The 568,423-nt window shown below is 39.0% G+C and overlaps 27 protein-coding genes, 2 long non-coding RNA genes and 1 other non-coding gene across 56 annotated transcripts; 15 read left to right on the top strand and 15 right to left on the bottom strand.

Annotated features, from left to right (window-relative positions):
* Positions 1-11,274: 11,274 nt before the first annotated feature.
* Positions 11,275-16,483, bottom strand: LOC145553871 (uncharacterized). The gene is made up of 3 exons (XR_014089913.1): positions 15,168-16,483; positions 12,815-12,905; positions 11,275-12,539 (listed from the first exon to the last, which is right to left on the bottom strand). It is a non-coding gene; the product is annotated as an uncharacterized LOC145553871 (long non-coding RNA).
* A 98,473-nt stretch (positions 16,484-114,956) lies between these two features.
* Positions 114,957-134,764, top strand: LOC103472669 (adhesion G protein-coupled receptor B1). Its single transcript, XM_008422456.3, has 32 exons — positions 114,957-115,512; positions 118,104-118,980; positions 119,727-119,876; positions 119,969-120,067; positions 120,161-120,322; positions 120,449-120,613; positions 121,687-121,851; positions 121,932-122,096; positions 122,196-122,297; positions 122,388-122,494; positions 122,588-122,782; positions 122,904-122,972; positions 123,911-124,019; positions 124,162-124,305; positions 124,398-124,467; positions 124,577-124,679; positions 125,081-125,124; positions 126,469-126,595; positions 129,433-129,536; positions 129,645-129,747; positions 129,857-130,007; positions 130,126-130,195; positions 130,286-130,352; positions 130,448-130,533; positions 130,644-130,815; positions 130,951-131,046; positions 131,158-131,197; positions 131,292-131,908; positions 132,015-132,050; positions 132,156-132,260; positions 132,478-132,528; positions 132,741-134,764. The coding sequence occupies exons 2-32, from the start codon at positions 118,278-118,280 to the stop codon at positions 132,936-132,938; spliced, it is 4,575 nt and encodes a 1,524-aa protein (XP_008420678.2). The 5' UTR covers positions 114,957-115,512; positions 118,104-118,277; the 3' UTR covers positions 132,939-134,764.
* A 9,370-nt stretch (positions 134,765-144,134) lies between these two features.
* atp5if1 (ATP synthase inhibitory factor subunit 1) lies at positions 144,135-147,915 on the top strand. The gene is made up of 3 exons (XM_008422460.2): positions 144,135-144,322; positions 147,431-147,543; positions 147,619-147,915. Exons 1-3 carry the CDS (start codon positions 144,251-144,253, stop codon positions 147,758-147,760), a joined length of 327 nt encoding a protein of 108 aa, XP_008420682.1. The 5' UTR covers positions 144,135-144,250; the 3' UTR covers positions 147,761-147,915.
* Positions 147,916-149,498: 1,583 nt separating this feature from the next.
* Positions 149,499-158,135, top strand: LOC103472671 (heterogeneous nuclear ribonucleoprotein R). 2 transcript variants are annotated; one of them, XM_017307609.2, is made up of 15 exons: positions 149,499-149,682; positions 150,367-150,527; positions 150,623-150,741; positions 150,833-150,940; positions 151,049-151,162; positions 151,396-151,572; positions 151,803-151,938; positions 152,065-152,270; positions 152,346-152,495; positions 152,578-152,699; positions 153,205-153,743; positions 155,541-155,601; positions 157,261-157,321; positions 157,513-157,629; positions 157,781-158,135. In XM_017307609.2, the coding sequence occupies exons 2-12, from the start codon at positions 150,371-150,373 to the stop codon at positions 155,573-155,575; spliced, it is 1,863 nt and encodes a 620-aa protein (XP_017163098.1). In that variant the 5' UTR covers positions 149,499-149,682; positions 150,367-150,370; the 3' UTR covers positions 155,576-155,601; positions 157,261-157,321; positions 157,513-157,629; positions 157,781-158,135. The 2 variants fall into 2 exon arrangements, with proteins under 2 accessions (XP_017163098.1, XP_008420683.1); XM_008422461.3 differs by lacking the exons at positions 155,541-155,601; positions 157,261-157,321; positions 157,513-157,629; positions 157,781-158,135 and having other exon boundaries at positions 149,500-149,682; positions 153,205-154,618.
* A 780-nt stretch (positions 158,136-158,915) lies between these two features.
* dnajc8 (DnaJ (Hsp40) homolog, subfamily C, member 8) lies at positions 158,916-161,449 on the top strand. Its single transcript, XM_008422463.2, has 9 exons — positions 158,916-159,071; positions 159,491-159,592; positions 159,695-159,751; positions 159,920-159,986; positions 160,174-160,268; positions 160,358-160,429; positions 160,523-160,614; positions 160,729-160,804; positions 160,887-161,449. The coding sequence occupies exons 1-9, from the start codon at positions 159,000-159,002 to the stop codon at positions 161,004-161,006; spliced, it is 753 nt and encodes a 250-aa protein (XP_008420685.1). The 5' UTR covers positions 158,916-158,999; the 3' UTR covers positions 161,007-161,449.
* A 5-nt stretch (positions 161,450-161,454) lies between these two features.
* On the bottom strand, positions 161,455-164,498 carry LOC145553895 (uncharacterized). Its single transcript, XM_081612995.1, has 4 exons — positions 162,743-164,498; positions 162,322-162,616; positions 162,009-162,096; positions 161,455-161,926 (listed from the first exon to the last, which is right to left on the bottom strand). The coding sequence occupies exons 2-4, from the start codon at positions 162,546-162,548 to the stop codon at positions 161,777-161,779; spliced, it is 465 nt and encodes a 154-aa protein (XP_081469121.1). The 5' UTR covers positions 162,549-162,616; positions 162,743-164,498; the 3' UTR covers positions 161,455-161,776.
* Positions 164,499-164,646: 148 nt separating this feature from the next.
* clk2a (CDC-like kinase 2a) lies at positions 164,647-189,840 on the bottom strand. Of its 7 annotated transcripts, none has more exons than XM_081612994.1 (13): positions 177,637-177,703; positions 173,697-173,884; positions 172,496-172,808; positions 171,337-171,427; positions 170,502-170,568; positions 169,703-169,819; positions 168,698-168,864; positions 167,763-167,857; positions 167,478-167,607; positions 167,068-167,150; positions 166,754-166,833; positions 166,109-166,199; positions 164,647-165,987 (listed from the first exon to the last, which is right to left on the bottom strand). In XM_081612994.1, the coding sequence occupies exons 2-13, from the start codon at positions 173,882-173,884 to the stop codon at positions 165,799-165,801; spliced, it is 1,611 nt and encodes a 536-aa protein (XP_081469120.1). In that variant the 5' UTR covers positions 177,637-177,703; the 3' UTR covers positions 164,647-165,798. The 7 variants fall into 7 exon arrangements, with proteins under 7 accessions (XP_081469120.1, XP_008420691.1, XP_008420693.1 ...); XM_008422469.3 differs by lacking the exon at positions 177,637-177,703 and adding an exon at positions 175,728-175,909; XM_008422471.3 differs by lacking the exon at positions 177,637-177,703 and adding an exon at positions 175,728-175,907 and having other exon boundaries at positions 172,496-172,775.
* Positions 189,490-196,131, bottom strand: LOC103472673 (histone-lysine N-methyltransferase SETDB1-B-like). Of its 4 annotated transcripts, none has more exons than XM_008422465.3 (8): positions 195,706-196,131; positions 194,117-194,218; positions 193,651-193,995; positions 193,369-193,503; positions 191,169-191,370; positions 190,971-191,044; positions 190,423-190,613; positions 189,490-189,863 (listed from the first exon to the last, which is right to left on the bottom strand). In XM_008422465.3, the coding sequence occupies exons 1-8, from the start codon at positions 195,710-195,712 to the stop codon at positions 189,750-189,752; spliced, it is 1,170 nt and encodes a 389-aa protein (XP_008420687.1). In that variant the 5' UTR covers positions 195,713-196,131; the 3' UTR covers positions 189,490-189,749. The 4 variants fall into 4 exon arrangements, with proteins under 4 accessions (XP_008420687.1, XP_008420689.1, XP_017162987.1 ...); XM_008422467.3 differs by having other exon boundaries at positions 195,941-196,131; XM_017307498.2 differs by having other exon boundaries at positions 194,117-194,221; positions 195,706-196,130.
* Positions 196,132-200,828: 4,697 nt separating this feature from the next.
* cers2a (ceramide synthase 2a) lies at positions 200,829-216,943 on the bottom strand. 2 transcript variants are annotated; one of them, XR_534913.3, is made up of 12 exons: positions 216,456-216,942; positions 209,622-209,795; positions 209,417-209,534; positions 208,567-208,685; positions 207,437-207,494; positions 207,054-207,104; positions 206,867-206,959; positions 206,093-206,221; positions 204,593-204,699; positions 203,676-203,829; positions 202,232-202,416; positions 200,829-202,144 (listed from the first exon to the last, which is right to left on the bottom strand). XR_534913.3 is itself a non-coding variant. In XM_008422472.3 (11 exons), the coding sequence occupies exons 2-11, from the start codon at positions 209,792-209,794 to the stop codon at positions 202,285-202,287; spliced, it is 1,134 nt and encodes a 377-aa protein (XP_008420694.1). In that variant the 5' UTR covers position 209,795; positions 216,456-216,943; the 3' UTR covers positions 200,829-202,284. The 2 variants fall into 2 exon arrangements, 1 of the variants encoding a protein (XP_008420694.1); XM_008422472.3 differs by having other exon boundaries at positions 200,829-202,416; positions 216,456-216,943.
* Positions 216,944-218,754: 1,811 nt separating this feature from the next.
* Positions 218,755-261,940, bottom strand: celf3a (cugbp, Elav-like family member 3a). 6 transcript variants are annotated; one of them, XR_014089949.1, is made up of 15 exons: positions 261,470-261,735; positions 259,342-259,494; positions 256,814-256,896; positions 237,350-237,398; positions 232,815-232,943; positions 231,166-231,245; positions 229,221-229,364; positions 226,916-227,060; positions 225,267-225,416; positions 224,998-225,057; positions 224,756-224,860; positions 223,142-223,285; positions 222,918-223,050; positions 222,443-222,541; positions 218,755-219,668 (listed from the first exon to the last, which is right to left on the bottom strand). XR_014089949.1 is itself a non-coding variant. In XM_081613036.1 (14 exons), exons 2-13 carry the CDS (start codon positions 259,484-259,486, stop codon positions 222,923-222,925), a joined length of 1,362 nt encoding a protein of 453 aa, XP_081469162.1. In that variant the 5' UTR covers positions 259,487-259,494; positions 261,824-261,940; the 3' UTR covers positions 218,755-219,668; positions 222,918-222,922. The 6 variants fall into 6 exon arrangements, 5 of the variants coding, with proteins under 5 accessions (XP_081469162.1, XP_081469161.1, XP_081469163.1 ...); XM_081613036.1 differs by lacking the exons at positions 222,443-222,541; positions 261,470-261,735 and adding an exon at positions 261,824-261,940; XM_081613035.1 differs by lacking the exon at positions 222,443-222,541 and having other exon boundaries at positions 261,470-261,733.
* Positions 261,941-262,108: 168 nt separating this feature from the next.
* On the bottom strand, positions 262,109-283,855 carry rprd2a (regulation of nuclear pre-mRNA domain containing 2a). 2 transcript variants are annotated; one of them, XR_534914.2, is made up of 12 exons: positions 283,348-283,855; positions 277,166-277,295; positions 276,312-276,463; positions 275,710-275,762; positions 275,495-275,621; positions 275,222-275,397; positions 274,727-275,069; positions 273,682-274,047; positions 272,674-272,844; positions 270,773-272,573; positions 266,325-266,540; positions 262,109-263,564 (listed from the first exon to the last, which is right to left on the bottom strand). XR_534914.2 is itself a non-coding variant. In XM_008422473.2 (10 exons), exons 1-10 carry the CDS (start codon positions 283,508-283,510, stop codon positions 270,985-270,987), a joined length of 3,270 nt encoding a protein of 1,089 aa, XP_008420695.2. In that variant the 5' UTR covers positions 283,511-283,855; the 3' UTR covers positions 270,063-270,984. The 2 variants fall into 2 exon arrangements, 1 of the variants encoding a protein (XP_008420695.2); XM_008422473.2 differs by lacking the exons at positions 262,109-263,564; positions 266,325-266,540 and having other exon boundaries at positions 270,063-272,573.
* A 494-nt stretch (positions 283,856-284,349) lies between these two features.
* On the bottom strand, positions 284,350-292,457 carry ciarta (circadian associated repressor of transcription a). Its single transcript, XM_008422476.3, has 6 exons — positions 292,137-292,457; positions 288,894-289,160; positions 288,737-288,812; positions 288,584-288,662; positions 288,338-288,491; positions 284,350-286,968 (listed from the first exon to the last, which is right to left on the bottom strand). Exons 1-6 carry the CDS (start codon positions 292,440-292,442, stop codon positions 286,591-286,593), a joined length of 1,260 nt encoding a protein of 419 aa, XP_008420698.2. The 5' UTR covers positions 292,443-292,457; the 3' UTR covers positions 284,350-286,590.
* A 4,175-nt stretch (positions 292,458-296,632) lies between these two features.
* On the bottom strand, positions 296,633-298,401 carry mrps21 (mitochondrial ribosomal protein S21). The gene is made up of 2 exons (XM_008422478.3): positions 298,244-298,401; positions 296,633-297,139 (listed from the first exon to the last, which is right to left on the bottom strand). The coding sequence occupies exons 1-2, from the start codon at positions 298,324-298,326 to the stop codon at positions 296,959-296,961; spliced, it is 264 nt and encodes an 87-aa protein (XP_008420700.2). The 5' UTR covers positions 298,327-298,401; the 3' UTR covers positions 296,633-296,958.
* A 5,991-nt stretch (positions 298,402-304,392) lies between these two features.
* Positions 304,393-310,990, top strand: crabp2b (cellular retinoic acid binding protein 2, b). The gene is made up of 4 exons (XM_008422479.3): positions 304,393-304,626; positions 307,852-308,030; positions 309,077-309,193; positions 310,655-310,990. Exons 1-4 carry the CDS (start codon positions 304,545-304,547, stop codon positions 310,703-310,705), a joined length of 429 nt encoding a protein of 142 aa, XP_008420701.1. The 5' UTR covers positions 304,393-304,544; the 3' UTR covers positions 310,706-310,990.
* Positions 310,991-315,126: 4,136 nt separating this feature from the next.
* Positions 315,127-322,695, top strand: scamp3 (secretory carrier membrane protein 3). The gene is made up of 9 exons (XM_008422480.3): positions 315,127-315,553; positions 315,745-315,825; positions 316,930-317,040; positions 317,704-317,824; positions 317,976-318,104; positions 319,131-319,290; positions 319,388-319,489; positions 321,049-321,166; positions 322,008-322,695. Exons 1-9 carry the CDS (start codon positions 315,500-315,502, stop codon positions 322,143-322,145), a joined length of 1,014 nt encoding a protein of 337 aa, XP_008420702.1. The 5' UTR covers positions 315,127-315,499; the 3' UTR covers positions 322,146-322,695.
* A 2,601-nt stretch (positions 322,696-325,296) lies between these two features.
* On the top strand, positions 325,297-332,118 carry rnf115b (ring finger protein 115b). Its single transcript, XM_008422481.3, has 10 exons — positions 325,297-325,442; positions 325,551-325,675; positions 327,548-327,606; positions 328,301-328,361; positions 328,447-328,637; positions 330,224-330,292; positions 330,401-330,479; positions 330,613-330,706; positions 331,687-331,802; positions 331,932-332,118. The coding sequence occupies exons 2-10, from the start codon at positions 325,598-325,600 to the stop codon at positions 332,055-332,057; spliced, it is 873 nt and encodes a 290-aa protein (XP_008420703.1). The 5' UTR covers positions 325,297-325,442; positions 325,551-325,597; the 3' UTR covers positions 332,058-332,118.
* A 2,128-nt stretch (positions 332,119-334,246) lies between these two features.
* On the top strand, positions 334,247-371,024 carry ash1l (ash1 (absent, small, or homeotic)-like (Drosophila)). Of its 2 annotated transcripts, none has more exons than XM_081612430.1 (27): positions 334,247-334,406; positions 335,341-335,467; positions 341,020-341,800; positions 343,780-348,136; positions 352,926-353,592; positions 353,686-353,856; positions 353,990-354,084; positions 354,357-354,430; positions 354,532-354,577; positions 354,952-355,060; positions 355,176-355,382; positions 355,482-355,622; positions 358,106-358,214; positions 358,631-358,780; positions 359,039-359,106; positions 359,462-359,628; positions 359,762-359,914; positions 360,837-360,891; positions 361,173-361,305; positions 362,314-362,583; positions 362,706-362,792; positions 362,894-362,984; positions 363,783-363,921; positions 364,008-364,180; positions 364,343-364,509; positions 365,699-366,149; positions 368,547-371,024. In XM_081612430.1, exons 3-27 carry the CDS (start codon positions 341,201-341,203, stop codon positions 368,636-368,638), a joined length of 8,772 nt encoding a protein of 2,923 aa, XP_081468556.1. In that variant the 5' UTR covers positions 334,247-334,406; positions 335,341-335,467; positions 341,020-341,200; the 3' UTR covers positions 368,639-371,024. The 2 variants fall into 2 exon arrangements, with proteins under 2 accessions (XP_081468556.1, XP_081468555.1); XM_081612429.1 differs by having other exon boundaries at positions 365,699-366,176.
* Positions 371,025-371,793: 769 nt separating this feature from the next.
* Positions 371,794-378,551, top strand: lrrc71 (leucine rich repeat containing 71). Of its 4 annotated transcripts, XM_008422482.3 has the most exons (17): positions 371,797-371,996; positions 372,672-372,722; positions 372,789-372,917; positions 373,222-373,329; positions 374,456-374,531; positions 374,618-374,689; positions 374,845-374,913; positions 375,025-375,184; positions 375,269-375,352; positions 375,494-375,565; positions 376,560-376,661; positions 376,755-376,806; positions 376,888-376,955; positions 377,044-377,070; positions 377,159-377,267; positions 377,530-377,624; positions 378,391-378,551. In XM_008422482.3, exons 1-17 carry the CDS (start codon positions 371,930-371,932, stop codon positions 378,508-378,510), a joined length of 1,461 nt encoding a protein of 486 aa, XP_008420704.2. In that variant the 5' UTR covers positions 371,797-371,929; the 3' UTR covers positions 378,511-378,551. The 4 variants fall into 4 exon arrangements, with proteins under 4 accessions (XP_081468561.1, XP_081468560.1, XP_008420704.2 ...); XM_081612434.1 differs by having other exon boundaries at positions 371,795-371,996; positions 376,755-376,955; XM_081612437.1 differs by lacking the exons at positions 371,797-371,996; positions 372,672-372,722 and having other exon boundaries at positions 372,794-372,917; positions 373,259-373,329; positions 376,755-376,955.
* Positions 378,552-379,314: 763 nt separating this feature from the next.
* Positions 379,315-381,343, top strand: rps27.1 (ribosomal protein S27, isoform 1). The gene is made up of 4 exons (XM_008422484.3): positions 379,315-379,446; positions 380,042-380,150; positions 380,245-380,355; positions 381,090-381,343. Exons 1-4 carry the CDS (start codon positions 379,441-379,443, stop codon positions 381,116-381,118), a joined length of 255 nt encoding a protein of 84 aa, XP_008420706.1. The 5' UTR covers positions 379,315-379,440; the 3' UTR covers positions 381,119-381,343.
* LOC145553931 (small nucleolar RNA SNORA35) lies at positions 380,799-380,928 on the top strand. The gene has a single exon (XR_014090002.1). It is a non-coding gene; the product is annotated as a small nucleolar RNA SNORA35 (small nucleolar RNA).
* Positions 381,344-382,384: 1,041 nt separating the features above from the next.
* LOC103472690 (small conductance calcium-activated potassium channel protein 1-like) lies at positions 382,385-405,415 on the bottom strand. 3 transcript variants are annotated; one of them, XM_017307557.2, is made up of 10 exons: positions 405,326-405,415; positions 395,052-395,927; positions 394,193-394,288; positions 392,184-392,471; positions 391,450-391,571; positions 390,092-390,233; positions 389,905-390,015; positions 388,423-388,550; positions 387,286-387,355; positions 382,385-385,747 (listed from the first exon to the last, which is right to left on the bottom strand). In XM_017307557.2, exons 1-10 carry the CDS (start codon positions 405,413-405,415, stop codon positions 385,523-385,525), a joined length of 2,148 nt encoding a protein of 715 aa, XP_017163046.1. In that variant the 3' UTR covers positions 382,385-385,522. The 3 variants fall into 3 exon arrangements, with proteins under 3 accessions (XP_017163046.1, XP_081468557.1, XP_081468558.1); XM_081612431.1 differs by having other exon boundaries at positions 394,199-394,288; XM_081612432.1 differs by lacking the exon at positions 405,326-405,415 and adding an exon at positions 396,601-396,692.
* A 100-nt stretch (positions 405,416-405,515) lies between these two features.
* Positions 405,516-435,735, top strand: chrna11 (cholinergic receptor, nicotinic, alpha 11). Its single transcript, XM_017307556.2, has 10 exons — positions 405,516-405,599; positions 409,526-409,665; positions 410,786-410,830; positions 412,491-412,600; positions 412,690-412,769; positions 419,493-419,660; positions 419,750-419,944; positions 426,540-426,626; positions 428,678-428,787; positions 432,394-435,735. The coding sequence occupies exons 1-10, from the start codon at positions 405,548-405,550 to the stop codon at positions 433,114-433,116; spliced, it is 1,710 nt and encodes a 569-aa protein (XP_017163045.1). The 5' UTR covers positions 405,516-405,547; the 3' UTR covers positions 433,117-435,735.
* snx27a (sorting nexin 27a) lies at positions 419,971-467,566 on the bottom strand. Of its 2 annotated transcripts, none has more exons than XM_081612433.1 (13): positions 467,096-467,566; positions 462,440-462,665; positions 461,711-461,903; positions 461,369-461,433; positions 460,674-460,778; positions 460,484-460,562; positions 459,686-459,849; positions 458,112-458,201; positions 457,062-457,211; positions 456,733-456,861; positions 456,077-456,136; positions 455,849-455,897; positions 419,971-420,008 (listed from the first exon to the last, which is right to left on the bottom strand). In XM_081612433.1, exons 1-13 carry the CDS (start codon positions 467,398-467,400, stop codon positions 419,986-419,988), a joined length of 1,638 nt encoding a protein of 545 aa, XP_081468559.1. In that variant the 5' UTR covers positions 467,401-467,566; the 3' UTR covers positions 419,971-419,985. The 2 variants fall into 2 exon arrangements, with proteins under 2 accessions (XP_081468559.1, XP_008420710.1); XM_008422488.3 differs by lacking the exon at positions 419,971-420,008 and adding an exon at positions 447,756-454,814.
* Positions 467,567-468,714: 1,148 nt separating this feature from the next.
* LOC103472692 (ictacalcin-like) lies at positions 468,715-471,141 on the bottom strand. Its single transcript, XM_008422489.3, has 3 exons — positions 471,027-471,141; positions 469,887-470,032; positions 468,715-468,968 (listed from the first exon to the last, which is right to left on the bottom strand). The coding sequence occupies exons 2-3, from the start codon at positions 470,022-470,024 to the stop codon at positions 468,825-468,827; spliced, it is 282 nt and encodes a 93-aa protein (XP_008420711.1). The 5' UTR covers positions 470,025-470,032; positions 471,027-471,141; the 3' UTR covers positions 468,715-468,824.
* Positions 471,142-475,373: 4,232 nt separating this feature from the next.
* On the bottom strand, positions 475,374-477,300 carry s100a10a (S100 calcium binding protein A10a). Its single transcript, XM_008422490.2, has 3 exons — positions 477,154-477,300; positions 475,704-475,866; positions 475,374-475,614 (listed from the first exon to the last, which is right to left on the bottom strand). The coding sequence occupies exons 2-3, from the start codon at positions 475,842-475,844 to the stop codon at positions 475,453-475,455; spliced, it is 303 nt and encodes a 100-aa protein (XP_008420712.1). The 5' UTR covers positions 475,845-475,866; positions 477,154-477,300; the 3' UTR covers positions 475,374-475,452.
* A 5,943-nt stretch (positions 477,301-483,243) lies between these two features.
* On the top strand, positions 483,244-501,606 carry trim46b (tripartite motif containing 46b). 2 transcript variants are annotated; one of them, XM_081612344.1, is made up of 12 exons: positions 483,244-483,681; positions 487,248-487,524; positions 487,602-487,791; positions 488,874-489,072; positions 489,870-490,016; positions 490,169-490,264; positions 490,645-490,898; positions 492,559-492,680; positions 492,789-493,127; positions 496,276-496,505; positions 497,144-497,211; positions 499,338-501,606. In XM_081612344.1, the coding sequence occupies exons 1-12, from the start codon at positions 483,589-483,591 to the stop codon at positions 499,777-499,779; spliced, it is 2,457 nt and encodes an 818-aa protein (XP_081468470.1). In that variant the 5' UTR covers positions 483,244-483,588; the 3' UTR covers positions 499,780-501,606. The 2 variants fall into 2 exon arrangements, with proteins under 2 accessions (XP_081468470.1, XP_081468471.1); XM_081612345.1 differs by having other exon boundaries at positions 483,245-483,681; positions 487,263-487,524.
* Positions 501,607-504,354: 2,748 nt separating this feature from the next.
* On the bottom strand, positions 504,355-521,678 carry LOC103472697 (uncharacterized). The gene is made up of 2 exons (XR_014089675.1): positions 521,575-521,678; positions 504,355-508,228 (listed from the first exon to the last, which is right to left on the bottom strand). It is a non-coding gene; the product is annotated as an uncharacterized LOC103472697 (long non-coding RNA).
* dpm3 (dolichyl-phosphate mannosyltransferase subunit 3, regulatory) lies at positions 521,282-523,061 on the top strand. Its single transcript, XM_008422496.2, has 2 exons — positions 521,282-521,398; positions 521,602-523,061. Exon 2 carries the CDS (start codon positions 521,627-521,629, stop codon positions 521,903-521,905), a length of 279 nt encoding a protein of 92 aa, XP_008420718.1. The 5' UTR covers positions 521,282-521,398; positions 521,602-521,626; the 3' UTR covers positions 521,906-523,061.
* Positions 523,062-531,026: 7,965 nt separating this feature from the next.
* efna1a (ephrin-A1a) lies at positions 531,027-551,648 on the bottom strand. 2 transcript variants are annotated; one of them, XM_008422497.3, is made up of 5 exons: positions 551,026-551,648; positions 535,673-535,968; positions 534,510-534,575; positions 534,340-534,432; positions 531,027-533,360 (listed from the first exon to the last, which is right to left on the bottom strand). In XM_008422497.3, the coding sequence occupies exons 1-5, from the start codon at positions 551,121-551,123 to the stop codon at positions 533,248-533,250; spliced, it is 666 nt and encodes a 221-aa protein (XP_008420719.1). In that variant the 5' UTR covers positions 551,124-551,648; the 3' UTR covers positions 531,027-533,247. The 2 variants fall into 2 exon arrangements, with proteins under 2 accessions (XP_008420719.1, XP_008420720.1); XM_008422498.3 differs by having other exon boundaries at positions 531,027-533,357.
* Positions 551,649-557,099: 5,451 nt separating this feature from the next.
* LOC145553885 (uncharacterized) lies at positions 557,100-565,572 on the top strand. The gene is made up of 5 exons (XM_081612979.1): positions 557,100-557,423; positions 561,830-562,887; positions 563,112-563,258; positions 563,503-563,604; positions 564,374-565,572. Exons 2-5 carry the CDS (start codon positions 561,835-561,837, stop codon positions 564,677-564,679), a joined length of 1,608 nt encoding a protein of 535 aa, XP_081469105.1. The 5' UTR covers positions 557,100-557,423; positions 561,830-561,834; the 3' UTR covers positions 564,680-565,572.
* The last annotated feature ends 2,851 nt before the right edge of the window (positions 565,573-568,423 follow it).

Below are 568,423 nucleotides of genomic sequence, written 5' to 3'. Positions count from 1 at the left end.
AGATTATGAAATCTTGAAAGATATGCAAAACAAGCAGTTAAAAACTAAGAAAATAAAATAAATAAATTATACAACAAAATAAAGTTTAATAGTTATGTATCGGAATTACTTTTAAGCATAGCAACAAGAAAAACCTGATGACAATCTGACAGCTGGAGTAAGTTGTGCTGGTAATATTTAGGAAAGTTACTAAGAAACATTCATAATAACTGGATAAAAACTTCTTTTGTGGTATTATTGCATTAAATTTTCAAGAGATAACAACACTAAAAGAACCAGTAACAAGTTTTGAATTTATTTTTCTCACCATTAACAAAAATCAAAACTCTTTATTTTATAATTTTCCACAAATATCAACATCTCATAGAAGAAAACACAGGGATATTAAAAAAAAAAAAAGCAACTTAAAGTCTAAACAAATTTGTACTTCTTGAAAAATAACAACTAACTTTTTATAGTCAGTATTTATTGAACTTTTTAAGGGCTGCACTGATTTAGGTGACATAGCTCGTCAAGCAGGTTAACAGCGTGTGTGAGTACAAGTTCAGCAAGATGCTTCTAACATTTTATTTTATTTTTTTGTCACATGCCGAAGTGTACTTGGGCAAGAGACATTCGCCCAAGGTTGCTAATTGATCCTACGTGTAAAACTGGAAGTTTTGAAACAACAATAAAAAGAAACAATGCACCATTTTCAGTTTTTCCAGAATACTATTCAACGTTGCATCATTATTTCTTCTGCAACATTTGCCCTTTTTGTCAATCCAAACAGAAAGTGAGTGACAAGCCACGTTTGATGCAACAATGCAGTGGGTTTTCCTCCTCTACTGAACTAAACAGATTCAGACAATCCTGCACCCCCTTTTGTTTACGGCGAGTGCCCACATCAGTGACTCACCGGTGTGAAAAGGTCCGTGGCTGGAGGAGGTTTTAATTAAGCGGCAACACAGAAGGCTGCAAAGCATTTTGCTTTGGAGGTCAAAGTACAAGCTATCTGTCTAATTATTTTTTAAAGGTCTGAACTATGAGTCATCTTTCTCCCGTTTCTGATCTGTGTAATGGATGTGTTTCGATTGTCTGCTCCGAACGCATTACTAAGACTTGATCACCTCTAAATGTGTGTTGACTTTTCTGAAGTGCTGCCTTCATGTTGACATCTCCTACCTCATCAATAGCACATTATCTTTTTGTGTGTAGAACCTCTGCAAAGATAACCTAACAAAAGGTTGTAACGTGTTTTAGAGATTGGTTAGTATTGACACATTTGTACGGCTACTGCTTTCATTTTCACCTCTCTCTGTCTAATTGGAACTCTCAGAGATCAGACAGAACCATTGTTGTTGTTTTTTTTTTTATTAAAACAGTTAAAATTTTATGCTCTGCAGTTTTTTGTTAGACATTTTAAAACTTACAACAAATTGACTTTCTGCCTGGAATCTAAGTTTCGGCTTCTCTGTATAGAAAATAATCAGCAACAGAGATAGTAAGAGGTCTCCTGTACAGAAGCTCTCCTCGCATATACAGTCGTATGAAATAAATGACGGTCCGTTAAATGTCCGACTGTTTTAAAAGAAATACGCACATATTGAGGCCTAATTATTCATTTATCTGTGGAAAAATTATAAATTGAATTGCTTACCTCTGAATAAATCTCTTATTTTTGAGGTAATCTTTCTCTCTGCTTCTTCACTGTCATTGGTCAGCTTAGTCCAACTCCTTCTGTTTCACTTGAGCACATATGTATGCAGAATCAGCAACCCTGGGCTGACTTAAGAAGTTATAGCCAGTTTAGTTTCAGTCAGTTAGCCAAATTGGATTTTTCAAAGAAAACCTGCACCAATGCTTTACTTTTGGAAGCATTGCACTTTACCACCTGTGGCCACAAACTGAAATAGTAAATAAAATAAGAATATTGTTGAAAGGTTTGTTTATTGCTTTGACTTAATTCACTAAGCCAGACACATAATGCAGATGACTAAAACACAAACTGATGATTTCAAACCTTTTTTTTGTGTTAGTTGTGGTAATTTTTTGCTTACAGTTAAGCTAAACATGACTTTAAGGATTAAAATATTACATCAGACATAAGAAAATAACATTTAACGTACTTTAAGGTCACAATTTTCAAAAGGTACTTTAATCTGACAATAGAGCTTCATTGCAATAGATAGTAGTTTATTATTAAACATGACTGTGCCATTTGGACATATTCTTCTATTCTTCTATCTATAAATACCCTCATTTGTTATTAGTTCAGCTACTCTGATTATTGGGACAATCAAGCTCATAATGCAGCAAATTGACGTTTGTTCATGTTGATGTTTTTAAATATTTTCCTGCGATTCAAAATAAGACTAAAGTGAAAGGTTTCCAAGGTGATATGTTACTCACTAATACAATTCTGAAAGGTAGTTGTTAAAAACAAAATTGAATCTGCCTGCCTCTGCTCTCTCAGTCTTTCACTTTTCATCGCCTTAGTAATTCCATCAGTGTTCTCAGTTTGGCCAAGGAATGTTATAAAACATTAAAACAGTGAGGCCCTCTTGCGCAGGAGCTTTGAATCCGATGACGTCAGTGCGGGTCTTCTGCTGCAACTTTTCACTTATCAGTGGGCAGCAGGTGCGCTATATGACAGGAATCCATGCAGACGATGAGTGATGCGCTCTGGGTAACTCAGATGTACGTCACTTTTCAGGTGCGGCTGATGTCAAGGCCTGTCTCTGGCATAAATGAAATAAAGACTGCGGTAGATTTTGCAGTAGAAACTCAGCTAAATTTGCTTATTTTATATTTTTCATTTTTTTATTGCAAACTCAGAGCAAAAATAACCCAGAATTTCCTTTTATCTGCTCACGCACTCGTGATTATGTGTGGGACTGAACTTTAGCTCAGAAGCTCCAAATTAAATTGAAGAATAATTAAAATGTATGTCTCCAATTGTCTTTTTTCAAATGCTGTTTGTCTGTTTTCTTTTTGTTTGCCCCTTTGTAATCTCATCAATCACAATAAGCCAAAGAAAACAGACAAAGGTCAATGCTGTCATTGTGGATTGAATAGACGGCGCAGAGCCCTGCGGCCCCCTCACTGTTACAGCGATGCGCGTTGTAAATGACTCAGGGGCGTGGAAAACGTCTCCGGCTGCCAAGGAGGGACTTCCTGCCTCTCTAAGCTCTGGTTACCAACTCAGATTCAAACTGATGAGTGGTGCTTTTTTTTTAAATGCTTATTGGGTTTTTTTATCTTACAGCCTAAAATTTTTACAGAGATTTTCTTATTATGTATTTCTTGGTACTTCATTACAAAATATTAAACCTGAGAGTCATAGCTGTTGATGTAGACACATAGATTAAAAAAAAAAAAAGTAAAGATAGGTAAACAGTGCTAAATACATGTACATAAGTAGATATTTAGTAGACTACAGTGTTTTTCAACCCTGGTCCTTAAGGCAAACTGCCCTGCAAGTTTTAGGCATCCCCCTGCTTCAGCACACATGATTTCAATTGATGGCTGATTAACAGGGTTTTGATGAATTGCAATCATCTGAATGGGGTGTGTTGAAGCAGGAGGGGACATCTAAAACAGTGGTCCCCAACCCCTGGACCGTGGACCTGTACCGGTCCGCAGTAATAAAAAGGTTGGGGACCACTGATCTAAAACATGCAGGTCAGTGTGCCTTGAGGACCAGGGTTGGGAAACACTGGGTTAAAATGGGCAGTCCGATGAGGCTCTTTTGTCAGATTAAAAGTACTTTTGGTTAAGCACGTATTACAGTGTTTCTCTGTCACTTTGGTGCATTTCTCGGAACAGAATTGAAATTCTCAAACCACCTGTTCAACCTTCAAATCAATGTGTCACTTGTGCACATCAAAAAAGCAGTTTCCACAGCGACTGAGAAAGACTGTGAGCATATTTTTTATTAACCATTTCTGTTTGCTGAAACCATGTGTTTTTTTTATTGGTCTAGTGTATTTAATATTACTGTAAATGTTAGGATCTTAAGTTGTTTTCTAGTTTGATTTGATTTCATTATTATTTTGTGTTAGTTTCTTATTTTGATTAGTTCAGTCTTGTTACTATTTATCTTTAGTACAGACCTTTCTTGGCTATACTAGTTTATTACGTTTGTTTCTTGTGTTGAGTTGTTTATAGTTACTTCAGTTTAGTTTTGTTTCGTTCGCTTTAGTGTTTGAATCATTTCCTAGTCCGCATACTCTCCCTAAACCCCTGTTCCACTTTCTCTCTCTCTCGCCTCAGTCTGCCTTCTACTCTATGCCTTCACACCTGCAATCAGTTAGCTGCAAGCAGGAAGTTTCAGCATTCAACCTCCCAGTACTTAAGCAACTCTTTCTCAGTCACTCCTTGCTGGTTTCTCTGAATTCTCCTCGTGTCTCCTGGCTGGTTTTTATTATGGAATATTTTTGTTTTACTCTGGCTCCCCATGTTTTTTGTAAGTTTGTTTTTCTCATAATTTTTTCCATTAAATTCTCAAAATCATCTGCCGCTTCTGCCTCACAATCATACACAAAATACACACAGCATGACAGTAAATATATTTAGTTTAGCCGTTAATGGAAATTTATCAAAACAAACACAAAAAGGCTTGAAAACATCAGTCTGTGTGGTGTAATTTTAATAATGTGCTTTACTGATTAAGCTACTGAAATACATAAACTTTTCATAAATCTTCAAATGTATTGAATATGACTCCATAGGGATAAAGACGTCCATACCTCTTTATCCCTATGGAGCATGCAATATATCTATATTTATATAGATAGAGATATCTATATAGATATAGATATAGATATTTCTATAGATATAGATATTTACATATATTAGTGGACAAGTCAGGTTTATTTGTATAGTTCATTTCAGCAACAAGGCAGTTTGAAGTGCTTAACATAATAAAAACATAATACAGTAACCACTTAGAAAATAAGCAATAAACATCTATATAACATTTTGTCGCATGCCACATAGACATACATATAAAAAGAGACTTAATACATGGATATAGATACATCAAGCTAGTGACAGACAAATAGATAGACTGCATCAACTGAATACAATTTCACATGACTCATGCTCTGACACCTTTCCCCAAACCTGTTGCTCACACTGGGTGGCAGTGTGTGATCAGGATTATACTTTGAAATCGCTTTTGATGAACACTGACTATACTCTGCGTCTAGTTATCCAAACACATCTAGTAATTGTCAAGGAACATACATGCAAAAAATTATTTTACATGCGTTGCATTCCAATTGTGCACTTAAGGAAAATTACAATTTGGATTTAGCATTAAATGCATGCAAGTTTTCTAATAAATGTATGTATATGTTTACATGTGGAACATTGAATCTGCAAATATAAATATATTTGCAACAGCAATGTTGCAAATGCATTATTAATTGGTGTGCATTTAGTTAAAAACACACATTTGCTCAGAATGAGCAGAATTAAGAATCTGTGCAATTTACTTTGCCTCCAACACAAACACACAATTTAATCTCAAAAAACAATATTTGATTGAAGATCATCTCTGATAATCTCTCAGCTATTTTGATTGATGTTTGCAGATTTTTGGTTGTCACTTTCCTGAATTTTTAATGAAACAGCCTAATTACCTGATTGCAGTCACAAGAAAAAAGTCATTTTGTCTCAACAGCTAAATGCAACAAACTTTCCTTTCAGAGCTGCAAGCCACTCTCAGGCACTCACATACAGACAGTCTGAAAGACAGCAGTCCCCATGGCAACGCTTCCTGTCGACAGGAGCTCCATAAAGAGATTTCCTGCAAGATATACTGGAGGTAAAGTTCGAGAGAGAAAAGGGCGGAGGAGGGGGTCTCACAATATAAACTGTGCAACATCTATGCAGAAAAATAAAATCTCAAATTGGTAGTTTGTGTCTTTTGATCTGACTTGGTTGTATAAGTGTTTGTGACTCAGTTCCTAACTCGGGCCTTTTCAATATCCAGCATTAGCCTCAAGTTTTCTCCATGCACCGCTATAACCCAAAAGACAGGATGGAATAAGGTTGAGCAAGAGTGACTCAGGTCTTCCCCTGAATATAAGTGCTCTCTGCCGGCAGGAGAAAGATGTACAAATTAGGCAAGGTCAATTGCATGCAATTTGCAAAAAAAAAAATCCCCTCACTAGCTCTGAAAATTGATTTGATGCCTGCAAAGGATGGAAGTGCAAATTGCCTATAAGTTTAATTTGCAGTAGTGGTGTCAGTCGACTAAATCATTGTAGATTGCGGCTGGTCATTAGGATACACATGTGCAGCACAACCCAATGCTGCATCTTTACAATGGCCCTAATTTGGATTCATGTTCCAAATGGGGATCTTGGTGACGCCGTACCCTGTGTTGGATTTATTTCCAAAGTGCTCCTAATAGCTGTACACAAACCGCAAATAGATTACTCGGTGACACAAGGCCTGGCCCCGTTCAAGCCAGAACATCTTGGCAGAAGCATTGTGTTAAAATGGTTCCCCATGTGGTAAATTATTGGCTTCACCTACTAAATATACCCCTGTAATCCACTCCCATGCAGTTAGGATAATAACTGGTAGTGTGCTACCAGAAGCTCTTTGTTAATACGAGTCTTTAAAGGACACGGTGATCTAAATGGATCCTGCTATGGCTGGAAATAGAACTTTGGGAAATTGGCGACATTAGAAAGAACAGCTTGCATCACAGGATGTTTTAACATTATAAAAGCATACAGTTAACATTCTAAATGTGGATAGTTGAAGGGAACCAATTAATCCAAGCTATTTTTTTCCATGAAGCAAATAGAGGTCAGAATGACAGAGGGCCGCTCAAAAAGATTGCAGAGAAAGAATGGTTCAGTATTCTTCTGTATTTTCCAACTGTTTTACCAATATATATATAGTGTACAAAGTGTTTTCTCTCTTAAAGTTTAGTGGACTATTAATTTTTACTGCATATAATTCAAGAATTCTCACATTCTTTTAATTTTCTTTCTTTTGTTTGGTAACTTTGACATCAACATGTCTGCGCTTGGAGAGCCATTTGACAATTGAAACGTTAGACTGTGATGTTTATTTAACACAAATAGCATCCCAGCCAATCACGTGGCAGCAACTCAACACATTAGACATCTAGACACGACGAAGGTGACTTGTAGAAATTCAAACTGAAGTTTTCAGTGACTTTGAAAGCTGTGTGGTTGTTGGTAGTACTCATAAACGGCTGATCAACTGGGATTTTAAGGGCTAAATATGTTTCAGGTTTACAGAGAAAGGTCCAAAACAGATAAAATATCAAGGGAGTAGCAGTTGTATATTTTAGATGCCAGAGGAAAATTATAGAAAGGCATTGCAGCTTAAATAACCACTTGTTGCAATCAAAGTATGCAGAATTTTTTTTTTTTTATCTGAACACAAAACATGTCAAACCTTGAAACTGATGGGCTATGGTGACTAAAGACCACACCAGGTGCCATTCCTGCCATGCAGCTACTGGGAACTTAGCCTATAATTTACACAAATTCCCTGAAAATAGACAAAACCAGATTAGAAATAAAAAAAAAAGTTGCCTGGTTCGGTGAATTTCTTTTTCAGTTTCAGAATTCAGATGGGATTTGGCATAAACATACAACAAAAGTGTGAATCCGTCTTGCCACAAAGCAAAGACTCACCACTACCATCCACTCTCCAGTCGCTTCATGCCAGTACGGGGAAAAATACTTGACGAATGTTGCCGACACAAATCTATTTCATTAACAATTAAGGCTGATATAGAGGCAAAATTAGGTACAAGGGAAGTAAGCCATACCTCACAAAGTACATTGTGAATGTATGGGTAGCAAACAGTCTTTATTGATATTCCATAGGACAAAGCAGGTTTTGGCCTCCAGGTATTATCCAAACAATGGATTTATGGACACTAAAATCCTTCCTTTCTGGGCAGAAAGAAATCTTCTGCATGGCTCTTTAAAAGCACCAAATCCCCTCCGTCATGAATTTTTCAATAGCTGTGTTTCAGGTAGTTTCTTATCTATTATTCATTCATTCATTCATTCACAGGTTTTCACAGTATCACAGCCAGATTTATGTTTCCTCCCTCACCTGAGCAGTTGTAAAGAAAAAAAAAAAACAACTGATGCAGCATCAAAGCCTCCAACCTCAGTGTCTTGTCTTCACATTTCAGCAAAGCTTTGAGTGACTGGTTTTCTCCGTAGGATTCACTAAAACAGCATATATTAGTTTATTTCCTCATGACATTGCAGACTTCGGGGCTGACATCATTACAGACGTCAACACCTGACCTGTTCCTGGAGTGCAAGTCTGTTTTTTATTTTTTATTTTCTCTGCAAATGTGGAGTAAAAGAACTGAAGCGTGGTTGAGACTGAAATTGGCTTGGGTGAATTTTCGATGCTTATCAACACAATTACTGAAAAGAGTGTTTGTAGAAAAACCCCACCTCTGCACGGGGGGGCTTCAACCTTCACAGTGAAGAAGGAGTAGAAGTTGAACACCATTCTGCATTAATAATATGTTATCAAAGCTCAAAGCCAGACTGGGGTTACTGTGATTTTTTAGGATGCAGTTCAGGAAATTTCTGCATCTTTTTTCTCGCAACGGATAAAATTATATAACAAGAATCTCAGTACAGACGACTTGACTAAAAATTATATTCAATTGTATTCAGTTTGGACACTTTGGACTTTCTGAGTTGTTCTAAAATAACTACTATTTGAACTGCAATAACAGTGACTGGAAGCAGTTTCTGTCACCTTAAATAGTCGATTCCAATGCAATGCAATATGTTTATTTGTCCAGTGTTTTGAAATGGGACTAGCTCCTTGTTGGATAGATATAAATGGCAGGGGAGAGTTTCATGGGTACTTTGGAAGTGGCTTTTCCTGATTACTTCATCTTTATGCATGCATTTCACAACGCAAATCCTTGAGGAGCGATTTGTCTGAAATAGCAGCTTTTGCAGCATAATCTTAGCAAATCAAGGCTTGTAATCATGACAACATGTAGGGGTTGTGCAAAATGGCTTTTCCTCACTACCTCTCATCAGTTTCTAAAAGAGAATACCGAGCAGCAGTTTCTCAACAGTGTGTGGTGCTGTGGGAAGTGGGCAGATGGTGACAAAATGTAGATTCATTTGGGAAAAGACAGTCTATTAAGTTAGATGAGTTGCACTATGTAGCTAGACATCTTAATTAAATTCTGAAATCTTCTATCGTAAACGTCGCAATCTTATTATCACTTTTCAACTCAAGTCAGACGTTTTCCTTGAAAATGTGCTCACACCTTTCTCGGTGACTCACAAGCCAGATGACCAAAATTTGCAAGGCTGTGGAGTCAATTTTTAAATGTCTATGGAACTGATCTTAGCATTTATGGAATAACCAGATATCCGAATATACTGTGTAAAAAGACCCTCGTCTAATCATCATTGAGGGTCACCAGAATTATTTCCATTTGCTAAATGGCAAAAAAAGAGAGAAAATAAGTTTAGATGCTTCACTTCCTTTCCATTCAGAAGTTTACATGTACTACGATTATTATGCCTTCAAATAGTTTGCTGCATATAAATTTACATGAGCAAAATTCATTAAAAAGTTAGTAAATGCGCATCGCTTGTGTGTCAGTTCACATAATCACCTCCCACAGATTTTTTTTAATAAGTAACATGCTGGTAAATATGTTTAGTGTCATCCCACTGAAGCAAAAATAAGGCTTGGATTGAGCAGCAGATGCGTTGGTGGTGTGAGGCATGACAACTAGTAAACCCCCCTCTCTTTTCTTCGAGCTCCTCCTTCTCACAAACTAAGAAACAAAACATGAATGGAGGCACCGACTCTGACATGTCGGTGCTGTCAGTGGGCTTGACTACTCATTCAGAAAAAAATGAAAGCTTTGGTGTGTTTACGAAGCGCGTTGCCTCTATCATTTTACCGTCAATCACTGCTTGGATAAAGGGTGGAAGGCCTCTGCCAAAAGAGAGGGAAGCAAAAAAAAAAATCTGCACTTAAGTAAAAGTGTTGTGCAATGTGTTGAGTTTAACAACCTGAAGTGTGAGGACGTGTTTCCATAGTTACGGAGTTATAAGGATGTCAAACACGTGTAGAGTTCAACTCAGCTAGTGTTGTGCGATAAGGGTCATTCAGATTGAGCTGAATCTCTCTGCAGAGTCACAAATGGTGCCGTTATGCTCAATTAGCAAAATAATCCATTGAAAAACTTCGGGCTGCTGTCTGAGGTATTGTTCCTAATGGACTTGCATTTTATTTAAGTCCACCCCACTCTATCCCTTAAACTTAGCTGACTATATGCCACATAACTGAAAAACTGCGGTTCGATACTTGGATTGCTGCCTGCTTGCAGACGTATAGTGTAAATCAATGCCAACATCTTTGTTTAATTCTTTCCAAAGAGCGACAAAAGCAATTTGGGGATCAATTTACCCTCTAACTACTTTTAGGGAGACATTCAAGATGGAAACAGGCGGTCAAACTAAAGTGGCATTTCAATATTTCATTAATAGGCCGAAATTATCTGCTTTATAATGCACTTTTAACATTCATAATGATTTATGGGATGATTCGATCATCAGGGAGCCGAGCAGTGCACTCAGTCTTGCACATACAAATGGGAACCTTCTTTTTTAAATCAGTTTAAGTCAAGATTGCTGCAGGCGAAAACGGGATTTTTGACTTTAGCCGCTCCACAATTCTCTGTTGCAGACCGAAGCTCTGACAAATGACCGCACTCTGACGTAAATGCTCCTGTGTTTGGGAGGTCAAAGGAAAACAGATGCATTATTTAAAGCTCATAAAATAAAACTTTAATGGGGAGAAAAGGCTTTTGAAAAGGTGCAACCCAGCCATGTGGGGTACAAAAGCAGAAGATCAAAGGCTTGCATGCTATCAGATAAGTACAGCGTCAAAAACAAAAAAACACACACACACACACCCACACACACGCGCGCACACGCACACACTCACACACACACACACACACGCGCACACACACACACAAATATGTTTCATCTTTTTGTTATGTTGTATCAATTTGGTGTGATTTTGAAAAGTTGCATAAAGAAAGCAATTGTAGAAAAAAAAAAAAGCTAGACAAAGTATCACTTTGCTTTCGTCAGCTGAGACCAAAATCGATGCTTTGTGTTGAAGAAAGCCAACCCTGCAACACTGAACACACCCTCTCCACGGGGTTACACGGCGGTGGCCGTATCATGATGTGTGGAGGTTTTTCTCCTGCAGGGACAAAAACACTGGTTGCAGGTGACAGGAGGATGGATGGAGCTATCTTAGGTGAAAACCCAACAGAAGCTGCAAAAGACAGCTGTAGCATTATGTACAGATAAGTGCATAATTTGCACATCGCATTTTCAAATTTGAATTTGTGAAACAATATGAAAACCATGTATCAGTTTTCACCTTGACATTAAAAATAAACAAATCCTTTACAATTTAGAATCTGAGAGAAATTTTTAATGTGTTTTACACTTTTTCAAGGCACTGTCCCAATCACTGTATCTTTATATTTAATTCCGTCATATGAGTTTCCTTTCGGGTAATTATTTGTAATTCAGTATTTTGCACAGGCACTCACAAGGCAGCCGCTAATACGTATTTGCACTTTCTCTTGCAAACATCACCTGATAAATGTACTGAAAGCAATGAGGAGTTTCACCGTTTTGCCCGAGGACTCTTAGACAAGTAGTCTGGCTGGGGATCAATCAATCAGCTTGCTAATTGGAGAATGACCCCTTCAGTGCTGGTCCCCAGCCTCTCCCTTAACCTTCTCTAATAACCGAATTCTCTGGAAGAAACACGAAGCTGGTAATCAGCTCAGTAGAACAACTCAGGTTTCCTCATGTGTAAAAACAAGTAGAAGTAGCATAGAGATGACCATACAAAACAATTCATTTAAAGTTGCAAATTTAAAAGAAAGAAAGTGAATTTTTTTTACACTAATATGAAAAATGTAATAATTGCATATGTGTTAGACAAGATCTGTTTATTAAATTATGCTGCTGGATAAAGTTTCTTGGAAACGTATTGATCAACAAACATCAATGTGATGCGTAATTGTGAAGTGAAGCAACATTGATCAAAAGTTTTCTACTCTAAAATGTATAGAAAAAAAAATGCTGTACATTTGTACTTGGAAACATGGGGGACAAAAAATAACTTTAAAATATTTTGATAAATGAAACAAAAAATTCTTCAAAACAGTTTTTTCTTTTTTTTCTTCTTCTTCTTTGTCTTTCAAGGCTCATGTAGCCATCAGCCGATTTATACTGAAGATAAAATTGTTAAATCTGTTAGATTTGGTCTAGATTTGTGTTTCAGATATTTGGGTGATAATTTGCTCAGATTATGTGAACATTTATTTGTCCAAGCTGCTGCTGATGCTGGTGGTGCCATGACGTCAGTCCTCACTTGATGTCACAGGCCGTCTAACGACCGTGTGTGTCACATTATGGTCTTCTTCTTATGGAGTTTTCCCAGCATGATAGCGCTACATGCTGGAAAAAAAAAAGAAAAAAACCCCCCAATAAAACAACTGTGCAATATTAGAGGATTTTATCCAACCGCAAAAACGTTGCCACTTATTTGATCTGAACATGACAGATTTGAAGCTGACAGCTGACACTTCTGCATTGACACACGCAGAAAAGGGTTTTGGAAGTTTGAAAACACTGTGCACCCACTACTTTAAACCCTTTCCCCTCCTCACAGGTGCTTAAAGCATGCTCTTGTGTTGTCATTGTTACAACAATGCGTGAATCATCACACTAACCTTTTCTTACTGCTGGTCTATCAGCGGCTTTCTGCTCTTGTCCTGCAGTAAGCATTCATGGTCTTCTCTGTTATTTCCTCGTCCTAATTCTCTGTGCAGAGCAATCATGTCAGTTCATTTGCAAATACTGAATGTTTTTATTGTGCTGCATACATTTTGACATGTGCTACCCATTGTTGCATGCAGTTATTCTTATTAACTGTTCACATCATGCAGAAATAATGATAAAAAAGTAATCAAGGTAACATTTTAACAAATGTAGGAGCCTTGAGAAACACCTCCCTGCTCTTTATCATGAGCGTAACCTCTGATGATCATCTGGCACTTGACCCCGACATGCACCTCTAATCCTTGCCTTGCTAATGTCAGTTTGTGTAGCCCTCTGCAGCTCCAGACTTCCTCTCAAGGCTGAGCGGAGCGTTTCAGCCACCTGACAACATCCACTAGAGCCTGTCAGTATCAGAGTGATGTATTCACTGCCATTCTCCTGTCTACCCTCAAGGGCAGCCAACTTCCTGTTGCTGGGTTACACTAATTGCTGTATTAGTATTCTGCATTGAGCTGCCGCCGGAAGCTGAGGCTCCACCAGACACTGATGGCCACTGCAAGCCGTTGTAATTACAACAGAGAAACTCTCTGCAATCGTTGTTTGAGTTTGTCAAACGCATGCTGCTTCCGGTTTAACTGGCTTTAGTTTTTTTTTTTTTTTCCTCATTGCAGTCTTCCTAATTTGAGGACTAAATCGTTCTTATTTTTGCACATTGTGTTTAAGCATGCATCTTATCAGATTTTTGCATCTTTTTATGCATTAATATCTCTTGATCGTTTCCTGCATATAATTATTAGTGCAGTCACGTACGAATTATGGTTAATGCAACTGCAAATTTCCATTGCGTCAGCCTCAGTAGCTGTTATGTTAACTCATGGAGGCACATGTATTCCTGCACGGGGGAACTTTTTCTCCTTTGAAGAGGAATATGATGAATGCCTGATGACATTACGGTGGGGAAACTTCTGTGTGCTGCTCTGAGGCCGAGTCAGAGGGAAAAGAGAGTCAGGCAGAGAGAGAATGATACGGATCAACACGAGTAGAATCAAAGTAGAACGGACAATTGAAGTTATTAAGACTAATCCGCTTTGGTTGAAACTTGATTATGTTTTCATTCACCATGTTTTTCTTTAAATTTCCAGCCAGCTCCTTTTTTAGATTTTCGTGCAGAGCATAAGTAATTTGTTTTTAGCTATATTGTTTTCAAATTTTTTAAAAATGTACTCAAAAATACAACTTCCAAACATAAGAATGTGGTCAGTGCAAAGAGAGAGGCTGCCTGCCTGGTGAGCTGCTCTGCTAACAACAACTTTGGCTTATGCAGAGTTGGTTATTATTGCTGTGGTTCAGAGAGTGGCTGTGATGATGGCTGGACAAGTCAATCAAAATAGATTTAGCAGCACTTTGTGCATTTAGTCACTTGCTGCCAGAATTAATTTACAACTGTAAAAAAAAATATATACATATATGTATTTTAAATTTCAGGTGCAGGATGTACATCCAAAAAATCTGAAAAACACATGGATTTGTATTCAGTCCTATTTTTACTGTAATTTAGTGCAACAATCAAGAGTCAGTGCACAGCTTCAGGTATTGCAGCTACAAACTACTGATGAGGCCCAAAATCTGGGTTAGTGATAGACTCAGAGCTGAACCTTGAAAGATACATAAAGAGAATTACAAAGTCGGCTTTTTATCACCTGAAGAGCATTTGAAGGATTAAAGGACTAATATCCCAGCAAAGTCTTAGTAAACTCATCCTTGTGTTTTATGTTTAGTCGTATTGATTACTGCAACAGTGTCTTCACAGGTCTGCCAAAAAAAAAATCAATCAGACAGATGCTGTTAATTCAGAGTGCTGCTACTGCTGCTGCTGCTTGTGTTCTCATTAAAACTAGAGAGAATAGAGCACATTAGTTTTAAAGTCCTAACACTGACTCCCTCAGTATATAGATTTTCTAAATCACTGAATGGCTTGGCCCCAAAATACATTAAGGACTTGTAGTATCAACCTTCCAGATCACTCTGGTCTTGTCTACTCTGCATCAAACATGGAAGCAGCATTCAGTTTTTATTTTCCTCCAATCTGGAACAAACATCCGAATTTGATTGATAACGGAACACTAATTAATATATTCCTTGTACATTTGATTATTAATATTCTTAATGATTTTGATGATGGCATTGGACAAAATTGTTTCATATTTGGATACTATATTACGTCCGTCTTTATCACGTAAAGACAGACGTCTTTACGTGATAAAGCGGCTTTGCTGCTGAAATGTTCTGTTTGTATTTACTTGCCTTAAAAACTGGAACTCTTTCAACAAGACAAACTGAAGAGGCTGCAAAGTGGGTCCTCGAGGGCCGGCATACTGCATGTTTTAGTTTCCTCCCTGGTGGTAGTAACGACCTTTTCAACATGTCAATGTTCTCCTTAGGCCTTCTAATCAGCCATCATTGGATCCAGGTGCGTTAAACCAGGGAGCGAACTACAACATGCAGGATGCCGGCCCTCGAGGACCGACTTTGGGCGCCACTGGACAAGGGGAAGCTGCACAGGCGAGCAACAATTAGACAAACAAACACAGGAAGATAATGAGACAGATAATGGAAAACATTAGGGTGCGGCATAGGTGGGACTCCAAAGATGTGAAGCTGCCTTTTAGTGCACAACTTAAAACAAAAAGAACACAAAAAAGGTTCACAAGTATCAAGTAAAACTCGTAGCCAGCGGCAGAGCTGGACATGACAAAGAGCAGGATAAGTAAGCATTGCATGCGTAAACATTTCTGTTTTACTTTGCGTGCCATATAATTAAACGCAACACATTAGTTAAGAAATCACAAAGGACACATTTAAAATGATTGCTAAGGCATTTGTGTTGGTGTGAGTCCCTCAAGGATGGGCTTGCACAACTGGCAGTGGGGCACGGAGTTTCACCTGGTCCACTATTTATTCATGTATTTATTTATATGTTTAGAACTGGTATAATTATTAACATAATTGTTACATTTATCCTGTTTCTGCACCTGTACTCTTCACGCACTTACAAAGAAGAGTCTTTAACAACAGCATTAATTAGAGTAAAGTGACTCACGAGCAACTAAAATGTAATTTCATCTCAGGATAAACACAGCTGCTCTGCAAAGCCATCAGAGTTTTGCCCGAGTGCATTAGTGAACAAACTGCACCGTGCAGACCGAGGTCGCTGCTGAGACGAGAGAAAAGTCAAAGGACTTGAATACTTTTGCAATCAATACGGTTCACAATGCAATCTGAATGTTGTCTCCGCACGTTTTAGGACCTGCGTGTTTATTTCCTGTGCATGCTTAGCATCGCAAGCTTGTTTGCATGACATTCTGCTTGTGTGCATTGGTATTCTGGAGCAGATTTTTTTATTTGAATCCCCTGCTGCCTTCACAGTTCACGCTCCCCATGTTAGATTCATTCGATTATTCTCATAAATCCTCTCCATGGCAACATGACTTTGAAAAGCCGAGGGTTTCTCCGTATATCAGTGGCAACACAATTTATTTATTTTTTTTCAGGAAGTTCCAGAAGCCTCCCTCCCTGCTTGATTAAGAGTGATTACTTTCAGTTTGATTAGCGTTTCTCCCAATTTGGCTATCATTTCCGGCAGTCTTGTGTGTCCAGAGGAGTGCGCCTGTGATTTTCTACACCGTGGGTTCGAGTGGATGGATGGGTGCTCATCAGAAGCATTAGTGTGCAGAAGTGTGTGGAATCAATCAGACATCTGAGTGGTTAGCTCTCCCTCAATGACGCAGAGTCTCCTGCCGTCTGTGTTTGCCCCTGACCTGGCCAAAGACTGACGGAAGATTTGAGCCAATCTGAAAATGAGTTGTTAACGAGACATGAATTAATCGTGATGTTGCTTTTTGCTTAATTTAATTGTTTAATCTTTAAACTATTAAGTATTTCCAGCCAGCCGTTCTGCAAGAGAAAATCCAAAACGATAACCCTTTAAAGGTTCTGCATGCAGGTCTGTGCTTCCGTCCTCCTGCACAGATAAAAAGTCAGATCTTTGCTCTGCTGCGCTCGTCTAATCCAGCATGGCATGGATTTCTGTTCCTGCTGTTGATCTGGCTTTCTGGCTCTGTAATCATAGTTATTTTTTTTTTATTCTCTCTCTTTTTTTTTTTTTTTTTTAAAGGGAATGTGCGTCATCAGATCTGTGTGAGGTCAGTCTCGCTGCAGAAACATGGTTGACTCAATCGGGTGGAGTCAGAAGGTTCTTCTGACTAAGTCAAATACTTGCTAAAATCATACCGTGAACAAAGATGAGCGAGAATACCACACAAACAAATGACTAAGCAACAAACAAACAAAACCACAAAGACATTAAAATGAACGATATGGATGCGGATGTTTTCGGGTCGGAGCTTTAAAAGTTCTGTTCAGTGTCGTATGACGTTTCATTGTCATTCCAGAACATGAGGTAGATGAATAAGCATGTCACTTCTGTCACCAATCAAACAGCACTGATTATCCCTTTATCTGTGGTGCACATTGAAAACCTTGGTGCAGATCAAACTGGAATGCGATCAACAGCGTAAAATCAATAACTGAGATTTCCATTGTCCAAACCTTTTCCTCAGTTGTGATGGAAGCGAACATAAAGCATCGACCGGAGCGTCACTGGTGATGGTGTGGCTTCCCAAATCTGAGGAAATTCAATTAAAACTCCTCTACCTCTCCACACCCTGGGACTTGAAATGCAACAAAATAGACCTTTGAAGCACCGAGTGACTAAGTGACATAACAAGAATGCAACAGCGGTAGCTCATGTTCTTCATATGTGTTTGTGTGGAAGAACAAACTCCAGCTCAACGTCACACAAGCAAAGCAGATGGTACTGTTCTGTTAGGAAACTCCCCCCTTATTGCCCGTTGTTATCATAGATGGTAATGATGTAGAAGTGGTGAGAACATGCGAAATACCTGGGTAAACATCTGGACAGTAGGTCAAACTGGCACGAAAGCTGCATGGTGGGGAGCAGTGCTATCCATCCTCACTGCCATAGCCGTTTCCCTGCTTCAGCATACCTAATTTCAAGAGACGGCTGATTAACAGGCTTTTTCTGAACTGCAATCATCTGAATCAGGCGCGTTAAAGCAGGGAAACATCTAAAACATGCAGGGTAGTGTGCCTCGGGGACAAGGGTTGGGGAACACTGGTGTAGAGTGCTGCTTTCAAACCTGACGCTCCTTGCAAGGCTTTCGCAAGATAAAACGATACATTAGGTTTGTGCCCCAACACAGCAACATCCGACACACACAGACTTAGACCATCCATGCTACTGATGAATGCTGCGTCCTTAAATCAGAAACAGGATGTTCCCGTATTTTTTGGTACAGCAAGATGCAATTTCCTTAGAAACTATTTCAGTTAATATTACATTCTGTGATTATAACTTCATGTCAAAACAACCTAAAAAAAAAAAGCCACCAAAGAGGATTTTTCAAATTTTCTTCTTATAGTTTTTGGTGGGGAAACACCAGGTCTTTAAAATAAATTAATAGGTTCATGTCACAATATGACCTGTCTTTGCCCCAGTTATATGATTATTGAAGCATTATACTGTGAATATGCTGAACACTGCTCTATGAAATTCACTCCTTATACTCTGTGCAGATGTGTTTCTAGATTCCTCTGTGTGCTTAAGAGAAGTCGCCTTTCTTGCCAACATTTGCAGATTCAGCTGACTCCTCACTCCTCAAACCAAAGAATTCAGACAGTTTTTTATTTATTTTATTTTTTTGTCTCTCATCAGTACAAACGCATCGTAGCCCACAGTCTGTGAATGAGAGTCAATAAAAGGTTCTTAATGAGACCGGAGCTCCGGTCCACATGTCTAAATCAAGTCCTCAGTCTATAGAGTGTGTGTCAGAGTCAAGTCAAGTCTTGAGGCTTGAAAACGTGATTTGTAGTCAAATCTAAAGAGTTTGCTTTTGTAACTCGAGTCTGAATTGTTTAGTTGTATCTGCTCCGCTTCCTAAAACCTACAAATGTCTACTTTATCCATCTCATTACATACTGATTCATTCTTTTTCCTGTTCTGTAGTAAACCAAACATAATGCACAACTTCAGAATGACCCAATAATTTTAGCGTGTGACTTGCCTATCAATTTATTCATACAAATTGAAAGAAAACAGTGCTTTCCTCTGCCACAATGTCAACTCCTCGCTAAGATGATCGATCCCACAGACAAAATAAAATTGTAGTCAATGACCTAAACCCCCGTGGTGGAATTCAATGGCGTTTTCTGGAGATTTCCTCCATGTCAGCACTGGGTGTGCTGTGTGAAGAATGGAAGGAAGATGAGCCTTGCCGTGTTTATCGTGTCCTCTTTTGTGTGAAGCTTCTTTTTTTGTGGCATGTTGGGTAATTTGTCCCTGGCAGATCCATTCAATGTAAACTCGTTTCAACGGTTGGAGCTTGAAATGGTGCCTTCAAAGCTGTAAATATGACCCAGTTTGCAAATCTCAAAAGGTGACTAACTTTGTAATAGTGGAAAATAAATGTTGGAGCTTTTAACACAAATGGTTCTTTATTTCTTACTCATAGACATACGAATGTGCCCAGTTATAGAATTAGTTTCATACGATCAGGTACTTCAGTCTTTATCTAATCGGTCTTCTGGTTATGGACTACCTATATTAAAAAGGTTTAACTGTCTCCCATCATTAAAATGCCTTGAGAATGACTATTTTGTTCTTATTGGTCAATAGTGGTTTGTTGCAGTTTTGTGATGCAGTTTTGTGCAATTTCATGGTGTGAGGTTGTCTTTAAAATAATCACTTCCTCACACTTGCAAGCTATGACTCGGCAAATCAGCTGATCCTCAATCCACCCAAGTCTTATTTATCTGCTCATGAATTACTGTCGGTGAGGAAATTATGTTTTTTTTTTTGTTTTTTTTTAATGTAAAACATCTTGTCAAACAGGTTCTATTTAGGACATTTCTTGATCCAGGCCTGGTTCATGGCTGGTAAAGTCACACCAGTGTAAGTGCTGCTTTTCATTTTTCGCTTGCAAACTTGTTTCCAATCATTTCTCTGCTTACATTCTTTTGTAAATCTAAACTTAACAAAGCAAGTCACTGAAAAATGGTGAAAGGAGCACAGTCGTATTATATGAATAAAAATATTTGCTGTAATGAGGCTTTTCTGTCATATTAAAATGAAAGGTTGGTATTTTCACATAGTAAAGGGATATTAAAGATGCTTCATATTTCTGTATTGAAAGTATTTTATTTGATCTAACATTATAATCTTAAATCATAATTAACTGTTGAGTTAATGAAACAATAATAAAAAAATCTATAATATTTATATTTGGGAGATGTTTTGGAGATAGACATTTATTTATAATGAGCTAGTAATTACTAATAAAATGTTAAAAGTTAAACGCTGCCGATGCAAAGATACATTCATGCAAACGACGCATCACAAGGTTGTCTTTATGCAATAGGGATGTTCCTCTGTGCACTAACGCATGCACATCTGTCATTTTTAACCGTGCACACCAATTATCATAATCGCTCTAAAAGGTTGAATTGTGTTTAAAATGATGCATGTTTAGATAGTTCCAGAAAATCAGCAGGGACAGTTTTATTTATGCCTGGGCCCATATCTGTATGCATTCCCTGCTGCAAATCCCCCTTTTTTCACATTTGATAATTAATTACACCTGTGACTTTTTTCCGCTGTTTTTGCCTTTCATTCCCTGCGTCTCTTTTCACCATCTGATTTCAATGACGTCTGTTTCAGCTCAAGCCTTTGAAGTGCTGTCGTTCATATTGTCATTGTGTTCAATAACCACAATCAGCCCACTCGTTTTGCTTTTTCTCAGTGCAGTGTGTGTGTGTGTGTGTGTGCGTGTGTGTGTGTGTGTGTGTGTGTGTGTGTGTGTGTGACTGCACACTAGTGTGCATGTAATTTGTGTTTGAATAGCAATGAAAGGATCTGGGAGAAATTGTTGAGGCCAGCTTTTTTTTTTTTTTTTTTACTCCTTTGACGTCAATGACATTTTAAGGGAGGCATCAACTACAGAAAATTAACACCTACAGCAATCACTTGCTTGGAAGCACCGGCTCACCAGAGCAATTAGAATGAAGTGTTGAGTGCTCTCTAGAAAAAAAATAAATAAAAAATCTTCATTCGGTTTTAGCTGTCAGAAGGGTTTTCCGGACATCAACTCCTTCAGTGACTTTTCCTTTGTTTGAAGGATTTCCTGTGTGCAAGTCACAAAGGTTCCCTTCCTCCTCTTCAAGGTAACCTGTTTGAAATCGCATAAAGTCCTGGAACATAACCAGGTTTCCACAGCCATACACCCACACTGGTCAATCAGTCCAAAGCAGGAGAGCACCTGTGAGGATCCTTGTGATTAAACATCGGGACTCCAATGGCAACCCAACATATCTCTCGGAGAAGCGAGTGTTCACAACATGAGTCATCTCTGCATCTAAACACTAAATGATGATGGTGAAATATTATAAGTTTTCACCTAAGCTTTTTTTTTTCCAGAAACAATGAGTGCATTTGTAACTAATTTCATGCTGCTTTTCATCTATCATCCTGCTGTGGATGCTGCGGTTGCACTCTAAAGATTATTCTGCAAAGAAGAATTCTTCATAAAATCTAGATAATTACAGACAGTTATGAGCTTTCTACTCTCCTGAAGAAACAATGAGAAGCATCGGTAACACTTTATTTAAAAGGGTGTGCATAAGACTGACATGACACTGTCATGAACATGAAGGGGTTTCCATGAATGTTTGAGTGTTGTCATGAAGTGTCATTCGGAATATAATGACACCTTTAAAATGCAAAGTTGTACTAAAAGTTGCAATAAAAATCCATTAAAATTGCAGGTTTTGCTTTATTTGGTAAATAATGACACTTTTAATGCAAAGTTCCAATAAACTTGCATTGCAGGTGCACCAGAAGTGTCAACTTTGCATTAAAAGTGTCATTATTTACCGAATGACACTTCATGACAACAGTCATAAACATTCACAAAGACTCCTTCATGTTCACAACAGGTGTTATGTCTTGTTTATGACAGTATTATGTGCGTCTTATGCACACCTCTTTAAATAAACAGTTACTGATGATTCTCATTGTTTCTTCAGTCTCATGAAGAGGAGAAAGCTCATAGCTGTCTTGATTTTATGAAGAACTCTTCTTTGTAGAATAATCTCCAGAGCAGTATTTATATTTATATTTATATTTATATTTCTGCATCACCTTTACTTCTTCTCCATTATATAAATATGTTTGACCTAACCTTTTTTTCTCTTGACATTAGTGGATTGCTAGTATTTTAGTCTTTAATGTTACTATTCTCCTGCTGGCCTGCATTAAAAAATTTGGCAAAAAAAATGTGTACATTTAACATATTGGAATCTTAAATATGTGATATGTAGAACATAACGACTTTGTCAATCTGTCAATTTTGGGAGAAGATGCTCCTAATAGCCTTTACGGCTAGAGACACCGCCTTTGGCAGTGGCTGTAAAGTAATGAAGGCATCAAAGTAGAGAATTCTAGTAATGCTTTGGAGGAAGTGCAGTAATTTGAAAAAAAAAAAAACTTCACTAAAAGCAAACCTTCAATCAAACATATCTAACCTGAGGTTTTACTTTAAATCAGTGGTTCTTAACCTGGTCTCAGGGGTTCGGCGGAGCCTCTGCAGGGGAGGTATCTGCTGCAGAGGATCACGTTACATTGCTTGGCCAATCAGAGCTGCGGAGGAGCACTGATTGAAGGAGCTCCACTCTCAGCATGGATTTGAACTTGTGTCTTTAATTACTTCAGCAAAACTCACAGTTTTTACCAAATTCTGTAGCTTTCGGTGTACTTCTATATCTGCTCCTTAATCGCATCTTTTCGGGGTTGCTACTGCCTCTAGTGGCGTGGGGGTGGTAATACAACTAATATAATTACATTCCTAAATCAGAATACCGCAAAGTCTTTATCATTTATTATTAATTTTTCATTCTCTTAAGAATGTAGAGCTAATTAAATGATCTAAACAAGACCTTAAAGTTTCTCTTGATGGCCAACCTGTTGAAACTGTGGCAAATTTTAAATACCTTGGGTCGTTCCTGGACAGTCAGCTCAACTTTGCTGAAAACACTGACTATATTTTGAAGAACTGTTCTCAGAGACTCTACCTTTTAAGAAGACTTGGTGATCTTGGGGTGACCCAACTAGACTCTAGTTGGGTCACCCCTATGTCTTGAATTTGGGGGGGAAAAAAAATCATGTTTTATTTATCACTAAAGAAGGGTTCAGTGAATGCGCATATGAAACTGGTGGGTTCGGTGCCTCAAAAAAGGTTAAGAACCACTGCTTTAAACGAAGGACTCCAAATGATGCGCACTGGGGGCAATTTTTTTCCAAATTAAATAGAATTTCTTTTACTAAAACATTCAGAAAGCTCAGACACCTCAGAGTCTTTCCTCACAATAAATCATCATACAAATGTCATCTTTCAGCTTTTCCGCCTGGAAACAATTTCAATATGTCAGCCCTGAACCTTATTCAAAAAATGAACTGTCTGGAGGCTCATTGATTTCTCTGGGTAACAACACTAACACCGCGCAGGTAGTTTATTACGCAGCAATCATCATGACATCTCAATCTGTCAAATAATAAACATCGGGCGCTCATGAAGCTCAAACACAGATGTTCAAGGAACTCTCGGGGGGTGAAAAAGTAAGGTGAGAGGATTTTCGAAGAGGAAGCAGGCATTAGAGGTTGCACAGTCTCTGCTTGTTTAGCACAGCATCCGCAGCTTCCTGTTGGTCAACCGTAAGAGGAGATGAAAGCAGATCAAAGATGTTTGTTGGGGGGAATTCTCAGAAAATGCTCGGGGACGCCTAATCCCTCCACCAAAAGCCTCAGGAAGAAACCTGACTGTTGAACAGACTGCGGACAAAGACGGGCTTCCGCTGTGCACATTGTTTTTGTTGATGATACTTGTTGAGAATTTCCTCCTTTTGATGCAGATAAAAACCTAACGCTAACCCTTTAATGTGAGAAAACTTAATTGAAACTTGAACTTAAATATCAGATAAAACTACATCAATCACAAAAGCTTAGGAGAACACAGTGGTGCTGTTAGAATCGACAGCTACGTTTGATTTATGAAAGCACAGAGTCAACAGGCTACAGCAAGAACTGACAGCAACGTTGGATTATTTTCTTCCCACGTCACCCTTTACTAGAAAAGGTTGTGCCAAAGGCTGAGTGGGTAGGATGTGATCACATCAGCACAAGCTAAGTAATTTCTCAAAATGTTACAAGGTGGAAGTTTAAAGTGCATGCAGGAACATTTCTTAGCTTCCCATTATTTACCCACTAGAACTGTTGGGCACAATAACAATTTTTGTTAAGGTGTAAAAATGTCAAAATTAAGTCATTCTCAGAAACATTCAGAACAAAGATGGCGATACCTTTTAAAGGAGGTGGTGTCATTTCAAAGAGTAAGTAAAAAAAAAAAGAAAAATCACACTGCATGATAAGCAGAAACCGGATCAGTACCAAACGGGAACTAGAATAAAAACAAGATGATCTGAGACATAGCTGGAAGAATAAGGGGTTGCCTATCAGGTGGATGACGAAATATCAAAAATACATTTTCATTCAATATAAAAAAAATAAAGGTGCTGAAATGTAATTCCAAAAACTTGTTTAAAGTATTTATAATTAACTTTTTCCTTTATGAGCTCCTCAGTTTTGTTTTGTTTTAAAATAAATAGCTTAAAAAGAAACTCTTAAAAAGCTGCTTCAACAATCCAGTTTCAGACACTGTGAAATAAACTTTGGCTCAATCTGACCTACCATTCCTGCTTATTATCTGAAAACAATAAAAAAAAGTGAGCCAATGCAACAGAAATTTACTATACTTCTTCCTTATGTCTTTGTTAGCTCTGTATCATTGGCAGAGCCATTATTTTTCAGTTATTGTCAACCTGATTGTGTTGTACTCCCGCTTGTGAAGTTATTTATTTATTTTTTTGTAGATAATGAAGATAATGTGCTTCACATCTGATCAATTGCTCTTAAATGTTGGCAAGGGCTTTTTCTTCTTTGTGGATGTCATCATCCACTGCTCTTTATCTCTGTGGACATTTATTCTGTGATCATCTGTATCCTCAGTTTTTCACAGAGTGAACCAAAATGCGGTTCAAACCGTATCAGCCTCCAAAATGATCTGCGTTGATCGGACACAAAGCTCACAGCCCTAAATCCTTATGTAGCTCTCAAAATTAGGAAAAACAAATTCAAATATATGAATTGAAATAGATAAAATAGATAAGAGACAACAGTTTTGTAAACTTTAATATATATACTCTTTTAGTATCTGAGTAAACAGAAAATATCCTGTATGAGTAATTCAGTGGCCTATCAGCACAGCTGGCAGCCTGGAGGGAGTATCTGAAGAAAAGGAGACTCTAGTTAGAGGAGCTTGGCTTATTAAGCTTCTTGAAGATTGAATGTGAACTGGTTCTCAAAACGCAGTGGCTCCCAGGCTTTCCAGCTCCTGACACACCAAATAAAAATGTAAGAGGGTCATGATCAGCGATGCAAATCTCAACAACACAGCCATGATGCGGAAGGCACCTACGGATGTTCACACAGTTTTCTGCTGCAGATCTCCATGAAGCAGCACAAGCTGTACACCTCCAGGTAAAAATGCAAAGCGTTGCGTAGAGCAGTCTGCCGCTGCATTCTTTAGCAGCGGAGACGTCTTTGATGAATCATGTCTGGCATCAGTCGAGGTTTGGCGGTTCCCAGAGGAATGGCACTGACCTGATGTGTTAAGTTTAAAGTTTTATTCAGAGAGAATTATTGGTTGGGATCAAGTGAAAGAAGCCCTTGATGCTTTGGACAATTTCATGCGCCGCCTTTCGCTGGAAGAATTTGAAAATGGCTCGACTCAAACATGACTGCGCGTAAGTGCACGAGTCAATGAAGCGGTTAGCAGACGACTAACCTGCTCAGATTCCTAACCTAAACCAAACTGAACACACGTGGATTGAATTAGTGTGTAGATCGTAGGCCATGACTTCTTGTCCAGTATCAGTATCCGACATCAAAAATGGGCTTCCAGAGTAATAGTCAAAAGTTCCCACGAACGCTGTCCTACATATTGCAGAAACCCTTCTCAGCTGCTGTAGCTGCAAAGGATAAGCTGGCATAAGATAAAAAATGGGATGTAATTCAATTTATGTGCGTTAAAGCGGGTCACTGGGCTCCTTTGCCATGTCCAGGGGGGCACTGGTTGCAGTTTACTGGCTGATCACAGATTACAATCTTTAAAAAGTCTGGCCTGCCAATACCAATTTTGGCCAATATCAATTTTCATTGTCTGAAATGTTGCTAAAAATAGCAAGAAAGTTGCTAAGTTGGCATCAGTGAGGTGACTGTTAACTGCAATATGCAGATCTGACCTTGTGGGCTGGTCTGTCAGTCAAACCTCTGTCACAGCAGCGCAAAAGAGGACAGTGGTTTGACCTTTGCTGAGGTGGATAAGATTGGGTGACAAGATTGGCTTCAATCTCCCTAAATTAATGAAATCGGCGCCAAAATATAGATGCACCTCTACTAAAGAGTGTTAATTTTGCTGTAAATGCAAGTCAAAATACGTAAGCATCAACGCAAAAAAGGCTTTATGAAGCATTGAATTATGTAGAAGCATGTGTCTGAGATTATGCTGCGTTGTGTTCTAAGGCCTATTTTTAAGACATTAAAATGCAAAACATGAAGAAATTACAATTGAACCAAATTATCACACTATTATTGCTTCTGGTATAGATAAATGACTTACTCTGCAAAACCTGTAAGCAGATTATGATTCCCAAAAGCTGCAAAAGAATGCTAATACTCTTCCTAAAACGTGGATATCCCCAGAATACAAATGACCGACTTGTTCTGAAGACATTTCATGAATAATTTAGTCGTCGTCCCTCGTGAGCTTGGCCCAGTTAAATTCTCATTCCAGAGACTGAAGGTGAGTGTTGCAATAGCCCGAGGCTAGTCATTATCACAACAATAAGTGCACTGCTAAACAGAGATACTGTGTTTATTTTACAGAAGCTCCACTGATTCAATCAGTGTGTGCCTTCTGAACCTGGCCATTGACGTCAGCGCCCTTATTGGATTTCTATTTGGGTTTTAGTGGACTGATATCTGTCACTGCCAGCTGCCGCCTTTCCGCTGTGCTATTACTTCCTGTGAAATTGAGAAAAAGTACAAGAGAGCCTTGGAAAACATCTGAGAAACAAGCACATCAATGTAATTTGCGCGAATAGAGTTCAGTCTTAGACTTCATTTAAGCAACAGGTTAAGTTATAGAGACGAAAACTCATTATTGAGGATGGCTTTGCTGCATCTTGAGAATTTAATTTATTTCTATTCATTTATTTTTGTTGGTTTTTTTGCCACATAACTGTGATAAATTTTTTTATTGTTTCTCAACAGACATATAAATTCCCTCTTATCGCCTTGTTAATATGCTAATGCATATCCTCCATTCTGCATGCGTTAGAACTTTAATTATACATTGCTAGATCTCATTCTGAATATGGATTAGATGGTGTTGGGGAAGGCCTGTGCGTCACTACCTTGCTCAGTCTGTTCAGGGTTAAATTGAGGACATGTGAGGGTGCATCTAGTTGCTATATATATATATTTGTGATGGATGAAGCCACCCACTGCATTTTTCTGCAATAACTGCCAATTTAGACGTAACAGACACACATCCATAAATGAGAAAAAGACCAAATTTGACTGTTTATTTAAAACAGAGTATGTTTTCTGCTCAATCTATGGCACAAACGTATCTGTGAGAAATCTTTTAAGTCGCTGGAGTGTTACAAGCCGGAAGAAAACGCTAACTCAATGACGCACTGTAATTGCTGTAGTGGGCCCCATTGCGCAAGCTGTCAAGTTCTGAACTAAATCAGGGCCTTGAGCCCAGGAGACCCACTGTTTCTGAATCATCAAAGGAAATTTAATTTATTTTTTGATCTTAGGGCTATAAGCAGCAGAATTAGATGTTAAATACCAGATGCATGAAAGATGTGAAGACTATAATTATAATGTTGTGTAGAAAAGTCAAATAAAGACAGATGCTTAAAATGTTTTGTTTCAAAAAGATTCCACCGATGCATTGCTGGGATGCATTTTATTTTGCTGGTGCAAAAAAAAAAAAATCCCAGAGTTCAGATCTAAATCCAACAGAGAATCTGTATAATTAAATTAACTTGAGCTATTTTGCCAATTTTTTATGAGCAAAGTTGCTAGATTATTACATCAAAACTGTATTTAGAGGCGGTTCCTCAAAACTCAGGACAACTGAACAGAAATACATGCTACATGTTTTAGGTTTTTACATGTAAGATTAAAAAAAACTATAAATTCTCATTCACTCTCGTTCAAAATGTTGCTCCACAATAAATGCAAGTCAAACTTGTCACATTTTCTATCTAAAAAAATATAATAATAAATTGAAAACAATGTATTACTCTCTATCTCTGATCAAGTCAAACTTTGTGTTGGTCTATTGCATAAAAACCACAGTAAATTACACAAAGATTCGTGGTTGTGATTTGTAGCTTAATGCTTTCGCAAAGTGCCGTGTTTTAGAGGAAAGAGCATCTCAGTTTTTGTTTCAACCAGATAGTTTAAAAGTGTTTCTGTAGACGTGGTCAAAACAAAATTAAATTTTGGAGTCCATTTCAAGGAGAGATGTAAGATTGCTGTCATTTAGTCTGCTGTGCTGCTTTGAAATTGTTATGAGGAAAAAAAAAAGTGCGAACTTGGATTCAGTCTTCCATCATCACTTCCATCCTCACTCACCGCAAAGCCATGTTAGATGGCACTTAGAAGGATGAAAGTCGCAAAGGAGATGAAAGAAAATATATAAGAAATGAAAAAGGCATTTATGCACTTCTTCCATAGTTTAAGTAAAGGCTAAAAGCACCATAAACTGTAACAGGAACAAAAACTAAATGCACACTTTAATTACGTATCTTCTGTATGTGCAGCGAACCAAACTCTGAAGTTTAGGGATTTTTCTCAGTGAACATCATGCTGAACATGCAGCTTTCTTTCTGGAACAAAACTACAACTCCTACTTTAAGTTATGTTAGTGCTGAGGCAGATGAACCTGTATTCCATCTATGCTGGGACAAACTGGGAAAAACAGGATGTGGCTGTAATAAATGCACTTGTGCAGATATAATGGCGTGCTACTTGAACTCTAAAGAATCCTAAATTGGGTTTCTATATGCAGTTAACTCAGCTGGGCACTCCTTTATTGCTCATATTTGTGAAGGTATCCTCCAACTCAATGGCTCTACTGCGTATAAAAAGCTCCATTTACATTCTCTAATACATATAGCAAAATTAAAACAAAAATGCAAACTCCTGAGTAGGCATTTGCTTTGTTGCATTCTAGCAGTTTGAGATAATAATAATAATAATAATAATAATAATAATAATAATAATAATAATAATAATAATAATAATAATAATGAATATTCAGGACAAAGCAAATTTTCAAAGCATAAAGAAAAATGTAAAGAGAGAGATAAGCGAATCAATTATATGTTATAAGGAACGGTGGAAATGCAGGTATGTGGTTTGTGTCTTCTTTCACTCAATGTTGTGAGATCATTTTAGTGAGTGAAAATACATTTTCTATCTCAGCACTTTGTTCTTCAGTCATTTCACTAAATCTTTGTATTGTGCCACATAAAATATTTAGTTTCATTCCAGCCAGCAGACTTTTCTCAGATCCAGGCAAATCATTTATTGTCTGGAAGTTTAAACGATTTTTGTGCTTGATGTACATTTCCACCTTTCAAACTCTAGCAGCTCTATCTAATGCTTTAGGAGACATTTCTGGGAAAGCATGCACAATTTTCTCATGATTTAGACTGGAAAGAACTCAAATGGTGAGCAAAACTGTGGTGTAAATGGAGTGTTTTATTAAAATGTAGAGAACAGGCCAGATTAGCTAATCAGAGAGAAAACAGACTAATCAACACACTGGAAGCTAAACTAAGATTCAGATTATCTACAAACCAAATGGAAACTAAGAGAAATGAATCTAAATGCAAAAACAATGGAACACAAGAATAAACGAAGACACTAAGGAATCGATCAATGTGTGCTGGTAAAACCCTCCCAGTAAAATCAAGACTATCCTAACATTAAAAAACGATGAAAGGACTAATACAAATAAAAACATAAACACCTGTGGATTGTGACATATGTGCTCTAAACTACAATTAAAAGTTGATGCCAAGAGTAAAATCACAACTATCTGATGCTCTTAAAGTTGGGACAGGATGGAAAAATAAAATAAATTACTGCAATTTTACCCTCTTATGTTGTCGCTAAACTGCATAAAGCACCTAAAGACGTTTGCTGGTGATCAGTTTTTGAAAGTTTGACTACCTTCTAAATATACATGGCTGCTAAGCTGGCAACAGTGAACACAGTCTGAATCCGACGTGGCAGATGACATCCTTTTGGAGATATTTTTAGCTGAAAATGAAAACACATTCATCGTCACTCGTCTAAATGACACCAACATACAATTTACACAACACTGTATTTACACAGCAATGTTGTCAAACACAGTTTGGGTACCAATCAACCTTACAATGCCTGATAATCACAACAATAAGCAGTGGACATTGGCGTTAACATTAGCGTGCTGTGAAGGCGCAGACAGCAGTACATTATGTCTTATTTTTACCCGGGTAATGTATAACCTATGTGCAATATTTTTACTTCATCACATTAGAGTGCCATAGAGTGGATGTTATATTGGCATGGATAAAACATCATTATGAAACATCTGATTTTGTTGGACTATATGATCAACGGTAGTGTAAAAACAACTCTGGTTGCAGTTAAAAACACAATTTTTGATAATATCTAAATGCAAACCTCGACACCAGACAAGATAATGTAACAACTCCTATATTTGTTGATGTTAAAATGTAGATATTTGTGTAAGCAATTCAACTACAGGGAGTCGCATAAAACGTATCAAAATATCACATTTCTGAATTCCCCCTGGAATCTTGAATTGTGTCATTTGCTATGACTTTAATATTATCCACCATTACTTCAACAAGTCGACCAATCTCTCCAATCACCGACCTTTGATTTACGTAAATGCAATATAAAGCACTCAGCTGTGTTGATTAATATGAGACTGACATTCAGCACGTCCTCAAACACCAGTGGACTCCATAATAAAGTTCCTGTCGCTTAACAAAGGTTAACTGAAATCAAAGCACTAAGCCTGTCCAAGATCCTCTTCTACATATGGGAAGCAAGACAATCCAGGTTAATAAAATTCCTGTTGTGTAACCAGTGGTGTGAAGAGAGCAAGTTCAGCCTGTCTGCCTAATGTTTGAAGCACTTTATATGCCATTGGGGTCAGATGAAGGCATGCCTTATTAAAACAGATGGCGAGCCCACATTAATAAAAGGCTTTTAGGTGTGAAATGATGGCATTAACGACTCCAGTGCTTTTAAAAGTGCTTTTAAAATGTTGGATGACAGAAAAAGGCTTTTCCTGGATAATACATTAAACGGGATCTCCCCTATAGATGCACTTTAATCAAGCGGAATAATTATCTGCATAATTAGTCTTAAAGTGTGCAGAGCGGAGGTCATATGGATAAAACACATATCCAATGCAAAGTTCAAACAGAAAAAATTATGCAGTGGTGGAACAAAAAGGAGTTCGGTTCTAAAATGCATAAATCAAAGATGTAATCACAGAGTCAATTTTTCAGGATTGCATGAACTCAAAAAGGAAAATTTGAGTTTTACGGCTGAATAATCAAGAAAACTGTTTTATTTGTTGCATAGATTCCCCAAACCTAAGAGGCTTATTTCTTTTTCTCCAATTACATGACACATTCTGAGTCGTAGGTGAGCAGTGCATGTAAAAGTTTGATAACACGCATTTTGTTTCCCGTGGTTTCTCAGTAGTGAGCATTTTCTCAGTCAGCAAAAAACTGGATGAAAAACATAAAGAGTAATTACAGTGACATGTAGGTCTGACATGTGCGTCATTTTGAAGTGGAACCTATGTGCTCTGCACCTTACAGAAACTTTACAGTTTATAAACTCAACATACCCTGGGTGATGAAAATGACTCACGGCAACACGCAGATGGTGCAACTCAGGGAAATATTGCCGTCAGCGTACAGTGAGTGGGGAGCAGAAGTAATGTGATAACTTGAGATAAGCATCCTTCAAAGAACAAGAATGATATCTGTCAAGGTTTTGACACGCATCATTATATGTGACGGTATTACGTCATGGATTAATACCTTATCAAATCGGTTTTACAGACAACTACTTGGAAGTATTTGTAAATTTTGGTCAATTTTGTTTTTATTCTTAAGTTTTAGATTTCCTTTGTGGCACAAAAAAGCTATTAGCTATCGGTCTTGCTGTCCACATCATATAACTTGTCATATTGTCATGTTTGGTACACCAATACCAGAATTAAATTGATAGATTTTGATTTTGATAAATTTATGTACTTTACATAAAAGTCACTTATTCTGCAGTTCATCTAAATTATAATTAATTATCTTATACATTGAAGAAACAAGGAGCAAATTTTAAGTTTTTGACATTAGAATTTCGACAAAAAAGTTACTTAAGTATAACTTAAAAAGTTAAATGACTCAAAAAGTTAAAAAACTAATTCTTCATATAATTTCTGCAAGTGTTGCATGCATTCTTAAAGAAGGTTGACACAGAGCAGCAATAAAACACCTAATTTAATACAAACACAGAAATAAAGTAGGCCACAAATATAAAGTGTATATAAATACTAATTACTTAAAGATGGGGTATGTAACTTTTATAAAAAAAAAATGTCTTTTCACATATTTGTTAAAACTGAAACCATGTTGTGTCAGAAGAACACGAGACAGGTAATATGTGAGAAGATCGAGCTGCTCCGCCTCCTCCCAGTGCGACCATTGCTGTCTGAAGAAATGCACCGTTCCCAGTCAAAAACAACCAATCAGAGCCGGGAGGCGGGTCTTAGCGCTGACAATCACACTTGATTATCTGTCTCATATTATACTCTCACAACATACTGACAGTTTCAACAAAAACATATATTTTTTTACATACCAAGCTTTAAACTTTTTATGTTTAGAAAAAAACGGAATCAGTTACATACTTGTCCTCATTTTTAGATTAAAGCATGCTGCTGGTTTAACGATTAAAATCAGGTTAAAAATGGGGCAAGCAATCCAGGTCATATTTGAGAAAACAATTTCAATGTATCATCAGGACATATTGTTTTTTTTTTCTAAATATTTTTCTAATCAAGTTTAATACGCATGCTGTCAAAGGATTTGACTAATTTGTTGTTGTTGATTTTTTTTTTTATCGCAGCTTTTATTCTTGGTGATTAAAAGCAATTATCCTCTTTGACAGCACTTTTGGAAGCCCAAGTCAATAACGACAAACCACAGAGGAGGATGATGATTCATAGGTTCGCTCGGTCCCCTCCTTCAACAGCGCATAGCTCCTCTGCTGGCGGCCTTTTGGTGAGAAAGAGTCAGAGACGACGTCACAACCTGGAAATCTGCGCCCTGCGGCAGAGTAGTGAGTTCATACCGGCGTAGGCTGGAAAATGCGCTTGTGCCTGTGTGTGGATGTCTTTTTGCGCGCCCGTCTGTGTTTGTGGGCAGGCGTTAATGCACCATTGACCAAATGCCGTATTAATTGTTTGTGCTGTTTGGGTGATGGAAGTGGAGTTCAGTGCAGGGAATGCTGTGTCTGTGCCTCACAGCCTGCAGTCCCAGAGTCCTCTGTGTGTCTATGTGGGTGTGTGCTCCAAAATGACTATTTACGCTCAGTTACATTTTTTTTTTTTTGTATTTTTCAGGACTATATGAAGACATGTGCATCATCATGTACGTAAGCACAACACATTGCCATGCCAAGTTGTTTTAGTGTCGAATTACTGCTCCCACATAGTCTAAATAGAGGAATATGCATAATTACCTCTGTAACACGTTTGAATCTTGTTTGTTTTTGTTTCTTTATGTGTGAATGAAAACCTACATCAAAATTTAGTTTTGGAGCCGACGTGTGCATAAGCTGGGATCTCATTTCGTAACTGGTGCTGACGAGGAAATAGCAGCAGCATGACTGATTGCAAGTTTTACGTGAAAATAATTTTGCTGTTGTTTCTTACTTTCATTTTGCACAAACCTCTGAGTCGACATATAATCTGCCGGGAGTCCACCATTTCAACGCTTTACACCTTTCACCAATTTACTGGAACAAAAGCCAGTGATGCGATTGTTAAGGGACGTGAGGAACTTCCTCTATTTGTTAAGCGTGCCAGTAATATTCCCAGAAACTAGCAGCAGCTGTGATGCGCTTGGCAGGAGCCATGATTGGATTTCTTATAATCAACCGTAAATCGTGTAGGTGGTCCCACGCCTGAGACCAGCCAAAAAGAAATGCTGTATTCTTTATTGCCACGTTTTTGTGTAAAGAAATGAAGACGCTGCTGATGTCACAAAAAGCTAGAAAAAAAAACAAAAAACGTAGACTCTGTGACGTTACTCAACCATTTTGTTGCCTTCAAGGTTTGCATTTTACTTAATTTAGTGAATAAACATGCTTTTGGAGCATCTAAAAGGAAAAACATTATGTTTTCAATGAACTGACTAAATATTCCTCTTAATATTTATGCTTCAGAAAAAGCAGGTTCAGACAAAACACTGGCATGAACTAAATATTAGTTTCAAGTCATAGAGTGTCATATTTCAAGCCACTGCAATGTCCTTGAAATATATATCAAATTCACTGGAAAGTGGAATCAGTTCCAACAAGGTTTGGAAAATAAATTGCAATGAACGCAACACACCACAGAAAATATTGATAAATATCTAGCTGTACTTTTTATTTAAGTCCACTTTTTTCTTGTGGAAAAAGAAGAAGAAACTTTGCAGATTTTGTTCAAATATAAAACTTTTGACTTTACAGCTGCATGGAAGCTGAAAATCAGAGAAAAAAAACCACACAGAGATTTGAGGTAAAAAGAAGTTCTAGGAAAACGTGTGTGACATCCATAAAGTTGTTTTTATTGTGTTTTATTGCAAATTGGAAGCGGCACTCTTGAAACTATGTGGAAACAATAAAAGCAAATGTTAAAAGCCCCTGTGAGTGCAATTGCACCACACAAGATTTGCCCTGAACTGAGACATTGCTTCAAAAGAAAAGGTTACAGCAGTTCTCAATGAGAAACAGAGGGAACATTAATGGCAGTTCATCCGCAAAGCGACTGAGGTTATGGAGGAATCTGTGTGGGAGTGCTAAGGTCATCGATGTGTCACTTCCTCTACTAGATTAATTCAGAATGAATAAGAGTGGAGTGATAATAAAGAAGTGAAAAAAAATCCTCATTTCACTCTCAAGATACATCATTAGAAGATTAAATTAAGAAGGGAAGGAAGTTTGACGCAATTTCTGCTGTTGAGAAATATTTATGATGTTAATACCATGTAATTCACACATTATTTAGAGATACTACAATGATGTACAATGATACTACAATGAAAGAACAATAAAAATAACAATGAAAAGCTGTGTGTTTGAACTAATTAACATGGAAAGTGATTGCAAGCTTTCCATTGAAAAGTAAACAACCGTACTTAGGCTTTGGACCACAGCTGGTGAAAAACGTTTTTCCCATTAGAGAAAATAAGATATTGATCCTTGGACTAAAAATAAACCGATAAGGCTAAAAATACAGCACCCAAAACAGAAAGACAGCATTACACCAAGTTTTCTTAAAAGATTCATGACACAGACATGTTAAGGCAGTGATGCATCAAAATGTGCTTATTTGATAGCAGATATCTTAAGTGAAATTACTTTTACAGAGGACATCCAGCAGATTCTCTGTTTATTCATTAATATTTTATGCACATAGCACAATGCCTGGGTTTATGCTGCAAAAACTGTGATTTATCCACCTAAGCTTTGTAAATATGCTGCACATGTAATAAAGCTAACTTCATAACCAATTATAAACTTTTAATTTAACACACTTTTTTCCACATTTGTGATCTATGGAAGTAACTCTTACACAAAAAGTCTTGAAAACGTCTGCAATACCGTGTTAAAATATGCAACGGATCTTTTAGTCTGCATTTATATATAATCTACTCTGTCATAGTTGTCGAAGAATGTCAATTATTCTTTTAAACACTAAAACGGGAGTAGTTTGAAAATGCTTTTAATTAGATTTTAGTTAGACTAAAAAATAAAGGGCATATTTCTTAGGATGAATGGAGTATATTGTAATGCTTTACTGTCTCTGATCCCATTTGAATGACGGCCCCGACAGTAAACATAAATTTAAAGGTAAAACTACTTAAAACTACATTTAAGGAAATGAAAGTTTCATCTCTGCTAAGAAGCTGATTGCAGGCTTATAGTCTGAGGTAGTTATAGTAAGTAACTAGTTAATATCAGCTTGTTGCACATATGTTACTGGAGAAGGAGAAAGGTAGACATTTTAAAAAGGACCAAATGTAGCTGGTTATCTATCAAAATAACTAGATTTCATTGTAACCGTAACAACCGGTGCTTGGAATAAAAACTGTGTCCTACTACACATTTTTCTATAAGATCTTTGCATAAATATCCCAGATTTCATGGTCTTTGTCATTTAGCAGCTTGCAGTGTTTAGTCATTTTAGCCCAGTCCCTGCTGCTGCTCTGCAGCTTCTTTAGTTATTTTTGTCATTTTCATCCTTCTCTCTCGTAACACAAGTTGCTTTTTCTTTGTTAAACTAATCAGGAACCTAGTTTAACAAAATACATTTTATGTTGCATTAAAGAATACTTTAATAACAGGAAAGAGGATGGTTTTTCTTAAAATGTTGCTACTGGTCTGAATTGTACATTTAGAACAAACATATGTCATGTTGTCTTTAAGAAATGATTAAAAACCCTCAATATTTCTGCTTGGAAAATCTGAGACTATGAAATAGGGAAACCAGTTGTCAGTAGAAGTAACCCTCAGCGCTCAACCCAGTTAAGAAATAAAATAATAAAAATGTAAACTGGAATCTGAGTAACCTTGACAAACCACAGCTCCTGCTTTGTAGCACAAGCCCCTGGTGTTATAAAGAAAGAAAAGAGGTCTGGGAACAAAATGAGGTGAACATATAAAGCCAAATGCAATGAAAAACTCGAGGCTAATCTACATAAAGAGTGGGTGCTGACAGAATATGACATCAGAAACCAAAAGAGATCATAAAATCCACAGATCATGTAAAGCAAGTAAAATTAATTTCACATTTCTATTGACAATCACTTAGTTTGTAGCTGCAGGGTTTCATAAAACCACTTTCTTGTAATCCTCCTTTTTGTATTCCTCCCCATGTTCTCTTTTCTGCTTTTTTAGGTTTGTCAATATGTCACAACGCAGATGCCGTTTTAATCTCCTGAAGCAATCCATCAAAATGTCAACACAGCTCATACGTTTTATCAAAAACAATCTAAACGCAACCTGCGTGCTCTGAGACGTTGTTATTGTGTTGACAAAACCAGGAAAAGCGCTTTGAGGAACATCTAAACTTAATGCGAAAAGAGTCCAAGAAAAGCTCTGCGTAAACTTCATGAATCACTGAACTCCTCCTCCTGTTGTTTGCCTGAACTATATTTAAAATCTTCCAGTCAAAAAATAATTTCCTCTTCCCGGTGGCAAAAGCAGTAAAGTGAGCATTTCAACCTCCACAGTCTGGAAATAGCCCCTCTGTGAATCACGGTTCATCCGAGAAGACGTTCTGAAGTGACTGACGGAGTGACAGCAGTAAACACAAAGATGACAAATTTTGTGATGTAGGCAGTGATGGAAGATTAATGAATAAAATATCTCAACTTTGTCAAGTCGATTATGCTTTGTGTCTAAACATAAGCTAACAAATAACAACAAAGATGTTTTAGCGACGAGGTGGACGACCCATTTTTTTAGACATGCTTAAAATATCAGGCAAAATTCAAATATTATAGTTAACAATAAATAATCCTTTCAGATTTCAGCCAACTCTCATCAGTCTAACTAGGCTGAATTGAGAATATCTTCTATTACCGAGAATATCTTCTATTTTTACAGCTGAATTGAGAGTTTCATCAGAGTTTGAAGTGCTCATGCACCTTTAGTTGGTTTGAAAAATCCTGTAGTCTGTCATCCAGCTGCAGGCGCTGTTGTTAGATGTGCAATCCCCACGGTTTTAGTTGTGACACATAACTAAAACGACTGTCTGTCAGTGTAAATACTTTGGCTTTTCGAAATCTTTGAGCATATCCGTGTGCTGTGGTGGCTCAGTAAAAGGCCAGACCTAACTCTAAGTTGAAGAAAAATCTCTCAAACGGCAAAAATTTCACGAACACGATCCCTCCGATCTAAACGAGTTCTCTAAATGTGCTTTGATTATGTAGACGTACTCCAAAGCAGCTGTTAATTGGAGTACAGTGAAATCTGTGGTTGCATCACAACAAACTGCTGAAAGGTTGAAAGGTTATGAATACTTTTTGCGAGCACTGTGTCGCCACGTAGAAACAGACCTGGAAATCTGCTTGCTGTCTCACGGCAATGTCACCATAATATCAGAGTAAAAGGTCTGTGAAATGAGCGGAGTGCTGTTACCATGGCGTCCAGGATTATTGAAGCACATTCCTGACCACTGACCCAAAACCCATTTTGCTGTGTAATGTGGAGTAACAAAAACATCCTTTCTACACTAAGCCACATCACCCCGTGATAAAAGAAAAAGCAAACAAAACACAGGGATGTTTTCTCAGACATAAACAAAACATGACTGACTAGCCTCCGAAATCTATCTGACAGCCAAACAAATTCAAATTATGAGAGTATTTTTCCAATCCGTTGTACGACGGCAATGTTTTCTAGCAACACAACTTTTTGTATATAATTGATTTTTCTCCAATTAAGCCCATTTCTGAGGTTCATTAACTTTTATGGCTGTCGTCTCAGCCCACAGTCCCCAGAGAGACTGACGGCGACGGAAGAAGACGTCAAAGACGCTGAAGCTAAAAGCAGTGACTCCGATGAGAAATGACACTCGTCGCATTTGTAAAAGTCTCATCAGTATGACAGTTTTTGCAAGAGAAAAATAAAACGGTGAAATACACCCCGCTGGTTCACGACAAGGATGCTTTTTTAAAATTTTGTTATGGGATGGGAGGATTTTGGGGGAAGATTGTAAAAACAAAAACTATTTATTTGACATGAAACACAAGCAAAACTATGGATCCCATCTAGTAATAAGATTGTTTTAAGTTAAAGCCAAAAATTATTTAACAAAGCTCACTGAATAATGTTTTGTAGTTAATAGAAGACATAATATTTATTGAACTTTCAATAGATATATTTCTCCTTTGGTTGTCACGATGGTTCAGCAGCAATATCTACACTGAAAATTGAACACGCACTTAACTTGTGAGCAAAACCTTTGTTGACTCAAAGGAAATGACATTTCAGTCACAAATTACAATACAGCTGCTTTTAAAAGCATTTGAATGATCCTAAACATTTCATGTTGTGTTGTTAACCGTCGCATATTCTTTTAAATGTGCTTAAATGACGTGACATTAACAGGCATTAAAAGTAGATTAGAGCATTTTGGTTTCGACATTTTATGGGAGCTAAAAAGTCAGCAGATGAAATCTATGGCTCGTATTCACATGCTCTTATATACTTTGCAAATATAGAGCAAAATAGTGTGGCGTTGTTTAAATGCAAACTACATCATGTGTGAGAATCCACATCAACTCCTTACAAAGCAAATCAGAGCGGATGCATAAGAAACTGCACCAACTGACTAAGCTAAAACTTTTACTTGAATCAGAGGAAGAATTATCAGGGCTCCCTTAATGAATAGAGTAGAGAGAGTTTCATACGAACTGTTGTACCTCTTAACTTTAATTACTGGTTTGGCCACTCAGAGAAAGCAGAGCACAGGCTCTTTGGTGCAGCATAAGAGCCCCTTTCGTTCCCAAGTTAAACGTTTCATAACATCTCCACTGCTGAAGAGTAAAACTCTCAGCCTGCCTGTCTGCTTGATGTTAACATAGATATGAATGTTGCATTCACACGACACACAAAGACGTACCTGCTCTCTACATTGTCCCGCCGTCTCATCCTGATGTTATCTACTTAATTGAGCTGCTGCTGCTGCTCATCATCGTAGAGCAGAGGGAGAGCAGTGTGAGGAAAGGCTGAAGGACTGTTTTCATTCTGCATCAACAAACACAGTCAGCATTATTTGAAATCATCTGTCATTTCGAGGCGCAGGTCCGTGCTTCGTGAAAGCAGTCAGACTAAACGCTCCGCAGCCCACTATCTGAGTTCACCTTTGGCCTGATGTGCATTACTTCTTTTTATGAAGAGCAGTGGATGGAGGACAAAGTGCAGTTCACTGGACCTTAAGCTAGTTTCATAATACATCACATAAAATGGTCATACCTCATAATGTAGCGATACCTCTTAGTACATTAGAACATCGTTAAAAAGTTATTTGAGTCATTTCAGAAGTGAAATTCATAGATTTATATATATGTCAAGATTTTATTTCTGTTGACAAATGGGTTTCATTTTGTGGCATAAACACAGGAAACACTTTTACATTAATTAATTAAAAATGCACAAATTGGAATTCTGAAAATAAATGTGTTTAATGGAAACATGGCAATTTCAAAAAGCTTTTGCACCAGGATGAAGTGTTTATTCAGTCGTATCACAACAGATGTATTTCGACAAACTGCAATGGAAACGCTTTTTTTGAATCACATGACCAACAGCCGGATGCAAGTGGTGAAAATGACGAAGACGATGGCAGGAAGTAGGAGGAGGATAATGGGATCTTTTTATGCTCCTTTTGGACATCAATGCACAGTTCATAAAAAGTTGTGGGTCATTCAAATTATGTTGAATTATGTAGCTGTTTACATCCGTCGCTGCCATGTCCTGCAATAACTTATAGCATGAGCAAGATCATTCACATGTGATTTTAATTTAATTTTTGCTTAAATAGAAACCTCACGATTGCAAAATTGTATTTTTTTTCCACATCAGCACAATATAGAAAAAGATTTGTGCTCATTTGTTATAGAAATTCAGCTTGGGAAGGTTGTGTAGACTAGAGACTGTCACGAGGAAGCTACAAAAGCTAATTGCTAAAGAAACTGATTTATCCAACTATATTAATGGAAAGCTTGAAAGGAGGAAAAAGATGGTGGAAAAAGATCGATAAGCAACAGTAAAAACGGTTCCCTTGAGATTCAGTGTGAAATCAGCTGTCGAAGGCATCTCACCTGCCTGCCTCCTGATCCACTGAGCTTCATCAAGTTCGAATGCGGATTTAATTTTCCAGCAGGACTTGGTACCCGTCCACGCAGCGACTAGAGCCAATCCTGGTTTGATGGTATTTGATTGGCCAGCAAAGTTGCCTGACATGCTCAGAGCTTCCTTTAAACTAACCTTAACAACTCAGCAGAGCCACAATCTGCTGATTATTTGGTGTTTTTTTTATGTGTGCAGAAGTGAAAGATTGTAAACTGCGAACCATGTAACAGTGTTGTGTATGTTTGCTGGGTTTTATGGGGGTTTTTTAGTTTGTTTTTGATAATACTGTGTTACTATTGTCTTGTTTGGGGATAATTTCATTTTCTGCGTTGCTGCATTTCGGTTCGTTCACTGATGGGAATCAGTTAATTTGCTTTCTCCTCTCCCCTAACACCAGGCCCTTTGTTCCCCTAATTACAACCTTTTGTTACTCATCAGCTTCCTCAGTGGTTACACACTACTTTGCAGTCCTTCTTTGTCCAATTCTTGATTTTCTTTATTATTATTATTATTATTATTATTATTATTATTATTATTATTATTATTATTATTATTATTATTATTTTTGTCCTCACATGTACCTGGTTTTGACTCTTGCCAGCTCTTGTTTGGATGCCTTTGCGATCTCTGCCAATAATTTAGATCTTAGCAGTGCCTTAAAGTCAGTTTCCTTCTGAGCGTATCTACTTTTCTTTGTAGCTGCTTTGCCTGTTCGAGTCCCGCCTTTAAGTCCTCCTTCCACCAAAGGATCACGACGCAGGGATCAAGTTAAAAGAAGTCACTCTGGCTTTCATGTGACAAACACTTTTAAGCTAAACTTTAAAAAAAAAAAAACATCTTTAAAAAGTGACTGACACCAACCAAGTTCTTTCTTTCACTGAGTTTGCAGGAATTTATTTCCTGTTGGATACAAACCCCACTGCATGAAGCCAAAGAGGATTTGGTCATCTTTCTGTTATGTTTTAGTTTTATAACTGAATCAACTAAATTCAATATGATGTTATAAACTGCTTCAGTAAAGACATTTGAACATCTGTTCCAGACCAGGATGACAATAGAACAAGCACTTTTTCATCAATGTTACAGAATTATTTACTTAAAACAAGCTTCTGTATCTTGCTGAAAAGCTTATTTGAAGTTAGTTTGTTTTATTTGAGATGTAATGACATATTTGGATATTTGCGCTAAAATCTAGACTAAAATTACTTGGTATGATTTTGCAGTGGACCATATTCCACAGTTCCTCCACAGTTATTGGTTTTGATCTCAGGAACAACATATTTATAGAATCTAACAACTTTTTCTGGTAGATTAAGGTTCTGCTTGCTTGTTTGAAATCAAGATGTTGCTTCTTTACTGTTGTGTGACAGACAGACAGACAGACAGACAGACAGACAGACAGACAGACAGACAGACAGACAGACAGGCAGGCAGGCAGGCAGGCAGACAGACAGACAGACAGACAGACAGACAGACAGACAGACGCCCCACATGTTGCTTGTTTATTCTCACTAATTGGTTAACTAATTAATATCTGTGTTTAAGGCAGGAGTACTTTTCAGGCAAATGACACTGAACTAATTATGAATTTGTCATAATTACTCATTAAAATCTAACATAAATATGCAATAGCAATACAACCTGGTCCTCATGGGGTACGCTGATGCTAATTGCTTGTAAAGCTAACTTATTAACCATCTAGCCAGCACACATTTTCCTGTCTCAATACAGATGTTGATGCGTTTTCAGAACAACAAGTAAAGGGTGTCCTCTTACACCCTTTACTTAGTAGACTTCAAATATTTTTTTTCTCTGCACTACTCATTTCTCCTTGTGGAGTTTCTTTCTCTTTCTCTTTTCCAAGCTATCCACCCACTGTTGTAACCTTTCTTTTTCACTCTCCATAATTTACATATACGCATAAAAAAAATAAAAGCCAACATAAATAAGAGCGAGGTGGAGGAATGTGAGATCTCGTGTCCTGCTTCAACACGTGCCTTCAAGAACCATGTCGGGCTCTGTAACCGGTGAGTCCGAGAAGCTGCTTTGTGGATTCCAGCGCTCATATCATAGCAAACATTTTCAGGGGGTGGAGATGAGGAAAGGTGCACTGAACCTGGAGCTGCACAGACATGAGCAGCAAGCTGGACATTTTTTTATTTTTTGTCATCTTTGCAGAGGTCTGGGTGACGCAGGCAGAGAGTGAGACAGGAAGAGAAAAATGGTTAAGAAAACATTCTTTAGGCAGGGCAAGGCTGCTCTCTCAGCAACGCTGCACATCTAGAAACTTCCTCAGCAGGGAGAAAGTGAACAAATGTAAACTTCATTTAAGAGATTCCTGTTTGCCCCCTGCATGACCTGTGGATGGCCACGGCACAAGGACGTACTAACCAGACTGTGGCAAACCTTTTGGCTTTCAGCATCAAATGAATCAAAAAAGAATAAATAAATCACAAAAAGTTTGCACTACTTACTACTTCAATAACTAACCTGCATGATTATTACTTCTAGCCTTTTATTGAAGCTCTTAAAGTTTAATTGAAATGTTGCATTATTTTCACCCATGCTTCACATGATCATTCAGTGTCACTCAGATGTCATTTTGCATTTAGGAAAAACCTGCAAATGCACTTGCTGTTTAATTAGCCTTGCTCCTTTTAAAGAGTCTGCTCAACATGAAACAGCATTAAATATTTCCTGCCTGAAACAAGTTTGCAGCATATAACTAAATCAAATGTCTGTGTGCCTCTCTGTGCACATGTCTCTGCAATAAAAGCCAGGAAAAAATTGAAAGGAGGGGGACTGCACCATGAGAGGAATACAAAACAGGAGGGCAACCGGAAGTGCTGCTGATCCTGCTTCAGACTGAAAGGGGGCAGAAGAGAGCTGGAGATGCTTAACTCTGAGCCAGGACTGAGCTCACTGCCAGAGGAAGGAGCAGGCTGCAGGGTTACTGCAGGACAATCTGTCTGTCTGGTCACAAAGTTGTAATTCAGGTGGTAAATTCCAGTAGTTTCCTCAGGTTTTATTTCACAGAGATGACTATCATCATATAATTGAGCAAACAGATTGTGCTTGTGGCATTACCACTTAAATGCAATTACTTCCTTTGAGTAAAACTTTTTTTCCCCTTATCCTCCAGCAAATGTGCATTGCATTTACATTAATGAAGAGGCACATATTGGTTCCCCTCCCCCAAACACCAGATGTTTCTGTGCAACTCCTGCTTCCTCTGACGCAAAGCTTTCCCTCCACGTTGATATTTACCTTAAGCAAGTCTGAACTGAATTCATCACATCAAGGCTTTCTCACTAATCAGATCAGATCGAATCAACAACTACATTAAAGCTGCCATAGTCCAGGTTGTTTTATACACTGAGCTACAGAGAGAGAGAGAGAGAGAGAGAGAGTGGCTTCATAGAGAATTTATGCAACACTGCAGGGCAATTCACCTCTTCAAGCATGTATTAATTAAAAACACTAATCAATGTGAGATCCTTACTTGCTTTCCTTTAGGACTTTCTACTGCCTTGGTAGAAATTAATTTTTGCATAACTGTTTGATTTGTTTCTGCTTTGTTTGGATAATATAAGTGAAAGTCCACTTCATTACTTTTAACGTTCATCTGTACCCAGTTGAGTAATAGATTTCAGCTTCAGTTTTGTGACACTGTCTTTGACCAAAGCAACAAAGAATACGTGAAATATGTGAAAAAGGGAATATTTTGTCTCCTTTATTGGTTTTTAATTGACCTTGTCACTAAGAGTGAAGGACATCTGCCCATTGATTTCTTCTTCATTTCTTTTTTGAGATGGGTGGGAATATTAGGACCTTAATTTCCCCCATTTTTCAAAATATCTCTTCAGCTGTGATCGATCAACCAATTAGATTTTTTGTTTTGTTTTGGTCAAACACTTGACCAGTTAGGATGTACAGCTCTGGAAAAATGAAGAGCCCACTTCACTGAACCCCATTGAAAACCTCCTGGTTGTTCCACCAAACATTGATTTCTGAGTTAAAACATTAGTGTTACTGTTTCTAAACGAATATGAACTTGTTTTCTTTGCATTATTTGAGGTCTGAAAGCGCTGCATCTTTCTCGTTATTTTGACCATTTCTCCTTTTCTGCAAATAAATACTAAATTTTTGCTTGGAATTTCAGAGACATGTTGTCAGTAGTTCATAGAATAAAAGAACAATGTTCATTTACTCATATGAAGCTTTGCTGTTGCCGCTCTATAACCATGGACTATATTGCATTGGACGCAAAGACACACAACAACACTATATATCATACTTTGTCCATGACTTTCAGCTGAGTTGCTGACTACAGATGTTTATGGCTTACTGCAATTATTGGAAAGTAGCGCACTGATTAGTCTCACACTTCAATAACAAAAAGAAAGCCAGGTTTACCAGATTATTTCTGAGGAGTTACTAATCCCGAATACCTAATATTTAGGTCACGATTCAAATTTGATCAATATATTGGTCAAATAAATGTCTAAACACCTTTAATCTTTAAAGGAATTTTGATTTTGAAAGCTGGATTTGCACTTGTATCAAGGTCAAGCCATCCAAAACCTCCAGATGCTCCTCATGAGTAAGTTCTTTTGTTAGTTCATGAGCAATTGAAATGACTTCAGTGTAAAAATTTGAAACAGCCATCTCCACATTCGCTGCATACAAACAAATAACTTGCTGGGGGAAGGAAACAATGAGGGGGAGTGAGCAGATAATGATGGAGCGCGTGCGGCTGCCCCTGCTCTTTGTGGGGGAGTGTGACAGTTCTTGCTGGTTGGGCTACAGCTTGAAGTTGTTTTTAGCCCAGGACCCTGGTGCTGAAGGCCTGCCCGTCCCACAACCTACTACCGGGTTTGAGGTAGGAGCGCAGCGTGTGTCAGCGCTTACTCACACTACGATTTGAAGAGATGGCTCAAATAAAAAGCTCGACTTCTGTTTGTCTCTGTCTCCCACTGATAAGCTGTGATGTCACCGTGGGCTGCAGTCAGTAGTGTGTTTGTAGAAAGTGTCACTGTGTGAGTGAGTTACGTTTTCTGTTGTTAGTGATAGACGGTAAGATCACAGAGGGAGGCAGTGAGGTAACAGCTTCAGATGAGGTGGTATTAAAGGCAAGATGATGGAGAACCACCTTGTTCATCAAAGTGTGTCACAAATTGAACTCTTGTTTTTTTTTCTTTAATAAATAACTCATTAAAACAGTTTAAACTATTAAAGACATTGGGTGCGTTCACACGGCAGCCTGAAGTGAAAAAAAAATCCTTTTTTTTAGACGTAATGCGACCTGTATCCGATCTTTTCATGGCAGTGTGAACAGCACAGGTCGGATTCTTTTTAGAATGTGACCCATATCCGATACGTATCCGATTCAAATGCGACCTAACGTTCAGGTCGCATTCATCCGAACTGAACGTCTCTGATTCTCAACAAATCTCACTATTGTGCGTCTTGATACGAGCAAGCAGGAAGAGAAACAACAACCATGACGGACTATATGAGGATTAAATTGTTAATATGCTGCTCCGGTTGGACAACAACTTCAAATATGTAAGCTAAGCTACACCGTTAGCCTCCATGTTTACTTCCGCAAACACTGAGCTCTTCTTCTTTTTATGGCAATTGGCAGAACACTGAGAACACTGACGCTATTGCGCCCTCTAGTGCGCATGCGGGACACTTTCAGGTCGTTTGCCCGTTCACACTGCAGAACGCATACAGATCGCATTTACTGGCAGTGTGAACGGCCCGGACAAAAAAATCGGTATTGGGTCACTTCAGGCTGCAGTTTGAACGCACCCATTGATGCCGACTCTGAGGAAGCCCAAAGAACAGCAATTGTCTGCTTATGAGAATCAATTTTATACCTAACAAAGACAAAACATTAAAGCCCTGTACAAAGATAAAACATGTTGAAAACACAAAACAGAGTCAGAACCAACAGCAAAAACAGATATTATAAACATTCAAATCTACAAAATGGTGACCAGTTCCCTTTTGAGTTTTCCAAACCTAAAATCTGAACTATTACTCAATCATTCAATTTAAATTAACAAAAAAAAAAAAGAATGTGTTGAAATTCCTCAAAAGTTCACAGAGGAATCCGAACAAGGCTATGAAAATGAGGTTTTTTAGTTCAATTTCCTGACGTTTCACAACTGGTAAACAGAATATCAGTTCAATTAAGAGCAGAACAAACAACGTGGACATAATTAGTCATGTAAGATTCATTCATTTCCCTTCAACACAGTGGTTTGCAAACATTTTCTAACAAAAGCCACTTTAGGAAACCCTAAATTTTGAAACAGCAGAACTGTTGCTATGTTTCTAATTTTTAAAGGAAAACAAAGCTTTTTAGCATTCCTGTTTAGTTGAAAGGTGGGGTTTTAAGATGTTGATAGTTTCCTGCAATTGTATTTAAGTGGAGCCCCAAATAGCCTTGGCCAATCACAGTTGACATGGCTCTTACTGTGACCCCGCAATGAAAGTTTAAAACAACTAATTACATTTTCTTCACTATGTTACTTTTTCTCTTTTTCTTGGAGTCTTCCCTGGCACTGCATGAGAAATCTGCACTTGTTTCCAGTTCATAGTCGCCCACTCAAGTTTCAATTGGAGTTCTCAAATTGCTTTCTATTTCAAGCAGTTTCCTGTTGGAAGTAAAAGCAACATTTTTGTTGGACCGTTCTTGTTTTTGGTTTTCTCTGTGGTTGTTGTCCAACTCACAAAATTTAAGTTTCACTTAAGATTTGACTTTTCTTCTTCAAGGAGAATTTTGTCGTTATATATACATGTTTTCAAACATGTATATATAACTACCTTTTACATAATCATGTATGAACCTCAGGGTTGGGTACAGCTTTGTGTCTCCATGTTGACCCTGATTATCAGCTTTTTTTTTTTCCTAGTGAAAATCTGACAGCCTCTTCATCCTGTGACCCTGAACAGAATGAAGAGGATACAGCAAATAAATGAATGTGTTAGGACAAGGTGTTCATCAGGAGTCAAAATGTGCCAGAAGAGCAGCTTAATATGAGGGACAGATGGTTTCCGAGTCCTCCAAGACATCCGCTTACTAAGAGTTACACCATCCGTGCCATATGCAATGCAGTCTGGATGATGGGCAGCAGATCTGCACTAAAATTACCATGATGTAGAGCTGCAAAAGCACATTGAGAAGAAGAAGAAGGTGGATATCACACAGCAGCAAACTATTTGAAGAAGGTGGATATATCACAGCAGCAAACTATTTGAAGAAGGTGGATATCACACAGCAGCAAACTATTTGCAGAAGTAAAAATGGACGCCACAGTCTATGGATCCGTTAACATATATCTTCGTCTGGATTCAATTAGTACTTTTGAAAATTAAATATTTAGGATTTAACATTAATTGCATTGAAGTAAATCTGCACAATACAATTAAAAACTGATTTGAGTTGACTGATAAAATAATATTTAAGAACAGAGCTGTTTTCTTGAGATGGGCCAGATTTGGCCCACGGGCCATGAGTTTGACACGGTGACAATGTAAAAAAATTTTTTAGACTTTGTCATCTCATTTTTGTTTTTACCTCTTTTTAATGCATTAAACAACATCAAGCTTTAACTGCATCTAAATAGCTTTCTTTTGGAGAAATAAAAAAGACCAGACATCCATTTCTGAGAATTTCTTTTTGAAAGGACTGGATATTTAATGGTTTCTTATAATTCCTCTATGTCTATATGTCACAATGTGTACTTTTTTTTTTTTTTTACTCTAATGCATGCTGAATAACAAACGCCATATAAGCAAAACAAACAAAACAGATTAATGAAAGAAATGTTTGCTTTCAAATATTGCATAAAACATACATAAATACATCATTTGAGCTGAAAACATGCTATTTAATACCTATTTGCTGCACTGATAAATTGTTGTAAATACTGCTTCTTGTTTTTCTAGACCTCTGTTCAAATAACCAGTCAGGCAAAAATAGCTTTTAAATTACGGACACCACTTTGTATTTCAATTTTCATGGCACAATCAATTATGCTACATTTATCTTGGTGGAGCTTGTTTGATGTGAACTGAAAACAAATGTCAGCCGGGTGAAGGTTTCAGTAAAGAGGCTCAATCAGTTTGTTTTTTTAAGCCAAATTTGTGTCGACATATACAGACTATTTTCTTCAAGAATAGGGCTCTGTGAAGATACATAATTGGACCTCAAAGCATGTTTTTTTGTTTTTTTTTTGCAAAAGCAAGCTATTTTTTGCGCTATTCAACCCAAAGTAAAAACTGATGACTGTTCTCCTCTCATCAGGGTCCATCCAAGAATAGTGTCCTAATGATAGATGGTTTATTTTCAGGGTTCAAACTTATAAACATTTTCCCAATCTACCAGAGAGGCATCTGAATTTTGATTAAAATAAAATCCTTAATCAACATTTCAAAGAGATAGTTCTATTTCTTGTAAATTGCTGTTTGTAGTAAACGGGAAGCAGCTGCTGGCATCCATCCACGAGCCCTCCCTTTGCCGGCGGGAAATTGGCTCCGCAGAAACACGGGAATTGTAAAATTAAAAAGGCACAACCTTTATCTGAATGTAGCCTCGAACAACTGCTTCCTCGTCTTCCTCCTCCTCTGAGAGTCTGAGATCCGGAGAGGCCGATGTGGGCTTGGGATGATTCTGCTTTCCTCTCCCTTTGCAGCCTGCTTGATATTTTTTTGCTTCAAACATCAGCAGAGGTTCTGACATTGTTAAAAGTTGAAAAATGCCATTTAATGCAATGATTTTTGAGAGGAAAGTTTTTCCTAACTGTTGTTTCATGTTTAAAATGGATCTGAAAGGAACTGTTGTGGCCATGCTGGAACCACAAGCTTTCATGTATTTAAGATGAAATAAAAGAAACAGAGTTCCTTTGTACCTCCCGCTGTCTTGAGTTGATACTTTTTAGAAACCGTTTTTGTAGATATTTCAACACGGCTCGTCTGGAGGATTGTGGTTACAACAGTGGTCAAATGGAACCAAGATTTTTTATTTATTTAGCCTTTTCTAAATCAATTCAAGAGTTGCCTTTCTCCCATTTCCATTTAGGCCTGATTTACAGATTACATTGAATAAATTTGCCATGTCAGTAGTTTTTTTCCACCTAATCTGTGGATCTCTGCAGTTTCCCCACAGATACCACTTCTCCACATTTTCCCAGACTGTGCTTTTGTGATCCTTGGTCTTCATCAATGTTCTCTTACAAACATTTGAGGCCTTCACAAAACAAATACCTTTGTTTCATGCATAGTGGTCACTACAGTGGACATCTATCTGAAACCCATTTTCTTGCGCTACTTGTGAATTTTTATGTTATAAATGCACACAGACCACTGAAGTGGACACTAATGCGTCATAAAATTACTATCAACTACTGGCCATCAGCTGCAAATGCAAGAAATTATTTTGTTAAATCCAATATGGCCGACAGACAAAAAAGCAACCCACCCCGTCCCTCGTTCTACTGCATAAGTCATGCATGAAAAGGTTAACTGTCTTGTCTAATTGTGTGACTTCTGAGGACAATTGGTTGCACCAGATTTTACTCACATGCTTCAGAGTAAATGCACACTACCTTTTGGAGATTTCTTATTTGGAACAAAAAAGAAAAGGAATGTAACTGTGTGTAAAAAAAAAAGAAAAAGAAAGAAAGAAAGAAAGAAAGAAAGAAAGAAAGAAAGAAAGAAAGAAAGAAAGAAAGAAAGAAAGAAAGAAAGAAAGAAAGAAAGAAAGAAAGAAAGAAAGAAAGAAAAAAAGAAAGAAGGTTTGAATATTTTGTGAAGTAACGTGGAGTGTACTGTTTATTGCTGGAGTAGCAGCTGTTTTGCATAAATGAGATGCTCCTGTGAGAACATTGGTACTATAAGGTTATGGGAATTTAGCTGCTCCTGTTTCAGAGGTTTGGGACCCAATTATATGAGAACAACTGCTTGTTTCTTCTTCCTCCTCTGAGTGCTGGAGAGACATATGCAGACTTGTGGCAGCTTTTATTCTCCTCTTCACTCTTGTATTGTATTTTGCATTTCCAATCTTTTTTGATGCTACTTCAAAGATGCTCAGGGCTTCTGAAACTGTAGTGTTCCATACTAAAATCGTCAGACTCAGAGCATGCATTTTATTGGCACTATCTTAAAATGCTCTTATTTTCAAAGATGTTTGAGAAATGTTTTACAGGCCTGTCTCTGTATTGAAAGTGCATTCTCCATCTCTATAAACCCAAAAGCCAATGTGGTTTTTCTTTCTTTGCAGTCCCATTGATCAAGAGGTAGATCACGTGACATTGCTGACCAGGAGGTTGGATGTAAAGGGCAAACAGTCCAATAACACAGAGGCATTAGGGAGCTCTGGAGAACTCCAACATGATTTTGTACCCAAACACACGTTGTACTGCCGGCTTCACATTGTCTAACGTCGGTGAATGGACCAGCAAGATATAAAATGCTGGATAGCTGGGCTGGAAAGGTCAATATTTCCTCACAGTTGGGTTTCAGATTTGCCATCAAGTATCGAACAGCAACATTTTCCTGGCTTTTAGAAGACAAAACGTGAAGAATGCATCTTGTTCCACGTTCAGTGTACTTTGATTTTGATTTTAATGGCAACTTTAGATTTTACTAACTCGGATTGTCTGAAGCCACTTCAGTTCCTCTTGGTCTTTTGTTGAGCTCCTTGAGACCTGCCAAAGATGGTTTTTGAGATTTAATGGGCGCTTTGTGATCTTTCAAAGGGGAGGTAAGGATAGACTTAGTGACATTTGTTGAAATAAAAGCTGCATCAATGCCAAGACCTTATACAAGGTCACAAGAAGACATGCAATGTTGTTTACTTCCTTTTGAAGAAGTGTTGGTGCAGAGGATTAGTGCACATGCATGTGGCAAAATTATTTAATGTGAATGTTTATTAAGACATGAGACATGAAACACACATTTTTAGAACTTCTTCAATTTTCTATATGCAAAAATAAAGTTTGTTATCCCATATTGGATTTAACAAAAATAATTTCTTGCATTTGTAGCTGATGGCCAGTAGTTCATAGTGTATTTTATGATACATTAGTGTCCACTTCGGTGGTCTGTGTGCATTCATAACATAAAAATCCACAAGAAGCACAAGCTGTCCACTGTAGTGACCACTATGCATGAAAGGGTTAAGGTCAAAACTCAAAGATGATATCTATTCGCAAGGTCTCCAGGGTAACTCACCTTCTCTGCATTACCAGTTTTTGCTAAGTCTTTGCTCGTCATACTCTTATTACCCTGTTCAATTCATGTTTAAGTCTGCCTTCTGCAGCTCCTTCATTCAATAAGATTTCTCCAATATTAATTTTCTGCTGAATCATTTTTCTAAGTTTGAGTCCTGGCTTCCTCTTTCATCACTTATCAGAAGCAGCAAGCAAAAAGCAAAATGTTTGTTGATCAGATGATGATATCCATTGAACAAGTGACGATTTATTCTTGCACAGTAAAGAACTTGACATTTACCAGAGAAGTGCATATTTAAAAGTTATGGTCTTTCTAGTAAGCACAAAAAGCTGCAGCTTCGACGCAAATTAATTTATGCACAGACATTCTTCGGCTAGAACTTTCCTTCAATTACTCTTGCTTTTCGGTCTCTTTTGTTTCCTGCAAGAGCTGATTAAGCTCTCGGAAGTAGAAAACCCATTGCTAATGCCAGTCCTTGAGAATCCACCACCTGCCTTCAGAGTGATTCTCTGTCCCCATGGAAACTCAATCAGCTGAGGAAGAGAGTGACAGAAAGGGGGCTGAGCCTGCCAGCAGACAGGGTGAGAGAGACAGGAGGAAGGAAAGGTGTGATGAAGGTGCTTCTGGAGCACCACCATAATCATTACTTCACATGCTTTTACTTCATTTGTCACTCATTCAAGCGGTAGGTGCAACGAGTGGGGAAGAAAAATGTTACACAAGGCAAATGCATTGTGTTTTTGTTGATGAGGGTAAAGTAGCACACCGGTCTCTAATGAAATAGTTCCTACATTTTGATTAAGTGATCATTAAAACCTTGCAAAGCCTTTTAAATAAGCTCTCTTCTCAAATCATTAGATTAAGGCAAATAAATATTAGTCACCAATAACAACATTTATGAACACATTCATTTCACTTTTTATCTTTCTTTTATCTCTCACCAAACTTTTCAGAAAATATCTTTAACATCTAAACGCTGCGATTATTCATACTGACTGCCAGCTATAGTGTGTCTGTGGAGCGTTTAAATCTCAAAGGGAGACTAAACCAGAGTAATTACTCTGTGACAAGACAAAAAAAAATAGATTAATAAATAAGGGGTACTGAAACCTAGAATTGATACTTTCTACGTTTTGGGTTCCTCTGTGAAAGTATTTCCAAGTCGATGCAATTATGAAAAACTGGAAAAAGAAAAACGTTCTACAATTCAAAACAGATGTATTTCCAGACATTATTCCTAATTCAGTTCTCAAAAAGTTACATCCATCATTTTATCCATTCATACATTCATCCTTCCATCCAAAGACTCTCTATGCTGCAGGTTTCATATGAAAAGTCTAAGAAATATGCACACTAATTCTATTATGATTTTTTTTTATATTTATGCCCTATAAATAAATTTAAAAAAAGATCATTTGATTTGTAAAAGTATTGAATGTTGATATGAGAAGTATCCTAACTGTAATTTAAACTTCCAGAGATTTCCATCAACAACTTCTTACTGTAGAACTACATTTTTATTCAAGTAAAGATCAGAAAAAGATCATCTCCACACTCAGACGCTCTAAGCCACAGATTAATTCATCTAGTGTTAGGGGGGAAAAAAAAAAAAAAATTATAATCATCTTATTAGCTTTGAGTTGGTTGAGACGCTCAACAGAACATCTCTCTCCCTTGTCCAACTCTTCTTCGTTGATATGACGCTCATGCATAATGCATACGCTCCAGAGAACGACCCGTCTTCCAGCGTTTTCCCCTCTCATCCTTGATTATCGATTTCCTTTCATCCCCTGACACCAGATTCTCATCGGCTCTTACAACGCAGATATTTCTCCGCATCTTCCCCCCCTGTCTGATCTGCAGCGGCCCTCCATTTCTCCTATCAATTCTTTTCAATCAGTTCAGCACAAGCTCAACATATTGTCTGCTCCAGCCTCGCCCACCACTTCCGCTCGCTCTCACAAACCCTCCCTCCCTCTGTCCTTGCATCTCTCCCTCGTTTTATCTTGTGGTTGCCGTCTCACAGCCAGGTTCACGTAAGCACAAAAGCAAGGTTTTTGTGTGTCTACCCACGGAGGAAAGCTGTTATTTCTCGTAATGGCCTGTCTCTCACCTTCTCTTTTTGTGTGGTTTTCCTGGACTGTGTCTGTTTCTTTGATATTTACTCAGATGTCATCTGACCTCATGCGATCCCTGTGAAAACTACTATCCTGTGGTCAGAGTGGCTTATAAACTGTATGCAGGTCATCAGCACTATTTAGACAAAACGGGGTGTGTTTAATACTGAACATCTTTGTCAGCTAATAAAGCAGAATTTATTGCAAGTCTTAGGCTTGACTGAGGTCCATTTACAAGAATGATCTCTGAAATTCTCGCCACAAATTTCTGTCACAACATAACCAAAAATTATACTTTTGTATGTATTTTATACATAGTTCTTTGGCTTTGAACTCATAACATCCTCCCTTAACTCCCTGATTTACTCAAATGCATGCAACATTGACACAGATGTATTTAAACATTTATATCCAAGTTTCCTGACTGAACTGGTGCAGCCCAACTCTGTGTATGATATATTGGTGAAATTTTACTTCATTAAGCAAGCTTAAATCTAGGAATTGAATATAAATCTCCTCTTTCTTCTTAATTAGGGCACCGCACCCCTACACGCATTTTCTTTGTCTGTTTTTGTACACATTTTTGTGTACAAATACAAATGAATGGTTGCTTTCTCATTAGTTGATTTATGTATTCAACTCAACAGAGAAGAGAGAAGCTGATGGTTTACGCTTTTTCCTCATGGATTCGCAGAAGACGCTTCTGATGCTTCAATTTTGCTGAGATGAGAAATAAAAAGCAAGTGGTGGTTGCAGAAATGTCCGACTCTTTGAAGTTACTGTGGTTTCTGGGCAGTTGCTGTTGTGATGGTTTGTTTTTGCCCAAAAACATGTTTAATAATCCCCCAAGCTAAACTCACTACTTATTGATTCCTGTTTATGTCTAATTCGTTAATGTGTGCCGTCTTACTGTGAACTGTTTTGGACTTTAAAAGCGCCTTTTAAGGCATTCTTTGAACTAAATTTGGAGGAAAACATAATAATTGCAAGGCATCACATCCAGATTGATGAGATAAATTTTCAAAACAAGACACCGATGTGAAGATTAGAAAATATTTGAGATTCTAATTATTTATTCAAGCCAAAAAGAAGGTTTTCTGAATGAATAAAAAAAAAAAGAAATGGTCCAAAAAACACATTCTGTTACTCTAGGAAATTATCCATTTAAGAGACAAAAAAAAGGAGGGAAAAAAGGACAAGAACCATAATGGACTCGACGTTGCGTATCCTGGATGTTTTCAATTTGATGCAGAACCTGCAGCAAGGCAGAGCCGACCCTCCCCTCTGTTCTTCTGTTCTGAACTATTTTGAGAGATGGCATAGTTTGGCATCCTAATGGATCTCAACGAGGTGCATATATTTAAACTGATGTATTTCCAAAGCCCCTGTTTCAGGGCACATGATGGGGGGGTGTAGAGTGAGGAGTACAAGAAAAACATGCTTGATCTAAGAGGAGTAATGGACGTGCTTGTTGGCCCGTTTTAGCAACTGTGCGGCCCGAACAGGATGAGATGTAGGAGAGAAAGATGAATGAATGAATGATGATCTCCTTCCTGGATCTATTTATAGTTTCAGGGTTGTGCACAGTGTGTGAGTAAAGCACAGTTGTGCGGGTTGGTTGGTTGAGTAACTACTTTTTAAAAGCATCCAAAGATGAGTCAAGTCTGAGCACCACTTCTCGATTGTTGGGTGTTCTGTGCACGTCTCCATCCGACACACGGCACACTTTCTCTACCGGAGCAAAACTCACGTTCTGCTTCTCTGAGCATTCGCAAGCAGAAAACTGAGAAGCGCTGACGTCAGCAAGATTTACACCTCTAGTCTGGTCAGTCACACTTCGAATTATTTCAATGATTAAATAGTGTTACTGTCTCCCCCCCACAAACACACCTCTATCACATTTTTGGAAACGTTTTTTCTTTGCAAATGTTCGTATGTAATTGACCAGAATAATCCATGCAAATGTGCAAAAAGTGTGAATAGGCTGACATTATGGTGAGTCATAACAGAATTATGTAGCAGAAACACTGAGAAAGACCCATGCTGGTTTTCACTCACACAGGCGTGTGTGTTTGTGGGATTTTGTATTTGCTGCAGCAGGAGGTTGGGAGACATCGGTCTGTCTTTCTTTCCAACCAGGAAAGTCCTCAACGTTTGCAGAAGGATTCGTTTCCCTTTTGCAAAAGGTGACACTAACATTTATCAGTTCATCCATTCTAATAGCTCTTCTTTACAAATGTTAAAATGCATTAAAGCAAACTTTTCATTTAATTTACTTGATGGTTGTAGTGTGATGATTTGTGGTTCGAATGACTTGCTTTAATATATAAAATCAATTTTCTGTGAAAATAAGAACATCAGTCCATCAGTTTGTAATATTTAGATTATATTTAACAAGAGGAAATTGATCCAAAGCGCATCTACGATATGACTATAAAGCATGATAAACATAGCAAAACAAACATTTTGGAGTGTCTTAGTCAAAGTCTGAACTGAAATCCAAAAGTGAGGATTGGATCACCTCCAGAGTGACTGAATTAAAAAAGACAGTGAGCTAAAATCTCTCCACAGAGATGTAAGAGACTTTTGCCAGCGTGAAAACACTAATTCAGTAGAGTTACTAGGCAATTTAGCTTTGAATTTTAACTTTAATCTGTGATTTTATTTAAAAAAGGGACACTTTGCAACTCAAACATATATGCATGTCGTTTAAAAAACACATTTATGAAAATTTATTTGAGCTAAAACACGAGTTTGACTGAAAAAGCAAATACCGTCTCATAACACCATGAGAAATAAAATGTTTGTAAAACCAGTTTGTAATTTTGTAGCAAACTACTCAGGTTTTGAGGTTTTCAAATCTGCTTTGTCAATAGTAGTAAAAATATGCAAGAATAAATTATTAGTAACTTTTCAGATCAAAACTTAACTAATTTGTGCTGAAGAAATGTTTTTTTCAATCATTGTGTTGCTGACATACTTTATAAAACACACACATAGCTATAATTAAATTGATTTGTAAAACCTTTAAAGTATAAGTAAATATAAAGATTGACAAATAAGTTGCAGGTTAAAGATAATTTCTAAAACACTACTCTGCATAAGCGTCACAATAAAAACCTGAATGGACATTTCTCTCCCTTCTGAATCGATAATAAACTGTTAAGATGTAAAATTTGGATATGCTGATATTTTAAGTACCAGCACCATCAGATCAGACAGATATAGAAGACTGTAAAAAGATCCTAAAATTGACTTGATATAGCTTCACTGGCACAAGAAAATGAATGCTCATTTAGACGTTAAACCTTAAATTACCCTGTGCAGAGAACACAAAAGGCTCCAACACATTTTACTCCCACAACTATGTCATTATGAGACTATTTTTTACACCCTGGACTATAATTACTTCTAGTCTAATTGTAGGCGGCTTCGATAAAAAAAATAAAATAAAATTGTCAAATGTGATAACAAATTGATTCTCGGATGCGCCACCGCACTTGGAACGCTCTGCGCCGCCGCCCATTCATGCTAAGCTGAGTCCTGCAGTTCAGAGGAACTGCTATCGTGATTTAGATAATTAAAAAATGTGTGGTTTGTGAATGAAACTGTAAAGTTTATCAGGCAGGTACGACTGGCAGAGACACAAATGAAAAGATTCTGGTGTCAACAGCATTAAAAATTGTTGGGGATACACTTAATGACGTCAGGATTGTTTTTGTTTCTTTAAATTTACTAAAAATATGTGTTTTGTTTTTTTTCTTCTTTTCTCATCCTCTTTCCATTGATTGGGGTTCTGATCCCCGTTTGGGCCAAGTGACCTTCAGGAGATATAAATTATAACCCCCTATTACGTTGCAATTTTCTGCGAGGGCATGTTAATCATTACAGTCTCATATCCACTTTTCCTTACAGTGGACTGTGAGTAGATTATTAATAATGAGTTTAGGTCATGATTTCATTAAAGTGGCTCACAATACATGAATTTCTGCATCTGATGGCAAACCGCTCTTTATTGTAGCCAAACAAGAAAAAAGTCAGACACAAAACCACTACAGATTTAAAAAGTATCAAATGACCAGTATTCTAAGCGCTTTAAAAAAACATATATGTATTTACTTTTATGAGACAAGATTGAATATTGCTACAATTATTCTGAAAAGAAGATGAAAAATGTACAAAAAAAAACTAATCAAATGTGCAAAAAAGGCATCAACATAGGGAAGTTGGGGAAGGAAGGATTTCCTTTACGGGTTGCATTCAGCTCAGCTGCTTCTGTCTGAGAAATATTTTAAATCGTCTTGTTTTCCTTTATTTCAGTCCCTCGTAGAGTTTCTTTAGTCTTAGCATTTATTCCTGTTCCCCTGTGCTCTCCGCTTTCTCTGCAGTGCCACCTTTTCTTTTCTTTTCTCACTCCAACTACTCACACCTGCAACCAGTTAGCTTATTAGTCCAGGTTTATTGTTCTCACTCTCAACCTTCCAGTATTTAAGGCTCTCAGTTTCAGTCACAAGTCGCTGGTTTGTCTCGTCACTTCCCCTTGTTACTCTTGTTGCCTCTCCTCCATCTCCCTGTATCGCTGGCTTTTGAGCTTTGCTGGATTTTGTTGTTAGCTGGACTTTTTTTGTTTTGTAAGTTTGATTCTGTATTTATTTCCCTATTAAACACACATCACAACATCTTCGTCTCTCGCCTGCTGCGATTGGGTCCACGCTTCAATTCGCCATGATGGTCACTAGAAGCACCTCACTAAAACGATACCAACTAAAAGGGGTGATGTCCCAACTTTTACCCAGCGAGACTAAAAATATGTTCAGGTATTTTTACTTGACAAGCAACAAGAGTTAATAAAGAATCAAGTTTTTTCAGTAGTTGAATAGGATGTGTGCTAATTATATATTGATGTAGTTGAAGGCTAGCACGTGAGGCAGGTGTGATTAACAACCAGGAACAGGTGTGAAGAGAAGAAGACAAACCGTCTTAAGCAGCAGTCTAACAAGCTACACCAGCGGTTCTTAACCTGGGTGAGGTTACTGGGTGAGTCGGTCTAAGGGGTTCGGCGGAGCCTCTGCCGCGGAGGTAAAGACACACTTGTGCCCGCTTTGCCATCACTTGCTGCAGAGGATCACGTTACATTGCTTAGCCAATCAGAGCTGCGGAGGAGCCCTGATTGAAGGAGCTCCACTCAGCATGGATTTGAACTTGTGTCTTTATTTACTTCAGCAAAGCTCACAGTTTTTATCAAATTCTGTAGCTTTCGGTGTACTTCTATATCTGCTCCTTAATCGCATCTTTTCGGGGTTGCTACTGCCTCTAGTGGCGTGGGGGTGGTAACGCAACTAATGTAATTACATTACTAAATCAGAATACTGCAAAGTCTGTATTATTTCTTATTAATTTTCCATTCTCTTAAGAATGTAGAGCTAATTAAATGATCTAAACAAGACCTTAAAGTGGTTCCAGTTTCTCTCGGTGGCCAACCTGTTGAAACTGTGGCAAATTTTAAATACCTTGGGTCGTTCCTGGACAGTCAGCTCAACTTTACTGAAGACACTGACTATATTTTGAAGAACTGTTCTCAGAGATTCTACTTTTTAAGAAGACTTGGTGATCTTGGGATGACCCAACTAGACTCTAGTTGGGCCTATGTCTTGAATTTGGGGGGGGAATCATTTTATTTATCACTACAGAAGGGTTCAGTGAGTGCGCATATGAAACTGGTGGGTTCGGTACCTCAAAAAAGGTTAAGAACCACTGAACTACACTGTTTAAAGTTAGTTAAAACTAGACGAAGTGCAACACGTAATGTGAGTGACTAAAGCAGAAGCTCAAACTAAAAGAAAATAGATTGGTCCAGACTTGAATCTTATCTTAGTGACAACACCGCCTATTAAAGCATTAAAATGCAACATTTCCCAAGATCCCACTGGCTGCGAACAAATTTGCATGTAAACGAGGTCTGATGAGTTGTCTACTACTGTCACAGCGATGAGCCGCTGATGTGATGTTGGTTGGACGCAGTTTCTCCGAGTCTGGAACTTGCTTGCTTCTTCAAAATGTCAAAGACCCTTTTGTTTCTGTCAGACACCTACATATAAAAGCAGATGACTGTGTGACTAAGTCCTGCTTTGAAAGCATGAAGCTGTTGCTAAGGATGACTAACGAGCTCGTAAAGAAGCTGATGTTTGACCTTAGCGATCCGACGTAAACCTCAGGCTTTCCTCTGCGGATCAGATGTAGACGGTGTTGCTTCTTTACGTGCAAAGGACTTTTTGGAAAGATTTGAAATCTTTGTTTTTGATTAAGTGCTTCTTGTCTCCGATAACAGAATGTTCTTTGTGCTAAGTCACATCTGCCCTGTTCAGAAATACTGGTGTAAATCAGCAGTGAGAGATTTTTCACATATGATCAATTTGAACTTTCAAGCCTGGAAGCTGTAAAAAAAAAAAAAGAAAAAAAAAAAAAGTTAGTCACCGGGAGCAGATTGAGTGAGGAGAGAGGGGGGAAATGTGTGTTTGGTCATGTGTGGATCAATGTTCACACTTCCTCGTTCTCACACGTCCCATCATAGTCTCACACAGACTCAAACTCTTTCACGCGCTGCACATTAAACGCATCAGCGTTCAGAAATAAAACCTGCTCCAAACATGATTAACATCCTCCAGCTTGGGCCGTTATGCTCCATCGACTGGAGCAATTTGCTCATTTCTGTTGAAAAAGGATGTTACACTCGTTAATGTCAAGTCCTTTTACTGTGCCAGCAGATTGACTTTTTATGAATGACAACCAAAAATATGAAGATGTTGGAAAGTTCAGGGTCATAAAAAAAAAGAAAATTTCTTAGAAATGCACATTGCGAGTGACGTTTTCATTTTCAAAAAGCCACCCAAGCCGACCTGACTCTGTAAAATACGTCATCCTCCTGCGTAGGTACACTTGTGTATTTGTTTTATAGATGCAAAATACAGGTTTGCATTTCATAAATAAAATTTGTCATTAATAAAAACCACAACTTAAAATTTTTAGTAGGTGCTTTGGTAAAATGGTGTCAAGGGTCTGGGTAAAGTTTCCAGAAGGGAGCGGAGAGGATGGTTTGTGAAACCCAGAGCGGGGCTTAGAAGAAAAAGGGAATTGGTATAAAAATAAGTAACCTGGAAACATTAAATAGAGAGGCAACATATTTTTAGATTTATTGAAAGATAAGCACCATTTATTTTGCGGGAACCACTGATTGTAAACACAATGTTTGTTCGAGAGAAAACTCCTCTGGAGGAAAATTAACTTGAAATTTAAACCTAGGGGGGATTTGCTTCTCCTTGTAAAACCTTTGAAACTGCCAGCAGCATTTTAGCTCCAGGTGGGATGTTAAAATCAGGTCTCCCAGGCTTTTTAAGTCATGATTAAAAGTCAGAGGCAGGTTGGAATGAAACACTGTTAAAGAACCTTTTTCTCCCCCCACTAATCGTTTAGGAAAGTAAGCCAGGCAATTATTGGGAGTTCATTATTTAAAACCACAAAATCAGAAAGCGTGGAAACACTTCGGAAGAGGGACATTTTGAAAAGAATAACAACTTCCTATGAATTTTAATATTCTAGAAACACTATCTTCTTCTATGCATGTTTCATTTATTCTATTTTTTCCTGAAACGTTAACCTTGGAAAATGTCTGCTGGTATAAACATGAACTGCAAAAAGCATCCAGCTCTACATACAAAACGATGGATGTTCATTAAACTGGATTACACTTCATGATTTTAGAGATTCACCACCTGAACCTTCATGAAGACAGTACATGCTGTGAATATGCATTGAAAAAGGCAAACACATGTTTTATGAATGAATGATCTGTTGGTTTGTAGTTTGATTTGTTTCCTTGGTTTTAGTGAGATCTGCATAATAAATTGTCAGACATTCATGTAATTAATTATTTTCACCAGTTCATGACCTGTTAAATCATACCTGCTTACATCAACCTGTCCAAGGGACCACAAGTGGAAATAAGCATTTTTTTTCTTTGCGATAAACATATCATACGTCACTCCTTTGAAAAGGTTAATGAAATGTTGTACATTGTCTAAATAAATAAACAGTATAAACATTGGTGTGAAAACCTGTTTGACCCCCTTACATGTTGTCAGATGAAAAACTCAAAGTAAATACAAGATGCATAACTATTTGCTAGTATCAAGAGTTTTAAGATTCCAACTGTAAGAGGTGGATTTGCTAGTGTGTTTTCAATTATTTTCCTCCTGTACAATGTAAAGAAACTTAGGCTTGATGTCATGAACTGACAGCTGGAAGTTCACCTTTAAAATCCGAAAGGTCCTGTTTTTAAATTTCTTTGTATCGTTTCATGTTTTAACCGACTTCCTGTTAGGTTCTGTTAGGGTGATGACTTCATTCTGGAGATTTGGCAGCATGTATGCCGCTCAGTAATCACGGCAGAGAGATGCTGCAAGCTGAGGCTTCTTTTCACGCACTGCATCTTAAAAAAAGTAGTTGTGGCTATAAATAGAATAAGAGGTAAAACTTCATTTGAAGGGATGTGCATAAGACTGACACGACACTGTTATAAACATGACAGCACCTGTCATGAGCATGAAGGAATCTGTATGAATGTTTACGACTGATGTCATAACGTGTCATTCGTTAAATAATGACACATTTAATGCTAAGTTGCATTAAAAGTCCATTAAAAGTGTCAACTCTGCATTAAGTGTCATTATGCACATCATGACAGCAGTCATAATTGATAAGGACTCCATGTTCATGTCATGTTTGTGACGTTGTCATGTCAGTCTTTTGCACAGACCCATCAAATAAAGTGTTAACGAATAAGAATGTAGAATAAGAGTTTATTCAGAAAAGTGAAACTCATCAAAAATATGAAGGATGTTGAAGGATCGCTAAACATTAACGTGTGATTGTGTTTTTTGACGCTCTGAGTTGATGCTCTAACAGTCAGAAAAAGATGACAAGAAATTACAAAAAGATTTATGCGTGTGGTAGCTTTTGTCAAATAAACCATAAAACTATACAAGAACCTGCAAACCTACAAAAACAGATGCATTCAAAAGAGAAGCTGCAAGATATTAATATTATGGGAATGCCTTGTTGTACCTCTATTTACATAATTCATCAAATAGATGCTCATTCTCAGAGGAATCTGCACCACAAAGGAGAATTATCGTTGCAAACTGCTTGTGTAAATGCATGTCAAATACATGAAAGAAGTTTGGAGGCAAAAGTTTGCAGTACTTTCAGGACGCAACGTGCTCTAATAGTTTACAAACCACCTTCCCAACTGCAGCTCCACACAATGGCTTCACAGACCCAGATGGCTGGAGAAAATATAATCTCTTCCTCGGCTTCCAAAGTGTGCTGATAAACATGCCTAAGACACATGTCTGGTTTTCCTGCCAATTCTCTATTGACATGACTGGTCTTAAACTCACCAGAACAATCAATCCTCCACAGCCGTCCAACACTCTTCACTGGGGGGGTTTCCACTCCGTTACACAACTCAATCTTTTCTGTTGTTTTTGAAAGTTTCTGCTCACTCAGGATAAGTCTCTGAAACAATTTTTTTGAGATTAAATTACTGCCTTACCTTGCACTTTTTTCACTGGAAAGGTTTGACTCCGAGTTAGGCAACAAAACAATATATCAATACTAAAGAGTATACCACAACTGCAAAGCAATAAAGACGTGGAAGGAGAGGCTCATGTTAACTAGAACAGAGGGTTAAAGTTCAGGTGGGACAGGATATCTGTGTTGTGCTCTTCCACAAATCCTGCTTTTATACAAAACTGAAAAGAAGAAAGCTGCTGTTTAAAGAAACTATACGCCATTAAAGGTTCGCACAAGTCATGTAGGGGACACAGCAAACATGAGAAAGAAGATCCTCTGGTCACACAAGCCCATCAGTCAACTTTTGGGTTGCATGCAAAACGTGGCAGAAACGTAACGGTGCACATCCACACTGTAAAATATGGTTCACGTTTTTCTGCAACGTGGACAGAGTAAATGGGAGCATGAGCTATTTCAGAAGAATAAGCTAAAATGTCATTCTCTCGAACCTGATCAAGACAGACTCGAAACTGCAATTGTAGCCAAAGACGACTGTATAACATATTGACTTAAGGGGACTGAATACAAATGCATGAAACGCAGAATACCACACAGAATACCCATTAAAATGAATGTTGGTTTTTTTGATTCAAACGCAACAAGATGTGGTGAAAATTCAAAGCGCATGGCTGCTTTTGAAAGGCGTTTGAAAATGAATGTGACCAGTGTTAATATTACATCATGTCAGCTAAAATCAATTGCTTTCTTGGTTAATTTCAAAGCAATAAACAAGATTAAAAAAAATCTAGTCCTGTCATACTCAACTGATTCATGCATATGCATACATATTTATGAGAGTACAATCCCATTAAATTTGGTGGAATTGCTCTTGTGGGGTGTAAGAATCATAAAGAGACCACTTTGCTTTAATACATGCAACCTTCATCTGGAGTGAGACCGAAACAGCCAAAGGTATCCAGACGGAAAATGATACTTGGCAAACTTGTCAGACATTATGTTAATAGGAGTAAATTATAAAACAAACTGCTGGAGGAAAAATTCTGTCTCAGTTTGGTTGCAGCTACTGAGCAAAAGTAGATCCATTTTTAACCGTCCTGTTATGTTTGTTTCCGAGGTACAGCAATCATGTTCCTGGGACAATTTGACCCGTGGAATGTCATGCAATACTGTCAGAAACCAAAGATATCCTCCAAAACATTTTTGTATCTGATTATTAACTCCAATACTAACAATTTCAATCAATATTTGTGCAATGGTGTTTTTTTTATTTCTCACAAATAAAGGATCAATGACGACAACTTAATCTTGAAATTGATTTTTTTTGTAGATTTTTTTTATATTACATTTTAAATTTTCTTTCAAGGGGTGATCTTTATAATTGAACTTGAGATACGTATTATGTTCTGGGTCAAACTGACCCGCTGATTAAAATCAAGAAAAACGAGTCATGCAGAGAGTATTTATGTTTCCCCCCCACTTCTGCTGAGTGTCCACTCAGCGTGGGTGGAGTTTGCCCACGGGAACAGAAAATCCAAAGATTTTTTTAAACTTTAAAATGGGTCAATTTGACCTGAGGGTTAACAAGTCTATTTTAGGGCTATTTTTGCAGTTTCTATAGCTGGTCCCAATATTGTGAATTTCTCTTTTAGCAGGACACAATGGGGTTTAGTCTCAAACATAAAAAGGAATAAATAAAGAGAATCTAAAACTGCATCACAAAAAGCAATATGCCTTTTCATCTGTCTGCCTCTGTCTTCAAATATCAGGAATGCAAAACATTTAATTGAGCTAAAAACGTCTTTCATATTTTGTAGCAGTTGTTTGCATTAGTAAGTGAACAACAGGAGCAAACAGGACCAATGGCCCTGAAGGAACGGATGTAAAATCAAAGGAAAAATTGTCCGGCTTAAAATACGCATAAACGTAAGAACTCAGTAGTTTTGCCTAACTAAATTCCCAGGTGAACATAAATAATTTCTAAATGTATGCCTACCATGAACTGTTTCTGAAACTGAAGAGCAAATGTGTTTGTCTTTTCAATGTGTTGATAATACATTTAAAAGCTTTATTTATATTTGAAGGATGAAGATGACAAATATTTTTATTTCTCCCGTTTCTGTTGCGGTGTCATTGTCCTTGTTTGCACTTACACAGGAGACAATGTTTCATTATAGTCACCAAGTTGAAGCTTAAAAAAAAAAAAAAAACATATCCAGGATAATGGATTCACAAAACTACAACCGTCTTATCAGAATTTGAAACTACATGTAAAAGATGCAAGCAACAAAAGCACTATTGTTAAGTCTGCTGCAAAATATAGGTCTTGTCTAACAATTTAAAGCCATTCATTGTTGTTCTCTTTTCACCAGAATAAAGGACAACTCAACTAAAGTGCTTTCGCTGTCTGAACATAGCTGTTAAAAAATCAATATGAAGCAACAGACCTGAGGATTTATTTTGTGATTCTCTAAGAAAAAGGAAAAACAATCATCTTCTAGTTGTTCTAACAATCTTTAAATGACAGCAACTATTATGTCAAGATTAGTTGGAGGAAAAAACAAAACTCTTTGAGTTAGCTTCATGAGGAAAATAGGCAACAAGAAAGGCAACCATGTAGAGTTGAGTATTTTGACCATATGAACTATTTCTACTTTTTTTTTCATACTTTATCGTCCACCAGGTTTAATGTGCTTTATTAGAATTTAACATATATTAACATGTCTTTTTTTTACAAAAATATGTCAGAAATGTGTCATAATTTTGTATTGAGTGTAATTTGCTACGCATTATACCGCTAAATAAAGATACATTGTATACAATTATCTATAGAAGTTACTTAATTAGTAAATGGTGAACTTCTGTGTAATTTAATTTCTGTTCTCTGAAGGCTGCAGACATTTTTTAAAGAGTATCAGTGAAGAAACAGCAACAGGAAGATTAAGGAACACAACTAACGGGTCAAAGATGCAATCGCCTAAAATCTGAGCGAACACAGTGAAATGGCATGAACAAGGATAGCACTGAATGGAGAAAAACATGTTTAGAGAATGAATCCACAGGACAAATATTAGTTGTGCACTCCATAAATCTGTCACTTATGCAAAAGGGGCAAGAAAAAAATCAATTGCTGGAAGAAAACCATCAGTCACAAGCTATAGAAGGGAATAAAGCAAACATGGGAATAGATGTGCTCTGATTTGGATATATTAAAAAATAAAGAACTTTTAGGGCTTCATGCAAACACTGTGTATGGGGGAGAAAATACTTTCCATATGATCATGGACGGGATTTTGTCTGAGTCGTAGAGAAGATTGACCCTGTTAGTCCCCACAAAAACCACAGACTGACAGCCAGACGTAGAATCGAAAGGTTTTCACCAAAGCATGCTCAAGTTTTATAATATCCCCACTGAAGTTCAGGTTTAGATCATAAAGGGAGTCTGCAAAGTAAAGAGAATAGTAACGTTGATGCCATTGTGCATAATTAACTAGACTAATAAAACTGCCAAATGTTTCAGAAAAGATTTCAGGAAAAATCCCAAAGTGAAACTTAAGTTACTTCTCTAATCCACTAACCCTGCTCCATCTTTAAGCTCTAACAAAACATGAGGAAATAAGTTATTTGATTCTTAAGAGAGGAAAAAATTAGTAGAAAAACATGAGATCAGAGAGCATGGCATAAACTCAACCAAACACCAAACCCACCCAAACTCATGAGAAGAAAAAGGCAAATAAGTATCAAAAAGACCAAACCAAATTCAACCAACCTTACTTAAAACATTAATTTATATATATGCTATATGTGAACCTCTTTTAATTAATATGAAGATTCAAAGCTGTTGAGAATATTATCTTTCAGTACGACCTCTCAGTGCCAGAGGATATTACTAAAAACATAGTGAGGGAGGATATTAGATTGATAAAGAAGCAATTAAGGTTTGTGACTCAATTGTGTTTTCAACAAACTCAAAACACTAACAGATAATTTAGTGAATTTACAGAGTTAAGTTAACTGTGAGTCACAAAAAAAAACTGTCTTCACCTGCTGCATCGAGGAATAAAAAGAGACCAAACTTTACTTTAAATGCTGTTTAGTTAAAGACTCCGTCTTCATTTCCGCTGGGCCGCCTTGCTAAATGAATACCGTCACTATTATGACGCACAGCAGGGACGTTGGCAGATTAACGGTTCCCAGGGTGTTAAAATTAACCCAACATATTCCCACTCATCAAACCCATTAAACTGCGTAAGTGCTCATTTTTAAAGGGAGATGATGCAAAAATGTGGGCTACTATATCCTCTGCTGTTCAAAGAAAAAGCCAAGATTTTTTTTTTTTGGCCGGTAGATGCAACAGACAGTACATAGTGAATAGAACGGTTCATCTGAGGGTGGCAGACGACGCTCCGAATTGGTCCCAGAATACACTGGCAGACATTCGCATGTCTTACCAGTCTCTCTTATTCCTGCAGCCGTAATTTAATTCCAACGAAGGTTTCATGGATACATGTTGTTGTCCATCTTAATTATTAAAATGTGCAATTTCAAGCCAAAGAAATAATATCCAGCGTTCAAAAAGTTGATCTAAAAAAGTAAACAGGTAAATCCATTGCTGTGACAATCACTCTTCAGCAGTATGGATTCATAATTTACAGTGAACTTCTGTTTTGCAAAACCTCCAGTTCAGCTCCCCAATGGCAAACAGCATGGCACACGTTCTTTCTTCAATTGTTTTCAAATAATAGCCGTTCATGAAGCTCTTGCAGGTCATTCAGAGCAGCATAAAAGGCACATGAAGGCCACAAATGACCAACGGGCTTCATTAACTCTCCTTTCTCTTTGTTCGTGTAGTTTTGTTTGTCATTTTGCTTTCAGTTATGTAACGACTGAACAGAACAAAGCAACTACAGAGTATTTTGGAATATTAATGTATAAATCAGTCTAAAGTAATAAGATACTGAAAACGCCTCACTTTGTTCGTCAAAACTAATGGCTTTAGTGAGGAGTTTATATACGATTAATCTGTTTTATTTAAGATTCAAACTACAAAGAATTAATGCAGAAGTTCAAACTTATTTTGGATAATCTTTTGCATAGAAATGGTTCAAAACAGATAAGAATAAATTAATCAAATACTTTTAATAATGTTAGTGATGCTATAATGTCGACTTCAAATGCAGCTGGACGTTTATCTTTGCCGACGTAAAAATACTGCTTTTTTTAAAACACTCATTTGCAATTCAGAACGATGAAAAAGTCGGAGATCGATCTAAGATGAGGACATGTGGATTTAAATGAGTTGAGAAAGCATTTCTAGTCAACTTCATCAAGTCATTTGAAAGTATCCCAAGCTTAAACTTTCACATGGTTATTGATAAGGAAAAACTTTAAAGAAAATGCTCAAATATAAAGTTTTGAGGTGAAACGTGCAGTGTAACCTCCTTGATGAGAAACGTTTTCCCCGTGCATTTTTTCTTTTCATGATTCTATCTGCATTTGCTTCTTGGTGCAGAATTTTCTACTACTGTTCAGAAATATATTGGGGGGAAAAACTAGCAAGAGTTTTTATAACAACAAAAAGACAAACAGCTTAGTCTTTGTTCAACGAACAATCTACAGATTGAAAATAGTGAAAAATAGACTCTGGCTTTGTATGAAGACAACAAAAACATCTCTGAAGCTCATTTTAGCTGTTGTGACAGAGAAACGGCACATTGTGGATTTACAACAGCTCACGTGTATAAATGTTTTGGAGTTTTTTTTTATCCATCTTGTTGTCTCATTGGAGGCAGAACCCTGCTGTCACTTTAAGTCACTACAAAAACCCAGACACAAATACTGGCTCTTGAGTAGTAAATATAACAGAGCACATGGTGCTGGTGGTAATGTGTACTACGCTGTTTGGTGCATATTCGCATGCTAATGAGGAGCTAAAACCTTCTTTGCCATCCATTCAAAGCCTTCATGTTTTGATCTCTTCACCACTGATCCTTTTCTTTCTTTTCAGTGGTTGATGTCGCATCCTCCGCTCAGTTTGTGCTTCCCCACAGCGTCTGAGTCATCACATGGCAGGTTGTGTGAGAGGACCAGAGAGTATGCATATGAGGGTGAGCACATTCTTATGTTTTATCTACTGTACATGTGTCAAACTCAATGCCAAATGCGGCCCAGACTCCAAATTACATCAATAAGTCCTTCCGGATTGTCAACAAATCTGCAAAACTCAAACAAATTTCACACAATCTACAAATTCCCATATTTTGTTTTCAGATCTGCAATTTTTTTCTTAAAGACATTGGGTTTAAGTGGCTGCTGCCTCAGCCTTCCTTGATGTCAAGTTATTTAAAAAAAAAAAAATAATGTTTAACATCATACATCAGCACAAATATCATAAAAATTCCTTACAAATATTTTTAAATTAGGACCACAAATCATGATCAAAATCTACCATTTTGATTGCAAAATACACAAAATAATCACGAAATCCTGGTTGGACTGATCAGTGTGAAAAGATGTTCAATATTATTTAATATTAAGAAACACTTACTGAATACTGAAACAGCTGTTTATTGGTACTTTCACTATTTAATGGGTTTTATCAATACATTCTGGCTCAACCGGCCCTTTAAGAACATTCTGAGTTTTGATTTGGCTCAAAATGAAAATGTGTTTGAGACCCCTGATCTACTGTATCTAAATGTAAAATGTTGACCTATTAATGCAAAATCAAGTCACAATCATTTCAATCAAATAAATAAATATCAGTACTTTATAATACAGTCAGAAAATATTCATAAAGTTCCTTTTTTTTTAAGGTGCACATTTAACATGAAATAATCTTTTCTCCTGCACAGTCGTTCCCTCTGAACAAGCACAAGGCTGCAGACATCTCAGGAGACCAGAAACATTTTCTAACACAGATGTCTGAAAAGCCAGACTGAAGATATCAGTCTTTTGCCTGCATGAGGATTGAAAAGAGGAGAATGGGGAGGCAGATAACAATGGTGTCTAGAAAACTCTTTAATTTGGGTGGAAAGTGAAAAAAGGCAAAGTTATTGACTGTGTCAACTTCAGTACCTGAATTCGAAACAGAGAATTAAGATTCGCTCTGGTTTTTCTGTCACTAAAACTATCGATTTGATGGTTTCGTTCATGTCTGCATATCAATTGAAAGTCGCATAGTTCAAATATAGTTTGTGTTGCATTTACAAAAGCTTTGAAACCAGATGTAGGTCAAGTTTCCTCTGCAGCACCCAGGTGTTGCAAGCAACAAGCATTTTGTTCCCATAAACTTAAATGAAGTCGGTTTGTTTTCCTTTTAATCAAGTAAATTTGGGAATTGTGGAGATAAATGATCATAAAGATAAAATCTTGTAATTTAATTGTTTATGTTCAAGACATTTTGTGTCACGGCCTATCACTTTTTGGTTTTCATATGTGAACGGAAGATGAATCCTGCCAAACCTGGCAATAAATAATTAACTGAACAGACTAAAGAGAAAACAGGAGATAATAAATATAGCACAGAAGTCTGAAAAGCCAGACTGACGATATCAGTGGTTTGCCTGATAATAAATAAATAAATAAATAAATAAATAAATAAATAAATAAATAAATAAATAAATAAATAAATACATTTGAAAATTTAAATCGTGGAAATCTAAAAATTAATCTAAAATGAATAGGACATGATAAAAATATATATAAATTTAAGCTGGGAAAGTTCTCAATTTTTATTTTTTGGATCAAGTATTTGGCACATTAATTAATTTATTTTATTTTATTCATTATAATTTCCTCCATACAACATGACAAACATGCATAATAAAAAACTCAAAAAAGAACATGGTGTGGTTTCTCTGTAATCTCTCAGACTGATTCAAGTACTTTAATAATATTTGTAAGTTCTATTGGGGAAATTGTACGGTTGTTTCTTATGTCCTGATAGCTCTGTGATCCTCATGAAATACTTATAATAAATTAATTTCACATTTGAACTCATCATTTTTCCAAGAATCCAAGATTGATTTCTTCTTGACCTAAAGTCATTAAAATCAGAAGAAGGTAATTGGTGAATGATATCAGACAGAGAGCAGTAATGAAAAATACCAGCAAGAAATTTAAACAGTATACTACAGGACTGGTGGGGAAAATATCACATTAGAGATGAGAAAACGGGGGGGGGAAAATGTGATGGCAAGCCAAAGTGTTAGTCACTGCGTGGCCTCTCTATCATAATTGTAATTAGGCGAGAATTTTGCATTATGAATATAAATTGCAGTAGAATAAATTAAGTAGGGCCATCCATCCCACACTCTGCAAATGCTGATGAGATGTGCACAATGGTGACAAAAAGACAAAGTAGTGGTCTAGGGTTTTAGTGTAGTCGGAGCATTGAGCGTGTGCAGAATGTGGGAGTTGGACACTAAAGAGCTTGGTCTTTCTGATTCATGAGCAGCCAAAATCATTCAAACTCATATGCAATCCAACAAAACCACCTCTGCAGACTCGATGTGTCGTATGACAACCAAAAGCTGATTAAACCCAAATTTTGCATTTATGCGCCTGTCACAATCACAGTCCATTAACACCGTGTATTCATCTGGCCTGTCCTTCACCTGATTAAATAACTCATGGTTCTATGCAAATGATCAATTAACAATTCCTCCTTTGAAACTGTCTTGAATTAAGATTGAGACTCTTACTTTATATACTTGGTGTCTAATCACAAAGTTTAATTTGTTTCTAAATATATTTGCAGAATTAAGCTCAACTGTTTTTAAATAAATAATCCAAGTTATTGATGTTGTATTAGAATGTGAAAGGTGGCAAAAGGCAGCAGAAACACATCACCTGATAATATGACGCAGTCTAATGCTAAACAACTTGCATAAAAATCACAAGAAGCTATTTAAAAGACCTCTAAATAGCTTCTCAAATAATTAAAATGCTGTTTTAACTATTTAAAACTGCATTTTTAAATAATTAAGATAAAAAGCATTTACAGTATTTTTATGCGATAAAGTGAATAGAATTTAAACCACTATCGTGCCTTTAACTTTTAATCTTTGGCACCACAAATTCGCTACATTCTCGTTAACGTATCTGATAATTAGAATAACAATTAATCAGACTTCTGCTGCAGAATTATCCAACACATAATTCTGCAGAGTGAGAATGTGTTGAATTATCTGTTTATGCCAAAGTTGTTGGCTGCATATTAAGCCAGAGAGTCACCTTTGTTGGTTATGCATTTTAGCAGAGGTAGCAGGAGTATTCAAAATCCTTACAGCTTTAAGTGTTTTCTTGTCTTTGTTTACACAAATCCTTAGCTGTGTCTACATTTTTAGCACAAATTTGTCTCAGTTCTTCTGAGTCTGAGCCCAGGATCGTCAACAGGAAGGATGAGGATTACTCTCTCCAAGTCCAGGAGTCCATCGTCATCTTCAGGCAGATGAGCTCATATAACATTGAGAAGGGAAAACAGCAATCATGGAAGTTTAAACACACAAAATATGGACAATCCAAATGACTATTTTGTTGTAAAAGCACCGTATGAGTAAACCTTTCAAAGGTGTCTATCAAACACTTCCACCAACTGCAAAATGTTTGTAAAATCCGTCAGGTTGTCGTTCTACACTGCATGCAAAGTTTCAGCTACGCACTGCGAAGTTGATTAGGCAGCATTCAAGCTGTAAAGAGAAATAATTTAATGTATAACTGGTTATCAATGCTGCAACTCTGCATTGATAAGAAACGTTACATTGGTTGAAGCTGAAACCTTTATGAACACGTTGCAGGGTTTAGGCACCTGTTGTCTGTCATATTGATTACTTCTTAGATATTTGTAAAAATATAGTATTATGATGGATTGTGTTTTTTCTCAATTGCTTTTTGCTTTTTAAAAATGGGATTCTACATTTTAAAGACATTTCTAAAACCATTTTAAGATCCTTATTGAAAGTTTCAATCTGAGACCGACATAGGACATGCTCTAAGTTACAACTAAAACTTTAATTTGTAGCTTTAATTCCACTTGTTTCTTTTTTCTTTTTCAGTGTATGTTTTAAGTAAAATTAGTGGATTGGAAAACAAAGCCATGAGTTTTCCTTTGTCCAAACTGCACCAGACCTTGTATCTCCTGATAATATCTTATTCTCTTGAGTGGCAGTTATTAAACTTATTTGCGAGACTGTCTTCCTTCTAGCTACTGCAGACCTGTTTACGCGACCTCTGTGGTTTAGAGGTCACATAAACAGCACTTCAGTGTATCGGATGAATCTCTGCAGAGTCTCAGTTTCTGTTTGTGTCATTTTTCTTTAGGTGATTAACCCTAAAATCGACGTAAAAATGTTAAAGGTCAGAAAAAGAAATTTTTTCATGAAGACATTTTCAGTGAGCTGTGATCATTATCTTAATATTTTTTCATCTAGTGGGGAAAAGTGATGATTACGGATATCATTTTTTTGGTATAGCATAAGTAAACGTCCATGTAAATGTCTGTATTTTGTTTTTTTTTGGGGGGGTGGTGGGGTTAGCAGAGAGTGGTGTCTAACTTTCTAAAACCCATTTCTGTAAAATGGAGTTTACAGAAACCTGTAAAACCTGTAAAATGAAACTGACTTTTCTCATTCTTAATCATCTTAATCATCTTAATCATCTCAATTCTGATTACACCAATTAAGAATTTCAATGCTAACAGTTGCATAATTGTGTGGTTAGAACAACTGGTCAAAAATTTTAATTCATTATGGAGGGTTTTTTATTGGCCCACAACAGGCTGAATTTATACATAAGGCATTTAAATCAACATGTACATTCTGCTAAGTCTTTTAATAACTAGACTGTTTTTCATTTACTGGACATAAATTTCTCAGCAAAAGTCGATGAGTCCTCATCTACACAAGTTCCTTTAACCTATAGTGTTCTACAAGGCTTGATACTTGGTCCATTATTGACATAACAAAGAAAAATGTTTTTTTTTAATTTACCAATTTAAAAGCAATGATTGTACAGAAATAGATTTAAAATATTCACCCTTTTCAGCATCCATTAAATGCTTAAAATCTTGGGATGACATTTAATTTTAAACCCACTCGCCTTTGACTAACATGTAAAATCAATGTCATGCTCTTGCTTCTTACATTTAAAAAACATTACCAATCTAAGACATGTCGCACCATCTTCTGAGCTGGAAAAAATCTTTTGGATTAATTCATGTCCTGCTCACTAACATAGGCAAAGTTTCGCTCAATAGTTTTACAAGTCAAGCAGGACGCCGCAGTGAAGTTATTAACACTTTCAGATAAGTGTGATGACATAACTCGTGTTTTAATATTCATTTCACTTCCCTCCTTCTGAGTTCAGAATTCACTTTAAAGTAATGGTCCTGCTTCATTTATACACATAAAGCAATGAATGGTCATACATCCATTTAAATGTTTCATCGGGGTTTTTTTTGGTTTCTCATTCTCTCCATTTGCAAAATCAACATTTGTTATTTATTTCTGCACAAGATCTACAACTACATACATTTTAGACAACCATCCACCTCAGACTCACTGAATCCTCCATGCTGATGTTTAAACTCACCCGCATCTGTTATTTTGCTATTTAAGGCTTTTTACATGAATGTTTTTATATCCTTTATTTCTTATGATTGTTTTGTTGCATGTTTTACATCACTTCTTTTTAAATGTGATTGTGAAGAATGCTTTATACGCAAATATTACATAACTTCATTCAACCTTGCAACAGCTCCGTTGGATGAAGTGGGTGAAAAAATTCGGAAGAACTATCTTCAAATGCTTCACGCAAGTTAAAAATAAAGAAATGGTTGAAATGTAGAAAGAGTTTGGTATCGGAACAGGGTAATAACACCAAATACTTAAAAACTGATTTTAGAATAGCTAAGCCAAAGTAAATAAACGTCATTGCAATTGAAAATCACTGGAACATGTTTATGAATGGAAGCCGACAGTTTGAATGAACTTTACCTGTTTTGATAAGAAGAGTGTCAAAATGATGCTAGACCTTTTCATCCATTCATTTTCTTTACACCCTTGTCCCTTGGTGGGGTTGGGAGGTGCTGGTGCCTATCTCCAGCTAACATTCCGGGTGAGAGGCAGGGTCACCCTGGACAGGTCGCCAGTCTGTCACAGGGCAACACAGACACACAGGACAAACAACCATGCACACACACACTCACACCTAGGAGCAATTTGGAGAGGCCAATTAACCTGACAGTCATGTTTTTGGACTGTGGGAGGAAACCGGAGTACCCGGAGAAGGCCCACGCATGGACAGGGAGAACATGCAAACTCCATGCAGAAAGACCAGGAAAGCCGGGAATCGAACCCAGAACCTTCTTGCTGCAAGGCAACAACTCTACCAACTGCGCCACTGTGCAGCCCACTGGACCTTTTCAAGACTAGATAATCCACAACAAATTCTGCAAGACAAATTATTTTTTCTTTTATAAATCATTGACATTTTGTTGTACCCAACAAATGAAACAAACTTAAATGCGTCTTTAATCCCCAAAATATATTCATCATCTAATCCTATAGTAAATTGTGGTAAATGTCTGACAACAACTGTAAATGCTATATAAAACTGTATGAATTATCTTTCTATTCTCCCAGCAACATTGTAGTGAATTAATTTACACGTTACAGAAAATCCCCTGGACACTAGTTCTGAATAAATTAAATGTTTTGCTATTGCAAATTTTCTCTTCTAACCAGGCCTTCCCTCCCATCCTCCAATACATCTTTTTCTACCATTTACACCAAGACATCCTTATGTTCTGCTTCATCCCTGAGCTCTTGTCTTCGTCTCTGTTTCACGGTCTGAACCGGCTTTGCAGCGATTAACATTTTAAATAGTAAACAAGTTGTGATGTGAAAAACCACAAGAATCTGCGCTCAGACCAACGAGTACATATGTGTCTGACAGAGAGCAGAGAAACACACAGAGGTCTGCTGAGTCACGGACGAGGTGTGGAAATGAAGAGAAACATGACGAGATGCAAATTAGAGAATGGCATTTTAAATCATCCACAGGCGAGAATGAGGGGAACCTGAACCTGTTAATCTGAGGGTGGAAGGGTGTTGGTTCCACAAGTCACTGTGAAGGGTGAGTAGGCTGAATATGTGCCACAGTACGAGTCACTGGTGTGAAGGTCTTGTGGGAGTTTACAGATGTTAGCAGAAAAGACACACGCCGCCTCCCGCTGCTTTTGACATTTTCCAGGAACAGGATCGTACATTACCATCGACATCTCCAATGGAGATTTCTCGGGACCGAACGCCAAAATTCCTGGAATAATACCGTATTAAAAATGATGTGCAAGAAACCAAAGAGGATGGAAGATGCACGCTCCATTTCCACCAAGGTGCTGCAGAGAACTGGCAATTATCGAACACAAAGTAGTGAGAAAGCAGGTGGAAAGACCGGCAGCCTCTTATCTGTGAGGCAATATTAAAAAGAAATGTTTATTAAAGTTCTGCTGCCTTTTAACACCGTCTGCCCTTGAATCCAATAAAATGTAATGACTATTGAATTCAGATAAAGAGATTAAGAAAAAAAAAGTGACTCATTTTAATGAGGATGAAGCCATAAATTAAGCTTTTTTGCGAACCAGAGTTATTTGCTATTGCTCTTAACCACAAGTTTCAACCTGATGGGTCACACTAATCTCCCATATATCAATATGTGGTCGTTCAAAGCCACAAAACTCAGCCTCTGTTGTTTCCGGTTTCTAATAGCGAGAACATAATATGACTCAAGCTGAAGGGCAAGCTTTTCTCTGAAATGCAGGGAGCGAGTATTGCTATGAGGCTCAGGGACTTGGCTGACGCCATTCATACGAAGGTGCATGGCGTTGTCATGGTGATTAAGGGATTTCCTGTGCTCCACTAAGAGCCTGGCCAACTGATGACCGCCGCGTTACCACAGGTGATCCCCAAAAAGTCACTTTCCTACAGGAAATAACACTTAGAACGCGTGGAAAATTCATGGTTTGTTGCAAATGACGTGACTCTTATAACACGAATTTGTCAGGGTGCAGGAGCTCTCACCCTCCCTTTGTTGTCTGCATTCATGCTACTCTACTTTTTGTGCTTTAAAAGAAACAAAATGCACATTATAAACTACTCTGCTTCCCGTGTTGCTCATACGATATCATCTTTTATTCTCACAGTTGCAAAGATCGGCACAAAATTAGCAGCAATTGTGAAACTAAAAAAGCCTGACAAGAGAGCTTAAGAAGCGCAATGTTATTTTAAGAAACGGTTTCAGGTGTTCGGGGCAGCAAATGTTTTTAGAGAAACGCTCACAGGAAGTTTTGTTCGAGTTGTTTTGTCTCAACTTCTCTTGAGAGCGAGTTGTGGAAAATAACTAGGATCAAAATTGTTCACCAATTTTTGCACTAAAAAAGATTTATTTGACTTCAGTGCCACTTTGTTCTCATCTACAATATTTTAAATATAAATACTGTATAATCAGAGTTTTTCTTGCAGATATGTGTACATAATGAGTTATTACAAAACAGGAAGGTGAGGCTAAATTAGTGCAAATGTGCATGGAATTGATGTTGGGACTTTTTTCAGTCACTTATTGTTCATTTATCTGTGCTGGTGGCCTCAGCTTGCATTTCTTAGTTAACAGAAGTGTCACCAATTATGGCTGAAGCAATCTCCTACCAGGTTTGGCATATTATATGGGTTCAATATTGATATTCTACATAGGTGTGGGCATTTATTGTGTTCACATCATTTTGATTTCTTATGATAAGGAAACATTCCAATTGAGCATGTTTAAAAAGTCTAAATTCTTTATGATTTTGAAGATTGAGAAATACAAAAATATGATAAAATTCTGTCACTGTGCAGCGTAGTGATAAAAACCACACTTCTTTATGTAACTGATTGTACCTGCAAAAGTAGGTACGTTTTTCAAGACCAGCATGGTGTTTGTAGGTTGTGATCGCTGTGACATCCAGTTGCAGTCATATAGATGCCTAAAACAATTGCAAATAACAAATGAATAGGTTTTTATTATCACTTTTGTTGTTTTTACAATATTACCATATGAGGTTTGAACCTTTCTGTCATCTCAGAAAAGTTAAAGGTTCTGTCATCTCAAACCAGTATACCCAGTATAACTTCTGAAATCACCACCGCATCTTAGCTGCCCATTGCCAGACATACAACTCTGGAAAAAATTAAGAGGCCACTTAAAATGATCAGTTTCTCTGATAAAAAGAGAAACTCATTTACATACTAACATGTAAATGAACATGTTACTGAAAACATGTTAATTTACATGTTTTCAGTAAAATGAACATTGTTCTTTCATTCTATGAACTAGTGTCTCTGAAATTCCAAGCAAAATGTTAGTATTTACTTGCAGAAAAGGAGAAATGGTCAAAATAACAAAAAAAGATGCAGAGCTTCCAGACCTCAAGTAGCGCAAAGAAAACAACAAGTTTTAACTGAGGAAGAGTTCCGAAATCAATATTTGGTGGAATAACCAGGAGTTGTTCAATGGGGTTCAGTGCAGTGGACTCCAATTTTTTTCCACAGTTGTATCTTATCTTTTTCTGGATCACTCTCCCAAGACGAAGTGAGAAGCGAGAAACAATCAGCTTATTGGTGTATTAATAAAGTGGAGCCTATTTCAGGTAATCAGCAGGTTTTTGTTTGACAAAAAAAGTTGCTTAAAAAAATGTCTCAACCATTTTCATCCAGCTTTCTCTCTAATTGTGCATCCCCACTGATTGCCTCATGAGCCCTCTTGTGTCTGATTTACATGCGACTGATTGCACTTCCCTCACCACTCCTCCATGTCAGTCTACCTGGTCTTCACAGATGTGGATGCAGTGAAGTCCTCCCTTTGTTGTGTTTTTACCCTTCATGCTCAAGCTTCAGTATTTATGCTCAAGTTCTTTACTTTCTCATCATTCTGTCAGGAACGATCACCTGTACATTGCAGCTGTTGCTACTGTTCTTTAGTGGTTGCTACATGCAAGCTGAAAACAATTGTCGCCGCATGCCTTCTGTGTTTTATGAATCATTTGTTATTGGGAGTCATTGACAAATTATTTCATTACTTTCTTGCTTCTATAAAGATTTTAGCCTCTTGATTAGACTTGCTGCTGCGTTATTATGTCATTACAGATCGTTTATGGCTGTTTACCACAACCCTATTTTACCTTTTCTTCTGTTGTTGGTCTGAAAGCTGTAAGATGAAACTGTTTTCTTTAGATGGACGCTTTAAGGGAGAAGCTGTCAAGATTCCTCCGTCTGCGCCTGCAGGCCTAGTCAGAACTCAAATGCTTACATTTTAAGACAAAACATACATCTGGAACATTTATGTTTCTTTATTGCAAATCATAAAACTAACAAATTTGATCCCATACTTGCAGCATAGAAAAAAAAATTTAAGATTTTAAATATTTTTTGACAGGTTTAATTTTGTTATAATCTTCATTTTTCAATTGTTCCGTTAAGATAGTTGCAATCTGATGCTTTGAGTTCGGCTTGTTCACAAATACGTCTCAGCAAATAACAACCAATTATCCATGATTGCTTTCAAGCTCGGCCAATTAAACTTGGCCTCCTAAAGACAGATGGAGTTTAAAAAGAGTTAATAGGATGTTAATGTGATGTTAAACAGTCGTCTGTGAAATGCCTGCATGCTTCCCGTAAATCCCTGATGGAGATAAAGAATATAAAATAGAGGAGTCTATTATCTTAAGAGTGTGAAAGATGGAGAATATTCAGTATTCTGGTTGATTTCTAATTTTATTAAGTTATAAAACAGACATTTCTCTCAGAATTGCAAAGAACGTCATTTTTTAAAGATTTATTCTTTTATTCTGGGAAAGAGTTTCTTATCATCATTATTCCAGACGGATGACAAAACCTTTATTCTGGTTCTCTGTCTCCGAGGCCTAAATCTTCCCAGCAGACACAAATCCATTCATTGATTAATAGGCGTTGTGAATCCTAAAAATGGAAATATTGAATTGAATATTCAGATCCATCTGTTGGATCATGTTACATATGGTAACCAGGCCTTGTAATTACCATTTCTAATCATACATCCTTTTTTTAACCCCTCTGCTGTTTTCATTTTGTAACTTGCTCCTAAATTTCACTGGGGGGGGGGACCCTCTTCTGACATGATATATAACCTTTATCAACTAAAAAGACGTTTACACCCTGAGTCCAGCAAAATAAAACTTGTTTACAGCTGCAAATGTTGCATAATATTTTGTGAAAAATCGACTTAAAGATGCTTTAGCAAAAAATCAGTAGGAAAGCTGTCGTCATTTTTAAAGAACTACCATTTTATTTGTATTTTGAAAACAAAGAAAAGCCTAAAACATTCACAAAAAGAGGATGAATGCATTTTCTACAATGTGATATTGATTGCAGGAAGTAATTTAAGCAAAATAAAACACTCTGTTTTCAATGTAATGAGATACTTGTGTGGTTCTGTTGTGGAAACTTAATGCGCAACTTATTCCATACAAAAAAATGTCTAAAACTGGCTTATACTTTTAAGCATATGTTGCTATTAAGAGGCATTGTGGAAAATCCAAAGAGCCACTTGTGGCTATGGAGAAGCAGGTTCTTGGCTCCTTGGCATAACCAGATAAAGAGACAATAGGAGGTGATGTTGTGGAGGGCATTAAAAGAGATGTTTACTTTGTGGCTGTCAGGGCGTAGGTGTCAGTGTGTCATCAGAAAAAGCTGTATTAGAACAAAAACTCCTGTGACAGCAGACATTTGTCTGTGAACCCCAACACCGACAGCAAACTCAAGAGCTACTAATGACTTGGCAGGAGCGAAATGTGCCGTCTGCCTGGTGTGCTCATTAAAAAGCCTGTCTCGGCTTTGTTTTTTACGGTTTTTCAGACCTTTGTTGTTTCCCCTTGAGAAGTAAGCCTTGTTGCAGCATTTTTGACTGACAGCATAAATTCCTTTACAGAAAATTGGCTTTTCAGTCACAAACCACTTTATGAAATGATTGTTTGTGTTTGTTCTTTAGCTTTCTGAGTGTTGCTTATTTTATTTCAGCATTTGGGAGTTTGTTCAAGATTTCCAAAGCATGAAAACTGAATGCTGTATCTCCATATCTTTGCTCGTTAGGTCAAAAAACTACGACTTCAGGTTTGTTTCTGTCCAGCTGGGGAAAGTTATGGCACATCCAAGCATTGATTTGTTCTAATCTGCTCAGCACTTGAATGAAAATAAGACTATTCCTCCCATTTTAGATCATTTACAGCTTCAAAATTATTTTAATTTCTTAAGTATGAGACAACAGAAAGAAGGTTGTTTTTTATTGTTGTTGTTGTTTTCTTTAAAAAAATAATAAAAAATTGTGTACTTGCATCATAGTTTTAGGTAATTGTTGGATCCTCACTGAGGACACCGATACTGGTTTTTGGAACTAGTTTAAATTAAGAAAATGAAGACAAAATGTTCATACTGGTTACCGAGAGGCTTCAACGTCCCAGCGGTGATATTTTGAAGTTGTAAATATCCAATAAAGGAGGCCTTAAACCTCACTATCTGTCAGTAGGAATGGGCCAGATTTCCAGCAAACTATTATGAGAAGCTTATTGGAGGACTGCACAAAATATTTTATGCAAGTTACTGTTTAAAACTTATATAAACAGTGGTTTTCGAAATATTTCCTTAGTTTTAAAAATTAAGTAAATTCATGTAAACGTTTGAATTTTAAGACAATCCCTACAAAGACATAGTTGACTATGTTATGTTAAATTTGAACTTTCCAAAGCTGTGCTTTTGCTGTTTCTCGTATTTTTTTGTCCTGTTTGCACATTTGATGTGTATTATTAGGTTTTTGTTTTTAATGCTGCAGCCTACTTCACCAAACATCAGATCTCTTCACCAAAATGCGTAAGCCTCAATTTTATTTGCCGAGTGTTTTTCGAACGTCCCACGTTAACGACAATATGAGTCTTTTTTTTTTTCTATTTTTACCGAAGTTAACTTTGCTGTTCTAAGAAGCTCTCCCGCTGGCTCACTTCGTCATCAAGTTTTATTTTTGCATTATTTTTGAACCGGTTGGCTTGGCAACTGAACATGAATAACATCCAGGCAGATATTTTTAATGGACTTACCCCAATGGTATTATCATGTTGCCTAGCAAGCTTTTATAAAAGAGCAGGGAAATCATATTTCGCACACGAGATGAGATCTCTCAAGAGTCTCCAGTCTCCAATTGATAAATCTTTTGTGTCAACCCGTGTGTCTGTTAATGGAAAACTCTTCGTAATGGTACTTTTCAGGGGACCCATTTTTAAGCCCAATAAACATTTACGCAAAGACCAAATTTACGCAGTTTATTTAGTTATATTGGTACAAAATGGTCAGACAGTGGCTCATAAACTGTCCTCCCAGCAGGGAAGGCTGAGTCAAAAGCTCCAAGGCTTATTGTGACGTGAAGATGCTTTTTTTATTGCATGAGGCCAGCCGGTTTAGTTTCGCGGTGGCTGCAGGCTGCACATAGGGATCTGAGATTAAATATAATGTAAAGCAAACGGTTTGAGGTCCCGTCGCAAATTATTAAAAGTAATTATATCAAACGTGTGGCACAAATACAAAAAAATTACATCTGTTGTGAATTTGTAAGTTCTCTGTGAAAACTTTAGGATTTATATTTTCTTAAAGTTTTATTTATTGGTGTTCAAAAAGAGAAACTCAAAATACTGGCGATAAACTTAGACATCATGTTTGATAAATATCTGAATTCCTTAAACTATATATTAAAAAAAAAGCATAAAATAATGTATTTTATCTTCTGAAAGAAGGTTTAACCTTTTCTCTCTTAGTCCAATTCAGAGATTCTAATAAATAATCTTAACAAAATGCCACAATTATAACCATCTAAAAGGAACATGTACGCAGTTAACAAACTCATCTGCAAGAACATTGAGGGTAATTTTCATTTTGTCATTACAGGTTATTAGAAGGCAGTAATGGCTGAAGACAAAACTAGAGCTCTTTGTGACAGATTATTTTATTATTACTCCTTTGGCACACTCTTACTACTAAAGACCATAAGAGAGCTGATGTTTTTAAAATGACCTTTTTACAATAAATTAATCTTAAACTTCAGAAAAACAAACCCAAATTTGATTTTATTTCATTTTCTGTTTATCAAATTTTAGCTTAGTGTTATTTTTGGTGTTCAGAGGTCATCATAACTTGTTTTTTGTTTTTCTTTTTTTTGTGTGTGTATTTTTGAATTTCATTCTTTCATACTGCTTAAATCTGCCAATCCTTTAATAGTCGTCTCATGGTCAACTTTTTGACGTCGCACCACGGCTAATGAGGTTTAAAAATCAATAACATAGCAGGACACAGGAATATTCTGACGCTTCACACTGAGAACTAACGGTCATATCAGCAAAGAAGGTTATTAGGAATGGATGAATCATCAGGAAGCTCCCAGTCTGTTGCTGTTCACAGCGTTCCAGTTTCTGTGGGAGCTCACTGTGACGTCTCTAAAGGAGGTAACGTCACCAGGCGATTCCATGGCGAAGCAGACAGCCGTCTGACTCTCCCACTGTCTTTACTAGTGGTGTCGTGTTACTGCTTCTTCTCCCCACACAGCGCTAGATAAGATCAGAACCACTACGTGGTCTGCATGTTGGCAGCAATTTAATCGCCTGCATCTGTTTTGCTGTTTTTAGTTTTAATTACCAAAACATTTATTATTAGAATAGAGTTCAGACAGTTCATGACCCTGACAAAGAAACCCTCTATTAGGTTGATGCCTGATCTTGCAGCCTGCGCCATCTGACCTCAACACTTGCCCTGCTTCTTCCTCTACACCCACCCTCCGCTTCAGACCCGGAGAGGCTCTTGGCCGCCCTCGCACCGCACAGTGGGCATCGCATGAAGGAGGCCCACGTCGAATATAAAAGGCACACGTCTATGACGAATCGCAGAACATACCTAAAGACTCATGTGAAATGTATGAACGGAGGAGGATGAGTGGAGAGAAAGATGCATCATCCTGGATCTGATAAGAATTTTTCCGGATCTCTCTTTGAATGGCCGGGTCTCCTACACACATTCTGTTTCTGAAAACGGAACGGCTCTCGTGCGCCCGTGTAAGTGGGGAGGGATTCCTGAGAGATTATTCTGGGTTTCGGATAAATCATCGAGTGTTTCATGTGAAGTTATAAAACACACATTCGGATGTATTTTATGTAATCGATTTGTTGACCTTTGTGCCACGACCGTTACAGATGCAATGAACAAAGATTCAGAAAGAAAGCAGTTTTTATTTCACTTAAACTTTGAATATCTCATCGGTGAAGGATGTAAGGATAGAAAACATTTTTCACTTGCACGGCTTGATGCGAGGGCCTGTCCCAGGGGCCGGTACACAAAATGGGATAAAAACATTCAGATATTCTGCACATTTTAAGATTTTAATTTTAACTTAAAGCTTCAGCTGAAACTTTAGAAGGTTTTTATTGATGATTTTGGTAAAGATTCAGCTGTTCTACGGTGATTTGTCAGTACACTGTTGTAAATGAGGTTTTCGGTCTTTGAAGGTTAGATAAATTAACTAATTATTGTCACTTTTGTGTTTTTAGAGCACATTTCTATTTTTATTTACTTAACTAAACTCTTGAGTAAATGCAAATGCTTATTTGGCTCTTGGAGCCAGATGTTTGACATTTGAGAAACCTTTTTTAGCAAATGTTTAGATGGATATTTTGACTGTGATGCACTGAGCAGGTAGTCATTTTTGACTAATGCACTCGTCGCATGTGGATCAGGTGCTACTTTTCCAGGCACCGATTAATTCAAACTCAAAGCTTTCGTTAAATGAGTGACACTTAAGTGTTGCGGTTATGACACATTTTGAAGTTAAGTACACGAGGAAACTTTTACTGTCGAAACCGCTCCTGGTGTTCTGAACAGGCTACATGAGAGTGCAAAGGTGTTTTTTTTCTTCTTTTTATCTGACAGGGCTTTTATTATACAGAGTGAAGTGATGAAAGTGTCCTCCAGATACTTGTTCAGACCTTTTTAGTTCCATTCTTCAGTAAGTCATGGACGAGGAGAGACGCAGCACAATTCAATCGTTAAAATGTGCATGTTCTTTTGTGCAGTTTTAATATCGATAGGCATAAAACAAACTTACAGAAAAAATGTAAATATTTCTATTTAGTAAAGGAAATTAGATTTTTCTCAGTTAAACTAGAGAACTACAACATTTTACATCATTACTTCAATCAAAAGTTTGTGGCAAAGAACTTTTAATTAGTACTCCACATAATTTTACAATGCAGTGTTAGGGGAAGGCGTGATACATTTAGGCATCCAGACACGGTGGAAGCAACGCGTTGAAATTCAAACCAGAATGTGGAACGGAAGGAGATTTAAGTGACTTAAAGTGACACAGTTTTTTGATCCCTGATAGACTGTTTTCAGTTTCACCAACAAGCATCTCTGGGATTTACAGAAAATAATCCAGAAAAGGTCAGAGGAGAAATACAGACGTGCAACAACAGCTCACCACTTGTAAAGTATTCAGAATACTATCTCTGAACATCAAAGCTCGTAGTCTGTCTCTTTTACAAATTATGTGATTTTTACATATTTGTTAAAAGTGCCACCATGTTGTGAGAGTAACATAAGACAGATAACACTGCGTTACAAAAAAATATCATTTTTGGAAGTTGTTTTCTATGTTTTTTCAAATGAATTACTGCTATTTTGCACCGCTGAACCCAAAAATAACATCCACTTTTCTCAATCAGGTCAGGTTTTTCTTCAAATTTTACTGAGAGAAATCTGATCTGCTGACTAAATTGATGACATTTTTGTGACATTATCAGTTCATTTCTGTTAACATTTCTCATCCGAAAGAGGTTTGAGGAGAAAAACATTGTTTTTCTAACAGAGTGTATTAATTAAATGTTACAAACTTGGATTTCTGTGAATAACAAACACTGACAAAGGTAAATTGAACATTATGTCTTCATCTCTCCTCCATCTCATCACTCATTGATCCCAGATTCTCAGGAAACCGATCCAGATGTGATGAATTTTGATGCTCATGTTGCTCCATAGTTCAGAAAGTTGACCTGATTGAGCAAAACCAATGTGTGATTTTTAGATTCAGCAAATCAAAATTACCCTAAAGCAGTTGAAAAACCCCAGATAACCTTTTGGCTGTTGACCAGTGTAATCTTTGAAAAAAGTCCAACTCCTCCACCTCCAAATCAAACCTGAGTTGAGAAACTATAATACAAAAATAAAAGGAAATTTTGAGGGAATCTGAAACTAAAGTATCAATCAAACATTGATACCAACTTGCTATTGATATTATCAATGTTTTGGATGGATAAATGCAATAACATATGTTGTTTTTTCCAATACCTTGTTGAATCTATCCAGTCTGATACATGAGCATTTCTGTGATTATTTGTCAACATCACTTTGAACCCAGAAAGTTTTCAGCATGTAAATTGATTTAATTGATTGACAGGTCAGATCCCAATCAGATATGTGCAATTTATCAATTAAAACCCAAATAACTAACTTATTGGAGTCAAATATATGGATAGAATCAAACTGTGGGAGGGGAAAAAAGTAACACCTTCAAAGTTAAATTTGATATTTCATCTTGTGAGTCACATCGATTAAATTATACGAGCAGATGATTGCACAGATTTATTACCCTTAAACCAGAAAAGAAGTCAAAGTGAGTCAAGGTGGCAGCAGATGTGAATGAGTCACACTCCTCAGCGCATTATCATATCTGCTGCGCCTGCATTTGGCGCGCTCATTAGCTCATGTTAGAACAGACTTGTTTGGTCGCTTGGACAGATCACGCCACAGCACAATGACAGGGCCGCACGTCACACATTAAGGCTGGACAGGTGGTTTGGTCGCGCGTTGATCTGGAAAAATACAAATAAAAATGAAAAAGTCCAGACAGATGGGTGGCACCAACACCTGAACCGTCCTGAATTTTTAAGTTGCTTACTGGGGAAGACCGTCCACTGTGCATCTTTAAAAAGAAATGTCAGTGGAGTATGTTCTTCAGAAAAAATAAAGAATGTTTTATTTCCATTAAAGAATACGCAACCATTTTGAGAGATCTAGAGGGAAAGAGGATTGTGATTCCCGCTCAAAAACAAACAAGTCCATTACCCAAAAGGAGCATCTGGGCTTCACAATAAGAAAGAAGTCACGAGTCGAGGACAGAGTAGGTACCTGGGTGTCATGTCATTACAGGTTCTGATATTAGCACCCACGACATGTTATGCAAGCACACAAAAGCCTGAAATCATTACAGGCAATCTGGCCGCAATTAGCATTAGCAGTCGCCTTGCACAAGACCTAAATCCACAGATTCATGCTTCTTATTCGGCTGAGAAACAACAATAATTATTACAATTATTAGTACATAAATGATTTGATGCAGTAGGGGTCTTTTTGTGCTGAAACTTACCTTAAAAGGATACAATTTAGGACACGGTTTTGCAAGTTGCTTCATATTCAGTTTGTGTAAAAAAGTGCTTGAAAGTGCTACTTGAGAGAATCATAATTTATTTCCAGCAGCTTGTAAATGTTTACAGTAATCTGAATCTAAAACACAACAATCCACTGCCAATAAAATTAACTTTTTGAAATGCTTGAATTAGGAGGAAAACCAGTAAATCAGAGACTAAAGATTGAGAAAGAACAGCAGACAGAGGGAATAAGAGTAGCAAGCCATGCAAGAAGCCGGCAGGATTAGGAGGATTATATTCTGTAAGATGAGTCCAACTGGTTCTTCTCGCAGTGAAAACAACAGAATCAAAGCTAAGTCAATCCAGTGTTGCCCTTTTAATGTCTGCTGCAGCATTTGTTTGAGTTTACTCAGCGCTCAGCGTGCAGCTGGTTTGAGGAGCAAAAGTGGGTGAATCGTGTAAACACCAATGAGTTTGGAGATGTGCTCAGGTGTGGGTGTGAAGGTGGGCAGCTTAGCGTGCAGTGCCTACCTTATCACGACGAGTGCCAAAAATATTGCTGTTCAGCAATCCCGAACAGGCCGTAACGCTGAATGTTTTCTTACAGTGAAAGGTACAACAATACAATCGGATTGTAAGTATTTTAATTCTGTAAACTAGTTTTTGTAGACTAGAAATGCAGCAACAATACGAAATTATTTATGAATGTTCGCACAGACATTTGTGACGTCATTCTGTTTTATTTTCAGAAAAACTAAAATAAGGTCAAATATAATTTGAATCTGGTATTTTATTAAATCTTTCATCCAAAGCAGCAAGTTCTGCAAATGACAAAATGTGAAATAGTAAGTGGTATCAGCTGGCTATTTACTCTTCATTATGTACACAAAAAACACTTTCAGTGAAGTAAAAGCACAGAAACAATTTTATTTAGACTTTTTTTTTTATTGTAATGTTCGTTGTCTCATTGAGATCCAATATCTGATTTACAAGATAAAGCTGTTTTGATAACACAAACAAAACACAGCAACAAAACAAGTAACAAATAAATTTGAATAAGTTAAATAAACCAATAAAATGAGCTAAAAACAAGAGCAAGTTTCAATCAAGGACTTATTGAAGATTTTCTAAAACATCCTGGTTTAAATTTTGTTTCAAAATTATCATTAATATGTTTGTTAATATTACTTCCAGTCTGCTTTGTCAAGTCAGAGGACTCCAAAGTGCCTTACACTACAATCAGCCATTCATCTACTCATTTATACGCACATTCATAATGGCGGTAAGCTACATCTCAGCCACAATCTGAGGCAGACATAAGTAAGAAGACAAAGAACATATTTTTAAAATTAAAAGATTGCAATAAACCTTAATCTGCGAGGAGTATAAATAATTTGTGAGTTGTGTAAAAAGATGCACTCCTTTATTTTGCATGTATGTTTTCAAATGTTTGTGAAATCTCGTCCTACGTCTTTGGCGGCTGCAACAGGAAATAGTTTTCAATCCTCTTTCATCTGATTATCATGTTGTGCCACGAAAGAAGGGAACAAATTCAGCTGTTTATGTCTGAAATCGAGGTCAGATTGTTTACACTGAGCCGAGTTACCTGGAATCGTCAAACCTCTTTAATGTTCTGCCGTCATTTCAAAAAAATAATAATAAAATGTTGCAGTCAGAGGCAAAAACAAAAAAACATTTCTGATGGTTCAGGGCAGAAGGAAGGAACTGAATTATTCTGTGCTTGTTTCTCAAACATGGTGATTTTCCTTGAAAGTGCTACTTGAGATAAATTGTTTTAGTTTCCAGAGAATATTCAAAATCGACCTCATTGACAAGACCGTCAAGTCGTCAACATTGCATCTGTGTGTTAAAAACACATAAGGGGACAGCATGATCCCCAGCGTTGGTACAAACACTTCACTAAGCAACACTTCACACCTTAATGCTTCACACTGTGAATGATGCAAACGATTGTTAAGACTTTAAGGTTAAGTAAAATGCCCACGTCACTTCTTTCTTTGAAGCCCTCTTTGCAGACATCTGAAGTGACTATTGCATTTATTTCAACGGAGCTTTCATCATTCTTCCATGACAGACGCATTAAGTCACATTGCAAATTAATTCGTAACACATCCCTCATTCAGACTTCAAGGAAAAAAATGGAAAAAAAAAAAAAGAAGAATGTTAATAATAGTTTTAATAGAGGACACGTTTGCCATAGCACAGTCATCCTAGTTTACATTTTTAAACCAAGAGTGAACTTGTAGCTGTGTGCTCTGGAGGATAAGGTCACCTGGAGTGCTTCACAGATTGACTACTGGAAACTTTAATTGTCCCAACCAAATCAGCAGCCCCCGACCTCGCTCACATGGCACAGCTCAAACACCGGCTTGTTTGTGAAATTAAATCAATCAGTGAGCTATTATTATAGTTTCTCGTCCAATTTGAATTTCAGTTTGTCCCTGAGCGACTCCAGCCACGGGTCTCTGTCGTTTGCAGTCAGCCAGCGGTGCTGCGTTCAATGAAACTAACTAAATGTTCCCTTTTAATAAGGAAGCTACATGTGAGGACGTACATTTTTTAAGACGTGCTTCTGAGGAGGAAGACATTATTAAATGATTTTGTGGTTGCAGCAAGTCAGTAGCGTCACTAATGACATAAAAATAAAACAAAAAAAAAAATCTACACGTCTGTCTTCAGTGTGTTTTTATACAGAAATAAAGTGATAATGATGCATTCCTCTAACACAATGAGCAAAATAATCCGTAGAAATCCACCAAAAGATTCTCTTGCTGTTGTGTTGACCCTTGTTCAGCTCTATTCAGAGTCCAGCCACTTAAGCTGTCTAACCTCCCATCGATAAAATGCAGCAAATAAATTGTCTTGCAACCCTTTTAGCCAGGCATCTCATTTTATTCAAATGGAAATAATGCTCATTCTCATTTACGTAATAGCTAGCTTGGGATACTTTTGACTCATTTCAAGCTTGAAAAAAAATCGGATGCTCTCTTGTAGGATCTTGCAAGATGTTTAACAAGATCTTAGAATATTTAGGCAAAATAATTATCCATTCAGAGAGCTATTATAAGCCATCCAAGTCACTTACTCTTTTTGTGTTTTTCCTCTCTTAATAACGGAGATGTGCAGCCTAATTCAAGCTCGGCAGGCGTTATCAGAAAGGATGTCATTGTTGGCAACAAACTTCTACTGCTGCAAATGCGCTCTCTGTTGATCTAAAGCAGTGGTTCTTAACCTGGGTTCGATCGAACCCCAGGGGTTCGGAGGAGCCTCTGCCGCGGAGGTAAAGACCCACTTGTGTAAAGTCGTGATGACGCCCCGCTTTGCCATCACTTGCTGCAGAGGATCACGTAACATTGCTTAGCCAATCAGAGCTGCGGAGGAGCACTGATTGAAGGAGCTCCACTCTTTTTACCAAATTCTATAGTCTAAATCTGCTCCTTAGTCGCATCTTTTCGGGGTTGCTACTGCCTCTAGTGGCGTGGGGGTGGTAACACAACTAATATAATTTCATTACAAAATCAGAATACCTCAAAGTATACTGCTCAAAAAAATAAGGGAGAGAGAGAGAGAGAGAGAGAGAGAGAGAGAGAGAGAGAGAGAGAGAAAGAAAGAAAGAAAGAAAGAAAGAAAGAAAGAAAGAAAGAAAGAAAGAAAGAAAGAAAGAAAGAAAGAGAAAGAAAGAAATCGCTCTAACCAGAAAATGGGTAAATGTAGCTTTTTGGCCAATGTGCAAAATGCTGGGAAAATGTTAGACATTTGTTTCCACTGTGGTCCTTGATGTTGAATAATGGAAAGTGTTGTCGATGTGCAAATGAATGCAGCTAAACATACGGAAATCTCAGAAGAAATCCTGCGAGAAGGTACAGAAAACTTATAAAAAATATATAAAATAAAATAAAGTATATAAATAACAAAGCTGCAGAAAACTTAAAACAGAGCTTGAACCCTTAAACTGTACACTAGAGCTACAATGGAAGGGTTTAGATCCATTTATATTCATGTGTCAGAATGGCCCAGTTAAAGTCCAGAGCTGGATACAATTGAGAATCTGTTGGAAGACTTGATACGCTTTCATTTGTTCTTCTGCATCGATAGATTTCTTCCACCTCAAAGGGAAAGCTGAAGGAAGCTGCTCGAAAAGCATTTAAAAAAGCAGCTGACAGATTTCTGACGTCACAAAGTTGAAGGCTTGACGGAGCTTTTTCAAAACATTCATCTCATTCACATTAATGTATTTTAGGTTGACTTATGTTGGGTAAAGTTTCGGCTTTTAATTGTGAATTATTAATGTCAAATCCCAACAGCTTTTGCATGTAGAAAAAAACATAAAAAGAGGGCTTTGCTAGTTCACACATTCTGAAGAGAACTGAGGACATCAACTCTTACCAGTCTGAACCACAAACACTAATAAATGAGCAGCTTTTCCTTCCACTGATTCGTCTTTCTCACTGAGTTACTTTCTTCTTTTTATTATTCATAATGTCATCTGGTGAAAGAGAGCCAGAGTCACATTTAATAGCTCAATATAATTATTACTACTGTTCAGATGAGCTAAGAAGGAGATTAATTTCACTATCCAGCTGTGTCTCAGCAAGAACAAAGCTAAATGTGTGAAACGTGCGTCAGAAACTCCATCACATCTCATCAAGGACTGACCCCGTGATTAACAAAGGTAAAGTTAAGTGCTCTTCTCGGCAACTCTTAACAGAAACTGCAAATGTTTAAAAATCTTGAGGAACTTTGTCACGGACTAACCTTTATCACCTGCAAGATTTTTTTTTTTTATGCATGTGTGGAAAGAACTCGTAAAATCTCTTTTACAAGAAATTTAGATGAGTCGTTTCCTCAAAAAGCAAAGCATGTATATTTCTGAAAATGACCAGAGTCAACACAGATATGTCAGGTTTTTGAGGGGGGAAAACTCGGAGCAGCAAATTAAATTTAAACACTTTTATTACCTTCAATTTAATAAAATACTCATGCTGTTTTTCTCATATTTTGTTTGACTTGAAAAAGTACTTGTAAGCTGGTTTCTTCCTGTAATCCTGCACTGTTGTAGTTTGAGTCATAATTTCTCCAGTTCTCCAGTGCAGGAGGAAGAAGTATTTTCTCCAACGTCAGTCAGTAAACTAGTTTAATGTCTTAACTCAGAGGGAGCAAGAGAAAAGCAAAGGGTCGTTTTTATACTGTTACTCATCTGGCTCAACAACTAAATAAATCTGATGCTTCCAGTCAGGGAAAGCTGAACTCTCTGTAAAGAAGAAAAATATATAAATCCTGCTTTTTCTTAATACATCAGGAAGAGAATGCAGACCTAAGCACTGTCTTATGTCACAGTCCACGTATGTTCATCTGTGCAAGCTAAGAAAGTTGTTTCACATGAATGAAGTATGGTTTGAATTAGATAACTTAGTGCACAAATACGGGGACTGGCAAACATATTCACAACTTCTCTGCATTTTGGAACATTACAGCCCAAAATCTTCACGTGTTTTATTGGGATTTTGTAAAACAGACCAACACTAAGTTGTGGTTAATTGAAAAATGACACATGATTTGGTTTGACAGTTCCCAGGACAACACACACCTGACCAAACAATGTCATGTGGAAAGTTTAGAACAGGACAGTTACTGCTTCATCAAATAAAGACAGTTTCAATATTTGTGCTCTTCCAAATCTTTGGCAAGGTCCACAAACACATGATGAGCGAGTTTGGTATGGAACAACCTGACTGCCCTGCACACAATCCTGAGGTAAACTTTATAAAACACCTTTGGGGTGAATTAGAGTGGAGACTGCGCACTAAGCATTTCTGAAAGAACGATTAAACATTTCCCAACACACATTACATAACATTATAGGAAAAGTCAAAGATGTCATAAGCTGCCAAAGGTGGGCTGACCTCATAGATTAAGTTTGGCCGGTTGCTGAAGTTCACGGTAAATACGCAAGTGCTTTCAGCAGCATAGTGCAAATAATTTCAGCTGTATCATAAATGGACTCAGCACAATGCTTTTACTTATTTTTATTTTTATTTTTGATGTACTGGTCTCCTGATAAACATGATTAACTGTAGTGCATCAGTGCTGAAAACTGCTGACTCTGTCTGCTCTCTACATTGTGCTGTGAGTCTTTTGAACACATCTGTCTGCGTGTGATTTACTTTCCCTGCTCTTCTGCAAATAAAATCATCTTCGTTGTTTCAGCCTGTGGCTCCAGTGTGCATTGAGAGTTCAGTGACTTTCCTTCCGTCTTTGTCAGTCCATCTGTTCGTTCTTCCTGTTTTGGATTTGTTTTGCATTCATAGACGCTTGTCAGCTGCTTAGACTCCCTGCAGTGTTTCTATTTTTTTCAGCAACAATAATTAAAGACTTTCAGTCCGTCCGCCAGCCTCCAGGGTCTTCTTGTGTCTTCATCTTCTGCCACTTTGGACCTCCGTGATATTAACTCATCGGTTTTGCAAATACGCCCATTTCAGTTGTTTTTTTTTAACATGAATGATGAATAATTTATTACCTACTGATGGATAATAAATAAATAAATAATAGAGTGCGCTGCTAAAGCCTAAAAGTAAACAGGTTTAACTTAAAAGCATTAGGAAAAAGACTTTGACAACTAAACATGAGGTCAAAGGTCAGCAAAAGACTCCACAGCACCGCTGCAGTAACTGTGACACACATATCCTTTTATTTTTAATAAGTGATAACGGTGTTGAAAACTTTTAAAAGAACTTTATTGATGTAATACCATATTTTATAATTTGCCAAACTCATAACAATGACTGCTTATAAGTTGGTGATTATAATTAAATTATTATTTTTAGTTAATATGTGCAAAATAGAAGTAGATACTGTTAACAGAAACAGAAAAACAAACTAATTGACTCAATCCGGCTCATTTCAGCGGCCTTAATGTATCGGCGTGTCAGCGTCCTGCCTGTTTGTTCCTCTTCTTTCCTCTTGTTTTTGTTTGTGCAGTATGTAAATGGAATATCCTTCTGTCACAGCCTAAAATAACAACATGCCCATGCTGGGAGATGTTGTTCAGAAGAACCAGTGACGAAGACGTCTGCCCCGAGAGGCTCTACAGTGATGAAACCAACAGCAGGGAGTTGATGACGATTTATTTGACGCCTCTTCCCACGCGGCCCGAGGCTCAGGCCTAACTGTTGCTGTCCATCCATGCCACACTATCACTTCCATCATGACACGTTAGATGGGTCCATTCACGTTTTTAATGACTGCTGCGTTGGCCGTTTGCCCAGAACAGAATGGCGACAGCTGATAGGTCTCCTGTGGAAGGAGGACAGAGCTCAACTTAGTCTTCCTTCTTGCCAAAAAGTGCCATTAGGGCTGAATCACCAGTCGGTTCTGGCAAACTACAGCAGGGCTTCCCACCCACATGGTCACTATGAGTGGTTATGCACTCATATGAGCGGAGAGGATCTCACCGGGTGCCTCCTACTGTTCTTTCTATGCTTTGTTGTGATTTTTATTAGCTTAAGTCACGTATCGGAAACAGAAGATGTGGAAACATGCAGACTTGCAGCTCGTGGATCATGAAGGGGTTTTGTCGACTTGATATTGTTTCCACTTCTGGATGCAAGCAGAAGTGCCAGTGAAGGCCACAGACACTTTTATTAAGAGACATTTGAAGGAATTAATTAAATAAAGGGGCAAAACTCCTACTTATTTTCAGCATCAATGTTATGCTTAAAATTTAGGTCAATGGACGCAAAGAAATTTAAGACTTATTCAATGGAAAAATAAGTATTTCTGTAAAATATTAAGAAATATCTGCAGGCAGCAAAAGCATGAGAGAAAGTAGGATAATACAGCAGATAACAGGAAGGTTTAATGGAGAACAGACAAGTTGGTTTGTCTTGTAATTTGAGCTTCTGTGTGTTGTGACAAATCTCAGGATCTACATTCTGCTATAAATATCCCTAATACAGCCAATAGTGTGCTAAGTAGCATTGGATCCAGTTATTGCTGCATTTTCTTTTAAATTTTTTGCATTTCACATCTAACTTAGTCACTCTCGACAGAAATATCTACAAATGGGTGAATCCACAAATACTGGACCACAGACAGGTGGGGGTCCACTGTTGGCTGAAAGTGATAATCAGCAAAATCTTTACAAAAGTTGGAGGTGAAAAATTGGCAGCAAAATTCTGACCGGTACTTTTTGAGTTAACAACCATATAAAAACAAGCAGATGCTACACATAGAATACGGTAAAGTTTAGATGTAGTAGGGTATCTATCCCTGACGCCTCTTGAAGTAAAGACTCCCCAAGTTTTTTTTATCTTTAAGTATAAAGAAAGAACAGGTTATTTAGATAAGTTAACATTTTTACCAATGCCTCAAAATCGATCAAAACTCTCACCTGTAGATTAAAAGTGATTCTGGGACAATCCCAGAACAGCTAAAGTTACGTCTGATTTTGGACAAAAATTTGTAAATCTGGTCAACTAAATGACTTCCGACTTTCAGGGACATTATTGTGTCATTTCATTCATTATTAACAATCAGTTTAAATGAACTCTACCAATTCTACTGAGAAAAATAGTAAAATATGAAATGAAATTCATGTCAGAGGTTTGTTAATGGTAGCAGAAACAAGTGGTTGAGGTCCAACTTGCAAAGTGACATTTTGAACAAAATGTTAGTTCAGGCATTCATATACATTTGGGCCTGTATGTATAAGTTTGTTTGCGTGCAAATCAATGCAAATTCATTAATTTAAACCTGAGCATAAAGACGGCTAATATAAATCATTCCCCCTAGGAAGAAAGAAAAAGACTTCAAATCAATCTTTGAAAGGCCACATTTAATTTTAGATTTATACGTATAACAAGTGTATTTAGACATGTAACCAGAAGCATAAATCATTTTTCCGCTCATTTATTCATGTGCTACTTGCTCCGACTCAGTAAAGGGGGTTGTGTCGTGTTAAATGTGTCTTACTTTAAAAACTTGCGTCATGGCAAAGTGTCAAAAAAGGAAGGTCTTTGTAACACAAACCCATGGTTTAGGGATTAAAAGCAAAACAATCTTACCATATTAGGTCAAATATATGTAGAAGTAAATATAAACTCATTATCTTCTGAAAACCTGAGGCGTTGTTTCAGCTGTGAGTTGAAGGAGCTTTCTGATGTGGAATCAATCAAGTAAAAAAAACCACATTTAAAGTAGGTTTAGCTGAATGCAGGCAAATAAACTGCTTCTACTCAGAAGAATGAAAAACAATTAGATGTTGCAGAGTTTACAGCTCTTGATTGAGTTTTTCCAATCTATCGGGAAAGTCTTCTATGTATAATTGTGATATATTTTATTTTACAGTGAATCTGCTGTGGCGCATGACTCTTCATCTCATGTTGCAGCCCCTTCCATTGAAATGACCCCATTGTGCAAGATCGTTTATAAAGTCAGTTTTATTATCGGGAGTAAATTGCAGTTGTTTTCAATAATAAAATCACTTGTTAAGATTAAAATAAATTTTTAATTTAGCAGGTTTTTTGTGATACTTTTTTCCTGACCCCAATCAGCTGATTACAATTACAATGTGTGAACAATCACGTTAAATGTCAAGTTTACAGAATTGAGGTCAGTCCAAAACGTGAAGTCGAACACGCTTTAAATGTAGAAACCGATGGATTGAATCAGGTTTGTAAGATGTTTTAGTTTGTTTTGTCTTTCTGTTGTTATATTTTAACTGTTTAATCTTACATATAGGGTGCATTTTAGTAAATTAGAAAATCATTGAAAAGTTAATTTATTTAATTAATTTAATGAAAAAGTGAGCATACAGAGTTTTTACGTAGATACAGCTTTCACGTAACTATTTTTTATTAATTTGATCATGCCTGAATATTGATTAGAGAGAATAAAAACCCAAAATTCAAGAATAGGAATATTAGATTAGACCAATAAAAGGTTGTTGTTGTTTTTTTAAATACAGCTGTACTGTGTTGTTGATGTGACCTGTTTCCTGGGAAATTACTTCTTCAGTATAATGAGGAAGACTGCTGGCTTGACAATTGCCCAATAGTCACTCACACCCTAAAACACAAAAGATTAATGCTTATTAATCCGGCTGTTTAAAGGAAGCATGCATCAAATAAACAGAAAGGTGAGTGAAAGGTGTGGTAAAAAAAAAAAAAAAAAAATGAACAAGCAACAGGGATATTTGCAGCCTTGAGAGTATCGTGAAGTAACACTTATTTGACATTGAATCCTCTGTAGCGTGATCTGGAGGCTTATGAACAAGCAGACATACGCTTAAACTGTCACATTACTTCTATTATCCCACAGCTGTCCCCCAAAGTCCTCTTTTCAAATAAACTGTATTGCATTCAGATGAAAAGTGTATTGTAATGGAGTCTTTTGAAAATTATGTTTTAATCTATAGAGGTGAACCTTTATATTTGCCAGTGTTTAATACAATAGGAAGAAGAAGAGTTACTAAATTAATTGTAAATGGTTTTTCTTCATCCCATTCAGTCTGCATCAAGTTCTAAAGAGCGCTTTTTGGTGGCTTTCTTTCACTCTGTCATTCAGCAAAGTGCTCCTCCTATTAGGAGTTAAGCGTTTTGGACCCATTGACACAGGAAGCAGGTGGACAAATCACACCTGCAACCTTAAAATCCTTGCAAAACTCACTGAATCACCTGAATGTGCTGAACTGACTAAGATTTGCTGAATTCAGCCATTTTGGCCATTTTTGATTAATCGTTATCTCTCCTACAAAGCTTGTAATGCTTTATGCAAACAGGAAGAATTTCCAAAGCAACCTCAATAGGTTTCTCTTTCTGTGAGATTAAATCTTATTTTACAATTTTGTTGCGAAATAAAACTGGGAAAAATGGCTTGGGTTGATTCAGACACAGTTTTAACTTCCCACTGTTAAAACTTGATGGGTGGACCATCGAGCGTCTATTAATTATGAAAATGAGGCAAGTTACTTTGAGGTAATGTGGTTAAAAAGGACAATTTTATGGGTGTAAGGTTTGTTGGAGAGAAGCCCGCACAATTTCACAGAAGGATGAAATTAAAATAGGAGGCTTAGTTCACTGTGTGCAAATTAATTTTGTTCTTTTTTCCCTCTGTGGTTAATCTGGGAGGGAAGGCAAAGCTTCAGTCTGTACCAGCATGTTAAAGCACATACAGGATTTTGAGACATTTTAACTAACTCAACCTTCAGTGTGCACTGTAAAAGAGTCTGGATTCAAATCGGATAAAATAACTTTATTCATGTTTTTTTATTGTTGATGATGTTTTTTTATCCAACACAGATTAGCTCAGTCTTGATGCAGGGCAATGATCATGGAAGCTTCCAGAAACCAGTATCACTTCATCTAATGTTGCTCACAGTTTTAGGTGTGTGTGCAGACGTGTGTGTGTGTGTGTGTGCGTGCGTGCGTGCGTGCGTGCGTGCGTGCGTGCGTGCGTGCGTGCGTGCGTGCGTGCGTGTGTGTGTGTGTGTGTCCATTTCTGCTGATCACAGGAGTTTGCAGCTGTCTCCTCCACTTCTGGTTGTCACAGCAGCAGCTTTCCTGTGAGTATGACAGAAACATCTAGAAGAGGATGACTTGCACAAAATCGAGCAAACCTGCTGAGACACCATACAGATGGAAGGCAAGAAGCTTCATTGTGAGATAATATCCTTCGCAGTGGACACAAGAAATACAAATGCACTACATATATGCAGTAATTGCCTCAGGCTTGAGAAATATGTTCGATTTGAAGAGGAAAGACTGCTGTGAGAGTGCATGTTACGTAAAATAATAGGAAGTCATGCTGTGCATGCAGTTATGTGTACTCCTGTTTGACTAAGAGACATTCTGATTGTTAACAACTTGGGGGGGAAAAAAGTTATTTCTCAAAAGGTTAAAGGATATATATCATCGCTTTTACAATATTCTTTAATGAATTGAGTTCACAGACTAGGCATTTTCATTTTTGTGACAGAAAATGTACAGAAAAGAGCATAAGAAATTGTGAAAAAAGGTCTGGTACAAGAAGCCAACAGATGTGGAAAATTAATCACTTCACATATAAACCAAACTCTCAAATATCAATACGTAAAATGATAACACCTCAGAAAAGTTAGTGGTGAAAACAAAGTCTCCAACTTCAATTTATGCTTTTTTTGTTGTTGATTTTTTTACTTTTGAGAGCAAAGTATTACTCCTAGAAAATTTTTTCACACCACTCAAACTATGTAAGTTTCTCCACAACATGTTTGTTCTAGAGGTAAACTATGAACAAGAAGTTATTTAACCTTTTGCTGCATGGATGAAAGGGAAGTTAAGACAAATATGCAACCTGTTAATTTTGCTCAGACACTGAGAAGAAAAGAAGATTATTATCATCATTGGTGAACTTACAGTATATTTCAGACATATAAAGAGAGTTGTTTTGCTTTAATCAAACACAGCAATGTGTAATTGTTATATATATTTTTGTGTTTGGGAAACATTATGCTCACAAACACTCTGTGGCAATCTCTGCAGAGTGTTTGCCACAGATGTGTTGCATCTTCAGCTCTCACTTTTGGATTCTTTTCTGTAAAGTCTACATCTCAGTTGTTTTATCATCCTGGGCAAAGTTTCTTTAAGATAATGCTCAAGAACAAATAAGTATTTTTTTGAATGTAGCTTGAGTTAAATGATGGCAAGCACTGTGGTTACATATCCAATTGTGATCATCAGAATTAGGCTCAGAAAATGGGAACAGAATAAAGTTATAGTTAAAAAATGTTTTGATTAAATATTTGCACAGGAATAGACTGAGAGTTTCTTCTTTTATTTGGGGTAGAAAATTCAGTTTTGAAGAATTAGCCAACATGAATGTTTTCATTGCCAGCATCAATATTACATGCACTTTGAACCGAAGGCTGGCTTAGTCTAATCAAAGGGTCTTACTATCTGCTTTCATCCTTACACACATGTTCTATGAAAACAGAAGATCTGCTGGCAAAAGAACAGATAAGAAGTCTTGAGAAAGTAAATCTGAGATAATATAGAAAATCGTATGAGTGGTCATGCTCTTATATCTCTACAAAGAGTATAAATAAAGCACCGAAAATGTAATGACCTTAGTGCTAATATTCCACTATGAGTCAAGTCAAAAAAAAACTTTGTTTATGAGCAGGCATTTGCTTAGATAATGCTTTCATAAAGGAGGCTTAGCTATCTTTTTGTTTTTTTATGTTAAAACTGCTAAATTTTTAGGTAGCCATCAATCTGCTTGGATAAATATTTAGAGTGAAAGTAGTATTAGAAGTTAAAAGATGCCAATTAATAATGAAATGTGCTTTAAGAGAAGTATGCAGAGAAAGACTGTGTACTCTTTCCATGACTGTGCAGCAGAGTGGATTATTTTATATGCATAAACCCAGGTTCTGCTTCAATCACGGTACAGAAAATTTGAAGTTCTCTGAATAGATAAAGCATTGAAGAGCATTCTGAGATGTGGTGCAATAGCTGTTCTGGTCATGAAGAAACCTCTGTATTTTAATCAAAGGGCCTTGATCTGAGAATAACGCAGAAGAAAAGAGAAAGTAGGCTCATCATGTTGTTTCTGCAGTGCCTGTTCCTCTCCACCAGACAAGAGCAAAAAAAAAAAAAATGGATTTCCGGGAAACCCAAATATGGTCGGCTGATGATGAGGTGTGCACCAGATGAGTCATCCTACCAGACTCCCACACTCCCCCCAGCCTTACATGTGTGCAAGAAATGGAGAGCGAGAGATACGGGAGACGGCAAGAGAATAAGGAAATAAACGCTCTGCAAAAATTGTGTAAAGCAAATATTTAAACCAAGTAATGCTGTTCACATTATTACTTCCCCACTTTTCCACAGACAGACTAAAAACGCCAGCAGAAGTGTCAACATTGCATTAGTCTCTGCTTTCTGTGATAAAAGCTTTTTACCCTGCATAAAAAGCCCCTCGCTCTGTTGCACCTGCAAATGTTGGCTTTATGCAGAAGCCTTGCTCAGTGTGCCTGTTTGTATGCGTTGTGTGATGCAATAAAACAAAGAGTGGAAAAGGGTCTGACTATCTGCGTACATGCATATTGCAGGTTTGTAGCTAATGCACATTTCAGGGTTATTGTTTTTACAAAAGCAAGCCAGCAGACTGATTCTCCCTCTGCATTAAAGTATATTGCAAGAAGAACATTCTGGAGCAAAACTGTGATATATGATGATGCATGTAGAGGGAGGAACTAAGCTTTTCTCAATAGATATTACCTGTTAGATTTTAACACGGTCATATCATTTGATCTTAGATTTGTAGAATCCCAAGATCAGCCATGTTTTCATAAAGCATGGCTGATGCTTTTGTTAATCTGACTGCATGCTTCCTAAGCAGCAGATTCAGTTCAGCTCCTCAGCTGTAGAGTTAAACTGTTGCACCTGCAAGTTTTCCATTAGCAAAACAGTAATACTGTTATGGCCACATGCGTTGAGCTAGCATGTGCATGAATAATTTTCTTCTTTTTTTTTCTTTTTTGACAATAAGTGGATAAAGCAACCAAAAGGTGGATAACAATATGCTCTTGTACCTTAAGGTTTATGCAAACTGATGTTTTCCAGGCTGGTGACGACACAACAACGTCAAAAATTAAGAAGACGTGTCAGAAACTGTGCAACATCTATGCAAAAGAAATAGAAATTTGGTTCCTCTGAAAATCTCTGAAAATCTAATTTAACAGAAATTTGAGAACATGATATGCAACAAACTATTTCTGATCTTTGATTCCTCTTTTAAATGATAGCAAAATACTTAAATTGCTCTGTCTATTACCCACAGATGAATCAATATTGACATTATGCTGCAAGGATGAGGATTGCCACAGAATATAGAATTTAAATGTTTCCCACACACCTTGGAGCAACATAGAGTAGCTAAGTGTACTATTATTTGAAATGAGTAACATTTGGAAACAGGCGGAGTGACAGAATGCCTCTCTTACAATAATGTCAGCAGTCATAGAAAAAAAAATTGTCATTCAGAGTAAATACATTTAAGGTTTTCTTTGTGGTGTCTCTGCTGCCTGCAGCTCTCTAATGCAAACCACCAACCATAAAAGATAAATAATGGTTTTGTTTGATAGCCTTTTTGTCAAATATAACATATAAATAAACATATGAAGTTTTACTCAGCTACATCACTTTCACTGGCACCCAAAAATAGACAAAATACAATAAACAGTCGGTTGTTTAGGTTTGTTTTGGGTTTTGTTATTATTTGTGTTCCATAAGTTCTTTCCATTAGTTCTGAATTGTTTCTGTTGTTGCTTCAGTTCCTTCTTAGTGATTCTAGTTATGTTTATTTCTTGTGTTTAGTCCTTTTCTTAGACACTCTAGTTTTTATTAAGTTCTTATATCTAGTTTTTTTGTTTTTAGATTAATTTCCAGATATGCTCTCACTCGCCCCTTGTGTTAAGTCCCCTTCCTCTCTCTCTCTCCTCAGTTTGCCGTCTGCTCCTCCACACACTTGTAAGCCATTTGCTCATCAATCCAGGTGTTTTGTTCAGCGTTCACCTTCCCAGTACTAAAGCACCTCATTGTCAGCTCCTTCTTGCTGGTTCCTCCAGTCTAATCCTATCTAACCTGCCTAATTTTGTCACCTCCTTGTTGTTCCTGGCTCCCTGTGTTCTCCATGTTTTTGGTTGTAAGTTTTTGTTTCGTCATTTCTCATTAAATGTTCACCTGCTATCTTGACCTCTCTGCATTTGGGTCCAACTCTACACACATTATGACCAACATTTTGTATTGCACTATTAACCATAAATCTTAGTGCTTTTGTCAGATGAGGCAAAGTTTGAGTTTATCTGCAAGATCGGCTGCAGGTGGGTTTAACATGAAACAAAGTTATAAGAAAACTACAGAGTTTGTACAAAGAGGGATTCTCAAAGATCTCCAATCAAAATGGAGAAATACAGTTTAAAATCTGTCCATCCATTTTCTACCTACCTCCAGTTATTATTAGGAAAGAAGCAGAAAACACCCTGAACATGTTGGTAGTCCATCACCGGGCAACACAGACACACAAGGCAAATCATGCATGCATGCATGCACTCCTAATTACAATTTAGAGGAGCCAATTAGTCAAAGAGGAGAACAGAATACCTTTAGAGAACCCATTGCTGCACGGAAAGAACATGTAAATTTCCCACATATGTAAAGTGATTCCAACCTACGACCTCCTTGAATAGAGGCGACAGTATTGATCACTGCTCCACAGTGCAGCCCAATCCAAACCTAATTTCTTGCAATTATAATAGCTGTTATCAAGTATCCACAAAACCCAAAAGAAAGCTTTCACACAATCAAAAAATTGTCCCAGCATCTCTTGGCGAGTTTAATCGCGCAACGATCTGACTCTTGTTGGGAACAGAACGAACTTAATCCCCTTTTTAAGCCTGAACAGCTCAACACTCTGCTGTTTGTGTACAAAAAGACAGAATGTTATACTGTTGTCATACTGGGACGTATGTCTGTCACAGAACTGCTTCCCAAAAAGAAAAAAAAAAGAAAATACTACCAACACATGCATTATATTTTCATACATTTGCAACACCTATTTAGCTATAATTGTTGTGACTTTTATGTACCTGCACCCTGAGAATGATGAGAGGCTGTGATATCACTTCTTTTCTCGTCGTGTCTACATGCAGGAACAGCCAAGACATCCTGGAGACAGGGTGCTAGCTGGAGTGTCTGCTGGCTGGGGAATCTAATAACATTCGTGCTTCACATTTACACCTTGACTTTTTATATCTGTTCCTTTATATTTAGCCTGTTCCAACCTCAAAATAGGAGCCACGGTTATTTCCGCGAATATGTCACTGATTTATTTTCTGAAATGTAATACAAAAAGTCAAATCCATGCGGATTTAGATATCGTCTTTTGGAGTGACTTCTTTCTCATTTGATGTTTCTTTTGTTTGATTATTAATTAATAAAGAAAGATATAGGGGGGTTAAGATTATTCATTGATTTGAAATAAATATGGGAATTGTACTAGCACTATCAAAGTCTGCAGTGATTTTGTCTCATGGTTTGTGAGTTCCTTGCATGCCGATTTGTCTTGTTTAAAAACAATATTTAATTGTATCCCTCAATTTATTTTACCACTAGATTTAGTTTTAAGCCTTATGAAGTTTCCTATGATTTTTAAACCAAATATTTATCCAAAGAAAAGCCTTCATTTTGCATATTTTTCTTAATATTCTTACTGACAAGAGGACCCAAAAGCATAATCTTTTACCCTCTTATGTCTGCTTTCAGATGTAGAAGTAGAATAAATACACTCCAGAAGAAAGCTCTATCTGATTAACACACATTCTTAGTAATCAACTCGGCTACGTAATTGATCAGAAAGGGAGACAATTTGTTAAAGACCCAAGAAACTCTAAGGATTCAATGTAATTTGCTTTGTTAACTTTGCATTTTAAAAGAGAATTTCCTGTAATCACCACTTTACAGTATCTGGATTTAATTACATATGAGGTTTAAATTATAATCTACATTCTCAAATGTGGGAAGGGAAAAGGCAGCACAAGGATGTTGAACAAAATGATGTTTTAAAAGCAAAACAGTGACATTGCAATTCGTTTCAGTTCATTTTGTCTCAAACCACATGAAACATTGCATCTACAGGTTGGTTATCAGGTAAACAAATCGATTTTGTCACAAATCAAATTCTGTCCAAATTCAGTTAAAATCAACAAGATTATTTTCTTGTTCAACTTATATACTATTCAATTTAGGTTTAACATTTTGTTCCTTGAAACTGATTGTAATGAATAAATGAACATGCAGCTCATTCCCGTGACAAGTTTCATTTCTCTGTCAGGCTCTTTTATTCAAACATGAATTATTTCAGTTTCCCAGTCCATACACGTTGTCCTCGCGACAACAGGGAAAATTAGCACACTGTTTTCTTAGTTTGCCACAAATTGTGTAATTTGTCAGTAATTTGACTTGGAGTTAGTCACAGCCTCAAGGCCAGCTCTGTTTCCTGCAGGTTCCTGCTGCTCTCTCTTTCTCTCGCTCTCTCATTGTTTGGGATTTACTACCGCACTCACCGACAGGTAACACCATTTATGTCTTTCCTGTGGCTGAATCATTTTCCTTCACAAGACCCTGTTCTGGAGAGGCCTTCCTCTGGCACTCGGAGCTGTAAAACTACCGTGACTCATTCTGCTACATGCCCACAGATATCCCTCTATCTGTATGCCTCTCTCTTTTTCTCTCTTGTGTTTATTAAATTCACACCACCTGTCCCATCAACACCTAATGAATCTAGGTCCTTTCATAGGCATGGCGGTGACTAAGATCAGTTTGGTTTGCGCCGTTTGCGCGCTGTGTTTGCTGTTGTTGTTGTTTTCGCTGAAAGTGACAAACAGCAGGGGAGCCTCAACTGGATTAAACAGGATGTTATGTCCTTGGCAAATTACTAGTCTATCTTACGTGGATCAGCATGAAAAAGAGCCGTGCCCTTCTGCAAACGGCACACACACATGAACCACGCTCCTCTGTGCAGCGAGAGAAGAGAAAAAGGGATTTGTTGTTGCTCTGCAGGATGTTTAATAAAAAAAAAATCTATTTCCTGTGGCAAAACTTCTTTCCTTTTTCTTCTCAGTGTCCAGATTGATCAGAAACACCCTGGATGTTCGGCAAATGCAGCAATAAACGGAAATTGAAGAGGGCAACAGGGTTTATGACCTGCTGATGAGTACAGTGAGATACTGATTACTGACTGTGCATCGTGTGGAAAAAGTAGATTTTGTATCTTCAAAATATATATAAAACACTTAATTTATGTCGTGACTGTCTTTCAAAACAAAAGCTACTCACTTCTTTCACCCAGGTTTCCTAAAGGTTTTTTTTTTTTTCACATTTCTTTTTGTTTTTACTATATTTGTCTGTAGCTCAATAGTTTCATTTTCTTTTCTAAAGTTGAGAGATATGCAACAATGCATAAAAAGAAGCCGAGTCTCATGATCTGTTGTAGATTATTTTCGCTGAGGTCTGTGGTTTGGTTGTTATGTTTTGACTTATTTAGCTTTCTCTGTCTCACAGTCTTTCTTGAATTTTAGTTACTGTTGTTGATTTTGCTCGATTGAGCTGTTCTACATCAGTTTAATTTGTATTTATTTATTTAATAAAGTTTTTTAAAAACAAGAAGACAAGAAATCAGTAGGACAGAGAAAACATGTGCATGCATAACCAAAAGCAAAATATTTTACCACTACTTTTCTGTTTGAAAAGGAGTAGGAATCCTACCCTTTATCTTAATTTAAAGAAAAATATTACTTACCAAATTACGTAATCAGACTTAATTTTTCCATGCAAGCAAATCACACCCATAAGTCACCGTTGCTGACCTTAAACCTGATGTAGCAGTAGTAAGATTAGCCTTGGGTTGCTGCTTCAAATGAGGCCAAATTTCAGAGCTTCCAATTATTTCATAATCCAGAAACATTTTTTTTAAATGGAGGGATATTTGGTTTCAGAGGGAAGAGAAATCAATTTTATTGACTTACTTAGCAAAACTCACATTTCTTTTCATCATAGAATAATCCTTAAGAAAAGCAAGAGCACTCACTCTGCCTTTCTCAGCGTTGATATTAAGTCACCAAAGTTTACAAAGATCATTTTTATAAATGTGCATTTTTAACATTAAATTTTAAACGTACAACATTTTCCTGACCTGAATCCTCCTTCACAATGTGATCACACATTCATTTGACAATCAGTTGCTTGTTTACTTAATATGTTTCCCACAGTGACTCGATGGCAGATGGTGAAGGTACCCGAGTCAAAATAACAAATTACGAAACATTATGCAACTGAACTCAGCCTGAAAACAAAAACAAGAGACCTGCAGTGCTTCCATCAATATCTCTCTGTCAGTCCAGCGGTAACAATGGTGTGCAGTAATGGGAGAGTGTGAAAATTACCTGTCAGTCTGTCTGTTTGTATTATGTGGATTAAGTTTAGGTAAAATAGATAGAATTGTTTTTGAAATGACTCAATTTACCGACAGCAGGAAGTCTTCCTATTTTATAGGTGTAAACAAGAAAAATAGCTCGGAGAGCAAACAACAAACGAGGGCGAAGAGGAAAGAAAAAAGAAAGTGTGTCAGGTCATAGGGAAGCTCTTGTCTTTAATAGGTCTCCTCTTTCTCTCCTTTCCAGTATTTTCCCCACTTTAGTGCATGACAAATTTACTATTTGTAACCAGGTGGCTCCCCTATTCTTTCTTGTTCAGCCAATTTGTCTATGTCAAAGCCTACAGCCTGTCCCGATGCTCTTCTCTGTTCTCCATTTTTAGAAGGGTTCTCATTCTGGAGTGGAGGGACAGGGCAGCCTGTACTCCCATCAAAGCTCAACCTATTACTGTGTCTTCAACCACACAATGATTACGATGGCAGCTGGTCAGCACACAAAACACGGAGGCAGGAAGCAAAAGCAGGAAGTCCTTTTATTGTAAAAGACCCTTTTCCTCACTTATCATAGGTTTTTATTCATTATTATTCTTAGTGAAACCCCTGAACGTCACTTCTGGGGTTTCAAACGCGCAGTTTCAAAAATTAAAATTGCTAAATCATTCTCAGAAGAATTTTCCGCATCAAGAGCCATGATCAAATATATTCTGATTCTATTTTAAATTCATGTCATGTAAAGAACTTGGAAGACTTAAGCCTTACCCACACTTGCAGACACCCACCATGGTTTCTGTTTTTGACTTTTCTTTCATGCTAACTTAGCCAACAGAGAACACAAGAAACGCTTTAACACATGTGAAATCTCACTCTGTTTACATATAAACCTAAACATTTCCACACTTTGAAACATTAAAAGCGCCATGACTGTATGTAATAGATCGATAGTGTGTAAGGAGAACAATATGTGCGTTGTGAATTAGTTTCAAATGTGAAAATTACTGAATGAGCACACTGGCACACAATCCCCTGTGGTACACAGTGGTGGCAGCATCATGCTGCAGGATGCTTATATCTTCAGATGGATTAGGAAAGTTGGTCAGAGTTGAGGGAAAACAGAACAGTCATAAAAGTCATTCAAGAGACAATTTTGTGCATCTTTTACAGGTGTGTGTGCTTCATCGCACCCAAATCATCCCTATTTTAAAAAATCCATTCTGTTCAGTCATCTCATTCAAGTGTGGTACCCTTTGTTAGAACGGCCCAGTCAAATTCTAGGGCTAAATCTAATTGAGAATTTGGAACATGAGCTGCAAATTGATGCTCACAGATGCTTTCTATCCAATCTACAAAAGCTGACCAATTCTGCAAAGAAGAATGTGCGAAATTATCAGTTTCTACCAGTGCAAAGTTTTCTGAGATCCCTCTAAGAAACATCATCGTTTTGGTGAATTCAGGAGCTACTTGTTGCCTGCAAAGCTGCACTATAGTTTGCTCCTCTTCTATCTGAAAACGCCACAACAAGTCCTATTTTGTTCAACACCTTTCCTCCTGCATGTCTTTCGCTTTCAGGCATATTAGAAAAAGGATGAAACTGCTGCACTTTATCTGCACTGTGCAGTTAGGAAGACTCAGACCCTTTTCAATTGAGTGACATATTGCTTCTTTTGTGAGAAATGATTTACAGGCACGGGACTTTGTAATTGGCTTTGGAGAAGGTCTGCATTTTTTCCTTTTTCTTTTCTTGCCTTGTCCCTGTGCATGTCCTACTTCTGCTTCTGATTGCAGAAAAATGAAAATACTCACAGTAGCAGAAGATTGCATCTAAGATCAGGGCAACGTTTATTTTTTTTTAAAATGTCTCTTCTTCTGTCATTTTTGTTTGCTTTTGTCAGTCATGCTGAAACGAAGCACAATGTGAACAGAATTTTAAGACCTTTTAATTCTTCCAGTTCAGTATTTAGTCACCTGCAGAAATTAATTCTAGGGATCATTTTTCTACAGACTGAATGCAGATGTAAAACATTGTATGACTGTGGAACTGAACACAAAGTCTTGAGCTCCTGCACAAACTGCAGCAAAACTAACAAGATCAACATGCACACATCAGAGTGAGAGTTGTTCGGATCGAAATCAAGCAAAAAAAATCAGCAGCCCTTCATTTAAGCAAATTACAGCCCCTGTTCACTAAAAGCCAACACAAAAACGGTGCATTACAGTGAAGAGAAATTCACCCTCATTTCCCAATAACAAGGGGAGCACATAATATTTCTTTCTCAAGGAGTTTTCTGCCTTTTTAATCAAGAAATATTTTTCTCTTCCAACATGGCTTTTGATTGAGTGTTGCACCAGCACAGCCTGAGGCAGCCTCATCTAAGAACAGCTCCATCTAGAGTTCAGATAACGACATAACTACGATCTGAAGTGCGAGAGAGGAAGAAGCACGCTGAGCTCAAAGTTACATCACTTTAACCTTCGCAGGGTTTGATTTAACAGAGCAAGCATAAGGGAACAAATGCTAAAGGCTTTTAATCCCCCGTAATAACAGGTTGTCATGAGTTATACATGTTGCAGCTTTCAGAACATCAAAAGCAGGAGTACAGAGAAAGCACACCCACTTTATGCAGAAAACTCCATCCTGTGAGTGGGACGTATACGTGGGGATTTTCTGGCCTCTGAGAGCGGTTCACACAACCTAAAACACTACCTCTATTTCAAGAGGGCTGTCCTGGAAAAAAAAAAGTGTGGAGGCACGAGGTCCTGCAGGTCCAGTGGTAATTCCTCAAACTTTAGTTTTTTTTTTCGTTCATCTCTCACATTGTCTAATATGGGCATTTGTTTATGTAACTGTGCCCACAGCGGCCCACGCCTCCCTTGCAAACGAGCACAGACACAAACTGCGTAGCCTCACAGAGCCCTCGTCCAGATCTGCAACAATTCGGCCTTGCTCTGACCAACATCAGAGTGCTCGTGTATTAATTACTCCCACATTAGCTGCACGCATAGGCACAGGTCGGTAAGGTTGCATTTGTGGCTGATTAGCAGTTCTGGGTCAGCAGCTGGAGGTTGAACAAACTTATGTAAGGTCGGTCCAGCAGTAAACAGTAAACAAGCACTCCCTCGGTGTGCTTTGGTGGTTACCCTGCGACTGTGCAGTGTTTTTCCAAAAGGCCTACCACTGTTTGCTCTCCATTACTTCAGGTTAACAATCCATCATTACAGATCATTATTTCTCCTGGTTCCTGTGTGGCTACAAAAACCTACTGAAAATGTGGTCATATAGGACAAATATCTCTCCTCGAATGCCCAGATGCTCTTAGAAACCTTTTGATTCTTCTAAAAAATATCAAAAAGAGAAACATGCAGCAATTTGAAGGGTTATTTGCAATATTCCTGTATGCTGAACCATTTAACATTGTTTCAGACAGAACATTTCGGAAATTTTTATTTAAAGCTGTTGTCAAAAGGCTTTTTCTTGATCCGAAACCTACTTCGCAATAATTAAACCCTTAAAAATGTAAACTCAACATTTCAACAAGTTTCCATGACCTTTGAGTGGCTGACAGCATGTTTTTTAACCACTCATTAATATCCATTTAATAATGTACAATGTTTATTTCTAATAAAATATGACATTTTTGGGGGGGTTATTTTGAAAAGTACATGTGCTTTTTATTTTGAAAATCGAAATTAATCCCTTGTTGATCACTTTAGTTAGTAATGAAGAAGCTATTTTTGCAGTAACTTTTGAAATACTGGGGCAATTTGATTAGCAACAACTTCCGTTTCAATAATAATAATAATAATAATACGTGTAGAAATTATCAGTGAGCAGAAGTGTGTAGGATCATGGGCCCTATGAGGAGGACATTGTTTCTTATGGTGACACATTTTCACTTTTACGCATGTGCGGAAAAATACAAATGCTGTTGTCTTTTACTCATGTATCCGACGTCATAAGCCCCCTTGCTGACTTCAGTCCGAGTGACTGAAAAACACATTTTTCTACTTTTTCATTACTTTCCTGCAGGTTTCTCCCACAACAGCCTGAGAGAGGTTATTACGTTTAACTCACAACGGAGCTGTTTGTCTTTCCTGGCGATGAAAGAACACAATACGGGTGAAAAAAGGAAATAACTTTTAAGGAAAAGTGACGCAAAATAACTTTTTCTCGTGTAAATGTAAAGATGCGAGGGGAGAACAGGCACTGACACGTGAAAAGAAGGTTTAAAACGCTAAAAAACCAATGCACCTTTTTAGCAGATGTTAATTACTCGATTTAAATGTTTTAATAATGGAGGTCCAATTTTCTAAATAAGCAGTGATACCACCAAGGGGGGAGAACCAAACTCTCTTATTTGTATAATATTGTTAATTTATTGGCATTGAAGATAGCGGAGTGCGTACTTAGCGCAACAATATTTGGTTATTTAGTCAGATCAGGTGTTCAGAACTGATCATGCGAGTCTAATTGACAAGTTCCCGTATCAAATATAACCCTCTTTGTACCAAATTGTGGAATAGGAAATTACAAATTCTTATGTGTAGTTTTGTGAAGTTTGTGATTATTAGGAGTGACTCCTCACTCCCACATCGCTTGAGTAAACCGAGAAACAGTGTTGACAAAAGAACACGGCTGATGATCATTGCTTTATGAACGTCCATGTTCTACCCTGACTCATGCATGCTGCTTGGCTTGGATTGTCTTTTTTTTTTTCATTCTAATTAGATTTTTTTTTTTCACACGTGGATCTTGAGCTAGAGGAATTGAGCCAGCATTACACAAACAGTCAGACACCCACGTCAGGTTATCCCTTTCACACTTCGAGAACTACCCAGGTCCGCCCACAAAACCCCGGAGAGGGAGAGAAACCAACCAGAAAGGCATGGAGGGAGGAGCGCCTGTTCCTGTGTGCACAAGCCTCGTTGTGTATGTGAGTGTGGGTTTCAGGGAGAAACGAGTGAGTGAAGGACAGACAGGTTTGCATCATAGCACTCCCTGCCGGGTATCGAGACCCAAAAGTGCCAATATTACAATAAATAAATTATTTATCGTGTATGTTATAGGTTGAATAAGATATGATTACAGAAATGTGCCTGGAACTTATTAAATACAGAACAAATATAATTTAGTTAAACAAATGAATCATTTAAACTTGTATTCACCAAAATATCTAATATTTTTGGTGTTCATTTTCTTTTTTCTGTGCATTTTCAAACAAGTTAAAATGTCACTATAGTTTATCAGATGCAGACTAACTTTTGCTTGATTGATTGATCTGCACAGCAGTTTTAAGTGCAGACCAATCGCCTTGTCTGTATGACTTTGATTAGGTAAGTTTAACATTAAATAAATGTGCGGCAAGTATTATATTTGTATACATTTAAATAATTATCAGTCTGCATCTATTTAATAATTTCCTATTTTATTTAAATTGTCGCATGCATAAATATTCATTGCACACATTTTTATTTAATTATTTTAATACTTTTATTTATTTATTATTTAACTGTAAAACTTTTGACTCTCCACACTGCATGCTCTGCAGCATCTCTAACACACGTAATGTCATTTTCTACTCTCCAAAGAGGGAGTCGTACTTTTAACACCCCGGGTGGTCGCGCACACAAAGTCACAAATGCAATGTTTTTGGAAGCCGGATAAATAAACACATCGCGCGTCTCTGTGCAAACGTTTGCGACGACATTGAGAATCGTCGCATTGCCATTCATCTGAGGAAAACAATTGATTTCCCTTCATTGCGTCCCCCTGCTGCACACCTATTCCGTTGATCCTCTTTCCGGTACCTTTGGCTGTGCGTTCATATCTGCGTAGTTTGCTCTTCATTATCGTTTGTCTCCCTGCAAAGATCCCTCCCCTCCTCGCTCGGTTCTGCTCCCTCCCTCCTCCGTGCGCTGACACACCGCCGCTCTCACACTTCCGCGCGCACGCCGGCGCACGCGCTCGCACACACAGCCGCGGCTCCTCCGCACACTCGCCACACACTCTCCTCCCGCCCTCCCTTCCCCTCTCCGATGATGCTGTCTCATTCACTTCGCTACTCCATCCACGCACTGACTCCCAACTTCAAGCCATGGGAGGGGCGGGGTGGGATATATAGCTCCGAGTGGAGGCCACGAGCTACACTGAGACTGGACCCACTTGCAGTGCAAAGACCACAAGCAAGAAGACTCCGAAGCCGGGAGTAGAAGTACCAACATTTTTTTTCTTCATTCTGGAGCTTAGAGAGAAACAAAGACAAACGAGAACGGACTTTCTGCTGGAGCTCCGACAACAACCAATTTGTCCCTTCGCTATACGCCGCTTCCTTCTTCTTGGATAGGCTATAGCAGCTAAACGAAGTTGGTAGTAAACTCTTTGGAGTTTGGTTAGAGTCGCATTCAATTTTTTCTTTGCTTGTGAGAGTGGACTGCACTGAAACTTGGGATCGATCCCCGCTCTGGGGTTCGAGTGTTTGGACCTGGCGCATCCTTTCGGCGGTCTCCACAGAGCTGCGAAAGTTTTTGGCCAGGAGCGCAGATCTCAAGACTTCGAGGTCTAGTCAGACTTTTTTTTTTCTTTCTTCTTTTTCGAGAGACGAAACTCAGCAGCTGCTACCAGATCCGAGCCGCGAGACGACTGGACCGGTCCGGTTAGAGAGCCGCTGACAAAGACTTCAAAGAAGAATTTTCGAGGTAAGGAGAAAGTGGAAAGTATTTGATGAATCGTCTGAAAGTGTTTTTGTCTTCACGGTGAAGTTCTGAAGTGAGGATGAGTGATGCGAGTGCGAACGCTTCCTCTGCTTTTAAAAGTTGTTGTGTCGCTGTCCGCGGTGCTGAAACTCTGAAACTTTGTCTGAACTGCCTCGCATTGAGATCCGCTCCACTGACTTTGAATGTTTCGGCTCCTACATGCATCAACCTGACAACAGCTTCTTACTTTAATGCAGTTTTAAATTGTTTTGAACTTGCACTCACACAATGTTACGATTAAAGTAGTATTGTGCTTGCCATTGTGTAGACAGATGAGGCAGGAGAAAGTTGTACTGAGGCAACAGGCTGCTTCGTTGAACTTTCTGGTTTCCTTTCATTTTTGAATTATTACAAAATATTTGAGCGTTGTTGCAGAAGACTGACACTGATTAGCTACAATGCAACAATATTGATACTATGTCTTTAAGTTTAAAGGTGGATCTTTCTCAGTCACCTGGATTGGATTTGCATGACTTATTCACTTCATTTCATAGCTATGCAACAAATGAGCTTTGATGCAAAAATCTCATTAAACCTACATACTCAGGTATTTTCTGCAGTATGCAACACATTGTTTTTGCCTTTTGCGGAAAACGTTTGGTTTCCTGCAGAGCCTTAAAGTTTACGTTCATGCACATTTGCAGATTTTTTTGCAACGGCTGCAGCAACAACAAAAAAAAGAAGAAACACGAGCTTTTCTTCAAAGTAAAAATACATTACTAAGTGCAAAAACAGCTTCTGTTCAGAGCAAGACGAATGCTTGATCCAGACATCCTCAGTCTTTCTGCTGCACTGACCTGATGTTTTATCAAGTGAACAGTCAGTAAAGAAAGCATGACACCTTGTACAACATTCAGGCAGGATTTTACTAACAGAACAACCCATGCTGACTTTGAGGGTGCATTGATGGTACATGGTTTGACTCATAAAACTCAGTCTGTAAGATTTCACCTGTCACTTCAAGTCATGACACATCCAAGCACTTTCTGTATTCTTTTACAACGATTTGCTTGTTTAACTTCATCCCTTCATCTGTAGCTTCTAGAAAGTGTGCACCACGTCAGCAAGGACAGAAAGCATGTCACAGATGGCAAATGTGGAGATTTTCACACCGTTCTGCAGAAAATAAGCTCTGTCTCCATAACAACAAACTGCCCGCTCTTTAGTCAGCCTGCTATGCACGAAATGTGTCGTTGACGACAGCAAATGGACAAGCGAGGAGGACGCGGTAGAAAGGTGTGGGGAGGGCGGGAGCAGTCGGGGAGGGGAGGGAGAGTTCTCCCGCCACAGCTGGACTTTTCTTTTCAAAGTCTTTCTCATCAGATGCCCATTCATGGAGCTTCCGGTTGCCAAGAGGGCTGGGAGGGGGCAGAGGAGAGAAAGACAGCCGCTGACACAAGGCAGAGGTCTCTACTGCATTGCTCATAGAAATGAGACGAGCTGAGAGGAGGGGTGGGGCGAGAGTGAGGCAGAGAGGCAGGAGAGATGAGATGGCTGTAATTATGAGTACTTAACTTGAGAAGTGCAGGTGCTTCTCACAGTCACTGCATATGCATTCGGCGTGCTGCCGCCTCTTTTGTCTTTATGATGAACCCACATTTAAATACAGGTTTCTGCAGCAGACTCTGAAATAGCAATTAATTTGTCTCTAATAATCCATTTCCTGTTTCATAAACTGCACAAACTGCCATAAACTGTGAAGCGAGTGGTATAACAAAGACTAAGATGGAAAACATGATGAAGCAGAAAACTAGCTCTGTCTGAAAGTAAAACTTGTTGCTGAGCAACAGCTTTACTCTCTCCTGAGCGCCAGCGACCGTCTCCTTTATCCTGCTTTGCTTGAGTAATTCTGGGATTTAGACGGCGACTCTGCAGACCCATATGACTAGAAGAAGCGTGTTTGCAAGATAACAAAAAAAAAAAAAACCCGATGTATTACTCATATGCATAACAACCTTCTGCAGAGTGGTAGAAAATGCATGCATAAAACATACATTCTTTGAATGCATTCAACATAACGTGCAAAAGTCATAGTAATTAAGATCATTTTGCTTCATCCTCCCCTATGCAATGCTGGAAATATTCCCCATGTAATTTCTGAAATGCCAGTGCAGGGAATGTAAATACCCCTCACCATGGCTGCAGATTATTTTTTTATTCATTTTTTTCCCGCCTGTTTACTGCTTAATAAGAGGAGTGAATTGCACAAATAAGTTGCCAGTGGCGAAGCTTGCATGGACGTCAGACTGACGCACACAGTTAGGTGTGTGGGAGGAAAGAGCAAGAGCTCGGAGATACCACCTCGCTGTGAAGGACTGTAATTGCTCCGCCACAGCAATTATTTCCCGGAGAACAGGCATTTTAGATCATTCAGCGTAGCCTGAAACACTGTGATACAGATCAGACAGCAATCTCTACTGCATAAATATTAGCTTAACAATGGCTCCAATTAAAATGCATTGTATTCTGCAGTTCGTACCAATAACATGAAAGCAGTCTAATACACTTTTTTATTTTGTTTTTTTTTTCAACAGATCCCTCTCTGAGATAACAAATAGTTTGATGCATTAAAGCAAAGCTATTCTTCAGAAGGGTTTGCGAAGATAATCAAGAGATCTGAATCAAGTGCAGTAACTTGCAAGAAAGAAATCGAAGAAACAACAAAGTCAAACCCAGATTTCACCCAACACCAAACCTAAGCCGACCCAATGGCGTGGTCAGCTCTCAACGGCCCCTGCGTGGCCCTAATCCTGCTCTTCATCGGTTTGACCTCCTGCACTCCCTCTGGACCAGCCTCTGCGACCTGTGCCACCTTGGAGCAGAGTCGCTTCTTTGGCGTGTTCTCCTCTACGACCACCCTGCCTTCCGCTCCTTGCTCCTGGACCCTGCAGAACCCCGATCCACGCCGCTACAACGTCTACATGAAAATCACCAAGCCCACTGACTCCTGCGTGCCCCGCCAGATCAAGACCTTCCAGTTCGACTCCTTCATCGAGACTTCTCGCACCTACCTGGGTATGGAGAGCTTCGACGAGGTTGTCAGGCTTTGCGATGCTTCCACTGCCGTCACCTACCTGGAGTCAAGCAAGCAATTCCTGCAGATCCGCAAGGTGGCCCCAAGGAACGCGCTGGAGGTTGTTGGGCAAGAGCAAGGTGTCAGCGAGTTCAAGGCCGAGTTTCTGGTTGTGGGGAAGAGGAACCCAAGCATGCCCGCCTGCCAGATGTTGTGCCAGTGGTTGGAGAAGTGCCTGAACAGCAGCACCCATGATTATCCCTGTGGCATCATGAACACCCCCTGCCAGTGCTGGGAGGCCCCCAAGAGGAAGCCAGGAAGCTGCTACCGGGGCGGCGTCTACGTGGAAAAATGCACTCCTGTTCCCAAAGACAACGGACGTGATGCTGAGATTATCAGTAAGCATGATTCGGGTTATATACTTTGAAAAGTGCAAAAGAAAACAACACAGAAAACACAAGTCTCATGATCAAAACAGTTAAATTAGCTTAGTAAAGGAGTCAAGTTCTCCAAAACTAAGCCGCTCTGCAGGTTGCAATCTCCCACTGCTTCAGCGGTGTGTCTAAACAGCTGCTGGGAGCAATGATCCATGCCTGCAGAGCCAGAGTTCTTGCTCTACAACCCCACAAAATAATGAGAAGCAAATCAAGGCTGTTAGGGATATTTGATGTTGCATCTTTAGAGCTAAGTAGCATCACCTGCTGCACCTCACACATTGCTCAGCTTTGCACCAAGACATGCACAGAGAGCCTGTTTGTGTGTCAGGCTGGAAAGGAACACAAAGACCTCACAGTCGGCTGCCAGCAGAAATCGAAGAACTGCACTAGCTGTATCCATAGCAACAGGCACTCACACACACACACACACACCATTCTGACAGAGGTTTGCACCAAGTGGATAAAAGCAAACATTTTCAAATAAAAATGTCTATCCACTAGATAGCACCATTCTGCTCACAAAGAAACATCCTTGCTCATTTTATACACGTGAAGAAAATATTACTCAATTCCTGTTCGAAAACCCGAAGTTAGAAAACTGAATCATGCTTTACACAAAGGCAGTAATAATGTTTCAAACTGCTGTAATTTTTTTCTCAACTCTTCTCAACAAGTATCCTCTCGTTTTTTTTTATGTCCTCCTGCAGAGAGCTGGGCAGGCTGGGGCCGCTGGTCCGTATGCAGCCAAGAGTGTGGCGGCGGAGTCCAGGTGCGCAGCCGAACCTGCCAGCCCGAGGATGGAGTGTGTGAGGGAACAGTGGAGGAAGGCCGTGCCTGCAACCCTCAGCTTTGCATTGGTAAGCTATAATTTTGTCATTAAATCAAAAAACACTGCTGCAGGTGGCTGGGCTTTCAATCCATAATTATGCAATTCATTTAACTCTCACAGGCAAAGAGAGGAACAGAAGCCAAGGTCTGCGTGCCATCATCGGTCTGAAAAGAGACAGCGCTGATGAGTCAAACCCAGGAGCTGTAGCAACTCAAACAGGTGAGATAACAACAAGGTCCTGCAACAAACAGATGACTAAAGTGAAGCAATGCAATCCCCTAACCTTTAGAGTGTTTAATGTTCTCATAACAGATGCAAAGACAGATGAGTGGGCCTCTTGGAGCCCATGTTCAGTCTCCTGTGGGGAGGGCTGGCAGAGCCGTTCCCGCCTCTGTGCCACTTCTTCCTTCACCACCCAGTGCACCGGACCCCTGCGCGAGAACCGACAATGCAACAACTCAGTTGTCTGCCCTGGTGAGTCTTTGAGTCTTATATGAGCACAGCAGAGACACTGAATTATGCCTGCAGAAGTCTGAAACTTTTCAAGTTTTCAAAGATGAAGTAAATCATAAATTAAGTATATTCATCATATGTTTACAGTGGATGGTGCTTGGGATGAGTGGACCCCCTGGAGCCTGTGCTCCTCCACATGCGGCCGCGGTTACCGTGACCGTACCCGCACCTGCAAGCAGCCAGAGAATGGAGGACAGCCTTGCCGCGGCCCCACAAGACAAACCAAGTTCTGCAACATCGCTGTCTGCCCAGGTGAGCTGCATATCTGGCTGTATTACTTTAAAAAAAAAATCTAAATATTCTCTCCAGAGTCCAGATTGTTCTGTTAAAAGTTCTCAATAACAAGTTCAGGATGTGATGCTTAACCCTTCATCTGACTGATTCATATATGAGAGCCTAATTAAGTTACCTAATTGTGTCTGCATCATCACAAGGGCAAAGGCAGGTTGCAATTTCATCTGACTCACCAGAATAAAAGCGTCTGTGGATGTTAGTCAGTGGCCTCCCAACAGCTGCCTGTGACTCACTCTGTGCTCATTCATGGTCACTTGACCAAGTTTAAGTCGCTCTCCTATTGAGCCACCTACTCATGTGCAGAAAAGTTTTACCTCTAAAGTTACTGCAGCGCCAAGTTGATTTAATCCCCGTGTCTAATTGTCGTCATTTACGCGTGGTTTTTATGTAGGTGTGTCTTTTTAAAATTGGTATGGATTTGTTGCAGTTGCACCTCAACACCACCAGGTGTCTCTGTTTAACAAAATAAAAAAAGAAACCGGGAAAATGGGGGGAAAGTCATTACTTCAAGATGATTGTGTATTTTAGTTGAAACTCAAAGGAAATTAAGTTTGTGATTACCAGCAGATTTGGCTGTAATAGAAACGTTATGTCAACATCCACTTTGGCTTAGTAATAAGTGCAATTAAATTGTTTTTACATGTATCTTAATATGTCCTGAGCTTGTAGCAAGGTTCCAATATAAATGACCAATTTATTTATCATTAAATGAATATTATTTTTTCTTATTAATCTGTCACTCAGTTTAATTAAAAACTCAAAACTGTAATTGCATCCATAAATTGTCTGAAATGATGATCCAGTTTAAACTTCCAAATTGCTAATTAGAGTTTGAACTTGATAGTTGAAGGGCGCATAACAGAGATCCATCCAACTTTCTGTTCTGCCTAAGCTCAGCTTAACTGGGTCATGATGGGAGATGTTAATAGCATCAGTGAGTTTGTCAAGATGTCTGGTGTGGCCCGTGGGTCTGTTTTGTCCTTGCCATCCTCATAACTCTTCTTTATGCACGCTCCTCTGCTTCCCTCTAGTGGACGGATCCTGGAATGAGTGGTCCGCCTGGAGTTCCTGCTCTGCCTCTTGCTCCAACGGCACCATGCAGAGAACCAGGGAGTGCAACGGGCCATCTTATGGCGGCTCAGAGTGCCACGGAGGCTGGAAAGAGACAGCAAACTGCTTCCTGAAGGATTGCCCCGGTGAGTTATAAAGTACATCCCAGATCCAAGTTTTGCTTTTCATTTAACAGGGTCAGAATTAATGGTGTTTTTGTCTATAGTTAATGGAACCTGGCATCCATGGAGCTCATGGGGAAGCTGCAGCAAGACCTGTGGTGGAGGCATCCAGCAGAGACAGAGAGTCTGTGAGGGGCCTTTCTTTGGAGGAGAGTCTTGCCCCGGTGACACCAGAGAGCAAAAGCGCTGCAATGAGAAGAGATGCCCTGGTTAGTGTCTGCAGCACAACAGATTCATGCCATCTTTTCACAAATCCAAAAGCAAACAGGAAACTTATCGTGCAACAACTGGTTGTGTGTTTTTTTTAGAGCCCCATGAGATCTGTCCTGAGCACAACACCGGAGACATTGTTTGGAAGAAAACCCCCGCTGGAGATGTCGCTGCTGTTTCCTGCCCCGCTGATGCTTCAGGTACTTTGACAGCCTGGAAGCTAACTTTGCACTTTAGAGTTTCAAATATCTGTTTAAAACTAAACTAAGAGCTCTCCATCTCATCAACAGGTCTTATTCTCCGTCGCTGTACCCTTGATGAAAGAGGTTTTGCTTCTTGGGAGAACCCCATTTACACCCAGTGTGTTTCTAAGAACTACGAGAACATTCAGATGCTGGTATGCCCCCTTAAAATTATCAAAAAACTGCTGCTGATTGGATTTAATGTGAAGTAAAGCATTAGAAATAACCTTTTAACTCTGTCTCTGTAGTCAAGGGACTACACCACCAAAGCGCAGATCGGGCAAAGCGTTGATGGCGTTGCCGAGGTGATTTCCCGCGTGAGATTTTCCTCTGATGAGAAAGCCAAGTACAGCGGTGACCTTTTGGCCATAATGGAGATCTTGAAGAACACCACAGAGTTGTACAAGGCAACCAGGCTGAGGCTGAGCAACGCCGACGTCGAGGTAAGCTCCAACTGAGATCCATACATTTTGGAGTTCTACATTTTTAAGGAACAAATTGCATCTAAACAAGATGGGCTTGGTGTCTTCTCACACCTCTACCTTTGTATTTGATGATTTGCAGAACTACGTCCAGACCATCAGCAACCTACTGAAGGAGGAACATCATGACAAATGGGAAGAGGCACAACTGGTATGTGATAACGAGGTGTGACTGTCAGAGTGCACAAAGGGAATAAGTCTATTATATTGAAGTTGCCTAAATAGGATGAGCAGCGTGGAGAGTAAATCTCAGAAAAAACTTATAAGAGACTGTACAAGTATCAACAAAATCAGGACATAGAATACATGTGCAGTGGAAATATTTATTCATCTAAACCTTTTAATTTAAGCAGAAGTTTCAAAGCAAAAGCGTTAGATGAGATGTGCAGGCATTTACTCATCCAGTTAGTTAAACTCAGATTAGCCCAAACAGAACTTTGTCACGTTTGGCCAACTGTCGACAAACCACCTCCGCGCTCCAATGACGCTTGTAATGTTCCTGCAAGTTTCCCAAGAAAGACCAGCCTCCGAAAAAAAATAAAAAAATTGTAATAAACACACACTGTCATGCACAAACTGATCTGAGAGCAGGAGGGCGAGTTACCGAGGCCACTGCCTCTCTGAATCAGGGAAAATCACTACTCCCACTCTGCAATCTGTGCGTCTCTGTGCCATCCCACATACTGATGGCCACTGCTGTATAGAAACACAGACAGAACATCGCATGCAGAAGCACACGGCTCGCGCCCACATCGCTGCTTCTCTGCGTCAGAGACACGCAAGTCAGGTGGCCCTCCCTTTTCACTGAGAGAAAAAGAGAAAGGACCGTAATAAAATAGAGAGTATGAATCAACAGCCTGGCCTTTTATGGTTGTACGGAAGTTCTGGGGTTGCATAGCAGCAAGAGTTGTGCGTTTTCCCTGCTTTTTTCTGTCAGCCTCTGTGCACTCTGAAATAATAAGTACTGGCTGGAACCTGCGCATCCATAATAATCATTAAACTGGCTGTGCTTGACTGAGCAAATAAACCAGATTTATACGCTGCCATATTTTAATGTTCTTCTTTTTGTCTCCATCTTCTCTCACTTAGATGGGTGCCAATATCAAGGGGTTCCTCCGCCTTGTCGAGGAGTTTGTGAACATGATCGGAGTGCAAATGAGCGGCTTTCAGGACATTTACGAAGTCACTGAGAATCTAGGTGAGCCCAGTTAATTTGTCTTCTTTTCGTTGTTCAATCAACGCCCGAATGCATTAATTATTCGACTCCATCAGCTGCTAGAACCTACAAGTGCGTTCTGCTAACAAAGTCCCCTTTGTATGTTGTCATTTGTGCCTTTCAGTGCTGAGCATCCACAAGCGCCCAACGACCACCAGCTCCAACTTCACCTTCCCTGTGAAGGGCTGGAGAGGGAGGCCGGACTGGGTCAGTACCTCAGAGGAGAAGATCTCAGTTTCCCGTGACGCTCTGTCCCTTAGATCCGCCGGTAAGATCATACAAATGTAACATTTTGTCAAACAACAAACCAGCGGTGGGTTTGCCTGGGAGACTGAGCGAGATTGTTTTCGTTTTTTCCAGATGCCAATGATGCTTTTGTGACCGGCATTGTCTTGTACAGAAACCTTTCTTCAGTTATGTCCTTCCAGAGGTAACATTGCTCTGTTTAATCATTACCACTCCATCTTCCTGCAGTACAATTCACAGTCTGACACATCTAAGATCGAGCTTTGACAGTGAGGTGTGCTCTTCCTCCACAGTAACACCACCCTGTTCAACTCCAAGGTGGTGACCGTGATTGTCAGCCCCGCCCCGACTTTCCTGTCGACCCCCGTTGAGGTCGAGTTCCCCCACCTGCGCAACGTGAGTCCCTAATGATCAACCTAATGGAAAAATATCAGCCTCCCTGTGGGTGTTTGTGCAGCACAATGCAGAGAGACTGACATTTCCCTGACATTTGCTGCGACACTTTGACTTTTGCGTCGGCTTGCGGCCGCTGAAGCCCAGAGAAAATCTCATAAGCGACCAAACGGCCCCTCGATGATGAGAAATCATGCGCAATAATTGGAGTCTGCAGCTGATAAGTGGCTGCTTTTGGTTTCATTAATGCATCACAAAGCAAGGGGGTGAAAAAATGTGGGCATGTGGCTACCAGCAAGCTGTTGCATCTCACACGTTTTGTAGTAAGGTGTCCCAGCCTACATGCTTTCCTTTTCTACAGAGATTCCTCACACTAACCGTCTCCATCTGCCTCTTCTTTGCAGGACACCATCAATGAAACATGCCTCTCATGGGACGAGAGCGAAACGTAAGTGTTAACTGATGCTTTTTTTTCTTTTTTTTCCTTGAATGTGCATCTGACCATCGCTTTCATCGATTTTTTTTCTTGTGAAAGGGATGGCCTTTCCGGTTAAAATGGTTCTGCCTGTCTGGTTCACATCTGTCACCATTTACACAAACTTGTAAGAGGAAAGGCAATGGTCATTCCATCTTTTTCATGTCAGTCCTTTATGACAAGGCAGACAAAGAAAAACCAGTACATGTGCAAGCTGACCCCTCAGTCTCAGACTTAATCACCTGTCTGACACACTTACAGACAGCCAGACAGAGTCCAGAAATCAAAGCCCCAGTCACCCACAGAGGGTGGCTTCAAACTCATTTCAGTCTTCACAGTTACCGACACTTTAAATCATCCAATTTCAACCACCTATTTACAGGGGTGGACTTCTTGAGCTTTGAAAGATATATGCAAGAACAATAAGAGATAAAAAAATAAAAAAAAATGCACCACAACCAGTCCTTGTCACACAGCAGCCAGAGCTGAGGTAAGCAAGATTAGGGAAGAAAATGTAATTACCTCGTAAACTTTCAGAGGGGGGCCCATACGCCTTCAGTCAAATTAGATTCAGTTTAAACAGCAAATGTGATTAATGCACCAATAGAGACAGGATGAAGCACTGGCTAACAGCAGAGTTTGGGGGATGGGGGACTCTTCATCTGAAGAGCTCCATTCCCAGAACCACTGAACTGCATCCTTCTAATATATGCAAAACTCTGCAACTTTCCATGGGAATTATACAGATATGCACTATGCAGCTTTACTCAGATGCTGCTCTAGGATAATAACCTGAACCTGCTGGGCTGGCTGTATGATGCCAATCAGCGGATGCAACAAAACAAATGCATGTGTTGCATATTATGAGCTCTCAGATGAGGGGAAAAAGTCCATAATTTATAATCCACGCTCTCCTTGAGGGGACACCTTGTTCCTTGCTTACCATGAGCCTGATTTAAATGTAATGAGGAAAGAGCGTGATAAGGATTATGCTAATTGTGGCATTTGTTAAGATCCGTCACTATTAAAATTCCAGTTAATCACATGCACATGGATCTTTAGATGCACTTTTGCATCCCAAGCTGATTAAAAACACGTATTATTTTTAGCTTCGAAATTAATTTTTGGAATCACATTAACGGATTACAAAAAAAAAAAAATCAAATTAATTTCTTCTTATCATTTATTTTTTGTAGATTCACCCCCATCTTCTCATCACGTATGTTTGTTTTGAAAAGCCACAAGGAAAACGCTCAGATCAGAGATTTGTCAGATCTCTCCTCTCTCCTAACTCCCCCTCTCCTCTCTCCTGTGCAGCTCCTCTCTTCTTGGCTCTTGGTCTGCTCGGAGCTGCAGAGCGGTGCCCGTTCATTCACACAGAACCAAATGCGTGTGTGACAGCCTCTCCACCTTCGCCATTTTAGCGCGCGTCAACTCCGACTCGGTAAGTCTCCCGTCTGTTCCCTGTAAGAGCCTGTTTTTCTTTCTTTTTTTTCTTTTTTCTTCTTCTTTCTTTCTCTTTGCCTTGACACGATATGCATGCTAAACGTCTTCTGCAGTGTGAATGCGGAGCAGCGGGTGAGCTGGTAGGGACTTGTTGTTTTCCAGTGAGGGGCTTTGCAGCAGCGCTCCTTTGTCTCCGCGCAGGTGCCGCGGATCCGAGGACCTGCTTGGTTTTTTTTTTCCTAATGAAAAAAAAAAAAAAGCAAAAACAAAACACAATCGAACAACATGTTGCCGTTATATTTTCTACTAAAAAGGTTAATGTTTGCAGAAGAATGATAACGTTATGCGTACAGTAACAAGGGCACGCAGAAGCGAGAAGTCACTTTAATATTGCCAAAAGAAAAAGAAAATGGGCAGTTGCTAATAATTGCTGTAATTTTGGCCATATTGCATGACTCTATGCCATGCACAAAAACGATATAGACTGTGCAGCCTCTACCCGCTGTCATCTTGAGGCATGAAAACCGCCAAGCAGAGGAAAAATACTGAGCTGAAATCTTCTCAACAAATATCGTTACCCCGATTTCCTCATTAATTTGCAGATCAACACATAACATTGCACCGCAGTCTATTAACTGGTAAAGCCTTCGTGTTTTTTTTTTGTGCTCCAACTTGTGTGCATCCCAGATTTGACTTGACTTGCTGTTGCCAGTCTGAACAACACCTCCCTCCTCCTCTCATCACAGTAGAAAAGAAAAAGAAAAAAAAAGGCAGCTGAGGCAATCATTCCCTCTGCCAATATCTCTGAATTCTCAATTACATGCACCCCACCCTCCTCCTTCTCCTGCTTCGACTTCTCCTTCTTCTTCTTTGAACGCAGCAGCTAAGATTTAAAATGCCAGAGAGGCAGACCAATGAGAAACAGACATCTGGTCATGCACTGATGGCAATGCACTCCTTTCTTTTTCTTCTTCTTCTTATCCCCCCTCCACCATTGCCTGCCTTTTCATCTATCCTTTGATGTGTACTGTGGACATTTCCAATAACAGTGTCTTCCATGAAGAGCACCATTGAGATTTGAGTGGCAGAAACAGGAAAGAGGGGGCGAGCATTGGAGGGGGGGATGGGGGGGGCAACCAGATGTTGCAGAGTGTTAGTTAGCTCTCATTTGATGTACTTGAAACATAATGGTCCCATAAAAGCATCCCAATATTCTTATAAGAGTAGGTACCCGTGACTACTCCTGATATATAATTTTAAAGCATGGGGAGGGTGGGAGGGCTCACTTAACACACTATTCAAAATGGGAGCACACGATCCGGTCAAGGACGTGCTTCATATCTAGGTCCAACTAGCTGTCTGGAGCTCACTTAGCCAAGGGAGCAAGATTCGACCCAGATACATAAAGAAAGGAAACGGTATCAACTGTATTACACCCCAGATTCCCTGCAAGCCCAGGCGGTGCGACAACTTGCCCCTCTGCTAACTGCCATCTGGTTGGGGATGCTGCTCATGTAGAGTTTGAAACAAATTTACCACACTAAATTAAGTCTCATTCTGCCACAGGCAAAATTCCCCATCTGTGCTTTGATATTCGGGAATCATCTTCACGTCGTGCTCATGAGCCGAGATGCTCCAACCAGACTTTTCGTGGCCAGTATTTGTGATTTTTCTTGAAGGTTTAACCTGCCAGTTATGATTTTCTTCCTAAGGGCCATAACACAAAAAATAGAAACGCATTTTTGCTGCGTCTCCAATGATGGAATTGAAGTTTTCAGCAAAAATAAATAAATTATCACTGCTTATCCATTAACCATAACAAAAACAACCATAAATGGTTCTTAGATTTGATGCATTTAATAGATATAAATAATTTTGACTCCAGAATCAATGAAAAAAATACATTATTCAATTCTGATCTTCTGCCAACTGACTGCTGTATTTCTACTTGTAATGCTTAAACAAGCTAAAAAAACTGCTAGTTTATTCCCCATCTTCTCTTTTCTAGGATATTTCATTATTCTCTTTTTAAGGACACATCACCGGTTTTCCATCTTTTCGCCCTGTTATAGTGCTATAATTACACCAAGGATGGAGCCTTAATATTTCTCATCCTGCTCACACGTTGAGGTGATGACAACTGTATCAGAGGTGTGAGAGTAGCTCAAAGCCTCATTAAAAGCCCGGAGAGTAAGTGTGAGCCACACGAGCACGGAGAACCAGCAATTAGTCGCCAAGAGGGTTTTGTGAAGCTGAGATTTGTGCGCCCAGGAGTGACCCGCTGGCACGCGCAGCGAGGCAGTAAAACAACCCCTGCCTCTGTCTAATCCAAACTAAGCTCGGCGCCAGGAGCCATGTCGAAGCACCGAGCGGTCAGCGCCGCTGGCGGCAGGAGCGGGCGCTAAGTTGCTGTCAGAGATCACAGGGAGGTGCTGGTGGCGGATTAATACACAGGTGATAATGGTCCACCTGTTCCCCAGCAGCTCCCCCCCTGAGGGGTAGAAGAGAAGCAGGTTGACATCAAAATATGTCCATTGAGGACATGCCAAACAGCATCTTCTCATCCCCTCTAAAGCTGACCGTTTGTTAGTTCGGCCTTCCATCTTTCTGACACGTTCACCTTGGGGTCACCTTGCCTGAGCCGTGGCCTGATTGTGCCATTCAGCTGTTTGCCTTCAGGGAGCTGTCTGCTCTTCTAGATAGCGCTCTTCCAGAGGCTTCCTATTCACTCTGGTGTTTGTGTGTGAGTGTAGCTGGTGTGCCTGGTGCGTGACTGCCTATGCGTGTTTGTAATCATCGCTAAGAGGCATTTTCCTGTTTTTCTTCCCTCTACAGAACATGGACAGAGCAAACCTCCCGTCCGTTACCCTCATCGTCGGCTGTGGGGTCTCTTCCCTCACCTTGCTGCTCCTCATCATCATCTACGTCTCGGTTTGGAAGTAAGCACGCCTTCGAGCAAATCGACCTCTGATGTTACATGATACGCAGTGATTTATCATCCAACCCCTAAACATTTCTCATATATATATTTTTTTTTTCATTTGCAGGTACATTCGCTCAGAGCGCTCTGTTATCCTCATCAACTTCTGCCTCTCCATTATCTGCTCCAACGCCCTCATTCTCGTCGGACAAACTCAGGCTCGCAACAAGGTAAGCCGCAATCCAAATCTAAGCCACAGAATCTAGATTATCTCTTGGAAACAGGTTTCTAACCGTTTCTTCTCTCTCTCTCTCTCTGCTTCATCCCGGTCCCCTGCAGGTGATGTGCACTCTTGTTGCTGCCCTGCTCCACTTCTTTTTCCTCTCCTCCTTCTGCTGGGTCCTGACAGAAGCTTGGCAGTCCTACATGGCTGTCACTGGTCGTCTGCGCAACCGCATCATCCGCAAGCGCTTCCTGTGCTTAGGCTGGGGTACGAGGACAAGTCTCTTATCGCGTCTCATTTCTTTTCAGCTTTGCGTAACTTTTTCTGTTGCAGCCTTTATCCTAATGGCAGTAATTGTAATGCTTTTTCTTTTTTTCCATTGCAGGACTTCCTGCTCTGGTAGTTGCCGTGTCCGTGGGTTTCACTAAAGCTAAGGGATATGGCACCGTCAGCTAGTAAGTTCCTATTCTCGCTTCGTAGTTTTCTTCTTCTGTTCATCATTTGATTAAACAATAATTAACATCGTCAATCCTTCTGTCTCATAGCTGCTGGTTGTCTCTTGAGGGTGGACTTCTCTACTCTTTTGTTGGCCCCGCCGCTGCTGTTGTTTTGGTTCGTGTCAAAGACTTCAATTTCCAAGTTTTAATGTGTTTCCTATTGTTGAACAGTTTCATTAACACATTTTGCTTTTTATTTTATTCAAACAGGTGAATATGGTCATTGGTATTCTAGTCTTTAACAAGCTCGTTTCCAAGGATGGCATCACCGACGTGAAACTGAAGGAGAGAGCTGGGTAGGTCTTTTCGGTCTTCACCATTCATGCCGTATTTACACTCAGCAGTCTAGAAATGAGACTCAACGACTAATCTGATGGGTTTTTTTTTCTTTTTCTTCATCCTTCAGGGCCTCACTGTGGAGCTCTTGCGTGGTTCTCCCCCTCCTCGCTCTCACCTGGATGTCTGCCGTCCTGGCCATCACCGACCGTCGCTCCGCCCTTTTCCAGATCCTCTTTGCCGTTTTCGACTCTTTGGAGGGTTTCGTCATCGTCATGGTCCACTGCATCCTGCGTAGAGAGGTAAGAAGGCAATAAAACCAAATGAATTGAAGGGAATAAAGATAAAAATGAAAGTTAATTTTATTGTTTTTTTTATCATGTTAAATGAGCTGGAATATTGTTAACAATTTCCTGAATTGTCTGTGTTTCCATTAGGTTCAGGAGGCTGTGAAGTGCAGAGTAGTTGACCGCAAAGACGATGGGAATGGAGACTCTGGCAGCTCTCATCACAATGGCCATCCTCAGCACATGGTGAATATCTTGGCCGATTGCCTTTTTAATGTCTTGAGTGCTTTTTGAATTTATTCCTAAATGAAAATATGCATGCATTAAGCACTAATAGGATTTTTGTTCTTTTATCAGCAGTCTGATAACGAAAAGGATGGGGACTCAAACAGACAAGGTAAGCCCAGCGCCCAAAACGTCTCGGCTTGAAACGTATCAGTTCAAGGAATTGTTCTAGGTTTTTTTAACTCTTTCATTGTTTTTCCTTAAAGGAATGAAGAGCTCTTCTGAAGAAAAGATGCCTCCCCCTCAGATGCCACTTCCCATGGGCTCCAACTTCCACACCCTGCCGTCCAAGGGCAGCCACATGCAGGCCGTTCCCGAGTACTCCAGCCACACGCTCACCCTGAAGAGAGAGAAAAGCCGCTTGGCCGGTGGAGTCGACCCGTCCTGCGGGAACCCCGTCTACGTCTGCGAGGGGGAGCTCTTCAAGCAGCTGGATGCGGACCTTGCTCTGGCTCAGGCCGAGGGCAGCATGTCCGACGGCAGCGGCTACGTCCTGATGCCCAACACTACGTCCACCCTGAGGTCCAAGCCCAAAGACGACGCCACAAAGTACAACATCAGCGTGGACCAGCTGCCGCAGGCCAGGCTCATGCACCTCGGTGGACCTTTTGCCGAGCCCCAGGCCGCCTTCGGGATGGGCTCGATCCCACCCGACCAGGTCAGCGTGTCCTACTCGGAGAGGGACTCGCCCATCCAGAACATCCACAACATGTCCAGCGAGTCGCACATCACCCACAGCAGCCTGGAGAACACCTTTGAGTCCATGAACTCGATGATGTCGAAGAGCGAGACCATTTCCACTCTGTCCATGAGCTCCCTGGAGGTAGGAAGAGGAAAAACCTGGTGCATTTCTGCATTTTCTAAAACATTACCAACATGTTTCAAAGTCTAAACTCCATCTTTTTTTTCTCTCCATTACTGATTTACAGCGACAGAAATCCCGTTATGCAGAGCTGGACTTTGAGGTAAATAGACCTTTAACTTGCTAATTAATCATTTCCTCCTCACAATTCACAACTCACATTTCTGGAGGTGCTAATTTTTTGCATATTGCTTTCTCTCTTCTTTAGAAAATCATGCACACCAAGAAGCGCCACCAGAACATGTTCCAGGACCTGAACAGGAAGCTGCATCACACCGAGAAAGACAGAGAGTCTCCTCCGTCTGACAGCAAGGTGAGACCTCATCAGATTACTGTCTCCATCTGCTTCCACTGTCATTTGCAGGAAATAACGAACAAATACTCAAAAAAAGAGGCAATAATCCCAGAAAAAAAGAAGATATTAAGAAAAAAAAAGACCTTATAAATAAAGAGCAACATAGTGTTTTGAACTAATGTTGTTGGTACCTAGAGGTCATTTGAATAAGGATGTATTTTCTTCCTTCTTTCAGTCTGTGAGATGGAGTGTGTCTTCCGGAGGAAGTGACAAAACAAACCACAGCGTGAGTGTTTATATACAACCTCACATTCCCTAAATGTCTTCCCCGTAGATGAGACACACCTTCAGATAGTTCAATGCCTCAAAGCGGGAGTTATTTCTCCCATTCCCATCATCAGAAGCTCATTTCACCTTTTGTAAAGTAACATAACGGATTTGCTCCAGCTTCATGAAGCGACACCAGTCCTAAACGCTCCTCTCTTTCTGCTCCGACAGGACAAACAGCAGCCTCCCATGGAGAGGTCGTGGGAAGGAGTCCGGGGAATTCCTCAGTCGCCCCCCGCGTGGGTACGCAAAGACATGGAGCCTCTCGCCGCCTCACCTCTGGAGCTTCACTCTGTGGAGTGGGAGAAGACGAGCACCACCATCCCACTGGTGGGGCAGGACATTATTGACCTGCAAACAGAGGTCTGAGGGGGATTAGGGGGGCCAAGCGAAGCCGCCTTGTTTCACCTCAGTCTCCTTTTTTGGTTTTGGGAATGGCATCCTTTCGCGGATGAAGATAGCGCAACCAAAAAAGGGAGGAAATGGGTCCCAGAATCATTGTCTTCAAACCCTCAGCCAGAGTGGGAAGGGCAGGAAGAGTGGTGGATGAGAGTGGGGGTTGATGGCGATGGGGATGTTTAATGTAGCTTCTCAGTGCGGACTCTCATCAGAGCTCCTAAAGCTCGAAGAAGGGGTTGGCGGAGCGATCAGTGGCGTCCACCGGCTGGACTGTCTGTGGCTCCATAGACGCTTCCCTCCCTCCCCCAACAGGGAGTTTTCCTGGACCCCCGCAGCCTGGGGTTTTCAGAAGATGTGCTTGACATGTCTGTGCTTCTCTTTTTTTTGCCTTCAAATCGACTTTGGAGAAAAAAACTAAGTAACATTGAAAATTTTAAAAGCGGCGCATGTCCTCCCTGCTTCTCGGGAGACGCAGCCGGGACTCTCTTCCAAAACAAGACGAAGGCAAAAGAAAAAAAGAAAAAAGGGATCGCAAAACTCCAATACTGTGCACTTTGATAGGTGGGCGCACACTTTTTCTTTTTTGTTTGTTTTTGTGCAGTGGGCTTTTTCTCCTCATATTGAGTTTGTTAGCACACAAATCCAACAATTTGGAGCAGAAAATGAGACTCTTTGCTGAGACTGAAACATTTCTGTCAAACTGGTTGTGCTAATCACTGTGTTTGTCATTACTATTATTGATTATTTCCAGTGCGATGTCTATATTTTTGATTTATCTCCCCTTTTAATCATTACTATTGTTTTCTGTTCCTACAATACAAAAAAAAATAACTGGATTTAGTGCATCCATAATGTGTTGTGAGCCCATATGGACTGCATCGGGAAAAACATTCTGAGTGGTGATGGAGGCGCTGGTTGGTTGAATTTCCTGGTTTCTACAGTATTCCGCTTCGATACCAAAACACCAGCACGGGAATGAACACGGGAATGAACACGGACTCTCACGCGGAAAGAGCAGTGCTTCTCTTGGGAATTGCTGGATGACTAACTGGCACAAAGACGCAGGCTCTTCCATGTCGTACATGCGGATTTTAAAAAGCCTTCTCATCATCGCCCTTTTTTGTTTCTCAGCCTTGCAGGACTCTTGGACTGAGCAGAGACTTCAACACATTTTGTGTTTTCAGCCATCAGTGTGTAACAGTGCAATATGATGGGCGCTTGATGCTCAAGCAATGACTGATATTATTGATCTAGGCAGAGTTTTTTCCTACCGATATTTCGAAACTTTTATACCATCTTCCATATATATTTACAGAGCACATAGATGCTTTATGAGAATATTGTATTAGGAATTTATTCACTAGAGATTTGTTTGCACAAGACTCCGTATTTGGAGTTCTCTGTGAAAGTTGATCTTACTTCTATATTTAAAAATAAAAAAGGTAATATAGAGTGAATGAGCCTCTGATTATCTCCTAACTGTTCTTCAGGATATTTGTTATTGCTCTCAGCTGTAAAGCAGTGGGTAATAGAACCTCATGTCTTCTGTAACAGTGTGTTACTATAACTCGACTGTATGTTCTACCAGCCAATTCCTAATGTCTTTTTTTTATTTGATTTGTTTGGGGGTTTTTTTTCAATTTTCTTGTCCTGCCTAAAACCCAATTTCAGTTACCTGTGTTGAGTATTTTCTTGTCAAGATTTCAGTTTTAAACTGTGTCGATGTACAGTTTTCACAGCACAAAAATGAATGTGAATTATTTCTAATAAAACACATCTATATCAAATAATATAAACCTTTTTCTCTTTTATTATATTTTCATCTTTAAACCATTTTAAGAGAAAAAAATGCCTGTGTTTTAGAGTCAAGTTGACTCTAATAATTTAGAATGGCTAATTCATTTAACTTAAATCAAAAAGCTAAACCTGCATCCCAATGAAAATAAAAATCAAAGTACTCAAAACAGGATGGTAAATAACGCTGCAACTCAGCATTTTTAATGTAGAAATCTTGTGTTGTGGCCAAGAAAAATCCTTCAGATGAATGCTTATCTCACTGACTCCTACAAGGAGGGTAAGACACAAAATGTTATTGCTAAAGAATTTGAACATGTTAGCAGAGTGCGCCGTCCAAGAAATATAAAAAAAAAGCTCAGTAAATATAAAAAAAAGCTCAGTAAAGGGAAAAAGTGCCAAAGAATTGCATAGGCAACAGAGATAGCCTTAAACAAGAGAGGATTGTGAAGCACATAAAAACATGTGCATTATTTGGTCTCGCATGACTGAAGCCCATTTCTTAGAGTTATCCCTGACCCTATCTCCCCATTCAATAGTAATTTAAATTAAATATTCTTGTTGAGAAATGGGACATTCCTTCACCAAAGACAGTAGTAACAACCAAAGGAAAAGGCATGTTGCTTTCCAGAGACTAATTAACTCAACATGCAAGCGCATCTACAAGAGAAGAAAGCCAGATTACCTAGAGATAACCCATGCAATGTGATATCCACATAGACAAAAAACACAAGAACTAATCTCGAAAAGCACAACTTCATGCTCAAGTAACACGAAGAAAAAAAATGCCCCTGTAAGACGTTGAACTCCAGCAGCATTAAAGCTCGAGGCGAACATGACGCTCCCTAAATATAGCCGTTATTTTCAGGTGCATAAAACAGCAATCATTTAAGATGATGAAAGTGTAATTCTCTTCTGTTCTATTTCCATCCTTCGAAAGGCGGCACATCATTACCGAGAGAGAAACAACTTGTGATGTTGAGTAATGAGGAAAAAAGAAAAAAGAATTAACAGGGGCCAGAATCGTTTCTAAAATTAGGAGTTGGCTCAAACTTAGATTTGCCTGCTTCATCTTCAATATTGTCTGAACCCGCTCTCGTTGCTCTCTTTAATCACTTCTTGTGCTTTTTGTGGTTTTTTTATTCAGCCACAATGTTGCTGCGAGGCATAAGCAGAAAGGAGATTTACATGATGACTTTTAGCAGCTCTGCTCATTTTTATGAGGTCAGTCAGAGAGCAGATCAGTCTGATTACAAATGGTGCTTCACCTCGTACGCTTTATTTTCACAGCTACCACATCATCACATGACACACACCATTTTCCTCTGACTTCGTTTGCATAACTTTGGAGACTGTTTGAACATTTTGTGCTAATTTATTTCCCCACCACAAGTTGTCAATGCGAAACTCTGCACAGGCTGCTAATGATGATGACAATCAGCGACCTAGTGATGGAGAGAATTCTACAGCTTTTCTGCTTTGTCACCTCTCGTTTTTATTTCTTTGGTGTCATGAGGTGCAGACTGTCACAGTCAGCCAGCAGAGTGGCTGAAAATACAAAGAGGTATTAAAAAGCAGAGGGGGGGGGAAATGGATGGTGGTCGCATTTGAATTTATGTCTGCAGCCCTGAAGTGTTCTCGTCCTCATAAATCAGAAGAACATGCATGTGGCAAACCATAGTAAAGAGTCATTTCTGAAACTAGGAAGCAAAGAAGCTAAAGTCAGTAGATCACAAGATAATTTAGTCAATCTAAAACTCAAGAAAAAGACTATAAACCAAACTTTAAATACCAAAAGTCCTGAGAATTCAAATTATAAGTTTGGGATTTTCCAGATCTGCAATAAATGTGGAAATTACTGTCAGTAAATATAGAAGAAATTTGCACATTTCAAGCTATTTTGCTTATTTCAGTCCCAGCCTTAATTCAATTGCAGTCAGAGTAATTATAAGCAAATTCATACAGCCTCTGTATGCGTGTTTGTTTACATCAAAATCTGAATCCCAAAGCTGATGACATCCCCAAGCCTCATTACTGAAACAGATGCACGCAATTCCCAATTCAACACCCAAACAACATGAATTCCAGTTTTAATTAGCACCTTGGTGGAAAGCAACAAGACTGAAGCCGCTTCTTAATCGGGTATTTTAGCAATGCAACATTAGATCCTGAAAAACATCAGGCTGGGGGGGAAAACAATATTAATCGCTATGATTAGAACAACAAAACCAATGCACGCAAAAAAAAGAAAAGAAAAGAAAGTGCATCTTATCTGCAAACCAGACATTGTAGAAAAAAGTAAGCAGAAAGCCAAGGATGTCTTACTATGTTGTTAGCATGATGTAAAGAGGTGACTTTAAGTTTAATGTAGTAGAAAGGCATAATAATTATAAAAGTAACATTTCGGCTGAACATGCAAATGGATTAGCCTGTCAGTTAGCATCGCTGCAACCTGGCAACCTGCTGTGCCACATGCATGTATATGCAGGGGAAAGTACCACCTGCTCCTCATTCACTTCATATCCACCCAGTGACATACCCTGTCCTACAAGTAAAAATGTTGAACTATTTGTCAGGGATTTTGTTTGTTTTTTGGATGAATATTTTCTCTTCTTTTGGATGTTTGATGATTTATTTTTTACTTTTGGGCGGGTTTTTTTTTAAGATGCATAACCAATAGCAACAAGGTGGTTTACAACTGGGAGCAAATGGTTAATGTCACAGCAACTCAAACAACACTTTAACTGTAGCTACAAATCCCTAATAAGTTGAAAAGACGTGATGTGAATCCAGAGTGAGAGTAAAGAGGAAGTTCAAACCACATCTTCTGTCTATCAGAATGGGAAGAGTGAGATTGCAAACAAGTTGGATGCTGTGAAACCTCTGGAGATTTGAATTTTTTACTTTCATTGCTTTCGTGAAAATAATCAAAATGTCTCAAAATCAACGATGACATTCAGCTGTTTCAGTTTTTTATATTTTGCTGCATTCTGACTGCTGTGTGAAGGTCAAGCAAACTTACTGTGGGTGAAGATTTCACCTGACCAAACACACTGTTTCAATAAGAGTAACATCAGTTTTCTAATGCGCATTTGTGAAACTGTCTTAAAAGATGCATTCATCACTCAATAAAAAAAATAATAAAATGTTAGCTCCTTACTAAAAATTTCTGGCAATATCTAAGCTGCTGGTTCATTTTTCTTTCTTTTTTTCAAAACTGTGCATAATCGGAGAACGAGGCAGCATGAACTTGAGAATTATCATCTCCGGCTCAGCAAGTTTTAGATGAAGCTCAACTGTCAAAGTGTAACAAATAAAAAATAAAAAAACAAGACTTTATAATGCCTAAGCTTCTGTTGGTCCATTTCTGATGCAGGAACTTTTTGTCGTTGAGGCAATCACATAATCTTGTGAGAGAATACTTGCAGAGGAAAATAAGAGGTCTCTTGCTGACCTTACAAAGTAATGCATACACACCGGCATATTCTCTTTTGCCCACACATCTTTTGATTTCCTTGCACTTTCCCTAGTGATTAGAAGAACTAAAGCGCCGGTGTGCATTTAGAAATGGACCTCCTTCTTATGTGGGTCTTTCTCTGAAAGGCAAGAAGTCAGCTGTGGTGGATTACAGCTGTGCTTGTGCGTCACACCGAAATGCCGACATGCTCTTGAGAGCTGGAATCCTGGGGTGCGTTACTTTGTTTCCATGGTACGCTAACCCCGTGGGCTGACTGCACTTATGGAATCAAATGACTATCTTCAGTATTAAAAGGAAGGCAATTTAAAGTGATATTTTGCACCATAGAAATCACCTGAACAGCCCATAGTTAGGCCATGAAAGTTGGAAATAAAGCAAAATCATTCTGGAAGAAAAACGAATATATAATTTACATGATGTTTGATACTTGCACCCACAAGGGTTTTGTTTTCAGAGGAAGTGATCTGAGTTATTCCTTTATTTAGATATATGCATGCATACGTTTTCTGGGCCTTTTGTCGGCTTACCATCTGATTACAGAAGCTCCGATTTGTTTGACCCTTAAATGACTGCTTTAACACAGAGAATAATACTCTCCATCAGAGGGTGAGATTATAGCTTTCCTCAGCTGCCTGGGTATATTTCTCACGTCACTATTAACATTTGCACAAGAGCTGGTGCATTTCTCTAAACAATTAGTGCAACTTGCAAAACTAAGCTGCCAAAGCAGGTCATTTAATCAAAATAGTTCAATCCTCCAAAGCAAGTTTTCATATGAAAGTTTCTGTCATCTAAATGAAGAGTCCTGAGACGAGACCTTATTTATGAGCAGCATAGTCAAATTCTTTTGTCATGATTTTTTTATTATAACAATTCTCTATGGAAGTGTTTTAATGCAAAAAAAGTGAGATCCTGTCGAAAGTAACTGAAGATGCTCAACACAGCAATACACACTATTTACAATCTACTGTTACAATAAGTGAAGTAACAGAATCATTTTGAGGATGTTGCTGCTTACTTTTACTGCATTTGCTCTTTGCAATTTTAATATGTTCACAGCATTCTGCAAAAGCAAAGTACAAAGTTATTCACAACAAACATAAGAAACACAGTTTACATAAAGCTGAGAATAACTGTAAAGGGTTAGATTCACCTCAGAGAAAATGTTCAATTTAGGAGGCATTTTCAGGAAAGAATAATAAGAAACACAGAATATTATTTTCGTATTCCCAGTATGAATAATTCCTTTAAAAAATGCATTTGTAAAAGCAGTTAGAAGTTGAATGAATGTAACTTTTTAAAATGATTACGACAACCTGCAGAACAATCTATTTTGATTAGAATCCGATTAAAAAAGTAAAAAGCCTTTACATTTCCTTTTTTTTTGTTGCAAAATTCTCCTTTTTACAGTTTTCTCAGTTGCTTTGTCCGTCTCTCAGAGGTTTAATAAAGCCACTTGTTCAATCTTCAAATCATTGTGTCACGTGCATATCAAAAAGTTTTTTCGCTTTTTGTGAAAATGTTGCATCGGATTTGGCACGTCCACGCAAGTGATGATGTGAAATCCTCTGCTGTTTCCTACGTTTCCAATTGCTTATGTCATGTTGGTCAAAATGTTGATGCCAGGAGGAACAGAACGACTGGACTGTAATTCCTACAGCGCTACAAGGAAGTTGTCTTATGTTCCCATTTTGTGCTGCAGTGCCGTCTTTCCCTTTCTGTATCTGTATGTAAAACTTGTCATCAAAACTTTAGCCGTAGTTTACATGAGAACATCCCTCCAGATGACGACATGACTAATCAATTTGACTGTCTTTTCCCTACACAAAGAAAGAAGGACTTGTCATTCTGTGGCGCTGACATGTTCATTGACGCAGATTTGTACTTTTGAGGGATGAACTAAGGATTCTGAGAAAGAGACTGGCTTCTGCAGGTGGTCCGTGGCGTTTTGCGGATTGAACGAACTGTTTTGAGAAATGTTTTGTAACTGTCATGGAGGATTCGAGAAAATGCACCGAAGCGAAGGAGAAAACTTGTAATGTTCTCAGACAGCCAGCAGGTTCAGCACGCAACATCTGAGCTGCAACTCCATCGAAAGGACCTTGTATGCAGAGAACACAAAGGACCTGGACCCCCCCTCCTCTCCTCCTTTATCGGTCCTGGTAGTTGCCATAGCAACAGAGGCAGCAAACAGGCAGCTCATGAGAGCTATTAACACCAATGTATTTCATCTCCAGCAGACCCTGAGAAAGACAAAGGCGAACGCACATGAAGCAAAGCAAGTTGAGAACTGAGCAGGGTTTGTTCTCCAGATTTAAATGCTTACTGAATTATTCAGCTCAGTGCAATTACGTTTGCTGGATTAAATCCCTCGAATGTACGTCTCGCATCATCAGAGGAAACATGCAGCTGTGGCTACTGATAGTTTTAGGAAACAGGCTGGCTAAATAATATTCCATTTAAAACGTGGAAAATGTTTAATTGAGTCGATCCTAATGCTTTAAATGGCCACATTTTCATGTGTGAAGAGCGTGATTTTGATGGATTATTACAATTATGCATTTTAAGGAACAATGCATTCCAAGATCTCCACACCAGCACAATCTAATTATCTCTTTCTGTGTTAAAATCCTGAACAGAGCAAAATGCATCGACCTGCTTTTATCCTGCAGGTAGGACTGCTGAGATGTTCTTTGAAATTATTGATGCTCTGGCAAAGGAAAGCAGAGCTTTATCCACGACAAACATGTGAATTTATAAAGCCTGCAGCAACAAAAAGCTCTGCTGATGGAATCATGCAAATGAAATTAAAAATGCTAGAAACAAGCTTTTTAAATGATTTAAATGATCATCCTCGCAGGCAGGAATTATGAAACAGGACCTTTGCATTGTGCCCCTCTATTTCATCTGTATGACCTTACTCTGTCTTTGCTCAGGTTAGCGCTGCTGGCAGCATACAATTTCCTCTAGCAACTCTTGAGCCACTGAGGCGCGCAGCTCAGACAGCATGTAGGTAACTGGCTGCTGTGCATCCGGTGGACCGGAAGGCCATATATGGTCATGGATAGAAAAGAAGAGCAAAGAAACATGGAAAAAGGCTGCAGGAAAAAAAAAACTTTATTTAGTAGATATACAACAGAGATTCTAACACATTTAAAACTATTGCACCCACATACAATATGCAATTTACCTAATGCAATATGCATTAGGTAAATTATGCAAAAATTTACTGTCATTTTTGTGTTGCATCCCGTGTAAAATGTGTGGAAATTGAAATATTTCTTTCATTTTCATGCATTTATCAAATGCATCTGGCATTTTGTTCCATATGTAGACATCACATCTTCATGTTTGGTCTCTCACTCTGCACATAATGTTCTGCAAACGTGAAGAAAAAAAAAATCTATCTGCTTTTGTAACAAAAATGAGAACCGTCTCTGTGATAAGTGGCAGAGAAGGACAATATTGTTTAATTTGATTTCTGCAATAAGAACTCGATGTTTTCATCATGACTGCACAAGTTAAAACGGCAAACCTGGACGTGCATGATGTGTGACAATGCAAAACTACATATTGGCTGCAGGGTTTATAAAGCATGACTAAACATATAGACATACAGCCAGTGTTTTAGTTTACTTTCTGCACGTTTCACAGTTGACGCTCTTTGCTTGCACAAGTGCACACTGCCACCAATTGTTGCAGAGCTGCTACTGCCTCATTTGGGCTGCTTCCTGTCACATCTGAGAAAAAAGATGTCACTCAATAATCAGAAATAAACGTCGGAAAAGAAGCTGGCAGCACAAGCATTTCTTCCGCTGCTCGCTCCTTTTCTAAGACCCGAGCAGGCCTCCAACCTTTCTGTCTTTTGTGTTCCTCTTTTCTTTATTTACAGACCAAGGATGCTGCACAAAACAAAATGGTGGGGCAGCAAAGCGCTTCCACATCATCAGGGTCATCTCTGGGCTCAATGGATCGACACAATGCAGCACGTCATCGGCACAAAACCCCACGCCAGCACTGGCTCGTCGACCTTCACCCCCCGTGGATTCAGACCATGAAACGGGCTCGTCGGTGATGGTGAGCTCATGCGGCTCTGTGCCGGGCCGAGCTCTGTCGGGCTTTGGGGTGCTCTTCATCAATGGAACTCCAACATGACTCATCTGTACTGAACACCCACCTCCTATCCTCGCAGTGCGAAGCCAGCCTTTGTGGTGCTGAGAGTGTCTCATCCAGCACTTGAGAGACGAGCACCCTCCGTATATAATTTGTATTGCTTCAAACGTCAGTGAAATGACATCAGACAGAGGTACAAATCTGTGAAAAGAAACAGAAGGTTGTTTTTCCACTTATCTGCGTTAGATTTGAAGTAATTCGTACCGTGTGAATAGGAAAGGCTTAATCACCTTCACAGTGGTCCGGAAGCTGAGCTATTGCTTGGACAAAAGAAAGAAGTGGCAAGAACTTCTTTGTTTTGCCTTAGATGTAAATATTATTTTCAAATTAAATCTCTGTGCAAACTAAGAAGGAATGTACAATTATGAAAACATCCAGAAATTGTGTCCATCAGGAAAGAATAGTGCCTTGCTAAAGTATTCATACTTCTAGGTTGTGTGTTTTTTTTTTTTACATGTTCCCACTTTTTTAATGTCTTCTGCTGTATGCATGACAGCAATTTTCTTTAAGGCCTTACATGTTTAATCCATTGTATTTAGACCTTGACTTTGACTAAGCCATTCTAAGACTTTGGAAATTATCTAAACTATTCCATTGTAGTTCTGGTTGTATCTTTACTGCTGTCTTTCTCAAAGGTTCTATCAGGTTTTCCTCCAGTATTCAGTATCGTCCATCTTCCCTGCTCCTTTACAGAGGAAGGTAGACTTTAGCTATCTAAAAAATTGACAGTCAGTGGCTAGTTTTACATTTTGCCACATTAAATCCATACATTTGGTTAAATGATGTTTGGACTTTAGGAGACAGCCCACTGCAAAATGGTACATGTTTTTGAAGCAGAAGGAAAGGCATGAATGATTTTTTTAAAGGTTTTGCAACAACAAAAAAATCTTTACAGTGCAGCGCATTTGCACTGTAGAATTAAAGTAGGGTTCTTTAATAAAACAATATCACGAGTTTTCTCTCTGAGCGTTGTTCAATCAAAAAGAATGTGCCACAACTAGAAACAACTTTAAAAGCTGCAAAACAGGTTGTTCAGCCAATGGCAGGGCAACACAGAGACACACAGAACAAACAACCATGCATACACACACTTAGATGTTAGAATAATTTACAGAGACCAATTAGCCTAACAGTTCTGTTTTTTGGACTGTGTGAGGAAGACGCAGTGCGCATGCATGGGGACAGCATGCAAACTCCTTGCAGGTCGGGATTTGACCCCATGACCTTCTTGTTTAACAAAACAACAGGTAACTACCAACTATACCACCATGCAGTCCGCAATAAACCCAATGAAATACAATTACATTTATGAAAAGTTCAAGGGGCATAATTATTTTTTTCTGCGGTATTTATTTTCTTGATGGTCCATGTTGTTATGGTCACATTTTCCTGCAAGGCGCTATGTTATCATGCTGTTCATTATATGCAATATAATGAAAGTTGGATGTGAAGCGAAAAATAACTTGAGTTTGGAAAAAACCTGATTGTTTTTGGCCAAATTCGTTAACATCATACATCCATCAACAAAGCAGCGTTGTTTATTTTTATTCTTTTCATTAAAGCACAAGTAAGCACATTTAAATGTGTGCAACTGCTCTCCAATACACAAATCTTTGCAACATTTTCAACATGAATTCCTCCACTGTAGTTCTCCCCCTCGCTATGCGGTGGCAGCGCTGAGCACACGCTCCTCTCTCAGCTGGAGTTTCTCCACGCCCAGTTTGGAGACGTTTACTTCAAATTTCCGCTTTTCTCACCCGAAGTTGTTGTTGTTGGGTTAGAAGGTGGCCCAGGTTTCGCGTCTTTCGAGGCGGAATTTAGTTGTGTCCGACAGGTAATGGCGCGACTGTTTCTGAGGGGAAGCCTGCAGAGGTGCATCGCCACCCAGATCAGGATGTCATCTGACCAGGTAAATGGTTGGGGGACTTGTTCCATGAGGTTAGCATTAGCTCTCCTAGTTTATCTGTCACTCGCACACAACAAAGTCAGTTTCCTGCTTTGACACTTACTTTACACTGTACTTCTTATATTAGTTACGTTATGGGTGTTTAAAGTAGCTTCTTTTTTTTTTCTTCTTCTTCTTCTTTTTAACATGGATTTCACTTTTTAGCCAGTGCGTTAAAACAAATTACTTTTGCATAAAAACATAAAATGAAATTGCTTATTATTCTTTAAGATTAACGTTCTTGTATCCATTACTCCAGTCCTGTTTGCCCAGCAATCGATCGTTGCACCTTTCGTAGAGAAAGTACAATCAAGTTTTCTCACACTGTGTTTAAACACCCACTTTGGTCAACAATCGACACAAGTCTGTTTGCGTATTACAACTAAATATAGTAAAACTAACAAAAGTAAAGGCTGCGTGCACGGCTTTGGTTTGGCCTCCCCATCTCTGACAGACATTTCAGCACCCCCTCCCCCTGCCCCCCGCAAATGTACACAGTCTGATTTAATACTGGGCAGTATTGCATGTTCAAATCTTCTGCAGTCAGGTGTATTTAAAATGATGCATTTGAAGGAAAAATAAATGATCAAAGGGAAAATGGATTTCCTGTGTTGCATCATGCTGGACTGCGGATTTAGACACAAGAGTGGTGAGTTTTCATGTCGAGGCGTTACCGTAACTACCCGAATACAGACGCGCTTTATATGTGATGACTTTTGCTTTGATCCAGTAAATATGGTTATTGATCCGAGTATGTGGGAAGGGAAATAAAATGCACGCTGTTGCGTTTACTCAGACATGAATCTTAAGATTGGGGGAGAGAGGGAAGTGCTTAAGAATCAAGTTGGACTTTGACCAAATAAGTCACACTTTGAACACGTGTGCAGCAAACATAGGAGGTAATCCACCAAGACAGAAAAGCCATGACTGGAGCACATCTGACTGTGCAGAACGGTTCTGTATGCATGCACACTGCATATAAAATAGCAGCGCTCCTCCTGTCTGCAGACGTGACAAGCTAAAGGTTGTGAAAAGTCCACCTGTCTCCTTGACCTTCATGATTTCGGCCCTCAGGAGAGGCCAGCATATGTTGCACTCAGTCTGAAAGACCTTTAATGCTTTGTCCGCTGTTGTCAATTCAAATAGTGCACGGAAATGCAAAATGACCACAAAAAAAAAAAAAAAAGATTGATCTGGTTAGTTTAACAAGAAATATTAATTGGTGTCTGGGATTATAGATTTAACAATAAGATCTACTAAAACAATTTATAGATGCAGACTTTATTCTTGTTCATGCTACATTTTGTTTGCCTAAGTATTTGGATTCTTTTTACTTAAGTTTTACACCAAATTACAATAAATGTTATTTCAAGGCACTGCACAGAAACAAATGGGTTCAATTAATCAGAATCCAAATGAATCAATCCTGTCCGTCCCTACATAATCAGTAATCATTAAACTATAAATTTGATTTATTAAATCTCATATGCACAAGGTATGGGAAGGTGGTATTTGTAAACGCTCTCACCAATTCAAGCCAACTGAGGACTTGAAGCAGTTGAGCAAAAACTGGGTCAGTGAGTTACGCTTTTGTGTTCACAGTTCACAAGAAGCAGCTGCAGGTGGGAGCTATTCTTCACCATAATCTGTTTTTTTTTTTTTTCAGGTTTCTTTTGGTTAATAATAGAGAAAGAAGGTCAGCTTTTCTTTTTAAACCAGAGAGGAGAATTTCTTTTTTTTTCATCAATGTTTTGATGTAAAGTTGGATAAGAGTCACAAAATACCTAAAGCAGGGGTGCCCAAAGTTGGTCCTCGAGGGCCGGCAGCCTGCATGTTTTAGTTTTCTCCCTGGTGGTAGTAACAACCTCCTCAGCAAGTCAATGTGCTCTTTAGGCTTTCAAATGAGCCATCATTTTGATCCAGCTGCATTAAACCAGGGAGAGAACTAAAACATGCAGGATGCTGGCCCTCGAGGACCGACTTTGGGCACCCCTGACCTAAAGACAGTTTAAAAATCCACTAGAAAAATACAGAACTAAGTCTTAATCTAACTTTTAAAGGGGCAGTATTGCATAAAAATCCTCCTTTTTGAGATTTACATTGCGTTATAATGTTGTTCCCTAATCAAAAACATATGTAGAGTGTTGCTTTGATTATTTAATGCAGTGTTTCTCAACCCTGGTCCTCACCGCCCCCCCTGTCCTGCTTGTTTTAGGTATTTCCTTTCTGCCACACACCTGAATTGTATCGCTGGGTGATTAACAGGCTTCTGCAGTACTTGATGGTCATGCAATCATTTGAATCAGCTGTTCTGGAATAGAGGCGCATCTAAAACATGCAGAGCAGGGGGGCGGTGAGGACCAGCGTTGAGAAACACTGGTTTAATGTATATTTTAGAAATCCTTTTAATCTCCTGTGGCACCACCATTCAGCTGTGCAAAACGCCTGGGTGGATGTAGCTCCGCTTTCGAGACAGAGCTCCTCCTTCAAGCTGCAGTTTCCAAGCTCCCCTTCTCCATAATTTCCCCATTCAGCTCCTTCAGAAGAGCGATTAGCAAACACCTGGAAGAATTGGGCATCTGCTGAGCTCATTGTACAAACTTCTTCTCAGTGCAACGCTGATAAAAACATTGTTAAAGGATTAACAGAAAACCAATGTTGCGCTGACTTCCTGAAGGCGAAGTTTCAGAAAAAGCAGGAGTTTTTGAAGAGACAGAAACCAAATTTCAGGGCGTTTAGCTACAAAGTCAAATTTCTTAAGTCATATTTCATGTATACAGTGTTTTTATAACAAATGAAGGTAACATAGCTGCTTATAAAATGGCACTATGCCCCTAGAAAATACATAATAATGTCCCTTTAATAGAGAATACTTGAGTTTTAAAAAAGTTATCCGTAACACAGTGTCAAAGTTTAAAAACTGCACTACATATAAGATTTGTTCTTTGAAAGGTAATATCAACTACTCATCTGAGAGGGACATTTTTTTTTGTAATAGAATGAAGCCCCTATGCATTGCGAGACTCAAATCATTAACAAATGATTCAACTGAATGCTTTTTGTGTCCATCAGCTTGGTGAGCTGGGCAAAGGAGCAGGAAAAGGCGGCGGAGGAGGAGGATCTGTGAGGACGGCAGGAGGCGGGTTCGGAAAGCGGGAAGCGGCAGAAGAGGAGCGGTACTTCAGGTGAGCCACTGGTTATCCTTGCGGTAACTGTGCCAGGTGAGCCTTTTGACCCCTCTGAATTTTGTTTACTTGCAGGCAGAGGGAGAGGGAGCAGATGGAGGCTCTGAGGAAGCACCACGGAGAGGAGATTGAACATCATAAAAAGGAGATTGAGCGCCTACAAAGAGAGATCGACCGCCATAAGGGCAAAATCAGAAAACTGTCGCACGACGACTGAGGCAGCGAATCCTACTCTTGATTTATTACCCGAGTCCAACCACTCGTTGAATTTCATTTGTTTCCTCTGCTGGTCAAGGCAGATCTTGTGATCCTGAGTTGTTATACTGACCTCATTCTAAGGGCTGAAACAATAAAGTGATTCATCTTCCTGAATTGTCCAGTTGTCAGCTTATTTAGTGTTCTTAGTATTGGGGGGGGGGGGAAACTCCAGCTTGTCTGGTGTGTATAGAACAGAGCTGAGCTGCATCCATTGTCTATTCCCACTTATCAAAGCTCTGGTGCACATTTCCATCAGTCATTGGTGAGAGGCTGGGTACCCTGTGGCCAGCCTATCAGAGATGCAGGATGAACTACAGAGCACACATACAATCACCACTAAGAGCCATTTAGAGAGACCAATTAACCTAACATGCATGTTTTTCAACTCGAGCAGCTGGTGAACCCCCACTTCATTACAGAGAACATGGTCGTCGTCTTCTTCTTCTTGGTTTTTATTGGCGGTTGGCAACAAACTTTCAGTAGCATTACCGCCACTTACTGATATGGAGTGTGGTTCGTGATGATCTATATACTTCATACCTAATCCCTATAATATTTCTGACTAAACATACACTCACACACACACCTACTTGTATAACTTTACTTTTATATAGCTAATATACCTCTCTTCATTATTCTTTTCACATTCACAACCATCTTACTCTATTCAGATTCTATGAAATATCTTTGTTTTTTTTAAGAAACTGAATGATTATTTGAATATGTCTACTCCCCAAATCCCTCCTCCAAAAATCTGATAAATTAAACCTTTCTTTAATACGTTCACACTCTGTCAACATGCATCTTCTCTCATCTTTATATTTATAACACTCTAAAATAACACGCTCTATTGTTTCAAATTTCTCACAATAATCACACTTTCCAGTTTTATGCTTTTGTATTTTAAAAAGTGAATAATTAAGCCCTGTATGTCCAAACCTTAACCATATTATTCTGTCCTCCTTCCTGTTTCTTCTTTCCTTTCTTTTCCTTTCTGCAAACTGGAATTTTATAAAACCATATTCCTGTTAAACCTTCGTCCCTCCTTCTCTGTCATATTTTCATCAACTCCTCATTGATTTTACTTTTCCCTTCAGATTTACTTGTCCTAACAGTAAAACTAATAGGATTATGTATTGCCTTCTTTGCCGTTTTATCAGCCCGAGAACATGGTCTTATAATGAAACCCAGCTTTTAGCTTTTCCACAACTTTATCTGTCCTGTCTGCTGTATTCCTTCGTCTTTCTGAAGTTGTTTGTTTGCTATGGTTCAGTTTAGTTGTTCATAAAGCAACTGTATTTGTACTGAGATTAAATTACAGATTTTACTAATTAGGTGATTTGCTGTGTTTTTTGTTTTGTTTGTTTTTTAAGGGATACAAGAGTAAAGGAGGCTGAATACATAAATCCATGTTTTAGATTTTTGTAGAAAATCACAATACAAATTTTTCATTTTGATAAAATTTGCTCATATTTGTCTTAGTTTAAATGTTTAATGTATAAAAAAAGTGCAAGAAAGTTTTAATGTTTACATTAAAACTTCCCAATGTTTGTAGAAGAGTGCTTTCCTTTTGACGGTTGCTGTTGCATTTAAAGGTGTTCTGTTCAATTCTTCGCCACATGAGGGCGCCTACAGTCGCTTTCGATAAAAAATCGAACCCGCCATACACTCATTGCCCTTCATCAGGTCTCGTTCAATGTCTCGCGATGGTTGGTTAGCGGCTGCGTTGTTCGGGCGAGCCGACGACGAGACCGTTGGTGTCTGGAAAATTGTCTCGTGGGTTCAACACAAACACTCGTCCTTCTGCTGATTTAGTCCGTAAGGGATTAGAAAAATTTTACGTCCTGAAGCGCGTTGTGGTTGACTGCCTGAATTTTGCCCGTAAGTTTTGCTAACTACCTGTTTTTGCGCCCTTTGTGTGTTTGGCTTGTGGACGGTGTCTCTCGGCACGGTGAGGCCTGTTAGCTTCCATACCTAGCTAGGAGGCTAGCAACTGGTCCTGCTCTTGGAGGAAGGATGGAAACATACTTGAACGATGCTAATGTGCTGAAATATGCTAAATAAATTATTCGATCGTTTGTATGTATAATCTAGGTTATCTAGTATTATCGCATAAGATGGACCTTGCATAAGAAACGTGTTCATTTAGCTTAGTAGCTGGCTTGCATGTGAAGGGGGCGGGACTGTAGGTGCCGATGGTTTCTGTGAGAGCCCGGGCTATTTTAACTCGAAACGGAAGCCATACCACGTTGCTTGCAGTTATTAAAACTATTAGAAGAGTTTTCTTTACAGGTTGCTCCAACTTGCTTATTCCACACTTTTTATTATAATTAAGAAATTCCAGATTAAAATATGGATTTTTGATAATTGGGTTCTTAAGACCATAAACTGAATTTATATTATAAAAATAAATTATCTCTATTTTAAAGAAAATCATAACTTTGCTGAACCAGAATTTAAGATTATTTTTTTCTACTGCTGGCTTATTTTTATTTGTATGCATTTCTGATTCTACATTGTTTAGACCAGAATAAGATTTAATCGTTTGTCTTTTTTTTCTTGCAGAAGAATGGCTGCTGCTGAGGTGAATGGCAGCTCTGCTCCAACAAAGGAGGAAGAGGAACCCATGGATGTGACGACAACACATACAGAAAATTATCAAACTCTCCTTGATGCTGGGCTTCCTCAGAAAGTGGCTGAAAGTCTAGATAACATCTTCCAGACAGGTGGACATTTAAAACTGAACTAAAGAAGAATACAAACCGTCAAGTGTGTTTCATTTCATTGTAGCTAACATGTCTTTTTTTTTTCTTTTCTGCAGGGTTGGTGGCATATGCTGACTTGGATGAAAGGGCTATTGATGCTCTGCGAGAGTTCAATGAAGAAGGAGCTCTTACTGTCCTGCAGCAATTTAAAGAAAGTGACTTATCCCATGTTCAGGTGCCTGCTTAGTTTCAGAGTATTGCTTTAGTAGCGTTTTTTTTACTTATTGCTATCTGTACTAATTTGTGGGGATTTTTTTTCTTGGTAGAATAAAAGTGCTTTCCTTTGTGGAGTCATGAAGACATACAGGCAGCGAGAAAAACAAGGAAGCAAGGTACAGGAGTCGACTAAAGGTCCAGATGAATCAAAAATAAAGGTATTTAGTAACTTAAGTAGGATTTATAGTGCAGAACTCCAAGAGTAAATGTTGACGTCGCATTCCCCTGCAAACACAGTTTTATTATTCTTTTGTATGTACCTTTAGGCTCTGTTGGAGCGGACAGGCTACACTCTGGATGTGACGACAGGGCAGAGGAAGTATGGCGGTCCTCCTCCTGAGAGCGTGTTCACCGGCACGCAGCCAGGGATCGGAACTGAGGTCAGTAGTTGGTCTAAAGAAATAATATCTGTATTGTAGCCATTACTGAAAGAAAAATTCTAATCAATTCAAACTTGAATTATCTATAATTAAGAATACTTCTCTCTTCTGTCAGACGGATAAAGAGAAACTACAAAATCTGAAACCAACACTGTTAACCTCTGCCTTATAAAATGACCTCATCATGCATTTCAACATTAAAGCTGTAAATGTGTATTTTTGTTCTCATTCAGGTGTTTGTTGGAAAGATCCCCAGGGATTTATATGAAGATGAGCTTGTGCCACTGTTTGAGTCTGCTGGTCCCATCTGGGACCTGAGGTTAATGATGGACCCCCTATCTGGTCAGAACAGGGGTTACGCTTTCATCACTTACTGTAACAAAGATGATGCGCAAAAGGCAGTGAAGCTTGTAAGTAGTTGTTGTGCGATCAAACTGAGTGATTTTTGTCGTTCAGCTGTCACTAAACTGATGCCATTTTTTTTCCTACTAGGACGAGTAATGACCATTTATATTTCATTTCTTTTTGTTTTGGCCTATAAACGTTTTGAAAAACTGCTTTGACTCAAAATCTCCTCTACTAGATAAGATTCTACGAGATAAAATCTGATAAGATTTTGCAAATGTGTTTTTGTTTCCAGTGTGATAACCACGAAATCCGCCCTGGGAAGTACTTGGGTGTGTGTATATCTGTTGCAAACAATCGCCTGTTTGTTGGATCGATTCCAAAGAACAAGACAAGAGACAGTATATTAGAAGACTTTGGCAAAGTCACAGGTTTGTTCAGTTGCAAAGAAACAATTGTCTTTTAAAAAGCTCATAAGTTTGTGGTTTGTAATTATGTGTTACAAACCACAAACTTATCGTGTTTGTAACAAAAACTGCTTTTGAATTATGTTACAGAGGGGCTACAAGATGTGATCTTGTATCACCAGCCAGATGACAAGAAGAAGAACCGGGGCTTTTGTTTCCTCGAGTACGAAGATCACAAGTCTGCAGCTCAGGCGCGCCGCCGCCTAATGAGTGGAAAGGTCAAAGTTTGGGGGAACCCGGTCACAGTGGAGTGGGCCGACCCTGTTGCTGAGCCTGACCCAGAAGTCATGGCAAAAGTGAGCGGTTCACATTTAAAATCCATTCCCAGTCATGTGTTTTCCAGGAACTTACCGTATTTACTGTAATCGCAGGTGAAAGTGCTCTTTGTGAGAAAACTGGCTACATCTGTGACAGAGGAGCTTCTGGAGAAAACCTTCTCTCAGTTCGGGAAACTAGAACGAGTGAAAAAGCTGAAGGATTACGCTTTTGTCCATTTTGAAGATAGGGATGCTGCTGTAAAGGTTGGAAATTCTTTTCATGTTTGAAGATTTTTTGTGTATTTGATTCTGTTTAAATTAGTAATTAGTTGTTAATGATGTTCAGGCTATGGAGGAAATGAATGGTAAAGAGCTTGGAGGGGAAGAAATCGAGATCGTCCTGGCGAAGCCGCCAGATAAGAAGAGAAAAGAGCGCCAAGCAGCCCGTCAGACCACCAGGGGTGGCGGGTGAGTCAGTGACATGATTGATAGGGCTTCAGCTAATGATTACTTCAGTAATCAATTATTCTGATGATTAATGGAATGGAATAGAAAAACTGGCAAATTCTGCAGATTTAGCATTGAAGCACTTATTTTATACAATACTAGAAATGCATTAAAATAAATCAAGTCCTTTTTTAAAAAAACAAAAAAACATTTTATTGCCTAAAATGCAATAGCATTGCTTCCATGTATGCCAACCGGGTGAAACCAAAACTGCCACTTGAGTTCTGAGTAAAACATATTTACAGACAAAGCAGTTTTTTGTTGTTTTTATCTTTAATGCCCAACATAAAACTTTCTTATCATTTTGACTTAATTTCTGCTCTGAGAGTATTTTTCTTGTAGCAAATGGTCTTTTTTTGAGTCTATCCTCCAGTTAGCAATTAAACTGAACCAGTTGATGATTAATTGTTTCAGCCCTAATGATTGGTCAGTTGTGTGACAGGTCTAATAGTTATGTCCCCCTCAGGTATGATGACTACTACTACTACCCCCCTCCTCGCATGCCACCACCGGGCCGAGGAAGGGGGCGTGGTGGCCGAGGGGGCTATGCTTATCCCCCTGATTACTATGGCTATGAGGACTACTATGATGACTACTATGGCTATGACTATCATGACTACCGTGGTGGCTATGAAGACCCTTACTACGGCTATGAAGACATGTACAGCATGAGGAGCCGTGGTACTCGCCCCACCAGGGGTGGGCCTCCGCCTCCAAGAGCCCGTGGCGCTCCTCCAACACGAGGCCGGGGCGGCTTTGCCCAGAGAGGGCCACCCCTTGGTGGCCCGCGCGGCGCTCGAGGAGGACGGGGCGCGCCCTTCCAGCCTCAGAGGGGCCGTGGTCCTCGCGGTGCCAGAGGCAATCGCGGGGGCAACGTCGGCGGAAAGAGGAAGGCCGACGTATTTAACCAGCCTGACTCCAAGCGCCGTCAGACCAACAACCAACAGAACTGGGGGTCCCAGCCCATCGCCCAGCAGCCCCTGCAGCAAGGGGCCGACTATTCCGGTAACTATGGTTACAGTAATGACACCATGGAGTTTTCACAGGATTCTTATGGGCAACAGTGGAAGTAGTTGCACCTAAAGGTATTTGGCAACAACAAAAAAAAGAGGAAAACTACAAAAGAAAAAAAAAAGGAGATTGGCCACAATTTTTTGATTGACTTTTTATTCTTCTTATTCTTCACCCCTCATGAAAAAAAAAAATCTGTATATACATATATCTCAGAAAAATGGACAGACTGCAGAATTGGCTCAAGACGATTGGCTGGAAATCCTTTTGGCTGAAGAAATGAACGTAACCGTTGTGGTCATTTCTTACTCCTGCGGTTACATTGGGACACATCTTTAAAAATAAGTACAATTTTATTGGAAATTTTTGTTCCTGGTCTTTTTAAAGCCAACAAAGAACACTGACAAAAAAGCGGACGTTCATTCTCAAAAATTTGGTTGGACATTAAATACAACACATGGCCTTGCAGGAAGTTTCTTGTCCATGCTCTCATTTCCCTTCCCCCTCTTGTACTCCTTTTAATTTGTGGTTTATTATAGTAGTTTAGGATCATGCTTGTAAATAAATGCATATGGTTAGAGCTTCGTATTCATTTCTTTTGCAGTGGTGGAGAAAAGAATCCACCAAAGGAAAAAAAAGAATAAAAGTTTTGTAATGTCCAAAGTGTACGCCTAGCATTTCTAGAGATAGATAAATTGTGTTTTCTTTCTTTTTTTAAACTGATAACATAACTTCCATGTTTTCTTTCAACTTGCCCCGTAGGAATTGGTTTGGCTTACCTTAAGAGCCATAGCAGTTTGTTCTCTGATGTTATTTGTATTTATAACTTTTACGTTTGTTCCGTTTCAATAAAACCCAGATGAGCATCAGTCCATTGTCAGAACCTCAAACTCAGTGTTGTGATTTGATCTATAACTTCGATTCTTTGATTCCAAAGAAGAATTTTCTCCCCCTCCTCCCCCCCAAGTCAAAATTTTTTCCCCCTCTAGGGAGAACCGCAAATAAACGTGAATTGCAAGAGTCCAACAGAAAAGGAGACCTTGTCTGGATTAAACAGGGTTTTAACTTCTATCCTTCAAATGTTTGTTCAGTAACACTGCTGCATTTCCTGCACACACCGTTGTTGATGGTGAAATTAACAATTCACACAAACATTCCCCAAAATTGTTCCCATTTCTCAAACTGTTCTCTTAAACCTATTGTCATCTACCTTCTCCAAATGTTTTCTTCTGCCATTCGAGACACAGGAAGAAGCAGTATTTATCCCTCTGAAGAATATGTGCTGCTTATCAGGTGTTTACATGACCTAATCACATTTTGCAGCTGCAATTCCTAACTGACTTGATGGAAAAAAAAAAAAAAAAGACTTTTCCAACAGGTTTGTATTTTCTTTAAACTCCCTAGTCGTACACATTTGTTTCAAATATGAAGTTGGTTGCAGATGAACTCATACTATGTGCACCGTAAAATAAATGAAAAGCTGAGAACAAGTTTGAGTAATGGTGAGCACTTTAAACTCAAAGTGTGACGCACACTGACTTGGAATAGATCTTCGACGTTGATTTGACTTGATCTTGTTGCTTTCAGAGAATCTATTCTCTCCTGTTAAAGATGCCACGGATCTGGCCATCTTGAGGTTCATCATCGTTTAAACATAATCTCGCTCGCAGAATGCTCCACCTGAGAGAATGTGTTAACCACGACGAATAACAATTCTCTAGCCTTTACCTGTTGGTGTCATTGTTTTGTATTTTGTTTCATGTGTCTGTCCTCTTATTCCAACCTGCCTAGGTGGAGAAGCAAAGCGAGCGGCACCACTAGAGTGAGGAACTCACCTGAACGGTACTTGAGGGTGAGCCAGCCTTGTACAGAGTACTGCCTCCTCTCCTGTAGTTGACTATAATCACTTCAAAAGCTTGAACATAAATTTAGTTCTTTATTTTTGATTTTTTTTTGTTTATATAATCAGTTATTGATATTACTGTGCAAAAAAGTTAAACACCAATTCATAATTTGTTCCAGTGCAGCTCAGACTTTCTTGCCATCTTTTAAAAGTCGTTTTGATCAACAGTTCTCCTGTCCTACCGAAGGATGCCTTGAGTTGAGAATATGCTGCTGTTTTTTTTTTTTTGTTTGTTTTTTCTCCCTTCATTCACTTTTAGGATTACATGAACATAGACTAGTAGAGAACAAAACGATTGTCAGGATCAACAGTGTCTGAAAGTCATTAAAAAATGGGGGGGAAATCCTGCAAACATCTCAAACCTGACAGATGCTGTGTTTGGGTTGATTACCCAAGTCAAATTTTTGTCTGTCTGAAAACCTTAGGATAAGTACAGTTAGAGATACTTAAAGGTTCTTCTGGACAGTTGCAACAGAATGCATTAAGTTCCTTTTTAAAATGGGTTCTTTTCCAAGTTGGAGTAGGAAAAAAAAAAAACATTCATCCGTTGAGTTTAGGAACCTTTTTTTTTTTTTTTTGTGATTCATCAATCATTGGTCATTAATAAAAAATCAGTGAATTTTCCTTTGATCATGTCTGATATCCAAAACCACAAATGAGTCGTCATAACACAAAGAAAACAAGATATTGGTATCTTGATAAGTGTCTGTTTTTGTCTAAATGATTGGTAGAATCAAGATTGAACATGAAAAGCAAAGCAGCGAAAGCTTTATAAGACCACCAGAAAGTCCGAAGAACCATCTAAGACCAATTTAAAAGCCTACAAGAAAGTCTGGCTTCTTTGAAACAATTCTGTTTTTAAAGATTATGTACTAAAATCTTTTGCACGGTAGAGTACCTTTTTATCAAGGTTCAAAGAGGATGAGTCCAAGTTTTCCATGCTTAGGCTATTAATAGAACGTATCACCAGTATGTATTCCTTTGAATCTGCTAATGTTTTTACATTAAAACAAAAACAAGTTTGAGGACAATTTTAGGAATTAAATTGCCCTTGGTTCAAACTCTAATAAAAACCAACATCGCATAATGTCTTGGGTTTGGTAAACAATGCCACTGAAATCATGCATACATGTGTTGCATATCTTGGCTCACTGCACCAAAATCACTGCAGCTGTCTGCAAAGGCATTCTGCAAGTAGGAGGAGCTGGATATGTACCCTTCTTGGCCACTAGGGGCAGCATCATGAATGCAACGTGACTAGTGATCCCTTTCTTTGTCCGAGGCAGCTCTTAGTAGATTGAGTTAATTATCAAGTCTGTTCGAAGCAGAGAGCCTTATTATCAGTTTTTTGTGGTCATCACTGGAGAAACGGATTTAAATATTTCCGAGATTGACTGATTGCAGAACAATGGCTGCACATGAAAATAGGTGTCTTTAGCTTTCACCACCACCAGATGGCAGTATGGGGGCTGCATTAATTCACTGGTAAAAGTGGGGTGCGGGATGTGTGGGGGAATGCAACAAAAGAAGGCTAGTTGTTAATGCTGCGGTGTCCTTAAAGCACATTTTCATATCAGAACTGTGTTTTATGTTGCCTCTTGTCACCAGGCAGTAAAGGAGCTGCCCACATCCATGTGAATGAGTTCACAGAATTGGAAAGAAGTGATTGGTAAGGCTTCGTTATTAACTAATTCTCAGAAAAATGAAACGTGCCATTTAAACTGATTTTAGATGTTTGTTATAAAGGGTTTTCCTTGGAGAAATAGAATCCAAAAGGGACAACTCCTCTTTCTGCACATGATCTGGTATTGATGGTCATGCTGATTCATCAGCATCTTTCTGTCTGTGGCCATGTCTTAGTTCCAGGTCAGAGAAGCGATTTCCAGCTGGTGCAAGCCAGATCCGTTGCAGGTTTTCACCCACCTCAAGATGGATCTGACAGAGCTCCAGAGTTTTGGGTAACCAGATTTCCTTAAGGTAAGGGAGAAGGGTGAACAATCTAAAAGCACTTATTCAGAGCAAGATTTACCTTTTTATCCATGTGTACATAGAATGAAAATAAAATGTAAGCTTTAGTTTTGGAGAATGAGTCAAAATAATAACTTGAGTTTTCTTCTCTATATTTAAGGGCGAAAGGAGGACAAGCAGACCCCTCAACATAAAGAAATCTATGCTCCTTATCCAGCTTCAAAAATTATGATTGAAAGGAAAATCCATGCTTTTAATTGTACTTTATCTAAAATGTGTATTTTTTTACCTTTTTAACCTAGATCATTTTTTTAAAACAATTTTTTAAAATTTATTTTAGAACGAAAGGGGAAACGACTCCCTTCACAATAACTATTCCCAACTTCAACCTAAATTTTAATGCATGAAATAGTCTTAAGTAATCAGTTGCACCTTTTTTTTATAAAACCTTAACATGGTGAGTCTGATAAATGTTGCCTTGTAGAGAATGAAATAAAAATGAATTGTGCATCAAATTCTGTATTACCGTGTTTCAATATTTTATGTTTATAAATTAATCTTTTTTAAGACATGACTGTGACCTGATACTGGTCTTTATATATATATATATATATATATATATATATATATATATTTTTTTTTTGGCCAGTTTGGATTGTATTGGAAAGATCAAGTGTGGATGTTTTGGCTTGTATAAAGCGATTAACTGGGCCCTTTAAAAAGTTGTGAAATTCACCTTTGGTTGTGAAAACATTACAACTGAGCATCCTCTTCAGTCAGAGGTTACTTCCTGCAAGACTGACTGCTACAGGAGAGCGTTCCTTCCCACATCTCTTTGGACAAACCTTGATAAGTAACATTTAATGTCTTTTTGGGTTTCATAATTTTATTTTTTTTGGTCTATTTTGAGTTGGCACTATGTAAAAATAAACATAATGAGCATTATCAATGAGTAGCTACAGATTTGTAAATTAGGAAAAAAGGCTAAATAGACTGGTCGTCAGTACACACCCACCCATCCATCCATCCATTTTCTTGCACCCTTGTCCCTCAGTGGGGTCGGGAGGGTTGCTGGTGTCAGAACACACCGTGAAGTGTTATGGCAACTAAAACGTCTTATGAAACCAACTGCGACCTTTGGCGTTTATAAACCTAAATATTTTTTACACCAATGGAATACTTTGTTTTGGCGACGGATATATTCAACAGAATAGTTTGTCAGAAGTTCAGAAAGGACCCGTATTGAATCACAAGAAAACCCTGAACTACGAACTGCGCTGTCCCGGTCTCATCTGACGTCATCGGACATTCGACGCCTTGCCCCTGGAAGGTTTTGCGAGTCACATGACCCAATACGTCACATGTAAACCTGAGCGAAAATGGCGGCCGCTGGAGGAGAATCTTCCTCTCAGAGTGTGTCGGATGAATTATTTCAAAACTTTTATACCGAGGTATGAAATACTCAAACATTTTCAATGTTTTTGAGAAGCTTGCTGCCTTATTTGATTTCTACAAAAGTCTGTGTCGATAACGCGATTGTTCAGGTCATATTAGGCCTAGTAGGTGTGAGCATCAGCTAACGACTCATGCTAACATTTACTGATGGGTTGTTTTATCTGCAAACTACTACACATTTGTATTATTTCGTACTTGCTTACAAATACATTTTTTTTTATTACAGACTCAAAGTCCAAATTACGTAAAAAGAAAACGAATGCAATAAAATAATATAGTAGAGCCGTCATTTAAGTGTTTCACTTTAGTTCTGTTACAAGACTTTTCTCCATAACAAACATAAACACGAACATGGTGATTTTGTTTTGTTTAAATAAATCCTGATGGTTTGTGTTGTGGACATGTTTTTCGACAGGTGAAGCAGATTGAAAAGAGGGACTCTGTGTTAACGTCTAAGCAGCAGATTGACAGGTTGCTAAGACCTGGATCATCGTACTTCAACCTCAACCCCTTTGAGGTAACAGATGTTTTCATGTTTTTACCGATTTTTTTTTTTAAGCATACGACTTATATTGTTTGTTTACACCGTAAACGTGACTAGCTATTGGTTTAATTTCAGGTATTGCAGATTGATCCAGAAGCAACAGACGAAGAGCTGAAGAAAAGATTTAGGGCGGTAAGAAAAGATTTGGGTTTTTTTATTTGTACATTTTAAATGGACTTAACTTGTTATAGCACTTTTCCAGTCATACTGACCGCTCAAAGTACTTGACACCAGATGGATGATCAGGTACAGACTGCGGATGAATGTTTTAACCTCCATCTCCCTCTTTTTATTGCATAGTTATCTATTTTGGTCCATCCAGACAAAAATCAGGATGACCCCGAGAGAGCACAGAAAGCTTTTGAAGGTATAAATACTCTTGTCCAGATATCGCTTGTTAAAGATTGTAGCATTATTCAGCTTTATCCTGCTGTTTGCTTTAAACGGGTTAAAGCAAACTCAGCTGTCTCATTAGCATGCGTCTGTAAAAAAACCAACCTGTTTTGGTCGGTGATGCAGCTTGACACACACAGCTATATCTTATTGTTTCCCAGTTGTGGACAAATCATACAAACTCTTACTGGAGCCTGAACAGAAGAAGCGAGCAGTTGATGTGATCCAAGCAGGAAAAGAATATGTGGAGCATATGGTGAGTGGCATCTGTCAGCTTACCTGCAGACACATTTCACCAGCTCCCTTTTTGCATCTCGTCTGTAAGTTATTGTCTGTCATTAACAGGTAAAGCAGAAAAAGAAGCAACTAAAGAAAGACGGGAAACCGCAGGATGTGGAGGAGGACGACCCTGACATGGTAAGTCAGTCAACCTCTAAGGGGATATTATCTGGCTGACCAGTTATGAATATAACAGATATTTTGTTACGCTTTTTTTTTTGTTTCTTCCAGTTCAGACAAGCCGTGTACAAACAAACCATGAAGCTGTTTGCTGAGCTTGAAATAAAAAGGAAGGAAAGGGAAGCGAAGGATATGCATGAAAGGTAGAGAGCCATGTAATTAGAACCTGGATGTTGTCGTGTGTAGGACTGCATAAAGGTACATGTTAAATGTTCCTCTTGTGAGTTTTTTATTCTTAATAAATCCTGTTTAACCAGGAAAAGGGCAAGAGAAGAAGAAATCGAGGCAGCAGAGAAGGCAAAGCGGGAAAGAGAATGGCAGAAGAACTTTGAGGTGAGCTTTGCTGTGTTTATCCATACTGGGATCATCGAGTTGATTTTCGTATTTTCAATCATTTCATTTTGAAATTCTGCAGGAATCACGAGACGGACGCGTGGACAGCTGGAGGACCTTCCAAACCAAAGGAAAAAGAAAAGAGAAAAAGAACAGGTCTTTCCTCAAACCCCCAAAAGTTAAGATGGAGCAGAGGGAATGATGCTGGAAAACTGTCAAACTAAAGTCATTTTCTGTGAATCCCCACCTTTTTGTCTGCAGTCAGCACAGCCGCAATCTGATGCATCACATGACAGGCTCCTTATCCCGACAAATGTAGTTTTGTACTTCATTTTCTATTGTACATACTTGTGATTAGAGTTAGAGACGATGCATCTTCCATTAATGTAACAAACAAAAATGTCTTGTTTTTCGAACCCTAATAAAGCTCGATCTTCAGTCTACAAAGTTGGGAAATGTTTGTTTTGGTACTGCAAAGTTTGGACATTGCACATCTGAAACGATATGGTGAAAGTGTGTCAACTAATTTAGGATATCAGCATTTCCAGTGCTAAATGGACTATTGGAGAAAAACAAAAGCACAGTAAAGTATTTTAAAGTGTAGAGCGTAAATGTATTTGTCTAAATAAAGATGCCAAACACTCATGGTGTAGTCTTTACAGTTTATATTTAATTAGAAATACAAACATTTCTGATCTGGTTCAGATTTTAAGCTACAAACCTAAAAATCTTGGTTCATATATATATGTATATATATATATAAAAAGCTACAATTATAAACTTATCATATGATTGGCAAATGCATGAATACAGTCCAAAGACTTTTCAAGTGTACAAACATGTCAAACGACATAAGCTGTTTTCCTTCCCTCCATTACAAAACAAAATCAGTCACTTTAAACAGATTTCTGCAGCAGGTCTCCTTGGTAAGGAATCTTCCCAGAGCTGCTGACTGTCCTTAGCTGATGCACGTCACATAACTTTGCACTGCTCTCCGCCTGCAGCGGAGACTGCAGGAGACCCGGCGGCGCCTCCTGTCAGCCCGTCCAGACTGAGGCCCTGGAAGGCTCCGAAGAACGAGTCGTCCTTTGTGGCTGCCGCTTTCCTGGCTGCAGGGGTGTGCTGTTGGTAGAAAACAATCACAATCAGGATTACAACCTATTAAACAAAAAGAAAAAAAAAAGAAAGAAATGTAATTATTTACCCTTGGAAGGCAGTGGTGGCTCCTGAAGTGATTTTTCCGTACAGTTCTCTCGGCGTTCTTCTTGGCCATCATGGCCTGCTGACGTTTCCTTTGGCAAACAACACAGAGCCACATTAGGCGCGGCACATGGGCAAGCGGCTTATTCAGGTACCGTACAGCCTTATCCTCATTAAGCTCAGTCTGCCTGGCAAAGAGTCTTAGCCAGATAACAAGACAGTAACGTATGGCTGTATAAAAATAGAAGATTCTAATAATAAACATTTCCCTGTCTTCAACGTAGACCAAACTTTTTTTTTTTTTTTTTTTGCCGTACCTCTCTTTCTTCAGTTCCTCCTGGTAAACCCTGAGCCAGGAATCTGGGACCTTCTGGCTGCTGCAGGGAAGGCTTCTCCTCCGGCTGACGCTCTTCCTGCGCGTGAAGCTGAACCTGCGGACGGACTGGCTCCCCTTGCTTCTTCCTCTCTTCTTGGCGTTTTTTGTGCCGGACACGCAGCTGGTGAACTGCTTCAGCGGCGCTCCCAGCGACATGAAGGAATCCATTTTCCAGAGTCGTCGGCGTGTAGATTTAGCTCCAGACGGTCTCTGCCCGGCTTCAAAGTGAGGTCTACCTGCGGGGGGAGATGAAAATGTTTAGTAACGAATCGATAAAACACACCCCGACACAATCTGTTCTAGCTTAACTGTTTTTATTTAGTTAACATCAGATTACTTCAATAAAACTAAAATCTACCGACCTGTGATGTATCCTGAGCAGTTCAGCTCTCTGTTAAATCTGTAAAAGCAGCATGTCCAGTTGATGAGCCGTTCCCCCGTTGTTCTGCTCGTTCCTCCTCTCTGTCTGGACTTAGTGACGGTTCATCTGATGACTCTGCTGGTCTTGAAGGTTTGACAGGATTATCTGAAGACGCATAAGACGTTCATCTCATTAACAGGAGTCACAAACAAATCTGCGCCGGAAAAAGACCTGTGTGTTCACAGCTGCCAAGTAAAAAGAATAAAACAATTTTATGTCTAAATGCCATTTTAAAACATTACTTCAGGAACTGTAATGTATTTAATCAATTTAGTTTAGCAAACATATATATAAAACTGACAAAACTGTGTCATTACAAGCCAGACAGGTAAAACTTTAAGACACTGAAGGACAGAAGGTGACGCTTTGATGACGCAGGAGGGATCGTCTTTTTACTCCAAAGACGTTTTCATTGACTCGAGGCATTAAGCGCCCACATCGTTACGCCGAGTGACATTTCATTCACAGGTTCATTGACTGAAGGAAATCTGTTGAACTCAAGTCTGGAAAGAAATGACGTTGTCCTCACCTCCACAAATCCTCGGCAAAAGCCGTATAGTTCTGCTGGAGAGACAAGTCTGGCGTTATTAAAGCTTCAAAAACCCGAGCTGCAAAAGTGAAGTGAAAAGTGGAACCTGCTCACATTTTGTCTCGCTATAAGTTTCCTGGGGGTTTACGGGACACAAACACAGAGGAGAGCAAAAATTGCGATATTTCTTACCAATAAAAAACCTGAAAGGTCTGGCATGTGTTTTTATTCAGACCCTCTTAAGCCGAGATCAATAAAAAATAAACAGTTTGCACAAGAATAACAGTGGAAGAAGCTGCTCCGGTCAGATGAAACCAAAATATTTTTTCACATACATACGACCAGCATAAATGCCCAATACTGTGGAAGAAAAAGCTACAAATGAAACGTGGTAGTGGCAGTGTCAGGCTGTGGGGATACATCTTGGAAGATGGATGGAGCAAAATAAACATAAAGACAGAGAAAACAAAACGATGACACTAAATTATATTGTGAAATGATTTCGATCAAAAGATATACATCTGTTAGAGTAAAATCCAGGAATAATGGGCAGACTACCAAAGTTGGTAGAATTGTAATCCTAAAGACTGGATCTACAAATTATTGACTCTGGGGGAACTGCATAAAAAGGCATGCCACACGTTTCAGTTTTATTTGTAAATTAAAACCATGGATCATTTTCCTTCTACTTCACAATGCTCTAGTTCATTTTGGTGTCTTACATACATTAAACTTTACATAAAGAGGCTCCAAAAGGTGTGAACACTATTACAAAGCAATGTACTTTTAATGCAAAGCTAAGCTTAAAGTAAAAAAAAAAAAAAAAAGTCCAATGTAAACAAAAGCCGGAAGGCGCCATCTTTAAATATTAAGCGAGTTATAAATAAAGAGAATGTGAGAGGTTAATAGAGCAACAGGAAGATTACCAACAGATGGACCAGGTGCGCCGCCTCCTCGACTTCTGCTGCCGCTGCAGATCATCCACATTTCTTAATCCCTGGCTCATGACACGGCTGCTGAGTTTATTTTAGGAGAGGAATAAAACACAAGTTACTTCCAGAAGGACTCAACAAGACACCACTGAAATATCTACAGGTTCAGACTTAAAAAAAAAATCCTTAATATGAGCTTTGGATCAATTTTGAATTTGAAATGACTAATTACTTGTCAATAATCAATAATCCGTGATTACAGATTATTGACTTTTTTTTCCCCCTTTACGTTTAAAAAGCCGTCAATAAGCAGATGGACTCTGACACAGCATTTAAAGACTGAACATTCAAACCGCCAGAGGCTCAAACTGCTCAGAGCATTGGTAACCTTTGGCAAAGAAGACTTTAATTCTACACAATAATACATATGTACAGCATTATATACGCTTTCATTTCATACAAAAAAAAACAAGTCACATTCAGGAGGATAATGTGGACTACGACCTATAATAGGAACTGGGAAAATAAATACCACCGATCGGAGCTGTGTGCTTAACCCTAATGTAGAGACTTCTCACGTGAAGTGTGGAAAAGGCAGTTTTGTTTTTTATGAGAACGACCCCCAAGAATAACGCTCAACTTAACTGTAGAGCTGAACATAAACGCATCACCCATCCTCATTCACATCAATATGCTCGATCACGCACACACACACACACACGCATACACACAAAAATAAACACTCACACTTAGAAAAACAATGCATAACAAAACAAACGGGTAAATAAGTCAGGCTACAGAGAGGCCGATGTGAGGAGTGTCCAACGACCCGCCAACTGGGTCAGCTTTCGTAGAGGGGTCAATCTAATTTTTTCTTCTTTTTTTTTTTAGACATGAAATATTAAAAGAATGCAAAGCAACGGCTCATCGACAATGTTAACAAAAACATGGGACGCATGTTTATGCTCCAGATTCCAAAGAAAGCGAATATTTTGTGTATATTTGCTCTTTTTAGAGAATTAGAAAGTTTGTGGCTGAGATACTGATTATACAGCTAGCTATCTATCTCCTTTTTACCCTTTTCCCAGACTTCGGCACTGGGGGAGATTTCTGCTTCCGAACCGATTCGTGTTTTAGAGACGGAGAGTGTCGATGGCGTCATTTTCTTCGGACAGCGGGAAGAGAGGTGTTCCCCAGTCGACAGGAAGACAGAAGCTGCATAGAGGGCTGTTTGGGTACACATCTTTCACCTTCAATTTTATTCAGCCTTGTTTCTTGGGCTGTCGATCACTAGAAAAGATTCGACTCTTCTCCAGCCTTGTACTGCTTATTTTGGTCTCTCTGCTGCAAAAAAAAATAAATAAAATAAAACATGCCACTTGTGCCGACGGGAAAGAACAGGGGAAGGTCGTGCTGGAGGAGCAGGAAGTCAAGGTGTCCATGCTGTTATCGCCCATCCCAGAATCTCCAGTCCAAGGTTAACTGAACAGTTCAGCTGCTGATCTCCACTGTCAGTCGGTCCGTGAAGAGCAAAGGTCACCGGCTGATGTCGCGGTTGCCCTCCCAGTTCTTGCTGCCGGCCGCCTCGCCGGTGCCACTGTTCTCGAAGAAAGGGTGCTTGAGGGAGTCCGACAGCGTCAGCCTCTTGGACGGCTCGTACTCCAGCATGCTTTCAATCAGGTCAAACAACTGGTGGTGCTCCTCTGCTTCGGACAGCAGGTACCGCTGGTGAGGAAGCAGAGAAACAGACGGGGGAGCAATGAAAGCGGGCAGACACGACGCCAAACGTCCCCCGTTACTTCGACGCTGCGCACTGGGGTTTTTTTTTGCAAATGCTCCCACCTACCCGCAGCGGCTTGCAGTTTTCTCTGACATATTTTCCCGCCGACGAGCTCTCGTCCCAATCTAGTCGTCCGCGATAGAAATACTTCTGCTTCCTGAGGGATGAATGTGTGTGAGCAGCTTTAGGAATGTAGACAACACGCTACATGCAACAGGAACATTACAGGGGCAGCGTTGTGTATTTTCACTTGCTTTAAAAATGCTGCACACAGCAAATATAACACTTGACATTGTAATTTAGCACCTTGAAATTGGGCCTCTGTCTCTATAAAAACTCCTGCTCTTTCTGAAGCTCTGCTTTCAGGAAGTTATCACTTTACTCCTCTATTTAATCCTTCAACGTTTTTACCAGCTCGTATGACGAGCTCAGCTGATGCACAGTTCCGCCAGGTGTTTGCTAATTGCTGCTGGCTAGTCTGAAGGAGCCGAGTGCTGCTCTGTGAGGCAGGAGCTCAGAAGCTTGGACACCGCAGCGATGTGCACAGCTGAATGGTTGCCATGGAGATTAAAGGATTTCTCAAATATGCGCGACAGAATCAAGGCAACAGTCAGGGTATGTTTTTGATGACATGATGAAAAGCTCAATAAATGTTGATTTCACATAACACCGCCCCTTTAACGTCTCAAAAACACGTCGCATTTTTCTCACCTGGTCTTACGAATCATCCTTGAGGGCACTGGACCCAGGATTCTTTCCATCATGGCCAAATGCTCTCTGTTGTCATGAGTCTGGAGGACGGACGACAAACAAATGATGACATTTCAGGAAAATATTTTAATAGTTATGCTCTCGCAGAAATTATGCTTAAAAAAAAACAAAAAACAAAGAGTGCATTCCTTTAAGGGTGACTGGAATTTAGTTCACACAATCCACAAGATTGTTTGCTTCTACAAACTGAAAGAACGCCTGAAAGTCATGGACATTGAAATGAATCAAGTTTGCTGGAATGATCAAATGTTTACCTGGAACAAGGTGAAGCCCAAGTAGTACTCAAACAGGATGCAGCCGATACTCCAGACATCACAGGGGTGACTCCAGCCTAGTTCTAAAGTAAACAATAGAATGTATTTAAATTAAAGACAGGTGTCATATAATGAGTAATTATTGTAAATACATAAATAACTCAACATTTTATAATCATCATGTTGCCTCATTATTTAAGGTTTTCACTTCACTTTCAACAGAGAAACTATGATTGAGGTCGTAGAAGGGATTCCAAGTGATTCCTATGTTATTAAGAAAAAATCTTTGTTTTCATTTCAAACATGGAAACAACTCGGTCGCACCATGTCTGTGCATTTCCAAAAGCATTCCCACTGAGTATGTGTCTCGTGTAAACACATAAACACAGTCGCCTATTACATCAGCTCACCTAATATCACCTCGGGGGCACGGTAATGCCTCGTCGACACGATGGTGCTGTGGTGCTCGTGGTCAAAAGTGGCACTGCCAAAGTCCACGACTCGCACTGCTGTGCTTTTGACGGTTCGCTCTTCTCGTTTCTGCGAAACACGACAATTAATAAATGAGTAGACGCCCACCAAGCTTAAGATGGACATGAGCCCCACAAAAAAAAAACAATTACTCATATTTAAAATAACATTTTCTTTAAATTTATGTGATGCCATGCAGGCTCTTGTTCACCGTGTGCTCTTACCTTCTCGACGTTATACGTCATCGTGAAGTCAGAGTTGACAAACAGGATGTTTTCTGGCTTCAGATCTGTGTGTGTCAGTTTATTATCATGAAGAACTACAGAAAAAAGAGAAAGAAAAGGACGGCTTTTTTAGTATCTCAAATCTAAAAAGCATTATAAAGTTATCATTTTGTATAACAAACCCTCTTCTTCTTACGAGAGAAATGTATTCATATAGTTTATATTAAATCATTTACTTTTTTTTTTAAACACCAAATGTTAAAAAACACTCAGATAAAAATACACAGAGTAAATCATAAACATTTACATGCATAAAAAAAAACTCTAAAATATAAACTGTTGTCCTTTAATCAGTTAATAAATGAGGTCCATTTAGATAATGCATTTAGAAAAATTGTTCCACCAATTATCACCAATATTTATCCACTTACATACAGACAGAAACATTAATAATTTTTTCACTGACGTTTATGGAATAAAAAAATTTATAATAATTTAAGCAAGCAGATTGCATTCATAATCCTTTCATAATCCTTTTTTAAACAAAGTTCCTACACATTTTTCACTTAAAAAAAAAAACATTTTTTTTCTCCATTTTTAGATTTTCCAGATCTTTGAGCTTATAAATAATGTGCTTAGTTATTATGGCTGTGTTCTCTAAATCATGAACCACGTCACAGAGGAAGGCTTCTGGTTTTAAAAATACACACATCCGGTCTAAAGCTCAAATCTTTTAAAAGCAAATGTTTTGACATCTTAAAACATGGAAAAATAGAAAAGTATAATTTAGGGAGATACATCATGGCATCTAAAAAAAGAAACAGCTCCAAGTCTGTAAAAAAAAAAAAATGGTAGAAAGGATTTTTCCCATATTTTCCAGAACTGTGTGTGAATCCTGGTCAAAGATTCTCATGACAAAAAAAAAAGTGACTTACATTTCACAGCAAGACAGAGCTGGTAGGCCATGTGTCTGACTTGACCAATTGAGTAGGGTAGATAGTTGTTTTCCTTTAGGAAGTCGAAAGTGCTCAGAGCTAGCAGCTCAAAGGAGATACACATATGACCGTGGTAGTCAAACCAGTCGTACATCTGTACACACAAGCTGCAAAGCAAAGAGAACAAAACCAAAGATGCATCAGTTATTCCCCCAACACACAACTGCAAAAATAAAGCAGTTTTAAAAACGTTGAGAATTACACATCATCAAAATAGTTCCCATTAAAGATGGATGACTTCTGTCAAGTTTGTTAAATCTACCGGTAATCAAATGATAATTTCTTCATCATTGTGCTTGCCATTTTGTTAGAATTTACCGTATTTTCCGCACTATAAGGCGCACCGGATTATAAGGCATACCTTCAATGAATGGCCCATTTTAAAACTTTTTTCATATATAAAGCGCATAGAATAGACGCTTCAGTTTGGGTTGCCAATTTGTTCCATACTCTATTATTACACATCCACATTTGTAAAGAAGTGGTCCCCTAGTACTTTATATAGTAATCTGCCCCAGTCGTTGTTTCACTCACAGTGTTGGTGTTGCGATATTGTGCCCAACTGCTTTCTGGGTAACGCAGACCAACCGACACGCTGCCGCCGCAGTCTCTGTCTCTCTTCCCCTGCCCCTCCCTCCCTGGGCTTTAAATGTATTATCAAACTTTATTAACAAACCAGCGTTCTGACAACTATCCCAGCATGCACCGCGCACCTCTTCTTCTACGGGGAAAATGAAGTCGGCGGCTTCTTACCATAGTTGCTAGCTAGACCTGCTGTGGCTCAATATTGGTCCATATATAAGGCGCACTGGATTATAAGGCGCACTGTCGGCTTTTGAGGAAATTGAAGGTTTTTAGGTGCGCCTTATAGTGCGGAAAATATGGTAAATGCATTTGTGTAAAAAAAAAAAAAGAGAAAAAAATCATATTTACTTGAACACTTACAATCTGTTATCAGGATCCTTTTCATTTATCTTCTCTAAAACGTTAATCTCAAGTCGAGCTGCTTCCTTGTACTTCTCAACATTCTTGATGATTTTCAGAGCAATATGAGCTCCTCCCCTGTAAGAAAAATTATCAAAATGTGTCTTATTCAACCAGCTCCCAAATCTTCTCTGCGAGATTCTTGTCAAAATCTCTAGTTCATTTTGTTGGTACTTTAGTGCTTTATTGTAAAGTAGAAGGAAAAAGATATGCATATTTTTTTTAGACCAATAATCTTAAAAAAAAAAAAAAAAAAACTCCAACAGAATGCAAAGTAACTGTGAACACCGATTTTCAAGCCTTTATTAACAAGGCTTGATTATCAATTAGACTTTGACTAGGTCATTCTAGCACGTAACCACTCCATTTTAACTCTGTATGTTTATGAGTTACAACGTTTAATTTCCCTTTGAGATCAATAAAGTGTTTTTGAATTTAAATTGTCCCATTTCAGGTTTTCTTCCAGCACTGCTTCATCCATCTCCCCAACCACTCTGACCAGTTTCCCTGGTCAGGTTAGAGCAGCTATGTGCTTGTCCAGTACACTTATGTTGTAACACTAATGTCAAAAAAGACAATCCAGGGCTGTGAAAACTTTTTAGGGGGCACTTTCAAGACTTTTAAGTGAAAGACATGATGTAGAAACATTTTTATGTCTACGCTCTTTCCCAAATTGCCTTACAAAACTAAAACTGAATAAATAACACAGTAACAGAGGCTAAAAGCTGTTTTATTTCCTAATTACAGGGGAAAAACCCACCTGCGATGGTCAATGCAGCGCATCACCCTCCCAAAGGTGCCTTCCCCCAAAGTGCTGACAACCTCGTCTGCAACACAATGAAGACAGAAAAGGAAAAGACATGGGGAAGTGGAAAAAGAAAGAGCGACAGTATTAGACATGTGGACACAGGGAGGGAAACGTCACGTTAAAGTGCAGACAGGCGAATCTGTGCTAGCGCCCATCCCCTTCCTACAACAGCTGCCTGTTGAATCTGATTAAAATGTGCAGCATCTGTTTAATACAACAGGAGCTTTAGTGACCAATTTGCAGCTACTGAAGGTCAAAGGACATCTTTTTTTTAGATTGTGTTGGCTTCTGTTTAGGAAAAAAAAAAAGGCTAACATTTAAAATAAGATCAAAATACTCTTCTGAAAGTACTTCTAAACAAAATTACTTCTACAAAACGTTTTGACTGCGTCATTTCTAAATACAGATGTCCCGTTTAAGTTCTCCACTATAACAAAATAAATAAATTATACCGTTGCAGCGAGGAAAAACTTAGGTTACAGATCTAGACTCCGTAACTTATTATAAGCTAAATCAGAACAGACACAAAACAGCTACAAATTGGGTTCAATGTTTAGGGAAAATCAAATAACCTGTGAAACACAAAAAGATGCTCCACAGCTTAAAATCCTTCTATAAATCCCCCTAAAAAAACATTCATCGACAATTTGCAGTCCACCCTGCTGCTTCAGCTGGAGCGGAGAGCATTCTAGCAAGGCATCATCATCAGGCACTTCCATGTCATGTAAATGCTCTATGATAATACTCATATGCAGAAGGGTTACGATAGAGTAGTGGCAGTGAGTACATCTCTCTTGCAGGACGTCCCCACTCCGACAGATCAGGTGCCCTTCCTCGTCGTCCCTCACACTCAGTGCTCGTGTCCGACTGCCGCTCCGCTGTTTTCACACCCGAACCGCCATCAGCAGGTCAGAGCACGGCCGAAGGGGGCATTTCAGAGGCAGCCGTGGCATCAGGCGGCACAGGTGGATGAGGAGGGAGGAAGAGGGTGGTGGTGGTGGTGGTGGTGGTGGTAGTTGTTGTGGTTGTAGGTGGGTTTCGTGGTCATGGGGCGATTCACGTTTGACACCACGTGTAGGAGTAATATAAAAACGATAGGGATATAGTGCAAGGGAACAAGTCAAAGATCACATGTTGTCCTCTGCTCCTCTTCCCACCCTCTAAGTTTAAACCAGAGTTGCTTACAAAACAAGGAAGCAACCTGCATATCCATTCATCAACTCAAAAACACCAAGATAAGACAGTGATAAAAACCTGATGCATAACATCTGGGGCAGATTTCAGATTAAACAGCATGGAAACATTTTTAAAAACAATCCCAACATTTCACTAGAGCAGATTCTATCCCCCCCCCAACTCAAACTACAATCTCATCATCAGGTCTGATTTATCCACAAAAGAAAAGAGAGAGAAAAAAAAAGAGTAATATCAATAAATCCAACTATTAAAATCTAAATTTCTCATTGTCCTTGGCAGAACATTTTCATTTTTTTTACAGGATTTGTTTAATTAAATTCTAATAATTGCCAAAAACTGTTATTCTAATATTCCCAAAAGCAACTAGAATAAAAAAAAACATAGTTTTAACATTTTATACACATTTTAAATATTTAGCATGAATAAAATAATAAGGACAGAGTAGTCAGAGAATAGAATCTGAGTTCAAAAGTGTGTATGGATATGAAAGAGAAATTGAACTATTCCTCACAGAAATTTAACCAAAAATGAAAATGCTCTTCCAAAAAAAAGAAGAGAAAAGAAAAGAAATAAACAGAGTAACCTGTATTAGCAAAAACCAAGTAAATAAAACAAATCATAAAGAATGTAATACTTACCAAGTCCATGTGCTGTCAAGAAAAATGGTTAGAGAAAGACAGACAGAGACAGAGCAGAAAGAAACTAGAGCTGGAGGGAAAGGTTGAGGAGCTAAAGCGAGTCGTACTCACCGAGGACGAGGGGCTATAGGACCTGGTTCTACGCCGCCTTCGTTTGTGCTTACGCCTGCTGCCCTTCCGCCGGTACGAGTCGTCCCGCTCACGCTCTCTCTCGCGGCCATGTCGGTAGTCGTACATGTTCGGGGAGAAATCTCGAGGATAATAGCTTTCGGCTGCTCCGTGCGGCTCCCTGTCCCTGTCCCGCTCACGGCTCTGGTCCAATCGTCTGTATCCCTCATAGTATCTTCTGTCGAACGGCCGGTGTTCTGTTGAGCGATTGTCATAGCTGCGGCTGCACAGAGACACACAGACAAAATGCTGTGTTCTAAAAACAGAAGGAAAAAAAAAAAAAAAACAGAAGCTCATGCTATTAAACACAAGATTCACCAATCACAAATTAAGCAACACACTGACTTCCAGATTACAATTCTGTTCGACTTCAAAATCTCTTCAGGAACTAACATTAGATTATTTTACTTTCTCCATAAACAAAGTCTTTACACATGCTACATTGTTAAAAGATTCATGTAAGTGTTTTTTAACTTTAAAAAAAGCCTGTCATAATGAATTATTTAGTTTTGAACCCGAGGAGGTAACCCCGTCTACAGAGAGCAGTCTGTGTTACACAGCTCTGCAGTTAAGTAGGATTTCACAAAAATCTCAGAACATTATTAAAAGCTGACATTTCAGAAGTGCAGAAGTAAACCTATACTTCCCTCTGTATATTCCCTGTAAAGTAAACAGAACCTTAAAATTTCTAAAATATTCCCATAAATCTGGACTCTTCAAAGGACAAAACAAAATAACTTTGCTGCAAAATTATTTCCCTCAAAGTTGCTGTAAAATGATTTTAATTTGCCATAAAGTTATTTACAGAAAAGTTAAATAACTTTGCTGTAAATAAAGTTACAGTTTAAGGAACAATAAATATGCCGGCTTTAAAATAGCTTCCCCTCCAGCCGCTTTTTACACATCGTGCACTTCCTCTAACATTTTTAAAATCACCCACTGATACTGAAAGTAGTTTAGTTCTGCTCCCACAAGGAGTCTTGTTATCACCCCGACACGCTGCTGATCAAAATTAAGATTGCGTTTCTAATTTCCGACCACATTCAGGGTCGGTCGAAGATGAAACCGAGCGATTCTGGTCACCGTCTCACTCCTCCTTTACAGCAGAACACGCTGAACACGTTTTCCACAATGCAGCTCGTACCTCCTTGAGCGTAGATAGCTTCCTTCTTGTCGGTGCCCTCGTCCCCTTCTGTCACGATCTCTGTCACTGCTGGTGGAGTTAGTGGGTGTCCTTCTGTGTCGATATCTTCGTCCTCTGTCTCTGTATCTGTCTGGATAGCTGGTTCGACTATCTCTGTCTGAAGATGTGTATCGTCTATTGTGAGGCATCTAGGGAGTTGATAGAAAGAAAAAAGTATTTTAAGGTAAAAAAAAAACAACACACTGACAATATGCAGCCAAGATTACACTGAGATACATTATTTAATGTCAGCATCTGAGATCTAATATTAGATCGTTGAGGGATGCTGGACATTTCGCCACTTTGTTACTTCCTACATTTACAGTTTTGGTGTATTCAAACTCGCAATTTAATTAAAAAGAACACGTGTCGCTAGGTGCTCCTTTGAGAGCTGTGGATGTAAGAGTAAATGTGTACATGGGGTACTTTACTTTTAATTTCAGGTTCGTAATTTGTCAAATTTCATAAGAGTCAAGTGGCTCAAACTAGGCAGATATCTGGAAACGGTCATAATTACTAAAACTGGAGTTTCCCCATTTAGGGACAACATAGGCTTTTTCTATTCTCAAGCAGAAAATCTTCAGAAAACAGATTTATAATTACATATATAATTGATTAATAATTATTGTTACACCAAGAAAACAAACTAATATCCCATAGTTTCAGTACATTGGTTACAAGATGGCTATGGGTGGGAAACAACTGACCCACAATACCTATTGACAAAACCAATCCAGCCAAAACAACAAAGTCTTCACAAATATGCAAAACAGAAGAAGATAAGTCACTGGGTATCACTCAGTCCTGGCCTCTCATCGCTCATGTATGGTAACAATGTCATTGCAATACCACAGTTGCAAATGACTGCTTGTATCCAATATTTGGTACAATATTTCAGATGCCGTGAAGAGAAATATCTGCTTGCCAATGACTTTTGGCTGCTTGGAAGGACTTGCACACAAAGCTAATAAAGAGTGGAGAGAACATTATAAGTGCTTCACCACTGTCACCACCAATATTTAATAATAATAACATCAAAATGTCATGTTTTCCTAATATTGTGCACCACTAATTGATTGCTGGATAAAAATCCTTTAATACTGTTGGTGACGTTTTCCAAGATGGCTTGAGGCCCCCCCATTGGAGAACTTTCTAGATGCGGCCCTGAGAGGTTGCAGATTATATTATCAAATTAAATTAAACCGGATGTAAAACTGTCATTACACACTTTGTTCATAGGACTCTACTGCCAACAAGACGTCAATCGAAACCAAAGTATTACTCAAAAATGAATACAAAAACATTCCTCATGTTGAAACTTTAGTGTGTAGAATAATAGCCTAAATATTATTTTTGTCTTGGACATAATCACATCTCACAGCAAACCCACGCACCCGTCTGCAGTGCAACCTCTACCAAGTGGAAGCAGAGAGCCTTGGAGCAAAAATAGCATCTGCTGGAGAGGCATGTTGGAGCTAGACTCGCAAATATGTGGACACATGCAAAAATGCATGTATATATAACGCCGCTGCATGTTTTAAATAATTTTTTTTTTTTTACTTCATAGCTTTATACAAGTGTAAAGAGAAAACATATCCCCAATGTGTCGATTTGATATTTTAACACATATTTATGTGGACATATTTAATTAAATAGGATTCATTTTCGAATCCCTGGCTCATAAAATAACAAGAGCTTACAACCTATGTGTTTGACGTACCACACTCCAACCACGACATTTCGCTTCAATTTTATAAAAATTCAATTTGGTGCTAATAATATACGCAAGAACCATAATATAAAACATAAACACAAAACATAAGCTGGCTTATAGAGCGAAGCAGCAGCAGCCTAGGTGCTATACTAGCCACTAGCTAATGTAAATAATTTCACCGCCATCTTAGCTCCACAGCAACTAATGCTAGCGGGTGTGCTAGCGGCGGTTTAACTGGTGTGAAACTGGTTAGAAGAAGATTAAAAATAGGTATTAACCGTTTTCGCAGCGAGGCCTGTGCGTTTGTCCCATAAAAAATCCGTGGTGGCGTTTGGGTTTCTTCACTATCTTGTTGCTGGCCCGATGTTAAGCGCTACTTTGCTATCGCGTAGCCAACGTTCAGTCCAGCAAAGCAAGTTCTGGTTCAAACTGGAAAGGCTGTAACGCCTCCCTGCGCTCAGAGACAGTACTGTTCAAATATAAGCTACAAATAAGGTTTGAAAAAAAACATATCTAGTTTTAGGTCGGAGAGAATGAACAAAAATAATACTTGTTTGCAAAATGCCACAATAATGTATTCAAAATCAGAAGTTTGCATACAGTTCCACAATGTTTGGTTGCATTGTCTTTTTCCTTACACACACTTCTAACAATGGTTTGCTGAAATTCTGCCCCATTCCTCCTCAGAGAACTGGAGTAACTTGAAGACCCTTTTGCATCCAAGCTTCAGTTTTCTGGCTTATGTCTTGAAATATTGCCTCATCATGTTATTTCCTCGTGGAAATTCATTTTATGAAGTGCACCAGTTCCTCTTGCTTCAAAACAGCCAAACACCATGATGCTGCCACTCCCATACTTCACTGTTTGTATGTTTTTTTCTCAAAATATAACTGTAATTATGGCAAGGTGGTTCGCCTTTGATCTCATAGGATCAAAGAACTATCCTCCACTTGACTATGGAGTCTCCCTCAAATAATTTGGCAAATTCTAGTCAAGTCTTATGGGTTTTCTTTATCAGCAGCTTTCTCATTGCCACTCTCCCATAAAGCTTTAAATGGTGAACAACTCAGGCAATAGATGTTGTAGAGTATTGCAACTCCTTCTACTGTAGTCGTAGGTCTCCTTCTTGCACAGTGTATAACGGCGTTATGTTCCTTACAATGTTTAATGATGAATTTAACTGAACTACAGGGTATATTTGGTGCTTTAGAAATTGTTTTGTATCCATCCCTTAGCTTACACTCATCAATAACATTTTCTCTGATTTATTTGGAGTGTTCTTTAGTCTTCATGTTGCAATGGTAGCCAGGAATACTCTTTAACCATTGAATGAACTTTCCACACATAGGAGTTTTTATGCAAGTCACTTGGGACTCATTCACTGCACTGATCTCCATTCCACTTACTGCGAGACTGTTAGCAGCAACTTTCTGGACCTCTATTGATTTAGGTCAGTCACTTTAAGGGGGGGGTGAATATTTATGAAATCACTCATTCTATGTCAAATATTTTTATTATAATCATTTCGTAGAAATGTTCACTTTGACAATAAAGAAATCATTTCTTGTGAAAAATGGCAGATTTGGATTGATTTGTTAAAGCAATCACAGATAAAACATCCAAGGGGTTGAACATTTTTTACAGACCCTGTACCACACAAAAAACAAGATGGTTTTTATTTAACAATACAGACCACACAAGAAGGTTTAAAAAAAAAAAAAAAAGCATTTGCAATTGAATAGAAATAACTGTCTTTTAGAAAAATAACGAGTTCTCTGCTATTTAAATGAGGTAGAACATTCAGAAGATCGATGATACTATTCCAATCTACAGACGCAGTTGTGTCACTTCGACAATGTGGTTTCAAAAATGTATTAGCTTAATGTGAATTTAGCTTCCTTAACGGCCCAAACTCTCAGATGACTCAAGAAAAGCTGCAAGTGGAACAGCCAAAGTCACATAATGCCAGAGGAATTTTGGAAAACCACTGCAGCGTTTCCACCAGGAGCTGGGAGCGCCAGCAGAAAGTACGCTGTTCCCCTTTTCAGACATGGTTTTTCTCAACCTAATGTGTTGATTTTAATGATCCTACAGAGCAAAACAAAACGAGTAACAGAATTCGGCTTATCGTAATACATCATTGCGATCAATTCCTAAGTTTGAATGATCTAAAATAAATAATTTTACCAGTGACTAACGAGGTTTCTTCGCCGATTCCGCAGCCTACTTCTTGAACATGCTGTGCCTCATAATGACCATATGTTCCAGACGCAGCGAGCCTCGGTAGAGCCACTCCTTGTGTTTATCACTCTGAAGATGGAAATGAACAGAAACATCTTGCGCTCAAAAGGAAAAACATGATCAAAAGTACTTAATAAACGTCAACTAACCTCAAAAATGACCTCAACCAAGCTGCAGTCAACAGCCGTGATCTCACACTTCTGCATGACACCTTCATAGTCAGCCTTTATAACCTGTCCAACTTTGTACTGGGTCTGCGGTGGGTAAGGCCAGTCTTTCAGATAGTCCTTCATGAAGGTCCTGTGAATTTCATCAGGAATGTCGTCTAAAGGGTTGTCCACTGTCAAAAAAGATACACAGTTTTTGTGATGGTAAGACGACAGATGCTGTGTACAAAAAAGTGAATAATTTGAGTTATACTTCAAGATTGGCACACAATTTCTATATTCAGTTGGATTTGGAAATGGTATCATAACAATATTTCATATTGCACTACAAAAACAGAACTTTATCAAGTACTTTGGTCTAGTTTCTAGTACAAATAACTTTTCAGAAAGAAATAGGAGCTTGTTTTAAGTCAGTAATTCCTTAATATTGATGAAAAAGTACTAGCTACAAGTGAAATAATGTACCAGTAGAACAACACATTATTCCCATATTATAAGTTTTAACTTCCAATATTATAGGATGTTTATTTCGGAAAATAAAATGCAGCCACATATTAATTTTTTTTCTGGACTCATATATAATATGGATTATAATATGGAAAGCAGTAGCTTTCTTTTTTTATTTTAAAGTTCATTGATATAAGGGGCTTTTGTACATTGTTCAGGTATAATTGGATCAACATTTTAAATCAATTCAAAGTAGAAGTGTGAATCTTTCACCGACTAGTGAGTCGATTTGATCCAGAAACTATTTCTAATTCAGAAACCAATTTTTCTATTCAAACCGTCTTGAGATTCAGTTTAATTTAGTTCACCAAGAGGAGGAAAATATTGTAAAACAAATAAAACATTTATTTAAAACAATTCTATGAGGTTCCAAGCTCAGTTCACATTTAAACAAAAAATAGGTTTGTGCATGAAATTATTACTACCAGTATTAGCTTAGTTGCTTGTCTTTTTCTTAAATAAAAAAAAAATATATATATATATCAAAGAATAATTCAAAATAACACACGGTGGGCGAGACGATGTGAGGGATACTCACAAATACGAGCCGCAAACATGCACAACTGAATCACATTTTAAAATAGATTTGTTTTGAATTGATTCAAAATACTCAGGAGTGGGAATTACAACGCTGATTCTTTTTCTGCACCTGCAACTTCTAAAATTTTATTTAGTATCTTTTGCCAATAAGTTATTAATTTTCTTAACACAAACTTACATGGTCTGTACACCAGATGAAGCACAGGCAACCCAACGTACACGGGAGTGTGGTCATCAATATACACCAGGAACCTAGAAAAGACCAAACATTTTCATCAAATGGGTGAAGGAAATTATGTTCACTTTAAAGTAGAAGAAATTAGCTTTATATAAAGGTTTAAGTTCAGCGAAAGATTCAAACCTCATGCGATTTTTTCGGCTAGGGAGCTCGGCCATTATGCCGGGCTTGTATGCCACTTTCTCGTTTGAAATCTTGACCACCACACGACAGCCTATAGAAAGCTCGTCCAACTTTGGCATGTTGTCAAAGGCGAGGTGGTGACCGGACACAAGGATTTTACCCTTCTCCTCAAAATTGACCTTGTATTTCACCTTTCCACCTTCTGAAATGAGAAGAAACAGCAATACACTTAAGAGACTCAAATTAAAGCTGCTTTGGACAAACCTGTTTGGGAAAAAGGAGACAATTTCTTCTACTGTCCAAAATATGTCAGAAGGAATCTTAAATTTAAACATAAAGTTTCTCACCACAGAGAAAATTATATTTTCAAGTCAGCAAACTCGGCTCCAACTCATCAAATCCTTTGTAAACAAGTGTTTTTTAGCCGGTTTTTATAGGGAGGCTGGACATGCATAAAAGCCATAAAGTCTTGCCTTTTGTTACTATTTCTGCAACTTTTCCTCGTTGCCAGCACAAATGTTGCTTCTTCGCCAGGACGTTCATGTTCACTTCGATTTCTCGTTTGGGCACGCTTGGAGGAGCAACGGTCTTTTTAAAGGACTGCTGGCTGGCAGAGAAGTCTGCAGTCAATGCAAAAGAAAAAATAATAAAAAAAAAAGGCACAAAATGTTACTAGCAAATCTAAGATATGAGAAGATTATGACAATGTACGAGAATGGTTACGTCTTCTACAACAACAATGTGTCGGAAGAAACCGACACATTGTTGTCTAAAACAGTTTAGAAATATAACATGTACAATTTTCTTCCTTAGTGTTATGCAATAATGCTGAGCATGCAAAATAAACTATTTTAATCAGTAATAAATTTAATATAAAACATAATAAAATTATATGAGTGTTTGATCAGCTCCTGGCTTACTTTTTGTCTCTGCAGGTGGTGTGAGTGTTTTGACCACACTGACTGTTTTGGACGACTCTTTTGCTGACACCGGCGTTTTGGATGGCTGTGTTGTTGATGGCGGCGTTTTGGATGGCTGTGTTGTTGATGGCGGCGGTTTGGACGGCTGTGTTGTTGGCGGCGGCGGTTTGGATGGCTGTGTTGACGACGTTTTGGCGGATTCAGACGTAGTGTTTCCTGTGCTGGGCTGAGCTCTCGTCTCTGTGGTTTTCCCTTGCGTTTTTGTTGCAACTGCTGCAGTGGTTCGGGATGTCTTTATCGTCTTTCTGGTGAGGGACCTCGTTAGTTTTGTAGAGAGGGACCGAAGTGCTACAGCATCTTCTTTGCCGCTTAAATCGTCACTATCTGAAGTTGATGGTAAGCTCGACGATCCCGACACATCACTCTCCTTGTATTTGGGTTTTTTGACGGTAGTCGTTGATCTCTTGCTCCTCCTGGTCTCTGGTGAAGATATTCTGCTTCTTTTGGAAGCCAGATTGAGCTTTGCATGTTTTTGTCCATTTTTATTAATTTTTCTCTTCTTTTTGGATCCAGTACTAAAATCTGAGAGTGAACAGTCTGACTCACTCGCCTCTTTCTCTGGTTCCCACTGAGCATCTGACTCCGGAGAGCTTAAATTATTCTCGTTATCGCTGTCAGAGTCAGACGAAAGAGATGGGATAGCGGCAGAAATCTCAGAATCTGTAAGTTTACTCAAAACCACCACAGGTTCTTTTTCTAAAGCGACACAGAGGCTTTTTTGAACAACAACTTCCTCCTGACATTCTTCAAGTTCTGACACTGGTGACTGTGAAGTTGAGTCCCTGGAAGCTGAAGGTCTGTGAATACGATCCTCCGAAGAAACAAACACAAATGGTAAAGTACGCCCTAAAAAGTAAAAGGAAAAAAAAAGAAGGAGCAAATCAGTGGGATTCAAATCCCAGTTTCAATCTCAATTGTTTCAATCTATGAGGCGATTGATTTCTCTTACTGCAGCTCGTGGGTTCTTCTCCGTCCTCACCGTCTGAATCCAAGTCTGTGTACTCCCATCCCAACTGAGAGTACAGTTCCTTCACAGTGTTCTCAAATGTCACAACAGACCTAAAATATAACAGAAAATAAAATGAACAAAACAAAGAGTGCAGGAAATTACACCCTGAATATAGTTTTTAAGAAGTGAAGAGTCTCCAGTTGGTTCAGATGATGTTTTCTAATGAATATTGAGTATGCATAAAATGTCTAAACACCCTTAAAAGTTGATCACATTGGTAACATAAAATATCCATCATATTAAATGAAATTATATCTTCTATATTCACATTTTTTCCTGTATACAGACTCCAAATTGCCACAAACCAGATCACAGTAAGCATGTAGAAGATAATCCTCCACTCAGGAGAAATCAAACTTAAAGAGCAAAACAGCTACAGTTTTATGTTCACTACTATAGATTCTTGTTTTTTAATCTCCAAATAGCTCCCCTCTGCTTTCATCAATCAAAATTCAACTAGCAAAAAAAACCACTAAACATCAGTATGTTAACCCCAATGAGTTCAGTAAAATTTATAGTACATGATTAATGTGCCCGTTTTTAAAAATTGTTGATTTATAATGTGTACATAGTACATTTAGTCAGTCTGAATATGGTTGTATGTTTTGTTTGTCTTCTCATGACATTGTTTTATGTGATGTTTTCCTAACAGGTTCTCGTTGGAAACGAGAATTTGATCTAAAACAACTTGCAAGGTAAGATAATGGTGAAGTAAAATTGTTAAAAAATTAAATTAGGCTGCATCAGAGACACACCAGAAAGGTCCAACTATGATATAAATCTAACAATAAGTAAAAAAAATAACAAAGTTGCTAATGCTCTAAAACAAGGGAGAAGAGGATGAGAGAAGCACTCGTCACTGCAGAATCAGCTTTGTCACCAAGTTTGTGTCCCCAGAAAATAAAATTTTATTTGTTTCACAAGATACAACAAATTAGCCAAGATCCAAAAACGTGTTCTAATTTATTCACAATGAAAAATGTCATCAACGTCTCTGTGAGAACCTGTCTTTTAAGAGTGCAAGAATATGGCAGCAATACGAGTAAGACATAAATTGACAATACTTACTGACAGAGCTTTAAAAATCTGGTTGCCTGTGTTTGCCTTCTTTCTAGTAGAGACTGCAGCAGCCGGTATTTCATAAGAGTGCCAGCAGTGGGCAGCCTGGGTTTGTGAACCTCATCTCTGATCCAGCTTTGGAGCTCTTCTTTGCTTATCTCTCTTTCTTTTCTCTCCATCCGCACTGCAACAACTCAAGGATCACAAGAACAGAACAGAAGTGAGATAAACATGTGCTCCACACAGCTTCCCGTTTCCCTTCCTGTCCATCTTATGGGCTTCAACACAACGTTGTGCATAACTGTTAAACTGAATTGTTCATTATTCTCATTATTTAACAAATGAAAGTTGTAAAAGTACGGTATTTTCTTGCATTCATCCTGATTTACGTGGAATCAAGTCTATCCAAATGCCATCTGAAGTCACTTCATTAGTAAATAGAATTCACTGGCATGTTATTTAGTCTCAGAATAAATACAGCCGTAAACCTACACTTCCCTGAAAGCACCGACCGCACAGCGAAACACGATAGTGGCAGAATCATTCTGTGTGGATATTGTCACAGAGGAAAAAGTCGGTAGGAAGGGAGACAAAGCTAAACACAGGATAATCCAGGGAGAAAACACGGAAGAGGTTGTAAAGTATTTGAGATTGGGTTACAAGGTATAAAATTAATATTGAGTTCCAGTTTGTCATAAATGTGTTTTGCAAAGATGAATGTGGAAAGTCTTTAGTTTCCAGATGGAAATGGAAATAAGATCTTTTTACAACTTTAAGGTGGGTCTCACCTCGTTTTTAGTGGTGTAATTTATCAGAGCAGCAGCTCATCAGCAGCTGAAAGGAACGGTTAGATAAACTCATTGGAAAGGCCCATAACCTACTTTACGCATTGTTCTCGCGTCGTATACGTGAAACGCTCACATGTATGACCCTGAGCGCTTTCCGTAGGCCAGCTCCAACTCAAGAGTGCCCCAGTGCAAGTAGTAGGAGACAAATGCAAGACACGTTTGTTATCTTTTTAAACTGTTTACCTTTGTGTGCATATGCACTTAGCTTTATGATGTGACCCCTGCATTGATGTGACCAATGAATGATATTTATATTCGATTCTAATTAACTTCTAATAAAATGTCATTTGGGCTAAAAGCCCCAAACCTCTCCAACAAATCAAAGCGAGTCGACTGCTGTTGTATCGTAAACGAGGGATGCTGTCGACGAAACAAAGAAAACATTGCTTCATCAGATGCTGTAAATAACCGTCTGACCATCTGTATCTCTATCGAAACCTTCCATTGAGAAAAATATTTTTTTTACGTGAGCGTACAGCTTCTAACATTTCTTGAACCAAATTTTACATCTGGCCTGAAACTATTTAAATCGCTACCCATACACACATATGTATACAGTTACGTCATGTTAATAAGTTTCATCAACGTGGACATCTTACCAGTAAAAATATTTTTCAACTAGTCAACTGCAACTTTCTCTCTTGCTCTTTCTTCTTCTCTCGCTTCTTCTTCTTTAGGGAGTAGGGAGTAAAACTAGCGCTTTTGCATGGCAAATGATGAGGTGGCGCCACCACCTGGTTGGGAATGTTCTTTTGTATAATGGCGGATCGTAAGCAACTTTAAGGTGCATACCGCCACCTACTGTATATAAGTGGAATTTCAACGGTAACGTAATAATAATGAAAGCCTCAAAACTATATTTGAGTTATTTTGCGAGGAGTACAATATTAATGTTCTTTTGGTAATTTTGGTCAGTACAAACACTACAACCACTCACACTTTCATTAGTTTTGTTTTCTTCTAATTTCTCATTTTAGTCTAAACTTAGCAAAACCATCAATGTTTTCGTCACATTTAGTTGCATCTCCTGTATTTTTATTAATTCATTTCTAGTCTTATTGGCATTTGTTGCAGCCTTATTTTTTTTAATTTATTTTAGATAAGACTTTTAAGCATAGTGCATTATTTTTAAAAGGAGTTGGGGGTCAGGATCATTGCCAAAGTTTATCCTGCTGTATTCATCCCAGAATGTCATGATGCATGTTTGGGACCTCCCATATCAGTGGTGGAGAAAGTACTCAAAAAATTTACTTAAGTAAAAGTACAAATACACAGACAAAAATGTACTTAAGTAAAAGTCAAAGTACCACATTAACATTTTACTTAAGTAAAAAAGTACTGGCTTTTAGAAATACTTAAGTATTAAAAGTAAAAGTACTTGCTGAATGCATTACCTAATCACTAATATCATTAAGTGTACCGATCATATGATCATATGCCACAGATAAAACATGTTTTTATTGTGTTTATTCTGTAACATAGTTTAGATTTAGATATATGATTCTATGCATCATAATTTCAGGGATGGAAACATCCTGTCTCCTGTCTTACATAACATGAACTTCACTTTTTTTGCCACACATTTATCTTGAAAGAAATCCAACTGGCAGAGGAGGACATGGAACCAAGGAGCCACGTAGCAGAGTTGTAGTCTGGACCACTGAACAGTGGTCCAAATCAAAACCAGCACTCCGTGCTATATGACAATAAAATTTAGTGCACCTATCAAAATTGCTTCTCAAATTGATCTGAAAGATTCACTTTCCCACCTAGATATTAAATACTTAGAGCTGAAATAAATTTAATCAGTATCAATTCAAACTCTTCTTCATTCTGTTTTGCTTTCATCTCTGTGCCACAATACACAGAGGTTTCCTGCCATCCCTAAAGAAATAACGCCCTGTGCGGTTGCCCATATTGCCAATGTCAGAAATAATTGTCTGCACCATTAAACATGGCAATTAACAGCGCTCAACTATGAACACTGTCCAAGGCCCAATAAGCAAGAAGTAACCAAGCAGGAGGAGCACCGTGACTGTTCTCATCCTCCCTCCTGCTGCAACGTCTGCCACCATGACGGGTGACGAAAACAAAGAGCAATGAGCATGCTCTGTGTTCCTACGTTCTTGTTTTATTTATTCACCAATTAAATATAAAGATATTTTAATGAAATAAAATAGCTACTGCAGTGTACGCAGAGCATTACAAGAACAAAGAACGGCTCTCAGTGAGGCTTCAGTCCTATAGGACTTAGTCAAGATCCGTCCAGAAGAATCAGATCGTCCATGAATGTCATATTACAATATTGCACTTTGGTCACAGCGTTGTCCCATATCTGCGACATGACAGTCATCGCAGATGCAACATGTGTCTCAGTTAATACAGCTAGCTTTGCTAGCATCACGTCCACGGAGCTTACCTGTCCAAGTGACGTTAAAAATTGGACAAAGTCCCACCGTCTGTGAAAGCGAAGCGCTGCTGATTTTACATGTCGCCATATCTTATGATTTATGCAGCGCTTCAGTACTATTATATTACTCCCGCTCAGAGAAAACCAATGCGCATGTCTTGGAGCTCAGCGTGCGAGTAAAGGTGGAGCCGATGGGTGACAACAGACACTAAGTCACGTTATTGCTTGAATTTTACGGCGCCACCTTAAGACCCTGAACTTCACATTTTAACGGGAAAAAAAACACAACGCGACTTGGATGTAACGAGTAACGCGACAGTTTGTAGAAATGTAGTAAAGTAGAAAGTACAGATACTGTAAAATGTAGTGGAGTAAAAGTAGAAAGTATCCATTATTAAATCTACTTAAGTACAGATACACGAAAATTGTACTTAAGTACAGTAACAAAGTACAAGTAACGAAGTACTTGTACCAACAAAACACTAAAGTACTTGTACTTCGTTACTTCCCACCACTGCCCCATATACAGGTAAGTTCTGGGTTGCTCCGTAACTTTTTAACCAATTTTATTTCATCTGTGGCTCTTTGTTTGAGTCGGATGCTACACCTGGACGTGATCGGGTGTCCAATTTTAAAAAAGTACAAGAACCTGAGAGTGGAGCCAGAACTATGACAGAAGTTTGTTGATGTTTACAAATACTCTGGGGTGTAAGGTGAAATTTGATGCCCCGTCAGATTTATTTTTGAACATTGAAGTAGATTGGTTTGATCAAGAATGGTTTGATCTGAAAATAAAGAAATTCAAATCTGAAAACATCTTTATTCCCAATTTTCACCCAGCTGAGATTAAAGTCACCAGAATAGTTTTCATCAAAAAGTAAAACATGAGGCAAGTTGTGTAAGAAACTAGTTTTATTGCCAGCCTTTGAAAATTAGGATGAGTAAACAAAAATGACCAAGAACCAAAATTACAAAATATTTTAAAAGAAGAGTCACAAATGGACCAAAAAAATAATAATTATGACAACATAAACAATTAACATTCATAGTTCATTTGGGACAATTAGAGGGAAGATTGAGTAGATAACAAAAATGAAGGATGCAGGCTTTTCAGTTAAATCAGATAAAATAAGTGTCAATCAATATCTAAAAAGTGACTGTCAAATCATATTGTTACTATGCAATAAATATACTTTCAAAATAAACGCAATCACATTTGAATAAAAACACTTAGAATATTAATATTTGAGTTGCTTGCTCTTCTGTAATCTTTCACAAGGAGCTATATATAGTCTAATACAAACACTGCCTGACCAAAAAAAGTTTTGTCAACTGGATTTAACTAAGCAAATACCTTGCTGGATAATTACTGCATCTTTCTGCTGACAACACATCATTTAAGAGCGCTGATTTAATGAGTAGCTTGTTTCTTGAACTATCATAGTGAAAGATGTATCCTCTGGCTGTGGAAAACATGTCAGTCTGTTTAAGAAGGGTCAAATAGTTTGAATCAAGTGGAAAAAACAGCTAAAGAGATTACAGAAACTGCTAAAACTGGGCCAAGAACTTATTGGAAGGAGAGTGAGGAAGCATCATCTTTGAGAAGAAATGTCACCAATGACTGTGATGGGGGATATCACTTAAACATCACTGATATCAAATCAAAGAAGAAAAAAAACTGTGTAACTATGGGCCATGGTTCATAGTGAAAGTAAGCATATTTTCCCATGCAAAAATTGGGACTGAACAGCTGTACCACCATAAGAAAATCACTAATCAGTCAGAAAAACTGGAGAGAAAGGCTTCAATTTGCAATAGAGCAAAAAAGACTGGACTCTGGAAGGAGGTCATATAATCTGATGAGTTCAGATTTACCCTCTTCTAGAGCGACGGGCACATCAGGGCAAGAAGAGAGGCAGGCGAAGTGATACGGCCGTCGTGCCCAGTGTGTCCTGTACAAGCCGTGAGGCAATGCTATGATCTGGAGTTGCTACTGGGGGGGGTCAGGACAAAGTTGAGCAAAATTTTGAGGTCAGCAGATTACCAGAATATACTGAATGACCAGATTATTCCACCAATGTTTTGTCTCTTCCCTGATGACACGGGGAATATTACAAGATGACAAGGCCAATATTCATCAAGCTGAAATTGTGAAAGACTGGTTCAGGGAGTCCCACCAAATGGTTGGACCCTCTCCATCATCAGTACAAGATATTGGCAAAAAATGAACGCAACACTGGATGGAAATAAATCTTGTGACACCGCAGAGGCTTATCGAAACAATGCAACAGCAAAAAAAATCAAAGCTAAAGGCAGACCAACAAAACACTAAAGTGTGCGACCTTTTTATCGGTGGTTACCTTTTTTTGGCCAGGTTCTTTCTCTTAAATGGTAAAGAAAATAAATGCCTTTACAACAAAACCTGAAGGAAATCGAACATGTACAAAATAATCCAATGGGGGATATCAGAAGCATGTCTCAAATCTTTTTTGGGGTTTTTCTCACCATTCATGTAGCAATAGCAACTAGTGAAAATCTACAGAACTACAAACTTCATTTGGCCTTCAGAGTAGCTCAAGAGCAGTAGAAAACTTCATAAAACGGGTTTCAACTGCCAACAACCGGATGCAAGCCTTACGTTACCAAGTTGGGTGTCGCGGTGTAAAGCGTGACTGAACTCTAGACCGACAGAAACGTGTTCTGAGTGAAGAACAATGACTCTTTATGTGCCAATCCAATGTATTGACTGCAGTGTATCTAGTGCAAAGTTTGGTGCAGAGACGATTGTGTGGTTTTCTAATAAAGCTGCAGGACATAAACACGTTTTGGACAAATTCATAATCCCAACTTTCTGGGAACGGTTTAGAGGTGGCCTCATCTCATCTTTGGGACCTTTGGGATAAATTAGAACATAGAAGTTGGACCTTCTTGCCCAACATCAGTGTTTGACCTCACAAATGGTTAAACATTCCCATAAACACGCTCCTAATCTTTGTGGAAAGACTTCCCGGAAGAGTTATTATCGGTGCCAACATCCTAAACGGAACGGATTAAGGACCGGATGTCACTCAAGTTCATAAAGGTTTAAAATCATATGAGCAAAACATTTGACAACATAGTGTAGCACTGCAATTCTGTTTGTGACCACACAAGATATACCTAAAATGATTCGTAATAGATTTAAGGATATATCTTTAATATTTCAAAAACATATTTGAGATGCTAGAATAAGGAAAGCTTAATATATTGAATTGAGACCTCTTGATTAATAGTTGGATAATAAAATGATTGGTTAACATGAAAGAATTCCCCAGCTTTTGGAGAAACTAAGACTCAAACATCACAAGGAAAAAAGGTCAGAGTGCAATGACATCAACAGGGTAGATAAACGGAGAGCAAAGTCAGTCTGAATTGATGCATATTGTTACACCACAGGGGAAAAAAAATAAAAAATTTCACGAGCTGTTGAAGAGAAGATTGAGTGAAACTGGTTTCTACATCGAGTATCGAATCAAAAATTCACTTGTTTTGCTGCTATGCAAGCCAGCTGGCAGATTTGCGTCACTGCAGTGGGCAATGCCTGGTTTCCAGTAAGAAGGTACAACAATGTTTAAAAATTAAAAACAAACAACAAAAGAACAGTTAGCAAAGATTTTTCAACTGTATCAAGCAGAGCAATGCAGAGCCTCCACACATTGCTGCACACTGCCATTCAGCTTTCTGAAGGGCCATAAGGCTTTTCCTTCGCTCACAGGAAAAATTCAGCTGTTTTTGGAAATATTTACGTTGCATTTTTTAAATTCACGCTGCCATGAATAGTGTCCAGACGAGATCTCCAGATGACCATGTCATCAAAAATTGTTTTCAAAGTTCCAGGTACCTGGTTTCAGCTCCGAAAACATACTCTGGAATCTATGGGACTGTTTTGCATTTCAGTTTAATTAATGTAAGTACATTTGTACAATTAGGGAGCAGGGAAAATTAAAATAATTCATCGTCATGAAGAACACGGGGAAGGGTTTGCCTGGGGGGTCTCATTTCAGTCTTTTAACATAAATTTCTGTTAGGCTGAACTGTTACAAAAACAAAAATAAACAAAAAAAAAAAATGACGCATCCCTCTTAGGAATTTGCATTTATCATTTCTACATCTATTTTACATATACCTGCATCTATGGATTAATCAGAGTCAGAGTCGTCCTTGGACTCTAGCTTGTTCCTCTCCTCCCACAGTCTGGCAATGTGCTCCAGTCGCACAGAGCCTCTGAAGATCCACTCCCTTCGCTGATTTTCCTGAAAGATAAAAAAATATATATACATGTTAGGAACACAAAATTAAAGTGCATTGATCTAAGATACCAATATAGTTATGCGCTTGCTCGTGTTATTATAAATAAAATTTTAAAAAACTAGTGCAGAGGTGAGGATGTATAAAAAGTAAATATTAAAATTTTAATTTCAGTTTGAATATATTTTACTTTGAGCTGATTTGAGTTTCTAAGAAGGTTTAATAATCCTTCACTTCACTTCCTGTCAATTTTTCTAAGCCATTTTGCAAGATTGGAAAGACAGGCGAACATGCCATAAAAAAAATAAAAATCAGATCCTCATTGGTTAGGAACCAAAAACAAGAATACAGATACTTCTCAACACTTGTTCCATATGTACATTCAAAGCAAAAGAAAAAAAAAGTTTAAATGTAAGGTATGGGACGTAAAATTAAAAGTCTTTCTCCTTACAAATTACAAGGCTGAAAAACAAATCCTTCACAGATGAACGTCTTGCATGCGAAACTGTTTAAAGACAGGTAAAAAAAAAAAAAAAAACAATAAGCAAAAGAAGAAACACTGACCTGAAAAACAACCTGCATTAAGCTGCAGTCGATCACAACAACCTCACACATCTGCATGACTCCATTAAGCTCCACGTTAAAGCTCTGTCCAGCTCTGTACTTGTTTAAGTGAGGGTACGGCCAGTCCTTCAGGTACTGTCTCATAAAGCATTTGTGCGCTCCGTCGGGAACGTCGTCCAAAACATCTTCCACTGTTGGGAAGAGAGCAAAAGATTAAAGTGTGCATGAACAGATCCATCTGAAGAAGATAAGGAAGCGAACTTGTACTACAATCAAAGAAACGGGTTCAATCTGTTCTTGGCATGCAAAGAGGAAACTAATGTGATTATTGCATCTAATACAGTGTTAATATTGTGCACAGCAATGTTACAATATGCAATATATTCTTCATGAATTAAAAAACAAAACAAAAACAAATCTGATGATACAAGTAATGCAAGCACCTTACACTAAAATATAAAGTAAGTATAATCAGAGAATGTTTTGCATAACGTGACGAAGCTTTTGTTTTCTCCAGAGAACCAGAGCATTTGTTGCTGTGAACTTACAAGGTCTGCACACCATGTGAAACAAAGGAAGCCCGACATAAACTGGTGTGTGGTCATCCATGAACATCAGAAACCTAAAAATCCAAACAAACGAGTCAAACAAACAAAAACCACCGTCACATTTTTAAAGGTGAAGCCATGTACCGTTTGTATTTTTCCTCTTATTAAAAAAAAAAAAACAAAACAAAACACACACACCTGAACTGATTTTTCCTGCTGGGCAGCTCAGCCAGTATTCCGGGTCGGAACCGGTACTTATTATTTTGACAGCGGACCACCACTCGGGCCCCGATGTAGAGCTGCTCCACCTTGGGCCTGCTGTCAAAAGCAATGTGGTGTCCGGATACGAGGCACGTCCCCTTATCTTCAAAGCTGACCTTGTACTTCAACCGCCCATCGTCTGTTAGGAGAGGAAAGTAATAAACTGATCAATTCATCAACTCGCTTAAAAAAATAAAATAAAAAAAACTTTCTGCTCGACTGCATCTCAAAAATGTCTGAAAGCTTGCTTTTATTTTTTCTCCTTACATTCTGTTGTCTGATAAAGTTGTAAAGATTTGGAGGTTGTTTTTTTTTTTGACTGAAAGCTTTTTGGATTTAAAGAAAGTGTTATTTTAGATAAATGAATAATAATGCAGGAAAACCCAGACTATTCAATAAATTAGAATATTATTGAAAAGCCCATTTGTTTTAAAAACACATTAATTAGATTAATTGCACACAGATGGATGATTGAAAGCCTTCGTTTCTGTTAGTTATGGTGATTTTTTTTCCACCAATGGCTAATAAAAACATGACATTTAAAATTAGAATATTACATCAGACAACTAAAAAAGTGATTTTAAATGAAAGTAATACTTGCTACTTTCAATATGTACTTTTAATCTGACGGCTGAGACTCGTCGGGACGAATACTCTAATATACTCTAATTTACTGAATGTGACTGTAGTTGGTTTCGCTTTAGATCAAAAGACAATTACAAACAAAGGCACGACCCGAATATAAGGGAACACCCTCTGATGCGACACGTAAGCTGAAAGCATCAGGTTTATACATTGTAATCAGGAACAATCATCCTGATAAGGCAATAGAAGTCACTACCAAGCTCATCAGGGTCACATGAAACCCTGGCCAAATGCTACAGTCCCTGTAAGGGTCGTTGTCACCAAAGATCCTTAAAAAACCCAAAACAATGCTGAACACACACAAACCGTTTCGGTCACATGTTTCGATGTGAAGCTGCCTGGGAAGACGGGTCAAGATGTTGTCATGTTTCACACATGTGGCTCAAACCATCTGTCCTCCATGTCTAAAACGACCACATTATTATTTTTATTTGAGTGCTGACCGGTTGAGTTGGGCCATATTCATGTGTTTCTCAAACTCATAATGAGTGACCATCTTCTTCTGACTCCTTTTCACATCTCCCGACCCGGTTGGTGTCCAAAATTACTTTTTCAAAATGACTAAGTTGAAAAAGACATGGAACCACAACAGTTTTATATTTTTAAAATCAACTTTTTGAGGGTTTTTTAAATTATTATTATTTTATCTGCTCGATAAAAAAAAAACTCTTTCCTGTTCAAATATTGTTTATCTGCTTTACACACACAACAAGTCACTGAGCAAGACCATTTTAAAACATAAGAAATCAGCGTCCATTAAAAGAAAAATGTCTTTTATTTTATTTTTACAGATAAGCGTGGCTGAACATTACAGCTTTTGGGAGTTTTTTTTTTTTTTATAACTTGTGTTTTTTACTGAAGTTTGCAGATAAATGTAAAACAGATGGTACTCTATGAGGAAATAAAAATTGTTTAATTAAAACCCTAACTGCTTTAATAAGTTATAATTATATTTCAAAGAAACATATTACTTGTGATTTTGGTGTCAAGTAGATGTTAAATTAAGTAGAGGTTGGCTATACTACACACAATGGATACAAACTTGTTTATTTTGTAGGCAAATTAGTGAAATTAGAGATAATTAGGAATAACTCCACAGCACTCAAAAATAAGTGGATGCACCATATTGTAAATTTTTTTCAGTAAGATTAGGCTACTGTGATGTAACTTCTTTACACGTTTACCCTCAGATAAATGGTAAATGGACTGAACTTATTTAGCGCTTTATCCAATCATTTTTGACCACTCAAAGCGCTTTACACTAGAGTCACATTCACCCATTCACACTCACACATTTATACACCGATATGCAGCTCGGTAGGCAATTTGGGGCTAGGTGCCCAGGGGCACATCGACATGAGGCAGGAGGAAGCTGGAATCGAACCTACAACCTCACGATCGCAAGACGACTACTCTACACACAGAGCCACAGTTGCCCCACAGTTGCTCAGAGTATCGATCGGGATTTTTATTTTTATTTTTTGCATCTTACCTTTTGTAATTATTTCAACTATTTTACCACGCTGCCACCTCATAGGTCTTCTACGAGCAATAACCATCATGTCAACATTAATTTCTTCTTCGGGTAAGTCGGGGCGGATCTTGTCACGTGAGCAAAGGGAGATACCTGCTGACACACAGAGGTCGTTTTTTTTTTTAACCACAGCGGGGAAAATACAACGTACCCCAATGTTGAAGTCCTCCAGCATTTTTGCAGTATTTACTTTAACTTGGGAGAGACGCAACGTCCTCGCAGTTTTATCGTCGATCTTACCGTTGCAGTTGTGACTGGTTGTAGGCATCCTTATCAGGTCACAATTGGAGGAGTTTGAATATTTGAGTTTGCTGTTTATGACCCAGAAATCCGAATCGCTGGAGTCCTCCTCCGACTCCCACTGCGTGTCCGAATCCGAGCTGCTGAAGGACTCGTCTTCGCTGTAGAACTGCGGAGGCGTCGGGGGTCTCAGCGCGCCGATTTTATATTCGGGCAGCTTAGTCAAAACCACAACTGCGTCTTTTATGAGAGTGAGGGAGTCGCAGCCATTTTCAAACTTTGTTGCCTTGCTGGGAGTCTCGTGTGTGGAGGGAACAGAGTCCCACGGAGAATCAGGCTTATTTTCTACCAAGAAAGCAAGTCCAGGTTAAAAGCTTCAACCAGCATAAATCACAAAAACATTCTCAGCTCAGTCATTTTCAACCCAACTCATACTTGCATACTAAAGTGCGTTGACGGCGATTACCTCTTTCTTTATCAGGATTCGTTTTCCTCTTGTTTTGTTTCCTCCTCCTCCTCGACCTTGAAAGCTTCTTTGTTTTCGTCTTGGGCTTATCCACCTCCATTGCTACTGCAAACATAGCAAATAAAACAAGGGAAGGGATGTAATAATAATAGGCAAAAAAATTAAAAACAAATGTGTTTTTAACTTATTCTCAAGCTTTCTTTTAGCCACTTTTTTTTCTCCTGAACTCACAAGATATCTCTGAGATGGACCTTAAGAGGCATAAGCAGTGTTGGTCAAAAAATGTCTAACAGTTCAATGATTCGGTTTTGAATAAACTGAGATTTTAGACATATCATTCTGGACATGTGCATAATAAATGCAGGAAGTTTAGGTTTTATTTTGGTTGTAGTCATTAGTCTGCTACTGCCAGAGCCTGGATGATACTCCTGTGAAGAAGATCCAACAAAACTTAAATCCTCTCTTTCTGTTATTTCCAAAAAAAAGATCATTAGGAACCAGTAGAAATGCTAAAAACTTTACCATACTCGGTGCTTGTTTTTAAATGTTTACTGTTGACTCGGTGACTAAAAACAATCACTCCTCCACTACCGTGCTTGTCTGTGCTTTACAGAAAAATCTCTCTCCTGTGGACGTCGCTTCAGATGGTTCAGAGTAAATAAGCAACTTTACAAACCTAAATTGTCCTTCTGTGGTTTCTGAGATAATCTCTCCCCTGTGAATCTTTCCAAAACAAAAAAAATGTTTAAAATTATTCGATGGTGCAACTAGAGCAGTTTGGCCTTGCGTGGTTTTCTTGGGTTGTTCGTTCCAATAAAGACTGCCTCAAACGTTTTTCCATTTGTCAATATCCTTTTTTATAAATTATAGAATAATAAACTTTAATCTGGTTTGACAACTTTATAACCATAATGTGAAGCAACTCACAGCTGAAGTCTTCTCTCCTAAAAAATAAAATCTGGATGTTCCAGATCAGAAAATTGACACATTTTACAGATTTGTGTAAAATGAATCATTTTCCACACCCCTGTAAAATTGTCAACGAATAAAAATGCATCTGATTAGTTGTATCTGGTCGCTACTTTTACACTAAAATCCAATAAAAGCAGCACATGGATTCTCAGTTTTGGCTTCATCTGTGTATAAATCCTAACAATGTAATCTGTTCTGTGCATTTTTACACTAAATGGCGCATTTAAATGGTAAAAACAGACCTTTATTGTGTTCTGTCCCTTAGAAGTAAGTTATAGAGGATGTGTTTGGTTTCCACAATTGCTACGTCTGTCCAGTATTTTGTCAACCAACGTTCCTGTTTAGTAAACCCGTACACATCACTCGGGTGATACCATTAAAAATTCAAAATAATAAAGTTTGGAGTCGGTTGATTTGAACAAAAAATAATCGGTAAGTTGGGCAGTGCTTCACATTCACATGAAGAGGATTTAGTGAAATGTTCACCGTGAGCTCAGGAGTTGCTTCATTGTTAGCTTTAGCTTACTTGCAAAGCAAAGCGGCGCGTTTCTATTTACAACTTAAACTATTACAAAGTGACTAAACGTGCAATAGGTAAGACGTTACACCACACTTACCTTTCATGTGTTCAAGCAATCCACCTCGAAAGACAAAGGTCTTTAAAACACACACACACACGAGCAGATACGGTTGTTTTTTTTGTTTTTTTGTCGTTGAAGGTACTTTCAACCGTTGATGCTAGCAATGAAGCTAACGCAATCGACAGTAACCCTTAAAAATCAAAGGGTTGAGGAAAAGCCATCGACTGTGCAGATTTTACACAAGAATTTAACAAAGCCCCACTTTGGATACCTCCGTTGTTGTTGGTCTTCTTCCTTGTTTCGGTCGGTTATGGGTGTGATAAAGAACAAAACTGTGCGACACCGCCATCAGCTGGTATAAAAGCAGATTTAGTGTTTACTTTCAATCAATAGCATACATTTGTTTAGTTTCAAAAGGATACAGTAATGTAATAAAACAAGCTATTTGAACACGACTGGCTGACAAAAGCAGAACTCTTTTCCTAACTGTCTTTCTGTACGGAGCTCCATTAGTGCCACATATAAAGAATCTTACAGAGATAAAGAAATCTCTGACTTGTTTCTGGAAAATAAACTCGGTTTAGATTTTTTTAGTTTAGACACAATCTCATTGAAAGAAAATTTATCATCTATGATCACACCGTAAAAGAGTTGATCATCTCAATCAACATTTTTATTGTAGCAGTAACCAAGGGTAAGGATTTACTTCCAGAAAACAACATGAGCTTGTTGTTTTTTGTTTTTGAATAAAACCTGTCTGAGCTGAGTCAAATGTAGCTGAATTAGATTGAAAACAAACTGAAAAGATTTGCAAGCTTGCACAAGAGAATTTGAATAACAAATTGATGGTATCATCTGCATTAAAAAGGATGTGAAAACATGAAATAAAACTCAGCCAGATCCTAAGTGAATGTTCGTTTTTTTTTCTATGCTATAAGAAAAAAAAGCCATATGATCCTTAAAACTTTGGTTTTCAAGAGTTAACAGCATGCAGACATAAGAACAAAATATAAACTTTAGGGAAAATATAAAATATACATCCGACTAAAAACAATACACAAGACATCAATTTATTGCAGCAACCTCTACTATATATAGTAGATTTTGAAACAAGGTTGTAGAGACATCATCTATCAGCTAAGTCAAATATTTCAACTTTAAGGAGCATTCCAGATGAATTATGTGACTAAAAACCTTAAAATTCCTTCTTTTAAATATTGAAACTGTGCACTGTCAGATTTCAGGGATTGTGCACAGTGAAGATTAATTATTAAAGCCAATTTTTTTAACATTCTTTGGACAAAATTTGAGTTTAAAACGCAATTTTAAATGTTCTTAATGCTCCGTTTGCTGATCAGAGCCAAATGATCTAGAAGCTGGAAAAAGTTACATTTAAAAGTTACAAAATTAGCAACTTGAGATAAAACTACAGCTGAGAAAATGTACTGTGCTACAGAATTTGCCATTTTAATTTGATATTTGAAACCGTAAGAAACTAGAGAACAATAGTCAACTTGCCTTAGCAAGATATATGGCATGACCACATTCAGTTTGCACTGGTTTCCCGTTAGAGGGCTGGCTATATTAGACAAAACGTAATTTTTTTGTCTAATAAAAAAAATTACTTGTGGAATCTGTAATCAAGTCTAAATAGCAAAAGTAATTAGTGTAATGCCTTATTAGTGTGTAATTTAATCCTGACTCTCTTGCAATTAATGGCTTTATAAATGTATAAACATGATGACTTTCTTTAACCTTCTCAGAAAACACCACATGGAAACTAACTATTCGGCGCATTCACTCCCACAACCCTCAGAAACTTCGACGCAACCGATATTATAAACCCATTCATGAATCATTGATAAAAACTTGGGACTATAAACTCCCAAATACAACAGGATATCCGAGTCAAGTTGCGACTCTCCGTCCTTCAGTTGGTGCTCTGTGAATTATTATTACTCTCGCAAAACTACAAATATATATATATTTCAGCTTGGTGGAGTTTGAAAACACAGTTCATGCTGCAAAATCACACACAAAATCTCCCGTCAGAGTGGAAACGTGACTTCCTCCTGACTGCCTCAGTTGATCTGCTCCTCCTGGTAGGTGGAGGTGGAGATCGAGCCGTAGGGATCCACCACCGTCTGGGCGCAGCGCACCACCGTCACCAGGAGGAAGAAACAGAGCAGGAAGAGGAAGAAGAGGGCAAACCCGAGGTCCACATCCACCTCGAAGGGTGGCGCCTGGTACGCAGGCTGGTCCATGTGGGCGACGCCGAGTCTCGTCAGAGGAGCTCGCCTCTCTCACCTCAAGTCTGGGGTTATGTGCAGCTGAGATGATTGAAAAGACTTTAAAAGAAAAAAAACAACAACAACAGAGGAATAAAATTCTTCTTAATAAAAGCACAAAATGTCTTTTTCTGCCATCCTAAATTGCTACCCTGAAGTATTTTTTTTTCCTTCCAGTTTCTAATTTAGCCCCTGATCTAATCTACGTGATCAATGAGCTCGTCTAAAACAGATCAGATTACTGTGTGAATGTGTCATCACTGCAACTGCATCTATCTGCTGATATAAATCCATGAAATTCAAGCAGAGAGACGAGAGAAGATCATCTTCACAGCCGAGTTCAGAGCCGTCATGTTAGAAAATAGGCTACCACCTCATCACTGTTTCACTGAGAGAAAAGTTAAAAAATAAATAAATAAATAAATAAACACCAGGCAAACTACATTTACGTCAATTAAAATCTTCAGTTTTTCGTTTTTATTTATGCGGAAGCTTACACTTAATACATGAAAAAAAAGTAAATAAATCACCTTTTCTGATTACTGCTGTCCGCATCCAGCCTGAATTAAAAGTTTTGGCAGGTTTGTAGTGTCACACAGGTGGATGCAGTTTACTTATTTAGTGACTCATGAAGGCATTTGGCTGGGAAATCAAATACAAACCATTTTTTGCAAAAAAAGAAAGAAAAAAGTTTGAATACAAGACTCATTTAAGTATCATTTCCAAGACATGGCATAATGGATAAATGAGGCCCTTTCAAGATTTTTGTCCATTTTTGTCTCTTTAAAGGGAGTATGTGTTTATATTTCAAATCTTTATGTTAGACAATGTTGGTTTTTTTTTTACTTTCCTAATTCAAATATACAGCTTTAATCATGTGAAAATAATTTGACATGACATCCAACATTGTAGTTGTTCTGATAAAACTAAAGCTAGCGTCGTTTATAAAAAATATACATTAATTTGGCCCTATAATAGGTTTCCTGACGCAGCTATGCTTTGTTATCAACTGTTGGGTAAAACTAATCATTTTATTTGAGTGTTTTATCTAAATGTGTTCAGTTACCAAACTGTCTCTGACCAGTTATTCTTTAAGGTTCTTTCTTTTTCTATCATGTAATTTCCCACTCATCCATCTGTTCTGTTATTTCAGCACTGTTCCACTGAAGGTCATCATAATAAAAGCCAGTTCCCAAGCAGAGTTGAGCAGATCTTTGATCCCGAGCGGGTTAGAGGTTGCGGATCTCTCCCTTTGCGAAGGAAGGCATAAAAACCTCATTGGTCTGGTGTCTGGTTCTTTACAACCCCCCCAACATTAACCATCTTTAAAAGTTTTGAAAAGCCATTCGAGTTCGACTTAAACAGAAACAAAACCTGTAAATAACAAAAACGCCATTTTTTCTTTTAGTTCCAGCATCAACTCTGCAAAAAGTTTCAAAGCCGGTAACTCACCATCCTGGAAGCATCGTCATCTGGGTTTTGTTGGCCGAAGAGCCAAAAGCCCAAACCTCCCAAAAGCTGTCATAGTTAGAAGCTTATAGCATCAAAACTCTGCGTTGCTGCAAGGTTTCCTTATTAACGAGGCGACACTAGACAGTAATCTGCTACCGAAGCCTTTACCGTCCCTCCTCTTGCAATATCATTACAGGGAAAATGAGCAGCCCACAAATTAGCTCCTGCACTCAGGAGATACATGGATTCAAGATACACAAGCGTGCACTCACACCTCGCGACCTCCCCCCGGGTGTAAAGCCTTTATTAATACTTAAGCAGGAATTGAATAACGGTCTACACGGTTCACAAGTGGATCAAACACCCCCCTGCTTTTGTTCTCCTGTCGGGAGACCTTTGGTTGGACTTCACAGCGTCCTGGCTCACGCAACCGGGAGGTTTCGTTTCACAAATGTAAGAAGAAGAAGAAGAAAAAAAAAAAGACAGGAAGAGGAAATTGGGAGAAAAAAAAAAGAGGCAAAGTCAGGAGAAAGCAGGAAAACTGGACACAGAAAATCCAGAGAAACTGGAGCCGCGTTTTCAATTAAATTGCAGAGCCAGATGCTGCAGCCGGGTGGAAATTGACCCCGCTGCTTTAAAATGGAGATTGTTGCATTGAGGCGGCCTGGTGGCAGGAACAGTGTGGAGGATAAAGTGGAGCACAGGATGGTAAAGTGATCCCGCTCCATATGCAATTAGATGAGGAGGACTTCGAGCCTGCAGCCAAAATACAGTAGAGGAGGATGGGAGGAAAAAAACTAGACAGTTTTCTTTAAAAAAAAAAAAAAAAAAAAAGCTAAAACTTTCCACCAGTAATCCACTGAGAATCATAAAAAATGCAATCATGGCCAAATCTTCAATATTTTAAGCAGTATTCTTTTTACTCTAATAAATAATGTGCTTTTTTTTATTACCCCAGATTCCTCAGATTTATGCAAAGAGTCCACAATGCAGTGTTAACCAAATTCTGACTGATCCTTTTTACCTTATTAGTATTTAGGTCAGGATTTATTTAAAAAAGATAATCAATCTGCTTTTTGAAAATTTCATATTTTAAAACTATAAAACGAAGCACAAAAATCTTACTTTGTGGCAATATGACCCTGTTTTTTTGTTGTTTTTTGGGGGGTTTTTTGCACCTCAACTACTTTTAACATTATCAGAGCAGGTATATTAAAATGATTGTTTTTTTTTAACCTGAAATAACTAAACAAAAAAAAACTTGATCACATTTTGTATTTACCCAACTAGTCATATTATTTGTCTACAAAATGCAAAGAAAACACAAAGCAATCTTCAATGAAAAAAATTTTTCAGTTCAGAAATAAAGTCCATAAAAACATTTCAACATCATCTTCAGAAATAAATGCAGCAAAAACAAACGTTTTCCACACGAATTTATGTCATCCATGTTAGAAATGTACAACTCTGGGAGGATAAGAACACTTCAGCAGAAGCAAAGTTGTCAACGGAGAGCTGCGTGTGATTGGTCAAGAAGAAGATTTAGTTTTTCTAACAATTTAACAGTTGAAATGATGAAGGCACTTGCAAATAACGTCTTAGAAAGTGTAAACAACAATTTGGCGTTACGTTTTGTTTACTCACTACCATCTTTCTTTGCTCATAGCTAAACCAAAAAATTCTATCAAAACAAATGAATATTCACGTGAATAAATATTTTTAAAAAAACCTAAAAAAAAAAAAAAACGATTGAAATTATTTTTTGAACCTCCAAACAAATAATGATTTGAAATCTGAATCAAACACTGCAACTAAAATGATTCACCAGTTTTTTTCAGTCAATACTGATCGCCTAAGAACCGTAAAGTGCATCTCAAGATGACCGTGACATAAATAATAATAATAATAATGATGATAAAAAAAATAAAAACAAGTATACTAAATGGATATGCTTTGGATTACTCCGGCCAGAAAAGAATCAACATTTACTGATCGACTTAATCAAACACTTTGCTCCCAAATTGTAACGTTTTGGCCGCACTAAGAGAATTAAACGATGAAAGAAAAATGAGAAAACTTAAAAGATTTTTAAACAAAACAAACATTTAAAACAAACCATCTCTCAGAAAAGTGAGTATTTAAAGACACATTTCTCCAAAGGCACATTTCAGTTCATATGGCAAGCTAGGCACCTTCACTCGCACTATTACAATTATTATTATTTAGCAATTGTTTCGTCTTAAACCTCGCTGGAGGCGCAATGTTTAGCCGAAAAGAGCCAGAGCGAAAGAAATGCAGCAGAAACCTTTATTTTATGTTTTTTTTGTAATTGAATAAAAATTTGGACTAAAGGCAATTTATGGTCCATAGGAGGAAAAAAAAAAAAGAAAAAAAAAAAAAGAAATCACCGCCACATTTACAGTAGTGCTCATCACATCATCTCTGGCGTCAGTGCGTTTATTTAGAGCAAAAATAACTCAAGTTTTTAGGTCGACACTCGAAAGAGCGTTAATGAGCTGTGTGGGACGGGAGAAACCATCTGAAGCGCCGAGTTTCCAGGAAATATTCCCATCAAGAAAACAAAGCTGCGAGCAGGCGGACTGGCAAAGAGGAAAAACATAGAAGTGGAAATTTGTTCTGCTGCTTGGAGGCAAACGGGATCGTAACGGCTCCTTTTCTATCTTAGTGTAATCCACAGAGAGGCCGAGCCATCCCCTCGGAGCTGACTGCGTTTCCTAAAACGTAGAATACAAACGAGAGTAAATCTGAGCGTGATGCCTGCTGCATGTTCTTCAGCTTCCAGATGAGGGCGCCATTGTCACCTTTCTTTTTTGTTGTTGTCTTTAAATCACCCAGTCTCTCCCTTTCTGCCCAGTCAGTCTCTTTTCCTGTGGTTTTTGAGGGCAGAGCGACCGTTCTGCACGTGGCCGTTCTTCGGCTTGCCGCAGTCGTCTTCGTCGTCCGACTCTGTCTCCTCCTTATCGCTGCGCTCGTCCTCCACGATGTCCTGTCGCAAAAACAAACACAAAGCGGAACGGAGAACGTGTTGAATGTCGGTCGGCTGATGCGACTTTGTTGCAATGCCTTCATCAACTCACCACATCTTGTCCCCTTATTTGAAGAGTTTGACTAATTTATTCAGTTTTCAAGGCCATCATTTTACAGCTAAAAATCTGAAAAGTGTGGCGTGTTTTTGTCCAATTTGACAACAACATGCAGACTGCTGCAAAGTGAACCTAAACCCCGGATCTTTAGTAGCCTGCCACACAGGTTTTTTTTTCTTCTGTAACCATTTTCACCAATTCCAGCAGGATCTGCCAACTTCCCGCAGCATGATGCTGCCACCACCGAATTTTATCATGAGGACGGAGTTTTAAGAGTGATATGGAGGCAGGCCTGTCACAACAGCCAATTTTTATTGCGTTAAACTATGATATTAACTAACACCATATTAACATATTAATGCAAGTTCACCCCCTTAAAGATCAACAATCTTTAATTTCAAAAGAACATTTAAACTGCAACACATTTTAAATATAACAAGTAAACAAACAAATAAAACTGAAACCATAAATAAAATACATTATGAAATCTCTCCCTTTAAAACATATTAATCATTAAGTCCAGACAAGGAAAACAGTCAAAACTTATGAATGTTTTAAAATATATGAATAATGTAAAACTAATTTGTCCTTTTTAATATCATTAAACGGCTGCGTCTCTTTAAAAATGAGGCAAAGCAACACAAACGGGCTTGCAAATAAAAATTACTGCGCTCATTTTAATTTGTCGTGCGACTAACTGGTGTATTGTTCACTGTGACAGGCTTACATTCAGGATTAGTTTTCTGGCTCTCATAGTGTTTTGTATAATTTAGGTTTTTAGTTCCTTGCATGGCTTGTAACAAACTGCAAAGAGTTCTTCTTAGAGCTTCATTTCAGCAACAGCTCTCCATCTATTCCATTTCGATTAAGGCCAAAGTTCTGGATTTTCAAACAGCAGCAACAGATTCTTCCACCTGAGCCGAGGATCTCTGCGGATCCTCCAAAGTTGCCGTGCTCTTCCCTTTCTCTCTCACAAGATGCTTCATCTGTCGTCGTTTCTTTCCTAGAGTCTCTAACAAACCTCTGACATATTCACAGAACAGCTGGAGTTTCATTTTGGAGTGTCAGAGTGAAAGTTGCTACATTTTGATTTTTACGTGCAAAGAAACATGCACATTATTACAATCCCAATAAGACACTGATTTCTGTTGCTTTTTCTTACATTTCCTGGCAGGAATTTGATGACCATGCGCAGGATGAGTCCCGTCCAGAAGACGTGCAGAATCAGCAGCACCACCAGCAGCCCGTTGAAGAAGTAGAAGCCGAAGAAGGTGGAGTAGAGGGACAGCGGGTACACGCCTGTTGCATATATGATCCTGGAGAAAGAGCGAACAAAGGGGTCCATTCAGAACCGGCGTCAGTTATCCTCTGGAGCCCGTTGAGAGCGGGCCGGGAGCTCAGACAAAGAAACATTGTTTGAGGAGCAGGAAAAAACAAAACAAAAAAAACACTAAAAAGTTGTGAAAATGTCAACAAATTTATATTTCAAGTAGGGATTTGCTGCTTTAGTGTGAAGAACGTAATCGCTGGCCGATACAACATTGATAATAAGTATAAAATGGCGACTCAGTGATTCCTCCCACACTGAGCGTCTCTGTTGAACAGCTGCTTTTGTGGCAGAGTAGGAAGTGACATCCAAAGAATGAGAAAACTCACACCGACTTGTTTATGGGAGACTGAATGCTGAAGAGATAGTACAGTGAAGGAGCATTATCACTAAATCAAAAACACTAAAAAGATCGAAACGCCAATCTGTCATTCTCCTAAATGTTTCCAAACTTCCTAATGACAGGAAAATGTTCATTTTAAAAATGTAAGCATGAAAAACCAAAATAACTCAAGGAATTTGGTTAGTTGTTTCCATTTTTAAAACTAAACAACTTGGCTCACAGTGCAGAAAACAAATGAGTTTAACCTGGAACAAATATGGCGATGGTACCAAATGTGTAAATAAAAGATGCAAAAAAGAGCAAAAATATAGAAATTCAGCTCCGCAGCCAACGCTCACACATTCCTATTGAACATTACATCGAATAAACCTGCGTGTGATGCATCATGCGCGATGTTTTTCCGTTTTACCAGAAGGGGAAGATGATGAGGCGGGTGATGATGAAAACTGCAGCGAACACGGTGAAGATGAAGTTGCAGGTTTTTTTCCAGCCTGCGTAGTTAAACATTTTGGCCGACTAGAAAGAAAGCAGAAGGAAGGAAGGATATTTTTTTATTTTATTTTATTTTTACCTCTACAGGGCAGAAACTCTAGAAATATCGAAGAAATATTCATTTCTGCTGATGTAAAACTGTTCAATTATTCTATCCAAGAGAAGATATTTGGGAGCGGAAATGGGCAGAATGAATTGTTCTTCTGTCAAACAGTTAATAAATCATTCTCACACTTGTAATCTACACTCAGTGATAAATTATACAGCATGGATTGATCCATCAGTGACAGGCTGCTGCATCCCAAACACACAAAGCAACATTGCTGCAGGTTGTTCCTACCAGGAGATGCTGGACTATTTAACGCAGCTCTAAAAATAATCAAAGAAAATGTTAGAATTACCTTCATAGTTGCTTTTAAAAAGCATTTTATTGCACAAATATATCTCTCTACACATAAAAGCTTATTAATACTGTCTGTTTGTACCATTTAAATCTATTAACAATTGTAACGTTCTCACTTCATGTAACTGTACAGCTTCTATTTTTATCGTTATTACTGTAGTTTGCACACCTGTTTGTTTCCACTCGCCTGATACTTTGTGGCTGAAATTTACCCAATAACAGGACAAAAAAGTAATGATCTATTATTCTATTCCCAAAAAGCACACAACCAGATTAAATTTCAGTTATACAAATCCAGTTTGTACGCTGCAAAAACACAAAATAATGCTGAGTAGTTTTTGTCTAGTTTCTAGTGCAAAGATCTTAGTACAAATGAAATAAAACAAATAAGTTTTCAGCTAGATATAAGAACTTGTTAATATTGATTTTTTTAAAAAAAATAATAGTTCTACTTATAACATCATATTCTTCCAATGTTATAAGTGAAATAATCTGCCAGTCGAACTAGTGCTTTTTTTTTTTTTTTTTTTTTTTTAGTGCACTAAGGTTTTTGCATTAGAAAATAGAGTAAAAATACTTTGTTAGATTTTGTGTTTTCGGTAAATCCTCCACAAGTGAGATCAACTTTGAGGTTTTCTGCAAAAAATTATTTAGGCGTGTCTGGTGCGAAACAAAGGCTGAATGTGTGGGAAAGCACAGGTACGGTGGAGGAGGTGTGATGCTGTGGGCGTTTTTTAAAACACAGATCCCTCTCAGTGTGGCATGGCTTAATTCACCTTGAAAAATCAGGAAATTTTAATGAGAAATCTGATAACTTCTTTTAGTGAAGTAAAACTGGGTTGTCGGCCCAAAACATAATTAAAACCAACTTAAAAATGGTTCACCACACACAAAATCCACCATCTAACCCCTTTTATGTTGTTTTTGGTTTAACCCTTTGGATTTTATAACGCATACATTTGTAAAACAGCATAAAAAACAACAACCATGTTTGGCCTTTTGGTCGTGTCATACCTCCATAAGATAGTCAGAGGCGTCGTGCACCAACATGATCAAAGTCCCGGCTCGGATGTAGTTGACCAGCCAGGAGAAGCTGATGAGGAGGATGGTAGCCACATGGTGAACGATTTGCTCTTTGAAATCCTTAACAGGAAGAAATAGGTGATGTTAAAAAGCCAAATGCACCCAAGGATTGGTGACTTATTGATCGAGCTGTAAACATTCCTCACTAAAGCAATGCTCCAGGATCCAGTTTTCTTTTTATTTATGTATGATTTACTCTCTGCATAAAGCAGAGCGCACAGCTAGAGAAGCTACGCTACATTTAAAAACAGTCACGTTAAGATAAGACGTTTAGCTGGAAACGACAAAAACAAACTCTCAGATTAAAAAGGAGACTTCAACACGGTGGCATTCTGCTGAACTTTAGCCTGCTTCCTAGCTAAAACCCTGCTTTGGTTTGAGAGATCATCAGCCTCCACTGGCTTGAGGTTTGCAGCTTCAGCGCTTTCTGAACAACATGTAAACCTCCTGCACACATTAACCTGACATGCCACACATGAGCAGCTCAGGAGATCGTCTTTACCGGGGGCTCGAAAAGCCGACGAGCTGCAGTCGATGCGACGCGTCAGGATTTCACGAGCAAATCAATACCTCAAACCTCAAAACGCGGCACAAACACAAGAGATCATTTTCAGGCACTTGGGAAATTATCACTCTCGACGGACGGTTTCCGAGGGCGAAGGTGCGCAACGTCAAACTATTTAGACACAATGCGGCTTCACTTGCCTTCCGCTTGACATCCGATGCCAAGCTGAAAACCAGGGAGACGTAGAAGCCGAGCTCGATCATGTAGTACCAGTACTGGGAGGTCAACAGCGGCTGGAAAGCGAGGAAACGTTCAAATCTCGTTCAGTAAAAACACAGGAAAACACTCAAAAACTTCAGGAGAAACATTTGAATAAACAATAATTACCATTTTGGGGAAGTTTTCCCAAACCAGTTTCACATCGTGGAACCACGGTTTCTACGAAGAAGCAGGACAAGAATGATTTAAGAAGCACGACAAGAAGGACTTTTTTTAAATGTTCACAAATCTACAACTGTTAGACCCGTCACAAAAGAACAATAACTCAATTAATCGCATGAAAAACTAAAAGAAACTCAATAATTTGTCGTTTTTCAAAAACAACCGAAATAATAAAAAATGAACACTGAAGATTCTGTGAAATAAAATAAATAGCCCACTGTAAAAAAAAAAAAACAAAAAAAAAAAAAACGAGAAAAACAATCATTAATGAAAGATTAGTAACTTAGATGTTGATGATTTTTCAGTGAGTTGGGCGGCGCACTACTTACATCAACAAGGACTGCCAGGCCAGCAAAGAAAGCAAGAAGGTAAAATGTAAACCTCCAACTGTAAAAGAATAAAGCAATTATCTCAGAAAACAGGAATAGTGTTTACTAGTGTATTGCTTTATGTAGCAAAACATAAAAAACTTGACTAAACGGTGTTCAAACAAGAGTAGAAAGCCGTTATTACGAGGAGGAATTATTATTTAGCCACTTATCGTATCATTTATCACTTATTGTGAAAAATTCTGTGTCACGATAAGAATTTTTGATTTATCGTTCTCGTGATAAATTTCAGTTAATGTTAAAAAAGTAACTAAAAATCTCATTTTTATTGTTTTCTCTACTATTTTTGTTCCCGGAGAGCATCAATAAATATGAATAAATTTGAAAATGTGACTAAACAAGGTCTTTATTTGTAGCGTTAGCAATAGAAATCACATGTGGCTTCCTGAAAAAGCTTATATGAAATAAGAATACTCTTCAAAAGCAGCATATTTGTGGTGAAGTGAAGTAATAAATAGTTTTTTTTTGTTGTTGTTTATCATTATCCCAATACCGCTACAAAATATCGTGATAAAATTCACAATCCATTATCTACTGGGACGGACAAACGGCAGCTGGGACACTGCTGGGTGGCGTTGGTTTTGTCGCTCACCAGATGTCAGTTTTTTTCCTTCTTCCGCAACAGGTTTTGTGAAACGCTTCCTCCCACTTTGTGGGCGCGGCTTGCAGCTAGAAAAGGAGCCACTCGTGATGAAGTGATCATCTGTGCCACGTGGAAACAGTCGAATACGACGCAATTAAAAGCTTTAATGTGCGACAGGAATGTCTCTCACGGCGGCTTTTACAACGACAGCCTCAATAAATCACTGTTACTGTTTTACAACGCCGGCTGCTGGTGGGAGCTCAAGGCCGGCGCTGCTCTGCGGTTTCTGTGAGAGACGACTTCCCCATGAAGTGCTGCTGCAGGGTTTGCATGCTTTCACGTTGACACGCTCGCAAGAAATGTTTCATTTGCGAGAGAACATCATGACCTCCAGAAGAATGAAACTATGTGAGCAGTGGGACTCAAAGGAAATGTGGTTCTGATCAGAGGGAAATGGAGGGATTTAGCAGCGTGGACATAAACCAACCTCGCTTCCTGAAACTTCTTGAGCTTGTTGGGTCGGTCTTGATTTCTCCGTCGCCTGAACCAGCTCTGCACCTGTTGCACCGAGCATCCCGTCTGTTTACTTAAACTCTCTACGGAGCTCTGGAAGGAGACAAGACAGCAGGGAGGAAACTGAACCCAGTGCTGCATTCGGGTTGGAGCGCACCGAACGCCCCACATCAGAATCTACAAGCAAAACTTTTATCTGTTCTTGGCAGTTTTTCATGTCAAATCTGTATTTTTGTCCAGGCTCTGATTTTGAAAGTCTGCGTCCATTTTTGTGGACGTACTGAATGGACGGACGGACGGACAAATGAATGGTTGGCTGGATGACTGGAGACAAACATTTGGTGGGAGTAGAAAAACAAACGGACAAACAGCAAGACATGGATGGACAGATAGATGACAAGTGGACAGAAGGACAAACAGATGACAAGTGGACAGAAGGACAGATGGACAAACAGATGACAAGTGGACAGAGGGACAGACAGATGACAAGTGGACAGAGGGACAGACAGATGACAAGTGGACAGATGGACAACCAGATGACAACTGGACAGAGGGACAAACATGACAAGTGGACAGAAGGACAAACAGATAGGTGGACAGTTAGAGGGATGGACAGACAAATGTAAGGATGGGTGGATGGCTGAACAAATGTTGGATGGACAGACAAACAAATTGACAGATGGGTGAAAAGACGGATGTCCACAGACTGACAGATGGGTGGATGATTATTGTGGAAAAACCTTTGGATGTAAAAATGAACCAAATAAACATTCAGCCAGTGGAACAGGGAATAAATTCAGCGCTGATGTCTGCAGTGGGAGTACCTGTGTGGGATGTTTAGATTTGCTACAGAAGTGAGACTCCAGGACGGGATTAGGCGACGCACAGACACGGTGCTTGTCTCTCACTCCCAGCAGAGACGCTAAAGGAAGTGCTATTGTCCTACGGCGCAGAGAAGCAGACTGAGCGTCACATCAAACAGTCCTCAGAAGCAAACAAAAAAAAGCCACAGAGATTAAAATGACTCACTGCTCAAATATCTGTCTGATGACAAGGAAGCAGAGTGAGACGGGGAGAACCGCCCACAGGTCCCGAGTTTTAGGGAAGACTTTCCCATCGTGATCCTTCAGGTCGTCCCAGCCGTAGCCTTCTGGGAACCAGATCCAGTCGGCCCATATCATCTCATTTAACCGAGATAACATCCTAAAAGCAAAACACAAAGGAGAGCTGAGAAAACAAAAGTAAGGCAGATGCTAAAATGGAGGATTTGGTCACTTCGACAGGAACCGACTGCGGTGCGAGTCGGCTTCTTGATATCTGACCACTTCCTCCTGAAGCTGATCAGGACCAATGATAGATCATTTCTCTAATGTAATAAGCAACGCCATCAAACAAAAAGGGATGAAAGGTTTGATTCGTAGATGCAGGGATTCAATAACAAATCAGCAGCAACAGAATGAGGAAAAGGTTTTAGTTTTACAGAAAGTATGATCAACCGTTTCAGAGCGCTCATTAGATTCTTAATATTGTGGTTGCCTGAATCTAAAGAAGGAAATTACACAACTAGCAGAGGATGTAGTTATAGTCTGTTGAGCAACATATCCAAGAAATGTCTCCAGTTTTATTTCTACTCTTTCATATGTAAAAAAAAAAAAAAAAGTTTTTCAAATGCTAACATGATTCCAGTACAGTAAACTGCTTAAAGTTGCATGATAAATAGAAACTGTTTTGTATAAGACAGAATAACTGAATGTAAAATATTTCCAAAAGGACTTCCTGCGTGTTTAATCAATTGTGCAAACTTTGCGCACAAGGCTCTGTCCACACAGAGACGATTCTAGGTGTCCGTCAACGTTTTTGGTCGTTTCAATCCACACGGATTCAGTGTCTCTGTGACCAGAAATGAACAATGTTGAAACCAGGTTTCAGAGTGGAGCGATTTCAAAACGCGGTTTCCATGCGAGCTGCATCTTTTTTTTTTTTTAAACAATGATATCGTCCATCTCTCTCTATCCCGAAAGCGTCTCTCTCAAATAAACACGGCGCTGTTGTGTTTTTTTGTGTCGTTCAGTGGCAGCATTACAGCGCCGCCGATTGGCGCATTTTCTGCGGTGTTGCATCCTGTCGAGTGGAGAAACTTTTCGTTTTTCTCCTTAATCGTTTACAAAAGTAAAAAATGTCTCCATGTGTGAAGGGCCTACGAGTCCGGAAAGATTTGAAAATAGGCCTGTTGTAATAAGCAATAAATCAATTAATCCCATTATGTTACTTGAAAATGGTCTCAAAACAAAGATATTCTGGTGGAATTTATTGTCCAAAAAATGTGTTATCCTGACTGGTCTAGTTGAAACCTAAAATTCTTTCCTGATCCGACTGAAACCGGTTTCAAGTCTCAGCGTACCTTTTGTCCCTCATCTACTTCATAAAGTAATCTGATTATTTAATTGCCACCATCAGTGGGTGGACAGGTACTTATTTCCCTTCGAATTTCTAATGTTTCAAGCACATTAGAAATGTGCTTAAAACCCTGAATTTTAATAGGTTTTATGTGACATACCATTTTATAGATTTACAGACAAGAAAATTGATTCAAATATTTGATATTTTTCCATGTAAAACATTTCAAATTTTTTCACCGTTTTTTGTTGGTCCATCACAGAACAACTCCAATCAGTTAAGCCATTCAAATCCATTTAGACTTATTCTTATTTCAGAATAAGTCATCTTAAACATCTTCTTAGTCATTAGCAAAGTACAACAAACGTTTCGCGCTTTGTACTGAACAAACAAAGAGACTCAAAGCATTTCTGGGGTGTGAATTAATCACAAAAACCCCCACAACAATCGCGCCTGTTATGTGGTAAACCCCTGAATCAAAACCGGTCACATGCTCTCAGGCCAGATCAGAGTGAAAAAAGAGCAATAAGCAGATTGGAGGGCGGGCTTTCATTTTTGCATCGTGTCAAACCGTCGCTTGAATTTGAGCCGTCCCGTACGATCCGCTTTCTTTATGGCTGTGAGTCACCGGCCTTCTGATGGGAGCGCACAAACAGCCAAAGGGTCGCTCGTTAAACCGGGAGGATATCGGCGGAGTTGCTGGCAGCACCTCAGCGACTTGCTCGGTCATCAAGGAGAAGCTTTCCAACGCCACATCAGCAGGTTTTTAGTGTGAGGGTGATTATGCAACAACCTTTGTCCCAACGTCGGAGTCTCTTAAAGTTAAACTCTGCGGTTATTCCACCCGCTTCCTGCATAATAAAACGAGGAACTGGAATGAGCTGCCCTGTTCTCAAAGAGCTCATCAATTTGCAACCTGCTGGTCAGAACGAGTCTTTCACCTGCTTCAAAAAGAACAATGAATGGCCTCTTGGCTGATTGTGCTAAATTAGGTCATTGGTTTCGGGTTTGCAGTCGGCCCTCGAGAGTTTATTCTGGGATTTGAATGAACCTGCAGAGACACTTTCTGTCCAATGGGAGAACTGCAAACATTCCTCGAGGCCAATTGGCTGTCAAGACGTGTTTCCAGGTTCTCAAGCGCAAAATGAGCTTACTTCAACATGCAGAAAAAGGCAATTGTGAAATGAGGAAAGCAAAAAATATAAACATGCTATAAAGATTATGCACGTTGAAAATCACCCTCCGTTTTTAACCACAGAAATGGCGACGGCTAAAGTGTGCACCGATTGCAGTTTTCAGGACGATTACCGATCATTACATCAGTCATCTTGCAGATTGAACCGTTTTTGCATTTCTCCATGGAGATTCCTTCCCACCAGACACAACCTTCACTTTAATGGGAGCAATGACATCTGAAACTTTGGACTGAAAAACATCTACCAACTTATCCGCATCATTACTGCTCAAGGCCGAAGAAGAAAGAGTCAATTTGATTAAATGTTTCTGCTGTGTCTTCTGTGAAAAGAGCGTTTTGTGACAGTAGCCGTTTGTCCAAGTGGGTCAACGGATAAAGAACTTTCAAAGATAACAGCGAAGTGATCTGTTACAGTTACAGAGACATTGGAAATATTCACACCCTTACTGATAACCAGGTCCAGTGTGTGTCCATGAGTGTGTGTTGCTTGTTTGACATGTTGGTTAAACCAAAAGTCTGTAATATATTAAACAGCTTTTTTTTTTTTTTTGCCCCTCGATCTTGGGGGTTGTCAACATGAATGTTGAAATCACAGACAATTATTAAACAATCATAATCAATGCATATGAGAGATAGAAGCTCATTCAAGTCCGTAAAGAAATTTTCCACATATGTTGGAGTTTTGTATGAAGTTAGTGTCAAAGTTAGTTTGTAACCTTTTACCTCAATTCCCAGATACTCAAAAGACATAAAATTACCCAAAGAGATTCATGGTATTCTTAAATATTGAAGCCACGCCTCCTCCTCTTTTGTGTTTTCTATTTTCACTTTAAAAAAATTATACGCTGATTCAATTAGTACGATTGCTTCATTATTGTCATTCAGCCATGTTTCTGTCAGAAATAAAACATCAATATTATACTCAGTGATGAAAACATTAGTTAATATAGTTTTGGTATTTAAAAGAGCCAGTTTAAGTGACTTGGGGGCCAAAAGTTCTTCAGTCTGAGGTTCCTTTAGACAGGGGATCAGTCTGAGGTTTGAATTAAGACCGCTGCTTTTTGCATTTCTGTGTTTTGTAACTTTTCTTGCAGTGATCCAGACAGGTAATGTCCTGTCTTGCAATGCCGGGGGGCCAGAGACATTCTGGAGGAAGACAGGTGTAACGATAATATCTGGACCCCGATCTCAGACCTCAGAAACACCGAGTGCTGGATTCTCTGGGAAGTCAGAGGCAGGTGGCTTAGATGAAGTGAGGTCTGCTATGTTAGCGCTAAGGAGAGACGTGCCGAGGCGAACCCGTTGATCCATTCCATCCGTGAATTTGAGAAACTCTGGTCCAGAAGACATTTCTTCAAAGGTATCTTGTGAATGCAGCGAATGAGTGGAGGGAGGAGGGGAACCAGTCGTTCTGTCCCCAGTCGATGTTTTATCAGTTTGTATTGGAATAGTTTGTTCTTGATACGCGGAGGGTTCCATCCTAGTCAGACGTCCTTGAACCCGTTCCTCTGAAGCGATGGACACATTGTTGTTCTTGTTGATAAAATGAATAATGTTTGCAGTGAGCAGCTTTATCCCATGTTTGGTAAGATTGCGTCCTCCTCTTCCAAAGAGGTGAAAGCGCTGCCAGTAGATCCAGAGGTTATCGATGAAGGTCACCGAGCTGGCAGAGCAGGTTTTAATCAGCCATTTGTTTATCATGAGCAGCCTGGAGTGTTTTTCGTCTCCCCATTGGGGCGATGGAATTGGACCACTGGGAAATAACTTCATTTTTAATGTTCCCCATAGTGTTCAGAAGATTATTAAAGTCCTTTTTCAGAATCTCAGATTTTTGCTTTTCCAGATCGTTGGCTCCAACATGCACAACTAAAGTCTCAATATTTGGCTGATTGGTGGTTAGAGAGAGCATTTGGTGAGTTAAATCAGATACAGTGTCGCCAGGAAACGAAATCTCTCTCATTTTCTTGGCATTGCAAATGTAGCCGATTCCATTTACAGGCTCATCTCCAACAATAAGCACTCTTGGCATACCTTTCGTCTTCCTTTGGAGCTTTGGGGGATTTGAACCAAATTACAAAATTATTCTGCCATTTAGCAAAGAAAATTTAAAAAATTGGGTAATCCTAATTCACCTAAAACGAGAAAATTTTATTCTGATTTCACGTTCAACAGTGTAAGAATAGTGTAGCTACATTCGGCTGAATTGGTTTCTTTTTACAGAGAAGTTAACTCCTGCAAAATAAACTGCAATGAAAACGTGTTCCCACCTCTAGAACCTCTCCACATTTCATCACATTACACCAAATACTTATATATATAGTCATGGGATCTTATGTGATAATAGTGCCTTTTTATTTTTTTTAGGTGAAAGCAAAATACACGCTTTCAAAATGTCTCACAGAAATGTATTTAAAACTCTTCACAACGAGACAAATCTGGATTTACAGAGCCTGAACTAACACAACATCTCTGAATTAACTAGATGAGTTCTCAGAGCAGATGGGTGCACCAGACCTTACAGTGTTGTGAAAGTGTTCGTCTACTTCCTGATTTCCTCTTTTTTTTTCTTCTTTTTTGCATGTTTGTCAGACTTCAGTGTTTCAGAGCATCAAAACCAGTTTAAATATTAACCAAAAGCAACACAAGTAAACACAAAATGCAGTTTTGAAATTATGCTGTTAATTATTAATGGAGAAAAAAATATTAAAAACTGACATAACAAAGTGGCAGCAATGCCAAAATTTAATAGGTTTACATCCGTCTCTGTTACAATTAAATATTTGCTATATATATATATATATATATATATATATATATATATATATATTCAAATATTTTAGATTAAAAAAAAAAGAATTACATACATTTTTGTAACTACAAAGAACTGATAAGATGCAATATTTGGCAGGATATTATACCTCAATTGGCATGCAGGCAATAATTTATTTGGTCTTAGACGGTTGTGATTCTTGACATATTGACATATGGAAGACCAGGATATGAAAATATTATAATAGTCTGAGAAAGACTTAAGAAATGGCTTTTCTTTTTAAACACGTGTGTTTTCATACATTGTATTTTATATAAAAATCCCAACCCAACACTAGTGGAGTTGCATTAATATTTGGGGATTTTTATAGCTATAACCAATATTCAAGTATTTGAAAATTATGAAGTTATAGTTTATTTCCTTGGGGACTACATTTTAAACCTACTATGCATCAGTTCACACTTCAAGATATAAAGGACTATGTATTAATGTACTGTAACCTGCATTAGTAAAAATTATTTTTTTGTATTGCATTGGGCACCAAAACCGGGTCCAGCCCAGGGGCCAACAGCCGTGTAAATCCGGCCCTGAAAATACTAACAAAAGTAGTTGATCAATCAATGTTTACATTTTTAAAACTTTAAAAATGTCAAATTAAGGTTTCACCCAAAAACACAAACTGGACAGAGGTTGTTTACATGGGCACAGTCAAAGTTTAAATTTATTTATTTTTAAATCTAACTTGATCCTGCTCATTGGAAGTTAAAAAAAACTTTTCCCAAAGCGCTTTAATAAAATAAAATAGACATAAACTGTCTTAAAAGTATCTGTCAATTTTTTATTTTTTATTTTTGCTAGTGTTGCTAACGTGAACCAGGGAAGGGAGCGGCAACAGGCGGGGCGCATCCGGGATATATAGCGGAACAGACTACCTGACTCTCGGATGGAGCTTTCAAAAAGTTACCCAACACATAAAATAAGCCGCAAACTCGACACAAAAGAGGCTCTGTGCACATCCTCCTGATCAACGAGTGCACAAAAACACAGAACTAGGCGTTGCAACACTTCTAGCTAATGTTTTAGAAGTTGTACAACATGCAGCAGGAATCGGGCTGAAAGTTAGCACCCGACTCCCAACTTCATTACAGAGTGATTTCACGTGTTTTAACGAATCTAGATGAACTTTAATCAACCGTCTTCAACGTTCTCGCAGTCTTTCCCCTCCGTTTTCGACAACACAACCCCGCTAAAACAAGGCCTGCTAGCTAAACTTTGATGTGCAAACGTTTTCCAGCGGTTAACTTCCAGAAGATGGTGGAGGGTGTCAGCGAAGTTTAAAACTTCCTATAAACCCTCCAGGACCCACACTCTCGCGTTTCACTCTAAAATTAGCACTCTAAATTAAGTGTACTGTGATTTAAAGCTTTAAACTGCCGAGTAGAGCACATTTTGTCGAACAGATGCTCCAGCATGTAACGGTGCTGCCTACCCCCGCACTTACCTCTCGTCTCTTCGCCGTGTGCAGACAGGTAATGCGGGCTGAAAATGTGCTCATCGGGCGGGGGTGGAATGACGGCTTCTGCTTCTTCTGCTCCTCCTCGTCCTGTGTGTCGTAGCCGGGAGGATTTCATGAATATTTCGCCATTAAAGTAGCTCTAAGTTACACATCGTCCAGCAACTGAATCCGTTTATAGTTTCCTCCTTGTGTCAAAAAAAAAAAAATGTCGCACTTTCTTTCTCAAAATCTTCTCCCGTGTCGATATAAATGCGGGGGAAATAAATTTAGAGTTGTTTTCCTTTTGTTTTGTTTGTCCCCAACCTGGTTCTTGATGACTGCGGCTTGCTGTCACGGATCAGACACAGAGTTCAAGTGACATAGTGGATTTTATGGTTCGTTGTACAAGATGATGGAAGAGAGGCAGGTAGGCTATTTAAAGTGACGTCCGGGTATGAGGGGTAATCCGTGCCTCCTGAAGAGTCCCTCCCTATTTGTTACGCCAAATTCAGCAAAAAATCCCATATTGTGCCTTTAGAGGGCGCTGTTGCTTCTGTCCTACCCTTCAGTTATTATTATTACACAAATAATATGCTAATTTCTTCTTCCTGTTGCCTGCTGCCACTCTTGCGGAAATACAAAATATCAAACTCGTTAACTTGTTTACTGTAAATGTAGTGTTCTTCAGATGATGTTACGTTCAATTAGTTAAAATAATATCACACACTTAATACCACTCTGAATTTCAAAATCCAGATATTTTGGGGATTTTTGTTTGCTGCTCCTGTAAGGGTAAAATCATTACCCATAGCAACACTGGTATGGTGTAATTCCAAGCAATGCTAACGATAGTAGCCATGTTAGACACAGAGAGTAGCTTCGGAGTGATAAAACATTTGTTGTTGGCATGTTGGTGTGGTGGACCCCAAATGAAAATCTGCTTGGAACCCCAAAAGGGCTTGGACCGGCCCTGCATGAAGGAAGCAACAGTTTCGTTTAGTTGCTTTCATTGACTTGTGTCTGTGTTGGGGAACATTTTTCTAAAAAATGGTGTTTGTGTTTGAATTAGTTTTACTCCAAATGTACTGGACTGAGTGTAGGAAAAATATTAGAGCAGAAATGTTATATTTTGTAAAAAAAATAAAAATTAAAAAAAATTCACAAGTTATAAATTTCTGATGTGTGTGGATTTGTTTTGGATCATTTGGGGCAAAACTACAAGTTCAAGAGTTTTTTTAAAGTGTGATTCAAAGAATACTGTGTGTACTTGTACTTAAAAATTCCTTAATATTGATTTTGTTTTTAAAGTACCAGTTCCACTAGCAGATTATTTGATTTATAACAAGGCTATTTTTCTACATCACAGGTGAAATAATCTGCCAGTGGAACTAGTACTTTATCAATACTATAGAATTATTTACTTCAAACAAGCTCCTATATCTTGCTGAAAAGCTACTTATAAGTTTGTTTTGTCTTATTTCAAGTGTTCAAGATATTTGCTCTAGAAACTAGACAAAAATACTTGGTAAGAGTTTGTGTTTTTGCATTGCAAAAGGTATTTATTTTTAAGTCATACATCTATTTATCTAGAAATGAAAGAAAATTTTGAATAAATATGGCTCTGTTTATTCTCGAGCAAGAACCTATATTAGGTCAAAACTAAAACATTAAGATTGCCTCATAAAAACCTCCAATTAGCCAGTATAATATCTTGAGTTGGGTTTTGTGGCTATAAATGCAGCATATTATTTTCATACATTAAATATAGGTCACTAAAGTCAGCAAGTTATAGTGGAAAATTATGAATCTGCAGCCTTTTTTCTGCTGCCATCCCTCATTGCTTCAGCAGCTTTGTGTGGCACGGATAACCCGCCATACCCGGGCATGTCAAAGAAGGCCGAGGCATGTTTAGACTCATGAGACCAAACCCAGAAGGTTTGTGGCAGACAGGCTTAATGCATACCGAAGCTGCGGTTACACACACACACCTCACCCTTTTCCGTCTTCTTCGTGCCTGACCTGAATATTTCAATTCGAAATTACAGAAAAGTGTTTTTTTCTTAAATGGCAAGATATGAGGACGTATTTACGCAAATACTTCTAAATGCAATAAAATAGGTTTCCGTTTTAATTTCGGGATATGAACAAAGTTCCCCTATTTTGATTTCATGTAGATTTCCGCAATACCTCTCCAGTCCCTCAGGGGGCGCCAAAACTCTCCAAGGAATCACGCTTATGCGTTTATCCATACTCTCAAATTATTTTTCTTTGGGATATAAGATAAACATAAAAGTTCCACAACATATTTTTTTTTCTAAATTGTACTTTATTTTCTTTTAAAGACATATGTTTTAAAACAGCAATTGTAGAGAATAAATAAAGAAAAATGTTTTTTTGTTACTTCCATAGGTACATTTATGCAATTAAAAACTCTATAATAATTGTGTTCATTGTTGTAAAGACCACAGGAATCTTCTCTTTTTCACCCCCCCCCCCCTTCATAAATAAAAAAGAAAGAAACTTTCACATCACCCCCGCAATTGAATGGATTACCAAATAAATTAAACGTAAAAAATCAAGATAGAAAAATTCCCAGCCCTTCCTTCCTTTTTGTTTTTATTTTTAAACGTAGTGGCAGCAGAGAGTGTTACTTTGAGAAGTTTTTAAGTCCTCCATTTTTAAACCAAGGTATATACAGCGAGAGGAAATCCATGTCGCTTCCACTTTTAACCACTCCATGTTTTTACTTTACTTATAATTAATAAAACTAACTCTACATAACAATATTACCAATGGCAATCATACAGAATAGTATTTTCTTCTGCCGCCGACTGTGTAGACTGGCCTTTTCTTGGCGCCATAGACCACAAATCACACTATACATTAGAACCCTGTTCAGTAGAATAACATCATTGATATGCTTTTTTTTTTTTTCTTAACATGTATATCTTGTTGCCGACGATAGAGTATGTACATAATATAAATGGATCCAGCTGTGGAATGATAGGAACTCTGGAGCACTTCGGATACTGTGTGGATGCGGAGTCTGTCGATGAGTTTGTTGCTGGCTTTACAGCGGTTAATGTTGTTTCTGTAAGCGCATACACGGGATACTGCTTGTTGTGAAGTGTTGCTCCTGTGCTATACGGTTGGTCAAAACAACCAAACAAGGCTGGGACGTCCCCCAAGTGGTTTTCTTGATTGAATTCTTACGTTGTCCTGAAAATTAAGAAGAAGAAGAAAGGAAAAAAAAAAGGAAGATTTTATTAAACCAAATCACAAAAAAATCAATCATTGTAGTTTTTTTTGTTGTTTTTTTTTTAGATTAGGAATCTTGCAATACACACGGGACAGTCATTCTGCTGCAAATGTGCTCACAATCTTAATCATCTCATCTCCTAAGCAAGGCAGCTTATTTCAACACATGCAGGGTAGGAATTCTGGTAGGAATCGGCTCTTCACAGTTTAGAAAATTGCCCAATATAGATTATTATAGCTCAAATTATGCTCTACTGTCATCATCAGTTTACATTCAACATCTCTAACAGTCCGTGATAGAGGATGTCTCAAAAACAAGATTAGTTTTCACTCCAATCATGGGACTAATTCAGGATTAAAGCAGCAAGAGTAGATAAAGCAGAACAAATATTTAAACCTTTTAAGAAACACTGAAACTTTCACTTTTATATGCATACAAGATAAAAAATATTACACATGAAACATAGGAAGTATGCCAACAAAATTATTCATACAGGATAATTGTAATCTGAACAAATAGTTCTTCCTGAAGCCAGATGTAGAAAATGTAACATATCATGTCAGGAGTCTGGACCACTTATTAAAATTAAGTTTGTTGTTGCCGAGTCTCTGAGGAGTTGTGATGAGCCTCATTTATCCTGCTAAATGTTCTTGTTCCGTATCAATTCAGAATTTAAATATTGTAAATTTAGAGCAAAATCAGAATCTTAAAAAACAAAAAGGCTTCAGAAAATCGAACTGACAGATGATTAAAAGAAAAGGTTTGGCAAATTAAAGACTATGGATTAAATGTAAATAATTGTGACAGCATTTCCTCTTTGAAATTAAAGAAAACGTTTAGATAACAGAAAAATTTATGAAATCAAATGTCTTTTCAATTCTGCATTTCCGTATTTATTCAGACGTGCTACGAGTTTCTACAGATTTTTTTATATGTAATAATTCCAAAGTTTTCCAGACACAACTTTACAGAGTTAAGCTTACAATATAAAATAATGTTAAAAATTTACTAAAAATGAAATGATGAATGAATGCAGGGTACAAGAAAGGAAGAAAAGGACGGATAAACACAAAGAAAGAAGGGAGAAGTAAAAGAACATGAGAAAGGAATGACAGAAGAAAGTGAAAACAAAAAAGAAAAGATGCTGAAGAAAAGGACGAGCAAAAAAGGGAGGAAGAAACTGAAAGAAGCACACAAGGAAGAATATAACGAAGGTAAGAAGGAAGGAAGGACTGAACACTGCAAAAACAAAAACCTTACTAAGTTGGTCTAGTTTCAGTGTAAATATCTTAATACGCTTAAAACAAGATAAAACAAACTCAGACGTTACCTTTCAGAAAGATAAAAGGGCTCGTTTTACATTAATGCTGATAAAGAAGTACTAGTTCCACTGGAAGATCATTTCACTTATAACATGTGACAAACTTTTTGTTATAAGTGAAATACTCTGCAAGTCGATACAAGTACTTTGTCGTCAATATTAAGGGATTATTTACTCAAAACAAGCTACTATGTCTTGCTGAAAAGTTGCTTCTTCGTTTTGTTTCATTTCAAGCGTATTAAGATAACTGCACAAAAAACTAGACCAAAACTACTTGGTAAGATTTCTTTTTGTTTTTTGCAGCGAAGAGAGAATAAAACGAAGTGAGGATGGAGGGATGAAGAAAGGAACAACACAAAAAAAAGCAGAAAGGAAGGCAATAAGAAATGTAAAAGGGAGAGGAAGTCTACAAAGATGGAAAGACATAAGCAAGGACACAAGATAAAGCAAAATATAAATGTTTTTTTTCACACTTTGCCAAACACTGAAAACGCAGAAATTGATTTCCATACTCTTTATGGCTGCTACGTTTCAGAACGCCTAAAATAGTGGTATCAGTGTCACCATACGATCAGAGGCTCACACCGACCCGATGCCTATTTTTAGCGCGTATGACTTATGATTTCTTATTCATTTGGAGTCCCAGAATTCCTACAGAGGAATGCAGCCCCTCAGCCAGCAGCACAGAAACCAAACAGCTTCACCTGAAACCTCCTAAAACCAGGTCGACACCTCACAGCACATCCACACAACTCATATGAACTGGTTTTTCCACATCTATCAAATGTAAAAACAAAAAACAACATAACCACGTTTAGGTTTGATTTCACACACAGACACTACGCTGTGAACCACCTTACAGGGTCACATTTAGGACATTTTAAGTCGTACGGAAACCCAACGAAGCTCAGGCACAAAAAAACAGTCACTTGGAAATAAGTTACACCAAGACCAAAATCCAGCACAACTACCACACTAAAACAGAAAGGAGATGTAAGAATGATAATCATGACAGACGAAAATAAAACTATTAAAAAACCAAAAAATAAATAAATAAATGTTTGGAGAGAAAATCTAAAAGCTTTATATTTGATGCCTAATGTTTTTTATTTAGCTAACAAAAAAAAAAAATGTCATGATAATCAGTTACTTACAGATGTTTAGGTAAAGTCACATTTATCAATCAGTATTTTTGCAAGGATATAAAAGAAAGAAAATCAGGACAAAAATAATTTTAAAAGGAAACTCACAACGCACCAAACACAGTTCACGGTCGCCACTGTAACCCGCCATGCGGTTCAGCATGGCGAATCAAGGCAACGGCCCAAAAATAACAAGAATTCAACAAAACTGCTAATGGCAACCATCACAGGCAATATCGCCACAGCAACCAACACAGGCCATTAAACTTACGACGCTCTGAGAAGGAAGGGGGCGGGGTTTAGCGACGAACGTCTCCACGATATACGTTTGGCGGTACAGTCTTGAGAGTGTTTTTTTCTTTTTACTACCCTTTTTTTTTTGGTTTGTTTTTGCAGGAAAAAATTGCACGTCGCACAGCACAAAAACAATAAATAACAAAAATAAAAGAAAAAATTAATGATGGACAGCTGTTAACATTCAACCCTGTGACAGAACAGCGGTTAGACAGAACATTTAAAACAGAATGTAAATCTCACTTTCTGCATCTTTCACACGTCAAAGGCATCTTCTAGATGTTTCCAAGGTGATGCCCACATCATTAAAGTTAATCTACTCCGTTGTCATTGACTTCCTTCAGTATTTGAAGTGTGGGCTCCAAATTACAGCCACTTTGTATCCCTAATTCTCCCCACTCGCATTTCCAGCTGTCACTCAACCACTTCCACATTGATTTGCGGTCGCTCACCTCCTTCAGTAAGGCCTGTTGGCGTCCTTGGGCCTCTTCAGCTGCACCTTCAGCCTCTTCATGCCGATCTGGAAGCCGTTCATGGCCTGGATGGCAGTCTGCGCGCTGGACGGGTTGTCAAAGCTCACAAAACCTGAGGTGGAACGCAGACGCTTAAAATGTCAGGAAAGGTTCGCATTATTTATTAAAATCCCTTATCTCCAGCCCTGTTCTTTGTGACTTACCAAAGCATTTACTCTGGTTGGTGGCTCGGTCGACAAAGACCTTTGCAGAAATGACATTTCCGAAGGGCAGGAACATCTGAAGGATCTCCGAGTCGGTGAACTCTTGCGGCAGGTGGTAGATGAAGATGTTACACCCCTCTGGACCTGAAGGCAAAGAAAAGAGGGTTGACGTATAAATAGCCATTTGATTTTTTCATGTATTAAATCTCTTTTTGAGGTATATCTGGTATTGCCTGGCAAAAAAAGTGTTTTTACCCCTTATGCTCATTTACGATTTCTCAGATATTTATTTATCCATCTGGGAATTTGCATGTGTTGACTATTAACATAAACAAAGTAACTTTAGCCTTAAATAAATGTGCATATTTTCAGCTAGTTTCTTATTGACTTATTTATATATAGACGTTTTCTAGGGGGCCGATGTTTTCGACTAAAGCCAAAGATTTGTTCATATATTACAACAAACTGTTTTAATGCTAAAAAAGTTTGAAATAAATGCTTTTCATTTGACTTCTTCACATTCAATTAGCTCAGAGTTCAGCAAACTTTATAACCAAGAGACATTTTTGTTGTTGGTCCAGCTAAAACAAATTCATCTGTTTAGAGTCACAGAAGCTGCATGAAACAAATTAGCTTATTTAGCAAAGCCTATTTAAAAAAAAAAGATTTTAAAATGAAAGAAAACACTTTTATTTACTTTCTTTAGGTTTTAAAACAAAGAAAACTGTTGAGCATTTTTATACTAAAGGAATAAACACGATTTTTCAATTTTAATAAAAAATTTTATTTATTTATGTTTTATTTGTCTTTTATTTGTTTTGCATTGCTGCATGTTGTATTTTAATACTAGTGAATGTTTGGGACATTTGTAGTTGTATCACTGGGACAATGCATCTCTACCTTAACATATATTGTACATTGTCCCATTTTAAATTATTTAATTCATTTAAAATTATTTTTAAAAAGTTAATTTTTCACAACCAAAAGACAAAAAGTGACTAAAAAAATAAACTACAATATTCCTTACGCTATCAGTGTTACTCTTTGTTAAAATGTTTTGCACATTTTACATAAAAGTAGCTTGCATTTTTGTTTGTTACCTTTACATTTTAAAACTAATTCTTTGCATTTTTGATGAGTTGTGGATGATCTAAAGAGCCACAGGGTGCAGATCTCTGAAAAAGAATCATTTTTTGGTTTCAGTTCATTATACTGCACAGACCAAGACTCAGTGATCACACTGCTGTGTACTCTAGAAGTGTTATTACTTATATAGAGAGAGAGTAATTCAGTTTAAATCACTTAGGCGTTTCTGGTGCACTTGTCAAAAAAGTTCAGTCTGTATTTTCATGCACTGAAAGGTCAAAGATTTTGTTAAAACAAAGATGAGCACAATCATCACATCTACTCCAGTATTCAAGCAGAATCAGCCAAAGTTTACCCTCATATCATGAGCTGTGAAAAAACAACAACCCGCAAAACAAACCCCCTTTATCTAAACATGGTTTACAAACCAACGTAAAACACGATAAATGGCTGTCAACCCAAGCTTAAAAAAAAAGAAGCACACGGCACGCTGCAGAGTTTGTTTAAGATAGTTCTGTTTGAGTTTACCTTCTCTTTGCTGGAGCTGTTGAGGCTGCTGTGGCTGCTGAGCCACCAGGGTGGGCTGGTGGGGGAACGGCTGCCCCACCAGGCTGTAGGCAGCAGGGTAAGTGGCTGATGGAGACAAACGACAGACAGAACAAATTTAAACAACGTCATTCTTCAACAAAGCACCCTCAGCAGTTCCATCTCTGTACATAACTGGTGTCTTGTGACTCGGTCGTTAGCATTAATTAGCCTGCAGGGCTAACCTGTGTAGTGCTGCATGCCTGTGTAAGCTTGCTGCAAGGGATCCAGGACCGGACTCTGAGCTGTAACATACAGTCAACAAATGCTCAGTGCACAACAAAATGATTCAGAAATGCTATTCAGGGCACATCAACATGCTCCAAATCACATTTAGGGCCTTAGATTTATTCAGTTAAATCTTAATTAAGCCCTAACGTGCTGCTTCTACATGCGTTAATAAGTAGCAGCATGAAACTTTGTAAACTAATTTACCAATCCACTATCTCCATACCTTGGTAGGCATGAACCCCGTTAGTGTAGAGGGCTTCTGTGGCTGACTGGCCATTGGGTGGCGCTGCCACAGAGGGGTAGCTGTTCACCGCGATGGGCGGAGGCAGAGCAGGAACGGGCGTGGCCGCGATGGAGGGAGGAGTGCTGGTACCTGAAGAAAAGTTTAAAGAAAATAACTTTCATTTAAAAGGTGATTTGTTATGCTTCCTTGAACAAGTCTATAAGCTACACAAAACATGTTCATTACTTTTTTTTTTTTTTTTGCACAAAATAATTTTTAGATTATGAGATTTTGTTATGGTCAGTTTTCCTTTCTGATTGAGTGTTTTAGGGCCTCTTGTCACTTTAAATCTAAACAAGCTGCTGCTGGCCACGCCGCCCAAACTCAAAGTTTATGCTTACACATGAAAATTGCTGCAAACAGACGTGCAATTAAACAACCGTACGTCTTTGAAAAGCAGAAGTGGAGCCTCCCGCACAACCAACAAGAATGCAGATAGTGGTTTCTGAATAAAAAGTCAACATTTTCCAGCAGTCATTGAAAACCAGCTGACCAAACTTGCTGGAGTTCTGCTTGGGATGCTAGGTGACAGGCAGTGCTCCCCTGGTGTTGCCAGGTAACGGGGTCGCTAGGCAGTGGTGCAACTGCACATTATTCAGGTGGATGCGAAAACATAAATCGCCCTCCTCCCCCCGAAGGAAGGAACGTCAGGGTGAAGGAACGTAGAAAACTCGAAAAATATGTGCAGGGTAAAGCTCGGTAAATTTACCTCGTTATGTGCGCGCAGTGATGGAGCGTAAGGCGCGCTGATGGGAAAACATCATCGGTGCACCGCCCCCTCCAGACGGAGTTTTGGCGCCCCCTGTGGTGCTGCGCCCCTATGCGTTGCATGCGCTGCATACCCACTTTTTGCACCACTGTCGCTAGGATTTGTGACGTTATATTCAGAAGGTTTTGAAACAAATAATTTTAATCCAGCAAACTGCCAAAACCTCTGCTTTTAGAGAGGAGCTCAGACTTTCTGATGATCACTTAATCAATATAGTTGATCGCCTGCCCCTGCTGCTTTACTCTCTTTAATCTGTAGAGAAGTGGTTCTTAACCTGGGTTCGATCAAACCCCAGGGGTTCGGCGGAGCCTCTGCCGCAGAGGTAAAGACACACTTGTGTAAAGTCGTGATGACGCCCCGCTTTGCCATCACTTGCTGAGGAGGATCACGTAACATTGCTTAGCCAATCAGAGCTGCGGAGGAGCCCTGATTGAAGGAGCTCCACTCTTTTTTACCAAATTCTATAGTCTACATCTGTTCCTTAGTCGCATCTTTTCACGGTTGCTACTGCCTCTAGTGGCGTGGGGGTGGTAACACAGCCAATATAATGGGGGGGAGAGGAGGAATAAGAAGGGTTCGGTGAATGCGCATATGAAACTGGGGGGGTTCGGTACCTCAAAAAAGGTTAAGAACCACTGAACTAATCAAAGACAACAATACAAATATAATGCAGAAATCAAACACACACACACACACACACACACACACACACACACGTGCTGTCCTCTTGGGTCCAACTCTCCTTGTGCGTCTGTCCTCATATTTCAAGCAGAAATCTAATTAAGTCCAGCCAGGGCCAGACATCTCTGGCCCTCATTACCTGAGGACGGGGTGATGGATGCAATCGGCGTGGCGATGATGCTGCTGGGGTTGAGCGCGGCGAGCTGCTGCATCTGAACAGCCGCCACCGTGGCAACAGGAGAGAGGTAGGCCGACTGAGCCACCAAGGCCTGCTGCTGCATCAGCTGGAGGGGCAACAGAGACACCGGTTTGGGATGAAGACAGAACAAACAAACCAGGCAGGAAAGAACATGTTTGCAATCTAATCAATCTTATGTCTATGTTTTCAAGAGTCCCACCTTCAAAGTACAACTTGTTAAAATATTCCCAACCAACTCCTAGCACGGTGATGAAGGCTTTGAAATCAGGAGTCGGCATGTCTGAAGGTGACATCTAAACACCCAGCACTCTCTGTAGTAACCCGTTCCAGTTTTTCACTTCGTTTTCTGATCCTTGTAATCAGTCAGTAAGGCCACTGGGGGTGAGAAGACGGGTCTCTACACCTGGCTGAATGGTCTCCAGACAGTAAGTGTGTAAATTACACACGATGTACTTAAAACAAACCCAGCTTTGATAAAAGTTTGACTTTCAGTAGAGATTTTTGACAGAGTATGAGAATTGTTTTATCTGGATTAATGCGGTTTACATATCATTTTCATACTACCGTTTTCTGAAATCACATCCTCTAATCATTTGATTTTTCTAGGTTGTTTGACTGGATTTGTCTGAAACCAAACAGGGTCACATCATCTCCTCACACCACAAACCAAACAGCCGTAAATGAAGCATAGCTAAAACTATTTGCAATCAATTAGTGGACACAGCATTGCACAAATTTAAAGAGCGATTTGCAGTTTTTCACCAAGTAAAAACCGTCTAGTTAGTCGAGATCATGTCAATCAAATGGAGCATATCTCATTTAATGAGCTGTGCCTTCCAGAGAGTTTGCTTTATCTCTTTCTGGAACAGATAAGGCCAGTTTCCACTTCAGGAATCTTTCCCACCAACCAGAGCAGTTTCCTTCGGCTGTCTGGGGAGTTGAACGGAGTACATTCTTCAGCTGATCCCTTGGAGGAATTTTAAATTTCTTTTAGAGTATGATCACTTTGGAGAATCTTGAAATCATTGATGGAGTTCCTCGTGTTGTAACACTGATTACAGCTCTGGCACAAATGACATTAAAAGGGAAGGTTTGCATTGTTTAAAATATTCCAAACTTGTTAGCCCTTTGATTAATCTTTGATCGTCATTTTCAGTATGCTTTTTTTCTCACACGCACACACACACACACACGCACACACACACAAGATGGTTAAAGTCACAGTCAACAAAAATCATATTATACCGACTACAGATTCAGATTTCCACAAAGTTTGCCTTTTTTAACTAATGTTTTTAGACTGTGACCACTTTGAAACTTGACTAAAAGTTATTTTAAATTATTTACTGGTTCATGTTTCTGCAAAATTGTTTTACCTTTTTATACATATGTTTTATATAGTGGTAGGACTCTATTAAAATTTTTAATCAGGTTAATCGAAATTAATTGCATTTTAATATAGAACCATATTATCAACAAAATGAGCAACATTTTTAATTCACAAATTGTTTTCGCTGCAAAATTATTGACTAAATAGACAGATAAGATCAACAACAAAGATATTTAAAGTTTTTAATCAGGTTATTCAACCATCAGATGGGTGCAAAATGCTATTATACCTCAGTTTTCAAGCGTTTTAGGAAGCCCAGATCAGTCATGTAACTTTTTTAAAAAAATCCTTTGTGTTATTTTTTATTTATATTACCGACTCAGGCAGAATTGAGAAGGAACAACCTTCTCAGTCAGCAACATAACTTACTGAACCAGAACCGCAGATGAAGCACAAACAACAAACAAGCGGGGGGAAAATTGATACTTCAGAATAATCAAGTTATGTCAGAATAAATGGAAGCGCAGCTATACTGTGTTCAGTAGATTGTCCACTTATATGTTTTTCTTTTGTTTTAAATAAAACAAACATTAGTGAGGGCAGAGCTTTATATTTCTGATCCACTTACAAACTCCTGTTTACCATGCAAATGCCCCTAACAAGCAATTAGCATGCACTCAGAGGGCTAAAGTTACACAGGATGTTTCCCATTAGTCCGTCTGTTGAGTTATAAGCACGTTCTCAAATCAAGAAGCTGCCTCTGCTTATTCTCCATACAATCAAACATGGCTTCGTCATCCGGCAGGAAAAGACAGAAGACGGAGAAAGAAGGAAAGAGAACCGGAACTAAAACTTAGACTGCATTAGGGATGATTTTGCGTGCAGTGTGTGTGTGTGTGTGTGTGTGTTGCTCACGGCCTGTGTGTAGGCGTTGTAAGCACCGAGGTGCAGGGTCATGGGACTGATGACCCCCAGCTGAGAGGCCACCTGCTGCATCCGCCTCAGTCCCCGCTCCTTCTCCGAATCGGCAAACTTGACCACCAGGCTGGACGAGGCGCCCTGAGAAAGAGTCAAAAAACAAAAAACCACATAGATCTCTCACAGCTAAAAACTCACCCAGTGATAATAAAACAGAGACTTTTAACATCATGTGATCATCTGAATATTGTTAAAGGTGACAGAAATTGCAGGTTGGTTTTGTGAAACGAATGCACATCTGCAGAGTCAGTGAATATTACGGGCGTGTAATTATCAAGCTGCTATGAATCTTCATTTTCCTTCTAAATACGAGCAATAAATACAGAATGCAGATGAAGACGTAGGCAACAGAGCAATGAGAGATCAATAAGTAAAATGTATGTCTTATCGTACGCTGATGACACTCTCCTCTCTAAATCAGTTGCATTGACAAAAAAAAAAAAATCTATGGCAATAAATTTCTCACTCATAATGTCAGCAGTTCATACCTATCCACAGATTTTAATTTACATAAATCTTCTTTGGTTTTTCTTTTCAGATTTTTATTGATTTTAAATATATATTTAGCTGAAATTTACAGACTTTTATTGCCTGAATAAAATTTTAAACACGGGAAAAACAGAAAATCGTATAAAGTATTTTCAGCCTAGTTTATTGTGCAAATATCTTAGCATACATGATACAAGACAAAACTAACTTTTCAGCAAGAAATATGGGCTTATTTTAAGTCAATACTTCCTTAATATTGACAAAAAAAGGTACTAGCAGTAAGTGAAATAATCTGCTAGTTTAACAAGATATGATCCCAGATTGTAAATTAAAATGTCTTCTTCAAATAGCTGGTACATTTTCATCAATATTAAGAAATTATTTACTTAAAATAAGCTCATATTTCTTGCTTAAAAGTTAGTTTTGTCTTATCTCAAGCATACTAAGATATTTGCACCAGAAACTAAACCAAAATACTTGGTAAGATTTGATACTTTTGAAGTGAACAAACTGCCTGCATGTGTTGTGTGTGCACAAAAATACGGATAAAAATAAATAAATGGTTTAGATTATCAAAGCTCTAGTAGTTTATATTTTAAAACTATTTTTAAAATATGTTATTGTCATGATGTCAGGGTATTTTTACTCATAGTAATACCCAGAAAATCACACCGGACCTTGACATAGAACCAGATGGAGAGTAAGCAAATTAAGGCAGATTCAGAAAATACTGACATGGAAAGTATAATTAATGTCACTAATTAACAAGTTAAAGCAGCATTTGATATTACAGTGTTAGTAATGTGACTTTCAAGAGCTATAATTGCTAAAAAAAAATACATATAGATACATAATCACTGAATTATATTCAATCACTTAACATGAATTAGGGTGAGTGGCAGGTGTTGCCTGGATCGCTTTTATTACACGAGCAGAAAAGTAACATTAATGTTTTGCTGCTTTTTAAGTTTTTGAAATACGAGAGAAATGGTTTTTATAAAATCCTCTGGTGGGGGTTTGCTGCAGTGAAATGATTTCTCGTTCATTTCTGCTCATCATTTGCATGTGACAGACTAAAGTTCCTTATTGTATCAAATTCTTCTGTTTTGTTTGTGCTTTAGATTTTCCTGAGCTTTTTTCAGTCAACAATCTGACATTGCAACCTTTCGGCGCAAGCTTAGTGGTGCATTTCCCCGTTGTCATCCTTTGCATAAACAATTTCCATCGAATACAACTAAATTATCAACAGAGCACATGATGGATAAAACGTGCTTCATTTCTTTCTGTTTGTGACGAGTGGGAGAGTAATTATAAGTGGTGAGTCACCATGTAGCATATCTAAAAAGGAGTGGGTCGCTCTGATAGAAACCGAGTGTATTTGCTGGGAACTTACAGGTAAGGTGCGACTCCCGTGCAGAGCGTTGATGGCGGCCTGGGCTTCTGCGTTGCTCTGGAACTTTACAAACGCACACCCTGCACGAAACGACACACCGGTGAACACGAACTCACACACACGTATCCACACACGCGCATAAGGATTGCAAAACTGCTTCCCTTTAAAAATACATTAGGAGCCGTCTTACATCCAGCGCTCCATCAGTAACCGTGGCGTCGTTAAACACGGTCCGCAGAACATTCATTGCTTCATCAATCATAACCCCGTAAACCACCTAACGCATCATTAGCCATGACCCATAAAACCTATAGGCTCATTAGTCATGCCTCATGCAACAAACGGAGAAAAATCTAGCATCTGTGTCGGAGCTGTCGCCGGACTTTGATTTACACGGCAAATATCATTAGCATTGTTGTTAGTGACAATAGTAATTTATACCAAGAGGAGGTAATGTGCCTCAGGGGTTACAAACAGTTGAACAAAGTCAATACCACTTCCACATTCCTGGCCCAGAGGCCGGTCTGAATAACCTGAAGTTAAACACACATTTTGTTAGAAAGTTGCTGGAAATTTTGTTGCTTACATCCTAAATTTACGAACATCAATCCTTCATTTTGACTCTCATGCAGTTAAACTCTGCATGAAAATTCAACTGATTTGAGCAGAAACACAACTACTCTGCAGATTCAACGGTCCCCCTGGTAAAGATATAAAAGAAGTTAATAACTAGTCATGTGAACTCGGTGAACTTTTTCCTCCTGAACTGCAAAAACACAAAATCTTACCAAGTAATTTTGTCTGGTTTCGTGAAACCAGACAAAACTAATTTACGAGCAACATTTCAGCAAGATGTAGCAGCTTGTTTCAAGTCGATGATTCTTGAATGCTGCTTAAAATACTACTTCTATTGTCAGACAACTTTCACTAACAACATGAGGAAAAACGTCTTGTTTTCTACGTTTTTTAAGATAACCACGGATCCTCTTACATGCCATCGAAAATTTTTAATTATTGCTGTGGTTGCTGGAATTTTATTATCTGAATATTGTCAATATGATGTGACACAAAGGTCAGCTTCACGTAATTAAAGAACCAGAACTTTAACCCCAATAAAAAAAAATAGAAGTTATTGATTCCTATTATAAGGGTTCACAATTTGATCAACCTGAAAAAGATCAGTATAAATTAAAAAGTTTTATTTACCTTTATTTATTAGAAGTGCCAGTAATTTTGTCTAAAACAAATATTTTTGTAGCACTGTGTAACTCTAAGGCGTCATGAGTTTGACAAAATATTGATCACAATATTTTTTTGGTATTTATCACAATAACAGAAATAGCACAGTATATAAATATCTGGTTTTACAACAACAATTCCTAATTTTACGTATATCTGTATAAATAAAAACAACCGTTTTATTCATTTTTTTCCCCTTAAATGTTCATTTGTCAGACTGAACGAACTGAGGAAGTATTGCTGAGACAAACCAAACCTGCAGAAATCTTATCAGACGTGTAAAACTTTTCTTTAAAAGTTCATGAAGAGACAGAGAGAGCAGCTCAACTTATTATATTTAAAGCAAAGCATATTAGATTGAAGCGTCTTCATTTCTACGTGTCCCGTTTGGTTTTCAGTGTTGCTGTTACCTTTGCTGGTCCCATCAGGCCCGCGCAGCACCGTGCACTCCTCTATGCTGCCGAACGGCTCGAACATTTTCCTCACATCCGCGTCCGTCTGCTGTTTTCCCAGCATGCCCACAAACAGCTTCCTGTCTTCTGAGGGGAAGGAGGTCGCCAAGATTGGAGGGAACGAAGCAGGACGGCGCATGTGGGATTAAGAAGAGAGGAGAAGATGTTTTATGAGATTATTACAAGATACATAAATGAAAAAAAAAAAAACAGAACCGATGATGCAATGCCTCGGATCGCCACCAGAGTGCAGTAACGAGAGCAGCTCGGCAAACAAACAGCATCTGGCCATGACTCAAATGTTTGTCACCCACTGAGAAGCGGCTCCGTCTGTCTCTGAAGGATCAAACCAGAAATGTATCTGAATGTTGGGAGTGCGTCCGCAACAAATCACCACGTTTTTTTTTTGTTGTTGTTGTTTTTTTTACATTCCTCCACATTATTCTCCTGCACACTGAGACATTAGGAGAGCTCCAGATACAATCAGTCACACGGAGCTGATGTCAGTGTCTGTCGCTCATTTACATACAGCTTTAAATGTCAGCGAGGCTGCAGATGAAAATGTGGTTTGATTAGAAACACCTGCCTGCGTGGAGCTTTGGGTGGGAAGAGTTTAAATGCCAGATAATGAGGCTTACCAGATTTTTTATTTATTTATTTATTTCAAACCTCAGTCAGATAATCAATGTAAGAAGACAAATACGTGGTGAAACTCATGTTTTCTATTAAGCGCTGGTTTTAAATTTGGCAGTTTTGGGGTTTCCCACTGCTTCATTGTTGCCAATTGTCTTAATTAGAAAATAATATCAAGTGTTACGTTAAATAAAGCAAATGTGTCTCCATTAAGCTAAAATGCATGATAATTAAAACAGCCTGCTGATACTAATCTACTAAAACAGTGTGCTCCCTCGTCTAAAAAGATTAAGATGATGTGCTAAATGTAAACACAAGAATGAAAGCAATGATCTTAAAATGATCTATTGCAGTAAATAATTATATTGCTCTGGTTAGATTGCATGAGTTCATCATATTGATGTGAACTGCCTTTATTTGGCAATTTATACATACAAAAATAACACCAGTGTACAAGTTTCAACTATTGTCAACGATCAAAGCGAAGATAGTTTAATGTCAGCTTAGAGTGAGAGGCTAAATGCCTACTGGTAAAGAAACCTAAAGCTCAACTTGACTTTATTGAACAAACAAAGTTGTATACAAACAAAATAAGCTTATCAGAAAAGCAAAACAAAAGATCACAAATTACAGTTTTATGGTCAGTTGAGACAAATGAACAGAAGTATATTTGGAGGATACAAGGTTAGACTTTCCAAACGTAAAAACACAGTAAACTGTCAAGCCCGGTGGCGGCAGCATCATGCTGTGGTCCTGTTTTTTTTTCTTTTTCTGCCAGTGCAACTGGTGCATTGCACAAAGTGGATGGGATTATAAGACACTGACTGGAGTGGTGCTAACCACAAACCTAAAACTACGAATCTGTGAAAAGGAAACCAACCAACTAAAAACATTTCTGTTAATAGAAATGATCAAATATCCAGCCAGAATTATGAATCCCTAGGACATTTGTTATTCTGGTTGTCTAATTGTTCATTATTCTTGCTTCATTAGTTGAAGGTTTCTGGTATTTTTCAATGGTTATTTGCATACAGTATGGATAATTTTGATCCTGTATGGATCTTATGTAAAATCCAAAGGAATTTTAAACGTTTGGAGCCAAATCTGGTTTTAAAAGTTCATTAAAGTTGCAGGCTGTAACATCAGTCTGCCTCAAACAAAAACTGTTCAAATGAAGCATTTAAAACCCAAAATTATTTTGACATTTATAATATTTCAAGCCAGACTGCCGCACAAAAATCATCTAACCTTTGAAATCATAAATGTTTTTCTTTAGATTAAAAAAAAGGAAGGGTCTCTGAATATTTTACAGCATACATTGTTATGGATTAAAGCGTTGAATCAAAGATGCATTGAAACAGGCAGAACCACATTATTTCTTAAAAAGTGAAGAAGGTTTAAGTTATAAAAAAGGATGCAAGTTCAGAAAAGCTGCTGTGCCGTGACTTCTGCTGAGCACTGAGGACAACAAGCGTCTCGCACGTTTTCAGCAAAGAGGTCAAAAGCCAGCATCTGCGATGTTATGGGCTGCTTTACAAAACTTGGCACCTTCAACTTGCACATCTGTGAAGGCCTCATTAACCCGCTGAGATCAGAGAGAACATGTGTGCGTACATGTCACTCTGAGACCTGGAGCGACTGCTGCACGCCTTTCTGAGGAGCAACCGTCACAACACGACCATGTTGCTCCTTCACTGAACAATATCGACGAAAAGACTTAAAAAAAAAGGTTTAAGATGTTAAATAGATGGCTACAATTAGCAGGAATTAATTAGCATCACTCATATTGGGAGGGAAATTCAACATGTCTGCATTTAAAGCACATCGATGTCATCTCCAACAGAACAAGCATAATGCGCAAACACAGCAACGCTTTCAGATGTAAGACCTGCAACTCAACCTGTGAGCTGACATTCATGCTAAATTGTTGCCTCTTCTTAATACAAAAATGTGCTGATTGTACAAACTGAACACCTTAAATCTAGACCAGCAACTGTCTAGAGTTGCTTTTAAACCGTAATAAACGAAACACTAACCAACACTTTGATGTGTAACGACAACATTTAGCAAAATGTAAAGTTTCAATTGTTGATTTTTGTGTTTTTATGATGTAAAGCACTTTGAACTGCCTTGCTGCTGAAACACAAATGACTGAGTTGATTGATTGATGTAAATACATGTATTTCTTACACGTTTTCCTGGACTTATCTTGTCCATTGCAAAGCTGTGAGGCTCGATATTTTTATAACATACGTACCGAAGCAACACTTTACAAATGCACTGAAAACTATTTCTGCTCAACAAAGCTATTAAGTTGTATTTGACATGCTAACGTTACAAATAAAAACATTGGGATTTGATACAGTTTTCTTAGATTGGCAACGTTTTGCTAACTGGTCTTTAATTTGATGCTCCACTGCAGAATTTGATAAAACTTTGTTTGCTGTGACTAAAATTAACTGAACTGGTTTGATCATATATGTCTCTTCTGGTAATATGATTTAAAGTTAAAAATGAGATCCAGATAAATAAGAATTGTGAAGTTAAAAAAAAAAAAAATCCCGATTTATTTAGGTGTAAAACAAAGATCAAAAATGAAAAATAATGTGGCTGCATTATTTCTTCTAACTGGGGATGCAGAGTTAAGAGTTAATCACAATTTTATAACTCAAGAATCTTATATTTCAAGAGGCTTGCAGTAACTTAAAGGAGCTGTGGGAATTTCACAACATGAGTTGCATGTGACGACAATAAAAACAACATTCTAAGAAACAAAACTGGCTAAATATCAAACATTTATAGCCTCGTTAAAGCATGTACAGAGGTGAACTTCTTGGCCTTAATTCTAAAAGGTTTTGTGCAAAAGCACCACGGTTCATCCACCCAAAAAACTCAAATGACCAAAATCTACAGACAAGCACAGCGGTGGCAGCGTCATGCTTTGAAATTGATTTTCTTCAGATGGAAATGAGACCTTAGTGAAGGTGAAAGAAATTATAAAAATCAGCTTTATCTTTCAGCTAAAATGCAACACGTCAAATTTAACTCAATCTGATGCCAATAAGGACTGGAGGAAATGTGTAGCAGCCTGTTTCAGCCAGCTGACTGGCAGTGCACAGCAACATGTGAGAGAGGTGCAGCACCGGGATTGCTCGTTAAAAGGAAACCGAAAGAGTGAAATCTGTTAAAATAACTAGATTTAACAGATTTGTCCTCTGTTGCTTCTTAATTCAGTAAAAAAAAAAAAAATCATATTTGTAAATAAATGAAATCCTATTTAAAGGGTAACAGCAACAATTGTTGCTTTGCTGTTTTAAATCAAAGCAGTGAGATCAGATCATATGTTTCTGATTAAAATGTCTGTGTAAATGCCTCGATGCCGTGATATTTTAACAGAAAGTAAACAAAATATGAACATTTTACGTATGCAGCTCTGGAAAAAATGAAAAGTCCACTGCAGTGAACCCCATTGAAAACCTCCTGGTTATTCCACCTAATATTGATATCAATACTAATGTTAAAACATTAGAATCGTTGCTTCTAAATGAATATGAGCTTGTTTTTTTTTATTATTTGATCATTTTACATTTTCTGCTAATAAATACTAAAAGTTTGCTTGGAATTTCAGAGACATTCTGTCAGTAGTTCATAGAATAAAAGAACAATGTTCACTTTACTAAAACATAAACCTATAAAGAGTAAAATCAGAGAAACTGATCAGTTTGCATTGGTCTTTTAATTTGTATATCTGATTTTTGCTGTACAATAATATATTTTGTTCATGTTTAACCTGCTAACTGACTTGCTAGTGTTTGTATTTTTAGGCGATGGGTTTCTGAGTGGGGACAGGTAACCCTTACCCCCTCTGCTCTCGCTGTCCGCCGGCTTCACCTGGATCGGGCGATTCATCTGCAAAGAGAAGCAGAACAGAGACAGTTAAATGGAGAAAAACATTTGGAAACAAATGCCAGTAACTGTTTCACTCAAAAACATAAATGACTTTTCTGTCATTTTCACAAAATACAATCCTTAAGTTATTCGTCATGCAAAAATAATTACTATTGACGTACATAAAGGTGCATGTTTTGTACACTTCCCCTGTATATTTTCTCTTCCCACTTCCCCTTGCAGACCACAGCTGACACAGATATGTGTCATATTACATTTGCAGTGTCATACAGCTCCCTCTTTCTCTCCCCGCCTCTCTCTCTCTCTCTCTCTCTCTCTCTCTCTCTCTCTCTCTCAGAATCTGCTCTAATCCTGCCGTGGACCCCACACAAAAAGAAAAAAAAAAAACCACACACACAGGAAAAGCACACACCCACGCGGGATTGGGGAAGTGATAAGATTAAGAACACTCGCCAGCTAATCTGGATTAAAGGAGCACACAGCAGCAGAACACAGAGAGTTTCTGAGCCCGACGGAGAGGCAGAGATGGATGGAAAGATAGCCGTAAAAACAAATAAGAGGAAACGAGGAGACCACCCAACACTGACATGAATTAGCTAACCTTTTCATAATTCATTAAGAGCCGAGCTGCTGAAATGCCATTTCTCCTTCACCTCTCTATTGTCCCATTTAACTAAAGCTCTGTGTGAAATTGTGCACACGTCAGTCCCTTTACAAGCTTGCCCTTCAAATGTATGGAGCATGAAAACGGTGAAAAGAGGTACTGAATGAAATTAAGACAAAGAATGAACAAGAAAGGGCAGAAAGGGGAGAAGGGCGGGATTGGGAGGGATTGAAGGGAACAGAAAGGAGCATATGGAGCAAAGGAGGGCGGTGGGGGAGGTGCAAGCGAAGAAGGAGGGACAAGTCGAGGTGAGAGCAACAGAGTGACACTCTGTTAACCGTGGCTTAATGAAGGTCTTAATTATGGGGCTGGTGACATTTCAGCCAGTCACTGATCCCATGCCACCGATTGATCTGCTGTGATCGGTCACCGGGAGATGATATCGATCTGTTCAGCGGTCGCGATCCCGCCGGCAGGACCCGCATGAACAAACATCTCCGAGCTCCTGCCCGGCTGACCCCAGCCGACCGAAACACCAGCAGAGGTCTCCTGCGTCTCTGTCACCAAGAACGTCCAATTGATCACACCAATTAATGGGATGATGGAGGGGGGTGAGAGGCGTCCTCAAATCAGTCAGACGAATGGAGGTTCGCTCCTGTACTCACTGATTTCTAGTTAAAATTATTAGCAAAGTGCTGTTTGGTGTATCACTTGGTAGAATGAGAGGGTTCTCCACTGTTTGCCACTGGAAAAAAGTCGCTCGTTATTCAGCCTGCACACCTACAACACACATTTACTGCATTTGCTTCTACATTTGTTCGTTTAAAAATTGGATTCATTGTTTTAAACATATATTCTTTTGGCTTACATGGTTTTTAGATGGAGAGAAGCTCTAGAAAAGCAGTCGAATTTCTGTGTTTTTATGTATTGATTATTTATTTATTCATTTATACTCAGTCATATTGAATCACTTACATGACTCTTAGGTGTATATATATATATATATATATATATATATATATATATATATATATATATATATATATATATATATATATATATTTATAAATTTATTTATAAATTTTACATCTTATATATTTAATATTTAACATCTTGGATGGAGTAGCTTGTCAGCAATTTCCCCTTGTGGATCAATAAAGCACATTCTATTCTATTAGCATTTCTCTTATAGTTTGTTAGAACAACAAGTGCAGATTCAGTCTAAGCTGTGAATTTTTTTGCTCTTGTCCTAAAACGTAATTTTGTAATTTCCTGTTCAATGCTAACACAGTGCTTTTGTTAGCTTGGACTAAACAAAATCTGTCAGACTATAAAAAAAAATAGATTATCTTTTTTTCCCATCTCTGTTAGATAAACAGATATTGTTATCTGTAGATTTAGAGTACAATAGAGAATCTGATTTTAGTTGTGTTATTCTTATTTCCATCCTAAACAGCTACTTTTCATTTTAAATGAGCAGCTAGCTGTGCTGCAATGCTAACACACTAGCATGTTTGTAATCAGAGGCTGTAGAAAAATAAAAAAAAAAGTTCTCTTCTGTATTCATCTTTATTAAACACAAAGTTTTCTCATTTTATGATCTTTAGAAACAACAAGTGGAGATTCTACGTCTGCTGTGTTATTCTCATTACAGAAACTTTTTGTTATAGCAGCTAGCTAACACACTAGCATGTTTGTAAACTGGAATAATTAGATTAGATTAGACAATCAACTTATTTGATCTATTTTATTAAAAATATTTTTTATGGAGGTTGAAAACTTATATAAATATTTACCTTCTGTCTGTATTCTTAGGAAACTATAAATAGAGACTCAGTCTTTGCTCTATTTTTTTCCTTTGCTCTAATTGCTACTTTTTTGTCATCCTGTAGCAGCTAGCTATGCAGCAGTACCAGTACATGACCTGAAACAGTCAAATTGTTAATTTAAAAATATGTATAGTTATTTTTAAACCCATTCAGTATTTATCTTTAACTATAATCCCTTTTTAGGATAACTGTGAATTCATTTTCAATTTTGCTAGTTTTATTGCTGTCAAAAACTGTGCACTGGTCACACAATTCAGGGGTAATCTTGTATCTGTTTAACATATCTTTAATTATCATTTATTATATTTGAGACAAATAGTTTCAGCTGTGTTGTTTTTATTTCTGTAGAAACAAGCCGTGCTCCAACACTGACGCTAACTCTGCTGTTGCTTGCGTTAGCATCTGTGTTTCTGTTTCCAATAATGAATGTATTTACTGAATTCATTTGCTAAATCCTTCAGCCACCGCAAGGGGGGACTGCACCCATGATTGCTCCCTAATTTTAATAACCCAATGTTTGAACGACACTGTCTTAATCTGGAACAAAGATTCCAACAAACACGACTTCACATTGAGGCAGATTTTCTAACCTTATGACTTTAGTTTATATGACAACTTTGATTGATGCAATGGAAAATAAAACATCCCTCTTCCAATATTTTACCGCAGGCTGCCAAACAGCGAAGGCAGCGGTGGCGCTGATAAGGAGAGGAGCAGCAGATGGCTCAGGAGATTGGAATTAGAATATACAAGAGGGAAAACAGGGAGAAGTGGAGGCCATAAAGGCTGCACCACTTCAGATCAGCACAGCAAATAGGGTTACCCTGAGCAACATGGGGAAGAGATGCATGGAAAGGAACAAAAAAAAAAAAAAACAAATGAGAAGGACAAAAGGTGCCTCCAGGTCAAGAGATGGTGGGATTAGATGTTTAAGGAGGAAGAAGAGGGAGGGGGGAAAAAAAATGAAAGACATACATTAAAAGAAAAATGAAGAGATGACGGAGGGAGCGCTGAAGCCTGTTGAATGTTGGCGCTGCCTTGAGAGCAGATGCAGGAGCAGGGAGGAAAAAATATCTCTCTCTAAGCCTGAACCGCTAACACACACTTTACAGTAATTTGCTCTCTCCCTCCTCCTCCTGTTGCTCCCATCCCCTCCCCTCGGCTTGTTTACAAAAACAGTCCCATACTGAGCACACAGGCAACACAGAAGCAAAAATAATAATAGAAAAAAACCTGATCAAAAACTCCATTATACAAGTGCGTTTTCGCTACTTGATTTTTTTTTTTTTTTCTTCACACCGTCTCCAAACATTACATACCATCATCATCCAACCGAGCAAACAGTTTCTGCTCAAACACACGCAGCTCGCCTCGCATGATGTATCTGGGGGATTTGACGTGGATTACGACATATTAAATTCATGGATTATCCAATCAAATCATAGCGATGATTACCAGCATGACCACCACACCCATGCAATCCACTGTGACAAACACAAAGGTGCGGCAATCTCTCTGTTTTTCTCACATAAATGGGTTTTAGACAGAGGCGGAGTCGAGCAACAATGACATTTTTCTCACCCTGCTGATCATTACCTCTTGTTTTTTTTTTTTGTTTGTTTTTTTTTGCTTCTACAACACATTTCTGACGTCTGTTTCCTCTCCAGTTCCAACCCATTTTGTTTGTCTACCCTGAAAAGCGGCTGCTCTGAATGGTAAATAAATCAGCAGAGCGCATCACCCCTGCTCTTTCAAGAACATTTCAGCGGGGAGGCTGAGCTGGGTGGGGCGTGTAGAGAGAGAGAGAGAGAGAGAGAGAGAGAGAGAGAGAGAGAGAGAGAGAGAGAGAGAGAGAGAGAAAGAAGGGAAGGGGGGTTTACAAAGACAATTTTCCTGTCTTCACCTCCCCTCCCTTCCCCTCCCCTCTCCATCACACAGCGCTGGTCATTGCATCGTGCCGGTCGCATAGCAACCTGGCATCCCTCGTCCCAGCCGTCTCCAGGCAACGAGACCTGCGACCGTAATCAACCTGCCACCTCCCCTGACTCCCCCCCCCCCACACACACCCCCACCCTCCACTGCTGCTGCTTTGCTTTTGCTCCCTCGCTTCTTCTCCTCCATCCGCCTCCTCGTTGCGAATGTGCGTCTTAACGCTTAGACACACATGTGAATTCCCTCCGTGCAGGTGGAAATTGGGTGTATATTCACAAGCAAAAAAAAAAAAAAAAAAAAAGAAGAGTTAAAAACAAAGAGATTATAAGCGGGAGAGAGCGGTGATGATGTATCCACACGTGGACGAACACGCAGATGCACGCACACATGGACAGACGGAAAGAAAGCAGAGACGAACCCTCTCTGCTGCCAGCCAGTCGCTAAATCAATCAAACGCAAAGAGATGGACAGCACAACGCCGCTACAGTTCGATGATATTTAATCAATGAGCGAGTATTCAGAGTAAAAGCTGCTTCCTCCGGTGTTGTCTCCAATCTTACAGGGTTCAATAGCTTGTCCAGCCTTACAAAGGAGCTGACGCGCGGCCGTTTCACCAGACAGCCAACAAGAAATCCCTCAAAGTGAACATCAAAGCGTAAATGTAAAACAATTGTTGCGTCGCTTCGGATTGTTAAATATTCATGTCAAGTGTTGTCTGACTCGACGCGGCGAAGCAGACTAGGAGGAGAACTCATTTAAAGGTATTTTTATCTGTCTGGGTTGTTTTTGTCTATTTACATTTAATACCATTTTATATTTGTGTACATTTTCATAGAGTTGAGAAAATTATAAATCCTGGAAGTATGAAGGAAATAAATCCCCAAAACCCTTTTTTGTTAGTTTTCAGAGCAGATAAACAAAAATAATAATAATAATAATAATAATAATAATAATAATAATAATAATAATAATAATAATAAAAAATTTTTTGAAAGGCCAACTAAAACAGGAAGCCGCAACCATCTTGGAGAAAAAATAAAAACAACATACATTTTTGTAAGGAATATATCGTAGCCACTTATTGGCCATACAGAAAAAGGGAAGTGACCACTTTTAATATGAAAATAAACTGGTTTAACTCATCACCTGACTCACAGTTAATTAAAACAGTTAATTTGTGGGCAAATATTTCCCCTGCAAAAACGTGAAATAACTGAAATACTAGATCTATAAGAAGGAACAACCTAAATTTAAGGAGCAGGAAGTAAACAGCCAGAAAACTAACCTGAATTGTTCTTGAGCATAAAGTTTATTGCGCAAGAGGCATTTTCTTTTACCAACAGTATTTCAGCGTCTGAACCAAACGAAGGAGAGAACTGCAGATGATGTCTGAGTTTTCTTCCCTTCCCTCTACTGCGTGTGTAGTATTAGCTTGAACCTCTTAGGGCCAAACAACATGTTGCGGGAAACAAACTGCATGATGGACTTACGGAGCCTCAGGAGTAAAACATGGTTCGATTATGTGGAGAAAAGTGAGACTTGCTCAACAACGGCACGGCGCCCCAAAATAAAGTATTCTGGTGGACACTGTTAGGAAGGGGCATAACAATATTGAGCAAAAATGGCAACTTCTTTTTATCATAGGAAGTCATTATATCCTGGGAATTACAGATAGACTGACCTCACCAAAAAGCGCTTTTGTATTCCTATGTAGGGTGCCAGTTTAATAATTCTCCAAATAATTCTGCTGAATTCACTGGATAAACTACTCTAGAAATCTTCAATTATGAACTCAGATTTGAGCTGGTAACTTTGCTGTCACTGCTTTTGTCTAGTATAGCCGCTATGTTTTGCATTGATGCAAGTTCCATAGCTTAAATGTTTTATAGCTTTCGGCTTTTTGCTTTGTTTTTATTTCTTTCACGATTTTTTATTTCTTTATTTTTTTACATAGTTCTCAATTGCGAACATGAAATCAAATATAACAGTTTTGAACGAAAGCGATTTTATTGATTAATAAAATGTTTGGTTTTTGAAGATTTAATTTTTGGAAAATCTGATTTTTTTTTCACCAATGGACCAATGGGTTTCTATAGCATAGAGTGATGTTATCGTGCCCAGAGCCGCCATCTTGATTGACAAGCGATTTTTACAGCTTCTCTTTATTTGGGCTTTGAATTCAGGTCAACTCTACGGCAAAATATAATGGCCAGGCTAAGTTTGTTTTATGACAATAAAGTCAAAATAGTACAAGAATACAGTCATAATATTATCCTCTTGACTACCAGGAAAAAAAATATTGACCAATCACCTTTTTTTTTAAATCCCACAGACTTTGTAAGGTAATAAAAAGTTTTATGCACTTACTTTGTCTCTTCCCATAAAATGTGTTATTACTGATGAATGCCATTTTCATTAATTAGAAAAAGGCAGGTACAAAAGTCCCACCCCTTCACATGTGGTATCATCGAAAAGCCCTAAATGTCCTCTCTAGATACCAAAAGGAATTAATTCAGTAGAATGCAGGGGGTGGGAGACATTCAAGTTTAGAAATGTCCTCTACAGAGGACAAAAATGAACTACTGGTAGTCAGGAGGATATTACCAGAATAAAGTTGTAATATTTGGAGAATGAAGAAGTAATTTTTAGACACACACACACACACACACACACACACACACACACACACACACACACACACACACACACACACACACACACACACACACACACACAAATCTAATTATTCAAGCATTTTTTAAATTTAATCAACTTATTTTCTCATAACTATAAGACGTCCGTTTGGCAAAATTGCATCTATATTCTGCTAATATTATGACAATATTTTCATAATTAACAAAAATTATTGTAGTTTTACCCTAATACTTATTTGTACTCACAGAAGGGTTGATTTAAATAAAAGCCATTCCTTGAAATTTTCAGATTTAAGTGTTTTTTTAGAAACCTTTTGAACCTAATCATGAAACATTAATCAATAATCTGACGTGCAGAAGGTAATGTTGCTGGCTGTGTGTTTGTATTTTTATGATGAAATGCCTTCTTGCTGAAAGGTGCTATACAAACAAAATTGTATTGATTGATAGAAAAAAAAGAAAGAAAATCGATTAAATAAAAAAAAAATCACATCTGATATGAAAAGAATCTGAGATTTTATTTTAAAGCCATGTCTCTCAACACTAATATCTTTCCATGTTTATCGCCTGATGAGACTTTTGAGACAACGGCTCGCACGTCGAGACGCTCTCCAGCCCCCTAAAAACACCACGCATCTCTCAGTGACAGATGTCTGTATTTAGGCTGATAAACACACCGCCTCAGCAGCACCCCACCTCCACTTTCATTATTTCAAACTTTTCATTCATTTCTTCCTCTCCTCCCCTTTCTGCCTCATTATTGCACCCCCACACCCATTTTCTCCCTAATTCACACCCTTTATCACCTCCGTAAATCTAATCTGCATTCATCATTACAGTTGGCCCAGAGTGACGTACAAAGGACAATCCCCCCTCTTTCTCTCTTTTTTTTTCTTGCTGTTGTTGCTGTCAGCCTGCACCGCCTGTCCTACGTCGCGCCCGTCTGAACGCATGCATATGTAAATGAATCGATGCATGAATGCACACTTAACTTCGCGCAGATTCATCAAGTGAAGACACTCGCTCCAAGGCGCTCTAATTGCCGTCATCATAATCATCCGTATCTCACTGAGGTTAGGATATAAGCTACACGCGAAGGCGCTACTATTTTCTCCTATTATTGTCAAGACAAGTGAAGTGACACGTTGCAGGTCAAACAGTCACGTCATAAAGGCATGTTTTAGCACTCAGCAAAACATCAGTTTTCGCTTGCAGCACATAAAATGACTATTTTATCTCCTTGCATCATAAATGGCAGGCTGAAATGGAGCAATGCTAACAGGTACATGGGGGAAGATAAGTTAGTGTCACCCTGCAACTGATGTTCATCTACAGTAGACTGTTTGCAGAGACATTAGGGGAACAAATTATGGTGCTCAGCATTACAACTTCCTATCTCATATCCTGCGTAAAAAGCTCGGGCTATATTTAGTTTATGCATTTTTTTTTTCTTCTTGTCTGACTATCGATAAAACCCCTCTGTCTGCACCGCCTGAGTCCCAACGTCTGAGTAAATGTCAGGATTAGTCAGATGTTCCACTCAGAGAGAGCTGTTCCCTCTCATATGGGCGGCTTAAATGCAGAAGCACAGGCTTCATCTTCACACAGACTGTGAATTAAGAAACCTAAGAGGACATAATAATTATAATATTATTATTAATAATAATAATAATAATAATAATAATAATAATAATAATAATAAAATAATAAAATAAACTTTGGTTCATCCAGCCATCTTGTTGGGTGCTCTCCACGGAAACACTGCTGCACGAAAGCAAACACACAGCTATACACAAAAGCACACACCCTTCATTAAACTGTGTTAGCGTGAACACCTGCCCTCCCTTCCCCCGCTGAGCAAGCAAACACACACAGACAGAGCTCATTCCCCCCACCCCCTATTTGTCACTATCAAATTCAGATGGCAGTTTGAAAACAAAGACTTAGGCGCAGATATATATATTTTCCAAAGCTAACAACAAGAAACGTCTTTGCAGCCCAGTGAGACAAACAGTTTGCCTGACTGCTTTACGGTGCTGAATTGGGAAATAATAGTCTTCCAGTCAACTTAACTGAGTTCAAGTTTCCAGACCAAAAAAACTAGTGGGATCTGATAATCGTTGCGCTAAATAATCATGCTAACTGCTATTAGCAACAAACGCTAGCCGAGCATGTGTTTTTTTATCTACTGGATTCATCCAACTGTACGCTGTAAGTAAAGCTAATTGATAGCCAGTGTCAGCATTGGCACTTTGCCACTTTTATTTTGGATAAACAAATGTTTTGTAGTAAGACTAAATAAGTTTTAAACAAGTTCAGTCCATATATAATTTAGGCAATTCGCCAAGTGATTGTGTCAGATTTAAAGGCGACATATTAAGCTTTCTTGAAGAGGTTAGCATAGGCCTACAGACTATACAAAACCTGTTTGTTACATCTTTTTTAGAAAATCACTCTTAGATAGTGAGATTTTAGTCTGCTCAGTTCTACCTATTCCCATCTGCTGTCAGAATGAGCTGTTTCGTATTTACACTCGCATGTGAAAATGGCTGCAAACAGATGCGCAATTATACAATGGTTCATCTTTGAAAAGCAGACATGGAGCCTTCTGCACAACCAACAAGAATGCAGCAGGTAGCTGGATGGTAAATCACAACAAAGCACTTGTCTTTTCCTGCATCCATTCAGCATACAGTGGTAAAACCAGCTGACCAGACGAGCTGGAGCTCAAATTGGGTTGCTAGGTAACCGGCTGGGCTTCGCTGTGGTTGCTGGGTGAGTTGCAGAGCCTCCTGACTTGTGACGTTTTTGAAACAGCTCCTTTTAACATTAATTTATTGCTAATAACCATCCGGTTGGATTTTTTTTTTTAAGCGCTTGGACTGTTTTTAGAAGAAGTACAGATCAAAGTGGAAGTACAAAAACGTGCAAATGTGAATTTGCATAATACATCCCCTATAAGGAGTTCAGATGACGCATGACTCATGAGGTACAATGAAGGAATAAAATTCCTGCTCCAGGACTGAACTGGAGAAAAAGCAGAGCAGGTTTGGTTGTATGCCAGCAATTGTTCGTCAGATCAGTGGAGTCAAGAGAGGTTTTTACAGTAAGCCAGTACAGAAATATGTTATTTGCAGACAAAATTTCATACATGATACTATTTCTTTTCAAGCAATTAAGTGGTACAATAACTCTTTTTAATAAAATATTTTTACTTGACTTCACAGAATGAAGTAACTCACTATAAGAGAAGGTTGTACAGTACTATTCACACAGCTTATTCAATGAAGTAAAAGTTTCTTACTGCAAGTGTCACCACGTTTTAGGCCTTAGGAAGCCAAAATAAGCTGCAGTATGGGTTCCGTTTAAACTTGAAGCTTTGCTCTCTTCATGCTAATCTAACTCTGTTTGCAAAATGGGAACAATTGCACACTTTTGCCCCCACTGGTATAATCCTTTTTTATCCATGGACCTTAATTCTTATTCTTGACCCTGTGCTGATCAGTAATAAACCATTCCAACCCTTTCGAGTTAAAAACAGACAAACTGGTTTTGCAGGAACACAAGTGAAAACACAGGCTACGAAGTGGAGGTTCAAAATACATTAAAATAAATTAAAAAGTAAATATTTTCTTATTTAGCATATTTTCAATGCCCCAACAACCACTGTAGATTTTATATAAATTATGCTTGGAATGGCTGTCAATAATACAAAAGAAACCCACCAAAGAAACCACATATTTCTCAATCTAAAAGTACTTCAATTAACTATTAGTCAAAGGACAGGAAGGACAGTAAGGGTACAAAACAGAAGCTAAGGGGAAAACCGCAACAAGCTAAAAACAATTATCAGTTGTACTAAGGTTGTGCTAAACACAAAGTAATATGCATATCTTCTAGTCATCAACGCCCAAGAAAAAAACAAAAACAGAACCTGCAGACCAAAAAAGTGCCAGAAGAAGCTGCTAAGCTTGTTATACATTCACTTTTTGTAACATTTAGAATGATCAAAATCAAAACAGCAGCATCTTTCCAGTATATTTTTCCCCCCTAAACAGAAACTAATGAATCTTTAGATAAACTGATCAAGAGAATAAACAATGATAATTTGATTTATGCTGTAGGCCTATTTGTAGAGTAACACAGTTTTAACTCCTGACAATTATTCTACACATGAATCCCTCTAACTGATGTACATCAGTTCTTAATATTTGTCATTTCCTTCCATTTTATTGTATTTTTTTTTAAACAAAAGTAATGGGCAGAAAATCCTCCATGGTAGATATTGAAGTTAGTTTCTGCAAACACAATTATGTTGTTTCACCCAGGCCCAGGTTGTTTTAAATACTTTTTCCCATTTAATGAATAAAATTGGTGTTTGAAAATGCCTTTTTGCATTTACAAAGGCAACATTTGTCTAATATTAAAATTTGTTTGATAATCTGCAACATTTACTTGTGACAACAAAGTAAAAACAGAAGAAAATCTTTATGCTAAGCTAAGTTAGCCTGTGTTTCACTGCAGGTTCACAATTTCGAAACAAACCCAGTGAATAAGCTTTTGTCCTAAAATCACACTTTTTCTTTGTTACGACAAAAATTTGATCTATTTCTCATGAAAACCCTGAAATATGTTCTGTTTATAATCCCATATAAAGCTATTAAAATTTGGCTTTACTTTGTAAAATGTTCTTACAAAAGGTTAATGGATTGTAAAAATCGCTCCGATTTTTATAATCGGAGCGATCAGGTCTACTATCCGGCGGTGAGCCACTCTGTTTGGTAAAACACCTTGACTTCATATGGCACACTGACGACGTTACTGTCGCCACACAAATGGGCAAAGACAGGAACGAAGCAGAAACAAGAGGCGGGGAGAGAAGCCCGGGTCGGACAGAATGAGTACAGCTAAATCTCCAAATCTCCACACGCCAAGATAAATTTGGTTTATTGCCTGTGCCTGTTTTCTTTTCTTTTTTTTTTTTTTTTTTTAACAGCACCACCACTCTCATTTCCTTACCCTGCCTTCAGCTGCTTTTCCTCTTCTCACTTAGAGCCATACTCTCTCACCTGAAATTAAACACAAGGCCAGGTGCCACTCTGATACATCCATCTGCCGCCTGGCGTCTATCTCTTCCTTTCTTTTTCCACGTCTTTCTTCTGTTCCATTGTTAGAGGAGACAAAGAGTGACTCTTTCTACCCAGAAAGAGAGAGGAAAAAGGCAGCACTGAAAGTTAATGACATCTTTCAGCTTTCTCTCCTTTCAGGTGTGCTTTCATTTAGGATTTCCTTCTCTCACTCCTATAATTGCTATCATGTTATTCCTTTTGTATCACCCCGGCCATGAGATGCCAAAGTTAATTATTCTCTGGCAGCGCAGGTGCAATTACATGACAATTACACCACAGCTGGTGGCAGGGGTGGAAGCAGATCTTGTCCTTGTGGGCGTGTTTTGAGCTAATAAGATGGTTTTCTGTCTTTTTTTTTTTCTCTCCTCCCCATCTTTTGCGAGTCAGAGCGCGAAAGGGGGGCAGGGACAGATTGGCAGAACACAGGAGGGTTTAGCTTGTTCCACATGGCTTAGAGGTAAGAGGTTGTGAGGAGGAGAGCTGCTGGAGTACGAGCGGACTGGGGGGGGGAAGAGGGCTTTATCACGGGCACTGGGCCCTGCTGATCCTGTATGAGAGGTCAGGAAGGGTCACCCTACTGTCACGCTAACAATGGGATTTCTTTTATCGCCGTCCTTAATAGCGTCCGCTCTTTAAAACTGTCTCTGCGTCCCCCGGCTGCTTTATGCCTGCAATTACAACACACGTCCAGTCCTGAAACCTGACTGGAAATTAAAAATAAATAAATTCGCCAATAACGCTTTTAGGTTCAAATATCGTCCCTTGTCCTTCTGCGGAAAAGACACAAAAATATAAATCCTTTAAAGCAGGGGTGTCCAAAGCGTTGCCCTCTTGATGATTTTATTAGGCCACCAATCACAATTCTGCAAATCTAGCCGAATGAAAATGTTCAAATGTTAGAGGAAGGGCTTGACAATAAATCAATAACAATATATATCGCGATAGACACGTGATCAAAATCAACAGATAATACGTCTGATAGAATATTATATATATGGAATATTCATTAAACTCCAATCCAGAACCGCACAGCATTGTGGGAGATGTAGGCAGAGAAAAGGCTTTTGCTGCTCAACCTAAGCTAAGCAAAGCTTCAACTAACTCACTCACTCACTCTGGTTACCTAGCAACTAACTTGGTTTTTGGTTACCTAGCAACAACTTGTTGAGTCACTGGCGCAGCAGCAGTTTAAAAATAAAATCAACAGCATGGAGTGAAAACTGTGACTAAAAGAGGAAAGGTCACGCCATAAGTATGGTAGTATTTCAGTTAAAATAATTATAGGTATCGACGGAAATGAAATGCTTATGTCATGATACGTTTTTCAGCCATATTGCTGAGGCCTAGTTAGTGGCTCAGCAAAAATCATTTCTCATTTATTGACCAAGTTTCTGCGTTGATCTTATTTTTGTTGTAAACAGAATCACAAACATCCAACATCTTTTACTAAAAGAGACTCCGCTAGATTAACGCAGAGAGAGCAACTTCCTGTTCTTGTTGCTCAACTTGGACTAAAAACCAACAATCAATCCAAAAAACTGTGCATGCTTGTCTTGTAATAATTTGTGTTTTGCATCTACAATCATTTATGGTTGGGCTTTTCCCAAAAATCTGACAATTTTGTTCATTCCAGCATATTATGAGTTGATAAAATAAAAAATAAAAAAAGTGCTTTCAGCTTCATAATTTTGGCCCTCGTGGCAAACCATTTGCTTTAGAGATTATGTAAAAGCAAAATTAAAGACGTTCGTTTATAAAACAATATATAATCAGTAAGTAAAGCAAAGATCAAGTCCAAACACAATGAGATTGTAGCTATATTTCTAGGAAAATGGATAATCCTCCTTTTTTCATAACCTGTATTAGGGAATCTGTAATCAGTGTGGAATAATCCAGTCCAGATTTGACTGGTCTTTACTGCAGCAGTCTTTGATATACACAAAAAAGGCTCTCGGCCCAGGGCGACACAGCCAAGGGGGAGGCAGTGGTAGCACTTGAGAAAGGAAAAAAACATATTATCCTCCTGTGATCAAGATGGGTTGCTTATTTTAAGGTTTTGTGAATTATTTTGGATATGCAGCGTTAAATTAAAGGGCCTCTTTCCTCATATAATCAGGACTGAATTTTGAAAAGAACACCCTTAAATGCACAGATTGTTTTTTTTAAGCCTAACATTGTGTGAAAAACTTAATCTATATACTAGACAATATACCTGGACTGAACTATGTTGATTAAAGATTCTTTAAAAAACTTGGTTTTATTCATCTATTTCTTTTTGTTTTCAAACGTCTGAACAAAAAATTTGATCAAAAACTAGGCTGCAGGAGAGCAACATTTATCCAAGAGGCACCACTTAGTTTGTAATCTTCATCAAATACTATGCTGTCAAGTATTAAAAATGTTTCCTTTTTTAAGTTTTTACAAATTTTAATAACGGTTAGGTGTCTTTTTCCATCAACCTAAATAAACAGAGTTGTGGGTCTGATTGCTTTGTAGTGTCAGGGGAGGAATTGCTAAACAACAGGAGGTAAAAATGACATTCCCTCTGATGCATCATGGTTTATTTAAGGCAAAAGATTAAAAAGGCAAAAACAATTATAGAGAGACAGAGGAGACAAAACAAATGAAGAAGGAGAAATAGGAAAACAACAACAACAGCTACAAATAAAACAAAATAACAAAGGAAACGTTCCGATAATTAAAAACAAATAGAGAAGAGATACACACATGTGCAGATTGATTAGATACAAAATTAAGAGATCACTTAAAATGATCAGTTTCTCTGGTTTTACTTGTTATAGGTATATGTTTGAGTAAAATGAACATTGTTCTTTTACTATGAACCACTGACAACATGTTTATGGAATTCTGAGCAAAAATGTAATATTTATTTGCAAAAAAATGAGAAATGGTCAAAATAACGAAAAAGATTTTTGATATTTTTATTTTTTCCTACCCCACAGGGAATGCTGCCCTGGATGGCGAACCACATCACCCATTACAACAACCGACACTAGTGATCATACATCACTAGTAAAGGGTATTTAATGTGCTTTTTCAACTATTTTGAACTCTATTTTCTTAAATTAAAGAAGAAACGTACACCTCTTTCCGACTGCATCATGCATCACAGCGCTTTATAAAATTTAAAATAACTAGGCATGATCTAGTGCATCCGTATGTGTTAGACTGGGGTTTGATTTTTGCCCTTCAGAACTTTCTGCTGCATGTATTCCCCTCCTTTCGTTCTGCCTATTTTCTAAGTACTGTGTGTAAAAGCCTGTACATTTTCTAAAGTCAAGGTGTGTTTGTCAGGTAACCGAGGAAAACAAGTTCTACATCTTTTGCTTTGCATGCATCTGTCTCCACCTAACCAGTTTTTTTTTTTTTTTTTATCATCAGTCACTTACAAATGGGGACTTTTAGCAGGATATAATCAATGCTGTTTCCCTCTTTTCTGATGGCCTTTGCACTGATGTGAAAGGTTGTGAGGGCAATAAAACCAGCGTGCTTTGATAGAGTTGGCTTACGGATATTACCAGTCTGTGATTACAGACACTTAGGTAATTTTATCTGGCTATAAAACAAAAAACGATATTGGTCATGGAGCGAGGAAGTTTTGCTGTAAACATGGCCGTACTGCTGTTTTAACGACGCTCCCTGAAGTAACCCCATAAAACAGCAGGTGCGTATACCGAGAAAACAATAGTGCTACTCAGCAAGAACGGCGGCAGAATTAAAGTGGTGCAGAAAATACACTCCTTAAACACAATCGTTACCATAGATACGAAAATTGACTCTCTCAGTGTGTTGCGTGGACACATCAGTGAGTCGGCCATGTTGGAAGGGGAAACAACGGTCAAGGCAGCTTTTTAATTCAACAGGGGAGCTCCGGTTTTAACAGGATTAGACGAAGTTTATGGTTTTACACCGCAGAGGCACCGATCAAGCCTTTAATGGTCGACACCAGTATCAGATTTTCTTTGGAAGGACTTTAAAAGAAACAAAACTGATTTGTTTAAACTTGGCGCTGATTCAAACAATCAAATGTCACAAAGATGAGCTACAAAAGCTGAAAATGTGCCACGGATTCACAAAAAACATCACCAACCTTTCCTCTGGACTTTTACAAAAATCGAAACAAAGAGCAGGAATGAACATCATGTTTCCTGACTCCTCAACAGGCAAAAAAAGTGGAACTTTTCAACCTTACATTTAATAAACAATAGATAAACGTTACCTGCTGATTTTGATCTAATTTGTTATTTGAAAAGCAAATTTTTAATGAAGGGATTTATTGACTATAGAAACATTAGTGCTCAACAACAAATCAAAGCAATTTAAAAAATGTACTTGTGTTATTTAAATCATTCAAAAATATTCCAATACAAGATGGAGCCATGTAATTTACCACATCATAGAGCATTAATTTGTTTTTTTTCACATTTAATTACATATTTATTTTTACAGATGGGGGCTACACAGTGGCGCAGTTGGTAGAGCTGTTGCCTTGCAACAAGAAGGTTCTGGGTTCAATTCCCAGCCTGGGGTCTTTCTGCATGGAGTTTGCATGTTCTCCCTGTGCATGCGTGGGTTTTCTCCGGGTACTCCGGTTTCCTCCCACAGTCCAAAAACATGACTGTCAGGTTAATTGGCCACTCCAAATACTCCCTAGGTGTGAGTGTGTGTGTGCATGGTTGTTTGTCCTGTGTGTCTCTGTGTTGCCCTGCGACAGACTGGCGACCTGTCCAGGGTGACCCCGCCTCTCGCCCGGAACGTCAGTTGGAGATGGGCACCGGCACCTCCTGCCCCCACTTAGGGACAAGGGTGTAAGAAAATGGATGGATGGATTTTTACAGATTTCCTTATACTCTTTCAAATCCAGAAATTTACATATAGTTCTCTAGTATTTGCTAGCATTCCCTTTGGACTATATGATTTGCGTCAGACTACTTGGGTTTCCATAGATGCTTGTTTGAATTTTGTCCCATTCTTTATGACTGAGATCAGGGATTTGTGATGGTCACAAAAAAGACATTTTTTGTCCTTGAGTCACTTTGTAGCTAACTTGGTGATTTGGTTAGTTTCACTGTCCATTTGAAAGACCCATTCGTTCCCCAAGCTTTAGCTTCCTGGCTGAGATCTTGACATTTTGCTTCAATATTTCCACAAAGAGTTCTTCCCTCATGATGCTATCTGTTTCCATCAGAAAAGCACCCACACAACATGATGCTGCCACCGTCGTACTTCACAGTTACAATGTTTTTCTCAGGCTCAATGGTGTTTGGCCATAATGGTCATTAATGTTCGATTGCAGTTTCATCAAACAACAGCACATGTCTCAAAACGTTAAGGTCTTTTCCCCTGTGTGCATTAGCAAGCTGTAATCTGCCTTGTTATGCTGCTTCTGGAGTAATAGCTACTTCCTCTCTGAGTGGTTTTTCAATCCATGCTGTTGCAGGACTTGTTTCCTTCTGGATAATGACACTCGCTGACCAGTTTGGACACCAAAACACATTCATCTCTGACACAGACACAGAACCTCTCTTCTTCATGAGCAGTATGAAAGATGGCATACTTAAGCAGTGTGTTTAAGGGACTGCCTTAAATACATCCACATGTGTGCCTCCAATTAAGTCAACTGTTGTTAATTGATATTTCAGAAGCTTACAAAGCCATGATTTTATCATCTGGGAGTTCCCAACCTGTTGAGAGATATAATAACAACATAATTTCCTCTTATTATTAGTTTGGTAGACTCGGTTTGACTATTGGACCAAAATTGCAACATGTGTCACATTTTCAGCTGGTGTGGTTCACTTTCACGCTGCACTGTCAAAAGAGCCCAAGTAATTGAAAAAACAGTTCCCACTCTCGCCTGTGGTGGCGCTGCACCAAGAACTACTAAAGTAAACGACACGAAAACCTCTGAAGAAGAGCTTCCCTTTTCACAAAATGTAAACAAAACCGGAGTAACGTCAGATTTTAGGGGATGTCGGACTTATGTATCTTTTATTTTTGGTATAATAATAATAATAATAATAATAATAATAATAATAATAATAATAATAATAATAATAATAATAATAATAACTAAAAACTCAAGCCATTTCTCCCGCTGTTGCCAGATTAGCAACAAATATCCAGTTTTGGATATTTATCCTGCTTTTGGAACATGCATTTAAACCGCACTACAGTTCCCTTTCGCCAAACCGAGACCCAGATTTGTAGACGGACAAGAGTTCGTTTTTTGGTCCCCATTAGAGTAAAACTACTTTTTCACAACTCCCCAAACAAACCAGACTTTCTAAAAACAAACAAACTAGAGTTTGAGTAAATCCGGCTAAACCTTAGCAAACAGAAATAATTTTTGTATTCCTAATTGACCTAAGACAATAAATTCTTAGTCTGATTTCATGTCAATGACCTAAGTGTATGCCCCTAATTAATATCTACCATCATATGGGAAATAATGGCAGCATTTATTTTACAACAACTTGTTTAAGATATTTTTATATTTTTATTTTGACATGAATTATGTGATACTAAAAGTAATCTCTAGCTGCAACCCTAAATTACACATCCTCTTCTCTCTTCCCTCAAAAGCTACAGTCTTCTCTTCAGCTGACATTCCAGAGTGGAAAAAAAAAAAAGACATGAATGATGTAGATTTGAACAAAAATAACCAAAAGGAAACAGGGGTGATGCCTTGTTAGTAAAAGAGGAAGCACAGCACAGCAGCAAACTCTGGGAGCGCACACTCTGTCTTAGTAATTCCTTGCCTTGTCGCTTTGTCTCTCATATAGGCGGTTATTATAGAGACGCGGCTGTCATGTCATATTTAGCTCTGGAAATGTCATTTGGCAGCACACCTGCTGCCTGGCTATGCTAATAAAGCTAGGTTTAACTTTGATTAGAATCCAGAGAGAAGAAGTGGGGGCAGAAGAGAAGAGGAACGTCAACGAGATTAAGAGCTGGAAGAGTCACTCCAGCGGTGAGCCTCATGCAGACATCTCTCTCGACCCGTGACATGTCAGTGCGATGACTCATGCCTTAGCTGGATGGATATGTCTGGATGCATCACATATGAAACATAAGAGGGAGAGCAGCCCCTGACCTTTCCTGGAACATATCGGCTAAAGGGTGAAGTCAAGCCCACATGTCAAACTTGGTTTAAATTCCTTGTGTCCGCACGCGTCTGTGTTTGTGTGTTCCGATAGCCCGACCCGACAGTTACCCCGACTGAAAAAGACAATGACACACTTACCCCTGGTAGGGTCTTCTGCTCGTGCAATGCATTCTGGGCTTTGAGGGCTGATTCTCGTGCACAGTACGTGAGGAAGGCACATCCTGGAGAGAGAGAGAGGCAGGAGGTGGAGAATCACATGTATGCTGTGATTGAATTCAAATCAGTTCAGTCTGAGTACAAAGCTGAAACAAAAATCGTCTCAAGGCACTTCACTTCAAGGCGAGCGATCACGATATTTTGTGGTGCGATTGTGATAACGATAAAAGTGACGAAAATAACTGTACGGCGGTGAGGGCATGTCACAGCATGCGCAGCTCCACAAATACAAATGCGGCTCTTGGAAAAACATTTCCATTTGTAATATGTTTCTTTAGGACACTATCAAATAAATAAGTTTCATTTATATCATTAAGCTGCGCCTGGCAACTGCATTTAATCATATTTTCAAATTGATTGATATCTATTGATGAGAAAAGAAAACGGTAGAAGAAGCCACAAAGTTAAAGATACAAATAGCAATGTCCAAGAAAGAGACATAACACTGTAGAACTGACCCGGAAGAACTTTCTGGAGAAAAGAAAACGATAACTCTCTGTGGCTTTGTCCTGGAAAGCTAAACGCAAAAGTGATGTGGCTGGTCTCCTTTCTATGGGGAAGACACTTAAAGTTAAAAAGAGCAGCAGCTCCTTCGGTTGCTTTATCCAGGAAGGAAAACTTTTGATCAGGGGTACTTTCTATGAGAAAGAAAAAGAAGACTTAATCGTGCCAATAGCTCTGCCAGTGGATTCATCCAGGAAAGAACGACACACAGCCAAAAACACAAAATCTTACCAAGTATTTTTTGGTCCCATTTCTAAATATCCTAGTGTACTTGAAACAAAATTAACTTTCAAATCCTTTTTGAGCAAGATGTGTGGGTTTGTTTTAAGTAAGTAATTTCTTAATATCGATACTGGCAGATTATTTCACATGTAAGACATTCTTCCCATTGTTGTAGGTTTTTAAGTTACTTTTGTCTTATTTTAGGTGCACAATGATATTTGCAGTAGAAACTAGACTAAAAATAACAGTGCCATTTTGTGTTTTTGCAGTGCGCCCAAGCAGAGAAGCGCTGATCCATGAATACTTTCTATTGACAAAAATAAAAACAACTTTAAAGACTTAATGGAAGCCGCAGCTTCTTCAATGTCTTTGCCCATAAAAGACACAGCTAAAGACTAAACTAAAGGGTACTTTTAGTTTAAACTGTAATAGGATAGTGACAGCAACAGCTCGTTCAAATGCTCCGTCCAACAAAGAAACATCAAACACAAGGAGTACTTTCCATGGGGAAATAAAACAAAGAAAGTTCATATAATGAAAGATTTAGCATTTTTTTTCATGCCCAGTATGTTGTTCTGTAAATGAATGTTGACTGAAAACATAAAGACAAACCGCTCTTAGTTTTTAAAGCCGTGTGAGACGCCTGATCATAAAGTCTGGAGACACAAGTGTGAGCTTTTAATATCACTCCGCTCCAGCACAATGTATGCAGTCCCACATAATAGAGAAAGGCTTTCATTAACCTTTAAAGCTCCCTCACATCATGAATATGTAAATATATGCAGAATAGGTGTTATAGGTGTTGGAAGGCTGATACCACCTGGCCCATACGTCTCCCAAACGACTGATGCTTTTTGTGTTGTTGGGGTTTTGTTGTTTTTTTTTCTTTTTTAATTGAAGAGCCTTTTTGTTTTCCCTCCATCTGATTTGCATTAGAAATGACAGTAAGGATCATTGTTCATCTTAGATCGCTTCCCTGGCCTCTGTCCATCTGTCAAATGAGATTTGTTGATTTTTCTTGCAAAATATGAACAGCCAGCTCGCCATGTGATTGTCTGAGTGTTCAACTTTTGCCAAAGATTTTGAATTAATTCGGCTGGTCCAAGATGTTTTTGGTGAGCAGCTGTTAATAAGGAGAAATCTTTGTGTTTAGAAGTAAAATGAAACATCTTAAGCTGAAAGTGAACTCTGTGATTAAACCCTAAAAAAAAAACTCCTAACCTAACAGTCCCTTTATTGGCTTTAACATTTTTATTCAGCCGTGTCATTTTCAGCATTAAATCTGGACATGACAAACGGTCGAAGCCTTTATGTGCCTTTGATGCTGGACTTAGTGTTATGCTTCTTGTTCTCAGTCACAAAGCCAAATTAATATTCCTTTTGATGAGCATCGTCATAAAAAGCACTCCTGCACTTTTTCAAACATGGTCTTGCCTTCATTTATTGATCACTTCTGCACAATACCTTTTCTCTGACCTCAAAGAGATGAGTCATCTTTAAAGAAACATGTATTTCGCCCCCCTCCAGAATAAGACTTCCCAACAGAGTCTGCAATCAATTTAAGGGTCAACGCCAGAGATCCTTGTTAGATCGATGGCACACTGTGTCTTTGGTGAGACGGTCGTTTAACGTAAATCATATTTCGCGGAATCCATTTGCAAATGAAAATTATGGCTGCAGACAATTTTTGCGACCTTACACTTTGTTCTGACGGAGGTGTTTACCTTTGTGCATCCCCGTGTACTTGTCCTTTATCACCGTTAACTCGTAGATCTTCCCAAACTGTTCGAAGATGGGCTTCAGGTCCTTCTCTTCCAAGTTGCGGGGTATCTGCCCGATGAAGAGCTTGATTGCGTCAGGCTCCTTCATTGAGAAGTCTAAAGAGGCACAAAACACACACACACACACACACACATATTTATAACAGAAACATAGAGTGGAGGCGTTCAGGAGCCTGGAGGCTTAAATTCACACTGCACAGGAGGTGCAAACAGGAGGCCGGGGATGGAGGTGCAGATGGGAGCGTTCAGTTGAAATGGCTGGCTGAAACGATGGTTTGTACTTTCTCTGTGAAATGTACATCGTGATCCTAATAATGTGGATTCTGGCAAGCACAAAATTCGCCAACAAAGTTGCATCGTGTTAAAACAAATGTAAAAATCCGTTGCTTCAGCTTCCTAATGAAAAAGGAAGGCTTTGATGCATCGTATTTTGGATGCTCTGCGTTCACATAATAATATATTTAGGCCTGTTGACTGACTCCTGGTTAGCTTTTGCTAAAGCTAACAGAAAAGTCCACACGTCATGATGAGCAACAACAAGTAGAGCTGGAAGATGCAAGTTAATCGTGACATTCCGATATTCAAAATAGCACAAAATGTTGGAAGACAGTGATGAGCAAATAGCGCACACATGAAACACAACAACCTTACGATGCCAAATGTATCACATTTGATATTTGAGGCCTAGTCTACCTCCTTCACAAAGTTATTATGTTTTGGTAAATATAATAAAATGGTTGCAAAAGCCTTTTGTAATAGTTAAAAAACAAAATTTAAAGATTTTAAAGACTTAACCCTTTTGTTATTTCTGATACAATTATTTATCTGCTAAAGTACTTTCCTCAAAAATCTGCTGCATCAAGTAAATGTGCTCTTTAATTAGTAAACGCAAGTATTAGTCAGTGTTGCATTACAAAATATACGTTTTTGATTCTCTAACGATTAAACGAGTGCAAAAGCCTGATGTACTGAATACGATACAAACATATTTAGAAAACAAGGTGACCAAAAACGGTTCCTGTTGAATAACGAAATACATTCAATACTTTTTTAATCTGAATTTTCTGATAATTATGGCTTTAAAATGACACCAGTGGTATCAATTTAGATGCGATAGACAGAAAAAAAAAGTTAGCGCTTTCTTGAAAATCTGCATACAAAACACATTTTTGGTTCTACAAATTAAATAACTGGAAGGTCTACTTCATCAGGTATCTGACACACAAAAAAAAGACAAAATCCTATTTTGTGTAATTTTTGTTGTCTTGAAAAGGCACCCAATAAACTGTTCTCATTTCATCAAAATTTAAAACAGTATATAAACGTATGAAACCACAGAAATAAAAAAAAGAACAAACATATACCATTGTGCATAAAATAGAAGTAAAGGAAAGCAAAAAATATATATAGACAAATATATTAAACTGCATGTAAACAACAGCAAAACTGCCCAGTATTGAACATCAGTACCACAGCTGCATGTTTTTCCTAGCATTGTGTGCCCCTAAAACAGTCTAGGATGATTACATCAGAGGGATTTTAAAACCTACAACAAAAGCTAATTTTATACACATAGTCATAAAGTTTGCTTCTGGGAGAACTGCAAGCTATTTCTCAATTTAAAAATAAAACTTCTAAAGCGCAAAAAGGCACAGTTCGACAATATGCTTTGAATACAAACGCACAAAAAAAATCAGTAAAAAAAAAAAAAATATATATATATATATATATGCTTTTCCCTTTTTGTGGATTTTTTTTGTATAATGGATAGCACACCCGCTCTTTTCCCTGCATTATAACCATATTTTTATACGATTTTTTTTTCCCCATTACTGTAGCCTAAACCAAATCCTTTCTGTGGATTTGTGGCAGATTTGAGCTCAACATGACAGCGTGTCAGTCAGCACAGCTGGAGAGCTCTTTGTCAAGACATCGGTGACAACAACAATGACCTGGACGCGATTTCACGCATTTGAGCATAAAAACACTCATATAAAAAAAAAATCCCCCCGCCCCCCTCCCCACACACACACACACACACACACAAAACAAAGAGTTGAGAGAATAATACCTGTGGTGCTGGTCGTGGTATTAAAAAAAAAAATCGGAGTGATCTGATTTGATGCGTCTTCCTTCCTTCCTGTTGTTTGGTTATTATTATTTCTCAGTTCATCTGTCCGTCTCTGAATCCTGTAACAAGTTAGGCCCGCACGCCCCCTAAAACAACACAACTAACATCCAGCCGAGGTCCATTTATTCGGCATGAGCGAATTTTGCGAGATCTTGGGGGGTTTTTTTCCGCTACTGTTTTCCACACAGATGCCCTGGATTTCTCTTTTCTTGAATAGAGAGGGGGTGGGGAGAGGGGAGGGGGGGGGGGTGTGGAAAAAAAAATAAAATAAAAAAAATAAAACAAATCTCTTACTGGCGTGGCTAAAGAGAGGGTCTTGTGACAGATGAGTCTTTAGACTTCCCTAATTCAGCGGACCGTAGGGAATTGGCAGTCTGGCTGGCTGGCTGGCTGGCTGTCCTCTCCTCTTCCCTGTGTGTCTGTACTCCTTTGACGTCGTAAGCCGGTGTCTCCCTCCCTGTCCATCTCAGCTCCATCCCTCCCCCTGGCTGCTTGAGCCGTGATGTCTGCCGCCAGGGGCCGTCGCTAAATTACCGGAACCAGTGGAAGGGGGAAAAAAAGTATGTGCTGCAAAAACAGGGGACGCTCCTGCTTATGCAATGTGTTTTTGAGCTTAAATGTTTCCACTAATTTCCACCTTTTTTTTTTTTTCAAAAGTGGAAATTAGCGATGACTACTGAGGTCGTTTAAAAAAAAAAATTAAATTACAAAACGTTACCAGGGATTTAAGTATGGCGGATGTTCAGGGAGGAGCTTTAAATATTAAACATGAGTTTCAGTTGAGGTGGATTTTAATGCGCTCCATTTAGTCCGTTGATACGCTTGTATTTATAGAGGGAAACACAATTTTGTACAATTGCATTGGTTAAAATTGAAGGACCAAAGAGAGAGAGACAGGGAAAATTTGCTTTCTTTTTTTTTTTTCATTTGGCTTCATTTTTCTAAATTCCATAAAATCTGGCCAGCTTGTGTGGTCAGTTTTGTTTTCCTTACATGTTTAAAAAGCCTTTAAAACCAAACAGAGGAATCTGTGTCCCTTCTGCATTTTTTTTGTGTGTGTCATTGACAAACCTTTTGATTTCTCCATTCTTTTCTATAGTAAAATCACATTTTATTTCACTATTTTATTTCAATCCCCCGATTTTCACTGGTGTGAAGAAACAACTGAAAAAATCTTTCAAATGCTTGCACAAGTAACAAAAAAAAATGCACGTGTAGGGTCAGATCCTTCAAATCAAACTACAAATCTCATCGTTTTTTCTCAACAAAGGCTTTAATCGTTGAAAGTTAACATTTAAAACGATTATGCATGGTGAGAAATTAAGATAAGAGTGGCATTCATGAAAATAAACATAAAAGAACAAGATGATGCAAAACATACCACTTCTACGGCAAAAGACACATGTTTTAGGAAGATGTGTGTCCAGGTGACCCAGTTGAAAATTACATCGAAGTAGAATGAGTTCCTGGAAATAGTTGACACCATTTACAAGCTCTATAAAACATTTTTAAAAATCTATTTGCATACATGCATACATGCGATGGGAGAGAAATATAAAAAAAACAGATAGTCAGCAATAAGACTGATAGTATCTGATGTGGTGGGAAGAATAAATAAAGTAAAATCCTTTAAAACAAATCATTCTGATGACATTTTGTCCATCCCAATCTTTGCCCAGGTGGAGATAAAGAAAATGAAGGGGCACTACTAGACGGTTACGCTGAGATTTCCCTAATTCACACATAAAATTGTAAACCTGAGAAAGAAATAACATCTTTCAGTTACAGAACACAACCTGGTGCATGGAGACATTGTGTTCAGAAAGGTAGCGTTTCTCCTTTTTTTTTTTTTTTTTTCTTCCTTCCTGAAGGTTTTCCGTTTTTCCCGTAGCCTGTAAAACGCAGTCGGTCCCTGACATCAAGCGCTTTCAAATCCGCCTTTTGTTCTCGCGGTGGAGCTGGCCGTGGTTCTGAAATGAATCCTCTCAACTCGTGTCACATCACCGGGGATGAAGGGAACGTTCTCTGAGAGGGGCTGAAGGATGAAGAGTGGGGGGGGGGGGGGGGGGGGGACAACAGCAGCAACAAACGTTGTTTAAATGTTATTTGACGACACGCACAGAGACTCTCGGGGCTACACGCCCTCCCTGAGATTTGGGCAGCATGTAAACAATGAGCCCACATGACAGCGGGCTGCACACACCCCGGCACACATGCGCACAACGCAGAGACTTCAAAGGAGTCACGATCTGGACGTGCGGGGCTCAAACCGCAAAAAAAAACAACAAAAAAAAAAAACACGACGGTGGTTATATTAAACTGAACCCATGCGAACAAATCTCCCTCTATTTTCATCAATTCCTTTATTTCCCCGCGCTACAGTTCCTCTTTAGCTCGTCTCAGAGGTTAAGAACCGCCATCTGTCGTCAGTCACCAAATCCGGTCTAAGCCTGTGCTGCAGTTGTTGCCGAGACCCGATTCTTACACAGTTGATCGGGTATTAATTGTTCATGCAAGTGCTTCGGAAACGTGATCTGTGTCATATACGCGCAGCGGCTGGAGGTTTGAAACCAACACTGACATCTGGTGACGAGCTTTATAACCCACACGATGACGGCGGAAGAGCTTCCATTATTAATATCCAGCGTAAGAACAGTAAACAGATGTTGCGTGAGTGGATTTTGCTGTTTTATTCGCTTTTAAAAGCAGATGCACGGAGTCGGAGCTTATAAATATAGTGCGGGATACCTCAAACGCCCCAGCAGCAATAAAGGATTTACTGAAAGTAGTGCACGGATTAAATTAGGCTTTTGTGGCTGCTTTTAAACTGCATATTACCGCAAACAACTGGTCATAACTCACATATGACGATATTTATCCCTTGATTTGCACGTCAAGATATATATTATATATATATATTATTAAAAATAGAGAAATTCGGGTATAAAAACATACCTAGATTGCATCATAACTCTTCATGTGCAATGACAATGAACTTTTTCACATGACTAAACAACCTGCTTTGATGGGTTTCAATGGGATTTGATGTGCCAGAGATCCTAAAGTGTCACTTTTGGATGCATTCCTGCTCCAACAAACCTGAAACAAAATGCCCCAATGACCTTACTGGAATGTTAGCAAGTTTTGCACAAACCTGGTTTTCAGCCGTTCCTTAGATTCAGGTGTGTTGGAGAAGGCATGCACCCAAAAGATGCAGGACAGCGGCGTTCAAGGTTCTGAGCTGCAGACCCTTGTCGTCGTTGTGAAAAGGCCTTTTGATTGATTCCCTCAATAATGCTTATTTTAAATTAAAATAAATTACACAAAGGTAAGAGTCTGTTCACTAATTCAGTGGGGGGGGGGGGGAACCCACAAAAAATCTTATAGTAGTTTTTACTGTCTTACATGGGTCTTAAATCTATAACTGTTTTCTAAAAATCAATCAATTTATCACCTAATTGTGATTGAAGACATCTTAAAAAAAAAAAAAAGTTTTAGTCAGTAAAAAAATACGCACCTGCAAAGGAAAATGGAGGAAACTTAGAAAAAGCTACTTTCCTTTAGTGACAAATTCGAAACATTTTGCAGCAGGGAAATATTTTTTTTAAATTTTTCTCACGATGATTTGGGGAAATTTGCTCACAAACAAAAGAACAGCCTTGAATTTTTATGGAAGTTTGATTTTAATACGAACATACAGGATACATTAAATCAAAAAGTAAAAAAAAAAGAAAGAAAGAAAGAAATATTTGCATGTTACCGACTGAACAAAGCATTCAATCTCCAACACCAGCCTTCTTTGTTAAGCACAATGTTAAGATGTTTCTTCCAGTTGATCAGCAGGTTTGGACACATCTCAGTTGGTATTTTGGACATTTTTTTTCTGTTCTTAAACTCTTTAAACTCTTCGTGTTTACCAGATACCACTTGGCAACGCAAAGCCAAGCTGCTCCAGGATCCTAATGTGATTCTTTTTAAGTTTTCTTCCCCCCCCACCCCCTCATTAGTGGTTTTAGGTTTCCTCTGGCTGGTAGATAGAGAAATCTTCTGACTGAAAGTTCTCCACCAATATTTAACAATAAATATTATTTGATAATAGCGCGACCTGACTAATGTGATTGCTGTACAAACAATTTTAAAAAATAAACTCCAATTTGAAAGGATGGATTTGTGGTGAACTTCCAGATCTAAATCCCATAAGTAATAAGTAATAAATACATTAACTGCATGATGAATTAGCAATAATTTTCATTGTTTGTGTAGTTTGTTTAATCATTAAGGAGATGCTACCCTTTAATAATATAGAAAAGCTGTCATTTGACAAACGCTGCAAACATTTGACACACGGTGCAGAATAGTTTATTTTATAAAAGTCCTAACTGGCAGTTTTGCCCGTTTAAGGGCAATTTTGTTTACAGAGCCTATATAATGTAGTTTTTATTTATTGTTTTACTCATTTACTTTAGATATTGAAAATGTCTTCCAGTTCCAACGTCAAACGAAATGAACGTTTGTTGATCTTTTAGAGGGTGCACTTGCAATATTATGCCTTTTTCATTACATTCGTTGAAAATGGTTTCAGAACGACAAAATGATTGTTTACTGCAGCGACTTCTGAGACAAAATATCGTCGAGCAAAATTTGCTCTCATGGGCCGGCCTTGGAAACGCCAACCAAACTCGACACAAGCCTAAAACGACACTCAGGAAAACCTGGAAACACCCAACTCCAAATCAGATTCTTTTGCCCAGCCTGTCTTTGATTGTTTAGATTTTTCCCCACTTTTGACACTCACTGTGGTTTCTGAAGGGTTGGAAACTCGGAGCTTGCTCAGCTTGCCGCGGCGCTCAGCATTCGTTACAGACCGTGAAGAGCCATCATCACCGGGAGCAGAGCAGGATTCAAAGAAGTCCTCACTTCCATCAGCTAACATGTGGCACAGCAGAGGGTTTTTTTTTTCCCTTCTTCTTCTTTTCCATCACATCAGACACATCAAAGTGGCTCTGGATCCCTGAGGATGAGAACAGGAGGGGAGGGAGGAGAGAGTAGTGTTAAAATTCAAGGAAAGCAGGTCTATTACAAAAAAAAAAACATTATTTCTCACTTTGTCGTGCAAAACCTGTGCTATACATAAGCATCCTCCTGGTGAAAACACGTCAATTAATTGCTTCATTTCTTTCAGAGTCTGTAAAGGATCCCAGAAAGGATCTGCTGACACCTGAAAATGTGCCTCCTCATCTACTGTTCCCAATTAGTTTTACGATTTCGTTTCTCACACATAACTCTCAAAAACCCCCGATGTTTCCCATTTACTTTTATTAGCATGTACCTTTTTTTGTTTTTTAACTATCTCATCTGCTTCCGTTTTTGTTTTTTGTTGTCATTATGTAGTTAAAGTAGTTCTGACTGCAGCTGATCTGTAAAACCCCAGCCTAATACAAGATCATTTTAATTAGAAGAAATGTAAAGAAATGCAAAAGAGCATCCTAAGGGGTATAACGTAATGATTGCATCATTACTGGTTTGACTTTAAAATAAATGACCTGTTAAAACAGTTAGCGTTGATTTAGATGCTGAGTAAATCCATTTTATAACCTGTTCCTGTTTCTGAATAATTGGCTCTACTGAAAAGGTAATTTTGGTCATTTTCTGGGCTAATTTAACACATATGTCCAGAAACCTCAACTTTTATGCAACTAATTACAGCCAAACGAGAATAGCACGACAATTTGCTCGCTTCCTGTTGAGTAGAAAGTGATTTTTGTGACCAAATTAAGAGATCAATACACACACACACACACACACACACACACACACACACACACACACACACACACACCCACTGAAGTGTGCATTTGCTCAACTGCAAATCTAAAAATGTCGACTTAGGAGAAAATGCTCTATTTTTCCTCAAGTAAAGCAGCCAAACAGTAAAAGAAAAAAAAATTAAACCTATTATTTTCCAAGTTGTTCATATCAATATTTTTAAGAGCTTTTTATATTTAAATTTTCTTAAGTCTTTTTAAAGTTGTCCTTACAGTTTGACTAATTATCTGTCCGTTCCCAATAACTTGAGTGGACGATACATGGTTCAGGTATTACAAAGCAAAAGTTTAAATGTAAATATGTAACAATTAGAATTAGATTAATAATCTACCGTAACTTTATTTTAGGAATCACCTTATTAGTGTTGCAATGTTGTTCTGTCTGCCAAACTGTTGTCTTTGGGGTTTTTTCTCGTAGATGGAACTACAGAAAATTAATAATTTAATGACAAACTTCTGGTAAAGTATCAAAAAATACTTTTCTACTTTGTTTGTTCAAAGTAGAAAAATACTGATCCATCTCAGTTTAAGAGTCTCGTTATTCTTTAAAGATTTACACAGTAATGACCAAACTTTAGCAATGTTCTACCTTAAGGTTTTAGAGGGCCTAAACTCTTTTGATCTCAATTTTTTAAATGTAATTGCAGTGTATAAAATGTTTGAAAAGAACAGTTTAAGTTTTTATAAGCTGTGGTATTTAAATTTCTTAAATGCACTATTATTTTCCAATCTCACGTTAAATTTAATCTAATTCCCAAACAAAAAGCTGCAGCAACATTTCAGGTAGTTTGTTGCGTGGATAAACATTTCCAAAAACTATCAACCTATTTTAGTTTGCATACTTAAATTAAACTTGGGTAACAAAACAAAAACTAGCTGCAGCCCAGCAGGCCACATGCTACTAAATAAGGCCCAGAACATTTGAAAATTCTCTAAAAAAAAAAACAAAAAAAAAAAAAGAGTCTGGAGCTGGACTAAAAATGTGTAAAAAAAATTTAAATAAAAAGTAGCTAAAGTTCAAGGCATCTGCACAATTTTTTATGTACAGTTAAGAAAAAGATTATTACCTCCCCTTTGAAATTTGAATTTAGAAAAAAAAAAATTAAGAGGAAGAAAAAACATTTCTAAATGAACTAGTTTTTAAAAAAGAAGCAGAAACACGGTGGTGGAAGTATTATGCTATTGGGTCACAAAACGGAGGGGGAAAAAAAGATCAGACCTTTTTATTGAGGCATAGCAAAAACTACTGCTCAACTCGGTGCCGTTGTTCACAAAGCAGGACAGGGTCATAAAAATAAACCGCAATGGTCTTAAATTTCAAACAAATCATCATTAAGCTAAACATTTCAAAGAGTTTGGAAAGAAAACTAGTGAGAGATCTCTCTAAAGTCCCCAGAACAACTGCTAAGATAATAATGAATGATTAAGTCAGGAAATAGTGTCAAAGATCATTCTGCACAGGAACAGACTCTGCAGGAGGAAAAACTCTGCAGAGGTTAAAGGCAGCTTGAAGGAGCATTGTGTGCTGGAAGCATTTCTTTAGATGAGACCAAACAGATGCTGCTCATGTTTTTAGAATGGAAAGGAGTCAAGTCTGAAGATTTAAATGGGACCTACGCTTCCTTGAACAGGTTAGGGTAAGTCTACGGACTTTACAAATCATTTTCATTAAATAGTTTTTGTGCAAAATAATTTGGATAAGATTTTTGCCTGTTTTGAGCTCCTTTCAGAATGAGCTGTCCCAAAGCTCTTCCAACTGTTTACTATGTGAAAATGGCTGCGAACAGATGCTCAATTGTCTTCGAAAAGCAGTAGACCAACAAAAATGCAGCAGTGGTTTCTGAATAGTAAGTCAACAACAAAGCACTTGTCTTTTCCAGTAGCCATTGTACAGCGCATACAGCCGTAAAACTATTTAAAATTATCAATGAAATGTTTTTGAACAGAATTTGAAAACCAGCTGAACAAAGATCCTGGAGCTCAGCCTGGGTTGCTAGGTGACGTGCTGGGCTAGGCTGGAGTTGCTAGGTAACGGCGCAGTGCCCGTAGAATGTGGCGCAACATTCTGGACGTTTATGAAACGGCTGATATTTCAAACACCAAAAACATTAACTTATTGCCAAAAATCTAAGTTTTTTTTAAAAACCTTATTGGTTTTCTAAAGAGCTTAGGCCGTTTCAGAAGCAGTAGAAACCCAAACGGAAGTATAAAACCGCGCCAAATGTAAACATTGTTCCCGATAGCAAACAATCGCTTTGTCTTCCTACATCACAACCACCGGAAACATGTCACCTCAAAAACTACGCCTGCTGGGCAAATGTAGATGCTATAAGCAATGACACGAAGGAGAAATTAAGATAAAAAAATAAAAAAATTCCGTGCCAGAAGGTTATAAACTCTGAAGGACCTGGGGAGATTTGGTGCAAAGGAAGAACGGGCCGGGTTTCGACATTGGACGTGTCAGAAACAAACGACTGCAGGTCATAGAAGTTAATAGATTTAACTCGTTTCCGTGTTACCATTTTATTTCTACGCGTAAAAAAAACCGCAGTCAAAAGCTTTATGAGGGGGAGGTAATAATTTAAACAACTGTACCCTCCGTCACATTAGAATAGTCCCTGGTGTATTATTTAAAAAAAAAAAAAAAAACTAAGTCCAAATTTAAAACAAACAAAGCGTAAAAGTTAAGAGAAAGGAAACAACACACATTTCAAACTCAGATTTTTATTAGTCAGTACAATGAAAATAAAAACTGATAATATCTTCACCTCCTGCAGATATTTACTCCTCGGGGATGTTGGCGATGAACGATGAAGGAACAAAAAAAAAAAAACACCTGACACCTCCCACTTTTCTCGATTTGCGGCGTTCTCCTTTTGAGAAACTTAACTGAGACGTAAAACTGATCACTGAAGACATCTTGGCGCACTGGCTGAAGGAGCGAGCATGGCTTCACAAATAGGACATTTCCAAGTTTGAACAATGAAAAGAAATAACGATTAACCAAATATGTTGTCGGGAAAAGCAACGTAATATATTTTCTTTAAGCACACCAAAATTAATTAAAGTGGGATTTAAATTAATATTTGACAAAAAATAACTACCGCCATATTGCGGATTTGGGAGGCAAGTAGTTAAAACCGCTCGACGGGAACTAAATTAGAGGGGGGAAAAAACATGAGCAACTACATTTTCTGCTAGCTGGTAGCAAAATGAATGGTCAATAGGCCTGGAGGAACAGAAATATGAGGGACGGTTCGTGAGGAGTAAACCTACAGCTGACTGCATGTGAACTGATTCAATCTAACCTTTATTAAACTAACAATCCTTTACAAGTTGAACATTTAATGCGGTGACTCATACTGGAACAAAAACAACACAAGAACCGAATTATATATGTATATATTTATATATCCACCTCTGATTTTCTTTAATCTTCCTTCTTCACAGCTCAGCAGCCTTCTCGGAGCGTCCCGGGATCTTGTCCGTTTTTCCTTCTTCGCCGCCATTTTTTCCCTTCTCGGTTTCTTAGCTTCTGAACTGTCCGTTGATGCCCACTGGGATCTGCACAGCTTTAACAGAGTTTGGACTTCAACTCTCTTGACTAGCTTCTGATTCAAGTCGGAGCCGTCAGTACCGCGGGGGAGGGAAGGGTCTTTTTGGAGGGAACATCGGACCCCCTCCTCTCGGGCCGGGCCGCTTGCCTCTGAATCTCGGGTCTGGGCCGTTGAAACGGGGGAAAGGCGCGCGAGGCGGGCCTCTGGGGGGCGGATGCCGGGCTAGGTGTGGGGGCCGAGGCGGAGGGGGCCGCTGGAGAGGGTGGCGCATTTCGTGGCGAGGAGGAGGCGGCCGCCTCGGCGCGAACTGACGGGGAGGAGGGGGGTTGTGCTGCTCATGGGCAAAGTAAGGGTCCCTTGGAGGGGAGAGCGGGGGAGAGAGGTGCCCTCGGCCTCGTGGGTACGGGTGCGGAGGACGAGGACGAGGAGGACTCCCAGGTCTGAAATACCCATCATCAGGAGGATAGTAGGGATCGTCATGGAGGAAATGCTCATCATCGTGGTAATGCATTTCCTCCTGGTGAGGTTGCTGCGGGCAATGCGGGTCATGGAACAGATCATCAGGGTGATGCAGCGACGTATGCTGATGGTCGTGAACCACCATGTTGCTGAAGCTGTCACCTCTGCTCCCGATGTTGGGTGCAGGCTCCTGCTGTGGGGGGTTCATCAGACCACCCACCGGGGGCGTCAGCAGGGGTTTGAAAGTAGGTGGCGGTGGTGGGGGCGGTACTTTTGGGACTGGAGGAAGAGTAGCTCTAAAGAAAGCGGGGGCGACGGGCGGAAGCTGCTCCGGAGTTTGCTCTTGTTGGTAGGGGTACAGTCCTGTTGTGTTGTCTCTAAGTCCCGGCGCTAACATGTTGTAGCCGCCGGGCTGCCGAGAGCTCCCCTCAGGGTGGGGCTCACCAAACCAACTCTGTTCGTTTGCCCTCTGAAAGCCCTCAATTGTCTGTGAGCTCCCAATGCCACCTGCAGCTCCAGGCCCTCCTGGATGCATGGCAACATGTTGGTAATGTGCAGCTGGCGCAGGAATCCCGCTCTCCACCATCTCCTGATTGCCAAAGGGGAAGGACTGGAAGATCTGCCCGTTTTGAGCCAAGCCTGGCAGCGGGTGAGCTACATGTCGGGGGTTGTTGAGGTTCTTATTCTCAAATGCTACAGGAAGAGCATTAGCTGCTTCGTCAACAGATGACGGATTCTTCCCAGGAGGGAACGGGACCGCCACCGGCTTGTCCATGATCTCATCTTGAGTGGGAGTGCCTCCTCCCTCGTCCCTCACTGGCGTTCCCTCCTGGTTGTCTGTGCCAGTTACCGGGCTAAAACTCTCCCCTCGCACAGCCGGCTTTGTTGGAAAACGCTGGTCGAACGCACTGAACGCGGGATTCCCCTGCAGGAAGTTGTGTATTTTCGACTCTAAGCTCGTAGAGGAAATAGACAGTTCAGGATCTGTACTCAAATCCATGTCTCTGTGCAGAGCCTGGACCAGGGCAGAGGCTTTGGGGGCCGGTTGAGAGTTCTGCTGTGCAGAATGCACAGGTGGTGGAAAGGAGAGAGACGCGCTCTGAGGAGGTGCTGCTGATGCAGATGAGGACGGGTGAGAGGAAGCAATCTTGCCTGGAGGGAACGGGTCTGGGGCCATATTTGGAGACAGTAGAGGAGTGACACCTGGATGAAGAGAGAGACAGAGAGAGAGAACATAAATCAGTATTTACCGCATGTTACTGCTTTCAACATGAAATCTAAAATAAAGCAGATGATCACCAACCCTTCAAACTGCTTTGGCTCTGAACTTTGGACAGGGCACTCAGAAGGTCTGCAGGACTCACATCCACCTTGGAGAGGATGTTCACCAGGGAACTGGCATCCTGAGGGACTAACGGAGCGGTGGGTTTGGGTAACAATGGTGGAGCTACAGGACGATTCTCCACTGCAGCTGCTGCAAGACAGAACAGGCAGGACAGTCAGTCATCACTTGAATCCACATTAAGTCACTCATTAATTAGATATAATGCCTCGCTAAAGAATCACGTTAGAAAGGCAGACTTTAACCTACTCTATTGGGATTTTATGTTATAGAGCAACACAAAGTAGTAGTAATAAAAATTATGCTTTCATGGCTGAAGCAATTAATAAGATTCATCAATTGTTGAAATAATCGTGAACTAATTTTGTAATCGATTAATTTTTTACTGGAATATACATCCCCAAAAGAAAAAGACGAAGTCATTGCAGGAATAAAGCCAAAACTGTACCAAGAAATTCCACATTTTGCTTTTAAAATTAAAAACCCTTTTGTCTGTAAATATGTTCTACTCGGAACATATTTAACAAATATACGTTGTTATGACAATGTATATTTATATTTGTCTGTAAATACAGATGTGTGTGTATTTTTGCATTTATTTGTCGTTTTACCTCAGTTTTTCATTTTAATTACTCTTTAATGAAGAAAAACATAATACTTTTGCAATAAGTAGGAATGCGGACATTGTGGAAAAAACGCAAAAAAAGGAAAAATATAAGAGCATATGATTGGCAACCTTAATGGCAAGAAAATTATGACTAAAGAAATAATGTCATTTTGTTGTAAAAATTCAATACAATTGCTATATAAAGCATGGAAAGAGTGCTAAAACCTGCATTTTATATATATATATACATTTAAAAAACAACAAGTTTTTCTTGGTAATTTTTAGCTAAAGCTAAGTTAGCTGAAACATCACAAAAATAATGTTCAAAAAAATAAAAAAAGGAAAAAAAGACCAGTACTCACTTGTAGTCTTTATGACTGGGCCCAAGCTGTTGAGGATGGAGCCAATTTTACCCAAATCAACACTTTCCAAGGCAGCTGCAGAAACAGCTGCAAGAGGAGCTGCAGAAGCAGCTGCAGGAGCAGACGCAGGAACAGTTGAAAGGATGTTTGAGGGAGCATTTGCAGGTGAAGGGATGGGCAGAGGAACGGCTGAGGAAACGGTTGTTGGGATGGTCGCAGGTAGAGCTGCAGGAACTTCTGCAGGAACAGCTGCAGAAGAAGCTGCAGGAGTTTTTAGCTGCGGCTCGGTTGCTGCTGACGGCTCACTCTTTGCAGGGACTGGAGTAGACACCGCTGGTTGGGTGAGGGATTGTTTTTGCTCCTCAACTGAAATGAAAGAGGTGATAGAAAATATCCAGTAATGAGGCATTTTACACACGTAGCAAGGTCTTTACTATTCTTTTTTTTTTTTTTTAAACAATGTAGCTGAGATATTTGTTTTTATATTGTACACAAAGTCCACACGAACCTGTTGAAATACACCAGTGGGCATTTTTATAAACATGCCAAACCCATAGGGGGCAGTATAGCACAAAGCTAAAACTTATGGCAGCCCTTGAAAACAAACACAACTTCCTGTTATGAATGAAATATGGAACCTGGAAGTAAAAACATAAATGAAAAATAAGAAAGCAAAAAAAACGAAATCAGAACCTCTCTAATAATCGTCATTTTTTTTCCTTCCACTGTATGGTCAAACAGTAACAGTGGTCACACGTGTGAGGTCAGCGTTACATTATTTATTGCAGATGTTAATGAGCGGACATCTAAATCTCAGGTTTCCAATGTAAACACATAAACGCAAATAAGGAGGATTGTCACATCTTCAGTTTGGTCGGAGTTTTTATGAATAATCTTTTTCAGTGACATTAAACGTAGTTCATGAGTGCATGTAAAATTTATTCGGTTTCCAAGACATTTGGCCACGTGTGGAGAAAACCTGAATGCGTCATTGTACGTTAGCTTCCATAAATTAAATCACACAGGTAACTAAAAACCGTTTTACCTATGATCCCGCCACTGTCCATTTCGTCCTCAGAGAGCTCCATGTCCTCCACTTCCCGGTTGTCGTCCTCCCCAATGGGCTCCCCTTGTCTCGGGGACGCTCCGAGAGAAGACAGAGGACTCGGGGCCGGAGGCTCGGCGTCGTCCTCCATAACCGAACCGTCCAGGTCTGGATCAGGGTTGGCCAAGTCCAGGCCATGGAACGGAGACTCGGATCCGGTCGGAGACGGAGCGTCTGCGGTAGGCGAAGGTATGGGCGACTCGTCCAGGTCCGGCAAGGTGGACTTCAAGGCGTCCAGCTTACGTTTGAGGTGGGAAACCCGGTTTGCGAAGGTTTGGTAGGCCTGAAGAAAACAGAGTTATCATTTATGAACAAACTTACAGAAATTACTCAGTTTGGGAGTGGCTTACAAATATGACAATAAATCTTCATTCCTTTGACATTTTAATATAAGCATAAAACAGGCACCAGACATCTAAGACATTAAATACTTACATTAGCAACAATCTTGACCTCTTTGTACTGCATCTCGTAGAAGATGTCCGCATTCCCAAGAGCTTCAAGAAGCGCAGGGCCGGTTTTGCTTTGTTTCTCAAAAAACTTGACAAACTCGTGCAGCTGAGCGCTTCCCTCCTCAAAGTCTCTGGAGAACTTCTTTCCTCCTGCTTTATCTGCAAGAACGGATCACAAAAGAGTGATTGTGAGGAAAACGTGACTGAATTTCGAGGTAAAAACCGTTTTAGATTGTGCAGCACTGAATTTAGGCACCTTTGAGTTTCCTGAGAGCGTCGGAGCTGAAGATGTCCACCCTCATGGCAGCCAGCTGTTTTTCTCTGATGTCAACTTCCTCCAGAGATCTCCTGTACTTGGTCAGCTGGTCGATAAAGGCTTGAGGCTGAAGCAGGAGGAGTTGTATTCTCAGATCGATATTTAGGTTAAATGGACACAGAAAGGTCTACTGTGCTTATGGAGGTCTCACTCACCACAAACTCAGCAACAACCTTGGATCGTAGATCAGCTTTAGACTCAACTGGAGCTTTAAAAACATGGAAATTAACAAACTGGACTTAATAATCCACATATGTAGCAGCTCACATCAATCACAGTGAAATTTAACACAGATACGGAAAAAAGATGAAAGTATAAGCCCATTAGGGCTTTATTGGGCCTGTCACGATAAATTTTGCTGGATGATAAATTGTCCCAGTAATTATTGCGATAAATAATAATATTGTTTATCACAATATGATTTTTTTTAAAGTAATATGCTGATAGTAGCAAAACTGTCCTCTCAAACAGCAATAAACTTTCATTTTTGAACACTTAATACTGAAAGTGGAGGATATTTTAAGTATCCAAAACTGAATTTATCAAGCAATTAATTGATAAATTGCTTATTGCAGCAGACTAAGGCAATATGGAATTAGAATTTCACCGCAATATTATGTGGTATTTTAGCGCAATAACGATAAAAATTAAAATACAATTTGTATTTATTTGTATTTAATTTCCACAAACAGCAATTTGTATCTCTATAGGTAAATGTAACTGCGCTCTCATGGAACAAATAGTGGAGAAAACTCACTTTTTTGCTCCACAGGCGTCTCGGGAGGCGACTCTTCTTTGACCAGGATATTCCTGAGATCAGTGACCAGCGTCCCCGAATAGACGTCCCTCTCCTCCCAGATGGTCAGGATCCTCTCCACGGATTTCATCGTCTTGGGGTCGCCCTCGAGTCTGGGGAGAAAACAGAGAGGCGAGACCAAAACAACGGTGAGGGATGTCATAGCTGTAACGAGTACAGACCATTTTTACTCACACCCTGCATATCTATATGAATAAATCACACCAGGTTCAAAATGGTTGGTTAAAACCAAGATGGACATTTTAGGACCTGGCATGTGTCCTTCAGTCCGGTTAACTCGATTCGATTGGGGAACAAAGTTGCGATATTTGTTACATTTTCAGTATACATCTCATATCTTCTGATTTTTATTTTGCCATGAGTTTTGTGGTGGGAAATTGCATTATCTGATGTGTTTGTCATAGTACCTCACAATGACATTTTCCAACACAATCTCCTCTTCTGATCGCAAGAAAGCGTGTTGGTATTTTGTATTTATGATGCAAAATATTACAGACAAAAAGCTTTTTCATGTTTCGACTCATTTAAAAAGTGTTCGGTTGAGAATGTCTGCCATGGAAACCGCATTAACGAAAGGCATCTTTCATGAAATTGTCCCCAATCTGGTGTATTTTTCTTAACCTCAATGAGGTTTGTGAGCGTCTACCATCAGTTTCAGCCTTGCTGTGCAGGAGGAAACATCATCCACATTTTTATTTCTAGAACAAAAATCACAATCAACCAGGGGAAGAGAGTTTTTTTTCTGCAGAACCCCCGACGACATCCGGTCTTCTTTGTTGCCAAAAGCGACTCACTTGACCAGCTGGAAGGCGTCTGGCAGCACCTCGGCAAACGCAGTGCGGTAATTGATGGCGTTCTTCCTTTTGCAATTCTGAATGACGTCGTTGGCGAGGTACAGCAGGTTCAGCCTGTGGGAGGCGTTGGCTGCAGAGAATTAAGAATTATAACATTAGTGTGACCAAAAGAAACTCGTCCTTTTGAAAACATTGAACTGCTTTCAGAATCCGCCAACGGTAACTACCGAATCAGAATCATGAAATCTCATGTAGTCCATATTACATGATATGTAATTTGATCTGGACTGTCAACAGATCAAAGATGAAAACAAACGTGATTCAATGAATAAGAAAAAAAAGAATAAAGAAATGTGAATGTGGAGGTTTGATGTAGGGATATGAGCAATAAAAGTGATAAAAAATAACTACTTATTACTTTTTTATGAGGCAACTGGTGTGGCTGTGATAGCATGATGCAGCCACAATAACCCACAAACACAAATACTGCTCCTGAAAAACATTCCCATTTGTAATATGCATCTTTTTGACACCAGTCACATAGAAACACTAACATCATTTAATCATATTTTCACATTTTTAGCCATTTACTAACATTCTCATTGAAAACAGTTGAATAGTGAAACTAGAAAATCCCAACAATATGGAGACTTTGGTTGCTTTTAAACATCAATAATTAGACTTTATTGTGATAAAAATAAATCAAAATTCTCATCATGATAAGAATTAATCATGAAAAATTAGAAGCAAACAATAAATGCCCACTAACCAGTAGGTGGCTGCTGTTGGTAGTTTCCCTACACAAAGAAAATGTGAAATTATTTGGCAAAAATTTTGTAACAAATCAGTTTTTTTAGTCCCAATTTACTAGCTACATTTATTATTTCTCAAAAAAACAACAACCTGAAAACATTGTTTCATTATCAATTAATAAACATTGAATCAGTGGTTTTATTGTGGGTTTGATTTAAATAATTTTAAACAGAGAATTCATTTTTCCAATGTTTTCAGAATGTTAAACTACAAAGTTATACAAACCCAAACTCAACAATTTACAGAAAAGAAAAATGTCCACAAACAGCATAAAAGCCAAAAGGTTTAAGATAGACATGATATTTTACAAAGAGAGTTTAAAATCCATAATTTGTTTACCAGTTTTGTGCACAGAAAGAAATCAGAAATCAGAAGGAAAGAAATGACTAGAAATTCAGGAATAAGAAGTTTTTAAAAAGCAAAAGTTTTAATTCATTCAAATATTCTGTCACAGTTTCCAAAGCTTTGTCTTTTTTTTTTCTGAGGCCTAAAGTCTTGTAGCTACACTTTTGTGTTTTGATGCAAAAAAGCAGAAAATCCAGCATTTAAATGCCTCAAATGATCAAAACAGTTGCAAGTAGAAACATTTACGAGGAGAACTATCAGCAATGTTTTATTATAACCTTGCTAGTAGAAATAGTGACTGCGCTCACAGAACAGCATCTATAAACTACAAGCTCAGGATGTAACAAAAGTGATCAAACACCAGATAATTCAACCGTAAAATCTTCACTTCACTTTTAGACACTATGAAAAATCAGCTCTGGTTTCACCAAAAAAAACATTTAATGAAATGGATATCTGCACTTGTAACTCTGACATATAAACTGCACAAAACACAAATACATTTGAGGATAAACGGACAAAAAATAATAATAAATAAGAGCAATAATTTGGTGTGCACAATTAAACAATTAGTTTAAGCACCTTTTATTGAAGTCCAAGAGTCTATTTTTTTATTGTTTTGATTAACCATTAGGGACAAAAGGATAACTGGGTTGAATAATTGCAATCATAAAAAGTTCTTAGGTAAAATGAAATTACCACTGATGTAAAAACTCCACAGCGCCTTAGTCTTAGTAAAACAGGAACCTTTAAAGCACCAAATGTTACAAGTAGCTATAAATAAAAAAAATAAAAATAGATTAACAATGTAAAATGTGTCAACTGTGGATTTTTTTTAAATTAATTGAAAACAGTAATCAAGCCTTTTAACAATAATTAAAAATAATAATCAAGATCTTTATCTACTTGACTCAGACGTTTCAAAACAAATTTCATCTGAGTATAAATTATTTTTTTAAATGCCTCAAAAATGAGAAGCTTATAGCTATGAGACAAAACAAAATAAAGTTAGAGAAAATTCTGATGAAGGGTTTAATTTCAGATTTTTATCCTAAGTTTCAATTTCTGCAGTTTAAATTAGCTGAGCCATAAATCAATTAAATCTTCTCTTTTTCAAGATTTAATGTTCGGAAAATCTGGATTTTTTTTTTTTTCCACCAACACCAACAATGGATTTCCATAATTCAAACTGATGTCAGCACACCCAACAACCACCATGTCGTTTGACAGGAATATTTAACAACTTCTGTTTATTTTGACTCTGAATTCAACTTTTTTTAAAAGATATTTTCTGTCATTTGTAATTTTTTTTAAAGGAAAGAAATGAGGCGGAAAAAAGCCGTTAAAATTGGAAATCGAATTTGGTGTAAAACGTTAAGACAAATCGGACATTTTATTTTTAAGCCATATCTTTTAAATGGTTAATGTGCATGTATGAAACAGTGGCAGATATAAATATAATGGTGATGCTATGATGTGGGGACTTAAAAGTAACATTTTATCAATATACAGAAGCTAAAAAGTAAATAATTCCTTAGTATTGGTGAAACAGTACTTGTTCTATTGGCAGATTAATTAACATATGGGAAAAATGTCTTGTTATAAGTGAAATAATCTGCCAATGGAACAAGAACGTTTTCACCAATATTAAGGAATTACTGACTTAAAACAAGCCTTTATATCTTGCTAAAAAAGCTACTTTTACGTTAGTTGTGTCTCATTTCAAGTTTACTAAGATATTTGTACTAAAAGCTGCTAGACCAAACTACTTGGTAAGATTTTGTGTTTTCACAGTTGTATCAAAAATGATAAAAATAAATAAATAAATAAATAAATAATCTATGTAAAAAATAAATTATTGGGATCAGAAAAATCAGGCCCTGCTTCTAAATGTTGACCTGTTTTATTGCATTTTTTTTATTTATTTACATTTGGTGAAAGCCTCCTTGTCATCACCCTAATCTTTAGCTCAGACTCTGGCTGGAGAGCTACAAAAAAAAAAAAATCACTTCCAGTGAGAGGAAGCATGTTGGTAACTTTAGATCAACATGAAATGACCGATTCAAAAATAATGTTGTGTTATCGCAGCTTTTTTATGCTTTTCTCTGCTTTCAAATGAGCCACACCAGATAAATGCTGAATCAGAGGTAGAAAAAGCCAGGAAATTATTTATAGTTTTTCCACGCCATAAAAACCCGAGATTTTAAAAGTGTTTTGCAAAAGTTTTGTATTCACGGTAGGCATTAACCAGACCAGATGAAACGACTCCCTCTCACACCTGAAAAGGCTTTTTCATTTAAATGATGTTGTAATTATCGTATCTACACTTCTTTTTCTAGAGATAGACAAGAATATTTGGGTGGAACCAGATAATTGGGATTTCCAGAAGATGAAAAGTGTTTCTCTTTTCAAACAGGAGTTTATAATTTGTGGATAAATTGTACAACACAGAAAGAAAGTATGAAAACAAGTCAAAAACAGCAATATAATGTATTTTAAAGACATAAAACAGATTTTTTTTTTCATTAAATATCAATAACAGAAGCCTAACAGAAGTATGATAAATCAATGACTAATTTAGTGTAATCTGTAATTGCTCTGCATTCTGCTATACCTCAACTTCACAAACTTCATCAAAAAGCAATTTTTTTGAAACTTACTCATCTTTCAAAAGCATTTATCATCTTACAGTTTCGCTTACTAAACTAACCTCACGAAGTCAGTAGCTTTATGGAATCATAATTGACCATTTTCACTTTAAAACAATCAGGAGCTGGTGGCTTTCATACAACCTGGTGAGAATATCGTCACATTAAAAAGTACACGTTAATGGGAATTTACTATTTTCCAGTCAATTTAGGGGTTCACTCAAACATCCCTACTTTTTAAACTGAGAGGATACGTTTTGTGTTTTTAGTAAGTGATGGTTATTATTGAGCAATATTTCCCCGCTGTTGGTTTTATCATCAAAATGTTCTCTCCACTCTTTGAAAGCGTTTACAACTTTTACTGAAATCTGTTATCACATCTGGACATAAAGAGAGGAAAAAGTCCAACCAACTCTAATAAAAAAAAAAATAAAAAATTACAGTTTATCAAGTCCTGAAAACGGTCAGAGCCAAAAATTGTTCAATTCTGATCTTTGGTCAGTCAACCAGTGCCTTACTAAAACAAAGACAATAATTAACTACACCTTGACTCCTCAACTAAAGACAAATATGTGCTTTCCAGAAACAACCGAGTGACTAAATGACACCAATATCCTTTGATAATCATACACTGGGAAGAAATTAATGATTTGGAAAACCTGCACTTTAAACAGTTTCGTTTTAAAATGCAAGTCGTGCACCGACTCCTGATTCAAATCATAATTATACAAAACCCAAATGAATCGTTCTTGTCAAAGCTATTTTCATAAGCTCCAACAAAACCAACCTGATTTTAAAATGTTTATGCTGTAAAAGCAACCAGTCTCAACATACTACCACTAAAAAAGTCTTCTTAAAAAAAAAAAAAAAAAAAAAAAAAAGAGCCAATCAGCTGTCACATTACCTCACCTGTGGTCTACAATGGTTCACCTCAGAACTCATCAATCAGAAAACCATTCAACAACTGCGTATTAAAAAAAAATCTTAACAACAAACTCAATAAGGCCCATCTTCCAAAATTATCCTTAACATTTCAGCACATCATAAAGAAGCAAAAATGCATCTTTAAAATTTCTGCTTGGACATTGGAACAATCTGTGTTGTTGTAGCAAGTTGCAGGTAATATTAATTGTCCAAAACATACAATTGTTTTGTGTATACCCTCATACATAGAGCTACTCCAGAAGACATCCTGAGATTATAAAATTATTAGACCAAATTTAAAACATTTGCAAAGTCTTGCATGAAAAACACTATGCACTGAAAGGAAAATTAAAATTTAATTTTTATGGATTGTGCAACTTGGTTCTCACCACTAACACACAGACTGACTGAACACTTTTTTTTTTTTTTACTTGATTTATTTTCAAAAATTCTCACGTTATACTGGTTCTGGAGGTTTGGATTAGATCATCCCAGAGATTATCTAAACAGCCAGGTAATGCTGGGCAAAAGTGGAACAACCTCACAGGACAGAACAGATGTATAAATAAGAGAATGAGGGTCTAAACTTTCCTTCTTTCTAGTAATGTGACAGAAGCTGGACACTGTCCCGACTCCCGATGAGGTGAGGGGTGGATAGACGGAAAAAATAGTTTAGTGGATGGACAAACAGGTAAGATGGTCAACAATTAGACAAATCCTTTCTGTACACATCTTACAGTTTGGTCTCAAAGACAACATTTTAAAATACACTTATTTATAAATCACTGACAGGTTATGCACCAAAACACATTAAAGACCTGCTGTCGTCATGTCACGCTTCCAGAGACTCAAGTCTTCTGGTTCTGCTCTGCATCCCCAAGATCAGAACCAAACATGGAGAAGCAGCATTCAGCTTCTATGCTCCACGAATCTGGAACAAGCTTCCGGAAAACTGCAAAACTACTGAAACACTTAGTTTCTCTAAATCGAGGCAAAAACACTCATATTTGGTTGATAATGTTGCCTTAATAATAGATGGAACATCATTTATTTTAGTCTCTATTTCAACTTTCCCCCGTTGTATCACTGCAGTGTAATGTTTTTTGCTTGTTTGTCGGATGTTTTGTTTACATCTTGTAAAGCAATTTAAATTGCCTCGTTATTGAAAATCAACTCGCCTTGTGCATTTTATCTTTTCAAAGTGATTCAGACCAGAAAAACACATAATAAAGTTCGAGACTGTAGAAACCTGGTGTAAGTAACTTGGACTTTAAACAAGAACCGACGAATGCTAGTAACTCTTTAAAAGCGGTAAAATAGCCCTTTTCCTGAAGTAAACCTTAAAGCAGATGCAAACCTTATTCTAATCTTTACACATTGCAATCGTTTCATTAATAAAAACCAGTTCCGATCAGGTAAAGTGGGCTTCAGGCAGGTGGTAAAGCTACTCACATTTCCTCAAACACTTCATCCACTGGCGCACAATGAGGCTGTGGTACTTCTTGTTGTCTATGCACCATGTTGACAGTCCCTGGATGGAGTCCATCGTGTTGGTCAGCCCTCTGAACCTCTTGTCCAGTGAGGCTTCAAAAGATCCTCCTGTTCCCGCTGCCATGTCCACAGAAGCCAATCTCTATCACTCCAACATTAACTTAGCTTGGCTAGCACTTAGCTTAGCATGCTAGCTCAACCTTACACAAACAGCATCGCGTTCAAAAGCCGCTCGGCAGCCTCCCGCTGTAATTTCACACAAAATTAAAATTCGGCTTAGTTCGTTTTAATCCTCTTTTCCTGTTTAAAAGTTATCCAAAGTGAGATTCTTTCCCAGAGATAATTTGTCAAATCATTTAACACTTATGGTTAAAACTTAGCGCCTTGTGACATCCTGGTACGCGGACGAACACTTCCGAAACACGCTGTACCTGTAGCGCCCCCTGGTGTATAGGAATGTAATATTAAATATGGAGCCCCACCTCCTGCGTTTTATTTATAACGCAGGACTTTTTTTTCTTTTTCTGCACCAAAATAGTACCATGTAAAATGTTTAAATCATGCCTAATGTCTTTACTTTTTTGCAATTGTGCAAAATATATACATTTCAAAGTAGTTTTATACGCTTCACGTATAGATATGAGTTTCGAAAACGGACATCGCAACCAATGTTTATCTTCTGCTTCACGGGAAGAAGTGGGGTCTGAAGTGGGAAATACCTAAGGAGTTTCAGCAGTAACTGCAACAATGTATTGAGCGATGAAGAGAGCAGGAAACAAACGAACAGCCCACTCTTTTTATTTTTATTCATAGAAAAGGTTTAAGCCCATATACCACATTACTTCAACTTCAAATTATTTTGTGTTGGTCAAACCCCACTAACGTTTGTTACTGTAATGTGGAGAACTTCAGAGTGTTTAAATAATCTTGAAGGCGTTTCATTAAAAACTCCAAACCAGCAAATGGAGTTAATAAATCATTTCAGTCTTTTAATATCTAAAAAAAAATTTCAAGCACTCACCTGAAAGGACAATATGATTTACAAGAAACAAAGAAATGGCCTCAACAAAAAAAACAACTGGACCTTTTTAAAAAGTACAACTGCAAAGAGAGAACTTTTGTCTTATTTCACAAATATAGTCACATATTACAGTTTGACAACAAAAACACAAAGTTTTATTGTACACATGTTGTTCTCTGCCTTGTGCTTACTGTTTCTACATGAAGTAACACTGAATTATTCAAAATAATGAAGCCTGAAAAACACCTGCACAAAAAGCACATCTGGTTTGCAGTGGCATGTTTTCTTTAAATCATTTATAAAAAATTATGCACTTGATTTTTCTTTGTTGTATAATTTCCACTGTTATTCGTGTTTATACGTAAGGCTCTGACAATGACAAACCATCAGAGACGTCAATCAACATGAATAAAACTTCACCAAAATGTTTGTAAGAGTAAAAACGATGAGTTCAGAAATGGTTCAGTTCCTTTCATCTTTACGTTTCTTATTGCACTTAGTGTTGCCAATTTTATGAAATAATAGTGATAAATCTCATAAATGAGGCACAGAAGTTGGTTTTTACTTCCGCATCATGCTTGCTTTTAGTATATATTATGCTACTATTCTTCAAATGTTTCCCTGCAGTGACACGCGTTTATAATTCAAGTACCTCTGAGGTGTAACACAAACCAGCCGATGGAATTAAAAATATCAAGTAATGCTTTTATAAATAATTTCACAACTTTGTTGATGTTCACAGACATGTAACATTTCCTCATTTTCATCCAAAGTGCAGATACACAAACTCAGATGCACACAGGCATAAATATTTTAAGTTGTTTGCTACAAATTTCCACTGCAACATATTTCCAATAAAAGCAAAAGGTGGCAACTCACAAGATAAATAGCACAATATGCAGAATCATATTCAGCTGAGTATTTCTTTTCTTTTTTTTGCGCAAGTGTTTTTGCAGAAAAATCCTTTTAATTTTCATATTAAGTGGAGAAGCAAAACTAAAATAAATAAAATATTTGTGACATCGTTATAAGCCACTTACAATTTGAAAATGTAAAAATGTCTTTGTTTGGCACATCTTGGCAGAAGTTGCATGTCTTTCCTACATCATTTAGTTTCATCTAAAACGCTGGACAGTGTGAGATAATGTAAGTCAGCAAGATGACAAAAATCTACCAGAAAGTAACTTAATTGTAGCTGGAAGCAGAAAATGGGCAAAGGAAGATCCTTTTCAATTTTGGAGCGTCTCCAAGTCACTTATAGAAAACTATATGTAAAATAGTCATAAATATCAGCTTTTGAAGGCGATGTGACTGAAGAGAGCTTGACTTCTTGTAAATGTAAAATTAATACAGTAAAATTTTCTTAGAAATCCAAGGAAGCTGCAAAATTTTTTTTTTTTTACTTTTACAATTTGCCAGAAATCAGCAATGAGGCCACTACTACTGCAGGACAGAGTAAAAAATATTAACGGTATGTGGCAGTTCCCAGTGTGGGGCAGACACCAGGGGATCAGCGTGTTGAACTGCCTGTCGGCAGAGTCGCACGTTTTCCCTCCTGCACAGGTGCAGACGCCTCTGAGAGCACCGTTATAAATAAAATACTTTTATTTATTTATTTTTTAAATTCTTTGTCATTACTTTTTGGGCTGCCTTAAAATGTGTAAAAGTACAAAACAGTAAAAATCTGCTTTATTGCACAAGAAATATCAAATATTCCTAAGCTATTTTAACTCAGTTCTCCACAAAGCATCACCTTCCTACAAACAGCAGCTTCTAAAATAATAATAACAATAAAATCATTATTGGTATTATTTTCAGAATGCTGTGCTGCTACTTTTCAAGCTGTCGTATATTATGAAAAAAATATAAAAACAGTAAAAACGGCTTTAACACACAAGAAATATATAATAAAAAAAATCCAAGCTCCTTCAACTTAGTTTCATAGAAAAACATTACCTTCCTGCAAACAACAACAACTCCTAATAAAAATAATATAACACGGCCACTTTAGGAAAAGAAACCCAGAGAGTCGGGGGTTAATAAGTATCTTCCTCCACCTCCTCTGATTTAATGTGCCTTGCAGGCATGGCAGACTGGCTTCAAGCCAAACCTTATACTTATGTAATCCGGTCCGCCCTCCAGCTGAGGTACCTCCATGTGATAGCAAGGTCAGCCTCAGCCAGTTAAGGTGAGTCAGTCGTAGGAACGCTGTTGCTCGAAGACACCGAGCAGTCCTGCGTAGCTGGGCTGCGGCGCGAGGAGGGCAGAAAGACCTCAGTGCGCGTCGGGTTCTCGCTTTCTCTCCTGCCACATATATAAGCCCTGCTTAAAGGGCCAGTCCTGTCTGTAAACCTTTGCCCTGCTGAGCAGTTATCCACTTCTGTGTCAGCAGTTTTCTCCTCTGACGTGATCTGATTTTCTGGAGCTAGAGGAAGACATGTCGAAGCGGTGTCAAGTGAAGCGGCAGCGTGGCACCTCTCGTGTTCTCCGTGTTGACGGTGGCTTTGCTTCGCCGGGAGACTGTCGGCAACATCGGGGTCTGACCAGCTCAGCTTTCTCTTCTGCAGAGGAAAAAATAGAACCAAATGTTGCTACTGTAAAAAAAAAAAAGTCTTGGAGGAAATAACAAGCTTGAATTACAAAAACACCACATCACGGATAACAGATGTATGAACGGGATATAGCTAAACATAATTTATTTCCCTTTAAAGGTGATCTCTGTTTAATAAACTGTCCTTAATATAAAGTGGCAAAAAAGTATCCATACTCCGTATACCTTTTGTATTTTGTTTTCTGTAATAGACCAACACAAAGTTGTGAATAACACACATGGTTTTCAAAATACAGAATACATGATTTTAGGCACACATCTGTATTTAGTCACCCACAGAATGATGCTGCCACCACCATGCAGCGATGGTGTCTTTATCGCATTTGAACCTTCCTCTCCAGTCTCAGTTTTTTGCAGGTTTTATTCCAAAATGACTCTTTATTTAGCTCCACCCATCTTCCCAATAACACCAAGAGGCTTTCCTGGCTGTGCAGAAGGAACCCATCTTTGCAGCATGATACTGCCACCACCATGTTTCAGTATGAGGATGTCGTGTTCAGAGTGATGGATTGTGTCAATTCTCCACTACACAAACGTCTATTTTTTGCAACCTCACCAGGCTTCTCCACAGCCTTATCATTGATCTGATTGTCGTTGGTCTTCATAATTCCCTAAAGTTATTTTAAGAGAACATCTGGATTTATACTCAGATGAAATTACACACATGAAAGACATGAACTGAAATTTTTTTCGTTACCAGAGGAAGCTGGGATGAACACAAACTTGCCGACATTTTTCCAATTTCATTGGTTTTGCATCTACTGCACATTTATTCATTACTTTGTGTTGGTCAGTCACAGGCTTGACAGGATGAGACATTTTTTAAATAATGATAATATTGTCATTTTTGAGACAATTTTTAACAAATGTAATGATAAAGGCTTTACACCCACTTAGAGGTGAATAAACTTTAATCCCAACATTCAAACCTCTAAGACATTTTAAATATCCAGAATAAATAAACAAAAGAATAAATAAAATGGATTATGAAGTCTTTGTATATAAAATTGCCCTTCAGACCATAATAATAATAAAGCTCAGACAGACAAAACCGCTTGTAAGGACTTTAGTAAAATAAAATAAAAAAATTCAAAATGGCAGCTTTTCAATTATTTTAAAGAGCAGAATTAAGCAAACTACACAAACAAGAATGCAAATGGTAATTATTGCACTCATTTTAATTTCTCATGCGATTAATTGATTTATTGCTTATTGTGAGCATGTCGACATTGGAAAAAGTTTAATAATGTTTGACATCAATAAACCTTTTCCATTGTTTCTAAAGGCACCAGCCTGTATTAATGTCATTTGATTCTCACCTTGACCGGTATGTGGAGCTGATTTTTCCTCCGATGTAAAGCAAGTGAGGCAGAGCTGGTCTGCTTGGATTTGTCCTCGGATTTGAACGCCCCCTGAGGAAACCACATTTTGAGCAGCATCTCTATCTGCAGCAGATTCTGGAGGTATTTCTCACTGCAACACAAATCAATGTTGAAACTATTAGTATCAGCAATAATGACACATTTGCTTGAGTTGTTTAATTTAGAAGCACTTTTTTTTTTTACCCCATTTCAGGTTTCTGCAGGATCCCAAGAATTCGCTGTAATCTGTCTATGGCAACACTCTGCTGGAAGCTGGTTAAGCCTAGGAACATACATCAGAATGTCAGACAAGTTGGTTTATTACACAGCAATATTTGGTGTAATTAATCCACAAACCTTTGTCAAACCGTCCAGTCTGTAATCCTTGTAGAAGCTCCAGCAAAGGGCGGATAAACCTGTGCAAATCAGCACACTGAAAATACAGACAGACACATTTTGTTATGAAAATGAAACACTAGAAGGAGAAAGCTTGTTTTAGTGAAACTGTGCTCACTTTCTTAGCGAAGGTCAAGTCTCCTGGAGTTGATGACCTCAGTGCAGCCGTTTCAGGAGACAAATGTTTGGCTTCATCAGGGTATAGTTCACATTGATCGCCATTAAACTTTGAGTGCAGGGAGCTTTTTAATACGCCGTCCCCTTCTCCCTCAGAGAAGATGTCTGCCTCGTCCTCAGTCTGCTCGCTTTCGCTGGGGGGGAAGCTTGAGGTGGAGGGAAGCGAGTCATAAGACGGCCATTTGGAAGATTTACCCAATGAATTCATCTGCGGAGACATACAGAGTTAGTGCAAGACTGTTATTGTTGTATAAATGATCTGCACTGAAACTTATTTCACTCCTAAAAACTGCAGGAAAAACGCAAAGTATTTCAAATACTGACACGAACATATTTTTTAATACACGTCACTTTCTGCTTTCAGTGAAAAAGTGTCCATAGAAAAGAAAGAAAAAGCAAGTCGCCATAAAAGTGTCCGAGTCTGTTGTGGCATGCACTCCAGTTCACTCCTTAAAAGTCGCGATAAACAATCATAACTGAAAATGTCACCAGTCAAAGAGGAAAGGACGTCATATTTTGGGGAAACATGAAAACGTATATCACGGTTTACACCAGCCTGGCGGGCCACCAGGCTTTACTTGCATTCCCTCCAGGCTACGCATTGTTTATTTATTTCTTTTAGGTTTTTTTTTCTATGTTTCCCCTTTTTGAGACTTTATAGTTGGTGTTTAGGTATTGTTAGTAATGCTTAGTAAAATTTTCTGTCACCTTTAAACATTTTTTAACTCAAAAACACAACAAGTCACTGGAAGACTGCCCTAACGCCCCTAACATTGGGCTTAGCAGGTTTTCAGGAGGAAACAATTTACATAATTTAAAAACTATAGAATATTGATGAACATTGAACTCCAAATGTACCATTACTTCAATATCACTAAAAGAAAACAACTGCTGTAAATGCTAGCTATTATTTAAGCACAATGAATTCAGGATCTCTGTACTTGTAATTTAAGCCTTGACACTTGCTACTGAGTGCAGCATAAGAAGTTTTAAAAGATGAAGAGGCAATAAGGTGGTAAAGTCATAAAGAAACTACCACTAAGTTGGACAGAAGAAATACTTTCAATAAATCCTTGTTAAGATGTAAATAAGGATTTTGGTCACAACTAGCTGGATAAACAACTCATAATCTTCAGTTGACCATATATACAAAGCAGAAAGACATTTACACTGTTTATTTGTTTATATTTCAGAGTTAATCACATAATGGTTGTTTTTCTAATTTCAAACTATATTCTTCAATAAATGGCACAAATTTCCACACTGCCATGTGCATATTAAAACCAATATCAGTATACCTATTGTACAGACCTATGACTAATGTCTGACTCATGTTTGAGCAACCATAACGTAATGAAGATAAGATAAGTGATCAATTTTGACAGTTTATTACACCGGGACACAGCAAAAAAAAACAAAAAAAACACCTGTACCACAGGTGAATAAACTCATAAAGTGCCAGAATCGTCAGCGTAAAGACACATAAAAGATACTTTCTGTTCTACTATAAAGACATTTAAACTTTCACTGTGTTATTCTTATGAGGGAGGATGGGGAAAAAAGAGACTGCATTATGTCAATTTTAATTTTATTAGGAGTATTGTTTTGACAAATTATTAAACCTATTATTCTCATCAGAAAAAGAACATTTGTTATTTTACAAATTTCTATAGAATATGAATTATTTAAACAATTTGAAATTAAGACAAAATTGCCTGAAAGAACCTCTCTTTAACCTTGCCATTGGTCTATATCTGTAATTGTTTGTTGCCATTTGCTTTGCATAATTTGCTAAAAACTAAACTATTACAACAGTTACCTAAAAAACATAATTTTTTAATTTAGAACAGAAAACTACCACTTTTTTATTCTGCCAAAGACTCCAACATCATACAGTTCATTTCTTTTGTTTTTATTTTGAGTTCAGCAAAACATCGATATAGGTAATCAAGATATAATTTGGTGCCTAACGGGGAACTATCTTGTAATTAATTTTCTGTTGGGAGCATGTAGCACATTTTTCTCCATTCATGGTCCGACTTTGTCAAAGGTTGAGAAAAAAAAGTTTGCATAATTTTGTATGCACTATGGCTAAAGACAATTGAATAGGCTAAAGTTGGAAGCACAAAGTAATTTGCCAAACGGATATTAGTACCGTCTGGTAATGCGAGCAAATATTGGAATTGGCCCATTTTCCCATAATCACCTCTGATCGGTGATCAGCAGGTCAGACACTGAAAATAATGGTCTTCTGAATCAGAACTAAAAAGTTTGAAAATTCACATAAATGTTTATACATATGCAGAACAGAAGGAAATATTGTAAAAACCTACCTAAACAGTAGGTTCAACAAGCATTTGTTAAAAGTCAAAATTGGGGACTGATTGTATAGGGACGGACAACACCTACCCCTTGGTTTCTGTGATTACCAAAATAAATTTGCAATTCACAAAAAAATACACCAAAGGTATTTCACACATATACAATACACCTATGAACAATTTCACACACAAAAACACAAACTAGAACGTGTCAACATTGACTGACCAATGTTGTATATGTGCACATGGAGGAACTGTCATTAGGAAAATCATGTATAAAAATATGGGACTGACTTTGTATTGTAAAATATAACAAAAATGGAAAGACCCTAACCAGCCAGCCAGTGGACGGACAATGAAACAAGTTTACATAATGGAATAAAATCTGCAGCTGAAAAATGATTTCTTCATTGGAGATGGAGGATAACCCCTCAGAACTGTATTTTTATTTGGTAGGTGCCGTGTCAGAAATTGTTTCTTTTCTAGTTATTATACATTATTTTTGCGGTACTAAGTATTAAATAGGGGGGAAAGCTGTTATACAAGAGTCACAAGGGGGTGGCTAAAAAGTTCACAACAAGCCTGGAAATAAATCATTTGAGACACGCACACTCTTATACAACACTCCTCTGCTCGTATAAAACCTATGTCCTCATCTGCTATTGAGTTTTCCCACATTTTCAATCCAGTCAAGTTAATAGAGAACAGTTTAATCCATTTTTTATTCCTTTAATGAACCACCAATGTTTAAATATATGACTGTTTTAAGCATGCATTTCCTATAGTGCTTCTCCACCTCCAAATATATATCTGTGTGCGTCAAATATTCAGACGTACAAAGACGTAGAGCGAATAGTTCTTACCTTTCTGCTAGAAGAATCCAGAAACTGACTTTGCAAACTATACTTTGAGAAACTGTTCCCCACAAGCGAAGGGGACTTGAGCACAGAGCTAGCGGTGAATACGCTCAGCTGTGAATCCTGTCTTGTTCTCCGGTTCAGCTTCGGCTCCTCCCTTGTTCCTCCAGTCGTCTGTGTCTCGCTTTTCCTCCCCTCACTCCATGGATATCTCCGAACAAACAGTGCCAGAACGGAGAAGCTCAACGGCCGCCGCACGTGCGCCAAAAGGGTACGGCGCTGCGATTGGACGAGAAGCGAGAGCGCTCTCATTGGATGGAAGCCTCAACCAATCGGCGCTATCCTTAGTTTCGGGTTGGTCTGTACACGCGGTGGTACCGCCTCACCACCGGCTGCCGCACGTGTGAGTGTTGTGGCTCGTTGAAGAGGGGAGCTGCACGCGGCTGCTGCTGGCAACTGTTAAAATTTTTAGCTTTTCATAACAGGGTCACATTTGGCCTCTTCCAATGGATATAACGCAACGAATGAATAAGAGAAACAGCAGGTCACGTTTAGAGTGTATTTATTCAGAGACACTCCATTAAGTCAGTGTTTTCACCTTTTTTTTATCAGCCAGTCACATTATCCAGTAAGTCTCCAATTGTGGTAAATATGTAGACTGAAGACAGCAACGTGACTTAAATAGCACTGTGAAAGAAAAAGGCTATACATCTATGATTTAACTTTTTTTTCTCGTTTACAGGTCAATAGACACTAAATGGTATAAATTGTCATCCTTGGATTGAAGCTTTAACTTTGATCATTCATTAATCCCAAGTATTTATTCATAAATGTGAGCTTCACTAAAATATTTTGAAAATGTAATGAAAGTTTCTCGTGTGAACAGTTTATTAGGAATTCTTTCTGTTTCTATTTACAGTTGTTGCATTGTTCTTATGTTTTTGAACATGCTCATTTATAGTTTTAAAACCTTAAAAGCAAAGAAATACACTATTAATGAGTTGTTTTGCTTCTAGTTGGTAGCACAAAATAACAGTTATGCTTAGTTTGGCTCTAAACTGCAGATCTGGGATTCACGTCACAACCAAGTTAACTTGGTGTACTGGTTCGTTTTGGACCTGGAACATTTTTGGTCCTTTGCTGTTTCAGTCCTTTCGTAGCTATTTTGGGAGAGGGGGGTCAAAGTCAAAGTTAAAGTCTGGACCTGAATCCATGTGAGATGCTCTGGCCTGACCTGCAAATAAATTGTTCATGCCCAAAAACTCTTCAGCGTAACTGAATTAAAACAATTCTGCAAAAATAGACGGAGTCAAAATTCCTCCACACTGGTATAAAAGGCTCATTATCAGTTGTGGCAGGCATTTAATGGGAGTTGCTGCTTCCACCTGTTGCATAACCAGTTATTACCTTCAGAGAAACAACTACCTCCACACATTTACGCTTGTTTTCTTTGGGTGGCTTTTGTAAAAATATATTTTGTGTTTGTTCGAGTTTATCTTCATCTTATATTGAACAATATTGGATGATCTGAAGCACTAAAGTGAAGTGAAATCTGTATGGGGAAAGAGGACGTTTTCACAGCACTGTATGAAATAAACAATGCAAATTTAAACATTTTATTTCTATAAAGTTGTCATTATTAAACTTCACAAGATTGGTATACATATTTGCAGACCATTTGAAGTTTCCATAGAGAGGGCTCTAAATTAAGTCCAGCAGAATTACATAATAGCACATAGACTGGAGGAGTGAATCACTTCTTCAGTGCACACGAGATACTCAAAAGAAAGGATGTGAAAACTATGGAGAATAAAAATAAATAAATTATTCTAATCACAATGATAATTATTAAACGGCAAGGTCAATATGACAGAATAAAAGGAAAAGGCGCTGCTGCTAAAATTCTGGGTGTGAAGGAGAAAGTTCAAACATGGTTAACTTTTTTAAACAGTCGCAATCAATCGTACACATCACCTGACAGATCAGAGAACCAGAGTTTCCTGTTAGACCGTACAGTGGAGGCGTCAGGTGCAGATCAGCAGTGTACCTTTTTATGGCTTTTTGTTGCAACAGGCTTGACAAGCGTTTGGATATTTGCATAGGAACACTTTGTTCAGGATTTTTTTTTTTTCTTTTTTGATTGCGACACAGCAGATATTGTAGCCATGCAAACACACACAGTCACAGCAACCTGCTGATAAAGAACCCAGGGAAGCAGTACAGTACGGCCATTACTAAAGGCTCCGTCTGCAGACAGAGCCTCAGTGTACTGAGGGAATAAACCTCCTGATTTGTTGGAATCTGTCTGAATTTCTGAGCATTTATCACAGAAACGATCTTACACTGTACACGCTGTCTAAATCTACAGATAAGTGATGATAGCCCAAGTTTTCACCTTTACCTCAGTTGGCATTCGTCCCTGCACATGCTTGTGTGTAGGTTGTAACAGAGCGAGCAGAAACATTTACGTATTTCTCAATAATAATGCTGTCAGTACATAAGCAACTCAATAATATAACTGAAATAACTTTAATTTGTTAATGTATTTAATTTTAAAATAAATGTTAACCATCAGAGAGATCAGACATGATCTTAGTTTCTGTGAGTCATCGTTTCATTGAACTTTGTCACACGTGTTTGTAGAGAATACAAAATTGAAAGTTACATTTCTGTCTGAACAGGAGCAGAACCTGTGAACTGATTGTCTTTGTCAGGTGTCTGAAAGAAAGAAAAAAAAACTGTCAAGTTACTTGCTTTGTCACAGTAATAAGGACTCAAATCCACTACAGTTCCCATTTCATGTCTTCATTTTCCAATTTTCTACTCTGTGATTTGCCATTTGTTTGTCAAAAAAATATCTGCCTCTGAAAAAGAACAGTTTAAACTCCTCATCTCCAATAAATGCAGTAAGTATGGAAAACAAAATGTGCAATGGTAGTTCATTAGGCTGCACTTGACAAAGAACATAATCGAAAAAACTCAGAAGAAGAAAGAAAACAAAGACATTTTCTCCTTGAACTTCATTCATCTCTGGTAATTACACATTGTAAAACCTCGCAATTGTCTTGTAACTTAAGCATTCTGCAAGAATTTTTAGTGTTTTTCTTTTAATCTACATAGACTTTTAACATGTTTTTGTTAAAGACAAAAAATAATTGTAATAATTGTGAGCTGAAAGGAAGATTTCTCAAAACATGTGTGGGTTATGTCTGTTATGTCAGAGAGCACCTGTGAGAACACAATTTCTAGTCTTGCCACAGAATCCTAACTGGATTTAGGCGTGGACTTTGACTGGACCATCCTAAAACAGGGATATGTTTTGATCCAAGTCATTATATTATGATTAGGATCACTATGCTGCTGGAGACACAACATTTAATATTAGACTATTACATCAGACCAATACGAAAATGAGGGCTTAATATAAAAATATATTTACTACTTGTTATGAGGTTCTTATTTTCAAAAAGTACTTTCAATCTGACAAACAGGCCTCGTAGGAACACATTGTAATTTATGGACTATGACTATAATTTATTTAAAGACTCCAGTTCCAACAAGTACACTGTATTCTGACAATCCATCTTGCTAGCAAGTAACTGCCAACATGCTGTAGGAGTTATATTTCATAAAAGTCAATTAGCATCCAGCTCAAATAATGTGGAGCATTTCATTCAAGCTTCCTTGTCGAACAAGGAACAAGCAACGGCAAAATCTCTGTTCAAAGTCAGTTTCATGTCAGTTATAAAAATGTATTCCACTTGAATTGTTTCTCACTGTCACGAGAACACAAGAGGCATTAGCCTTTTATATCTATATAGCATTTTCAAAATGATTGGCCTCTTGGTAAAGATGTATAAAAAGACTTAAACTATTTGATCTCGGTTGTAGCAGTGGCAGTCCAGCTTTAATTTGAGCACATTTATTGTTCCAGATGTGGAGCCAACAGGGATACTGAGCCAACAGCTCCACATCTGGGCGACAGAGGCGATGTTCCACAGTAACTTGCCCTGTGACATGTAATCGCAGCTGTGAGATCAGACAAAAACTCAAGTTGTTCCACTGTAACATCGCTGACATTCAGAAGATATTAAATCGTAAAATGTTTTCTCAAATCTGATTAAAAGTTAGCATTTTTTATGTAAAGGGAAGACTGTTGCAAGCAAAATGCTTCAGCAAATGTAAGTTTCAGGCAGTTTGTAGTCATTTATTCATTTTTATGATTACATTCCCTAGATTAACTTGAGTTCACAGACTACAGCTGCTATGCAGGACTTGGCATACAAATTCAAAATGCATAAAATTGTAGCCTATATATTTAAGGGAAAACTATTTCTGGCTGATCCTTTTATTTTTTTTAAACTTAAGCAAAACTTTAAGTGACTGGTCTGGAAGCCTGAATGTAATCAACAAGACTCTTTTTTTTTGTTTGCTTTTAGCAGCAACTAAAAATTATAAACCTAAACTTCTCATAATTGACATTAATTCTTCGAAAACAAGTGTCAAGAGATCTCAGATAGTTATTTTATTAACACAACTTTAGATGACAGATGAACAAAATGAATGGAGACGAGAAAGTATCACATCTAGGTGGTCTTCCTGTGGCTGCAGGGGAAACAATAACCACAACATGGTAACACCAGAGATTACTGAGTGTGGATAAATGCTCATGTTTCACAGCTTGGATGAATCAAGAAAGTTGCAGAAAACCATCAGCCTTTTTTTTTTCTCCAAATGAATGAACATCTAAAAATGTTCTTCGATTTGCTTTCAACCATTCCCATCAGATGTAACACATAGCTAGTGTCGTCCTTCTTCAACACTTTCCCTAGCAACCGAGCCAGGGATCGTCTCTGTTTGTCCTGGAGACAAAAGCAATCTTTCGTGCCATTTCCGTGTGGTAAATGCGCCTGCAGTTCTCAAAGTTTTTGCGCTGTCGCTCTCGGCAGGGCTTCTCGAAGTAGCGTTTGCGCTTCACTGCGTCGATGATCCCATCCTGGGTTAGGATTCTGGGGAATGTCGAGAAAAAAAACCAAAAAGGGTGAACAGCTAAGTGAGGAAACACCAAATTCAAAGCAAGGAGCTCTGGAAAGGGATACTGTCAGATTCCAGTTTCTGCATTTCACAACAATCCCAGGTTGCAAAATTGTCCTTCATGAAACAAATCTCTTTAAAATAAATCTAACTTAAACATTTTAATTTATACTATACTTACTCAGACATTTTGGAACCAAGAATGGTGGTTAAGAATCTGTTATGTGTGTGGGCCTGTTTTCCCTTTCAAATAAGCTTTTATTACATGCAGAATAGATTACTGGTCTTCATGAAAATCCTGGCAAAACTACCGCAAAATGTAAATGTCTTAGCATTTATAAATTATTTTTAAGGTTCTACTGACATTTGAGATCAATCAGAATAATCAGATCAGATTTTATTGTAAAATCCATCCAAACCCGTCTTCCCTTGAAATAATGCCTACAGGCAAAGTTAAAACAAAAGTCCACAGTGTTGTATAATATTCTTATTGTGGCTTTCACCTTTGTAATAGCCTTTCTAAACACCTGAGAGATCCCAATGATGAAGGAATAACTCAAATTTAAATAATTGTATATAATATACTTTACTATTTTTATTGCAGTTAAATTTGATGCGCGTCGTTTGAATGACGTAAAAGTTTAGTTTAACTCTTATTTACTTCATAATTTTCATTCTTTTAAATCAAATGTCTCGGCAGCATAATTAACAACTGTCCAACGACATAATTAGCTCATTAGATTTGTGCGTGTGTGTTCTTATTGGCTTCTCTGGTTTGAAGAACTTCCTGCTGCCCTCTTCGTTCATAAACAGTGCTCCATAAATAGTTCGTCCCTATAAACTAAAGTATTTTTGGAAACTAAGTTGTGTCACGTTTCAAAACCCTTGTCAAATACATTTAAAGGTATTTATTGATCCTGCGTAACAAAACGGAAAGAAATCTCTAAATGTGTCGCCTCTCCTGCGCAGTCGCACTCTGTGACATTGAACTCCTAGCTCGCGCTAACCTGGCTAGCATTAGCGTTATGCTCTCATCAGCTAAACTGATACCGAAATATGCATGAATTTGTGAATTTAACCTGTTCAAGGTCTTGTACGCGGTATCTACATCGCCATCTTGGACCATCACCGTCCGAGCTATGAAGCGTAGGTGCCGCGCCATGATGAGGCAGGAGCTTCCCTTATTTGTTTCCGGAGTGCAACGACTAACTGGGAAAGGTTCCGGATTCAAAAGTGTGGGGTAAACAGCGTAGACATAATATAAGGATAAACGCCTCATGGACCGCTCTCGCCTATTGTCGCTAACAAGATTTAGGGCGGCCATCTAGGAGCGGTAGACCGCTCCACTCAGCCTAATGTGTTTAGCAGGCAAAATGACGTATCAGCGCATTTAATCGATCAAAACACGCTTTTTTGTTACTGGAAACCATATTCAAACATCTATCAAAGCTATATTTATAAACAATTGTATTTTCTTAGAATGTTTTTAATACATAGTTCAGCATATTTAAATATGCTTATTGTATAGGAATGAAATATTCTGATATTGATGTATGATGAGCATATTACAAAGCACACAGCTGTTCATAATGTATTTAATAAATTATTTAGAAATATCAATACATATTTATATAACTATACAAACACAAATAAATAATGATTAATGCTGAATAATATATTGGATATGTGTTTTATATATATATTGTATTGTATTGTTTAAAAAAAAAAAAATTATATATATATATATATATATATATATATATATATATATATATATAGCGTAGCGTATATATATATATTAGAAGTGTGCCGATTGATCGGTCACCGATCATAAATCGGCCCGATTTTCGTGAAAAAGTGCATGATCGGTGATCGGCGATCATTGGCTCTTGTTGCCGATACCGATCACCTGCATCTCATTTCGCAGCCTGCCTGTGCAGCTGGTCTCCTCTTTCCTTCACACTGCGCAAACGCGCAGCAACAAATCCTAAGCGATGTGGAACTATAACGCACTGAGTGAATGGGGACGTTTGTGTGTTGCGACAAATTGAAGTACGTCAAAATGCATCACACAACGAAGCTAATACAACATAAAACAATGCCATACTTGACGGAGTTTGGCTACATCGAGGCTCACTGCAGTAAAAAAGACATACGGAGGATCAGATAGCAGGTAAAGCAGCGCACAGCTAAAAACACTCACCCGGGTTAGCATGACGGTCAGAAAGCTAAACAAATAACCCGCAAAATTATTTAAGTCTTCGAGCTGCAATGTAAGATGCTAGTTCTGCTCTCGCTGTTGAACCGTTGCTACGCTACAGGTAGTAATATTTCACAGATGGAGCGCCGCATCTGCTCCACCTGGTAGTGACTCTCACACCTAACCTCTGTTTAAAGCTGCAGCATCTAATTTAAAAAAATACATTTTACATACGTATTAAAACTTTCGCTGTCCTAACATGAGACAGATGATCTCTAAAAAAATAATCGATCTCCTCCCTGTTCTGCATAATTACTCCGCTCAGTCAGAAACAGCCACTCAGAACTAGCAGTAATCAACTAGCCGCCATGCTATCAGGAAGTTTTCATTCAGTAACTCAGGATTGTTTATTGTAATGGAACCTGTATTTGCCTTTGAATGCCAAGTTTTATACTTGAATTTTTTTGGCAATGTTGAGAGGTTTAATTTTGGCCCTTTGCATTATTTAGCTTCTTCAGAGCCTTCATATGTTATCAGTCTGTTAAAGATAGTATTACCGATAGCAGTACAATTTGCAGAATGCCTGTTTTGTTTAGTTTTCTTCTTGGAAAAAGTTATTAAAAACAAGTTTTTGTCTAAATTAAGGTGAATTCATGGTTCCTTTTTCCACATAATATAACCGGTAGTGTTTGTGATAAAAACAAAAAATAATAATAATTATGTGATCGGGATCGGTATCGGTGATCGGCCCTCATGGGTGATCGGTATTGGCAGGAAAAAACCTGATCGGCACATCTCTAATATATACATATATATATATGTGTTTTTCAGCCGACGAGTTCTAGCTTCAGAGATTCATCAGCTGAGATTGAGTCCAAAATCCCATGTGAGATTCATCCGTGCTGCAGTGAATCTGTCTCTCTTTATAGATATCTCCCTCTTCTTCCTCACATCGTGTCTTTATGAAACTTTCAAAACAAAAACGGAAGATTTGGGATGTGTCTTACTAGTGAAAGAATTACATTTAAATAATAGTCTTTACCACCTGTGTAAACTTTGTTGGTGAATGTTATAACACATAATATAAATTTTATAATATATGTTACATTGTTTCATTTCTAATATAGGCTCTTGTGTCAGATAATCTAAGTCAATGTTAGAGAATAATTATTTTTTTTAGATTTACAGAATCTCAGTTAGCCTTCATAGCGGGGCTGAACCCCGTATTACACCAAGCACTGTAGCTAATATTAGTTGGTATCTCGCTGGTGGAGATAAATACAGTAAAGTAATATTCTAATCACAAAATATACACAATAATATGTCCATCTTACTTGTGAAATGTTGTCTGTGAAGCCCTCACATCAATAATCCATAGATCCGAACAACAATATCCCTCAGTGCTGAGGCATCTCCTGCTGTTTTGATTGAGCAAAGTAGGAGGGAGTACCGCTCCAAAATGGCCGCCGTATTTCCTGCGCCGGAGCAGCCAATGCGGGTTCTACTCTTATATTATGTCTATCTTAAACAATCGCTAGGTGGCGCGTCACTGAAATAACCTCCCTATTTGAGTGATATTAATATGAAAACTCACAATTATAGTATTATGTGGCTAGTTACTTCTGTTTTACACAATATTCTTGCAACTACCCAATATATATATAAAAAAAAGATTTATAAAGTTTGTACTTTAGAATCTATTCAGACCATTTTTTCCAGTCTAAAATATCAACATAGATGTTAAGAAAACATAGTAACTTGTATGTAAGTATTAAAGATTATTGTGAGTTCATACAAGGTACAATGACTGACAGAGTATTGAATGATGTTGTTACCATAGTAACAAGCAGAAGGATTAGATTAAGTTATTTTTTCCAGTGGAATATGTTTATCCATATTTTCAGACAGACTGCCAGTAAATTGTATTTAATTTCACCCATACAAGTGATGCATACATTGATGACAGAGTCTGTTTGTGATTCTTTTTCTCTCACTCTCTCTGCCAGGACTGTTTCATCAGGTCTGGATCAGATGGGAAGCCTGTGGAAACATGAGGCACACCATTCACCTCACAAAAGGACTCATGATATTATCTATTCAGGTTGGGTAAGCTTCTCTCCAAGTGGCAGCAACATGGAGATACAGTATAATCCTGTTCGAGTTGCAGCAAGATTGAAACTATTCTCAAATGCTGAGTTTCTTTTAAAAAAAATCAATAAAACGCAATAAAAACACTCACCAAATTGGACAAACATGGAATCACTACCTGAACTGGGACTCAGATAAAAGGACAACAGTGGTGGCTTTGAGTTTAGAAGAGGATGGGAATAATGGGCTTGATGATACACTAACCCTGGACACTGGAGCATTGCCATGACAACAAATCTGGCCAAATCTGTGCTTCCCTCATAGTGATCTTTTATTTCAAACAAGAAGATCAAACAAGAAGGGAGAAAATGAAGTAGATATTTATATTACTTTGTTGGAACACCTTTTGATTTAATTTCAAAATTCAATCTTTTTTCGCCATAGCGGAAAAATATTTAATATTTTTCTCAAACTTTTGAAATCTTTCTCAAAATCTGTTGAGAACTTCTTTTGTTCAGTTAACGCCAGAGATTTTCTAGGTTTTGTCCTACAAGCTGGTAACTTAATTTTTTTTTCTCATCAAGTTATTCTTTTGATGGTGTTTGGACAAACTGTGACACTGAAAAATGACATATCTCATGTTTGGCTTTGTAGGAGACACCCGAAGGATTTTACACTGGTATTTTAGAACCGTTTCATAACTTCATTGGTCAATAAAATCCAGCTAAACTCATCTTAAGTGATCACATTTAAAAAAACAAAATACACATGTCCAAATGTTTCTAGTGTGGTGTGCGACTATGTGGACAGGACTTAGAGGAGAAAAAGTTGGCTCTGTATCCCTTTAAATGATGTAAGGAGGGACAGTTAAGATGTCGACAAACAACAGCAGCTGCTCTTGTTTCTGGTAAGTAACTCTTGTTTTTATTGAGTGTGTGTACAACTGTTGGCTGCAAAGTATTTGCCTCCTGGGGAACATTAAAATCCCTTTGAAATGCGAAGCCTTTGTAGAACCTAAAGCACATGTTAAAAACCTCTGATGCACATTACTGTGCAATTGTCGAAAGCTACCACTCATTTTTTCTAATTCGCCTTTTTAGTAATTTAATGATTGTTTCTGATTATCTTGATTCCTGCAACTATGAAAATAAATTTCCTTTCCTCTCAAACATCAGTGAGAGTGATAGTTTATTATATTCAATAAATTAGATTAAACTTTTTAGGTAATTATAACAAACTTCAACCTAACTATCTGCTTTGCATCATTTGTTTTGCATAATTTTTGTGCAAAACTATAAGTGTAAGATTTTTTTTAATAACTTAAAAAGTAAAATTTGTGTACTTGTTCTTAATAATTTCAAGAGATGTAACTGTTGTTTTGTATTTGAGAAAGAATGAAAAAAAATTTAATAGGATTTTTCTTTTTAATTTCAACTTCACAGTTGCAAGGCTGCACCAAAATATCTCCATAAATATTTCTCTAATATTTTAGATTTACATTCCACAGAATGTGAATACTGATCCACGAATAGTTGTAGTTCTGCAACAGTCATGTTTCAAAATGCTTGCTATAATTGTAAAAAAACAAACAAAAAAAAACAACAACCAGAAATTCATTTGGTACTTGGAACTCTATTTGAGACTGAAGATGCTTGGAAAGAATAGATAGATTTGCCAGATGTCCAATGTGTGCAATTTTTCTAAGAGTTATCCTGCATCAAACAAGCTTTAGCAACAAACATTGGGCCATTTTTCAAGTCATACATAGAAACTCCCATCATTGGTTAATTTCTAGCCCATTTTCATAAGGCAACCATATGGAAAAGTTGGATGATTTATGATCTTTAAAGCTCCAATTGATATTTCACGGTCAAAAACGGGCTCCTGCTCCCAGCTTTGGGAACCAGTAAACCACATAAGGGGCCGTTTGCGGCCCTTTGGCTGAATTTGCGCAGTCCCCAAACTGCAATTCAAGAATAACAACTAACTGTCCCGTCCAGTTTGAGTACTTGATGAAAATAGAGACTTTTTTATTTGTAAAAAGGGTAAAATTATTACTGACATGTTTTTTTTAAAGGTAAAACGCTAAAAACAACACAAAGTATTTGTCTTTTTTTAATCAAGTTTTTATTACAAGTAGAATCATGTTTATCCAGAGACTTTTACAGAAAAGCCGACTTTAACTTTAACAGCCAAATCAGTTTTTATCTGACTTATTCAAATTGGCAAAATATTGGCTAAATTAGGTCACATTTTTAAAGAAAGTGACTCCAATCTCTTTTTATACTTAGAATAAATTTGTTCAGTCGAGCCAAAAACAAAGTGAAAAAGATGGCTTTCTTTTAATACAAAACCCTTTTTTAATTTTTGGATCTACAATGAATAATATAAAAACGACAACTTTATTTGCTTTAATTTATTTTACTTCTTCCTATTATTTTCTTGGCCAGCGTGTACATTTGGCCCAACAATTTTGGCCCATGTGATAAAAAGTTTGATCTATCTATCGGATCTATCTCCTGCTGCAGTGACGCCACCTGCTGGACATCTTATCTATTGCTCTTCCAACTTTCCCACCTCCCAGCCTGCAGAACAAAACCTTCACACTGGATCTGATTTCACATTCCAAGCTCTTCAACATTGAACTGTTAATTTTTCCCCCGTTTCTCCTTTCACGAGTAATGTCTAAATGTGGAGTTCTCATTTGTCCCTTGCGTGAACACGGCTAGTAACGTTGCACCATTCATCCAATAAAAGAAACAAAAACAATTAACACATTTCTTAGCTGTTAATCAGCATCAAAGGTCTTACTGGAAGTGCATTTTTCCAGCTCGTATCCAAATCTTTCACCACGCTGCAAGAGGTGGAGGGTGTAGTTGGGCTCTGGAGGGTTTTGGGGGGGGGGGGGGAGTCCCACCCCACTCCCTCCCCACCACCGGTCTCTGCATTGGCTGGGTCAGCATCAGATTCGGCTGAGCCGAGGGGCCAATGAATGGAGGCGCAGATGCAAGCGGAGGAGACGGCTTTTTAGGAACGGACGCACACAGAGCGGAGCGCTCACAATCAGACTGCGGCTCTAATCTGCACCCGAAATGGAGAACAAAGTGACAGATTTCTCTGGAAAATGGAAAATGAAGTCATCGCAAAACTTCGAGGAGCTTTTGAAAGCTCTGGGTGAGTTACTAGTTATTAAATGTTGTTATTGTGACGCATTGCTCTGTGATTTGGATAAACTTTCAAAAACCTGCATGCTCACAACTACGGAACTATCAGGTTGCAAGCTTTGTTCACGATTTTAATGCTGCTGATTATTAATTCATTGTTTTCTAGTTCAACCCTGCATGTGCAAATTTTTAAACCACCCCCTATTTTCTCTATACTTTGTATCTGTCTTCCCAATTATATATATATATATATATATATATATATATATATATATATATATATATATATATATATATATATGGAAAACTCCTGATTTTTTTAAGGCACTGCTTTAAAATCTGCACAAGAAAATTGATGCCTCTCACTGCAAACAAAATTTTGCGAACCTTTCATGAATTTTAATTGTAGAAAATCCACGCTGCTTTGAAGTAAACAAAAATCAAGTGTTAAGCTTTGAACGTCTCGCCAGAATCCAGGTATATGTCCTCACTGCAGGGGACAAAGGTCAAACGAGGGCCACATCATGGCAACCGTTAAAAATCTGAGGTCAAATTTCCTGTGGACAAAAGTTAGATTAGACTCATCTAAAGCAGCGTCCTCCTCATGTGGTTGTAATTACAGCCAATGTAAACTGAACTAAGCCTTAACATGGGCCCCAGCAGCCAGCCAACGCTGAGCCTGACTTTCCTTCTCCGTCTCCCTAAGGCCCCGGGCAATCCTGAGCTTTTTATGTGTGTGCATATGTGTGTGTGTGTGAGAGTAGGTTACCTCCTCTAAGTACCAAAACATGAGCAAATATGGTCTAAACTGAATCAGATATCTGCGTTGTCTTGATCCCTCTGAAGTGAGGCCAACCGACATGAATGACGGCAGAAGATTAGGTGTATTCTTCATCATTAGACATCTAAAAAACAAACTGAACAATTTGAGAATGTTCTGTTTTGATACATTTTATTCAACATGAGTAAATACAAAAAGTATTTTTTATTTATTGGAGGGGGAGAAAAAAAACTATTCAGATTAGCCAGGTTCTAAGTAAAAAGTGAATTTCCTCCACTTGCTAAATCTTGACAGAGGAAAGAGGAAAAACTTTAGCTGCTCAATCTCTCACAGCTAGTTAAGCAAGGATGGTGGAATCAACTAACTCACTCACTCTTTGGTTACCTAGCAACTGGTGGTTACCTAGCAACGACATGTTGAGTAACTTGACCAGCAGCAGTTAAAGGTTTTACCACAGTGCCTCATAACTGCTTAAAAATAAAATAAACAATGTCGTGGAGTGAAAACTTAGAAAAAACAGAAAAGACCACGTCACTAGTTTACCAGTACTTAAGGTATTTAAAGCAAAAAAAAAAACAAAAAACTAATCGATAACTATTGCTATCAACATATATGAAATGCTTATTGTGAAAAGTTTTTTTAGCCACATCGGCCCAGTCCTACTTTTTTATAATAGTCTCTTATTGTAAAATATCTTAAGGTCATATGAACTTTGAGACCTTTTTTCACATTTTTTGCCTCAGTGTTTCCTCATCGTGGTCGGCGTAGATGTTTCTACGTCGCTTCATTGGATTGACGCTATACAGATTCCTGCTGGTAGTGCCCGCCAATTTAAAACAGGCTAGTAAAATCCAGGAAACATCCCTAACATTCTGGCTAAAACAACGAGTCCAAACCCATCTGAGGCTTTAAAGGCTTGTGTTAGTCATCCGTGGATGCTCTTACAACAGCTTTAGTTCGCCGATGCATATCTCACTCTGGTTTCTAGGCTTCCATCCGGGGTACAGTAGGTTGTGTATTTGCACAAGAATTAAACCAGAATGTTTGCAACCTTATGCCAAGAACGTGATTTTTCTACAGAGAACCGAACACAAACACTTTCTGATGACGACATTTGGTAAACATCATCACCGCAGCCTCGTGTTTTCAAGGATATGCAAAGTGTAACGGTGCTGTTCTTTATTGTTTTTGCATCCACATTCCCAGGTTTTCCTAATTTTGTTTCGTATGGGATTCTTTGTCGCACCTTTGTGGTGCTGGAACATTTTGTTTGCATTAAACCGGGGAGGAAAACATCATTTTGTTTTTCATAGAAAGAACCTCTGTTACCTTCACCAAAGTGAGAAAGAAATTGGGAGAAATCAACCCTCTTTTATCTTTGCGCAGTATTGTTTTATTGCTGTTTCTGTCATTTGTTGCACACTGAAATACACCCGATGTTGTGCCTTGTTCCTATTTAGCGCAAATTATGGAGACTAAAAAGCCTTTTCGAAGCATGATGATTGATTTTAAGAGGTTCATTCTTGGTTTTGTTTCATTCCGAGTAATAAATCACAAATGATTGTTTCCCTTTGCTGCTAGCAGTTAAAAAAAAAAAACATTCAGAAATTATGCAAGATTACAAGTCGTTATGGGAACAACCAAACCCAAAACACTGAGAGGCAAACATTGTGAAATTTATTTTGTTGCTGCTTTATCAAAGCGTCTATTGACTCCCAAAATATCAGATAACATGGTTTCAATGAGCCCAGGGCAAGGAAGAAAATTCCATCCATTCTTTTGCTCAGTGCCTTATTACCACAGGACGCTTTTATATGTGCTAAACTTTCATAAAACACAACTGAAGGCAGAGACTGATTCATTCTGATGGATTATTTACCACAACAACATTGAAAACCACTGGCATGCACAGCTGTGATTATACATTATGGACCACAGCTGCCAGCTTGACTTTTAGCTCTATGTGTAACCCTCCTCTATGTTCGTCTCAGGTCCAATAGGTCGACTTCGCGACAGAGACATTCAGGTTCAACGTATTTATTTTAAGAAAAGATCAAATCAAGTTGGTGGTTAACATCAGTCCAGCAGCTTCTGCCCCACAGTAACAAACGGCAACAGAAAAGGGGGAGGAGCCGTCCGTTACCGGTTACTACGGTAACCACCAACCGTCAAGAGCAGCGTAACAGAAATTTCAATTCACTTCATTTTATTTTGGTAAATTATCAACATTAAACACAGGAAATGAAAGCAATAGCTATAAACAAACCCATAATTTACCAAAAAAGGAATAGGCTGAAGCCCCGTTCATGTACTTAGCAGCCTACGTCTGAAGAAGCAACTTCTTGATTAAATGAAATCAATTCAAAGAATAAATAAACACATTTTGACAAACTTCACATTAATAATATTTCGTATATTAAAATAAAACCCTGTCACTTATGTGTGAATCCGTAGGTGTTAATGTGTTCCTGAGGAAGATTGCAGTGGCGGCGGCGTCCAGCCCGGCAGTGGAAATCACCCAGGAAGGAGAAACCCTCTCCATTAAAACATCCACCAGCGTCCGCACCACCAATGTGTCTTTCACCGTGGGTCAGTCCTTCAACGAGGCCACGGTGGATGGACGGCCCTGCACGGTACACATCTCTTTGCTCCTCACAAAGCATTCCTCTATAAAGTTATTATTACGTGCATACCAGAATCCGCTCAAGGACAGAGCAACTGGAGGCAGCTCTGCCTAAAAGGTAGTAACATGTGGAAATAATTTTGGGTGAAACTCAAGAGTCAGTCTGAGGGATTTTACGCAGAGATCTGTTCTTGATTTCTTTGAGCTGAATGAGTGATGATCATGTTTCCTGACAGCTTGTAAAGTTTTTCTCACAGAGAGCGACTAGCAGTCTCAACCATGCCTGATCAAAATTAAGTGTCAAAAGAGGCTTTGGGTCAGTTTGTCCCTCTGATATCTCACATATGAACATGTTTTATTGTCCTGTTTTCTATTTAGTTCTGTCATGCAGACCATGTTGAACTAAAACTATCACATTCTCTGCAAAAATACAAAATTTCATCAAGTATTTTTGATCCAAAATTACTCATATGTCTGGCAGATTTAGCTTTGAAATTATGTCCATTTAACCCAGAAGCTTATTTGTGAATGGGAGTAGCAGAGGCATCTTTCAAATTATAATAGAACAATGTCACTTAGGGGAAAAAAATGTTTTCTATTTACATTTTATAAAAAAATCTGACATATTAGAAATTATTTATACCCTCCTCAATAATAAGTTGAAAATCTTTGTTGCTGTTATAGCAATAAAATTCAGTTCAGTTCAAAAGTTCTTTATTAATCCCAGAAAGAAATTAAATGTCGTTATAGCTGCAGTTTTATTCAAGGAGTTGTAGCAGTCTGTGTTCCAGTGGTTCTGAAAAAACCTCAGACTTAAGACACTCTGTATTAAAACTATTCCATGAAGAGGATGCTCAGTGTTAGGATAATTATACAAACCCTGCCTATAATTATTATCCTTAGAAGTAAATTACTTTAAACCTTAATCTACCAGAGGAATGACTAATTTTGCTTACATTCTGTGAGCAGATTAAAGAAAATTATAGGCTATGAAATTACACACGCTGCATTTCAAAGGTCTGGTTTAAGTTTTTCTTCTCTTTTGAATCCTTGTAGAGTTTTCCAAAGTGGGAGACAGACCGAAAGATTAGCTGTGAACAGACTTTACCAAAAGGTGATGGACTGAAGACCGCATGGACCAGAGAACTGACCAATGACGGAGAGCTCATACTGGTAATTATTTTGTCTACACCACAATTACTACACAACTTTACAAAGGTAAATAGGAAAACTAGATGCCTGACTACACTTACAACTGTAAGATAGTATGAATTACTCTATGGCCAGTTATGCAATTGTTTTTAGAGAGCTAAGTTTCTAGTTTTCTACATTTATTTGTTCTGGAAGCATACACTTGAAACCAGATATTCTAGTCGCAGATTGGGGTCTTTCTGCATGGAGTTTGTATAATCTTGTAATGATTGTATGGGTTCTTTCCATATGCATGTACCTTAATTTTTGGAGACATGTCCTGTGGTCTCATTAAGCTAAAATGTAAGTGTTTAGTGTGGCAGCATCATGTTGTGAGTCTGTTTTTCTGCAGGAGGAAGTACTGCACTTCACAAAACAGATGGGTTAATAAAAAAAAAGAACATTATATGAAAATACTTAAGCAAAAAAGGCTGAGTGGTCTGAGGGCAAAAAAAGCCAATGTTTTAGAGTGTCACCACAACACCTTGACCTTTGTCCCACTTTAGGGACTGAGAAGGTGGAGGCAAACAAGATGGCCGACAAACATGACTCTCTTAAAACAGTTTTATCAGGAGGGATGAACCAAAACACCAGCAAACCACAGTGAGAAATTGTTGAAAGATTCCCCAAAATGTTTTGTACAAGTCATTGAGGTTAAAAGGAAATTGTACTACAAAGAATTTTAAAAAATAATGAAAAACTACATCATAATTTAGGTATTTAGCAAATAGAAATAATTGTAACAATCATAACTGACCTAAAACAGAAAAGTTTTGCCTGATTTAATTCCAGACAAAAAGAAAGAAATGTTACATGTCTTTTTGTAAACAATGTACATCTGATTTCAACTATATGTTTCTAAGATGACCAAGTTCCTAGTTTGAGGTGTTTTAAGGATCCTGGACGTATTTCCTAACTATTTTTATAGTGCTCTAGTTTTCTAAGACTGTAATGCCCAACTCAAATGAAACACCTGTGTCACAATCTTGTAATAATTTACCAGAAAATGAACATCTCTAAAGCACAGAGCGATTTGAACTCAGTCGATTAGGACTTTCAGACATTCCGGTTTGAGCTGGATTCACCGCACAAGGTGTAAAAACGTCCTTCAAACATCTGTCCAGTAATAATAAGACGCTATATTATTACTGCTTATCTTTATTCTGCAAGCTAAAAGTAGATTTGACATTAACTTGTGAAATCTGATCATTTATTTAACCAACGTTAACTGGATCAAATGTATAATATGTCAAAAGAAAAACATCAAACAGTTACTGCTAGGGTGTGGCGTTAAAGAAAACTCTATATGAAATTATATAGTTCCTACTACAACGTAGGCCATACACTCAGATTTTCTTTGTATTTTAAACAATAAATTAAACAACTATACAGAGAAAGTCTCAGAAGTGAAACCCTTTGCTCTTTCTGTCTGTTTTCTTTCAGACGATGACTGCCGGGGACGTTGTCTGCACCAGAGTTTATGAAAGGGAATGAGGACATTTTTACTGAGTACTGTCATATAATACTTCTGTTTGTCTTTTCATGCATGGTTTTCATTTACTCGGCTTGGTTTCTTCATCCTCATCATCCTCCCAGCCACTCAGTCCTGGTCAAGTCTTTCCCCAACCAATGAACTGGACAGAAAGGCAAGAAACTGCCTTTAACGTGAATATTTTCTCTTATGGTATGATTTAATCAAGATATACATTCCATTTTGTTTCTTTATCCCTGTGACTTTATTCCTTTGAATTTTAATAAACTATTTTATATGATTTTTAATGGGTACTGATTATTTTTTGAGCTTTTGCTGCTGTCGTTGCACCTTCGTCACTTGTTTCCTTATAACTTGTCGTTGCTACCCTTTCTTTTTTTTTTTTTTTTAATCTCCAGAGGCGTTTTTCTTCTCATTTCCATACCGTGTCCTCTGTGCGCCCTCTGTCATCAAAGCTGACTACAATATGCACTTGATTAGTACCAAAAAACTCCCGAGGATGGTTCATATTTTCTAAACTTTGCAACAAGACACTTGGCACAGGCAAGGGGGAAACAGGGAGTGGAGAGGAAAATGAGTAAGAGAAGGAGAGAGGGTGGCCATGAGAAAATTAAATCACTGCATCTGGAGTGGTTATACTTGCTCTGTAACAAGAAAGTGTTCAGTGAACTCTTTTTCGCTCTTCTCTCTGATTTTTCACACAGGTATGAGGAGTTATTAGGCCTCCCCATACGCATACCTCAGAGTTAGACTCCTTTTGGACAACATAGACGCAAATATTTGCATAATTAGAGTTTAAATTTTAGATCTAACAACTTTAACAGTCCTGGATTTCCAGACAAACTCTTGACCTTTTATGAAAAATGAGCTTCGGGGGGGTCTACCCGGCACTTCCTGATTGGAGGACGGCGACGGTTCACAGGCAGCGATGGTTTTTCCAGGTTTTTAAACAGCATGTAGACCAACTCCCCAGTGATCTGTTTCCCCGAGTACATACACACACTAAGTGCTGAGAAAGCAGCCAGATCTCACGGCCTCCTTCAAGCTGAATATTCTCAGACACATCAGTGGTTAGATGTGTTTTCTTGACTGTCTCCGACGCCGCTCTGACTGAACATTCGATCCAGGTAAAATACATCTGTGTTATTGTGTGATCTCTTCCAAGAGTCTGAGATTATTAATGAGGTGGAAAGGGAGAAAAAACTCTGCATGTGCTGGACTTTGTTTGCAATCGCAGCAACGCGTGAGCCCCTTTGGTTTGATACAATAAAATCCAAGATGATGTGACCTGTGGCTACGGAAATACAAGTGGCTCTTTAGATCTTCCTTAATGACTCTTAATAACTTTGGCTAAAAATTAAAAGATACTAATTAATATTTTTAAGTGCAGATATAATAGCAAACTTTTTAAACAACTTTTCAAATTTTTTTTGCACAGAATTTACTCAAAGAAGGACACTAAAAATACCAGTGATATTTTTTAAGTTTTCAGTGTCATTACTGTCATTTAATGAATTTTGGATAAACTATGAGTAAAGGACAGATGGATAGACGACATATTGTTATTTTGCAGTGTCGGCTTTCTTTTCAAAAATCCTGCTGTTCCATTAAAACTGAAAAGAAAACTCTTCTGCCAACTCCAACTCCAGTATCACTGTTGCTGCTGATGTACATAGAAAACCTTTTGTGAAAGTTGCAGCGTTTTAGTCTTGAAACTGAATAAAACACCTAACCCAGGAGTTTTCTTTCAACTAGAACTTTCTCAGATCGTCATTTCGAGATTTAAGCTCTTAGGTCTGACACAAAAACCGTCATCATTCTCTTCTTTTGTGAGATAACGTTTGTTTATTAATACGCGTTAACCTAAATGTTTGTAGACAGTTGTAGGAAATCAGAGTACTCAGAGGAAATCAAGATGTGCACGGGAAAATCATAGCCACTCCACAAACTCTGAACCTTTCTTTGTACAGAGTAAAAGTGGTAACAGCCACATTGAGAAAGAATGAAATTGCTGTAATTTTCAGGAATAATTTGTATGTTTCTAGCTCAACTTTGTTTTCTTTTTTAAAGTAACAACTATTATGAAGTCAAAAGTGTCTCAGAGGTTGTAGACCAAAAATACACTAATAAGTTCAGCGTTATTAGAGAAAGTATAAACAGCATAATTGTGCAATGCTTTCACAAGCTTCACCATCTTCAACATGTGTCACAGCCACAAGCTTTGTTTGCAGTGGCGTCACTGAACCCCATATTATTGTGTAAGTGCTCGTCAAAACCGCAGTACTTGGTGTACAGTGCTGCACTCTGATGTTGGTTTCCTGGTGTTTGCTCAAGAACTGAACCAGCCACATGTGTTCATCCCCACGCCCTCCCCAAAAAAAACTCCAAACACAAAATTCTACTGAAATGACCTCTTTGACAAACGATTGTGTGCCTCAGTGGAGCAGTTTGGAGCTGTTCCTCCTTAGGCGGGTCATTTTCCACACACAACTGTTATGCCAGTTCATTCCTCAGGCAGTGATGTCATGGAGAACTACTTTGCTCAGTTGGATGAGGTGGAATGCTGCGGTTTCAGGACAACGGGTCCGCTCCGATTCAATGATTGATTGAGAACCAGATGGGCGGATCGGGAGATGTTTAGTGACAAGAGCCTGGTAACCGAGAAACACGAAGTCAAACAAAACTTCTAATTGATCAACGGAGCAATTATGTTCAAGCTGTGGGATGAAATGTGAAAAGTGCGGGTGTATTTGTATTTATTTATTTTTTGTAACTGCGACTCTTATCAGTTTGGATCATCCATAGACTGAAATATCTCATATTAAGTCTGGTCGGATGTAGTACATCTAGAAACATTTGTTTTTAAGTTCTGGTCTCAGATTTGGGCCATTCTAAAACATAAAAACTCTTCATTCTCAATCATTTCATTGTAGTTAGGGTTATATGTTGAGTGAGGTTGGGTAGGGGTGAGTTGAGTACTATAGTTAGAGTAGCACTACTTTAATATATTTTTACACAAGTAAAATTAAAAGTCAAGGAAATTACTCAAGTAAGAGTAAAAAAAAGTATTTGGTGAAAAAGTATTTGGTGAGTACTCAGTTACTCAGTTTCAATCAGATACAGAGTAACTGATTGAAAGATCAGTCATTTAATATTTAAAAATTACATCATCTGACGGACAAAAACATAAAGTTATGAGGAAATGTTGATATTTTAAGAGTATGTGAAGAGATGGTATGTGAAGAGATGTCCCATGAGAGGAGAGATAAATTATACAAGCAGGTTTGGGGATTTGGAGTTTGAACATTTGTAACAAAATCTCATGACCGTCCTCATCCATGTGACCCCATGTGGAGAAGATTAAAAGAGAGTAGGGCTGATTGTCCGAGGGCAGCAGGGCATGAAATGTGGATAAATGTGCATAAACTGGTGAACATGAAAAAAAAAAAATCCTGTCTGCAGCTGCTCAACCTGAGATCATGGAGATAAAGAATGAGCAGCTATACTGCTTTTCAAAGCAGTATAGCTGCTTATTTGGGGTGTTTTCTTTCCCCCAAATAATATTTATTCATAAACTGTAAGAAGTTATAAAAAAGTGCTTAGCAGTTTTAAATAAAGAGGCAGAGTTCAATTAAACTGAGTGTTTAAATCTCACTTGTGCCATCTGCAATAAGCAATGAACAAGAGGGACATCTACTGGTTAAAGTGATAATTACCTTTTTTGCTATTAATCTAGTTTGACATTTAGAAAAATGAAATAGCTGAGTCGTAATTTGGAGAAAGTGATATATAATTTTAATTACAGTGGCTGAAATGGGTCTCCAGCATGGGTGGTCCTAGAAAGGGGCGCACGGGGGCTGATGTCCCTGTAGTAGAGCTGGTCGTGCTGCTGCTATTGCCCTTGTATTGAGGAGATAATACGAAATCAGTTTCTTATGGCGATATGTGCTGGCAGAGAAACTGCAAATAATTGGTCGCTTAGATTGCTTTAATCTTTTACCTTCACAATTTTACTTTAACAAAGCATTACAAATTAAAGGGTGGCACTTTTAGCGTTAGCAGTTAAGCTACTGCTCAGTTATGGTTCTGCAACCTGAGGCTAAGGAGCAACAAGTGACTCTTCGACACAATTAATTAATATTAACTTCATATATAAATCGATTAAATATTGTCCTACATTTTTGTTTCATTTTATTTCCCCATGAAAAAAAAACATTGGCTTCTCAAATAAATTTGGTTTAGAACAACCAAAAATATTGACTAATATTTACTATAAATAACTACAACATATTTCCCTCTAAATTAAAAATGCTAACTTTATTATTATTATTATTATTATTATTATTATTATTATTATTATTATTATTATTATTTAGAACATGTCTGTTTTCTCGCCCCCCACCTTACCCACGTGACTCCGTGCCGCAGCAGAAGTCACATGACCACTTCTTCTTGTTTTCCTGTAGCAGAAAATATCTGATTTCCTCCGCTCCTCCTTGACTTCACAAGACTATTATCGAGACGTTAGCGGCTAATGCTGACACAGAAACGTCTTTCCAGCCACTAGTCGTTAGTCTAATTACAAAAGATGAGCAACGAGCCACCAATGTAGCTATATATAGCTGACCGGATAACCCGACAGCAGCAAGCAACATCTGCCTTTTTTCTTTCTTTTTTTTTTTTTTCTTTCTTTTTTTGACAAGAAACAGAAAGTAAATCCTCGAAAAATTAGCATTAGCTTAGCTTCTTCTTTCCCCTAACGTTTACATCAGCTTTAGGAGGCAGTGGCCGCTGTCATGTCGAAATATACCAGCTTCCCCGAACCGACGGAGGACCAGAATCCTTTCCAGGTGGGTGACAGGAAGCTTGTGGGGGTCCTGATGGATGACAGATCTCTGCTGCTGCTCATGTGACATGCTGGGGCCCATCTGTCCTCCTTGGTGACTTGCCTATTCGCATTGTAGCTTTTGTAAACCGATGTGGCAGAGGGAATTCAACCAGTGGTATAGCTGTTATAATGTAGTTTGTTTTTGTCTGCTAGGACCCTGCTGTGACTCAGCATAGCAGCAACACCGAGTATGCAACACTGGACCTTTACAACCCGTTTGATAAACCAGCTGGGGTGAGTGTATTACATGGATTGTGTGAAAAAAAATATTGCATTTTTAGACCCCCCCCACCCCCTTTTGTCATTGAAGTTAAAAGTTAGCATCATCCGTCTCTTCCTCTATCCATCTGTCACTCAATTAATCTGTCGATTCTTCCTTATTTCTTTAGCTTTTGCTTTTCTCTGGTTTCATTTCCTTTAATCCAGACCAGAGTAGAAATATTTTATAGTGAACTTTTATGTCTACATGTACTTAAAAAAAATTATAAAAAATATGGATAGGATGCTATGCTAATCAACTTGCACAGTTCTGTACAAGAGCTAATGCTAATGCTGCGAGAGTATTTGAAGTTTTACATTCTATAGTTGCATGTCAATAAATTTGAATATTACTGAAAAGTTTATTTATTCAGTAACTCATTAAGTGAAACGCTTTATATATGTGTTAGTATATCAAAATGGTTTATTTATTTGAGTTTAATATGATGATTTTCAGCATAATTAGAAGATTAGAATATTACACCAGAACAATTAAAGCCTCATCGGAACATATTTTCAAAGTTATTGAGATGTACCTGTATATTTTACGTTACAGCTTGTGCTTTATAGACACAAAGTTGGTCAGTATCCATCCTTTAGACAAAAGTTCACAGATTGTAATTAAAATGTTCTTTGTAAGAACATCAAGTCCGGTTTATAACTTTTCGCAGAACTCCGCTATTGATTTTAAAAAAAGGTTAGACCATTTTCATCATCTTAAAATTTAATTGTCAGGTAAACTTTGCTCCTTTTAAGCACACCATAATGAAATGGGAGCTGAGTCAGGAATTTTGCACAGAAATGTGCTTATAAATATCATTATGTAGATCTGTAAAACTCAGACGTCGAACCATTGATTGTTTTAGTGCCGACAAGCATCAAAGTGAAACACTGTTCAAATTAAATATCTGTAACATCCATCTAGCTGTGTTCAAAATGTCTAATTGGTTTTCTTAACATTACTGTATTCTGCTGCTATGAAGAATTTCCAAATAAGTAGTTTAAAGTAACTTAAATGTCTTTTTTATTGACATTAATGGACGTGTGTTCCTTCTTTCTTTCTAAACAAATGTATTGCAGCCTCCACCGCCATATGAAGCCTCGTCTCCGTCTGCACCTCCGCCTGCGCAGACGCCGCCCAGCAGAACGACACCCACTGAGCCTCGCAACTATGGCTCTTATAACGCACAGGTACTCATGTTGTGAGGTCAATACTATGTTCTTATTTCTGTGGGAGCTAGGTGCCCATATAGATGTGACACAGAGGACATACTGACAGTGACTTGCAAGAATATTTACATCCATTGAACTGTTTCAACATATTTTATTTTAATTTTGTTTGACAGACCAACAGAAAGTAGTTATTAATTGTTAAATAGATTGTGGAAGCAATGTGCCATGGCCGCTGGAAAAGACAAGTGTTTTGTTGTTGACTTAACATCCAGAAATCACTTGCTTCATTCTTGTTGGTTGTCCAGGAGGCTCTACTGCTGCTTTTCAAAGATGCACATTGGTGGGTCTCTTTGCAGCTGCTTTCACCTGTGAATGTAGATGTTGATAATCTGCTAGCCAGTAGCAGATTATTTGGATTTAAAGTGACAGGAGGCCCTTCTTTTGAAAAGAGCTCAAAATAGGAAAACTGAGCAGACTAAAATCTCATTATCTAAGAATGATTTTGTGCAAAAAAAAATGTTACAAACATGTTTTGTATGTCCCATAGACCTATCCTAACCTGTTCAGCATTTGGATCTGCAGCTAACACATTTACATGTCCCCTGTCATTATTTAAGTAGTAAAAGCAGACTTTTAATGTGGAAATTGACTTTCCGTTTGCCTGCTGTCTCTGTGTGTAAGCCTGCAGTGAACGCCACCACAGCGGAGCTCCTGAAGAAGCAGGAGGAGCTCGAGAGGAAAGCCCAGGAGCTGGAGAGGCGGGAACGGGAGCTGCAGTCACACGGCCTCGGCCCTGGAGCCTGTAAGACGCAACCAATTTTTATGATTTTGTTTGTAAGGTGGAATAATGGTGCCCTCTGATAGATTTCTACTACACTGGGTTTATCAGATAAATATGTAAAAGGCTTTGCGCTTTTTTTTTTGGCTTTACCTGCTTCTGTTCTCTTCTGCAGCTCGTCAGAATAATTGGCCCCCTCTGCCTTCGTTCTGTCCTGTGGGGCCCTGCTTCTACCAAGACATCAATGTGGAAATCAGCCAGCGCTTCCAGCGAACTGTCACCATCATGTACTACTTCTGGATGTGTGAGTTTATCTCTGAAATATATACTCTTGAAATGTAATAAACTTTGGTTTTCTTGTGGGTTTAACTTCACGATCTGGGCCTGACAAAAAGCACGACTCACAAGTGGAGGGAAGTTGAGAACAAACCCATGAGGAAGAAGTTCATATCGCATGCGGTTCTGCTCAGATGTTTATATAAACTCACAATAGACACAAGTGCTATAATGTTTATTTTCTTTAATTCTCCAGTTTTCTATGATTTAACTTATAGACTCAAATATATGTGTACAACTAGAGCTTTAACTAACAATTATTTTAGTAATTTATTATTTTGTCAACTATTCTGGCAATCAATCAAACAAAAAGTGGACACATTCTGCAGATTTTTTTATTTAACGATTTAAACCGTTTTTTAAAACAATGCAAATAAATAATTCAATTCGTCTTAAAATAAGAAAATCAACATTTTATTCCCTGAAATGCAACAACAGATGATTCCTTTAGTGTACGCTTGATCATTTGCATCTGTATTTAATTTGATTTAATTGTGCTTTGGGGTCAATTAGGTTCTTTGGAATTTGAATTAAATTCAATCTGCATCTAAGAATATATCAATACCATCTAGTGCTAATCTGTTGATTATTTTTTGAACTAATACATTAATAAATTTGATAACAAAAGGTACTTAAAAGACTTTTTTTTTTCCAATGCCCAGAAATCACATCACTATTCAAAAACTACATTTTGAATGCAAGTAAATTACACACAAAAATGCTGCTTTGACACAAATTTTGTTGAAAGGTTCAAATGTAATTTGAGAAAAAAAAACAAAAAACTTTAGAAAAATTTAAATTCACCCCAAAAATACAAGATCTCACTAGTATGTGTTGCTATTTACAGACGAAGGACTCAGGAGAGTTTAAATCTAATTTGAAACGATGTTTGTTTTTATTGAACCAAATCCTGACACGCTGGTTTGTTTCTGTGTGCAAACGGGACGGTTTTAGAGTCTTTGTTAATATTTTTTCCGTCTTTTCCAACATGCAGTCTCCGCGTTCACGCTCGTCTTCAACCTGATCTCGTCCCTGGCCATGTTCTGTGCGGACACGACCAACGGTTCCGGCTTCGGCCTCTCCATTCTCTGGGCCCTCCTCTTCACGCCCTGCTCCTTCGTCTGCTGGTACCGACCCGTGTATAAAGCCTTCAGGTAAATCGCAGCTGCTCATCAGCTTTCATGTTCAGATGAAAATATTGTTTTGACTGTTGTTAATTGCTGCATGTTTTTATTTATTATTCTCTTGCAGGAGTGACAGCTCCTTCAACTTCTTTATCTTTTTCTTCATCTTCTTTGCCCAAGTCTGCGTCTTTGTCATCATGACTATTGGGATCCCCGGATCAGGATTCAGGTATAAATGTATTTTTCTCCTTAATCAGAGAAATATATCTCTAGGAAGGGGAACGATGCTGCAGTTGTATTGTAGATTCCAATAATTTAATCTCTCCTCACAGTAACAACCTTTTCTTTTCTTGTCATGACATGATAATTTCTTAATGGAGAAAGGTTGGTTTCTTAGTTTGTAGAGCAACAATGGTTTAAAAAGTTTTAAATAAAAAAAAAAAATCAAAGAAACCGAAAGTTTTTTTCAATAAAATGCTGCAAGGTTGGCAGAACAGGAATGCTTTGAGTTTGCTTTTAAAGTGAGACGCTGTAGTTACTGATCAGAGGCATCCAGAGAGCAGAACCATAATGACTTAAAGAACCGAGAGCCGATCTGGAGTTGATTTTGTGTGTAACAGGACCTTTACTTGAAGACCTGAAGGGCCTGTCTGGGATACATTTAGGAAGGGGTCGGGTCACTGAAAGCTTTAAAAACGATACCAAGCTTATTAAATCTCTTCGCTGTAAGCTGGTGGAGAGACTTTTAGATTGTGCTCAAACTTTTAGGTTCCAGTCAAAAGCCTAGCTGCATCCATTTAAATTTGTTTAAATGGATGTTTTTAGTTTTCAGAAAAGAGTGCAATACAGGAATTCTAATTTAGTGGAAATAAAGGCGTAAATATGTACAGATTTTTTTAATCAGGTTGTGTCAGGAATGATGTGACTTTTCTTGTGTTATTTTTCTAAGATAATGAAATTCGGTCTGTTTGAAAATGAAGATCATAATTCAGAGTCGGTTTATGGGAAGCTTATGGGAAGCTCGCAGGGTATAACCAAAGCCAGCAGCAGATTCAACAAAAAATACTGGCACATTCTGCAGATTTCCCACTTAAGCATTTTGAACAATATTAGAAATACACTAAAGGATGCAAATAATTACATAACTTTTTTGAATAACAAAAAAAAGCAGCCTAAAATGCAGTAGCATAGCATGCTTTAGTGTACAAATGATCATTTGTAGCAAAGGATGCATCTGCAGCTAAAAAATACTGCCTACTAATCTGTTTATATATTTTGTTATTTATAATTGGACAGCAAAATATGCTTAAATGGACATTTCTTGTTACATAATTTGAACTAGGTGAAGCTAAAATGCCATTTTAAGAGTTCTGGGTAGAACAGACGTATATATATATTGTATATTTTTGGCTTAATTACCACTCTGCCTTTGTTGTTATTTCATCAAATTGTCTTATTTTGCGTCTGTATACTCCAGTTAACTATTAATCAATTACTAAATTAGTTGACAATTACTTCAATAATTAATTCCATTAATCGTTTCACCCCTAGTTCAATCGCAGTTTTGTGCTAATTTAACTTTAGAAAACTCCTTGGATGGACCACTCATAAACTACATGTTTCATGCTAAATTGGCTATAACAGATTAATCTCTTCCTTGGATTTAATTTAATTCACTGCAGTTGTATCCTAAGAGAGACAAGCACATCAAAACGTCTTGGTATCGTGATTTTCTCGTTCTTATCGTCACTCTTAGTTTCTCTCACTGTAACCTATTTTTCTACCCAGCGGCTGGATTGTGAGCCTGGCTCTTCTGAATAAAAGCACTGGCGTTGGCGTGCTCATGATTTTCAATGCCACCCTCTTCACTGCCCAGACCGCCATGGGGGTTTTCCTGCTAAAGAAGGTCAGTAGCTTTCTATTTGTAGGGCGAATCCAAAGTTAGAAGCACACGTTAAGGCTGCATTTTGACAGAATGCTCCTCAGGTTGTGTGTTGTTTTTTTTTTATAGATTCATTAGCTCCATTTCCACAGAGATTTGATCAAATTTATTGTTGTAAACTTAAACCTGGCTACTTAGCAATCTTTTACTGCCAACCCACAAATGGTGTTTATGGCTTACTTTGAATAGGATTAAGTTGTAACTTTTACTTTGTGTTTCTATTTTAGTTTTGAATAAGGGAATTTTTGATTCTGTTATTAAAAGTTACAACTAATAATGAAAAGCTTTGATTGGCCGTTTTTTATCACACTAAACTTAAAGTGTGAATTTTAAAGCAGATCTTTAACAGCCTTGCTCTTGAAAAGAATAACTACTTCCTATTCGTTTTCACTATTTAGTTTGAAGGTGTGGTGTGCTTGTTGTTGTTTTGTGATTTCTAATCGGAAAAAAAAACAGGAAGGAAATCCACAAATCTTGGCAAAAAATGTATACCTCAAGTAAATTTGAGCCTTGACGTTGTCTTGGATTGATGTTTTGAGTATTTTTCCACAAGTGCTGCAATTTTGGTCGATTCCCCCAGACGTAACTGCTGTAACTGAGTCAGGTTTGTAAGCGACCATGATGGCTCACATCATTGTTTTGTGTCCAAAGTGTGGCCCATACATCCAGCAGATAGCAAGCTGCCTCTTAGAAAAGCCACATATCAGGTTCCGGGTGTCGTTTTCACTCTCATTGTGCCGATAATGTGACAATGAATTGCTGCACATATCAGGTGTCAGTGTACTCTTCTTCTTCTCCGCCTCAGATCCACAGCATGTACCGGCAAACCGATGCCAGCTTCCAGAAGGCTCAGGCTGAGTTCGCCACCGGAGTCATGTCCAATCAGGCCGTACGCCAAGCAGCTGCCTCTGCTGCCCAGGGGGCCTTCACCGCACCTCGATAGGAGAAACGGGATGAAGCACCGCTTCTTGAGCGGTGGAGAGTCGCTTCTGCGAAAGCGGGGGTCTGCTGAAATACCTCCGAGAAAGTTCAAATTTGAGTAGTCGTGCATGAGTTTTCGGGTTTTGAAAGTGTACAGGACGAGCTGCGCACATTGCCAAACTGAGTAAACCAAAAACGCAAAGGTTGAAATTGTGTAAAATATAAAAACAGTGCTGTCAAATTATCGGAGGAGGAAGCAAACAATGCTGCCTGTGTACCCAGCTTGTTGAAATACATACATTTATGTTGAAATGTTGCCACTTTTCCCTTCATATCTTCATATCTACAACTCATCTGCTCATCCTAAAATAGTGTTTTTGTTTTGCTTAAGTGTTGAATAACAAAATATTTAGTTGTTACAGATATGAGTACTACTTAGCTCTGCTGCCAAATCTTCTCACACTGTAAAGAGGAAATGTTTTGTTTCTGGTATATGTGATTGTTCTGTTGAAGCCTAATGTGATTAAGATTATAACTGTTTTGGTTTTAATTAAAAAATAAATAATGCCATGCTTTCACAGTCTGCAGCTGCTTTCACTTCTTTAGTTGAATTACAAAAATAATTACTTTTAAATAAAAACAATGATTTGATCAGGATGGCTCTTTGCCCAGGGTGCCTCTGTCAGGGGGTGGCATTGAGTTGGCCAGTATTCAGTGGTTTATTTGCATTTCTTTGGAGTCATTTATAGCTTCTTCTGTAGATTTTTAAAAATTATTTCCTTTGAACTTCCTTATACTGAGAAATTCACAGACTGCAGCCATTTGTCATGTATGTTGCAGGCAGTGACGTGTGGTGAGGTTCATAGCTGGTGAGGCAATGACTTAATTACAATCGGATTTACAAATCTAGACCCCCTGCATGCTATTGTTTACATAAGGACATTTCGCGCATGCGAACAATGCTGGAGGGCAAAAAGACTGTTCTTTAACATGTGATGCTTAATAATTCTGTTATCTCAATCAAACTTGACATGTAGATATTAATTTTGTGCTGTGCTTAACAGCAAAGGGAGAAACCGTTAAAGTACAACTCAAAACCACTTCTTTCTCGCTCTCCGTATCAGCACAGCTGCTGTACGGCTAGCTTGCCATGTCTATGTAGCTCGCTGTACTGTCTCTTACTCTGCAGTTGTGGAGTCACCAATGTCTGGGTTCATGAGCGCCCCCAGCGATGAGGCAGAAGAACTGCCTGCCTCACCTCGAATCTGTTCTCTGCCGCTTAAGATCGCTCCTCAGCACACGAAACACGTTACACACACAGTTGGTGACAATAAAAACACAGTACATTAAATACATAAGCTAAATTATGGAAAAGCAGTTCATACATTAAATATTTTTAACCATTTTATTGGCGACTTACAGACAGGAGGAGCATGCTCTCATAGAATGGCAGCCAGTGCAGTTAGCGAGAGGTTGAGCAATCCCAGGTGAGGCTCAGCTCACTGCTGCCTCACCGGCTTCGCTTCCAAGCATTTGAATGGGAAAATGCGAAAATCCAGCAATTTTGAAGAAAAAATAATCAGATTTGGTTAAATAAAAAATAGGTACTTTATAGTACAAACCACGGTGAAAATATCTTTATAAATGATTTTAATATATTTTATTTTTCCATGATGACAGGTGAGGCTCTGCCTCTGCCTCACCTGCCTCCCCTGACCACACGCCACTGGTTGTAGGTCAGGCTGAGGGTATTTTAAGATGTGATAAAACGTCAAAGCCTTATCGCTCTTCTCTGAAGCTGTGTAAAAATGTTGCCCGTTTTATTCTTTTTGAAGTTTAGGCAATTAAAAATCAAACATTTTTGATGACCATTATTACATTTTTTCTGTTAAGGAAGTTATCAAGTACCTATGTTATGTTTCTGTTTTTGGCATCAAGAGGATGTAGTGTAGAAAACAGAATATTTAGACAATTTTAACATGAATTGAATTATTTAAATCTGATTACAGCGTCTTCAGCAGTTTATATCTGTGTGAGGAACATGTAAAAAAGAAAAGATTCTTACTTTAAAAGGCAAGTTTACAGATTTTTTTTTTTGTCACATTAAATGTTTCAGATCTAATTTCCATGTCACAGAATACAATTGTAAATGCAAAAATCAGACTATTATTTTGGCAGAATTGTATAATGGTGGTCTGAGGATACTTTATGTTATTTGGAGAAGTTGCTGTAATTGATCAAACCATTAATCCTAGTTTCTACCAGAAAAATCTGAGGGAAATGTCCAACCATCCCGTAGCAACAGCAGCAGCAAGTCTACCTCTGAACTAATTAATAAAAGAAAACTAAATAAAGAGTGGCCAAGTAAAAGTCTGGACTTAATTGCTGTGGCGTGAAATTGAAAAGGTCATTAATGCTTAAAAACCCTCAGAAAAAAATTGCATGTGGGCAATATATCCTTGATTCTGTAATTAGGGTGCGTTCACACTGCAGCCTGAAGTGACCGAATTCCGATTTTTTTTTTTTTTTGACGTAATGCGACCTGTATCCGATCTTTTCATGGCAGTGTGAACAACACAGGTCAGATTCTTTTTCGAATGCGATCCATATCCGATACGTATCCGATTCAAATGAGACCTCAGGTCGCATTCATCCGAAACTGAACGTCACTGATTCTCAACAAATCTCACTATTCTGTGTCCTGATACGCGCAAGCGGGAAGAAAACCAACAACCATGACGGACTATATGAGGATTAAGTTGTTAATATGCTGCGGCTGGACAACAACTTCAAATGTGCAAGTTAAGCTCCGCCGTTAGTCTCCATGTTTACTTCCGCAAACACGGAGCAGTTCTTTTCATAGCGGTTGGCAGAACACTGACAACGCCGATGCTATTGCGCCCTCTAGTGCGCATGCGGGACACTTTCAGGTCGTTTGCCCGTTCACACTGCAGAACGCATACAGGTCGCATTTACTGGCAGTGTGAACGGCCCGGCAAAAAAAAATCGGAATTGCCAAAAAATCGGAATTGGGTTACTTCAGGCTGCAGTGTGAACGCACCCTAAAAACACGATATTAAAATGTGTCAACTCAATGTTTGTATTTAAAATACATTGTTGATTGTTCAATCAATACTTGAGTTTGAAAAAAAACAAAAACAAAATGTTCAAATAAATCATTCTGAATCATTTAAAGCCCTGAATTACAATGACATTAACACTCATGAGGGGCCCAGAGGAAGAGGCTCGCCTAGGGCGGCATTCATCCAAGAAGCGCTCCTGGAAACACTGAAAACAGTGGAAAGGACCTGCAAACCTGGTGTCACTTTTTTTTTTTTTTAAACTTCTTTAAATTTTCTTTGTTCTTTTATATTTCTTTGTTGCTTTCCTAACCGTGCTGATACTTTTTGCTATTTTATTTTTTGAGTGAGGGGGCTGAGAGAGCAACGTCAAAGACAGTTCCTCACTGTAAACATGGCGGAGGCAGCGGACACACCACAACACCGGTTTTACTGCCACTTCTGCAGGAAAGAGACGGAGCCCCAACTGCCGGTGGGTCTTTTTATATTTACATATACATGTATATAGCGTTACTATTGTCATTAATGTCTTAATTTAAGATTTACAGATTTACTGTCTGCTTCCTTTTTAAACAAAATGCACTTTTAATCCCTTATAATTCGCCTCAGAATTATAATAAAGTGAAATCTCTTAAATAATCAGCCTTTAATAGATACTTGGAGGTAGGTCTTGTGCGCGTAGTAGCATGAAACTCTTAAATTAGATGGTGCGAGTAAAATCTGGTAATTCACTTTGCCATATTTAGAAGCGCTTCTGCTCTGTCCAGTTGTCTGCTGTCAACTGCGTGCCAAACACGAAGGGAGTGCTGTGGGTGTGCACACTGCTAGCACACACACACACACACACACACACACACACACACACACACACACACACACACACACACACACACACACACACACACACACACACACACACACACACACACACACACACACCACCGAAAATTCATACAAACCACACAACACCGGAACTCTGTGGTCCCAATCTGATTTTTCTGAAGGTTTAGATAAAAACTGTTAATTTGGAATTTTTCTAGAAGAAGCGAACATAGAAAAACTAAATATGGCAAGCCGTTGTATCATTTATGTTTAACGGGCTTATGGGATTCTCCCCAAGGCAGCATACTACAGAGGTAATACAGTAGGTTTTTTTTTTCCATGATAGCGCCTGCTACTATTTCAGGTCACACAGTCATTGTCTTTATTTAGTATATATATATAAAAATGAAAATTGTAGGTCTTTTTAGCCTATATGTGTAGTCCAAATTTAACCTGAGCAAAGATATTGAAAGTCAAGCGTATTTAGTCTATTTACCAAGCTTTTGATATCCGTACGTATCTATATTTTCCTACCATATTTTATGTATTTCAACAGAAGGCAATGTCAGCTGCTTTGCAGATTTTCAGACAAGTTTTCTTTAACTGGATTTTTTTGTGTACTGAACATTTCCTTGATGAAATCTGTGGTCTTTTCAGAGATTAAAATCTCTGGAAAAACTGCGACAAAATTATTTATGCAGTAAAACCAAAGAGCTGATGCAGGATAGGGTTGGGCTACTTTATTTTTAGCATTTATGTGCCTTTGGAAATTATTTGTCAAATTAAAAAAGAGAAAACATAAGGAATGAAAAGTTCTTACATAACTTTTTTCTGTCTTTCATTTGATGTCCTAAAGCATTTGGGTTGCCTTGTGTATCCAGTACTAATATGACCAAAAAAATCTATTTCAGACACTAGAAATGATTTAAAAAAAGAATTTGCAGTGTTATTATATAAATCTGCAAATATAAACGTTTCACATGAAAGAAAATACAATTAAAACTAATAAATGATGTAACTGAGACATGAAGTGTTGACTGTGGATTAAAGCATCCAGCTGAACTTCAATTCATGTGTTTAGTCTGATTTAAATTTTTAGGGACATTTTCTGCTTTTTTATTTTGCCTTTTGGGATGCTATTTTAAAATTTCTATGCCATTAATTTAATTTATTTATATCATAGATTGGGCTGTCACATTTGGCCAAATATAAGTTGTCTGAAGATATTTAGAGGTCATAAAAAGCCTAATAATTTGACATTTAACAGCAGTTTAATTCAGTATTGTCTCGGAGCAGAACTTGTGGTAAATGTAGAATAACAAGCATCTGCTTTGTTTATAACGTCGCTAATAATCCGGAGCGTAAATCAGATCAAACCCCTGCAGCCAGATCCAGCATTTTTCTTGGAAGAAACCATTGCAGGAATAAACCTCAGCAGATACAGCAGATGATTAAAAACCCAGAGGCATTGGCTGTGAAACGAGATGAGGAGATTTCTGAAGATGAACTTGTTTCCTTTCAGGATTTGGTCTGCCCCACATGCGAGTCCGACTTCATCGAGGAGGTAACAGAAGACTCCAGGTAAAAACTGAATGCTCAATATTACATTTTTCTCTCAGTTTTGACGACGTAGTTGGGAGTTTGCCTTATGAAAGTATGCATTACTGAAGATATTTGATATTAAATCATGTGAAAACCTCTGACTTATGCTGAGGAAAACCTTCAGTCTTCTAAGATTCTCAAAAGAACCTGGGAATATAGAGTCTTTACTTAAGTAATTTGGATCATACAAATTACATTCATACATTTAAACCCAATTTTTCCTGGGCTGAAATGTTTTATAAATGTTTTATAATTTTATTTAGAATGAATAATTTTTTATTTCTTTTTAACAGACATTTTCATTAAAAAGACAATCATCATACTGAATTCTATTTTACCTATTTTACTCCACTTTTGAGCAGTCAACGACATTCAGCACCTACTTTTGCTTCCAGATTACATATCCAAACTTTCTCTTCCTTTATTTTAGTACGTCGTTCAAAAAGACACTCACATGATGCTTTTTTAATGGATAGTTTAATTTATCCTGAAACAGAGAAGGAACTTTTAGCTCGCCAGTCGGTGCACCCTGGGGCCTTCAAGTAGGAGGAAAATTAGGTGCTGAATTTGGTCAGAATCCCCCAAATTCCTTCCACTGGAGGAAGTAAATCCTCCAGCAATCTTTTAAGAGAAAGATGCTCTCCTAATTTTTGTCTTTTTTGTGTGTGTGAAGTTTCCTGCGGGACAGAGCGTCATCAGTAACAAATGCAGAGTCAAACTTGCAGTTGCCAGACGTACGTGGAAGTAATTGCGTCGTAACAATGACTCCTTTGTGCCTCAGCCTTTGTGTGACAATTTTCTCTGGTCTCCCTTTGCAAGATATGGCAGCTGGTGTTCATGGAGCGCTCCGCCCTGCTGTCCCACCCGCCCTCCTCCGAGTCCCGCCCAGAGGACAACCAGCAGGTATCTCCGGCGTCCCCGGTCGTTACAGAGCTGCAGGAACAGGACTCGCCTTTTAACGTTGAGCAGGACGAGTCTTCCAGGCCTGAGCAAATCCCCACTGTATACGGGTATGTTTGTAGACACTTCAGTGATACAGGGAACTGTGTTTGGCTTTCTGGGTCAATATTTGTCCAGGTTTTCTGAAGTTTTTAAAAGTTTTTTAGACATATTCCTGTTGCTATTGGTCTAACTAAAGGCAATATTTAGGTAGTTTCTTTAGTTAAGCCTCTTAACTCATGAAAAGGTAAAAAAACACACAAAAAAAACATGTTACATGCATGCACAACATAAAACCTGGTAAAAAAAACCCCAAAAAACTAAACATTATAAAGGACATATTTTCGTTCCTTGTGACCAGCATAAAAAAACGTATTCCCAATTCTCATGCCCTTCTCCAGTCTTTGAGAATCACTGCCCTCCATCATTTTCATGCATCCCTGCTTTATATGTCTGAGGCAGCTCAGTGAATATCTGTAATGTTTAACCTTTCATGCGAATTTTATTCCGTCTAGTGTATTTTTGCAGAAGCAAGTGGCTTCCTAAAACAGCTACTAGCTGAAAGTGTTAATGCTTGTACTCATTTCTTAAAACAAGACTTTTTCACGTACTATTCATATGGGTTTAATACCGTGTTTCTCAATTCCGGTCCTCACCGCCCCCCTGCCCTGCATGTTTTAGATGTTTCCCTTCTGCCACACACCTAAATTCAATATTTTGGTGATTAACAGGCCTCTGCAGTACTTGATGGTCATGTAATCATTTGAATCAGCTGTTCTGGAATAGAGGCACACCTAAAACATGCAGAGCAGGGGGGCCTGAGGACTGGAATTGAGAAGCACTGGTTTAATAGGACACGTATTTGTATTGAACGTCCACAAAACAGATGTTAATATTTGGCTCTTATCTGGAGAAAGATATTGTGTTGAAAAGTTTTTATTTCCTGGTGTTAAAAGCCTCATTAGAAGTTGTGGTGATGACGATGCGCGCCAATGCACTCCACACCAAAACATTACAGGAATCTGGTCGCAATTCACACGTTTTCCGCTGCTGGTGGCATCTAACATGCACCAATAAATATATCAATAAATAAATGCTCCTTAGTTTTTCACCAGTATTTTTTTTTTACTATTTGAGAAGTTGATTAGTTCTGTATTGTTTTTTCTTTTACATTGATTAAACCAAAACAATCAGTTTCTTTTCCGTTTCTACTTTCACAACGGAGGGTTGCAAGGTTTTGTTTTTGTGGCCTGCAGGGGGCACTGTTTCCTCCAAACTGGATGAACATTTTCAAAGGTTAATACTTTCAATTTATATAGAGTTTTCTTCCGTCTCCCCACTGAGAAAGACGGTTTTTATTTCTGTTTCTGCTTTTGTGACGGTCATCTTCCATTTTAGGCCATACTTTTGACTTTAAACATTCAACTTCTTACTGTGTGAATGACTTGTATGAAGGATTTTTGAAAGGAACGGACAGAAAATAAGTGAAAGCTCGTTTTAGAAAACCTCTAGAACTTGCAATGTTTATTGTAAAACCACAAGAATTTCTTATATTATTTAAAAAAATATTCATCATGTTGGTTTGAAGCAGCTTAAAATCAAGTGAAAGTTTTCTAAGTCAGACGTTTCTCTGCTTGGTTTTGCTCTCACTCAAAAGGATCATGCAGCAGGTCTTTTCTGAACTGTTAGCCACCAGCGGAAGCTCCACTTCTACTCCAACCGAACTGTGAGCATGCTTTTCTTTCTCATTACTGGTTTTGATTCACGTCAGTTGCTTTTGATTTCACTCTGACTTCGTGTGAGACACTTCCACTCTTTTGCTTTGCCCCCTTAGATCAAGCATGATGCAGTTGTACTCAAACCCGGGAGATTATGCGTGGGGACAGGGAGGCCTCGACGCGGTCGTCACAGAGGTCAGCAACAGCAAAGTTACTGATCACTGGAGTACCACAGCATGCAAATCTAGACACGCCCAGCTCCTTATGTGAAGCACCAGAGTAGTTTAGATATTATTTTGTATCATATGATGTACTTCCTCTCATCCAGTTATTAGAGCGGCTGGAGAGCACGGGTCCACCGCCGGCTGAACAGGAGATGATCTCATTGCTGCCCAGTGTTTGCGTCTCTCAAGAACAGTTAGGTGGGAATTTTAGCACGGCCTGCTGATGTATGTTTGGCCTTATGGCTTTTTAAACAAAGCTTTGTTTCATGATAGAAGTAATTTCCTTCTGTATTTCCCCTTTTCTGTCATTCATCACACTTTTCTAGTCTATGCTGTCCTGTGGGGTGACCTATTGCTTCCTTGAACAGATTAGGATATATTTATGGGCTGTACAAAACATGTTTGGTTCCATCCTTTGCACAAAATCCTTCGTAGATGATGAGATTTCAGTTTGTTCAGTTCTGTCTATTCTGAGCTCCTTTCAGAATGAATTGTTTTAGGGCTTCTTGTCACTTTATATTCAAATAAGCTGCTGTTGACCACGCCGCTAACTCAACCTTTACACTCGCATGTGAAAATGGCTGCAAACAGATCCGCAGTGATGCAGCCGTACGTTTTGAAAAGCAGAAGTGCAGCCTCATACACAACCTGCAATAACTCACCAAGTGGTTTTCTGAATGCTAATTCAACAACAAAACACTTGTCTTATCCAGTAGCCATTGTACAACACATACAGGGGTAAAACCAGCTCACCAAATGTGCTGGAGTTCCCCTGGGGTTGCTACGTAACGGTGCAGTGTGACTCAACAATCGGGAAGTTTTTGAAATCCAGAAACTAAAAAACATTAACTTAGGGGTGCTGTGGTGGCGCAGGAGTTAAGCACAAACCATACATGGAGGCTTTAGTCCTTGATGCGACCGTTGCAGGTTCGATTCCTGGTCTGGAGACCCTTGCCCTATGTCTTCCCCCTTCTCTCATTACCTACTTTCATGTCCATTCAATATCAAATAAAGGCCACTAGAGCCAATAAAACCTTTTTTATTGGCTCTAGTAAAATGAAAAACTCAAATGGAAGTACAAAAACATGCAAAATGTAAATTTTGCATAGGAGGTTCTCTTTAAAGGGCTCAGAGTAACAAACATGCCTGTACTAATATTTTTCTTTGTTTTTTTTCAGACTGCCGACTAGAATGTCCAGTTTGTAGGGAGGAGTATTCGCTCGCCGAATCTGTCAGGAAGCTTCCCTGCCTCCACTACTTCCACAGCGACTGCATAGTGCCCTGGTTGGAGCTGGTGAGGATAAAAACTGGCACGCTTGCAAACTATCAACATGAAACACTAATCTGGATGCAGAAATTTTCCACTTGTGCTTCATCACAAATTCATGTGCAGTGATCAAAAGGTTTTCTCTCCTCTTTCCAGCATGACACCTGCCCAGTGTGCCGCAAAAGTCTCGACGGCGTCGACAACAACCTCCCGCCCACATCGCAGCAGCCCCAAGACGAGCTCTCTGACAGGCAAGAGCAACAAGAGAGGGAGGCGATTTGAGCAACGGGACTCTTCGTGTTGGATCAGCCGCTTTTAAATAAAACACATTACATGCACCGCAGTTCTGACTGCAGCTTAAGCCTTCACGTCATTCACGCGTCTCCGTGAAGGACCTTCATGTTTTCTACTCTAAGGAAAATGCTATTTTATGCCACGGCTCCCAAGAAGCACCCAGCAGTTTGCTTGACAACATCCTGAGCAGGTGTGCTCTCCTCACTGCGCTGCTCGCCGAGGCAGTTTTCTGAATGACTGACTTTGATGTGACGAACTAATAACCACTGCGCTGCTAGTGGCTGTCAAAATGATGGGCTCTTACAGACTTATGAGGAAACACTTTTACAATATTGTCTTGGTGAGACAGTTTCAGGATTTTGTTGACCTTTAACCAAGTTAAAGCAGCTATTAAAGCTTAACCCTGTGACCTCCACTCTTTGTACATACTTGTGTTTTATAATGTGATAAACACAAGCAGGTGTTGCAGTCTATTTCAGTGGTCAGTGAGGTTAACATGGCTGAACATATAGCTGAATCCTTCTGTATTTTGGGCCTGATTTGGTACAAAAATAATTATAATTTCATATTGGCCAATAGAAACTGTTTAACATTTTATGACAAGTGCATGATGAATGAAATAATATAAAGAACCCTGTTTTCAGTATACAAAAGATAAGCAAATCATCCAAACATACACATATTTTCAGAATTTAATTAAATACAAAAAGTTGTAATATTATATAGATGCTTACATACAGAGTGATTTTTTTGCAAGAATTTATTTCCAGTAATAAATGCATAAAATTTTCTTTTTTTTGTAGGAGCACCAGATTTTAGCTGTTGTAGGATTTCTCTTTTATTTTGAGTAAAAAGACTATTAATTTTGTTACTATTTACCCAGAATGCCTTGCACTATAGTCCACTTCCTGCTTTTAGAGCGATTTCTGACTCGCTTGCATCCACATATGCATTCAAACCGCAATAGAGTTACTTTAGTCGAACCGAGACCTGGGTTCAATTAAAGCAAACTAAAAAGGGCTGTTGTAAAAGCACCCTTAAATGCAAGCAATTTTCTTGTTTCCAAAAATAGCTCGATTTTTTTCTCAAAAATTTGATTTGCTTTTCTTTTTACGTTTCTAATAACGATAACATACAATCAATAGCAAAAATAATTAGAAAATCAAGCTGTTTTTTTGCATTCTAACACCTCATATTTTCATATTATATTCTATTAGTCCATATTTCAACTTGTGCAACCAAAAGTATTTGCTTTATCCTGCCCATATGTGGTAGAATTAACCTTGTTTGACACCAATGCATTAAAAAAATGCAACAAAACTTTTTTAAAACACTACTACTCACTCTGATAATCTGTTTTTTATGAATGGTAAAATGCCAGGGGGTTGTCCGATGGTGTTTTATGTTGAGGTTGGAACAAATAGCACTTGCTACAGTCAGTATAAATTCATAATAGAATTAGATATCTACATAGGTGTATAAGAAAGTGAATTTTTTGTTTCCATTCGCAGTTAATACAAGTTTTAATATAGCAGAATTATGTTTTCTCTGAATTCTTAGTTTAATCTCAAAATATCAGAATTCTGACCTTTTTATAATTCTCCAGAATTATTTTTTTAAGGTTAGATTTTGAAGATTAAAGACAAAATCTGAGAAGAGAATCAAAATAGTCAGAATACTTTTTTTCATAGGCTCTCTTGCATATTTTCCCACCTTTTAGTTGAGAAGTTTTGAATTCCTAATGAGGCACTATCACAGTTTATTTTTCTGAATTTCAGCTCAAAAACTCCAGCTTCTGGGGACAAATAAAATAAGCCCCGTCATTTTTTTTTTAATTAGACCAATATGTTCGTTTTTACAGTGTGCAATCCGTTTATTTAAAGGCTTTTGTGCTGCGTTCACGTCCTATGTCTGTGCTGTTAACGTACTGTAACGTTACGTTGACCCTCTGTGGTGGCTAACCTAGGCGGTTCCGAGAGTCTGACAGTTGACTGCTGCATACCAGCGAACACACCCTGAACTAACCCACAAAACAACTCTTCACGGTAACCTAGAATAGCTGCAAAAAAAACGGTACAAATATATATATATTTTCAGTGACCAAGGACCGCAGGAACCGCTCACAACAGACATTTCCACTCCTCTCCTCCTCCCTCCCTCCCTCCCGTGTGGGACTCAGAATGCCCGTGTTGTACACACACAGTAGCGATACGGAGCTGAGCAGACATGGAGGCCCGATTAACGAGAGAGGCCCGCGCTGACACATCCAGGCCCAGCTAACGGAGACTCGTTGTGGATCTCAGAGCTCCTCTGGAGATATTACCGTCACCAGTCGCTGTAAGGGGAAACGGTTTTACCCGCTACGGAGGGAGAAATTACAGGGAGACCCATTTCGGGTTTCTGTTGATTCAACGCAGCCGCCATTTTGTTGACAGTTTTTTTTTAATAACCTTACACGGCTCTGCATCTGCTGTTTTTTTTCCCCACCACTGGAATATAACGTACATTTTTTAAAATTGCTATTCGGAGTCGAAGTGATTATAAGTGCGTATTTGAAACCGAATTTTGACATTTTTCCCCCTTGGTTGTAGCCCCAGTGTAGCTACTGCATCGTTAGCCGCCGTAGCTGAGATGTAGTAACACGAGTGACTACGAGAATGTGACGGAGATGCAAGATTATGGACATCACTTATCCCCGAGTTGTGACATTTACTTTCGGTCACCGCAAATTGTCTTAAAGCTGTAGGCGTTTGCTGCTCGTTTCTAGCATAACTAGAGCGTTGGTTGCTGTTGTTGCTGGGTGAAATTAGCTTAAATCGCTATTAAACTGGCTTCTGATTGATAGCTAGTTAGCAACTGCCAGTGCCATTGATACATAAGGACTGACTATTATTGGACGAGCGTTAGCTGGCAGTTTACTCCATAATAAACGAACACATTTGTTAATGTAGGAGTTATATTAATCGCAAATTGACCAATTCATTCCCGTGTATTTTTTATGTTCTGCCAGCTATAATCGGAAGTATTTAAAAACGTTTTTGAGAGGATGCTTTTACATGTTGGCACTCAAAATCCACCTTCGTAACTTTATGTTTTGAACCGCTCCTGGCACAAAATCGCTGACTTTTGTGAATCCACGGGGATTTCTTTGTGCCTTTTTATTTAATTTTTTAAAATCTTTCATAGCTGCAGGCGCTTTGCATAGATTTGTACATGTAAGCAGCAATTTCAAATCCAGATCTGATTGTGTTTTTGGTTCTACTATTTCCAGCAGTTGGAAGCTAAATCGTCATAATAATAATAATAATAATAAAATGTGGCCACCACGTTGATGCGTACATGAGGACAGGACACAGAGCCAAATGATGTGAACGCCGTTTCTGGACAAATTTTCAAAGGTGAGTGTTTTCAAAGATGCTCTTTGTAAGATGCGATCAGTGGAAAATAATGCTGCCTGCTCTTGTTTTGTCTGTGTAACCGAGGCACAATTTGCGTCATGTTAATTTCTGAGCACGATTAAATCTATTCTAAGTCATTTCTCATCTTAATTCAATCAACATCTCATTTGTCTGGACATGGATTTCCTCAGAAATATTAGTATGACTGAACGGCCAGTAGCTGCTGAAGAGCGAATCCCAGGAGGGTCTGTGTTGACTGTACAGGAAACTAAATGCCGATTATGTTATTTGCTGTTTGTTTTTACATGATATACTTAATAAATCAGAATACACATAAAATATGCCCCTCGTTTCACCCAGCAAAGCATTTCTGCAGAGCATGACTGCATGCTTCAGATCTGACTGACACCTGTCATCTCCGATGTGTTTTATTTATACCCTACTACAATGCAGCTTCGGGTTGAAAACATCACAGCTGCTTCTTTGCTCTTAAGGGTCACACTCAGTTCTGGTTATATAGCCCCTGCTCCATTGTTAGGCGATGCACAGCGAAGGTAGTACTAAAGGAATTTGGCTGGTTCCTCCCTCTGAGCGGGGCTCAGTCTGTGCAAATACCGATGGAGTAAAAAGCCCTGGTGGAAATGACAGGGCAGACGCCAGCCCCTCATGTGAATGATGTGGTGGAGGGTGGAGGTTGGTGAGTGGGTGGGTTGGATACTATTGCTCTGGCCACAGGGAAATCAGCAGTTATGAACAACGTGTGCAAAAGCGAGGAGAGAGTGAAAGGCGGGGAGGGTGAGAGGAAAGAAATGGGAGGGGGCGCGGGAAGTTGTTTACTACGTTCCTCCATGCTCTTGTCGTCTTATTCGGTTGCTGGTCTGATATTTATTATGAATCCCCTGTTATTCAGATTGTTTGTTCTCACTTTATGTACCGTTCTTTGCACTTTTAAGTCTCGGCTGTGAAAGACAAAGCAAACAGTTGACAAGCTGACTGATATCCCAAAAGCAGCGGTGTTGTCGCTGCACAGATCTCTAGAGTAACCGATAATGAAATGACTGTTATAGTCTTGCGCAAAAGCTGAAGTACCTTCATGCTCAACTTGAAAATGACAGACTTTAGGGGCTGGGGATTACTGATCTGAGATTAGACCAATGATCATTCTGGTGGCATTACTAACAGCAAAAGTACCAATAACTGACTTGTCTTAGTCGTTAAAAGGTGAGAGAAGTGATCTGACTCGCTTGAATTTGGGCACCTGATTTTTGAGTTAGGCGCTAAAGTTGCCTTTTTACATATAGTGCCCTTAAGTATTCTTACTCTTTGAACTTTTCCACTTTTTTTTTTCCTGTTACAACCACAACTGTAGTGTACTTTATGGGATAGACTATGGTTTTTATTTACATGTTTATTTTTTTAAACCAGCATAAATCTGGAAGGTGTGGTGTTAATTTCTGTCCAGCCTGCTTTATTCTAAAGCCCCTGAGGAAATCCTGGAAAATCTAATGTTTTGAAATGGCCTTATTAGTTAATAAAATACATTTATGTGCAATTTAATCTCAGTATAAATCCAGATGTTGTGTGAAAGCCTTACTAGTCAATAGTTGACAAGCAGCATCATAAAGATATAGGAACACACCAGAAATCTGTGATAAGTTATAAAACTATCCCATTTCACGCTTCTCATTTTCTGTGACAGAGACTTAGTTTTGTAAACCTACCAAGACACAGCCGTCCACCTAAACTGACCTGGAGAGCCTTTTTATCCAGAGAAGCAGATAAGAGGCTCATGGTGACTCTGGAGGAGCTGTGAAACTCCACAGCTCAGGCTGTAGAGTTTGTCAACAGGAAGAAAGTTTGTCATGCAAAGCTGGAATTTAAGGCAGAGAGGCAAGAAGAAAGTAATTACTGAAAAATGTTAATGAGGCCTAATTTATATATCCCGTCCACTCTATTGTCTAATACTCCCATTCGAAGGGTGACACCAAACCCAAAGCACAGAATGAAAACAGAGTGTCAGATCACAAACAGGGAATGACAAACAGTAATGTTTGTTTTTAAGGTGAGACCTGCTGGTTTTTAAAAATCTATCATTATGATTAATCTCTCAGGAATGACAAACATAACAAAAACTGTTTTGATTTCCTGGTGAAAAGTAACTTTTACATTTAGTTCCTTTTTTCTCCTGAGTAGTTTTTGACAAACCAGCATACCATTGCCCCCTTCGAGGCTTTACTGTGTACCAGTTTCCTAATATTGGGACCAAATTAGGATGCAGTCTTTGTCATTTTGTTGTATTTTCATCAAGACTTGCTGTTGTAAAATGACTAATCTTTTCCATTCTACTTTGACTTATATTCTATTGACTTATATTAAAATAGTACAACATCCAATTCCAAGGTCCATTAAGTAAGTGTGTAGCAGAAAACTAATATCGTACAAAAGTCTGAACACCTCATCTTCTCCGTAAAAGTTGGCAGTGGCAGTATCTTACTGTGGAAATTTTCTTCAGCAGCTTTAGGAAGAGTGGTCAAAGATTGCAGGAAGGTGGCTGAAGCAAAATACGGGGTGATGGACAAGGGGCCACTGAATGCAAATGCACACCACACTTTTCAGATTTTTTTGTAAAATGAAAAAAAAAAAATCCCTGCAGTTCATAATTATGCATTACTTTGTGGCACCAAAAAAAAAAGGTGAAAGAAGTCCAGTCAGACGTTGGATGCAGTTTTCTCATCAGTGCAAATGTTTTAGTGTGCAAGAATGTGAAACGTATTTGTCTCCGTGCTTCAGGAGGATGCAAGCAACAGCTTCAGTCGAGTGGGTGATTGGGAGGAAATGTGTTTTTGATTAACGTTTCAAAACCATGTATAGTTTGTGCGCTGTGACTAGTGCTTTCCAAGTTTGCGAAATCGCACAAAGGGGGCTTTAAAAAAAAAAGCACCACAAGGGTGAACAGATTGATTGAGTGTTAAAGAAGTAGGGAGGTGTGAGTTGACTGTGGTATGTGTAACAAGGGGGGAGTGTGATGTTTTGAAGCAAAAAGCTGAAATTGGAGTTAACACCGAAAAGAAAGCAGCAGAAATTTCTTCAGGCTTCATAAAATCCAAAAGTTACGCTTCATTTGCTTTGTGGTTCAACTGAAAACATATCAACTTCTGTTTTTTTTTTTTTTTTTTGAGTCGTAATCCAAAGCAAACATTGTTAAAGGCTAGACATACGACCGATTCCTTTTTTTTCTTTTTTTTTTTTCTTTTTTTTTTTACTCTCGTCTTGCCGACGGTGATGCTTAACTGATGGGTCGTCTTATTTGACTTTCCTGAGGCTCCATTAAAGTGGCTCTTTTACTGCCCCGCTCTAATGTAGGGCGCAGGAAAACTGCTGGCACATCGATGCCTAATCGCTCACTCTCAGTTGCGGCTGTGAGAGGAAAGAGGCTGGGAAAGGCTGCCGGATCGTCTGTCTAGTCCCAGAGGACCCAATGTGCTGAGGTCACAGTTCTGAATTGCCTCCAAATGACTTCACAAAGAGAAAGCACCTGCTTGGGGGCGAATCTGCCTAAATCACTCAGTGCCTGCAGGGAGCCGTAGACAACTTCATTGAATCGGGCTGCCCTCTGTGGAGGGCAATTAACAAGCATTCTGCTGTTTGTTGCTGGGCTAACGCGGTTCACCAAGTATTAGAGCTTGTAATTCTGCATCTTTTTGGTTTTTTGTTTTGTTTTTTGCAACGTACGTCAAGATGTGACACTACTGGAGACAGTTGGCTCTGGGCCTCTTGGGATTTGTATATCGCAGGTGGCAAATGGCAAAGGAGCTGGAGCCCTGATGTTGGATTTCTTATGTGGAAGAGCCACGGCTGCGCAAGTGGGTCACACATTATTCTAGGCTGTGAACAGAGCACACCATAAAAAGCCACATAGGCTGAATGAGGGGCACTCTCGAAGTAAAAAGATGATTAGAAATGGTTTTCTGCATCTGTTCTACGTTACTCACAAGGTGTGTTTTGGGTGTAGATTGTAACTGCCGGTGCTGTGAGAACCAAGAACTGCCTCTTTGGAAGCATTTAAAACTAGAAGCCCCTTATGTCCTGGTAATTTGTTAGATTTCATCAGCAATACTTGTTACAGCAATTCTAGAGTTCAAAAACAGTGAAATCAAACCAATATCGTTATGAATTGGTTATTAAAATTTAGCAGTTGATTAATCATTCACTGGAGTATACAGATTCAAAAAAGGCCATCTTCTAAAAACAACTTATTCAACATATGCAAACAGCCATTGCTATCTACAATAACTCTGAAAAATTTGAATTAATATGAGTTATAACAACATTTAATTTCCCTTTCTTTATAAATAAAGCATTTTTGAATTGGAATTTAAAATTTAGATCAGTAATTAAGCAAAAACTACAAAAACATTTTGGATTTAAGATGAAACACTTTTTTCAGTGAATATGTTTTACCCAAGTAGCTTCACCTGGTTCAATTTCACTGAAGGTTTATTTTATTATTTAAAAAATATATATATATTTATTTGTTTATTTGCATCTTTTAGTTTATTTTACTATTGTATGAAAGCACTTAAATGGTTAAATAAAAAATGTGTACAATGTGCCAACTTTTGTATCCGATTAATTGTCGGAATAGTTGATAAACTACTCATTTACTAATATAACCAATAATTGCTGCCATACAATGCATTTGGTTTTTCATAGCAGTTAATGTTTAAAAGCAAACAATAATCAACAGAAAGTCAAAGTTTACAAAATCACTTCAAACTCCTTGGAAAGGTGACGCTATGCCAAACATTAGATTTATCTCAGGCAAGTACTTGTATGTAAGGGGAGAGAGATCTTGCTATAGTTACAATCTACTGTTTTACATCAATTACTTTTGGTTATGTCGCCGTGGTAACACTCTGCAACAGAGCTGAAGAGTTTTCCTACCAGAGGTTTTTGGTTCAGTTTTAGTAAATTGAATTTAATTGAGATCTTGCTATAGTTACAATCTATTGTTTTACATCAATTATTTCTGGTTATGTTGCCGTGGTAACACTCTGCATCAGAGCTGAAGAGTTTTCCTACCAGAGGTTTTTGGTTCAGTTTTAAGTAAATTGAAGTTTGTTGGTCTGAAATCTCTGTTGGAGACCAATTAAGCGATCTCTGGTTGGTAAACCCTGGTGCTTATCATAACTGCCAAGAAAACCAGAGAAAGGAAGTGATATCTGTTGATTTAAAAATATAAGTGTGATCTGAAATCTGTTAAAATCTTTCTCTGTAGCCACAGTCTCTCCCTCTATGTCATCTTTTTGTTGCACACCTCACCTGCTGCTCATACACGACAGCTTCTTGTGAGAGAGCCCCCAGCTGCATGACATTCTCAAGGTGGTTTGACCCACTTTCAAAAGTGCAGTGTTGGCATTGTCTTTCCAATTGAACTGAGAGCAGTTCATGCAGTTTGCCTTTTGGCTTTAAGGCCTTCTTATAGTTGTTCTGTTGTTGTTGGATTCATTCTTGACCTCTTTTTCATATTTTACCTGTCTCTGTTTATACAGTTGAAGGTCGGAGAAAGAGGGCTGGACTGCCAAGAAGGGAGAGAAGCCACTTCAAAAGAAGGAGACCTTCCCCCTTACTGTTATCCCCATCCCCTGTTCCCCCCCCTTCATTCCTATCCCATTCCCATCCAAGAAATCTACCTGACATACCCAACAATCATCCACACCCCCTAAAGTTCTGATGGATCAGAAGGTTCAGGGGCAAACTGCAACACCACCCCCACTTCTCTCTGCTGCTGTCTCAGCAGAGCGAGAGAAGGAGGGAGGAGGTGGGAAAAAAGAAGAAGAGAATGAAAAGAAGCAAGAGCGGGAGAAAGAGGGAACTGCTGCCGGTCCTCCTGGCGCAGGTGGACCTGGAGACCCCGGAGGGGACCAGTCCCATTTCTCCATCACGGAGAGCAGCCTGTCCGAGGGAAACGTCAAGCTTAAGATCGGCCTGCAGGCAAAACGCATGAAGAAGCCCCCGAAGAGCTTGGAGAACTACGTGTGCCGACCCGCCTTCAGGGCCACCGTGAGGCACACGACTCGTGGAGGAAGCAGCGCCCGTGGAAACCGGGCGGTGCCCGCCGGCGATGGCGCTAGCGGTCGGAGCCAAAGCCCTTCAAAGAGCCAAGGGAAGGAGAGGGAAAAGAGTCCAAGTTTGAAAAAAGCACCAGCTACATCGTCTTCACTAGCCCCCTCTGGTAAAGCTATTACTCCGTCTTCTCCTGCTGCTCCGCTTGGCATCACAAAGACTCCATCGCCCTCCCAAGTAAACGGCGGGAGTGCACCAGCTAAAAAGGTACGAGCAGACAAGCTTCAAACTTTGTGTTTTAAGTTCAAATACACAGTTTGATCTAAATTGTTGTGTGAAAGTTGTATTAAAGGGAATTGCTTCAATGCTTTGCATGTGTATGAAAACACAGTAGCTTCACAGTGTAGTAAAATAACACAATATTTAATCAATATTATATTTACTCACCCTGCATGTGCTGGACTTCAGTCTGTCTTGTATTCTTGTTCAAGATAAATGTGGACAGAGCTTACAGAAAAAGTTGTAGCCCTCCTGTATAAACTTCAACATCATAATTTTTAGTGACTAGTGTTTCAGCTGCTCTCAACTTGCTAGGCACTTAAGGATCTGGCAGCCTCTAAAGTCCTTATTTTAACATGAACTTCATTGTAAAGGAAAAATGCAGTTATATTTTTACAAAAAATACAGATTTGCTGGATCATCAAAATAATTTACAGACACTAATAATAATTTTTCAATCGTTACGCACTAAAATAGAATGTAATAAAAGTACAAAAACATTTTTGCAGATGCCCGCCTCACTAGAAGTGCCCCAGACAGAATCACAGACAGGAAACCGATACCAAGTATTGTGAGTTCATTTCAGTCAGGGAATTAGTCACAGATCATTTTAATCAGGACATTTCTACTAAATTGTGCTCAAAGCTGTGCTTATTTATCTTCCGTGAAATATTTTTTTCGGAGCGGCGGAAAGACGAAGCTGACTTAGTAATTACTGTGTTATTGCACAAACAAAGAGAAGGACTTAAATTGCTCTTTAGATTTCATTGTGTTCGCAGTTGCTCTCCCTCTATTCATCGTGTCACTCCTCCAATCTTCGTCCGTCTGTTCCAACTCGTCTCTGTCCCTTCCACTGCCGCTGCTTTCCAACCCCCCAATTCCCACATGACCCCTCTCAACACCTCTCCCTTACTGTCCCCAATCTGACCTCACTCTGTAGCTCCTCCCTGCTTTCCCTGGCCAAACGTGCAGCAGAAGTGGCTGGAAAATTTGGTCACTGAAAATGAAATTCATGAACTAATTTTGCGTTTTGAAGCAGGGTGATATGGCGTAAAAATATATAAATTTCTCCTTTTACCAATTTAGACTTCCAATGTTAGTCAGTTTGTTCCTCAGTTTTTTTTCCATAAAAAATTTAAAAATGGCTTTTATTTGAATAATTCCTTCTGTGAGTTGACCTGAATTCAAAGTTGAAATGAACAGAAGCTGTAAAACACGCTTCAAAAACAAGATGGTAGTTCTGCGATGGGTTAAGGTCACTCTGGAAGGAGTGCATTGGTGAAAAAATATTAAGGTTTTTCAAATATTTAATCTTCAAAAAGAGAAATTTTGATTAAAATTGATTTATCACCCACATGGGACACAGTGACACTGCCAAAAATACTAAATGTCGCACAGTGTAGGAAAAGAGAGGAAATCAGAAAGAGAGGAAAGAATAAAATATTCATATTTTGCGTATATGCTGTGTTTGTCATTATTGTTGCCTTTGCAAGAATGTTTAATGTTTTGCAACCCTAGACTGGGACGGACGTTCTCCTTCCAGCTCTGTACAATCAAGACTACAATGGGATGACTTAGCTCGAATAACATATATATTTGAGTGGCCCAGTCAAAGTTCAGGCCTTATTACAATTTGGAAACTGTGATAAAACCTGGAAATTAACATCTGAAAAAAAAAACACTTGCCATGCCATGTGAGCTGGTTCTATTTTGAAAAGAACAGCTGGATAAAGATAATTACAGTATTTAGAAACTGAAAGAGATTAAACACTTGCAGCTATAATTCCAGTAAAATCCTCTTCCTTAACATGATGACTCAGGTTCCTGAATATAAACGCACGCCACACTTTCCAGACTTTCCAGACTTTTATTTGTGAAAAACATGCATCTTTTCTTTCCAGGTTCAACATTTACATGCTACTTTGTGTCGGTCGCCATCACTTACATATATATTGTTTTTCATGCAGGGTCCATCAAAGGTAGACTGCAAGTCCGATTCAAAGTCGGATACAAAGTCGGTTGCTACCGCATCAGAAAGACCCCTCAACCTTCACCGACCGCCGCCAGACAATAAAACTCATTCCTCTGGGAAGAAAACACCGACTCCACAAACCAACTCAAGGACATCTTCACCTTCTTCGCCACCAACTGCATCAAAAGAGCCGACCTTTGAAGGCATCAAACCTCCTCATTACACTTATAGCATGGAAGGTCAGAGAGACAAGGACAAGGGTGTCCAGAGTTGTGGACCACCCACTGTCACTGAGAAATTAGCCCAGCTTATAGCAACCTGCCCACCGTCAAAGACTCCTAAGCCAACTAAACCCACAAAAACAGATCCAAATCCTCCTCTTCCAAGCTCAGGCTTCATGGCTCCCACAGCCAAGCAGCGAGACAGGGCAATGGCCAATAGGAACACATATTCAAGACTAATGCACCTTTCCCCTCCACCGCCGGTGTCCAGACCTCCTGGTCGGCCTTACGGCTCCAGGAACAGAGATGGCGTCCCAGAAAATTCACCCACCCTGACGCAGCTGAGGAAGGAGGACTCAGATGGGACAGGGAAAGCTATTGTTACCAACATCCACAACAGTATTGCTATAGGCAACAGCAGAAGTCGCAGCAGCAGCCCTGCATTCACTCACAGCCGCCCCACAGTCTTATCCAAGGATGCTAACTACGACGGCAGCAACAGCTCTAGTGGTCTATCCAAGTCACTGTCACGTGGCACTCACAGTTTGCCATCTTCTCCATCTTGCCCAGTTTCTTCATCTTCCTCCTCCATCTCAGCTGAACAGAGGGCAGTGACTGCAGTAAGTCACCTGGGCTCCCCTGCTCTCTCACAAGGATACTATGCACAGGAGTCCCTGGCCCTGGCAGAGGAAAGTAGGGCAGGTGAGAGGGAGCAGGGCGGTGACAGCCCCAGAGACCTAAACAAGTGCCCTCCTACAGCAGGAATAGGAAAACCAGAGGGAAAAGATAAAGTGGGAAGTAATCAATCACTGCATGTGGAGAGGGGCAGAAGCTCCAGTCCCAAAAAGAACAGTCCTAACAGGGATAGTAGCCAATCAAGGCGAACTGCCAGTCCTCCTGAACCCATTAGACAAAGGGTGCCTTCAGCATCTGAGCCAGATGACGAAGAAAGCCCACCAACACCCCATAGAGATGATTCACCCGATTCATCCCTGGACTCGCCAGATGAGCAGGATTGTAAACCCCTAAAGAAACGCAGGGGAAGAAAACCCCGCTGGGTTATGAACAAGCCGCAGACTCTGCTAGCAAGTCAGGAAGGTCTCTTCAATGAGAGCAAAACCGGCATGTCTTTGTCTTCAAGTTTAGAAGCGCTATCTCCACCAGTTAAAAGACCAGTAGGAAGACCACCAAACCCGAATAAGGTCAAACCAAACCCCGTGCCACATAGTTCAATGTCGCAGCTGTTTCCACCCCAACCTAGGAAAAGGGGACGGCCAAAGTTCAAAATGCCAAGACTCGATGCCCCAGCTCCAGGGAACCCCTCTTATAAGCTGGCCTCTTCCAAGGTCTTTTCGTCTCTGCTGAAGTCCAAAGAAGAGCAGGACCCGCCTGTTCTTCACCCGGAGGTAGACCTTAACCCTCCTAAGCCCATACCTAGAAAACGTGGACGTCCCAAACGCCTCCCTCCGACCTTACCCCAAGAGGGTCAGCCTCCCACGTTGGCTCCTGAGGCAGGAGACATGGGAGACAAGCGGTTCTGTAGCAAAGGAAACGGGCAGCTCATTATGAAAACTATTATCGGCAAAATCAATAAGATGAAAAGCGTGAAGCGGAAGCGTATTCTGAATCAAATCCTGTTGGGTCCAAGAACGGAGGAAATTCCTAAAAACAACACGGTCGGAGTGGTTAACTCTACAGAAGCTACTACCCAGTCCTTGTCCTCCCTGGCTGCTTCTTTTGGGGGGAAATTAGGGCCGCAAATTAACGTTAGTAAAAAGGGAACAATATACATGGGTAAGAGGAGAGGACGTAAACCAAAATCTGTATCCAGTCTCACTGCCTCGTCACCAGAAACCTTCCTGTCTCCGAACACCACTTCTCCTCTACATCACCACTCACAGTCCCAGCAGCACCACCTGTCCTCCGAGGTGTTTCCCTCACCCTCCCTGTCGCAGTCTAGTGGTGGCCACAGCCCAATCAGTGATGCCAGCTTTGTGGAACCCAGCTCGGTGCACTTTTCCCACTATTCTAGCTCCCATCATAACCACAGCACGTTTTCCTTCCCTCCCCCAACCTTTTCAGTCCCCAGTAAAGTCTTGGGCTCCACGTCGTCCACAATAGCTTCCCAGAAGAAGTCTTCTTGCCGCGGGTACCCTCATCATCATCATTACAGGCAGCAGTTTCATTATCATAAGCTTTCTCCTCCCAGGCCGCTTCACCCAACCTCCCCTGCTCCTCTCAGCGAGCTAAAGGAAGCCACTCCTTCACCAGTCAGTGAGTCGCACAGTGAGGAGACGGTGCCCAGCGACAGCGGCATAGGAACAGACAACAACAGCACATCTGACCGAGGAGAGAAAGCCGGAGGGACAGCAGGCTTGGGCGGAATTGCTTTGCCAGCAGCAATGGGTGGTGGGTTGTTAATGCCCGGTGTAATGAGCTCAGCAATGGCCCCGGGAATGGGCCTAAACTCCAGAGGCAGGCGCCGCCACTCCGCCGTGCTCATAGAGCACCCCTCGCCATCTCCGTCGCCACATGGAACGAGGTCTTCACCTGATCCCAGGAGGCCGCATCCAGCTGCTCCCACCTCAACGTTGTTGGGACACAAGGAAAAACACAAGCACAAGTGCAAACGCCGCAACCACGGATGCCCGGGCTACGACAAGATGAAGAGGCAGAAGAGGAAACGAAAGAAGAAGTACTTGCAGCTGCGGTCCCGACGGCTTGACCCCGACTTCCTGGCCGAGCTGGACGAGATCGTCGTGATGCTGAGTGAGATTCGGATATCGCACCGTTCCACGGGGCACCGCCTCGGCAGTGGGATCAGCATGGTGGCAGGAACGAGTCGGATGCCAGGGCTGGGGAGCAGAGCTGCTGGCGGACTAGGGGGCCCTAGCGGCCCCCCTCCTCATCATTACGTTCACAGGGACCTCCTTCCCACAATCTTCAGGGTTAACTTTGGCAGGTTTTACTCTCACCCCGCGTACTCCTGTGACCCTTTGCACTACGTCCGTAAACCAGACATGAAGAAGAAACGCGGACGGCCTCCGAAGTTAAGAGAATCCATGTCTGAGGTCCCTTTTGTCCCCGGCCTTGGATTCCCTCTCTCCAGTGGAGGTTTCTACCACCCCTCCTACGGTGTCCCCTACTCCTCAGGGCCCCTGGGGTTGGGCTATTACAGAGGCTTTCCTCCTGCAAACGCCCTATATCCTCACCCCCACCACCAGTCGCCTCACACAGCTCCTTCTCACCACTCCCACCACTCACCATCTTTCCCTCCCCCTCCACCCACGTCCTACATGCACCATCACCACCCCTCACATCTCCTCCTAAACCCCTCAAAGTTCCACAAGAAGAAGCATAAGCTGCTCAGGCAGGAGTACCTGGGTGGAGGGAGGCCCCCCGTCCTGTTTCCACCCATGTCCTCCGAGCTGTCCTTCAACTGGCATCACAAACACAAACACAGGCACAAACACAGAGAGCGGTGCTCCGAGGAAGACCGGGAGGAAGTGCCGAGGAGCGGATCGGCAAGCCGGGTCAGCGCAGGACTTTCTGACAAAGGAGCCGCTAGCAAAGGAGAGCGAGTCGGAGGTCTGGGAATGACCGAGTCGTTACAGAGATGCAGGTTTGGAAGGGATACCTCAGGCACCACTATGAGTAAACAAGCTTCTGCCAACTCCCCCTCCTCCTCCTCATCTTCATCTGCAGAAAGATATAAACGCAAAGAGAGCTCCATGTCCTGTCTAGGACCGTCTAGGCTAACACTGGACAGCAGCTCAAAGGGCCATCACGGCGTTGCGTCCTGGTTTCGGATGGGCAGCACAGACGCAGACTACTCTAAGCTTTCACGGAGTCAGATGGCCGTCGGCCAGGGCTCGTTCTCAGATGGACGAGCAGGAGAGCCTGCAGGCTGCTCAGACAGCGAGGATGACGAGCCTCTCACTCCTACAGAGGACGTAGAAGCTCATGATTCTCCTAATCTGACAAATCTGTTTGCCTCAGCTCTGACACGGACTTCGCTGAAGGGAGGAAGGAGCAGAAAGAGTGAGGTAGTTACAGAAAGCTCCGGCTTTTCTCACCTGGATCGTCCAATGAGAAAGGACCGTTCGACGTCGGCTGAAAGGAGAGATTTAGGTGAGTGAGTCCAGTTTTACTCTGCAAATAGATCCGTGACATGACATGCGTGTTATTTTGTCAGGGGGATTTTTTTCCCCCTTTTAAGTAGTTTAATCTGTTCATGATTATAGTCACTTAATCTCCACAGAATGATGACTATTAAAATTAATAATTCAATGAAGTGAATAAATGAAAAGAGTTATTTCATTTTAAACCTTTAAGGCATCTTTTTATTTTAGTTTTCTATTTTACAAAGAAACTAAACACATTCCCACAGTTTTAAAGCTGGTAATATAACAGGAAGACCATTGCCCACCAATTTGTATGTTGTCTAATGTCCTAAATGTCAGAAACGTAGGAATTTTATTGCGAAGACTAAAAATAATAATTTTTTAAAGAATACAGTGGATTAATTCACTCTCTCCATAAACTCTTAAACCTGCCTATTTTAATATACCAAATATACTCCAACTTCAAAGAACTGGATTGACCACCAATAGTGTCAAGTTGCATTTGATCCAAGTGGCTGAAATGCAACCAGTTTCCCAAATTGCATTTCCTTTTAAATATTTTATATATGAGTTAGGTGGGGGGAGAAGGTAGAGCAACTGTTTACTGCCATTATTCGGAGAGTAAAGGTAAAAATGTAAAAACATTTTTTATAAAAATGTAAAAGGAGATTAAAAGTGTCAGAGGTTTGTGGGCTAAAATCTGCTATTTAGGGAAAAACAATTATTTAACAAACTTTAATTATAAGAAGTTTAAAAAAAATTAAATATGAAGCATTTTCTGTCAAAACAGAAGACAGTTTGTGTTTTTTTTTCTGTTTTGTGGAACACACAGTTAATAAAAGTTGACTTTAAAATGTAAAATGTATAGGAAACCCCAAATTTTGTATGAACTTGAAGCTTGTTACGGCATATTTTTCTTTATTTTCATGCACTGCCACATGGCACAGCAAGTGGGGCCTAATTTCTTGTTTGATCTCCACACATGGGTGAATGTGTGCATCATGAAACCTTTATTGTGTGTTGGAGGTTGTTCTGTGGTCGCTGCCGGAGCCCGACGTGCTTCAGTTGTGGCTACAGCAAACAAAACTTCTAAAATATAAGTTCTGCATGTGTAGTCCTCACAACTGTCTACCATTGAAAAATTAAAGTAAGATCCAAAAGCATCTTAAGTTGATTAAGAAGTGTATATATCTTCTATATACACTGAGTATTTGATTTGGTAACTTACATGTGTGTTTACTTTTAAATGCTTTGCAAAAGTCTTAACGCTTTTTTAATTCTTCACTTTTTTGTCACATGACCAGGAATTTATCTAAATTTTATGAGATTGACAAAGTATTGAATTACTGAAGTGGAAGGAAAAGGATACCTTGATTTTAAACGGTTTTACAAAGCGCCAGGTACTTTAAGCTGATTTAAATTTGATACCTTTGAATAAAATCCTGTGCATCCAACTGCCATGTGGGGGAAATAAAATTAGTGCAGAAGGCTTGAGACTGGTAGAGCTACAATAAAAGTTTATTAATGTGTTGGGATGGCCCAATCAAAGCACAGAACTACATTCAGTTGATAATTGACTTAAAAAAAACAATTTAAAGTAATGTTGTCCATCTAGCTTGACTTGACATGGAGGAAAGCGGCCAAACTTTGAGTGTTCAGATGTGGAAAGCTGATCAAGACGTTGCTAGACAAGATTGCAGCTGCGGTCGCAATTTTTTATTTATTTTTTAATTTTTTATTTTTTTTAAGTTTGACTCCGGAGAGCTGAATAAAAATGTACACTTTACCTTTTAGATTCTTATTCCACTGGACAGTTATGCACTAATTTGTGTTGGTTTATCACATAATTGTTGTAATGTGACAAAATGTATTTGGAAGGAGATCGATGCACAATTTTTTTCTGAGATTACTAAAGTAGTTGGAAGTGTTTTGCTAACACATTTATCCCAGATGTTTGTCTCAAAAGAGTGCAATTTGAGTCTGTAGATCTGCCCAGCACCTGGATTGAAGTAATGTTGCTAATGTTGCTTATAGGACTGTAACAAGATCTCGCGATATTGAAACTTTGCGATATTTTTTGTTGAGGTGACGGAAAGTAAAGGCCTTTTGGCTGGATAAATTTGATCTTTTAAGATGAACCCAGTATCATGTCGTTACACCCAAAATTGATTCCTCTGAACGCTTATAGTCACTTTCACTCCGAATGCAGCGATGCTCTGTGTGAGCAATGGTAAAACGTGTTAATGAGCGTGGCCCTGTGTTTATATGCATGTCTGCTGAGTAAGACGGGACGTTAAAAGGTCCCTGTGGAGGCAGTTCAAAACAAGCCGAGTAATCCTGGATTAGAGCGTAGGACTTGGGGTCAACCGGCGGTCACAGGCGGCATGGTGACAGCAGAGGAGGCCAAGAGTAGAGAATCTGGGGAATTGGCCAGAGCAAAAGACAAGCAGGGAATGACAGAACAGATAAATACACACCGACAGGGGAGAAGGAAATGGAAAAGGCTGGTGTGGGCACAATTGGCAACGCATACTACTGCACAGTACGATGAAGTTTTATGTTTATAACGTAACGTTGCTTTAAAAAAAAAAAAAAAAAAAAAAAAAAGCATTTCTGTGTCTTAATTCTGATTCCCTTGGGAGCCGAGATTATTTTGGTGCAGATTAGTCCACTTGCAATCTAAAATACGATTATTTTGAATATGGGAAAATATTTCTCCCAGTAACCGCCATAAGGGGTTTAATTTTACTTTCAGCACATGAAAATCTGTTCTCACTAGAATAAGTAGATTCATTTAATCTAAGATTGGTGCAGTGCAGAATTGAAACACTGAGTTTCTTGCAGTAGTTTGTTTAACTTGTACTGAAAAAAACTAAGCTAGAAAATTCTAGAGATGAGCAAATATTGAAAAAAAAAAAGTCCTGGAAAAAAATCGGAATATTTTTTCTGTTAAGATAATTGCACCAGCAGCCTCCAAACCTGTACAGAGGATCAAACTTAGAGCAAGTCCGACGAGTCGAGCAGTTCTGAGCATTCCTCCTGGATTGTACCCAGCTGGCTGTCTTGGCAACGGATATGTGCTGAACTTTCACCCCTTCACTCATACATTTTCGGGATTTAGACAAATTCCTCTATAAACAGTTTGGATTACATGTAATATTGCTTTTAACTTCAAATCTTGTTACCACTCCTGTTCATGTTTATTTAGATGTGATTGCACTTTGCAGCAGATTATAATCTTTTTAAATAGTCTGACTTTGAGCAGATTTAATTTATTAAGTGGTGGGGCGGGGTAACACAGGAGAGTAATCTTTTTCAAATATTTTTTTCATAAAGTTAGATGTAGCTTAAAATAAAGAGGTAAAAGTATATTCTTACTGCATCATACCAAATCATGCAGTAAAAACTCTGAGGTATTTCATGGTATTTATTTAAATATTCAAAGCACTGCTGTTATTAAAATGAGAAAAACGATTATTCCCACTGCTGCTCTGTTCTGCTTATATTTTCTCTGTTTACAGCAACACGAATATAGAAAGTTATTAGCTGATTTTCCACTTGGGAATCTAATGTGCAGTGTTAACAGAAGGGGCAGTTTTGGGGCGACATCTCATCAGGGGTTGCATGACACCTCCCAACCCCTCAAAGCAGAAACTCTGCTTGGCCTTTTTTTTTTTTTTTTTTGGTCACCAAAATATTTCCAGTCAGTCCAGTTTGTGTGTACACTGCATTGCACAACAGAAGGTGGGGGAAGGGTCTGCGCTTTGTTATTCAATGCTCAGAGTTTCCTTCAGGCAGTGTTTTCTGCGTCTCATCAGAAGGACGTTAAAACATAAGAATGACGTGAAGGAAAATGGATAGGCTTTTTATTAAAGTACCGTATTTTCCGCACTATAAGGCGCACCTAAAAACCTTCAATTCCCTCAAAAGCCGACAGTGCGCCTTACAATCCGGTGCGCCTTATATATGGACTAATATTGAGCCACAACAGGTCTAGCAACTACAGTAAGCAGCCGCCGACTTCATTTTCCCCCGTAGAAGAAGAAGCGCGTGGTGCATGCTGGGATAGTTGTCAGAATGCTTATTTGTTAATAAAGTTTGACCTATCCATAGACATGTATACCAACTGTCTAGAATCAGGTCATCTGCAGCTCATTTAGCACCACGTTCTCCACCAACATGCTGTGCGCGAACGGAGACGGGTCACCATCGTCCGGCCACGCCCCGTTGGATATTCATCCGCGGTGCTTCGACTAGGGTTGCCAAGGGACCAGCCCCTATACATTTAAAGCCAGGGGGGTGGAGGAAGAGAGAGAGCAGCGAGTCGGTTGGTCTGTGTTACCCAGAAAGCAGTTCGGCACAATTTTGCAACACCAAAACCGTGAGTTAAACAATGACTGGGGCAGACTACTATATAAAGTACTCGGGGACCCTTGTCCTGTAAAGGTTCAATACGGGACGGGTGGCAACCGTAGTGTCTATTCTATGCGCCTTATAATCTGGTGCGCCCTATAGTGCGGAAAATACAGTAGGTTAAAAAGTCTAAAAATGAAGCAGTTCTTGCCCTTTTCAAAGAATTAAAAAAGCTTGACAGATGAAGTCAAGATAGAGAAAGAGAAAGGAATTGTGTGAACATTAGTTTACTCTGTATTGTAATAATCATTGTGTTATTAATGTGCTGTTTATTCTCGTGGGATTTGCTTTTAAAAGTGTGTTTTTCCTTTCCTATTTGGCCATGCATATCAAATAATGATGGGATTTGTGATTGTGGTGGGTTTCTGTGTTTGTTTTCCCAGGGTCATCAGTTCAGTCCAGAGGTATTGCTCTGGCGACTTCCGACGGACCTGAGGGATCCCTGCACAGCCGGCAGCAGCTGCACCACCAGTCCTCTCTGTTTCACTCCCACGTCTCTCCGGGTTCTTCCTGCCTGTCTCCCTCCCAGGACTTCTGCCTGGACGCCTCCCTTTCCCACCGCTCTCATCGGGTTCAGACGTCCAAGCACAGCCTGCATCATGTCAACAAAATCCTGCGTGCCAAAAAGCTGCAGAGACAGGCTCGAACAGGTAACAACGTGGTGAAGAAGAGGGGCCCGGGCCGCCCCAGGAAGTACCCGCTGCCCTCCCCTCCTCCTTCCCCGCCCCCTGAGGTGGAGTTAACTCAGACCGCGCACTGGGACGGCGGGGTGGAGCGGCTAGCCGGTCAGAGAGGGTGGGAGGAGGATACTGTTACAGATGCTATTGAGTCCGTGGTCCAGGGTCAGCATAGAAAAGGTCAGAAGAGGGCGCATGTGGAGGCCGAGGGGGACGAAGAAGAGGAAGAGCAAGCCGAAGAAGACCCGGAGGCAGAGGAAGTCGAGGAGCAACCGCCCGACAGAGAGGAGAGCCAGACGAACATGCTGCAAAGATCTAGAACCGGGACGGGAAGAAGCTGGCCCGCAGAGGAGGAACATCAGCACATTCAGGGGTATGCTACGCCTTAAAGCTTCAGCTACCGGGGTTTTTAAAAAAAATATTTATTTACGTTTTGTTGTTCCCTAACTTTTGGTTCTATCTGTAGTTCCTCAGAAAGCAAGCCGGATGGCCAGTGCTCCACTGAACTCTCAGGCGCCGTCTCCAAGGAGCAGGCTGCACCCATCAGCAGCAACCAGCGAGAGAAGAAAGCTGCCCGACTTCCAAAGAAGAAGTTCCAGAAAGCAGGACTCTATTCTGACGTGTACAAGACTGAGGAGTGAGTCCCAAAGAAAACTTACTCAATGTTTTTTTTTTTTTTTCTTCATGATGCTGTTTTGGTTTTCTACATTTTAAAGGGCTGCTTTTATATAGTATAATTGTTTTTTTTGTTGTTGTTTTGTTTTTTAAAGCCCTCGCAGTCAGCTTTTGCAGCTAAAAAAGGAGAAGCTGGAATACATACCTGGAGAGCATGAATATGGATTGTTTCCTGCTCCAATACATGTTGGTAAGTTAAGATAATCTGCTTTGATCCATCCATCCATCCATTAAGGTGAAACCTTTTCTTTCTGTTGATGACATGAACATGTTTTTATTGTTCTAAATCTTAATAAGGAAGTCTACAACGCCGAAGATACATTTTATTGTTGTTGTTGTTTTTTGTTTTTTTTTATAAAAGTATTTTCATGAGTGGAGATAAAAGCTCCAGTGTGATTTTAAATTTTTTATTTTAATTTATTTTTTTGCTGTAATTTCACGGCTTTTGTTTTTGTTTTACAGGGAAGTACCTGAGACAAAAGAGGATTGATTTCCAGTTGCCTTACGACATCTTATGGTTGTGGAAACATGATCAGGTGATGCATCTTGTTAAGCAGGAAGTTTTTTAAGTTTTTTGTTTCTATATGCCATTTTAATTAAAATTTCTGTGTTTTTTTGTTTTTTGTTTACTTTTTAGCTTTACAAGAGACCAGATGTCCCTCTTTACAAAAAGATCAGATCAAGTGAGTAACTTTGCATTTGCTCTAATCAAAACCTCCTAGTGCGGTCTTTGAGTAGGCCACTGTTAATGTTTGCCAATGATAAATAAGTGTTTTTGTAGCAGTTGCTGCAAAAAATTTGGACAAGTTTAGAAAAATACAGAATCTAAAATGATTTTCAGGTGTAAATATGTGTAGAAAAGACTTATTGACAGTTCTGTCTATTTCTCTATCTCCCTAATTAGCTCTCTGTCTGATGTAAATTTCTGACAAACATTTGGTTCTATATAAAATTAAAGTCAACAGTAAATAATCAGTGCTGGAAAACCTTTGAATTGTGACATGAAACCTGTGTGGGTACCATTAAGACCTGTAACTGTCATGTGTATGTGTCACAGACGTGTATGTAGATGTGAAGCCTCTCTACGGGTACGAAATGACTACATGCAACTGCAGAGCTCCAGAGACTTCAACTGAAAAAGGATGCCTGGATGATTGCTTGAATAGGTACAGAAACTTAACGACAACGCCTGTTGAGTAATAGTTGGTCTACAGAAAGAATTCCAAAAATAATGCGTGTCTTGCCGCTAATAAAAAAAACAACTAATTCTCATTTTCCCAGGATGAGCTTTGCAGAGTGCTCCCCCAGTGCCTGTCCTTGCGGCGACCAGTGCGACAACCAGCACATCCAAAGACACGAGTGGGTCCAGTGTCTGGAGCGTTTCCGCGCCGAGGGAAAAGGTTGGGGAATCCGCACTAAAGAGCCCCTCCGAGCCGGTCAGTTCATCATCGAATACCTGGGGGAAGTGGTCAGCGAGCAGGAGTTCAGGTGAGACCGTCGGACCGTTTTCAGTCGGCTTCTTTCATTCTAAAGGCGACACGGGTCTTGAATTTGAAGCTATTCCGCTTTGTGTCTGGTGTGTTTTAGGAACCGAATGATGGAGCAATACCACAACGGCCACTACTGTTTGAACCTTGACAGCGGGATGGTGATTGACAGTTTCCATATGGGCAATGAGGCACGCTTCATAAACCACAGCTGTGAACCCAACTGCGAGATGCAGAAGTGGTGGGTGTCATGATAACTTGAAGCGGGTTCTCTCAAAGCCCTTCTCTGCTGTCCTGAAATAAATGTATCCAAGACTTTTCTGGATGAGCTTCTGCTGCAAGGTGTTGGGAACTGGTCGCTCACCCAAATCTGGTTAATCCTGCTTCCACTATTTCTGTGCATCTTAAATATTCCATTTCGGTTAAGTTTAATATTCCTGAAGCTGCTCTAAATGGCCAGTCGAATTAAATTACAACGGATATTAAGCTGTGGAGATCAAGAAAGATGCATGAGAGAAGCTGGAAGTTGTTACAGCTTTACAGTAGAAAACTTAGAAAACCAAATACTTTACAGTATTTGGTTTTCTAAGTGCTCACATCAGTCAGTAATTAGATTGGAAATTGCCCGTTTAGCTAAAAGCTACTTCTGGCAATTTAGGACAGATGTGCAGGTTTCTACATTCTTTAGGAGACAAACTGACTAAGGAGGAAATAGCTTAAATTGCTGGTATTAGATTCTTACACAAGATTTGATTTAACTATTTTCGAAGGTAACATAGATGCCTGGTTGTTCTATAAAATGGTGCTATGTGAAAATACATAGTACCGCCCCTTTAAGAAATCTCACAAACAATTTCAGACAACAAGAGCCACCAGGTGAGAGATATGGAATAAGCATTCAACAACAAGATTCCTACATAGAGTTCATCCATCATTTGTTATTTTGAGAAGAGCAGAATGTTAAAGCTGCACGTTCACTTTTTTAAAGTCAGATCTGTGCATTTTAATGATGTCATCACTTACATTTACAAAGGGCTCAGAGGCAGGTGCAGCTTTGCAGGTTCTGTGGTGGAAACGTTTTGTGAAATTTACTCTCGAGCTTTTAAACTGGATCGAAAGTGTCTTTATGTCTGGAAAACATCTGGATTTTGACACAGGCAGATGAACAACCTTAAGGTTTTCATTGCCCCTTTAATGTTGCTTTTATGCAGCTGTTTCTGTCAGTGTTTGAGTATACAATTTTTCTTTAAAGAAAAAAAAAGCCAGAGGTGTAACCTAAAACATAGATAAGTTGCTAGAGTGCAAACATGGAAACGTTGATCTAGTTTGGGTAACTGAAAGCGCGTCTCGCAGGTGTGCCTCTTTGGAAATGAGAAGGCTCTACCTCGAAGCCGCAGCCCTGTAATTTTGTTTGCGGCGGTAATCTGATGAGGTCACCTTGCTTCTCGACACTACGCGGCCACATAAACAGTTTAAGGTCACTTTCTCCCTGTTGAAACAGTTCACCGCTCCTCCAAGAGCCTCTTTGTGTTGCATGTCTGAGGCTTGTCTGGACAGCGCCTGATTCTCCACAAGTGAAACCATCTGAAACATTTTGTCATCACCTTTTTCGCCCTCGGAGGACTTGGCCTTTGCCCTCAAACCGTGAGGACGAAATGTGGAGCTGAAATATAAAAAAATCCTCTTCAAGGTCAGAGGATTTTCAGCACAAAGCCAGTCAAGTCGTTCATCTTGTCACAGAAGAGAGATTGTAAGCAAACCAGGCCTTAGATACAGCTTTGGTGCTTGAAGACAATGTGCTGAAGCAGCTTTTTCCGCCTGTTGACGGAATAAATTATTAGGCGCCTGGCAAACAGAATAATGGGCTTTGTTCTTTAAGGAATAGTAAAGCTGGGACACAGCTTTCGCTTGGACAGGAGAAAAACGGGAGAGAAAATATAAAGACCCTTCAGTCTCAGAGTAGCTGTCAGTATGACGTTTTTATTAAAGCTTAGACTCCTGGAGTAAGGATATCTAAATTTGTTTTCCATCAATCTTTGGTAGACTTTGATGTTCATCCTCCACAACTCAATAAAACCACTAAAAAATATGGAAGCAAAATAACCAGAGATTTTCGCTTTAAAATGTTCATACATTGTATTTTTGGCTTGATTACCATTTTTATCAAGTAACAGCGCTGTGTTTTTAAAGCAGCATTCTGCATTTAACAGCAGAATTACGTAGTTACAGAAGCTTTAAATTAAACATTTTAGTTATAGATGTTCTGATCAGGCTGGTTTCCCGGCTGATGCGGTCTGACCTGTCAGTTCAGATGTTGACCATATGCTTTTGGTTTTTTTTAGTATTAAGTGGACTATATTATGCAAAAAAATGAATATATATATATATATATTTTAAATAATTTTTCTTAAGCTCCAAATAGATCCGTCAGTACTCAAACTGTTGGCTAATGTATTTAAACATTGAAAATGGTGGAAATTAGTAGTTTTTATATATTTGAATAATATAACAAAAAACTTTTTTCAGAGCTAGTCATATGAAAATTGGAGCATCTCTAATTTTAAAACTGAAATGGAAACATGCACAGACAGATAATATTTAAATGCATGCTTGTTTGATAATGCAACATCTTTCAAATACCTTTTTATAATGTTTAAAAAAAAAGTGTGGGGGGAGGGGGGGGATTTACAGGCTTTTAAGAAACCACTTTGTCTCGTTTTGCAGGTCCGTGAACGGGGTTTACAGAATCGGTCTCTTTGCTCTGAAGGACATCCACAGCGGCACTGAACTCACCTACGACTACAACTTTCATTCCTTCAACACGGAGGAACAGGTGAAACATTGGCTAACATTTTCACCTCTATTTTTTTTTTCTGTAAAAATTCTCATCTCATCATACGAGTTTGTAAATGATTAATAGTGACGAGGGAAGCAGGTCACACGAAACGGATTCAGGTTTAAGTTTAGCTCAGAAAACTGAGATAAGCTAAGTCGTGTTTATTTATCTCAGTGATCTGAAATTAAACTTGGTTTACCCGTCCAATAGAAAAGCACAAAAGAAATACACAGCAACCAGTTACTTATGTCTGGTCAGTAGGTGCATTTGTTTGTCTTAAAATTTCCTTTCTAGTTTTAAAAATACATTTTTCTGCTCCTTCCTTCTTAGCAGAACCCATTTATCTGGATTTAATACTAATTATAACTTTCTTCCCACTTTGTTTTTCCTTTTTTATCTCTCTCTCTCTGCAGCAAGTCTGCAAGTGCGGCTCGGAGAGCTGCCGGGGCATCATCGGAGGGAAGAGCCAGCGCATCAACGGTCTTCCGGGAAAAACTGGAGGCGCTCGGAGGCTGGGCCGACTCAAGGAGAAGAGGAAGTCAAAACACCAACTCAAAAAGAGAGTGAGTTGTCCAACTAATGCTTTCGTCAAAGAAAAGTTCATCTGAGAATTTTTCTGGGTTGTTTATTTTCATCATTTTCATCATTGTCATCTAAGTTAGGATTTGGGTGAAAACTGTGATCTTCCTCTTCTTGGCTCACAATTGATCTGTGTAGCTCACAATGTTTCTATAAAGTATCACAGAATGCCTGAAAAGGGTTTTCTTCTTACTTCATTGTGTTTAAGATACGATATTAAATTTGGTTTTCTTTAACTTCAGGAGGAAGAGTCCAGTGACAGCAACAGGTTTTATCCTCATCTCATGAAGCCCATGTCTAACAGAGAGAGGTACGAGTTTCCTTAAAGCCTACTTTTAAATTCTGTGACTACAATATGTTATATTAACAGAATTTTGTATTCAGCTTCTGTTGTAATAGATATATCTACCTTAAGCTCTATTTTACAAATGATCTCCACTTGCATTGATGGGGATTTTACTGTGGATAGTACTTTCTCTGTTATTACCGCCTTATTAAGCAAAGCAGTGTCTAAAAAGTATCATTTGACCCTTGATTAGTTGGATAAAATCATTATCAGTGATATGTTACTGCATCAGCAGTAACACATTACACCATGTGGAGCTTCTATTAGATAAAAGCTAAACTTTCATACTCACTGACTTCTTCTCTCCTGCCATGAGCAGAAACTTTGTGCTGAAGCACAGCGTGTTTCTCCTGCGAAACTGGGAGAAGATGAGAGAGAAACAGGAGCTTCAGAAGAGAGAGGGAGAAAGAGAGCGGGACCCCAGCAGCATCTCGATGTACGCTCGCTGGGGAGGAGTTATCCGAGACGATGGCAACATCAAGTCAGGTTAGTTAACAGGCAGGGAGTTCTGAAGTGAAAGCAACAGTCCAAAAAACAAAAACACTAAAGATTGGTATTGGTTTTACTTTCCTGCTGCCTAACCTGAACTGTTTCTAACACGCATTGGTTCTTTTTCTAGATGTGTTCCTGACCCAGTTCTCAGCTCTGCAGACGTCGCGGTCGGTTCGGACTCGGAGACTCGCTGCCGCTGAAGAAAACACAGAAGTGACACGCACCGCGCGTCTGGCGCACATCTTCAAAGAGATCTGTGACATGATCACCAGCTACAAAGGTCAGCTGAGGGAAACGCCTTGATTTATTCTGCTTTTTCACCAACACACAGGCCACTGGCATGTTGTACCAAATCATCTACCTAATAAAGTTTTAAAACACTTCATTTAACTCAAGTATGAGATGTTGACCTCAAACATGAGTTTGTGGGGATACAAAAATTTGAAGCTCATTACTGACTCTGTTTATGACACAGGAGAAATTAAAACTTTTTTTTTTTGAATGAAGAGCAGAATAACAAAATCAAAAACCAGTAGGACTATTTTTATTGTCATTTTGGGTAGCACTTCCTGCTGGAAGTGTTCATGTTCTCGGTGGAAGTTTGAACCTTTGATAAATCGTTGCTGGTTTCTTAACAGCATAAACAAGAATCTATGTAAGCTTTCCAGACGTGCAGCAGTCCGGCTAAACCTGTGTGCTTCTATGGATCATATTTTCTTTGCTGATCAAACTGAGTCAACAGTTTATGAGGTATAAAATGTGCGGTACGTGTGATGTTCTCCGATTAGCTTTGGCTACTAGCTGCAGAAGAGAGAAGTAACGAGGCTATCAGCTAGTTGGTAATAATTAACCCGGTAAAGTTATGTGGTCCAGCATGTATCGGGAACTATGTTGACCTTTTCAAATTCCTCATAAACAACATTGTTGATGTCTTGGACACAGTTTGTGGTTCCTCTAAACTTTAGAGGCTTTGCTGTTGCACAGCTTGCATACGAGCTAATGGACTCCCTTTAGAGGGGGAATTTGGGAAGATAAAGACAGCTTGTTCTTTTTTAATCAAATTTCTCACCATAAATGTCCAGAATAATTGTGGAAAATCCACTTCAGCGTTTGCACAGATGTTGGATAAATTTCTTTCATTTTTTTATCCTGTAATGGTTAAAAGGAAGCCGTTAATAAAATGATTTCCTTGTCATTTTCAGACTCATCGGGACAAATCCTTGCTGCTCCGCTGGTGAACCTGCCATCCAGGAAGAGGTGAAACTCTGTTTTCCTCTCAGCATTGTTACTTCTGTGTTTGTGTACAGCGCCCACACAGTGTAACAGTTTTATCTTTCGCCACGCATTTGAGCCGTGAAAGCGTGTGTGTCCAGTACTGATGGCTATCAGCTGGTGTCAAAACAGAAGCAGCTCTTGCACTAAAGCTGCTCTAGCGGCTCAGCGAGTGCCGGCACGGATTCATACGCTTGTTTTTGTTGTAATCAGAGGCGAGGACTTTTAACTGGGGACTAAATGCCTTTGTGCCGGTGTGCCAACAGGAACAGCCAGTACTATGAGAAGGTGTCCGACCCTCTGGACCTGAGCACCATCGAGAAGCAAATCCTCACCGGCCATTATAAGACGGTGGAAGCGTTCGACACAGACATGCTCAAAGTGTTTCGCAACGCTGAGGTAAGCTGGTTTGCCTCCATTACCGAGTCTCGGCCTTTTCCCACTTCAGTCTTTAATGCTGTTGTGGCAAAAATAATCACGTTACCTGTACAGTTTTCATTGTATGTTAAGTGTTTGTTGCATTTTTCTTGACTTAAGTTTGCACAAATGAGTCTGTAAAGTTTAATTTAAAAAATCTTAATTGATGCATTAAAGCTTAGAGAAAACCCGGAGTCAGTCTCAGCATCAGGTTAAATATTTTGCTGTGAAATGAAGGATAAGTTTGCATTTAGTCTTCATCAAGCACTGAAAAAGAGGAGAGTTCAGCTTTATTCACTCCTATCTCACTGGATTAGAAATCAAAATGATTGTTCAGCTCCACGCAGCCTTTTGTAATCAGCCAGTAGTTTCTTTTATTTCCTGCCTTTCTCGTTCACACAGCACTTGAACTGGATTTTTGCTTCTTGCTTTCTGATATTCAAGCCCAATCTGCAGGCTCCCTTGATTTCCTTCTCTGTAGCCGAGCTGTTTAAATAAGGGCCACTTGAAAGCTCTTGAGGTCGATTAGTCTTTGAGTCAGAGGAGTTTGAAGTGGGTGTATAAATTAGGATCACCTCGTCGAGGGTTTATTTTATTTATTTATTTTTTTTGTGGAGTGAATTTTATTTACACTTTGTGCTGAGGGGAGCTTTTGGCCTTTTAGGTGAAAATTAACATAGTTTGGAATAAATTTGTCGATTTATGTTATCTTAGTCCTGCAGATCATTCATGTCGGATCTGGAAGCAAAACAAATGAAAGCCTTTACTAAATACTGAATGGAAGAGGATTAAAAAACAAAAACATCAGAATTTAAATTCTGTGCCAAACTCAAAATCCAAATAAATGACTACATTTTTTCCTCTGGCCCCAATCCTCTTCCGTACATAGCTGCTAGAGCTAATATATACATGTGTTTTTTGTTGTTGTTTCTTATAATTACATTTCCTTTTATTAATATGGAAAGCACTGGGTTTTTTTCCTCTCTGCAGAAGTATTATGGCAGGAAGTCGTCGGTGGGCCGGGACGTGTGCCGCCTGAGGAAGGCTTACTACAGCGCCCGGAACGAAGCCGCCGTCCAGATCGACGAGATCGTGGGCGAGACCGCCAGCGAGGCCGACAGCTCCGACTCGCTGGAGCGCGACCACGTTCACCACCACGGAGGCGGGTCGGGGTCGCACGACAAGGACGACGACGTCATCCGTTGCATCTGCGGGATGTACAAAGATGAAGGAGTGATGATCCAATGTGAAAAGTGTATGGTTAGTACATGAAAAGCAGCTGGGAGAGAAAGTTGAGATGTTTTTTAGTCTCAAAACAAACGTGATTGTTTGAATCAGCGGCAGCTAAGATGTTTCAGACTGTTTTTTTTTTGTCATGAAAGGTGTGGCAGCATTGTGACTGCATGCGTCTGGAGACCGAAGTGGAGCACTACCTGTGTGAGCAGTGTGACCCTCGACCTGTAGACAGGGTACGCCTCTCTCTTTAACCGATTCATTTATTTCATATCTCCTTTTTTTGTGCCGGTTTTATTGCTTCCTTCTCATGCTGCATGTGTTGTCGTGACAACAGGAGGTTCCCATGATCCCCCAGCCCAGCTACGCTCAGGCTGGCTCCATCTACTACATATGTCTCCTTAGAGATGACCTGCTGTTACACCAAGGTATGGAAACAGAGGAACTAGCCACCCAGAGCTCATTCTGTGTATGACTCATCTCTGTGAATAATATCCTTAAAACATTTTACACATTTGAAGTTTAAACCAGGGTTAAGTTATGAAGCAATTTCCCAAGCTTTCATGAAGCAGCAAATGTAAAAATGTAGCTTTTATGAGACTTACGTTTGACCCTAGACACGTCCTGAAAGATGAACCCTCTCTTTTTACTAATTCTTATCAATCCAATATTCTTGCATGTTGTGTTTGGTCGGCATTTGGGCCACAGGATAGTGAGTCATTTTGCGGCTTTTACGTCATTGATGTGAGATTTGTGTCAATTCTGCATCAGGAAAAGCCAGATGCTGTAAATCTGGATGCAAACAATGGCTGAGAATTATAGTTATGAAATTATGAAAGAAGTGAAGCACATCACAGTCTCATCAATGCTGGCTCTGACTACACGTCCAAACAGACTTCCATACAGAAACTGTAGTCAATACTCCACAAAAGGCCATTGCTAATCGTTGTCTTTTTTTTTTATTTATTTTTTTTTACTATTAGCTTCCCTTGTGTTATAAGACATAAACGTCTCCATCCGTTAGAGCTTCTGGAAACTATGCGCTGCTGTGTGACGTCAACATTCTTCTGTGCGTTCGGGACGTAAACCGTTCACACAGAAATCTCATCGTGGTTACTGTTCATAATTAGCAGTATGAACAAATGAGCAAAAAAAAAAAAGAATGAACTGGAGCATGAAAACTGCCAGTGCTTTTGTTTGTAATGCGTTGCGTTTGTTGCGAGCAGGTGACTGTGTGTACCTGATGAGAGACAGCCGACGCAGTCCTGAAGGCCAGCCTGTCCGGCAGTCTTACCGTCTTCTGTCCCACATCAACCGGGAGAAACTCGACATCTTCCGGATCGAGAAGCTGTGGAAGAACGAAAAGTAAGTTCACATCCGCAACGAGGCGATGTTCCGTGAAATGCATGAAGCTGATTATGTTGCTCTGTCTATCCACACAAACTCCGAAGGGGCGAGCGCTTTGCTTTTGGTCATCACTACTTCCGTCCCCATGAGACGCACCATTCCCCGTCGCGGCGTTTCTACCAGAACGAGCTGTTCCGCATGCCGCTGTACGAGATCATCCCCCTGGAGGCGGTGGTGGCCACGTGCTGCGTCCTTGATCTTTACACCTACTGCAAAGGTAAAGGGAAAACACAAATTTAGACGACCAAGCCACAGAGATAAGTGCATGTTTTTTTTCCCTCCTTCTAAACGTGTCATTGGGAAGCAGGATCGAGCTGGGGTCAGATTTTCCCCTAATCATAGAAATGATGCGCCAACTCAAAGCTCGTTCCTCCCACAGGCAGGCCAAAAGGCGTGAAGGAGCACGACGTGTACATCTGTGATTATCGCCTGGACAAATCGGCCCACCTGTTCTACAAGATCCATCGGAACCGCTACCCCGTCTGCACCAAGCCGTACGCCTTCAACCACTTCCCCAAGCGGCTCGCGCCCAAAAGAGACTTCTCGGTGAGACTCAGGACGTTTTGTTGCTGTTTTTTTTTTTTTCTGGGATCTGCTTCCGTTTTAAAAACGGTGACAAAGTGCTCTCATTATTTACGTGGCCTGCAGCAAATGCCTCGCTTAGTGTTTGGGCTAACCAGAAACAAATGAGGCAAACCGCATTGTTTTTATTGCAACCTGAGGGGAAACCGCAGTGAGATACAAGTTTCATTGCTGTTTGCTTGTTAAAGCAACGGAGGATGCAAAGCTGGAGGCAATTTAAATAATAAGCAGGAGGTTTCTATTACAAAGATGGTGTAATTTGTAACGTAATTGTATGGCCATAGCGCTTTGTTGGGAAATTTAAACTGGTCTATTGGTTATGGTTTGTACGAGTGCTTGAAGTCCTGGAAAATACTTCTGCTTGATGTTTTCAAGCTTTGGAAAGTGCTTGATTTTCGTGTGAAGTCCTTGAAAGTGCTTCATTTTCAAACTGCACATTTTTTTAATACAGTGCAATCTAACGTGATGAAAAACCTAAATTTGGAAAACTTTTAAAGTTGAATCCAGATATTTTTATATGCACTTTTTTTTTCTCAATGTCTGAAGTTAAATCAGACTAAACTTCTCTTGTTTTAGGTCAGTTAGAATTGCCAAAATCATTTTCATTTGCTAAATGGGAGAAAACGTTGAGAGAGAATATTTTTTCTATGATTTTCTTTGTGTATTGTATTTAAGTATCTAATTTGAACAGGAGGGTCATTTACCTTAAATGGGTTTGTTTGGATTGTTTCAGTGAAAAGAATATTTATTATTCCTTATGATCATTTCATATTTTATGCTTTAACAAAAATTATTAAAATTGGTGCTTTTTTCTTCTTTTTTTTGTATTTTGTAATCAGGACAAAGTGTAAAGTATGTGTCAGAAAAAAATTAAACACATAAAATGTTGCTATATTTAAGTTTACTTTGTTCTTGCTGTAGAATGTAGAATACTATTACAAAAACATTAACAATATAATAGTGAATTAAAATGGTCATTTTTTTTAGTTCATTTGTATTGTTTTTATCTCCAAAGTTTGGTGCTGGAAAATTTTTTTAAGATTTACCTTGAAAATGCTTGAAAAGTGCTTGAATTCTGCTGTGGGAGAAATGTGTGAACACTGATTAGTTTTTCATCTGTGTGAATATTGTTTTGACGTTTACGTCCCTCCAGCCTCATTATGTTCCTGACAACTATAAGAGGAACGGAGGCCGGTCTGCCTGGAAAAGCGAACGGTCCAAAGAAGCGGCTGGCTGCGAGGACGACGGCTCCTCCTGCGACCGCGGCGACGACTTCCCCCACGGGGCGGAGGACGGACGGTCGCTGGAGGACGACGTGGACATGGCGCCGGAGGAACCTGAACACGTTCCGGCCAAACCGAGACAAAAGGAAAGAGCGAGACCAGTAGACGAGGAGGAGGACGAAGAGGAGGAAGGGCTGGAGGCCGGGGTGCGGAAAGAGATCGGGGAGGGTTCTGAAGACCGGATAGGGGAGATGCTCGAACTCCCTTTGTCTTCGGCCTCCTCGCCTCTCCACCACCCGGCGCTGAGCCGGAGGGAGGCTCAAAGGGAACGGCTCAACAAGATCCTGCTGGACCTGCTGCACAGAGCGCCCAGCAAGAACGGTGAGGGACCGGGAGCAAAGCAGGGGGGTAGGTCAACAGATACATGGCTGCTCGCTCATGCATTCACACACTGAGAAGTTAACTCCTGCACTTCTTCAGATGCACTCTTTGATTCTCCTTCACGTTTTCCATATTCTAAGAGAATTTAACCAACATTTTCAGTTCCTATTTGTTGATAATTAATTTAAAAAACACACACATGAGCTCAACAACAAATAAATTTATTGTTTTTAATGTTATTGATGTTATTCAACCATTGGATTAGTATAAAGTGCTAATCAGTTTCCAGGTGAACACCTGATCACTCATTTAAAGTACAAACCCTTCTTTAGAAACGTGAACTGCAGATGCTGACATTGGCGTTGGGGACGTCTGTGTTTGCTGCTTCATGTTTAGCATTGAGATGCTATTTTAGGTTTGATTAGCTTCAGTGATCCGCTAACTCTTTCTTGCACAGCTTGCACACAATAGTCTTTTCCAGCGTGTTATCAGATTGTTTTTTGAAGCATAAATTAATCCCCAGCAGCTTCATCGTCCATCGACATCGTTTGAACCTCCTTTCTCTGTGTTTCCAGCTGGAAGTCGACCAGCTTTGCAGAGTTTTTTTCTCATTTGGAAAAAAAAAATGCTGAAGCTCAGTCAGATTGTAAGGAGACATTAATTTTCTCCATTGCTCTTAAAGATTTCAGTGTAGAGTTGTTGTGTTTCTGCAAAGTGAACTTAAGCCAGGTTTTCTTGCCTTGTATTTTTCTCCCATTTATCCTGGCCAATCTCCTTTCTCCTGCTGAAGAAAACAAAAAAAAAATCCCACAGCATGCTGCCTCCAGCACCGTGTTTCTCTGTGGATATGGTATGTTCAGAGTAGAGATGTGCCGATTCCGATCACCCATGAGGGCCGATCACCGATACCGATCACATAATTATTATTATTTTTTTAATCATAAACACTACCGGTTACATTGTGTGGAAAAAGTAACCATGAATTCACCTTAATTTAGACAAAAACTTGTTTTTAATAACTTTTTCCAAGAAAAAAACAAAACAGGCATTCTGCAAATTGTACTGCTATCTGTAATACTATCTTTAACCGACTGATAACATATGAAGGCTCTGAAGAGGCTAAATAATGTAAAGAGTCAAATAAAACCTCTCAACATTGCTAAAGAAATTCAAGTATAAAACTTAACATTCAAAGGCAAATACAGGATCCATTACAATAAACAATCCTGAGTTACTGAATAAAAACTTCCTGATAGCATGGTGGCTAGCTGATTACTGCTAGTTCTGAGTGGCTGTTTCTGACTGAGGGGAGTAATTATGCAGAGCAAGGAGGAGATCGATTATTTTTTTAGAGATTATCTGTCTCATGTTAGGACAGCGAAAGTTTTAATAAGTATGTAAAATGTATTTTTTTAAGTTAGATGCTGCAGCTTTAAACAGAGGTTTGGTGTGAGAGTCACTACCAGGTGGAGCAGAAGCGGCGCTCCATCTGAAATATTACTACCTGTAGCGTGTAGCAGTGGTTCAACAGCGAGAGCAGAACCAGCATCTTACATCGCAGCTCGAAGACTTAAATAATTTTGCAGGTTATTTGTTTAGCTTTCTGACCGTCATGCTAATCCGGGTGAGTGTTTGTAGCTGTGCGCTGCTTTACCTGCTATCTGATCCTCTATATGTCTTTTTTACTGCAGTGAGCCTCGATGTAGCCAAACTCCGTCATGTACGGCATTGTTTTTATGCCATGATGCATTTTGACGTGCTTCAATTTTCCGTCGCAACACGCAAACTTCCCCATTCACTCAGTGCGTTATAGTTCCACATCGCTTAGGATTTGTTGCTGCGCGTTTGCGCAGAGTGAAGGAAAGAGGAGACCAGCTGCACAGGCAGGCTGCGAAATGAGATGCAGGTGATCGGTTTGTGTGATCGGCAACAAGAGACCGTGATCGGCGATTACCAATCATACACTTTTTTACGGAAATCGGCCGATTATGATCGGTGGCTGATCGATCGGCACACCTCTAGTTCAGAGTGATGTTACTTGTCAGACATGCCACTTTGAACTTTATCCACAGCTTTGATTATTTGTTTATGTTTCAAAAGTTGACGCAATTTGTTGCCAGGTTGATTTATGAAAAACTGAGCCAATTTACTGTGGTCTCGGGTTTTTAGCTGCTTTGCTGAACTCTTATGTAAAAGGGCCTAAAGGCTAAATTATGACAATGACTAACTGTAAAATAGATTTGAACCAAGTCTGGAACTGCTTGGGTAGTGAAGGTGGCTGTAAATCATAGGTACGTCAATTTCTTCCCCAGTTACAACAGAATATAAGCACTTCTTTATTTTAACAATTTTTTTTCTAAAAAGCTTCTAAATGTTCCTCTTTCTCCTCCCCTCTAGCTATTGATGTCACCTATCTCCTCGAGGAAGGAGCAGGACGGCGGTTACGGCGAAGAACTCTCGGATTTGCAGATTTTGTCGTCAGAAAGTAACGATTTTGACGTGCCTGCCGAACGCACGCCGCCTTTCGTTGCAGCGAAAAGACGCCAGGAAGCGAAGAGACGGCAAAGAAGGGAAATTGAGCATCGTTGCCTATCCTACCTTTATGGATCACAGAGCATCCAACGGCGTCGCATCTTCAGAGTTGACCTCTTCCAAGACAGTGACCTCAGCTCTGAGACGGTGGAAGAGGTGCAGAAGTTCTGACTCGACGGAAGTTCCACCTTAAAGTGGAGAAAACCGGCCCGGTCTTCTTATTTAAGTATATCATGCAAAACTTTTATTTTATTTTATTTTTTTTAATGAACATAGGAAAAATAACCCATGCACTTAAATGCATCGAACATTAGAAATCATGGGTTGATGAATATTGCTTGCCGGCATTGGAAAACAAAACGGTTGGTACTGAACAGGGACGGGAGGCGTTTTGTCATTCATTTCCTGGCGAGTCCTGAATTATTGTTCTTCATTGTGAGATCTCGCTGCAATGATGAAAATGTAAAAGATGAGAGAGGGAACTGGCTTATAGGAGAAAATGTAAAGCTGAGCGGTGTGCTCTGATGCTGCGCTTTAGAAAGAGAGAACAAGGGTGGAGAACTGCACTTTTGGTACCTTGGATATTGTGAAGCTCTGTGTAATGCATCCGCCATGAAAATACACTAACACTCTCACAGTATTGTCTGCAGCCTGACAAAAGCAAGTTTAAAAACATCAAATTTTGTTTTTCTTCCTGTTTTTTTTTTTTTTTTCTTTCCCTCAAAGTAGCTCGTTTAGAAGCAGAAGAGACCTGTGGCGTGGTTTGGAATTGAGTTTGCGCTTCTGTCAAAAGTGTCTTGTTATTATTTTTAAGTCGGCCGCGAGGCAGTCGGCTTCGCCGCGTCCCCTGTGTTCCTTTTATTTTTTAAGAAGCAAAACGATTCACCAGCTTAAATCGGGCAGCGATGGGAGAAGGGAGGGCGCCGGCTTTAACTAACGCCTTACACAGCCGCCACAGTCTCCCACTGCCTTGTGTGCAAGTGTGTGTGTGTGTGTGTGTGTGTGTGTGTGTGTGTGTGTCTGCGTCTGCCAGATTTTGTGAAAATATACCTTTTTAAAAAAAAAACATGAAAAAAATTAAGGGCTCGATGGCAATTAACAGTTTTAAGAAAACAATACTTAACATGAAATGTATCGTGACGGTCATATTTTCTTATATTCTGTGAGACGGGCGGGGCAGTGGATACTGTATATGTGGAGCAAGGAATGACTTGCAACTTTTTTTTCTTTTTTTTTTTTGTCTTCGGACTGATTGCCATGGAGAATGTTTGTTTAAAAAAAAAAAAAAAAAAAAGACTACGTATTTGATGTGATTTCCTTTTTCCCTGCAAAGTCCCGGTGTGGCAAGCTGAAAAAATGATGAGAACAAGGAAGGAGGAAGAGAACAGGAAGCTGTACAGTGCCAAGTTGTGTAAATATACACTCTTTCCATTAAGAAGTGTCTCCAAAAGCAATATCTTGAAAATGGATTTTGTTTATTATTGTACTGTACAGGACTCAGCCCTAAATGTATTATTATTATTATTATTATTATTATAATTTCTTCGGTATGTATTACTATAATGAAGACACTTAAGCTCTGAGGAACATGTTTTTTTGTAATGTCCAGAAATTCTCACCATAACAGTCCTGATGACATGAAATTTAAGCTGAGTTGTTTGTTTGTTTTTTTTTGTTTTTTTTTTGCCTATAAATTAAGTCCACCTGTAAAGTGCATGAGCAAGAATGTCAGAAGGCGTTGGGATGTGACAGTGACTCTGCAACGACACCTTTCGTCACTGAATTTTGTTAATAATATAACTTTTTTAAGGAGGAATCTTCTCCTTGTTTTTTTGCTGCAAAGTGTTGAACACTAAAAAAACAAACCAACATAAAAATGTTAAGATATTTTTAAACGCTGACAGGAAAACAAAAAGTAAAGCTGTCAGAAACGATATCATGCTATTATAAATATATATAAATATATATAAATATATTTTTTGTTTTTCTTTCAAATAGGAAAACGGTTCCGTTTTGTGATAGCGGTCATTGTATGATGCTTGTACTTGTATTTGTGTGTTTTGTGTGATCCGTTTAGTTATTTTTAGACAATCACAAAATAAGATGCAAGCATTGTAAATGGCAGACTGACGGACATTTTGTGATGTGTACAGTTTGTCAAAACAACAAAAAAAAAAAGAGAAAAAACTTCTTCCACTCGTTCAAAGTTTGTAATTACGATTCTTAAGTCATGGAAAAAAATGCTGTTGGTTTTTACTTTTTTGTTTTATATTTGTTTTGTTTTTGTTTTTGTTTGTTTTGTTTTGTTTTTTTAATAAAAAGCACTACATTATTGTGAATACATATAGTGTCTGATGTTGTGGTTCTCAACCAGAAAAAGGTGAAGAAAGGATGAGACTCTTTGCAGACTGGAAAAAACCATCTGAATTGGTATGATGTGGGGGGAAAAAGTGATCTGCAGAATTCTTAAACTTTGACAGCTGTAAAATATCTGCCACAAATTAAGGAGGACGTTTTGTATTTATGATTTAAAAAAGGTCAGTAAAGGACTGAGAACCTTGGATATACTTGACTGGAAAAGTAATAGATTGTTACAGGATAAATGCATAGAAACCATGGAAAGAATATATTTATTTATTTATAGGCTCCTTGTCTTCTCTCAACATGTCCTGGTGTACAAAATGCTAGCTCAAATTTAAGAGTTTAAGTGTCGAAGACCAGAACTGTCACAATTCAATACATCAATAAAGTTTTAAATAAATATTTATGTTAAATAAACTTGGAAAAGCATGTGATAAATAAATGCATGCGATAAGCATAGTCTGTAAATTAGTAATTTAAAATATTTGTAAAAATAGCTCATTAAAATTAAGAGCAAATTCATTTTATAAAATGCTACATTTATTTTGTGATATGCTGTAGAACAAAAGATATAAAATTGTTTACTGTAACATTTCTATGTGAAACTGAAATATTATAGAATTATTTATTACAATATTATTAAAATAACATAACCTTACACAACATAAAACTAATTGTCATTTCGTTAAAAATCGTCAGAAAGAAAAAAATTAACACGAAGGTAAAAATCGCAAATTCAGCAAAATGTAAGTCTCGCGATAGGAACTGGGAGCCTGGACTCCGAGCCTGGTTGCCCTGGTAACGGGGCGACTTCCAGGTTTAACTCGGTTTTTAGGAAAATTTAACTGTTTCACACGGATAGTTCGGGTCAGTTCAACAAGTCAGTAATGTCCAGGAAAAAACAGCCGAAGGATAAAGTAGTCCAAGAAGTCGAGGAAACGCCGAAAGTCACAGGTTGGCTAAATAATGTCCGAGTGATTTAATCATTCCTTGACAAGCTAACATTATGCTATTACAACTGTCTCTTAAAAGTTAAAATAATCTGTATGCAGTGTAAGCAAATGACATATCTTCATCACGTGTTGCGGTAGTAATTTACAGCTTTAACTCTTTAGTCGTGTAAATATATTACAATATATCTGATCCTCTTCCTTTAAGGTAGCTGTGTCTTGTTAAAATCCATGTTTCCAGCCCATTTTAGTTCAAAACAATAAATCTGAAATGAGATCTATGCTAATTTATTTAAATCTAAAGTAATAAAGGAGTTCATGCCTAATTTCCTTTTTGGATTGATAAAGTACTATTGGATTAAATTAAACGGAATTTTATTTAATATACAGAGCAAAAATAAATTACTTAATATGTGCTTCTTTGAAGTCATTGAAAAGTGTCACTACTCAGTCATTTAGATAACTAATTAAAAGTTTAAACTGCATTCTCTTCACACACAAAAAAATATTCTAGTCAAATTATAAGCAGCAAAAATATCAATATTAATCTCAAATCCTTTCCTATTTTCTGTGATCTGGGGGGGGGGGGTCTGTTTTAGTGTTTTCCTTTTATTTTCTTTCTGGGTTTTTTTCTTTCTTTGTTTCAAACTAGACCAAAAATCTTTCTGTTGTTCCACAGATACAAAAAGTCAACAGCAACATCCTGAGCCAATACCAGTGCAGACCTTTGGTAAGCCATGATGTTCTCATTCTGAAGGTTGTTCAGCCACTGACTAATAATTACCCCGTCCTACAGATGATTATCACTGCACAGGAAATGTGGAGGTTGACTTCCGTATGCTTTGTTCCCTTCTGAACATGAAGCCAGTCCCCCCAGTAATACGTCAAATCCCACCCTCTATTGACTCTGAAATCGCATTTAAAGGTAAGAAAGTACTGAGCTGCTTCTTTTCTGGACAGAAAAAAACACCAAAGTGTTATTATTCCTCAGACATTTACACATTTTGCCAGTGTGGTTTATTGGGAACTTTTATTTAAAACCATCAGTTTCCTTCCCCTTTACAATCAAGCTCTACTTAGCGTTGATCTACACCATGTACGCCCAATAAAAACTCAATTCAAAATGCAGATATCGCTAGCAACACTCACTGTGCTGGATGTGTGCGCATGTAGTGGAATGTCATTTTTAAGCTTCTGTTTTCTGATGATCAACATAATTTCACCTACAGAAGATGAGGATTTAAAGGGGTCTGGTTTCCCTCTCAGGGGTACGCCATGTTTATGCATTGAGCTGGAAAATGACGACCCCAATTGTACCAGGAAGATGAGGATTTCTGGTAAGAATTAAACATTTAAGGGATCTCAGGATCATGCACCTACTTTAAGCACTTGCTAATTGCATGAGTTTATTTCTCTTGTTTGTTTAAGTATTCTGATTAATTATGGAGATAAAAATGCTTAATTAGACTTCTAATTAAATTTAAGTTTATGTAATTTGCTGAAGCTTTGACATTATACCCTACTTCCATTCACTGTGGCTCTAAGTGAGCAACTCTTATTATGTATGATAGATTAAATAACACCAAGATAACTATGAGTGACTTCTCAATGTATATACCGTGTCTTACTGCCACATTGTCTTGCAGTAGATTATAAGTGACATACAAATAACTGCCACCAGTCCTCAATGTGATCACAAAGCATCCCTGGTGCAGAGTTTCTAAGTTGTCTGCAACTCGCTTATTTGTAGGATTAGCAAAAGTTATTTAAGCTAAAATGACTAGACATGCTTTTATTGTGTTATTGTATTAATAACATAGTATGCAGTATTATACATTAGGGTGTCCCTGACCTGAAAAGCATCACCATAGTAATTTCTTTTGTTTGTAAAAGTAAAAAAAAAATAAAGTCAGCATATTTTGTAAGTAGAAAGATCCACTGGCTAAAACGAAAAGGATGTTTTTAATGCTCTTTAAGCTGTTTTGTCAGTTTAGTAGCACAAGTTTTATTGTAGAACACTGAGATACCAACTGAAAGTTGTGTGATTAAACAAAAAAAGCGGAAGATTTATTTATTTTTTTTACAAATAAAACTTTTATATAAGGGGTGGCAAGTGTTTGTTTTCTGAACCCCAATCAATTTGTTGAAAAATCACGCTTTGTTGGAATAACTGCTGCAGGTTTTTAGAGGTGTGTCTCTTCTACAGACCGTCCATTTTCCATTCGAACGTGAAGAAAACGTCTCGTTATAGGGGAAATAATCTGCCAGTAGAACTAGTACTTTTTACCAATACTCAAGAATTCCTCACTTAAATCATGCAGAGAAGTTACTTTTGAGTCGGTTTTGCTGTATTTCAAGAGTAGCAAGAAACTAAGACGAATACTTGGTGAGATTTTGTGTTTTTTGCAGCGTGGGTCCTGAAGACCTGCAGTAACTATTGTCCCATTCGTCCTGAATGTGCAGGATGGAAGGTGAACTATAAGATCTTCAAAGCAGTTCTGAAGATGCTCTCGTCCATGCCCACCCTGCAGTGTATTCAGTGAGTAATGAGCAGGTGCAGAGGGGAGCCGAGCCCCTGCCGTCTGCTTGTCGTTTGTTAGCGTAACGCTGTCCACTGTGCCGCAGCTTCTGGCAGGCCGCTCTGTCAGACCCAATGGTAATCTCCCTCGCAAACACGTCTCTGGGCTCCAACCTCAGGTGAGAGTGTTCGGTGGCACCGAAACTGTGCAACGTTGTTTTAATTTGCAGCTCCCCGGGAGACAAGTCAGAAAAAACTTGTGGATTTGCAAGTGAATTTGCTCTGAAATATGCAGGATTAACTGATCCAGCTTGTTAACTCTGCCTTGTGGTAGAGCTGTGACACTGGAGGGTAATCCGCTTCTACAGAATAGCTACCACCTTCTGCTCTCTGAAGACAGCAAGTGAGTCTCACACACACACACACACACACACACACACACAAGATCCAGCCACTAACAACCCGTGCTTTTGCATAAATGCGTCCAAATTCACGTCACGTCTCTTTGGTCAAGCCTCACCCACTTGTCACTGCGGAACAATCAGATCAGGGAAGAAGGGGCCCGTCTGATCGGCTCGGCTCTCTCCACCTGTAAATCTGCTAACAAGAACCTCCTGTCACTCAACCTGGCGTTCAACAATATTGGGGATGCAGGTGCCGTGCATATTGCACAGGTATAATCCAGAGCTGATCCACGTTCCCCCCGGATGTCCCCATCAGAGCTGCTGATATGTTTTCCACCTCGTTTTCCCTCTCAGGGCCTGAGGCTGAATAATACTTTAGTCATTCTATCGCTGGCCAACAATAACATCGGAGACGCAGGAGCTGCCCATCTGGCTATGGTATCTGTTTACCTTAAAGACTTTAACTGCCAGATAATGCATTTAAACTCGCAGTTAAGACGTTCTTAATCATATTCGGCTTACTGGATTAGATATTACACGATTTAATAACCCTCCAGCGCTAAGCATTTCCATTTTTAGACATTCGGGGAGTTAACTCTACTCCATGAGGAGATTGTGGAAAGGAGGAAGATGATACTGCACAAACTACAGGTTGGAAGTTTTGACAGCTACACTAACACACACGGCTACATTTTGAAAGACCTTAAGCAGCCTAATCAAATCTTTTATTTCTCAGCTTAGGAATTTTTTTTTTTAGGATTTTTAAACATCTGAATTAATTGTGATTAGAAGTACTGTTTAAAAAGTTTGTATTTCTAAAATATTCAGGCTTTTTATGATTGAAGCACACAAATTGTTCCTCACTGAATAACTCATGAAAAAACATCTGAAAAGTGTGTTCTGCATTTTTATTCATCTCCTTAACTCTATACTTTGTTGAGCCACATTTTCTACAGTTACAGCTTCAGATACTTTGAAGTTTTCACCAGATTTTCACATCTAAAAAATGAAATATTTACTTATTCCTTTTTGCCTGGTTGCACACACGGCACCTTTAAAAGTCAATGTTCATCACAAACACAAATTTTTACTGATTTACTTTGACTAGACAGTCAATATGCTATTATAAAATCATGTATTTCATTAACTCAACTCAATGAGTGCAAAGCACTCTATTCCACAAAGAATGATGTTTTCAACTGTGATTAATTTCTTTAAAATGCGGCATTTAAAATTAGATTTATGCATCAGACCAATTGAAAAACTGTTTAATGCAGAAATATGGGCTTTATGGGAAACATTTATAATACCTGCTAAGATGTAGTTATTTTGAAAAAGGTACTTTTAACCTGACAAACAAGCCTCATCTGAATGCAGATTCTAGTTTACTGAATTTGACTCTTAATTGCACTTGAAATATAACAGCTTAACAAATATCACACCAAAGCAGTGCGTTGTGAAAGCTGCAATCAATCCATTGAGTCTCAACACCTGGCCTTGCTTTAATCTTCTCCATATCTTCACCTCTGACCTTTCCGCTGGGCCCCTCATGCTTACATGATGCCGTTTGCTCTCTAATGTTCTCCAACCAACATCTGAGGAACTTCTGATGTGTTGATTCTCTGCTTTTTTGCATTTCTTGCAGTCTTCTCTCAGGGTGGATCTGGAGCAAACAGCTGGCAGCCATCTTTCTGCCTTGCACAGCGCTTCAAGCAAAGGGGAGGCAAAGAGCACAAGCAAAAAAAAGGCAATATATATAAATATTATAAGACTGAAGGCAAATGTTCACGTAGCCATCATAACTTAAAATCACCTAATCCTTTGCCAATATATTAATCAGAATAAAGCTACAAAAAAAGATGAGAAAACAGCCGACAGCAAAGTCAAGAAGGGTAATCATCGCTTACACGTTTCACCAGTTCATCAGCTGCACCGTCTGGTTTCTCGTAGCCGTTTTTTCAAATCTTCCTCAGGCCCAGAAGGAAAGAGGCCCCAAAGCAGAATAAAGTCTGGAGGCAAAGAGAAGCTGTCTCCTCAAGAGGTGCTTGAAACGCTTCACCGCATCTAAACGCATTTAGACAATTTACAAGTTGTTTTTCTCCTACATCGCTGTTTCTTTTTCCTTGCAGGATAAATCAAGTTGCAACCTGATTGAGGTTTGGCTGGCAGCTGCAATATCTCCATATAGCAACACGTTAGCAAATGGACCCGAGTTGAATTTGCCATCTTTGTCTTCACAATCAGGGAGAAGGTCTGGAGACAGGAAACCCCCTGCTGGTGCAGTCTGTGCATCGCAGGGACGGCGTGCTCTGCATGCCTGGGAACACAACGCTCACCTCGCTCAATCTATCAGGTCAGGTACAAAAATGTTCACATCCCAACACATATTTATATTTATTAATATTTGCAGACAGGGCAGTTTTACTCCGATTATCTGAATGTTTGTTTATGTAGATTTTTTTAAAGTTACTACTCTGTGTTTAATATGCGTTTTATGATTCGGTATTTGCAAAATAAGATTTTTATGTATAGTAATTTATTCACTGAAGGACGTTTTGAGTCTCTTCTTCTCTAAGGATTTGTGATGCCTTACAAATTTATATTTGTTTGTGCAGGGAACAAAATTACAGAGAAGTCCCTGCCTCTGTTCCTGGCATCTCTGGAAAGACAGGAGGAGGCAGGAGGAAACTTGCAGCGTCTCATTCTGCAGGTTTGTTTTACATCTTAAATTGGTTATTTTCAAAGTGGGTAATTGTTTCTTTGTGTTCAGTTTTTTAAGTTGTACACAATTTCTTTTTTGCTTATCTTTGCTCTTCAAGTCAGTTAGAATAATATTGCATAGCATATAAGAAATCAAACAGTATTTGAAGTATTTTTTATGATATGTCCATATTTCATGAAAGCACAATAGTTAAATAAACTTTTTCCAAAATAGTTTGCATCCTGCGGTTGTAAAATTGAGGTTCAAAATAGGAGACAAATTGACCGAGGTCCAACATCTACTCTTATTTTTGTCCTTTTTGTTTAGTGTTTCTCAGTAAAATTACTGAATAATTTGTTTCACCTCCATTTGCAATTTTAGGACGTTATTTACTAAAATCTAAGTTTAACCACATCGGGTAGTATGTACTGGAAAACCAAGCAATTTAGTTTAATTAATTACCTTAATATTTAATAATTTAGTTTTAGGTATTTTTTAAATGAATTAACTGGTAATGTTTTGTCACTTAACCTCTTTAATTTGATTCATATTTCTGCCTGAAGGTCTTCCTGCTTTTGGTGCCACATCCATTTCAATTGCTATATATTCCTCTGAATTAATATTGCGGTGGATTGTTTTGGTTGTTTCAGATTCTTCAGCTGCAGCGTCCTACTTAATTTGGACGACTTATCTTTATTTTAGCAACCAACATTCACATCTGACACCTAATGAATATGTATTTGTTATGGTTTTGATGTCTTTCTCTCATGCACAGAGAAACCTCTTCCCTGCGGACGCTGAGTGCTACATAAAGATAAAAGAAATGAAAGCCCTGGCAGATCGTCTGGTCGAACAGAACTCTGTACCGATGGAAGAGGAGGCGAAGGAAACGTAGTGCTCAACAAATCTGATGAAGAAATAAATGTTACAGTACTACTTTTCTCCGAGTTTCTTTTTACAATGCAAAAGACGAGGAAGAAAGATTAAACGTTTTACTCTAGGAAAGGTCTTTGAGCAGCAACTTTGAATTATTTAGAACAATTCAAGATCACTAGAATAGAAAATGGTCAGTAGTGAAATTTTACTTGTAGTCAAGTGAAAAAACACACATTCTCTGGGATAATATCAGTACAGAAATCAATTAGAAAACGATCAGACAAAAATGACAATCACATTTTAAATTAATCTTTATAGCTTGAGTAATGGAGTTTTTCACAATTCAAATACAAGTACAAATACTGCATGAATTACATTAGAGTTCTTTGATAAAAGTCTATTCATTCATTCAGACTGCTCAGTTAAAGTCCAAATCTAAATCTAACAGAATATTTTTCAAAACTTGGAAGTATTTACACATTCTCTATCCAATTTGAAATAACTTTTAATGTTTGAGTAAACATTCAAGTATTATTGTAAATAAAATGTAACTGTTATTTTATACATAGGGAAAACAATGTATTTTTTTATTGCTTTTGGATGAATTAATGGACTTATAACTGGAGATCTAAAAGAAAGAATAAAACAGCGCAACACAAATTATTTGTGTTGCATATGCAGTTTTTTTTTATTTAATCAATAAAAAACTGCATATCTAGATCCAACGAGTTGTAAGTTTAAATAAAAGCTTCAGAATCGTCATTTTACTTACAAAATGTTCAGTAAATAACAATTTAACAGCTGTTAAAAGATGTTGTTGACCTTACAAATATGGCCTCCATGTTGCTACAATGTCGTCACGTCCGGGCTGTGCTCAGGAGAACCACCAATATGAACCTCTCGCTTCCGGTGATTCCTCCTTTTCGGCAGCGGCTATTTACTCGCCAACATGCCAGTGAGTATCAGAAGGCGGATGAAATCCGTCATTTATGCTTCAAATCGATTATTAGATACAGAGTACAGGGCTGAACCGTTTCAGAAGAAATTATTGCTTCGATTCCTGCCACTTTGAGTCGGTTTAATCCGGGCGAAGATGCTGGTTTTTAATCATTTTTCAGACCATCTCGAGCGCGTTGTGAGACAAGATGGCTGCGCGCACACCGCAAACATGGAGCCAGTTTATCGGAAAAGCTGAATACAGAGACCGGATGATAATTATCGTAGCGTAACCTCGATAATAAGGTTTAGAGTTACCTAAACGCTCATTTGTAGTTATGTAAACATTGTTTTGTAATAAATACGCAGAGTGTTATCTAATGTAGGAAAGGTAGGCCAAGATGTGGGCCCGAGCGGGCCAACGCAGCGATGCTAAAGCTGAGCCAGACGTGTGTCGGCCTCATTTTTAGCCAAATAATTAAGTCAATATGCAATGTTAAATATTTACAAAAACTATTATTGATTTTTGAGTCTCTGCTTTTAAGTATTTGTCTCGCTTTATGTCGCTGATCACGTTTAGTGACGTCCATTTCATTTCCTCCTTTGTAATTTAGCTCGCAAAAGACTTGTTGCACCCATCCCCTGAGGAGGAGAAGAGGAGGCACAAGAAGAAGCGTCTCGTCCAGAGTCCTAACTCTTACTTTATGGATGTCAAATGTCCAGGTATGTGCGTTTTTGCACATCTTTTTGTAGATGCAAGTAAATCAATTAAGATCAGGATGGTAAAACTCGAGTTTTGTAAAAAAATGTTTTGCAGGATGCTACAAGATCACGACGGTGTTCAGCCATGCTCAGACAGTGGTGCTGTGTGTGGGCTGTTCAACAGTCCTGTGTCAGCCAACTGGAGGCAAAGCACGTCTCACAGAGGGTCAGTATCTGAACACAAACACCAGTTAAAAATGTCAAACTGTTTCTTGTTTTTACGTTAATTAAACGGGGCAGGATTGGAGCTGGAATTTAAATATTTATGTTGCATTTGAGTTCTTAAACTAGATACCAGCAAACAAAGCTTTGAAGCTGATGTTTTTTTTTTGTTGTTTTTTTTTTTTTTTTTAGATTTAGAAACAATATTTTTTTCCATCTTTGACGCCCTTCCCCATAGCTTAAAAATCTTAGGTAGTCCTCTGGTTTTCCATCTGTTTGCAAAGCCCCCATATTTTAAAATGAAAAAAACTTCAAAAGTATCTGGTTTAAATTCCTAAGAAAACTAAATAAAGACCGAGATAATATTATAGCAAATTATTTTTACATTTTTTGTGTAAATTTCAGTTACGATGAAGAGTTTCCCAAGGATTATTTGCCACAGTTTTCCCGCACTGCTAAGTGACTGGACTTCCTCTATCGTGGTTTTCCAATCTCATTCCAGTGCCAGATTAACCTCAGTTTGCAGAAGGGTTGAGCTCCAACCATGGCTTCCCCCTTTCGAAGGCTGAGGACAAACCAAATGTAACTTTGTAGACTCTGAAATATTCCAGTAAAACCAGAACAGATCCTGATCCGCAGCTCTACGCCACACAATAGCCGTGCCCAGTCGGCAGTATTTCTGCTCGGTGAGGCTCCTCTTTTGTCAGCGATGGGCTAACGTGTCGTTTCCTCCGGCAGGGTGCTCATTCAGGAGGAAGCAGCACTAACTGTTCTCCTTGAAGCTGGAGGGGAGAGGAGGGGATGGACCGGTTGATATCAGCGTCTCCTGCCTCCGGGACGACTGCGACGGCGGAACCTGTGGTCCCGACTTGAAACAAGAAGAAGGAAGAAGACAGGGGATGCGTTTCCACTGTTCATGTTGACCAATTGGTTGTTGCTGTAACTCCACCCTCCAACCCCGTCTCTCTTAATAAAATGTTGTTTTGGCTAAAGCAAGGAATCCCTGTGTGCTTCTTACTGCATTTCCACTTAGTTTATTGATTCATATCCTGTAAAATAAAGCTCTGCCTTTGGTAAAGTTGATTTCTGTAAAACTTTATTTGAAGGGATGTACATAAGACTGACATGATGCTGTAATGAACATGAATGTTTGATAGTCATTGTCATTTGGTAATTAATGACACTTAACATAAAGTTGCCTTGTGTCATTATTAACCTACTGAATGACAAACATTCATGGTTATGACACTGTCATGTCAGTCTTATGAACACACCTTAAAATAAAGTTTTCTAACTTGGGTCCAAGTTAGCATCACTATTAACTCCACAAAGTGACACCATGTCACAAGTTCAGCTTTACTGAAAATCAGGCATAAATTATTTAAATGCAGGAATTTAGGCTGAATGGTAAAATTTCCACATACAACATACAGCTCTAAAGAAAAATATGAAGAAACCACTGAAAACTGGTTATTCCACCAAATACTGATTTCTGAACTTCCTGAATTAAAACGTGTATTGTTTCTAAATGAATATCAACTTGTTTTCTTTGCATTATTTGAGGTCTGAAAGTACTGTAACTTTTCATTATTTTGACCATTTCTCAATTTCGGCAAATAAATTCTACATTTTTGCTTGAAATTTCTGAGACTTGTCAATAGTTCATAGAATAAAAGAACAATGTTCATTTTACTCAATTGTATAGATATAAAGAGTAAAATCAGAGAAAATAAATCTCATCGTAGAAGGAATTCATGAAGCGCTTACTTTATTATATGAATTAGGGGGGCAGATGATCAGATCACAATCCTGTCAATGTTGTGGTTATACCACATTTTTCCATCCAAACATTCTATTAATAAGCTTGTTTAAATGACTGGATTTTTTTTTTTTTTTTTTTTGCAATTATCTTCCAAATTGGATATATATATATATATATAGTTCTGTTGTGATATCTTTTCATTTTCCAAAGGACTGAATTTTAGGTTTTCATTAGTTAGAGTAAAGCCAACGTTTTGAAGTGGTGCAACAAATGCTGATTTTCAAATTTATTCCAGCAAAACTGCTCTGAAAACTGAAAAATGTCTTTTACAAATAATCAGAATCTATTTGCAAACATTCACAAAAGTGTTGCTTTATAATTTTAGAAACATAACCCCAAAATGCAAATCTATTCTACTGAATAGATTAATAGAATGTTACACAAACAGACATAAGAAAATATATATAAATTTGAGTTTGGCAAAATGTAAAATATATTGCGTGCTTTCAATATAATACCAGGCTGTTAAAATGTATGAAGTGTTTATTTCACGGTCAGAAAAATGCAGTTTTTACAGATGAGGAATAACAGTTTCTTAAAAGAAAACAAAACAAATCAGATGCTTAAAACAATTAAATAACCTGAAGAAAATAATCCACAGGGTGTCAACTGTAAAATTTTACTTGATTAGGATCAACTTTAAACCTATAATGGTGCGTTCACACCAAACGCGTTTTGAGCGTCAGACGAATCTGTTTTACATTCAACATAGGCTGCGTTCACACTGCAGCCTGAAGTGACCCAATTCCGAATTTTTTGGCAATTCCGATTTTTTTTTGCCGGGGCTGTTCACACTGCCAGTAAATGCGACCCTGTATGCGTTCTGCAGTCTGAACGGGCAAACGACCTGAAAGTGTCCCGCATGCGCAGTAGAGGGCGCAATAGCGTCAACGTTCTCAGTGTCCTGCCAACCAGACATAATGTAAGAGTAGACCCCGCATTGGCTGCTCCAGCGCAGGAAATACGGCGGCCATCTTGGAGCGGTATACCCTCCTACTTTGCTCAATCAAAACAGCAGAAGATGCCTCAGCACTGAGGGATATTGTTGTTCGGATCGATGGACTATTCATGTGAGGGCTCCACAGACAACATTTCACAAGTAAGATGGACATGTTATTGTGTATATTTTGTGATTAGAATATTACTTTACTGTATTTATGTCCACCGGTGAGATACCAGCTATCTTGGTGTAATACGAGGTTCAGCCCCGCTATGAAGGCTAACTGAGATTCTGTAAATCTAAAAAAAATTATTATTCTCTAACATTGACTTAGATTATCTGACACAAGAGCCTATATTAGAAATGAAACAATGTAACACATATTATAAAACTTATATTATGTGTTATAACATTCACCAGCAAAGTTTACACAGGTGGTAAAGACTATTATTTATATGTAATTCTTTCACTAGTAAGACACATCCAAAATCTTCCGTTTTTGTTTTGAAAGTTTCATAAAGACACGATGTGAGGAAGAAGAGGGAGATATCTATAAAGAGAGACAGATTCACTGCAGCACGGATGAATCTCACATGGGATTTTGGACTCAATCTCAGCTGCTGAATCTCTGAAGCTAGAACTCGTCGGCTGAAAAGCATATATATATATATATATATATAAACATGTATCCAATATATATTATTCAGTATTAATCATTATTTATTTGTGCTATTATTAATCATTTCATTGTGTTTGTATAGTTATATAAATATGTATTGATATTACTAAATAAATTATTAAATAAATTATGAACGGCTGTGGGCTTTGTAATATGCTCATCATACATCAATATCTGAATATTCCATTCCTATTCTATTGTTATAGCCACTAAGCATATTTGAATATGTGGAACTATGTATTAAAAACATACTTAAATAATACAATTGCTTATAAATGTAGCTTTGATAGATATTTGAATATGGTTTTCAGTAACAAAAAAGCGTGTTATGATCGATTAAATGCGCTGATACGTCATTGTGCTTGCTAAACACATAACGCTGAGTGGAGCTGTGTACCGCTCCAAGATGGCCGCCCTAAATCTCGTCAGCGACAATAGGCGAGAGCGGTCCATGAGGCGTCTATCCTTATATTATGTCTATGCTGCCAACTGCCATAAAAAGAAGAGCTCAGTGTTTGCGGAAGTAAACATGGAGGCTAACGGTGTAGCTTAGCTTACATATTTGAAGTTGTTGTCCAACCGGAGCAGCATATTAACAGTTTAATCCCCAATATAGTCCATCATGGTTGTTTTTCTTCCCGCTTGCTCGTATCAGGACGCAGAATAGTGAGATTTGTTGAGAATCAGTGACGTTCTGTTCGGATGAATGCGACCTGAACGTTAGGTCGCATTTGAAAAGGAGACGTGTTGGATATGGGTCACATTTGAAAAAGAATCCGACCTGTGCTGCTCACACTGCCATGAAAAGATCGGATACAGGTCGCATTACGTCCAAAAAAATCGGAATTATGTCTATGACTTCAGGCTGCAGTGTGAACGCACCCCAGGTCGCATTCATCTGACCTGAACGTCACTCTACAAACGTCACTATTCTGCGCCCTGTTTCGCGCAAGCGGGAAGAACAACAACCATGATGGACTATATTGGGGATTAAGTTGTTAATATGCTGCTGCGGTTGAACAACAACTTCAAATATGTAAGCTATGCTCCACACTGAGCTCTTCTTCTTTTTATGGCGGTTGGCAGAACTCTGAGAACTGACGCTATTGCGCCCTCTACTGCGCATGCGGGGACAACCTCAGGTCGTTTGCCCGTTCACTGGAGAACACATACAGGTCGCATTTATTTGGAAGTGTGAATGGCCACGGCAAAAAATCTGAATTAGGTCACTTTAGGCTGCAGTGTAAACTTAGCCTATGTAGAGGCGCGTGGAGGGCCGTTTTAGCGTGTTTCGAGCTTTTAGCGTGGCGGAATTTGAACAGTTTCCAGCGTATGAAGCGTCAAGAGCCTCCAACGCGTCCGACGCTCCACATAGACTGAATGGAAAACACATGTGCCTGACGCTCAAAACGCGATTGGTGTGAACGCACCAAAAGTGCACACGCGTTGAACTTGAAGCGTCAGGCGCGTTTGTTGTGAACGCACCATTAGACTTTAATATATTGCAAATCTAGTTTAATATCAGTGAAACGTTTTGTGTTAGTCCAGGAGAAATACCTTGAGAAGAAGTGAGCTGGGACAAATTTCTACATGTGTTCGTATTTCTGCTACATTATGTTTTATATATATATATATATATATATATAGTTGTATGCACATCAGTACAAACCTGTCCAATTTTCAATAGAAACCTCCTGAAACCGGGTTCTCCTCCTCCCCACTGCGCCTTTCTACCCCTCTGCTCCGCTCACACACTCGCTCTTCTCCTCCCGCTCCCTCAGCAGGTGGCGGATGGAGGAGTTCTGCGTGGACAGCGTGCTGGACAGCAGCGGCATCAGGCACCGGAAGCCCTCCCTCAGCTCCTCCACGTTCTTCACCAGGCTGCTGATGTTTGAGTTCAGCTCCCCCCTGCAGCCCTGCACCTCCGCCAGCACGTCGTACATCAGGCTCTGCATCTGTGCGCCAGTTTGGTGGAGGAGTTACACCAACGCTCGATCGGGGATTTGTTTTGAGGGAGTCACAGTTGCAGCTAAAACAATTCAATCTTCAATTGAGAAAAATTTGGTTTATTGGCAAAATTCGCAGTTGTTCAGGTGTTTGCTGTAAACAAACGCAAACCGTCATGTTCCACGAATTAGAGGACGTGTCCCGATGAGACTCATTTGTCAGAGACGAAACGGGTAATCTGTGAAAACATCGATCTCTGAGCTACTGCTGCCATCTGAAGAAATGCGCCACTCCCGGTCAAAACAACCAATCAGAGCCTTAGCGCTGCTAATCACATTCATATACTCGCTGCTAAACATGCTAATGGCAGAGAAACAACTTCTACAGGAAAGCCTGTGGCCATGCTAACTACACTAAGCATTCATGACAAGTTTGGTTGATGAGAAGAAGCTGCAGCAAGGGGAAACGTGTACATGAACATGATTGAGATCGCTAAGACCCTCCTCTTGGCTCTGATTGGTTGTTTTTGAAAAATCTAGCAGACGAGCTTGATTTTTTTTCACAGATTATTTGTCTCATACCATAGACATAGTGATAGTTTTAACAGTTATGTAAAAAAATAAATAAAAGTTACATACTGCAGCTTTAATGTTAATACAATATTTGGCCATCATGGTCAAAACGACTTTGTTCACTTCCTCTGGTATCATTCTGAAAACTACAAGCAGAATACAAATTTAAAACTGAGCAAAAAATCCATGTCGTTGTTCACAAATTCTCCTGCTGTTCGCCGTTCGGCCCCGGTAGAAATTCAACCAAAGAAATCCAATACAATGGGAGAAATCTCAGTCAGAGTAGTGAAGGGAGATTTGAATCAAACAGAATTCTCCATGGACTGCAAAGGACCAGCACCAGCAAAAGCCTGGTCCAAAAGCACATCTGGTCCAAAAGCACAAGCAAAATCACACGACTCAAAACCAGAACTTTTAGTTATTCGTCAGCATATCTGGACATTAAAAATGAAGCATACATTAAGGTACTTCCTGTTGAGAGTGAGGCAGGGCGGCGGCTCGGTGATGCTGGGGATCAGCGACCTTTGCAACCCTGAGAGCCTTTTCTGCCTTTGGCCTGTTTATAGTTACACAAACTGCTTGAAACAAATGAGCTTATTTAGCTTAGCTCATGAAGATAATTTGATTTTAAATTAAAGAGTATTTTTTATTTTTTGTTTTCAGGTTATAAAATAAAATTATCAAGCTTTTACACAATTTTGGGATTGTAAATAAGATTTTTCAGGAATGCTGAACAAAGATTGGTCAAAAGAGCAAAAGCAATCTCTCGTAAGAAGAAGTAAAGATGCTGAATAATTTTGAGGCTGCATTTGAGGCACTTTTGGTTGAGTTTAGAGAACCAACTCGATTTAGTTTGATTTGTTTACCGCAAACACCTTGGATGCTTCTTTATTTTGCTCATAAACCTAAATTTTTGGGGGTGTTGAATAATTTTAGGTGCAACTGCACATGATGCCTTCACTTGCCTCTCTCACCTTGCAGAGGTCAACGAGCGTGTTCCCCTGATCTGCAAGGATCCTCTTCTCCATCTTCACTCTCCGTAACCTGAAGGTGGAGAGACACTCATGAATGCAGCTGTAAGGAATCTGTAGGGAATCACTTGAAAAATTATTCAAAATGTCTGAATACTTTTCATTTTTGTCACTTTGTCCCCAGCAAACTCCAATGGATTTTTATTTTCATGATTGGATGATTGTAAGGTGGGAAAAGGATGAATAATTTTCACTTTTTATCAGTAAAAATCTGAAACGTGTGCATGCATTTCTGTTCAGTCCCCTTTACTTTGTCACCCCTAAATAAGCCCCAAAGAAACCAACTTTTTTTCAGAAGCCACCTAATTAGTAAATAGAGTTCACATTAGTTTAGTTTTCCATTTGTGATGGCGTCAGAGGTTTGTTGGAGAACATTAGTGAACAATCGGTGTCATGAAGGGAAAACATGAGAAAAAATGATTGATATAAGAAATAATCTGCCAGTAGAGATAGAACTTAAAAAGAAAAAAAAAATCAACATTAAAGAATTATTAGCGTAAAAATAAGCTGCTATTTCTTGCTGAAAAGTTACTTGCAAATCAGTTTTATCTTATTTCAAGTGTACTAAGATATTTGCATTAGAAACTAGTGATATTGTGTAACTTTTGGTTGAGCATGTTCTCTTTTAAAGTTGAATCATTTAAATATAAATCGCTGATTTTGCACGTAAATTACATCAAAATTAAATATTTTTTCTTCCCAAGAGTTTAACTGAGTTGTATCTTCTGTGTCAAGCTCACATGTGCTAATCACCAGCCAACACTGGGCAAATAAAGATGTTTAGATAAATAAAACTTAATTTACTTTAAAATAAATACCTCCTAAATGTGACAGGTAAAACCGCAAACAGACGCACTGTAGAGAAACACTAAAATGTATTTAAATTCCAAATTAAATCAGAATTTCGTGCTTTGCCGTTTATTGACACCGGGTTTACAGAGATGAAACAGAAAAGGAGGAACCTGCAAATAAAAAACAAAACGTGATAAATCATATTCCGTGTGCTACTGATTCTGCTCTGTGGGATCGGATGATAAATGGAAACCAGATTCAAAAGGCGGCAGGTTCCTGTGGTCTTACTGGTGGATGGCCAGCAGCAGCTTCCTCTGGTGCATGCGGACTCTGGTGTTGTCTCTTTCTCTTGACAGCTTAGTGTGCTTGTAGATGAGCCAAGTCTCTCTCAGCACATTCGCTGCTGCAATTTTTATCTGGTGAAAGGGCGCAGAAAATCACAAGGAGTTATTGCGTGTTTATGCACATAACCTCTTAAGTGCTGTTTTTACGGGATGTGCTGACTAACACCAACAAACCGCATATATTACTGAGAGCCACATAAGTCGTTTGGACTCATTATTGACTTTCATATTGAAAATAGATTGTAAATAAATCCTCCAGGTTGGCGTCCTCGTCTTTCTCAATCCCTTTCTGTTGGATTCTTACTAACCTGCGCAAACGTTTTACCCCAGTTGCATATTTTTCCACAATTTTTCATGTCAATCTTTATTAAAGACGTCAAAAAAAAGTGAGAAAATATGTATATTAATAATTGGGCTGAAAGAATTACTTGGAATAGTCGGAATAAGTGGCAGATTTAGCTTCAGCTGGTTCAAATTCACATTTTATCGTCTTTTAGGCGATAAAATGTTTATTTTCTAATTTTTAAAAAAGGAATTGGATTGATTATTTTAATATTTTAGCCCCTTTAGATGTAATTTTTACGTAAAGACCAAACAAATATTTTATCCAACAAAATTTTCAGCATTGCAATAAAAGTAAAAATGCATTTTTTTTACTAGCAGTTCGACACAGTCAGAGTTTACACTGATAAAAAAACACAAGCATAAAAATGTAATAAAATAAATTATTGTTTAATTTAATATTTTAACCCAGTTTAGGCCTAATGTGCAAACAAATGTTTTATTTTTACACTCTTTCAGCAATAGAGGAGGAAAAAATACGTTTTTTTACTATTAGTTAAAAAAAGTCAGAGTTTATATTCATAAAAAACCATCAGCATACAAATACAATAAATTAATTGTGAAATCACAAATATGCTATAAAATCCTTTCGAATAATTTTTTCTTTGCACAATGTCTCAACAATTAATAATTGTCATCCCAACTCCTGGTGTCCATTGAGTTTAGCTTTCAAAAGATCATACGATTTAATCATAGAAAATATTTTCAAAATAATTTCACATACTATTGCTGGAAATACTTGAAATCATACTGAGAGCAATTTCAATAGGCTACCATGGACTTAAATAGATATTTTTGATGGAAAATAAACAATTACTCCTCTTCTTCCCTGCAGAGAAATGTTTGTCTTCTCTGATGCCTGAAGCGCATATCAAGGTAAGATTTAAAAACTTGAATATTCTAACAAGAATCATTCAGATTTAACGGTTTAAACACAGAAATACACCGCGCCCATTCCAGAGGATGTGGGATCGAATATGATATATAAAAAGCTCCACGTGGTTAAATGAGAAATGTGTAGAATGTGCCGATTTTGACAACTAAAAATAACAGTTTTGTCGCAGCTGTAGTTGTTAGCATTCACCCTCTTGGAGATGTGAGAGTCCATCATGAAGTTGTGGACGTGCTTCTCAGCTCGGGTCAACTCCAGCTTCCTGGCCACCACCGCCACCACCAGGACCGTGCATCCCGCCCCCTGTTGAGACACCAGCAGTCAGGGTGTGATTGGACTAGACTTCACGGTGGATCAAACTCCCCCGCCTCTGACTCACCATGATCCCAGTGAGGAGGCAGATGCTGCGGCCGCAGTAAGTGTGAGGGACCACGTCTCCGTAACCGATGGACAGGAAGGTGACGGAGACCATCCACAGGGCCTCCATGTAGTTGCTGCTGAGGTCTCTGTAATTGTGGTGCCTGTAGGGACAAACAAGACAATTTTCTTCCCCCCGTCATAGTTTGAAAAAGTAACTTGATTACCCCTTAAAAATACGCAATTAGTTGTTACTTTACTGATCATTTTTATTTAAAACAATCAAATAAAAGTAGTTTAAAAGTAGCGGCTTTTAAGATAGATTACAAATTACGCTTTCAGTTACTTTCAGTAGCTGCCGACAACGCCCCCTGCTGCTTCAACATAAAAATGGCAATTAGAAATTTATAAAAATAAATACAAATTCATGTAAGTTTATATAAGACAAAAAAAAGCAATATAAACACAGGCAAAAAATTGTTGTAAAGTTACAATTTTTTACGTTTTAATGTTTGTGACATTTTATTCAAGGAAATTGTAATCTGAACATCAGCAATCAGCTAGTATGCCTGATCTGGGATCGACTGGTAATGTCTCCGTCCTCCACTAGGGGGCTTTCTTCGAAATAGGCCTACAAAAAATAACTCGTTATTTTGTCCCACCTACTTTCAAGGGTGTAGAAGTAGCACTTTGTCGCCAGCATGTTGATATTATATTTTTTTTTTAGCTGGAAACAAACTCAAAATATTTTCTGTATTTCCGGCTAAAAATCGCGCATCTCTCTCCTCCCGCCATTGTTTGCGTTTGTGTCGCCGCGTGGGATTACGCATCTCTCCAAGAAGCAGGAGGAGGAAAGTAAGTATAGATGTTTTTAAATAGTGAAATGACAAAAACGCATAGTGATTTGGATAAGTAACTTTAAATTTGGTTTCAGGTTTGGAAATAGTAGCGCGTTAGGTTACTTGTTACTGAAAAAAGCGGTCGGATTAGCGCACTGCCTTACGAAGTAACTGACATCACTGTGTCAACCCTTACTAATGTTTTACTGTGTTAGGTTTGAAGTCATTTTTAATTTCTTCCAAACTACAAACGGTAATAAAAAAAAAAAACCTCATAAATAATGGCATATCAATATGCACAACACAAGGATGTGGCCCCTGGGCTGGGACCAGTTTTAGCACCCTTATTCACTGAGGACAAATTATTTCACTAATGCAAATTACAAGTAGCCTACTTCTATAAAGAAAGTTTGGAAACTATTTATCAATTTTGAAACTCCTTCAAAATAGGGATAAGTTTGGGCTTAAGACTTTTTAGTTCAACAAAGTAAAACCAGAAATTATGCAACGCTTCCACACCAGATGCTCTCCACACACATACCTCTCACACACATGCAGGCCCCATGCTGCCACAATCCACAGAGAAACACTGAAAATCATCAGGACAGTGCCAGGATAGGTGGTCATCAACGTTTTCCCCACAAAGCGGGTGTTGAAGTGGATCTGGCAGTAAAAAAAAAAAAAAAAATCCACTCATTACGTCATCATTTTGACACAAGAGCACTACTTAGCCAGACTACTTAAAATAGCACCTGTCAGATAATCCTTACATAACACAGAGGAGATGAGGGATAAGAAAACTTGTTTGCAATCTGGCTCGATACATGGACAGTAGGTTTGGTTTTGCAGAGGAGGGAGGGATGCAGACGTCATTTTCATCACTTTTATATTGCGGTTATAAGGGAGGGATTAGCCAGGTGGACATGTTGAGATATGGAAATGAAAGCGGGCACATAAAGGAGTCAGTGAGGGACATGGCTGGCATGTGAAACCAGCAGGGTTCGTGAAAGTGAAACTGTTAGTCACACCTCAAGCGTCACACTTCTACAGACCTCTCGGCCCACCTAGACACAAGATATAAACAGATGAGGATGAAATGTACAAAACTGAAGGGCAGCTCAAGTCATTGTCCAAAACAGACTCCAAATTTCACGAATTATACCCTAAACAGGTTGTTTCTTGAATTTGTCTTCTTGATTTAATTTACACGAGTCAGGCTTTCAAAATTCAGTTAGGCCAGATTGAAGAAAGCATGTCAAGGAGTTACGCCCCCACCTTGTTCAGGGCTCCGATGCTTCGGGAGGCCGTGTCCGTGAAAAGGCGGCTGTGCAGCATCATGGCCCGACCTAGCAGGTACAGTCTCAGAAACATGGGCAAAGCCAGCATGATCTCCAGCTCGGTCTCAGAGAGGGTTGTGCGGACTTTGGTCTTCTGGAAGTATGCCACTATTCCCACCGGATAAGGATGGATGGCCACTATGAAGAGCTCCAAGACGATCAGGGCGAAGCGGTCGGTGGTCATGGCTATTCTCCAGTCCTCTGCACCAATGTCATGAACGTAGAGCTGTCACAAGGAAGACAAGAAATTATTTAGCTGAAGCAATTCTTCCATCCAGAGTTGGATTTAGTTGTGGTCTACACAAAATCTTTATGTCTAGTTTTGTAGTGCCAATGTCTTATTTCACAAAAAAAGACAAAACTAACTTACAATAAACTTTTCAGCTCGAAATATGAGCTAATAACTCCTCAATATTTATGAAACAGTATTAGTTCACTTATAGGAAGACATTTTCCCCAGTGACAGTACAACTAATACTTTTTAAAATCAATATTAAGAAAGTATTTTCTTAAAACAAGTTCATATATCTTGCTGAAAAGTTATTTGTAAGTTAGTTTTGTCTTCTTTCAAATGTATTTTTCCCATTTAAACGAGGAATACCTCAGAGTAACTTCTTTAGCCCACTGTTATTCTGATTAGCTGTTGAATTGATGGCAACACAACATTCATGTAAAGGTTAGATTGGTGGTAAATAGTTTTTGTTTTATTACTGGACTGCCAACAGTCTTTCTGAAATATATGCTGGTCCCAGTTCAGAGAGAATATGAATACCAACCAATATGTGTATGTGGGCCCTGTATACCTTTGGAAGGATACTAATTGGGACTTTACATTTTCTTCTAATAAAGGACAACATTGGGCAAAAGGGAATTAGAAAAATCAACTCAACATGCACAACATATCCCCGTTTTTACCCAAAGTTGTTCTAAACCAATTTCTATTATTCTACACATTAAACCTATTGTGACAATTAACATGGGACCATTATTTAACCTGTGGATGATCCATTTTTTTCCCATATGGGCCCCATAAGTAAATGTATTCCTTTCTTCTTCTATGTATTCATAAGAATGTAGTTGCCAGATTTGTAAGATATCAGTTTTATCTATTTAAAAATGTCCATGCAAAACAAACTAGAATAATTTGAGGAGCACTTTTCAAAGTATGCTAATCCTTAGCTCATTAAAAAAAGATATTTGCAACTCAGACACCCCAGCCAGCAACATTCACTGCAGAAACACAAAATCTAAACAATTTTTGTTTGGTTTCTTGTGCAAATAGCTCAGTATTCTTAAAATAAGACAAAACTAACTTACAAGTAACTTTTCAGCAAGATATAGGAGCTTGCTTTTAGCAACAAAAAAAAAAAAAACCCCAAAACCCATTAATATTGACACAAAAAAATGTTCATTCCATTGGCAGATTTCCTTACTTATAGCAAGAGAAAAACATCTTGCTTTCTATATTTTTACTTGTTTGGAGCAGGGTATCTTAGTTGGTGATCTTTACCAGATTACAAACTTCAAGGAAAGGCTAATCTACCTTACTTATAATTAAACTCCAGCTTTCTGAGAAAATTAAATCAAGATGGGGAAAAAAAAAACAATATTTAAGGATCAGTCCTTAAATATTGTCCTGCTTTCCTTCAGCACTGGGTCACGGTGCTAAACCAGGTCAGCAGTGATTGGGAAATCAGAAAGCAGGTTATATAAGGTGCTCCTCTGAGGGTGAGGTGTTGAGTTTGTTCAAAAAAAGCACTATTTCAAAAAAATTTTCCCACACTCAACTCTGAAACGTTTATTTGAAACAATTTGAGAAAGAATTTCCCAACAGATAAGAAACTTTTTAAATGTTACAGAAAAATGGTTAGAGTCTTTAATTTCAAAGATTTTAAGAGACACGTCGGGGATAATTTTGGGTTACGTAAGAATGAACAGCTGGGTCACCTGCACCTCACAGCAGTGGTACGCCACAATGAGGCCCAACAGGATGAGCGTAGAAAAACTGATGACTGACTTGAAGCATAGCGAGTAGATGGAGCTCTGCAGGAGAAGCAGCACAAGGAGAATTATTCACATTCAACCTGCTTAAATCAATTTGACGAAACAAAATCAGAACAACCGAATAAAAGCAACTTCGAAACAATACAAATTCTGCTACAGTGCGTTATTATTATTATTAATATATAGATATATATATATATATTTTTTTTTTTTGTGTGTGTGTGTGTGCATTAATTGCAAAAACAAAATCTTGCCAAGTATTTGTGGTGTGATTGCTGTTGAACACTTTGAAGTAAGACAGTAACTTTTCAGCGTAACTTGTTTTTAGTAAAAAATAAAATAAAATCCTTATTTCACTTATATCAAGACATTTTTTTCTTGTTATAAATAAAATAATCTGCAAGTGGAACTAGCACTTTTTTTTATCAATATTAATGAATCATTGGCCTAAAACAAACTCCTATATCTTGCTGAAAAGTTACTTGTAAGTTAGTTTTGTCTTATTTCAAGTGTAATAAGACAAACTAGTCAAAGATACTTTGTAAGATTCTGTATTTTTGCAGTGTTTGCTGCACCCTAAAATTAACCCCATAAAGCTCAGAGTTTCTTGAACATATTGTGCATGTAATATATGCACATGGTGACAAATACAACTATTTCATTGATGTAAAAGTGAGGAAACGGCTTTAGTCCTGTGTAACTGTCTATAAAATTGCCTTTTCCTGCTGTTTCTAACGTCATGACGACATATTAAAGATGCAGCTGTGCAGTGTGATTTGTTGCACTCCAGAAGCCCCCTGACCTTGCTGTAGATGCTCCAGGACAGCTCCGTCTCCATCACCATCATGACCACGCCGAACAGCCCCACCGCCAGGGCGCAGTCGTTCAGCCGCTGCCTCCTCAGGAACAGGGACCTCCTGCGGACCAGCCGCCAGCCGATGTTGTGCGTCCGCGAGTACGAGTCCTTCTTGGCGTCTTCCTTGCGTTTGGGGCTGTGCTGAGGACTGGGGCTGGGGCTCCTGGTGAAACGCTTGGCCCCTGGCAGCGGCCCCTTGGCCTCCCCCGGGTGCTGGTGGTATTGCAGCGCCTTGTGCTTGTGCTGCTGCTGCTGCTGGAGGTTGTCGTCCTTGCTGGTGATGATGATCTCTGGGAGGCTCTGGCGGTCGTGCATCTCCAGAGAAACGTTGCCCGGCTTGCGGTACCCTCGACCGTCAACATCCCTGAGATCCAGGTTGGACCTGCTGTGGCCCTTGAAGGGCGATCCACACGGGGACATGGGCACGTCGGTGAAGGACGTAACCGTCTCCTGGAGTCTGTTTGCGCTCAGAGTTTTAGTTTTGCTCTGGTGATTGCGCTCGTTCACGCCTGGATTTTGCGGCCGTTTCTCGCATTTTTTCTCTTTGCCCTTGGTTTTCTCTCTCCTCCTGTTGGATCGAGGCGTCGCAGTGACGTAGAGGTGGCCGTTGTACAAAGGCGTGGTAGCCAGGGCCTGGGTTCTGTCCAGCCATGCGGTGTGGTCGATGGGTGTCTGGACTGTGTGATGTATCCCACATTGGGGCGAGTAGGCCTGAGGTGGGGCGACCATCCTCGGTGGCAGGAGGGGCCGGTGGTCCTCCAGCTCGTCTCCATCCACCACCGTTGAGTTCATTGATGGAGAATGCTCCATGGGGAAGAGATGCTTTTAAGGTTCAAGCAAAAGGTGAGGGAATATGTTAGACAAAACAAACACGAAGGTAAAAAGAGTCTGGACAGATGGTAGCAGCAGTTGGATGGAAAATTGCTGCTGAAGTTTAGTGAGCAGAGATTTTTCACATCTTTCATATCTACGCCTCACTTATGCTCACGTTTTAAAAAATTCAGCCATATAAAGGTTGTCTCACTTTGTATGGAAGAGGATTAGGGCCACTGAGAAAAAAAAATCTGACTTTTTCTCTGAAGTCTGACTTTTAATCTCAAAAGATTAAAGTCATAATTCTGAGATTAAGGTAAAAATTCTGCGAATAAAGTGGGTATTTTGAGATGAAAGAATTCTGACTTTAATTCTGAAATTAAAATCAGCATCCTGAGAAAAAACTTGCAAGTTCTGAGGAAAAAATCAGAATTCTGTGATTTAAGTGGGTATTCTGAGATTAAAGCATCCTTTAATCTCAAAATTCTGACTTTACTTTTGAGTTTAAAGTCAGCATTCTGGGGGAAAAAAAGGTGAGAATTTTGAAAAAAAGGTCAGAATTCTGTGATTTAAGTCTGAATTCAGAGAAAAATAAAGTGAGATTTATTTTCTTGCAGTAGCCCTAATCCTCTTCCGTACCCCTGCAGATCCAAACCTTTTCTTCTGTTGTTTTTGATCCTACCTTACTGTCCAGGCTCGGGTCTCAAAGCAATCCACAGCGAGGATTAAAAACGGCTTTGTCTGCTTGTTTCCCACCGAAGTATTTCAGCCCTCAGTCCTGAAGGTCACATTCGCCCGAATCACAAAGATCTTCAACGTGAACTCCTTAAAAGGTCTCAACAGGATCATTTTCATTCGAGAACGTTCAAACAAAGATTCTGCACCATTTGGCTTGGTTTCATTCACAGCCTAATATTCCCAACGTCCGCTCCCTTCATGTGTGAACTTTCCCTGTGGATCCCCCCAGAGCTCCTCCCATGGATTCGGCTGAAGCTCAAGAACTTCCCCTGAACACGTTGAGTTGGACTCGTTGATATCCATCACATCTAAAGGCATTCATTCAGTCGCTCTGTGATCGTCAGGGCTTCTTCCTTAAAGCTCGGCTGGGGCTTAATGACAGCAAGGACTAAGTTGCAGATGTTGCAAAGGCAACGACTGGGTCATCTGTCAGAGGGGATTGGCAGACTTCATCCCGCCGGATGGTTTGTGTGTGCATGTGCACAAATGTGAATGTGTAAAGACCCCTGGGGCCGAAGATCAAGCTGGAAATGTTCTTAAAATCAACCCAGAAATGGCATTGTACTGCATTTCATCTATAATCTCTTTAATTGGACTCATTATTTTCATGAGAGAAGTGTGTTTTTGAAACACTTTGGGGAAAAAGAAGACGTAATCCTCAATCAGTTCAGCAGATTAGCATTGAAGATTATTCAGGTGAAATAGAGATTGTGAGGTGATGAGATTATGAAATATCAAATATGCCAGCCGATTCAAGCAATAGGGTGGAGTATTAAAGGCCAGAGTCATAACAATGACATCCAGCATCATGAATTTATCTAAATCCGTGTGACAGATGGGTGCAAAGATAATAGAACGGCCTCTGACTGGAAAGACCCAGGAAGCAAAGGGTGGGTGGAGCGCAACTGGATAGTAGCGGGATAACAAAAAAAAAAAAACTGTATTTAATCTGTAGACACCATCTATTTAAAGATGGATTGAGGGAGAGCAGCGGGAGAGTAACAGCAGGTATCATCCACCCTGATTTTGCCTTCTTCAGACGCTCTTCCAGATTTTTATTACACTGTTTTGAAGTATTCACAGCTCTTTGTGTTATTTTGGGGCGATTTTTATGTTAGATATCAACAGGAATAGTACTGTGAAGAGGAAGGGAAAATATACACAAAACAATTTCAAACAAGTTTTGCAGACATTTGCAAGAAGGCCTCCTGATTCTATACCTTGTTGAATCACCTTGTGCTGCAGTAACATTAGCTTAATCTGTTTAGCAAGTCAAATTTAAATCTGACTCAAAATTAGCTAGAAAGCTAGTGTTAGCTTAAATGCTATCATTAAGATGTTGGCTTAACACTAGCATGTTGGATAACATTAACTTAATTCATTAACTGGGTAACTTTAGTTTTCAGGTCAAAATTAGCTAGAAAGTGAATGCTAGCCATCATTATCATGTTGGCTTAACACTGCCGTATTGAATAGTCTCAATTCTTTTTCGTTTTCACTTGTTTTCACCTTGTACTTTGCCTGACCCTGCCTTTAAATTTCACAAATTTCACACCAGTGGTGTGCAGTGTTTAACCAGTTTTGGTCTGTTCTGACCAAAGCACTTTGTTCCACATGCTTGCTTATTCTGCAACTGAGATAAGATAAAATATGCATTTGTGCATGAAAACAGTAGACTGTTTTCAAGAAATTAAAAATATGAATATTAGAAACCACAGCAGGGATATTATTTAAAATTTAAAAAAAAACTAAATTAACTGCATCAATGTAAGCATTCAGTTTTTTTGTTATATTTTCTTTGTTTTACTTTATGGTTATAAAGTCTTACAGCTGCTGGAAGGAAGGATTTGCGATAACGCTCCTTTGTGCACCTAGGATGCAACAAACATTTGGTGTGAATTTCAATAAATTTTCTGAAAAATCACAGCAATATTTAATATATGTTCCTCTCACTGTGTGGATGCCACACTTTTCAGACTTCTATTTATGGAAAAACTGAATACTGCATATAATTCTAGTTCCACACAAAAGCAATTAAAATACTTTAACGTGTTTGTATATAATGTGACAAAATGTGGGAAGGCTCAGTTTGTATAAATACCTCTATATTTTATATTTCAATATTCTCATTCCTTATTCTCATTGCAGACAGTTTTTGATTAAATCTCTCACTCAGCACAGAAAAACATAAAAAAATCTACCCCATTTAGTTTGTTTTTATAGGGGGAAAAAACTACTGCATCCTGACTGTGTTCTAGTTACACACACCCACAAATGTTTCTAAATTATGTTGTCCTAAATTATACACATCTGCAAGGCTTCAAATTAATTCAAGCCTCCTGCCAAAAGCTTGTAAATCCACACTGCTGTAGTTGGTAGCTGAGTGTCAATTCTTCTGGGCTTCGTGGACAGAAGCCAGCACATTTTCAGTTAGTCTCCTCTGCTGCAAATCCTCCTCTGACTGTTAAGAAAGTGAAACGAATCAGGGGATATTTTCAGCCTCCCTAATTGCTGGGGCTGGTAAGTGGCAAATCTGCTCCGTGCCCTAAATCTTCAGCATGTGCCAGTTTATCTTCTGGTCAGGTTAATTGCTTCGGTCTGATCTGCTGGGAGGAAAAAAGATAAACAAGACTCACTTGGAGAGGTAACAAATAGGACTTAAGAAGTCAAAGGTTGTGATTAGAGTCTAAGGAAGTGTCCTACATTATGGGGTAGAGTTGATTGAGAAAAAATGAAGATGCAAAGCAACAGAAGGTAACACAAGTAAAGTTGATTTAGCTCTGGCCAAAATATAGCTGAAGATATCCTGTAAGATCCCAAAACATCAACAGACTGATCTAATGAGTGTTACAATCTAAAATGCATGACCATAAACAGATCAGAACGAATGAAACAACACTGAGAGCAGTTGTCTGCACATACTTCAAAGGAGTTGGTTGGTAGGTCATTGAAAGCAGAAAAGCAGCCACAGTTATTTTTGATCCTGCTGCCTTCTGGCAACTAATACAGAAATATCCACAGTGATACCAGCAGACTCTGCATGTAGTCACATTGTTTTGCAGCTTAAATGAATGTTGAACTCCTAATATTTTATGTATGAAACCCAGAGGGCTGAGGGTGAAATATTGTTGTGTAAGATGCTGTTGTTCATTAAATTAAATATGTTATTGTGAAATTCTGCAGACCTCTTTGGTGGAAAATGCCACGACAGGGTAGTGACTGTATTAATCTGATGATCATGTTATGTCTTATTTAATGCTTATGAACTATCACCAAATGAACCAGTCTGAGCTGCACACCCAGATTAGATTATGTTTTCTGCAGCCAGACTGTGTCTCCTGATATTAATAATCTGTCCTGGGTATAAAAATAATGTGTTGAGTCTGTCTGACAGAGCTTTTTACTCTGCCTTGTTCATGAGTGTATAATCCTGTAAGCTCTCATATCCCGTGCAAGGTATTAATAAACCATGACAGTGCTTGACATTTTTTACTTAACACATTAAAAAAGTCAAAGAATGCTAAGCTGATTTGTCCAGATCATCACTAACTGATTGATCAGCCAACCAACCAACAATTTGACCAAAAAATGGGCCAACTGACTGACCAACCAACTAACCCCCTAACAAATGACCTACAAACCAACATCCAAACCATAAACCAATGACCAACCAACCAACCAACCAACCAACCAACCAACCAACCAACCAACCAACCAACCAACCAACCAACCCCCAAACCAATGACCAACCAACCAAACCCTAAACCAATGACCAACCAACTCCCAAACCAATGACCAACCAACCAAACCCTAAACCAATGACCAAACAATCCCTAATGTTCATATGAATCCCCAAACCAACCAACCAACCAACCAACCAACCAACCAACCAACCAAACCCTAAACCAATGACCGACCAACCAAACCCCAAACCAATGACCAACCAATGGATCAACCAACCAACTACCCAGCAATTTACCTAACCAGCAAAATACAGAAACTGAGTGGAAAAAGTAAGTACAACCTTGCATTTTCACACAATTTTAGACCAGAAGCAGTGGCCAAGTGCTGCCTTTGCATTTAATTGATCAACAGTAGCCTATAAAAGCAGTGATTTTGTCTGTTACAGGTTTCAGTCTGCATGTATGTGTTAACACAATGCCAAGATGGAAAGGCATGAGGAATGACTATTGTAAAGCATTTGTTTCTGTCTATTGGGTTTATAAAAGCATTTGTACTTTGTTTGTTTATTTGTCTACACAGATAGATAATATTTATGTGAGGAAAACGTTCAAGATAGCTGCCGGGATTTCCAGGATGGGACTTAACGTCAGATTTACCTCAGACTCAGACTCTTCAATGCTCAGAGAAATACATATATACATGTATATAAAATAAACAATAAGGTCCAACTCGGACTCTATAGATCTCAGTCATGTTAAAGGGGACTGTTGCAAAATTCACATTTTGCATGTTTTTGTTCTTCCATTTGGATCTCTAGTGCTTCTGGACCAGCAGCCACCAGAAAACATGAAAACTGTTTTTTCAGAGAGAGGATAATGTGACCTGAGCTTTAGCTGGTTTACAAAGTGATGTGAAGGCATGTCATCATATCTTATTTCATCACCCGACGCTATAAACACATAAATATTACCTGAACTAAGCTCATAGTCCACACAGGCCCGCAGTCCAAATGGCTTTGTCTGAACCTTATCACTTGTAGTCAGTTTAACCATCTAAAGGGGACTCTATTTGTTTAATATACTGCTCAAAAAAATAAAGGGAACACTTAAACAACACAATATAACTCCAAGTAAATCAAACTTCTGTGAAATCAAAACTGTCCACTTAGGAAGCAACACTGATTGACCCGACGAGGATTGACCCCGTTGTCAATCAGTGTTGCTTCCTAAGTGGACAGTTTGATTTCACAGAAGTTTGATTTACTTGGAGTTATATTGTGTTGTTTAAGTGTTCCCTTTATTTTTTTGAGCAGTGTATATGTTCTGATTTATTTTGAGCTTTAGAAGATGGTATGCTACTTGGCACTTCTTTTATTTGAAAGTTGTAGCCAGTTTTTGACAACAAATCACTTTCCGCCAAAGAAACACTTTGCCGGATCCGCTATTCCACACATTTTATTGGATTACAGTCCACTTTGTCCTCCTCCTGGACTTGCTGCAACAGGATGTAACTGAAATCCATTGGAGCAGAACTTCATCAACTTAACTCCAGTCCGGACAACAGAAAAAAAGCCACTCTGACAAAATCAGACTTCACAGGGAAGTGCTGGTTTTGTCGATAACATCCTATTAAGTGGAGGGGACATGTCAGCGTAGGAAAGGGCCTAATCCAATCAGCTGGGTAATTAAAAACACACAGCACAGCAGGAGCAATGGCAGATGGCTGATGGCTGCATTGTCAGGTGTGGCATTCAGCATTTAGCACAGTGGAGCATTAAGTGTGCTCAACCAGAATAAAGTGAATTTAACAGCAAGTTAAATTCACTTTAACAAACACCTCATCATTTAAAGAGACAGTTCCAAACCCCTGATTAATGAGAATACAAAAACGGATAAACAATGTTTTATATAAACATTGTTTTTACTTGTTTTTGGCAGTAAAAGTTAAACGTTACCACTCCTAGACCTGAGTCTGCATTGCTGACCGCAGTACAAGACCATCAACGCGCTGCTGTAAACTAAGTAACCCAACGCAGACTTTTAGGTGAAAATAGGTAATACGATTAAATCAATAAATTAAGTTTATTTGTATAAATGTTTCAATAACAAGGCAGTTCAAAGTGCTTTACATCATACAAATACAAAAATACAAAGTCAGAAGACACCACACAGTCAACAATTAGGAAAACCGGTAAACATTACATGATGTCAAGTGCCGTCATTACACATTATGTGACATTAACACCTAAACCTTTTAGGTTGATTGCGTGCATTAATTTTGACAGCAGTAATATTTGTGAATGTTTTCTTTTTTGCATTTTTACTTAAAGTTAAGTCTGCTTCAAACATTGCTTCAAATCGCAGACTGTTGCATGTGTAGTTCACTAGCAGTCAAAGGGGCAGTATTATGTAAAATCAGATTTTTAAAGCTTTACATCGCCTTTATAATGTTATTCCCTCATCAAAAACAGACGTCTCCATTCTTTAATGCGTGTTTGAGAAAACCTTTAATCTCCGTGGCAACCATTCAGCTGCGGAAAACGCCTGAGTGAACCTTGCTCCACCTTCAAGACACAGATCCTCCTGTAAGCTGCAACTTTCATGCTTCTCCCACAGTCAGCTCCTTCAGACTAGCCAGCAGCGATTAGCAAACACCTGTTGTAACTGCGCATCTGCTGAGCTACCTCTCAGTGCAACGCTGGTAAAAATATTCTTAGAGAACTAATACAGAAATCATATTGTGATAACTTCCTGAAGGCGGAGTTTCAGAGAGAGCAGGAATTTTTAAAGAGACAGAGGCCCAATTTCAAAACGTTGAATTACAGTCAGATTTCTTTTAATTTTTTTGATATAGATAGCATTTTTATTACAGTGTTACTTGACTGTTCTGTAAAATATCACAATAGATACACAATAATAAATTGGATCAAAGGAAGCACGACAGCTGCAAGTCTTAAAAGTTACTTATGTAAAGCCTTTGATGGGTCAAATAGACTCAAAAAGATCGTGACAGCAGTTCCAGTTTTTGTCACGAGACCCAAAATTCCTGGCACAAAAATACCATAAACTTATCAAACTTTTCTAAAAACGTGCATTTGTTGGTCTATGCATTAAAATAAGTTTTGCAAAGCACGGTTTGTGGAATTAACTCAGTTCCTTCTCTGACTTTATTTTCCTGACATTTTTGGGGGGTATAATTAACATCTCATTTCCGTCCTGCTCTGCTTATCCGACTCCCCTGCTTGTTAATTGAGAGCGGCTCCTCGCTGCTCCCTGACAACACTCCTGCCAGTGCTGAGCTCCAGCGCAGCGTGCACTTGGAAAACAAACCACCAGATGTCACCCACGCCTCAGTGCCTCCAAGCTGTGTCTTTACGAGGCCTAATGAATTTAGTTTTGTTGGCTCTGTGTCACACTGGTTGCTCGGTGCACAACAACGTGACGTGCAGAAAATCAGCTAGGCACAAATTACGGAAAAAAAACAACCTTAAAAAAAAAAAAAAGCAGCAACGAGATGATTAGATTCTGCTTATTTCTTGCTCCAAATGTGCCGTTTCTCCTGCTTTTCTTGACTCTGCCATCATTCTTTTCGCCTCAAAGGGCCCACTCTCCATCCTCTTGTGTGCAGCGGAGCATGAATGTGTAGCTCCGGATGTGCGACAGGCTTCCTGGGAGAGAGGGGGGTAATTCCGAAGGGCAGCAGAAGTAATAGGGTAATCTATTATACAGTCTAAGTCTTTCTTCCTCATTTTCTTGCCCCCCCCCCCCTTCTGTGCCTCGGTCTTTCAGCTTCTCGCTGCCTCTGCCCTTGCATCAGCATTTCACGAGGACAAATGAGAAGTAGAGTTTAACTATGCACATTCCCAGTGTCCTCCTGCAGAGCCCAGCACTTTCTCAATTAAACCGGAGTCCGTCTGCACCGCTGATTCAAAGGCCTCACACACACTCGCTCACATACGTACACACACACACATACAGGGCTTTCAGCCCAGCGGTGCGTGGCCGTCACCACTGTAGTGTGTCATCATGAGTGAAAGAATCTGTCATGGAGATTTCTGAAACATGCTGTGCAGCACATGTTAACAAGAGAGAGAGAGAGAGAGAACACAAAGCAGGGGTGTGTGAAGGATGAATTTATGAGAAACTGTTGGGGATTTGGAGGATAATCTACTGATTACAAACTAAAGGATGAGGAGAAAACTCAGCCAAATATTTCAGTGAGATTATTTACATAGTTTTTTTGCTTATTATTTGTGTTTGAATTAATAAATGTTATTCAAGTATTTGTGTAACATTTGTCAAACTTTTGATTAAATATTATTGTGTTGTAGATTAAAAAAACATGCAAGTGTTTTTATTTTAATTGTTTTTAATTAGTTAATTCTTTTTACTTATGAAAACAGACACATAAAACTGTGAAAATATTTGACATGCTGCATTTTCGTCACAGACCTGCCCAATGGCAAAAATTGTTATAAAATAAAAATAGATACATAAATAGAAATCACATATTTCAATGTGTTTCTTCTCATGTTTTTAAATACCGTTGTAATAAAATATAAATTCAAGCCATAATTATTCAAAATCAAAACAAAATAAATTCATTATTTATACACAAACTGAGAGTGAAATACACAGAAATTATATTTTTAATCTTATATATATAATTAATAAAATACAAAATAAATAATCACTTAAAAATGAAGCAAATCAAGATGGATAAATATTTAGAACTTATATTTTTTAAATTTCTACTCATTATTATTATTTGACGATAAAAACGAATAAATCAAGCATGAATTATTTAATTTAGTTTCTATTCTCTGCACTGTTTACATGAATGGCCTCATCTTCTCCTTTTCCCAACAATCTTCACCATCATCTGTTCAACCAATTAAAACCTCTCCATTCTCACCCTCCTTCTCCATCTACAACCCTTTCACTCGCATCATTGACATTTTTCTTGCTTTTCCATTTTAGACCCACCTCCCCTGAGAGGCAGGCAGAGCTCTCAGCTCCCGTCTCCTCCTCCCCCTCTTCCTCCATCGCCGCCTCCTCCTCCTCCAGCGAGCACATGCTCACGCTGCTCCCATCTGATGCCGACTGGATGCGGAGCTCCGCTCACATCTCCATCCTCTCTCCATCCCCTTCTCCTCTGACATCTAGAGCGTCTCCGTTTTCTTTTCCCTCCGGTTGCTCCCGACCAGGATGTGGCACTCTGTGGCTCTTCTCCTCTCTGGACTCTCCGCTTTGATCAACGGTGAGCTTGACTTCATCTCTCCTCCTCGTTCATTCAGGATTCTGGCTGCAGCAGTGGCATTTTATAGGAATACAGTCGGGAACGGGGTGCTATTTTCCTTTTCTTTTTTGCTTCATCTGATATGAATTATAAAGAGAAACAAACATTTTAAGGGGAGAAAAGTGAGAGTATTGCTCACCTGTTTGCTTGTGTATTTACATCTAGGGGTTTCTTTTAGATTAATGTGTTCTGGTTTGTCTGGAGACATATGTTCTGCGCTTGGATGGCTTTTTTTTTTTTTTTACCAGGCAGATTGACATCGCGGTGACACATGCAGCAGGCAAAACGATCCGAGTTGTCAGAATATTTCATTACTCCCAACATTTTCATTCTGTCCAAATCTGCGCTCAGATCAAGGTAACCCCCCCTGCAGAAGGAGCCCATCAATTTAACGACACATACAGATCAGCATCTCGCCTCCCTGTTGCTGCAGCCGGGAAGCTGAGTAGGTTTCGGGCTGACGGCGGATGACAGAGCTGAGAGGCAGATCGGGTGAACTTTCCCCACAGGCGACGAGCGAGAGAGAGCGAGCGAGCGAGATAGTCAGGCTGTAGATCAAAAACCAGAACGACATGAAAGACAAGAGGACAGGAAGGTAAAAGTTTCAGACTGAGCTGCTGCAGAAAGAGAAACACTCTGAAGAATCCAGAGCTGCTGCTTCTTTCACTCGGAGGAGCTTTAAAGCAAGGTGCCTGATGTTTCTCTGACTCACATTGCCGTCCTTTCTCCTTTTTCACAGCACTATGGAGAAGTGCAATAACATTAATCACACTCTGTCTTGTTGTTATGAGGTTTTCTCCCGAGTTCAGCTGCTTCTTCTCTTCTTCTGTGCTCGACTTTGGCAGAACTTTTTAAGGCTGTGCATGGGAATTAATAAAACGTGGATGGAATAACAAGTGATTAATTAAAAAGAAAACCTACTTGAACACTGAGCAGTGTATGAAACTGAAGTCTTAAGGAAATAGCAGAAAAAAAGTCAGCAAAAACTTGAGATCTTTTTGGTAATTATTGATTTGGTGTAGATTTGTTGCCATTAAGACTTAAAAACAGGGTTTTCCTGTTAAACTCTGTTGTGCTGTTCGTTGAAAATGACAACAAATTGTCAATTTGATGGGTTGCTGGCAACTTCATCTATTTTCCTCCCCTGCAAAAAAAGCAACCCCACAGCATGATACTTCCACCACCTTGTTTTCCTTCATTTCTTTCTATCTATCTATCTATCTATCTATCTATCTATCTATCTATCTATCTATCTATCTATCTATCTATCTATCTATCTATCTATCTATCTATCTATCTATCTATCTATCTATCTATCTATCTATCTATCTATCTATCTATCTATCTATCTATCTATCTATCTATCTATCTATCTATCTATCTATCTATCTATCTATCTATCTATCTATCTATCTATCTATCTATCTATCTGATATTTGTACGTTCAACTCTTCTTAAATGTTCTGAATTTCTTTTAAGAACCAGTTGAAAAGATATTTTTGAAATTCTGGATCATATGAAGCAAAACTGAAGGAAAACAGAGAAGATTTTTTTTTTTACAAGACTGAAAAGAAATCAGAATTCATTTAGTCAAACAATAAAGCCTGTAAAATTGTTTCAAAAGTCATAATTTTATTAGACTCCGTCTTTAAATTTGGACTTTTTATTGTTTTTCCTTTAGCTTTGACTGAAAGTCTTCCTTCATTTTTGTAACATTTGACTCCATACTTTATTTCTCATTTGGCTGATTTTCTCTTTTTATGTAGCTGCTGCTTAGTTGTCACTTTGAAAGGAATATTTTTGATCTCAATCATTTTTTACTGGTTTTCTTTTCTGTCATCCATTTCAGGGTCCAGTTTAAAATAAAATGCTGTTCCTTTGCTCCACCAACACGGCACCACCTTGTATTTATATACATGTCGCCAGAATACTGAAGGTCTACAACTGATGCTATTAGACAGAGGCCAAAACAAACATTTGTTGTTGGTTACTATGGTATTTATTTGTTTTGTTGTTTTTCTATGATTTCATATCAGTCCTAAAAATAATTTTGTTGTCTCTTTTTGACTCCTTTTGAAGCAGATTCTTTGCATTTTTTTTACTTCGTTCCTCATTATATGTACCGTAGATGCTTTTCTAGCTTGTGCTGCACTTCGACACCTGAGGTCGTCTTTAAATAACAGGTAGAAATGCACTGAGTTGACTTTATCTGTAAAAATGGTGCTTTAAACTCAGCTAATTAAAAGGATTATAATTTGAACAGGACATGTTGGGTAAAAAGTTTTATCTTGAACACATTTTTCCTGTGTACACTAAAATGTAATAAGTGATCATTTCTAGAAATTATCTTTTTCAGTTGCGTTGAAGCTAGTAGTTACGTTCACCTGCATGTCGAAAAGCCAAGACAAGGCAGTGATAGCAAAGTCTGCAGCTCTGGTCTGAGTTTCTAAAGTGAACTTTTTAATAGTGATTCTTCTAGTCAAAAGAACTGAGTGCAGTTAATTGGAGACTTAGCAAACCGCCCCCCTCTGGGTGCATTTAAAAGAGTTCTGTTACAAATTCAGCTTGTACTTCACCCCAGGGGAGACTGATTGTGACACAAACTCTGATTTCTAATAGTAAAATTTAGGCAGCATTCAAATTTACATAATTTCTGCTCCATTTCTCGGCAGAATTGTTACTTGGATTAATTTGCCTGTTTTCCTCCCAACAGCTTGATCACCACAACAGCTTTCTTTTTGACTGTGCAAGATCCATTTTTCTCCAAGTCATCAGTCTGGGTTTTACCTGGGAGTGTTTATGTAACGTTACTGATCTAACGCGATCAGGTGACATTAGGAGAAATTTGGTGTTGACAGAGAACAACTAAAAGTAAAAACACCGAAAAATAAAGTATTTCCTTAACTGATAAACTCTAAGCAACCACATTATTCATTTGGTATATTATGGTTGTTTTTTCTTTTAAACAACAATGTCTTATCCAAATGTGGAAACTTTCTTTGTTTTTAATAAGTGTTTTGTTGTCAGAGATCCTTCTAGAGAGAGCTACCTACTTTGAAAAGTCCAATTATGTTTGATTTATGGCTCATCATTTCCAGATTTTTGATTTTATGGCTCTAAGAAACATTTGTCCCACTAAAACCTGAGGAGCATCTCATAAAAACTACTTGCATGATTCTACTACTGCTTCATAATATTCAATATTTCAAAGCGTCAGAATCTCTATAACCCTGAATGAGACAGAAAACTCTATGCAGGGTTTACTGAATGTGGAAAAATCTTACTAGAAATTATGCAAAATAATCTTTACATATTTAATTACTCGTCTCATTTGCATTCGACCTCCAAACCTTTGAAACCAACCTAATTACACACTAGTTTAAGCCACTTTTGCCCTGAAATAGTTTGTTAGTATTTTTAATTGGTTCACTGAGGATCGTCTGAGTGTGTTTTTTTTAATTCTCTCTTTAATTTCCCACTGGATTATATTAATCTGTTATAATTGTTGAATGATTTATTCTGAGTGAAGAGCAAGACCTTTACATCACGTCTCATTAGGAGACAACAAAAGTAAATACAAGTGTGCCTGAAAGCGACATAATAATGACCTAATTTTGCAATTACACAACTTGTTTCACCCCATTAACTTTTCATTTAAGTCACATTTCCCTAAAATTGATTTTATATGTAAAAATATTCATTTTCTCTTAATTAAATGTTCCGATCTGACATTGATGGCTTTCGCCTGCAGCAGTTATGCAACCCCAAACCCTTTTCACTGGTTAAGGATTTCCTTCAGGGCTGGAATAACCTTTGTGATTTTACCGGGCTTGATCACATGTGATCATTTTGGCCAGCTGTAAGTCTTGTTTTGTTGTTTTATTTAGTGTCTTTGCAGGGGCCTCACCAGAGGAACCTGCTGAAAAACCTCCTGAAGGACTACAACCGGATGGAGCGGCCAGTGGGGAATGACTCCCATCCTCTGACCGTCTTCTTCACCCTCAGTTTGATACAGATCATGGACGTGGTATGTGCATACGAACTGTTATTGATTGGCTTCTGTCTATTTATGCTACTAATCTCTCTGAACTGTCAGGCCATATTAATCCAACATCATGTGCTTTTGATCTTAACCCCTCTCTGCTGTTGAAAGCAGTCTTTTATATCATTGGACCGTCAGTAATTCACTCTTCGCTGACCTCAGGCCAGGTCCCAGCATCATTAAAAATGCAATTTGCCCTTTTTAAAAAAACATCTTTGGATTCGTCAAGCTCAGTTTACTGAACTGGTTCTCCTCAGAGTCTCTAATTATTTGCGCAGGTTTGCTCAGATCCACGGCCATCTTACTCTGGACACTAAAATGTTGGGCTGTCATATCTGTTACAGCTATGATTTGGTTTATTTAGTATTTCTGTAGCTAAGTCAACCTTAAAATCATCTTTAAATCATCTTCAATACTCCACAGGGTTCTGCTCTCTGCCCCATTTCATTTTTGCTGTTTTGCTTCCCATTTATTACGTGAAATCTCTAATCACAGCTATGCAAATGACATCCACCTTTCTGTGTTGTGAAAGTTTAAGTCCTACAGAACTCCTTAAAAAACATAAAGTCCTGACTATGTGATGCATTTCTGTATTTGAACAAGGAGGAAAGTTTGGCTCTTTTTTCAGCTAGCTTGATCTCACAGATTGTTGTTGGTTACACTGAGAAATACATTTAATACATACAATTTTCCCTTTTCATCAGTTAAGGAATATCAAGAACAATACTTTAATATTTTCAGTGCTGAAACATCAAGGGGTTCTTTGACTTTTATTTCCTCTTGCCCAGATAACTGCAGTTCAACTTTTACTTCCCTCTTGATTTTCTATGACTTGATTTTCCAGGCGTCTCTATCACACACCGTAACTGATTAAAGAACAGAAAATAGTTACATATATAAACAAAATTTGTTGACTATGATAACATATTTTCTTAATTCTTCATGATGTAGTTACAACCATCAGATAGATAAATCACAAAGCCTGAATATGCAACCTTACGTTTTTTTGTTGTTGTTGCTATATTTTTAATTTATCTGGCTTCAAAATTACTTTTTAAATTTTGTTTTTAAAGAAGCTACTCAAATATGTTCAAATCTGTTTCAGGATGAGAAGAACCAGGTGTTAACCTCCAACATGTGGCTTCAGATGGTAAGGACCAGGTGTTTGACTTTTCTGGTGTTCTGTGTGTGTATGTTTCATGGACCACTTTATATAACCTGTAGCACCAAATTAAGGTCACAAGACTCTCTGTAACCCAGTATCTCTAAATTTAGAGCTAAGAAAAATGGGCCTCTCTTTAGAAATGCCAGTAGAGTTAAATGATAGCTTGTCCAAAAGAAAATAAAAGGCATCGTCTTAATTCAACCTTGCAAATGCGTTCATAGGAAAAAGGTTTTACACCTTCTTTCAAAGTTTGGAAAAAAAAAAAGGAATCTGGTATTTTATGGATTCTGAAATCATTAAAAAAATCATTGGAAGACAAGACAACACATACCTTCAAAAACTGTTTTTCTGTCTTGACTACAGTAAGTCTCACATGATTGTGGAGGGATTATTATCCACCATTCTTCATAGCGTTGCTTCAGTTTGTGCAGGTTTGCAAATGTTGGTTTCTGCACAGTTCTCTCAAGGATCCACTAGCTTTTTCTGGCCCATTCCAACGCCGCTGCTCTTTTCCTGCTTCAGCCATTTTGTTCTAGATTTGCCAAGCTAAGCTTCACCTGTTGGACGAATAGAATTAGATTTGAAAGAAAACTTTGACACACAGGAATTTATAGTCGACTCAATGTGCTTAAGTCTTCTGGCTGCGAAATAACTTTAAATCATCAACCCTCTACCATTTAGACAACTTCAGGGATTTGTTTTCAAATAAAAATACCAAGAACTTTAATATTTCGTAAGCTTACTGTGGCCTGAATACTTAGAAATGTAACGTTTGGGGGGGCATTGCACCAACTTGACCTTGTTGTGAATTTGCTGGGAGATTGCCTCCTGGGAAGATTTGAAACTTTCTTTTTATGTTTTCACCTTGAGAGGTTTTTGTTGAGAAATACTTGACATTAATTGGACAGTTGATTTTTTTTTAGGATCATTCCAGATTCTTAAAATTCAGCATTAAATATACAGTGTGACAGTTTATCGACTTCTTCAGAGCTGATGCAACAACAGAGCAGTATGTGGCGCAGATAAAGTTAAATTAACAATTCTGACAAGGATCAAATACATTTGTGTACAGTGTGAAATTTAACTCTTTAAATGTTGATTTAATGCAGCAAAATTTCTTGCACTGTTGACAGCAAAAAAATTGCAATCATCAGAGGCGATCACACCTGCTAGTGATCAGTTTATCGTGTATAAAATTAGAAGCTTTTTTTATTTATATCCTGATAAAGACCATAGTATTTTATAATAATAATAATAATGATAACTAAGTAATTAATAGAAAGTGTATATTGTTTTTTTATCATGACTGTAAGAGTCTCCTGGTGAAAATTAACATCAGCAATTAATATATTTGAACTAAAAACATGCTATTTAACCATAAGTGATGCAGGGATGTTTCCTATTTGTTGAGTTTGTATGTTCTGAAGAAGACTTTATGTGGCAGTCTTGGCAAATATTTGAGGTGACTCTCTGCGTTGCTATTGCATGCTGTCAACTTTTTAAAAGTGCCTGCAACACTTTCCTTCCTGGTGGGGGAGAGTACTTTGGCATTAATCTATTTCTGTTCATCTGGAACTGAAGATAAAGTGTCTTTCCTGTAAATCTGCTGGCCCACATCATCTTATCCGTCTGTGTTGGTTTAAAGAGCTGGTACGATCACTACCTGCAGTGGAACCAGAGCGACCACCCTGGCGTGAAAAACCTTCGCTTCACCACAGATCAGATCTGGACTCCAGATATTCTGCTCTACAACAGGTAACACACCTGAACACAGTAAACACCTCCGACACAGTGATGCACACCAGTAGGTGGTGACACTTGTCTCCCCTGTCCTCCTCCCTCAGTGCAGATGATGACTTCGACTCCACCTTTAAGACCAACATTCTGGTAAACTCCAGCGGCTTTGCAAAGTATCTCCCTCCAGGTTGGATTCTCGTTCTGCATTCTTATTTCTTTTTCCTAAAATTATTAATTACAAAAGCTACAACGCAAAAACAAAAGCCAAAACAAAAAGGTTTAGCTATGCTAAGGCCTAAATTATGTTAAAATGGAATTTATGCTAAAGCGGAACCGTTGCTCCCGAATTTGTGCTAAACCGGAAGTTATACTGAAGCCGTTTTTGCTAAAATATAATTTTTGCTAAAGGGGAAGTTATGCCGAAAATAAGTTATGCTAAAACGTAATTTATGCTATAACAAGATTTGTGCCAAAGCGGAATTTATGCTAAAAGTGATTTTTTTTGCTAAAACAGAATTTATGCTGAAACGGACGCTATGATAAGCATGCTAGCATAACTTCCGTTTTAGCATAGCTTCTGTTGTGGCTTTTGCTGTTGTGTTGTGACTTTTGCTGTGTTGTTTTATTTCGGTTTTTGCATTTTGTTGACTCTTGTGGGCCACTGTATGTTACTATAACCATTTCATAAAAAAAAAAAAAAGCTGTTGGGGCGAATACAATGCACATATTTCACACCCGAATGTATGCTTTTATTGTGAAGGGGATAAGGTGAGGTGTGAAGACCTTTATGGTGCAGACACCAACGGTTGTCCTTCATTCCATTTTTGGTTTTGGTTGGAAGACATTGAGAATAAATCAAGACTCAAATTACTTTTTCATCCTTTTCTGCTGACTTCCACACTGTATTATTTTTTTCTTCTACTTCACAATTGTACACTGCTTTGCGGTGGTCTGTCATAAATAAATGCAATGATGTTCGTGGTAACAACGTGAGAAAATGTGGAAAAGGTGAAGTCCTATGAATACTTTTCCAATTTTCTATTTTATATATAAAGTAAATTGTTTAAGTCCCCATTTTCATCATGCCTGTCTGACACCTCATTTCCCGGAGGTGCAGCAGCTCATTCTGCACTCTCTGCATGCCCTCTTGTTTACACATTTGACATGAATATTTCATTGATAGAAAAACAACATTTGTGAGTATAAACTGCCTACAGCGCTCACTTCCTTCTCCTTATTTCTAAACCTTACGACAGACTCTCCTGCACTCCTGTGAAGGTGACGACTCCCTCGGGGTTTCATGGGTCTTTGCTTTGTATTTTCTCAGGCCCTCCCAGATTAAAAGAGCCTTAGAGTGAATCCCATTGTGCAGCTGGGAGTTAGAGCTTCAATTACCCACTACAGTAAAAGTCATGGACAGCATTCAGCTCATGGACCAGATTTATTGAATCATTGCTGCTGAGCCAATGTATGTCTCCTCTTTGCTGAGGTTTAGTTCAGATTCAGTAAAGGGAGAGTTTAAAGAAAAAACTCAGGTGTGGAAAGTAAGTGGAGAGGTTTTTGATGGCCTGACCAACAATATAAATTTACTTGTAGCTGCTACTGAGGGTCTTATTGACAGTAAATAAAATACTACAGGTATGCCAAATCTAGTTAAATAGCTTATAAATGTGGATAAAACTTATAAAAATAAATTAATCTTTCATTGCAGTAGCATTATCTCATATTACATTAGAGCGAATTTGTTCAGTGGAGTAAAACAAGCCATGTTGCTTTAGTGAAATCACTAGTGTAAAATTACTATTGTATGTGTTTTTTATTTAGTTTTTTAAGTGATTTTGAGTTTCTGTGACTTTCTGTTTTCTTTATCTGATCAAAAAACGTGACACAAGGTCTGCTTCTTGTAGCCACTGGCTATCAGGCTGGACGAGGGCTCGTATTTATCTTGCTCCCACGCGCTGTGAGCTGGATGATAAGAGAGATAAAAAATAAAAATAAAAAATCTTCAAAGCTCACTATTTGAACCTTACTTCAAAGCGTGAAGTCTGTCTTAGGTATTAGTCTTTTTTGGATGCTGTCTACATGCAGAGCTTTTCTATCCTTCCACCTCGTAAACGTGTGGAGTTTGCTGAAAAGTACCAAGACTTTAAGTATAAATAGTCATTCCCTATAAGTTAGAGATTTTTTTCCCCCTAATGACTAGATTTATTCATTATATTTTTCTAAATATTTTAAGGTTTTTGCCACAACATAACAGGCTGCCAGTAATGAGATCGGCGCGTTCCTAAAACAAAATATAAGCAGATAATCAGATTTTCCCTGCATGCCAGCTTGTGACTGCTTTGCTCTGATTAATGACATTTCAGACAACAGGTGCAGCAAGTTTCAGCTCTTATCTCCACTTTGTCGCATTTACAATAAGGCAATTGTATTTCAAGGCCATGTAATACCTCCAATGCAAGTGATTTCTGCTGTATTTTTAGAGCCGCCTTTTCTGTGTGACAGTGACAAAAGAAAAACCCAGGAGCCTTGAGAAATTTTTGAGAGAGGTTGAAGAAAAAACAGAGATGAAGGAGAAGCAGAAAACTGAAGAGACCAGTTGCTTTTATGTCTTGTATGGGCTTTGTTTTAGGTTCATATGACTAATATGTAATTGCGTCCTCATAAAACAAGTCCATCCATCCATCCATCCATTTTCTTCCGCTTATCCGGGGTCGGGTCGCGGGGGCAGCAGCTACAGAAGGGACGCCCAGACTTCCCTCTCCCCAGCCACTTCTTCCAGCTCCTCCGGGGAATCCCAAGGCGTTCCCAGGCCAGCCGAGAGACGTAATCCCTCCAGCGTGTCCTGGGTCTTCCCCGAGGCCTCCTCCCGGTGGGACGTGCCCGGAACACCTCACCAGGGAGGCGTCCAGGAGGCATCCTTACCAGATGCCCGAGCCACCTCAACTGGCTCCTCTCGACGTGGAGGAGCAGCGGCTCTACTCTGAGTCCCTCCCGGATGACCGAGCTTCTCACCCTATCTCTAAGGGAGAGCCCAGCCACCCTGCGGAGGAAACTCATTTCGGCCGCTTGTACCCGTGATCTCGTTCTTTCGGTCATGACCCAAAGCTCATGACCATAGATGAGGGTGGGAACGTAGATCGACCGGTAAATCGAGAGCTTCGCTTTTTGGCTCAGCTCTCTCTTCACCACGACGGACCGGTACAGCGCCCGCTTCACAGTAGACGCTGCCCCAATCCGCCTGTCGATCTCCCGTTCCCTTCTTCCCTCATTCGTGAACAAGATCCCCAGATACTTAAACTCCTCCACTTGAGGCAGGACGACCCCCCTGACCCGGAGAAGGCACTCTACCCTTTTCCGGCTCAAGACCATGGCCTCGGATTTGGAGGCACTGAGCCTCATCCCGGCCGCTTCACACTCGGCTGCGAACCGCTCCAGTGAGAGCTGCAGATCACGATCTGATGAAGCCAACAGGACCACATCATCCGCAAAAAGCAGAGATGCGATCCTAAGGCCACCAAAACGGATCCCCTCAACACCTCGGCTGCGCCTAGAAATTCTGTCCATAAAAGTAATGAACAGAATCGGTGACAAAGGGCAGCCTTGGCGGAGTCCAACTCTCACCGGAAACGAGCCCGACTTACTGCCGGCAATGCGGACCAGACTCTGACACCGGTCATACAGGGACCTGACAGCCCGTATCAAAGGGCCCGGTACCCCATACTCCCGGAGTACCCCCCACAGGGCCCCCCGAGGGACACGGTCGAACGCCTTCTCCAAGTCCACAAAACACATGTAGACTGGTTGGGCGAACTCCCATGCACCCTCCATGACCCCGCTGAGGGTGTAGAGCTGGTCCAGTGTTCCACGACCAGGACGAAAACCACACTGCTCTTCCTGAATCCGAGGTTCGACTATCCGACGGACCCTCCTCTCCAGGACCCCTGAATAGACCTTACCAGGGAGGCTTAAGAGTGTGATCCCCCTGTAATTGGAGCACACCCTCCGGTCCCCCTTTTTAAACAGGGGGACCACCACCCCAGTCTGCCAGTCCAGGGGAACTGCCCCCGATGTCCATGCGATATTGCAGAGTCGCGTTAGCCAACACAACCCCGCAACATCCAGAGCCTTAAGGAACTCCGGGCGGATCTCATCCACCCCCGGGGCCCTGCCACCGAGGAGCTTTTTGACCACCTCGGCGACCTCGTCCCCAGAGATTGGAGAGCCCAGCCCAGAGTCCCCATGCTCAGCTTCCTCAACAGAAGGCATGTTGGTGGGATTGAGGAGGTCTTCGAAGTATTCCGCCCACCGGCCCACAACGTCCCGAGTTGAGGTCAGCAGCGCACCATCCCCACTATAAACAGTGTTGGTGCTGCACTGCTTCCCCCTCCTGAGACGCCGGATGGTGGACCAGAATCGCCTCGAAGCCGTACGGAAGTCTGTCTCCATGGCCTCTCCAAACTCCTCCCACGCCCGAGTTTTTGCCTCAGCGACAACCCGAGCCGCATGCCGTTTCGCCCGCCGGTACCTATCAGCTGCTTCTGGAGTCCCACAGGCCAAAAAGGCCCGGTAGGACTCCTTCTTCAGCTTGACAGCATCCCTCACCGAAGGTGTCCACCAACGGGTTCGAGGGTTGCCGCCGCGACAGGCACCAACGACCTTGCGGCCGCAGCTCCGATAGGCCGCCTCGGCAATGGAGGTACGGAACATGGTCCACTCAGACTCAATGTCCCCCACCTCCCCCGGAACGTGTTCGAAGTTCTGCCGGAGATGAGAGTTGAAGCTCCGTCTCACAGGGGACTCCGCCAGACGTTCCCAGCAGACCCTCACTACACGTTTGGGCCTGCCAGGTCTGACCGGCTTCCTCCCCCACCACCGGAGCCAACTCGTCACCAGGTAGTGGTCAGTGGACAGCTCCGCACCTCTCTTCACCCGAGTGTCCAAGACATACGGCCGCAAATCCGATGAGACGATGACAAAGTCAATCATCGAACTGCGGCCTAGGGCGTCCTGGTGCCAAGTGCACATATGGACGCCCTTATGCCTGAACATGGTGTTCGTGATGGACAATCCATGACGAGCACAGAAGTCCAACAACAGAACACCGCTTGGGTTCAGATCGGGGGGGCCGTTCCTCCCAACCACGCCTCTCCAGGTCTCACTGTCATTGCCCACGTGAGCGTTGAAGTCTCCCAGAAGAACAAGGGAGTCCCCAGGAGGGGCACTCTCCAGTACCCCCTCTAAGGACTCCAAGAAGGGTGGGTAATCTGAACTGCCGTTCGGCCCGTAAGCACAAACAACAGTCAGAACCCGTCTCCCCACCCGTAGGCGGAGGGAGGCCACCCTCTCGTTCACCGGGGTGAACCCCAACGTACAGGCGCCCAAATGGGGGGCAACAAGTATGCCCACTCCAGCCCGGCGCCTCTCACCGTGGGCAACTCCAGAGTGGAAGTACGTCCAGCCCCTCTCAAGGAGACTGGTTCCAGAACCAGAGCCATGCGTCGAGGTGAGGCCGACTATTTCTAGCCGGAACCTCTCAGCCTCGCACACTAGCTCCGGCTCCTTCCCCACCAGAGAGGTGACGTTCCACGTCCCGAGAGCCAGCTTCTGCAGCCGAGGATCAGACCGCCAGGGTCCCCTCCCTTGGCTGCCGCCCATAGCACAATGCACCCGACCCCTTTGGCCCCTCGGACAGGTGGTGAGCCCATCGGAACTCATAAAACAAGTGTAAGATTTAATCTTTTTATTGCATAAGAAGGATAATTTACTGATCACTGTAATCAGAAAATAATTGCATTGAATGCTTAGTTGTGTACAATGATCCTTGTTGTTAAAAGCTTCATTCTTTGGAATCAGCACCGAACACATTCAATTTTAGAGTTTAATGCATTAACATCCATTTAAAGTTACTGTAAATAACCATGACATGTTATAAAAAACATTTGCCAAGTTGTAGAAGTCATTTTAATCAGATCTAGGTCATTAAAAACAAAGAATTACAAGAACAAATTCAACATTTGTGTTCTGAACATTGAGTGGTTTCTTGTGATTTCACAAAGCATTTAAAAACATTTTTAAAAGTTTTTCTGTTTTTACAGAATGGCAGCTTGCATGATGGAAATACAACAATACCTACCACTACTACGTCTTCTAATACTTGGAAGGAAATTGAATAGTAACAATTTCTTATCTTTTTTTTCCTTCTGGTTCCCAATAATGTGATTACTAAAAACAATTTCACCCCCATGAAGCAAGTGCAAGAACTCATTTTTCCAGAGCAAAAAGTGCATGACAATAATTTCATACTATAAATGAGAGATTAACCTCTGCATGCTCTCAAACTGGAAGTCAGCCTGCTAACTTCTTCTGAGAGCTGATTTGCATGTCGACAGGCTCACAATGAACTTCTCTGTGAGCTGCAAGGCTTCCATGACATTTTGTTTGTGTGTGTGTGTGTGTGTGTGTGTGTGTGTGAATGTCTTAACAGGCCTGATTAATTTTGTCCCTTAAGTACATTAAGAGCTTCAGTCTGCCAGAAAACCGCTGTGTGGATCATTGTGATTCCCAGGGATAACACCCTGGGAAGAGCGCCGTGCTGATGCATATGTGAGGGCATTTATTTTGCATGATAAAAGGGGGCAATCTCATTAGGGCAGGAACTGTAATCTAATTTTTTCAGCAGTGCTGTGAATGTTTGTATTCTGTTGATGCTCAGCTAACAGCTATGTGCCGGCAGAGCGGAGAAGAGACAATCTGACAAGCAGAGAAAAGACACAGACGCACCTTTGATGGGGGGCAGTTTGCTATCTAGTCAGCTTTCTTTTCTTCAGGCTTCTTCCTAAGTTTCAAGCTGCAAACTCTTTGGACTCCTGCTATTGGCCAGGCTGCAAAGCTTCGTCTGTCTCTGCAGGAATCTTTATGAGCACGTGCAACGTGGACGTCCGCTGGTTCCCATTCGACATCCAGAAATGCGAGTTAAAGTTTGGCTCCTGGACGTACGACGGCTGGCTGCTGGACCTCCAGATGACCGATGCTGACATCTCGGGATACATGCCCAACGGAGAGTGGGACTTAATTGGTAAGAAGGAAAAATAAAAAACATCCGGAAAAAAAAAAACCTTTACTCATGAATAATCAGAGTAAGTTTCTCTGATTGCATTCCTTTAGGTGTTCCTGGCTCCAGAAACGAGGTTTTCTACGACTGCTGCAAGGAGCCGTACCCAGACGTGACGTTCGTGATCACGATCCGCCGGCGGACGCTCTACTACGCCCTGAACCTGCTCATCCCGTGTGTGCTGCTTTCCTCCATGACCCTGCTGATCTTCGTGCTGCCGGCCGACTCTGGAGAGAAGATTTCACTGGGTGAGTGGCTCAGAGCGGGCGGACGGTGAAGCTGCTTGGTTTTACTCCGACTGCGAAACCTTAACTTCAGGAAGGTGCAAACACAGAGGCGACACATCAAAATCTAACACAAAGTAACAAAAAAAGAAATGCACATTGTAGCATCACGGCTAAATGTAGCACAATTATGTTTGAGTTCAGTTATTTGATTCACTTCATGTACATGGTTTTAAATAAATTATTTAGTAATAACCCATCACTCCTGAAAACCTTTTGCAACTAGAGTTCATGAGGTACAAACCAGGTCTTTACCCATTTGGATAAAGGGGCTTTAACATTGCAGCAATCCTTTTATTTTAATTTTTTAATCATTTATCTTGACAAAGGTTTAAGTGAGAGGTTAATTCATCAGGCTTTTACTAGCCAGTACAAATTACTGGTTTTCTTCTAGTTTTGAGGGGGGAAAAAACCCTGAAAAATGAATAAACTCGCTTGTTTAAACTTTGTTGTAGCTCAAAAATCAAACATTTTGGTAAAAAGAACTAAAGGAGCTTTATAGACAGTTTTATTTGCAGAAGGATTGTAACCTTGTCTTTAAATGAATGCCATACCAGCAGGTTTTGATTTTAACTGATTAAGACAGCTTTGTCATAACTATCTTTGCATTTCAGTGCCACGGCTAAAATGTAGCACAATTATATTTGTGTTCAGACGTTTGATTCACTTCATGTACATGTTTTTAAATAAATTATTTAATAAAAACCCATTATTCCCGAACAGCTCCACCGGGAGGAATGAAGCTGCTAAGAGAATCATTAAGGGAATTAGAAGATCGTTAGATTTGAGTAATAGCTTTAACACGGGTTACGTTGGCTTCCCATGAAGAGAAACCCGTTTATATTCCTGCAAAAAGTCTGTTTTTGTTAAACCAGAGTTGCCTTGTGAAATGTTTGGCTATTTTGGAGTTTAAGATGTCAAGTTGACCAAGACATGTTAGAATATTTTATGTAATTTTTGTTTATTCCTATTATGCCGTTATCAGAAAGTTATCAGAAAATTAATCCAGTGACGAGTCAGAACAACCACCAGGCGTGAAAATATGTTATTTTTGTCCCCAGACATCTTGCTGCCATATCTGGTTAAATACAGCCGTGTGAGTTGCTTATAATAAACACAAGACAAGCAAAAGTTTTGATTTTGTCTGATGTGCCGAGACTCGTTCTGATTAGATTGCTGCATCCTGTCAGCCTTGTCTCTTTGCGCAAGTTGATTATTAAATTAATATCTTCAAAACAAAACAGAAAACCTTGGCAACAAAAAAATAAAAAGATTTAAAAAAAATGAGTGAGATCATAAACCATCTGTAATTAATGCGAAGTGTTTGCAGCAGAATACCTGCATCATTTATTCCACAAAAGCAGCTGGATGTTTTTGTGAATAAAATCTTGAGGTCATCAAAATAATCAGCACCGCAAAAGATAAGAAGAAGAAGTTTTGGTGAAACTCATTTTTTGTGACTCAATTCTGCAGCAGGAAAAGTATCTCCAGATCTCTGACTTGAATAAAGTTTTAGTGTTTGTGAACGCAACCTTTGTCCGTTGGGTCATGACGTCAAAAACCTTCTGATTTACCCAGCGTTTATTTCATGAGTTTGTAGAATCCAGACAGTTGTAAAGTTGTTGTTGTTTTTCCACTTGGAGCTGCTGTGTTGCTGTCAAAGATGTTTATTTCAGGGAACTACTTTAGAAAATGGTTCAGTTTCCTTTCTTTTTTTTTTGCTTTTTTTTTTTTGATGAATCCACCATTTTATGTTGGCAAATTTGCAAATCCAACACCAACTCCTGGCATTAGAAGCAACTGTTATGCTTATGTTTCCAAATAAAGTCTCTGTTTTAGGTATTTTTATTAGGTTTTTTGTCTCCCATCTGTATTTAACAAAGCCCAATTTCTGGATACGTTTTTATTTTGAATGAAGGGCATTTAAAACATAAAACTACATCTACTAATTCTGAAATTTAGAGTGGAAAAATACACTAAGAGAGAAGGGTAATACTTTATTTGAAGGGCTACGGATAAGACTGAGATAATGCTACCATAAATGGTTATGACTGTTGTCATGAAGTGTCATTCGGTAATGTTAATGCCAAGTTTACAGTTTAAATGGACTTTTAATAAAAGTTTTAGTGTAACTTTGCATTAAGTGTCATTATTCACCAAATAATGCAAAGTGGATCATTTTAACTGACTTTTAATGTAACTTTTTGTCCAACTTTGCATTAAATGTGTCATTATTTACCAAATAACACTTCATAGCAAAAGTCATAAACATTCATAAAGAGTCCTTTATGTTTATAAAATTGTCATCAGTCTTATGCACACCCCTTAAATAATAAAGTGCTACGGAGGGAAACATAAACTTACTGGCCACTTTATTAGGTTTGCTTTGCGTGTGCTTGCTTAAACATCTTTTTGCACTCAGCTTCCTTATTTCCTCATGGCAAAGATTTATCAGTGATATTCCTCACTGGCATGATGACATCATGCAATTTCAGCAGCAGATTTGTTGGCTGCACATCCGTGATGTAAGTCTGTCATTTTTCCACTTCCTGAAATTGTTCTGCTGGATTGTGACCTGCTGCCTGTGGCGCCCATTAGAGTACAGCTACTATATTGTTGTATTCAATAGCTTGAGATGATTTTAATGTTTTGATATAGACCATAATCCTGTTGGAAGATAAGATAAGAAAAAAACTGGCATATTCTATACTAAAGTTAACGATTAATCAATTACTAAATTAGTTGGTGATTATTTCAGCAGTCGATTAATCCAATAAATTGTTTTAGAAAATATTAAGGCAGGCTGTGAAATTTAAACAATGCTCGGTTATTAACTGGAGCCCAAAGTAAGCCAGGTAGCTGTCCTCACATCATTATACCACCAGCAGCAGCAGGTGGTACAATGTTCTCATGTTGCTTTCACCAACTTCTCACCCTACTTTCTGAATGCCTCAGCTGATATTTTTATTTTTATTTCTTTATTTGGATTCCCATTAGCCATCGCCATGACAATGCCTGCTCTTCCTCGGGTCCGCACATTTAATATAGCATAAATGTACAATTATAACATTTAATTAAACAAGGCTCTTTTAAAATCTCTAGTATTGGTTACATTTAGGTCTAAGTCGGAGGAAGGGTGTTCCATGTTTTCATTTGTCCAGGATTCTTGGACGTTGAGACTCACAAGACTTAGCACCACTTTTCCAGTCCAGTGTTGGTAAAACGATGTGAACTGTAGCCTCCGTGTTTCAGCTGACAGGAGGGACACTCTGTGTTGTCCTCTGCTGCTGCAGCCTGTCCTCTGCTGCTGCAGCCTGTCCTCTGCTGCTGCAGCCTGTCCTCTGCTGCTGCAGCCTGTCCTCTGCTGCTGCAGCCTGTCCTCTGCTGCTGCAGCCTGTCTGCTTCAAGGTTCGATCTGTATCCCTTCAGCGAATCGTCTTCAACATGTCAACCTGCAGAAATGCATCCTTGCTGCCACGTCGTTGACTTTTATTCACTGTTTATGGCAATAAGCACTGAACAACTTATATTTACTAACTGGTATTTCTTGTAATTCTCTCATTTTTTTTTGGTGTTTGTGCGGGTTATAAATATCGATGTGTCGTTCACGAACGATTCGATTCTTTTGTCGTGAACAGTAGAATTTGAGTTTTGGTTAGCGAGAGCTGCTCTTTGTTTTTTGTTTACAACTTAGCTTCCTTATAATGTTCTGCACACACATCAAATCACATCACATGGATTATTGACACAGTTGATAGGAATGGGTGGGTCTTTTCTATATTTAATGGTGCAGAAGAGGATTTTTGTTTCTGCTAAAGCAGCTCCAGTCGATTTGTTTTCTTCCCTTATTCTTCCCTTATTTCTTCCCTTAACCACCAATTAAGGGAATTAATTGGTGGTTTTTCAAGTAAAATTAATATTATTTGAAAAAATATTAATTTTACCTAATACAGATGAATTTAAATTTTTTGTGAACTTCAAAAACTGTATTGGGGATAAATTGGCTTCTTCTTTGAAAAAGTAAATGTTCAAACACTTATCTTTTTACTGACTCTTTAAAGTGAACAGTTCCTGAAGATTCAGTTCCCTTCAAAGAGTCGTAAGTCCTTAAGTTAAAACTTCTTCGCAGTATTTTGTTGCTCCAATTGTATCTCATACTTTGATGTTTTAATCAGTGCTGGTCCAGAAATACAAAATGTCGAGCCAAGACAGACAAAAGAGGAAACTGAAGCAGTGTAACTCCAGAACAATCTGTTTCATCCAAGAGGAACGTCCTATAAACAGATCAAATCTCTGACTTCACTACCTTCAGACTGAACTTCTGAAAATAGGCTGCCTTTTAAAGTGAAACATTGTGAAATATCGCAGCGCGAAGGCACAGGAGAGGCTCAGGAGATTATCATGAGGCACAAAGGAGGCAAACTGGGAGGGGGAGAAGATGAGAGAGTAGAGGGATTACTGGATAACTACAGAGAGCGGCGGGTGTGGGAAGAAGGCAAAAAAAAAAAACAAAAGTCGAGAGAAGAATTAGAAAAAGGTGATGGAGGACAGACAAAGGAAGAAGCGAAGGACTGGCGAGACTGATTGTAATAGGATGAAAAGAAAAGAAGAAGTGCTGCAAAATTAAATTTTAATTTCACTATCACCCTCTTTTAGGATCTGACAGTCATGCCGTCCGAGCATTAAAGACTCCAGACTATTATCTTGATTTTAAAGAGCAGAAATAATGACGTGTGAGAAAGCTCCAGCTTTTTAAGAAAGCACATATCAAACACCCTCAGTTCTCAGCCGCTCCTTTGTGGTTCTCTCAACACTAATTGGCTCATTTTGTGTTTCACTGAACTTACTACCTAACAGCTACTTGGACGTCCCCTTAAACCTCAGAAAATCTGCGAGCAGCAGCCTCGTTTTCACCCGTGGCTCTCCGTCCTCTCGCTCTGTAATCTAAATGGATGATAATATATTTTTAAAAGTGCTGTTTGCCTCCAGTCTGAGTGGGAGGAATCTGGGAGGAAAGCCACGGCAGCTTTGTCAAAACATTTCCTCAACCTCAATACACGATGGATTATACAGCATTTCTCCAAAGGAGGGAGAAGAAAAGCCTCACACATGCGGCCAATTAACCTATTGATGTAATTAAGGCTAGTGAATTGATTCTGGGGAAAGGCGCAGGCACTGACTTCAAGGAAAATGCAGGACGGCCATTTCCATTTACTCTGTTACATTTACTTAAAAAATACTTTTGGGAGTATTTCTACTTTTACTTGAGTAATTTTATTATGAAGTATCGCTACTCTTACCTGAGTAAAATTTCTGGATTTTCTACCCGTTAAATGAAAAACAAACATGTTTTAACCAAAAATCCACCATAAACAGAGACACAAACCTGCAGGTTTTGTTAAAGTTTAACACGTTTTAAAGAAACTGATTTGGGAAAAAAAAATTTGTTTTTGATCTGATTGCGTTACTGTGTTTTTATGTTACAACTTATTTTGATTTTTATCTTTAAAATGCAGTTTCCACATAATTTAATATTTTGATTCATCTTATGATGTAATTTTTAAATATTAAATTATTGCTGTTTTGATGAGTTACTCAGTACTTAATTTGAACCTTTTACCAAATACTTTTTTACTGAGGACATTTTTGGTATTTTTTGCAAATAAATCAGTTAATCACATGTTAAATTGAAACGAGCTCAATCATTTTCATTTTCATTTGCATTATTTATCATTTGTATCTTTTCTCCGTTTCTTTCCACCAAAAACTGGATGACAGAAGTTTCAGTCTTTTCCTTTTGTCTCACAAAACTTTTAAGAACAATTTTGTTTGCAGAGACGACATAATCCATTTTATTTCTTGTTTTTGTTTATTTATTTTGGAGATTTGAAACATTTTCCACTTCCGGTGTCAAATGTTCATTAGAATTAAAAGTTTATTGATCTGTTATTGCATTATTGTGTCACTAATAATGCAAAATGGTCTCAAAACAACATTATCGTTTATCGCAATAACTTCTGGGACAATTTATCCATCTGGAAAATTAGTTTTTATGACCAGACTGAACTCTGGTCGCTGCTGATGGCAAAGCGACGTCAGGACTGAGCGCTCGGGGTTAAAGGAGCCTCCTTTTAACAGGAGAAAATTAAACATAAAGGAAGCATTTTTATTTCACCTAACAGCCTTAAAGCACTCATATTTCACCTCTAAACTCCGGGGTTTAATTGAATGCTCAGATTGGAGACAGTTTTGCCAGCAAAGCACTGCTTAAATTAAATCTGGACCATAAATGATGTGGAGGTGGATAAATGAAGAGCATAAGGTGTGTTTCCCAGCAGTGTGAGAAGAGTTTTTTCTGCTGTTTTGGCTGTGGAGATGCGTCCGGGTTGGGCCTGATTCACTGTCGGGGCTTTAGAGAGTCATTTACATAAATCGACCAGATCCCATCATGAGCCTTAACCGTTTATCAAAACACTGAACACACAGGGAGACCTAACCACAGTATCGACTGCCTAACAAAATGTAGCTAAACAATCTGAGTGTGTGTGTGTGTCTGCAGGTATCACCGTTCTGCTGTCGCTCACTGTTTTCATGCTGCTGGTGGCTGAGATAATGCCCGCCACGTCGGACTCCGTCCCGCTCATAGGTACGTGGAGAGCGTGTTTTCTATTTTTATGTAAATTTAAACAAAATATTCATGACGTCTAGTCAAAACATTCCTCTAAATCAGCATTTAAAGATCGTAAGTAGGAGTTTGCATCCATTTCCAGGCTTATGTGGTTTGGCAGCCTGAAAGAAAAAGACAGAAAGTCTATTTTTTTTATTCTAAAAGAAAGTCTCCATCCTCTCTATCATCCTGTTCATCATGAGTCTTGAGTCTTGTCTCTCTTTTCTATCCCACGTTTTCATCCTATGTGTCGTTTTTGTCCTTATTTCATTTTGTGAAGTAATTTCATCCAATTCATCATCCTCGCCTTGTTACATCATCCTTCTACTTCCTCTCCATGATGCCTTTTCATCCTAATTAATCTTCTGATTCTTCTGTACCGTCCTCATCATCAATCTTTATTTAACCACTCTATCCCTCTAATTTAAAAATGTAGAAATTAAAAGAAAAGTACTAGTTCCACTGGTGAAAATGCCGTGCTATAAGTGGCAATAGAGCCAGTATTTTAAAGTTAATATTAAGGAATTATTAACTTAAAACAAACTCCTATCTCGTACTGAAAAGTTAGTTTTGCAGATATTTGCACTAGAAACTAGAATAAAAATATTTCAGATTTTGTGTTTTTTTTTTCAGTGTTCTTATTCACCACTAGGTGTGGATATTTATGGTATTGTTTATTATTTATCGTGATAAATTTCTTATATTTTAGATTTATTACGGTTATCGTAATGTCAGGATTGTTAGTTTTACTATTTTCTTAACTTTTTTCAATCAAAGCATCAGTAAATATTAATAAATTTGAAAAATATGATTCATCTGATGCAAATAACACATATTTATGTGACTTTATGTGAAGAGGCTCATTACAAATTGGTGTTTTCCAAGAGCAGCATTTGTGTTTGTGTCATACAGTTACCTAAAAAGGAAGTAATAAATAATTATTATTAAATTTCACGTCCACATCGCCCAGCCCTGCATCCAACAGTTTCCATCCCATTTATCATTCTGTCATCTCTTCTCAAGATTTCACTCATTTTTGCTTCAATATGTTCAAACTTTTCCCAACCAAAGTCCACTGCAGCACCAGTACAATCAGCTTAGAGCCACATTCAATCAGTCTAACCCTTAATTACATTCAAATTTAATTTAAATAAAGCAAATCAATTCAGTACATTATCTCTCTCCCAGCGAAATCCATTTAATCTTCTCTCTCTTCTTCCTGTTTTGCTTTATTGCTTTTTGGTTTAAGTCGTCTTCTTCCCAAAATGGCCTCTCCTTTAAACCAGTAAACTAATATTGGTGCGTTCTGGTCATTTATAGCGAACCCGTTGTCCAGTTGAGCAATACGGTGATTTGCAGCTAGTCAGGTTTACAACAGAGAGCTTATTTATCGCGCCTATATGCTACTGTAAGGACATTTTATGCTGTCATAACATACAGCTACAAGGAAGCAGCGCTAAGAAAGATAACCTAAAAAAAAAAGGAAAAAAAAGCTGAATTTACACAAGCCACCTGCTCACCCTGAAATTTAAGGGGCTAAATTTATTGTGGCCACGGTGCAGAAAATTAAAGAGAGGAAATTTAACTTCAGCCAGAAACAGATGCAAATCTCGCCCTGAAGACACAACACCTTGTGTTTTAAAAGCTTCAGAAAAATCCTCAGAGTGCTGCTCTCAGCATTTTTCTTGTATAAAGACAAACTGCTCTCATCTTAATCTGTTTGATTTTGCTGACATGAACAGAGCGAGTGAGCAGGGCCGTAACGATGCCATCAAACCTCAGTTACCTTGGGGAAAAAAAAAGTAAATTTGAATTGATTCCCCTCTTGAGAATGTGAATATGTTTTAAGTATTCAATCTTTGACCTCACGTTGCTTGGAGAGAAATGAACTTTACAGAAAACTCCAGGAACATGAAGGCAAATGACTGAGATGTTAACCTTGTAGATGTTTTTCTTCTTCTCTGACTTGAAAAAGAATTATTTCACAGCTTTTTCCTCCTCCTCCTCTTCCTCCTCTTCTTCCTCCTCAGGTCAGTACTTTGCCAGCATAATGATCATCGTTGGGATGTCAGTCATTGCCACAGTTGTGGTTTTACAGTATCATCACCACGATCCAAATGGAGGGCACATGCCGAAATGGGTAAGACACTTTACAACGTACAGATCTGGGAAAAATGAAGAGCCCACTGCACTGAACCCCATTGAAAACCTCCTGGTTATTTCACCAAATATTGATCTCTGAACTCTTCCTGAGTTAAAACGTCAGTGTTGTTGTTTCTAAATGAATGTGAACTTGTTTTCTTTGCATTATTTGAGGTCTGGAAGCTCGGCATCTTTTTCCTTATTTTGACCGTTTCTCATTTTCTGATAATAAACACTAAAGTTTTGCTTGGAATTTCGGCCACATGCTGTCAGTAGTTCATAGAATAAAAGAACAATGTTCATTTTACTCAAACATATTCAAGGTTTCCCCCAGAAAACTTGTTGAGCCCGGTGGTTGGGTGCTAGGGCAGCCATTCATCCGGCAGCCTTTCGTGTTTTGGAGTTAAAAAATATTTCAAGTTGACATGAAATTTGAAAATATCACTTGATAATTACACACCTGAGCACCAACTATAAAGTCTTACAAAATGCAAACATTTTAAAAAGACTTAGATAAATAAGCAATGCTAAGCCTGGTGGGGGCACAATTAAAGCCTGGTGGCCCGCCAGGCTTATAATACACTTGGGGAAACCCTGATATACCTATAAAAAGTAAAATCAGAGAAACTGATCATTTTCAGTTGTCTTATTTATTTCCAGAGCTGCATTTTCATCATGTTTTCTCTTTTCAGCCTTCCTGTTATAGTAATCTTACTTTAGTTATTCCACTGCTCTGCCCAGCTCAGTTTTGCTTTATCCGTTCGTTAGAGCACCGTATGCTGCGATGTCAGTTTCTCTTTTTATTCGCCGACTTCATCGGCAGTGACTCATCCAGCAGTGGCAGTCTTCAGTAGCGTGTTCATCAAATGCCTCGCCGCAGACTACAACAGGAGTGCTTTTCAAAGCACTCTGGATATGTGGGTGTACTCGGTTTGACTCACTCCCTGCTTCTGTTTTTCTTACCTTCTGCTCAATGCTGAAAAAAATAAAATGCCTTTATAAAGAAAGTTAGTTCTGACATGCATAATTTATAGTGAAAATTGAAATGTGGATGGGTAGTATAAAATCCAGGCATATTTAAAAGCATGGATTCACTTTTTTCTGCTTTACCTGCAAAAAAAGGAGAACCTTCAGTTATTGATATGTGGACAAGTTTGCTGACTGCTTGTGCAAGCAGGTGCTTTATGCATTGACATATCGCAAGGACGTTCTGTTGATGAATGGCCTGTGTAGACAATGCGACGCCCAATTAGCAAACTAATTGATGAGTTTCAGATTAGGACAGTTCATAATTAGAGCGCTGCACAAAAACAACATCAGCTGACTTCCAAAGATGTTCTGCAGACACTAATTGAGCAGTCATTTGGACATTAGCTCTCATTTAGCAGCCTGACTCCCATCTGGATGCTGCTGGGTCATTCTGCCCTTTCAGGACACGCTCAGGCATTTTTCTTTTTTTTTCTTCATAAAGGATTGGAGAGGATGAGTGGAACAGAAGTTTTAAATCTGAACCAATTTGTGCCGTTTTTATCTAACGCTGTAGCTCACTGAAACGCTGCTCTACAAGCTCATAAGGGCAATAAAACAGTAATCACACAGTCTATCTCAGTGAGTTCACAGTTTGAATTTAAGGCTACATTTGAAAGTAACAGTCTCTGTTGATAATCTTTTTTTTTTTTTTCTTTGCCTCGGGCGTTCTTACCGACCAACACGTGAAACCGAGACCAAACTGCTGCAGAATGAAACAAACCACAACGCTGGAAACAGTCGGCATCTGAAATCAAGCAGGCTTTTAGAGCAGCTTCATTGGAGCTCTGAGAGCATCAAGGAGAAATGATTTTAGTGTATTTATAATACCTTATTAATTGATATTACAGTCAATTCTTCAAAAGTGTTGATTCTCTGTGAAAATGTTCACATTTTTCCTGTAAGACTATCATGATGTGGTAGCTGTAGGTGGTGAGGATGAAGCGACGGACCCAGGCGGTTGAGTAGTGATGATGATTTAATGATAGACGCAACAATCCAGGCAGCACAGATGAGCAGTGGCAAAAGCTCTGAGTCTGGTAGCAACTGGTTTATCATATGACAACTGGGAGACGGTAGGCAGACACGAGACGAGGATCTGACAAGGAGCAGGGAACACAGGTGGGATCGAATACACAGGGAGACGATCAGGTTTAAACAATTGTTACAACCCAGCTCAGCCAGGGGGAAGGGAAGTAACATTAAAGAAACCTGGATGTTAAAGGTTTAACAATTAAAGGTTTATTGTTTGGTTTTGTCAAAAATAAAAAGGTAAAAATAAATAATCAAAACGTAGGGACTTGCAATAAAAATGTACTAAATAAAACAAAATCCACAAAACAATCAGTTTCAAACCAAAGATCTTAACCAAACAAAAATGGACTTTAAGTTCAGGTTAAACAAAAACAAACCTGTAGCAGAGATACAAAGATCCCCCACAAGGACAAAGCAAGTTACACAAGCTATCAAAGCTAACAAAGCTATCAAAGCTAACAAAAGCTGTCAGAGCTAACAAAAGCTAGCAAAAGGGGCAAAGCAAGTTTACAGCAGTCAACCAAACACCCAACAATGTGGCAAGCTGTCTGAACAAAGAAACAGCTGCACCTTCCTCCAGGAAGTCTGGGGTTTAAAAGGGAGGCCTCTTCAGGGATTGGTGGAGCTGGCAATTGGTGAGCCAATCGCTGTAGGCCTCAGGGAGTGGCACAAGAAGACAGGGTTGCATCCACTTCCAAGTGGAGTCAATTTGATTAGAAGCTGCAGATATACAGAAAAGAAAGAAAAGAAAACATACACGGCCACTGGCCGTAACAACAATCAAGGGGTAGACGGGCCAACACAGAGACTCGACAGAACACAGAAACCTTAATAAGTACACAGAAAAACCCAATCCTTACAAAGACCACATTTTGCATTTCATTTGCTGAACAACACAAAGTAATGCAGTTTGAGTAAAAACCTGGCGTACATTTTTTATTCACTTCCCTTAATTTAATTAATAGTTGAACAACTCTTCAGGTATGTTTCAACAAGAACCACCTGAATGTTCAGACACAATCAATGGGCACTGCGCCGCCGTCTAGCAACCCCAGTCAAGCCCAGCCTTGTTACCCAGCAACCCAAGCGGAGCTTCAGCACATTTGGTCAGCTGGTTTTACTGCTGCTTAATGGCTGCTGGAAGGGACAAGTGTTTTGTTGTTGACTTACTATTCAGAACAACTCGCTGCATTCTTGTTTGTTGTGCAGGAGGCTCCACTTCTGCTTTTCAAAGATGTTTGGTTATATAATTGTACATCTGTTTGCAGCCATTTTCACATGTGAGTGTAAACATTGAGTAGGGGGCGTGGCCAGCAACTCAATGCTATTTGGATTTAAAATGACAAGAAGTCTGCAGAACAGAGCAGACGGAAATCTAATTACCCAAGAATGATTTTGTGCAAGAAATGTAATGAACATGTTTTTTTATAATCTAAAGACTGATCCCAACATGTTCAAGGAAGCATACCTTGATTGTATTTCTTCAGGAGAATGAGTAGTTGTGGAAGGGTGTGTATCTCAGTGTTTCTTTTTGCTCCTGCAGGTGCGTCTCGTTTTGCTGCAGTGGGTCGCCTGGTTCCTGAGGATGAAGCGGCCAGGGGAGAACGACGATCCGGAGCGACCGCCCTGCGCCCCGCATCTACGCCGCTGCTCCTCGGGATCACAGAGCGGCAGCATTCCCAACCCTCCCGACCCAACCCTCCACCCGCTGCACCCGCAGAACCTGACGCCTCTCCAGACGGGGCCCCTCCACGCGGGACACCCTCACCTGCAAACCAGCGCCAACAACAACGGGAACCTTCTCTACATGGGCTTCCCGAGCATCGAGGACTCTTCGGTGCTGTCGGAGCCCGTCCAGAGGAACAACATCTCCGTAGGGCCTCCACGGGTGGCAGGAAGTCCGCCTCCTCACCTGCCATCGCAGTTCTGCAGCTCCCCTCCACCTCCAACTCCCAACATGGACACAGTGGGGTGTCCCAGCACTGTCTCTAGTGGCGGGGGGTTTGGAGGGGGACCAGGAGGGTGCTCGACATCTGTGATGGGCGACCCGCAGCTGCAGGCCATCCTGGAGGAGGTGCGCTACATGGCAGACCGTTTCCGAGAGCAGGACGAGACCGAGAGCATGGCTGACCAGTGGAAATTTGCCGGCGCCGTGATTGACCGCCTGTGCCTGGTGGCGTTTAGCGTCTTCAACATCATCTGCACCATCTCCATCCTCATGTCGGCTCCAAACTTTGTGGACGCTATTTCTAAGGATTTTGTTTGAGAGGGGAAGAGGGGAAAACAGGAAGAAAAAAAAAAACACACACACACACGCAAAGGAACGTTTTGGAGAAAATTAAGTATGGGATGTAGAACGGAACGGGCTCTGATCCAAGGAAACACGATTTCTAGCAAACTGTAAGCGCTGTGATTTGTGATTGCAAGGATGTGGGGGAATGGAAAGAAACTAATGGTTTTCTTTGCAATACCTTCTGTTTTGTAACCAAAAAAGAAGAAAACAGATGATGAAGGGAACATGGGGTGAAGTTTAAATGAAATTAGAGTGCAGGGTGCTTTATCAGATTCTTGACAAGGTGAAATTGGTTTTTGAGGCCGATTTGAAGAGGACTTTTGTTTAAAATTAAAGGGAAATATGAGTCTGACAAGGACGCCAATGCAAGCTGAGGTAATGACGGTCTGATATCAGGGAAGACTGTGGGCATAAAAGAGGAAGAAGAGACAGACAGATAGGCAGCGACAGATAAAAGAGACGGATATGTGACTGTTTCATTTCCTCAGATAGCGGAGACAGCCTCTTAGTCCCACAGGTGGAGAAAATACTGCATCACTCAAAGTGATGTGAGAAGAAGAGGCTTTTACAAGGACACAAAACAAAGAGCAGACGTGAAGGACAGACACTGTCCCTCTGGGAACCTGAGACAGGCAGGGTTTTGGGAAGCTGCTTGATGCTCGGATGCACAAAAGATGACCGAAGATGAAGAGCGTCGCATCGCATCGCACAGGAACTCATCTATTATTCAATCACATTTCGGCTAATGACAGTCAAATTGAAAGGCTTTGGATAATCCTTCAGACTAACAAGCTTCTCAAAGATGAACTCCCATCTCTGCTTGTGAGCCACTTTGAATCTCCGAGACCTTATCTCTGTGAGACGATTGCCAATCAGAACGCTCCCCAGCGGCTCGCTCTGTGTGCGGCGCGCATCCCGACCCGGAAACTCGAATTAGCCGCTCATCAACAATGCAGCGGCCCGTCGCTGCGCCCCTGCGGAGACCAATGAAAATTCACACACCGGTTACTTAACTGCATCTGGCAGGTCATAACGGACCAACGAAACTCATTGGATTTCATATTAGAGGTTTAATAACTCAGGCAGGAGGTCAGGGCTCTGAAAGGACACCAGAGGCAGAAGGAAGAAGATGAGGTCATTGAATGCAGAGGAGCAGGGTCCTGTTAATTTCCTCTGACTGGTTTGCTGCTTCTTGACAGTTTTAATTTCAGTATATTTTCATGAAATTTAAAGAATATACAAGAGCGCAAATCAACATCATGCAGGGATTTTCAACAAATTATTGCAAGTCTCTCTGCTGGCAGTTTGAATAAAAACATCATCTTAGCTGGGCATAATTCAGAAATATTAATGTGGTAACAATGTGTATTTATTAGACAATTCCACCCTAGTTTTTATTTATACCACAGTGGCTTGTAAAGGTATTCATACATCTTCAACTTCACATTTTATCCAGTTACAACCTTAAACTCAGAGGAATTTCAGTGAGATTCTAGCTTTGGATTTGTTTTCAGTGTCAGTACTTTGTAGGACCAAAACATCTTTAATCAATCAATCAGTCAAATTTTATTTGCACAGCACATTTCAGCAACAAGGCAGCTCAAAGTGCTTTACATTATAAAAAATAAAAATCAACAATTGAAGCATTAGATGTTTCCAACATCAAAATATTGGCTGGTCTTTCATTTATTATGGTATCAAAGCAACTCTAAACAGACTTTAAAAGTCTTAAATTCATGCAGCTAAAATTAAGGCTTTAAAATGTCTTGAATTCATTAAAAAGTACAGGTTGACCTTACAACCTCTAATAACTTAGAGCTACTAACTCTTAAGTTTAATCAGCTAAAGGATGATGCAAAAATTTAAGATGTGTCACCCAACACACGGTATGCAACAGACAGAACAGACATTTCAGAAGTTTTTGCTGTGCTTAGTTGTAATGCTGTGACAGCAGATTAGGATAATTGTAGATAGAAAAAAAAGGAAAAGTAAATTTCCACCAAAAATGTAGAAATTTTGAGAGTAATCTTTAAAATTTTGTAGAATTTCTTTTGTAACTTTCTGAGCTCCAAATGTTGAAAATGTACTAGAAAAAGATCAGAAAATTTGTGATTAATCTCAGAGATTTTCTTATCTAAAACTTGGAAATTTCTGACCTTGAAAAGTTGGAAATATTCTAGGAAACATTCAGAAATGTACAAGTTTTTATAGAAAATTTCTGACATTGATCTCAAAATTTCTGAGTTTTCTGGCATAAATTTACTCGTCATTCTTTTCTATTTGCAATGGCCCTAATACGCCGTCGTATAATGTGGCCAAATCCTTGAACAACCCTCTTTCATTTATATTTTTTTTCTATCTTAAATTTCAGTCATGGTGGCATTAATAAGGTCTTAAAAGTGTTAAATTCGACTTACTGAGATCTGCAGATACCCTGTTTCCATTTATGCACCACATTGTGCTGGTCTCTGAAATAAAATCCCAATAAAATACAGTAATGTTTGTTATTGTAATGTGATAAAAAGCAGAAAACTTCAAATGGTGTGAATACTTTTGTAAAAGTATTAAAAGAAGGTCCTGTTGACATAGTTACTTTTTTTGTTTGTGGCATCATTTTTCATTATTCGCAGTTATACTCATTCCTCCAGATTACTTCTGATCATAAATTTGTATTTCAACAAAGAGTTTCTAACAACTTTGTTTCCAAGGAATCAGAACTTTATGTAATCTTTTAAAGGGCTCTTGATAAATATTACATCGGGATATTTGGACTACCGTTCCTTTCTTGCTCATCTTCAATCCTGTACCGGATCATTTTAGTGGATTTCTTTACTTTCCTCTCACAGGGATGTTTCTGTTTCTTTAGTTACATTAAAGAAAATACCAAAGATAATAGTTTATTGTACAGAAACCCATATTTTAGCACCAACAGGGTAAATTCCCAAAGAGCTATTGGCTAAAGGATGATGCATTGCTCAGGTTCTTAGACTATTTAAATCTAGCACATCTTCTCTTCGCAGTTGATAGTTGGTTGCACTGTTGCATGGATTTTGCATGTTCTTCTTGTGAATGCGTGGGTTCTCTCCAGGTACTCTGGCTTCCTCCCACAGTCCAAAAACAGGACTGTTAGGTTACTCAGGTTGTGGTCCCACCTCATAGTCTGGTAGAATTGGTTTGATTGGGGACCAAAATGGCAGCATTTATTACATTTTCAACTGGTACGGTTTGCTTTCCCGCTGCACTGTCAAGTGAACCAAGCCCTTTCAGAAACCTGTTCCCACCCCTCACCTGTGGTGGCGCTACACCAAGAACTACATAAGATGACAACATAAAAAGACACTGAGTGCAACTTTCTTCTTCGCAAAACGTAAATGGCATCAGACTTTAGTGGTTGAAGGATTTCTCTTTTGGTTCTGGTAAAAGACGGCAAGCCATTTCTCTTCCTAGTACTAGATTAACGTATTTGTTTTGGTTGTATTTACCCAGAATGCCCTGCTCTGTAGTTCACTCCTCTCTTTTGGAGCAGTCTTTGGTCTACTTGCATCCACATAGGCATTCAGGCTGCACCAGAGTTCACTTCTGAACTGAGACTTGGGTTTTTAGACGGACCAGAGTTCGATTGCGCATCCACACCTCCCGAAGCGAATCAGGCTTTCTAGGCAAACAAACTGGAGTTGGATGAAATTATCCCTAGGAATGAGTGAGTGTGTGCTTGTTTATCCTTTTCGTCTTTGTTTTATCCTGTGATGGGCTGGTTACCCGACCAGGGTGCAGCTTGTAACCCTGCAGGGTTAAGCGAGTTTAAGACAACGGACGGATGGACATATTGTCACTTTCCTTAAGCAGACACTGCCCAGTGTGCTGTCATGGTCAGGTGCAAGGACTCGACGGAAAACGAGGAAAAGAAAAGCTAAAGTCCGAAGTGAAATTTGCAAGACCTTCTTAAAGTCTGGGTGGAAAAAATAAAATAAAAGCACTTTAAAAGGTTACATGAAACTCTAGTTTCATACAAGCAAACCATAAAATAAAACAATCAGACTTTATTTAAATACTTTGTTTTTTTGCCAGTTCTCCTCTATTTGGTGCTATGCATCTTAAGCCATATTGATAAAAAAATATAGTGCATTCAATATTCAACTCATATTTTTTCAGAAAGTTTTTCTAATTTGCACATTAGATGTTGGATTAGGTGGTTTATTAAAACTATTTTTAAAGCGGACTTATTCTGTTTTTTTTTCTCTTTTTTTTTGCAAGTGATTTACACCAAAAACTTATTTCAGAAAATAAACTTTCCTCTCGCAATTGAACTTCAAACTGCTCATCAATAGTTAATGTTTAGAGTAAAAGCTAATGATTTGGACTGGCACTCACACACATTCATGGAAAACATTAAGTGCACCTTCTTTTGTAGGGTTTCATATAAATTGGGATGATAAAAGATTTATTCTTCATCTAGTTAAAAAAACCCCACTGAAATCTAACTTCAACAAATTCTAGATTACCGTTTTTAAAAAAATTTAAAAGCTGTTTCAAAATCATGAACAACCCACTTTCTGCACTACTTCAGTCTCTGACATCGTAGTGGAGGGTTTTTGACCCTCTCTTCACTACAAAGTTGCTTCAGTACATTAAGATTTGCAGACATTTGTTTCTCCCTCAAGGCCCCAGCTCAGCATTTCAATCAGCCCCATGCAGGTCTGGATTTTGGCTCGTCCGCTGCAGCACCATAACTCTTTTCTTTCTGGGGAGGATTTGCTGCTGCGTTTAGGATCGTTGCTGCTACCCTGTTTGATCTCATCTGTCAAAACAACCTCGTTTCCGTAGTCTTGTTGTTCACAAAGTCATGCTACCGATGTGTTTTTTATATAGAGAAGAGGCTTTTCTCTTGGCTTGTACTGTTATTGTGTAATTTCAACCTGCAGCATGCTAGTTGAGGCCTTTCTGATGAAGCTTTTTGGTTTATCTCCTCCTGGGAAAATTGGCAGCTGTCCTAAATATTTCACAATGTTAATAATTTCCTTAATGCCTCTCAGGTTAATGGGCAGCAGCAATTACTTCCTGGTGTTTCAGTCAAGTGATTTTTTTTATCAAGAGGAATGAGTTTTTTCTTCTTTTACAAGGACTGCACATCTTCAGGTCGATGTGTCACAGAAAACCAACTTGATTTTAATGTTGAGGGTCACTGAATATCAGTTTCCAATAAGAAAAAAGAAATTCTGCTTAAAACAAACCAACAATCGACCTGAATTTCTTTCAGATTTTAGTCCCAAAGTGTACAAATCACTACATAAACTACCTTCAAACTGTCAGCAAAGATACACAATCTAATTGTTATAGAAGAAGCAAAACAAGAAAGAAAAACCTTTAAAACCAGAGATTGGCATCATGAGAAATATTTTTGTCACATCAACAAATCCACTTTGATTTCATTAAAATAGTGAACAGAAATGCTGCGTGTTGCAGTTTCAGCAAACGTCCCTCAACGTTTCAGCTGCAGATTAATTTACATCTGATGCTCTGGAGAGTTTTTACAGCAGCTGGATGATGTATGTGGGACTGATTGGGAATAAAACAAGAGCGCCTCCATTCATCCTAATAGGAAAACATGACCAGTGCAATGTGTGGCTTATTAATGAGCTTCTAATCATGTTATGACAGGAGGAAAATAAATCTCAGCGCTCAGCCTCAGGCTGTGTTTATTGGTGTTGGATAGATTTGCTGTTTGGGGTTTTCATTAGATCAAGTGACATGTTTCCACATTTATTGCCACTTTGATTTATTTAAGAAAACCATGAATATTTTTGTAGTTTTCCTGGGAACGCTTAAGCTAGAAGTGGCGGAAAAGGATTCTCCAGACAATTGAGGAGCCTCAGTTGTGAAGTTGAAGGAACCTACATCCATTTTGTGAACCTGGAGAAAAAGCTACAGCTAGCGGTGGGGCATTTATCGTATTGTTTTTCCTTTTTCGTGGTAAATTTCTTATAGAAAGTTTTGAGTTATTGTCTTCACAATACATTTCAATTAATGATGTTTCAATTCCCCCAAAGCTGTTCATATTGTCGTAATTTCTATTTTTACCATTTTCTCCACTGATGAGATCAATACATAAGAATACATGTGGAAATATGAGTAAATCCAAATACTGTGTGCAGTTTAGTATTACACATCACACTTATTTATGTCCTGAAGACATGTATTACAGATGGCTATGATTTTCAAGAGCGGTGTGTTTTTGGGAGTTTTTTTTTTTTATTGTGCCAGTCAAAAAGAAAAAATAAATAGTATTGTCATGTTTATCGTTACAACCAATAGTACCACCAAATATCCTGATAAAACTTTGTCCATGTCACCCATCCCTGGATACAATCATGTCCCCCTGAAGCATTTTGTTGGGAGACTTTGGAAGGTTATCTGGTGATTGTATTTCTAAATATGCGTTCCCAGATCAAAGCAAAGCTCATGAGCGTGAGATCGAGTATCTTTGTATCTTGACCATGAGTGATGGCAGGATGTAGCTGCCAAGTCTGCAGAATTATTAGTTCTGCTTCAATCTGTCAAAGTGAAGAAAACACTCTATTTATCGGTCCATCCATGGTCCAACAACCATTCCAACTGTAACCTAATTTCATCCCAGATTAAAGTGGATTAATCTGGGATGAATGCGATAAATGCGGTTCTGTTTTGAAAATATAAAGCAATCAACAAGATCCTTAAGTTTCACCTTAATAGCGCTCATTCAGCCTAGCTGCGTAGCAGTTCTAATCATTCAAAAATGACTCATTTACTATGAAGGCGCAGGTGTAATTACAGAAATAAACTGGCCGAATTAACCGACTAACAATTAATTGATAAGCGGCCATTTTCTTTACAACCTGAGTTTTCTCTTGTATCAAGAGGGCTGGAGGTCTTTCCAATCAACAAGATCCTTAAGTTTCACCTTTCAATGAGGAACCGCATAAAGAACGTTTTGTATCGGACACTTGTTGGACCATTTCTCTTTCCAGTTCAGGTGTAGCTCCGCCATCTTTAATCCTGCAACAACGGCTCCGGTTAGGATTACCATGCGCCCTCTGCTGGATGGCGTCCAAACTACTACACTATCAAGTCAATAATTCCTCTCTCTCTCTATATATATACTGCTCAAAAAAATACGGGGACGAGGGTCCCCGTTGTCAATCAGTGATCAGTGTTGCTTCCTAAGTGGACAGCTTGATTTTACAGAAGTTTGATTTACTTGGAGTTATATTGTGTTGTTTAAGTGTTCCCTTTATTTTTTTGAGCAGTATATATATATATATATATATATATATATATATATATATATATATATATATATATATAAAAATAAAATACTGGTTATATAAACCAGTAAAAATAATATAGTCGTGTAACACGACACTTCAATTTTCAATATGGAAAAAATGTTTTTCTCCACTAGAAAGGAAACGCGATTGGAAGAAGCGCGGTGGATTTTGAGGTCTGGTGAGTTAATGCACTTTATGGAGTGAAGTTTTAACTTTCCTCCAATCTAAAGCAGTGACAGACGGCACTTCACAAAAGTACTGATTCTGTACTTTGTTCATGGGGGGATTAAGTATGTCACATATTCTTTTCATGTTTTATTGTCCTGTTCAGCAATTTAGAGGTTCCCATTTTGTTAAGCTTATTAATGTGAGAAAGTTTATTCAGTCAATATCTAATTATGTCTTCTTTTAATTCAGCAAATGTAGCCCTTCATGTTATGGAAAGACGTCCAGCCCTCTTGACACAAGAGAAAACTCAGGTTGTAAAGAAAATGGCCGCTTATCAAGTAATTGTTAGTCGGTTGATCAACTTTAAATGAATGATTAATCGATCACTTGCATCACTGCTGAAAGAATGACCTGTGGTTGTTCTCGCTGAACTTTCACTACCCAATCTCACGGACAACATGGATGGATTAACCCTGGCTCTTACCTAGAAGGAAGGCCAACCACGTCTCGCTTCAAAGTGAAGAGCGCCTCTCTCTCTTCTTCTGCCGTCTTTCTGTCTCTTCTTCATCTAACTCAATTCCACAAGCAGGGAGAAAGTAAACTTCCCTGCCTGAGGGTTTGTTAAAGGTTCCTCTCCTTTGAGCACATGCTGACACTCGCATCTGTACAGAGAAAATAAAATATTCTCTTTTTTTTTTTCCCTACGTCTCGCAGTGCTTGTATTCCTGCCTTGTGACTGTCCTGACACCCTTAAAAGGGGAGAAAAATGACAATGAGGGGAAAAGAGAGGGACAGGAAGTGCTTATGTGTCGGTGGGAGCTGGACAGGATATTAATTGATCACTAGTTCAGGAAGGAAAAGAGGTGGGGGGGAGGGGTGGGGGGATATACTGGGAAGGTGCAGAAGAGGAAAGGAGGGTTAATAGAGGAAAGAGTGGCATCCTGGGTAATCCATCAGATTTATGGGAGGACGGTGGCAGCGGAGATGTGAGCCCAGACAAGTATAACTCAGTCACCGGCATCAAATTAAAGGTCGCTGCACTTTATCACACCCAGAGGGAGAAATATATACTCCAGAAATAAACAGAAATCAGAGACATATCTCTGTGCGTCCGCACGCCCATTGAGGGGAATGGGGTTTATGCGCGGCCTTCACTGTGTCACTCAGTCAGTGTGCCAGGATGAGTAAAGAGTCACCGGTGTATTTATAGCAGTGCGCCGGTCCTCATTCAGGCCGGCCAAGGCTCCCTGCCTGATGAGCCAACTCGACGGTGGAAAAATGTGCAGCGCCAGCAATCTGGCAGCACTTAGATTTACTGTGTTCACTCAGATGGAGTAAAAAAAAAAGGAGAGGGAGGCTGTGGGTGTCCGTGGGGAAGATGAGCCTACGGGTTTGCCGTACGGACACACTTAAGCGGTTATTTATTTATTTACCCCCCAAACTTACTCTTATTTACTCCAGGGGATAACCAGCCTCTTGTAGCTCTCAAAGATTTAACTACTGCACTTTTTTTTTTTTACAAATCGAAGCCAGCGTAGGAAGACACACTTTTTGACAAACTCAAAAAAAAAAAAAAAAAAAAAATACACCTTGCGTACAACCGATCCATAAAACGCTAATTGTACAACGTTAACGCAGCCAGCCGGTGTGTTAGCGCACCTGCTCCCTCTCTAAAAGTCCCGCTGCGGCTGCATGCTTGTGTACCAACAATCTTGCGGCTGAGGTTTCGATCAATGCCTTTTAATTACCAGAGGCCCAAAGCGCCGGTCGATAGAGCTGACGAGAGGCAGAGAGAGGGAGATTCTCCGGACGTTGATTGATGCCCGCCTCTCCCTGAGAGCCTAATGCCTACAGATGTGTCGTTAGGCCTGATTAATCCTGCCTGGCTGTATTCACTGGTTTTACAGACTGTCCTTTGACCTGCTCGGGCCGCTGTGGTCACGGGGTTAAGTGGATATGAGGTGTTCACCCACTGGGACACAGGCCCGTTGCAACCAATCAGTCTGTAGCGACTCCCTTACAGAGTTATTCAGTTTTTGCTGTTTGGTATAAATACATGTTTATAAAGTTTGTTTGTTTGTTTGTTTTCAAATGATGAATTCATTTATAGGGTGAAAAAGAAGATATTCAAGTCAACCATGTGATAAAGTAAATGCCTCTTATTTCTGTAACCTTTTGGTGCTTTACATCGCTCTCGTTTGCAGCATTTTGTTAAATAAAGGTGGCCTAAAATGTTAATTTTTTATTCTCTTTTTGCACAAAATCAGTCTTGGATCATGAGATTTTAATTTGCTCAGTTCTGTCTATTTTGAGCTGTTTTAGGGCCTCTTGTCACTTTAAATCGGAACAATCCGCTCCGGGTCACACCTCCTCAACTCGACATTTAACACTCGTGGGAAAATGGCTGAAAACAGATGCGCAATAATACGACCGTACATGTTTGAAAAGCAGAAATGGAGCCTCCTGCACAACCAGCAATAATGCATCAAGTGGTTTCTGAATGGTAAGTCAACAACAAAACATTTGTCTTATCCAGTAGCCATTGTACAGCACATAGAGCTGTAAAAACAGCTGACCAAATCTTCTGTAGATCTCTCTGGGTTGCTAGGTAACGGGACTGGGCTCGGCTGGGGTTGCTAGGTAACAGAGCAGTTATTGGTGATTGTGACTTAATAACTGGGAGCAGTTGAGACCAAAGTAAAAGTACAAAAACATGCAAAATGTGAATTCTGAATAATTAGTCCACTTTAAGCAACACTGGATGTTTTTTATGTTAATTCTTAAGGGCACATCAGTTGGATTTAAGCCCAGGTCTTAAATCCAACTTGCCCAGGGCACAGAAATATTTTTATTCATTTATTTATGAGCTTAGTTTTTCTGTTGCATGACCCACATTTGCTTCAGATTAAAGTAAAAAGAGCTGAATTTATGGTTCGATCAATTATAGAAAGTTGTATCAAGTAAGTGAAGAAGCAAATCAGCCCCAGTCCATCACACTACTGCCACAAAGTTCGATGGTTTTCATGAAGTTTATTTTTCTGAAATGCTGCAGATTTATTGCATAAACAGAGATATGAAAAAAAAAATCCACTTTTGTTATCTTATTCCACAGAATATTTTTTTACCAAATATCCTCTGGATCATCAAAACGTTCAATTTTTTTTGAGACATTTATTTAAACCACTTTGACTTTTTCATTTTTTTTTTCTTCTCTTATTTTCGGTCCAGTCCTTGTATCTGACCTGACATCATTTTGTGCCGTGAGCTTTTAAAAACACGTTTTTCTAAAGCTCACGCTTCTGAGGAAACAGCAGAGAAGCTGCATCTGATTGTCACATTTAGGAAGAAGGGAAAACCTCCAGGGAAGTTTTTATCTAGTAGCTCTTGAGGAATCACGTCTTTAGATGTAAAGTAGGTTTTTATGTCCATCAAAGTGTTGTCTTTGATTTCTTTGTGTCTACTGCCTAAAGACAATTTAGAAACATTCTTACTGAGTAATTAACTGATTTTGATGCAATGCAAAAATGTTGATCAAGTTAAATCAAATTCATATATAAACAGCCCTGGAAAACAGTAAGAGACCACTTAAAATGATCAGTTTCTCTGATTTTACTTTTTATAGGTATACGTTTGAGTAAAATTAACTTTGTTTTATTTTATTCTATGAACTACTGACAACATGCCTCCGAAATTCCAAGCAAAAATTTTGTATTTATCGTCAGAAAATGAGAAATGGTCAAAATAACCAAAGAAATGCAGTGTTTTCATACCTCAAATAATGCAAAGAAAACAAGTTCATATTCATTTAGAAACAACAACACTAATGTTTTAACTCAGAAAGAGTTAAAACATTGGTGGAATAACCAGGAGGTTTTTAATGGGGCTCTTCATTTATTTCCAGAGCTGAATATATGTCAGAAAATGCTTCATGTTTTCAAAGTTTCCCTTAATTCACACACCTGACTTCAATAAAATGGTGATTTTATTGAAATCACCATTTCAATAAAATGGTGATTTTATTGAAATCACCATTTCAATAAGTGCTGCAGAAGCCGACGGCTTCTGCAGCACTTAATGACATGGTGAGGAGGTGATGCATTCATTTGATGCAGGAAATATCTAAAACATGAAGGACAAACATGCAAACGCAAAGTTGAGTGGAAGGAAAAAAGGTGCCTCCCCCCCACACAGGGATAACTGCAGCCTTGAGATGTTTAGGGTTAAAATATTCACTGCACCTCTCAAGAGGAGAAAAACAAATGACGATGGGTGGGGGAAAATCAGCCTACACTCATTCTCTTCCTGTTTTCCATAATGTGACCTCGGTCTCCACTTTCACACGCTGAAGCGTCATCCAGGATGTTTCTTCTTCAGGCTCCAGCAGGTCAAAGGCAACACAAACCAGCAGCAGAGAGACAAAACACCTGATGGGTAAAGAGTCCTGCGTCTCTACGTAGCATAACGCTCCCAGCCTGAGACGTTATGGGCTCTAATATGATGTGATGGATCTGCCTGATAAAATTCAGTGAAGATGGATTATCCATACGGCCCATTTTATGGAGTCACTGATAATAAACGTTACAGAAAAACGAACGCTGACTGCTGTGGCGTGAAGCATGAAGGCAAAGTAGTACTTCTTCTTTTTTTTTTTCTTTTTTTTTTTGATGCCACTCTAGAAGTCATGTTTAAATAGCAAACCCAACTTTGCATGCATTTAAAATCTTGTGATACTCGCTTTAGCTAGAGGGAATATTCACGTTCAGCGCTCCTCCCGGGAAAAAAATGCTGTAATTCTGTGTAAGTGCCATGGATTTTTTTTTCCTCTCAAAGAGCTAAAATAAACAGAGATAATCCGAGTCTTCTGGTTCGGTTCTGAGCAAATATATGCGATTATGCAAGCGCAGAAAGGGGGGTTGGGGGGCGAGGCGCGGTTACATAATGTTATTTAAGATTCTAGGATTCAGCACAAGGAGAAGCTACTTCTGGAGAAGAGTGCCGGAGGTAACTCGTTTTGGAGAGGCTCCCGCACCGGAGCTTCAAGACAAGTGGACAATAAGTGGACTTGACACATTTTTCCTCAGGTGTGACCGCTAGATAAGCAGCAGCTCTGAGGTCATTATTCCAGTCTGACAGGGAAAATTGGAGGCTCTTTTCGGGGGAGAGGTGTTCCTGTTGCAAGACGAGGATGTTTCGCCTTCACCTCCTCAAACAGCAGCTGCAGATCCTCATTAAGCCTCGATTTGTTCCTGGTGTTAAATTATCTAGAGCGGATATCAGACTTTCTGCTGGAGAGTCGGTGAGCAGAAGCACTGGGGTTTATTTAGCTGTGATTACAGTTCATTTAAAAATGCAAACAAAAGACTTTATTGTAAAATAAGGAGAAACTGAATGGACGTAGTAGAAACTCCAGTTAAATAAAATACAAATAAAAATGCTACAAATAAAGGTTTTACTCACTATTCTTTTCTTTTTTCACGTTATATGAATAATTCCCAGTGGGAGATATTTGCAATGTTCACAGACAGAAAGGCTCATCCGTTTCCAGCATGGCTGCTTGTTTCTTCCTGTAGCTGTAGTTAAGAACCAAAATGCAAACAACCCGTTTCTTCCGTTAGTTTGACGCGTTGAAATGTTTCAGTGCATCAAATAAAGTCTAATGTCTATGTTTTCTCCTGCCAAAAGAAAAGCAACAAAGCACTTTTGAAAAATGACGATTTAAGAGAGAAACTGTGGAGCTAAATTGGGGTCGTAAAGTTTCCAAATTAGATTTGTTTTTTAGAACACTTTTATGGTCAAAAAAGAACCTGGACTTATGTGAAATAAGATCCTTCCCCCTTCCAAAGATGATTAAATAACTGATTACTTACATTAACCGGATTCATTTCACACCAAAGTTGTATTGTTATGCCTGTTGAATAGAAATCCCTTAAATAGAACCTGCCTCACAACCTGAAGTAGGCCAAGATCTCAGAAACCAGCACATTGTGCACTGATGTAAATAATTTCAAGGGTAAATGAGAAACACTGGTTGCCATCAGAATAGTCTTATTGCAGCTGGCATAAGTTTCTAACATCAATAATGAAGGGACGGCAACAAAAAGGAGTTTGAAAAAGGAGTTTGCATAGAGAAACGGTTCCAACGAGCGTTTCAACCTGAACATCATGTCTTGCATGTGACGCACCAGCAGCCTCCGAGTTATTTATTTTAAAAATCCCTCCTCTCAGTCTGCCATTTCTTCCCTTCGGAGTGCAGCAGCACTCTGAAAACCTGTGCACATCAAAATGTCATCTCTCCTCTGCCGGGATGATGCGCCTGCGGGTCTCTGCACACCGCAGCAGCGCATGGCCTCTGGACCTGTAATCTACTGCAAAGCACTTCTCCCTGGCAGATCAAGCTGGGGCCGTTTGCAGGCAGGAAATGCGAGTCCGTCATGCGAGGTGGACGGTAAAAAACAATAAGGAAGGAGCTCAGCATCAGAGTCCGTCTTCTGCTCCGCTCAATACAAAAGAAAAAGAAAAACGACGATGATGATAAACTTTCTGTTCATCTCAGAACCTTTAAAAGATAAAAATCCATCCTGCCAACCCGCTGTCGTGTCTGATCCTCGCCATGATCGGCCCCGTTTCATTTCTCGTACTCCAGGCTGTGGTGGTGGGGGAAAAAAAAGTGTCGAGACGACCGAAATGAGGCGCTTCAGCTCGGTGTTTCGCCTAATGAGTTATGCGTTTGATTTAATGTTAAGATTTTTATCACACTAAAAGAAATTAAAAAGATATTCAGTGCATGTTCCGCCTCCTGTAGGAGGGTAATGTGTCCCCAGATGAACGCTGCTGCTGTTGCTGCTTCATTGTTTTATAGTTTTGGGTTTATTGAGGTCTCACTAGGCGGGAAGAGAATCCATACAACAATCAGAGAGGAAAACAATCCCACGGGAAGCTGGAAACACTGTTAATGTCCAAGAGAAAGGAAATAAACGCACACAATCAGCCTTTTTTTTTCTCAATATATAGAACTTTATTTAAAATATTGTTACAATTTATTACTCTACACAACATTTTTTAAAACTTTTTTCTTCTTTTTCATGTATTTATACTGGTTAGTAAACCTTCAAAGACCTTTTTAAATATAAAACCTTATACTTCTTTTTTTTTAGCTTGAGTTAATTGTAGTCTTTATACACTTATTAAATGAGAAACCGCATGTCTTTTAACCACCGTGTGTGTTTAGGTGGTCGTCCGTGCAGCTGAAACGAGCGCCTCAACGGCTGAAGCACGAGAAAACCACCAATCTTTACGAAATCTGCTCCAATAAATAAAAAGGCTCTGAGTTGGAGAAAAACCAGTCCGCTTCTTCTGTTAGGACTCTTTAAACAACACCTTAGTGATAAAGGGGTTTTTTTTTTTCTTCTTTAATGTGTCAGCGTCTTCCTGCTTCCTGCTTTGGAAAACCTTTCAAAGCAGTTAACAGATAACTTTAAGTAGGCAAATATTTTAAAAACACATCCACCTGTCATGTTAATTAAAGGTAAAAGATGCAAACACTGATCTGATCTGGATGAATGAATACTGAGTTTGCACTAGAGATGCACCGAGAAGAACTGGGCGAAAAGGACAGAAATATGGTTTTTTCCCCCAGTTAGTGAAGAGACTATAACTTGGTACAAGTTGCAATAACAACACTCTTATTAAGTTATTAAAAGGAAACTTCAAGTCGTTCATTCAGTGTGTTATTTTTAAACAGAGTTGGGTTCTCGGGGATAACAAGATGGCTGATCGGAGTGAAGCAAACTTGCATTTTTGGTCATTTTGAGCTTCCAAACAGAGTCATGAAAAATTCAGGATTCTGTAGGAGTCAGACGTTTAACGTTAGAAATGCTAATTGTGCTAATCAGTTTTGCAAGATTAGCACAACTTGTATATAATAATATATCCATTTTACAGCAACTCATCTCCAACACACACCCAGTGTGACGTCCCCTCTTATTAGCCAACGACTGTAACCTCATTTTACATCCACGTGTTGCCAGTTCTGTTTCTATTTTGTCTACCAGAAAAAAAAAAAAAAACTTTTCATATCCATGTACTCGGATCATTTCATAGAAGTACAGTTTTCTGTGTAGTTCAGTAATTTATGAGCCTCAGTTTCACCCATCGGTTGATTACTTTCTAGAGACTTTGTATTATATATTATTACAAATGATTTTTGATCTGGTTCCTGTTTCATCCAGCTGACTGTTGTAAATATGACTGATTACAACCCATAATTAGGGGGATATTAACGTTTTGATTCATCCGCAAAATTACAGCAGACTACAAGTGGATACTAGAGAAATCAATTTAAAAAGCCGTTAGTTGTTAAAGCTTGTACAAAGTGTTCCAATGAGGAGTAAGAATCTGTACTGGTCATTTCGTCTCCAACACTTTTGTACTTTTGCAGTTTTGTTCTTTTCATACTTGAAAAAGTCGGACACATAAAGGAGCAGTCAGTCACAGGACGCTTTGTACCAACCGGGTGTCAATTGATACCCAGATTGGGACGCTTCATACTGGCTTCAAGAACTGACTATTTTATTCCAACTCTACTGAAATTTGACTGTCTACTAATACAGTCAGTGCTTATTTGGTTTTGATCAGGGATCATAATCTCTCATATTTCATAATTATCAGTCTAAACAACAATCAGAATCCTAATCAATGCAAAAAAGATGGCAAAACATGAAACACTCAAACAATCTGAAGTGTTATGTTATTAAATTAAAGAGTGCCAAACTGCCTAGAGAAATGATCGGTTCGCACGCAAGCAAAAATCCAGGAACTTTCAAAATTGAACAGTTTACATGGTAATTTATGTGATTTTTGAAATGTGGATTAATCACAACCAATACAGTAGTTGCCATTTTAGGTCAAATTAGTGCAATAAAAAAGGTTTTTAATGAAGTGCAGCTCTTGTTTTCATGCATGTGAGTATATTTATACCAGTCCTCAATCACATGCACATAGCACACACTGAGTGAGGCCACGCCCCCTACATGCAGAGTGCGTTTTTTCCTTCGCAGGCACAGATTGTTTGTATTTTCAAACATATATAATTGGAAAAAAAATTACTTGCAAATGGGACATTTACTTAAATAGTTAAATTTATGCAATTTATTTCCAGTTATTTCCCATAATTACCAAGGAACGGTTCAAATTTGACATTTTTCTGACTTTGCAATCCTGCTGGTACAAGAGTTTTTGTTTTGGGGTCAAATGGCAACACATGGGTCTGCAGCAGAGGAATAAACCTGCTAAAGAACAAATTAAAAAGAAAAAAAAAACATTTTTGAATGCTTTTACAGCAGGTACCCGCCTATTAGTGAATTTTTTTAGAAGAATGTAACTTGAAATTGGTCACGGAAAAATTTGCCTATTCAAAGTTTCCCCCAGAAAACTTGCTAAGCCCGGTGGTTGGGCGCTAGAGCCGTCATTCATCCAGCGGCCCGTCGTGTTTTTGAGTTAAAAATGTTCCAAAATTGACAGGAAATTTGAAAATATCACTTGATAATCATGTGTTATTGAAAGATTGGAAGATTAACACCTGAACACCAACTAAAAAGTCTTAAAAAATGCAAAGATTTTAAAAAGACTTAAATAAATTAGTAATGCTTACTATCCTGGTGGGGGCACAATTAAAGCCTGGTGGCCCGCCAGGCTTATAAAGGGGAAAACCCTGATATTTGTGGATTTCTTCAGAGCATATCTGAAATATCTGAAAAAAAAAGCAACTAGGGAATCTGAAATATCAGAGCAATGCTACTTGACCAGCTATTGGCTGGTGTTTACAAAGTAGCCAATCCGGAAGCATAGATAAGAAAACCATGACTGTCAGCCTCGTTAGCAAGACGGTCTCTACTGTGAGTATTAGTGCATATTAAAGTAAATTTGGTGGATATTCAAGAATACCAGGGCTCCACTGTAATCATAGTTTGAACAAAAAACACAGATCGGCCACCAACTCTTACCGGTGCATCTCTAATTCAGGTATTAGTGCTGGTAATGAGACTCCAACTGAACCCATCAAACAAACAAAAAATAACTCAAAAATGTCTGGATAAAAGACGAGGAGTGTGATCGTCATGAAATGCTCCACATCTAAAAAAGAAAAGGCCCACTATGCTTGTTTAACACAAAAACCCTGACGACAGTTTAGCTAGCGAGGAATAAACTCTGTTTCTCTTTCATTTTACTTTCACTATCACTATATTTGCTGCACCAACATTCATGTCAATTATCTCCTACTTGAAATAATTATTTTTGAAAAACCAACAGCGTAATTAAAAGCTCGGGTCGCCCAGCATCTCCCTCTCTCTCTCACACACTCACACACACACACACACGCACAGACACACACACACACACACACACACACACACACACACGCACAGACACACACACACACACACACACAACAGGTCATCTCTACAAAACGCGCTTCTTTACATTCCTGTCGCGTCTTTGCTTTCATTTTCATTATAACATTTAGTTTCACGGGTTCGACGGACGACAACTGACGCCATCAACACACACACACACCTGCCAATGACCGAGCTGTAAAATGATATCTGATACAGACGAGACAAAACAAACCACAAATATATATATATATATTTTCAAAGCAACCAAAAGCAGCTTTCTATAAATCTATTCACAGCAGCACGAGCCACGGGGACAGAGAACAAACATCACACAGTGGGGGGAGAAAATAAAATAAAATAAAAATAATTATAATAAAAGACACACACATACACACAACCCCAAACACAGCTCCGAATACATTATCAGGAGGAGCGAGTCGGTTGGCTGGCGGGAATAAAAGGAACAGAAGCTGCACTGAGCGTGTTGAGCCAACGTGTTGCTGCCACGGCAACCGCATCCCCCTGCGATGATGGGAGACTAAACCTGGAGAGAGCGAGGGAGCAGAGGACAAACAAGGCAGCGAACACAATCACAAACCTCAGACTGTCTCTCTTCTCTTTCTCGCGCAGAAAAAAACATAAATATCATCATCATGGCTGAGCAGCTGCAGTTCTTAAATCATCCAGATCCAAATTGGCCATTACTTTGGTGGTCCAGCAATCTGCACAGCCGCAGCTTCTCAATCAAACGACCCAGGATGAGTTTAACAACGCGCTACACCAACATGTTAGCCGTTTTTAACCTAAAGGCAACCATTACATGACATATTCTGTTCTGCTCTGGTAGCAGAAAGACGGGGATATGTTTTTTTATTTCCTGTGTGTGTGTGTGGGGGTTCAGCAATGTTAGCCAAACAGGAGAAAAACCCCATTAGTCTAAATCTGTCCAACATCTCTGCCGTCCTCAGTTTAAACCCCTCCATCTTCAATCTGCGGCTCTCACACCAACAGCTCATCAAACTCGTCCAATCAGAGCCTCCGGGCTTATCAGCAATGTCAACGACAAACACAGAGGACGCACTCAGACGGCACAATGCTCACGGAAAGCTCGTTATGACAGCAGAGAAACACTTTACACTTAAACGCAAGAGAAAGAAAGACCACCGTGAACAAAAAGTATTGATTTGAAGTTTCTGGCAAATTGTGAGCGAAGCGAAGGAATGACTCAGAAATGATTGGTTGAGAGCAGGCATGGGCCGGGCTGAGATTCTCACTGCATGGTATCCTCAGCTAAAAAAAAAAAATCAGTTTTATGGTGTTTACGCAAAAATGTAACCAAAAAAAAAAGTAATAGTGTTGAGCTCAAAATTCAAGATTCAAAATTAATTTCCATCCAGCTAAAAAGTTTGTTTCCGATAGGAAACGGTGCAAGCATCCATCAGAAGATGATAAAACATAAAGAGAGGATCAATTTCAACGATGAAAGCAAAGACGTTTTATTGGTTTTAGCTCAATCCAGCCCTTCTTATAGTTGCTGGTCAGAAGAAACATGTTGGTAAATTAAAAGATGCATCTTAAAACCAAATCTGGAACAATTTTGGGCTTAACTTTATTAAGCCATTTTATTTTCTAACATAGATTTTTGCCTAATTTTATAGTTTTGAAATTTATCCTGGTACTACCACGGCTTACCTTGTGTTGCCTTTTAATTTTGAAATGTTTAGTTTTATATTATTACACATTTTCTGGACTTTTCTGTGTTTCTTCTACAAGTGCCGTCTGTCTTCTGTACTGCACACATATTTATTAAACATATTACCTTTTATACTCCCCTTTTTTTAAACTCTGTACTGTCAGGATCTGGCCGTGTTTTATTTGCTTTTGTTGAACATTAACCTTCTTCATTACTTTTATCTTTATTCATAAAGCTAAATGACAAAAAGTCAAAGCCTAATTTTAAAACAGTTTTATGCACATAAATTAAAACCACCTACATTATGTATTTGCAGATTAGTAAAGAAAGAGTGTAGTAACCTCTGTTAGAGCAGAGCTGTGTGATTCTTTGCTCTGTACAGCTGAAGAAAACTTTTACATCACCAAAAGGTATTTACTGGTAGATTTGGGAAATTTCATCTGCTCTGAAACTTTAACGCAGACACCGCTAACCGGCCCATGCCTCGTTGAGACAAACCTCTAACCCTCAGTGGGACAAACAAAACTACAAACCCAAAGTCAAGACGCTGACGCGCTCCGTCTCCTGGCAACGCAGAAAAACATAAACAAACCACCACGTTTGTCGTCAGAAAGTCACAAAGGCTTCTGTCAAATGTAAAATGTTATCAAGTTGCATTTGCACACATCAAACACTGTATCCATGTATGTGCAGAAGGAGGAATCACTCTGAATGCGGATGGCAGTCACACACCTTCATGCACAACTGCTTTCACACACACACACACACACACACACACACACACACACACACACACACACACACATCTTTTCCTCCTGACTTGCTTAATGGACAAACTGCAGGAGACTGATACTTTCGGGTGGCTTACAGACCCGGAGGGAATCACACTGAGAACATTTCCATTCCAGCTCTCCCCCCATCTTAGCTGCTGCTGCTCCCTGGTGGCCGCCCAACAAACTGCAGCTCGGGGCACACGACCTCGTGAATCCGTTTATATTCACAACCTGACATTGCATAAAGTGAGACATTTCAAAAACATTAAAGCTTTGGCTCAACGCATTTTGTTCAGGAGCTGAGAATGTCAACACCACCTCTTCACAACCACCCAGCTCTGTCAGTTTGCCATTAAAAAAAAAAAATCACTTGGAATGAGGATAAATATCCATATGTTGAGATTAATGGCCGAGCGCCAACAGAAGTCACTCTCTGCTGTATTAAGCTGGAGGACGAGGTGAAAGATGGAGATTAGTTTGAGCTCCCTGCCAGCAGCTCAGTTAGCGTTTCATTATGTCAGATCAAAACAAACAAAAAAAAAAACTAACTTTACTTGGTCTTATATTAATCTATATTTTCTTAACAGAGGCATGATTGTTAACATACAAATAATTACGAACACATCCATTTTCATTGTTACATTTGTGCTGGCCATATTCTCCGACAAAGACAGGACTCCAGAAACGGAAGAAAAATAAAAAACAACAAAAAAATTCTGTTAATGTCCGGCACCAGTGTAAGTGTAGAGCTGGATTTTGCTTGTGTTTATCACTGACTTATAGAAGTAGAACCCATTGTCTGCTGCACCTCTCCTCTTCGTGTCTCAGCTCGATTTACCATTCGAGACCCAGCAGCAGAACATCTGGACCCGACAGTCGTCCCAGAAACTAGCTCTTTCACCGAGGAGCTCCCGTCGCGAGGGTGTGCGACCGGAACGCCGCTTACGCGCCTCGACCCGTCCAGTGGTGAGACGTTTCTAGTGTTGAGCCAAACATCACAGGGTAGATGCATGGAGGAGAAAACAACAGACACACGTTGGAGATCTAGTAAATTACACGAAAGCTGGTTGATGCTGCTTCTCCTTCGATTCTCTTCTCACTCTGCCCCATCCTTGGATTTATTTTGGGAGTGACTTTTTTTTTCCTTCCTCCGCCTCAGACTCTCACTTCTTCCGTTTGTCAATGGTCGCTCTCTGTAGGTGGCTGTGATGATGCGAGTGGATCAGTTCTAGTTTGAGTGAAGAATACCTTTTTTTTTTTTTTTTTTTTTAGGACGTTGCGATTTCCCCCCCTAGGTGGCGCCATCCCTTCTGTTGCGTCTCCAGAGGAGGCAGGTACTCTGGAAGGCAACAAGTCTGAGTGACCGTCTTATTTTGAAAGCCATGCTGCAAGAACACAACTAGGGCTCAAACGATCAATCGGATTAATCACGATTAATCGTCAACTAAATCATTAATCGATTAATCGTTAACTGGTGTATGCAGACTTACAAAAAGACCATCTACTGAAAGAACAAACTCAAAGCAGTAATTAAAACCATATAAAAAAGATATACATTTTGCATTTAAGATGAGAAAAATACAACGAAAACATTTTTAAGTTAATATGATCTACCCAGAACTCCTCAAGTGGCACAGCAGTAGCTTAAAAAATCTCTTATTAAGCAACTTTTGCAATCCAGTTATTAATCGATTAATCCATAAAATAATCAACTGCTCAGTTCTGCACTGTATTGATATAAATTCGAGCAGAAAGCATTGAGCTCATCACATGATGATGATGATAGAAGTACATTTTAGCTGCAGATGCTACAAATGATCAAATGTTCTCTAAAGGAATGCCGTTATTGCGTTTTAAGCAATAAAACATTTTGCTTATTGAATTATTTGTTTATTTGCATCTTTCAATGCACTTCTAATATTGTATTGTTTATACAGTAGACTTTATGCACAAGCAGTAAACGCAAGAGAAAGCAGATCATGCAGGAGTTGATCAGCTGTCACATAAAATCCCAATAAAACTCCCTGGAGTCTGTGGCTAAAGCATAAAGAAGCTTTTGCAAGGTCCTCTGAGGGGTATAAATGTAAAAGTGCACATTCTAAGAAAGATTCATTTGCCAAATTTCAATCAGTACAATTTCATTTTCAATAAATAAAGAATTACTGGTTGTAATTCTCCCCTTTCCCCCTGACATTTTAGGTTTGATTCGATACGATGTTGCATAATTCATGTTCCCAGATGGCTGCCATCGATCAAAGCGGCTCTCAGACTGCATATTCCTGTGCGATAACAACCTGACCTCTTGACCTGCAGCAGTGCTTTTAACAAACTAAAGACTTTAATCTAATGAACTTTACTTCCAGAACTGCTCACCATTGTTGCTGCAGTTTTTGTTGTCTTTATCGGATTCCTCTTCCTCCACCTGAAAGAGATGAAAACAACACATACACACACGGGAATCAAAAGCTGACATTTTAAACACAAATCCAAGGGAAAACATGCAAGACTGCAGAGAAGAATGAAAGAACATGCTAAGTTTAGACATACAAAGCTGGCACGAGGTCGCATATTTCCCAACAGAGGAAAGGAGGAGTCCCTTACCTGCTTCCTCCACTTCAGCTCACAAAAGACACGCTCGAAGCATTCATGCATGTAGTTGAACTGAGGAGAGAAAAGAAGGGAAGCCTGTTAACGACACTTTCCATTTGCTTATTAATACATATGAGGCAAAAGGTGCCATTATTACATTGTACATTAAAGATAGCCAAACTTTACCATCAAACACTTCAGAAAAATACTTAATTCTGCACTTTTTAGTGATTGATAGAGCTGCATTTATGCATTTGTTGTGCTTTTTTTAAATTACGTTCTCGTTCTAGATATCGAGGAATGGAAATTAATCAGAAAAACACTTTATTTCTTCATTATGTTTGTGGTCTTGAAGCAGATGCCCAATAATATTAGGTAAAAAAAAGGAGGAAATTTTGATGTTACTGACTGGAGGTGAAAATATTGATGGTAACTGATCAATATTTTCCTCCTCTATTCTTGTTTCTCTTTCATTATTACAAATCTTTCCACATTAATGACAGTGAAATCTCAATCATATCATCGATGTAAAACTGCTATTTTTATCATAAGATATCAAACCTGATATTTATTCATCACCTCCGACAGTGAGCATCTCGAGATTTATCACATTTGTAGCAAACAAATAAATGACACAAAGCCAGAGACGACGTGAAACCAAAACGTACGTATGGAGTAAAAATCTTAACCCAGCGCGGTTTCTTCTCTCCTCTGGCGTACTCGAAGCAGAAAGCCATGCCCTCCTCATCAGTGTCCCAGCGCTGCATCTCTGCCCACTCGAAAGCTATTACCTGGTTCTGAGGAAGACACAGACGACTCAAATGAAAAACAAACATCCATCGGAACGCTGGAGAGAATATCTACGTTGAAAATCCAGGTTCGAATAAGTCGAAGCCGAACTCCCGACGCAAACGGGAAAAGCGCTAAAATTTAAAAGTAAGGATATGAACGCAAAGTCCGCTCTGCTGCTCTGCGTTCAAACTAGCGCGGCGGTCACCTCCAGCGTGCCGTCCTCGGTGCACGCGTGCAGCTTGAAGTGATGGACGCTGATGGCGGTGATGACGTGGCCCTTCCTCCTGGAGTCACAGGAGCAGTGGGGGAAGGCCACCTCGTTGTAGCCCTCGCATGTCCGCAGCAGGCTCAGGTACTGAGGAGCATCACAGCAAACAGCAGGTCAATATTATCCCAACCAGCTTAATCCAATGTGATTAAAACAAGCAAAAGGTCAAGCAGAAATAAAAGGAGGAAGTCAGAATATAGGCTACAAAAACACAACAAACGCGACATTAAAATGTGCATAAAAGCAACGTATCAGAGTGTGAATGTGAGGGGAACATCTACAGCAGTCGGATGTTTTTAGACTTTTATAGGTAGGGAGATATATAATTTCCTCCTACTTCCACCTCTTTGGTCTGTCACAGAAACTCCTGACAAAATACACAGGAACTCGCTACTGTAAAAGGGAAGTGCTTTTCACAAGGCACTGTAGTTTGATTTGACACAAACAGCGACTTCAGCACTTCAAAAAACACAAACAAAATCTTAGAGAGTATTTTGGTCTAGTTTCCAGTGGAAACATCTTAGAACACTTAAAATAAGACAAAACTACTGAAAAGCTATTTTTCAGACATTTTCAGAACAAGACATTTTAACTTATGGAAAAAATGTCTTGTTCCACTGGCAGATTATTTCACTTATAACTAGTATTTTTTTAAATCAATAACAATGATTTATTGGCTTAAACAAGCTCATATACATTGCTGAAAAGTTACTTGTATGTTAGTTTTGTCTTGTTTCATATGCACCAAGATATTTGCATTAGCAACTCGACCAAAGCTAGACCAAAAAATTTCGTTTTTTTGCAGTGAGTTAACGGTTCAAACAAATCTATGTGAGCTCGGTGGTTTTAGGTCTGAGGGAACCATTGAGGGTTGCTTTCGAAACTGTGAAAAGACTTCTGACTCCGTCTGTCCGTGTTGGGAGTGATCTGCCGAGAAATCTCCCCCCAGTCCCTCCCAGTAAACAAAGACTGGCTTGTGGTACTGACTGTGGCCATCTTGCGCTGCTCTGCCAGTTTCTGCAGCTGGTAGGATTTGTCCTCCGTTTTTATGAATCCCTTCTTCACATCGTCCAGTGCCTAACCGGACAGAGAGCGCCGATGAAGGGGGCAGGGGGAAGAGAGGCAGAAAGAGATGGAGGGAAAATTATTACATGTTCAAGAGGCAAAAACACTCAGTGTGACTGTCCAGTAGCTGTTCTTTATATTTCTCTGCAGTCTAAACATGGGTCAGTTTGATGAAGAGTAAATAAAAATATCAGGATTTCTTATGATTAGATTCTCACAGGCATTTAGAATAAAGACAAATAATACTCTATGATCAAAAATGTGGATAATTGTTTGCATTTCGTGAAAACACAAAGTTCAGTTTCTCATTTCATTGTACCGGAACAAATCCTGCTGAAAAATGAAGTTAGCGTCTCCATTCAACTTGTCAGTGTACAGAAGTATGAAGTGCTCTTAAAGTTTCCTGTTAGGTGGCTCCAGATTTGATAAAACACAGCGAACCAACAGCTGACATGGCTCTCCAAACCCTCGCTGACTTCACATGTGGAAACACCTGTTCCTCCAGATTCTTGATTTCAAAATGAAATGCAAACTTCCTTTTCATCTGAAGAGACACCCTGAGACCACTGAGGAGTTATACCCGTTTCTTTTTCTCTCACATTTCTTCTGTCCACTAAACTTTCATGCCTGGATGTTAATAGCATCTTCTGTGGGAAACTTTCTGATGGACAGCTGTCAAATTATCACAGCTGTGCATGATGATTTAGGCCACAGTGTCACTTTCTTGTATTAAAAATGATTTTTTTATTGGTTTTATGTGATTTTCAAATTCTATAAGAATTCACTATAATAAAATCTCAGTAGCTTTTTTTTGCACCTGTATAACAAGGAGATATTATCTGTTGAGTTTGATGGTGGAAATATTTCCTAACTACTAAATTTAGTCTATTTTAAGAGAGGGTTAAACATATAACGTCTCTGGTGTTATAATAATAATAATAATTTTAAAAAAGCCTTGAACCAATAGAAATTTTATGACAAAACATTTTAACAGACCTCTTAAAACCTCTGAATGCTTCAACACCAGGAAAGAGGCCAAGCTTATAGTAAAATGTATTAATATGACAAAAACCCACATCAGCACATGTTTAGCAGAGCTCTGCTCACAACTTTACCCAAAGTGACTGCATGATCTGAAAATGTTTGTTTTGGTGGCTCACTGCTAACCTTTAATGGGTCACTGCTGAACGGCACAGGCCTCAGGTGATGAACGACCTTAGCACTCAGCACACAGCTGTGCGCCTGTTGCTAATATGCAATGTAAACTCATGGTGTGCGTTTCAGGCTGCCATTTGCACTTAGATACAAACCACTGCGTTTATGATTTCTTATATAATTCGCCTAGTTATATTTCCTATGTTACTTTAACCGTGGTGACAAACTGTAAGCAAATGTGGCCTGACTTGAGTAGCCAGAGGTAAAAATACTGAGCTAATTTTCTAGTCAAAAGGAAGATCAATTTCAAACTAAAACAGGTTTCAGAGCTGTTAACACACCTGGTGGAAGCAGTAGTGCAGTGCCAGCGGGTTGTCTCTGAGCAGCTCTTCTTCTTGGACGCTGAACAGCCATTTGCGGAGCGCTAAGCACGTCCCAGGAACGGCGGATGTGTAGTTCTGCACATAGAGCTTGTGGGGGAACTCGTTCGGAGCGAGTTTCCTCACTGCAACCGAACCAGGAAGAAGGGAAAAGAATGCGCTTAAGTAAAAATAAATCACGGCAGAATTACCACAACACTTGCCCTCAGGTGACACCTCCACGTTTACAAGTCTGGCACTCGTGTAATGAACTGACTCGCGCTCTCACTAAAAGCAGGGAAATGGAGCACATCACCCCGGCTTTGCGCCGACTCCCTGCAGCTCAGAGAACAGACTTTAAAATACTTCTGTTAGTTTAGGAATCACCGAACGGCTCAGCATCACAACACATTAAAAATCTGTTGTTGTGTCCACTCTGCATCTCCAGAGCCAAACATAAAGAAGCAGAATTCACTTTTTATGCTCCTCTAATCTAGAATAAACTTCTAGAAAACTACAAAACAGCTGAAACACTAACTTCATTTAAGTCAAGCCTAAAAACTCTCCATTTCAGAGTCGTCTGTGATTAATAACTGGAACACTGATCAGTAGATTGGATGTTGATGCCATTTGACAAAATCTAACACTTACTGCTTGTTTCATAATATTACTTTATTACATTTTTATGATGTGAAGAACTTTGAACTGCCCTGCTGCTGAAATGCGCTACGTAAATAAACATGACATGATTCTGAGAAAGCTTCACAACAGATTTCTCACCAAAAGAATGGTTGATGACTTCAAAAAGAGCAAAGTAGCTTGCCATAATACTGTCCATTCCAACCTTCAGCACTAAAGCCTAAGAAAAAATAAAAAAAGAGCAATATGAACCCAGTTATTTCTGAGCAGACAGTTTCTAACACAACATTTGCTTGAATTGCTGCATCAGTGAAGCAGCAGCTGCTCTTACCTGGTACACCTGGTCCGTCGTGCTGTTTTTACGAACCCGCACAGAGATGGTGGTTTTGTCGGGCAGCGCTATCCGCAGCTCCACGTCTGTGACTCCGTTGTAGTTCTGCACGCAGAAAACACAAACAGTGTTGAGTGCAGAGCTGAATTTGTTACAGCTAAAGTTTGTGTGTTAGCATACAGCAGTGTCATGCTTTTTAGTTTAGCGGCTCGCGGGTTGCTGCCAAAATTTTTAGATTTTCGCTACAGTTTTGATAACACTCTGGATATTTTAGAACAAAATATTTACATTGAAAGTGCTCCAAGACAGTTTTTATTATCTACAGTACATGTTCCACAAATTCTGGAATAATTTCCAGGCATCTCATCATATAGTCAGTGTTTTGTTTATTAGGAGTTAATCCAAGCTGCATAATAGATATTCTATACTCTGTCTAACTAATTCCTTTTAGATATCATCAAGTTGCAAATCTGTCCAATGCATTCCTCAAAAAATATTACAGAACGCACTCAAAGTCAATAAAATGTAAGTACATTTCTTTACATTTTTTTCACTGTCAGGGTAAAAATATTAAAAAAAAAAAAAAAAGGGGGAATGGACGTAAAATAAAAAAAAAGTGAAAATAAATCCTCTAACATAAACAGAAGATAGAATACAGATAATTTAAGAATAACACCAGTAAATATGATGCGCACCTCGTCTGATTCAGAGAGAAACTCCTGCATGATGTCACTCTCCCCTATCACCCGCACAGAACACACTGGAGACGGAAACAGAGAGAAAATGATCAGAGAAAAGCAAATAACTCCGGAGCCGTTAAATATTAACTATACACGGTGTTTTAAATCTCCACAAGGAGGATTTTTCATCCAAATTACATAAGATCCACACATTAACTGCAGTCTTAGCTCCACTTGATCAAGAGATTGAAAAGCCAACACGCACGCACGCACACGCACGCACGCACGCACCCACGCACACGCACACACACACACTGAAAACAAATGAAACATTCTGTCGGCTTCGTGCGTGTCCACCTCGCTCCAGGTACTCCTCCAGGCCTCTGCGCCGAGCGTCCAGCTGCTGTTCGGACAAGGAGAAGGGCCATTTCCCAGGAAGCTTTGGGAAGTTGAAGTTTGAGAATTCCCTCTTCAGGTTTTGGTGCAGGATGGCAAACTCTCTGTAGCGCTTTGAGCACAGCTGTCTGCCTGACATGTACACGTTGTACACCTGACATTGAAACACATGCAAACTAGCGTTAGGGAAAACATTCAGCGGGTATCTGTTTCCTGAAGTAACTGTTCCTTTTTTTTTTGGTACGCTTTCAGAGCTGAAATGATTATTAATTGTGACTAATCGATTATTGAAACAAACAACTAACATATAGACTCAAAAAAAGACAATTTGCTGAAAGAAAAAAAAAAAACATATTCAGAGCAGTAATTAAGCCAAAACTCTACAAAATATAAATACATTTAGCTTTTAAGATAAAACACTTTTGTCTGTCAATATATTTTGCCCAAAGCTCCTGAGGTGGCATTTCTTTTATATTCACCCAGTTCAAATTCATTAAAGAAATGCTACGTTATTGCATTTTGTTTATTTCTATCTTTTAATGTATTTCTAACATTGTATAGAAAATGCTAAAGTGGTTTAATGAAAAATCTGTATAATAATTGACAGATTAATTGATTACTAAAATAATTTAGGTGTAGCGTTATACGTTTTATGCAACACAAGTGAGAAAATGGGTCAGATCTACTCACCACAAACCTCTCCGAGTGCTGCTCCACATGTTTGTACGTGGGGATGGAAATGGGCACCGCCTGCTTGTCGCTGTAGTCGTAGTTCGGCTGGACGTCCTCCCCTCCTTCTAATCCATCAGCTTCCTGAGGCGGAACGGACAGAACGGCCAGAACCAGCTCCTTCTCCGCTGCACGGATCAGGTCGACCACTTGCTTATGGGTCGCTCCTTCCACGTTCACCCCATTCCTGAGTCAAGAAAAAGACGAGTGAAAATCGGAGGAGAAAACTTCCATTTCAGTCGTTATGACAGCTGTCTGTTCTCATGCACTTAAGAGGAATCATGAGTTTATTTCATGTGACCTGAAGCCAGAATGCAGGAGAAAAAAAAGATGCAACAAAATAAGATCACATGCTACACCAGATAATCTCTGCATTGGTGAAATCCTGCATCCATGAATATATTGAAGATCCCACTCAAGCCTATTTTTGGCAGGAAAAAAAAAACCAACACTTGTAATAAATATGCATGGACCCAATGCTTCCTGGGCATTATATGGTTACAGTGTGGTGTAATAACAGCACATTGTCCTTCACAGAGATGGGAGTAAGCCAGGTCAGCTCCATTGTTTTCCTTTCCTTTCCTTTCACCTCCCTCTTCTCGGCTTTGATGAGACCAGATGGTGACGGCATCAGGTGTCTCTGTTGCCCGTCCACCGAGAACCAGCAGGAATAAAAAAACAACAAAAAAACAAAAAGCAAAGACATGTGCACAAATCTATCACAACAGTTAATGTGTAATATATATATATATATATATATATATAAAACCATGTAGGACAGATATTCTAAGAATATCAATGGGAGGGAAAACACAGTCATATTAACTTATTAAGTAATGGTTGACCAATGAAACGGTCAACCAATAACCACAACTGATAGCCAACCACTGCTGGTCAGTTATCATCATGACGTAGGGTTTCGTTCAGCATCTGACAGATTAACACAAACCTGGTCTCTTACTACAGTGTCTAAAATAACAGACTAATTTCTGAGTCAAACTATAGGTATACAGGCAGAAAACTAAGATCAATTTGTAATATTTCTTCTATTGTGATCATTTCTAAAAGGAGACATAGCCGCTGGATTATAGAAAAAAGTACATTTATTTGGAAAAACCTAATGTGACTACCCATTAAGTTTCAAAACATACTGCTAAAGACAATAATTGCCTTGTTTTTTTTTGGTAAATTGCATTATTACTTCATCATTTTAGCTGAAGTTGAAACACAACCTCCATCTGCAAGAACCCGATTCTTTGAGTAGTAAGGATTTATGAACTCACAGCTGAATCAGTCCACTTACTGATTTACACACTGATGAATAAATAAACAAAACAAACAAATAAATAAAATTATACAAGCCGTATTGACCAAATTGATGAACACAGTGGGTCAGGAAATAAAGCCCAGCAATGGAAATAAAGTGTTTTATTTTTGGAGCAATGTTTTGTTCCTGTAAAACTATAATTAGATGCAATAACAGGGTTCAGGCCAAAAACCCCTGATAAATTATTCATGCCTTTTGTCCACACACGCTCATCGTTGCAGTTAAAACAGGCACATTTTCAGTCCATGTAAACCCCTTCTTGTACTGCATTGTTATACTTGTTTGAATTGTTTTTCAATTCAAGAAAATATAGAAATAAAAACGGCAATAACTGAACAAGTGATTGTCCTAAATGGTCAAGAGTTTAATAGAAAATGTGTACAGTCAGTCACTGCTGATTACTAAGATCTTTAAATAGCATGCAGATGCAGCATGGCTATTCTTACTTCAACAAAAACAGAAGAAAAGCAAGGTCACCTTCATGCAGAAGAAATGGCATAACGCTTCCTAAAGTTTGCTTTTTCCTTGGTTGTCAACAGTGATGACGTTGTCATACCTAATCAGATGATCCTTGTCCGATTTTCAAAATGGTCAAACCAGTTTATAGGACACATGATAAGTATTGGTCCTGCCATGTGACCTGAGACATTCAGAGACTAAAACGACAGGAAAAACTGAGAGGTCGTGTTGACAAAAACACATTCTGGTGTCTCAGCAAGTTGAAGCAGGCCAGGGTTCCTTGTTTTCTGTTTCTGTTCTTCCTTTTGTCCCCGTTTAGTCTGATCAGGTTCATTACAGCACAGGCGACTTTTCTCTGCTCCTGTTGCTGATTTTAAAGCTAACATGGGGGCAACTAGGGAAATTAAAAAGCTGCTAGCAGGTAAGATATAAAAATTTCACACATTCCAAGGGTCCGGGGTTACAGCCCTGGGGGAAGACTGTGGAATTTGACAACATTGTGAGTCTTGTCAACAAATAAGCATGGATTAGTGACTAGTGTAGTTTCAAAACCACTACAATTTTAAGTTATTCCCAATTTTACTGTGATTTTACTTAAATATCAGAGAAAGTGCAGAGTGATGGAGTTTTACCCGTCTGTCGTTCAGCAGGTCAAAAGAAGCCAGATACACTTTTAACACACAATAAACACATATTCAGCTGTTTGAGATTATTTCCAACTTTGACAGTCATTTACGGAAACTGAAGGAGCTCCATCAATTATGTTTTGGTGCAGTTAGCAAGCTAAGAGCAACATGTATGCTAAGGTGTAAGTTGCACTTTCAACATAGGAAAACCAATAGTTCAGCTTGTTAGGGGAGATGCTAAATTTGCTTGAAGTCAGGTGTAATAATCACAAAATAATTTGAGAAAGAGTTTATGTCTTATCGAAAACAAAAAAAAAACAATTTTATTTCAACTGTAACAATAAGTTTTACTGTCGTAGTAGCAGTAGGACGTACTGTTACTTTATGGTATTACATAAAAGCAATTAGATAGGAATTTTATTTGCATTTTTCATGGTTTTGAATAGGGCTGGACAACATGGCTGAAAAACATACCACGTTGTAAGTATTTCCCCATCAATCAATGTCAACAATTGTTGATTAGTTTGTCGTTTTAAAGATTTAAAATACTGCCTAACTAGTGGTGTGACATTTGCTCTTATCAACAGTTATCACTCCCCTCTGTTGTTTATTTTTGCGCAGCTATGAGGCACGGTGGCAAAACCTGAAACTGCTGATGCACAAGTTGCTCAACTGGTTGTTGCTAGGTAACCAACGAGCAAGTGAGTGAGTGAGTGAGTGAGTGAGTGAGTTAGTTAGTTAGTTGAAGCCACCTACCTTGCTAATCTTGCTGTGAGGTTAAGCAGCTAATGCCATTCCTCTGCCTACATCTCCCAGGATGCTGTGTGGTTTAATTAATCAAAATGTTGTAAATAACATTGCATCCAGCCCGAAGATTTGTATTTTTTATTTTTCTATGTAATACTTTATGGTGCAAATCATTGTATGCATTTTTATTCCTCTATTTTCAAAAAATGCTACAGTTCATTGTAAAAAAAATTAAATAAAATCAAATAAGAGTCAGTTACTTTTTTGACAAAACTTTGTTTAGAATGACTGAAATAGAGCTGCATGTTGACACAGTGGTTAGAACTGTTGCCTTGACGCAATAAGGTCCTGGAGTCTTTTTGCACAGAATTTGCATGTTCTCCCTGTGCATGACTGGGTTCTCTCTGGGTACTCTGGTTTCCTCCCAAAGTGCGAAACTATGACTGTTAGAGTTAATTGAATACACTTAAATTACTCTTAGATTTGAGTGTATGTGTCCCTGTTTTCTTATGATGGACTAGCGACCTGTCCAGGGTGCACTCTGGGCCCCAAGAGACAATATTTTAAATCATCAAGAGAAATAAATAAGATCCAGCTATTGATGTAAAAACTATGGTTGGGTTCAAAATGGTTTATTCCCCAGGATTTAGATTTATAATTTAATTTAACATACAAGGAGGACTTCCAACCTCAAAGACTAGAACCTCATTGCAAAAAGTGAATAGTGAAAAACACCTATGGAAACATGCAGGATGCTTGCAGAAAATGATAAGAGACGTTTGATTACTGTACTGCCAAGGCATTGTACATTAAAACATAAATCAAAACAAAAACAAACTCATTTATTTAAACCACTTGAGTGATTTATTATCCATCGGCATTTGCTCTCAGAAATAAACCTCTAGAATAAACTAGAATAACTTTTAACCCTAAATCCCAAAAAGTGAAAACTGAAAGTAACAGGTAAAACATCATCTGTCTGAATATGTAAACAACACTGATGTTGAAGGCTTCCCCTAAAGCCAGCTAGCTCTAAACCACAATGTTGAGGAACAACACTGCCGTCCAAACACTATCATGCAAGTTAATACTGAGTCAACATGGTTGTTGTTTTAATAAAACCCTTTGTAAGGCGCTGGAACATCCATTGCACAAGCGGTTTAGCTAAAAACAGAAGCTACCAGGCTTGCTAGTTAGCGCCAGCTAATCGACATGCACAGCCTGTTGTCCAACTTATGTAAGCTGGTTAGCTTTCTGTTTAACTCCTTAGCTAGGTCATTCGAGCTCCTTCACTAAATGCCAAATGCCAATGTTATATATATATTTCACCGGTCTTGTAACATGGCTAAAAGTATAAACGAACACTAATGAGTCACATACTTCAAATTGCATCCAAATGGGCTAAAGCTGAGGAGCTAGCCTCAGTAGCTTTTACTGGAAGGATTGACGCTGACTTACACTTCAAGGATCCTGTCACCCTTCGCTATCCCCGCTCGGTCTGCTGCACCTCCGGGTAGAACAGCGCTGACGTGCTGAAGAGGAGCGTACAGTTCCCCGTTGATGCTCCGAAGCTGCCCTCCTTCGCTGACCTGACCGCGAACATTGAAACCGTAGCCAGACTCCGACTTGACGATCCGCACTATCCGAGGACCAGACGTTACCGTTGCTGCGTTCTGGCCCGCGGACGAACCGACGACTGGACCGTTGTAGCGGGACGCCGTGGGGTGAGCCGGCCGAATTTCATCGCCTCCGACATCCGCCATCTTCTTCTTTTTCGGGCTCTTAAATCCCCCTCCCCTCTTTTTTTTGCAGTCGGTGATTTCCAGCAAATTCAAAACAACACTTGAGCTCTGTCCCTTCTGTTACGTTAGCTCCAAACAGACCGACTCTGTTGGCGAGGACACGCCCCTCGGTGACGGCACGACTCACAGCAACATCACGTGACCAACCGGAAGCGTCAGTATGTCGCGTTCTTCTCTCCTGTGCTGGCAGGAGGATTTGAGATATGAAGAAAATGTGCGATAAAGCTGCATTAAAAACATTTAATGTTAAATCAAAGCAACAGTTCTTACACACAAGTCATTGAGCTGACGTCATAAAATAATAATGTACAGGCCACACGATTATGGAGGGCCTAAAGCGCTGCCATCCTAAAGATAAATGAATCATTAAATAAGCATTTTTAATAAACAAGCAAAAAAAAAAAAAAAGTAAGTATGTGAAAACAACTCATTAACAAGTTTCTGCACTTATAAATAATTTAAACTGTAACTTTTGCTTCATTTGGGCAAATGGAAAGAACATACACATAATATATAACATTAAAGTTGTTTTTATTCTAATTTTAGTTTCTTCAATTTAGAGCTAACCTATCAGGAAATACAAGTTAATGCACTAGCCCTAAATATTTCAAGAAAACCAATTTCAGAGTAATTGAAATCATATCACTGTCACTGGGATAAAATAATAAAAATAGAGCTGATTAAATTAGTTCAACTACTAAATGTGCTAAGCTAATAAGACATATTTTGTTCCTTATGAGGTAAATGTGTCTTTTTTTTATCACAGCAAGCACATGCACAAAAAGGCATTACAATGGCTTCTTAAAGGCAAGTAAGAACATTCAGGTAGATTACTTAACCTGTGTTTCATCCTCTGGAGAAATATTTAAACCGTGAAGCTTCTTAGACGTAGCCTCTAATAAGTCTTGCATTTATAATGTATATAATGATTTCTTTTTCTGTAAAACCAACATTAGAAAAAAAAAGTAAAGTAAATCCTCAATTTAAAGCAGGCTTTCTTAATAGACATTTTAAAGTAGAATTACAGAATCCCAGATAATTAGGATTGTTTCGAGTAGCTAAAACAGTTTCCAAACTGTTATAAATGCTGCTTTGAAGCAAAAAGGCCTGGTTTTGAATCGGAACCTGGGCTCTTTCTGCATGCTTGCATGTTCTCCCCTTGCATGCGTGCAGCTTCCTCCCACCTTGCATTTGAGAAAAACCTCAAGTTTTTCTGCACACAGGTGGGACAAATACCCCTGCAGTTCTCACACCACCAAATCACCAGATAGACTATTTCAGAGGAAAAAGACTTTATTTTTACATGACAAAATCATGTGAATTCAGTGTTGTCTTTTTTCCAAATGGCGGATCTTTCAGTCAGCCTCAAGGGGGCGCTGGAGTTCCTATTGTTTCCCAATGAAGTGCTCATGGCACATCTGAGTGAGGCAGCTGACCAGGTTGACAAACTCACTGAAGTCCACGCTGTTGCTCTTGTTTGTGTCTAGGTCCTTGAAGATGCGATCGACTGCTGTCTGGTCATTGGCTTTCTGCGGTCAAAAAACAAAGTGTCACTCTATTTCTGACTTCAAACCTTCCTGTAGTAATCCAAAGTTAGCCAGTTTGTCAGTACAGACATACGCAAAGAGTGCCTTGCAGCAGTATTTTCTATGATATGCTATGAAAAAGTAATGCATTGTTGTGAAGTTGCTTATTAGAGGCTGAAGGAAAATAACACTTGATTAAATTAAAATTGGAAAATTAGACCATGTATTTCCATTCATCTCCTTCGTAATCAATAGCTGCCACATCTACAACCTCAAATACTTTGGACATTTTGAGATTGAAATGTGTTCCTGTTCTTCAGGTTTAGTTAGGCATCGACTGCATACACATGTCGTTTCTATGTGATGCATCAAAAATGATCACATTTGTGATTGGTTTGAGCACAAGGATTTTGAACAAAAAGCCTCTATAAAAAACATTTTCAAATTTCACATAATTATGAATGTGAATTTGCTTTGATCTAAGCCATACCATTGTAGCTCTGGTTGTATGTTTGGGTTCTTTCTCCTGCAGGAAGTTGAAGTCATCCCTTTAATTCCACATAACGTGCATAAAAAACAACATAAAATATCTATAATGGGGATGTAAACTTTCATTGAGCTTGTTGGGAGCAGGGCTTTTTACAAACTCTAACAGCTGCTGGGAGGAAGGAGATGTGATGCTGCTGCTATGTGTGTCCAGGATGCAGCAATCTGTCACTGAAGGAGCACAGCACGCCTTCTTTTTTTATTTGTAAAAAATGTGAAAACTGTGTATCTTTTACCTTCTACTCCATAACAAGTACAATACACTGAAGCAGGTGATGGTAACGTGAACAAATTTGGAAAATTCCAAAAGGTATGGACATTTTTACAAGGCAGTGTCACAGTGGATCATGGTTGAATGGCTCTGGGGTCGCTTACACACAGCAGGTCTCCAAATTCATTCTGCAGAAGCTCCTTCAGCTCCTCCTTATTCAGGGTGTGCTTGTCACCCTCTTTGCTGGCGTATTTAGTGAAGGTGGTGATGAGGAGGGCCATAGCCTTCTGGATGTCAGACATGATGGCAGCTAGGTTATGATAAAAGAAAAGAGAAAATGTAAAACAGTGCAAAGTGTGAGTAACTGAACAGTGATACATTTGTTGGAATCTTATTTTACTCTCACTCCACATTTCGAGGCCGGCATCAACATAATCTGTAAAATAATTCAACGAAATGCACATGAGCTGAGCTGGTGCTTGGTGTCATTATGTTTTTCACTGGCTGTGTTTTTCCTTTTTGCTTTTCCATGGAGCTGGATAAAAATACACCCTGGGTTTCCACCTGGGCCCCTCCGCTCTTATGTCACTACCACAACAGAGTAACATGGGGTCGTTGATATGGTAACAGCTCCATCTCTGCAGATTCCCTGACCTGCACATGCTGACGAATAAAGAACCTTGCGTATCATTGGTACTTGACGATGTTTTTATTGTTTGAATTTTGCACCATGGCAGCTCTGTAAAGGTTTTGCTGAACCAGCTGTGGTTGCAGTGTGACTCCTCCCTGGAGCATGGTTAGCAGAGGAAACTCTGCCATCAGAGAGTTTGTAAGCAGATGGGAATTGTGAGGGAAAGGGACACAAAATCAGCTCAGATGTTTCCATTTCCTCTGCCTGTTGTCTGTAATTTGTGTGTAAATCTGTGTATGAATAATACAGAAAAATTTAATGTTGCGCTGAATGGCTGTGTAGTACAATAAATGTAACTTGTAGAGCATAATCAAGACTAGGGAGCTCAGTTTTTTTAATTTTTAATTTTTAGTTTTGTTCAAAATTGGATGGAAAAGTAAAATCTGACACAAACCATAAAGATTAAACTGTACCAACGCCATTTCTAAAAAAACAAAAAAAAAAACAAAACAAAAACTGTAGCCATCTGGGATGTTTCAGGAAGTTAAATTCAACAAATAAACCAAAAAATATTTAAGTTTGCTAAACTTTAAGTTTAAGATATATTGTTTGAAGTACATCAAAAGTAAATACATCAAATAAAAGCCAGATAAAGAAGAGGCTTTTTACTCACCCAGGTTGAGATGGCAGAAGATTCGAATGTGACGTTGAGTGTTTTAATGAGCTGCAGGGATACAGAAATGGCTCTGAATGATGCTTTATACATCACCACACCCTGAATCCTCGCCTCTATGAACACTCCTCTTATCTCCAGCCACTCCTCCTTCTCTTTGGTCCTTTTGCAAGATCATCTACAACTTTTAGGACTTGCAATAATTTTCCTTGTCAAAACAATTTGATGAGCTGCTAAACCCAAAATGGTCTTCCCCTCTCTGCCTTTGGATGATGACAGAGCTAACTACAGGGAAATACTGAAAAAAAAAAAAAAAAAACTTGGTAAAAGCTGTTAAAGAGTTCAGATTGGTGTGAAGTTCACTTTCCAGCGGGACAACAAGCCTGATTTTTCAACAAGAGCCACAAATGCATGATTTATTAAAAAGAAACAAAACAAAAACCATCCAAGGTGAGAATCTGTGCCAAGACTTAAAACTTGATCTTCATAGCTCTTCTTCATCCAATATGACTCAACTTTGACAAAATTGGCAAAAAGGAAGAATAAGCAAACTTTTTCCAGACTTGGTGCACAAAAATAAAAATGAGGTGTCTCTGCAAATAAAGTTGGGAGAAAGGAAGAAAGGATAGAAGAAAGTCAGGCAGCACTCAAAAATGGAACTATAAAGAGGTTATTGTGGATGAAATAATTGAGAAACAAAACAACAGACATCTCGGCAATGCAACAGAGAATAAAGTTTGGACTTACAATTTACAATTTAAACTCTTATTCTCTTTCTCTAAACTTATCCAGACCTGGACAACATTCATGAGGAATTAATACTAATGCAAAGTACTGTAGCATAACTCTTTAACTGTGAACTGTAACAGATTGTTCTTGGTGTTCTGTGTAAGCAGAGGACTGTTTTCAGATTTGTTTTTTTGCTTGTTTTAGAGGCATGTGACTCTAAATTGAAAACACTGGACACAGTGCCTCACTGTGAGCCGTCTGTTAAGATCCCATTTGGCTTCATTCTTCTTTACAAATCAGTCAATTTGTGACTTGCAGTCGCACCACAAAAGCAAAAACCAAAAAGCCAAAAAAAAGAAGTGAACAAATCAACACTGTGGCATCTCAGTTTGAATGCTATAAATATGTGTGCATGTGTGTGTGTAGGTGTGTGTGTGTGTGTGTGTGTGTGTGTGTGTGTGTGTGTGTGTGTGTGTGTGTGTGTGTGTGTGTGTGTGTATATGCTCTGTTTTTAGTTTGTCATTCTCAGTTAGAGTTGCCCTAGTGACCACTTCCGCTTTTCAAAAATGCAGATAAATACAGATTATAAATTAATTGCTCCATATACCTTCTTCATGTGTAAATAAATACAGTCAGACTTTGTCTTCTTTGTTCTGCTTATTTTTTATCAACGAGCTGGAAAGAAACATCAATGGATGCTGAAAAATGTATTAAAAACAGATTTAATATCCCTCTTAATATATTTGCAACTTTTAAATCAGTTACTGTGTAAGGAGCTAATTTTAAGGAGCTGGTATCTAGTTGTATCTAAGCTCTCCTGCCATCTAGTGGCTCAAACCTGTACTTGTAGCCTGAGGTCTATTGTACAAAAGCCAAAGTTAACTAGCTTCAGGGTGTCGCTATTTCTTTAAAATATGAACAGTTTATTTTCCATGGAGGTCCTCTGAAATTCATTAAAGCGATTAATTATTTTTCCTAATAAAAGCCGTTTGCCGATCAGGTAACAATTTAGGCTCAAATTTGAACTTTTGTTGATGTTTCAGTAAACTTAAGAGTTATTTTGCTTTTGCTTTGCTTTAAGACTTAACAATAAAACAAAACCGCGATACAGAAGCGTAAAATAACATGAACAATTGCTTAAATGGTTGCATTATATTAAGACTAAATCAGATCTGAAGATGGCATTTAATTTTGTTTTTTAAACTCTGAAGGCCTTCACACACTTACAGACCGTTTCCAGCTGGCAGAAGCTGGATATAATGTCCCACGAAAGCTTCACAGCAGATCTAGGAAGGATTAACATGTTCAGACAAAGAAGTGTTGCTTTAGTAACGGGGGGGCTCCTGCTTGCGTACTTAAGCCAGGTATGGCGTGAAGGTCTGAATGTTTGCTAACTCTGCAGCAGCTCACACAGTGCACTCCCTGACAAGGAGTGCCTACAGCAATAGTAAAACTGAGAGTGTGAAGGCTTATCTTATTCTAAAGGGCCTGGAGCAAAGGTCATGATTTCATTGAATCCATTTCCGTTAATATGAAAATTTCATCAAGTAGACAAACTTTATGTCTTTACTTCATATCTACACATCTGACTCAGCACCACGGCATACTATTAATGTAGTGGTGCTGCTTTAATAGCGCTTATATGAAGTTGATGAGAGTATAAAAAGACTGCACAGCAACAGACCTTGGTGTGAAAACAGTGAATCAAGCTGGAAAACCCGAGTCTAAACTCAGCTGTGGGTCACATGGGTGTGGTGTTTCTGTACACACACACACACACACACACACACACACACACACACACACACACACACACACACACACACACACGCACACACACACACACGCACGCACACACGCACGCACACACGCACGCACGCACGCACACACACACGCGCATATACACATACAGACGTAAACAGTCAGAAACCGGTAACATAGCAACCGCTCTGTTTGCCCTGTTGCCATGAAAACTGATAAATCAGAGAGCCATGCCTATTAGGATATGGGGTATTTTCTCCCTGAGTTTAATCTTTCAGGCAAGGAGTTGAGATTCTACTGGCAGAAACCTTCCCAAAACACCAAGAATTTGTCGTTTCATTTATCTAAATTATTGATTTCATTGATGAAAAACTGAAAAAAAAGAGAAGCTCTTCCTGGCTGACTGTATTGTTCAGGGGTGGATGGGGAAGGGGAGGGGAGCAGAAAAGCTGACCTTTTCCTCTCTTTCACCAGATATGAGTCACAATGAAAACACTCGACTGATTGAATGCATCTTGTGACTCCGTCTCTTCGTTTCTACACTGTGCCTAAAGCAACCCTCTTTCCCATTTAACTTTTGTCCGTCTTTTGCATCATCGTGTTGAAAGTTGCAACATCAGCTGAGTAGCTGTACTTCACAACAGGGTGTGTTGAGCATGGAGCATTCTGCAGATTCCTCTGGGCAGCGATAAGCAGGATTTTATGAAGCAAGGAAGCAAAGTTCGCCTCTTTTTCTAGAGTTAGAGAGGCATAAAATACAAGTGGGAGTCACATAATCACACCTAGTTTCACTGGCACTCTTGCCAAGAGATTGATCCACATAATTAGTTTTATGATTAGGTAAAAGTTGTTAAAGTTAAGGTTTGAGTTTAATCTATGTTCAAGTCAAAAACCTTCAAATTAAAGCAGTTTTTACAGATCCCCTACACACTGCAATAACTGTTTTGCCTCAGGCCACTTAAAATGTCTGCGTTTCTGCAACATTCATTTGTCCAAAATAACTCTGATTCCTGTAGGTGGAATAGTCAAAATATGTAAAATTTATGACATTCCTCATCCCTACTGTTCATATTAGATTGATTAAATCTTGGTCTTTTAGAAGAATAGTCTTCTTTGACTAAGTTAGAAATTTAGAAAGTATTTGAAATTACCAAATGGCAGTGGGATAAATCTAAATGTCAATGAGTCTTTTTTAAATTGAAATGCCTTAACGTAATTAAATGGGATTAAGTCTTGGGTTATCAGTTGTTGAGTAACCAATGCAGTTCATAAAAGCAATGAGTATTTCCTTATCTCATTAGCTTTCTAATGTTATAAATTTCTCTAGTTACTGCTGGTCTGTGTCTGATTGGGTGGTCAGACCCTCTTGACGTCTCCATTCCCCAAAGCTTGGGTCACTTGGGCGAGCAGAAACCGGCGAGGCAGTGAGAAAAAAAACCTTGGAAGCCATCAAGAAGTTAGGATGATGTCTGATAAATCTCAGTAGGATTTGGTCTCAAAAATGTATGTTCTCATCATACTTTACTCTAAATATGTTCCTTTTTGGGCAGAACCATGCAATAAGTATGATTTCCCTCCATTCACCTTGGATGTAGATATTGTGTCACTTACCAACTTGCTCTGGTAATATTACTCAGTTTGAACTTAAAAGTGGAGAACCACTAAGACATCCAAGAGACCAGCAACTAAAACCAGTCAGACTGACCCTTCTGTCTAAAAAGCTGTAAAATGGAAGAGTCGCCCTCCAGGATTGCAAGTGAGCATTTTGATATGTGCTTTAAAAATTGGTGTAAAAACAAAAGGAAAACACTTTTCAAGTGATTACACACATTTGTAACAAGCAGGAACACCTGGAAGTTTAAAATCATCCAATGAGTTTATTTGACAAAACAATCTTTACAAAAAAATATTCTTGGTGTATTAATCTTCGCTTTCACTACTTTGCCGACTTCAGTCCTTTGTGCGTCTTATAGCACTGCTCACAGGCAACAGACAGTCCAACTACCAGAGCCACAAACTCCTCAAAGTCCACCTGACCGTCACCATTGGCGTCCAGGTCCTTCATTATCTTATCGATGGCACCAGGGTCCTTCTGAGACTGCATGGACGGACAAAGGAGAGATCGAAAGTGAAAAATCTTGCACTTCATCAGAAGTGCTAGAGACGTTTTTAAGCACTTTCTCGCACCTTAAGGAAGTTAGACAGCTCGTTCTCCATCAGCTGCCTGAGCTCCCGCCGGCTCAGAGTCCCTGCTCGGCCGTCCTTGGAGGCGTAACGGTGGAACACCACGATGAGCAGCTCCATGGCTGTTTCCAGGTCAGAGGGCATGGCTGCTGGGAATGGGTGCAGACTGAAAGTTGAAGACGACGCAGAGGAAAAACGGTCAAACTCAAATGAAACTTTGAGGAGGTGCAGAACGAACTCCTTAAAGATCAGAGCTGCGTTTATTAATTCGGCAAAGAGAATGAAAAGTTTCGCTTTTGATCGATTAAAACATTTAATCAATTGAAGCCACTGCTGCAGTGTGATTAACTTTGCAAGCTTGAAATGTAAAAATTGCATGTTTTCAGTAAATATTTAAGAAAATGTTTTATTGTCTCATGTCTAGTTTTCCAGGTTTTCATATTCCAGAAGGTTAAAAGAAGTCATTTTGTTCAAACTTAATTTTGAAATGTTAAACTGGTTGTGCTTCGGCAGAAGGACAATTCACCGTTACAGTAAGTCGGCTGCCTGCTACCTTAGTTTTATCCAAACTTGTGTTTTTTAAAGCAAAATGTGACGTTGACTCTCCTTGGTCATCCTTTTCGCTTTTTGCTTTTGCAGTTCTGCATTGTTGACCGCAGTACAAGACCTCTTAATGCGGTGCTTTGAATTTAGTGACCCTCTAGAGGAGAGAGGCTTTTGGATCACAATAGTTGATGCATTATGTAATGTTAGCATGTTAAACTTCTCACATTAATGTGTTAACATTGACAGAACATCCAGAAAGTGATTACACCTTTTTAAATCTTTATCAAAATACTTTAACCCAAATTAATTTTACTGTAGGTACCTCCCTCTTTGCTTTCTCTTGCCACCCTTTAAACAGATGAGTAAAGTTCACAAGCAGTTATTATGCAGGGTATGTTATTAAGTTGTTAGTCAGCAAGATAGGAGCCGTTGCCTAATGTTGACAGAAAAAAAACCCCCAATCCTCCTGATTATGCTTTGTTGTAGCAACAGCTTGAGAAAAATGGAGAAGTAGAAGGAAAAACTGAGACTGTGTCACTGATGTGGGAGGCTGAGTGGAAAAGTTGAACTAGATGAGAAATGAAGAGGCCCACAGTGGTAGGATTGAAGTAAAGAGAGAGGACAGTGCCCACAGCCACACCCTTATTTTACCCTACAATGCACTTCAACAGGCAGCAAAAAACACACAAAATATGGGTTTATTTTACTGCATATAGGCCTAAAGTTCTAAAAGTCATGTCAAAAAGTTGTTAAAAGCTAAGGAGCATTTCTACAAGTTGTGTTATTTTGGATTTAGCTCTGACACACACACATATATTAACGATTCAACATTATTAGTCCTCTAACAATCACTGCAGGGCCCCCCGCCTGCAAGAGATCAGCAGTCTGTTAGTAAGTTAGCTCTTACCGTGGATAAACGCGAGGAATCTCTGGCAGAGGAGAGGGCAGAAAGTGTGCAGGAGACTGAGCGAAAAGCAGCAGAGGTTTTTATACGCAGACACCGCCCCGGCTCTGTGAGTCAGGCTCTTCTGTCCACTGTAACCATAACAGACTGCAAGAGGGCGGGAACCAGAGAGTTTGTAGTGTAGGAGTAGCCCAAAGATCCTTTAAGCACAGTACAGTCAGTAGGTCTGGGTTCCTCTGACTGATACTTACTTACCTCATTCATCCTGGAATTGATTTCCTAATCTATCTCGGTAATTATTTATTTCAGCATTTCTTGATTTGATCATTTTTGACCGTGTGTCCGTCTGTAGTGATTAAATGTTTGTCCTTCTGTTTCTGGCCTCACCTGGGTGTGTGAAAAGTGCATAAAGTTGGATCAATTGATTCGAATGAGTGAAAATGGAAAATATAAACATACAAACAAACAAATGCGAGTAGCACAAACAGTTTTATTCAGCTGCTATAAACAGAGTTGAAGTTTATGACGAAGGAATCGAATGTTTAACTTACCGAAGCGGGTGATTGGTCTTTCTGGACTCCAAGAAAAGGGGTTTGAGTCTTTTCTTATCTTGTGTGGACTTTAGAGTAGAAGAAGCTTGTAAAGTAACATTCTGAAATTTCTGCAAAATCTAGACAATTTAAATCACCTAGAAGTGAACTTTATCTGCCCAAAGGTTAGCATATGCTTCCTCTTCTTGTTCAGCTAATGTAAATTCTCTGACTTTGCCATATATTTCCTTCTGATTTGAAAAAAAAAAAACAATTTTTTTCTCATACTTTGTACAATTTTTATTGTAACCTGAATGTCCCTTTATTGGTATATTCTAGATTGCTGTCAAAACATCACAAAGATGTTCTGGTAGATTGAAGTCTGTGAAGATCACTGTTATCTTCAGGAAACAGTTTGAGTTGACCAGTGGTGGTTTCCATTTGTGCAAAAACTACCACTTGACAGTTTTTCTCAGTTGGTTCTGAATGATGAATAAACTGAATCAAACTTACAGCAAAATGAAGTTGCACACGAATAGAAAGGAAAGACGATCAGGAATAAAACATAATTTCTTGAACTATCTTGTCAACGTGTGTGACTGACTGTGAACCAGAATTGCTGTGAACCAGAATTGCAGAGACCAAGTCTGCAATTCTTTTGAGTAAAAAAAATAAAAAAATAAAAAATTGAGTTTAGCGCCACCTCGTGTTGAAAATGTAACATTGCATGCAATTACTGCAACATCCAAAATGGGCAAGCGCTTGGAAAATTAGATCACCATTAGGATTTTATTTTATTTAATTTTTTTACTTACTTTTTTAAAGAATTTTCATTGTCTACAAAGGATATCGGTCTGTAACGATCCAGCCTAGTGGATCTTTATTAGCTTAATTTGGAATATTTTGGTTGATTTTTATTATTTTAATCATAAGTTTTTGCTACAAATAAAATTCTTAAGGAGAGAAAAATGTATAGTGTTAAACTTATTGTATGTACTTCCTCTGGCTGAATCTCGGAAGGCTAATTTCCTCCAGTTTGTAGGGTAACAGTCTTGACAAACTCAAAATAAATAAATAAATAAATAAATAAATAAATAAATAAATAAATAAATAAATAAATAAATAAATCTGCAAGGTTAAGTCTTTTTGCTATGGGCATAACATTTTTTATGTTTTAGAAAGTACATTTTATTTATTTTTTTTATTCATTTTGTCACCTCAAGGAGAGCCTCACAGGAAATGGTCTGGTTTTATGACCAATTTTCCCCTTAAAAGATAATAAAGTCACTTATTTGTCCCTTTATTTGAAACATCAGGGGATTCTCTATAAATATAAAAATAAAATTTATTCATGGTTAAAAAAATATAGTTTTTCATTCAGTGAAGTCAGTGGATCTCGATTTCCTTTAAGTAAAAACAATTATTGAAAGAAGACTTGAACATTTTTCTTCTTTTATGCCCTCGTCCTATCCTGTTCTTTGGTCAGGTGTGCTGTCCATATTGAATCTTGCGCCCTCTTGTGGTAGGGATTTTGAAAACTGGACTCTTGCACTCAGCTGAATGCGATTTAAATTACTAATTTTAGCGAGTTTGCGCACGAAACATGTTTAATAAATCTCCACCAAACCGGTTTTTGTCACATTTTCAGTTTTTCTACAACTCCAAAAATAAAAACAAATGAATGACAGATCTGCATAAAGATTTGGCAGGAAAAGGTTTTATTTATTTATTTATCGTCAAACCAAGAATTGTAATTCATCAGTGGTTTTTGGCCTGCTCAGTCTTACTTTCCCTTCTTTGCTTCTTTCATGACTTTTTGAAGGGCAGCAAAATTCTTAGAAGCGTATCCTGCAATCATCATAGCAAACTCCTGGAAGTCGACGGCTCCATCATGATTGAAGTCTACGCCTTTGAATATCTCTTCTCCAATGTTTTTACCAGCCTTCTGGAAAGAAATTAAAATATGAGTGAAAGTTTACTTATTAACAGTATTTCACCTTAAATTACCCCCATGAGCACATTTGGGTAATTTATGACATTTTTTGCAGACATGTGAATAGATCAAACATCGCAATGTAACTTTTTTTCTGCTTAGTGGGTTTAAAAGCATACTCATAAATAAATATAGGCTACATGCAGAAGTATCTAGCCCACACATATTGTGCGAATTTGGTAACTGCCTCACACCAAAGCTGCGCATGTGTTCGCCTTACCTTGAATGAGGGTATCTGCTCATTCAGCAGCTGCAAAAAAGCTTCTTTGGTCAGCTTTCCATCATCTCCTTGCTTCTCCATGAAGACGCTGAACAAGCAACCCAATGCCATCTCGCATTCAGTAATTTCTTCAGCCATTTTCAGACAGGATAAAGGATCTGGACACAAAAGACAGCAATCAGAATTGCATTTTAAAAGAATAACTGCACCCAGTTTATATTTTTAGACATACCTAACAAAAGCAGAGCAGGTTTCTTGACACCTGAAAAATTTGGATGTAAACGGTTACGGTTCAGTGTGCAAAATTGTCAGTCCATACCCATTCACAGGAGTTCATTATCCAGCAAAACTGGAGGAATTACGTGGGCAAAATTTGCAGAAAAGTTCAGTAACAACAAAAATACAGCACTTAGTTTAGTCCGGAGCTTACCTGGATTCAGAGGCGAGTCCACAGTGAGATCTCTGCTGTTTGGGAGGGTTTAAATAGAGTGAGTGGCACAGCCTCCTTACCTCCAATACACGTTTTTTTTTTTTTTTTTTTGCCATGACCTGTTTAACAAGTTGTATGAAAATGTTATATAACAGCCCACAATCACACAAACAACAAACAGGAATTCATCATTTAAAATACATTTCAAAAGCACTGTAACCAATGAAAGTGGCGCATGTTCTCATACGACCTATTAGTGAATAATTGCGAAGAGGAAAAAACATTGGTCCACGGTGTTCAATTATGTTTTTTACAAATAAAAACCTGAAATTGTGCTGCGATCTGTGTTCAGCCCACCTGGATCAGTACTTCGTAAAATTAGTTCTATTTCAGTCTATCTTAGACTGCATGTTTAGGGTTGGTGACCTGCTGGAAGATGAACCTTTACTCTAATCCTACGTCTTTTACTTTCTGTATTCATCACAGTCTTGACATCAGTTGTGACTATCTTGTGCCTATTGAAAAATAATCTTCTCTGCAGCATGATGCTGCCAACACCAGCTTGCAGAGGCTTCCAGTACTCATGTTTTCTCTTTTCTGATCAAAGTGTCTTCTTCAGCTTTGCTTCCTTCCTCCTACTAAAGACAGATTTGTGGGATTACCTGACCTGAGCCATGGATTAAATTAGGGATATTTGAGTAAAATGGTCACATCGATCTTTCCACATTTTTACTGGTTTCATGACCTTCAGTCAAAACTGGTAAAGATGAAAGCGAGTTCCAACTGTGGTTGCAAAATAAAATGGATTTATTATTTTTTTTTTTTGGTGTTAGGTGAATACAAACCCCTCAGATTTTACATTTGTAAAAAGTTTGAAAACCATAAAAGGGAAACTTCAACGGTTTCCAGTGGGGCGCAGTGGTTACCGGGTGTGGCAAATCGAACCTGTTTAAAATTGGCTTGGCGGATAATCGACAGCTTTGTTTTTAAAGTATGTTAGGGAGGGGTGCAGAGCGCAAACACAGAGCTGGTCTGGTGAGTTTGGGTTGGCAGTGATCTACATGCAACTAATGGAAAAATACAATCATTTCACATGATAGAAAACACACAGTACTTTGTAATATGTAAAAAAATAATAAAAATAACACTTTATTCTCTGTTCTTTGCAAACAAAGCAATTTTAGGAAACACAGTATTGATGGGATAAAGAGGCTGCTTGGAATGCTGAGAATGACTAGTATAAATCAGTAGTTTGTTAGTGTGGGAGTCCTTTAATGCAGTATTATGTAACCTCGTGTTGAAATGATCAGATTCTACAACTAATATCTTTCTTTTAGTGGTGCAGCCTGCACATGTTGTGTTTATGTTTTTATGTAGACCTAATTCAGTCTTTCATGAAGTCACAATAATAATGTTTGCATTATTAAAGTGTTAGATATGGGACAAGTGCCTGCAGGTGAACTGAAAACAAGGAATATTTCCTGGATAGGAAATGAAGGAGTAGAGAAATGGTCTAAACAAAGTCTTCACAGGCTTGCAACAAGATAAAGAGAGATCAGGTAGAAGTTGAAATTATTCCTTGTTTTTACAAACAAGGAGAGCATTACCAAGGGCTGATGCGATTCAGTGAGGCTGAAGACAAACACTTCAGATTTTACATTTTATATGAAATTTAAGAACCACGAAACTGAGATCTTAATGGTTGAAGTTGTGCAGTGGTTGCAGGGTACGACAAATCGGGCTTGATCAAACTTGGTTCAGAGGAAAAGAAAATACTTTGTCTCAAGGTATGTTTGGGAGTGGTGGAGAGCGCCAACAGAGAGCATGTCAGGTGAGTTGGGTTTGGCAGCAGCTCCATGCAGCTCATGGAAGCTACATGGAAAAGTACAAACGCTTCACATGGTACAAAACACAAGCATGCACCAAGAAGAAGAAAAAGAAGAAGCGTCTTTTTTATCTAACAACAATCGTACTGATTTGGTTGCTTAATATGAAAAAAATAAATCCAAAGCACCATTTTATACGCTTAAGGTTACAAGTGAGTTTCCAAGTTATTTTCAGAAAATGAGAAATGGTCAAAATAAAAAAAATATGCAGAGCTTTCAGACCTCAAATAATGGAAAGAAAGCAAGTTCACATTCATTTAGAAACAACAATACAAATGTTTTAATTCAGGGAGAGTTCAGAAACCAACCAAGAGGTTTTTAAAGGGCTTCAGTGCAGTGGACTCTTAAGTTTTTCCAGAGCTGAACATACATCGCTGCCACTGTTGGAGAAATATAAATAAACTTCCCAACTTGTGTACTGTACACACAATGTTTATCTGCTGATGTTGCTTTCTAATAGTATAAATATTCTGGGACATTTAAATACCTTTCTACATATCAAAATCCTAAGTATTCTGTTTGCTACTCCTGTCAGGTTCAAATCAGTAACCATAATAACGCAGGTATGACGCAAGCTAATAACAAATTAAACAAATGATAGCAGGTATGCTACACACATTCTAGTAGAGTGGTTCTGGAATAACGATGCATCTGCTGTTGGCACGTTGATATGAGGGGCCCCGAATGAAAATACGATTAGGTCCACAAAAAATCTTGGTCCGGCTTCTGACTCAGTAAAAATAAAACAGTCACTTTTCCAGCTGGAAAAAGTTCCTCTTACATGTGATCTAGCAGCAATAATCACTTGTACGCTTGTATACGCCTTTATTATTATTATTATTATTATTATTATTATTATTATTATTATTATTATTATTATTATTATTATTATTATTATTATTATTATTATTATTATTATTATTCTCTCTCTCTCTCTCTCTCTCTCTCTCTCTCTCTCTCTCTCCCAGTATTGTCCAGCTCTCTCCCCGCTGTGTGCCTCATCATTTGAAGGCATCCGGTGCGGGAGGGGTTGGGATGAGGGGCGGGATGTCTGGGTGAGGAATAAAGCTACAGGCATCTGCTAATACTCAGCGTGGATATATTACATTGGCAGTAAATATTTCTTCTTTTTTTCCCCCCATCTAAACGCATCATGATGTGACGTTATGCCAACATGCTTATTTTTATCCGTGCGCATCTATTGAGAAAGAGAGAGAGATAGAGAGAGAGAGAAAAAAAAATAATACGCAAGATTGGCTTTCCAGGAGGGTTGATTAGCTGCTTCTTTTCTCCGGATAAACAATTATAATTATTTGTAATCGTGTTTTTAACATGCACTATAAGATCTGCGGTCTGGATACGTGTCGAGTTGCATCCAGATGATGAAAGCAGGGGGCAGCTATTTTCTTCATGTGGCAGAGATGGATGTGAAAACAGCCTCATCAGCGATGGAAGCCTTGGCTCGGATCAGCGTGAGTATCTGAAGGTTTTATTCTGATTTGTCTCGAGATGTACATAGAAAATCAGTACATTTGCTGATATGCTGATTGCTCGGTGAAAATTGCTTTAAAGGGACAGTGTTCGCGCACAGATTAGTATGAAACCGAGGATCAATACATTTTGGTTCCGTCCAGCGATAACAGCGTTGCATGATCGATGTGGAAAGTATTTTCAAAATGTGCACATTTATAAACGTGAAATGGTGACTGAGACCACGCGTTTCTTTTTCTTTCATTTCTGTTTTTTTGGTTGGGTTCCTTGGATGTTTGTTTCCATGGAGACGGGATGCAGGACTCCTGCTTGCTGCTGAGGGGGAACGCGAACAGTGTGCAATGGAGGCATTCCCCCCTCCACCCCCCAAACCCTAGAAGCGGTCAGGTTCAGCAGCTATGGCCAGAGCGAGAGATCTGAGAGCAGAAATAGAGCAGGCAGACCTGCACTTGTGTGTGTGTGTGTGCACGGTGCCTTTTTTCACACCTCCTCTCTGGCGATGTAACGCCTCAAACCCCTCCCCTCCCCTCCTCTCCAAGAGCGACTTCGCTCTCCTCATGCGGGGAGATACAGTGACTATAAGCACGTATATAGTCCTGCCGTCATGGCGCCCAGATTCCAGGTGAAGGTAAGGATGCGCCTGCTTTAACGCCCTCACCAGCGGCAACGCGCTCTGACCATTTTAAGAAGGAGGCAGAGAGGTCCCAGTTTGCAGTGGTTTCTGTGGTCTGCAGGAGAAAACGCGGTAGTGGCCTGAAATGTGAAAATGCTGGAGGAGGTGACAGACAGGCCGGCGCTGACATTGGAGAATGGCAAAAAAAAAAAAAAAAAAAAGGTGGACTGAAGGATAAAGTTGGTGATTCCACAATTCTTTACTGGTTCCAACAGTGTGCTAGCTTAGATTTATTTGCAGGTGAGGTGCAAAGGCTAATTCAGTTTTAGCCAATACATCTGCAGCTCTATTATTTTATGCCTAGAAAGATGCAGGTTTCATCAGTCCGCATGCTACCGGTTTTTGTTGCCCTGCCATATTCTGCATGGCCTCCTGTGGCCACTTCTGTGTGCAGAGTTGAGCTGCCCTGCTTTCTTTCCTCCATCACATCATACAGCAGTGACAAAATTACCAAATTCCCTTGTGCAGCACATTCAGATAGTCTCGTCCTCTGCTTGAAGTTAATTCGTGGTGGCTGCAGCGGACCCGCAACAGTTCTGCTTTCAGGTTGAGGGTGTGTGTCAAGGGCATCTGCTGAAGCATGTCAGAGAGAGACATGTAGTAAGATGTCACAGTTTTCTGCAAACAACCTGATCATACAGTTGGACCACAACAATGAAGAGAAGTCACTCCATCCGAGTCTGAGATGGAGACTCAGACAGGGGGTTCCGCCTCAGACAGATAAAGACCCCGAGATGCTACCCAGGGGATTGCTAAAAGCCCTAATGGATGCAGTGATGAAGAGTGAGGTAGGAGGGGATGAGGGATGAATGGATAGGGAAAATTGGGATAATGGAGACGGAGGTTGGGATGATGCCAATAGGGATGAAGGGAGTTTAGGGGATGAAAGGTCAGTATTGTATCGTTTATCATTTATCATGATAAATGGTAAATGATAAAATCATAATTTATGGTTGTCATAATAAATTTCTATTAATTATATTTAAAAAACCCCAAAACTATAGCTTTGCCATTTTTCCCCTCACTTTTTTCAATAAAAGCATCAATAAATACCAATAAGTGTGCAAATACAGTTACTGTGTGAAGCTCAGTGATACAAATCACACTTCTTTATGTGACTAGTGTATTACAAATGCTATATTTTTCAAGAGCAGGATTTGTGTTTGTGTGGCTACAATTTCTGTGACAGTTACCCCAGATAGAAATGATGTGACGGCGAGGAGGGTGAGTTATGACGAAGGCAGGTAGGGAGGAGGGATTGACGTGGGATGAAGATGAAGGGAGATAGTGATGGGAGATTAGAGATGAAGGACTTAAGGATAAGAAATGATGAAGGTGAAGTGAGGGATTGAGGATGAAGGAGGTAGTGGAAGTTTAGGGCTAAAGGATGAGGAATGATAGAGGGAGAAAGTGATGAGGAAGGTAAGGTATGGTAGCAAACAGACTGATAGGATGAGGGAAGGATTGGACATGAATAATGAAGGAAGAAAGAAAGTTATGAAGGAGGTAACAGGTGATGGGTCAGGAACAAGCATGACAAGTGGGAGACGAATGAAATATGTAGCGATGAGGGAAGTAGAGATAAGAATGGAATAAGGCAGGGATGAAGGGAGGAGGACAAAATAGGAAAGGAGGAGGAAAAGGGAGTTAGGCCTCACAGTGTAGCTTCCCACCACCAACGAGTGAACGTATGAACAGGTGAATGACTGAATGTAGTGTAAAGTGCTTTGGAGCATTTAGGGAGAAGAAGTGGTAAGTTTACGAAAGAAGAATGAGGGAAGTAGAGACAGAAGAAGTAGAGATGATGGAGATAAGAGAGAAGGATGAGAAGTAGCAGTCCTACGCTAATCCGCTCACTTCTAATTTCTCTTCACCAATCTGTCTGGGATTTCTCCCATTGACTTGGATTTCTTCGGTAGAATTCCAGCAAACAGAAGAAGTTGTGAACGATGCCGTTGATTTCCTGCGCTGATTCGGAAGTGTAGTCTGCCTTCAGTTGTAGCAACGGCAGCGTAGGAAGTGAATGAACCGCTGACATGAGTGCGAGTTGGTCACGCTTCCAAATATTGAATGAACATTGACGGCCTCCTCATTCAGTTCAGCTCTTCTCTCTTCGCGGTGGAGGATGGTTGTTTACAGTGCAGGCAATTTCCGATAAGCTTCCTAGCATCGAGCTGGCGCTTTACATGGGTCACGGCTAAACGTTGGCGATTGGGTACAATTTAAAACCTTCAGAGAGTCCACAGTTCCAGGAAGAAACAGTTTCTCAATACCTGAGAGCCCAAACTCTCCATAAGAAGCAAAGCGTAGAACATGGGTTTTCTTTTTCCAGCTCAAAACACATTTATCACATTTTTTGCCAAATTGATGTGCTCCAGCTGACCTGCGTTGCCACTCTTCAGCTCTAAACGTGAAAACAGGAGTGTTGGTTTGGGGGATAAAATAAAATCCACTCTATTCTGCATAGAGATTTACAGCACAATAATGCAGCTGCAGTTCATACTTGTTTACATTTTAGTTTCACATCTTAGTTCTGCTGGAATAATTAATGCACCACATTTACATGCATAGTACAATAAAGATTAGGTTAATTTTATAGAATTATAAAGCAAATTCTGAAGTTGGTCAAGCGGCTCTTGTCCATGCAGGATTCTGTTATATAAGTAATGCAGAGGCTGAATATTTAATATTTGATCTTTATCTATAATTAACATGATTAGCGCCCAGTGGCAGCTGTCTGGGACAGTTTTATTCCCTTTCCTCAGTAATTCCTGGTTGCATCTTAATGAAAACATTTTCAGTTAAAGCCTGTTCCCTAATGTTTTGCATTTCCACGTTTCTCATTTCATCTTCGGATTATTAAATGTCCAGTAGCTTTTCTCCCTGCAGTCCAACATGAAGAGTCTGGAGCACGAGCTGCATTGTCCTGTGTGCAAGGAGATCGTCAAGCAGCCCGTGGTTCTGCCATGCCAGCACAGCGTCTGCCTGATGTGTGCCTCAGAGGTCCTGGTGGCCAATGGCTACCCGCCACCAGAACTCCCCCCGGAGCCCAACTCTCCGGCCTCCACGCCCAACACTCGCTCTCCTCGTCAGGCACGCCGGCCCACTCCCAAACACGAGCAGCGGCCCATTGACCGAGTGCTGCGATCAGGTACAGAGAGTGTACTCTACTTGTTTTCATTTCCTGTTTTAGCTGAAATTTAACTGGTCTTCTGGATTTGGCTTGAGGCCCCCATCCGCCTTCACCATCCATGCCTCGCTCTCCCGGACATGGGACGTATCCAGGGCGACGGCGTAAGGAGGGCCCTCCTCTGGTGATGATGTTCCCCTGCGTCCCCTGCGCCCGGGATGTCGAGCTGGGCGAGAAGGGCCTGACTGACTGTCTCCGCAACCTCACATTGGAGCGGATTGTGGAGAGGTAATTATCACAATTACGGAGTCTGGAAAAGTTCAAAACTAGAAAAAATAATAATAATTTGAAAGCTGTGAAAATTTGGCTAAAAATATGATTAAGGAGTGATGCTGTGTGCTAATAAAACCAAGGAGGTGTGGGATCATGTCCAGATCTGATTATTCAGCTGCAGCTGAACTGTGAAAAAATCTTGCACATTGTGCACTACAACATACTGTACAGTAGCTACATTTAATGACTCTTTTCCCACAGTCTAGCAGCTTACAGTTCACTTTCCCCCGTATTTGTTGCTGCTTGTGACATTCTTTGTTCCAACACTTAATTTTTTACAGCCAATTAACAGTCTGATTTAAATTGTTTTTTTTATTTTTATAAAAATTACATAATTTATCTACACAATAAAGAGAGGCTAACATCATCCTTTAAAGGGGACTTATGATGTAAAATTCACATTTAACATGTTTTGTACTTTGATTTGTGTCTTTACTGCTTCTGAAAACAGCCCAGGCATTTTTTAGAAATAAGTTAATGTTTTTTGGTGTCTGGAAAATTAGTCGTTTCAAAAACCTCCAGCCAGCACTGCCCATCACCTAGCAACCTATGCAGAGTTCCACCCGTCACCTAGCAACCTGAGCGGAACTTGAACACGTTTGGTCAGCTGGTTTTACAGCTGAACGCTGCTGGTGGAAAAGACAAGGGCTTTGTTGGTACTTTACCATCCAGTAAACACTTGCTGCATTGTTGTTAGTTGTGCAGGAGCCTCAACTTCTGCTTTTCAAAAATGTACGGTTGTAAAATTGCACATCTGTTTGCAGCCATGTTCAACTGCAAGTATAAATGTTGAGTTCGGGAGGGGGCTGCAGGGTTCAGTTGGATTTAAAGCAATAACTGGCCCCAAAACATCTTATTCTGACAGGAGGTCTAGAACTTATCAGATTGAAATCTCACTATCTAAGAATAATTGTGTGTAAAAAATGTAATAAACATGTTTTGTAAAGCTCATAGATCTATCCTAACCTGGATAGATCTATGAGCAGGTTAGGATAATAAATAATTTCTTAATTGCTTATTTTGTACTCTTGCACCAGGTACAGACACACAGTGAGCCTGGGGAGTGTCGCTGTGATGTGCCAGTTCTGTAAGCCTCCTCAAACTCTGGAGGCCACCAAGGGCTGTGCTGACTGCCGCTCAAATTTCTGCAACGAGTGTTTCAAGCTCTATCACCCATGGGGAACGCCCCGAGCACAACACGAGCACATCCAGCCCACACTCAATTTCAGACCAAAGGTTAGACACTCCTGACCTCCATTCACTTAGTTCATCCCTTCTCTCCATCAGCTTTGCTTTACTTCCCAAAGCATGACACTGCCATCACTATGTTTCACTGTGGGGATGATGGGCTTTGGGGTGATGTACAGTGATATGATCGCTCCAGAGTTAGTACCATTAGGATTACTGCTCTCTTTAGCCTTTATCCTTGTAGGACTGGAATGTCGTACATTTTAGTTTTCAGGTAATGGGTTTAATAGAGAGCTTTAGATGTTCAGAGCTTCTAATTCAGTTTTAAAAGTCAAACCTACTTTGAATTCCTACTCAACATGTCTAGTGTGTTCACTGGTCTTGCATGCAACACTTTTCAAATTTGCATTTGTGAACATAAACATTTCTGCAATGCTTTATGTTGATGCATCACATGCAATTCCTAACAGAACATTGAAATTTGTTTTAATAACTTGACAAAACTTCAAGATGAATATAAAGTTTGTAAAGCACTATATATCATATTTAAACTGCATAAAGGTTGCATGCATAAAGGCTTTTGATCCCCTTTTATTTACAATTTATGAAGGTATATAACACACAGTCCCCATTTTATAATGCACTAAAGGATCATTTCTGTTAAAAATCTGCCTATTTTCCATTAAATGCCTTATTTTGTGAACCCCTAACCCCTAACCTGAATCTTTAAAAATATTAAGTAAAATAAGAAAGAAAGGCGTAACATTTGATGTTGCATGTCATTTTTGATGATATGGTATTTTAAGCATGCATTAGTTCAGGTCTGTTTGTGTTCTTTTGCTCAGGTTCTGACCTGCACGGAGCACGACCAGGAGAAGCTGCAATTCTATTGCAGGTCCTGCCAGCGGCTGCTCTGCCCGCTCTGCAAACTGCGGCGAATCCACACTGGACACAAAATCCTCCCGGTGGCACAAGCTTACCAAGCTCTTAAGGTTTTCTACAAATATGCACTGCTTTGCTTTGACTGCACCTTTTCTTTATATTTCACTTCTGATGAGAAAAACTTTCTCCTGATTTTGTAAAGTGGTCTTGATTAATACATGGAAAGTACTGTATTAAAAAAAAAAATTGTTTATGTTTACAGGAGAAGATAACTAAAGAGATGAACTTCATCCTGTCCAGCCAGGACACAGTTCTGGCTCAGATCACCCAGCTGGAGAGCGCCATCACTCAGACTGAGGTGATGAAAACACTTAGCAGTTAAATCCCAAAAACATCCTAAAGCTGCTGTGTGCTTCTCTCGTCTTGAGATGTAATCGTTTACTTTTGAGGGCTATAAATAGTTTGACATCAGTTATCATAAAATCGACTGAAAAAAGTGTCAAATGTCTCAGACACACCTTTGGCTGCTTTTGTGCTTTTAAGCAATTTTCATATATTTTTCAAGCATCAAATCTGTTACTGTGCTTTTAAACACCAGTGATCACAAGTTTGCATTTCCCAGCAGGGGTGTCACATTCCCTGCGTTGCATCCAGTCATTTTAAAATTTGAACCTCATTATATTTGAGCCTGTGGAGCCACTGTAGCTCTGTGAACTCCTCTCTGGTTTGTTCAACCAGGTGAACAGCGTGTCGGCCAGAGAGCAGCTGGCCCAGAGCATCAGGGACCTGACGGCGGCTCTCGCAGAGCGTCACGCCTCGCTCACACAGGCTCTGGAGGCGGCGCGGCAGAAACGCGGCGAGGCGCTTTCTGCTCAGGTGGCGGAGCGACGTGGCCTGATGGAACATGCGGGGCTCATGGCTTTCACCCAGGAGCTGCTGAAAGAGACGGACCAGCCCTGCTTCGTGCAGGCCGCTCGCCAAACACACAACAGGTTTTCTCTTTTTGTTTAGCTCTGGTGTCACTCTTTGACTCTCAGAAGGGCTAAAAGAGCATCTCTAAATGATCTGGATTGGGGTCAAAATGATGACTCTAATTAATCATGACAGCTGTCCAGGTTGTCATGAATAAATCACAGCAGGTTTGGCTTAAGATCAAATCATACTAAAACCTAATAGATCCATCTCAGACTCCACAAATCTGCCAGCATGTTAAATGTTTCAGTGCGAGTCAGAACAGGTGGGGAAAAACTAAAGTTGTGTTTGGCTTATTTTGAAGGGATGTCAGGAGAAAGACTTATCCGACCAAAATTACATCTGAATGAACCAAAAGACTTCTGGAACAAGGCCTTTTGGGCAGATGAGACTAAAACAAAGACATTTTACCTTAATACTGAGAGAAAACCAAATAGCTAAGTGCTAACTAGCGGTGTTTTTAATTTGATTTTGGTACAGACTAACATTTATTAATATTAAAATCCCTTAATGTTAACATTATTAGTACCAGAATTCACAACAAAACCCAGCTCCTGATACCTGTTATATGTTAGCATGTTTTATGTTGCCAGCCTTTTAATAATCACCACCCATTTTTATTTGTGTGCCTGGTAAATCTGTACAATGTTAGTTTGAGATTTTTTGTATTTTTAAGTAATGAATCTGTGATTTTTCCGACAATCTAAATGGGTTTCCAGGTGTTTTCAAAGAAGTTCACCTGGACATGCCATTATTTCCTGCACATTAATTTTCTGTGACGAACCATTATGTTTTAACACGTTTCTATAAACTGGTTTCCAACAACAATGTGAAACATATTAATTTTTATTCAAAAACAGATTCTAATTTGACATTGTTTATTTTTTTGAGAGATTTTTTTAATCATTTCATATCAGAAAAACTCTTCTAAGATCTAAATTTACCAGGGGTAATAATAATAATAATGTTGGTCTAATTTGTACCTCAAAAGCAAACACTATTTTTTAATAGCATTGTTTACTGTAATTTTTGTGAATTTTATTTAGTAAAACAAAAAATGCATTAGATTCCTGAGAAACAAACTAAGAAAAAAGTATATTTCCACAACATAAAAAGATGTGGTAATTTTTTGAGAGGTAAATTTTTGTTATTTTGTGTATTTGGAAAAGCTATATATTGTGTGGATTTCTATAAAAAATTACTTTGGTCTTTAGATCAATTATATATGGGTTTGCTTAGATCATTGCAGCTGCATGATTGATTAAATTTCACTGCTGCTGTTGGTGATGTGATTCCTCTTTAAACAAGCCACAGATGTTTATTGCTAAGAAAAACAATCTCCAAATCCACATTAATCTCTAAATCTAAATGATGCATAATATTTATGTAATCTAAGGTTGAGTCATATCTTCTTATAAGCATTGCTCAGTGGTTTAATGACCCACAAGACAATGTTTGGGTAGTTTGTCTTCTGCAGAAAAGAATGAGTTTGACGTGTTCAGAGAACTAATGAGGTGTTATTTTTGGCTCTGTTCAACAGATTTGTTGGGAGTAATAAAAACGTAGAATAGCAGTGGTCTTGTCTTTTATTCAGCCCATTTAATCCGTCCTATTGAAAACATTGTGTAAACACTTTTCCTCCTCTTACATTGTTTTTCTTTTGCTTTTGAACTGAACCAGGTTGAGCAAAGCAATCGAGAATCTCCAGCATTTCACTTTGGCTGCTGATCCGTCCTTCAGACACTTCCAGCTGGATGTTTCCAAAGAGCTCAAACTCCTGACAGAGCTTAACTTCATCCAAGGTGAGGAACAGAGTGGTGATGCATGGATATGAAAATAAAAGAGGCCAAAATAAAGACAAATTGAGGGAATACAAACAAAAGTAAACACTGAGCACGCTCTTGTTTCAGCTCCTCTGGCTCCCGTCATCGACACCCAGCGCTCTCTGGCGTACGACCAGCTCTTCCTGAGCTGGCGGCTGCCTCAGGAGTCGGCGCCCGCCTGGCATTTTTCCGTGGAGTATCGCCGCCGAGGCGTGGTGCCCGGAGGAGCTTCGAGGGGCGGGATCAGAGGAGGCCTCGCTGCCGCCAGGTGGGGCTGGCAGCGGCTGGATGAAGTGAGCGGAACCAGCGCCGTGATCGACAGGCTGGAGATGGACAGCGTGTACGTCCTGCGCGTGAGGGGCTGCAACAAGGCGGGCTACGGGGAGTACAGCGAGGAGGTGTACCTGCACACCCCACCTGCACCAGGTGGGGGAACGCTCATGTTAGCGCCTCTTACTGGCTTTTTCTGCAGAGACGTTCGTGAAAAATGGGTGGACACAAAACAATTTATGAAATTGCAAAGTGCAAGAACACAAAATCTTACCAAGTATTATAAGTTTCTACTGCAAATATCTTAGTACAATTGAAATAACTTACGAGTAACTTTTCAGCAAGATATAAAAGCTTGTTTAAATAATTAATTCTGTAATATTGATGAAAAATACTAATTATAGGTGAAATAATCTACCAATGAAAAAAAATACATGTCTTATTCCTCTGGTAGATTACGTCACTTACATCTAGAACTTTTTCATCAATATTAAGAAATGATCGACTGAAAACAAACTCCTATATCGTGTTGAAAAGTTATTCTAAGTCAGTTTTACTTCAAGTGTACCAGGATATTTGCAGTAGAAACTTGACCAAAAATACTTGGTAAGATTTTGTGTGTTTGCAGAGCACGAAATTAAACCCACATTATGAATCATGCAAAATTTGCACAGGCTGCTCAAAAAATTTGAACATGATGGAAAATGTTATTTGTTAAAGGTTAATTGCTGAAGAATCTGGCTGTCCACAAATTGCTGTTTCCAAGCAAATCAATGAAAAGTTGAGTGGAGGGAAAAAGTACGGTTGAAAAAGCAGCTTTAGGAGATTTTTGATTCAAAACCCATTCTAGAGTCATTCTCCTCGATCCTCGTTTTAAACCAGAAGCATCAAATCTGGGCTGAAATAATTGTACTGTCACTCAGTGGTCCAAAGTATTCTTAGTAGATAAAACTCAATTTTTGGAGATGCTTTTCAGCAGGCCAAAACAAGGAGTATGAAACTCCTTTTCTTTTGGTCTGAATTGTTTAATTGTGTTTTGGGTTTTCATGAACTGCAGCATAATTACTCTCCAAGGTAAAAGATTTCACTATTTGATAACTGTAGTAAATACATTTTAAATGATATTCTAACTTTTTGAGCTGCACCTTTACTATTTGGCCACTGATGTTATTCGATGTTTGACTCTGTCAAGAGGTTGGCTGCTTCATAGCCTGTTTCTCTCATTTCTTTTGTAGCCCAGACAACTGATTGATGGGTCTAGTGGTTCAACAGAGACAAAATGAAATGCAGTGAAACAGGTCGTACGAAGGACAGATTATGCTCTACAAACAGAGACTTACACCCAGAGAAGGGCGCAGCTTAAAGCTTTCTTGTGTCCACACACAGAGGCATGTACTGCCTGCCACAACCAGTCCTGGTTTTCTTTATCCTTGATTTCTCTGCACATAAACTTAATTAAAAGCTGTGATTCAATCCTGATTTTAAATGTACAAATAATCACCAATTAAAAGCAGATATTTACAACGGCTGTATGAAATCAAATATGACTTAAAAGAAAATTTACTTTGTAATTTGACATCTTGAAATCGGGCCTCTGTCTCTAAAAAAAAAAAAAAATTCTGCTCTTTCTGAAATTTCGTCTCCGAGTTTCAGAAAGCGCAGGAAAAAACAACATTTTTACCAGCATTGCACTGAGAAGTAGCTCATATATTGAGCTTAACAGATGTGCAGTTCCGCTAGCTCTGTGCTAATTGCTGCTGGCTAGTCTGAAGGAGCTCAGTCGGGTAGTCGCTGCTCTGTGAGGCGAAAGAACTAAAGCTTGAAAACTGCAGCTCCAGGGAGGAGCAATGCCTCTGAGGTGGCGCTGCGTCCACCCAGGTCTTTTGCGCATTTGAATGGTTGCCATGAAGATTAACCAGTCATGAAAGAATCCAGGCAACACTCTAAAGCCGTTTTCGCACTGCAAGGAACGGAACGGTACGGAACGGAACGGTTCCAGCCCTGTTGTATTCGCATTACACTGAGGGCGCCATCGAAGCGGTACCGGACGTCATTATTTTTGAAACTAAACAATGGTTTCAATGTAGCGGCCGACTGTACTCGTTCATCAGCGAGTAAGCGGAGGAAAAAAAACCCTCATCATTAGACCAGGTGATTGCACTATATTGAGACGAATCAATTTCTAATTAAAACTAATAATAAAAATAAATGAAAAGAGCACTCTTTACAAAATACAGTTTAGTGAGAGCCAGCTGTCAACGGAAAATTTACGTCTGACTCCATAACAACCAGCGGCCAATCAACTGCTGGTTCTAAGCAGAACCGCTTGGCCGGCCCGATTGGAACCACAGCTCTTGTGGTTCCATGGGGCTGGATGGAACCGGTCGCAAGTTGTAATGCAAACACGGTCGGAACCGTTCCGTACCGTTCCGTTCCGTTCCGTTCTGTACCGTACCGTTCCCTGCAATGCGAAAACGCTTTTAGTACGTACATGACGCAAAGCTCAAAAAACTTCATTTTACATAACACTGCCCCTCTAAATCGGCACAGTCCTAAAAGTAGTAAAATCTGAAATACAAAAGAACAAAATGAATCTTTTCTTTTTCCATTTCCACCTTTTTTCTGCAACAGTCTTCTCACTACCGACACATCCTCACTGTCTTGCTCTTTATTCCCTCACTTATTTCCATTTCACAGCTTTGTACTTGTCATCTTGAGCTGTGCTACTTCCACGCTGCCCAGCCTACATGCCTCCCACAGAACGTAAGAAGTGCATTCATCCCTGTTCCTCCTCTCTGCACCCCTGTGTCATCCTCTGTTACAAGACCATCCCATTTTAGCTCCCAAACCAAGATCTGTCCGAGCGCTGATGAGTTTTGCACTTTGTTAAGACATGGGGCTTAACAAAATGGATCGGCTTCAGATCCGGGGTTTTGTAAGGGTCAATTTGTGTGCCTGGTGAATTCCCTGTTCCCCCCGTTGGCTGTTTCCCCTTCCTGCTATACTTCCAACAACCAGGCTTCCTTCTGTAAGAGCTGTGTGGTGATAACTGCTGTTTATTTGGCTCCCTGAGTCATTGGTGTAAAGATCAATGTGTTTTTCTCTTGCAGTGCTGATGGGAGGAGGTGCATGTCTGCTCTTTTCTTCTTGATGCTTTCTGGCAATAAATCTGCACAACTTTCCTTCTGTTATCTCCCGAACTACTTCTGTTCCTAAATCTGACGTGCCTTCTCGTCTTCTCTCATAACTCTCCGTCTGATCTCTCCGTATCTTCCTCCTCTCTCTGCCTTCTCCTCTCTATCAGTGCTTAATTTCTACCTTGACTCTCGTTGGGGTCTCCATGCTGACCGACTGGTGGTCAGCAAAGAGCAGCGTGGGGCTCGAAGCGTCCCCGGTCTCTCCCTGCTGCAGGCCGCTGACCACGCGCTCACGTCCTGCCACCTCACGTCGGACCTCCTGGTGGGGGATGTTGCCATTACACAAGGAAGACACTACTGGGCATGCTCAGTGGAGCCTGGATCCTACCTTGTAAAGGCAGGTTCATTCTGGTTGCACCACATTCAGACACCGTATAAACTTAAACAACTGTTGATGCCTTTTATTTATATCATAGCCTAAACAGCAATTACCATTGAACATGTTATGTTGAACTATTATCAGTTCTCTCTAACAGGGTTTCATTCAGGGTCTTTTAAATTAAACTGCAGCAAACTATTGTAGTAATATCGTGGCATTTTATGCTATTTGAAGTATTTTCTTTGTGTTTTGTTAAAGGGAAGCTCTCAAAAAAAATCATTAAAGGCAGATGTTGTTCAGTTAAAAACAAAAATGTTGAGCTTAGGGTAATTAGTAGAGCCTGAAAAATCAGGAAAACTGCAGGATTTGATATATATTTTTAAGGGTGATGTAAATACATTAGATCTTATAAATCCATCTAATTTTCACATCCAGCTATCTGTATCTAATTTGTCCTTCGTATCTTATTTGATTCGAGTGAATAAAAAAAAACAACAACCAACAACAGGTTTCTGCTATAGAAGAAAAACGATTTCCAAGGGAGTTCAGAAATTATTTTTAGATTCTGGATCGTTTCTGAAAAACGCGGTTTCAGCTTCTCGTTGAATACAAGAGGACTCACTTCTCGTTTGCTGCGTCTTGTTTTTGCTGAGCAGGTTGGAGTCGGGTTGGAGTCCAAACTGCAGGAGTGGTTTCACCTCCCACAGGACATGGCCAGTCCTCGGTGAGTTCAGCAAACACACACTCCAGACTGCGAAACACACCGGTGGCAGCATCATGCTGCGGATTCTGAGGGACAGGAAAGCTGGGCGGGGTCGACAGGAAGAAACTCAGATGGAACGGAGAGGCTGAGAACATTGACCAGTCTGAGCTGGAGCCATTTTGCGGAGAAAAGATACAAATATCAGTCTGTAGAGACACTATAAAAGAGTTGGTTCAAGAAAATATCATCTTAGGTTGACTGAGTAAAAAAAGCTTGTTGTGGAAATAAAATTGGAAACTACATATTTCTTTCCTTTTTGACATTTATGCCCTGTTTGGTCCATTTTTAACCAAGTGGAGGACAATTTGTAGGCATTTTATTGATTTAAACATAATTAAACTGCAGCAATGTTTGTGGTTGTAACATAGAAAACTTGAATTTAAGGAGTATAGATACAACTACTACTAATACTATTGTTACCTGGTGGTAAGTCAGAGAATCCACTGCTTCCCCACTTTGTGACCAGCTGAAAACAGTAAAAACCTTTCCTCTCTGGAGATTTTCTGGCCACATCAAACTGGGAGGAAACCCCAGGGTCAGACCAGAGACAATATATTTACTCTGGTCTGAAATGCATACATCTGGGAGTGTTTCTGTGGGGAGGGATGTCTGTGTTTCCCATCCATCCCTTTGTGACCTGATTTCAGATAAGCTGAGGAAAATGAATGGATGAAAAGTTCAACACCAATATTTCAACCCAAAAGAATGGTAGGGTGAATAATGAGCTCCATTTTAAATGTATCTTTCAGGTTTAGTTTCGTATGTTTCAGCTCCTCTCACAGTCCAAAAACAATCCATAAAGATGATTCATTACCCTAAATGTTTCTCAGGGTTGGGTCAGGGTTAAGGTGTGAATGCATGGTTGTTTGTCCAGTGTGTCTCCATCTTGTCCTGTGATGGACTGGCATGAGTCTAGAGGGCCACTTACAAAGCAATGGCGGGCCGTATTTGGCCCCGAGGCCTTGAGTTTGATACCTGATGGAGATGATGGACAGATGGTTGTTTCAACCCGAGTAGCTGCTGCTCATGTGTGACTCCTAGAGGATTTCTTATAGCATATGTCATGCAGGAGTTGCTAACCTTTACAATCCAAAGAGCCACTTTTGCCCTCAGTCCAACTAAAAACCTGCAAAACCCTTTTTGATTTATCATTTACTCATTTGCTGTTCGTTTTGCTCATTTAACCTCATGTTTCCAGTGAGTCTGGCAGCAGGACAGTTGATAACAGAGGTGAAATTCATAAGTTGATTTCCTGTTTATGGTGTGAGGACTGTCTGTGAGATGACAAAGCTGCAAAGACAGCCATTTTACATATTTGCACAAGGCATAGACTGTATTTAAACAAGACCATTTTCTTTGTCAGAGTATGTTTTGACAGACAAACTGTGTAACTGGTTGCATTTTATCCTAAAGGCAAGTAGACAAAGATGTGAAAGAGAGACTCTAACTCTTGTGATTTCTATTATCGCGGTTGTTCTTTTAACAAACTAATTTTTCCAACACCTTAATATCAAATGCACTTGGGTTATACATGAGGATCATAATGCAAATCAAACCAGCAGGTTACCTTGCTGCATGACTCATTAAATAAATTAACAATCAAAAAAACATTTGGTCTGGACTTAAAACTATCAGATACTTTTGATTGATAGTATTTAATTGAATTGAAACAATTCAATTAATTGCTCAACTCCTGCAGTTTCAGTAAAGATGAGTGAGGCAAAGTTCCTCCATGTCAACGTCAAACACTCCAGTGATCACGAAGGCTTGACGGCGATTGGTGCTGCCAAAAGTCGCAACACCAGTTTAGTTGAGCTTAAGGTCAAGTTTACTTGTCCGGCACATTCCAGCAACAAGGCATGTTCAAAGTCCTCTACTCCATAAAAACACAATACAGTCACTGGAACAGGCAGTAAACGCTAAATTTTGTCAAACACCATCGTCAAAATAAACAAGCGAATGTGCTGATCAGTGTTCCAGTTGATCAACACCTGGTGGGTCAGTTCAGGGGCAGCTGGTTTTCCACGTCACTGCAGGTTTGGTTGCAGACACAGAAACATTCATCACTGCGTTTGTTTTTAATCAAGCTACGACCCAGACAGCGGCCATGACAGCGGAGCAGAGGACGCGCTGGACTCGGCGCCGCCCTTCTGCTTCCTCACCATGGGCATGGGCAAGATATACCTGCCCCAGCACAGCTACCACCACCACCACAACAACCACGGGGGCAACAATCGAGACCCGCTCACCAACAACAACAACGTCCCCTCGGGTCTCACCTACCCGCTGCCTCCTCGACTCGGCGTGTGCCTTGACTTTGAGAAAGGGCGTGTCACGTTCTACGACGCCCACTCCCTGCGGCCCCTGTGGGAGGGTCACGTCGACTGCTCCGGCCCCGTCTGCCCTGCGTTCTGCTTCATCGGCGGAGGCGCTCTGCAGCTGCAGGAGCTGGTGGCCAACCGCAACGCAGACCAGACGCCGGTCAGGAGGGTGACCATCCAGCCCCGCGTCACCAATTTAAACAACTGATCCCCGATCCGCCGGTAATCTGGAATGTATTTGGCAAGTATTTACTCAGCTGCAGCAAAAAGGTAGACATCTCAGCGATTTCTTTGTTTTGTATTCCATTTTATTTAAGAAAAACAAGATGTTTCTATAGCAACAAATATGCAATGTAATTATGTTTCTTACATTTTGTTACATGCGGTTTTGCAACAGTTATTGCTTAAGTGGTGTCTGGTAAATCCAGCACTCTGTATGTAATTATATACATTTAGTGCTTGCACTTGTAGCCAGGCTATGTTGCATTTACAGCTATAAAGCTTATGTAAAAAAAATAAAAGAAGAAGAAAAAAGCTTAACACAGTTTTCTCTATAATGTATAGGCCTTTGTTATGTATGTCTTTAATGTTTGCCTTTCTTTCATGTACAGTACCCTCCTCACTTATTGCCACCTCTGGGAAGGATGAATGAAACGCCTGCAAATATTTCTAGCTCTTAAGCGGAAATTCAGAGAAAAATCCAAGCTTTCATTTTAGTCGAATCATCCTTAACAAACTCATCATTGGCCCAATTATTAATAATCAATACTTTGTACAACAACCTTTTGGTAATTGGGTGGCATTGAAAAGAGGCTTAGAGGATGCGCTGTCAGTTGCGCCTTAAGTTTTCTATTGCCCATTTGCATGTTCAGTCAATGGGCAATTGGCGCCCCCTGCTGACTGCTGAGGGTACAGGCACTATTGCATGTCCATTTATCCTGCACTAAATGAAGGAAATTATCCAAAATCTGGGTAAAAAAATTAAATTTTTTACCGTTTCTCTTTGCACAATCTCGTTAAATCTTCCAAAGTTTTGGATCCTCCTTTATAATTGAATCTATTCGGCTCACCTCGCAGATTCTGAATGATTTTTGTAAGATTTAAATAATTTCTGTGTTGATTTGGTGACATGCTTTGGATCACAATGCAGATTAAAGCTCCAGGGATGACCAATTTTTAACGTTTCTCATAGTTGTCACCACGTTTGCTTATTTAAAATCTTCTAACATTTCAATTAGTTAATAATACACATGCTAACAATGTTTCTTCAGCCTTTGGAAAATAAATAATCCCAAAGCCTTACAAGTTCTGAATCAAGGCGCAAAGACAAATCAAGTCAAGCATATTGAACAAAATAATCAACTAACGTGAGTCTAGTTAAAACTAGACTGTGATGATTGCTGATTTTTGCTTTCTATTGGATTAATGTACTCAATTTAAAGTGTAAATTCAGTGTAAGATTATGCTTAAAAGTGATTTATTTCAAGGCTTTTTACACATAATTTGTCAGAGATGACAATAAATGTGAGAGGGGCAGTGTAAGTGCATTACAGAAAAAAAAGCCTAAAAGATTTTATTGCTTCTATAATTAAATATGTTTTTCACTACAGCTTCTGTTAGCCATTTGATCTCAGCCAAAGTTATTGTTTTATGGGATGTAAATGTGCTAAATTAGAGGTACAGAGTAACAATGAGGCACTACGCCAATTAGAGGCTCCAATTATACCTCCGGTACACAGTTAATCACTAGTTCTCACAGTTTTGTTTGTGCATTGCCGTTTCGTATTTCAAACACGAGTCTGATGTTAGAGCGTGTGTGTAGGAGAGTCTGGTTTCCCAACAATAACGGGCTGACAGTACATCCTTTATCTTTTTTTTCCTTTTCTTTTTTTGCTTGATTGTAAAAGAATGAGCAACACTTATGAAGAAAAGAGTAGCAGATTAACTCAGAGTCAACTTCACCTACCGAGAGAGTGTTTGTTAAAGTATAACAAAGGAAATAAGTACGGAATAAAGTGAAATTGTTTAAATTACACTCTCGGACTCCTCTCATTTGTGGGTGTGTTTTTATTTGAATCATCTCCAGCTTCGTTAACGTGAGGATGTGTAAGAGTTACACCACTGGGGGGCAGCAAAACACCAGAGAGAAATCCTTCTGCATCTGCACCTAAATGGATGGTAAAAACGATTCATATTTGGAAAGATTGCCAATTGGAAATGTGGAAATTTGGCAAACAAATGTTTTGACGAGCGCGATTCAAATCCAATAGATCTGGGTCCAGATTTTCTCCTTCAATGGAAAACAGAAAACTGAAACAAAAGCCTGAATAAATGAATTGAAATAAAATGAATTCATAAAGGTGCAAGACACTGCACAGGGAAGCATTCAGGATCCAACTGTGCTTCATGATGCAAATTCAGCTGAGCCTCCTGGCGTTTCAATCTGAGGCGCCATCAGCATTCAGACCTGGGAAAAAGGTTTTTTTTATTTTACTGGCAAAAACATAAAATCACTGACATTAAACAAAAGTATTATTTTAAAGGGAGTTGTAGCTCTGAAATGCAAGGCACCCTTTTGGTGTGACAGTGGCGACATTTGAACGTTTCTTGCTTTTTATTTGAAGCGTTCAGTAATCTGTCAGGTACAAATAGGTTCATTCAGTTTCTTGTGTGTCTTGGTTTAATATTTTAGGGGTATATAATCATCACTGATGGTTTAAAGGGAAGAGCTTCAACATTAACAACCTTAAGATGGAGATAAATGAGTTTACTAAGTTACAGACAGAATAACATCTATATTGCAAGGTAATTTTTTTTTATCTGTCATCTCATAGAAAAACCTATACCTTTCTGACTTAGATATCTTGACCTAGTGCATCCAGCAGGATAGGTGAAGAAATAATTGCAGCGCAATTGCTTTACGGTTGGAAATCCGTCCAATATAATTGTTTTTTTTTTCACTATCCTGTAGCCTGGAGTCGAAGAACTTTGAGCTTTGCATTTTGCGCTTCACTTATTGCAATTCTCAGAAACCCCCCTAAAAACAGTCATCCTCATACAAATTTAAAGCACTGTGCCAAAAAACACAGCTTATTTCTTGTCTTTTGGATATCAAAAACAAACCATGAGGCCTTAAAAGTTAGAAAAACAACAAAACCTGCCATTCCAGTAATTGAGGTGCATGTCAGACGTCAGCATAAGGAATGGCTACTTGAAAACGCTGCTCGTCTAAACTTGCCCAGTTTAACAGCAGTCAGATCAACAGTTTGAAGGCTTAAAACAGCTCCAACTGTGGCAACCACGGCAGGACGAGGACACGAGGTTTAACGTGATGAGAACGATAAAAAATCTGCAAGAAAATACTGTTAGAGAACAGCAGCTAAAAGTGGCACATTCGGATCAGCAAGTCGATTTTTACCCATGTGATACTCTAGAAATGCCAGGAAAATGTAATTTCTGCCTATTGCAAACATGTGGAGTTTGATAAAAGCTACTGAGATTTTAACTGGTCGTTAAAATGCTCCACGGAGGATCTGCTGTAAAACAAAAGGCCCCAGTACCCACCGCTAAGCACAGAGGGGAATCTGCTGCTGTGGGTTTGTTTCTCTTTAAAAGAATCTTTGTGTAATCTATGTCATCCTGAAATCTGTCAAATACCAGGAATTTTGAATAAATCTTGGCGGAAACTTCCAGAAATTTGAAAATGGATCAACATTGTGTCTTTTAAGTAGATAATAATCCAACTTATGCAATCAAAACAAAACACAAATGTATGCTTCACCAGGCAAAAATAAATAAATAAATAAAATCAACATTCTCCCGCGGCCATAATAACAGCACTCAGGCCTAAATGTTGTTGATAACTCATTTTTTTACCAATGGTTTGGTAAAAAAAAAAAAAAAGAAAAAATAAGAAAGCATAAGACGAGGAACAATCTGGAGAACTTTGAATTATCAAACATCCCTCTTTGTAAATACTTAAATTTTAATAAATGCAATAGAACAAGAGCATGTGCTTTATTTCATTCTCCAATCATCTGTTTGCATGCTGCAGCACCTGAGCCTTGGCTACAAAGGCAGGCGATGGTACATTAGGCACATCAGTAATGGAAAATACGAAAGCCATTAGTCTACTCTGTATGTTCAGATCAGTTATCCCTCAATATTTTCTCAGTATTTGTGACAAGTGAACAATCCAGTCCTAAACCACTGACCCATGCGCTGCGGGGACAAAGTCTGACATCCTGTAGCTTATTCTCACAGTAAATCTATGAACCTCATCTGAATTATAATCTTTATTCTGTTATGCAACACTTTCTGTCCTGGGAAGTCTTGTCCTTTTTCCACAAAAACGGCAGTGCCGCTAAATGGAGTTATAAATATGAGATCCCCGCTGGCATGAGTTTGAAACCAGCTTGTTAGAGAGAGTTCTCCAACACCTCACGGAGAACCAAATTAGGGAATATGTGAAGGAAGCAGAGAGCCAGACATTCGTAGAACGAATGCCAAGACATTAGTCCAATCTGGCAACATGTGCTGTTTAGCATTAAAGCCACATGTCAGATCGTAACCTGCCTTTTCCTTCCTATTTGTGACTCTCAAGTAACACTAAACTGTGTTGTCTGTCATGCTCTAAAGTTAGATCTCTTCACAGAAACACGCCAATAACTTTTTAAACCACACCTTGCTGGTTCTACGTTAGACCACTTTTCCTATAGAATTGCCTTAATCTATCGCTGGACACATTTAACAAGATGTCTAAAACATTCTCTGGAGATTATGGTTCTTTTTTTACATGAATCCATCACCCAGTTGCAGTAGAAATGTTGGCTGCACGTACTGTACATGATGTAAATCTCCTGTTCCACCACACCCCAAAGGGTCTCTTTTGGATTGAGATCAACGGAGTACAGAGAATTTATCGTCATGTTCAAGAAAACTCTCTGAGATGATTTGAGCTTTGTGACATGATGTATTATCCTGCTGGAAGTGGCCATTAAAGACGGGTACACCGTGGTACAGTCCATGGACTATTCTCACATTACGATGTACAGAGTCAGCATGAGATCCATCTATGTTTTCACCAAGTTCTGACCCAATCATCTAAATCACTGGTGTCAAATTCATTTTCATTTTGGGCCATATTCATTTTGAGATCTGAAAAAGCCGATTTTGCCATAATGTATTGTCAGAAGCCGTTACCAATGCATAAATATACATTAATAGCCATCTCTGCATTTAATAAGTACTTTTTAAAATGACACGAGTGTAATTTGAATGTATACAGATAAAAACTGCTTTTATCTGAAAAAGAAAACAATGTTTAAGGAAGCAACTGTTATCTTGAATGCTCTACGATGGGCCAGATTTGGCCATCAGGCCTCGAGTGTCAAACTCGATCACTTAGATCGAGTTTGACACTCGATCTAAATGATACAGCTGTAATCAAGACTTATTGGACCGGACAGCTTTTTTTCCAATCTGCTATTGTCAAATTTAGTAAATTCTAGTACTGGTTTTATATACTTGGCTGACAAGCGCAGCACTTTTGTGAACTTTTGTAGTGCACATATGTTGCACATACAGTAGCTGATATGTTGGGGTTTTTATTAGCTACTTTTGCCCCCCCCCCACTTTTTTTTGCCACTTTCTGAAAATATGAGAGATGTTTGTGTGTTAATCCCAGTAGATGAACAGTTTATCCGACTCGCTGAACAACACAGAACTAATTTGGCTGTTTGTCTCTGAGGGTTTGGAGCCCTGAATGCTGTAAAATACTTGGTTGATTTTAATGACCTGTAATTACAAGGCTCCTGTAGGACTTGGTTAACTGATTGAAAAGCTCATTCAAGCATTTAAATCAGCAGTAACACATCTAAAACTCATAAAACAGTGATCTAATAGACACAGAGCTGCCTGACCTTGGTTTCAGATGCCCCCTACTGGCTGACCACTAGAATAAGACGGCAAAGAACTTAAACATGCTTCAGATTCCTTCAAATGTCGAAATGTTTGGTCTCTCCTGACAGGAAATGAAAGGAATTCTCCAGATATCAAAAAACAACACACCCATTTATGAGATTGTTGCTCAATGAAATGACCCTGGGTGAAGAGTGATGAAGAGTGAAAGTCCATCTGCTTTCGATAGAGATATTAGCACACCTCACATATGCAGGCACTTAGCATTCCTTATGTAAATGTAATGTAAATCACTGGAGTTTACCTTTTATGAGCTTCAATATGAAAATGCACATATGTCCCTAATTGGACCCATATTCATGAGAAAGCTGTATGGGAATTGGGGTTTGCCTGATCCACAAAGGAAGGATAAAAATTGAAAAAAAAGAAAAAGAAAATTTAAAGAAAGCCCTAACACAAGCCAAGGTTTTCTTTTAATGTTCTTACACACGTAGATAAAAATACCGCTGTTTAAAAAGTGGGTTTCAACTCTGATCCCCTATGATATAGAAGAACTGGAATGTACTATAAGGCCTGAATACTGTACCGCACAACCCCCCCATGCGCTCGCTGCACCTCTCTTCTTTATTCCAAATCTGTAACAGATTGGGTTTAGTCTGACTGGAGGTATGCAGCCACAACACCACATGTAGGGGTCTCCATAATCCCCTCTGCCGGGTATTAGAGCTCACAGCATGGGCATTCCTTTAAAGACCTTGCAGGAATTACCAACACGTAATCTCCACGATCATCATTTAGTTTATTTTTTATGGTTGTCTACTGCGGGGCGGAGGTGGGGGTTCATCTGTCGCTTGTAGGGAACTGTGTGGGACGATGTGTGGTGCCATCTGGCGAACACACAGGGCAAACCGATGGAGTCTTCTAACCCAAGTATCCTAAACAACATAAAGCTAAACCACATGTTTCAAAGACCTGATCTGGTTGCTGAGTGAAGTATGCGGTTCCTATAGCCCTGAGGTGGAATACATTGTTTATGGGGGGGGTTGTGCTGAGTCAAAACCATCATCATGGATCTCTGTGATAAAAGGCCTGGAGTATAAACAGCCAGTGGAATAGAAAGAAATCGTTACTGCATGCTTGTGAGGAAAGCTGGATTTGACAAATGTTATCTAATTTTTTATTTTTTTTTGCAGAAGAAGCATGTTGAGAATAAATAACCCACTACTGCAGCTTTGTAGTGCTTTTGTGTTTCTGTCACACTTTAATGTTTTAGATCAACTCAATCACCACGTCTTAGAGCTCTACCAGGCTTCAAGCTCTATTAAAGTTATATGAAATGACTTAGATAGAACTTGTCTGACAACATGAAGTAGGCTAAGAAAGGGGTTCCCAAACTTTTCCATGCCATGGTCCCACAAACAGCACTAGCTTCTGGTTAGGGAAGCACTTACAAAAAACCAAAACAAAACAAAAACAAACAGCCATTTGTTGGCAATAAATTCTATTTTTCTGGCGTTTCAGAAACACCAAAATCAGAAAACTTCTGAATGTAACACCTAGCAACCCCGGCGCAGCTCCACACATCACCTAACCACCCAAGCAGAGTAAAAAAAAAAAATCTCTTTCCCATCGATCACAAACATTTGATGATAGCTTATGTTGCCAAAAGGGGCACAACCAGTTATTAAGCTTAGGGGGCAATTACATTTTTAGAAGGGGCCAGGCTGGTTTGGACAACCATAGATTTCCCCCATAATAAATGAAACAATGATTCCAAAACTGGCTGCATTTGTCCGATTTTAAAATGTGTTTGATGACCTGAAACATGAGAGTGTGACAAACACAGAATAAATCTGCGAAAGGTCAGACACTTTCTCACAGCGCTGCAAATGAAATGTATATCCGCATGTGGAGATTAATTTCTTTCAGCGGGTTTGCTGATATTCCTCTTCCAGATGTGGTCGGAGCCAAAAACATTCGCTTCACTTTCTTCAACATCGTTTCACCCTGGAGAGATCAATAATTTACAACCTCCTGCTTTTATCCCATTGATAATCTGAATGGATGTAGAAAGGGAAAAATCAATCAGCTAAATGCTGGCTAAGCGGATTTGAGTGGCAGAGCGGGGGCCGTCGTCCCCCCGCTGTAATAAATGAGGGGTGGCAGAGCCCATATGGACACACAGTCGACTATGAAGACTCAACCCTAATTCAGTCTAACATTTATAGAGCGATGGCCTTGCCTGTACTGTGTTTGATTTGTGTGTTTTCTTTCCTCCGTTTAATGACGCAACATATTATGCAATAAAATTGTGTAAGAACATTCGGTGGGTCTGATAAAGATTTTTGTCTAACATTTGGGAATAAACTGCAACAGATTTCAAATAAAGTGTTGCATAACAGATTTGTAGCACTGACACGTCTGTCTTTTTTAGAGTTATCATCATCTGGAGTAAGCACAAATATTTAAGCTTTGATGGTACGATGAAAGAAAAAGAAAAACAACAAATGGTCCAATTTGGATGTGGACATTAAAAAGATCTGCTTTTTATCAGACCTAAATGACCTGAGAAAACATAAAAATCAGTTTACAAATTACAACTTAATTAATTAAGAAAGACTTACCTAACCTTGTGAAAAAGTAATTTCCCTGAAAACCTAGTCACTGGTTCTCCTGCCTTTGGCTCCAAAAACTCCCCTCAAGCCTCTGTGGTAGCTGGCAGCGAGTGTTTCCCATTGCTGTAAAGGAATGAATATGTAAATACTGTTTTTTGTTCAGCAACATTGCAAGGTTTTCAAGCATGAACAGTCTGATTTAAGCACAGACTTTGACTAGGTCACTTTAAAACAATTATTGCAACCTTTAAACCACTCAGAGGTGGATAAATCCAAGTGAATATTTGGTCTGCTTTGGTTTTTGCCTTAGAGTTATCCCATGAATGCCATTTTTTTCTTATTGCTAACCAATGAACTCTGACCCTACTTCATATTGTCAGACGGTTCTATTTGGGAAATATTTGAATTCCACATTATTGCAGCTATTTTGTGTAGGACATTAGAAAAGCAGCAACTTAAACCTCTTGGGAACCATTGATTTAAACACTGTATTGTGCTTGAGATACTTTTATTAATTTTTGCAGAGTAGCAACCGTTTATTAAGGACCTAACAACTGCAGGGTGTGAGTTGAGTCATTTATTTCAGAGGGCATTGCTTAAATCTTGGCAGTTAAAAGATACCATAGCAAAATTTAGAGCAGTGAGTCATTAGCTGTCAGTGTCTGATGAGCCTGAGAAAAGCTTAAGCTCTTGTGGCTTATAATTGACTTGTGAATAGGAAGAAGCAGCCATTCACAAGAAAACCACATTCAAACGCAATACTTCTGTATACGTGACTAACATCCAAACCAAAATAAAATATTTTCCTCTTTTTTTTTTTTTTTTGAACCAGTGAGTGACCAGTACAGCCAGGCATATTTTAGAGCTCGTTTTCCATCCACTGAATCTGCCAGTTTTGTCATTTGCTAACAATTACCAGTTGCTAATTAGGCAGCTTTAGGTCTTGTAAATGCAGTTCAAATACAGATATCCTTTCTTTTCACACTTTAAATTTCTCATTTAACAACCAACCACCCAGTTTTAATAGGATTTAATCTAGGTCAGGTCATCGGGGTGATCACATTAGACGTCTGTGTAGCTACTCTAAGCAGTTAAGTACTTGGAAGCGTGCGATGGAGCATTGTGCTGCATAAATATAATATTACTGAATTATTTTTCGCTGCACCACAGCTTAGAAAAGTATTAGCGAAAGAAAAACATCCAACCCTGACCTCAGTGATTATGCATTAAGCACCCGCCGCTTCTCCCTCTAAATATTTCCTAGTATATAGGAGATCGTACAGTTTCTACAAACGCTCACTGCATTGGAAAAATATTCAACATGGCTCCTACTGACAGCTATGAGACGTAAAGAATCACAAACTAATTGAATGATTCAATAAATGTTGCTGATCTCAATAATCCTTGCAATCTACTAAAAAAAAAGTTTGGACTATAAATTTTAGGATCTTAACAGAAATGATGTATCCTGAAAAACATTTACAAAACACCTCTAGAAATTTTAAAGCATGGACGGCTGATTGTTGTTGGGAGGAAGATGAATCTGTAAATCTCTTGCAACACGAACTGGAGTCAACAGTCTGGTTGTAAATCAACAGGTTTGTACAAACAGTGATGGCTTGTACAAGGATTGCATTTTCAATTGCACCGTTACAGGCTAATTTATTAGGTACAAACAGTTAATCAATCAATTATATGACAGCAATTCAATCTATTTAGACTTCAGCAAGACTCTTCTTGCTTAAGTTGCGAGTCATTGCATGAATCAGTGGTTTAGGCTTGTGTTATGTTTTGAGAGACATATTTTGTAGCACACTTTGGAAACATAAAGTATGAATTAGGTATTATTTGCTGCTGTACATCTCCGTCTCTTTGCGGTCACATTGTAGCAATTTATGTGTCATGTCACTAAGTGAAAACATCTCAAACTGGTTTCTTGAACGCGTCAATGAGCTCATTGTTCCCCAACAGCCTCCTCAGTCAATAGATCTCAGTCCAACGAAGATTATTTGGGATCTGGACGAACAGGAGATTTAAACTGTGACTGTGCAGCTGACAAATCTGCAGCAACGGCATGACGCTACGTCAACGTGGACCCAAATCTCTGGGGAATATTTCTCACACTTTGCTAAATCTGCGTCGTAAAAATGTAAAGCTGTTATGAAGGCAAAAAGGGAATTCAGTCTGGTAGAAGAAAAGTGTACCTAATGAAGTGGCCTTGCATTTCTGCATTAAGGTATAATATTTGAGAGCAATGTAATATAACAGATAATCATTTACATTTCCTACAAAACACTTGCCTATTTAGTTTAGTATTGAACAGGTAAAAATTTCAATAGGTAAAAATTGAACAGGTAATTTTTACCTGATCAAATGAAAATGAACAACATTATTTTCATTTGTCTTTTTACTGTTAAACAGGTAAAAATACTAATTTTTGACCCTTAAGTACTTTTGACTTGAGATATTTGGGCAATGTGAAAAAAAGTTGGGAAATATTCTCCTGTTTAGGGTAAAGACACTGAATTAACAGAATGTTGCTTTTACGTATTTTACTTTATAATGAAAGTAAAATACGTAAAAGCAAGCATTCCAAGATTTTTTAAGTGTCGGGTTTCACTGCGTCAGAAATTAATGCACTGGATCAACTCTGTGAAGCGGCATAATGTTGTTTTCCCTAAAACTAACAAAGTAGTATTAGTTCTAACTGATAAATTATGTTACCTTGCTCCAACTAAGCCAACCAAAGCAAACACGAAGTGAAACAATAAGCAGAATGTAAAAACGCAGCAAAAGGAAATGAGGAATCAGAAATAACATTCCGGTGTGATCTCACTTTCGGTTTGTGTCAATTTTGCAACTTTTCTCTACCTTGTTGTTTGGTTATTTACAGATTCTGGTCTGAAGTTTCACGTTGCTCTTTAAAATCTCAGCATTAGCTCAGGAGAACAGAGGTTTTTTTTCTGTGCCTAAATGCCTCCCTCCCCCCAATAAACTGCAATCAGCATCTAAAACTGCCATTTTGTATTTTCTTATTGATGATCTGAAACATTCAAGTTTGGCAACAAAGCAAAAACAACAAAAAAAGATCTGTTGGGGGGGGGGGGGGGGGGGGCAAACACTTTCTCATGACAGATGTCTAACCCTCCGCAGTTCTGTTTAAGTTGGAGGAGGTCAGTTTCTCTTTTCCAGGCATTAATTTTTTTTTTGTCTCACAGGTGCATTTATTATTGAATTATAGGAGTGCAGGTTGCACCTGCTTGCAGTAAAGTCAACCATTTAAACTGCTCAAGGCCTGAGATGTGGGGTGACAACGTTCAGCTGGTGTTTGCAGTCTGTCTGTTTGAGACTGACAGTTTACATTAAACTAATTATTATGATTATATTAACACAGGTTGTTCATCTCCTATGAATGACTCAAAGCATGCAGCTGTAAAACCACTAAACACAGCGCTGTTTTGGTTTATTTGGCTTAGTTGGAGAATGAACGCAGCTTTGCTCAATAACTCAAAATAGAGAGAAGACTTTCACAATAAATCGTCCACCTGTTTGCATTATTAATCGCAGTATTTTGCGTCAGCTGTGTGTGAGGTGGATCAAGCTGTAAAGCGTTTGGTCCTGCCGTTTTAGCACCACAGACATGTCTGCTCGGTAACTTAACGTTCAGTGTTATGACGCCCATAAAAACCGAGGTGTGGAAAAGCATTTTAGGAAGACTAACAACCTAAAATTCTTTGGGACAAATGGTGTGAGCAGGTGTGGGGGCCGCAGCCTGCATGATCAGAAACCATAACTCTGCATTGGGCTTCGTGTACTAAATGGCACATCCATTCAGTCTATCAGGATGCACCGCATGTTGAGCGGTTTCCCACCGTGGTCAAACACTCCGAGCTGGACCTCAATATTCCCTTGCACAGTTAAAATCCTTTGTAAGTAAAAAGGAAAGTCAGATCTGCGCGTCATTAAGGGATCTGTAAACCACAGGTTTCCTGGACAGCTCTGTCAAGACCAGCTGTGCATACATCAGAAGCTGAATGATATGTGTACACTGGTGAAGACAGCGGAGAGAAGGAAGGATAAAGGAATAAAAGCAAAGAGAAGGACACGTGACAAAGAACATGTCCTTAAAAAGCATTAAAATCACACGACCATTTTAATAAATTGCTACATATACAAATCTAAGTGTATCTTATTTGGATTTTATTATAAGATATTGCATAACTATAAAGTGGAAGAAAGTTTCCAAAATGAAAAAAGTTTTCCAAAATGTGCTATCCATGTGTAACAAAGCACTATTGTACAGATTATTAATATTCACTGTTCATATTGTACAGAATCTTACATCTTACATTCTACATTTTATAGCATTTTTATATTTTATTTTATTTTGTTTTTTATTTTTATTGGTAACTTGATCTGTGTGTATGTGTATGTGTATGCTGCAACTGCACAATCATTTCCTGTCTGGGATGAATAAAGTATTTCTATTCTATTCTATTCTATTCTATTCTAATCAGCCACCAGGTTCCTTCAGTAGTCGCCTAATTGTTAAGTAGAGTCTAGATGTGTGTAATTTAGTATCAGTTTTAGCGTCAGTGGTTCTCTGCAGGCCTCAAAGGTTAGTCAGAGAACACTGACGAGCAGATGGGATCAGAACGACTAAGCAACACTGCAGACAATTCAAGTTCACATTTTGTACTTCCATTTGAGTCTATACTCACCCAGCCATTTTTTGTTGCAACAAGTTCGTGTTTTTTGGTGTCTGGAAAATTTGCCATTCAATAACCTTCTAAAAAGCCTTCTAAACAAGCACTGCCCCTCACCTTCTAGCCCGAGTGAAGCCCAGACCTGTTACCTAGCAACCCCTCAGAAGTTCCGCCGATCACCTAGCAACCCCTGAGAAGTTCCACCAATCACCTAGCAACCCAGCACATTTTCTCAGCTGGTTTTACTGTATGGGCTGTATAAGGACTGCTGGAAAAGATAGGATTTTGTTTGTTTTGTTGTTGACTTACTATTCAGAAATCACTTCCTACATTCTTGCTGGTTGAGCAGGAGGCTTTACTTCCACTTTTCAAAGACGTACATTGGCGTAAGTGAGCGTAAATGTTGAGTTGGGGGGAGGAAAGAATGTGCAGCAGCCTTCACGCATTTAAAGTTACAAGAATCCCTAAATCAGCTCATTCTGAAAGGAGCTCAAAGTAGGCACAACTGAGCAGACTGAGATTGATTTTGTGGAAAAAAATGTGGGGGCCATGGTCTGTAAACCCATCTAAAGCATAATAGGTCACATTAAACCTCAAGCCAATAGTAAATCTGGTAGGTGAATCTGTTGATAGAACTACTGTTAATAGTGGATTCCACCATCCTGCCTTTATAACTGAGCAGAAAGAACTGAACCATTGTTGAAACAAAGCCATAGAGTCCTCTTTGCAAAAAAAAAAACCATGAGGGGGACACATTGGTCAGATGCTATGAAATTTGAGACGCTGGTCAGAGTTGATGTGAAGATGAGCTCAGCTAAATATAGAGTGATCCAGAAGAAAAGCTGTTTGAGGGTGAAAAAGAGTTGGAACTAGTCAGGGATTCACCTTCTTGCAGGGCCGTTACCCAGAACCTAAAGTCAGACCTACAATGGGATGTTTTCGATTAAAACATCCCATCCCATTCATCTCTGATCTCCGTCCAGTCTGACTAAGGTGGAGTCGTTTTGCAAGGAAGAACTGGCAAAAACATCAGTTTCTACATGTCCAAAGCTAGAAAAGGGTTACCACAAAACACTTGCAGATGTAGTTGCAGCAAAAGACTAAGTATAGTAGACTAGTCAACACTTAGTCTACAGAGTATTGACTAAGAAGTGTTTCATGCAAAGTCATGTTTTTATATAAAAATACAATTCAAAAACATGTTTTATAAAATTACACACTGGTATAACATGGTTTATCACATAAAATCGCAACAAACTGTCAAATTTGCAGTTATGATGCGACATAAAATCTCAAGGCTGGTGAACACTTTTCAATGTCACAGAACATGAAGTGGGAGTTGGGAAGTTGTAACCAATCTCTGAAAAGAAAGTTGGACGGTGTGTCTAAAGTATACCGGCTTAATAAGCGGATCTGTTACCATGTCAACAGCTCTCAGCAGCTCGGCATGGCTGCTTCATCTGTCCTTCCTCACCTTCCAGATGCTGCTTTCCCAGTAAAGAGGTGAAAGGTCGCCAGGTGCTTCAAAAAGCCATAGAGTCAAATTTCTAAGATGTTGAGCAGTTGTTGTGTTTGGGTGAAGCTAGCGTAATGTTGATGCAGTGTGCTTAGAGCCCACACAGACAGAACATCATAAATCCATGCTGATCATGGCTATTAGCAATCAACGGCTATCTGGGTTAGCCAAAATCTGCTTTTATGGCATTAAATACTTGCCTTCAAAAATCCATAATCCCAGAATCCTTTGCCTTTAACACATTAGCATCAATTCAGTAAATCAGTATTTAGTCTGCGCAGTAAATCCACAACAGACCAGTTTTTATTCATAGCTGGTTTTTAGGGACTTTGTTACAATTATTCTGTCAAAACTAGCATTCAAGGCATTCAAGATACAACTAATAATTTTTGTTGGAGGTAGTTAAAATGCTTCTTTAGGTAAATAATGTTTCCCCTTATTATTATAAGATAGATGATTTAAATACCAAATAAAACAGGTTGCCACTGATTTTCTGGACATGCTGAACAATTTAAATGACCATATGTGTGCTGAATGTGTGGCACTGCTATTGTATTTCTACAACTGGTGCTCAAATGTAGCAGTTCTGACCTTATACGAACATTATTTTATTTCACTCAACATTATGCAAACGCTTTGTGCTGATGAAGACTCACTCACCTCAGCATGCAGGAATCTTAAAGAGAAGCTACTGGCATGATTTACTCTGAATAATTCTGAAAATATTCATCAAACCTCACCATAGTGGCAGCACTGTAGAAAACGAGAAAAACACCTGCAATGATAAACAGAAATGAATGGATGGAAAATTTCAATAAGCTAGCATTCCTGACAAGCATTCCTGTGTCTGGTAGTAACGAAACGACCTATGAGAAAGCCTTATGTTAAACCTATACTGGTTGTCTACAAAGACACTTTGACTTTATGTATACCAATAATCAATCAGTAATCATTACCAATAATAACTTGGTTAACTTTGTTGGACTAGAATTAATCTGGAGAAAACATTTAAGAAAGATTTGGCAATAAAACACTGAATACAACATTTTGAACTTTGACTAGTTTTATATATTTGTCTGTCAAACATTCATATTTAAAAGGGCAGTATTGTGTTTTTGAGCCCGATAGTTTCATTTTATAGCACAATAAAGTAACTATGTCACCTTCAGTTGTCATAAAAATGCTGTATATGACAAACATGACATAAAAGAAACTTGACTTTGCAATTTAGCACCTTGAAATTGGGTTACTGTCTCTTTAAGAAACTCCTGTTCTTTCCAGATGTCATCATATCAACATTCCTCTATCAAGTGTTTCCAAATTTTTGTTGGAACATTTGACTGAGAAGTAATTAGCTCAGCAGATACGCAGTTCCACCAGGTGTTTGCTAATTGCTGCTGCTAGTTTGAAGGAGCTTAGTGGGGGTGGGCTGCTCTGTGAGGTGGAGGCTCGACTTGTACAAACCCAAATGATTGCCTAAAGAGATTCAATAATTTCTCAAACATGCATGAAAGAATCACAGTAACACTCCAGGTATGTTTAAGATGAGGGAAAACATTATATCATTATGTAAAGCCCCTTTAATATTTTCAATGTAGTGCAAGACTGAATCTTTTTACTTTTCTGCTCTGAAAAATAGCTGCCAATTTCTGTTATTTTCTGCCACTAGAAATCACATTTAATTCACTGGCATCTCTCAGAATTGAGTGCATCTGTTCCATTATTGTGATGAACATTTACGACTGCGAAACAGATTTCCCCGCTTTGCCCCATCACCATCCATTATGCAAACCGGCGATGAGGTCAGTTTATTAAGTCTAGACATGCAGCCCTCCATCATCCGCCCCTTGCAGTGCAAACTGCAGTGACCCATATTAATACATTTGTGATCAATATTTATTCTGGTCTAGAATGCAGATTTAGACGGTGAAGGAAATTGTGCCGTCCACTTTAAAATGTCCCAGGGGTACTTTCATGGCCATGCACCAATTAGTTTTACTGTCAATAACAGTAATGCTGCGGGACACTGTGTTTCTGGGTGAGAGGAGAGAACAGATAGAGGAAGGAGGGAGACATGGTGAAGTGCACGCCTCATTGTTAAGGACTTGTTACACTGACAAGAAGGATTTGATCAGACATAGATGTACACTTATTGTTGGCCGGGATTGCCGTTGAAGGGCTTGTGTCATGGGGCAAAACCGCACAACCCTTGAAGATAATGAGTAATGACGTCTTATAAAGGTCAACAAACAAAGCAGCAGCCGGGAAAACACAGGCCATGTGATGAGATTCATTAGGACGGCAGCGGGAGCCGGCTGGAAGAGGATGAGGGGGCAAATTCCTCCGCTGCTTCCCCGATGAAACAGGTGTGTTTCTATAAGGAGGGCAATGTGGGGAACAAAAGTGCTGCTCTCATGTGAGCCAGGCTGGTCACACGTGACTACATTCTGACCTTTGAGTAACCCTGGATTTCATTAAGTAGGTCCTAAGTAGCATACGCGTCCCACAGCTATTATCGCAGCAATTTAATGTTGACTGTGGCTGTCACTAAATGATCCCGGGTTGAGGATGTTTATCAGCTGTGTGAGAAGTTTCAGAGGGTTTTCAATGCCGATTCAGCTGCGCAAACATGTTCTTGCTTCTGGAAGAGCATCTAATAAAATATTTCAATAAACGACACAAAGAGTGTCATTTTAAGATGGCATTTTTTTATTCCGAGCGTCACAAGTCCTTGTCTCTTTAAAGAAAGAATGAAAAACACATTTGATCCCTTTAACTCAGATCTAATGACAACACACAGCTTTGGTTTCCAGTTCAGGAAACAGAGGGTTCCTGTTTTTCACTCCAAGCTCTATTGTTATCCTAAACACAAGTTCTCGTTCTCTTTTTTTTTTTTCTCCATACATTTCACATGCTAAACAGCTATCACTTACCCACATCTTGGTCCCTACATAAGTATTCAGAAGCACCACCTTCTTATCAGAACCTTTACTTTCCTAATATTGACAAATCTACAGAGATAAAGTCAACAGAAACCTCCATCAGTACTTTTCCTGTCTTATCTGCCCTTCTAATCCATTTGTCTGCTTGAAATCAATATCTGCGTTTTGATGAACCATAGAATTATGTAAACTGAAATTACGAAAATATTTCACTTAAAAGGAAACAGAAAAAATAAATAAATTAAAAGAAAAACACTTTTTGATGAAAAGGATAAGGTGGTTTTTCAGCCATTGAAAGTCACGTCACGTGATCAACAGCCGGATGTTACTACTGGGAAAAACGCCAAAGAAAACAACAGGAAGTAGTAGGAGGATGAAGATTTTTTTTTTTTAGGTTTTTTAGGTGTACTTAGCTTCACTGGAACTCTCACAGCATCGAACAGTTCATAAAAAGTTGTGTGTCATTTGAACATGTTGAATCATAACTTCTCTTAAGTGTAAGGGTCTTGTTGTTATTGATATTAGCACAATGGAAAACATTAAGAGGCCACTGCAAAATTATCAGTTTATCTGATTTTGCTCTTTGCATTTATATGTTTGAGTAAAATGAGCATTGCTCTTTTATTCTATGAACTACTGACAACATGTCTTCGAAATTTCAAGCAAAAATGTTGCATTTATTTGCAGAAAATGAGAAATGGTCAAAATAACGAAAAAGATTCAGTGCTTCCAGACCTCATATACTGCAAAGAAAACAAGTCCATATTCAGTTAGAAACAATAATACAAATGTTTTAACCTAGGAAGATTTCATAAATCTATATTTGGTGGAATAATCAGGAGGTTTTCACTGGGGTTCAGTGCAGTGGACTCTTAGTTTTTTCCAGAGCTGTATGAACAAAGATTTGTTCACATGGAAATGCAGCTAGTCTCTTTTCTGTTCCTGGTCTTGGGGTTCATGAGTCGCCTAACTGCTTTGTTTTCTCACCAACTGTGTCTGTTTTCTTGTTTTTGTCAGATTTGAATGCATTTCTGTGGGAACCAAAGGTGATGTGACTATGTTGCTGTGGTGCTAAAGGTGTTTGATGGGACTGAAGTCTGGATAAGCAACAGCTGGATTTAATGCACCATTAAGGTCATCTGTTGTTCAGGCTGCACCTGCAAATCCCCTGATTTCACCCCCCATATCGAGCCCCCTCCCCTGTCTGCTCCGCTCCCCTCTCCTCTTTCCTTCACACACTCACTCACCCTTTCTTTTCATTGCTGTTCCTCTCAGCTTTCCTTCTCTTGTCCTGTCAGCCGTGAACGCCTCTCCCTCCCCTACTGTTTCTGCTTTCTGTCTTTTAATAATAATAATAATAAAAAAAAAATCAGCTGCCACTGCATCGGTCTCTTTATTCTACATCCCCTCCCCCTCCTTCCCTCCTGTTTTGTTTTACTCCTGCGCGCCTCCCTCTCATTGTCTCTCTCTGTCTCATTTTCTCAGTTTCGGGCCCCTCCCGCTCGCAGGCTGTCGTGTTGTGTCTGCCAGGCCTTCTCGGCCGGAGCGCAGGTTTCCTGAGTACTGGAACGGAACAAGAGCTGGCAGGGAGACGCACTGAGAAAAGCCAGCTCGGCCGTTCCCACTGAACGTCACACATGCTCGGCCTCCTGCTTGCCGGACCCAGCACACGCAGTGATGGATGCAATGATCCTGCGTGTCACGGGTGATCCCACCTGGATGCAATTTATCTTGTCAGGGCAGCAGAGGAGGCTGACCTTGACAGTGTGATATGTTCCATATCCCACATAATGACATGGAGCAAGTGTGTAACATGTTGAATGCATTAATTCTCCATTTCTTTCCCACAACTTCAGCTGAAAAGTTGGGCATGGACGTTAATAATGTAAGTAATAAGAGCAATAACTAAACAAAAACTTCCAATACCCAACTTTCTAAGTAGCTTTCCATTTTTATTTAAGTGGAATAATTAGTGATCAGTTTCTTACAATGTGAGGCCATCATTAGGAAAATGTTCACTCAGGTAGTTCACTGCAGTATAACAAAGAACAGATTATATCTAGGTCTGTGGCTATTTAATAATTTTACAAGTGTATAATCTTTTAAATATTTCCTTGATTACTTAAGTTAGTGGACAAACACACATCAAGAAAATCCTAAAGTTTTGTTAATGAACATCTTTTGTAAGAACTTTGGAAACTCACATGTACATCCCTACACACAATTTACAATATGTAATTCATTCTTGGATGGAGTAACTTTATTGATTATAAGAACTAATTATTTGGTGCTTTGCCAAAGTACAAAAGCCCCTTAAACATTTTTAAACTGAGTTTGTCCTGTCTAAGTGCATCGGTGTGCACATTGATAATCCCAAACTTTTTATCTGTGTTCCTTTGCAAAGAGTAAAATCATTTGAGTTTCTGCCTTTTGATAGAAAGGCTGAAACTTGTCAAGGTTGTTTAAACATGATCTGATTTTCTCTCTGGATATCTCTGGGTCACCAACGCCAGACTGCACAAAGTTGTGAGGCACCTTTTAAAACCTGCTCATTTGAAGTTTCTATAAATCATCTCTTTGCTACACAAGGTGAATCACGACTCGGGTAGCTCAGATAATAAAGACTGGATGTTTATTCAGGCATTTCAACTGTTCAAGAATTAGAAACGCTGCTACAAATCTGAGTAGATCTATAAAAACACTAACCAAGATCATCTCTTGCGTTATTGTCGTGTAGTTTATGTCAGAAACGAATCATAACTTCTTAGTATTGCCAGATTTCTGCAGCACTACAAGCTGTTTTCCTGTCATGCCCTTTAAAGTCTGAGTAAACAGAAGAAATAGACTCTACCCCTCTGGCAGACGTACAGAATGTCCCTCACACTATTAACACTAATGCAGACAAACATAAACACCCCTGTCCTAAGAATAACTCCCCATTTTCTCTCCAAAGAATGATGTTTATTTCTCAGTGGCTGCTCAGCTTGCCGCTCTGCCCGGCTCACTGAATGATGTTTATATCTCCTCCAAATCCTGATTCCACCCTGGAGAAATCTGTGCCCTTCTGCACCTGGACAGTTTACCACCCTGAATGAACAGGCAGAGACTCAGATCAAAGAACAGAGCTTCCCGCAGACCCCTAATTATATTGTTGTTGGATTTCTTTCTGAGAAAAAAAAAGAAGGACATTAGCCTTCATGGATGGTTTTTACGATTTGCTAATGGTACCTAATTTTGAAAATGGCTTTTGTAAAGCAAGAGGGTCACGTTGAGAAAAATTAGAGGTCTTATGTAGGGTGCCTTGTTAAAGATGCAGTCGAAACCAGCTGTCTTCTTTCTCGCAGCTGACTGGGTGCGGCTGTTGATATTACATCAGTGGTAAAATTAGCACAGCAGCAATGACTGTCTGACATCTGCTCTCAAAGGTCTCTCTGATGCTCATTAACGTTACCAAAAAAGGATAAAAAAAATAAATAATAAATATGTAAACACCTGTGATATATAAAGAAATAAATTCCTTTAATTTTCAAAAATAATATAAAAATCACCTCGGGAGTTTTTCAGGAGTCCAGGCAATAAGTTTAAATCTGGTCTAGTTTGCATGAAAATATTATAATAAAACAAAAAGAGTGTCATAAAAAGGAAATGAATGGGTAAATATATAAAATTCATTATATTTTATAATAAATTATTTTAATTTATCATGCTATATTTGAAATAACAATAATATTAATCTCTCTCTGATGAACACAATGACCACCTATTGTGTAATTGTGTTTGAAAAAAACCCTCGAAATTTATTTTACCTATAACCTTCTTTATATTAAAATTGTAACAATTACCATTTATCCTTCTTTTGCTTTCTTTATATTAAAAATTGTAACAATTACCATTTATCTTAAAATAGCTGTAGATACAGAAACATCTACGTAATCTTTCTTTTATCATTTCTTTATGTTATTTAAAGTTTATGTGTTTGTATATTCATTTTTCTTACCGATAATTTAGATTAAAATCTCATTACTTGTGGCCCGTTTAGAGCAACGTATTCGTCACTGCATTTCCCATAAGGCGTCGCGGAGTGCGACGTCATTATTCTGCGCAGAGCTGAGGTGGCGTTTGATAGAAGGTAATCACACTAGACTTCTCTTTAAAACGTTAATAACTTCCAGTGATATTGAAGCTCTAAATTTATTTTCATTACATTAATATTTTTTTGGTTTAGCCTGTTTCAGCTGTTCAGCTTCTTTGTTGTTGTCTTAAAAGCGTATTGTATCTCCATAAGTGGATGCGTTGCTACGTTACCGTGCTAACAGTTCGTCTCCCTGTCAGGCTCTTCGTTGCTGAAATATCCATCATGACTAAACTCCTGCAGTGGCTTTTCGGGGTCTCGTTACTGGGCGCTGTGTGGGCTCTGGTCGCTTTCGACCTGCTGGAACTGAGCCTTCCCCGGACCTACAGGGAGGTGGCCTGGCCCATGCCGCTCTACCTGCTGGTTTCGTTCGGCTGCTACTCCCTGGCTACGGTGGGCTACCGGGTGGCCACCTTTAACGACTGCGACGAGGCGGCCAGGGAACTGCAGGAGCAGATCAAGGAAGCCAAAGAGGACCTGAGGAAAAAGGGGTTAAAGATGTAGGACAATTATAAGGAACTTTTTAGAGACTGAATGGAGGGACAACTTGCAAAGCGGGATGTTTATAAAATCTGTTGCTTTTTGGATGATCATGGAGCTTCGTTGTAGTCAGCAGGTGCGACCAGAACATTAATTTGAATAAGACATCAAATATTTCTGGTCAATATCACGTTTTTTCCGCTTGACAGTTAGATTGTGTTGACTGACTGAGAACTTTTGTGAGACACACACCCATGAACTCATGAACTTGAGCATTATTTTGAGCTGCATTATTTTGTAAAATTAATTCATTTTCAATATATTTTGTCACCTAAGCAACAGCTTGTCCTGGTCATTTTTTTGTAGCTACTTTGTTTTAAAACTTTACATAATTAAGATAAAGTATATTCTCCTGAGACCCTGTCCACATTCTTCTGATGACAACACAAAAGGCATAAAGAAACCATTCACGGTTCTTTTGAATATGCCTGTTTGCAATTTTTAACAGTTGCACTAATTGGAGTTTTCCTGGCCAATACCAATTTCAGTGTTTTGTTTTCTCATTAAAATGTTCATTGGTTCATTGGTTAGTTTTTTTTATTTAAGAACTAATACATAAAAAAGAACACACTGGCCCGGTTTTAAAGGCAAACAAACTAGATGGTGCCTCCATGTTTTGTGTCGAATCATGTGATTTTTTTTTAGAGTCAAAATAACTGTTAAAGGACATGCTGCTGGGTAGTTAGAAACTACTCAGCCGGTAACACTCTATTAGTTTTGATAGATTTAATTAATAGGGACCAATAATTCTGTGTTGTGAATATTATTGTAATTAGTGTGCATTTCCTCAATATTTTTGGTTGGATTGTGTCCCTCACATGCTAAATACATCATCGAACGTTTGCAGTATGTTATTAAAAGCCTGATAAATGGAAACCAAAGGTTACAAGTAAACACTGGATCTCACAGGAATTTCCTGGATTCTTGTTTCTGTCAGCTCCGAAATCATCCAATTTAAATGTGGAACTTAGTTGTTCTGTATTTGTCAAAAGCTGAATTCTTGTCAGAGCAGATGAACTTGGATTTTACCTGTGAAGAAGTGTACATTCCTCTGTGCCGTACGTGAAATGAGGCCCTGAGGCATTGCTGCGGATTAATTAAACAGGAGTTTATTTTCTCAGGTGGTGTCCCTTTGTGGGTTTGCAAGATCTGATAATTTGGTGTTTTGCTAAAGTATGAGCCCCTCTTGAACTTTTCCTCTTTTTATGTTACAACCACAAACTTTAGTGGGTTTAATTGGTTTTTTTATGTTTAAGACCAAAACCAAGTGGCATGAAAGTAAGAGAAAAAGATCAAACTATGAAAGGTGCAGGATGTTTGTATTCAGTTTTCCTGACTAAATTATCTTTATTATCTTTTGTATCTTTATTGTAGCCCTGGTTGTATTTTGGTATTCAAGGATTACTCTGTATTTGGCTCCGTCCATCTTTCCATCAACTTAACCAGCTTTCCTGTTAAGTACCTAATTTTTAAATGGCTTTAGTAGAGCCATTTTCAAAATTGGCTTTACTAAAGCCAATTTAGAGAAAGGTACCTCCTCAGCATGATGCTGCCACCTCCGTGTTCCGTAGTTTAGGCTACAGTCTCAGTTTTGTGGAAGTATAAGGCGCTGCTGCTTCTTGCTCCCTTTTGAGCACTTTTTGTTTTACGGCCTTCCCCTTTACGATTCTGTGCTGCTTCGTGTTGATTTCTCACAAATTCCCAGCAACGTACGTTGACGTTTCTGCTTCCAACGTGGCAAAACGTGGAGTAGTTCAACAGGCATCGGTCATTCTGCGATTCACTTTATGTTCGGGCGAATGAGAATGAATTCGACTATGAAACCCGTGAAGTAATCGATGTTGGCAGTTTCATGTCTTTGGTGTGAGCCCTAACAGGCTGCCTTTGCTCATTTTTACTGAGTCCCTGCTGCGTAAAAACAAAGCTTCGCCTGTCCCAAGGCATCATTACGCGGCTTCAAAAGATCCAATAACTTCTGAACAAATGCAGGAGAATTGGCAGGTCTGCCTGTTGTGCTGTTTGGCTGCAGCCCCATCAAGCCTCGTAACGTTCTCTCATCCCCCCATGAATCTGTGCAAGCTGTTGCTTGAGCAGACTGGATGAAAGGCAACCAGTTACTTACTGGAAAATCTTCTAATCTGGCAAACGCACTGAAGCCCTCTCTTGTTAGTCAGATATGTTCTCACTTGTAGCCACATATAAAGGCTTTTCTCCGTTCTCATTCTGCCCTTAAATACATTTTATTTCCACAAACGAAAGGATTTACGATCTTAGACTAAACATTTTACAGTGCATGCGACTTAAAACGGGATTTTGGTGTCTTTTCCTTTCGTTCCATTACTAGAAACACACATAAATCAGATTGCATTTTCTTAATAGCAGGTCAGAGCGAATGCAGTCGGATACAAAGAGACATGACCTCAGATGTTGCAGCCTTTTTCCGTAAAATTGAGTCTGTTTGATCTGTAGCCATAATGAAGTGAACTCCTTCACATATTAGCCACAACATTTGAAAAAGAGGAAACGCCTTTTACCTGGAAGAGAAAGATTTTGGTCTTTTTGAGAGAAAGCTGCCTGGGAGCATCTCAAATCTGTCTCCTTAGTAAAATTTTTCATATAAAGCAGCTGCCATTTTGATTTCTATATAGAAATGAATTCTGACGCAATAATAGAAAAACTTTAATATTTGTGTGAACACGAGAAAATAAAAGGATTTTGTGGAACATCAATTCAACTTCAGTTGTTTATCTAAACAGACGGAGATCGAAGTTGGGTGGTGAGTATCTTTTTGAAAAAAACTACTTTTAGCAGGATTTTATCTAAATTGAGTGATTTTATTATGACGTATTGCTGATCTTACTTGGGTAAAATTTGTGGATTCTCTACCCGCTGTGAGTAACTATTGAATGAAGAACAAGCTTGTTTTTATCAAAAAATCACTCACCTTCTGTATAGTTTATGTTAAAGTTTCATAAGTTTTATTTTGAAAGTTTATATTTCTTTTGCCTGATTTTGTTATTGTTATTTATATGTATTATTTTCCTTTCAGTCTCTAAAACACCAAAACTTCAATATAACTTTATGTTTTGGATGTAATTTTTTAATTCATATTTTATTTACACAGTATTTTTTTTTTATCAAATACTTTTTACTTTTACTTGAGTAAAATCTGTTTGACGTAGTGCTACTCTGACCTGAGTACAACTTTTGGAGAGAAGAAAAAACAAAACAAAAAAAGGGTCGTAGAGACATACTCACGGAAAATTCGTTCTTAATCGAAACAGGTAAAATAAAGGTAAAATTACAAAGAAAAAATAAAATAAATTTAGCTAACAAAGCTGCAAAAACATTTGAGATCTGTCAGATGTACTGTATTTTCCGCACTATGCGCATTATAAGGCGCATAGAATAGACGCTACAGTTAGGGTTGCCACCCGTCCCGTATTGAACCCAATACGCGACGCGATTTGTTCCGTTCTCTCCAAATGTGGATTTGTAATAATAAAAAACTGGTCCCCGACTACTTTATATAGTAGGCTGCCGCAGTCTCTGCCTCTCTTCCCCCGCCTCCACCGGACTTTAAATGTATAGGGGCTGGTCCCTTGGTAACCCTAGTCGAAGCACCCCGGATGAGTGTCTAAAGTCACTTTGTTGACATAAAGAATGTCAACAAAACAGTCCGACTCCGGTCGGCGAGGAGAGCCTTTGGCGACTGGGCCGGGCCGTGGCCGGATGGTGGTCACCCTTCTCCTTTCGCGCACAGCATGTTCATGGAGAACGTGGTGCTAAATGACCTGCAGACGACCTGATTCTAGACGTCGGTAGGTAGATAGGACAGTCAAACTTTATTAACAAACCAGCGGACTGACAACTATCCCAGCATGCACAGCGCACTTCTTCTTTTACGGGCGAAAATGAAGTCGCCGGCTGCTTACCGTAGTTGCTAGACCTGTTGTGGCTCAATATTGGTCCATATATAAGGCGCATCGGATTATAAGACGCACTGTCGGCTTTTGAGGAAATTGAAGGTTTTTAGGTGCGTCTTATAATGCGGAAAATACGTTAATGTCCTTATGTGATAAAGTGAAACTCTTCCCGTTGATGTATTTATGCAGGTGATAAAATGGTTCATCGTTCTGCAGCTAGATTCAGTTTGGCGACCATAAAACCAGGAGAAAAAGACAATTGCAGGCTGGTTGTTGCCCTCTGCTCCAACCCAAAGGGGATTTTGACGGTGAGAGCAGCAGCACTTCGGTTCATGCCCGCTGCTTGGCCCCTCTGAGACCTTAAAAAACATTCCTAGAGACACTCAGTGACAGTGCCGGGAGGAAATTCATCTCGACATGACTAAAAAATGATAGGTTATCGTTTTTGTCCGCTGAAAAGACGCCTTTTCCCCCACCCACACGTTTCACAGCAAAACCTCAAACCCATCTCGAGACGGACAGGATGGCAGAAAGAGTCCGTAATCAGAGCCTTGAGCTGAAAGATTGAGATTTTGATTTATTTAATGTCGCCATGTCAAAGATATTTAGAGACGTTTCAGCGACTTAGACACAGAGGAGGTGAAGGAAGTGCGCAGGGAAAAAGTATTTAGAAAAGCAGTGTAAGTGACTAAGACAGGCAGGAAACCAAACCATGAGCCGAAGTGGCACAGGCGACCTTCGCTGTGGGGACAATGTGTGTGACAGGACTTTTTCGGGAAGGGGAGACCACACCCCGACCGTGGCAGCGGGCCAAAGTTTGCCCTCGCTAGCACAAAGGTTCCAGCTTATTCAGCAAAAACCAGTACGCTCGGTTTCCCAGCAGCCTCGTCTGACCTTTCCGTCATCTGAAGCGTCAACACGCTCCGGCAAAAAGGGAAGAAAAGGCACTTTTAAGGTCTTTTATCCGAACCGGCAGAATATCACCAGCGCATGAAAACGACACAAACAAAGCTGGAAAAAAGTCACCTCTGGGTCAGGCTATTGTGGAGCAGCTGCTGTGATGCTTACAGGATGCTGGGTTTTCTTTTCAGTCCAGCGTGGCCGCTTATAAACGCTCCAAAGAGCTACAAAGGCACCGGCTGAGCTGTCAGAGGTCCTCATGAGTCAGACCGTCCTGGCTGTTGTGAGATCACCCTGTCCGCTGGCAGGCGGACAGGGACTGGTCATCATGCATCCCGCTGATAGGAGATTTGACTGAGCGCAGGGAGGCAGTGATGGACCAGCTGCTTTTGGAAAACATAACTTCCATGGCTGCCTCCCAGGTTTCGGTCTCACACACGCCACTGGCTCACAGCTCTGGCTCTGTTACAACCTAAATGATACACAGAGACACCGGGTCAGGATTTTCTCTCCCAGTCATTGCATTAAGGCTGTACGCTCTGGCTAAAACCTTTATCTGCTGCTGTAGAGTGTGTGATTTCCTCTCAACCTTCACTGCTACCTGCAAAGTTGGCCTGTTGCAACAAGGAATAAATTGATTAATCACGCGATAAATTAAAACAAGCTCAATAATTTCCTCTTGCATGATTTAGCCTTTTTTCTCTTTTCTCCCTCTCTGTCCAACAAAAACCGGATGACAAAAGTCTTCAGTCTGCTTCTCTGGTATCAACTAACCCTTGTTTTTCGTTGCAGAGACTTCACAATTGATTTGATTTGTTGTTTATTTATTTTGGAAATTTAAAATGTTTTCCACTTCGTGTGCTAAATCTTCATCTTGATCTTTTAAAATCAAGATCACGTCATTACCATTATATCACTTGAAAATGGTCTCAAGACGATAATATTATCGTTTATCGCAACAATTTCTGGGTCAATTTATCGCCCAGCAAAAGCTGTTGCAGTCACCTGCAACGTTATTAATACGGCTGGAACTTCTTCACATTTCATCACCAACTTTTACGAATTTTATTTCGATCTGATGCCGTTGACCAACACCGTTGCAAAATGGAAGAAAAACGATACTCTCATCAGTAAGAATCTCGCTCAACCTCGTCCACATCAGATTTACAAATCTAGAAACTGAAACTTTCTCTAATTGCTTTTTAGCAAAAATACCACAAACTCAGTCAGCATCCCCAAGCATGCTGCTGCCACCACTTTGTTCTACAACAGGTTTTCAGTGTGATTTGCAGTTTTCGTTCATTCCTCATTTGACCAGAGCAGCTTCTCCCACATGTTTGTTGTGGAAGAGACGCAATAAAAAAACCCCTGCAGACTGGAGCTGTAATTGTAACTACACTTTTCTACAGAGTCCACAGATTTAATGCTTACAGATTGCATTACAAGATTTGAATATACTGAACAGGAACAATTAAAATGCTCAAAACGCATTTTAGGCTTCACTGTAGGCTCAGTGGGCGTAAGAACGAGCTCAAAGTGAAGTGTTACGCTGGAGGACAGCTGAAGAAGCCAAACCAACAGATTTTTCATGGGAACAAAAGGACCAAATAAAGTCCTGAACGTCCACAGCAGACGACTGGCGGTGGATAATTGCAGGATCCAGTCCAATGCAAAATATAACACCTTCTGAGAATCCAGCTGAGTGGAGGACATTTCTCAGGAGGTTGACATGTCATTGTCCAAGATGCACAGGTTTCCCCACAAGGTGCAATTGCTTAAGCCAATCACCAACCACAAAAAAAAAAAAAAAAATCAAAAGTAAGATCAAATCTTACTCACATATAATACAGTTTACTTAATTTTTCCCCACACAGTGTTTTCCTATTATAGCTTCTTCGTTTATGAACGGGACCAGAGATATTTTAGCATCTGTTTTTGTACATCCTTATTTCCATAAATAGTTACAAAAAAAACAAAAAAAAAAAGCTGGAAAGAGTGAACTTTCTTTCTATCAACAATTCCCAAACCCTTAAAAAAATAAAAAAAAAAGTCATGCTCCTTCATTTTTAAACGAGCCTCAGCGTTTCGTCTTGTACGTCTGTAAGACATCGCTCATGTTCTCAGCCTCCTAACATTTACTGCCGCGTAAAAAGATTTCACACTTGCTGTCCACATTCACACAGGTCGGTATTCTGCAGAGCGCGTAAATAAAACGAACGGTTCCCTCCTGATGATCGTCCGCTGAACCGCGCCTCCTCCAGGGGTCGGTTAAGAGGGGCCTGTCCGACCGTCACAATTTATGAGCACCTCTTTGAAAACACGGGGGAGTCATTAAACTGTGGCACCGGAGTTTTTTTTTTTTTTTTTTTTTTTGGTGCTGCAGCTGGTTTTACTGTCATGGCCGTAAAGCTCCCCTGGGAATGGGAGGAGAACAATGAATTGTCATGTAGCTCAGATAAAAAAAAAAGAAAAAGAAAAATAAGTGTTTGACCCGGAGAGACGCAGAGGTGTGAGTGTGCGGAGAGAGTAAGAGCAGAGAAATCACATCTGTGCATTTGCAGGTCATGGTCAACGCTGCTGCTTGTGCTCTCCGTGTTTTATCCCATTTCTGTGGCTTCCCCAGCCTCAGCCTTGATCCCATTTGCCTCCTGTCACCTCAGGTTGTTGGAGCCATTATCTCTGATATTGGCTCCTCTGGAAATCTTTCCGCTCTAATCAGAAGGTAGAATGGGTTTGGCTTCCTGAGAGCTTTTTAATCCAAAATCACATCAGTTCCAAAGGAACAGGGATTTTATTTCACTTAGGACGAAGTCGAGAAGTTTCAGCGTTGCTTCTTTGTCATGAATATTTACTCCCCGACCCATTAGGAGTCTAACCAAGGGCGATGTGCCATGGCTGGATGCTGATAAATATGTGCTCTACGTGGCGCGGTAATCCTGCACGGCCCAATTATACCGATGCTACGGAAGCGTGGTAATCCGTTTGCTCCTCGCCGCTTTTGTAAAGTTATCGGAAAAGGTCGAGTGCTCCGCTAACGCTGCGAGAGGCGCTCAGCCAAGGAGAAAACGAAGTGTCACTACTGCTTTCTCAGATTTGTTCCTGTGTTTTCAAGTGTTGCCCTAAGAGTCTGAAGCCATGTTCTTGGCAATAGGAAAGGCTGTGCTTTGAGATAAACGCCAAAAGCTCGCATTACATCATTCCAGGCGGTTCTCGTGCACAGATGGAAGATATAACTTCAGTCTGAGCAGTTCCCACACACTTGGTCGCTCTCCTTTTTGCACCTTGCTGTAATTAATTGATGGCACCAACACTTTGACCCCTCTGGTCTTTCTGCCACGAGTGTTTTAAAGCTATTCTTGCAGCAGTTGTGTTGATATGCTGTCGCTCCGCATGCACAGCTGTGCCTCGCTTGTTTCTCTTGACTGTGAAATGTGTTTTAACTTGTTCAATTTAAATGCCCCATATCTGTTTTTATCTGTGTGCGTTATACCACATGTGTCAAACGCAAGGCCAAGTCTGGCCCCGCTGTAGCTTTTCATGTGGCCCATCTAAACTCCAAATTACATCAATAAGTCCTTCCAGTTTTTCACAAATCTGCAAAATTGACACAAAATCAACAAGTCTCTGCATTTTTTTTCTGGTTTTACTGCACATTTTCTCAAAATTGGTCAAAGACATTGAGTTTAAGTGGCTGCTGCCTCAGCTTTACTTGGTGTCAAGTAATAGTTCGTGATAAATACAGGAAGTAACAAATCCTTAAATTAGCGCAAATCTAAAAATTCCTTACAAACATTTCTAAATTGGCACCACAAAATCTGTCGTTTTATTCCTGGAGGAACAACTATTTATTGGTATTTTAACAGCTTAATTGGTTTTATCGATATATTCTGGTACAACCAGCCCTTTACGAACATTCAGATTTTTGATGTGGCCCAAAATGAAAATGAGTTCAACACCCCTGCATTATAATTATAAATACTTTTTCGATTGGTGTTATTTTCTAATGCCAAACTAAATTTTGGATTTGCATTAGCTGGCAGCCACGATGAGCTAATTTCCTTTTTTTGACACAATTTAAATATTAAATATTCTAATATAATGAGATCCACTTGGATTGTTTTAAACTGCTTAAGTAACAGTCTGAGAATCCAAAGTTTTAGGGATTCGTACTTTTAAATAGCTGTAAATGCATTCATTCATTTGGAACATCTCCGGAACAGTATTGCTATGACAGCCACAGATAAACACAAGAAAGCTGGTCTGATTTTCCAAAAATATCTTTTTTTTTTATTTCACATGAAAATTTTTCACATTTATCAAACTGTTTTTTTTTTATATATATAATCTATATTTATATACACATATGAACATATTATACACTTCTCTTACTTACACATGTACAAAATTAGGCAACGAGAGTTCAGGAAAGAATCAAAAAGAGAAAGATGGTAGTCATACACTGTTGTGCTTTGTCGTTTCTGGTCATTTGAAGATGAGCTTAGCAACTCCGTTCGATGCCGTGTCCTGTTCTGCTGCAAACCGGTGACTATTTTTTTTAAATTTTATTAAATTTTTTTATGTGAGAGATGTAAAAACTAAAACACAAAGAAAGATTTCCAACCAGCCCTTCATGTCAGAGAGTTTAACCCTTACAGTGGCTTCACCCAGCTAACGGAGAAGACCAGCCTCTCCTCGATGCACGTCGTCATCTCAGTGTTTTTGCTATTTGCAGAACATTTTGTCTCGACACTCTTTCAAATCAAAACACCCCACAGCTCAAGTACATTCTCCTGTTTTCAGCTCAACACGCGCACACGCATATACATTCCCTTTCACACAAATACCGCGTCCCCGGCACTCATCGCCATCAGTAAACATTACATTTAGTGAGCACAAGGTATGTACAGTAAAACTTCTGAGCTGCAAAAAACGTCATAAATTATTTTCACAGAATGTACACGTAAAAAGGATGTAGTGTGTGTTCACACAGCATCAGGTGGCGGTGTGTGTCAGTGTTCGAACTGCAGCGGCTTCCGAAAGGCCTCCACACACACAACCCTGTTAGAATGACAAGAGTAAAAACTTTTTCCACAGACAATCTGACATTTTTCTTGCACAATTCATGTGAAACTATGACTGTTTTTGAGACTAAATAGAAAAAAAGTTGCCTAAAAAAAATTATGGATTTTAAATGCGAGGATTTTCTTGACATTTGCATCCCTTAGATAAAGTTATAGTTTGCAGAGAGGCTTGCAAAACAAGATATCAATTAAGAGCATTTTAGATGCACTATGTTACAGCGGCAGCAGACATCAATCATTTGAGAGAGCGTGGAAAAGCAGGAACATTGCAAAAATATTTAAATTTCACCAAAATGAATAAAACAAAGCAGAAATAACCTGGTCAGGAAAGGATGCAAAGAGCTGCTGGCTTTCACATGTGACAAAAAAACATCAAGAAGCTTTTGGAAAAATGTGTTTTATTCTAAAAAATACTAAACTTAAGCTTTTGTGGCACGATGGTTCCAAAAACCTTTAAGTGTTTGGAACGTAATGACTAAGCTCAACAGAAAATCTGGACAGGCCACCTGAAGAGGGCGAAGAAATGTCCTCACAATGTGGTAGATTTGAGGAACCCTTCAACGTAGAGCGAGTAAATATTACCAAATAAATATGATGAAATGCTGAAATTGAATTAAAAGGCGCTTCGTTTCAGAATATGCTCAAATACGAAGCCAAGCGTATTATTTTCCTGCCGATTGCTTTGTTGTTCAGCTGAATTGTGCAGGCTAAACGTCACATGTTCTACAGAAAAGTGATTCATTTTAAAAGCTCGTCGTCGTAGCCGGTGTGTGAAGCCTTTCTAAAAGCCGCTGCGTGTGTGTTTGTTAGTGCTACAGTGTGTAAGCACATGGTCCACAAAGGGATGGTGGTGATGAGAACAGCTCCCGTGTGTACGAATGCTACATTTAGAGAAAAGTAATCGCTTGAGACATCAACAGCACTCGGTAACGATGACACGACAAATCAGTACACGATACTCAAAGGTGGAATAGTGTACAGGTTAGAAAGAGGGCTGATCTTTGGCTCGAGTTCAGATGGTCTAGTTAGTGTTTGTGCTCTTGGTTGTTCTTCATCCACGTTGAGATCTTCTTCCTCTTCATAGTTTTAGAAGCAATGTGTCCTGCAAAAATGTTGTTGCACAGCCCTCCAGACAAATACAACTCAAACAGGGCTTGGCTTTCCAAAAAATAAAAAAATGAAAAAGAAAAAAAAATACTGTGATCTTCTGGAAAATAAGACGAAAGCACAAAAACTTTGTCTCAAATGCTCAATGAGGGTCCATCTGTACTTTACAAGTTCTGAAAGTCTCTCCCAGCGGCCAGCATTGGGTAATATTTTTATTTTAAGTCCGTGGTTTCCAACCCCACAGACTGTCTTCACTGTAGTCCCTGAAAAAAGTCAGTCTTTTCGCTTCCTTTCAGTGCAACAAAAGTAGTAAGGGGACTAGCAATGAGACGACGGAGAGCGACGTGGACGCAGCTGCAGAGTGGACACTTTGGACATCTGGAAGCACTGCAACAGGGTCATCTGCTGGAAGAAGGAGAATAAAGAAAAGACATTAAGATTACACCCCCGTATCTTCCTCGAACTAAGCTTGGATTCCAGTGCCTTTGAAAAGTTTTCAGACTCCTTGAACTTTGTTACATTTTACCAAAGTTTCAACCTCAAAACTTCAATGCAATCTCTTGGGATTTTATGTGACAGACGAACACGGTGGGGTGCATAATTTTGAAGCGGAAGTAAAAAGATAGAAAGTTTTTCCAAATGTATTTGCAAAAAAAATATATCTGAAAGTGTAGTGTGTATTTGTATTTATCCCCTTTTTATCTTATGGCCAGAAGTAACATCCAAACAATTACCTTAGAAATTTGCAACAAGAGTTCACCTTTGGCTCATTTAATTTCAGCATAAACGCTTCTGAGTTTTTTTTTTTTTTTTAGAGAACATTAGTAAACAAACAGCATCATGAGGATCAAGGAACGCCGCAGAAAGGTCAGAAAAAAAGGTCTAGACGAAGTTTAAGGCAGGATTAAGTTGTAAAATGTCCCTGGTTTTAAACATCACCCAGAAAGTTATCAAAATTATCACCCAAAAATGTCAAGAATGTGGCAAAACTGCAGCCGAAAGGTTCATGCTAACTCTGAGGGAGCTGTAGAGGAAGCAAGTTCAGGTGGGAGAATCTATTAGTTGCACACTGTACAAGTCTGGGAAAGAGTAGCAAGAGGAAAGCCAGAAAAGTCCCACTGATGCATCAGCTTTGACAAAAACTGTGAGAATACAGTTTTTCCCGCAGGAACACAAAAGCGGGCCAGAGTTCAGAGTTCACTACCCTCTGCTTCTTCTTTCATAAAAACCGTTTGCAGAGGTTCACTTCCCAGCAGGATGCCACACTTTTCAGATTTTTGTACACAGAAAGTGTTGAAAATGAACTAAATGTGTAAAAACTTCAAGTGGTCTGAATATATATATATATTTCAAAAACTGCATCACAGAGGACTGGTGAGCGTACCTGCAGGTCTGTTGGAAGGGTTGTGAACACCACCGCCCGCTCCAGCTCCACCCCCGCCTGTACCTTTGTTGGCGACTCTGGCCTCCTGGGAGCCTGAGTAAGAAACAGAAGCACGATTAGATCTCCTGCTTCGCTCTGTCCCCAGACCAAAGAGATGTAGGTGAACTCACCGTCGGCTGCGATGACGTCCACCCGCAGCTTGAGACACTCTTTGCCGTGGTGGTGCAAAGGTTTGGCTGCGGAGAAGGCAAGATGGGAAAACAACGACACAGGCATTAACATCCAGACTAATGCACTTATCCTCCCCTTTAATCCACCTTCATGCTCGCAAACGTGCAAACACGCGCACACACACACACACACACACGTTTAAATTCTTGGCAGCAAAGCGTTGGGAGGCCATCTGCGACCGGGCAAAGTAAGTTTCGTCCCGCCGTTCGTCTAATTACAACCGTGGTAAGGGTGACAAAATTGCACGAGCTCTGTGCACGGTCTAGCAGGACAAACATGGCACACGCTATGCCAACAGCCTGCACACGATAAGCTTCAAAGAGCTGAACACTACGCTCCAGCTGGTGCACAGAGATTGTTGTAGTCACGCTTTCTTATCGGGCTGAGATTTCAGCTCGAGAATAATTACATTAACTTTAATTTCACCCTCTTTCAGGGCCACCCTGAGATTAGAGTTTGTGTTAACCTTTTAAGATAAGGGTTTTAATGTCTCCTTAGGCTTACATTATAACTATTTACAATGTGAACTAGGGCAAAATATACTTTAGAATATGTCATCATCTGTTTTTACAGTGCCTTACAGACTTAAAATATTTTTGCGATATTTAATTTGAAGCTGATCAGTTAATATCAAGTTTCCTAATCAGACCTTCAAATCTCAGACTTTTAGACAGTAAGTCAAGGACTGGAAATGGTCTTTTTTTCCCCCCAGATTGTATTTTATTTACTCCATTATATTTTTTAATTTTAAAACTTTCCAAACATATCCAGACACATAGAAAGTTTAAATCAAATTCCATGGTTTTTCGAACCTTATAAAAGCAATGCAGGGATTTTAGGAGTGTTTTTAAATGTTTTATGGGGAAAAACCCCCAACATTTTATGATAAAGTCCTTAAAAACTTAGGACATTTTGAACTTCTGAAGCTTTGTGTTTAGACCCAACATACCAAATAATGTCATGGCATTCAGGGGAATCAAAGAAAAATCAAACATTTCCACTACATTGTAGATGTAGATTAAAGACCTGCAGCTCGTGACTAAAGTCAAAAACTTGCTTCTGCACAAAACGAGACAAAAAGCAAAACCATAACAGCACTTACAGATATAATAGTAGCTTTCTCCCTGACGAAATTCCTTCCCAAAGGTGAATGGAGTAAAACGCTGGAACTTTTCGGAAAACTTCTCTGGAGCGTGAGGGGCAAATGGATGGCTGCACTCCCAGCGCATCTGGTCGTATGATTGGGGCTTGCAGGACTCGTAATCTTCACGCTCCACCATGTACAGCACGTAGCGCTCGGCGTCCACCTGCGGCACCTCGCCCAGAGGGTAGTGAGGGCAAACAATGTCCAGGTAGTCATTGAGCTTCACCTCCACGGCGTAGTCGTCCCGTTGAAACCTGCAGAGAGGGGAGAGAAAGGGTGAGGAAGGTTACGCCAGTGGCAGGAGACTGATAACCGTAGTTATAGCTCTGGAGGGGTGATAAATGTAAGCCTCAAAACCTGTGATTATATATTGATCGACCGAACGTCAAATGTGCGACAGGGAAATCAGAGGAAAGACTGAGCGGCCTGCGAATGAGAGACGGAGAGTGGGACAAAGAGGGGATGTTGGGCCGAGAAGATGAGTGTGTTCAGGTGGAATTAAAAGGGAAAACCGGGAGAAGCGGCAATCTGCTGAGAACTTGCACATAAATATGGATGAACGTGAGGGAGCTGCTGAGCTCTGCTGGGCCAGGAGCTGGCACAGAGCGCGCATCGATCCCGCGTCCCCCAGGAGTTGAATGATGTTTACAAAGAAACATTAGCAGTCAGTTAGCCCGTCAAGACAAGAGATGAGTATCGACAGCAGCAAGGCTACACACAAGCACCTCAGGGATGGAGCATCAGAATGCATAATGGAAAAATGCACTCAAACAGACAAAAATAACTTTATTCAAACCATTTATTCTCTAAACAGGAGCCAAAATGTATTGCTTAAACTTTCAAAAGTAATATTCCCCCCTTTCTATAATGTACAATGAATTAATTTCATTATTCAGTAAAAGAACAATGAAGTCAATGCCAGCATGAGCATGTTAATGCTGCAATAGCATGGTAAAGCCAAACAAAAGTTAATTGTAACATTTCTTATTTGTTGAATATTGGCCTGATCCCAGCCGTAATCAGGGCAATTGATCACAGCTGGGATAAGCATACATGTCCATTTAACAAATTAAAATATGTAAAAGTATGACAGAGCTGCAGTGTAAGTTGCAATATAAAAACTTAAGCTACAATTAAAGCAGGTATTCACTCCTTAATTAATTATATGCAACCTAAAATTATAAAAAAGACAAAAAGGCAAACTGTTTGTATTTAATTTCCTCCCATTCATAATTTTTAATGAAGATTGCAACATGCAGTCAATGCCTTTACTAGTATTATGTGTGCAGTTTTTCAGACTTAGAATTACCCAAAAGCAATAGCTTCCTGATATCTTACCAGTTAGAGAAAATGGAAACATGAAACATGCATTATACAATTTATTTTCATATTAAATTTAATTTTAATTACTGTTTATATTAACATTAAACTGTGTTTCCCTCAAAAGCAATTAAATCACGCTGTCCAGTTCCAGCTAGCATACTATTAGCATGCTAACGCCCCAATTAGCTGCCAAACATTTCTATCGGCAGCTAAGAATTGTGATTTTTAGAATAATTTTAACATACCCAAGCACAATAAACATCCTTTTTTTAATATAAATTTAGTCAAATCTGAATAAAAAAGTAGAATATTTTTCATCCAGTGTTGTGGGTGTGATGCAGTCTATGCTTGAGATGCGAGAGTGAATCCAGTAAAATAAAAATAAAAAATATATATAATGTTTAAAACTTTGTTTCGAGTCATAATGTGCATTTTAAGAGACATGCAGACAGAATACGTAATCAAGACAAGAGTTAGATCATGCTGTTCATCACAGATTTTGTGGTTCATTCTCAGCAATCCTGCTGGTGATTATGCAACACAAAATTAGGAACCCTCAAAGAACATCTAAGGCATTAAACCACACAAGCAGAGCTCAGGACTTTCCCCTCTTTAAATAGGATATGATATAATCGGTTAACGTACAGAACACGATTGAGACTCACTAAGCTGTATGGGGCACAGAAACATATGTTTTAACCCATTCATTAGCCAAGTTGAACGATCATGCGACATGGTGATAGGCTTTAACTGTCTTCCATCACATTCCCTCTCATTACAAACACAGAGACAGTCAGACTGTCTCTCTCCCTTCCATGAATCCCTCCCTTCAGTCCTCCACCCTCTTTACGATAGTCTTCACCAAAACCTTTTTTTTTTCCCCCTCCTTGCAGAAAAAGATGGATTTTAGCCTGCTGCACTGGAAAAATACAGAAAAGTCAAGCTGAGTACAAGAGTTTAACTCCAATATATCTCAACAATCTATGATTCTCCCTCCCGAGTTCATCCTTCAGAGATATGAGTTTATCTCCAGGGAATTGCCACCAAAGGTATTTCACTTTTGTCTCCTGACTGAGTGAGTACTCCAAGGGTGGCTCACAGCTAAAGCTCTCTGTTCTCTGTTGAAGCCATTTATCACCAGGCAGGAGCAGTAGCCAGCCCCTCGTAACACACCGGCGCACACACTTCACACTAATTCCCATCTATCAACAACCTAAAGCTGTAGCTACCTACTATTTACACCCACCAAACCCACACAGAGCTACTTTTCCTCCCCTGGTAGTTCACCACCCCAGCCCCCATGAAATGTGGATCAGTTTACCGTCTCTTACTGTTCTGAGGTATCAAGGGAATCCCGAAGGAGGGACGAGATTTGACAGACCTAAATATTTTAACAGCTTTCGAGCACAGTATAGAGTTCTGTTGCTTTTGCCAAGAGCTGGGTTTGGATTGGGTTTTCGAAAGCTGAAAAAACAGACAACCAACTGTTGCATCAATATATCTGCGAATCATAATCCACTTCTTTAGGTACAGCTTTCTAGCAACTATTTGAACCCCCTTCTGGTTTAAGGCATAGATACAACGAGGTGTCTGAAACATTCCTGAAATTTTTTGGTTCGTATTAAGACGATAGCATCAAGCAATTCCTGCAGATTGTTTTGGCTGCACATATCTGATGCAAATCTCCCGTTTCACCTCATCCCAGAGGATTCCTGGTGCAGTGAGATTAGGCAACTGTGGAGGAAACTGGAGCACCGTTAACTCAGTAAACCACTTTGAGATTATTTAAACTTTCTGACTTAGTGTGCGATCCTGCAGGAAGTAGTCATCTGAAAACCGGTGGCATCCTCAGGTAAAAGGTGTGTAATCAGAATATGCATTCTGTCAGATGAAAAGCACTGTTTGTAAAGTAAGACAGATTTACCACATATTTTTGCATTCAAAATGTTTCTAGCATTCTCACTTTAAGGAATTAAATGTGGTTTTAATCATTTTTAAGCAGAAAATTATAAGCGGTCTCGAAAACATCCTTTTGTTTGTAAATAATCCACATTATGTGTTTCGCTTAGTGAACCGAGTTGCTGAAAAATAACTTTTCAATTATATTCTAATTTACTGAAATGCACCAGTAAATGTTGCTCAGTTGTAGTTAAAACATCCCCCATCTTTACATCACCAGCAGCCTGAATCGTCAGTCCAATACAGGATGATTTATCAGACAAGGCAAATTCTTCCAACCACTTATTGTTAAACTTTGGTGCACATATGCAGATCATAGCTTCAGTTTCTCAATTTTCATTGCATGCGATTCAAGATTCAACTTGTTGTGCATTCAGAGATGATATTCTACATAAGTGGCTATTTTAGCTGCTGCTGCTCTTCTATCGTCTCATACCAATCAGCCCCAATCTCCTCCGACTCCTGAGATCAACCATCTTCTCCACAAAACTGTATCTCCCTAGATATACTCTCTTTTTGAACCATGCTTTGTAAATCAGAACATCACAGTCACTGAAACACTCAGACCAGCTCATCTTGCAACAGCAACACATTCAAAGCCACTTTAATCCCCTTTCTTCCTCTTTCCGAAGCTCAGTTTAAAGTTCAGCGAGTTGGCTTCAACTACCACCCATTAAAGTGGCTGGTGGATGAATGCAGGGTCAAGCTTTCAAGAGCTTGGAAGAAAAAAAAAAAACGAAAGCTAGCCATCTTCTCCACAAATCTTGCAAGCTATGACTTCTCAAAAGCCTTTGGGGCGCTAAGCTGAAGTATATATTTCTCTGTGAATTCTGCCTTTTCTCATAAACCCCTTCGGATGTAACAAGTAGCATTTGGTGGGGGTTTTAGTGACAGGCTCCATATGTGTGACTAACGATCAAAGTGCTCAGGCCCATGCACCGGCACCAGTCGCTCATTAGTCAGCGAGGTTGTTTGTTGCCATAGGTCTTCCTGATACCCCCTGGTAACAGGATAGACGTTATGGCTCCAAGCTCTGGCCCCCCCCCCCGAATCGGTTCACCAATCTCCGCCTGACTGCATTCCCTCACTGCTGATGGCCAGATAAACCACCATTTGAATACAAGGCTTCTTTAGTACAGTTCTGAAACTTCCAGCAGCAAACTGTGCTGATAACAGTGCGCGACAGCCAACTTGTGGAGAGGGAGAACAATAATTATCATTTTGCCACGGTCCAAAAAGCTCAGCGCTTATCTCCCGCTCGCCTGCCGCACTCTGTTTACCAGATCGACACTAAAGTGTTTTTTTCCCCCTGCTGTTACTTTCAATTGCAGCTGAATCGATAACACAGTCAAACAAGCGAGGTTTGTATGCGCTATCCATGACAGAGCTATCATCCCCCCCAACAAACTAGCTGCTTACACCTTGATTACCGACTGGTCGTGGTATGGTTGCGATGTGTTCATCAAAAGAGGGTCGAAGGGGGGCGCAATTAAAAACACAAAAAGAGGTATTAAAGTCACCCTGGAGGGGGGTAATTATGCCCTCCTGCTCCCCACTTCCAGCCCATTTAGGGTGAGAGTCTGAGCGAGGGAGACGGGAGGCATGAATAGGAGTGGGCGAGGCGGGGTCAAAGGGCTCCAGTCGGGAATGGCTTTTGATGTTCCCCCGTCAGTGTTTCTGTTTCGTGCTTCATCAATGCGGCAGTTTCATTCGGCATCTCTGTTGACGGTTCAGACGGGAGCGGCTCGCTTAGTGGGGAGAACGGTGTCTGAATGCACACCAGGGGAGGCTGGCTAATGCCTTTTATTAATGGCAAACAGTTTTAATTATCCCACTGCCTTTTGTTCCCGTCCAGCGCCTCAGCATTGAAACGTTCCACATGATCAGCTTAATTAACTGATTGGAGTAACTCCCTTCAAAGGAAGCGTTGGCTCCTGTGTTTAGAAGTTAAGCTAACAATGTCAAAGCCCGCCACCTTTACTCTCCAACGCCCCGACAAATCTATCTTTCACGCCCGACTTGGGGGTCCCTTGTTATTTTCCTCTTCCAGACTTTTTTCCTTTCAGTTTGTAAATGGAATGTATTGATTTATTCATATTGCTTAAGCCAGGATGCTTCCTATTAATCACGTCAGTGCTTCTGTAAATGTCACAGCGTGGAGGAGCGGCTGTTTCCCCTCTTTTCGGATGATTTGTGGAACTGAGGCATGCAGCGAGTATTGTTTGCATGCGTGTCTGTCTCGGCCTGATACATTTAAGTGTGTGATTGTTTATGTCTGACAAGGTGTGTGTGTGAGTGTGTTTTGCCTCGCTCCAGCTCTAAGGAATCTGGGAGTGCGTTTCAGCCGCGATAAGGTGGAGGATGAATGTCAATAAGGAACAGCTATGATAGCTCAGAGAGAGAATGTCAAGTGGTCAAGAATTTGGTGAAAAATCCACTACAGACCATATCCGGCCTCTCTTCCTCCTCGCATGCTAAGGAATCCTTGATTTATTGGAGCGTTCTTTGGGAGCTGGAGTCTAATCGCTCTTCTTTAATCTCCCAGGTCTGCCTTTTTCCTTTCTACTCAACCTCTATCCGCTCCTTTTATCCATCCATCACCCTCCCATCTCTTTGCTCTATCACCCTCTGGAATGCCGGACCTCTGAGGTGAGGAGGCCACGAAGCGGATCAAAGGTTGGGCAGTTATCAAATCAGCACCTGAGGATCTTAAACATATAAAGTTGGAAAGAAAGACTCTGAAACTGCCTTTTGTCTCAACAAGGCAACATTAAACCATCGTGAACTGGGCCGTGTTTTGTATGGGTTACGTCTCCTGGTAATTTCCCTCAACAAAGCTAGGGATGAGTGAACCAAAATGTGTGGGACCATCTAATCGGCTCATCCAGACCTGGATTATTGGGTGGGGCAGAGTCTTTGCTGCAGCCCATTCATCAGCGCCAGACTCTGTTTAATACCGGGGCTTAGAGTGGACAGCGAGGCCCAAATCAGGGGACAAAGTAATGTGTGAGACAGGCAGGCTGGAGCTTTTTTTACCCCCTACTTCTATTGTCCTCACATCAAGAGCAGGCGTTACTCCTGTACGCAACGGTTTTGGAGTTCAAAGAAAACATCACTGGTAATGTTTAGGTGCTGCAAAACCGTGATTGAAAAGGGAAAACGCAGTAATAAAAAATGGACACAGGGGAGCAGTTTGCTTCAAGATATTCCAATCAGAAACACATGTTGCCTAATAAGATGATTAAGCCTTAAAATCCGACAGTTCAGTGTTTCAGCTTGAATTCCTCTTGTAACTTTTGTCTATCCATTCATCCATCACTGCCGGCCGTCCCCTCCCACACTCTGTCCGTCTTTCATCACTCAATAAGCAAACCAGATCCTCATGTCCACCCCGTCCCTCCCCCGCCCTCACCTCAAACTCACTGAGCCAATCACAACCTGTCCTGGTGGTATTCCAAATATGCGGCTCTCTCTCCGGTCCGCCATTTGCAGTGTGAAGAGAGTTTGTGCCAAGCCTAAATGTCCAGTGAGCTCTCTCGACTTCCCCCCCTCTTAACATAATATTCCATCTTTTCACCCTTTGCGGCCCCGCGTGACTTTTGGTCATCCGTCTCAATCTGCTTTCCCCTGCCTGCCACTCAACCTTTGTCTCCTGAGTGCATCATTGGTCACTCCAGCTGCATTTCTGGATCAACAAGCCAGGCTGCTTTTGCCACCCGGCGAAATGACAAAACTCGGAAGCGACTCACTTCTTCTCTGGTACCGAAGCAGCTCAGATAAATGCACGTGCTCTTTCCAACTGTCTGAAACTAGTCCCAGATCCATTTGTACTTCATAAAAAGGCCACAGTAGAAAGGTCAGTATTGACATCACATCTCTCAGGAGCCAAATAGCTATACAACCAAATTGCTGGATTGATGTCTACAATTTAAATCTTTTTCTTTTACGTTTTCGCCTTTCAAAACAGCTTGAAACTTTTATTAGAAAAGAACCAATCAAACCATTACCGGCCTTCAAAGCTTGACCTGCAGACTCTGATTTGTGCAAATGTTTATTTATTGGGGCAATTGAATGCTAGACAGGGTCCTGAATAGAGGTTGTAGTTTTGAATCGAACAGAAGAAAATGAAGATATCACTTGTTTATTCCCATTGATCCCCAAATTCTCAACTTCTACTCTTAAAGTGATTTTTACTAAACTCAAAACATGTGGTTCTTTCACGCCTTTTTGCCATTTTGTTGCGTCGCAGTTTGAGTGTTTCAAACAGACAATACATGCATTTGCCCAGGGCCTCGTTTTGTACCTGCTTTCACAACAGGTGATTTAAAGTGATTCTCTAAAACCTGGCCATTATGTGCTGCAAATAAATGTGGTTATAAATCAGTTTTATCAGCAGGAGGTTGTTCAGAGCTGCTTTAGATGGATGGAGGTCATGTCTTGTAAGAGTTTAATGGTGCCATGAGGATCCGAAGCAATATAAATAAAAGCATAGTGTAAATCTTCAGGAAGAACATGTGAATTAAGTTAAATTATAGGTGAGATTTGACCTTTTTATAACCATCTCAATTGGTATCAGTCTGATTTGTTTGTTTTGATCCAAAAACTTTAGGTAAAAAATGTGTTTCCCACAGGACATTTAGTACAAAAACGTTTTAATTTTTATATGCTCTTACAACTGAGACATATTGAAAAGTCTAAATCTTCACATTTAGTCTACCATAAAAAACTATATAATCTATCATGTATGTTTCTGCATTTAGAGGCTTTCTCCAACATCTAGCCAATTATTTACAATAAACACAATACTTTAAAATGAATAAATGCAAAGCATGATGAATATGTTGGTACGGAAATGGAGCTGCAAAATGACAAAGTGGTGATTAGAAACAAACTGATATGAAAATATTAAGCATCTTTGTATAATGTGATTTGCACAAAATGAGGCAAATGGACCCAGAGCTCAACATGTTATTTGTCAATGTGTTTACAGATGTTTATAAGTATGAGTTTTTAGCTTTGCTAAATGTAATGATCTGGTGGAAAACACATTTTTTTCCCATATTCAACATATAAAAAACCAACAAAATAGACAATTTCATTGATGCTTTTCTGAATTTTAGGGGACTATCTTCCAAACATTGTCAGCTGTGGTAACAAAACTCATCTGTGGTGATTAATCTCTCATAGGATTAAATATAAGGCAGGGCTTCAGTTACACAACAGCCTGTACTTACCCAACAAGAAAAAACACAGTTATGTTTTGCTGATGATATCCAACTTTGTTTTGGCAAATTGCTCCTCATTGAAAAATGAATCATGATAAAGAATTGCAGCTGTAACTGAGATTTTTCTTCCTCCATGACTCTTGTAAATCACTGCAGAGAGGTTAAGGAAAAGGGGAAGTCTGGTGCACAGATAAGGAAGAGTAATCAAGATGGGAAAAGGGGGCGATTAAACAATCCGAGAGGTTTATGGGGGGTAAGACTGGATCTGAGGTGAACGATACATTCAGGCAATTCATCCTGGTTGAAAATATCGCTCATAAAACCATTAATCCTCTGCTAATCATAATATTCTCACCCTTCCAACATTTCCCACATAAAAGCCTGGGAAGCTTAATCAACTCCTGCATTCAGACTTCTCAACGTTGCGTGTGTTGCTGTGTGAGAAATGTATTGTTTATTGTGCAGACAGGATACGCAGTTTTCCCGGGAAAACATGTTAACAGGATGCTCAGCACTACGGAGGAGACGGCGTGCAGACTTTGGCAGTAGCGTCCCGACAGCTCGCCTGCAGGAAGTGTAAAGAACTTTGGCCTGATTCATTATGTGGCACAGTCAATAAAACACGTCCCTCCTACCTGACGCTACGAGAAAGAGTTGAAACGGGAGAGGGAAGGACAGCACAAGACGTGATTACTGTCCATTTGACCATTTCACTGGGCATTTTCTCCAGATTGAATTTACCAGACAGATTACAATGCCAGATTAAGAGCAGAAGGAGGGGGAGAGAGGGCAGACAAAGATGGATCGACTTAGGAATTTTCTAAAGAGAACGCTGACCAGCAAAGGGGGAAGGGTGAGGGGCCGGATCAGAAACTTAAGTGGAAAACCTGGATACTTTTTTTTTTTTCCTTTTCCAGGGAAGTGACTCTGGGTCAGGTTACTTGGAATTCAAAACTTCATCTTTCTTTGCCAAATGGGAAAACCCAGTTTTATCTGTGATCTCCGAGTCCCACATGTGAATACAGATATAGAAGCAGAACAGAGGCTCAACATTATTACTATATTCATGGGATTTCTTGTTCCAAATCTTCAGGATAACCTACATGTAGACGGGGAGGTAAAAGAGAGCAGGGAGAGTCTTAGAAAGAGACTCAAGTGGCTTTTTGATGAGAAGATAGAAGAAGGAAGCTATAAGGGAAACGACTGAGATAGGGGAAAAAAAGTGAGAAGAAAAAGGGCAAAGCACCTCAGTGCCAAGAACAATAAAAAAAATATATACCACACCTCTTAGCGTGCTTCGCTCTTTCCCATTCCCTTCTCTGAGAACCAGAGTTGGAGGTGAGGAAATAATAGACTGAAAAGGGACAGCTTGTAAAGTTGAGATAAAAGCTGGCAAAAAAGGAGCGAAAAAACCCAAAAGGGGGAAGAGTGAGAGTTTCCCAGAGGCAGAGCGCCGGCCTGAGTGGCAGAGTGGCATTCAGGGACCACCGGCGTGACAGAATGACTGACAGACCGATAGAGGCTGTGCCACTTCATCACACGGTGAACTCTGACCCGCGATCCGTCACACCAGTTACTATTCTCTTTCTGTGGCCCACTGTGAAGACCATACCCCCCAATTTGTATGGGGCGCATCACAAAACAGCCACATTGACTGGTTAAATAGCAAGAAAATCCTTCATACCAGAAATAACTGCACACATTGAATCCAGGCATGGGGAGTGTGAGATGCTCAGGGTTTAATTAGCTTAACTACAAGTGCCACCGTTTTACATATCGCAGCATTTACAGAAGAGTTTAAAACAAAGAAGCATAATATAATTGCTTTTTTTTTTAAAACAGGAAAGAAGCAAATAATTCTACTTCTGCAAAAAAAAAGTGATTGCAAATTAATTACAGCTTGAAACAGCTTTCAAGTTTAATAATTGCACAGAAAAATATATCTTCTTCCCCGTCTGCCGTTTACAGAGTAATTCTAGTTTAACAGGCTGAAATCAGCTGGCCACATTTCACCGCCTTCTCTACGAATCAAATATGACTGTCAGCTAAATGGGGGAAAAGCGTAGATGCCTTCTTTCATCCAGCTGACCAACTGGTTGAGGGGGATCACTGAACCAGTTGGAGGAATAAGGAAACATTATTCCTCCAACTGTATTCCTCTATATTAAAATAAGAAGAAATAAGGAAACATTTCTGTAAATCATTAAAGTTGCAAGAGAGAGCTGGACTTTTAGAGGGTAACAGGAAGGTTGAATGGAATCCTTCTGAGATTTCCATCTACGTACGTCTGGCATGGATCATGTCAGATTTGGAAATGTTGGCAGCTTTTTGTAAATGTTCTGGGAGACAACTGGAGTCAATAACTTCATTGTTCGTTAGCACAAGATGCTGAAGGCAATTTAAAAAGAAAAATCTGTAATTCATGCTTTAAGATGATAACTGCTTTCACACACACAGTGGCGGAATAAATGATTGATGCCGCCTCAGACTAAGGTGATTAAAAACATATTTTGTAGTTCTTATATCATCCAATGACAATATTCCTCTTGAATTGGCCAAAATAGTTGGCAGAGATCAGATACTAGCGATGAGATTCAGATCAGTGCATCTCAAATGTTTTGTTTTTATCTTTGTGTACTTTGATACTGGTAGCTGAGCCAGGGCAACCCTATCAGTAAATACGACTGTCAGGAAGTACAGGAAGGCCCATAAACATTCAGAATCAGAGCTAATTAACTTAAAATGAAGAGTTTGATGCAAAAAAAAGTGTATGAGCCCAAGAGTGAGTAAAGAAACAGTTAAAAAAAGTCACAAAGCCAAGCTGAGAAAGAAACTGTGCCAAATAGGATGAAGGGGGAAGCAGCAGAGAGAGGAGCCAACAGGTACAAAGCCGAAAAGGAAAAGACGGGGAGTGGGGTTCGTGGTCTTCTCATGCTCTGCCAGCAGCGAAAAGACGAGAAAAAGTGGAAAAAGGAAGGTGTGAAAAAGGAAATTATGGCCTCGGATTTGGAGTTCCAGGGTTTAGAGGGCTCCTGGGAGGATGTTAACCTTCACAACCGCGTGGCACATGTGTGTGCACGGTCGGGTTAATGTGTAGAGAGCATGAGTCACGGCGTGAGTAAGCTTCTGCACGAAGACACTCCCTTGCACAAAAAAACAAGTCGGCGTGTTGGCAGGGAGAACCTGTGCTCCATTTTCTGGGAATGAAAGCTGATTAAGCTGCAGTTAATCTGAAACAAAAGTTCGAAAACACACCAGAAGTGTTGAAATGCAAACAGATTTCAGTCACGCTGAAACAAAGTAGTTATTAAAAGTTCAAGCAGGCTCGACCTTGGAAGTCAGCAGGCCCCAAGGCGCGATGGCACAACAGGGAAAGAAGTGGATATGCATGAGTGTGTGCTGCTGAACAAACAAGCTGTGAAAAAGGAAATGAGTCCGGGCCGCATGGACCGGAGTGATCAATCTCAGATCGATTTGATTAACGACAGCCTTTTTTATGGCGGGAGAGCACCCACGAGGGAGAAATGATGGACGTCAACACGTTGGATCAAGTGGCGGGTCACAGGGGAGGCAGCGTGGAGGTGAAAAGATGACAATCTACTGAATGAAACAAATTCAGAAACTCTGCTTAAGATGAGAGAAACAGAGAGAGAGAGAGAGAGAGAGAGACGCAGTCATTTGTGTAAAAAACAGCAAGTGCAAACAAGACGGATTACCAGTTTGTACGCAGGCACCGCAACTGTTGTTGCACAGCAGGGGCACGCCAACATTAAAATAAAACCCCTCTCCATCTGGGACTTTGACTTTCCTCTGATTTGCAGAGAAAAGCCTTGCTGCTGTAATTACGGACTTTCTGCGAACATTACACGATGCAGTTTTTATCCCTCATGGGGAGAAAGTTGGTTGTGGTAGAACTTTTGGTGTTTGCAGAGAGATGAGAGAGGATGATTGATTCAGACGCCTTTGGTGTGATTGAGTGATAGTCTGCCAGGAGTCTCTGTTTGCACTCGCCCGCTCATGTGTGTCGCTATGCGCGTCTCTGTGTGCAGAACTTTGCTAGTGGTTTCTTGAACCTGACCTTCTTCGCGCCGTTTCACCCCAGACATCATCAACTATGATTCTAATTGCGACCCCTCCCCTCGCTCATTCCAAACGGCCGGCCCCTAACCCCGACGATTTGCGCTCCGATTTCTTCTCCCCAAGCAATCCATCTCTCTCCCACGTAGTGTGACCTACTGGGCAGGCTTCATGTTACCTCCTTTGTCTCTGTCGCGCAGCATTATTGCTCGTCCTGCCACCTGAAACACAAACGCCCTCCTGTCTCCCTGACGGCCCACAGTGTGAAAGACGTCCCCTGATTTAGGGGGCGCAGTAACCTCACGACTCCACGCAGTGGTTGGGGCTCTGTGTTAGATGGGGAGGATATTGCAACAGATATTTCAGCACGCTGCTGTGAGTCAAGCCTGTAAAAATCCTGGAAAAGTTTATGAGCTGAAAGGATGTTAGCCCATGAATGAAAAAAATGTGTGAAACAGATGCTTTTTTGTTGCGTTTGCCTTAAGGATGCCATCCAGTGGTATATTTTTGTTTTTTTTATTCAAATATGAACGTAAACGGGCAATAAAACACATCTGGGTAATTAAATATGGCTTTTCCGCAGCAAAAAATACTATGTTTTTAAAAGGCAAATTAAAGAAGAAGAAAAAAATATGCTAGATCTGCTTTGATGACACCACAAGAGGAACAACACCCCATTTCATATCCATTAAGTTTTACACCATGCCCTTAAGCCATCCGCTCAGCCTTCTCTGTGGGTTGATTTTTTATCATTTCTTTTCTAGAGATGAAGTTATCAGGATTTTCCTGGACTCATTTCCAATGTCTTTGGAGGACCAACTGGCCAATTCTGATTTTGACCAGTTGCGACTAGAACACATGCAATAGATTAGCTGCACGTTCTGAAAGCAGAGCAATTAGAAAACTGTCAAATTTTCCTGTTTATGCATCTTAATATGCACAGCTAACTCCAGTACAATTAAAGTATATGCTCTATGATGCCTTCAAAGACAGGAAAAGTACCTTAATTTTGATTTATTTTACAAATAAGAGGAAACAGAAATGTTTTAGTATTTATACTGAAACTTAACTGTTTCAGACAATGAAATGAAATTTGGCAAATTTCCATCTGTGGCCAACTGACTAATTAATATTCATGTCTGTCATGAATGATTAAAAGTCACAGAAACACTTAAAACCTGAACTTTGTTTGGATCAGATAAGATTGTGCTTAAGCTAGGGCTTGGCCACCAAAACTAAAAAAAAAAAAAAAAAACCTCAAAAAAAACATCAATGATCATCTTTAACTTTAGAACAAGTCTAGCCAGTTCTGTGGCACTGAAAGCAGTCTGACCTCACAGTACTTATCCAAGCTTAACAACGTTTCCCTTTCTGACTCCTGAAAGATGTTTTTTTTTTTCTTACTTCTCCCCCCTGGTGTTGCCAAGAATGGTTATGATTGCATTGGTTGGACAAACGCATTCACTGGAGGGCAAACTGGAGGGACTGAGTCAATTATAAACTATTAGAGGAAGAAGTGACTGATGCAGAAAGAATACTGAAGCTTAAAAAGCATCTTACCAGAGCGCATTTAATGACTTGGCTCAAAATCGTTGCTGAAGATTCTTCATCCTCAAATCTATTTTCAGTCAGCCTTGAGGCTACGTCCATGTGCCACATTTAGAAAGGCACCAAAAATTTGGCGAGAGATTGAATTGGATAATTTCCCTTGATCGGTGGGACAAATACTGAAAATTCACATTTTCCTTCCATTCCTTGCAGAAAATTCCTCATTTTTAGTGTTACTTGGTTGTTATTGGGGGAGGAGAAATCTAAGTTGGTACAAACTGGAATGTGAGAAAAAGCCAGAAATCAGTATCGAGCAGAACAAGCCTAAAATCTATGTATCATTCTCTCAAATAGCTGGAATATTTTTGCCACAGCTTTGCAGAAGAGTAGTACACATAAGGAGAAGTTGATCAAAAACTAAAAAAACACAAAAAAACATGCATACAAAATAACCAGTAAGCTACTTCATGCCTTTTGTGATGTCATCAGCGGTGCATTTATGGAAAAGTGTCTGGTCGGATACACTTTATCTTGATTTATCACGACTTACAACAAATCAGAAGCACAAACAGGGAAACCGAACTTTCTGTGTTGTTGAATGGGTGGAAAAACTACAGTGAGCGACTTTACCGAAAAGTCCGGAAAATGGCTTTAAATCCCCGCTGCTTTTATTAAATCCCTCCATTTAACTCAGCTTTACATCCATCTAATAGCAGGAAATGTTTAACAACTTCGCTTTCAGGTTAAAAAAGATAAACACACAAATTATTCTGCATCACATGCGCACCCAGATTGCGAAAACAAAACATGAAAAAAAAACAAAAAAAAAAAACAACCCGGATTAAATGAGAACAGGTTGAGCCATGACCTGCAGATAAACAACCCTATAATAATAACAAGGCACGAAGGAAAGTGCCGTAAAGTGGGGGGGAAGGAGGAGGAGGGGGAGGAGAAACACTCCCAACTGTCTGGCGTTATCATGTCAACAGCAGCCAGTTGCCTCCATCCCAAACTCATCAAAACAACAACCACAGGAGGCTTGCTGCAATTATTCATGCATGCACTCGAAACACTGATCGTGAAGGATCGCTAGCCAGCAGTTAAAGACGAAAACTTCTCGCTTTCTTCACTTTTGAGCATGCATCTGATCTGAGGGATGAAATAAGAGGAGATATTTACTTTGGGTTGGTGCTGTTCCAGTAGACGCTGTGCCGCTCCGCCGACGCAAACCAGGCGCAGAAGCTCGCAATGAAGCCCGCAATCCAAATTAAATCCATGCCGGAGAGAAGAGTCGGAGGCGCGCAGAGACTCGCAGAAGTGAACTAAGTGGTGGTGCAAAATCTCAAAAGCAAAAATAAGTGGGGGCCGGGGGGGAAGCAGACTACCACTGACAATAAAGTGCACGTCCGCGCACCTGGAGGCTGCACGCTCAAAAATTATAAATGCTTTCTGTAAATCTGAGAGAAGAGTAGCAAAGAAGTGGGAAAGAACTCTGAGTGAACAAGTGAACTCAGCAAAGCCGTAGTGAATGAGAGGGTGAGCTGCGTGGAGGCTGGTTTTGTGAAACACCCCACTGCTGGAGGACACGCCCTCCGTGGGGCCGGGGACCAATCAGAGACCTGTCCGAGAAATGGTGCGCTTTGAGGGTTTGAGCCAGCAGTGGAGGAGGATATCTGGTCAAATACACATTCATTTTAGAACTTGGACCTCAGTTTTTTTTATTATAACATTAACCTTGAAGTTGGGTTCTTCAAAAGCTTTTATGTTTTGTTATGATTTATACTACTATGGATGTGCACAACGGAGTTCTGACATCTTAATAGAGAATTTACCCCAGTTTAAATAAAAGGTGAATGTTGTCTGTAATCTCCATAATTAAATGTAACCTGTCACTAAAACACAATTACATGTTTTTTTTCCCCTGTTTTTGCAAATGTATTCCTACTGCTCGGATTTGTCCAAATCAGCCAACTACAAATCCTCCTTTTTTATTAGGACTGTATGTGACAGATGAAAATAAAAAAGTGCAATTAATAAATTAATAATTTTCAGTCATTGCGACTTTGTACTTTTATGAAGTTAATAAACAGAGTTTGCCTGAATGTAAATTATGTTAGAGGAAATTAGTGAATAAACAGCAGCGTGAAAACCAAAAAACACAGCAGACATATCGATGAGACATTTGTGGAGACATTAAAAGCAAGGTTAGGTCATAAAAAATATCCCAAACTTTGAATATTTGGAGGGAGCATCATGCTGTGGGGATGATTTTCTGCAGCAGGAACAGGGAAGTAACTTTTTGAAAACTATGCTTCTAGGAGAAGTTTTACTGTTCCAAACCTTTTACTTCAACTTGTTATTATGAAGTAGCACTAATCATACTTGGGTAAATTTCACTGAATAAAGAACAAGGATGATTTAACCATAAATGCACAAGTCACACACACCTGCAGTATATGTAAAAATGAGACTTCTGGTCTGTGCACAAAGTTTGTTGTTTTAATGCTCAATCTGCTAAACCTCCAGAGTGATTTGAAGGTCAAGTCTATGTACAGTAAACAACTTCTAATACAAATGAAAACAGGTAAGCATTGGTTTCATAAGTTTTATTTAAAAGAAAAAAACTAACAAAAAACATTTATTTTTCCTTAAATGTGTTACTATGTAATTATTTTATTTTTTGCTGTGACTTGGTTAGTCTTTTAAACACCAGAAATTGCATATAAATTAGTATATTTTTTCTGTCTGTTTACATCATTTTTAAATATTATCTCAGCTGTTGTGATCAGTTTGTACTTGCCTCATTTCTTGCCAGGAAAGTGAAAGGCAGACATCCAAGTAGCTGTTGGATGTCTGCCTTTTACTTTTACTTGAATAATAAAAATAAATACTGGCGTAATATTACTCTTATCTGAGTACAACTTTGGGAAAAAATTTACCGAGTGGATGTAAACATTGAAGCTTTTGTTTACATCCACTTTAATGATGAAGTTTCTCCTGTAAAGAAACTTTATCAGAACCTGTTTTCCAGAACAATTTAAACCGGTTGAGATATTACTATAAAAGTTGATTACTGTCTTCCCTGCTCACATTAGAAAGATGTGCACAGTAAGTGTCAAAGCTGTATTTTTACACTTCATTACGCTGTTCACAGTAAACACGGCCAATCCAATTATTGTACTTGAACGCGTTCAGATTATGTTTTCCCCTCAAGCCCATGTCAGTCGCTGAGGTGCACCACCCATGCTCAAATAGTGGTTGGACAACATCCAGGGTGTTGGCTGCTCAGTGATTTCATTAAGGTGTATTTCTTCCAACAGTGTTTTTGCGACACGTCAGAGTAAAGACAGACATCAGTGGCACCTGATTTACAAGTGAAATCCTTCCTTACTTAAACTAAAGTAGATCAAATGTTCAGTCCTGGTGGATTTCAGCTTTTAGAGATAATTGGATCAACCCTAATTTTCTGTATCATTGAATAAATAATCTGGACAGGGAGCTGCTTGTGCAGTGAAGTGCACTCCTTTGCCCATGGGGCGTTTTCAAGCCTACTTCTGCTTAGCATAACATTCTATTTGCAGCCTGTTCAGCAGCTCAACTTTTAAAGGTATCACAGTAAAACAACAAGAGCTGAAAACGCAGCTTTACCAATTTGCAGGAAGCTGAAAGAGATTCTATAAACATCTCTTTATAAAAGGTAGATTATATGGTACTGTAAAAGTAACATTTAAAAAGAGAAAACATGTTGGTTTGCAACATGTTTTCTCTGTAGTTTGCATTTATGTTTTTTTTTTTTTTTTTTTTTTTACATTTTGTCAAGTCCAAACCGAAAACGTAATGTATTTTATTTATATTTTATATGTTAAACCAACCCAAAGTAATGCTGTGGTACAGATTTCAACATTTTTATAGGTAAAAACCTTAAAGGTGTTCATTTATATTCCACCTCTTTACTCTGATACCTCTAAATAAAATCCTGTGTGACCAAAATTCACCTAATACATAAACAGACTGTGATTTAATGTCAGTATAAATCCAGCAAAGGCTTCAAAACCTTGAACAAAACATCATCCTCAAGCTTTGCAAACTATCAACTGCATTAAAGCAAACATTTGACGTAATAACAAGCAAGTGTCAGATCAGTGTGACGCATTTCCATCTCAGGATACAAAAGCATGCCGCTAAGCATTCTGGGAAATAGTTCTCACTTCCTGTCTTTAACTTCTTTCAGTTTTTTTTAAGTGTCAACCTGAAAACTCTAGTTTATTCAACTCTTGAAGGTTTGACAAAATTTACAAAAAGTTAACAGAACTTACTACTATAAGTTTATTTATAAATCTAAAACTTTCTAAATTTATTTGACTTAAAGACTAGAAGATAGTAGACCCAACTAAATGCGGCTCAAATGTTTTGCAGCGTAGGATTTTATGTAAGGGTAAAGCATTGCAGGTGGCTGAATACTGAAGAAAACCCCTTTCTACAGATTTTATTTAGAAAAAGAAGGAAGGATATTTCTCCTTCTCTGCATACATTTGCAGTGATTGTTTTGGCCTCTGCACCGAATCCTAAAAATAAATAAATCAGCCTTGGGGTGAAAATTTCCGGTTTGTCTCAAACAAATCTCACACCTTGACCAGTTGAGAAAGCTTCAGCTTGCAGTTTCACAAGATAATTAAACTGTCAGCTTAGCTATTGATACGAATCAGTTATTAATCAGACAGCTTAATTGTCTCAGCGCAGTTACATCAACCCACTTGGAGTCTGCAGCATTTTAAAATCTCCTATAACACCTGTCAGCCTCTCCTGTTAACTCCTGTTTGAAACTGCCCTCGCTTGTCCTGATCTTTCAATGATCTCCTCCATAAACCCGGCCTCCCACCCACTCTCTCCTTTCATTACTCGCTTTCTGCAGCAAAAGTCCCCGACTCGAGCTCTTTGCACTCTACAGATAATACATTCTGCGTTCAGCGGCAGCGAGAGCTCGCCTCGCCAGTGGAGGCAATCTGCATTTCAAAATTCTGTCCAAGCTGACAAACCATTTCAGGTCTAACGCTGCAGATAGATAGACAGAAAGGCGTGCATGTTTGGTAATTGTGCACCATTCTGTGTCAAGCAGGTCATCCAGAAAGGCGGTGTTTTGTATTCATGAAGAGCGCTCATCATCCTCCTGCTGGATCAATTTTTCAGAATCCAATTGTTTTTTCTGGCTCCGTATCCAAAGAGAAGGAGTTTGAGAGGGACCGCCAGGATAATTGTCATTTGCATTGCAATGAAAACCTGTGTTGGCGGAGGGTAGGGGGAGGCTTTCAGCGTGTCAAAACTTCAAAATTACCTTCATCCAAAACCTACATTTCTGAATGACTAAACAAATGTAGCTGAAGAGAGCTGCTGCTGCTGCTGCTAAGTCCAGATATATGTAAACAAAAACAGACCCTCATAAACACGACCTTTTTCACCTCAATTCCTGGCAGAATTTGCACCGAGCCGTCCTCTGTGGCATGAAAATGAGATACAGGAAAACGACAGGGGCGGCCGTTTCGTGTCGGCATGGGAACATGACGATCCACATTTCCCCCCCCAATCCTTTTAACCAGAGTAATTAGGTGATGTCATAGAAACGCACTCTCTGCGATCCTGAAAAGATCAGAACATGAAATGATACATTTTGACAAAATTGAAAGAAACATCCTCAGATTCGGAGGCTGGTCTGGGGACGTTGCTGCATGATTCGGACTAATTTGCCGATGTTTACTTCCCTGAATCCACAGTCAAAACGAAGACTGTCACCAATTTAGTTCAGCTCAGCCATTAGAGAGCTTGGTCCCTTTTGCTGTGAATACAAATGAGAGGTTTAATGGCAGATTATCATCATGTTCTCCTCCCCTTAAGGAAAAAAAAGGACTGTCTATTTACATAAGTGGACCCTGTTGGTGTGAATCATGCAGAAGCCCAGCGGTGCTCCGTCCAGTGTGTGTCTCCTTACATTAGCCTCTTCGAGCCCCATTGTTAGTCAATGCAGCTCCGCTGCTGGAGCTGTTCCTCAACCTGAGAGCTCTTTCTTTGCAAACAATGCAAGTGAAGTGTTTCCTGTAATTAGCACTGCATAGATCTGCCTTCTCCTTTCAAATCAAGACTCTGTAAAAAGCAGCGTGTTCACTGCTTTCTTGATATGTCGCCTGCAAAAAAATAAAATAAAATAAAACATGTAATTACTTGCTTTAATTTAAAAGACAGTTAATAACAAGGTGAAGCAATTTCAAAGGCAATCAGTAAGTAACAGTAACATTAGTGCGAAGAGATGAATCACTAAGCGCTTCCTCCTAATTAGCTGTGGTTAATTATCGGGCTGATTATACAGACCTACATTTAATGATTCCAGCAGTGTGTCGACTCAGTTCACAGCAAAATGCTCTAAATGTTTGACTTATGCATACAGTGCAATGCAGAACCACTTACACCTATGAAACCTTTTTTTTTTACTTTTTGTCACATTACAGCCAAATGTAATGTATATTGTAGTGATTTTATGTGACACACCAACACAAAGTAGCACATAATTGTGAACAGGAAGGAAAAGGACTAATGGTTTTCACAACTGCTTACAAATGATGATATGAAAAGTGTGGCATGCATTTGTTTAAAGTCAATCCTTTGGAGAACCACCAGCATTTACAGCTGTATCCTCATCTACACACTCACATTTCTACCCAGTCCTCTTTGTGATGAGTCAGTCACATCATCTATGAACAGTAATGTGCAAGTGCTGCAGATTCTCAGTTAAAGTCCTGACTTTGACTGAGTCTTAAGTATTTCACAAACTGGTTTTCTTTCTCAGTACTTAGTATTTAGTTCCCTTCTGAAGTGGCAGGAGGGGGATTGAAAAATTGGTTTCATAGTAAGCAATGACTTCCAGTCGGGGAGTGTTATTATTACCCAACAAAGTAAAACTAAAGTTTTACAAGAATGAAATATTTTATTCCAAATGCAGTTAAGACAACAGAGAAAAACAAATACTGTTAGATCCTGCAGGAAAATGGTGTCAGGATCTCAGGTTGTTTGTTTTGGGGTTCATTTCTGTGTTCCTTAGTTTCTTATTTTCATTAGATCAGACTTGTTTCTGTTTTTATGCTAGTTCAGTTCTTTCTCAGTGACTGTAATTTATGTTAATTTCTTATCAAGTTATTTTTTGTTGCTCTAGTTTAATTATGTTTCTGAAGTCTAGTTTTTCTTTATTATTAGATTCATTTCCCTACACTGAAAAAAGTGTGATCAGGGTTAAGTAATATTTACTAAATAAATAAGAGCAAACTATACATAATAAAAAAGACTGTGTGCAGTTTTGAATCTCACTGAGCTGAATTAACCAAATTTGAATATTTTTTTAATTGCATTTTACTCTGTTTTTATTTAAATATAATCAGCAAAAAACCAATAAGTATTATTTATTTATTTTCATTGGTAAAGTCAAAAATGCAGACAATTGATAAATTTTACTCATTTGGGAGGCCTTGACTTTTTCCCGCCCAAGGCATTTTCATCACAGGAACATCGCGTCGTGGACTACCGTTTGCTTAAAGGTAAGACATGTTTTAAGTGTTTTTAGTTAAACAATTCAAGTGTCTGTAGCAGTTAAACATTGTCTTAAGTTACTGAAATTAGCAAACATGGCAACTTTACTGTACAGCAAGTCAATTAAGTTATATTGTGAAGGATTCGAAGTCAGTCTACGTCGTCTTTGATTTGACTAAATGCATTGCAATGATTGAAAAAGTAGTCTCAATGTCACAATTTAATGTGACTAACGTAATACCGTTATATAGTAGCCGTAGAATACAAGCTACTCTTTTATTTAATTTAGTTTCTTGGCCTCAGCCCAAGCTTCCCCTCCCCCACCTTAACAAGCTAGCTAGCATGTTTGGGCACCATAATGGAGGAACAGACGTTGTTTTCAACGGTGAGATAATCAATGAGCTAATCAACTCAGGAGTTTCGTTTAAAGTTACTGCATGTAGTTTTTACAATTAAAATGTACTCAAGTAACATTTTTACTCAAGTAGCATGTTAAAAGCAGATTTCTAATCAGTTTTTATAACGTTACACATTTCGAAAGAAAAAACAGCCGTTTTGCATAGTTACATTTTCAGACAAAGTGCGCTATTTCTTCTTTCTTACTTTAATTTGGCGTGTTTTGAGCGCAATGGCTGGTGTTTTGCTAAACCCCAGTTCACCGGCTCTCACTGAGGCTCTCCATTAACATTACGTTAGTTACATTCAGTTGGCTCAAACAGCTTCCTCATTTTTCCCGTTTTCTCGGAAAAACGTTATGCTTTCAAACTGTGGCTGCAGCTCACACTGACAGATAAACAGTTACAGTGAGATGCGTCTGTGAATGTTGGGTTGAAATCAGTATGTAGCTTCGTCCTGACTGAGCTGCGACAGAGAGAGTGAGAGAAATGTTTCCTTAGTCCGTTTTGGGCATCTTTGATTTTAATATTTATTTTTTGGCATTTGTTGATGTGCATATTACCTTAAAATCTGTTTCATATTTTTGTCTTAAAATCTTAAAACGATAGTTCATTTGTTGAAGTGGGATTGGATGAGGTATTCATCCATAGTTGGTATATTATAGAGCTGGATGATTTAAAAAAAAAAACTTAATTGTGATGATCTTTTCAGTGACATTACAGTTGCGAAATGATTTGCAATTTCTGAGGGAAATATAATTTTGTATAATTGTTTTCTTATTTTCATTAAAAAAATTAAGATGATTATGGCGTGATTCTTGCAGGGATGTGTAACGGATGTTTTTTTTAAGTCTCTAGATTAGGATGTGTAGGCCAGGACATCTTTGCAACAGAACATTTCATTTAAAATAATTTTTTAAGATTTAAGAAATGTAAGAAATATTGTACCTCCTGTGATTTGAAAATTGCAGTAGGCTGTATTGCAATTTTGATAAAATTTTGATTGGTTGTTCAGCCCTGGCACATTATTTAATTACTAGATCTATTAGTGATGTAGGCTACTAGTTATACACTAAATTAAAAACACCTTTTTTTCTTATTATCTTAGGTTCTGGCCTATGGGGTGGCAGTGTAAGATCTGCAAGTCTTTGTCTGCAACAAAAGGGAATCTACTAAAACATTACAGACTACAACACGCAACATTTGGTCGTGGGCAAACCCAGCCATGTCTATATGACAGTTGCCCTTGCACATTTAAAACACAGGGTGCCCTTCGCACACATTTGTCCAGGTATCATACAGCTCATGGCAGTATACAGCCAGGAATCATCCCTGCTTTTAAGTGTTTAGTTTGCAGTGCTAGTTGTTCTACAGAGAAGGACTACTTTCAGCATATAGGAAATCACCTGAAGAGCCACGAAACTGTCTTTTGTGTATTTGAAGGATGCAGCTTTCGGACAAATATATACAATACATTTTTGAAACACAAAAGTAGAACACACAAATCCTATTCTTCGAGCGATTTTAAGCAAGGTGTGTATGAGAGTCACCACGATCAGATTGTTGACCATTCTGATTCATTAGAGGCCAGTGATAATGAGGGCACAAGTTTAGATTGTGATAATGAAAGTGCATCATACTTGGTTCTTCAAAGAATCGGTTTACTTCTGCTGAAGCTAGAAAGTGTCTATAATGCCTCAGTGAAGTGCATTGATGCCTTGGTTGAAGACCTTCAGTTCATTTCATCTTCAGCATCTGTTGAAGTTGTTAGAGGTATACTTGATTCAACATTGAAGTTAAATAAGAGCATTGTTGACCAGGCCATCATAACAGACTTGGCAGAACAGTTGTGCAACTTCCATCCCATTAGTACAGCACTTGCTGTAGGTGGTCCACTTGGTTCAGCTTTTAAGAGAAGACGGTATTTTAAGGAGCATTTCCAGTGCATTGATCCTGTTGAATATATTCTTGATTCCCAAAAGAACAAGACCTTTCAATATGTGCCTATTCTCGAGACTTTGCAGAAGGTTTTGAAGAATAACCACATTGCAGAGGGACTGTCATCCAGACATTTAAACAGTACTGGATATATTAAGTCAACTTTTGATGGCGAACATTTCAAGCAAAATGCCTTCTATGCTGGAGAAGAGATAAAACTCTCTATAATCCTTTATGTCGATGACTTTGAAGTGTGCAACCCACTAGGAACGTCAAAAAAAAAACACAAAATAACAGCCGTTTATTGGATTTTGGCAAATGTACCTTTACAGTTGCAGTCTGCATTAACGTCGATACACCTAGCTTTACTTTGCAAAGCTGTTGATGTCAAACAGTTTGAATACAAAGCAGTTTTGGAACCCCTCTTGAAAGATCTTGCCACTCTAGAAGAGGACGGGATTTTCATTTCCAGTGTTGGAAAAAGATTTAAAGGAACTATACACTGTGTTGTAGCCGATAATCTCGGTGCACATTCAATTAGTGGACTAGTTGAAAGTTTCAAGGGGCCGTATATCTGTAGATTTTGTCTTGGACATTCTTCAGAGTACCAGACACACGAAGTGCGGACTGGAGTGTTTCCACCTCGGACAAAGAAGGACCATAGTTTGCATGTGCAAACTGTGAGAGAAAATCCACATTTAACCCATTGCTTTGGTGTTAAGCGCTCGTGTCCATTGACTGATAAACTGAATCACTTTCATTTTGTATCTGGGTATCCACCAGATGCACTACATGACCTTTTTGAAGGAATAGTCCCAAGAGAACTAGCATTGTGTTTTCAGACTTTCACCAAGAAGAAGTACTTTAATTTGACTGAACTCAACGAGTTAATCACACGTTTTCCCTATAAGGGCTCAGACAAAGCCAACAGCCCTCAAGCAGTCCCTCAAAACTACATTCGTCGCAGAACGATAGGAGGAAATGCCCATGAAAATTGGGCCCTAATACGGTTGTTGCCACTCATTGTTGGTTCACGAGTACCTGAGGATGATGCTGCCTGGCAGGTTCTTCTGACTTTAAAAGACATAGTTGAATTGGTGGTTGCCCCTGTTCATTCAGTTGAAAGTATTGCATACCTTGACTTTAAAATATCTGAGCATCGCGACAGATTCTTAGAAGTTTTTCCTGAAGAGACACTGACACCCAAACACCATTATTTAGAACATTACCCTGCACTGATTGCAGAGTATGGGCCTCTGGTTGGTGTGTGGACAATGCGCTTTGAAGCGAAACACAGCTTTTTCAAGCAAGTTGTGAGGCACACAAAGAACTTCAAAAATATATTGGTGACCCTTGCTACAAAACATCAGATGATGATGGCATGCCATTTACATACAGATGGTGGAAAACAGCCATTGTGTGTCACAAAAATATCTGTGGTGCCTTTAGATGTACTGCATTCAGACATACAGGAAGCTTTAAGAGAAACATCACCGCTTCTGTCTTCCGTGCAGTTTGCTAACAGTGTCACCTGCTATGGAACAAAGTACACTGTTGGGATGATCTTACCGTATGGCTCTACTGGGGGACTTCCTGACTTTGCTGAGATTATTCAGATAGCCATTTTGAACAACCGTGCACATTTTATTGTAAAGTTACTAGATGCATGGTATGAAGAGCATCTTAGATCTTTTCAACTTGAGAACACTGGCAAAATGGCTCTTGTTGAGCAGCAGAAACTTGGTGATGTGTACCCCTTGGCTGCATACAGTGTGGGAGGAAAACGCTTGGTCACACTCAAACGTCACATCTGTACTTTGTTTTAGGTAATTTTGGTAAATTATATTAACCTTTACATCTCATAACATCTGTTTTTAAACACATTTTTCTGGAAATATAACAGTATCCTTTTTTGTTGACATTTTTGCAATTTAAGAATCATAATTATGGCACACACATTTAATGTTCTGATTATAAGTGTGGTGTTGCACTTAAATAAGTACAGATTTTATTTATAAAATGTTTTATATAGGTTTTTTTATGTACTTTATAAGTATATCTTTAACTTTTGTCTATTCTAGTCAGGATGGCAGAGATGGAGGCAAAACTCAGAGTAATAATTGACGACCGAATTGAGAAGTTGGCTCTTCCATCAGGAATCCCGCCCACTGTGGAGGAGCTGCATAATATTGTGAAAGAGACCTTTGGGATTTCTACTGAGTTCAGTCTTCAGTATTTTGACTTGGAATTTGAAGATTATTTTACTCTTCACAACAGTGATCTTATCCAACACAAAGGCACCATAAAGGTTGTTCACACTTCTCCTATTCTTCTGAAATTGTATGCAGCTCATGAAAGTTTGGACAGTTCCTCTGTTCAACAGTCCACTGACTGTGACTCTGCATCGTTTGAAGAGTCAACTGCATCAAATGCAGAGTCATCTGCTGGAACATCTTCTTCACAGGACACCATTATCCTGTCTGGGCGCAGTACCACAGAACGCTGTCAGCCATGGCCAAAGCAGTTCCCCATTCCGCAGTTTGCATACGAAACTGAGATGTATCTTGAAAGAGGCAATGAGGACTACAAGAAGAATGGAACACTTCTCACTACCTCTAAGATCAAGGCAGACATACTTGAGAAACTGGCTGAAACTGTATATACTTATACAGCCTATCCTTCAGGTTCACAGATAAGTGATGTTGCTGAGGCACTTGTCAATAAATATCCTTGTCTCAAGGAACCCGGTTCCTTTGCAGGTTACTATGGCTGGCAGCAAAGCCTTAAATACAAGATGTCAAATTATCGCACCAAACTCAGAGGCTACGGTGTTCCTGAGGTGTTATGCAATGCACTAAAACGCAAGACCCCTGCGGACAAGAAGTCTGCAAAGAATGTTAAAAAGCCTCGAAAAGCAGAGATAAACTTCCTTCCTCCTTACCCGGCTGGAGAGGATGAAGAAAGTCAAGAACAAGAGAGAATTCTGTTGCTTACTGAAGTAAAGAAAAAGGACAACAACGCATTGATAAAAGAAAAAATGGCCAAAACATTTGCACACAGAAGAAACGAAATCATCAACCAATCACACAGTATAGAGGACATCAAAGCCAGATGGCCCGCTCTATTTGAGACATCTCACGTGAGTTCTAAGTGCATGCCAATCAGAAATATTCCTAGTCAAAGTGAAGGATTGCATTTGTGATTCTGCATTTAGCAATTTGATACAAAATGTGTTACATTACTGTCATCTTTTTTATAGATCAAATTTGATCCATCTTCTTCCTTTTGAAAAATGTCGTAAGAACAGTATGTATGTTTGTAATATTTGATGCTTTAAAACTGGTTTCATGATTTGTCTTTCAGATCCAGGATGAGTTTCACAGAATCACAATGGTGCATCTTGAATCAAAGTTTATGTCCAAACTGGATGAATTTACTCCTCGACTTCTGAACCTCTTCCACTCGAAGGGCGGAAGCATGGGGTTGAGATTGCAGGCTATCCTACTCAAGGTATCTTTCATTGAGCATTATCGTTGCTAATATTTTATTCTCAAAGTTTCGTGTTTAAACTTATGGAATATTATTACTTAAATTTACTGGAGGTTAGCCTGTGATTGTCTTTATAAATGGAATATGAAATAATCGCATGAGAATTTGTATGAGTAGTGTTTTATTACACTGGTCCCCAAGACGGCACAGGAACTCAATATTAACAGTAATATAAACCACCTGGTGTTTCTTTTTTTCGTTTCAGACTCCAAGCAATCCTGACATCAACATGACCAGAGATGTTATCATTCGATGTTTGATGATGTACCTTGGGGAATCTACAGATGAACTCTTAAAAGAGTACGATGTAAGTTGAATTAGATGTTAAAATATAAAGTAGGTGATTTCTCTCATCTCTTGTACTTGTTATTTGTTGGAAAGTCAAATCACAAAATAGTCATAACTGTATTTCTCCCAGTAGTTCTTGGCAAGGTATATTATTGTCCTCTGTTAAGTGTGTTTAAATTCTTATTTTCCATTAAGTAATTTTTAAATGCTAGTGCAGAATGCTATCTCAATTTGATTTCACCAACTGGCATAATTTAAAACTTGTCAGTAATTTATGTAATTTTATTCCTAAGAATGCTTTACCTAACCATAACTTTTTTATTTTTAAGTCTTGGCAATTTGTCCCTAAAAGTGAGCTAAGAAATGATGGCCAAGACGCTGCTTTGTGAATACAAAGACATTTTTACAGAAAGACTGAGGCAACGCAGAATAAGATATTAATCAAGACAGTGCCAGGAAGAAATAATAGTGTAATGGATTGATTTAATTTCAGAAACTTCATTTAGAAATATTTGTAACTGTTCAGCTCCTCATTACATAATTGATTATAGTATAATATATTATGATTGATTTATATATATATATATATTTTTCCTTTATAAATTATGTGTGTTTTTTTTGTGTGTTATCTCAGATTTGTCTAAAACACTGACATAAATAGAGTGCATTACAAGCAACGGCTGACAAGCTCTAGATTTTCTTGTCCAAACAGTTGCAAGCAATTTGGGAAATGGAACCTTCTCATTTGGCTGCACTGTCTGATATGCACAATGTTCTTGCTATTACAGGATGCTGATGAAGACAGTGTGTCACAGGACCTTGCTGTTCAAAGCCTGAAGATCTACAACATCAAAGCTAACACGTCAGAGGATCCAGACATCGGTATCGTGGTGGACGGCATGAAAATTCTAACTGCTCTGGGTAACTTTCCAAGGGCTTGCTCCCTGCTTGTTGGGTTGGCGTATGCTGTGAATCTCGCCTATCCAAAGGAGCTCAGATACACGTTTGAAGTGTTTCAGAAACTTCTCCTCGGGCTGGATAATTCAAAGCTCTCCCCAAAAGTGAACAGCCTCAGGAATAAACTACTGGCTTAAGAAAACGGACCCTTGCTAAACAAAAGGGAATAGACAAGTCACTGTCAAAACCAACACGCAAAACTTTGTGAAATGCTCGGTGAAGTTAGTTAAAATTAGGGTCATTTTCAGTTCAGTGGATTTCTGCATGTGTATTTTTTTCTTGCAGTACATTACAGTTAACCACCCTTTCTAAGGACTGACCCCTTGTTCTCATATGTGCCTGTTATATGGCTTGGATCTGTTCAGGTCTGTCACATGAACCCTTGTCCCTTTTAAACAGCATAGAGCATTCACTATTGCCTTTTTGGAGAGTCCATGCAGGCTTCACCACTGAAGGGTGATGATCTACAGGCTGGAAAACTTTGTTGTGTTTCATTTGCACTTTATTTAATATGTTTTTTTCCAGTTCTGTCTTTCAACTTATTTTTGAAAAGGAAAGTAAGTGTCACGGAGCCACGGGCCCCAACACAGTGACAAGATGTAGCATAAACATACAAAAAAAAGAAAATGGACGTTTTTATGCCTCAAAGGCCTCGCCCAACTCTCACATCTTGTCATGTGTTTTCCCCAGGTAGGTTTTATGTGCATACTTGTTTTGGGCTCTGCATGCCTTAAACATGCAGAGCCCAAAAGTGAACATAAGAGTTCACTTTAAACATAAAGTGAACTCTTATGTGATTGATAAATTGTTGAAGCAAGTTTAACTGAGTCCACGTTGATTGTTGTTGATGTGATGGTTCTAAAAAATCATGTTAACTATACTTAGAGCAGAGTGGCACTATGTTTTTGACTTGATACTGATATGTATTGCCCCTTCTCTGTTTTATTGTTGTATTTAGGAATTTTGCACTAGTTGGTGCTGGATAAACACGTTTTATAAAATTGCACAAATAAATGCTGCTGCTGTTTTATGCATTCTAATTTGTTATTTTTTGATGCCACTCAAGTTTGGTCAGGATATTGTGTAAATTAGACACAGAAAAATTAGGGCAACAAAGTGACATTCAATATTATTGAATAGATTTAAAGTGCTATGATACAAATAAAAACTTAAAATTGATCAATTATTTTAGCTACAGATTAATAAGAACAACAGTTTTAATGTGTTGAATTAACCAATAATGTGCTACAATATGAATTGATATTATTTGTATTATTTACTTAATCCAAATAATTTTTATGTTGATGTTTAGTAAATGTAAATCAATTTCACCCATTTAATTAATAAATATAAGTTAATTTCACCTAGATTATTAGTAAATATGATTAAATTTCCCCCAGATATTTAATAAATCTACATCATTTTTGCTCAAATACTTGGTAAATAAAAATTAGTTTTTCTTGTAAAATTGACTTGGATTTACTAAATATTTTTGGGCAATATAAATGATCATTTGCATTGATATTAATAAATCAAACACATTTCAGCTGTTGCTTTTATTAAGATGTACTTCATTTTTTTAAGTGAAGTTAAGTTAACATATTCAATACTTTTTAATCAAAATTGTAGAACTTAAATTCTATTCAATTATATTACGTGTCACTTTGTTGCCACAATTTTTTAAGTAACCATTGGTCAAATTTTTCTCAGTGTAGTTCCCTGTTGTGTAGTCTTCCTCACCCCCTGTTCCACTTCGTCTCTCTCTGTCTGTCTCTCTGTCTGTCTGTCTCCTCAGCCGTCTGCTGTCTCCTCTCACACCTGCAGCCTTTTAGTCAGTCTATTGGTCCAGCTTTCACACTGCCAGTATTTAATCACTCCTCTCTCATTCCTCCCGTTAGATCCTGTTCCCGGATCATGTGCCTTGTGCTTTTGTTCATTTCTGATGGGGTTTTTTGGTTTGGTTGTTGTTTTTTTTTTGTTGTCCTCTGGCTCCCTTTGCTCACATGGTTGTTTTGTAAGTTGTCTTTGTTCTTATTTTTCCATTTAGTCTTCAAATCTACTTACTACCTCAGAATGTGGGTCCTCTTCTTCTACACATGACAAAATGAGGGTGTGAGTTAGGAGCAGTCCTTCAGTCATTCCCCCCCAAAACACACACACACACACGCACACACACACACACACACACACACGCACACACACACACACACACACACACACACACACACACACACACACACACACACACACACACACACACACACACACACACACACACACGCACACACACACACAAAAACACACATGCAATTATACAAAAAAGTTTCTTTCTTCTTCAGAGTTTTTGAAGTGCTTAACTAATAATTGTCAGAGTTGCTCACTTGAGTTTTGGATCTCTGCAGCTCCTCTTCCTTCTGAATTAAAAAAAAACTATTTTCCTCAGCCTGTCACCTGTCAAAAATAGTGACATTATACAGAAGGCTGATATTTCAAGGCTGAGGATAAAGGTACAGGTGCATTAGCTGAGACGATTTGTTTTCTCTTTTTTCTGCTTCGAAATCCACCAGCTTCACATCATGTTTCCACTTTTCCTCTTGTTGTTAAAGCACCAGTAAAAGGGATTCTCCTCAGTCCAAATAAGTGTATTCACACCTTACACTTTTTGGAGTCAAAATGTGAAGAAACTTGGAGCTTAAGGTATCCCTGCAATGAGACTCACACAAAGCATTTGCAGCTGCATTTATTAACACTGACTCAGAATAACACACAGAATACAAAGAATATTGTGAACGCCTGCACATCCGCCATGCCAGCAAAAGTAGGAGACAAAGAGCATCTTGGAAGGAGGTGGATCATGATGAGGAGGAGGACGGAGGGAAATTTGCAAACACATTGTTAGATAACAAGAGTGTACGAGACCAAGAATGAAAGCAAAAGTGAGGAGGCGTGTGAGAGAAGAGCTTTAAAAAGACGTGTAGAAGAGGGACAACTTGCAAGGCAAAGTGATGCAGGAGAAATAAAGGGAAGGAGGCACATAACGTAAGGAGGCAATAAATATGTTTCAGCAATAAATGATGCAGGAAGACCTTTGGACCGGTAATTAGTCGACATGTAGCTTTTACTGACCTGTAATTATGGCTAGCTCCCTTGGGCAAATTGAAATTTTAGAGAGCAATACATCTTTTCCCCAACACTGCCACATTCTAGTAAGTGGGCTGTGAGATATTGCAGGTGACTTGCAGACAAACAAATGTACAATGCAGCGGCGTCTCTGGGGGCGAGCAGAAAGGGCCGGGAAGCAGCGAGAATGGATGGAGTCCGTCTCGTTTGCTCCCTCCAATTTATGCGTCGAGGAAGTTTAATAACGATGGAGGGAGCCGTGGAATCGAGGTGAAAAGAAAGCTAATGTGTAAACATAAATATGACTGAGGCGGAGTGAAGAGCGGAGGAGAAGCGGAAGCAGGGATGAACGCCAAATGAATACTAGGCAGCTGGCAGAGATGGAGGTAGATGGGAAGCGAATAGGAAGGACAGAAGGAGAGGTGCGAGATGTAATAAGATGCTCAAATGAGACAACATACAAGAGCAGGAGGAGCCAGAGAAGCACAGTGCAGGTCTGAGGAAGGAGAGATGGAAGAAAATGGCAAATATAGAAGGTTATGAGAAGAGATTATTACTGGAACTACATGAGGATGTTTAGAGCTGACTGCAGCCACTGAGGAAGAGATACATGGCGAGGTAACACCTAGATACCATGCAGAGCAACCAGTTGCCTTCAGACGTCACGCAACAAGCAAATACAGAGTGAAATATGAGGTTTGTTAGAGAATACTGCAGCTTTATGACAACAGACCAACGCTCAATCCATCATCTGAATGTAT

The sequence above is a fragment of the Poecilia reticulata genome, chromosome 11 (genome assembly GCF_904066995.2).
Source record: "Poecilia reticulata chromosome 11, P_reticulata-male-v2, whole genome shotgun sequence".
Taxonomy (NCBI): domain Eukaryota; kingdom Metazoa; phylum Chordata; class Actinopteri; order Cyprinodontiformes; family Poeciliidae; genus Poecilia; species Poecilia reticulata.
Note: the sequence above shows the minus strand (reverse complement) of the source record. Positions and strands in the feature narration are given on the sequence as shown.

What these genes read in the sequence shown, in the direction of transcription:
- LOC103472692 (XM_008422489.3), bottom strand. Translation starts at nt 470,024, where the DNA reads ATGTCTGACATCCAGAAGGCTATGGCCCTCCTCATCACCACCTTCACT. An exon ending in AATTTGGAGACCTGCTGTGT is followed by an intron (nt 468,969 to 469,886) that starts GTAAGCGACCCC and finishes TTTTGACCGCAG; the next exon opens with AAAGCCAATGACCAGACAGC.
- rps27.1 (XM_008422484.3), top strand. An exon ending in TATGGATGTCAAATGTCCAG is followed by an intron (nt 380,151 to 380,244) that starts GTATGTGCGTTT and finishes AATGTTTTGCAG; the next exon opens with GATGCTACAAGATCACGACG. An exon ending in CAAAGCACGTCTCACAGAGG is followed by an intron (nt 380,356 to 381,089) that starts GTCAGTATCTGA and finishes TTCCTCCGGCAG; the next exon opens with GGTGCTCATTCAGGAGGAAG.
- LOC103472669 (XM_008422456.3), top strand. Translation starts at nt 118,278, where the DNA reads ATGGCGTGGTCAGCTCTCAACGGCCCCTGCGTGGCCCTAATCCTGCTC. An exon ending in TGAGCAACGCCGACGTCGAG is followed by an intron (nt 122,783 to 122,903) that starts GTAAGCTCCAAC and finishes GATGATTTGCAG; the next exon opens with AACTACGTCCAGACCATCAG. An exon ending in TCTGTCCCTTAGATCCGCCG is followed by an intron (nt 124,306 to 124,397) that starts GTAAGATCATAC and finishes CGTTTTTTCCAG; the next exon opens with ATGCCAATGATGCTTTTGTG.
- rnf115b (XM_008422481.3), top strand. Translation starts at nt 325,598, where the DNA reads ATGGCGGAGGCAGCGGACACACCACAACACCGGTTTTACTGCCACTTC. An exon ending in CAAATCCCCACTGTATACGG is followed by an intron (nt 328,638 to 330,223) that starts GTATGTTTGTAG and finishes CTCACTCAAAAG; the next exon opens with GATCATGCAGCAGGTCTTTT. An exon ending in ACTTCTACTCCAACCGAACT is followed by an intron (nt 330,293 to 330,400) that starts GTGAGCATGCTT and finishes TTGCCCCCTTAG; the next exon opens with ATCAAGCATGATGCAGTTGT.
- atp5if1 (XM_008422460.2), top strand. Translation starts at nt 144,251, where the DNA reads ATGGCGCGACTGTTTCTGAGGGGAAGCCTGCAGAGGTGCATCGCCACC. An exon ending in TCAGGATGTCATCTGACCAG is followed by an intron (nt 144,323 to 147,430) that starts GTAAATGGTTGG and finishes TGTGTCCATCAG; the next exon opens with CTTGGTGAGCTGGGCAAAGG. An exon ending in GAAGAGGAGCGGTACTTCAG is followed by an intron (nt 147,544 to 147,618) that starts GTGAGCCACTGG and finishes GTTTACTTGCAG; the next exon opens with GCAGAGGGAGAGGGAGCAGA.
- LOC103472690 (XM_017307557.2), bottom strand. Translation starts at nt 405,415, where the DNA reads ATGTGCTCGCTGGAGGAGGAGGAGGCGGCGATGGAGGAAGAGGGGGAG. An exon ending in CTGCCTGCCTCTCAGGGGAG is followed by an intron (nt 395,928 to 405,325) that starts GTGGGTCTAAAA and finishes GAACCTTAAAAG; the next exon opens with CATCTCTTCCCCATGGAGCA. An exon ending in ACCACTGCTGTGAGGTGCAG is followed by an intron (nt 392,472 to 394,192) that starts GTGACCCAGCTG and finishes TCCTTGTGACAG; the next exon opens with CTCTACGTTCATGACATTGG.
- snx27a (XM_008422488.3), bottom strand. Translation starts at nt 467,400, where the DNA reads ATGGCGGATGTCGGAGGCGATGAAATTCGGCCGGCTCACCCCACGGCG. An exon ending in GGTGACAGGATCCTTGAAGT is followed by an intron (nt 462,666 to 467,095) that starts GTAAGTCAGCGT and finishes TTCTTGACTCAG; the next exon opens with GAATGGGGTGAACGTGGAAG. An exon ending in TGCACTACTGCTTCCACCAG is followed by an intron (nt 458,202 to 459,685) that starts GTGTGTTAACAG and finishes CTGTCCGGTTAG; the next exon opens with GCACTGGACGATGTGAAGAA.
- dnajc8 (XM_008422463.2), top strand. Translation starts at nt 159,000, where the DNA reads ATGGCGGCCGCTGGAGGAGAATCTTCCTCTCAGAGTGTGTCGGATGAA. An exon ending in TTCAAAACTTTTATACCGAG is followed by an intron (nt 159,072 to 159,490) that starts GTATGAAATACT and finishes GTTTTTCGACAG; the next exon opens with GTGAAGCAGATTGAAAAGAG. An exon ending in AGCACAGAAAGCTTTTGAAG is followed by an intron (nt 159,987 to 160,173) that starts GTATAAATACTC and finishes ATTGTTTCCCAG; the next exon opens with TTGTGGACAAATCATACAAA.
- celf3a (XM_081613036.1), bottom strand. Translation starts at nt 259,486, where the DNA reads ATGAAGGAGCCTGACGCAATCAAGCTCTTCATCGGGCAGATACCCCGC. An exon ending in GGACAGCGAGAGCAGAGGGG is followed by an intron (nt 232,944 to 237,349) that starts GTAAGGGTTACC and finishes CCTTCCCCTCAG; the next exon opens with AAGACAGGAAGCTGTTTGTG. An exon ending in CAACCAGAGTAAATGCTTTG is followed by an intron (nt 223,051 to 223,141) that starts GTAAGTCACAAA and finishes GTTCCACCTCAG; the next exon opens with GTTTTGTGAGCTTTGACAAC.
- ash1l (XM_081612429.1), top strand. Translation starts at nt 341,201, where the DNA reads ATGGATCAGAAGGTTCAGGGGCAAACTGCAACACCACCCCCACTTCTC. An exon ending in TCCTGCTCCAATACATGTTG is followed by an intron (nt 354,085 to 354,356) that starts GTAAGTTAAGAT and finishes TTTGTTTTACAG; the next exon opens with GGAAGTACCTGAGACAAAAG. An exon ending in ACCCTCGACCTGTAGACAGG is followed by an intron (nt 362,793 to 362,893) that starts GTACGCCTCTCT and finishes TCGTGACAACAG; the next exon opens with GAGGTTCCCATGATCCCCCA.
- clk2a (XM_081612993.1), bottom strand. Translation starts at nt 182,492, where the DNA reads ATGGAGAGAAAAGAAAGAGAGATAAGCAAAGAAGAGCTCCAAAGCTGG. An exon ending in AGATTTTTAAAGCTCTGTCA is followed by an intron (nt 181,305 to 182,322) that starts GTAAGTATTGTC and finishes GTTATATTTTAG; the next exon opens with GTCTGTTGTGACATTTGAGA. An exon ending in AGAAGAACCCACGAGCTGCA is followed by an intron (nt 181,092 to 181,194) that starts GTAAGAGAAATC and finishes TTTACTTTTTAG; the next exon opens with GGCGTACTTTACCATTTGTG.
- dpm3 (XM_008422496.2), top strand. Translation starts at nt 521,627, where the DNA reads ATGACTAAACTCCTGCAGTGGCTTTTCGGGGTCTCGTTACTGGGCGCT.
- LOC145553895 (XM_081612995.1), bottom strand. Translation starts at nt 162,548, where the DNA reads ATGGATTCCTTCATGTCGCTGGGAGCGCCGCTGAAGCAGTTCACCAGC. An exon ending in GAGGAACTGAAGAAAGAGAG is followed by an intron (nt 162,097 to 162,321) that starts GTACGGCAAAAA and finishes TGTTTGCCAAAG; the next exon opens with GAAACGTCAGCAGGCCATGA. An exon ending in GCCACCACTGCCTTCCAAGG is followed by an intron (nt 161,927 to 162,008) that starts GTAAATAATTAC and finishes TTCTACCAACAG; the next exon opens with CACACCCCTGCAGCCAGGAA.
- lrrc71 (XM_081612434.1), top strand. Translation starts at nt 371,930, where the DNA reads ATGTCCAGGAAAAAACAGCCGAAGGATAAAGTAGTCCAAGAAGTCGAG. An exon ending in CTCTGAAATCGCATTTAAAG is followed by an intron (nt 372,918 to 373,221) that starts GTAAGAAAGTAC and finishes TTTCACCTACAG; the next exon opens with AAGATGAGGATTTAAAGGGG. An exon ending in CAGGAAGATGAGGATTTCTG is followed by an intron (nt 373,330 to 374,455) that starts GTAAGAATTAAA and finishes CTGAATGTGCAG; the next exon opens with GATGGAAGGTGAACTATAAG.
- scamp3 (XM_008422480.3), top strand. Translation starts at nt 315,500, where the DNA reads ATGTCGAAATATACCAGCTTCCCCGAACCGACGGAGGACCAGAATCCT. An exon ending in AGGACCAGAATCCTTTCCAG is followed by an intron (nt 315,554 to 315,744) that starts GTGGGTGACAGG and finishes TTTGTCTGCTAG; the next exon opens with GACCCTGCTGTGACTCAGCA. An exon ending in CGTTTGATAAACCAGCTGGG is followed by an intron (nt 315,826 to 316,929) that starts GTGAGTGTATTA and finishes AATGTATTGCAG; the next exon opens with CCTCCACCGCCATATGAAGC.
- rprd2a (XM_008422473.2), bottom strand. Translation starts at nt 283,510, where the DNA reads ATGGCAGCGGGAACAGGAGGATCTTTTGAAGCCTCACTGGACAAGAGG. An exon ending in GACGCCTTCCAGCTGGTCAA is followed by an intron (nt 276,464 to 277,165) that starts GTGAGTCGCTTT and finishes TTTTCTCCCCAG; the next exon opens with ACTCGAGGGCGACCCCAAGA. An exon ending in GACGCCTGTGGAGCAAAAAA is followed by an intron (nt 275,763 to 276,311) that starts GTGAGTTTTCTC and finishes ATGTTTTTAAAG; the next exon opens with CTCCAGTTGAGTCTAAAGCT.
- efna1a (XM_008422497.3), bottom strand. Translation starts at nt 551,123, where the DNA reads ATGGATTTAATTTGGATTGCGGGCTTCATTGCGAGCTTCTGCGCCTGG. An exon ending in GGACGTCATCGCAGCCGACG is followed by an intron (nt 534,433 to 534,509) that starts GTGAGTTCACCT and finishes TTTCTTACTCAG; the next exon opens with GCTCCCAGGAGGCCAGAGTC. An exon ending in CCCTTCCAACAGACCTGCAG is followed by an intron (nt 533,361 to 534,339) that starts GTACGCTCACCA and finishes TCCTTCTTCCAG; the next exon opens with CAGATGACCCTGTTGCAGTG.
- trim46b (XM_081612344.1), top strand. Translation starts at nt 483,589, where the DNA reads ATGATGAAAGCAGGGGGCAGCTATTTTCTTCATGTGGCAGAGATGGAT. An exon ending in GCTCGCCAAACACACAACAG is followed by an intron (nt 490,899 to 492,558) that starts GTTTTCTCTTTT and finishes GAACTGAACCAG; the next exon opens with GTTGAGCAAAGCAATCGAGA. An exon ending in GCACACCCCACCTGCACCAG is followed by an intron (nt 493,128 to 496,275) that starts GTGGGGGAACGC and finishes CCTCTCTATCAG; the next exon opens with TGCTTAATTTCTACCTTGAC.
- mrps21 (XM_008422478.3), bottom strand. Translation starts at nt 298,326, where the DNA reads ATGGCGCGGCACCTACGCTTCATAGCTCGGACGGTGATGGTCCAAGAT. An exon ending in GCGTACAAGACCTTGAACAG is followed by an intron (nt 297,140 to 298,243) that starts GTTAAATTCACA and finishes GACATTCCCCAG; the next exon opens with AATCCTAACCCAGGATGGGA.
- LOC103472671 (XM_008422461.3), top strand. Translation starts at nt 150,371, where the DNA reads ATGGCTGCTGCTGAGGTGAATGGCAGCTCTGCTCCAACAAAGGAGGAA. An exon ending in CAGATGAATCAAAAATAAAG is followed by an intron (nt 150,941 to 151,048) that starts GTATTTAGTAAC and finishes ATGTACCTTTAG; the next exon opens with GCTCTGTTGGAGCGGACAGG. An exon ending in CGCAAAAGGCAGTGAAGCTT is followed by an intron (nt 151,573 to 151,802) that starts GTAAGTAGTTGT and finishes TTTTGTTTCCAG; the next exon opens with TGTGATAACCACGAAATCCG.
- s100a10a (XM_008422490.2), bottom strand. Translation starts at nt 475,844, where the DNA reads ATGCCCTCTGACCTGGAAACAGCCATGGAGCTGCTCATCGTGGTGTTC. An exon ending in AGCTGTCTAACTTCCTTAAG is followed by an intron (nt 475,615 to 475,703) that starts GTGCGAGAAAGT and finishes CCGTCCATGCAG; the next exon opens with TCTCAGAAGGACCCTGGTGC.
- LOC145553885 (XM_081612979.1), top strand. Translation starts at nt 561,835, where the DNA reads ATGGCAGAGATGGAGGCAAAACTCAGAGTAATAATTGACGACCGAATT. An exon ending in CTCTATTTGAGACATCTCAC is followed by an intron (nt 562,888 to 563,111) that starts GTGAGTTCTAAG and finishes TTTGTCTTTCAG; the next exon opens with ATCCAGGATGAGTTTCACAG. An exon ending in AACTCTTAAAAGAGTACGAT is followed by an intron (nt 563,605 to 564,373) that starts GTAAGTTGAATT and finishes TTGCTATTACAG; the next exon opens with GATGCTGATGAAGACAGTGT.
- ciarta (XM_008422476.3), bottom strand. Translation starts at nt 292,442, where the DNA reads ATGAGAGCGCTCTCGCTTCTCGTCCAATCGCAGCGCCGTACCCTTTTG. An exon ending in CTGCAGAAACCTGAAATGGG is followed by an intron (nt 288,492 to 288,583) that starts GTAAAAAAAAAA and finishes TTTGTGTTGCAG; the next exon opens with TGAGAAATACCTCCAGAATC. An exon ending in AGCTCCACATACCGGTCAAG is followed by an intron (nt 286,969 to 288,337) that starts GTGAGAATCAAA and finishes TTTCCTCTGCAG; the next exon opens with AAGAGAAAGCTGAGCTGGTC.
- LOC103472673 (XM_017307498.2), bottom strand. An exon ending in AGCAGGAAAAATCAGTTCAG is followed by an intron (nt 191,045 to 191,168) that starts GTGTGTGTGTTT and finishes TTGGATTTTTAG; the next exon opens with GTTTCTGATGTTCATGGATG. An exon ending in TCACATGGTGTGCAGACCTT is followed by an intron (nt 190,614 to 190,970) that starts GTAAGTTCACAG and finishes TCTTCCCAACAG; the next exon opens with TGGAAGATGTTTTGGACGAC.
- cers2a (XM_008422472.3), bottom strand. Translation starts at nt 209,794, where the DNA reads ATGTTATCTCGGTTAAATGAGATGATATGGGCCGACTGGATCTGGTTC. An exon ending in ATCAGACAGATATTTGAGCA is followed by an intron (nt 209,535 to 209,621) that starts GTGAGTCATTTT and finishes TCTGCGCCGTAG; the next exon opens with GACAATAGCACTTCCTTTAG. An exon ending in GCCTGGCAGTCCTTGTTGAT is followed by an intron (nt 207,105 to 207,436) that starts GTAAGTAGTGCG and finishes GCTTCTTCGTAG; the next exon opens with AAACCGTGGTTCCACGATGT.
- chrna11 (XM_017307556.2), top strand. Translation starts at nt 405,548, where the DNA reads ATGTGGCACTCTGTGGCTCTTCTCCTCTCTGGACTCTCCGCTTTGATC. An exon ending in CCAACATGTGGCTTCAGATG is followed by an intron (nt 410,831 to 412,490) that starts GTAAGGACCAGG and finishes GTTGGTTTAAAG; the next exon opens with AGCTGGTACGATCACTACCT. An exon ending in GGACTCCGTCCCGCTCATAG is followed by an intron (nt 426,627 to 428,677) that starts GTACGTGGAGAG and finishes CTTCCTCCTCAG; the next exon opens with GTCAGTACTTTGCCAGCATA.
- crabp2b (XM_008422479.3), top strand. Translation starts at nt 304,545, where the DNA reads ATGGAGAACAAAGTGACAGATTTCTCTGGAAAATGGAAAATGAAGTCA. An exon ending in GGAGCTTTTGAAAGCTCTGG is followed by an intron (nt 304,627 to 307,851) that starts GTGAGTTACTAG and finishes GTGAATCCGTAG; the next exon opens with GTGTTAATGTGTTCCTGAGG. An exon ending in TGGATGGACGGCCCTGCACG is followed by an intron (nt 308,031 to 309,076) that starts GTACACATCTCT and finishes GAATCCTTGTAG; the next exon opens with AGTTTTCCAAAGTGGGAGAC.